The 564,859-nt window shown below is 37.6% G+C and overlaps 1 protein-coding gene and 2 pseudogenes across 2 annotated transcripts; 2 read left to right on the top strand and 1 right to left on the bottom strand.

The window, feature by feature from the left end:
- Positions 1 to 34,297: 34,297 nt before the first annotated feature.
- LOC140512366 (calpain small subunit 1 pseudogene) lies at positions 34,298 to 34,902 on the bottom strand (annotated as a pseudogene).
- Positions 34,903 to 44,969: 10,067 nt separating this feature from the next.
- LOC140511468 (non-selective voltage-gated ion channel VDAC1 pseudogene) lies at positions 44,970 to 46,015 on the top strand (annotated as a pseudogene).
- A 53,024-nt stretch (positions 46,016 to 99,039) lies between these two features.
- On the top strand, positions 99,040 to 541,825 carry VWA8 (von Willebrand factor A domain containing 8). Of its 2 annotated transcripts, XM_072617119.1 has the most exons (45): positions 99,040 to 99,375; positions 124,480 to 124,557; positions 137,300 to 137,430; positions 142,813 to 142,923; positions 188,802 to 188,969; positions 193,660 to 193,824; positions 194,505 to 194,554; positions 196,391 to 196,499; positions 198,836 to 198,940; positions 204,483 to 204,614; positions 205,507 to 205,641; positions 205,726 to 205,803; positions 221,843 to 222,003; positions 223,820 to 223,933; positions 241,122 to 241,290; positions 241,781 to 241,858; positions 270,266 to 270,381; positions 280,078 to 280,184; positions 291,567 to 291,673; positions 303,934 to 304,005; positions 312,672 to 312,748; positions 346,369 to 346,444; positions 349,310 to 349,445; positions 352,177 to 352,296; positions 353,207 to 353,412; positions 355,620 to 355,771; positions 378,862 to 378,970; positions 379,622 to 379,760; positions 383,343 to 383,542; positions 390,301 to 390,414; positions 391,949 to 392,013; positions 392,106 to 392,231; positions 393,972 to 394,081; positions 394,962 to 395,116; positions 405,255 to 405,450; positions 412,655 to 412,736; positions 419,242 to 419,443; positions 480,074 to 480,182; positions 483,419 to 483,575; positions 496,559 to 496,667; positions 524,914 to 525,039; positions 526,970 to 527,128; positions 537,384 to 537,479; positions 538,201 to 538,439; positions 540,312 to 541,825. In XM_072617119.1, the coding sequence occupies exons 1-45, from the start codon at positions 99,204 to 99,206 to the stop codon at positions 540,418 to 540,420; spliced, it is 5,727 nt and encodes a 1,908-aa protein (XP_072473220.1). In that variant the 5' UTR covers positions 99,040 to 99,203; the 3' UTR covers positions 540,421 to 541,825. The 2 variants fall into 2 exon arrangements, with proteins under 2 accessions (XP_072473220.1, XP_072473221.1); XM_072617120.1 differs by lacking the exon at positions 124,480 to 124,557 and having other exon boundaries at positions 99,086 to 99,375.
- The last annotated feature ends 23,034 nt before the right edge of the window (positions 541,826 to 564,859 follow it).

The following is a 564,859-nucleotide window of genomic DNA, read 5'->3' as shown; positions in this document are numbered from 1 at the left end:
GTTTCTCTCTGCCAAACCAGGTCAGCTAATAACTTTTTGACTTGCCTTGGTGATGATTACATCCTTGAGAAAGTAGATAAATTAACAATGGAATATTCTATTCTAGATTTGATTCTCACTAACAGGGATGAATTGGTTGTTTGTGTGGAAATAATGGAAACCCTTTTGAGAAGTGACTAGGAAATGTGGGTATCATCTCATATGCATTCTAGATTTGGGGAAAGCAGATTTCTAAAAGTTCAAAAGAAAGATATGTATGATTCCCAAGAACTAAAATTCTATAGGGAGAGATGGGAAATGCTCAAGAAGGAAACTCTAAGGACACATAGGAAATAATTCAAGGGGAAAAATAGATTTGTCTTATGAGACCAATGGGAATATATAGGGAATGTACTACCAGACTTAGATTTTAAAAAGATATATAGAGAAAAAAAAGAAGCAACTGAAGGTAACAGAGGATGAGTACAAGAGCAAGAAAAGCATGGTCTTTCTTACCAAACTGGTGTTAAAAGTGCTACAACCTGAAATGAGCTGAGTCTGGTGAGGAAAGCTAAAGGCAATAAAGGCATGGGTTTTCCAAGTTATATTAGGATAACAAGGGGATCAGAGATAGTATAGGACCTTTTCATTGGAGTAGATGGCATGATGAAATTTGACACCAGAGAGAAGATAGAGTTTTTCAACTCTTGTTTTGCTTCTGTTTTCTCTGCCAAGGAAAATGACCTTTGCATCTGAAAGACCAAACAAAGACACCTAACAGGGAGTTGATATCCAGGATAAATGAGGAGGTAATAAGACTTCACTTTGATGAATTCAAGGCACCAGGCACAGGTGAATTACATCCTCAGGTACTGAAGGAACTGGTAGGTGTGGTTGCTAAGCCACAGTCATTGATATTGGAGAGATCAAGGAGAATTGGAGAGGCATAACAAGAATGGAGAAGAGCAAATGTAACAATTTTCCAAAACGAGGGGAGAATATAGTTTTCCAACAATAGACCAATGAGTTTGACTTCAATTTCTGGGATAATTTTAGAACAGGTTATTGAGGAGATAATTAGTGAACTTCTAGAAAGGGAAGGTAGCATGGTTTTACCAAGAACAGAAACACTGTATGACATAGTGCTTGACTTGGAGTCAGGAAGACTCCAAGTCTTACCTTCCCCACTTTTTACTGAATGACCCTGCTTAAGTCATTTAACCTGTGGGGTTCACTTTCTTTGTCAGTAAAAAATGAAGTGCTTGGACTAAATAGTCTCAGAAGTCATTGCCAGCTCTGTAATTAGGTTACTCCAGGGTTCTCATTTCTTTTTCTTTTTCTTTTTTTTTTACTGGTTTACTAAGCTAGTGAATGGGGAAAGATATTGTGGATATGATTTACCTAGATTTCAGAAAAGCTTCCAATAAAATATGTCATTCTGTTCTCTAGAGAAGATGGAGATATGTGGACTGGATGATAATATATTCAGACAGTTTCTTAATGGGTTAGATGACTGAACTAAAAAAAGTTGCTAATGGTTCAATACCTACATAGGAGAAGTTCTCCAATATAATTCCCCTGTGATCTATTCTTTCTAACAATTTAATTAACAATTTAAATAAAGGCATAGATGGCATGCTCATCAACTTTACAGATGACATAAAGCTGAGAAGAATAGCCAGTGTAGGGAAATGAGAAAGCTAAAGCAACTCCATTTTGTTTGCAGTTCCTCTATCTTGCCCCTGACCCAGTTTGTATTGTTAAAACCTCCCTCCCCTCACTCCACTGGGCTGTCTGTGGTTTTCCTTACTGCTGGAATAGCAAGGACAGTTCTATCTATTAAGTCTGGGTTATGAGAGATAGCTAATCTGAAGAAGAGCCTTTCCTATTACTAGCCCAGCAATAGTCTCTGTCCAATCAAGGGATACCATATCCCCTATTCCTACCCGTTTGGGTTCTGGTTTATTCCAGCACCAACAGTTTTACCCACACTAATAATATACTACAATATAATAAATATAGTATAGTATGCATAATTATATAAATATATATAATATTATATATGATATAACACATAACATTATATAATGTAATACATAAATATAATATATATGATAATATAATACTCAGGAACCAAAAAAATCTTGAAAAGCTAGAGAATTGGAATGACTCTGTCTACTAAGATGAAATTCAATAGGGATAAATGTGAAGTCTTGTACTTCACAAGTGCAAGACAGGGGGATTGGGTTTAGAGAGTAGTTCTGAAAACAATCCAGAGGGGTTTAATGGACCACAAATTCCGTATGAGTCAGAAATGTAATGTGAGAGACAGAAAAGCTAGTATGATCTTCAACTGCATTAAGAAAGGCACAGCCCAGTCTCCAGGAATAGAGAAATGATAGTCCCACTATATACTGCCCTTATCATACCTCATCTAAAGTGTGGGGTTCCCTTTTGGACACTACAGTTTAAGAAGAATATTAATCAGGTGGAGAATATCCAGAGGACGGCAACATGTGAGGATTATTGGCAGAACAAATATGTCTAACCTGGAGAAGAGAAGACTGGAGGGAAGCAGGGGAGAAAAGAGGGAGGGGAGAGGGAGTAGGGAGGGGACATAATGGCTGGGTTCAGATATTTGAAGACCTGTCATGTCAAAGAGAGATTGCCAATGTTTTGTTTGGCCCCAGAAGGCAGAACTGGGAACCAAGGGTGAAAGTCACAAAGAAGCAAAACTTCCTAACAAGTAGATCTGTCCAGAAGTGAATAGGCTGCCTAGAGAGATGTTGGACTTTCTCACTCCTTAGAGTATTGAAGTATTGAAGCAGAAGATGGATGATACCCTGTCAGATGTTGTTAGAGTGGGAATTCCTTTCCTGTATGGATTAGACTAGAGAGCCATCGTATTCCCTTCCAACTCTAAAACTCTTAGTTTTGTCACGTGTGAAGGATAGCAAATATGCTATTTTTGTTTGGAAGTAGAATATATGAAAGGGAGTAATGGGAAATCAATTTGAAAAGATTAGTTGGAGCCAGATTGGGAAAGACTTTAAGTTCTGTAAATTTATATTTTATAGGAAACATGATAAGAAATCATTAATGCTTTATATAATCATAGTTCTAGAGCTAAAAGGAGACTCAGAGGCTACTTAGGTCAGCTCCTTCATTTTGTAGATGAGCAAACTGAAGCCCATGGAGGTTAAATAATGTTAAATTACCCAAGGTTCAAATGTGAGAGACATTATTTGAAACTAGGTCCTCCGACTTCAAAACTGGTACTTTTACCCACTATAATATGCAAAATAGGCAAACCAGTGCTTCTTTGGAAGGCTTCTATGTCAGAGTCCTTTAATATTTTTGTCAACTAAAACTTAAATAAGCATGCCATCAATTCCTTATTATAAAATTATAGCAGCAGTTTTTGTCAAAGACTAGTTTGATAAAAACGACTGACCCCACTAAGAACTCACTCTTTGACAAAAACTTTTAGGAAACCTAAAAAACGATCTGGCAAAGCCTGAGGATAGACTGATATCTCACCACACACACACACACACACACACACACACACACACACACACACACACATACATATATACACCAAGATAAGCTCTAAATGGATGTATAACTTAGATATAAAGGGCAACATCATAAATAAATTTTAAAAGGAAGCAAGAAATTACCTTTCAGAACCATGGATGAGGATATGGTTCAAGACCAAAAAGAAGATAGAAAGGATTATAGAAGATAAAATGAATTTTGATTACATAAAATTAAAAATGTTTTGCATATACAACCAATATAGCCAGAATTAGAAAGGAAGCAAGTAACTAGGGGAAAAATCTTTGCAGCAAGTTTCTCTGATATGGGTCTCATTTCTAAGATATGTAATGAATTGATCATTTGTAAGAATAAAAGTCCAATTGATAAGTGGTCATAGGATATGAATAGGCAGTTTTCTAAGGAAGAAATCCATATAAAAATGCTCCAAATAACTAATAATTAGAGAAATGCAAATTAAAACAACTCTGAGGTTCCACCTCACATTTATGGGATTGGTAAAGTTGACCAAAAAGGGGAAATGACAATTGCTAGAGGAGCTATAGGAAAGCAGGCACATTAATACAATGCTGATTGAGCTACGAACTGCTCCTGCCAGTTTAGAAAGCAATTTGGAACTACAGCCAAAGAGTTACTAAACTGTGTACGCATACCCTTTGACCCAGGAATACCACTTCTAGGCCTATATCCCCAGACATCAAAGAAAGAGGAAAAGCACCAATCTGTACAAAAATATCTATAATAGCTTTTTTTGTGTGTTGGCAAAGATCTGAAAAATTAAGGGGTAACCCATCATATGGTTTATGAAAATAATGCAATACTAATATGTTGTAAGAAATTATGAAAGGGACGCATTTCAGAAAGATCTAAAAAAACTTGTATGAACTAATGCAGAGTGATATGAGCAGAACCAGGAGAACAACGTATATGATAACAAAAATAATACTATAAAAATGAACAGCTTTGAAAGATTTAACAACTATGATCAATGCAAAGTTCTACTGCAATTCCACGGAATGAATGATGAAGCATGCTTCCAGCCTCCTTGACAGAGAGGCAATGGACTCGAGGTGCTGGAGATTGTTTTTATTTTGTTATGGACAATGTAGTAATTATTTTTTTGCTAGATTTTGCTTAGGGGTTATAAGGGTTTTCTTTTCCTTTTTTTTTAAATGGGGGAATGGAAAGGAGAGAAAATGGATTTTTGTTAATGAAAACAAACAGACAAACAAAAAAGCAAAAGAGTAAAGGGTGAAACAAGGACAGACAGACCCCTGTAGCACTCCCCTAGCAATTTCCTTTTTGGTTTACTTCAAGTCATTAATAGCAAATAGACCAGTTCTAATTATACTTAACTATATTATTGAATAACCTGAATCATATCAGGTTTTCCACAAGGATAACATGAAAGATTTTTTGCTTTTCTGGAATCTAGGTAAGCCAAATCTACAGTGCTCTGTTAATCCTCTTAATCTATCAACCTAGCGAACCTGAAAAAAAGAAAATGTGATTAATCTGGCATGACCTGCTTGATGAAGTCTTACTAACACTGCAATCTGTAGGTCCTTTTCTTAATGCTCATTAACTCTCCCTTGAATGCTACATTTCAGACTTTTACCAATCAAGAAAGTCAAGCACACTGGTCTACAGATCCCACTCTTGAAAATACAGATATTTTGTCTAAACAAAAATAATTTGAATTTACGTGTAAGATGGTACTTAATGTTACTTTACACAGTCAAACCAAGCATTTCTAGCATTTACTGGCAAATAGGGAGGAAGAGAAGAAGGAATCTGGGCAGAAAAGGCAGAAACTACTCAATACCTTGAAAATGGAAGACCATCTGGGGCCTCAGTTTCCAGGCAGGAAGTTTGCAGGAATGATGGAAATGGAACATGGAATCATATAATTTTAAAATTGGAAGGAACCTTAGAAATTATTTAGTCCAACTTCTAATCTAATTTTTTAATTCACTATCACCCTCAGGTTGGTGTTATTTGTGAATTTTATTTGTGGTTCCCTGCCCCCCTACTTTTGAGGAAATTGTTGAATAGTACCCGAACCAGGATCCTATAGAAAGTCATTAGAGATATGCCACTAGGTTGATGTTGGCCTGTTAGTCTGGTTCAGAGAAACACAGATGAGCTTTATAGGAGACAGTCTAACCCTTTCAGCATACAGATGAGGAGAGTAATGCCCACAGAGATTTGCCCCTGGTCTCATAAATAGTATAAAGTCATAGTAATGCTGAAACGAAAGGTGAAAAAATCCCTGCAGCACATAGTTCAAAAGCACATAATTCAATTTAGAGTTTCTTTTATTTATTTACCAAATAAAACAGTACTCATCTTGGTACACACCTGGTGAAGAGCTGTCTTCCTAGAAACTGAGGACAACTCTCTCATTGAGGTGAGGTCATAGGGAGGCCAAGCTGCCTCCCAATCCTGATTTGGTCCATAATAAACTAAGGAAAATATCCTTACTCAATTTGGCTAACAATAGCACATTCATTCTCCTTTATTTCATCATTGATATGCATTGATATAGATCCTTAGGTTAATTAAGTCTTCTGTTTAACAGAAGGATATGTAGGAGAAAAGACACTGCTATAACATTAATTCTTAATTTCTATCCTATATCAGGGCTTTAGTGATGTTGGCTTTCACCACTAACTCCAAATTCAGCATTTTCCATTTCACTTTCCCGCAGGAATGTGAAGGTACACAGTGTGGACATTGTTCTTCTTGTCTATCAGTCTAGTAACACTATCTAAAGTGCTTCCCTTTTCATGTGCTCACAAGCCATCTGTTCAACAATTCATTCGTGCACTTTGCCAGGGACCAAGCTTACTACTGTGTAGTTTCCAGAATCTCCCTTTTCTTCCTTTTTGAAAATTAGAACATTTATCAATTTCCAGTCTTCTGTCACTTTCCCCATTATCCATAATTCCTCAAAGATTACCTAGACCAGTTCTTTTATAAGAAGTCCCCTGGAATCCAAGGAAAATTAAACCTTCATTTTCACTACCTTCTAACAAATTTAGCATTTTTTTTTAATTTTGATATATCTTTAAAATGTTATTATGAGAAGAGGCTTTTGGTATCACTAGGCTGCCAAAGGGTCCATGACACACAAAAAGGTTAAGAACCCCTGATCTGTAGTTCTGCCCCCTGAAAGAGGATCTGGCCTGGCCCTGAAGGTTTAAACTCTATAATGAAAAGTAATTGATACAGCTGAAATTTACAAAGTGCTTTAAAATGCACAATGTGTTCTTCACATGTTACCTCCTTTATCTCTCATCAAACATTGTGAGAAATAGACACAGGTATTATTATCTCTATTTTACATTTACGTTTTACAGTTTATGGAAACTGAGGCTTTGAGAAGTTGACTATGATTACCCACTCCATAAGGATGGGAGGTAGGATTTAAACCCAGGTTCATCACTCTTCCTACTATAACATGCTATTTTACTATAGCCTCACCTAACTTAGGTTTTGATTCCCTCTTAACCACATTTATTCTGTTGTTTCTATCTGAAAGTGATTTTCCTTGATAGAAAAGATGGAAACAAATTTTAAGTTGGGTAGTTCTACTTTTTTTTGATTTTTCTGTTAATATTATGCCATCAACTTAAAACAATGTGACCATCTTTTTTTTTTCTTATTCATATAATTTGAGTCTCTACCAATGAGAAAATTCCCAGGCTCGAACCTCAGGTTATATATACTTACGAGATACCAGCAAAAATTCTTAATATCATTTTTCACGAGTCAATTTAGTCATTCATTCATTTATTCATTCAACAGCTGCCTTTAGTTTCAGAAAGCCTACTTAGAGATTTGCTCATTTTCACTCTTTTCTCTCATATTACATACTATTGCCAGATTTCACATGCATACACACACGCACACACACATACACATACACACACATGCAGAACCTCACAGTGATTATGTTCCTTCTCTGCTAAAACATTTTCAAGGATCCCTTTTTGCCTATTGAATAAGTATCACAGATTACTTCTCTCTTTGTACTCTATGCTCTGTTCATCTGGACAACCCTGTGTCCTCTGATTACATGCTACAGCCTCATTGCTGTCTTTACAGTGTTCCCTATGCCTGGAATATCCTTCCATCTTTCTTGACCTCTTGACTTCCTACCTATTCATCCATTAAAATTCAACTCAAATGCCAGGAAATAATTAACAAGCTATTGATATTAGAGGCATAGGAAGAAGTGGGTCACACAGGATGAATGTTCATGAGTGGTAGAAGTAGAAAACTTTTCAAGCTCTCAGGATCACAGAGGGGAACAGTAATATGTGAATGGACTTTACTCACTAGTCCAAGTGTGGGTTAGGAGAGTGAGCCCAGAGCTTGTATTCTTAAAACAAAAGCAGTTAATCGGAACAAGCCAATACAGTAACAAAGACTGGCAGCACATACAGTTTCAATCTCCCTCCTCTCTATTTAAAGGAAGAAAATATGCTTCATTATCACTTTTCTAGAGAGAAGATTGTGTATAATGAATGTGTCAGTATAGTACTTGGAACATTGTAAACACTTGGCACATAGCACACACTATGTAAATGGTTATTAAATAAATGTTTTTCATTCATTCATGTCTTTAGTGTTTTTTTAAAAACATTACTTTAAAATACGATTTTTCGAAGGGATAGAATGAGTTTCTACATGATGGTAATAGTTAATGGACAATTCGATAGAAGACTGAGAGGAATTTGGACTGTTAGTCACCAGTATAGCTTTATCTTTAGGTAATTCTTTAATTTTTAAAATTTGCTTTTGTAACTACTATATTTTATATAAATTTGAATCATATATATGTATTTTATTATCCTTTAATAGTTTGTGATGCTAATAAACAGATTAAAAACCTTAAATTTATTTTCCACTACACATTTTTTCATTAGACTGTAATCAATGACCATAATTTACATATAATATAAAATGGTGCAAATATAAATAATGTATCCACTTCATCGTATTCATTATTTGCATTAATCAGGACCTAGCTGTTGTAATCTCTCCTAGTAAACATTAGTAATCTATCACCATTAATTAATTTCATTTTTAAAATTTTTATTGATATATTTTGTTTATTATCCATCTCTACCCCCTCCACATAGAATGGCTCCTTGTAAAAAATAATAAATGAAAGGGGGAGGGAGAGAGAGAGAGAGATTTAAGAAGGACAAAACTAATATATCAACTGAATCTGACAATGTATACAATGTTCCACACTGATAAGCTCCTACCTCTGCAAAGAAAGGAGGGGAGTACCATGAATTCTAATTATGTTTTTCCTTAGATAGTTCAAGTAGAAAATTACCTTCAGTTACTAGCCTTTGACTCTGTCCTTAGATAGAAGGAATTCTAGGGTTGTAGTTACAAGGCCAATAGTCTGGGTCTTGGTTTTAACACTTTCTAGCTTTGATAATGGAAAGTTACTCAATCTCTGAGTATCAGTTTCTCCATTTCTAAAATGGAGATAATAATACTGAGATTTACCAGAGTCGCCATGAAGGTCTGACTTCGAGAGATGTAGAGGTAAGGCAGATAGGCATGTCCACCCATGTTTTTTTTGTTAACTACATCTCACAGAAGCTTGTGTGTTAGCTTAGCCAATATCTGGCATGCCCAAAGGCATGAAGAGAGGAGAGAAATCTCAGGATGAGATAAGGTATGGGCTGCAAAATGGGGGGACAAGTAGCTAAAGAGAGAAAGAGGAGAAGAAATGGTTGGGGATTGTTTTCTTTATCTGAGTCCAAACCATGTCTGTGTTAATGCTTCCAGGTAGAAGTAGCAGCTGGAGGCTCCATGATGAGACTATGTTCTAGGGTTAGATTATAGGGGCCTAAATTCCACATATAAGCATGGGTTACCAGAATATAAATTCATTGAGGATAGAAACTCTGTCTGTCTTTGTAAACAGTGCCCTGCACAATATAGGTGCCTTATAAATATTGGTCATTTAGTTTAACTATTATTATTATTAACCTCCCTTAACTTCAAATTCTCCACTATAAAATAGCGCTAATAATAATACTTCAATGAACTATTTCAGAGTTATTAAAATAAAGTATTTTATAATTTTTAAAACACTAAATGAGAAAGTTGTTATCATTTGTATTAACATCAGAAACTTTCTAATTTATTCTTCCTTGTTCAAGGAATGTTTTAAATGTTCAAGTAATGTTTTTAACACAACACTGTCCTTCCAAGTCAAAAAACCCTGCATATGGCTCAGCTCCATCCTTTAACTAGCTTGCTTACAGTTTATCAGAGAGAAGGCATTAACTATCTCCATTATATTCTCACTTCTCTTTGAATGCCCCTCCTCACACTCTCTCTCATGGTAAAAGAGAAAGAAAAAAGTGAGGCATACAGAAGGACAAAGACAGAGAAAGAGACAGAGGGAAGGAAGGAAGGAAGAAAAGAAAGGAAGAAGGAAGGGAAGGAAAAAAGAAAGAAGGGAAGGAAGAAGGAAGCAAGGAAGGGAGGGAGAGAGAAAGGTAAGAAAGGAAGGAGGAAAGGAGAGAAAGAGAAGAGGAAAGAAAGGAGAAAGGAAGGGAGAAAGGAAAGAGGAAAGGAAGGAAGGGAAGAAGGGAGGAAGGAAGGAGGGAGGAAGAGAAGAAGGAAGGAAGAGGACAGGAAGAAGAAAGGAAGGAGGGAAGGAGGAAAAGTCAGAAGAGAGGAAGGAAGGGAGAAAGGGAGGATAAAAGATAGGAAGGAAGGAAGGAAAGAAGGAAGAAGGGAGAAAAGGAGAAAGAAAAAATGGCAGCTGGAGGCAACTTGATGAAGTCTTCAGCATGACTCCTTTAGGATGATCTCCCAATCAGGAAGAGCAGCAACCACATTTCCAGATCTTCCACACTAGCTAACTTATTTCTCAACTGTTCCCATTAAATTTATTCCTAATTATAAGTAAAAGAATTTTGATTTTCTAAACCAGTTTCCAGCCCAGATTAGTATCAGAGGCCATTATTTCTTCTTGAACTATTTTAAAGTATTTCTATAAGAAAAATACTTTGTAAATTGTCTAATGGTATAGCTATATGACCTACTATTGCTTTCAGAATATTGTAAAAAGAGTATTGAACATAATAGAAAAGTATCTAATGTTGTTATTTGGGGAAAGCAGCTGAATTTAACCAAGTAATACAAAAGGGACCCCCCTGCTGGAGGTAATACAACTGTGAGACCAGTAAGAGATCAAGATACAAGGTAATTTAAGAAAAAGATAACAAAAGTATGGAAAAAGCTTTATACCTTATATAATAATTACCAATCTGCATTACTCCTCTTTCATCTACCAAAACAGTCCTCATGAGAATCATCTACATGAATTGAGGGCATCTTTGATGAAGGTATCAGTAGAGAACAAGGAGACTTTTGCAAACAATATTCCATAATGGGCCATAGCATTACCATCTCATAATGAATTAAAAGATTTAGATAATATGAGGCCCCACTGTGTTTGTTATTTATTCTGTATAGAAAAACATTTAAATTAAGAGAACAAAATGCTGCCCTATAAGCTCCTTTACAGGAATGTATCTCCCATCCATATGTCTAGATCATACAAGACTCTTTTGAAGAAGTCAAAATAGGAATAACCCTGTTCAGTATAATTTTGACAATAAAAATCAGGCAAAGCATAAAACAGGAAGATGTATGGCAGAAACCAAGCTATCTGTCATTATGATGGGTGATAGCCAATAAAAATCCAGGTTAGTCAGGGATTTCTTGTGTATGATAAGGTGTTCCAAATGTTCCTGTTGGCAGAAGACATTTTCCTAAGAACTCATTCAAAGGAGTTTGGTCTATCCACACAAGGAAGACCAAGTGGATAAAAAATGTCTGTTGCCTAGATTTCAAACATGCATTTGGATGGACATCCTAAAAAGACATTCGTGATAGACAATGAGTGATTGACAAAGGAAGAGAACAAGCTAGATTATTTTGGGGGAATTGTAAAGCCCCTTTATTGACCCCAAGCTTCCCATGAAAGCAAAGGTCCATCTTTTCAATACAAACATTTTACCAGGATTGCTATATGGGAATGAGACATGGAACATACTGACTCCAAAGAACCAAAGATAAGTATCATATACATAGGCAATGGAAAAGGTAGTGGTGAGCAGTCTACAATGTATAATCAATGAGGAGTTTCAAAAAAGAACAGAAGTGAATGACATTATCAAGAAATTGTATTATAAGATGAAAAGATGGGCTAGTCATTTGACAAGATTGGTAATGACAGATACATAGCTAGAGTGCTCCACTTGTACCCTTGCAATGTCAGGAAAAAATGAGAAAGGTCTGTGGCATATTGGGGAGACTCTGGGGAAAATTTTTAGGAAAAGATGGATAAAAGTCATGAAGAAAGAACAGGCACAGACAAAGGGAACACCTGAATGAATGAGATAACAGATTAACTTGGGGTTTTGAGTGTAAATTTTAATTTCACTATTGATACTTTACATGTAAGATCCTTGCCTAGTGACCAAGGAGTGGATGCACTCCTGGAGATACTGCCAATCTTAATATACTTTCTACAACAAAACCAGAAGAAAGAGGAAGTTATAATTAAATGGAAGATTGACTCACAGGTATTTCTTAGAAAGGTAGAGAAAGGAGTTGGCAGAGCAGGTTTTATTATCTGCCCAAAGGCAATAAGAAATATTATTTCATGAGATATTTGATTATTGCGTATTGAACTACTAGTGACGAGTATTTGAAAAAAAAACCTCCATGAAAATAAATACTTTTAGCACAACATCAATTGCCAAAATTGAAGAGGTAGAGAAATTATATGAAAAAATTGATAAGACCCTCCAAATAAAATCATCATATGCTATGATATTGTGTGATTTCTGTGGGAAAGTATGAAGGGATGAGGATGGGGAGAAATATATGTGAAATCATGATTCAGGAACAAGGAATGAGAGAAGTAAGATTTGGAGGTTACACAAAAATCGCATGCATTTATATTACAAGTATATTCTTTGAGAATTAGTAGGAACTGGACATGGTTTGCACCAAATAACACAGCAATGAAATGAATTATATTCAGACAGACAGAAAAAGGCTAGCCATCGATTTGGGGGGTAACCTTGAATTAGCTCATTACATTCAGTCTATTAACTTCTCAGAGCTGAGATCATAGTAAAAAACAAGGATAAAGGATAAAAATCAGAAAAAATGAATTATGTACAATTTAAACAAGTAATTTATAATCAAAATGTAAAATAGACAACAGAAATGACATTGACACAGATTATTATAATTGTATAGAAAAGTTTAACTAAAGAAAATTAATTGTGACAACAATGAGACAGAAAAAGTGCCTTAGTCAGCAAACATCTGACTTACTTGCCAAATGCAGAGATAGCTGCCTAAGGCAACATAGGGCTAGAATATAAAATCATTTGTAAAATCTTATGAAGAAGGATGATTGGCAGTTATGAGAAGCATTGTTTCATAAGACAGAGAAGCAGTGGAGGGTAAAACCAGTTTAAAGAATGTTTGGCAAGACATCCAACTAAACAAAGACATCCCAAAGGGTATTTAAGGATGAAAATGGAAGTAAGACAACAAACAGAAGGAAAATGGAAAAGATTTGTGAAAAATTATTATAATAAATTATTTCTCCATCAAGGACAGTGGAACCACCACATTTGGATCCTAGCCCCTGAGGGACATGGGATGTAGAAAAGACACTAAAGAGAACAAAGATGGGAAAAGCTGATAGTTTGGATCCCCCATGGCAAACTTTTGGGGAAACATGGACAATAACCATAGAAAATGTTTGCCACTTTGTTGGAGGAGATCCAATCCAGAGTACAGTAAGCCAAAGGGGACTTACTTATTGATGATGCTTCAGATGCTCCTGTCTATGGCAGACATTGTGCTGATTGCTCCAGACACCAAAACAATGTACACCATCTTAGAAGAAATTTCTGATTACTCCAAAGAGTTTGGTTTCATCTTCTACACAGGAAAGATCCAGTCAGTGAAGAATATCTCTTGCCTAGACTTCAACATTGGTTGTCCTTCATGCTCAAAGAAGACCAAAATTACGACAGTATGTTGGGGTCAAAGTACAGTGTGTCCAACTGTGGTTGATCAGACTAGTATGGGCTTGGTCAAGCCAGGCACAAATATTCCATATGAACATTTGGAGTGGAGATGTCTAACTTTGTGCATCTCACGTTTCTTTTGAGCTACTGCAATTCTACTTTGCTTATAGAGCACAGTGCCTTCTTTGATGTGGTCAGATTGCAACATACATTTGGATGGACATTCTATATACCTTGTGTATCATTATGTAGTATGTATGCTTGAGACAGTACAAATGAACAACAGCTGGACCTAGAGAGGAACAAGAAAAGAAGAGCGAGCTGGATTGCCTTCAGGAAATTGTGAAGGGCTTTTAATGACCACAAGATTTCCATTAAAGCAAGGGCTTATCTTTTTTAAAAAAAATTATTGACATCTTTTGTTTTTAAATCTCCTAAATTTCCTAATATCTCTCTCCAGAGATATCTCTCCCAGAGATCTGTTAATATGCATTGTTATATAATAATGCACACCATCTTTGAAGAAATTTCTAATCACTCAAAGGAGTTTTAAACAAAGAATTTTTTTAAAGAAAGAAAAAGAAAAAAATCAGTGGGCCCAGTTCATACATCAAAAAAAAAATCTGAAAATACAGTTATCTCTTCCACATCATAACTTTCTCCATAATGGTTTCAATATATCATGGGTCAGCATAAGAAATTAAATGGGAACTTTTTGAGAGTTTTGCAGAGGGTGCAGACAACATGAGAAGGCCAATGGACAGCACAAAAACGTTTAGAAACTCAGAAATGCACAAAATGTATTTATAGTATTGTATAATGTCAACAGAGTTTATCTTTTAATACCATAATAATTCAGATTTTTCTGATATGAAGGGAAGGTAAAAAAATTTTATATGGATTTTCCAGATAGTGGGGGGAACTGCACCCTTAACTCTGGCGATATGGAAGGAATAACTGTATATGCAACGTTCTACACTTGTGGACCTCCCATCTCTGCAAGAACAGAAATGTCTTCTCATATTTCTCCTTTGGAGTCAACTTGTTCCTTATTCACAGAATTCATTTTGTGTTCTGCGGTGGTTTTTCTTTCAATTTCCATTGTTGTAATCAATGTGGATGTAGTTTCTTATTACTTTACAATTTTTTCATTTTTCATCTGTTCATGTAGGTTTTTCTGTGCTTCTCCATATTCATTATTTGCATTGTTTCTTATAGCAGTTATACTCTATTACACTCACATGCCTCAGCCACTAAATAACGGATGGGCATCTGCGTTGGATCCCATTTCTTTGCTACAACAAAAAGTGCTGCTTTCAATTGTGTGCGTGTGTGCGTGTGTGTTTGGGAATTTTATTCTAATCAATGACATCCTTGGGGCATATGCCTGCTAGTGAATTCTTATGAGTCAAAAGATGTAGTCATTTTAGATACTTTCCCCCCATAATTCCAATATGCTTGTACTTATTCACAGTTCCCAACAATGCATCAGTGGGCCTATCTTTTCACATCTCCTCCAACACTGATTATTCCCAGCCTTTGCAGTCTTTATGATTGTAGACACAAAAGCGTATTAAGACACCGAACAAGGTTTTCTGCATCGTCCTCAACACGACAACAAATTATAGCTGCCAGCCTTCATCTTTATTATACTATTGAGTCAATCAATATTTACTAAGCACCTACTACGTTAGGCACTGTGATGAGGACGGAGAGATTAAAGAAAGGTAAAGGACAGTACCTCCTCTCATGGAACTCACAGCCTAACCAGGAGTGAGGACATGCAAATAACTAAGTACAAACGAGCTATATCCAGGATAAATTGGAAATACCCAACAGGGAGAAGGCCCTAGAATTAAGTGGAGTTAGGAGAAGGTGGGATTCCAGCTGTGACTTGGATGGAGCAGGGGAGTCAGGAGACAAAGATGAGAAGGGAGAAGGGAAAATGCCTGGATTCCAGAGACGGAGTGTCTTGTTAGGCCAGAGTCACTGGACTGAAGAATAATTGAATAAGAGGAATGAAAGGGCAGATCAAAGCAATAATTATCAATTCATTATCTTATGCCTTTATGGCTTCAAGCACTCTGATATCCTCTCTCAAAATTGCCAGTATCACAAATTCACCCTTTATGGAATGTTTAAACTGCAGAGGAGACACTCTGCAAAGACCCTTGGGCATTTTGCACAAGCTATAAAAATCCTCTGATTAACTCGCTTGGCATCTCGAGGTGTCTAGAAATTAAAAGTTTCCTCCAGGGTGGAGCCAGGGATACAAGTCCTAGCAAGCTTTTTTTTTCCCCTTTGGGGGAAAATTACCCAGTCAAGCAGCAGAAAGAAAAACCTGTTTTCAAACCTAGAGTTCTTCAAGCTGACTATTTCCAGCTCAACTTTAGAAGACAAAATACTTTAACCACAAGATTTTAAGATAAAATTGACTATTATTGAAATACTTCATTCTTGCCTCATATCTAAAAAGGTCTTATCTGTAACTAGTAATCAGACTCCTGTACTGCAAAATGAACTTTCCTAAGGAGAAATTTCCTGTCTGAATTAGATAATCATTAACTAGGCCACAAAATGTCTTCTGGTTAAATTTGAGTCCAATTAAGGGGACTAAAAGCTTTCCAAAATCCAGCACCCTGGGATAAGGTTTAATGGCAGAGAGCTTGCTAGCACAGTCAGGCAACAAGCATTTATTGAGAGCCTATTATATGCTAGGAATAGTGTTGATGCTGGAGATTAAAAAAAAAGGTAAAATACCAGTCCCTACTCCCATGGAGCTCCCTGATATCATAGTTTAATGGCCAACTCAACATATAAACCAATATGTACAAAGAAAAGATATAGACATAGGCGCAGATATAGATACCTAGAAATAAACCTAGATAAAACTATATGGATAGAGATATAAATGATACATATGTTATATATCTACATATATAAGTGGAGTTGTATATAGACTTCACTCTCTTTTTTTTTTTTTTTTTGAGGGCTTTATTTTAGAATTCATCCAGTTCTTCCTTGAACTTTCAGAAGAGAGGATTTTTCCTCTCGATCTATAACTAAGCTTTTCTTTAGAGATTTTCCTCTGATTTTTACTCTCTGGTTGGGGCTTAGCAAGCCAGAGAGATTAAGAAAAACTTAATTTCCTCTTTTGGGGATCAGGTCTCTTCCAGAATGAAGTAAAAGCTCTGCAATGACTCCAGGACAGGATTCTTTTGGGGGAGGGACTAACTCAAATCTATCCTATGAATAGCGTCTTGTCCAAGACCTGGAGATCTGATCCAATCAATCGCAAGTGGTGAATTTCTTTTGGGGAACCTAACATATCTTCAGAGCTTGTGTGAATTTGTCTTATTTCTTTTGAGCTAGCCTATTTATCTGAGTTTGGATCGCCATCTAGATTGCCTTATGATTTTGCAAGTATTCATTGGAGAAATGGATCTGTTTCAGGGAACCACTGGAGATATTTTTGTTCAGACGTTCATCTAGACCAGCATATGAACTGGCAAGGAATCTATTGGGGAAATGTATGGGTTGTCCTACAGGTGGAAGAAACCCTTTGGAGGAATATTCACCCAGCATAGTTTGGTTTTTGACTTGAGGGTAAGAAGGTGACTTCCATTCTACTCCACAATCCCTGACTATGTATAACACTACACTGTATGCAGAGGGGATACAAAAATAAGCAGAAGATATTATCTGTACTCACAGTCATAACTGGGCTGGTGCTCCCTGAGCTTTGCTATAGGTTACAAAACGTAGTCGATTCTGAAAGCACTTGCAGTACTCCAGCCACATAAAAACAACAGACCCAGCACCTAAATAAAAAGAATAATTAGGAACTTACCAGATTGTATGATGGGAGAACTCCTGCTCTTCTCTGTACTGCTAACCATCTCCCACACTGAAGCCTCAAGTCGGTGTCCTAGGAATTATTTTGTTCCCCTCATCCAGGTGTCATCCCAGTCTACCTCCCCAATGGAAGACATCTTCTGTGCTACTTGTCTCAGGAGTAGTTGGTTGCACTTACTCCGGGTAGCAATATTTCTAGTTATCAATATTTCTGCTCATACCTTAATAGTATTTATTACCTTATTGGGAAAATGGCATCTGAGACAGTTAAATGGCATATTATGTTAGGACACCGGTCTCTCCCATTTATGAGCTATGTGATCTGGGTTTTAATTTTCTCATTTATGAAGTGAGGTTATCAGACTAGAGGGCAGATCCTCTCTAGCTCCAGACCTCTGACCCTATAATGTGTAAAGTAAATAGATTGAACTAGATTTCTAAGGCTGCTTCCAGTTCTGAAAGGTTGTGATTCTACCAAATGTTGCAATGGAAGTGGTATAGACAATCCACAGTATAGGAATTTAGAGGAGGGATCCAGTTCTATGGGTTATAGTAACTGAGAAAGATTTCCTAAAGAAGGTGGAATTTCAATTTGTATAGAAGGTTTTGTGGGATTTTAATCGATGCAGAGGAATAGTCAGTAGACTCCAGGCAGCTAGGTGGCATAATGGGCAGGGTGCCGGACTTGGGAGTCAGAAGAAATTAGTTCAAATTCTGCCTTAGATACTTGCTCTCTGTGTGACCTTAGGCAGAAGCACTATACACATATTAATTACCATCATTGCTGTTCATTTCTGACAGCGAGGTAAGGACAAAATATGTTAGGCAAAGTTTAGATAGAGGGATCAGTACGTTGCAGAAGACAATGAATCGCCTGACCTGATTGAAGTGAAGAATTCACGAAATGGATATTGAGGTCTCAAATATGGAAAGAAGCAGTGGGAATAGAAAGGAGGGGTAGTAGATAGTTAAGAGAAATATTGTAAAGGGAGAATCCATAGAATTTATTGGATAATGTAGAGGAATAGGGAAAGAGATGCATCCATGTACTCATTAAAGTAAATAAGTGGAAAACGGGAACATTTTTTGGAAAAAGATATTTTGGAAAAGAAGAAATGCTATTTTTAGTGAGAAAGATGAAAAGTATGAATTAATTTATTCAATAAGACAGGTTTGTTAAATTTATATACATCCCTCTGCTGAATTTGATAAAATCTAACAATAAATGAAAGCCTAATTCCCCACTGCTGGTACTCCTTTCTCCCCAATTACTTTATTTCATAATTTAACCAGGTATTATAATTTATCTTAACAGGTACATTGTAAAAACCACACCGGTATTGATTTATTTCTTCTAGAATTTGTAGGTAACTTTACCACTGGCATGTCTTTCCTTCACTTTTTCTCAGTTTTATTTTTAGGCTCACTCATTCCACTATTACATTTTTGCAAGTTAATTCCACAGACCTGCCTTGAAACATTAGGCATAGCTAGCTCCCAAATCAGGCAATCTGAGCACACATTTCAGTGACCTTTAATATTAAAATATATTCAAATAGGATTTTCAAATCCCTTTTTTAATTCTATAAGTTTGCAGATCTTAAGCATGGTGACTTCCATGTTCATTCTGCATTTGCCTTTATTTCTGACAATTGTAAGGAAAGAACCAGGTTCCAGACATACTGAAAAGGCCGCAGCCAAGCTCTTCTTTTTCTTGCACTTCAACATGAAGAAAGTCAATAAAGTCAATAAATACATTTATTGTGCCCCTAGGCACTATAAGTACTAGGAAAACAAAGTGAAATAAACAAATTGTCCCTGCTCTCAAAGAGTTCACAGTCTAATGGAAAGGTAGAGAGTATACCTCTTGTTCAATCGTTTCAGTCGTGTCCAACTCTTTGTGATCCCATTTGGGGTTTTCTTGGCAAAGATACTGGAGTGGTTTGCCATTTCCTTCTCCAGTTCCATTTTACAGAGGAGGGAACTGAGGCAAATAGAGTTAAGTGGCTTGCCCAGAGTCACACAATAAGTGTCTGAGGCCAGACTTGAACTTAGGAAGTTGATTCTTCCTGACTCCAGCCTGCTCTCTATCCACTGCACCACCTATTTGCCCTAAAGAACATACAGAAGGATGCTAATTAGTGACAGTTTCTACCATATATTCCCAAGGCCCTACCCCTCATTATTCTGTAAAGGGATGTTTGCCCGTGTAGGTTATACATCTACATAGGGAGGCATAAAAATATGTGGCTCACAGGGAGGCATAAAAATATATCTATTGGGTGTCTTCCGTGAGCCCCTATCCAAGAGAAATAAACCCATTTTTTCCCAAATCAATAACAGCAAACAGAAATCAAAGAAGGTATACAGATGAGAAAGCATACTAGACAATACCCCCTACTCACAGAAGGTATACAGGTGAGAATGAATACTAGATAATACATTCCAACTGGGATTGAGATAGCTCAGTTCCACCAAGAGAGAAAGTCCCCAGATCTCAAAGGGGGAAAGTTCCTAAAGTTTCTAGTGGAGAAACCTGTAGGAACATGATTGAAGTGCCAGTTTCTCTACATATCAGCTTCTTCTCAGAGACTTTATCTTACTTCAGGGATCTGAAGAGAGTGTGGAATCACATATCTTCTCTCTGAAAGACAGAAGCTAGAAAACCAGGATCTCTTTCTTAAGCTCTCACCCACTCCCCCCTGAAATATTTGCCAGTGAGGAGAGTCTCATGAAAATAGACTTTGTGGCATGGGTTACAATTCAATCCCTTTTTATTTCTGTTCCACAAGTTTGACACATAGTGGACATTTAATAAATACCAAGTAAATCAATTAAATTGGTATTGTCAAAAAGACTTTCAGCCTTACACAACGTTTCCCTTTTCTTCTTTTTCCTAATTCCTTCCTTGAAGAAACATGCTATGAAATCTTCCAAGCATTATACCCTGGAGAAATGGGTCCGTGGTGTTATTCCTTTTTTTTTCTATAGAGGGAAACTAAGACAAGAAGACCAAATGACTTTCTTGAGACCACATGGAGAATCAAGAACAAAGTCATAATTAGGGCTTGGAAAGGCCTGACTGTTAGATGTACGCTACAAACCCAAAACAATACTGCCTCTTCAAAGAACGTATAAATAAAAGCTCTCAGGAAGTAGAAAAATGCCAGCAGGCATAGCATTCTTGTCATTTCCTTCTTTCCATTTTAATTTTCTTGTTTGTTTGTTTGTTTGTTTTTATGAAAAAAGGAACCGGAAAAGGAAATATACAGTGTAGGTATTTTCATCCTGGCTATTTCCTTCCCCTCCCCATGTCTTATTGATCAACAGAATTAGAATCTTGCAAATGGTCCTTGCTTAAATAAATTGGAATGGGGAGGAGCTGTTCCCTAAAAAAATTTAAAATCCTTAGGAGAAAAATAATTATATTTTAATTGTTCCTTTTAATTTTATCCTCTGCTTTTAACATCTTTAAAACCAGGTATGACAAATCTTTATTAGAGATCATTCAGTACTTTATTTTAACCTCCCTGAAGATAGAAATGCAAATTTCTCCAGAAATAATCACTTTTCCGGATATTTCAGTCATTTCTTAAAAGAGAGTAGAACTGACCTTTACTGCTGATGTTGTGTTTGTCCTTCAGTCTCAAAGAGTACCATGATATCAAGATGATGACATGACTTGCAGTTAACTTTGATTTGAATGAGGGAGGGCTGTGCAAGGTCACCAACCTCACTTTCTCCTCCCAAGCCATCTGGGTCCAGTGACCAGACATTCATTAGGATGACTGGAGACAGCCCAGGATGCAGTGTGAGACCCTGGCCCTTTTAGGCTAAGATCTTAGCAGGTTCTCACTTTGAGAGAGATACACCTATTCAATGTATAGGTCTCTTTGAGTAGTTAGTCAAGGGACGAGCCCTTTAATAAAAAAAAAAATCAAATTGGGAGGGGAAGACCCCCTCCCAGGGTTCCTGGATAAAAGAGAAACAGTCATTACTTAGTGTTTATTGTATGTAGTATTTACTATACTTAATATTTACTCTATTTTAGTACTTAGTCAGGATGGAATAGGCAACTATCTCCACAAGTTAATGTATAAGTCAGACCTGGCCCCAAATATTTCTTCCACCAGCCTGCTATGGAACCACCTTTTCCTTGTTAGCACAGAGACAGAAATTTCCATGAAAAGCCAATCCTTTGGAATTGATAATAACCATGCCTCCCTTTTAGGAGAGTGACTTGTAGTTTACATGGTACTTTCCTTACAAGAACCTTGTCTATTAGTTAGAGCAAGTACTATCATCCCCATTTTACAGATGAATTGCTTGAAGCAGAGAGAAGTTAAATGTCTTGATAGCAAAGTGATTTAATAAAGTCTGGAGCATTGTCTTTAAAGGGCCAAGAGGGATGTTAAAATACAATTGGTGTTGTCCTTAGCTGTCACACCTCTCTACTTGATGAAATCAAATGTTTGCTTATTGAGGTGATTTCTAGGTTCTTTGTTTTTTTGTTCTAGCCTCCTTATCTTTATTTTTGCTCATTTTTCTTTTCTCAAAGTTGATAGATCACTTGAAGAGGTCAGACTGATATAATTACATACATCATCTTCTCATCTGTATCCCTTCTTGTAATTTGGTATTGATTTTCATTTTTGCAATACCAGCTGATGTGATTTCTCACAGATAGCTGAATCTTCAATAAGTTTTATAATAGTAACTAGTAATTTCCTACCTGCATACCATAAACTAGTCAATTTCATTTTTCATCTGATGTCACTCAGTGCATAGGTTATGCATTGACTAGACATGGAACATTACAGTCTCCAAATAACTGAAAATTATTTCCCTTACTAGAAGGTAAAGGAAGGGCACATGTGGGTATTAGTTGGAACATATTACAGTGTTCTTGTTACAGTTCCACACTTTCTTCTTGTTGAAGATGGTATTAAAATGAGATATTATTAACCCATATATTTTTGAGGGCAAGGATTATTCCATTTTTTGTATTTATAGAGGTTGCTTGGCACATGGTAGGTTCTTGATGAACATACAGTTTGTTGAACTGAATTGAATTAAATCAAAGAATGTATGAGCAAAAAAAAAATAACATGGATTGTTTATGTGGAAAGAATAAGGGGTAATGATAATTATTAGGGAAAGTGGAACTCATGTCCTTCACTGATGTTGTTGAGATGTCAAGAAGAAGGATCTCTTCCCTCTATCACAATGTTGAGTGGACCAAATATGGCAATATTATAGAAGGACATAGATAAGAGTAGCACAGAATAGACAAACATGGATGGTTTTCCACCATCATTAGAGGGAATATGCACATTAGTGTGACCATAGATCCTTTGGAGTATGTGAGTGTTATCTAGTGCTTGACACAGCCAGCACTTTCCCACATTCTCCCCAAAGAGTTTTCATTATGCTCAGGTAAAAAGCTTCTGGGAGAATGTCTAAGTCTTTGGCCTTTTTTATTTCAAGGCATTTTCCAGCATAACTTTCACTGTCCTTCCATTTACCTGCCTTTTGATAGAAATCATGAAGAATAACAAATTAGATGCTGACTTGGATAGATCTTATAAACAAAGTTTTAGCATTTCTCTAATTTTTTATTCTCTGTGCCAGATGTTGGCACATAAGCCACAGTCATCTTCATGGTCGTCTTGTTTGCTTATGTTTATTATGAGCACTGTGTGGTGAAATAACCAAATTTCCTTTGGGCATGTGATGAGACAAGTAACCTTTATTTGTCTCTCTTGGTAGTTGTCCTTCCATTTAGCTACAAATTCTTTATGTGTTTCAAAATATAAATATGGTTCACTTCCTCCAGTAGCCTATCAAAGCTAGTGGTCATAGAACAAAGTTCATGTGCTAAGAATGCCTACAGTTAAATTAACAGTTGTAGACAGTCTAAGAATTATGTAATAATCCTCTGACCTCTTCACTGCCACTCTGCCACCACTACCGCAGCAGCCAGAAGACAGTCATACTGTACCAAGAGCCATTTTGTATTTTTTATGTTTCATGTGTTGCCATAACCAAAAATTTCATCACTTGCTGATTGATGACGAGCTTCTCTATATTTAGCCTGGATGTTTCTAAGACAGCAAAGACAGCAGGTTTGCTTTCATATCCTTTCCAGCTGCACAGAACATGCCAGGGCTCATACTCTGTTGGCCAAGCCTTTCAGGACCCAGAGTCAATTCCATATTATGATGAGGTTTTGGAGTAGACTACTCTAGTATTTGTGGTGGCTATTATCTCTCATCATTTCAGTTTTTAAATCTTAGTATTATTAGAGCATTGTGTCAAAATGTGAAACAAAGCACATATACATTATTTTTTAAAAAATTCTTAGTATTGCCATTGTGTTCTTTTAAACATCTTTTCCATATTTCATATGTTCTGAATGTAAAAGGGGAAAAGTAATGTTCATATGATGCTGACATGCTTAACTGAAATACAAAAACTAATCACAGTTAAAAAAAATTATAGCTAGAAGGGGTGTGAAAAATTAACTGTCAACCCACTCATTTCACAGGTGATTAAAAACCATCTCCCAAATATGAGGTAATTTGCCAAAATTCACCCACATATAAAGTGCCAAAGTGAAAGCTTGAACAGAGGACTGATGACTCCCAGATCTAATACTCCTTCCACTACACTGGGCTGAACCCACTGGCCAATGTGATATTAAATAACAAATGTGACTGAATTCACTGAATTGGCACTTCCGACAACAGGTTGAGTTTTTAGTTTTAATGCTACATAGATACAATGGGAGAAAGAGGCTATATCTACATAAGGACAAACCTTCTTTGGTTAATTTGATTGGCAAACATAATAATACTTGTACAGTGCCTTAAAAGTTGCACACATAACTTTATCTCATTTAAACATCAAAACCATCGTGTGAGGTAGGTCCTAACAGTATTACTCTCCCCATTTTCCAGATGAAGATCCTAAGGCTAGGAAAGGTTAAGCAACTTGCCTAAAATCATATAGTTTGCCAGTGTCACAGATAGGTGTTGAGTCTTTTTCATTCCAAGTCCAGTATTCTAGCATGCTGGCTTTCAGCTAGAGAAGTTAGCAGTGGGGGGAAATGTCAAGCAAATTGGTGATTTAGAAGGGAATGGTGGTATCCCCATTAATCCCTTACTAAATCATAGACTTGGATGACTCTTACCGTCTCTTCTGCTTCTACTTACAAGCTGCCGAATGGAACTAGAGAAGTCACACAACGATGATGATTGTGTACACTGTAGATCTGTATTATGTGACATCAAATGGGCCTTCCCTGCAAGGCAATCTTTTTATTCGTCTCTAATTGATTCTCTACCTCACTCCCTACAAAAGCTTTTCCAGACCTTCTCTTTTATCCTCAAGACTCCCACAATTCTATTTCTTCCTCTTTTAGCTGAGCTCCTTACCAATAACTTTACAGAGAAAAATGAAGCCATTTGATCTATTTCTTGTCCCCTTCTCTTTACTTAAAAACCCTTTGACATCATCTCCCACTCTCTCCTCGCTTCCTGCAGTCTCTGATAATGAAGTAGTACATTTCCTTTGCCAAGGCCGGCCTCTCTTAATGTGCCCTTGTTCCCATGCCTTTCAGTTTTCTCCAGTAGATTTCCCCCTCAATCATCTCTCTTTCTAATAGACAACCTCTCCTTATCTACCTTCAAGCATGCCCAAGTCTCCTTAACCTTTACCATCCCCTCAATCTATTTTCTTGTATTGATTTTCCCTTTCTCAGTCAAACTGCTAGGGGAAAAAAAAAGCAAAACCTTTCCATATTCATTGCTTTCACCTCTCTCTTATCACTCACTCCTTAGCCTTTCACAAATCTGACTTCTAACTTCAACACTCAACTAAAACTGCTCTTTCCAAAGTTAACAATGACCTTTTAATTGCCCAATCTCATGGTCTTTTCTCTGTCTTCATCCTTCTTGATCTCTTTGCTGTGTTTGACACCTCTGACTACTTCCTTCTGGATACTCTCTCTCTCTAGCTTGGAATTTGATGACCTTACTCTTTTCGGGTCCTTCTCCTACCTTTTCTAACCTATTCTCAACCTTTTTAAGAATACGCTGGCTCATGATCCCTTCCTAACTATGGTTTAGAAGCTATAACTCTTAGAATCCTGAGGTAATAACAGCCAGTTACCCCCTGGGTATCTAATCTGCCTGTACAAGTGAGAGTTGGGGAAATTGAGCCCCAAAACAATGCTATAAATACAAGGCAGGGAGAGAGGCGATTAGAAGAAAAAAAAACGACAACGTATAGAAGGAGATGCTTAACCACAACATATGGAAGGAGATGCTTTAACCTATGTCTTAAAGGAAGAAAGAATTCTTTGGAATTGAGTTAAGAAATTTATTCTAAGCACAGGGGACAGCCATTGTAAAGGCTTGGAGATGGAAAATGGAGTAGCACATGTGAGAAACAGAGAGATAAGTTTGTCTAAATCACAAAGTATAAAGTGGGAGAGTAATGTATAAGAATACAGAAAAAACTATTTTGAGATCAAGTAGTGAAGGGCTTTAAAAGATAAAAAGAAGAATTTATATTTTATCCTAGAGGTAACAGAGATCCTGGGCTCACTGCCCCAACTCTTACTTTGGCAGCTTAAATATCCAGAGGATAGGTGATTACTATCCCCCTCAGGGAACTAAAATTCTAGGAATTGTAGCTTCTAAAATTTCAGTTACTGGGCCACCAATTCAGTGGACTCCCATTATTAATCAGTCAACAAAATTATACTCATTTTTTTGAAAAAGATATTGAGGTGGTACAATAAGGTCAACAGTTATAAAACACTGTCCCAAGAGAGGATTCTGGGAAGATGGCTGAGTAGGTCAGAAATCTTTCAGCTCCTCAAATATCCTCCTCAGAAACAGACAGAACATCATCTCAGAGCAGCAGAAATAAACATGGGGTAAAACAGTTGTACTCTCAAGACAATTTGAGAAGACACTAGGGAAAACTCAACCTCCAGGGGTGGGGTTTCAGCCTTAGTGAAGTTCAGAGACTTCCAGGCCAAGTCTAAGGAATCAACAAACAACAAGCCCTGGGGGCAGCTGGTTTGGAAGGTAGCCTCAGCTTCAGGAACTTTGATCTTGCAGGCAGTGTGGAGGTCTGATAGCTGAATTATGTTCATCCTTCCTTGTACAAGAAGACCATGCCATCAGAGAAATGATGACATGACTTGCACTTGACTTTGTTTTGAGTGAGTGAGGGCTGTGCATGTCACCAGCCTCACTTCTCCTCCAGAGCCATCTGATTCCAGTGACCACGTATTCATCAGAATACTGGAGATGACCCAGGATGCACTGGGAGACCTTGAGTCCTTTAGGCCAAGAACTTTGCAGGTACTCACTTATGGTGAAGCAATGCCCACTCATTGAATAGGCCTATTTAAGAAGTAGCCAGGGCATAGCCCCTTTAATGAGGTCAAGAAAAAGAAAGACATAAATACTAGAAGATTGAAGGACCTTCCACTGTCAAGGGATGCAAAGTACAGCTGTGCTGACCAGACATGTCCCAGGCTGTGGCTGCAAGGAGAAGGGGCTAGCAGAGGGACAGCAGGGACCCTACTGTTTGTGGGCATTTGCAGGAGAGCAGAGTCCCTGATTTCCATTCTGGGGCAGAGAAGGCAACTCTGATTTGCAGTCACTGGAGGGACTGTAGAGAGCAAGATCATGTTGGGGACAGTTTGGCTGGGGGCACTAGCCATGGCTTGGGAATGGAGAGGAGAACCCATTATTGGACCCTGGGACAGATCTCAGAAAATAATAGTAAGGAGCACCTGAGGCTTGGGGCATCATTCCCCATACTTCAGGACTAGAACTTGATCACATTAATAGCTACTGTGGGAGGTAAGAAAGTTCTGTTGTCCACAGTCTTAGGTGATAAGGGTTGTGACCTAGCATGGATAGGTTAGAGGTCAGAAACTAATGTGGAGGCCCAAGGAGTTGTGTGAGGAAGGGCCTATCAGAGAGGAGAACATGGAGTCACACAGCCAGGGGATGGTAGGTATCATGGGAGATCCAAAGTTAGGAAAACAGTATAAGAAGCCCCATCTTTCTGCATGTGTTGTAGTTGTCCTGTAATCTTTTTTGAGGCTACCTGGCCATTCAGGGGGAATGGACATAAAGATTAGTAAAAGCTTTCCTAATTTCACAGCAGGTATTGTTCTTTATTTAAGGTGATCGTGTTTCTCACTGATGGGGACTTGTTAGATGGTCTCACTTCTACCAGCTACTAAAAAACAAAGCACAACAAATAAATAAATAAAAATAGGTAAGCAAAGAAGAAAGAATACAATCATAGATAGCTACTATGGAGATAGAGAAGGTCTGGGTTCATATTCAGAGGAAGACAATGGAGCTAAAAAAGCTACTCCTTTTTCAATGAGAAACATCAAATGATCCCAAGCAGAAAAAGAATTCTTGGAAGAACTTAAAAAGGACTTTAAAAGTCAAAAAAAGAGAGATCAAGGAAAAATTAGGAAAAGAAAGCAATCAAAATTAGGAAAAGAAAGTCAACCAACGTGTAGTAAAGAATCAAAAACTTAAGGAAGAAAATAATTTCGTGAAAACTTGAATTTTGCAAGGAGAAGCTAATGACGTGCCAAGACAACAAGAAATCATAAAACAAAATCAAAACAATGAAAAAATATAAGAGAAAATGAAACATGTCATCAGAAAAACAATGAATCGAGAACAGATCAAGGAGAAATAATATAAGAATAGTTAGACTACCTGAAAAATACAATTTAAAAAAAAGAATCTTGATACAATATTACAATGAATTATCAAGGAAAGTTGCCCTGAAGTTCTAAAACAAGAAGGCAAAGCAGAAATAGAAAAAAACCACCAATCACCACCTGAAAGAGATCTCAGGAGGAAAACTTACAGGAATATCATAGCCAAGTTTCACAGTTCCCAGGTTAAAGAGAAAATATTGGAAACAACAAGAAAACAATAATTTAAATATCATGGAGTTACAATAAGGATTACACAAGACCTAGCAGCTACTATGCTGAAGGACCATAGGTCTTGGAATTCTATATTAGACAGAACAAAAAACCTGGGATTACAACCAAGTGTAACTTACCTAGCAAGATTAAGTATAATCCTGAACGAAAAGAAATGAACATTTAATGAAATGAAAGACTTTCAGGTTTTTGTGACAACGATCCTACAACTTAAGGAAAATTTGACATATAATATCCAAGAGAAATATAAAGTAAACACTAAAGACCAATTATAAGGGACTCAATAAGGTCAAATTGTTTACTTCATATATGTGACAATATTAGCAATACTGTCATTATTTGTGTAGTCTTAGACTGATCTGTGTATGATGTGATGATTCTAAAAAAAAATAAATCTGTATAGGGAGAGATAAAAAGGAGTAATTATCTCATACAAATGAGGCTTAAAAGGAAAAATTTATACAGAGGAAGCTAGTGGGGGAGAGGAGAGGGCAGGTAGCGTTAGAAGTTTACTCTCATTAAGAATGGGTTAAAGAGGGAACAACATTTATATGTAGAAGGGTATAAAAGTCTTCTAAATTCAGAAAGAAATAGGAGAGCAAGAGGATAAGGTAGGGGAGAGGCTAAGGGAGGGACTCTTGGAGGGCTGGCTAGGTTGAAGAATAGGAGGACAAGATAATGGGTAGAAGTAAAACAGAGGAGTGAGGAGGGATAGGATAAATAGAGTGAGAAGGATAATGAGGAAAAATAGGAAGGAGGAAAATACACAACATTTAAGTGTAGCTCAGGATGTGAATGGGATGAATTTACCCATGAAATGGAAACAGATGGCAGATTAAAAATTTGAATTTGACAATACGCTGCTTTCAAAAAAACATTATAAAAATGAGAGATACACACAAAGATAAAATAAAGGGCAGGAGTAGAATTTATTATTTTAAGAAAGAGCAAAAATAATAACCTTGATCTCAGACAAAGTTAAAGTTAAAATAGGTTTAATCAAAAGTAAAAAATAAAGAAAATACACTGCATCATCAATATTATTCAATATTGTTTTAGACCATTTAAAATAACTAGACAGTATAAAATATTTGAGTGTATACCTGCCAAAACAGACACAAGACCTACATGAACATAAATATAAAACACTTTTTTATACAAATGAAGTCAGATCTAAATAATTGAAGTAACAGTTATTATTCATGGATAGGTGATGCCAATATAATTTTTAAAATGACAATTTTACCTAATTTATTTATTCAATGTCATCCCAATTAAATTACTAAAAAAATTATCTTATTGAGTTAGAAAAAATAATAAAGTTCACTTAGAAGAACAAAAGGTAAGGAACTTCAAAGAAAACAGAGGGAAAAATGCAAAGGAAGGAGATTCAGCAGTAGCAGACCTTAAACTATATTATAAAGTAAGAGAATTGTTGAAGTATAAAATGAATTTCAGTTATTTTAAATAAAAATTTTCACATATAAATAAAATTTATGTAGCTAAGAAAAAAAGCAATGCAGAAAATTGGGGGAAAATCTTTCATAGTTTCTCAGGATGGAATTGGGTTGGAATATTGCTGTGGTGTAGGAAATGATTAGCTGGTTGATTTAGAAAAACATGAAAAGCATTGAATTTATGAAGGAAGATGATGTTCATCTTCAGAGGAACAGATAACAAGTGGAAATTAACGTAGTATGGTCTTACATATATGTGTATGAGTATATATGTGTATTTATGTGTGTATGTTTATAAGATATCTATGTGTGTGTGTATACAAATATAGTATATGTGTATATACATACACACACGCACACACACACACACACACACACATATATCCACTCTTAATTGTAGCCTTCTTTGAGGAAGAAGTGAGGGGGAGAAATAAAAAAATAAAGAAGTGCCCAGCAGAGAACAAAAGAAAACCTACAAGGAAGCAAAAAAAAAACCTGGACAGCTTTGAAAACAATGTGTAGTCTTTATTATATAGGTTTTCTTGAAATAGAAATTTATTTTTCTATATTGAATCCAGTCTTATGTTCTGCTGTGTACATAGCAATGCTTTTTTTTCTTTTCTCATTTTGTATTTGTTTAAAATAAATTTCAAAAATTTACAAAAATAAATAAAATTCTCTTAAATTCAATGGTGTATTCCCCCTTTCATGCACAAGTTCCTTGAGAAAGAAGACTCAAGTTTAAAATACAGGGGCAGTGTAACATAGATATAGGGGGCATGTGTGGAAAAGGGTACCTCCCAACTCCTGGACCTTGAAGTCCTTTTCTCATAGTGTCCTCATGAAGTTCCCCTTTAGAAATATATTTCTTTAGCTCTCTGAAGATCACAACAAGCCTTTATCTCTTTAAGGATTACACTCCCTGAAGCTTTCCACATGACTGTTGTCACCCTCTGGTAGTGCCTCCAGTCATCTCCACCAGTAACCCAAGTTGTTGGGCTCCTCTGATGCCATGTGGCTGGGTGAAGAAATTCAGCTTGCTTCCACTCCCCTACCCATCGTCTCACAACACTCTTGCTTCACTTAACAGACAGGAAGGAAAAGGGCAAAAAAATTAGGGAGGGGCAGATCACTCCTTTTATATGTATACTCAGTTCCAGGTCAGCAACTCATGACTCATCCGTCCTTCCAGATCCACAACCAATTGGAAAACTTAATCATTCCATCATACCAACACTTCAAACACTCATGGTCAGAAACTGCCTCCCCAATGTTCTACATAATTTATTTTGACAAGGCAGTGAATATCTATATATGTTTTCCATCACACCAGCAAGGGCAAATAAGTCCATACGGACTGATCTCTCTTCCACCAGTTCCCTTGTTGTGTATCTATTCTCTTTATATTTGTTCATTACATATGATATGGCATAGTATTTATTATAAAATACAGAACATATGTACTTATTTCTCCATGACAAGATGCTTGAAAGTAGGAATTGTTCCATTCTTTGTATTTATATCTGTAATACTTAGTGTAGTGCCTGGCAGGGAGTAGGCATGGTGGATAGAGAGCTGGACTTGGAGTCAGAAAGGTCAGAATTTAAAACCTGCCTCAGACACTGTAGCTTGTGACCCTAGGCAAGTCACTGAGCCTCTTGACCTCTGTTTCTCATCTGTAAAAGGAGATAATAATTTCTTCTACCTCATAGCTTGTAAACATCAAATGAGATGATACATGTAAGTGCTTTACAAACCTTAAAGCACCATGTAAATGCTAGCTGTTGTTTTGACTAAATGCTGATGGATTGCTTGAGAAGGGAAAAGAATGATTAGCTTAGCTTTTCACTTTCTACTTGATTATTTTGGTTTCATATGGATGAAGTGACAGAGGAAGAGAGAGAGAGAGAGAGAGAGAGAGAGAGAGAGAGAGAGAGAGAGAGAGAGAGAGAGAGAGAGAGAGAGAGAAGAGGAAGAAGAAAAGGGGAAAGAGGTAAGAATAAGTCCATTCAAAGTGAAAGGTTAATATAACCACAAAACTACTCCGTAAGCTGACGTGCTGTGAAAGACAAGTCTTTCAATTATTCCTGTAATTTCTTAGAACGTATATGACTAAAACCTGCCTTTGCCTTGTCAGTGAAGGCTTGTCTTTAATGTGATGCAGTACTTAGCCATAACACTTATGTTCTGCCCAGACAGGCCTCCTGAAGCAATCTTTTTGCTTGAACTGACCAAGTCAACTGAATAAAAGCGTGGTTTAATGATTTTTTTAACTGACTATTTCTTTCGGTTGATTGAAACTACTGTCTGTTTTGGCAGTGGGTAAATAACTTTGATTACTTGAAAATATTTGTTCTTTTTCCATTTCATAGATGTTATGATATATTCTTAATTTTCCACAAATCTTTTTTTAGCTCGGTAGTTGCAAGTCTTCAAAAAAAGATGATGAACTGTGACCTTTGGTCATCTTTTGTTCCCAGTTCTAATGGGGATACACAAAAAATTGAAAAACTCATTTTGGCCCATAACCTCTATTAAATTGTGTGTGTGTATGCATATAGATAGATACATATATTTCTATATACATATATCTGCATATAAAGCAATTATTATTTCTCCTTCACAGTTTGAACACTTGATACAAAAAAAAAAAATCACGATAAACTCAAATATTCCAGCAAAACTAATCACCACTTTGGCTGGTCAAAAAAGACATGTCTCATTCTGGATTTTACGTCTCACTTCTCTGGCAGGAGGTGGGTAGTATGATTCATCTTCAATGCTTTGGACTTATGGGATAATGTTCATTTTTACCCATCAATTAACAACGCTAATCTGATATAGAACTGACTGATTTTAACTGAATTTAATCCTCTTCCTACTTCTACCTACCCTTTCTAGGAAAAGGGTTAATCACCATAGACATGTTCAAAAGGGAGAAGGGAGAGATGCCATAGGGTGGGATATACTTAAATCAGAGGAGTTATATGTCCTGATGAACTTTGCTGCATCTCTGCACTGAAAACAGACTTAGGATGGAGCATATGATGACATGCTTTATGTAATTCCATATAACATGAACAGGATTATATTTGATAAACTCTTTAAAGATGGTCAGTCTTTAGATCATGTATTATTCTACTACACAAAGACCCTTCATATTATACCTTCAGAGTTTAGTGTGAATATTAAATTAAGATAATTCAGTGTTTCAATGGATTCTTTTTTCCTTTTCTAAAAATTATTTAATTTATTTGTTTTCAGTTTCTACAATCACTTTTATATATCTTAGATTTTCCCCCCCTCCCTCCCTCTCCTTTCCACCTCCCTCCTTTCTCCCTCCCCAAGACAGCATGCAATTTTATATAGGTTCAACATATACACTCTTATTAAATACATTTTCACCTTAGTCATGTTGCACAGAAAAATTAAAATGAATGGGAGAAACCATGAAAACAAAACAAAACATAACATAAGAGAAAATGGTCTGCTTATTTTGTGATCCGGTTCCATAGTTCTTTCTCTGGATGTGGAAGAATCCACTGGAAATTTTTTAGGTCCTTGCATTGCTGTGAAGGGCTAAGTCTACCAGAAAAATTCTTGTTGTAGAGGTTGTAGAGGAGAGCTTTGTACACAGCAACAACTACAGTGTGTGAGGAATTTTTCTGGTAGATTCTTTTCCTTTTTCTTGTGACCATTGTTTATTTTAGGCTTTGGGGCATCCCTGAAGCCCTGCCCCTCCTCCCAGGTCCACCTAGAGAGGTGAGGAAGGGGCCCGAAGCACATGGGGCATGGGAGAAGGCACTAGATGCCAGATGAGCCCGGTGGGGACAGCATGTGATGGCACCTAGCTGACAGGTTAAAGTATGTAAAAATGTATTTGCAGGGGTTGGGGGTAGTGGCAGACATGTTACAGCATGTGGTATGTTTACAGGGGTGCTGGGTGGAGCTGGGGGGGACAGCACATTGGAGAAGTTAGTATTTGTAAGGAGGCTGGGAAGCATGTGGCTGGCACGTTAGAGCATGTGACATGTTTACAAGAGTGCTGGGGGGCAGAAGCATGTAGCTGGTTGGCACATTCTGGAGCTGGGAGATGAGGGTGGAATGAGGAGCAGGGGCTCCTTGCTGGTGGCCATATTTGTACAGTCAAGGGCAGGAGGGGCACCCCAGGGACAACACAGAGTCAGCGTCTGACGGTGTCTGTGCCAGAGGGTTCCCACATTGGGCTGAGAACAGCAGAAATGCAGGGAAGGGGGAGGGCAACTTCTTGACAATCTCTGCCCTGGGTGGTGGTGGGGAGCTGATGACCAGTCAGGTGGACAGATGCATAGGCCTCAGGAGTACATGGTCAGCTGCAGCCACTCATGGATGTTCACCCAGATCTGACCACTGCCATCCTTGTCCGGAGACTTGAAGGCACGGAACATGGCATCCAGGCCTATGAGACAGCTGATGAAGTTGTCAAAATCCATATTCCCATCCTCATCTGAGTACCACTGAATGATCATCTGGTACACCTCTGGGCTGAGCTGAAAGCCTTCAATGGAAAAGGCTCCTGGGAGCTCATTGCTGCCGATGGTCCCTGAGCATAGATGGCCTACCATTTCCTTATGTTATTGCAAAGGTACTGAAACTCCTCAAAGCTAAGTTTGTCAGTGGTATCACTATCTGTGACGGTCACCATGCTCTGACAGATGTCGAAGCCAAAACCATCAGTCTTCAGATCAGGGTGTCGAGTCACCACCTTATTCAAGATGTTCATGAGTTCAAAGGCACTGACTTCTATGTCATCTCCTGCCAGCTAGGCAAACAGCCTCCTTAACTTCCAGACCTTCTCACTGTCATTGGCTTCAGTGTTGGAGAAGTGGAATTGAGGGGGCAGGGGCTCTGGGTTATAATTAGCTGCCACTTCACACCATGCTTTGGTCCATTCCTTCATGAGATTTCACTGCTTCTGGCCAAACATTTCCTAAGCACTGTTCTGGATGCCAGGGAGAGTCAGAGACGACAAAACTTTGCTCCCCATAGACATCAAGAGTCCATCCTCAATGGATTCTTTATCTCAGCCATGTGGGGCTATTACCAATGGTACAGAACACAATATATCCGTCTGTTCTAACCTCATGCAACACTTGGCCCTGTAGTCCCATAAATCTTCCATGGGGAAAAGGCCCACCCAACACATGTGGAACCATCAGTTACAACAAATGGAGAAGTTTTGAATGCTGTGGATAAGTTCACTTACCTTGGTAGTGTACTTTCCAGGGAAGTACACATTGACTATGAGGCCAATGCATGCATTGTCAGAGCTAGCTTAGTGTTTGGGAGGCTCTGAAGAAAAGTTGGGGAGAGAAGAGGTATTAGACTGACTACCAAACTGAAGGTCTACAGAGCCGTTGTGCTGACCTCATTGTTGTATGCCTGTGAAACATGGATAGTCTGCCAGTGCCATGCCAGAAAACTGAATTGCTTCCACTTGAACTGTCTTAGGAAGATTCTGAGGATCACCTGCCAGGATAAGATACCAGACACTGAAGTCCTTGCTCGAGCTAAACTACTAAGCATTCAAACTATGCTTCAGAGAGTGCAACTCCTATGGGCTGGCCATGTTGTTTGAGTACAAAATGTACACTTGCCAAAGAGACTTTTATGGAGAACTCACACGGGGCAGGCAATCACATGATGGTCAGAAGAGGAGATACAAGGACACTTCCAAAGTCTCTCTCAAGAACTTTGGATTTGACTGTGCAACATGGGAGACACTGGCACAGGACTGCTCAGCATGGTGTGCCCACATCAGAAATGGTACTGTGCTCTATGAGCAAAACAGAATTGAGACAGCACAAAGTAAACATAGGATTCACAAATTTGGAGTATTTACTCCAAATATTCACGTGGACCATCTGTGCCCAACCTGTGGAGAACATTCCAAGCTCCTATTGGTCTGATCAGCCAGTCGGACACACTAAAATTTCACTTTATCATGATGATGTTATTTTGATCCTCTTTGAGAATGAAGGACAACAACCAACCAACCTGTAAACACTATATGGATCCAAGTACAGCAGTTGAGTTGCCCATCCATTATCTTCATTCTCATTACATGTATGCATATATACATATATTATCCCTTTATTAATATGCTGATAATATGCCTACTTATATCTCTCCATTGCCCCATGAGACAATCACAATGCTGATTCTTTGGAGATCACTGTGTTCCTTGATTCATAGCCACATAGCCATGCCAGACTCTACATTTTTATTTCAATGGCTCTGTTATCAAATTGATTCTGGGTGCTCCCTTCAGTGATCCAGTTTGCAAACCATCCACACCTGTCCATCTTGTGAAATTCTAAGATCATAGGATCATATTCTTAGAGCTGAAAGGGACCATATAGATCATCTAGGTGGTGCTGTGGCTTGAATACTGGATATGAAGTCAAGAAGACCTTACTTCAAATCCAGCTATTTGCTAGCTATGTGACCCTGGGCAAGTCACTTGAACTCTGTCTGCCCATTTTCTCTTCAGTAACATGAGAATAAGAATAGTACCTACCTCCCAGATTATTTTGAAGATCAAATGACATAATATTTTAAAGCACTTATTTTTATCTAGCCCAAACTCCTCATGAGGATCAGAGAGGTTAAATGACTTGCTCAGTGCCACATACTGAGTGGAAAATTAAGAATGCAGATACAGGTCCTATGACTCTAAGCTCAGCATTCTTTCCACTGCACCATAATGCCTTTGAATTGTGTGGCTTTATGTGATATCACAGGATGCTCCATAAGTAAATGTCTTTATGGTGATATGCAGGGCGAAAATCATATTTTTAGGCTGTAATTTTCATTCACATGATCCTTACTAATTTTGCCTACATCCCTTCTAGATAGTTGATAGATTTTTACATAATCCTGCAAAACAATATGATCCTCGCAAATATAATGAACTGTCACTAGCTACTGATTTCCTTTCTTATTCCATTTTTCCTACCGAACACTTCCAATTCTAACTTCTTATGAAAACCCCAAAACAGAGATGTGGTCAATGTAAAGTGATCCTTAAAATTCATATAACCATGTGCATCATTTGGCTTTGAAATTGCAAAGGCATACTATGACCTTATGTATTATGTTATAATACACAATTTGGAATTGATTGCATGACATGGGAGACACTGACGCAGGACTGCCTAGCATGGCATGCCCTCATCAAAGAAGGCACTTTACTCTATGAGCAAAACAGACTTGTGGTAGCTCAAAAGAAACATGAGATATACAAATTTAGAGAATCCACCCCAAATATTCACATTTGTATCCAGCCTATAGTAGAGACTTGTGAGCTCATATTGGTCTGATCAGCCACAGATGAATACAATGTAACTTGACTCTAACATAGCGATGTCATTGGTCCTCTTCAAGAATGAAGGACAACCACTAACCAACCATAATATCTGAATCTATGGCATAAACATTCAAAAGGCTCCATGATAAATTAAGGTTCATATAGGATTTGAGACTATAAAATCATGATGTGAAAATGATTGGATGCTACTTATATAAATTATTTTTTCTGTAAGATATGGATGTGACAAAGTGGAACACTTAAAAATTGGCTTATGCTAGATCTTTTGATCAAATTGGAACTTCTGAATCACTAATGGTGGTAAGGGACAAGAGCAGTGTAACTTGTAGTAATAAAAATAATTTTAAAATCTTTTCTCCCACTACTTCTTTTATCAAAGAGTTCAAAAAGTAGCAAATCTTGAGTTTCTCCTCCTTCTTCTCCTGCCCATCTCCTAGTAGGGTATGTGCTATGAAAACCAAAATTCAGTTAGCAGAAAGAAAAAAAAGATAATATACCACCAAATAATCTGGCAAAATATAACTAAAAGTTCACTACTCCCATCAAAGCTAAAGGTAAATCTTCACTTAGCACTTATTTTACATCTCTTATGCATTGACTATGTTTGTATTATAATGAACTGCTTGTTTGATCTTTTTTACCAAATGATAAGTTCTCTGAGAGTAGGGACCATATCTTATCTCTCTATTTCTTCTGTCTGCTACCAGAGTGATTGGTCATAGTAAGAATTTTAAATTTTTTGTTGAATGAATCAGTGAATGGAATTAGCATTGCCTCCTTAGATAAATCTAAGGAGGTAGACAGGTAAAACACACCTTAAAAACATTTTATTCAATGACATGAATTTCATAAGAACTTGGAGAGAAATCATAAATAATGACAATGAACACCAGCCTAATACATCCTAAGAGCTAAGAAAAATGTGCCACAAGAGTGTTTTCAGAAAAGATTCAATTTTCATCCTCTTATGAAGATCACACTGAGATACAGTTGTTTTTATATATCAGTGGATCTGTAGTCCCATTGGGGTACATACTTCTATTCAATGGTATAGCTCACAGTTCATCCACTCCACATCATCCTTTGCTAGTCTTGTCTATATCCTTCTATGCATCCTCCAATCTGGAGTTATATCCAACATCTTGGAAGGTTTCTTCTTTATCTCTTGTTATGGCATGGATAGTAACAGAGCTATCAATTGATTGTCATTTGGAGTTTAAACAGCAACTGTTTCTGTTTTGGCTAGAAACCCTAAGGGTCTTCTCTTCCCAGACTGATTTTTTTTTTCAAGTAGGTAAAAGAGGCCATTCTTTGCCCCATTTCTTACCTAGCCTTAATCACTGAATGGGCATTGTTTCAGTCAAACTGAGACCTGGGAAAGATTTTAACTTAAAAACGTCAAGGTCTCCCACTACATTCAGGGCTATCTCCAGTTGTCCTGATATATATCTTGCCACTGAACCCAGATGGCTCCCAAGGAGAGAGGGAGGCTGGTGACTTTGCCTAGTTCTTCCTCACTTAAATCCAGTTCACTTGTAACTCATGGCATCACCTTCCTGATGTCATGATCCTCTTCGAGAATAAAGGGCAAACATCAATCTTTACCTAAAGATACTGACTCACACTCACATTCCAGTGTGTTCTCTCTAGCATCAGTCATTAGTGATTAGTACCCCAGTTTCATTTAACCAATTAGCTACAATTTGCTTTTACAAAAAGGTATTTTTATAGCAGTCCTCATCATCACACTCTAACTCAGTGCCTGAATCATCTCATAAGCATTCTCAATTCTGTCTTAGAAGCCAATTGAAAGGCTCCACCACAACATAACCTACTGCTGTGCTGAAGTCCACTTGGGGAATTGCATCAGACAGAGCTTGCTGTATGTCTTCATAGGGCCAGCACTCTCACTGGACAGTCCTCTAACCCTGTTATATATAGTCAATTTAATTTCTTGTGATGTTATTCAAGGCTTACCATGTCTTTTTGAAAAACAAGTATTTATGGTATGTAAGTACAAGGCCTTACTTGTTACTCACTAATGAGTCATGTCTTCCAATACTTTTTTCATGTTTCTTCCCCATGCCCATCTTTTTATTGAAGTTACCAATAGTTATGATATGTATTGATTTACTTTGAGAGTCTTATAGAGTTCTTCATGTTCTACAACATATGTCAGCACATAAGGTACATTTTTTCATGGTGGTATTTTGGCAAATGCCATCATGGGCACCACAATATCAGAAAACCAAATGTCCCACAAAATGAGGTTTTTCATTCCTTTTGAATATACAATGGAACCAACTCTGCCACTCCATTTAAAATCTATGAACCATCCTTCCACCTAGCTGCAATTTCCTTTTGGCTTCTTGTATTCTTTGTAATGAGAATGTCAAGACAGATATGATTCAGTTCCACAAATACTATGTCTATATATTGATTATTTGATAAGGAACTGACATTTGGAGAAGTAACAATTGTTAATGTTTCTAGATGGTCCAAAAGCTATGTGATTCTTAGTCCCTTGTACTGGCTTTCACAAAACTCTATCACCATCACTACAAAGTTGGAGGAGCTGAAAGAGACAAAGAACCTAAGTTATATGAGAAAGGGAAATCTTGTCTTTGGGGTTTCGAAAAGACAATGAGAACAGAGAGATATAAATGGAAGAGGGAAAGGAAAGAGGTTTTCTCAGTGGGAAATAATAGAGTGATTGACACAGCAATACAAATATAACAAAATTTTATTATTAAGGCATCTCACTGTAACCAGGCTTCCAAACAAGCCTAGGAGGTTTTGTGTGCTGCTGCACTGCGCAAAGAGATGTGACTCCTAATTGGGACTGAGGTTGAGGTCCCCAATACTGTCAGCTAGAATAGATCACTACACAGTTATTAATCTAGAGGATTGCTAATCTAGAGGTCAAGGAAAAGAAAGGTTGGAAAAGGATCCAAATTCATGATGGGGGAAATCAGCTGTAAAGCACAGAATCAAAGATAGCTGATGAATCCAAGTAGACTAAGGCTGGACAGTTGCTTCAATGCCTCTTTACTACAGATCAAGACTTTGTTTTGCCTGGCTCCAAGTCTGTCCAGAAGTCTCAACCCCAACCTAGAGCTGAATGTTTTTATGGTGTTGGTTTTCCTAGAGTTACTCCAGCTTCACAACAGGTAGGCCATAGTAGTTTCCTCCCTAACTGCTGTCTTTTGTGAAAGCCACATGTTTTACCTAATGGGTGGCTTGATCCACCAGCCCTCCAGCACTTCCCCAAGCCAATGTGGAGAGTTGACCTGTGGCTATGAAGGATAACAGGAAATGATTTAAGATGACTTTCCTTTGTGTAAAATAAGAACACATGAGATGGGGAGTTTGCCCTGAGATATAAAAGAATTTCACTTGAACTGTTAAGGACTCCTTTGGCTATAATTTTGGCTGCCTTTTTGTACCACTCCGAGGTCTATACAGGAGCTTTGCATGAAGAACAGTAGAATGCAAATCCAAGAGAAGGAAAAGATTCATAAACACTAGGCTTGAACATTAAAATTGTGATAGAAGTTTTCAGCAGAGGATACTCAGAAAAATAACAGAGAAATATGAGAGGGTAACAAGGGTTAAGAAAGATCAAACCTAGATCTATTCATATTCCATTGAAAAAGAGACATATCTAATTCTAGAGTTAGACTTTATATTATGTACTTAACTATGTAACTTCCTTACTATTTGTTATTTTTACATAAACTATCTCTCCCCACCCCAGGCTATTTCCCTGTATTTTCTAGCAGTAAAAATCTTTAGATTACCTTGAATGAGATGATTAACATGCATGTAAATAGTGAAGAAGTAAAGGAGGTGTGCAGTAGAAAAATAAGCTGTGATATGAATACATAATTTTCTTTTTTTTTATTAAAAATGTTTCTTTTTTTTAAAATGACTTTTATATACATCTTTTGAATGAAACATATTCACTTTCAAATATCCTGCTTTCCCTTACATAGGAATACATCCTGAATTTAGCTGGAGTCCCAGAACCCATTGGTATGGGACTTTCTGGTAGAGATCAATTCCCTGTACTTGCATGAGGGGTTGGGTGGCGTTGGTGGGAACAAAGGGAGGAGAGATTCAGTCTCTTCAGTCTATTTGGGTTCTTTTGGCTTCTAGCTTTGAGAAAGAAGACAGATAATGCCAACCCCACTTCTGGTTACTGAAGGGAGAAAAAGACTTTGAAAAGAAGCCAACATTATAGTAGTTGGCAAGCTTCATCATATCCCCATCCCCCAGGTTGCTAGACTAGAGATTTCAGGGAATTTCCCCTTTAGGTGAGATCTAGGAGACTCTCTGTCTCTGTCTCTCTCTGTTTCTCTCTCTCTCTCTCTCTATCTCTCTCCCTCCTTCCCTCTCCATCTCTCCCTCCCTCCCTCCCTCTCTCTCTCTCCCTCCCCTTCTCTCTCTGTCTCTCTCTCTCTCCCTCTCTCTCTGTTTTTCTCTCTCTGTCTCTCTCTATCTCTGTCTCTGTCTCTGTCTCTCTCTCTCTCTCTCAATCTTTCCCCACCCCTTCACTGAGATTTCTTATCCTAATGGGTGAACTCTCTCAGTTTCATGCTCATAGGTATTTCTATTTTGCCACTGACTTAGATAAATGGGTTCCTTTCCTATTTGTCATTTGTGTTCATTGTGGAACTAATATCTGATGGGAAGGAAGTCAAGCTTGGCTAAATAGCATGGTGTTTCTCCTTTTCTCATTAAGAAATAGCAATCAGGAGTTTAGCCTGAACCTAAAAATTACATCTCCTAGACTAATAATATGTAAGGAAGGAGATAGATACAATTCTAGCCTAGTACCTCCTCTCCTCTTCTTTCCCCTACTGGCTTCCTTTAAGTCCCAACTAAAATCCCATCTTCTAAAGGAAGCCTTTCCCAATCTTCTTGATTCAAGTGCTTTCCATCTGTTAATTATTTCTTTTTTATCCTGTATATAGCATTTATATATATATATAGTGTGTGTGTGTGTGTGTGTGTGTGTGTGTATTATCTTTTACATTAGATTGTGAGCAGTGCCTGGTACATAGTAGGTGCTTAATAAATGTTTGTTGATTGTTTGATTGATTAATACTCTTCTGTGACTCAGAAGTCCCCCAGATATTTAACTCAACTGGACCCAGGAGTTCTAAAAGAGAGAATGATTGTTTAGTTTTCCAGTGTCACTCCCCTTTGAGCAAGCAAAGGAGGGTCAATTTGATGACTCACTAGATGAAAAGGTAGACACTCTGGAGGAACTCCGAATCCAGAAACATAGCTCAGAGAATGGACTCAGGATCTGCTATGAACTAGAACTCAGGACGTTTGGTGCTTTCCTTAGAATCATATGGAGAGATCTCTGACCTCCTGTGTTCACAGTTAACACGGCATGGAACAAAGTGAGTGTATTCAATGGGCAATCTCTAGCAAGGAACCATACTGTTAATGATACTTGTCTCCCTTGTTGAGTACAACATCTCTCTGTTCCCACAGAAGCATTGCATCACTTCCTCTCAGTCCCCAATTCAAAAGCCCTGCTGTTCCCTGAAGCAGGGAGTAGGGGCTATGGTAGAGGGAAGGGGGCCATTATACACTAATTGAAATATTCCATGTGAGCTATGTCAACCCATACTAATGCCCATGTTTGAAAACATCAGTTATATGTTGCCATGTTATCCAGGAGGGCTACAAAAATTAACTTCAGCAGTGGCCTCATGGGTCCATACAACCAGTGGCCACCAACCTGTGCAGTGCCTACCTGGCCTTAAAACCTGATGACCTACTGATGCTGGATGCACCTCCAGAGGCAATTAAATGGGAGCCTGGGATCTCTCTGCAGAAATGTTACAGTGAAGGGCCATTGAAAATAGAGATGATCAGTACAAATGTGAGATCCATAGCCCTATGATGCTATGCCAGTGGTGTAGTATACCAGAGACCATATGCTCATTTTACTGTCTCCCTCTTAATATCAGGCGATAAGACTGTTTGACAGTGGCCCTCTGTAGTACTGACAGCTTCTCAACATCTCATGGTTGGTATGGTTGGTGTTTTACTATAAGCTCTTCTACAATTGTATCTCTTCTATTCCCTAATAAATGATCTTGGCATTTAAAAGAGAGCACACTTAGTACTTTAGACGGCAGAAATCTAAATATAAGTAAACAAACTGAGACAAATGTCCAATAAGAATGAAGATACTTTATAGTTGTCTAAATAATAATATTTGGCAATATATGCTGATTTTCACACTCAACTACCTTCGAAGTGAAGGAATCAGAATAATATTTCTTTCAAATGGCTTTCTGAATTAGTCAAACTTTATGACATAGCAGAGAAGAATTCTGTTATATATCACACATGTGCAACATTTTTCATATTACAATTTAACATGAAACATAATTCAGTGAAAGCTATGCCCACTTTGTCATATCTTACAGCATCCATGACCCTGGTCTAATAAGAAATCTTTTTCTTTGGTATGGTATTTCCTAAAAGAGAGCATAGACAATGCCTTCATACAACCCTCTAGGTACCAACCAAGTTATTAGATTCTGGAACTCAAGCTCATCAAAGATATAACTTGTGCATGGGTGCATGTGTGTATGTGTGTATGTGTATGTGTGTGTGTGTATGTGTGTGTGATCTGAACAACTCAAGCCATTTCCCTTGTTTCTTCCTGCTGTTCATAAACAAAGACCAACAGAATCACTATCAAGAAATGTCTGCTCTTTGAGAAGCACACAAATCCGGGGCCCAAGTCCCATGACAAGAAATCCCAGGGTGACATGCAAACAAACATCAATGAAGAAGAAACAAAAGCATGGGACCATGATGGGCAAAAAGATAACTCTAAGACCACTGCTTTGGCCATGTCTGCCACTTATGTCATGTATTCCAGTGACCACAGAAAACTTATGTGATGCACAGACAAAGACCTGTCTTAAATCAGAACACAGACCAGATTTCAACAAGTCACTGGTGGCAGAGAAACACTTATGTGAGTTATGCAGGATTAAATGGCAAAAGTAGGAAGATAGCAGCTCCTGTCTACTGCTTTAAGCAGGGCAGTGACTTCTGCCCTATACTATGGCTTAGGTGTAGCTAGTATGTAAAAATCGGTGGAAGCAGAACTTTGTTGGTGATATGGGCTGACCCAATCATACTAGCAGTACAAAGCTGGTTGTCTATGAATGAGAGGAAGAGAGAAAGCCCAGGATGATTTTCCAATGAGATGGTGTGGTTGTGGAGTCTGATATTCTTGAGTGTCTTTCCCATTCTGTCAGTGCCACGTTCCCTTGTGTTGTCTGTGTCCTTGGAGAAGCTCTGAATACTAAATGATTCTGCTAAACTGCCTGATCATGAGCAAAAAACACTGAGGAGATTTGGCAGTGATGAATCTGTGCACAGCAACAGCTGTGTCCAAGGACACTTTCTGAACTATTCCTTCTGGCTTAAGTCATGCCTGTGGCAAAGGTCATGGGACCCTGGCATCCTGCCACTGTTTTCATACCCAATTCTGACTGCAACCTTTATGTGTCAAAAGTTTGGAGTTCCAAGGATCCAATCCCTTTCTTCTTGGTAAATGGATTAGGCTTAGTCTCAGGGGGACGTTTTCCTATTCATAGATGGTAGGGTCTACTTATGCTGCTGTCCCCACTCTATTGTCACTGTGTCTTCTGCCTGCTGTAGCTTCTACCATCTCTGCCAGGGAAAGGAAGAAAATGGCTGTGCTACCTACTGTTGCTGACCTTAGAAAAGTGGCCATGGATATCTTTACCAAAGAATATGGATTTGGCTTAATAAAATTGGATCTGAAAACACAATTTGAAAATGACCTGGAATTTACAATTTCAAGTTCAGCAAACCCTGAGAACAGCAAAGTTGGAGGCAATTTGGAAACAAAATGCCAAAGTTCCAAATATGGCCTGACATCCATATGAAAGCAGAACACAGACAAGATGCTGGGCACTGAGATTACTCATGAAGACAAGCTAAAATACAGCCGTAAATGGACTACTGATTGATCCTTTTCACCTACCAGAGTGGGAAAAATTCTAAGATTAATTCAGGATAGAAATAGGAACATATAAGTCTTGGTTGTGACATTGGTTTTTATATTTCTGCACCTTCAAATACGGGGTACTATGTTCTTGGAGGGCTACCAAATGGATTTTGAAATTATAAATGTCAAGAAAGTCAGAGCAACATTGCTGTGGTTGATGAATTCCAGCTTCACAGCAATGTGAATGATGGGGCAAGGTTTGGAGCTCTATTTATCAGTAAGTGAACAAGGAGTTGGAAACTACTGTCAATCTTAACTGGACAACTGGAAATAATAGCAATCCTAGCTTTGGAACAACATCCAAGTATCAGATGGACACTGATGTCTCTTTATCTGCTAAAGTGAACTCTAGTCTCAGAGGAAGAGATTACACCCACACTCTAAAACCAGATATCATGCTGACTTTATCAATTTTGCTGAATGGGAAGAATGGTAGTGCTGACAACCACCAGTTTGGTGTAGGACTGAAATTTTAAGAATTAATAACAATAAATTGTACAATAATTTTAAACTAGTTTTGCAAGGTAGTTGCTATTCAGAATTTGTATCTTTCTATCTTACATGCCTGGAATATGAACATTATTATGTATCGATGATATTAGACCTACAGATTAAAGCTTTAAAGTGTTGGTAACATGCTTGACTCAGAAAATGTGTTCTTTCCTGGGAGTTTTTATTTTGAAATCTCTTTCAGATGGGTAGATTCTTACAATTTCTATTTTGTTCTCTGCTTCTGGGATATGAGGGCAGTTTTCCTTGATAATTTCTTGAAAGATGTTGTCCAGTTTTTTTTTCAATAAAGAAATGCGAAAGACTTAGACAGACTCATGATGAAACATGCTATCTGCCTCCAGAGAAAGAATTGATGTTGTCTGAATATATACTAAAGCATGTAAATTAATGAAATTTTGACTTCCTGAGAATTCATGGTCCATTTAAGTCAACTTGGTTAGCTATCAATCATCTCATTACTGCTCCACTAAAAGCAGTCTTTTTTCCTTTAGGATACTCTTAGCTATTAGGAAATTTTTTCTTACTATTAAGTCCAAATCCACCTCTGTACAATGTCTGACCATTGCTCTTAATTCTGTTTTCTGAGGGAACTAATCTTATCTCTTCCATGTGACAGGATTCTAAATACTTGAAGATACTTTATTATTAATTATTATTATTATTTAGGTTATACATGTACAATCATGTTAAACATATTTCCAGATTAGTCATGCTGTAAATGAAGAATCAGAACAAAGGGGGAAAGCCATAAGAAAGAAAAAAGTGAAAATAGTATGCTTCAATCTCCATAGTTCTTTCTCCGGATATGGATAGCATTTTTCATCGTGAGTCTTTTGGAGTTGTCTTGGATCATTGTATTGCTTAGAAAAATTAAGTCCATCATAGTTGATCATTGCACAATGTTGCTGTTACTGCGTACACTGTTCTCCTGGTTCTGTTCATGTCACTTTGCTTCAGTTCATGTAAGTCTTTCCAGGTTTTTCTGAAATCTGTCTGAGCATCATTTCTTATAGATCAATAGCATTCCATTGTACTCATGTACCACAACTTGTTCAGCCATTTCCCGATTGATGGACATCCCTTCAATTTTCAATTCTTTGCCACCAAAAAAGAGCTGCCACAAATATTTTTGTATATGTGGATCCTTTCACTTTTCTTTTTTAATTTTTTTTATTTTTTTTTAAATTTATCCTTTCACTTTTCTTATGATGTCTTTAGAATATAGACTTAGTAGTGGTATTGCTGGATCAAACGACAGGCACAGTTTTATAGCCCTTTGGGCATAGCTACAAATTGGTCTCCAGAATGGTTGGATCAGTTCACAGCTCCTATCAACGATGTATTTAATGTCCCAATTTTCCCATGTCTTCTCCAACATTAATCATTTTCCTTTTCTGTCATAGTAGCCAATCTGATAGGTGTGATATGGTACCTCAGAATTGTTTAAATTTGCAATTCTTTAATCAATAGTGATTTAGAGCATTTTTTCCATATGACTACAGATAGCTTTAATTTCTTCATCTAAAAACTGTCTGATCATATTCTTTGATCATTTATTAATTGGGGAATGATTTGTATTCTTATAAATTTGACTCAGCTACATATTTGAAAAATGAGGCCTTTATCAGAAACACTGGTTGTAAAAAAATGTTTCCCAGCTTTCTGCTTTCTTTCTAATCTTAGTTGCGTTAGTTTTGTTTGTACAAAACTTTTTAACTTAATATAATCGAAGTTATCCATTTTGCATTTCATAATGTTCTCTATCTCATTTGGTCATAAATTCTTCACTTTTCTGTAGATCTGACAGGTAAACTATTCTTTGTTCTCCTAATTTGCTTATTATATCACCCTTTATGTCTAAATCATGTACCCATTTCAATCTATCCCCCACCTCCATTCCACAAGTCTCAGATATTACATTTAGGGCTAGAAGAGACCTTAGAGACCACTGAGTCCATCACTTTATTTCAAACATAAGGAAACTAAGACAAAACAAAATTAAATGGCACAGCTAGAAAATGTCTAAAGTAGGATTTCAACCCAGGTCTTCCTCTCTTTTAAGTTGCTAATTTTTTCCACCAGTCCTTATATCTGAAATTCTCCATCCTGTCTGCCCTCTGTGAATGCCAAATGTGATGCCCAGAATTAACCACAACAGTCCAGAGGACTTGGTCTGACCAGGGCAGAATGCAGCAGAATTGTTAATGGTGTTCAGTAGTTCTTTCAGTCTCGTCTGACTCTTCATGACTCCATTTGGGGTTTTCTTGGCAAAGATACTGGAGTCATTTGCTTTTCCTTCTCCAGTTCATTTTACAGGTGGGGAGAGTAAGATCAACAGAGTTAAATGATTTGCTACTGATGAAGATAGCTTATTCTTAGAATGTTCAATGAATGAATTAACCCCTATGCCTCAGTCTCCTCATTTGCAAAAAGAGGTGGTAATATTTGCAGTATGTACCTCACAAGGTTATGATTTGCTAATGATGCCTGGAATATATACCCACTGTCCCTTCAAATACATAGCTTTCTTCAAAGCTCAACACAAGCACTGGCTTCTACCTTGGACCTTTTCTGATCCCTACCAACTGTTCGTAACTTTCCCCCCAAATCACCTTTAATTTATTTTGCATGTAATTATCTATGTTCATCCTGCCTTCCACTGCTGGAGTCTAAGCTCCTTCAAGGGCAAGAACTATTTTATCTTTTGTCCTTGTAGTTCTACCATCTAGCACATAGTAGGTACTTAACAAATATATTTTGATTGATTCATGACATCATTTACATAAAATGCTCTGCAAACTATAGATAATTATTTTAGTGTCAGTATATCTTATTGTATCAAGCCATGTCATGATGAAATTTTGCAATAATTAGATCTACTTTTTGTAAAAAAAAAAAAAAAAAAAAAAGTAAAATAGAGCAAGAAAAAATATTACTGTTTGAATGTCCTGGGAAAATTCTTTCACATAGCTCATTCTTCCATATTGCATTAATGAGCATGAGCAATGTTCTTTGTTGGAATGCCTGTGTACTTGATGAACAGAGACTAGCAGATCCCCCAGGTCACATGAACCACTGGAAGGGAGCTTTCTAAGAAAAGGGCTGCAGATGAAATGTGCATCCCTTTGTTCAGTCACTGAAACCTATGCCTACTTAATAGATTATACATTAGGCTATAGAAAGTCTGGTGTGTGACTACCCCCTCCTCCATCTGACTTTAGTGCTTCCCATTTTTTAGATGACATCCCCTCCTAGCCCATCCTTTACCTACCATATCCTCACTACTCAGCATATCCCTGTAGTTTCCTCAGAGAGTGGCAGTGTGTGTGTGTGTGTTTGTGCGTGTGTACTTGTCATTTATGTTCAGCACCTAGCATAGCATTAGGCACATATTCAGCATTCATGAAATATTTGTGGCAAGTCATTGATTCATTTTGTGGTCCTTGCACTGGTCAGGGCTAGTCTAAGCAAGCTGCAAGGAGCCAGATGTTTGTTTCCTATGTATGCCCTCTCACCCACCTTTTCATCACCCCTCTTCTCATTTTCATTAGCAGCTTGGAGAAAACTACTTTATTCCCTGGAAAGATCAAAGCAGAAGCTCTGCCTTGATTGTAGCAGGGTTACAAATAATCTGTAGTTTTTCTTCAGTGCTGTTTATTTTCTGGCACACTTTCCACCCCCACCAGCTGAATTATTTTCCAATGCATCAAATTGGGTGTGTATTAACAGTGACAGTGGATAGAAATGCCATTACTCCCTTTTTTCTATTAACAATGGACTACTACAGTAGTTTGCTGGTTGGTCCCTGCTTTTCAAGTCTTTCCACACTACAATCTGTCTTCCACTCAATTGCCAAAGTGATTTTCCTTAAAGCTCAGATCTGACCATGATATCCCTTCACATAACAAATTCAAGGAGCTTTCTTACCTGCAAGATCAAATTGAAAACTTCTTTTGGGGATTTAAAATCTTTCACAACTTTGCCCCTTACTAAGTTTCTAATCTTACCCTTTTCTCCTGTCTACATAGACTCTGCAGTCCAGTGATACCAGCATTCTTGTTCTTCCTTGAAGAAGATCCCATCTCTCTCTACTCTGGATATTTTTCACGACTCCCATACCTGAAATTCTCCCTCTCACTCCTGTCTCCTAGTTTCCCCAGCCTTCTTTAAGACTCAGCTCAAAGCCCACCTTCAGCGGGAGGTGGGATTTTTTCCCCCCGACCTCTTCCCATGTTAGTGACTTTCTTCTGGAATTATCTCCTACTTATGTTGTATTTACCTTGTACAGGCCTGGTTGTTTGCATGTTGTCACTCCTATGAGAATTTGACCTCTCTGAGGGTAGGGACAATGTATCTTTTTCTTTCTTTGTATCCCAGTACTTAGCACAGAGTCTGACACATAGTAAAGCATTAATATATGTCTGTTGACAGACTGACTAGAAGTTTTTGGGAGATCAGGATTGTCATCAGGAGCTCTGCTCATCTGCTGAAGGACACTGTACACTGGACATAAGCTTATACACACAAAGCTCAGAGGGACCTTCAAAGTTAGTCCAGCCTACCCAATTCAATTCTACAAGAATTTATTTAAATACATATTATGTGTATTATTAAATACACTATTCTAGGTGCTGGGAATGTCTTTGCCTTCAAGAATTTCACATTCTATTTTTCACATGAGGAAGGTGAGGACGAGAGGTTTTGACTTGCCCAAATTCACCAACGCAGTCACTGGTAGACCTGGGACACAAACTTAGCTTTTGCTGTTGTTGAGGGATGACCAATTCTTTGTGTCCCCATTTGGGGTTTTCTTGGCAAAGATACTAAAATGATTTTGTATTTCCTTCTCCAGCTCATTTGACAGAAAAGGAAACTGAGGCAAATAGGGTTAAGTGATTTACCTGAGGCCACAAAGCTATTAAGTGTTGGAGGGTGGATTTGAACTCAGGAAGCTGAGTTAGGAAGATAAAACTCAGTGCCCTATCCCACTGTGCCACTTTGCTGCCCCATGAACCTAGGTACTTCAGCTCTACATTCAGGATGGTTTCCATGAGACCATGTGGAAGTCTCTGGGTAGCCCAGGTGAGGTTGGTGTTAAAGCTGATCCTTGAGATAGCTACCTGGCACTGGTATGGAAGGTAAGGAGAGGATTCTTTAACACCTCTGCCCTCCTCTGTGATAACTCTTCTGTTCAGTTAACCCATGTGACCCCTAGCAGAACTTGGGGCTCTTGGACCCTTCCTTCTTCCCCTCCTACTAGTCAGTCAATTGGTAAACATTTATGAAGCCCCCTATTATGTTTCAGGCACTGTGTTAAAAAACAAAACAGCATTGAGTTTTTCCCTACCCTCAGGGAACTGACAATCTAATAGGGGAGGGAAGGGGAATAATACACAAAAAGTAAGTTGAGGGGCAATGGAAGAATAGTGAGGAAGTGGGGGGAGGTAGAGAATGGTGGAAGTCAGAGAAACATGGGAGAGCTTGTATGAACTGATAAAGAGAAAAGAAAGCATCAGAGCAGCAGACAATGCTGAAGGATCTCAGCTTGAAAAGCAAGAAGTTACTTTAGAGGCTATCCAGGTCATGGGATCTTAACCTTTGTGGTTAAGACCCTTTGGCAGTCCAGTGAAGCCTATGGCTCTCTTCTCAGTCAGGGAAAAATGCCTAGAAGTGAAAGATGGAGTATCTTGTTTGTGAAACAGTCAGGAGGTCAGTGACATTGGTTTGTGATGGGGAACAAAGTGTAAGAAGTCTGGAAGATAAGAAGGAACCACCTTCTTATTTCACTTGTTCCTGAGGGCGTTGCTTCATGAGCACAGGCTGAATGGAGAACACAAATGATTGTTTTGGCTTGTGATTTTTTTTTTCAGGAATAAGTCTTGCACTAAGAATCAGACTTCGGGCTAAATCTAGGAATGAAACCAGAGAAAACAGATGCAAGCCAGAGGGAGAGAATCATATTAATTCACTTACTAATTAATAAATCTGAATGCATCTAAACTGCTCATTTTTATGCTATAAACAGGCCTTACAAAGTAGTGCAGAAAATTAAATTAACCAATCTCTGTGATGAGTTTTATCAGCCTATCTTCTCCACTTGCCATTACATATGAGCCAGTAAAGAGAATATATTCCTTACCTTACCACCCATCTTGCATAAGCTGTTTTACATTAAATGAAATATTTACACACTTGAAGGGTTCCTCTGAAGAATAACTGTGAAGAGAATTATTTTCAGGATGAAAAATGACAGGAAAACTGTGAGACTTTAAAAAATAGAGTGCATAATGGTTTTGAGACCTAATTTTTAAATAAATTGCATTTTTAACATTTGCTCCTATTACTTATCACTTTCTAAACTCATGAAAAACCACCCTGCCCACACCTAGGGCAGTTTCTTGAGAGAAAGCCATGACCTTGGCACTAGGATAAATAGGGAAAGGAAAAGTGACTCAACTATTAGAGAGATTCCCCCTCCTCCCACCAGAACCAAACCAAAATAAACAAACATGTGCAAAACCTTAGGGAACTGTGTCATAATTGACTCTACTCCTTTAAAATGATGACAGCTACTCTAAACATCACTCGTCATACTCCATGGTATTGACATACCACATATGATTATTTGGACATGAGTACTATTCAAGGGGGCAGCTAGGTGGTATAGTGAGTAGAATGATGGACCTGGAGTCATGAAGGCTCATCTTCCTGAGTTCAAATCTGGCCTCAGACATTTACTAGCTTGTGTGGTTCTGGGCAGACTTAACCTGTTTGCCTTAGTTTCCCTCCTCATCTGTAAAAGACCTGGAGAAGGAAATGACAAACCACTCCAGTATTTGTGCCAAGAAAACCTCAGATGGGGTCATGAACATGACAGAAAAACAACTGTCCAGAGACCTAACTTCAAATTCCATGTCTCCTACTTAGTAGCTATATGACCGAGGGAAGCTGTAGTAGAATGGAAAAAGTACTAGATTTGGAGACCCAGGATCTGGGTTCAAAGTCCAGCTCTCCCCCTTACTACCCATGTGACCCTACACCTCAGTTTCCTCATCTGTCAAATGAAGGGTTTAGACTAGTGTAGTGGGAATGAGGGAACCCTAGTCCAAGTGATGTAACTAGAGAAAAGTATGGGATAAATAACAGAAATGTAAGGTGTTACTGTGTTAAATGAAGTTCAAAATTTATCTCTGTACAAGTATCCCTTTACAAAATGTGAAGAAATATCCAAATGGAATTGAAAAAGCAGCTTGTCATTGGCTAACTGAAAATTAGCCACATCCCTAATGGCTTTGAAAAACTACATTTTCCAGCTCTGGAAACAGTCAAGATATTTGAGGCAAGAAAGAGCTTTGTGGAATTTATCCTTCCTCCTCATCTCCATTGCCATGACTTCTTATGTCAGAGATACCCAACCACATCCACCAAGAAGCAAATTCAGAGAGTGAGGTAGGACAGAAAGAAGCCACAAGGAGGCTGACTACTGGAAACCAAGATGAGAATCAGCTATGGATTCAAAGAAGGATTAGATGAGAACTGAACTTCAGAGAGAAGTAGATCCAGGGACCCCAACTGAGCTTTCTACCCAGCCAAGTGCTGTACTATTCCCTAGCATTAGCAGCATGAAGATACCACAAGAAAAGAAAGACTATCAGGGCCCTGTAGTACCAGAGGAATGATTGCCTTGGTCGCACGTGTGTTCCTTGTGGGTATGCCTCACTGCTGGTATATTCCAAGTTTTGGCCCACTCTTCCTGTGTGTCTTTGTGGAAGAATTTTGCCCCAGGTTTATGGGAGTAATGTTGGGTAGCTACTATGTCATCTTAGTACTACAACTGGGAGGGAAAGAGCAACAGTTACTATTGATAAGCACTAAGGAAACAAATAATACTGGAACATAATATGCTATATATAATATACAAAAATACTGGAAATAAGACAGTACCAGCCCTCAGGGAAGACAACGCAGAAAGAGAAACTGGAAATCTGCATGGGGAGGGTACTGGGAGGTGTGAGAGGACAGAAGCATGGTTTGAAGATTGATGGCTGAGAAGTAAGATGTATAGAACAAAACTCACCTATTAGAGTCCAGATGCAGGTAGGGGGCAAAGTAAATAGAGCGCTGGGTCTGGAGTCAGGAAGACTCGTTTTCCTGAGTTCAAATCCAGCCTCAGACACTCACTAGCTGTGTGACCCTGGACAAGTCACTTAACCCTGATTGCCTCAGTTTCCTCATCTGTAAAATGAGGTAGAGAAGGAAATAGCAAAGTACTCCAGTATCTTTGCCAAGACAACCCCAAAAGGGATCATGAAGAGTCAGACATGCCTGAAAATGACTGTACAGCAACAATAACATTTAGCTCCAGGGTGGTACCGGAAGGGGAGTCCAAGTTTCTGATGGAGAGGAGGTAGAAATGTTGGTGAGAGAGCAGACACCAGAAAGTAAAGATGGCTGGGAAGTGAAAGGGGTACTTCAGTTGTAGGAGAAGTAAATGGAAAATTTTAGTTTTAGTAATATTGAAGGATAGCTAGTTAGCACAATATCATCTAAAAAGTGAGAGGAAGGGAGGGAGAAAGGAAAGGGTAGAAGGAAGGAAGGAAAAGGAGGAGGGAGAGAGGAAGGAAGGATGATGGAAGATTGAGTGCAGAAAGATTTGGGAGTCATTCATATATTTAAAAAACCATAACACAGGAATAAATGAACACCTTTAGGAAACAGACAAAAGAATGGAGACATTGACTAAAATACCTTAAAAAGCAGTAAAAAAGAAGTTTGCCACTACCTTGTTAGGAGATATTTCCCTAAAGGTGATGACATTGCTAAAGAGTTCCAAGACAGTAGTAAACTGGGTTAATTGTCAAATACTTTAGGGAGATCTGGCAGGGGAGTTAGCAGTTATTATCTCAAAATTCTTTAAAGAGCTATTATCTTTTAGAATCATGTTCATGTAAAAGGTTACCAAAGAGAGTCCCTTTTGTGTAAGGGAGCAAATTAAACCGGGAGGTGTATGCATCATCTCTGCTGTGACACCAGTGGATAAAAGGTCTGAGAAAACCAAAGGACTCCTACCACATTAGGCTAAGCTTTCTTGAACAGAGAGAAAGAAAGAAACCAAGTGGTTTCAGGAGATAAAACACATAATTCTTTATAGAACTGAGAGGATTAGAGATGAAATGGCAGGTTTAGAAGTCTTGTAGATTCCCTGCTGGTTATAGTTCATAGCTCCCAAAATAATGCTGCAGTAACTTCTTTTTAAAATCCATTTTGGTTGAAAATTCTATTCTGCAGATTTTTCCATACTGTAAAAAAATGGGTTAGGAAATAACATCTGTACCCATATGCATCTCTTTAGCTTCAAGATTCTTTCCTCACTATCAGATATTTTTGAGTGTTGTATTAAAAAGGGAGTAAAGTATTTTTTAAAAATAAAAAACACTAAAATAGGAGAAAAAGAATCAAAAGCTAGAAAGAGTATGCTATAACCTCTCAAACTCTCCAAATAATCTATTTCCCGGTTTTAATCAAGTAAGTGTCACCCTTATGCCTATTGTATTACCAATATTTCTCTTGAGGATGGTTATGAGCCACTATGGAACAACACAACATTTCTGACTTCCTTGGCAAGTGTTTTCTCTCTGTGAATTCTTAGACATTTATTGCTTTTGTTAATTTACTCTAAGAATAAAAAAGCACTAGGTACATTGAAAAAAGTATGTTAAATATCAGTGAATAGGACTACAAGTTCATAAATCATTATACATTAATGGACTACATTGCGGAAGTAGGGAATCAAGTTGTCATTGTGTAGTTGGAACAATCATCTGTGAAATGCCAGTTAAAAATTCAGCAAGGCTTCAATAGTTGTTCAATTCTCTCCTTACCCTTTGCCTCAGCCAGGCCCAGGCTCAAATTCAAATACTCAATTATGTGGTTTTGTCAGTGTGGAAGGTTCCCTCCCACAGTGTAGACAGCAGCTCATTCACACCTATTCTTTGTGTGTGGCTCTTGTGCACGACATCTCTTGAGTTCACCATAGAGGATCCACCCAATGTGCCTTTGGACTTCCTCAATTTCTCTTCACATAAATAGGCTACCAATGCAGCAGATGATGATTGGTTCAATGCCTTTGCCCACATTATCCCCTGTACCTGGAATTAAATATCTTTGTACCATCTACACTCTCTTTCCTTTAAGGTTCAATTCAGCTGCCATCTTATCCATGAAGCTTTCCCTGCCATGCCTCTATCAAAATTTCTCAAAGCTCTTGCCTGGGTCACATACTTGCACTTACTGTATTCTCCTTTATATTGTAGAAATTTCTGTACCTGTCTCCCTCTTCCCCATTTTACCCCTGCCACAGGCACATTTATTATTAGACTAACAACTTGTTGAGAAGAGTTTAGCAGAAGGTGTCTGGATCCCCAGTGTAGTGCTTTAAACTGAACAGGTTTTTAATAAATGCTTGTGGTACTTAAGTTTGTGTACAAATGGAGAGTAGCCCCAATGATGAAATCACAACTTCTCAAAGCATTAGTATATTTTCATAGGATCACAGATTTAGAGCTGGGAGAGGCTTTAAAAGCCATAGATGAAGTAATAGATGCCCATGGATATTAAGTGACCTGCCCAAGGTTACATGAGTGGTAAGTGACAAAGCCTAGATTTGATCCCAGGTTTTCTGACTTCAAGTCCAGTACACTTTTCACTGTACCATTGGAGTACTTCATTGGGTCTCCCATATTTGGAAAATATTTGTGAACCATCCATTTGAATAGGCTAACCTCCAAAGAATATACAAAATGCCAAGATGCCTATTTCTTTACAAAATGACAAGTCATCTCTCAGGCCTTCTCCTTCTACCACCAATAAATAAGTAAATAACATGGTGCCAAAACCTACATCCTTATTCATGTTCAAGCTCTCATTCTTTCTTACTCCAAATATAAACCTGGCAAGAGCTGAATGTCAAACATCATCAAGAGCTTTCCAGAAACAAATGCCATTTTATTCACATGCTCGCTGTCATTTTCTCCACTTCTGGAAGATGTTATTTTATAGTCTGTTCCTAAACCATAGGTGGACTTTTTTCAGATTTCTGCCTCCTCAGATTATTTCAGATGATTGTGGGCTTTTATAGCTATAGCTCTGAGGTTGAGTTTTTTTAAATGACATTAGTATGGAGTTTGAGGTTTCAGCTCCCCAGAAGACATCAGCTTGGAAGTTGAAATGTCATTCCTCTCTGCTTCCCATGTTTACAACTACAGCAGAAAGTACTTGCAAGTACAAGGTTTCTTCTTCCGAGGTGGCCTTTGATGATTTTTGTGGCTAATAGCAGTAAGAAGAGGCATTCATTTGGTTTTCACAGGTTTTTTTCTGAGCTGAAGTTAGACAAATAAGTATGGTCTTTTCTTCTTTACCCAAAATATCTCTCAAGAGAGTGTTTGGTCATCTTGTCAACTTCTGAATCTGGAACTTAGTCTTACAGTTTCTGAAAAGGGGTTTCGATTTATGCCTGGCCTTGCCTTCTGGTCTATTGATGCTCTTATTTTTAGCAGCTCTGTCCTAGAGTTGGAATGGTGAATGGTCTACTGAAGCTAATTGTTAAATGCTAACGGCGTCATGGAAGTATCTCCTTCCTGGCAAAATCTGTCAGCCCTGATTGGCTAAACAATATGCAAGGTTTTAAGGCTAGAAACCAGAGCTATATCAATTTTGATTCAAGGATAACTCTATTTGGCAGCCCACAGCTTCTAAATAGGCAGAGAAAAAGGAGAAGGAATTGTTGCATAATACAGAATTAATTCAGACTTTTTGCCCTCAAGAACATTTTGATCACTGACTCCAAATTTTAATAAAGCATCTAATCTGAACCTGTTTTCTGTTGAATTGTCTATATCCTTGGAATTCTTTATCTTTGTGGAAGATAGTTGGTCACAAAACTTCAGATTTTTAACAATATATTTTCTCTCTAATACATTTAAAAAAAAACTCCTCCTCCCCCTGCATTGGCTCCTAGATGAGGAGCAACTGACTTTGTCTCGCCCTTATTTTTAGAGATATCTTGTGTAGCAGCCCCAGGATAACTGGAATAACCTGTCCCAGCTATCTGGTAGGAAGACAGGGGATAGAAAAATAAGTGATGTGAGAGTAGGGGGTGATTCTCCAAACCCCAAACTGGGAGCAATGGGACATGGATGAGTTATGGGGAAACAGAAAACAAATGGTTCTGGCACACCTCCAAACCAGCCAGCAGTGGAAAATAGATGTTTATTTGAGGGTTACAAGGAGCGGTATGCTAGAACCAGCTAGAAACAGGTTAAGCCAACTCAAGAATACTTATTATGGCCAAATAAGAGATAGAGAGGATCATGGGAAGCAAATGGATAATTTTGATTACATGAAATCAAAAAGGTTTTGTGCAAAAAAAAATAATGCAGCTAAATAAGTAGGAAAATAGAAAACTAGGAAAAAATTTTATAGCAAATTTCTCTGACAAAATGTATAGGAAATTGAGCCACATTTACAAAAATAAGAGTCATTCCTCAATTGATAAATGGTCAAAGGAAATGAACAGGAAGTTTTCAGAAGAAACCAAAGCTATTAATAGTTACATGAAAAAATGTTCTAAAATCATTAATAATTAGAGAATACAAATTAAAACAATTCCAAGGTACCTAACAATTCTGAGGTACCACTTCATACCTATAAGATTGGTTAACATGACAAGAAATGGAAGATGACAAATGCTAGAGAAATGTAAAAATGTGGAAATATATGGAAAAATAGGTAAACTAAGGCATTGTTTTCATACAATTATGAAGTGGTTCAACCATGCTGGAGATCAGTTTAAAACTATGCCCAAAGTGCTTTAAGCTTGTGCATACTTTTTGAGCCACCAATACAACCACTAGGTCTATATCCCAAAGAGATCAAAGAAAAAGGAAGAGTTCATATGGTTAAAAAATATTTATAACAGCTCCTTTTCTGTGGAAGCATCGAATTAGAAACTGAAGGGTTTTCCAGCTGTTCGGGAATGACTGAACAAGTTGTGGCATATGATTGTAACGTAATAACTATCGTAAGAAATCATGAGCAGGATGGTTTCAGAAAAATCTGAGAAGACTCATGTGAACTGATGTCAATTAAAGTGGCAGAACCAGGAGAACATTATATATAATCAGAACAATATTGAAATGATGGTCAGCTATGGAAGACTTAGTTACTCTGATGACCATAATGATCCACAGCAATTCCAAAGGATTCATGATGAAGAATGCTATCCACTGAGAGAGAGAGAGAGAGAGAGAGAGAGAGAGAGAGAGAGAGAGAGAGAGAGAGAGAGAGAGAGAGAGAGAGAGAGAGAGGTCTGATGAACTCAGTGCAGATTGAAGCATATTTTTTTCCTTTATTTTTCTTGTTTTTTGTTTCCTTGGAATATAGCTAATATGGAACTATATTTTACATGACTTCACAGATATAATAGGTGTATTTTTTGTCAGCTCAATGGGTAGGAAAGGAGTGGAGGGAGGGAGAGAATTTGGAACTGAAAATCAATTTAAAAAAGAATACTGATTCTTAAATTTTCAGTGGGAATATTTACATCTCAGAATTTAGCAAGTGCTACGTAAAATGTATGGCTTAATTTTTTGTTTTCCTTATTGTCTAGAAATAAAATAACAAAGAAAATATTTATAATGTAGATTCAACTTAAAAGTGTCATGTATACACTTTTTTTCTTCAGAAAGTCAGTCGTTAAATATTTCCCTGGTCATGAGGTATAAGTATTTTCATATACCCTGAGTGATTTGTCATGGCAGGCTGTGGTATCCAGGTGTATAAAATAAAATTTTTCAAAAGACCAGAGGTCCAGTCCTGGGACATGATTCTTCTTTATAAAATAGAGTCAAATCAGGCAAAAACTTCAACTTACAGGGCTCACTTCAGAGCCAGGATTCTCTACTGTATCACAGGTCCTGCTGTGGAAATGAGAATGAGATAAGAATGGGACTTTGACTTCTCTTTTTAATGGAGATGTCATATTTGTAGAAATATGGAGCTGAGCTACAGGAAGCACGTGTTCCTCTCTCAGGTGCCCCAGGTGAGTCTACACCCTACATTACTTGCTTCAAATGCAGAAATTGCTGGTTATCACTCTTCTACATATTAGCTAACCATGACTGTAATACCAGGATGATTATCAGTCAGGCCCTCATGTAACTCCAGGACCACTTACAATTTCCAGTTTAAAGTATTTTGGTTCAGCAAAAACTCCAGTACTTCCCCAATTCAGTGTGTTCCTTTGAATACAAATCATTTTGATACATGAAAGAATAAACAAAAGGTATTTAATTAAATCAGGCCACCAAGATAACTCAGGGTGATTCAACAACCACATTTCATCAACTACCACCCCCTATATCTGTGAAGGAGCTTTTTGTCACCACTCCCTATTTGCTCCCTGTCCCTACAACACAATACTAGGACCACACGTCAATTCACTCATCGCTGTGTCTACACAGGAACCAGAAGCATTGTAAAGTGGTGTGACTTCCCCTAGCCCAGGGACAGGGTTTTGTAAAGGATGTTGTTGCTTTTTCTTGGCATGAGAGAACCACATGAGCTCAGAACAGAGCTGCTATTTTTCTATTCACCTCTCTGAGGTTAACCTCATATTTTCATAACCATGCATTTCGTCCTTCATGAGAACTTCTTAATTCTTTTGAATATGCACAGCCTTCTGCCAGGTATAATTCCTGAAGAGACCATGGAGTTTTTGCCTGGAGATGCCCCCTTACGTTATACTTGCATTCTTTATCCCCACTGGGTTGTTTTGAGGCAAGAGCTTTGGAAAACTTAAATGTTATAGAAACATTATTGTGTTCAGAGTTCTCCACAATTCTGTCTTTATCTCTTATATACAGTGTCTGAGGATGAAGAAAAAAATAGAATTATTTCTCCTACATCCTCAACCACAGTCATTTCTCTGGACCCATCCATCCCTTTTTTTTCTTTTGGCCTGGGTGGGAGGGGAGAGGTGAAAGGTGTAAATCTGTCTTGATAGCAACATCACTAGAAAGGCTGGTCTAGAGGGACCCAGCCTCACGGAGCATCTGGCAGATATTATGCATCAGATAGGTCAGGCTGACTAGAGGGAGACACAGATGGAAGAAGCAGGTAAATATCAGGCATCTGGATAAGAGGACAAGTTATGGGTTTTCATTTTTGATTGCTTGAAATATAGCTCTGAAAGGAGCAGGAAGATTCTGTAGTCTGTAGGAGTCAAAGAAGGCAGGTGTGATCAAGCATAATTCAGAGGCTTAAGTAGTCAAGATCATCCAGTGTTCAGGAAGTCAGAGAAGGTGAGACAGTAGTAAACAGGAGACACCACAATAAACTCCAGGTAGCAAGAAAAGAATGTTTGTTTCTGCCCACCTTTACAATTCCTCCTGTAGGGGTTTGGCAGAGCCTTCAAGTATTGATGTATTGATGTTGGTGGAGAGCTAAGCTTTGAATCACATCTAAGTTCTAATCTTGCCCCAGACACTTACTAGTTATGGGACTTGGGCAAGAAATTTAACCTACCTGTGCCTCAGTTTCCTCATCTGTAAAATGGTTGTTACAGGATAAAGTGATAGAACATATGTAAAGTACATTGCAAGTATTTTATATATAATATGAAGTATTATATGAATGCAAGTGATTGTTGTTATTATTTTCAGGACAAAGACCTGCAAGTACAATTTTTTCCCTTATTAAGGCAGGAGCAGAGGTGCTAAAAGTGTCTTATGGAAGGGAAAGGAGGAGGCGAAAGTGCATAGGGAAACTATGGAGTGTAATAGTGATTAGTTTATTAAGGGAGGGGGAAATCAAAGCTGCCAAAAAGAACAGGTGTCCTCCTTCCTTCCTCCCCACCCCAGCTCTAAAGAACCTCTCCATTTCAGCCTCTCCTGGACATTTCAGACTGCTACATGAAGTTATGCAGTGGCATTTTCTCCCCATAAAGATTCATTTAAAATGTTCATTTCAATTCTACCCTTTAAACTCTGAGGGTAGTGGCTAGTTGTTTGGCTCTCCTTCCTACCTAAAGTCCAACGGAGAGAACTAGAGCCTCTGGGGCCGATAGCACTGTTATGGTCTAGATTGTTTAAACTCACTGCTCCCATGGATGTTGTCTGCATTTGTGGGAAGGAGTGAATCAGGTTGTGATTCTGACGTTATATTAATTGTCTTTAGCATTCTTGAGTAGTAGTAGCTGCCCCCTGGGGACTCAGCTGCCAGTTCCAAGAGGAGCTAGGGAAGGCTGCAGCTATTGCTTCTTCTCCCCCTCCTCCTTCTCCTTCTTCCTTTTTTTCTCCTTCCTCTCTTCTCCTCCTCCTCCTTTTCTTCTTTCTCCTCCTCCTCTTTCTCATTCCTCCCTCCCTTTCCACCTCCTATTCTTCTTCTCTTCCTCCTTCTCCTTTCCTTGTTCTTCTCCTCCTCCTCTTCTTCTTCATATTATTATTATTTTCAAAAAGCTGGTACAATCACTTTTTGTCCTGTGCAGTTTTCATTTTTGATTTATTGAAATACAGCTCTGAAAAGACAAGCTTTAAAAAGTCCACTATATATTAAATGGAGCTACCTTTAAACCCAAATCACTCTGGCTCTCATTGAATAGCCAATGATATCCTCAAACCAAGCCTCCAAGGGTCATTGTTTAGATTTTGATGGTTTAGAATAAGTATAAATAGCAATTATTTTCTGTTCTGTCCAGACTGATGTTTTAGTCATGGTAAATTGAGCCATCTTTTGTCTCAAGTGTTACCTAGTCTTAGTCGTTGAATGGGTGTGATCTCAGATCAACCAGAGGACATGGGAAAAATCTTAATTTAGAAAGGGCAAAGTCACTCACTGCATCCTGGGTCACTGCCAGTCACGACCCTTGTCTTCCACTAGACTGATGATTCTGGAGGAGAGAGTGAGGCTGACAATTTTGCATAGCTCTGCCTCACTTGTATCCAGTTTACTTGAAAGTCAAGACATCACCCTTGTGATGTCATTGGTCTTCTTCAAGAACAAAGGACAAACATCAAACATTACACAGAAATGCAATTAGGTAAAGTGTGTCAATATGTGTGTCTATATATTCTATGTATACAGATACATATACATACATACACAGAATATGTAAGAATAAACACAAGATAGTAAATAAAAGGTAGTTTGGAAGGGAGGGCATTAGCAACTGAGGGGATCAGGAAAGTTTTTGGTTTGTTTGTTTGGGTTTGTTTGTTTGGGTGCTTTAGTTGTATTTTGATTATAGTGAAGGAAAAGACAACTAAGAGATATAGTGAATAAAGCAATGGACCTGAAGTCAGGAAGATATAAGTTCATTTATGTAAGTTCAGACATTTGCTAGCTGTGTGATCCTAGGCAAGTCACTTAACCTCTGTGTAATTTTTTCATTAGTAAAATGGAGATAATAATGGCACCTATCTCCCGGGGTTATTGTAAAGATAAAATGAAACAATACTTATAAATCTCTTTCATTATATAAATGCTAGATATTGTTGTTTTTGTGGTGTAAGTAAGGTACAGATGAGGAGAGAGTACATTCCAGGCATAGGGCATGACCTATGACAAGATGGTAGGTTGTGGATGAGAAACAGAGACAAGGCTAGTTGGGCGGGGTCCCATAGTTTGGGTATAATAGTAATGTCCAATGAGGCTGGAAAGAAGAGTTGTGGCAAGGGATTTAAAAGCTAAAGACAAGGGTTCATATTTTATTCTAGTGGTAATACAGGAAGCTTCTGGTGTTTGGCAAAGGGAATGAAATGGTGGTCAGATCTGCCCTTAACGAAAATCACTTCGTTAATAACATAGAGAAGTGACTAAAGCAGGAAGAGTCTTGAGGCAGAGAGAGCAATATTTCAGCACCACCTCCCTTTCCCTTATCTGCCTTTGCTGATTATTGTGGGAATCAAAAAGAGGAATTCTGTTTCCACAGAATTAAAACTCCTCCCACCTTTGAGTGATAGCAGAATGTTAAGTCAGAGGTGACTGGTTCTTATCAGAACTGTGACCTAGCAGAACCAGGCTTCTCATCAAATAAAAGGTCAGAAGTTTATACATATCCTCAACAAGCTGTTTGAAGGGGAACCTATCAGGGAGGAGAACATGAAGTGGAAGGTTCAGGAGGCTGAATCTGGACAATGGAGAGCAAGGTGGCAAATTCAAATTGGAAACAGCATAAAAAGCTTTGTATTTGTCTAAACAAGTGTCCTTTCCATTAGGGGGAGACCAGTTCACTAGGATTGTAGAATAATTGGCTAAAATAAAATGGGAACTTTTGTGGCTTCACAGTGAATATTGTTCTTTGCTTGGAGTGAGCACATTTCTCACATGATCATTCCCACATAGCTAATCAAGTCCAAGTTATCCAGGGTATTAAAGCTGATGAACCTGGACAGCCATCACAGTGCATTTGCCTAGCAGGATCATGGGACCTGTAGATGAGGGCTACCCACCCTTTCTTTACTTGGAATGAGACTCAGGGGCTTCAGCCATAGGCTCAGGCCAGAAATAGTCTTGTCCTCTGTGTTTCCTAGAGTGAAGCTTCTACAATGAAACTCTATTGTCTTTCGTATGCTGTTAAGGAAAGATAATTTTTTTTTTTGGAGAGGGTGGAGGGAATGTGTCTTGCGTCAGCAGAGCCACAGCAGGATGGTGATCTACAATGTGGGTTTAGCTCACAGAATCTGAAACAAAACAATCTGGGATCTCATCTTCACTAGAAAATAGGAAGAAGCAGAATTGAGGAACTTGCTAAAAGTCACAACTAGCATGATCATAGGATCATAGATTAAGAATTAGAAGGGATGTAAGATCCCATTTGGTCCAAAAGTGACTTGTCAGAAGTTACATGGCCAGTAAACATCAGAACCTGGATTTGAATCCAGGTTTCCTCTACCACAAATCCAGTATGAATCCTACTGTAACTCCAAATCCAGCATGCTTTTCAATGTATGATGCTCTCTCATATAGTAACTATAGTAACTCACATTTATATAGCATCTATAGGGTACTATCCCTCCCTGATCCATACCTATAGTTTAGAAAGGATTAGTCTCCTCCCATATGGCCAGGTGCTATCTGACAGTGTGATGGAAAATATTTTTTTCCCTACTTTGGGAGGGTAGATGGAAACTGGGAAACAGGAAATAGGATGAAAAAACTGAAGAAAAAGTGGAAATATTTTATTTTTACAATTTTCCCACAGAAATTAAATAAAACTTCAGATCAGGATACACATCTACTAGTTTCCCAAATACTCAGTAACCCTTTAGGTTCTTTTTCTCCCATACTCAATGTCCCAACATCCACACCCCAAGCATATGCATACTATCCATAGAGAGAGTCCAAAGGGATGGAGGAAAGGAGTTGGTTTCTTCTGAACACCAGGCCTGAAAGTTTCTGTTGCTCCTCTTTGTTGAAACAGATTGACCTTGGTGTCAACCTACTATGTCCCTACTGGTGGCTTCACTACTGCATTCATACTTTGAAACCTTTTCTGAACTTTTTTTGAAAGCATGGCATTGATTTCTTCTTCTATTTGTTGAGATCCACTTCTTTGATTCTGGCCCTTTACAGACTATTTTGATAGCTGACCTCCCCTAATACTAGCTCATATCCACAATACCCCATACTGCAGTGGAAAACAACATCCTAATTAATGAACCAACTTGTTGCAGATTCTGGGGCCAGGCATAACCACCTATTTGCTTAGTTAGAGAAGTACCATTTTAATGGGTTATAAAAGAGCTTAAATTCCTGGGGCATATCAGCTGAGGGTAAGAATGAACTCATGTAAAATGGAGGCAGTACTCCAATTCAGCCCTACTACCACCCCACTTCAAGCAGTTGCCTGTGGCATTTCTTGGACTTATGGAGCTACTTCTAGTTCTTTCACCAGATACTCATGCTGTCTGCACCTCCTCACTGATATGCCAAATACCAAAGAGCATTCTGGTGGAACCAGGCCATGGAGGGTCCCTTTAGGGAACTCAATAGTCAGTTTACCTTGGTCTCCATGTTAATTTACCTAAATCACTCAAAACTCTCATATTCAAGATTAATACTTTTGCAGTGACAGAGGAAATGATGGGGTGATAAGTCATCGATTCCTCCAAAATGCTTCATCCCTATGTTTACCTCCCCTACAAACTTCCATGTACTGGAAGGTATTCTACAATCAGATACAAGTTGCCATTGGCCATCAAAGCAATATTGAAGGTATTGGGTCACCCTCTGGTAGGAGTTTGGTGGTGGGGAATAACTATCATTGTTTACTACACCCCCAAAGACCTAAAGCCTCTCAAATTGCCAACAACAACAAGTTAATGCTAAATTCAGTGGGTGCTTTTTTTAATCATTTAATTTTTTAAATTTTATATGTTCTAGCATCCAACTACGTCCAGCAAGACAATGTCTTGCCCGGGAAGGTAAAGTATTAACATTCTACCACACAGTTACCTATATAGGTGTTGCTTGGGCTTTAAATTTTCTTGGCAGCACTAGCTTGACCTCCCATGGAGCTGATTGGTCAGAAGCAAAACTTGGAACATTTATAGTGGGCTGAACTAGTCACCCTTCAAGTAGGCTAAAAGGGGATCGATTCCTGAAAGATTATTCCACCTGAACAGACTATGTTTTCTATGAGGGCCAGCAGTATATTTCTTGTCCAGCTTCCCTGTTCTGGCTATCCTCAAACAGCCTCTTCTTCCTCTGAGGACTGGCTATTTTTCTTATGTTTGAATGGGTTTCTTCTGAATCCTGGAGATAAGACCTTTATTAGTAAAAAAAAAAAAAATTATTTCAAAGTCCTTCCCATTGTTTCACTTTTAATATTAGCATTATTAGGTTTGTTTTTGCAAAACCTTTAAAATGTTAGGCAAATAAATTTTCCATTTTATCTTCTCTCATCCTCTGTACTCCTTGTTTGGTTATGGACTTTAAAAAAAAAACTATCCACTGATCTAATAGGGAATTTTTTCCATGCCTTTCTAATTATGATATAGCTTTTTATATCAAGGTCACATGCCCATCTTTGTGTACCTTATCTTTGTATAAAGTGTGAGGCATTGGTCTAAATTCAATCTCTTCTACTGTGCCTTCCAATTTTCCCAGAAGTCCTTATCCAACACTGAGACCCTATTCCAATAGCTGGGGTATTTTTGTTTATCAAATGCTAGGGTATAAAATGTATTTGCTTTTGCATTCTCCTTACCTGATTTTTTCCACTGATCAATCTCTCTCTGTTTTAATTAGTACTAAATTATTTTGATAATTATTGTTTTGTCATATAGTTTGAGATCTGGCACCAACAGGTCCTTTTGTTCCCTTCTTTTAATTATTTCTCTTGAGATTCTTCACCTTTTTCCCCTCTATACCTCAATGCCATTATTTTTTTCTGTAAAATTCCATAAAGTAATTGTTTTTTTCTAGTTCTATAAAGTAATCTTCTAATTTGATTGACATAGTGTTGACTAAGTAAATTAATTTAGGTAACATTGTCATATTTATTATATTGGCTCATCCTACCCGTGAATAATTCATATTTTTCAAATTATTTAGTGTCCATAAATGAGTGCTTATAGTTGTATTTATGTAGTTCCTGTGTGTATCTTGGAAGGTAGGATCCCAAATATTTTATACATTCCATAGTCATTTTAAATGATATTTCTCTATCTCTTCTTGCTGAATTTTATTGGTATAATATAGAAATGCTGATGATTTGTGTGAATTTATTTTATATCCCCCAAGTTTGCTGAAATTGTTGCTTCAACTCATTTTTACCAAGCTTAACAGACAGTGTCAACTGATAGATTTCCTGCAGAAAAACATAGCAGATACAGAAGAAGAATAAGTAGCCCTTGATACCCATTGGTCTGAGAGAACAATTTTTGAACACTCTTTATGAACCCCCCCAACTCATGTGGAGCAGGTTTAGATTTTGAATTCTCTAGGATTATGATCCTGAAATCTAGCCATCTGTCCAGAGAAAGAGATTTCTTGAGCAGTCTCTTTTGGGTAATACCAAATTTGAGAGCTCTCAAGCTCGAGTTCAGAGATCAAACCTTCTTGATAAGGGGAAGGGACTTTCCTGTCATAACACACTTCTTGGGAAAAGATGCCCTTATTTTTCCTGTGTATCATCCAACTGACAGAGCAAAACTAATAAATTGCATAATCACTTAAAGTCTGATGGGAAGAGGATTGTTGAGTAACCCCACAATGTATGTGCCTTCTGGGGGTAACTCAACACATAGAGTGGTACTACAAGTCTTGTGGAAAGTAATATGCCAAAGCATTGCCTCAGTAACAACCTCTAATTGAATTGCCTTGTGGAAAGTTTATAGATTACATGAATTCTTTCTGTTATTTCCATATCTGTTTATGGATTTCTGTGAATCATTTTCATTTTATGTGTTTTCTAACGAGTGAAGTAAAGACCTACCTTTATATATCTATTACTTGATACATACTTAATATCTTGAATGCTTGTTTGAATTGAGGACCCCTTTTATCCACTTGTGAAGAAAGTAGAAGAAACCTAGATATGACCTACATCCTGAGGATAGTAAAAGACTTTCTTGAACCTCCTCCAAGTGGGATGACAAGTCAAAATGAGAAACTAACCCTTGTAGGTCAGCTGCCAAGATTAAACCTAGTTTGAGCCCAGAGACCTGGAAGACCTTGAGTCATGGTTTACATGAGCAAAGCAAATTGGGTCTGGTTGTTGCTGCTGTTGCTTTAAAATGGATTTGCTCCTTCTGCTTACCTTGTGGCTAATTCCTTATTTATGCCCCAACCTTAAATTTATCTCTGTCCTCTGGACACAGTTTGCTGACCGAATATTTGACCTATTGCTATGCTCTTCAGACACGTAATCATTTGCCTTTGGTCCCTCAGATTCAGTTTGTTGGCTTGCTAACTTGGTACCAGGCTCATCACTATGCCACTAATAAATCTGCTGCTTCTGCTCCCAGGTTCTCTGACTCATAGCCATGGAGTGAATTCCACTGATTGGCAGCCCTGTGTCTCCTCTAGTCAGAGGCTTCCACCCTCCCCACCTCACCCCTGCCCCTGGCCCTGCCCCAAACTTGGAGAGTGACAGATAGTCTGCCATATATCAAAGACTCCTCCGTTTCCAATTTAATTAGCCATCTTTCTCAGTTTCCTAAGTAAGAATATGGTTGGATTTTAAAACTGAAATGCTTACATAGGACCTTGTACTCCAGGGAATTCCACTCCTGCAGAGTCTGGGATATTTGCTTAACTGACCCTTTGTGTGAGCCTCTGTATCTCCCAGTGGGTCAGACCCTTTGGGACTGCCACAAAGAAAACATTTGGACTCCTTGGAGAATGAAAACTCTTGATGGAGGATTTATTAGTCTGTGTCAAAGTGTAGATAGCAACAACGAACTAAATAATTGGCATGAACTGGTCAATTGTCTTGGAGAGAAGGTCACTGATGAAAACTTGCCCCTTCCTAGCTAAGTTAAGTAAGCTTTTGTTATGAGACTAACTCGGAAGCTCCCTCTGGCTCTATGACTGGGGAAGAAACCACTCAGGGAAGAAGCCAGTATCTGCTCTCCAAGGTATGTTTACCATACTCAAGCATTCCATGCATCTCTGCCTTTCTTCCTCTTTATCTTTCTCTCTTTACTTCTGTCTTTCTCTGTCTCTTTGGGTTTTTTTCTATCTATCTCTTTCTTCTTAAAACAACAGCAGTGCTCAGGTTGATAGCAATTCCTAGCAAAATTTTAGAACAAATTATTAAACAGATGGTTTGTGAACATTTTGAAGAGAATACAGTGATCACTAAGAGCCAGCATGGTTTGCTAAGCATGTTATGCCAAACTAACCTCATTTTCCTTTTCGATAATGTTACTAAGCAGCTAAATCAGAAAAATGCTGTAGATGTACCATATTCAGAGTTTTAGCAAAACTATTGACAGAGTTGTTCATTATATCTTTTTGTATAAGATAGTAGGAAGTGGGAGTTGATGATAGTGCTGGCAAACAGATTTATATATGCTTGAATAACTGCCTTGGTGTTAATCTAGAGGAAACTCTATTGAAATGCCATTTTATTTTATCTTTGGGCCTGTACTGTTTAACATCAGGGGCTTAGATAAAGATCAATAAGGCATGCTAATAATATCTTTGGGTAATACCAAGTTGGAACATTCAATATGTAACAGAATAAAAATTCAAAAATATCTCAACCACTCTTAGAACACTGGTATGAAATCAACAAGACAGCATTTCACAGAGGTAAATATAAAGTCCTGAATTCAAGTTCAATAAGTCACATGCATAAGAACAACACAGGAGAAAACTGACTCCACAGAATCTCAGATGAAAGAGATCTAGGGGTTTTAGCTGACCACAAACTAGGAGCCAAAACTGCTACTAAAAGAAGGTGAGACAATTTGAGGCTTCATGAGTAGACAAGTGTCTAGAATATGCAGAATCCTACTATAATTTACATGGGTCAGATTGCAACCAGAATCAGAAAACTGTAAAATGTGCAGCTAGAAGGTATCTTGGAAATAATTGAATCCAACACCCTTATTTTATAGATGAGGAAATTAACTGTTAAATCATTTTCTGGATGTTATATGTCTAAGAAGTAGAAGAACTGGTATTTGTACTCTGGTCTCTTGCAATGCTATGCTCTTTGAAGTATGTCATAATACCTTCCCTCCCCCTGCCATCCTGGGGTATTATTGGATTCATCTCTAGGTGCCAGAGGCTTGGATAAAACAGAGTGTGACTCGATGGTGAGGGGATGATGACAAATGGTTAAAGAAACTGATGAAGCATAGATGGGATAAGAGCTGAGTAAGGAGAGACATGATAACTGTCTTCAAATGTTTACAGAACTATCATGGAGGAGAGGGGGCAAATTCAATTCTAAATATGAATAAGCTAAAAGAACTACATAACAATTCTTTGGGCTGCTTGAAGAGTCAAGAAGCTTTAGAGCCATAACTAGAAATAAGAGATGGATCTGTGCTCCTCGGGCACTGATATCCCCAGGAAGGGGCACTTTCTCTCTGTAACAATTACTGACACTGAACCTTGTTGTATGATGCAAAAACCTGAAGGCCCCCACTCCAGCGTCCAGTCACTGTAGTACTCCTTTCCCAAGGCCAAAACCTCTGGATTGGACACTCTGGGGGATGGGCCACACCCTTTCCTGAAATGACTTCCCCCATGATTGGAATATCCCCCCTACACTATTGTTGACCTACCCCACTGTCTCCTATAACCTTGTCACTGCCTTTCAATACCATCTCCCTCCTCTTCCTCCTCTATCACCACCACCACTGCCACACAATTCCCTATCCCTTCTCACTCCCCAGACAAAATGTTCCTAGTTACAGCAATAGATTACTTCTCATCACCAAAAATATTTAAGCAGGGCCTAGATGACTTTTGGAGATTTGTATGTTCTATAGAAGCTTGGACTTGAGGACAGGTCCCTTCTACCTTTTGATATATGATCCTATGGTTTCTAAATCCCTTCATATCATACTAAACCCTTGTGATTTTATGAAAGGAAACAAATTCAAATTATAAAAATTCACAGCAGTCTCTAGGATATAATTTCACGTAAATTGCATTATTCTGTATAATAATCTAATAATGATCTCCATGGACAAAAAAAAATGAAAGTGGCCAGATTAGAGACAAATAAGATTTTTAAAAAAATTCTAGAAATACCACTGGAAAACTGAGTAGTTTTTAACCTCCCAGTAAAATTACACATTGTCCTAATTGACAATGTCAGTTTATTTCACTTTATTTATTGACAGTTATCAGACATCTTTCTCAAAAACAAAAACTTTATTAACTTCACTTCTCAAATTTTCTACTGAAGGATAACAGTGAGGTACGACTATTTCCATAGCAGAATCCTATACTATTCCTTTTACTTGGGCATTCCAGGTAAAGGAAAATCATTAAATTGTGTCAGGCATACAGTCATCTTTAGAAAAAAAAACAACCTAGAAGTCATTGATTAAGGTTTCTTTTGGCCCATTATACAGGGAGTAAGTAAATGACAAATCCCTTCAGACAGAGATCAGTAAAGAAGTGGAAGCCAAATAAAGGTCAATAACCATCATTCTATAACCATTTTACTTAGAAAACATACAAAGAATAGGAAAAAGAAGCCTAGGGAACAACCGGGAACAGAAAAGAGACACTGGGATAATTATTTTTAATCCTATAGTCTTAGCAAAACCACTTACTCACCTGCTCTAAGCAAGGAATTTGTACAGATGAATGTTTTATATATATATATATATATATATATATATATATATATATATATATATATATATATATATACATATACATACATATGTATGTATATATATATATACATATATAAAATAGAATGCTAGCTATTTTTCTCTTGTGGAACAGTTTTTTTTAATACAAATTTAAAGTGAGGGTGAATAAGACTTTTATATTAAGTAAATAGAGAATGGGAAGAAAAAGACCACAATGACAAGGAGAGTGCATGCAGTGCTGTAAAAACAAATGACAAAATGTAATCTACTTGAGGGCAGAATATTTTTAGATCATGGAAATGACCAGTATGTATTAAATGAACAAAAAAAGTGAAAAAACAAAAACTATGCTAAGATGGTAAAATTAAGAAGGAACAAGGAGAACCTAAAAGAGCAATACAAGAAAAATGAAGACTGAGAACCAGAGGCAGGAATATATATGATAGATATACTGGAGAATGGAAAAAGGAAGAAGGTTATTTGACTGTAATAAGTAGTTATTGTTGAATGCATACATATCTGCATGGAACTATATTTTTCATGTTTCCATTTACTATTATTTCCATACATAATTACTGAAGATAATATATTTCTATATATAAAGTCAATCAAGGCAGTCCCTCCAGCAATGCGACAGTATGGGACACAGCCCATACATGCTTGCCTACCCTTTGTGACTGTCATCCATAAATTCATACAGAGGGTCCACCCAACATTCAACTTTCTTGGGTTCTTTTGACATTATGAGGATACTTACTTGTAGAACATGTGGGCTACCCACTAGTTTTCCCTCACTCTGTAACTGACCTATGTTATTATTTTTTATTATAATTTTTCTGAACACATTCTCTATACTATTTCTTTATCAGCTAACAAGCATTTATAAAGTTCCAAAATGTGGCAGGAAGTGGAGATACATAAACAAAGAACAAGACAATCTCTCTCCTCAGAGCTTCCATTTTCCTGTATTTCCTGTATAGCTTTTTTAAAAACAAAAACAAATCTTTGAAATATGTTATAGCCCACTGATGATTGCCATATTACTCTCCTCTTCCTAAATGCACTATTATTGTCTAGTGTGTCCAGTCACCCACGATCGCAATGTAGGTGTCATTCTCTACTCCGCGTTCTTTCTCACTGCCCCTCCCCCCATATTCGATCGTTTCCAAGTGCTACAGATTCTACCTTCCCAATATCTCTTCCATGTATCTCCTTCTCTTATATGACAATGCCAGCACTTTGGTACAGACCCTCCATTGCCTCACACCTGAACTATTGAAATAGCCTTCTGGTTTGGTTCTCTGACTCATATTTCTCCAAATTCCAGGCATCTTATACTCAGCAATCAAAATAATCTTCCTAAAGTGCTACTCTGACCATGTTACACACAAACCACCTTGCCTCACCTCTCCCACGCTCCCCCCCACCATTCAATAAATTCCAGTCTCCAGGATCAAATATGAAATCCTCTGTTTGGCTTTTACAACCTTTCATAACCAAGCTCTAGCCTACCTTTCTAGTCTTTATATTCCTTACACCCCATCTATGATGAAGTGTCACTAGCCTCTTTGCTATTCCATACACACAGCACTCTGTCTCCCAACTTCAGGCATTTTCAGTCACTGTTCCTCATTCATGGAATTTTTTCCCTCCTCATCTCCGTTTCTTGGCCTTCCTGGCTTTTTACAAGTCTCAGCAAAAATCCCACCTTGTGTGAGAAATCTTTCTCATTCCCCTTTAATTCTAGTGCCTTTCCCCTGAGATTATTTCTAATTCATCATATATTTATAAATTTAAAGCGTATACATATAAACATAATACATATGTGCACAAACATAGACACCGAGTCCTCTAATGAGATCATAGGTCCATGTTTGCCTACTACCCATGCCCTCCCAAAATATCAGACTTATTACTACCCCAAAAGGCAATGAAAAGGATACCAGTTAAAAAATGAATGTTAAAATTTGTTTTTACATAAAATTGGGAAAAGAATAAAATATCATTTTTTAAAAAGGACACTAGTGACTTCGAATCAAAATATCTACATTTCTATTTATGTGGAAATTTTATAAGGATACATCAAAGACATCTTTAAGGTATGTATATGTATGTGCATGTGTGTGTGCATTCATGTATGTATGCATATAAGGCACCCATTTAGTATGTCTTAGAGCTGGGATTTGAACCTGGGCCTTCCTGACTCCTAGTTTGGTTTTCTATCCACTGCACTCTTTGTCTTCCAGGATCTTAAAATCTTATAGGGGGGATAAGTTGTGTACACAAATAACTACAACACAAAGTAGATTTGTTAAGTATATAAGAGAGGTACAGAGCTCAGAACAAGTCAAGATTACTTCTAGCTCAGGGAAACAAAGACAGTTTTCAATAGACTAAAATTGTAGAGGCAGAGTGGCAAGGTTATTTTGAGAGTAGAGCAAAAGGACAATAGGTAGAAAGACATGGAATGTTTTCAGGAGACAGTAAATAATCTGTTTGGCTAATTTCCAGTATTAACACATTAAGGAAGCTAAAGCAGGTGAGTGTGGGGTAGGTAAGTAGCAGCCATGGGCAATAATCTTGATGTTTGTACTAGTTTCTCATTCTGGAGCTTCCTGAAACAGAAGCAGAAAATAAAAAAGGGAGAAGCAGAACTTCTGGGCTGGTGTTTGCAAGGCTTGGTCTTTCTATGTCTGTTCTCTCTGCAGTTTGTTATTCCTGGCTTTCTTTTTTTTCCTATGTCCAGAGAATCTAAGTTCAAGGGACATTAGAGGCTACCAAATTGGGACTCATAATTGTAAGAGACCCTAGTGCAACTTTCCTAAAAAGTATTCATCTAGCCTTCTCTAGAAGAACTCTCATGAGAAGGAACCCACTACTTCTCAAGACATCCCAGAGCACTTTTGAATAGCTCTAACTTTTATAAAGTTTTGCCTTATATCAAGCTCAATGCTCTTCTTCAACTTCTGATTGTTCCTGCTAATGTTTTCTTCTCTAGTTCTTTCCTCATAAGGTGTGGTCTTCACCTGTGTGGTGTGTATTCTTGGGAAAGTATTAACAGGCTGTGCTGTGAGTTGCCCAAGTTTTTTGGCAGAGAGAACAGGGAAGGGTTTTACGGTGATGAATCTGTGTTGCAGTCAGTGGCAGTTGGCTACAGGATGCTGACTGTGTTCATCCTTCGTTGCCGAAGAAGACCATGCCATCAGAGAAATGATGACATGACTTGCACTTGACTTTGTTTTGAGTGAGGGAAGGCTATGCAGGTCACCAGCCTCACTTCTCCTCCAGAGCCATCTGAATCCAGTGACCAGATATTCATCAGGATGACTGGAGATGGCCCAGGATGAGACAATTGGGGTTAAGTGACTTGCCCAAGGTCACATAGCTAGTGAGTGTCACGTGTCTGAGGTGAGATTTGAACTCAGGTCCTCCTGACTCCTGCACTGGTGCTCTATTCCACCTCACCACCTAGCTGCCCACAAGATGCTGACACAGTATTTGTGAAGGGGAACCACAAAATATGAGGCTAGAAAGACAGTTTGAAACTAGTTGGCAAATGAACTGGAATGCTAAGGCTAAACATTTTAGACTACATTTGATAAACAATAGGGAGTTTTTGAAGGTTTCTAAACAGAATGGGACATGATCAGAGCTCTGCATTAGAAAGATTGCCCTGGCAGCAATGCCTAGAATTACTTGATAGTGGGAGCTAAGAGGAAAGTTTGAGGCTAGGAGATTGGTCAAAGGCCATTTTATTATTCCAGGTGAAAATTAATGATGGCCTGAGTTAGTGTAGATAGAAATGGAGGTAAGAGAAAGTAAGCAAAAATATTTAGAAGCAGAAATAGCAGGAAATGAGGATGTGAGGGCTAAGAGAATTGGAGGAATCAATAATTCCAGAGTTCGAATTAATAACTTTCTTTATATGACACAAATATGGTCTTGATACCTAAACCAAGGAGAAATAAGTCAGAGAAAGAAAACTTTACAAGGAATATAGATGCAAAAAATTTAAATATAGTGATTAAAATAACAGTGATAGCAATAGTCAGTGGTTATAGGTGGCATGGTGAGTCAGTCAGATTTGTTCTTAGAAGTGGTTATTAGTCACATGTATATAGAAGCCTTCTGAGAAACTCAGAAACTGAGCGTGGTACCACAGGCTTGTGTAAAGAGAACTTGTGTCGTTTTTTGTGTAGTGTGGCTAGAAGGGGCATATGCCATTTATAGTCTTCGAAGTTATATCATCTGCCTTCTCAGGGAAGGGGTTCCTCTAATATGAGAGTGTTTTACCATTTCCTTTAAGAAAGGGGGGAGAATTAATGTTGGCATTAGGTTGGAGAAAAAGTGTGCCTAGGTTTTTAATTAATTGAAGGAAAAGTCCTAGGAAGCTAAAACTGGATCGAGCCAAATCTAGGATGCTTATAACTTCTTGCCAACAGAAAGCTATCTACAATCTTATTTCTCTCTGTAAATTTCTAAGGTAAGTTACTTGAAAAAAATAACTCCCACAACCTCAGTGGCAGGGAAAGAGGTGGAGAACAGAATAGAAAAGAAATATTAAGGAAGAGATGATAGGATGAAAAAGTTTCAGAACCACTGTTAAAAACTTCAGATGATGCTAACAACAAACAGGAACTGCTTGGTGGTAAAGATAAAGATTCTTTATTGAAATAGCTTTGTGGAAGCCTGACTAAAAAAGTAATATGTCTCTTGACTCTCAAAAGTCATTGAGAGTTTACAAGTCATGGAGTTAGATCATAAATTTATTTTGTTTCAGGAAAGGTCTCTCTTTTGTGATGTTTCATACATGGCAGGACATGAGGTGACTTTATTCTGTAGCTCTTTAATGCTTATCATCTTTTCCAACCAAACCACTACCCTCTCCCTATTAGTGTTGATGATTGTGCTTATAAAAATATATGTGGTCAAGTTAATGTGTCTGCATTTCCTGTTCATTTTCACTCTGTCAGACCCTACAGCTCCAACTCAGATCAAGACTTGCATTCTCCACTATGACTTTCCTAACCCACAGTGATATTTTTCTTATTCAAGTTTCCTTCTAAGTATAATGTAAACAGGTATTTCATTTTATCATTCACTTGTTCAAACTTTATCCTGAAGTTTCTTTTTCTTCCAGGACTCAGCTTGGGTGGGAGTAAAACTGCTTCACATAATGAGGTAGAGTTTTGTTATCTCTAGCTTTTTCCAACCTAAACTATTCCTGCTATTTCACACTTAAATATCTTTTGGGGGTACTATGGGACTGTCCTCTTCTTCCATTCAAATAAGTCTCTTATCTTCATTATAGGATAAAGGATTTTGGTGAGTTCAGTATTGTTTGCCTCCTCTCTCCCCAGTACCTGGGAAGTAATTCTGCTTATATCAGACCATCTCTATTGGATCTCAAAGCTCAGGGTGGTAGACTTGCAGAATAATGAAATTTCAGAGGCCATCCTGTCAAACTTGTATGTCAACAAGAATTTTCCCTATGACATATCTGACAAATGGTCAGTCTTTGGTGGGAGAACTCTAGTGAAGGGGAACCTATTGACTTCTAAGGTAGGCCACTCATTTAGGGATCATTCTAAGTGTTAGGAAATTTTTATCCGTATATCAAGTCTAAATGTCCCTCTTTACCATTTCTGCCTCTTAGTGCTAAAGGATATCAAATCCCTCCTCCCACTCCATGAGAGCTCTTTAGATACTTGAATACAGTTATCACATCTGCTCCTAAGTCTTCTCTAGGTTTAACATCCCTATTTCCATTAACTTATCCTCATATGACATAGATTCAAAGCCTTTCAGCATCCCAATCCCCTCCTTTAGATGATCTCCAGCTGATTAATTTCCTCCTAACATATGGCCCCAAACTGAAGATGATGCTCCAGATGTGGCCTGACAGGGTATAGTACAGTAGAAACTATAAAAACCCTAATCCTGGACATTCTCCTCTTACTGAAGTTTAAGATGACTTTTGCTTATTTGATGACTCATACTGAACTTTCAATCCAGCAAAACCTTAGGCATTTTATGGATAAACTGCTGTTTAACCACACCTCCTCCATCATAAGAGCAACTTTACCATCCTTCTTTTCTTGTTTAACCCTCAGTCAACTGTGGGCTAGTCAAAACAATCCACAGCTCCTTCCTGAAAGATTTATGAAAGGGAAAGAGGAAGAGACAAGGCTTGTCGCTCTCAGCAGGTGGTGGCCTGAGGAGACAGAGATTTTATATTTTCTGCTACAAATTGTTTAGTGAAAAAGAACTGTGAAGGGTTAGAATGTGTCAACAATCCATGGTTTATATAGCAGACAGGAGGTACCCAGTGAACTTTGTTTTCAGAGGTGATTCCTGAAGTAGTACCCAAAATTTCCTTGAAATTTTAATCTCATATAGATCTACAGACACAGATGTGGTCAAATTCTGCAGGCTTTATTCACTCAGTGAATTTACGCCCAGTCTTTTTCAGACAAGGGTAGATACATTCTTCTTGTCTCTTGATACTTGAAAATATATATAATGCTTAATAAATATGATTGTGTGCTATCACCTAATAGTTTTGAGCAAAGATTTCTTCATGAGACTGCCTACAATTCTGCGGATTTCTTCTTCTGTTTTGTACTTTTATTTTTCAAAGTCTAGTAAGTCAACTTTCTGTCTTTTAAACTTTTACTTATAATAATGTTGTAATTTCATTTACATTAGGGAGTACTTAGAATATTCATATGCCAGGCGCAAGGTCCCTGTCCTGTAGGAGCTGACTGTTGTCATAAAACAATGACAAAGAGCTAAGCACAAAAAAGCAAAATAATAGACATAGACCTATAAAACAAACAAAAAAAAAGGGTATGCTGTGAGTGCAAAAATCAAATGAATACCATAAAATTTCTTGTGTTGTGTGCAAACTTTTTAGCCTGCATTTCGTTGATGTTATTGTGGATTCTGGTACTGATTTAAATAGTGGGAAATGCCACGCTCTTTTTGGAACTGAACAAATTTAAAATATCAAAGGCTTTAGAGCTGTAAAAAATTGCAGAAATCATCTAGTCTAACCCCATAATGTTTTTATTCAATGTTTTGTCGATGCTTTTCAAAACTGTTTTAATCACTTCCCATTGCACCCTCTCTCCCCAAAGAGACTCCTCCCACTGTAGCAAAGAATAGTTAAGCAAAGCAACAGATACAATGACCACATCTGAACATATATGACTTATTCTGCAGTATGTCATCTCTCTGCTGAGAGAAGGTAGATACGTCCTTGTAGAGATCCCTTGAATGGAAGGGTTGGACAAGATGGCCATTGAGATCTTCCTTTAAATTCTATGGTTTTGTGATTCTCTCGAATCCAGATTAGTTATTGGATTGACCCAAGTTCTAAGGTATTGTAAAGATAGTGTGGAAATATGTAAAATACCATATAAACTATATACTATACTATATACTATATAAACATTACTATTATACTGTTCCTTTGGTTATGTCTACTTTACTTTATATCAGTTCACACAAGTCTTCCCAAGTTCTCTTCATTAATCAAATTTGTCACTTCATATATCACAGTTTGCTCATTCTCAGATCAACAGGCACCCCTTTTGTTTCCATAGAAAGTGCTGCTATAAATACTTTAGCAAACCCAGAATGGTTCCCTCTGTCTATGACCTACTTCCTTGGGGCATGCAAGTAACTTGGTCAAGGACGAACAGTTAATTAGTAGAAGTGCAGTGATTTGAACATTGGCCTTTTGACTCCAAATCCGGTACTTTTTCTACTACAGGTCACTTCCTCATCACTTTTTTAAAACAATCCTTTAAAAAAGAAGTTAGTAAAGAATATTTACCCCATGAAGTGATAGTGCTTATTACTGACTTTTCTATGTAAACCAAAGTAGAAAAAGACTTTACACAGAATGAGCAAGTTGGGACATATGATACAAAGGGCAACATAAATAACAAAACGTCAAAATGAAATGTGTAGTATCTCCGTTTTCCCACTGCATTCCAGGAAACAATATTCCTTATAACCCAGATACTTGTAAAGTTTAGAATATTTTAAATTTCTATAAATGAAGTAATCTAAACTCCATTAAGGAAGCTTGTTATTTAAAATAACTCTATGTGAAATCCTTTCATAATGTGAAAAATTACTCCTTAATCCCACTTTTTAAAAAAGTTTGCAACAATTGTTAAAATGATAAATCCTAAGCAAATGCTTATTTATCACTTAATGAGCCCTTTAGGCACCATGAAATACTGAAATATGTGCACACATGCACAGTACTCACTATGGCTAAATCCTCTAAACTTTTAGGGATCGCTCATTTTTTAAAAAATCTTTTACTCAGCTTATTGAGGGTCAATTATTTATATTGGTCAGATACTATATTATAGAGGAATAATTTGTGATCCTCAGTGAAATTAGAACTCTTTTAAAAAAATAAAAATGGATATTATATAATGTTTTCATGTTTCCAAAGGACTTTACAATTGCTACATAAGTCTCCCAACAATCTTATGAGTTATGTGCTACAAATGTTATTATCCCCATTTTACAGATGAGGAAAGTGAAGCTTAGAGAGGTTGAATAATTTGCCTGTGGTGACCCAGCTAATAAATATCAGAGAGAGGATATGAATCTGTGTCTTAGTGACTCCAGTGCAACACTACATACTTAATGCTAAGTACATGGATTTATCACAGCTCACACACTGGGTGTGCCTGGACAAAATGCAAAAAAGTAATGAAAGGAAAAGTTAAAATACATCACTTTGGTCACATGAATTTGAAAAGTTTTTACATGTACAAAAATTGATATATCTAGGATAAGAAGGAAAGTACTGATTGAGAAGTAATTTTTGCATCACATTTCTCTAATAAGGGTCTGATGTCCATAATATATAGGGAATTAATGCAAATAAGGCCAAGATCCATTACCAAATGGATAAGCAGTCATAGTAGTCATATAAACGTATGGTCACAGTAGTAACATGAAGAATTCTCAAAAGAAGTATTGCAAACTAATAACAGTGATATGACTATTCTAAGTCACTAATAACAAGAAATGCAGATTAAAATAAACTCAGAGGTTTTAATCAGTAAATTGACAAAGATGACCAAAAATGGAAATAGTGAATGTTGGAAAGACTACAGGAAGAAAAGCTACACTATTAGTAGAGCTATAAAGAGATCCAATAATTCTGGAAAGCAATTTGGAATTATGCTAAGAAAAACAAAGTGACTAAAATATCCATACGTTTAACTCAGACATCCCATTGCTAGGCATATACCCCAAGGAAATCAAACAGAAAAATCTCTCTCTCTCTCTCTCTCTCTCTCTCTCTCTCTCTCTCTCTCTCTCTCTCTCTCTCTCTCTCTCTGTCTCTAAATATCCTTTGTAGTACTTTCTGTTGCAGGAATTGCAAACAGTGTCTTTTGATTGGGGAATGGATAAACACATTATGGTATATGAATATAATGGAATATTTCAGAGCTGTAAGAAAGTACATAATATGAAGAAATCAGAGAAATATAGGAAAACTTAAATGAAGTGATGTGTAGTGAAGTAAACAGAACCAGGAAAATATCCATGACCAAAGCAACAATGTAAAGGGAAGGAAAATATAGAAATAGAATGCTTTGTAATCATAATGACAAGCTTATTTCTGTAGAAGGGGTGAGAAAATGCACCTACTTCTCTTCATGAAAGCAGCAGCTTTGTTACTTATCAAAGCAGTATCTCCATATTGTTACATGTGGTTGACATGATGGTTTTGAACCACTTTTAAAAAATTTTTTTATTCAGTGTGGCAGGTTGGAAGGAATCTGTTCAGAAGAAAGTATGATATGAAAAACAAAAAGGATCTCACACACACATACATCTATATGTTTTTAAAGAGGCAATGGATAGTACCTCTGAAGTGAAAGTGTTTCCTATTCACCATAATTAGTCATTTCCACTTGTGTTCTCCCTAGGTCTCATCCTTTATTGATTCTTTTAAAAAATTTTAAATTTAAATCCAAAATTAGACAAGAAAAAGAAAACATTGTCATGTACAGAGCAGACCATAAGAGAGGATTCAATATAAAGCAATAATTTTCCATTTCAAAAAAACCCCATGTAATAAATACTACATATTTTTTTCAAAGCTTCCCAGCTTTTCCCTGCTTCCCCACTGATGTTCTTTCATCCTCTGCTATGTACTTTTTACTTTGTTATTCCCATTCCCCTCCCCCACCCTAAATAAGCTACAATTAAACATGGATATACACACACACATAGATATCTATAAACATATATATGTATACACTCATACACATAAGGATATAATTTGCTTATTTCCACCTGTCATCTGTTTCTCTGAAAGTGGATAGTATCTTCCTTCATAGGTCCAAGTCTTTCCATGTTTTTTCTAAATCCATTAGCTCATCATTTTCCTACAGCACAGCAGTTATTCCAACCCAGTCACATAGTATCTAAGAGATTGTCTATAAAAGTTTTTTGCCCAATTTTCTGCGTGCTTTTGATTCTTGGCTACATAGGTTTTATTTATACAAGAACATTTTAATTTAAAATAACTAAAGATAAGCCTGGGAGCTCTGAAACTTGACTATGGTATTCCTGTAAGTTTTCTTCCTGGGATCTCTTTCAGGTGGTGATTGGTGGTTTTTTTCTATTTCTGTTTTGCCTTCTTATTCTAGAATTTCAGGGAAATTTTCCCTGATAATTCATTGTAATATTGTATCAAAAAATTTTTTAAGTTGTATTTTCAGATAGTCTGCCTATTTTTGCATTATTTCTCCTTGATCTGTTCTACAGATCCTTTGTTTTTCTGATGAGATATTTTACTCTCTCTTCTATTTTTTCATTCTTTTGATTTTGTTTTATGATTTCTTGCTGTCTTAGAATGTCATTAGCTTCCCCTTGTCCAATTCTAGTTTGAAAGGAATTATTTTCTTCCTTAAGTTTTTGCTACTTTATTTCTTTTCATAATTTTCATGATTTTTCAAAATTACTCTTATTTTTTTTTCTACTTTTCCCTCAATCTGACTTACTTGATTTTTAAAGTCTGTTTTAAGGTTCTTACAAGAACTCTCTTTGTGTTGGGGACCATTTGACATTGAAAAAGGAATGGCTTTTTTAGCTCCATTATCTTCCTCTGAATATGAACCCAGCCTTATTGACTCTTGAGGGATCCTTAAATACCTTATTTTCTTATGCTTTATTACATTTGTGGTTTTCTCCTATCTTTTAGGCACACTGTTTGCTCCATTACCACCTAACTTTTGTTTCATGGCTAAACTTCTCCAAAATATGGCATATACCCATTTCATCATTACAAATGTCTTCATTAAACTCCCATAATCTGGTTCTTGCCCAAACTGTTCAATGGAAATTTCACTATTGAAGGTCACCAATAACCTCATTATTGGAATATTCAGCTACCTTTTCTTATTTTTCTCCACATTTGATCCTATCAAATGAATTAATGTATAAAGAATTTGTTAGATGCTTGCTATAAGCAAAGGCTAAGCCTAGAAACACAAATGTAAGAGACAGTCCTTGCTCTCAAGGAGCTCACATTCTAACAGAGGAAACAATACATATAGAAAGTTTCAGCTACAAGTCAGACGAAAAGGTCCCATGATCCATAGGGTACAACAGGAAAGCAGATGGTTATACATCTTTAATGTTATTTCCATTGATAAAAATCCTACTTGTTTCTGATGTTGAACCATTTGACTGTCAAAGACTCTAAGGGGCAGAAATTTCTTTCTCTGGGCATGTCTATAGCACTTTTAGGAGCAGTTGCTAAGCTGCGTCTCCACATGGCTTGCTTCACAGGATGTTATCTGAGGGCACTGAGCTAAAAGCAGTGTTATTCTCAAGGTTCTTGGGTTAAAGGTCCAAGTCTGTCTATTAGCCATCAGAGTCTGAGGGGAGATGGCAGCCAGCGTGACTAGCAGTGGTTTGATTCATGAGCTATGTCTATCTTGGTTGTTTACCAGGGGATACTGGCTGTTGTCTTAGACGCATCCACTCAGATCAGTCACCAGACTGTTCAGTTGAGGTCTGGTGCCTCAGGAAAATGGAGTGAATAGGGAAATCTTATAAGGACTAGGAGTCTTTATATGCCACTTGTAGTAGGTACCACCACCTTCAGGAAAGTATGTTTAGTGTAGAGTATGCACTACAGGGAACCAGAAAAGGAAGCGATCAGAGGAAAACAGCTAGGCCAAACATCCTCTATACTTCTCAGTAGGTCAACCGGAGAGTCTCATCTTTGTTGAGACTTTCAATGGCCTTGATGAAAACATAGGCTATATAGAGATGAATCTAAGTGTAGAGCTGGGAGGTACCATAACCAAATATCAGATAGAGGACCAGGAAGGCAAATGATAGTATATTTATATGCCAGACATCTCTAACCACCCCAGGATACTGGTGATTAGGCTTTTTTTTGTTCCAGGAAAGCACTGCCTCAAGCTGTCCATGGCTTTCAGAGAGAGGAAACGTGGGGAGGATAGAGAAGGGTTATTGGATTGTGCTTGGGTTGATCTGCAGGGGTTCCTGTTCTACCTCTGTCCAGAGGTCCCTTTCTTTCTATTCTCTCCCCATACCAGACCTTACCTCTTATCTGCAAATCCCTAAAGGATGGCTCTACTGAGATTTGTTCTAAACTTTACATGTCCAAAATGAACTTTACTTCGTCTCCCCATTTTCCTTATTTCTCACAACACCACCCTCTTCCGAACATATAAGTCCCCAATGTAGGAATCCTCCTCTTCATTTATATCGTCGTCACTCATTAAGTCCTATTTTTTCCTTAAAAATACTTACAGTATTCATTTATTCACCTTCATTCCCATCGTTACTACCCTAGTCCAAATGTCCACTTTATTTGTGACTATTTCCAGGGGAATTTGTTTCTCTCATTAGTTTTCTGGCTTTCAGTATTTTTCCTCTAATTCATCTGTAATGCCTAAAACACCGATTTATATCAGGTTATCCGTGCTCAACAATCTCTTCTAGTTAACAGAGTTGCCAGGAGCTTCAGGGGCTATCTCTGCTTGTGCCTTTATAAAATCAGATAGAATTGAATGGCCTTGAAAAAAAAATTACTAAACTGTGTATAACCTGTGACCAAGAAAATAATATTACTAGGCCCATACTCCAAAAAGATGAAAGGAGGAGGAAAAGGACACATTTGTAAAAAATATTTATAGTAGTTATTTTTCAGTGGTAAAAACGTGAAACTTAAGGGAGTATACATCAACTGGAGATTGACTAAACAAATTATGGTATAGGAATGTAAAGGAATATCATTGTGCCATAAGAAATGATGAAAGGGATGGTTGCAGAGAAACTAAAGAAGACCAGCATGAAATGATAAAGTGAAGTAAATAGAACAAGGAGAACAATGTATAAAATAATAACAGTGTGAAGATAAATAGCATTGAAAGTCTTAAGAATTCTGATCAATGCAATGGCCAGCCATGGTTCCAGAGGACACATGATGAAGTATGGTACTCATCTACTTACAAAGAAGTGATAGATTCATGGTGCACAATGAAATTTAAAAAAAAAGACAGGGCCAATGTGGAGATTTATTTTGTTTGACTACATATTTTTTCTTAGAGTTTTCCTTTCCAATGGAATGGGAAGAGAAAAAAAAATTGCTAACTGAAAAAGGTTTTTGGTTTTTTTAAGAGAAAGTGTCCAACATCCTAAAATTCTACAAGGCAATTCAGCCCAAGAAGAATAGGAAGTTGTTAAGAGTAAAATTCTGAAGATATAAGAAGATACAGTTCCAAAGAAGGAAATTGAAAGAGAATTATGGAGTGAAGAAAAGAAAATGATTGACCATCTTACATTTTTAAGAAGACATATATAGAAGATAAAAACAAGGTCCAATAATGGAAGATGATTTCACAAGTTTGATAATGTGCTTTTAAGACTAGGGTCAGGAATGAATGAAAAACCATTTCTTTTTTAAAAAAATTTTTAATATATATTTAAATTTATTTTTAGCTTTCAACATTCACTTCTATAAGATGTTGAGTTCTAAGTTTTCTCCCCTTCTCTTCTCTCCCCTCTCCAAGATGATATGCAATCTGGTATAGGCTATATATGTACAATCATATTAGGCATATTTCTACATTAGTGATATTGTAGAGAAGAATTAGAACAAAAGGGAAAAACCATGAAAAAGAAGAAACAAGAAAAGGGAAAATAATATGCTTTGATCTGCATTCATACTCCATTCTCTTGATGTGGATAGTATTTTTCATCATAAGTCTTTTGAAATTGTCTTAGATCCTTGCATTGCTGAGAAGAGCGAGGTTTATCAATGTTATCAGGTACAATGTTCTCCTGGTTCTGCTCACTTCACTCAGAATCAGTTCATGTAAGTCTTTCCAGGTTTTTGGAAGTCTCATCATTTATTTTTTAAAAATAAATTGATTTTTAGTTTTCAATTCATTTCCATAAGATTTTGAGTTTTAAATTTTCTCCCCTTACTTCCCCTCTCCCTTCCCCAAGGCAACATGCAATTTTATATAGGCTCTACATATACATTCATATTAAACATATTTTCACATCAGTCATGTTGTAAAGAAGAATTAGAACCAATGGAAGGAACCACGATGAAGAGAAAACAAAACAAAAAAAGAGCAAATAGCATACTTCCATCTATGTGGATAGCATTGTCCATCCTGAGTCTTTTGGAATTGTCTTAGATCCTTGCATTGCTGAGAAGAGCTAAATCTATCAAAGTCAGTCATCTCACGATGTGGCTGTTACTGGGCACAATGTCCTGGTTCTGCTCGCTTCACTCAGCATCAGCTCATGTAAGTCTGGAAAGGTTTTTCTGACGTCTGCCTACTCATCATTTCTTATAGCACAATAGTATTCCATTACATTCATATGCCACAACTTGTTCTGCTCATCATTTCTTGTGGAACAATAATATCCCATTACATTCATATACCACAACTTGCTCAGCCATTCCCCAATTGATGGGCATCCCTTCAATTTCCAATTCTTGAACACCACAAAAAGAGCTACTATAAATGTTTTTGTACTTGTGAGTCCTTTTCCCATTTTTATGATCTCTTTGGGATACAGACCTAGAAGTGGTATTGCTGGATCAAAGGGTGTGCATAGTTTTATAGCTCTTTGGGCATAGTTCCAAGTTGTTCTCCAGAATGGCTGCATCAGTTCACAACTCCACCAACAATGTGTTAGTGTTCCAATTTTTCCACATATTCTCCAACATTTATCATTTTCCTGTTTTGTCATGTTAGCCAGTCTGATAGGTCTGATGTTTCAAAAAACCAATTCCTAAATCATTCATCATGTATTCACTTTGCTAAATGCTGGGAACATAAAAAGAAAAGTCATTGCTTTCAAGAAATTCCCATTGTAATAGTGGGAGATAACATATGTATATATACTTATGCTGTAGGGCAGATAGAAAGACCCAGTGGTCCTTAGTGTATAGCAACAGAGCAGATGGTAATGCATTTTCTTTAGTGTCAATTCCACTAATACTTGACAATGCCAAGAACTTTGTTTTTTAGGTCTTTTGTAGTTGCGGCTTCTGAGGAGGTTGAGGCTATAATATCTATAGAGGCAATTTGTAGGTACCATCTCTACAAGGGTTGTTAGAAGCAGGGATGGTGGTCTGGAGAGTGCTGCTTTTCCCAGACTGTTTATAATTACATCTTCATGGACTGTAGTTGGTCGGGGTTAGGTGGTAGAAGATACTTTGTGCACTGTCTCTATAAGGGTTGCTCCCTTGCATAGTGGTTTCATGTCCCTTTCATTTTTAAGTTTATGGTCCCCTCATTTAGTGTGCTAGTTTACAGAGTGACAAAGGGCAGACAGATGTTTGTTTCTGAGCCAAAGGTCATTATGTGGCATAGTAGGTAGAATAATGGGATTTAGACTTAAGAAGACTTGAATTCCAATCCTGCTTCAGACACTTAATAGCTATTTGATGCTGGGTAAGTCAAAACCTCTACCTGACTCAGTTTCTTCATCTGTACAAAGGGATAAATAAAAGCTCCTACCACCAAGAGTTATTTTGAGGATAAAATGGGAGAATAAACTTAAAGTACTTTGACAACCTTAATGAATTGCATAAACATTATCTATTATCATTAAACACTGAAGGATATAATCACTGTCTTCAAGCAGCTTTTCCTATAAGTCAAATTCCAAACTTCAGCTCTTAACTTTCAGTAGTACTAAAGTTCGGTAATTTGATGCAATTTTTGGTGAAATATTTTAAAATCAGTTTTTATTGATGTCTTCTGTTTCTTACATCATCATAGCAGTCCCCAGTATTCTCCTTCTTCCTTCCCTTCCCAGAGATCCATCTCATGTGAAAAGTGGTCTTTTTAAAGAAAAAGCAATCAGCACAAATGATCACTACATTAAAAATATCCAAACACATGTAACACTTGTGAGCTTCCCACCTTCAGGAAGTGGTGGGTTGGGAGTATCCTCTAATTTTTTCATTCAAGCCATGCTCAATCTTTATAATTTTATTAATTCACTTTGGATCTTTCAGCATGTGGTTGTACTTTCCATTTACATTGTATTTATCAGTTGCTTACTTTCAGTTGCTTACTTCACCTCTGCATCAGTTCATGTAGATTTTGCCTTACTTCTCTGTATTTATCACATATATCATGTCTTACAGCACCATAATATTCCATTATATTTATGTACCTCTATTTATTTAGCCATTCCCCAATCAATGGGCATCTACTATTTCTAATTCTTTGCTACCATAAAAAAAAGCTGCTACAAGTATTTTGGTGTATGTGGAGACTTACTTCTTATTATTTACTTCCTTAAGCATAGTAATATCCATTAATTAAATCTCCAGTTCAAAGATTATAAACATTTTAGTCCCTTTATTTACATAATTCTAAATTGCTTTCCAAAAAGGTTGTACCTTTTCACCATTGCACTAACAGTGTATTAGTGTGCTCATCTTTCTACAATCCCTCTAATATCGACTACTGTATTTTTTGTCATCTTTGCCAATTTGCAGGATATGAGATGAAACCTCAGAGTTGTTTTAATTTCCATTTCTCTTATTAGTTATTTAAAGCATTCTTCCATGGGTTGTGAATACTTTGCAATTTTTCTGAGAACTATTTGTTCATATCCTTTGTTGAAGTGAATGTTAGGGACAATTAAAAAGGAATTTTTTTTTTTTTTGCTTTAGGCATATTGGGAAAAAAGAAGAGAATCAAAGAAGGAATAAAATCACTGCCTGGGACAGATGGGATGATGGTAAAAGCAGACCATGGTCAGAAGAGAAAACCACTAATCTCTTATCTTGCTTCTGTTTTCTTTGTTAGGGAGAATGATCCTTAGACTCTGAAGGATATGACAAAAATGGTGAATAGGAAGTTGAATCCCAAGATAAGTAAGAAGGTACATGCTTGTCCTTGTAGAGATCAAGTCTGCAGGCCTGGGGATGGACACGGAAGAGTACAGAGAGAACTGGTGGTTGTGGTAATAAGTCTCTGTGGACAGAGAGGCTCTGATGTGGCGAGAGGTGGCAATTGTCTCAATGTCAGAGAAAGGGAAGCAGTAGTTCTCAAATTACACAACAGGTGAGTTTGGCTTTGATTTCTAGCAAAATTCCAGAACATGTTTTTAACAGTGAAGTTGATAAAGAGGTAGGACTGTACAAGGTGAGACAGGGGAAAGAATATTAGACTTAAAAGTCAGAAGACCTAGTTTTTCATCCCATTCCCAACCCTTACTATGTGATGATGGACAAGTCACAATTTTTCCGAGTCTCATTTTCATCATCTGTAAAATGAGGATAATAATGCTTTTACTACTTATACCAGGGTTGTTATGAAGAAAGTACCTTACAGACATTAAAACACTATACAAATGCTCACTCATCATGAAAAGGCATGAAAATGCCCTTAAGAATTCCATTCTAATATAATTTCCTCTTTTAAATGGGAATTTCATTCAAAAACACATAGATATATAAATTACAAAATGTTTTTATATATTATATAAAGAATATCACTCACTTAGGTAAAACAAATTCCTGTTTGGTTTTTAGTCTTTCAAAACTAGGCTCCAACCTAACTTTCCTGCTCTGTGGTAACATCCTAAGATCCTGCCTCATGCAGGTTAGGATAATTTTTCCTTAAAGGATACAGACACCATCCTCTAGATTTAATTGGCTCTGAGGCTAAGGTCCAGTCCATTGACATAATTTCCTGTTTGCTGAGAATAAAAATAGCCAAGACACTTCGGGCTCCAGCTCCTCCCTCAGGCTTCTGATCTCTGAACATCAGCATGACCAATGCCAGCAAAAGAGAGCTTTACTCAGCTGAATTCAGGTTTTATCTTCAGTGAACATCCCTTCCTTGCTCTGAATGTCATTCTCTTGCTAGATTAATTAACATCTTTTTGTTTTATGAGACTTGTGCAAGAACCTCATTTCATTGCAATCTCAAGCATGTGGTGCCAGCCTGGTCTAAGCCAGGTCTGACTTAATACAAGCCTCATTATACATGTTACTCTTGTTTCCTCACTTTTTCTCTCTCCTCCTCACACTGACATCCACATCCAATTTCCCTGTATTTTAGGTCAGTCGGAAAGCAGATTCTAGATTTAAAATGCATTAAGTTCTTCAGCATAAAACACAATTAAAGTCAACTCTATTAATGCTGAATTAAAAAGAATATAATTCCAAAATTTAAAGAATAAAAAATGCTTTCTCTACAGATACCACAAAAAACTATCAGCTAGACCAGAAAGGTCTTTCATGGGAGAGCAGCAGTAACTAGAAGGAGCTTCTACATCCATTTCTCCCCAGGCTAATCCTCTTTATATTTCAGGAAACAGAATCCCCTCCCCTCCATTTCCCATTCTTTAGGGGTCAACCTAGTTCACCTGTTGATAGAGCAATCCATCACCCAGTATGAAGCACTGGAGGAGACCTTAGAGAAAAGGGAAAGCAAGCAAAAAATTAGAGACTAATCATTCCTCCTCAGCCCTAACTGCATTTGTTGTCCACATAAAACCAATGCAGTTCCTACCACACTAGATAGCACTTGCTGTCTGTCTGTCTATCTATCTATCCCTCATGCCTGGAATGAACTCCCTTCCCTGCTCACCTCCACTTTGTAGAGTTCCTTTTACTTCTTTTAAGATGAAGCTCAAGTACCACCTTGTCCTCCAACTGCTAGTGATCTCCCTAACTACCCACATTGAAACTACCTTGTATTTATTTGTGTATTTATACTGTCTCTACCAGGAGTGTAGAAGCTCCCTGATAGCAGGAATGATTTACCCTTGGTTTTTGTATCCTCTGGGCCTAGCACTGTGCATGCACTTAATAAATGCTTGCTGGTTGATTACCTAGAATTAAGCAACTGACACAATTGCTATTCTCACAGACAAGAAGAAAATCTAAATGTCAGCCTGACAAGAGTATAGTTTGGAGGTTTAGAACTGGCTGAATAATTATTTTACTTTGAGGGGGTTCTTTGGTGGATATTTTTGATGCTATGCACAGCTTTTTTTTTCCATTAATGACTTGGATGAAGGCAGAGATGTCATGCTTATCAAATGCGCAGATGACACAAAGCCAGGAGGGATAACTAACACAGTGCATGAGATAGCTAGGATTTCAAATGAGAGCTCCATTGGCTAGAAGGGAAACTAGGATCTGGATGGATGACTTTTCAGTGTCACATTAAAGGGCTAGACTTGGAATCTGGAAAGCCTTGGCTCAAAGTGCACCTCTGATATGTTACTATTTTACTGCTGTGTAATCCTGGTGAAGTCTCACATTTTCTCTTAGATTCAGAGTCATCATTCAGAAAATAACAATACCTGTTTTACCTACTTCACAGGCTTAAAATGTGGATTAAATGAGATAATATGTATAAAGTGCTTTGCAAACCTCAGAGTGATAAATAAATGTCAATTATGATTCTAGGAAAGCCATATGGCATAGTTGATAGTGTGCTGGGTTTGGACCTCTCACACTTACTAGCTGTGTGACCAGAAACACATCAATTCACTTTCTGAGCCATTCTGGAAAATGAGGATAATAAACATTTCTCTCAGGATTTTTGTGAGGCTCAAGTGGATTCACAACCTTTAAAGAGCTCTATAAATGTAAACTAAAATATCAATATTTTAATACTCGTTACCAAACCACCTATTCTGATGCTTCATCATATTGGGGAGATGACTGAGTTTTTCAAAGGTAACATCAGCAGATTACAAACAGATTGGTTCTACTAAACTGAAAAGGTTTTGAGTATGACCCTGGCAACAATGTCTACTGTTTAAGGTCCGGCTTGATTAAGTGATAATTCCACCATCTACCCTAATTAGAACCTACTTAAAGTATAGCATTCATTTCTGGGAGCCACATTTTAGGTAGAGAACTGAAAAGCTGGAGGGCAATCACAATGGTGACTGCACTTGAGATAATTTCATACCTGAAATAGTTGAAAGAGATGTTCAACCTGGAGAAGACCTGGAGAAGAAAGGACCGCTCCCTACAAATATTCAAAGGACTGTCATGTGGAAAGGGGATTCTATTTCCTTTGTTTGGTCCCACAGGACAAAATTAGGAGCAATGTGTAGAAAAGAGGCTTAAATGAGGGAAACCTCCCTTAAATGGGTTGCCTCAGGAAGTACTGGGTTCTTGATCATGGGAGGTCTTCAAGTGAAGACTGAATGACTATTTGCCGAGTGTCTACAAGGAGGGAGTTCTTATTCATATATAATTTGGATTAGATGACCTCTGACATCCCTTACAACTTGGAGATTCTGTGTGTGATTGAATCACCTGAACACTACTAGTAAGGGAGACCCCATTATTTTATAGGGCAGACCACTCCACATTGCCTAGAGGATAGAGGCACCCTGACATAGTCAAATTAGGAGAGACCTGGGTTGTAAATCCTGCCTTGGACACTTACTAGCTATATGCCCTTGGACAAGTCATTCAGATGTCTCCCTGAGCTTCTCTTTCCTCATGTGTAAAATCTGAATAATTCCTATTTCACAAGATTGTTATGAAGATCAAATGAAACATTACATGTATGTAGTTCATGAATCTTAAAACACTAATTCTGTTATTTCTTCCATATAGATTCCAAAAGGATATTATTAAAACACTGGTCTGACCATGTGAAGTTCCAGTGGCTTTAGTATAAAATCCAAATTCCTGTTTGGCATTTAAAGCTTTTCACAATCTAATTCAAGCCTAGAATATCTTTTTCTGGATTTATTGCACATTTCTAAATCTTTATCCTTCCTGCCCTCTCTGCAGTATTTGAAACAATTTACTTGCCTAATCTTCCTAAATACTCTTTCTTAGGTTTTCCCCACTATACTGATCTCTCTTTCATCCATCTATGTGACAACCTTTTCTGAGTATTCTTTGTTGAATTGTCATCAGTACCACTCTCATTAACTTTGGGTGTATCCAAAACTGAACTCTTCTTCCTAGACTGGCCCCCCTCTGAAGTACTGTTTCATTGGAGAGCATATAAATTCCTTAAGGATAGGGATTGTTTTTTGTTAACTATTTCTAGTGGCTAACACAATTGGTGACACATAGCAGGTACTTTAAATACTCGCTGATTAACTATTTGATCCTTCTAGTTAACCATCTTCAAAATCTTGTTTTGTTATAAGTGTCCTAATTGGTCTCCCTTTCCCAGACATCTCTTCACTCAACTCCATCTTTCCCAGAGCCACCAAAGTGTTTTCCTCAAGCACAGGTCTTACCATATTACCTTCCCTCCTCAGTTCCCATGCTCAATCTAGTAAGCTTCCTATTAACTCTGGGATAAAATAGAAAGTTCAGTTTGACATTTAAAGTTCTCCATAACCTGGTCTTATATTTTTACTTCTCCTTCACATATTCTACAGCAGAGGGGTCATATTCTGGTTGTTGGTCCAAACACTCTCAAAACCAGAATAAAATACAATTGCGAGATGTTTAACAAAATAAATAAAAATATAATATAGATAAGGTTATTTTGTAGTTTTCTAAGTCAATAAGTGACAGCTTTGTGTTGGTCAGTTATGTCTGACTCTTTGTGACCCCATTTGGGGTTTTCTTGATAAAAATACTGGAATGATTTGCCATTTCCTTCTCTAGCTCATTTTACACTGGGGAAACTGAGGTAAATATGATTAAGAAACTTGCCCAGGGTCATATAGCTAGTAAGTATCTGAGGCCAGATTTGAACTCAGTTAGATGTGTCTTCCTGAATCCAGCACTCTATCCACTATGCCATCTAGCTGCCCCAAGTGTCAGTAGGTACCCATTTCTGTTTGTTTGACTTCTGGCTCTAAGGTACATCCATGCTGGCCTCCTTGCTACATTCCATTTCCTATCCCTATGTCTTTGTCCTAGTTATCTCCCACATTCAGAATGTTCTCTCACTTCACTTTTATTTCCTTCAAAACTTACCTCAAACATTGCCTCTGCCTGAGGCTTTCCCTAGTCTCAAGGGTTATGGCTTTATCTTCCATGATTTCCTTGTATCTACTTTGCAGGTTATAAATACATCTATGTTTTATATGTAAATATATATATACATACACATACATATATAATATACCTTTGTGTATGTTATATATATGCCTGCATATTGTCTTCTCACTTATAATGTAAGTGAGGGCAGGGGCTTTTCATTTTTATTTTTCCATCTCCAGCACCTAGGACAGTGTCTGATATACAGTAGGTGCTTAATGAGTGCTTTTGGATTGATACACTCTGAGCTCCAGCCTGTCTTCTTTGCTGTTCCTGTACGCAACATGCCATCTCCTATTTCTGTTCCTTTGTATAGGCTGTCCCATCTGTACGTCCTGGAGCCCCTCCAGGATGAACTTGAGTTGTCTCCTAGATAAGGGCCAATCCTGGAAAACACTTGGTGTATTTATTTGTGTTAATGGCCCCCTGCACCCCCATTTAATGGAAGCTCCTTAAGGCAAAATTTGTCTTTGTATCCCCAGGACCTAGCACCTAGTAGATGCTTAATAAATATTTGTTCAATGAATTATTATATACTCTGAAATATTTGGGCTAGAATTAAATAAAGCCTGCATAATTTACCTTCTGTACCTATCCATCATTACACCTCCTTCCCACCAAGAATCCTAAAGCTAAAAGATTCTCTCATTACTCAAAGCCTTATTACAAACCCCTCCAAGTCTAGAATTGGCTTTCCCCTGCATTACATCTATTTGAATTCTTCATGGTCCATTTAAAGTACTATATTCTCCATCGGGCCTTCTCTGTCAGCTCTCATCCCTATTGGTTCCCTCCTTTCTCACCCTGCTTTCTGAACTAGTACACTTATTATCTTATTCTTAGTTTTTTTGAACTTTGTCACTTGTTTTATAAGTTGATCCTGAACTAATGTATATGCTAGCAGAAACTGAATCAGTATTTGTTGAATTTGAGAGCTTCCTCTTTTTCACCATAATAAATCACATAGAAGTCATCTGTGCTTTTTGAAAAGGCTGAAAACCTGCTTATTTTGATATTACTTAGACATAAAACGTGGTCATTTCTGTTTTGAGACATTACTGAAACTAAGAGATTGCCAGATATAAAAGATTCTTATTCTTTGACAGATTTGTGATACCACTAACACAAGGTGCCCCCAAAGTCTTAGTGTACATGCATTTCAAGTTTTAATAGCTTAAAACTGCACCAAGACTTTTAGGATACCATACATATACATGTCTGTCTGTCTGTCTATCTGTCTACCCAACCCATCCATCCATCCATCCATTCATCTATCCATCTAGGGGGTGGAGCCAAGATGATGGAGCAAAAGCAGGGACTTAGCAAGCTCTCCCCCCAAACCCAGCCAAATACCTGTAAAAATGACTCTAAACGAATTCTGGAGCTGCAGAACCCAGAGAATGACAGTGAAGCAAATCTCCAGTCCAAGACAGCCTGCAAGGTCTATAGGAAGAGTCTGTCACAGTGGGGTGGGAGTAGAGCTCCATCCAGCATGGGCTGTGCCAGCATAGATCTGACCAGAGCAGGCCTGGGGGGACTGAATCACTGGCATCTATAGGGGTTTCCAGATTTCATGTCTCCAAAACACCAAGGACAAATTGCAAGGTGAGGGGAAAAAATCTGTGGGACCTATGTGAGGGAGTAGAGTGGTCCAGGGCCAGCCCCAGGGCAGCAGAGGGGGTGGAGGAGCCAAGGCAGTCACAGTAGTAGCAGTGGCGGCGGCAGCAGGAGGAACAGCAGCTGCTGCTGTTTCTAGAGTTCTAGGCCCACAGATTGTGGGGGGATTGAGTGGCTGACAGTACACCCTTACCCCCCACTAGAAGCAGAGAACTACCTTGACAAAAAGCTCAAAAGCCAAGTAATTGGGCTGGGGAAATGGGCAAAAATAGGAAAAAAAACTCAAGACTATAGAATCTTACTTTGGTGACAAGGAAGATCAAAGCATACAATCAGGAGACAACAAAGTCAAAACTCTACATCCAAAGCCTCCAAGAAAAATATGAATTGGTCTCAGGCCATGAAAGAGCTCAAAAAGCATTTTAAAAATCAAGCAAGGGAAATAGAGGAAAAATTGGGAAGAGAAATGAGAGTGATGCAAGAAAACCATGAAAAATGAGTCAATTGCTTGCTAAAGGGGCCCCTAAAAATGGTGAAGAAAATAACGCCTTAAAAAATAGACTAACCCAAATGGCAAGAGATAAAAAAAAAAAAAGCAAATGAGGAGAAGAATGCCTTAAAAAGCAGAACTGGCCAGATGGAAAAGGAGATCCAAAAGCTCACTGAAGAAAATAATTCCTTCAAAAAAAAATCTACCAATCTAGCTACACTCTCTTAAGCAGTACCAACTACAACCTACTGTCTTCTAATCCACTGGTACTCTTGTCTATGGAATCCCATAAATTTGCCTTAGGTTTTCACCGTATTATGCTGGGGGCCTTTCTTCAGCTCTCTTGGTGTTGTGTGCATACCAGTGAAGCATATGGATATCCAGTCTGATTAAATTTCTCAGATAACCTTTATCCTACTTCCACAATTTTTTGAAGGTAATATATTTAGGTCTTCTCATGCCCACAAGGCACCTATCATTCTTTGGGTAATCTACAACATTAATATTTTGAACACTCTGATATTTCCTGGCTCCCAGGGAGAATATCTGGTTAAAATAGGCCTTCCTTTGTTCACAGTGAAGAATCAGGCCACGTAAACCCCTGTGCAATTTCCCAAAGATAATCCAGTTTATAGCCATCTGACTCAGTTTTGGATCCAGTTCACCGTTTTATGCATATGTCCATCCAAGACTTATATACTGAGTAGATAAGTGAATAGATTAATGAAATGTCTGTTCAATTACCTATCACAGTCAGGACAACAGAAATCTACTCGCCCTAGGAAAATGAGAATAATGTGGGTAGTTTTAACAAAAAGGAACTCAAAGTTGAGTGACTAAATGACGAAAGTCCTATCTCAAGGACTAGATCAAAAAATAGGGAGTGGAGTTTACACTGAGCAACTACAGGCCAACAATAATGATGACAATAATAATTAGGGTTTTTAATGCATATTGTTATGTTTATCTTACATTTTATTTCTGTACATTTATACGTGTGTATTTTATTTTATTCATGCTTTATATTTATCATATATTTGTTATGCACTTCTATATTTATGTATATTATATACATGTATTTATGTATTTATAGGTGTGTTCGTCCTTGTGGCCGAAGAAGACCACGCCACCAGAGAAATGATGACATGACTTTGTGTTGAGGGAGGGAGGCTGTGCAGGTCACCAGCCTCCCTTCTCCTCCAGAGCCATCTGACTCCAGTGGCCAGATAGTCATCACGATGACTGCAGATGACCCAGGCTGAGGCAGTTGGGGTGAAGTGACTTGCCCAAGGTCACACAGCTAGTGAGGTGAGATTCGAACTCAGGCCTGTGCTCTATCCACTGCACCACCTGGCTGCCCCATATTTACACCTGGCTTTATAGCAAGGCACTTTACAAACAGATGTTCCAAAGGTCTTGGTTCACTTGTTGCTGCTAAAGCTTAGGACTGCACCAAAGCTTTATTTTCTTAGATGATCCTCACAGCCCTGGGAGGTGAGGGTTATTATTTTCTGCATTTTACAGATTAGGAAACTGAGGCTCAGGAGGGTTCACTGACTGCACGTGTCTGGTGAACGATACTATGGTGGCTGCATTATCGACAATTCTTTTCTTAAAAAGACCTCGGCGTCCCCTCCAGGGGCACCTCGGGGGCCACAGGGAACACCATTCACAAGACACGTGGCCGCTGACCGCCTCCGTCCGCCTCGGTCCCCCGCGACCTGGGCCTGGCTGCTGCTGGGGGAGGGGAAGGCCTGGGACACCGAGTGACGCCACCCGCGGGCCCTGCGAGCCCGGGTGGAGGCCAGGGGACGAGCCCGGGGGGCTGGGGCCCGGGCCAAGGCTCCAGTCAGAGAGGGCCGAAGGGGCCGGCCGGCTCAGGTGACCGCGGTAGGGGGCGGGGCGGGGCTGGGCCCGCCCCCCGCCGTGACCCCGTCCCGAGGCCTCGGCTCCGGCTCCCGTCACGCGGCGGGGGTTGTCCGGGTTCCCCGCTCGAAGCTTCTTCTCGGGCTCCAGCAGGAGCGGCCGGCCACTCTCGCAGGAACCCCTTAGAGAAGCGAAGAAGAGAAGGGAAGGACTTTCCGCGCGGACGCGGTGCGGCGCCGTTTCCGGTCCCCCAGAGCCGGCTCCGCCGCACGCTCTGCTTGCTCGCCCCGGCCGCTGCCGCTCTTCCGGCTCGCGGCCCCTGGCCCGCCGTGACGCCTCCCCCTCTCCCGCACCTTTGGGCTAGGGGGGCAGCCTCCGGCTCGGGCCCCGCTCGGCATCATGCAGTCCCGGCTCCTGCTCCTCGGCTCGGCTGGGGCGGCCGGAGGCGGCGGCGGCGGCGTTGGCGGCTCGGCCGCGCGGAGAGTGAGGCTCATCCTGCGGCAGGTGGTGCGGGGCCGCCCGGGCGCCGAAGGGCTCCGGCTCCGGCACACCGGGGCGGGGGCCGACGCAGGTAACTGGCCGCCGCCCACCCTCCCCCCTCTGACCGTGTCCGGGGACGCGAATGCGGCCCCAGCTCCCCTCCAGTGACCTTGACCCAGTCCCTTCCCCTCCTCCGGCCGCTGTGGCCCTACTGTGAGCAGCGAGGTCAGGCTATGGGGACGCCCTCCCCATCTCGCCCCCAGTGACCTGGACCCCGTCCTGGTCCTCAGGGCCCCTTCCTGCCCCGGCAGTCTGGTCCTCCTGTAAGTAACAATGTAACATAGGATGCCTGCCAGACCTCTGACCCAGTTACGCCCGCAGTGACAGCCAGTGCTGTCCTGGGGAGGCCGGACCTGCTGGCCGTGCCTTTTCAGTCCCAACTCCCCCTCTCCCCTACTGCTTCACCCTGCGTCCTGACCGTAAAACTTTAGGGTCGGTGTTCTGGATGGCCTCTTCGGTCCTGCTTGCTCACAGAATCTGGCGTTCCCACTGGCAAAGACTGACAAGATCCAATCGGTCATGTTAATGTAATGTAAATCATAGTAATATTGTATCTACTTTCAAATACCTGGATACCGTTTCCACTAAGACAGATTACAATCTTTCTATGATACAGTAGACTTTTTAATTATTAATTTAAAATATTTTATTTTTCCCCCAGTCACATGTAAAATGAATTTTAAACATTCTTTCCTTAAAAATTTGAGTTCCAAGTTCTCTCCCTCCCTCCTTCCTCTCTAGCCCCTCCCTGAGACAATAAGCACTTTGATATGTAAGTTATACATGAAAACATTTACAATATTAGTCATGTTGTGAAAGAAAACATGGGCCAAAAAGCACCAGAAAAAAAGTGAAAAATAGTTGACTTTGATCATCATTCAGATTACATCAGTTCTTTTTCTGGAGGTGGATAGCATTTTACATCATGAGTCCTTTGGAACTGTCTTAGATTATTATATTCCTGAGAAAAGCTAAGTCTTTCACAGTTATCACACAGCACTGTTTTTCTGTGTACAAAGTTCTCCGAGTTCTGCTTACTTCTCTTGGCATCAGTTCATGTAAGCCTTTCCAGATTTTTCTGAAATCAGCCTGCTCCTCATTTCTGATGTCACAGTGGTATTACATTATAATCATACTGCTTGTTCAGCCATTCCATGATTAATGGGCATTTCCTTAATTTCCAATTCGTTGCTACCACAAAAAGAGCTGCTATGAAATCTGTATTTTTGTATAAACAGGTTCCTCCCTCTCCCTCTCCCTCTCCCTCTCCCCCGACCCCTCCCTCTCCCCTCTCCCTCTCCCCTCTCCTTCTCCCCTCTCCCCTCTCCCCTCTCCCTCTTCCACCCACTCTCTCTCCTCCTCTCTTTCTCTCTCCCTTCCCCCCTCCTCTTTAGGTTAGAGATCCAGTAGTGGCATTTCTGGGTCAAAGGGTGTGTACAGTTTTATGGCACTTGCAGCACAATTCCAAATGAAACCTTTATCAAAGAAACTTCCTATAAAACTTGTCTCCCAGCTTTCTGCTTTCCTTCTAGTCTTTGCTGCATTGGTTTTGTTTTTACAAAAACTTTTAAATTTAGTACAATCAAAATTATCCATTTTACATTTTATAGTGCTTTCACTCGCTTGTCATAAACTCTTCCCTTCTCCATAGATCTGAAAGATTAATTTGCTTACACCCTTTATGTTTAAAGTATGTACCCATTTTGACCTTATTTTGGTATTTGGTGTAAGATTATGGTCTATATCAAGATTCTGCCATACTGTTTTCCAGTTTTCTCAGAAGTTTTTGTAAAATAATAAGTTTTTATTCCATAATCTGGGATTTTTGGATTTATCAAACAGATTACTATACTCATTTACTACTGTCTTGTGTACCTAATTATTCCATTGATCCACTACTGTATTTCTTAGCCAGTACCAGATTATTCTGATGATTACTGCTTTATAATACAGTTTGAGATCTGGTATGGCTAGGCCACCTTCCATTGCGTTTCTTTTCATTAATTCCCTTGATATTCTGGACATTTTGTTCTTCCAGATGAATTTTATTATTTTTTTTTCCTGGCTCCATAAAATAATTTTTGGTAGTTTTACATGGATATGGATAATTAATTTAGAATTGTCATTTTTATTTTTTTGGCTCGGCCTCTCCATGAACAATTAATATTTTCCCAGTTGCTTAGACCTGACTTTATTTGTGTGGAAAATGTTTTGTAGTTGTGTTCATATAGTTCCTGGGTTTGTCTTGGCAAGTAGACTCCCAAGTATTTTATATTGTCCACAGTTATTTTAAATGGAATCTCCCTTTCTATCATTTGTGCTGGACTTTGTTAGTAATATATAAAAATGGTGACAATTTATGTGGGTTTATTTTATACCCTGCTAATTTGCGAAAGTTGTTAATTATTTCAAGTAGTTTTTTAGTTGATTATCTAGGATTCTCTATGTATATCATCATATCATCTGCAGAGAGTGATAGTTTTGTTTCCTCATTGCCGATTCTAATTTCTTCCATTTCTTTTTCTTCTCTTATTGCTCTAACTTTTGTGGTACAACTTTGAGTGATAGTGGTGATAACGGGAATCTTTGCTTTACTCCTGGTCTTGTTGGTAAGGTTTCTAGCTTGTCCCCATTACAGGTAATATTTCTGATTGTTTTAAATAGATACTTGTTATCATTTTAAGGAAAGTTCCTTTTATTCTTGTGTTCCCTAGTGTTTTTAATAGGATTGGGTGTTATATTTTGCCAAAAGCTTTTTCAGCATCTATTGAAATAATCATATGGTTTCTGTTGATTTTTTTATCGATATGGGCATTTATGCTGATAGCTTTCCCAGTATTGAACCAGGAATATAGTGCTGGTCATTTATGCTGATAGCTTTCCCAGTATTGAACCAGCACTATATTCCTGGCACAATCCCACCTGGTCATAATGTGGGACCCTTGTAATATATTGCTGTAATCTCATTGCTAGTATTTTATTTACATTTTTGCATCAATATTCGTTAAGGAAATTAGTCTATTGTTTTCTTTCTCCATTTTGAATCTTCCAGGTTTACGTATCAGTACCATATTTTAGTCATAAAACAAATTTGTTAGGAGTCTCTTCTTGACATGTTTTTCTATATAGTTTATATAGTATTGGAATTATTTTTTAAAAAATATTTTTAAATGAATTCACTTGTGAATCCATCTGACCTGGGGTTTTTTTTTCATAGAGAATTCATTAATGTTCAATTGCTTGTTCAAATTCTTTTTCTAAGGTGAAATTACTTAAGTATTCTATTTCCTCTTCTGTTAATTGGGGCAGTTTATATTTTTGTAAATATTCGTCCATTACACTTAGATTGTCAGATTTATTGGCATAATTGGGCAAATAGCTCCTACTAATTGCTTTAATTTCTCTTATTCCTTTTCATTTTTGATGCTGGTAATTTGGTTTTCTTTTAAAAAAAAATCAAATTAACCAATGGTTTATCTATTTTATTGTTCTTAACTTATATTCCTAGTTTTATTTATTAGTTTAATGGTTTTCTTTCAGTTTTTATTAATCTCTCCTTTGATTTTCAGGATTTCCAATTTGGTGTTTAACTGGGATTTTTAATTTGTTGTTTTTCTAGTTTTTTTTAATTGCATGTTTTTTTTAATTACAGTTTTTTAAAATTTATTGATCTGTTTTTTCTCTATTTTATCAGCGTAAGAGTTTAGAGAGATAAAAATTTCCTGAAGTACTGCTCTGTCTGCATTTTATGTGAATTTTGTTGTCTCATTGTCATTCTCTTGAATGAAATGATTGTTTGTATCTGATTATATGTTTCCATGATTATGTGTTCTTTGATCCACTCATTCTTTAAGGTTAGATTATTTAGCTTCCAATTAATTTCTAACCTGTCTTTTCATGGTTCCTTATTGAAAGTAATCTTATTGCATTATAATATCAAAAGGATGCATTTAATATTTCTGCTTTTTTGCATTTGATTGTGAGATTTGTGTGTGTGTGTGTAGTGGCATATGCTGCTGAGAAAAAGGTGTATCCATTTCTATTCCCATTCAGTTTTTTCCTGAGGTTTCTCATAACTAACTTTTCTAAAATTCTATTCATTTCCTTAATTTCCTTCTTGTTTATTTTGTGATTAAATTTATCTAGTTCTGAGATGGCCAGGTTGCAGTCCCCCAGTAGTATACTTTGACTGTCTTTTTCCTCCTATAACTCTTTGTTTAGATCTATTTATCTCTTTTGGTTTGATCAGTTTTTGCTTTTCCTTTATCTTTACCCCTGCAATTTAAAAAAAAATTCAGTTGAAGCATAATAGATTCTGATCCAGTCCCTTACCTTTACTCTGTGTGTGTATTTCTGCTTTGGATATGTTTCTTGTAAACAACATATTGTAGTATTCTGGTTTTTAATCCACACTTCATTTGCTTCCACTTTATAGATAAGTTCATCCCCTTCATATTTACAGTTATGATTATATCTTATTTTCCCCCTTTTTTCTCTCCCCTTTCACCCTGTCCTTCACCAGTGTTTCCCCCAATTTATCCTCCCTTCTCTCAGTCCTCCCCCGCTTTTTCTATCCTCTTCTCCTCCTACTTCCCTATAAATTTCTATATACAACTGAGTGTGTATGTTGTTACCTCTTTTGGCCCATCATTATGAGAGTAAGGTTCAAGCATTGCCTGCTACTCCACCCCCATCTTTCCCTCTACTATAATAGCTCTTTTTTGCCTCTTCGTGTAACATAATTTTATCCCATTCTACTTCTCCATTCTCTCTTCTCCCAGTGCAATCCTCTTTCTCACCCCTTAATTTTGTTTTTTTTGTATATCATCCCATTATAGTCAATTTATACCTACACCCTGTATGTATACTCCTAACTACCATAATAGTGATAAAGTTCTTGAGTTACAAGTATCATCTTCCCAAGTAGGAATGTGAAAACTTTTAACCTTACTGAATCCCTTATGTTTTCTCTTTCCTGTTTATCTTTTCAGGCTTCTCTAGTCTTGTATTTGAAAATCAAATTTTCTGTTCAGCTCCAGTCTTTTCATCAGGAATATTTGAAAGTCTTCTACTTCATTGAATGTCCATTTATTCCCTTGAAGGAGTATACTTAGTTTTGCTGGTAGGTGATTCTTGGTTGTAATCCTAGCTCCTTTGCCTTCTGGAATATCATATCCCAAACCAGCCAATCCTCTAATGTAGAAGCTGCTTGTGTATCCTGTGTAATCTTGTGTAATCCTGACTGTGGCTGCATGATATTTGAATAGTTTCTTTCTCATTGCTTGTAGTAGTTTCTCCTTTACCTGGGATCTCTGGAATCTAGCTTTAATATTCCTGGGAGTTTTCGTTTTGGGACCTCTTTCAGGAGGTGATGGGAGGATTCTTTCATTTCTATTTTACCACCTGGTTCTAGAATAATAGGGCAGTTTTTCCTTCTTTTATTTTTTCCAATTTATTTATTTATTTTTAGTTTTCAACATTCATTTCCACAAGATTTTGAGTTTCAAATTTTCTTCCCATCTCTCCCCTCCCCCTACCCCAAACCACCATGCATTCTGATTACCCCTTCCCCTAATCTGCCCTCCCTTCTATCATACCCTTCCCTTCCCCTATCCCCATCTTCTCTTTTCTTGTATGGCAAGATAGATTTCTGTACCCCAGTACCTGTATTTCTTATTTCCCAGTTACATGCAAAAACAATTCTCAACATTCTTTCCTAAAACTTTGAGTTCCAACTTCTCTCCCTTCCTCTCTCCCCATCCATCACCACTGAGAAGGCAAGCAATTTAATATAGGTTATATATATGTAGTTTTGCTAAAGACTTCCATAATAGTCATGTTGTGAAAGACTAACTATATTTCCCTCCATCCTATCCTGCCCCTCCATTTATTCTTAGGGCAGTTTTTCTTGATGATTTCTTGAAATATTATATCCTGGGATCTTTTTTTGATCATGGCTTTCAGGTAGTTCAGCAGTTCTGTTTTGTTTTGTTTTGTTTTTGAAGCAGTTTTAAGTTAACTGAGTTGGCCTAGAGTCACATGGTTGATAAGTGTCTGAGGCGAGATTTGAATTCAGGTCCTCCTGACTTCAGGGCTAGTGCTCTTCCTACTGCATCACCTAACTGCCCTGAGTTCAGTAATTCTTAAATTATATCTCCTCAATGTATTTTACAGATCAGTTTTTCCTCTAGTGAGATAGTTCACATTTTCTTATATTTTTTCATTCTTTTGATTTTGTTTGATTTTTGATGTCTCATGGAATCATTAGCATCTACTTGTCTAATTCTAATTTTTAAGGAATTATTTTCTTCATTGAGTTTTTGTACCTCCTTTTCCATTTGGCCAATTCTACTTTTTAAGGAGTAGTTTTCTTCAGTGAATTTTTGCACATTTTTTTTCATTTTTGTGTTTCTTGTACCAAGCTGTTGACTTTTTTTGTGACTTTCTTGTGTCACTGTTTCTTTATCAATTTTTTTCTTCTACTTGTCTTTTTTTTTTGATTTTTAAAATAATCTTTTAGGCTCGAGACCAATTTATATTTTTCTTTGAGCCTTTGTAGGTAGGTGTTTTGACATTTTTGTCCTCTTCTGAGCTTGTGTTTTAGTCTTCCCTGTCACCGTAGCAATTTTCTGTGGTCAGGTTCTTTTTTTTCCCAATCATTTTTCCAGCTTCTTTCATGACTTTTATGTTAAAGTTGGGTTCTGCTCCTGTGTTCGAGGAGGCCCTGTCCCAAGCTTCTCACATAGGAATCTCATGCCTCAATGATGACCCACAGTGGAGCCAGCAGGGCCTTGCTGTTGGGCTGCCCTGATTGTGATGGGACTTTGCTCCTGAGGTTTACTCTGGTATGGGAGCCACAGGGCCTTGCTGCTGGACTGTATCAGGGGCATAGGGCCTTGATACTGGGCTGCACCAGGGGCTGTGGGGCCTCGCCACTGGGCTACTCTAGTGGCTGTGCAGCCTTACTGCTGGGCTGTGTCAGGGCTACCTGCTCTGGGATTGGTAGGGTGGGGGTTGGTGCCTCAAAGCCTGGCCTATCCTAGAGTTCAGGCCCCGGCTGCTGACATTTTTAGACTGCCTGCTCTGGACTGTGCACACCTTTTATCCTAATGAGACATAACTTTCTTGCCAACCTTCTCAATTGTCTTGCACTCAAAAATTGTTCCACCCTGTCCTTTTGTTGATTCTACTGCTCCAGAATTTGAGGCGTTATTTTATAGTTTTTTGGAGGTTAGTTTGGGGAAGTTTGGGTGAGTTCTTGCCTTACTCCACCGTCTTGGCTCCAAGTTGGTGCCGGTTGACCATTTTTGAGAGTCAATTTGGCTAACCTGAAGATGAGCTTGTCTGAACTAAACTATTCCTAGGGTATGAAAGAATCCATCAGCCTGTAGTCAGTCAGTGCCTTTTGAACTTGTTAGGACTTGAGTTTTTCTGTTGTTGCAACAGGCTTGGAGAAACCAGGGCCCACGATTTTGCCATGGCTTTCAAGGAATACTTTATTTTTTCCTTTTAAATATTATTGTATTTTTTTTCTAATTACATGTAAAGACAATTTTAACATTTTTATATAAAATTTTGAGTTCTAAATTTTTTCCCTCTCTCCCCTCCCCCCAGGGTAGTAAACAATTTGATATAGATTATATATGTGCAGTTATGTGAAACATTTTCAAAGCACAGTGTTTTTTAAACTGATTATACTGAGGAGAGGGTCAAAGTGTATTTCCAAGTCAAATTGATATATAGTCTTTTCTTATACCATATCCTATTATCAGGTCAAGCTAATAAGCATTTATTGAACACCTACTGTGTGCCAAACCCTTTGCTATTCTTTGGGGATACAAAGAAAGACAAAAATAGTCCCTGTTCTTGGAGACCTCACAGTCTAATGGGGGAGACAACATGCAATTGTGTGCAAACAAGGTATAGACAGGATAAATTAGAGATGATCTCCAAGGAAAGGCATTAGCATGAAGAGTGATCAGGAGGTGACATAGAAGGTGAGATTTTAGCTGAAACGTTAAGGAAGCCAGAGAAGTCAGGAAGTGGAGATGAGGCAGAGAATTACAGATGCAAAAGATAACTAACAATGAAAATGCACGTAATGGAGAGATAAGATGCCTTGCTCTAAGAACAAGGAGTCAGTGTCACTGGATCAAAGAGGAGAAGAAGGTATAAGAAGATTGGGAAGAGTGGAATGGGCTAGCTTATGAAGGGTTTTAAAGGCCAAGCTGTGGATTTTATATTTGATTCTGGAAATAATGAGGAACGCTTGAAGTTTATTGAATAGAGGAGTGATGTGGTTGGACTTGCACTTTATTTTGCTTTCCTTAGAAAGCCTACTTACCTTCCTGCTCTCTTCTGAATATTTTCCTTGAGAAAATGCTTAGAATTAATTTAAACTAACCTTGATTAGTTTGACCTTGATGTCTACATTAACATCTCACTCTGATCCTTTGTTGATCCCTGAAGCCTAGTGCTTCTGATGCTGAGCCTAGTGCAGCACAATTTCTGGCAGTTTGTATCAAGTTGGAAAGGTTTTGAATCTTACTCTGGAAAGACTGTCTTTTTTTTTGTGATGAATCCTACGTTAGTTAAGAGAGGTTCACCACCAGAAGACTGGCCATAAGGTGATGACATTGTTCAGCCACAGAACCCATAAACACCATCCAAAAAGTCAGACGAAGACTGTGAGTTGTATTGGTGTAAGGAATACCTCCTCTGATGAAATCATTGATCTTCTGAAGCATCTTTTGAATTTTGTGTCACAGCTTCTTAAAAACATGCCATGGTATTATTTAATAAGAACATTTATTAAATGCCTACAGAGCACTATGTGCTAGAGGAGATAAAAAATTTAGGTAAGACTTCCCAAATTTTATGGAGTTTACAATTGAGTAGAGGAATAACTCTTATTCATAGATAACTATTATACAAACCACTAAATGATAAGTACAAGCCCATTAGGCTTTTTGGAGACAAAGAGTAGACCATTCTGGGTGGAATACAGAGGGCATGGAGTGTAGTGATGTGAGAGAAGGCTGGAAAATTAGGATGGCACTAGAGGGCTAGTCAACAGATTGTGAAGTTACCATAAGGAATAGGGAAGCACTGAATAAAATTGCTAAGAACAATAATCGACATTATATGTTACCTTTAAAGCCTGCAGAGCACTTTGTGTATGTTGTCCGATCCTCAAAACAACCCTGTGAGATAAATGCCATTATCTTCATTTACTGATGATACTTAGGGAGTTTGAATATTTTCCTCATGATCACATAGATTATAAGGGTCAGAGGTTGGATTGGAAGCCAGATAAGGGATGTGTATTAGGGTGGTGACAGTGGAAACAGAGAAGAGGGATTAGATGTGAGATGTGGAAATAGAATTGATGGAACCTGGTAACTGATTGTTTTATGAGAGGTGACGGAAATGGAAGGATCAAAGTTAACCCTATGGATGTAGACATGGGAGAGTGGTTGAACAGTGACATCTTAGAAATAGTGAAGTTAGAAGGAGCAAAATTCTAAATTATATGTTAGACATATTGAGTTTGAGGTGCTAGTAGGACTTCTAGGTAGAGATGGGCAAGTACTGTGTGAGGCAAGTCTAACCATGTCACTTCTCTATTCAGTAAACTCCCATTGCTCTCTATTATCTCTAGGATCATATGTATTCTGTTTGGCATTTGAAAGCCCTTTATAACTGATCCATATATGCAGTTGATCCTTTGATTTCCAAATTCAAAAATGAAACTTAATTTCTTTATAGTTGTTAGGCAATACTAAAATTTCTGGGATTGCCTTGCTTTGCATTTTCTTGCTTTTGGGGTCCCTCATCCTACCCCTAAGTGATTGACTATGTTCATATATGGTTATAGGATTGAAGACTGAAGGTTTAGCTGTACTTTCCAAAAACCCACTCAAAACCAAGGCACTCCTTTCAGGAGAATATATTTGCATTATTCTCTTCATGCTGAATGACCAAAGGCAGTTCACTTTATTATCTCCCAAGAGCTGGGGTGCCTCACAGTACCACCACAGTTTACAGAGGCATGACCAAAAGTGCAGTTTGGACTCAGCATCCTTAGCACTGCCCATTGATTCCTTTAGCCAGCTCATAATATTCCATTCCTGCTGACCCAGTCCACTGTTCTGGGTTGTGCCTGACTCAGGCCAGTCCTTTGGAAATTTAGGTTTGATGTTGGAACAAAATGAGATATTGTAGGTCTTCCAATATTTAGCAAAAAAGAGATTTACTTTGCCATTGCAATAGGAAGATTTTCAATTGAGCTAGGTGGGTCAATGCTTTAAGTATTGGACCAGGAACCAGAAAGACTTGAGATCAGATGCTGCATCTGGTACTTATTAGCTATGGGAATTGTCTCAGTTTCCTAATCTGTTAAACAGGGATAAACATAACACCTTCCTCCCAGGTTGTTTCGAGATTCACATGAGATAATGTATGAAAAATGCTTTGCAAATCTTTGCCATGTAAATGCCAATTCTTAGTGTTGGTGTCAACCATCTGAGCCAACCAAGTCTCAAGTAATGTCTGTGCTTTTTAAAGAAAAAATAGCCCAAAATACATGGGGGTGGTGAGGGAGAAAGTTAGTATATTGCTTTTCACATAGAGTTGTAGAGTGGTGGAGCCTCTGTGGGGTGTCAGGATAGAGTAAAATGCACCTTGGAGCCACTGGCCTTCCTTGACCTTATCTGGGTGCTGTTGTGCCTGGAGTGGTTTCAGTAGCAACCTGTTTCCAGAATCTTGGCTGACCCTTGAAGGGCTTACTTTAGCGTATGGAGTCTTTCAGGCTACAAGTGTATTGGTTGATGCTTTGGTCATACAAGGATGTTCTTGTCTTTTTTGCTTTTCCTTTGTTTGGTATTAGATCTTTTGTTGGGCCTCCTTTTCTGTTGCTTGTGGGCTTCTGGGTGACTTTCTGTGTAATTATAGGATGATGTCATTTATTGTAATTTCTTACTGGATTTTTTGGCCATTATTTAATGTGGTATTATTTTAGACTTTTCCTTGAGTAGGAGTGTGGGAGCTGAATTGCTTGCTGTTGTTTAAGCATCTTAGATTGGTCTGGAAGTCACTTTGTGTCTGGAGTCCTGAGGTCTAGTCCCATTTTTACCTTTACCATTGTATTTAGTGTTTCTAAGGTTAGGCTACACTCTGGATTTTTGTCTCCGTTACCACTCTGGTGGGACTCATGCACCTCTTCTGGTTTGGGATGTGGTCCTGGGAAATACAACCACACTTGGATATCTGTTTTCTGTACTTTGATTCCAGGTGAAATCTGTTGGGAGTCCTTTCTATCTCTTATTATGGACATATACCACTTAAAAAAAATTTTTTTAAATTTATTTTTAACACAGTTTATAACAGATAAAGTAATTCAAAGTTTTGGTCAGGTGATACATCTTTTTAAAGCATTTACAATATGGACCACAAACGAATTTTTTTTTTTTAAACATTAACCAACAGAGACACAAATAGTATTTATGTTGCTAACTTCACAAGCTCTTGACCTAATTGTCTCCACAGTATTACTAAGAATTAAAGGACCCTAACTTAATGTTGTTGGTCTAAAGTCCTATGCCTAATAGCTTAATTTTAGACAACCTCGGATGTTCCCCTACCCATAATCTATAATTGAATAGATCTGGTATTAAGCTTACAAACCTTTTGACTATAGGAAATTGCCACCAATAGTGAGGACTTTGCAGGGATATATCTCCCCAACTTCATGTCAACCCCAGGCAGGATTAGATTATCCACTTGCATTCAGTCAGGCTTAAAGTCTGCCAGGTGTCAGTGAGGAAAGTGAGTCTGGAGAATCCCACCTCAGCCCATGCTGAACAGCTGCTCTCCCACCCCTCCCTTGAGATCACCTAAGCAGTCATACCAGCATCTCGTGAGCTTACTGGCATCATGTATTGGAGGCTCAGATCACCTTTCTTGCTTCCCATACCTGGAGTTAGAAGAACAGTCACTTAATAGTCCCAAAGCATCTAAAAATGGCAAGTTCCAATAACCACGTTTTAAATATAATTATAGTTTCACTTTGGCTAAGGAACATCTTTTGAGGCAAGTCTTAAGTGGCTTATATGTCTTTCTATACATGTTCTAGTTCCTGATTAAATGGCAATCATAAAATCTAATTTACCATTAAAACTTTAACTTTCCCATCAATGCCAAATTTTACCCGAGGTTACCTTCCTCTTGGAAATTTAGACTGAAATTCTTTTCTCAAAACTAAAGATGTCATTGATTTATTCTCAGTAATTAATTGTCTGTTGTTTTAATACTAATTGCTTTTACCTCACTTTGTAACATAACCAGTTTTTCTCCCCATCACTCCCCTCTCCCCTGCTTCCTAATACCTTGCATTCTGATTACTCCTTCCCTCAATGTACCCTCCCCTCCATCATACTCCACCCCTCTCCTATCCCCATCTTCTCTCTTTTCTTGCAGGGCAAGATGAATTTCCATACCCCTATCCCTGTAGTTCTTATTTCCCGATTATATGCAATAAAAATTCTCAACATTCATTTCTAATAATTTGAATTCCAAGTTCTCTCCCTCCCTTCCCCCTCCCCAGCCCCACTGAGAGGGGAAGCAATTCAGTACATACTAAATATGTGTTGTTTTGCAAAAGACTTCCATAATAATCATGTTGTGTAATACTAATTATATTGCCCTCTGACCTACCCTATTCCCCCTTATTTTCCCCCCCTACAATTGACCTTGTCCCTTCCCAAAAGTGTTTATTTCTAGTGACTCCCTTCTCCCATTTGCCCTCCCTTCTAACATTCCCCTCGCTCCACTTGTCACCTCCTCTCCTACTTTCCTGTGGTATATATAAATTTTCATATCAAATTTAGTGAGCATGTTATTCCCTCCTTCAGCTACACATGGGAGAGTAGCTTTATTCCCCCCCTCCCCTTCTCCCTTATCTCCTCCATTGAATAAGATTTTTCTTATCTCTTTTATGAGTTATAGCCTGCCCCATTCCATTATTCCCTTTCTCTTCCCGGAATTTTCCTCCTTCACCCCTTAATTTTTATTTTATTTTATTTTGTGTGTGTGTGTGGATATCATCTCTTCTGATATAATACACCCTGTACTCTCTATCTATGTGTATATGTGTGTGTGTGTGTATGTACAATCTCTCCAACTACCCAAATACTGAGAAAAGATTTGAGTTAAAAATATTTTCTTTTCATGTAGTAATGTAAACAGTTCAGCTTTAGAGAGTCTTTTATGATTTTTCTTTTCTGTTTACCTTTTCATGCTTCTCTTGGTTCTTATCTTGGGAAGTCAAATTTTTAACAGATCTGGTCTTTTCTTCAACATGAAATCTTCGACTATATCATTGAATGACCATTTTTTCCCTTGAAGTATTATATTCAGATTTGCTGGGTAGGTGATTCTTGGCTTCAATCCCAGTTCCTTTGAGTTCTGAAATATCCCATTCCAAGCCCTTCGATCCCTTAATGTAGAAGCTGCCAGATCCTGTGTTGTCCTGATTGTATTTCCACGGTACTCAAACTGTTTCTTTTCAGCTGCTTGCAGTATTTTCTCCTTGATCTGGGAACTCTAAAATTTGGCCACAATATTCCTAGCAGTTTCTCTGTTTGGGTTTCTTTCAGGAGGTGAGCGATGAATTCTTTCAATATCCATTTTGCCCCTCTGATTCTATAACATCAGGGCAGTTTTCCTTGATAATTTCATGGAAGATAATGTCTAGGCTCATTTTTTGATCCTGACTTTCAGGTAGCCCAATAATTTTAAAATTATTTCTCCTGGATCCAGGTCAGTTATTTTTCCAATGAGTTCTTTCACCTCATCTTCTATTTTTTCAAATTTTTGGTTTTGTTTACTAACTTCTTGGTTTAACTCATAGTCATTCGTTTCCCTGGACTCAATTTTTGTCTTTCAACGAATTATTTTTTTCAGTGAGCTTTTGAACCTTCTCCTCCATTTGGCTAATTCTGCTTTTTAAAACCTCCTTCTCCTCATTGGCTTTTTGGACCTCTTTTTCAATTGAGTTAGCCTCTTTTTAAAGCTGTTATTTTCCTCAGCATTATTTTTGGTTTTCCTTTAGTAAGCTGCTAACTTGTTTTTTAAGGTCTTCTATTGCCTGAGCCAAGTTTAAGTCCCCTTTGGAGGCAGGGGCCTTGACTTCCTCTGACAGTATGCCTTGTTCTTCCTCATCTGAAAGGGTGGGGGGAAGGGGGAACACCTGTTCCCTAAGAAAGTAACCTTCTATGGTCTTATTTTTTTCCCTTTTCTGGGCATTTTCCTAGCCAGTTACTTGACTTCTGAGTTTCCTCTCCACAACCATCTCACCTCCCAGTGCCTCCCTCACTGGCCCAGCCAGTGCTTGGGGGCTGAGATTCAAATGCTGCTCCCAAGCCTTCGGGGCTTTTGGCAGGGGTGGGGCTGCTATTCAGTGTGAGATTAAGTTCAGCTGCTCAGGTGGGGGCAGGGCTGCCACTTCCCTCCATCATGGAAACCTTCAATAATGGATCCTGGCTCCTGCCTGCTTTGGGAGCTCCTCTCCGCTGCTGCCTCAGCTGCTGCCTCCTGAGGGGGCCTGAGTTATGGGGACACCCCGCTTCCCTCTCAGCTAGCCCGAAAAGACCCTCTCACTGACCTTTGGCCCCTGTGGGTGGAGGGACCTACACTGCAGGTGGAGATTCCGTCCCTGAAGCCTACTTGGATCTGCTCCTCTCGGTGCTGTGTGGCCAAGGGAGGGCTGGGCTCTGCTCCACATCTGGTGTGCACCAGACCTTTCCCGTCGGTTTTTCAGGTCTCTCTGGAACAAAAATCTCCTCCACTCCATTGTTTTGTAGTTTTTGCTGCTCTAGAATTTGTTGAGAGTTCTTCTTTACAGGTATTTTATGGGCTGTGGGGTAGGAGCTCAGCATCTGTATATCTTTCTACTCCGCCATCTTGGCTCCTCCCCTGCACATATACCACTCTTGTACCCCTACTTTGGAGAAATTCCCCATTGTGTGTTCCTGAGATATCTAGTCCTAACTTTGTTAATTCTACTTTGGGGGTTCTGATTTTCAACCAAATTTAACCTTTTAAAAAAGTCTTAGTGCTCTTTCAAACATTATGGATTTTTTCTTCTGTGGTCTCTGAGGAATTGCAGAATTTCCTTTCATTGGGGATTCTTGGTTCATTTTCCTGCATAGTGTTACCACCTTTTTTTTGAATTTTTGCTGATTTTTTTTTTCTTTTTGAATCTCATTATTATCCACCTGGAAACAAGGTTTATGCTGAGGCTTTTCCCTTTAGAAGTTTTGTCTTTTTGGGCTTTATCTTGTATTTAAAGTAACTTTTCTCTGACATACCTTGTCATACTTTGGCTCTTCCCTCTTCCATTTGCCTCACAGTCTGGATGTCATCAGCTTCCTTGGGTTGGAGGATGTGGGGCCTGCCTGATCTCTGCCAGGAGTAAACTCCATGGAAGGGGTTTGGAGGTAGGAAGACTGACCTCAGCTAAGTGTTAGTCTCTTTCTCTTCTAAGCCATTTATATTCTGTGTGTGATTTCTTTCCCCATCACCAGTTTAATTCCCTTTTCTTCATGTGGCTAGACAGAATAAATATTTTCCACCTCATAGTGGATGGGGAGGGAGTTTATGCTAAATTACTTTTGTTGGGGGGGGTTAAGGCTCCTACAGCTAGATCTGAGATACAGCCCTGTGAGGTTGCTCATGGCATCCATGGGATGGGGTTTGAATGGGAAAAGTGTTTGATTATTTGTCAATTATATGTTATTTCATGAGACTTTTAGCAAATTCAGTTTTTCTGTCAGATTATCTTATAGATCCACTTTAGGACTACAAGTCTGGTGCACTTTTATTCCTTTTCAGAATGCTATTTTGGAGTGATGTTCAGAAAATGACTCCTCCATCATGCAGGTATATGACCTCATGAATGTTTCCAAGAGAGAACTGCTTGTACCAAACATGATAAATGCTGAATAGCACCATAAAAAATTCAGTTGACTGCACCTTAACAGATGAGAAATGAAAGATTCTATCTTAATTTTTTTATTAAGATCTGTCATCTTCATCCTGTTCAGAGAGCCATTCCTTACAACACACTTATCCAGAATTGCACCTTATAATATAGAATAAAAAACGTAATAGAAAAAAGCTGTTTAGCAAAACTAATATGTATGTGAACTGAATCTGACTGTAAATGCAATGGGAGGGAGCTACACTTTATCATCTTTTAGATCAATCTTGATCTCTGTGATTATACAGCATTTAGGTTTGTTTTTCTCTTTCAGTTTACATTGTTGTACTCTTGTATATTGTTTTCCTGATTCTGCTTTATTCTTATTCTTCATATCATCATTTCTTGTGATTCAGTAATATGCATTGCATAGTTGTATCTTAACAAATGAGAGAAATGCTTTTTTGTTTCCTAAAATTGTTTTCCAAAGTAGAATGTTTTATTTTTTTAGGTTTTTGTTGATTTATTTTGAACTTAAATACTAAAATTTAAATATACAGCAAGAAAAAGAAGCATATCATAAACTTAAATACAAAAGAAAAAAAAGCATTGCCATGTGTGCAGCAGAACTTGAGGATTCAAAATACACAGCAAAGGGTTTCCATTTTAAGAAAGCTTGTATAGTAATACTACACATTGTGCTCTGAGCTGTCCATCTCTTTGCTTCTTTGTAAGTTTTCTTTTGTTCTCTGCTGTGCACTTTTTTATTTTGTTCTTTTTTTCTATCTTCCACGCTCCTCCCAAGAAGGCTATAATTAAGCACAGATATATTTGTGTGTATGTGTGAATATGTACACACACACACACGCACATATACATATACTTTGTTGTTGTTGTTGTGTTTGTCCTTCCCGAAGAGGACCATGACATCAAGATGATGACATGACTTGCAGTTGACTTTAATTAGAGTGAGGGAGGGCTGTGCAAGGTCACCAACCTCACTTCCTTCTTCTGAGCCATCTGGGTCCGGTGGCCTGATGTTGATCTGGATTACTGGGGTAGTTTGATCTGTATGGCATTGAATAATTAAATTAGTTTAGACAGAATTGTCATTTTTATTGTGTTGGATTGACCATGAGCACTTGATGTATTTTCAATTGCTTACATGCATAGGCTCATACATACACTTAGGTGCATATGTTATTGAAATATTTTCAGTGGAATGAAATTACTGACTTGGAATCAGTAAAAGGGGAAAGGGAGTAAGCACTTTTAACCAATAACATCATAAGTTCTGATCCTAGCTAGGCTTTCCCAAGCAGTTTGCCCCTAGGCTTTCGTGTAACAATTTCGCATTAGGATGATTTCAAAAGACATAAAAAGGCACCTTCACTTTCTTTGATTCTGTTTGGAAGTCTTTCTCTTTTCAAATTAATATATTCTGTAGATGCAACAGTAATGAAATATATAATTTGTTTTCTGATTAATGGCATTCAGTGATTTAGTTTAGGATGATAGTGATAAGGTTCATTTTTTGAATTATTTGTTTATTCATATAATAAGCATAATTAGATGTTAAATTGCATATCATCACATAACAATTTGTACAGACTTTTGTTAAATCCTGTTCACTAACAATAATTATTATGAATTGCTTATGTTATGAATTGTTTTATCTTAAGAAGAATTTGATTTGGTTAATTATGTGTTAAGTATGCAGTCAAAATAGTTTTTCTATGAAGAGAGCTATGTCATTAATTTAATTTACATTAAGATATAAATATGGTATACTGTGATATATGCTTCTCTCCCTTTATTATTCATATTTAAACCCTTTCATTAAATGTCCTGTGTGGCCCATATGCAGAATTTATCCATTTGCCAGTGGGCTGGCCTCTCTCCAAAATTGCAGATGGAATTTTCCCAAGCCAAGTATAGATAAAAGCTTGATTCAGCATTTTACAAAAATATTTAAGTTAATTAAAACAAACAAACCCCCTACTAAAATATTTTTCAGTTAAAAAATTAGAATAATTAAAATGCCCATGTGTTTGGAGTTCACAGTGAGTTAAGCAATGCCTTAATAAATATATTTGGATATGTAGACAAAAGGCAGTAAGAAACATTTTATGGGACAAAGTACTTGCTGAATTAAAATGTACTAATATAAATCTTTAATTCTGTAATTTGAAGAAGGGCAAAGAACTTCAATTGTAGTATATTATACAGAAGGAAACTTCAGAAGTTTTTGAAAAAGACTTCTTTCAAAAACCAAATTTACTTGGTAGTGTGAAGAAAACAGAAATAATTCTGAAAAATGATACAGTGACTTGAAACACTGACACCTCATTTATCTGGCATTTTTATGGAATGATATATTATTATCCCTGTTTTATAGGTAAGGAAGAAACAGAGGCTTAGAGAGGTCACATAACTGGTATAATTTGAAGTCAGAACTTGAACTTTAATCTTCTGCCCCTAAGACCGTTGCTGCTTCTTTTTAATCATATCACAACTGATTCATCTTCTTTGAGGGCAGAAATTGTTTTTCATCTACTTTTGTATGGATGGACAGATAGCCTTTGCTTTCCGTTGGTACTTGTGCAACACCGAGAGAACTGAAGAAAGGTCCTCTGCATATGTAGATGAGTTTCACAGGATAAGAAAGGATGATTGTGATTTGAATAGTTGGAGAGAATACTTAGATGACATCACAGATAAACTGAAGTATCTTCCCCAGAGTGTTGGGGCATTGCCTCACTTTAAGGGAGAACCTGAAAAGACCTTAACTTGAAAGGGCCCAGGTCTTCCACTATATTCTGGGCCATCTCTAGTCATCTTGATCGATATTTGGCCACTGGACCCAGATGGCTCTGGAGAAGAAAGTGAGACTGGTGACTTTGCACAGCCCTCTCTCACTTAAATCATTGCATAGCCATCTCTCTGTCCAATCAAAATCAGTTGCAAGTCATGTCATCATGTCCCTGATGTCACAGTCCTCTTTAGAAAGGAAGGACAAACCACATATACACCACACATGAATAGCCACACTCTTTTCTGCCTGGAACTGTGACCAGGTTCCCTCTTCCCCTGCAACTTCAAGCTCTGGTGCTGTTCTTTGCTCTGGAACTGTGATCCAGCGCAGGGACCTGGATCTGAGTACATGTAATGCAGCAGAATCCTATGACTAGTGCCAGCAAAGGGATCCATGTGATCTTCTGACCAGGGGTCCAGCCCCTTTACTGTCTGTGTGCTGAGAACTCTGAAAGTAGCTTCTGCTGCTACTGATTCAGTCATTCTCCAGGTCCTGCTGCTGGTTGTGGAGGCTCTGCCTGTGTATGATCTGAGCTCCACTCTTACCATGGTTTGAGAGACCTTTCCTGCCAACCTTCTAAGTTATCTTGGATTGGAAAATTGTTTCACCCATTCCTTTTGTGGGTTCTGCCACTATAGAAGTTGGTTTGAGGTGCCATTTAAAGTTGTATGGAGGGGAATTTGGGAGAATGCAGGCATGTTGCTGGCTTTTCTCCACCATCTTGGCTCTTTCCCTTGGCCATCATTTATACTGATTTGGTACTTTCTAGAAGGGGGACCAGATTAAAATGTAATTGGGAAATATTTAACAAAATAAGTTAAAATACAACATAGATAATGCTAATGTGTAGTTTTCTGTACCATTAATGTGACTCACAGGCATCCATATGTACTATTTAATGGCCCTCATTCTATTTGAGTGTGACACTGCTTTTCTAGAGCATAAGTAACCACATAATTATTAAGACATCAGAAAACTCTTTGTAATTATTTAAGCCTACCTAGTAAAATGGAAAGAACACTGCAGTCAGAATCAGCAAGCCTAGATTTGAATCCTGGCTTTGCTATGTCCTACTTGTGTTACCTTAAATAAGTCAGTTACCCTGCCTGGGTCTCACCTTGCTAATCAATAAAGTAACCAGAGACTGGACTAGATAATATTTAAGGTTCCTTTCAATCCTAAATCCAATGATTATTCCCACTTTCCCTTGATTTTTGTATATAGAGAATAGCGAATTCCTTTTTTTACTTTAAATTAATAATTCTATAGACTGGGGTTTGCTAAGCCTTTTTTATGTTCTAGATCTCTTTGGAAGTCTGGTGAAGCCATGATGCCTTTCTCAGAGTAATGTTTTTAAATGCCTACAATAAAATTTATAGAATTGCAAAGGAAATCAGTTATATTGAATTATAATTAATCAAAATATTTGTAAATAAGTTTCATGGACCCAGGTTAAGAACTCCTGCAGTAGGCTAACCTGCCTAAACATGTCCCCCTCCCTCCAGTTGCATAGTATAACTTACTTAAAATGTAAAAAGGAACAAACAGTTGAGTGGTTTAATGGCTTGAGTATGAATTAGGACATATAATACTTTGGACCATGGGAAAATCATTGAACATATCTGTAAAATGGAGCTGATAATACCTATAGCTTGTATTTTGTAACCTTCCTGTGAGCATCAAATGAGGTAATATGTGTAAAGAGCTTTGCAAACATTAAAGCTTGTTGTGATTATTTCTGCCACTAATTTGTATAGCTTTGTTAAAGAGTTAGATTTTTGTGTTTCTCATTTCATATAAGCAAACATTTTCTTTGTGGCAATGTGGTACAGATTCAAGAGTGAATTTGAAGAGCTTTAAATTTCTTTCATAAAATATTATCTCTTAGCATTATTCTGGTATTCTTAGGGAAACCAAGAGCTTTCCTGTTTTTTGTCTTGATCAGTCACAGTTTCATAGTATGTTCCTCTGTGGTTCAAAAAGCTCATGATTTAGAAAAAAAAAACCAATCTTGTGCTGGTAAACAAACACTGATTTTCTTCCAAAAATTCAGGATTTTTTGGTTCTCCCCAAAACTTCTTTATTTTTGGTGGTGGCCTTTTGTTAGTAAAGAGCTCCAGCATGGTGTTTTCATAACTGTTCTATGGAAACATATTGTTTCATGTGTTGTAAATGGTAATTCTTTCAGAAAATGTCTATGATGGAAATATTTTATCTCTCCGTGTTCAATTTTCAGTAATTTTTGGCATAAAATATTTTCTTTATTTTGTTGCAAAATTTCCCTGATTTCCCTTTTATCTCTGGGATATTAGATTTTCTAGATTTCTCGGACCAGAGGTCTTCAAAGTGGGGGCGGTACATTTCCGTGGGGCAGTGTATGATCCCAAGGAGACCAGTGTATCATCAATTAGAAGGGGAGGAAGATGATTCTCATTCAGCTGTCACCATATACTTGTCTCCAATACAACTATATCATCTCTACCCATTATTGCTCAACACTCCCCCGCTTACCCCTTCACTGATGTCCTACCCTGGCTGCTGAATGTTCGTCTCTCAGGGTGATTATAACCCAAACTCAGCCTTGACATCCCCAATAGGCAAAATTTCTCACTCCTTTCAATGGTCTACATGCTTTGTCCTTCAGATCACCTTATAATTACTGGAGGCAGGACAACCTCTACACTGGAGGTACTTACTGATGACTAAGAGCTTTGCAGCCTTGGCTTTCTTTATAGTGGGGAAAAATGAAATGCACAAGATCAGTAGCCATGAATGAGTGGTGACCTTGGTCAGAGATTTCATTTACTTGTCTTTTTCTTTCCAGTTACTTAGATTTATAATCTTGGTGTCATCCTGTATTAAAATGCTTGTGCATTTCATGTATCCAACTAGTTGACAGATCTTTTCCTCTTCATCTCAACTATCTTTCATGAATCTGTCCCCTTCTTTCTACTCACACCACACTTACCCTAGTTCAGGTTCTCTTCACCTCTTGCCTGAACTTCAGATATCTCCCTATTCCAAAATATTCTTCATACATTTGACAAATGTCAAAGTGCTTGTATGACCATATCATCTCCTTGTTTACTAAACTCCATTGACTTTCTCTTCACCCTGGGAGCAAATATTATTTCATCTTTACCTTATTTTTAGTTTCTATTTTTGTCTGTTTTATAATATAAATAATTGTTAGTGTAATATTTCATGTATATGCTTTATAAATAAAATGCATGTATAGTGAGATGATGTGTCCTCAAATTTTTGCTGATAGGCATATGTAATTTTAAAGAGTTTGGAACTCACTGCCCTACATTGCCATTTATGGATTCTTTTAATATAGTTCAAATCCCAAAGTGTTTCGTGTCCTTATTGACTTGGTAATGGCTTACTTTCTTTGCTCAATTTAATGACAAACTTCAGTACTATTTTGTGTAAGTCATAGTGTTAGGGGTGGGGATACAGAGATGAATAAAATGATGCAGCTTCTTCCCTGGAGGAGTTTCCAGCCTACTGATTTTCAGTCAGTGTTCAGGAGAGCTAAGAGCTGGCTGGGTTTCCTTTGACTTCTTTCTTTGTTCAATTGAAGATTGCTCTGAGGAGATATGTTAAATGGAGAGAAATCGGTTGTGTCCTCTGAAAACTTTGTCTTGAAGACAGATGCCTAATGCATGGTTTGACTGGACACATAAAGGATAAGCTAGCAAACCGACACAGTGTAACATGAGAATATCGTGTTAGATAGCCGTGAACTTCAGAGTTGGGGTCGTGTTCAAGGTACTTAATTACCTTAACTACATTTAGACAGTTTTATGTTGCTTTGCTCCAGTACTGAAGAAGTTTTTACCTTTCTTGCAGACTTTAGCAAACATTTATGCATTGAAATTCATACATTTTACGTGTCAGTAGTTATTAAACAAATACAGTCATCTGTACTAATGTTTCATATTGTTTCTGATAGAGCTAGCTACTGGACCTATTATTTCATTAGTATAGAGAGCTCCCTGAAATGGAAACTGCAGGTTGAAACTTTTAACAGTCTTAATAGTCTTAAAGTTTTTAACATTCTTAAGGAGTTGTGTACAGTAGTTGTATCAAACTCATATTGGAAAAAAAGGTGGGGCAGCTAGATTGTTCAGTGGTTAGAACACTGGCCCTGGAGTCAGGAAGACCAGAGTTCAGATGTGGCTTCAGACACTTTACATTTACTGTCTGTGTGACCCTGGGAAAATCACTTAACCCCAATTGCCTCACAAAAAAAGAAATTAAGAAAAAAAGACCGTAGATCTGTATGTAATGATCCATATAGGGCACATCTTGACAGTTTTAAAATATAATATTATCTTGATTCTATTTTTATCTTGTTAAATATTTCCTAATTAATCTGTCAGATCAAATTTTTAAAAATAATTTTTTATCTTAAATTTCCAATGAAAATTTAAAAATATTTCCCAATTATATTTGCATATATATGTAGGAAATATTTAACAAAATAAATAAAATAGTGTAGAATATAGATGTTAATCTGTAGTTTTCTCAGTCAATATGTAGCCTGCAAGAATCCTACGGTTTAGTGGCCTGTTTCTAGTTCAGTTTGATAGTACTAGTGTTGCGTATACTTTCCCAGGGTCACATGATTAGCATATGTTGGAAGCAGGACCCACTTATGTTTCTAATAGAATGTTTAATTTTAAAAATTATGTAGCTGGGGCACAGACCCTACTTCCAAAGAATTTAAAGTCTAATGGGTGGGAGATAAGTTCAAGTACAAAGATAACAGGGACGTAAGAGTGAGATGAGTATAGAGGAAAAGAGGTCCAAGCAAAGTGCTTTTGAGAAACTTGAGAAGAGAAAGAACATTGAAGTCTCAGACTGGCATTCTCCACATAATGGCTTTGTTTTTGCAGGGTCCCATCTAATGATATTAGTCATGCCATGCTAACCTAGCATCACTCCTGAAGAGGCTTTTTAGATTTTCAGGTTCATTTTTAGATATTTTTTTTTTTTTTGAGAGGAGGCAAGAGTAATTTGTTCCCTTGTAAGAAAGGAAAACCAGTTAAGCAAAAGCAAGTGATCATGTTTTATAAAATATGCAATATTCCAAAGCCAGGATACCTTACCTATCTAATGAAAGGTACATTTCATCATCTCTTCTCTGGAGCCAGGATTGATCATTAAAGCTACCTAGTTTTCAGTTTTGTTTTACTGTTCTTTTAAAATTTTGTTATGGTCATTATATGTGGTGTTTTTATGGATTTACTTACTGTATCATTTTGTACAAGTGATCCTGAATTCCTCTTATTCTTCATTTCTTGTGGCATAATAATCTCTTTAACGTTGATGTGCCATGATTTATTTATCCTTCTTTGGGATATTCTTGTACAGTTTCTTTTGTATATGAGCCTTAGGCCAATCTCTTGACAATATGTTTCTGCTAGCATGGATTATCATGCCATTATCATTACAGTTGGAGAAACAGTAAGCTTCTGAAATGAGACAGTATGTGTACAGCACTTAGCTCAATTCCTTGGACATAGTAGACACTTAATAAATGCTTGTTCCTTTCTCTTCCTTCCCCATGAAGGGGCATAGAAAACTTGAAATGCTACTACTGAAATAAAGGCACAGAGAAGAGTACTTCATGTAAATGATGTGATTGTCTTGAATGCTGTTATACAGAATGTGCACTTCCTTCAGACAGAGTCTGATACGTTTGTTTTGGTTCTAGGTCCATTTTTCAGCATTCAGTGAAACAAACAAAAAGTACTGTGATCTCACAGGGCAGTGACTCCCAATAGTGAGGTGAGATGCAGAGTAGGGTCCCCAAAGGCACAGTGAGTGGGGACAGACCCAGGACAGGCATGAGACAAAAAATGGTGATTAAAAACGATGAGTGCCAACGTGGGTCTCTAAGGTTTTTGTGATAGTAAAACATAGACATATTGAGAACTATCAAGTACATTTGTGAATTTTTGGGTGCAATTATGTTGATATTGTGAAGCATGGTGACCTGCTGCTAGGAATTTCCCAAGCCCTGATTTATGTAGTAGTGTCCTATAAATAATACAGAATTTTTTTTTTCTTTTTAAACAGAGACTTATTTCATTGTATTTCAGTGTCTTTTAATTTAACTGGGAGTTAATCCAAACACCCTGATGCCTCATTTCTCTATTATACAGCTTAAACTTCAGTAGGAAACTTGCTCCAAAGCCTCTCTATATCCAAGTGCTGAGGCTTTGGGGCAAGACGTTGACAGATGAGCAACCTGTTTGTAGGTCAAAAGCATTATTGAACATATTTTAGCCCCCTTTTCTTGCAGTTGATCTTATTTATTTTGTTTTTAGGTGATACAGTTAATATTGGAGATGTGTCATATAAGCTGAAAACTCCCAAGAATCCGGAACTTGTACCAAAGAACTACAGTAAGAAGCATTAATTTTCCATAAGGGTTGGTAATTAATGGTTGTTATTTATTTACATCTTAGTGGTAAGCAAAGTTTGTCCTTCTGATGGTACAAAGAGGCAGAAGTTAAATTCAATGGCTTCCAAGCCTTCTTCCTTTTAAAAATTCTTTGAGGGGGAGGGGAAGGAAGAAGAGAAAATTTAAAATTCATAATCTTACAAATAAATAAATATTAAAAAAATTCTTTGAATAGTAGCATATTTTGCAAAAGTTTATATGTTTATAAAAGTACATTTAAAGTATGCTGGCCTAGTATTCCAAAACAAAACAAAACAAAAACTTTTAATTCAGGTCCAGATTTCCTTAAATGCTTCAGGTCTTTAACAGTTTAATAAGAATAAGAAAATCTACTGTCTGTGAAGTGCTTTGAAAACAAAGTGCTACATAGATGTCAGTTGTCACTGCTATGATTGATTCTAACTAATTTTTAGATCATATGTTGTATGTACAGTTATCTTCTTTGGGGGGAAGGGTGAAAACCATACATGATCTTTTTTGCCTTTTGTATAGGTTTTTTTAATAGATGCACTTTATTTTGGCACAGCAGTTAAACTTAGATACAGAAACCATTTCCAAAGTGTGTTCAGTTAACTTCTAACAAGTAAGGAAATGTAAAAATGTGTCTGTAACGGATTGCACATACATCCTTACACTTTTGTAGTTTGAATTTGTTAAATGAAAAGAAGGGTGGGTGCTTTAATCTTAAAAAATAAGTACCTGTTTTCCATTTTAATAGCTGTGAGTTTTGTTGCTATTTAATATAGATGAAATCACTATTTATTTACTTGTTTCTAGGAGATAGTCACTATATGGAGAGTTTTTTGCTTTCCCTTCCTGACAGTCAGGTATACACATACTGATAAGTACCCAGAATTGTAGATTTCATGGTTTTTGGCACTTGAAAGAAAAAAAGGGGGGAGAGGGATCATAAAGGAATAATGCAGAGGACAAATACAGATATTTTATTTATGAAAAAATAGGCTGGAGACAGGTAAGAATTTCAGTAAAAATTCAAATTTGATTCATGCTCCCGGTATTGTCCTCTTTGGTGTAATTCATATTCTTGGCTAACAAAGATTGCATCCCTGTGAATGTGAGGATGGCTCAGAGGCTTTTGAACCCATCAGAAAAGCTGCTTTATTTTTGCTTGTCAGCAACATTGAAAGGCTATTAAACTTCGTAAAAGTCGTGTGTCCTATAAAATCCTGTTATTTACTATTTGTCCTGTTTACATTTGATTTCATATTCATTCTCAGTGGGGTGGTTTGCAGGGTCACAAACAGCATATGCTTTTGCTAACTTTAGAACTTTATGTGTATACTTTGTGGAAAGGTCTTTTCAGCATCAGTGAAGCAAAAAAATTGTGGTCACTCTCAGCCCTCTCTGAAAACCACCAAGAACAACACAATCACATCATATCATAATAATAACTTAAAAAATAGTAATCTGTGAAAGCTTAAAACTGCTCTAAGACTTTTGAGACACCCTGTGCCATGTAGCAGTACCTTCTGTAGAAAGCATAGCACTCTACAGTTTTCACAGTTCTTTTTGTGTATACTAGCTGATCTGGTCCTCACAACCTGTAAGATGGTCAGGTCACTTTTTCTTTATTTTACAGATGGAGAAATAGATTTAGAGAGGTTAAATGATGAGTAAATATGATGATGAGCAAAAAATAAATAAATGATGAAGCTAAAGTCTTCTGACCCTTAGTCCTGTATACTTTCTGCCTTGCCTCTCATGGCTCATCACTACCCTTTTTGGTAGTACCTAAAATGGCATAGATTTGCCAACTCTCTTGGGATCAACTGAAATATTTTGGTTTCTTGCCACAGTCGCAAAAACAATCATTTTGAAGCCCTTCTCACTGAGAACTCCCTTGTCACATGTTGTAGGTCCACAGGGGATATCCAAGTGGGGGATATTAACAGCAACACATTTCGTATCCCATGTCATAGGGCTTAGGCATCTAGCTGAGATAAAGTACAAAAGAGTAAAAGTTATTTGTTCCCAAATACATTAAAAACCTTTGAAAGGAGTTCTCCCTTAAAATATTCTCTTATTTAACATCTTTAGATTTTTGTTTTACCTTTTGATGTATGATTTAGGTAGGTCATATTTTTCTTAAGAGTATTTGTGGCAGGGCACAACCAAGATGGCATAGTAGAGGAAACGCTTAACTGAGCTCTCCCAACTGCCCTCCAAACAACTTTAAAATAACATCTCAAATCAAATTCTGGAGTGGCAGAGCCAGCAAAACATGGTGAAATACTCTTCCCAAAACAGCTTAAGAGGTTGCAAAGAGAGATCTGTGACGTAGGGATGAGGGCTGACCTGGAGCCCACATGGATGAACACCAGTGGTGAGACTAATTGTTGGTGATAGAAGCAGCAGCAATATTGAATATTGGGAGCTGTCAAGCCAGAGACTGTAAGAAGACCTGGCAGTTGGTCAGAAAGAGATTACAGTACTGGATGTGGGACTGGATGCTGTCACTGTTCAAGAGCAGAGAGAATTCCTTTTGGTCACTTCCAGTACCAAGGGAACAGGAAATCTGAGGAACAATATCAGTTGCAATCCCAAAAATCAAGGGTCCTTCTGGGTGGGATCAGAGTCCAGACCAAGAGGACAGCAACCATACCTCTCTCCAGATCACACTGTCTTGGAAGCATGAAAAACTTCCAAAGGCCCAGAACTAACTCTGAAAAGAGCAGGATAAAAAAACCTGAAGTTTGGGGCAGTGCCCCACTGGGAAGAGAACCCAATGTTAATATAAAATTCAAAGTCAAAAAAAAGGCTGGAAAAAATAAGCAACAAAAAAGCAACATGACCATAAAAAGCTGTAGTGGTGACAGTGAAGATCAGGGCTCACACCCAGAAGGTAATGAGGTCAAAACAGCTACAAGGAGAACCTTAAAGGAAAAAAATGTGAATGGGCCACAAACTCAACAAGAATTCCTGGAAGAGCTAAAAAATCATTTTTAAAATCAAATAAGTAGTAGAAGAAAAATGAAAGAAATGAGAGTGTGGGAAGACAATTATGAAAAGAAAATTAACAGCTTCATAAAAGAGGCAGAACAAATAGTGAAGAAAATAACACCTTAAAAATAGAGTTGACCAAATGAAAAAAGAGGTACAAAATTTCACTAATGGAAATAACTTCTTTTTTTAAATGCATTTTTTTTTCCTAATTTTTTTCCCAATCTCAAGATGATAACTCCCGGAATGTGTTAGCCAAATTCCAGAACTACCAGGTCAAAGAGAAAATACTTTAAATAACCAGAGAGTAACCATCCAAAATATCTTGGAGCCACTGTCAGGATCACGTAAGATTTAGCAGCTACCACATTAAAGGAGGAGAGGGCTTGGAATATGATACTCTAAAAGACAAAAAAAGGTTAGAATTTCAACCTAGAATAACCTACCTAACCTAATCCTTTGGAGAAAAATCGATATTTAATGAATTTTAAAACTTTCAGACATTCTTAATGAAAAAACTGGAGCTGAATAGAAAATTTAACTTTGATATACAAGACTCAAGAGATTAAAATCGTGAAAAGAAATCATTAGGGACTCAGAAAGGTTAAACTGTTTGCATTTCTTTATGATAAGGTGATATGTATAACTTTTAAGAACTTTATCACTTTTAGGGCAGTAAGAATTATTCTACATAGACAGAGGACATGGAAGTGAATTGATTATGTTAGAATGATTTAAAAAATGCATAGAAGAGAAAGAGGAATGCTTGAATCTCCCTTCTAAGTTGGTTCAAATTGTGTGGGGGATAGGTATGTGTGTGTGTGTGTGTGTGTGTGTGTGTGTGTGTGTGTATGTATGTATATATATACATACACACACACCCCTATATAAAATGTATTCATTTGGGTGTAGAAATCTATCCAGTTGGATATAGAAATCTATCTTACTGAAGAGGGGAGTGGAAAGGAATAAGAGAAAGGTAGAGATAATAAAAGTGAGACAGAGATGTGAAGCAAAACAGACTTTAGAGGAGGGACAAGCTAAAGAGAGAGAGAAGGATAGACAGAAAATGAGATGGTGGCAAATGCACAGTTAATCATCATAACTGTGGATGTGAGTGGGATGAACTCACTCATAAAACAGAAGCAGATAGCAGAATGGGTTAGAAACCGGAATCAAACAATATATTGGAACCTAGGATCCATGTAGGTGCAAACACTTACCAGGCTCACACAGTTAGCTAAGGATACAGCTGGATATAAAATCCTGATCTTCTGAATGCAATCTGGTATTCTTTCCTGTGCAACCCGTAGATGTATTGTATTTTGATTTTTTTTTTTAAGAATAACTCCCGTAATGGAGATAAAAATGATGGGTTTACATCCATATCTAACTGAAAATGAAAAGGCATTGAAATTCTGGAGAACTTTGTTTAATTTGTGGTATGAGAAAATATTAGCAATGCTAGGTTTGTCGTTAAGTTACTTGAAGAACCAGAAATCAATATTATTTGTTATTTATTTTAAGCAAGCAAGAATGCATCCAACTTCTATATATACTCTGTTGCTGATCTAGATGGTAATACTGATAGTCATACTTGCAGTCCATATTGAAGCAGTGGACTGCAAGTGTCCTTGAATGGAGTGTGTTTGCATAGAAACTATTATAGAATATCATACTCATCTCAGCAAAGTAAATTTTCTTGTATTATTAATTAATGTGTTTTTGATAGCCAGGTGCCAAGTCTTTCTGCAATATTTTTTTCTTTCACCTCTTCCAACATAGTCTATTATTTTCTCATCTTGACTGCGTTCTGCTTCTTTTAGTAGACCTCTCAGTCTGTCTAGCTTCTCACATTTTTGATTCATTGTATTATTAGTAAAGGATATAGTTGAAGCAGCAATTCTTATACCTTTTTGAAGACCCTTTATTGTATTTTAGGTTAAATGCAAGCTTGGGTATGTGTACATACATATTCACTACTTAAATGCTGAGTTTGTTGTTCTGTACTGATTCTGCTTTGTCACTTTTCTTGCTCTATATGAGTTAGGTTTTTTTTTTTTTTAATTCCTTGCTGTACAGGGTGTTCTGTTTTTTGCTTCTGGGCTTCTCCTTATGTCCATGTATTGGAACAGTTTCCCCCTTCCCATCTGTCAAGGCATTTCCCCATCTACCTCTTAAATTGTAGCTAAAGTCTCATGTTTCTTAAAAGCTTTCCTTCTCTTTTCTTTCCCTTTTTAAAATGAAATGTTTTGTTGATAACTTTTTGTTTTTTTTCCACAAATATCACTTTCTTGTAACCCACTTTGTGTCCTTCTTTTAGAGGAAAAAGCAAAACAGCAGTCCAGGCAAGATTCTCCCCTCCCAGTGTAGTGATTGTGATGTACAACTTGTATAAGATTCTGTCCTTATCTGCTCCCAATTCTTAGGGAGATGACATTATTATTTTATTGATTGTAGACTCCTGGCAATATTTTGACTCCACTTTTGTGTTCTTCAAGTATATTCCTCTGGTAGTAGTCACCTTTCTGTGTTTTCAATTTTGTTCTTTTTGGATCTGGGGGGCTATTGCCTTTTTTTGGTTTTCTAAGAAATCTATACATCATGCCACCTGTATCATCTATATATCATGCCACCTCCTCCCATGTGTGGGTGACCTGCAAGGATCTATTCTTTGTTTTCTTCTTTTTTCCTCTCTCTGTTGTAACATTTAGTAATCTAATCAGCCCTCATGGGTATAACTAAAATATCTGTGTAGGTGAATCCCAGGTCTATACATCCAGCCTTAGTATCCCCTCTTGAGCTCCAGTCTGTCATCATGAACTATTGAACATTTTAGGCTAGATATCTCATAGACAGCTCAAACTCAATATGTCTGAGACAGAGCTTATTATATTTTTTCCAAAGCCTGTCCATCCTCCTTCTGAATTTCCCCAGATCTCTAGAATGAACCACCACCTATGCAGTCACCAAACTCAGTACGATCCTCAACTCCTCACTCTCCTTCATTCCACATATTTAGTCAGTTGCCATGTCTTGTTATTTCTGACTTCCCACCATTTCTCACCTCTACTGACATGGCCACAGCCCTAGTGCAAGATCTCATTACCTTTCACCTGGATTATTGTAATAAATTCCCACTTCATCTTCTAGCTTTAAGTTTCCCCTTCCCCAGTTTTCCTTCCTCACATCTTGTTGCTAAAGTAATTTTCCTAAAGCACTGGCCATTTTACTCTTCTACTCAATAAACTGCAGTAACTCCTGATTGCCTTTAGGATCATAGTATAAAACTCCTCTGTTTGGGGCAGCTACTGGTGCAGTGGATAGAGCACCAGTGCAGGAGACAGGAGAAACTGAGTTCAAATCTCACTTCAGACACTTGACACTAACTAGCTGTGTGACCTTGGGCAAGTCACTTAACCCCAGTTGCTTCATCCTGGGTCATCTCCAGTCATCCTGATGCATTGATGAATATCTGGTCACTGCATTCAGATGGCTCTGGAAGAGAAGTGAGGGTGGTGATCTGCACAGCCCTCCCTCACTCCAAGTCAGGTGCAAGTCATGTCATCATTTCTCTGATGGCAGAGTCTTCTTCGACAACGAAGGATGGACACACACACATAAACTCCTCTGTTTGATTTATAAAACCCTTCACAACCTGGCCCCAACCCACCTTTTTGACCTTGTTATGTATTACTCTTCTTCCTTCACTCTGTGGTCCTGCTAGACTTAACTTTACCTCACATGCAATCCTTGCCCTCCCATCTCTAGGCCTTTATCATGACTGTCTTCCATATTTAGAATGCCCTTTTTGTCCTCTTTGACTCTTACAATCCCTTGTTTCTTTCAGAACCTTGTTTATGACATCTTTCCTGATACATTCCTGTTGTTAGTGTTTCATTTTTGTCTTTGTGTCTTAAAAATAATGCAATCTAGTGTCTAGTATTAGTCGATCAGTGAGGATTTACTAAGTGTGTACTATGTGCCAGGCACTGTGCTCAGTGTTGGGGATGCAACTGCAAAGAATGAAACAATATATTCTTGCAATAAACTTGGCTTTCTAATAAATGCTTGCTGATTTATTACAATTGGTTTTTAGCTTTTCTCCTAAAGATAGTGTACGGTTAACAATGTAAACCATCCTGTCTTTCCTTAGTGTAGATAGATAGCACGTTATTACAGATATTTAGGCCATAAGTTTTGCCTTAACTTACCCTTATTTGTATGGAAGACTTATTTTAGAGCCCATGTATTATAAAATCTTACTTGAGAGGAATTTGCCTTTTTTTTGTTTTTCAAAATTTAAATCATAGTAGAGATCACCTGCATGTGACATTTTGGGTGACAGTGAATATGGATATATTGTTTACATATAGTAACTTTGTGAACTGGATGTGTGTGCGTGTATATGTACGTATGTGCATCTCCACCGTCAATAAACGTCTAATATCAGGGACCTCTCAAAAGTTCCTCATCATTGATTATATGTTACAGCCTGCTTATATCTCTTGCCTCTGAGTGATATTTTAATTATTTAATTATTCAGAGCTTTAAAGCAACATCAGTAGAATTTTGGTATTAAAAATGGGCCTTTGTGGCCAGAAGAAGCTTAGCATCTTTTAAAGAACTCTGCAATTTCCTGAAGGCAACTCAGCCCACTTTCCTTCTAACATTTAATTCTGGGCTCCACTTGTGCTCCATTTGTACTGTCTATTCTAAATTGATATACTGATGGGAAAGCACTGTAGATGACCTCCACGGTCCCTTCTCACTCTAGGATTATGATTCCATGAAAGTCCTTTGAAAGGGCTGTGAAACAATGCATATTGGTTATAGAGTAAATAGGAAATTTTGCTTACCGCTAACCGATCATTATAATTTTGTATGTAAAAGGAAAATAATATGAAGAAATAGAAATAATTGATTGTTGAATGACTGTGGATATTGTCTTGATTGTTAATACTATAACCAGTAATAGGGACTTCTAGAAAAAAATATCTGAGGTCTGAATATATAGAATTCTTGGGAATTTCTTTGATGTACACTTCAGTTTTTATTATGTTCTACAGGACAGTTTGTTTTTCAGATGGTACTGATGTACAGTTTTACATTTTTGTTTCCATCTTTGGCATTGTTTCTAAATATGACCCACATTTTCTCAAGGCCATCCTAAAAATATAGCAACTTTCACATATTAATATAAAAAACACCACAGGCACCCAGAACAACGTAGTCTGAAAACCCTTTTAGCGGTGCAATCCACTTTCTCGATAAACCAGATACAGCTGTGCCCTGCTTTAAGGGAGCCTTTTATATATAACAACTTGAACTTGCAAAACAGATAAAATAGACACTGATATTTTGGGTGAAGCATGTCAGGAACATGTTTTTTTGCTTCAGAGATCTATCTGCTGGGGATTGTACTATATATGACAAAGATGATTTGAACTTTTAAATGGAAGTTTAATGTGTTGCTGGCTGAGAACTGGAATATAGTAATATTAATGTTGATATACCTACTTCTTTTTTTTTTTTTCAAACTGGGTCTCCCTATGTTGCTCAGGCTGAATGTATAGCAGCTACACATAGGCTTGGTCCCATTGCTTATCATCACAGAATTTTTGATCTTCTCTGTTTCTGATCTGAACCAGTTCTCCTCTACTTAGGCAGGTTGGTAGCCCTTTATACCTGGGAGTTCATCATATTAATGCTCATTTTGTACAGACATCCAATCAACTTTATCATTCCTGCAGCTCAGTACTCTTAAGCTCGAGAGATCTAACAGCCTCTGCCTCTTGGTCACTGGGATTACAAGCATCCTCTTTTTTTTTCTTTTACTTATATTTGTTGTTGTTCAGTCATTTTTTGTTGTATTTTGGTGACCCCATTTGGAGTTTTCTTGGCAAGGATACTGGAATGATTTCCCATTTCTTTCTCCAGCTCATTTTACAGGTCAGAAACCGAGGCCAACAGGATTGGGTGACTTGCCAGGGGTCACACAGCTAGTAAGTGTGAGTGAGGCCAGATTTGAACTCAGTAAGATAAGTCTTCCTGATTCCAAGCCCAGTCTGTCTGCACTGTGTCATCTGGCTGCCCAGTGTCTTCCATACTGCTTTTCAGTTTTCCCAACAAGCTTTGTCAAACAGTGTCTTTGTCCCAGTAGTTGGAATCCTTGTGTTCCTTGAATACCAGGGCATTGTTTCTTTGTGTTGTTCAGCTAGTCTGTTTTACCAATTGATTTCTCCATTCTTGTTGGAATTATATGCAGCATCTTGTCACTTTCTTCTGACAGTGTTGATTTTTCCTTTACCTCTAAGTAGTCGGTGGTGCAGTGGCCTAATATTATTTCCACAGCACTATATAGTTGTTTCCTTTCCATTTAAGTATAGTTGGTTTCATTTCTTGTAATATTTTTAACTATCAGTGTTTAGTCTGAACTTTAACAGAAGTTTATGTATGGTATATAGATGTGATATTTCTGAGTAATCTATAAGCTTTTATCTTTTTTATTTCTCCAGTTTGAACCTTGGTTTTTTTTTTTTCCTTATTTTTGAATCTTTTTATTCTGAATTTTACCCCAAACAAAATGAGCACTTCCAATAGAACAGAAAAATAGGGTTGTATACAACACTGTTAATCATACATTCACCTGGACTATTGCAAAAGCCTTCTTTCATGAAACCTCTAGTTCCCTTTAAGGCTTAGCTCAAATGCCACTTTGTTTAAGAGATGCTTCTTCATTTTCCTTCTAGTGCCTACTGAAATCACTTTGTATTTATTTGCTATAAATCTTCCATTAGTAAAATGTTCACTTGTTGAGGTTAGTGACTATCTTACTTTTGTACTTGTACCTGGCACATAGCAGAGATAGAGCAGAGGACCGTCAGTCATCTTCATGGCATGGTGAGGCTATAGGAGATGACTTATGTAAATTAAGAACATTTCCAGATAGAGTTAGTAGATTTGTTAGCATTTCTATTATCTATCTTTTATCATTGGTGACAGTGGAGCTATTGCATTTAGAGTTTTAACACCTTAGTCCCCCAGGACTAAAAAGAAGACATTAATCGTATTTAATAGATTGAAGTCAGGAACAGTATTTGGACCAGACTAAATACATGTTGAAGAAATCCATGCTGAAGGCTACAGAACTTTGAAAATGCGGAGCCATCAGTTTACAACAGGAAAAGATATGCCCCCCTTCAAAAGAAAAAAAATCCCCAATATTTTGACCCCCCAAAATAGAGGACATCTGTAACTACTGAACTATATACCTACTTTTCTTTATGAAATTCTCATGAGAATTATCTGCATACTCACCCAGGATGTCCTTAATGAAAAATATGATGAGGGCAAAGGTAACCTTTTGTAAACTATTGATTTGGCAATAGAGTATAAGACTTAGAGTTAGGGAAATTTGTGATCAGATCCTGCCTCTATTACTTATTAATTTATGAACATAGGCAAGTCATTTAACCACTCTGTGCTGTAAATTAGTCACCTGTAAAATGGGGATGATAATACCTAATACCAATTCCTCAGGGAATTATTTGAAGGTTCAAATGACATAATGTGTAAGTGCTTTGCAAGCGTTAAATGACAAATGACATCATTATTTTCTAGGAAAAAACTATGTCTTTACAAACACAAAATCTGCTGAAAAGTGGATCAAATACAAGATACTACTGTCCATTTTTTGTTAGTTACCAAGAAAAAAGGTCTTTGTAGAATCAAATGCTGCCTTTAGATTCTACTTTTAATAAAAATTTTCTCGTGCATATATTGAGATCATACAAAATTCTTTGAAAGATATAACCACAAAGATAACTCTTCAGAATGCCCCTGATTATTAACATTGAAGTGGCATAAAATAATTATATGTTAGTCAGAGGTGTTCGCCATTGTCATGGAGGATATCCTCCTCAGGGTCGAAATGGAAGAAGGATTTTCTACAGATCAAAGCTGCTTTATTCTCTTCTAAATAGTATTTTACTGTTTTTCAATTTTATGTAAAGACAATTTTTAACATTCATTTTTTAAATAAAATTTTGAGTTCCAAATTTCTTCCCTGTCTTTCCACCCTTCTCCCTAAGATAGTAGGTGGAGCAGAGGATGGAAAGCATTCCAGATGTGGGTGACACCTGAGAAAATGCCCAGAGCTTAGAGATGGAGTGTATCTTGTTTGCGACACAGCCAGGAGACCAGTGTAACTGGATCAAAGAGTACATTTTGGGGAGTGAGGTAGAAGACTGGAAAGGTAGGAGGAGCTAGGACAAGAGCTAGGATACGAAGGGCTTTGAATGCCAGAGCATTTTATATTTGAATCTGGAAGTGATAATAGACCACTGGAGTTTACTGAGTTAGGGAAGGAAAAGAGATTGATATCACTGGACACACACTTTTGGAAAGTCACTTTAGTTCCTGGATGGAGGACGGATGGGTATGGAGAGAGACTCGAGGCAGGCAGAATCATCAGCAGGCATGACATGATGAGGGATTGTGCCAAGATGGCAGCAGTATAAGAGGAGAGAAGGGGGCATATTATATTCTTTTCATTAGCTTACTTCACATAGGATTGGAAGTACTCATAATAAGCACCCAGAGAAAGGTATTTTATTACTTTATTACCATGTTACCATGCCTTCCAAAATAGAGCAAACAGGATGACCCATAGCCTATATCTGAGAAAACAGAGTTCTAGAAAAGCAATTTACCTGCTAATTATTTTTAAGACTTATTATTTCAGTGGAGGCCAGTAACTCCTGTGTGAGGTTCCTTGGGGAGGGCTGAATAGTAAAGGGAAAATGAAGGACCATTAAGGTTAATTTAATATTCCCTTAGCCATGGAGAATTACCCGCTGGGGAACCTGCTGAGGTAGGTGAGTGTTAGGGAGGTTATGGTTAGCACAAAATGACAAGATAAATTCTAGGGCAAGCCATCAAAGAAATCGGGAAGCAAGCTGGGCACTTCTGTTTTTAATTCACGGGCACATGCGCGCGCGTGTGTATATGTGTTTTGAAGGTCAGAAGGTAGAGGACCTTTTGATGTCACTCTTTTTCTAAGTTTTCTTTTTTGTCTTAGGGAAAGGTTTTAGGCCTCTACTAACCCTTTGAGCATCAAACATATTTAGAAAATGATTAATTTAAATTTTTTAGCAAAGGCAAAGAAATAAGGGTTAATTAACCTGAGTTGTGATTTAGCAGCAGCTTTGGAAAGGATATTTTTGTGAAGGAGACTTAAACCCCATGTATAGAAAACCTTCCAATCTTGTGAGAATCTTTATCCCCTTACCAACTAAAGTGATAGAATATTTTTCTCTTGAAATTTTTTTTTTAAACTTGAGGTAGACTGGGAGAATGGCTTAAATATGTTCTATGAAATGGAGCATGTGAAAAATGGATGAATGTCTTGTTGAGAAGTGGTATAAAGTAATGAGACTATTTTTATAAACCAAAGTCAGCTAATCATTTAGTCATCACATACTCATAAAAGAGCTTTCAAATTGCCTTTTATTCCTTTGAGTCTGATTAATCCACCTTTCTTTGTATCAGAAGTTTAACAGTTTAATCTTGCACCAGCATTGGTTTCAGTGAAATTTAACTGTGTACGAAAACTTAAAGACCTACCAGGAATATGTGCTTTCTTGAAATTCATTCACACTTTGAATTTTGTACTGTTAAGTTGTCAGGAGTATGATTTCAACATTTTTTCTTCCCAACAGTTTCAGACTCATTGGCGCAAACTGTAGTTCAACATCTAAGATGGATCATGCAGAAGGATCTTTTGGGGCAAGATGTCTTTCTGATTGGCCCACCTGGACCTCTTCGACGTTCAATTGCTATGCAGTACTTGGTGAGCTATTTATTTCTGTGAATTCATGAGAGTGTTGACAGTATTAAAATAGTATTTAAATATGAAATGACTTTTTGTGATTAAGAATATGTAAAAATATCAGGATTAGTTCATTGCTTAAAAATTTCTTTTTTAAAAAGTTGCTAGAGAAATTGTTAAAAGTTTTAAATAGGTCCAAAGGCATGTGTTTACTTCCCCTTTCAGAACTTTGCCAATTTTGCCATAACTAGATAACAGCAATCAATAATTTAGAAATGTAGTCATAGAACAGAAGAGACAGAATCCACAAATTTCTGGTCACAAAACAGAACTGAATTTTAGAATACCTTAGGGACATTCTCTTATTCCATTTTAAAAATTCAATCCTATTAACTGTTCTAGATATTATAGCAATATTCATTTAACTGTTTTCTATTTTCTGGAAACTATAGTAAATTTCAGATTGCTAAATTTATAAGCTATTTCTACTTTGTTGCCAGCATGGATATGTATTGTTCTGATAGTTTTATGAATACTTGATCAGCTAAAAGACCTTGTGCCAGTGGTACTTTTTACAGTAAAAAGAAAACCCTTCTTAGAAGCACTTGTTACCTTTGTAATCTCCTTTCTTTAGTATTTGTGATTCGGGTACACCACTACATATACTTTGACAATTTCTTATGAATGAATCATGGTTATCACTAAGATCTTACAGAACAATAGTTAAAGATACATGCAAAAAAAAGATAAAAACTAGACTTTTTCATAATCTAACTCCTAACAGTTCAGAGCATTTTGTTCATTTCCAAGACATTTCTGTGGAATAGAGGATGACAGCTTCTGTTGTCTTCACTTTGTAGACAGATAGAAGAAAAAGAAATTTGCTCATGGTCACATAGCCAACTGCTGGAAGATCCAGGTTTAAAATTAAGATCATAAAAAATTACTTAGTAGTTGCTATGGGCAAAATGATTACAGACTTTCAGAGTTGTAAAAGACTTTAGAGGAAGACACCTAGTCCAACCTATATATATAATATAGCCCCTCTAAGTGATCATCTAGGTTTTACTTAAAGGCAACAAATGAGGGGGGAATTGCCACTATCTCTAGATGCAATGCATTCCACTTTTCTATAACCATGTTCTCAGGAAATTTGTTCTTACAGCAAACCAAAATTTACCTCTTTTTTTTCTTATTCTATTTTATTAAATGTCTTTACTTTGAACTAATTATGTACTCTGTTGGACTGGAGAAACAAAAGTAGGGAGTCATGAGGAATGGTTTGGAGTGAATCTTGAACCCAAAATATCTGTTCCAGGGAACCCACACATGAGAAAGGGTGCCCTAGATGCTGCATTGGAATAATAATAGTAATATTGATGATGATGATTAGACTACATTCAATAGAGTAATCCTCTAATCACAAAATTTACCTTTTTTGAATTTCTGCCCATTGCTGTGTTCTACCTTTTGGAAAAGAGCAGAGCAAGTCTCATTCCTCTTCCATAAGATGGTCCTTTAGATAACTTTAAAAGATAGTTTATTTTTTTCCAATTACATATAAAAAAAATTTTTACATGGTTTAAAAAAATTTTTGAGTTCCAAATTTTCTTCTTTCCTCCTTCCCTTCCCCCTTCATTGAGAAGGCTAGCAGTTTGATATAGGTTATGCATCTACAGTCATATAAAATACATTTCCATTTTAATCATGCTGTGAAAGAAAAACAGACCAAAAAAGCATCCTCACCCTCACACACACTCAAAAAAAGTAAAAGATAGCATACTTTGATCTGCATTCAGACATTTAGCATTTTTCAGTATAAGTCCTTCAGAGTTGTTTTGGATCTTTGTATTGCTGAGGATAGTTAAGTCATTCATAGTTGATCATCTTACAGTATTGCTGTTACTATATACAGTGTTCTGGTTCTGCTCACTTCACTTTGTATCAGTTCATATAAGTCTTTTCAGGTTTTTCTGAAATCCACCTGTTCATCATTTCTTTCTTTTTTTTTTCCCATTAAAATGTCCACAGAACTTTATTTCCCATGAACTGAGAGAGGTAACAATACAAGAAAGCTGCATTATTTTTTTTAATTGATTATTTTTTTGTTTTTTTCCCCTCCAATTTATTTATTTATTTTTAGTTTTCAACATTCGTTTCCACAAAATTTTGAGTTCCAAATTTTCTCCTCATCTCTCCCCTTCCCCCACTCCAAAATGCAGGGCATTCTGATTACCCCTTCCCCCAGTCTACTGTCCTTTCTATCACATCCCTCCCTTACCTTATCCCCATCTTCTTTCTTTTCTTGTAGGGCAAGATAGATTGTTATACCCCTTTACCTGTATTTCTTATTTCCCAGTTACATGCAAAAACAATTCTCAACATTCATTCCTAAAATTTTGAGTCCCAACTTCTCTCCCTTCCTCCCTCCCCACCCATCCTCACTGAGAAGGCAGGCAGTTCAATATAGGCTATATATGTGTAGTTTTACGAAAGACTTCCATAATAGTCATGTGAAAGATAACCTATATTTCCCTAAATCCTAACATGCCCTCCCCCATTTATTCTACTCTCTCTTTTGAACTTATTCCTCCCCAAAAGTGTTTACTTCTAATTATTCCCCTCCTCTCATTTGCCCTCCCTTTTATCATCTCCCCTACACCTCACTTATCCCGTTCTCCTCTGCTTTCCTGTAGGGTGAGAAAGATTTTCATACCAAATTGAGTGTGCATGTTATTCCCTCCTTAAGTCAATTGTGATGAGAGTAAGCTTCACTTTTTCCCTCTCACCTTCCCCTTTTCTCCTCCATTGAAAAAGCTTTTTCCTACCTTTTTTATGAGAGATAATTTGCCCTATTCCATTTCTCCCTTTCTCCTCCCAATATATTCCTCTCTCACCACTTAATTTTATTTATTTAGATATCATCCCTTCCTATTCAACTCACCCTGTGCCCTCTGTCTACATATATGTGTATAATCCCTCCAACTACCCAAATACTGAGAAAAGTTTTAAGAGTTACAATTATTATCTTTCCATGTAGGAATGTAAACAGTTCAGCTTTAGTAAGTCCCTTAGGATTTCTCTTTCCTGTTAACCTTTTCGTGCTTCTCTTTGATTCTTGTGTTTGAAAGTCAGATATTCTATTCAGTTCTGGTCTTTTCATCAAATGTGCTTGAAAGTCCTCTATTTCATTGAATTATCATTTTTCCCCTTGAAGTATTATACTCAGTTTTGCTGGGTGGGTGATTCTTGGTTTTAGTCCTAGTTTCTTTGACTTCTGGAATATCATATTACAAGCCTTTTAATGCCTTAATGTAGAAGTTGCCAGCTCCTGTGTTATCCTGATTGTATTTCCAAAATACTCAAATTGTTTCTTTCTGGCTGCTTGCAATATTTTCTCCTTGACTTGGGAACTCTGGAATTTGGCTACAATATTCCTAGGAGTTTTTCTTTTCAGATCTCTTTCAGGAGGTGATCGGTGAATTATTTCAATATGTATTTTGCCCTCTGGTTCCAGAATATCAGGGCAGTTTTCCTTGATGATTTCATGAAAGATGATGTTTAGGCTCATTCTGTGATTGTGGCTTTCAGGTAGTCCCATAATTTTTAAATTGTCTCTCCTGGATCTGTTTTCCAGGTCAATTGTTTTTCCAATGAGATATTTCACATTGTCTTTTGTTTTTTCAGTTTTTTGGTTTTGTTTGATAATTACTTGGTTTCTCATAAAGTCATTAGCTTCCTTCTGCTCCATTCTAATTTTTAAAAAACTCTTTTCTTCATTGAGCTTTTGAACCTCCTTTTCCATTTGGCTAATTCTGCTCTTTAAAGCATTCTTCTCCTCATTGGCTTTTTGGGCCTCTTTTGCCGTTTGAGTTAGTCTGTTTTTAAAGGTGTTAATTTGTTCAGCATTTTTTTGGGTCTTCTTTAGCAAGCTGTTGACTTGCTTTTCATGATTTTTTTGCTTCACTCTCATTTCTCTTCCCAATTTTTCCTCCACCTCTCTTAGTTGATTTTCAAAATCCTTTTTGAGCTCTTCCATGGCCTCCATATTTATTTTGGAGGTTTTGCATGCAGAAACCTTGACTTTTAGGTCCTCATCTGAAGAGCTAAATTGTTCCTCCTCATCCAAAAGGATGGAAGAAAAATACCTGCTCACCAAGAAAGTAACCTTCTATTGTCTTATTCTTTTTCCCTTTTTTGGGCATTTTCCCGGCCAGTTTCTTGACTTTCTCCCTTGGAAATAGGGAGAATAAACTCCTCTCCTGGTCTGAGCTCTGGTGTGTGAGCAGGATTCCCTCTCCAGAGCCTCCACCAGCTTTACCACACCAGCCAGCACTCCTCTTCACCCCAGGTCTGCCATTCAGGGCTAAGATCAGCGGCTCAATTCCCCCAGAGGCTTTAGGCCAGGGCTCCAACAGTGGAAGATGCTGCTGCCTGGGGCCGGGGCTAGACAGCTGCGTTCCCTTCTCACTCAAGTGAAAGAGCTTTCTCACTAACCTTTGAAGCTGTCTTGGCATTTGTGAGTTGAGGAATCTGGGACCCACAGCTGCTGCTGGTGGTGTGGCGCCTTGGAGCCTGTTCTAGTCCTGTCCTTGCCGCAGTGCGCTCCACACCTGTGCTGGGCTACGCTCCCCTGTTCATCATTTCTTATAGCACAACAGTATTCCATTACAATCACATACCACAGCTTGTTCATCTATTCCCCAATTGATTGGCCTACCCTCATTTTCCAGTTCTTTGCCACCGCAAAAAGAGCTGCTATAAATTTTCTATACGTGTGTGTGTGTGTGTGTGTGTGTGTGTGTGTATCGGGCCTTCCCCCTCCTTTTTTTAAAAATGTTTTTGGGATACAGACCTAGTAGTGGTTTTGCTGGGTCAAAGGGTATTTACAGAGTTTTATATAGCCTTTTGGGCATACTTCCAAATTTCTCTCCCAAATGGTTGGATCAGTTCACAGCTCCACTACTAGTGTCCCAGTTTTCCTACATCCTTGCCAACATTTGTCATTTTTCTTTTTTGTTATATTAGCCAATCTGATAAGTGTGAGGTGGTCCCTCAGAGCTGTTTTAATTTGCGTTTCTCTAATCAATAGTGATTTAGAGCATTTTCCCATATGGCTATAGATAGCTTTAATTACTTTGTCTGAAAACTGCCTGTTCATGTCCTTGGACTATTCATCAGCTGGGGAATGACTTGTATTATTCCCGGCCAGGTTGTCTAGTCACTGCTACATCTTGATGTTTGTATTAAGGTTTTAGAAATTCACTGATAAGTTTAATACAGAATTATTCTTAAAATGACTAATTGACTGAATAAGACAATTGCACTGTCAGATGACCTGGTCAGGATTTGATGTCAGTATTATGGCATTGTTTTATAATAATTTCACACTATTCTCCACAGGAGTTGACCAGGCAGGAGGTAGAGTATATTGCACTGTCCAGGGATACCACTGAAACTGATCTGAAACAACGAAGAGAGATACGGGCTGGAACTGCATTCTACATTGACCAGGCAAGTTCCTACTTCACTGTAGGAGTCTTCATGGTTTCCTCTGGAGTCTTACATGGCAGGGTGTATATTGAATCTTAGAGACCTTGTTGTAATATATTGTCCTCCCTAGACATTTTTAATGTAGTTACTTTTATTTCCCTGCTCTTGAGACCCTAAATAAACATTACCATATTAAAACATATTGGATAAAGACCAGGGTTGCTGACTTTGTAATTTCCTTTTCCTTCCCCCTCATTGCTCTGTTGGATGAAATTTTTTTCACAAATGAAGAAAATATGGGAAACAGTATATCACTGACTATACATTAATTTTTTCTAATTTGCAAAATCATTTAGAAAATTTTGTATTCATGACTAATATGGAAATGTGTTTTCCACGATTGATTATACATGTACAATCTATGTAAAATAATCTTACTCTCTTAAGGACGGGGAAGGGCAGAGACAGAGGGAAGGCATTTGGATCTTGATTTTAAAAAGCAAATGTTGAAAATTGTTTTTGCAATTGAGAAAAATATTATTTTAATAGAAACGTTAATGAAATTGGCAAAAAAGGAGCAATTTTTGTGTTCAACTGCAATGTTAGTTTGTCTTTAGTTTTAGGTATGGTTTAGTTACTCTTAACAATTAAGCTTAATCTTGTTGTAATGAAGCCATTTTAAATTCTTATTCAAAAGCACTTTAAGTATTCCAGATGTTCAATGTAAGGAATTCCTTTAACAGAGACAATTTGTAATTGATTCTACCTTTCAAATTGTTGCTAAGGACATTTATGTAGAGATCGGGCATAAATTCCATATAATTATCTGGACCAAAAAAAAGAAGGGAAAGGCATTTTATTTCTTTTTTTTTTTTTAACATCCTTTATTTTTAAAAATTTAATTTAATTTTTTTTTTGCTTTTTTAAAAATAGTTTTATTTATTTATTTTTAGATTTTGACATTTATTTCCACAAAATATTGAGTTCCAATTTTTCTCCCCTTCTCTCCTCTCCCCCCACCTTATAACACCGTGCATGCCCTACTTTCTATCACACCCCACCCTTCCCTTATCTCTCTTCTCTCTTCTTGAAGGGCAAGATAGATTTGTATATCCCATTACCTGTATTTCTTATTTCCCAGTTATATGCAATAGCAGTTCTCAACATTCGTTTCTAATGCTTTGAATTTCAACTTCTCTCCCTTCCTCCCTCTCCACTGAGAAGACAAGCAATTTAATACAGGCTATATATGTGTCATTTTGCACAAGACTTCTGTAGTAGTCATGTTGTGTAAGACTAGATATATTTCCCTCCATCCTACTCTGTCCCCCATTTATTCTATTCTCTCATTTGACCTTGTCCCTTCCCCAAAGTGTTTACTTCTAGTTACTCCCTTCTCCCATTTGCCCTCCCTTTTTTATTTATTTTTTTTTTAATTTAACTTTTAACATTCATTTTCACAGAATTTTGGGCTCCAAATTTTCTCCCCCCTTGTCCCCTCCGCCCACCCCAAAACACTGAGCATTCCAATTGCCCCCATCACCAATCTGCTCTCTCCTCCATCATTCCTCTCTGCCTTTGTCTCCATCCTCTCCTTTGTCCTGTTGGGCCAAATAACTTTCTATACCCTTTTACCTGTATTTCTTATTTCCTAGCGGCAAGAACAGTACTCGACAGTTGTTCCTAAAACTTTGAGTTCCAGCTTCTTTTCCTCCCTCCCTCCCCACCCCCTCCCTTTGGAAGGCAGGCAACTCAATATAGGCCACATCTGTATAGTTTTGCAAATGACTTCCATAATAGTCGTGTTGCATAAGACTAACTATATTTCCCTCCATCCTATCCTGCCCCCAATTACTTCTATTCTCTCTTTTGATCCTGTCCCTCCCCGTGAGTGTCGACCTCAAATTGCACCCTCCTCCCCATGCCCTCCCTTCCATCGTCCCCCCCACCCTGTTTATCCCCTTATCCCCCACTTTCCTGTATTGTAAGATAGGTTTTCATACCAAAATGACTGTGCATTTTATTCCTTCCTTTAGTGGAATGTGATGAGAGTAAACTTCATGTTTTTCTCTCACCTCCCCTCTTTTTCCCCAAACTAAAAAAGTCTTTTGCTTGCCTCTTTTATGAGAGATAATTTGCCCCATTCCATTTTTCCCTTTCTCCTCCCATATATTTCTCTCTCACTGCTTGATTTCATTTTTTTTTTTAAGATATGATCCCATCCTATTCAATTCACTCTGCACACTCTGTCTCTATGTGTGTGTGCATGTGCATGTGTGTGTGTGTAATCCCACCCAGTACCCAGATACTGAATAGTTTCAAGAGTTACTAATGTTGTCTTTCCATGTAGGAATGTAAACAGTTCAACTTTTATAACTCCCTTATGACTTCTCTTTGCTGTTTACCTTTTCATGCTTCTCTTCATTCTTGTGTTTGAAAGTCAAATTTCTTTTTAGCTCTGGTCTTTTCATCAAGAATGCTTGAAAGTCCTCTATTTCATTGAAAGATCAGTTTTTCCCCTGAAGTATTGTACTCAGTTTTGCTGAGTAGGCGATTCTTGGTTTTAGTCCTAGTTCCTTTGACTTCTGGAATATCCTATTCCATGCCCTTCGATCCCTTAATGTGGAAGCTGCTAGATCTTGTGTTATCCTGATTGTATTTCCACAATACTTGAATTGTTTCTTTCTAGCTGCTTGCAATATTTTCTCCTTGACCTGGGAACTCTGGAATTTGGCCACAATGTTCCTAGGAGTTTCTCTTTTTGGATCTTTTTCAGGTGGTGATCGGTGGATTCTTTCAATATTTATTTTGCCCTCTGGTTCTAGAATCTCAGGACAGTTTTCCTTGATAATTTCATGAAAGATGATGTCTAGGCTCTTTTTTTGATCCTGGCTTTCAGGTAGGCCCATAATTTTTAAATTGTCTCTCCTGGATCTATTTTCCAAGTCAGTTGGTTTTCCAGTGAGATATTTCACATTATCTTCCATTTTTTCATTCTTTTGGTTTTGTTTTGTGATTTCTTGGTTTCTCATAAAGTCATTAGCCTCCATCTGTGCCATTCTAATTTTGAAAGAACTATTTTCTTCAGTGAGCTTTTGAATCTCCTTTTCCATCTGGCTAAATCTGCTTTTGAAAGCATTCTTCTCCTCATTGGCTTCTTGAACCTCCTTTGCCAATTGAGTTAGCCTATTTTTCAGGGTGTTATTTTCTTCAGCATTTTTTTGGGTCTCCTTTAGCAGGGTGCTGATCTGCTGTTCATACTTTGCTTGCATGTCTTTGATTGCTCTTACCAGTTTTTCCTCCAGTCCTCTAACATAATTTTCAAAATTTTCTGAGCCCTTTTTGAGCTTTTCCCAGGTCTGATCCCATTGAGTGGGCTGGGATATAGAGGCCTTGACTTCTGTGTCTTTGCCTGATGGTAAGCATTGTTCTTCCTCATCAGAAAGGAAGGGAGGAAATGCCTGTTTCCCAAGAAAGTAACCTTCTATAGTCTTATTTCTTTTCCCTTTTCTGGGCATTTTCCCAGCCAGTGATTTGACTTCTGAATATTCTCTTCACACCCACTTCGACTCTGGATCCTCCCAGCCAGTGCTTGGGGTTTGAGATTCAAATGCTGCTTGCCAGCCTCAGGGCTTTTGGCGGGGGCAGGGCTGCTATTCAGTGTGGGATTAAGTTCAGGTGCTCAGGTCGGGGCAGCTCCCTCAGGGGGTTTATGCAGAGACCTTCAACAATGGATCCGGGCTCCTGCCTGCTTGGGAAGCCCCGGTCTGCTCCCGTCTCCGCTGTTGCCTCCCGAGGGGGCCTGAGTTATGGGGGCACCCCACTCCCCTCTCGACCCGCCAAAGAGACCCTCTCACCGACCCCTGTTACCTGTGGGTGGAGGGACCCGCGTGGCCACTGGAGATTCCATCCCTGAAGCCCGCTCGGATCTTTTCCTCTTGGTGCTGTGGCCGGGGCAGGGCTGTACTCAGCTCCCAGTCCCGGCGCCCAGTCCGTGGTGTGAAGGACCTTTTGCGAGAGGTTTGCAGGTCTCTCTGGAACAGAAATCTCCCTCGCTCCAATGTTCTGTGGCCTCTGGGTGCAGAATTCGCTGTGAGTTACTTCTTTGTAGATGTTCTATGGGTTGTGGGTTCGGAGCTATGTGTATGTGCGTCTTTCTACTCCGCCATCTTGGCTCCGCCCTAACCAGCTTTTCTTAAATGAATTAAAGCATAGTCCACAATCTGTCTAAAACATAATTTTAAAATGAATAGTATTGATTCCATTCAGATTTCTCTGTTCAGAGAAATTGATGAGCTCATAGTCCTTTTAAAATGTTTCCAGATTTAAGCCTTAAGGAATAAAAATGTAGAAATCTATCTTGTTAATTACTTTTGTCTATAAAACATCTCTTTTTCTCTGTCTTCAGAGCTTGAAGTCATTGGCCAGGAAGACAGGGCTAAATGACTGTTTTTAAAATATATTTTTATTAAATCTTTTGTTTTTATATCACCCAAATTTCCCCCTGCATTCCTCCCCCTCCTAAAGAGTCATCTCATCTAACAAATATTATTTTAAAAGAAAAAAAGATTAAAGATCTGTACCTTCTGACTGAAAGAACCAGAAGCTACAACACTCAGCCAACATCATGAATAGGAAAAAGCAGACGAAAAGTGAAAAAACCATAGAATCTTTCTATGGGGATAAGGACCAAAACACAAACACCAAAGAGGTCAGAGCTGAGACTGTACTTCAATCTGAAACCTCAGATGGGACTATGAATTTCTTGCAAGCACAAATAGATTACCTGGAACATCTGAAGAAGGATATAAAAGAAAAATTGGCCAATGATTTTAAAATTATAAAAAAAGAATTCACTGATGAGAACATCACTCTGAAAAGGAAAATTGAACAAATGGAAAAGAAAGTTCAAAAATTAACTGGAGAGAATAATTCCCTAAAAGGAAGAGTTACTCAAATGGAAAAGGAAACCCAAAACCTAATTGGGAAAATTGATCAGATGGAAATGGAAACCCAAAACCTAACTGGGAAAACTGGTCGAATGGAAAAAGAAGTACAAAAATTAAATGGAGAAAATAGCTCCTTAAAGGGAAAAATTGGTCAGATGGAAAAGGAGATGCAAAAGCTAACTGAAGAAAACGATGAAGATTAGAATTGGGCAAGTAGAAACTAATGGCTCAATGAGGCAACAAGAATCAGTCAAACAAAATCTAAAGAATGAAAAGATAGAAGAAAATGTAAAATATTTAATTGGAAAAACAACTGACCTGGAAAATAGATCCAGGAGAGAAAATCTAAGAATTATTGGCCTGCCAGAAACCCATGATGAAGAAAAGAGTCTGGACAATATCTTCCAGGAAATCATCAAGGAAAACTGCCCAGAAGTACTAGACTCAGAGGGCAAAATAGTCATCGAAAGAATCCACCGTTCCCCTCCCGAAAGGGATCCCAAACTCAAAACCCCAAGAAATATAGTTGCCAAATTCCAGAGCTATCAAGTGAAGGAGAAAATACTACAAGCAGCCAGAAAGAAACAATTCAAATATCAAGGACACACAGTCAGGATCACACAGGACCTTGCAGCTTCTACATTAAAAGATCGAAAGAATTGGAACCCAATATTCCGTAAGGCAAAGGAGGTTGGGACTTCAACCAAGAATCAAGTACCCAGCAAAGTTCAGCATAACATTTCAGGCAAGGAGAAAGTCATTCAACGAAATAAGGGATTTCCAGAGCTTCCTGACCAAAACACCAGAACTCAATAGACAATTTGATCTTCAAATGCAGGTCTCCAGAGAATCATAAAAAGGTAAACGGAGGGGAAAAAACAAAAACAAAAACTTGCTACTCAATTAGGGCAAACTGTTTACCTCCCTATAAGGGAAGATGATACCTGTTAATCTTGAGAACTGTGCAGCTGTTATGATAAAAGGGATATATGTAGAGGGAACGGGCATAAAGTAAATGATGTCATGTCAAAAATATGATTTAAGTATGAGAAGGGATTGTAATAGGAGGTCTGAAAAGGGGGAAGCAGAAAATGGCAAATTATATCACAGGAAGAAGTACAAAACTATAGTAGAGGGAAGGAGGGGAGGGAGATGAGCATTGTTTGAGAGGTACTCTCATCTGATTTGTTCAAAGGAGGGAACAATAATCTTAAGTAGATAATCCTAACTAGCTCTATAGGTAGTAGGAGGGGAAGGGGGAAGAAAGGGAAGGGAGGCTAAAAGGGAAGAAAGAAGCAATAAGAGTAAAGGGGAGTAAAAGGGAGGGGGGCTAAAAGAAGGAGGGGAAGGCTGCAGGAGGAGGGGGAGAAAAGTGAATACTATTGAGGAGGGGAAGGGAGACGGGAGAGTTAAAAGCACAAATGGTGGGAAAGAGGGTGGAGGGAAATACACAGATTGTAATCATAACTGTGAATGTGAATGGGATGAACTCTCCCATAAAACGGAGACGGATAGCAGAATGGATTAAAAGCCATAATCCAACAATATGCTGCTTACAAGAAACACATCTGAAATGGGGGGATACACATAGGATAAAGGTCAAAGGATGGAGCAGAATATATTGTGCTTCAGCTCATGTAAGAAAGGCAGGAGTAGCAATCCTAATCTCAGACAAAGCGAAAGCAGAAATAGATCTAATCAAAAGGGATAAGGATGGAAACTATATCCTGCTAAAAGGCACCATAGACAATGAAGCAATATCATTACTAAACATGTATGCTCCAAGTGGTATAGCATCCAGATTCTTAGAGGAGAGGTTGGGGGAGTTGAAGGAAGAAATTGATAGCAAAACTATACTAGTGGGGGACCTCAACCTCCCCCTCTCTGAACTCGATAAATCCAACCTCAAAATAAACAAGAAAGAGGTTAAGGAGGTAAATAAAACTCTGGATAAGGTAGATATGATAGATCTTTGGAGAAAATTAAATGGGAATAGAAAGGAATATACCTTTTTCTCAGCGGTACATGGAACATTTACAAAAATTGACCATGTACTAGGACATAAAAATCTCACAATCCAGTGCAGAAAGGTAGAGATAATCAATGCATCCTTTTCAGATCATAATGCATTAAAAATTACATGTAATAAAAGGCCATGGAAAGAGAAACCAAAAATCAATTGGAAACTAAATAATCTAATTCTAAAGAAGGGTTGGGTTAAAGAAGAAATCATAGAAACAATCAACAATTTCATTCAAGAGAATGACAATAGTGAGACAACATACCAAAACTTATGGGATACTGCAAAAGCAGTTATTAGGGGAGGTTTTATATCTTTGAATGCTTACATAAATAAAATAGAGAAAGAAGAGATCAGTGACTTAGGCTTGCAGTTGAAAAAGCTAGAAAAAGAACAAATTGAAAATCCCCAAGTAAATACCAAATTAGAAATACTGAAAACCAAAGGAGAGATTAATAAAATTGAAATTAAGAAAACTATTGAATTAATAAATAAAACCAGTAGTTGGTTTTATGAAAAAACTAATAAAATTGATAAACCTTTGGTCAATCTGATTAAAAAAAAGAAAGAAGAAAATCAAATTACTAATATTAAAAATGAAAGGGGCGAACTCACCTCCAATGAGGAGGAAATTAAAACAATAATTAGAAACTACTTTGCCCAACTTTATGCCCACAAATTCGATAATCTAAACGAGATGGATGAATATTTTAAAAAATACAAATTGCCCAGATTAACAGAAGAGGAAGTTGAATACTGAAACAACCCCATCTCAGAAAAAGAAATTGAACAAGCCATCAATGAACTCCCTAGGAAAAAATCTCCAGGGCCAGATGGATTCACAAGTGAATTCTATCAAGCATTGAAAGAACAGTTAATTCCAATACTACATACACTATTCTTGAAAATTGGGGAAGAAGGAGTCCTCCCAAATTCTTTCTATGATACAAATATGGTTTTGATACCCAAACCAGGAAGAGACAAAACAGAGAAAGAAAATTATAGACCAATTTCCCTAATGAATATAGATGCAAAAATTTTAAATAAGATTTTAGCAAAACGAATACAGCATCTTATCACGAGATTAATACATTATGATCAGGTAGGATTCATACCAGGACTACAGGGCTGGTTCAATATTAGGAAAACTATTAGCATTATCGATCACATCAACAACAAAGCTAACAAAAACCACATGATTATCTCAATAGATGCAGAAAAAGCTTTTGACAAAATACAACACCCATTCCTACTAAAAACACTGGAGAACGTAGAAATAAAGGGTACTTTCTATAAAATAATAAGCAGTATCTATCTAAAACCTTCAGCAAGCATTATATGCAATGGGGATAAGCTAGATGCATTCCCAATAAGATCAGGGGTGAAACAAGGTTGTCCATTATCACCACTATTATTCAGTATGGTACTAGAAGTGTTAGCTGTAGCAATTAGACAAGATAAAGATATTCAAGGAATAAGAATAGCCAAAGAAGAAACTAAGTTATCACTCTTTGCAGATGATATGATGATTTACCTAGAGAATCCCAGAGATTCAAGTAAAAAATTACTTGAATTAATAAACAACTTTGGCAAAGTTGCAGGTTACAAAATAAACCCACACAAATCTTCTGCGTTCCTATATATTAGCAACAAAGTCCAACAGCAAGAGATAGAAAGAGAAATCCCATTTAAAGCTAGGGTAGACAGTATAAAATACTTAGGAGTCTACCTGCCAAAACAAACCCAGGGATTATATGAACACAATTACAAGACATTTTTTGCACAAATAAAGTCAGATTTAAGTAAGTGGAAAAACATTAGTTGCTCATGGGTAGGCCGTGCTAATATAATAAAAATGACAATTCTACCTAAATTAATATACTTATTTAGTGCCATACCAATTAAACTATCAGACAATTACTTTCTAGAGCTGGATAAAATAATATCAAAATTCATTTGGAAAAACAAAAGGTCCAGAATATCAAAGGGACTAATGAAAAGAAATGCTTGGGAAGGTGGCCTAGCGCTACCAGACCTCAAACTGTACTATAAAGCAGCAATTATCAAAACCACTTGGTATTGGCTAAGAAACAGAGAGGTAGACAAGTGGAATAGACTTGGCACTCAAGATGCAGTAGGCAAGGAATATAGCAACCTTCTGTTTGATAAACCCAAGGACCCCAGCTTCTGGGATAAGAACTCATTGTTTGACAAAAATTGCTGGGAAAACTGGATAACAGTGTGGCGGAAATTAGGCATAGACCCATACCTGACACCGTACACAAGAATAAAGTCCAAATGGGTACATGATTTAGGCACAAAGATTGATACCATGAATAAACTGGAGAAGCAAGGAATAGTGTATTTATCAGATCTATGGAGAAGGGAAGAATTCTTTACTAAAGGAGAGATAGAAAGCATTATGAAATGCAAAATGGATAACTTTGATTACATTAAACTGAGAAGTTTTTGCACAACCAAACCCAATGCAACCAAAATCCGGAGGGATGTAGTAAATTGGGAAAGAATTTTTACAGCTAAGCTTGGGGATAAAGGCCTCATTTCTAGAATATATAGAGAACTGACCCAAATGTATAATCATACAAGTCATTCCCCAATTGATAAATGGTCAAAGGATATGAACAGGCAATTTTCAGAGGAAGAAATTAAAGCTATCTATTATCATATGAAAAAATGCTCTAAATCACTATTGATTAGAGAGATGCAAATCAAAACAACTCTGAGGTACCACATCACACCTATAAGATTGGCAAACATGACAGAACAAGAAAATGATAAATGCTGGAGAGGATGTGGGAGAGTTGGAACACTAATTCATTGTTGGTGGAGCTGCGAGCGCATCCAACCATTCTGGAGAGCAATTTGGAACTATGCCCAAAGGGCTACAAAAATGTGCATACCCTTTGACCCAGCAATATCGCTACTAGGACTATATCCCCAAGAGATCATAAAAATGGGAAAGGGTCCCACATGTACAAAAATATTTATAGCAGCACTCTATGTAGTTGCCAAAAACTGGAAGTCAAGGGGATGTCCATCAATTGGGGAATGGCTGAATAAATTATGGTATATGAATGTAATGGAGTACTATTGCGCCATAAGAAATGATGAACAAGAAGACTTCAGAGAGGCCTGGAAGGACTTATATGACCTGATGCTGAGTGAAAGGAGCAGAACCAGGAGAACTTTGTGCACAGCAACGACCACAGTGTGCGTGAGTTTTTTCTGGTAGACTTGGAATTTTGCAATAACGCAAAAACTTCTTATAAAAAAAAAAATACCAAAGGTGGTTCTCAAGGCAAAATGCCTTCCACACTCAGAGAAAGAAATATGGAAGTCATTCACGGAATGTAGCAGATCATGTTTGTGTATGTGTATGTGTTTGTGTATCATGTTCTGATTTGTTATACGATTTCTTTCATTTATTTTAGTCCGACTACATAGCATGACTATAGTGAAAATATACTCAATAGGAAAGTATATGTAGAACCTATACAGAATTGTATGCAGTCGTGGGGAGGGAGGGGGGTAGTGGGGCTTAGGAGGGGGGGATAAAATCTCAATTGTATGGCAGTGATTGTTACACATTAAAAAATAAAAAAAAAAGAATAAGCAAAAATAACAGAAAATATCTGAAAATATATGTAATGCTTCATACCCATGAACCTCTCAAAAGAATGGATTAAGGTGTCTTCCTATACTTCTTCTTTGGGGCCATGTGTGTTTTTTGTAATTTTGCACCATTAACTTCCAATTTTTTTGTGATTTTTGTTCTTTTCATTTGCATTATTGTAGTCATTGTGGATATTGTTTTATCTAAGTCTCTTCATAAATCTCTGTAGTTACCATACTTGCCATTTTTTTCTTCCATTGTATTAATATATCACAATTTATTCAGCCCTTCCCCAGTTGATGGGCATTAACTTTGTTTACACTTCTTTCCTGTGGCAAAACGTGTTACTCTGATATTGTCTGTTTTTAAATGAAGCAATATATAATTTAAAATCTATGTAAATGTTTGTAGTCATTTCACTTCGCTCATTTGATTCAAAGATTTTTCTCTATTAAATGTAGGTTGCTTTCTTACTTGGTCTTCATGACACCACACAGAAGATGTTCTTCTGTTTTCTCCCTTCCTCCCCTCACCCTTCCCTTAGACAATAAGAAATTTAATATAGGTTATACATGTGTAGTCAAGCAAAACATATTTCCATATTAGTCTTGTTATAAAAGATACAGACCAAAAGAAAAAAAGCCATGGAGTTATTTGTGTATATGTATTATTGACTGTCTTAGATTGTAAATTCATTGAAGATAAAGGACTCTTCTTTTCTCCAGTTCTTAGATATACTCTCTCCTTCTACCTCGGCAGGTAATTCTTCCTTGTGTTCTTATCCTGTGGGATTCTTGTCTTTGCCTTTCTCTAAATATGAGGTAGAGAATGTCATAGAGAAAGTCATTTTCTAGTCTTTGAGACACCGTCCTAGTCATTTGATCCAACCTTCATTACACAACGTCACTGGCCCATCTCCTTTGTGACCATACGTATAAGCTCTGCTTTTTTCAAAGCTCACTCTTACCTTAGACATTTCCTGATTCCCTAAAAGGGCTAGTATCTTTCCACCCACCACCAAGTATCTCCTTTGTATTTATTTTGTTTATATTTTTATATGCTTAATTTGAATATATTTGCATATATTCCTGCTATCTCCACTCCTAGACTGCAAGGTCCTTGAAGGTAGGAACTCTCATTTTTGTCTTTGTGTCCTAGGACCCAATGCAGTGGGTAAATATGTAGTTGGTACTTAATAAATTCTTGTTAATTAATTATCAACACTGAAGTGATTTTTCTTTTGTTAATGACCTTGCTAAATGTCAACATTTTCATAATTTTCATACACAAAGAGCAGACGAGGGGATTATATAATCAAGAATCTCTATAACATACCTTATTTTTTTAAAAAAAAGTATGCACTAAATGTAATATGGTTAATCAATTAGTTAATTAATACAGATGTTACTTATCTGTATCCTCTTGAATTTCCTTCTATTCTCTTCTGGGTGTTTTTTTTTTTTTAATGCTGATAGTCTTTTCTTTATTTTCTTCTTTGCATTTTTTTTCATTTCCTCCCATACTCTCCCCCACAATTGTCCCTTCAAAACACAAAAGCATTTTTATAATAAAGAGGTATAGTCAAGTCAGACAAACAAAAGAAGGTTAGTGGAGTCTGACAATGTTGTGTCTTGTTCTTTATTTACCTGCATGCCTGCACCTTTCATTTGAGAGGTGAAAAGCATGTTTCATCATCAATCTTGCCAAATCTTAATTGTTTTTTTTTCATTGATCAGAATTCTTATGTCTTTTAGAATCCTTTTCCTTGATGTGCATGTTGTTAGGGAAGACTGAGGCTTCTGGATCTCTTGAGTTCAGGTGTTTGGAGTTATTCAGTAGGGCTGAAGCCAATCAAAGAGTGCACTGAAGTAGGGAAACACCCGGCTGCATAAGGAAATGCCAGTGGGTGTAGGTTAGAGATTTTTTGAAAAATATTTTATTTTTCCACATGTAAAGACAATTTTTAACATTCACATTTTTAAAATTTTGAGTTCCAAGTTTTCTCCCTTCCTCCCCTCACCCTTCCCTTAGACAATAAGAAATTTAAAAATATAGGTTATACATGTGTAGTCAGGCAAAACATATTTCCATATTAGTCTTGTTATAAAAGATACAGACCAAAAGAAAAAAAGCCATGAAAAACAATATGAAATAAAGTATGCTTCAGTCTGCATTCCAACTCATCAGTTCTTTCTCTGTATATGGATAACATTTTTCATCACCGAAATTGTCGGGATCGTTGTACTGCTGAGAAGAGCTAAGTCAGTCATAGTTGATCATCACACAATGTTGTTACTATTGTGTACAGTGTTCTCCTGCTTCTGCTGACTTCACTTTGTATTAGTTCATGTGAGTTCAGGTTTTTTTTGAAATCAGCCTGCTCATGATTTCTTACAGCGCAATAGTATTCCATTACATTCATATACCATAACTTGTTCTGCCATTCCTGAATTGTTTGGCATCCCCTCAGTTCCTAATTATCTATCACCACAAAAAAGTTGCTATAAATATTCTTTTACAAATAGATCCTTTCCCCTTTTCTTAGATCTCGTTGAGATATAGATTCAGTAGTGGTTTTGCTGGGTCAAAGGAAATGTACATGATCTTATAACTCTTTGTACATAATTCCAAATTTCTCTTCAGAATGGTTGGAGCAGTTTACACCTCCAACACTGCAATAGTATCACGATTTTCCCACATCCCCTTCAATATTGATCATTTTCCTTTTCTGTCATATTAGCCAATCTGATTGGTGTGAGGCAATACATATGAGTTTTAATTTTCATTTCTCTACTCAGTAGTGATTCAGAGCAGTTTTTCATATGATTATAGATAGCTTTGATTACTTTGTCTGAAAATTGCTTGTTCATATTCACCATTTATTTATCATTTGGGAATGACTTGTAGTCTTATAAATTTGACTCAGTTCTCTACATATTTGAGAAATAGGCCTTCATCAGATGTAAAGATTGTTTTCCAGCTTTCTGCATTGATTTTGTTTGTGCAGAATTTTTTAATATAATCAAAATTATCCATTTTGTATTTCACAATTTTCTCTCTTATTCAGTCATACATTCGTCCCTTCATAGATCTGACAACTAAACTATTCCTTGCTCTCCTACGTTGCTTATGACATCACCCTTTATATCTAAATCATGTACCCACTTTGAACTTATCTTGCTATATGGTATAAAGTACTGTGGTATACGTAGTTTCTGCCATACTGTTTTCCAGTTTTCCCAACAGTTTTTTTCAAATAGGAAAATAAATAATAGTGAAATAAAATTCTTGTTCCAAAAGCTAAGCTATTTGGGTTTATCAAATAGTTAATTATTACACTCATTTACAACTGTGTCTTCTAATCTACTGACCCATCATTCTTTTTGATATCCAGTACTAGATTGTTTTGATGATTACCACTTTATAATACAGTTTGAAATCGAGTATGACCAGGCTACTTTCCTTCATGTTGTTTTTTTCCCCATTAATTCCCTAGGTATTCTTGGCCCTTTGTTTTTCCAGATAAATTTTATCATTATTTTTTTAGCCCTATAAAACAATTTTTTGGTAGTTTAATTGATAGGGCACAGAATAAGTAAATTAATTTAGGTAGAATTGTCATTTTTATCATACTGGCTCAACCTATCCATGAGTAGTTAATAGTTTTCTAATTATTTAGATCTGACTTTGTGTGAAAAGTGTTTTATAATTGTGTTCATACAGTTCCTGGGTTTGTCTTGGCAGGTAAACTTCCAAGTATTGTATATTGTATTGTCTACAGTTTTTTAAATGGAATTTCTCTTTCTGTCATTTGTGCTGGACTTTGTTGTTAATTTATAGAAAGGCTGATGATGTATGGGAGTTTATTTTGTATTGTGCTACTTTGTTAAAGTTGTTAATTATTTTAAGTAGTTTTTTGGTTGATTTTCTAGAATTCTCTAATTGTACCATGATATCTGCAGAGAGTGAGAGTTTTGTTTCCTCATTGCCTATTCTAATTTCTTCCATTTTATTTTTTTTCTCTGATTGCTATAGCTAACATTTCTAGTATAATATTGAATAGTAATGATCATGGACATCCTTGCTGTATTTCTGATCTTTTTGAGAAGGCATCTAACTTACTCCCATTACAGATCATGCTTGCTTATGGTTGTAGATAGATACTGTTTATCATTTTATGAAATGCTCCATTTATTTCTATGTTCTCTAATGCTTTTAATAGCAATGGATGTTGTATTTTGTTAGAAGCTTTTTCTGTGTCTGTTGAGATAATCATGTTTTTCTTGGTTTTGTTACTGATGTGTTCAGTAATGCTGATTGTTGTGTTAATATTAAACTATCCCTATATTCCTGATATAAATCCCTGACCCTCGTAATATAATGCTGTAATCTCTTTGATAGGTATTTCATTTAATATTTTTGTGTCAATATGCATAAGGGAAATTAGTCAATCGTTTTCTTTCTTTTGGCTCTTCCTGGTTTAGGCATCAGCACCATATTTGTATCATAAAAGGATTTGGTAAGATTCCTTCTTAGACTCTTTTTTCAAATAGTTTCTATATTATTGGAATTGTTCTTTAAATGGTTGGTAGAATTTTCTTGTGAATACATCTGACCCTGGGGATTTTTTCTAATGGATTTTTGGATGGCTTGTTCAATTTCTTTTTCTAGCATGGGATTATTTAAGTATTTTATTTCTTCTGTTTATCTGAACTATTTTATTTTTGTTAATGTTCATCCATTTCACTTAGATCATCTGATTTATTGGCATATAATTGATCAAAATAGCTCCTAATAATTACTTTAATTTCCTCTTCATTGGTGGTGAATCACCCTTTTCATTTTTGATACTGGTAATTTGGTACTGGTACTTTTCTTCTTCTTTTTTTTTTTTTACAAAATCAAATTAACCAATGTTTTATGTATTTTGTTATTTTTATAAAACCAACCTCTAGTTTTATTTAAAGGTTTTCTTACTTTCATTTTTATTAATCTCTCCTTTGAGTTTCAGGATTTCTAATTAGTGTTTAATTGGGGACTTTTAATTTGTCCTTTTTTCTGGTTTTTTTAGTTGTATGCCCAAGTCATTGATTTGGTCTTTCTCCGTTTTATTGATGTAAGAGTTGAAAAATATAAAATTTCCTGTAAATACTGCTTTGGCTGCATCTCAAAAATTTTGATATGTTCTCATCGTTGTCCTCTTTAGTAAAATTATTGTATCTATAATTTGTTCTTTGAACCCCTCGTTCTTTAGGATTAAATTATTTTGTGTACAATTAATTTTTAATCTATCTTTCCATGACCAGTATTGAAAGTAATTTTCATTGCTTTATGATGTAAAAAGGATGCATTTAATATTTCTGCCTTTTTTCATTTGATTGTGAAGTTTTTATGCCCAAATTCACAGTCAGTTTTCATGTAAGTGCCATGTACTACTGATTAAAAGGTATATTCCTTTCTATCCACATTCAGTTTTCTCCAGAGGTCTATTTTATCTAACTGTAAAATTCGATTTGCCTCCTTAACTTCTTTCTTTTTTTTCTTTTTATTAGATTTAGCTAGTTCTGAGAGGGAAAAGTTACAGTCTCCTACTAGTATAATTTTATTGTTTATTTCTTCTCATAACTTATTTAACTTCTTCAAAAATTTGAATGTTATACCATTTGGTGCATAATGGTTAGTACTGATATTACTTTGTGGTCTATGGTACCTTTTAGCACTATGTAGTTTCCTTTCCCATTTCTTTTGATTAGATGTATTTTTGTTTTTGCTTTGCTTGAGATCATGATGTCTACCCCTGCTTTTTTTTTTTTTTTTACTTCAGCTGAAGCATAACATATTCTGCTTCAGTCTCTTTACCTTTACTCTGTGTGTGTCTCTCTGTTTCAAATGTGTTTCTTATAAATAACATATTGCAAGATTCTGTTTTTTAATCCATTCTGCTAAGCACTTCCATTTTATGGGTGAGTTCATCACATTCATAATCAATTATGATTGCTATATATTTCCATTCATCCTATTTTTTCCCTGTTCATCCTCTCTCTTTCTTCTCTTTTACCCCGTCCTTCTTCACTAGTGTTTTGCTTCTGACCAGTTCCTCCCCCAGTCTGTTCTCCCTTCTATCAGTCCCCCTCCCCTTTTCCTATTCTCTGCCATACTACTTACCAATAGTGTAAGACAGATTTTTCTATCCAGTTGAATTTTTGTTATTTCTTCTTTGGGTCAATTCCATTGTGAATGGTTCAAGTGATACCCTTACTCTCCAACCCCACCATCTTTCCCTCCGCTTAATAATGAAATAATTTACCTCATTCTACCTCTTTTCCCTCTCTTCTCCTGGTGCAATCCATTTCTCACCCCTTAATATTTTTTTTTTGCATATCATCCCATCAAAATCAATTTATACCCACATTCTCTTTCTATGAATATTCCTTGTAACTGCTCAAATAATGATACAGTTCTTAAGAGTTACAGGTATCATCTTCCTGTGTAGGGATGTAAACTGTTTAACCTTATTGAAAACCTTACATTTTCTCTTTTCTGTTGCCTTTTTATACCTCTCTTGAGTCTTGTATATTTGAAGATCAGATTTTTTCGTTCAACTCTGATATTTTCTTCGAGAATACTTGAAATTCCTTTATCTCTTTGAACATTCATTTTTCCACTGAAGAATTATGCTCAGTTTTGCTTGATAGGTGATTCTTGGCTGTAATCCTACCTCCTTTGACTTCTGGAGTATATAATACTACAAGCCTACCACTCCTTTAATGCAGAAGTAGCTAAATCCTGTGTAATTCTGACCAAGGTTCCATGATATTTGAATTGTTTCTTTCTGGCTACTTGCAGTATTTTCTGCAAGTATTAACTTTGAAGCTCTGGAATTTGGCTGTAATCTTCCTGGGAGTTTTCATTTTGGGACCTGTTAAAGGAGGTTATCAGTAGATTCTTTTAATTTCTAATTTACTCTCTGGTTCTAGATATCTAGACGTTAAGTTTTCCTGAATAATTTCTTGAAATATGATGTCCTGGCTCTTTTTTTATTGTGACTTTTGAGTACTCCAGAAATTCTTAAACGATCACTTTTGGATCTATTTTTCAGATTCATTGTTTTTCCAATGAGATTATTCATTTTTCTTCAATTTTTTCATTCTTTTGATTTTGTCTGGTTGATTTTGATGTCTCATGGAGTCATTAGCTTCTACTTGCCGAATTTTAATTTTTAAGGAATTATTTTCTTCATTGAGCTTTTGTACCTCCTTTTCTATTTTTGCCAGTTTTACTTTTTAAGGAGTTGTTTTCTTTGGTGGATGTTTATACATCCTTTCCCAATTTTTTTGTGCTTCCTCGACTCTTTTTCCATGATTCTCTTCTATCACTATCATTTATTTTCCCAGTTTTTCTTCTGCTTCTCTTTTTTTTGGTTTTTAAAATCCTTCTGTGTTCTAGGTTTTTGGGGGGACCAGTTCACTTTTTTTGGGGCCAATTCACATTTTTCCTCGAGGCTTCACATGTAAACAGTTTGACGTAGTTGTCCTCTTCTGAGTTTGTGTTTTGGTCTTTCCTGTCACCATAGTAATTGTCTATGGTCAGGTTCCTTTTTTTTTTTTTTTTTTGTTCTTTGGTAATTTTCCAGCCTATTTTATGACTTTTTACATTGAACCATTTTCTAGGAGTGAAGTAGGCACTGACCCAAGCTTCTTGCACTGGGGGCCAGAGGCCTGGCCCTTCACCTGCTGTGCCAAGGTTGTGGGAACCTGGCCACTTGCTTATTGCACTGGGGCTGTGGGGGCTAGGTGCCAGCCTCTGCATCCAGGTTGCAGTGTTTGGCAACTAGCCTGCTGTTCTGGGGACTTGATGCCTCATAGTTGGCCCACTGTGCCACTGGCCTGCTGTGCTGTGACCTTAGTTGTTGAAATGTGCTGGGACTTGGGGCCTTCCACTGGCTTGCTGAGGCAGGGCCTGATGCTGGCTTGGCTGGACACCCCCTGCACTGACTGTTCTCCTTTTACCCAAGTGAGCCCTTGGTCTGTGATTGACTGCTTAATTTTAGCTTAGGTGAGGTAGAAGACCTAGTCTAAAAAATAATAATTGTTTTCCTTTATAACATTGTAATCAATGTATTAATTGTCCCTCCCCTCCACTTTACTCAGTTTTAGTTCAGTTAAGCCTTTCCAGGGGTCTCTAAATATCCTCCCCTCCATTGTAATTTATTATGGCACAACATGAATAAATGAGTGAATAAATAAAACAAAAGAATTTATCAAATTCTTGCTAAGTGCCAAGCACAGTTGCAGTATTAGGGGAAAAAAATAGAAGAAACTAGATAATCCCTTCTCTCCAAGAGAGAAGCAACTTAATTAGAGGGACATAATTTGGACAGAAAAGCTGGAGAATCCTAATGGTATAGCATCCAGGCTAAAGGCACCATCCACAGGTCTTTAGATGATGTCATTAACTAATGTCAGATGACATTGTTGGGATTGATTGGCATAGTAGGGAGATAGGGCAGATAGTAAGGCATAGAGGACAGATGGTAAGTCTTGGTGGACCTCCATCTCACTGGAAAGATTATAGTTAGTGACTTTCCTTAAATTTAATCCATGCTAACATTAAAGCAGAGTTCTGGAAGACCTCAGCTGGGGAGGCAGCAAAGGAGATAGGGAGCTTCTGGTGGTGGGTAGGTTTCCTGCCAACTGGATGTTCAGTCATTCTTCAGTTGATTGATAGCCACTGAGTTTCCAGTTTGTGTCACAGCAAAAAAAAAAGAAAAAAAAGCATACTGTTATTATTTTTGCATGTATGGTCCCTTTCCCTCTGTCTATGATCTCTTTGGCATCATGTACCTTGTAGTCAAATTGAGGCTTAGTAAGTCAAGGTAAGGTCAGTCACATTGTTACTAGTTAGCAATTATGGTTAAGAGTTTGTTTTGGGAAGAATTTGAAACATGGTATAATTAGACTTGCTTGTTTATCAGTTTTCTCCATATTCTTGGTAGTCCCATATCCTCAGATATTTGGAAACTGGCTGAAAACAAATTACCTAACTGGCACATATACACTGTGTTTTTGCATTTATGTCTGTGAATATATATGTATGTATGTATGTATATGTATATATTTTGCATATTAATTGGAATTTGCTTTTTGTTAGATTTTTATTTTGTCTGATAAAACAGCTATATTCATGTGAAATAAAACTTCATATAATTCATGAATTTTAAAATTTTTATAATTCATTTTAAATTTTAAAAAATATTTGAGTTTTAAATTCTTCCGTTTCCTTATACCCTACCCACCCACCCATTGACAAGGTAAGCAATATTTCATATAATTTTTCTCAATTTCTAACTAGCAATGGAAAATTCTTTTGGTTAAGGGGTTGTTATGAATGCTGTTTCAAGCATGGTTGTTGTAACAATGTTGACTTTTAAAAATATCCTAGAGTGGAAATAATAATCTGTATTTTTTGAATTTCTTTTTCTCTAAATAGCAAAGGAATTTAATTATGTTTACTTTGATAATAAATGTCTATTCAAATTATAGTTGGAAATATGAGTCTGACTATGGGAAAATATAACTAGAATTATTTTTTTTATTATTATTTCTCATCTAGTGTTCTCCTAAACATTTAGGATACTTTATAGAGAAACTTAAGTTATGCATCAAAAGCAAGCTGTTAAAAGGCTTAAGATCTTCTATTAGTTTACCATGGTTGACCTCTTTTGTTTTTTTCCCTTATTTATATCTGTATATGTATATATTTATATATATGTATGTGTGTGTATGTGTGCATATGTGTACATATGTGTATATATACATATATTTTTTAAAATTTAAAAAAAATATAGGTCCAGTATTTGGTGTTACAGGCAAGGCAGTTTGCTGTTTGTGGTCTGATCATAGGCTTTTACTTCCTACTTCCTTCAGGAGTCAGGTCAGCAGCAGCTTTATCTCTATTTATTGCCCTTAGTCCCAGATACTTACTAGCTTTGGGTCACTTAATCTGTGTTTGCTTCAGTTTTCTGAGCTATTAAATGAGCATAATAACAGCACCTACCTTGCAGAATTATTGTGAGGATTAAATGAGATAATATTGGTAAAGCACTTTGCAAATCTCAAAGTGCAGATAATAATAATTATCATGTTACTATTATTGTGTGACTTTTCCAAGGTCACATTAATGACATTAATAGTAAGTCACAGAGCCAAGACTGAGAACAGGCTCTGTGACTCTAAATCTGGGGCCTTTCCACTATGTCATGGTGCCTTTGTTGTTTCTCTGTTAGTTGACCTAATCTAAAGGCATTTAATTAGACTACATCTTGTTGTTGTTCCGTAATTTCAGTTGTGTCTGACTCTTCTTGAACTCATTTGGGTTTTTCTTGGCAAAGATTACTGGAGTAGTTTGCTATTTCCTTCTTCAGTTCATTTTATGGTTGAGGAAATGAGACAAACAGAGTTAAGTTACTTGCCTAGGATTGCACAGGTAGTAAGTGTCTGAGGCTGTATTTTGAGCTCATGTCCTCCTGACTCCAGTCCCAGCACTCTATCCACTGTACCACCTAGCTATACAGACCTTTAAGTCAGTCCTTCACAAACGACTCTGCTAGGGAAAGTGTCATTTGAATTTAATTCAATAAATAATTTTTTCTTTTTTTACTAATTAATTTATTTTTAGTTTTCAACATTCACTTCCACAAGATTTTGAATTTCCAATTTTCTTTTCATCTCTCCCCTCCTCCCACCCCAAGACATCTTACATTCCAATTACCCCTTCTCCCAATCTGCCCCTCCTTCTATCACACCCTTTCCTTCTCTTATCCTCTTCCCCTCTATTTTCTTGTAGGGCAATATATATTTCTATACCCCATTGTCTGTATATCTTGTTTCCCAGTTGCATGTAAAAACTGTTTTTAACATTCCTTTTTAAAACTTTGAGTTCCAACTTCTCTCCCTCCCTACCCATCCCCACTTAGAAGGCAAGCAATTCAATATAGGTTATACATAGTGTAGTCATACAGAGCACTTCCATAACAGTCATGTTGTGAAAGGCATATATTTCCCTCTATCTTATCCTGCCCCCCCCCTTAGTCTATTCTCTCTTTTGACCCTGTTTCTCCTCAATGAGTGTTTACCTCTATAATTATCCCCTCTTCCAATTTGCCCTCCCTTTTATCACTCCCCCCCACTTATCCCTTTCCCTGAACCTTCCTATAATGTGAGATAGATTTTCATTCCAAATTGAGTGTGCATGTTATTCCCTCTTTGAGCCAAATCTGATGAAAGTAAGGTTCACTCTTTCCCTCTCACATCCCCCTCTTTTCCCTCCATTGAAAAAGCTTTTTCTTGCCTTTTTTATGTGAGAGATAATTTACCCCATTCTATTTCTTCCTTTCTCCTCCCAATATATTCCTCTCTCACCCCTTTATTTTATTTTTTTAGACATCATCCTCTCATATTCAACTCACCCTGTGCCCTCTGTCTATGTGGTTATAATCCCTCCAAGTGCTCTAGTACTGAGAAAAGTCTCAAGAGTTACAAATATCTTTCCATGTAGGAACATAAACAGTTCAACTTTAGTAAGTCTCTTACAATTTTTCTTTCCTGTTTACCTTTTCATGCTTCTTTTGATTCTTGTGTTTGAAAGTCAAATTTTCTATTCAGCTGTGGTCTTTTCATCAAGAATTCTTGAAAGTCCTCTATTTCATTGAATGACCATTTTCCCCCCTGAAGTATTATACTCAGTTTTTCTGGGTAGGTGATTCTTGATTTTAATCCTAGTTCCTTTGACCTCTGGAATATCATATTCCAAAGCCCTCTGGTCCCTTAATGTAGAAACTGCTAGATCTTGTGCTATGCTGATTGTGTTTCCATAATACTGGAATTGTTTCTTTCTGGATGCTTGGAATATTTTCTCCTTGACCTGGAAGCACTGGAATTTGACTACAATATTCCCAGGAGTTTTCCTTTGGGGATCTCTTTCAGGAGGTGATCAGTGGATTCTTTCTGGATGCTTGGAATATTTTGTCCTTGACCTGGAAGCACTGGAATTTGGCTACAACATTCCTAGGAGTTTTCCTTTGGGGATCTCTTTCAGGAGGCAATAAGTCAATTTTTTGGATATCTATTTTACCCACTGGTTCTAGAGTATCAGGGCAGTTTTCCTTGATAACTTCATGAAAGATGATGTCTCAGCTTTTTTTTTGATCATTATTTTCTTCAGTGAGCTTTTGGACTTCATTTTCCATGTGGTCAGTTCTGCTTTTTAAGGCATTCTTCTCCTTATTGGCTTTTTGAATCTCTTTTGCCATTTGGGTTAGTTTATTTTTAAGGTGTTATTTTCTTCAGCATTTTTTTTATCCCTTTTAGTAAGCAGTTGACTTGTCTTTCATGATTTTCTTGTATCACCTTCATTTCTCTTCCCAATTTTTGCTCTACTTCTCTTACTTGGTTTTCAAAATATGTTTTGAGCTCTTCCATGGCCTGAGACCAATTCATATTTTTCTTGCAGGCTTTTGCAGTAGGAGCTTTGACTTTTTGTCTTCTTCTGCTTCTATGTTTTGATCTTCCTTGTCACCAAAGTAAGATTCTATAATCTGATTTATTTTTCCTGATTTTGTTCATTTCCCTAGCCATTTACTTGACTTTTGAGCTCCTTATCAAGGTAGTTCTCTGTTTCCAGTGGGGTAGAGGAGTGTACTGTCAGCCACTCAGTCCCCCAGAATCTGTGGGCTTAGAGCTCTAGAAACAGACGCTGCAGCTGCGTCTGCTGCTGTGTCTGCCATGGGCTCCTCCACATCCTCTGCTTCCCTGGGTCTGGGGCTGGATTACTCTACTCTTTCACAAAAGTCCAAGAGGTTTTTTCCACCGACCTTCCAATTTGTCCTCAATGTTTCGGGGTTGTGAAGTCTGGAAACTACCACATATGCCTTAAATTCAGTCTTTCCGAGGCCTGCTCAGGTCCTCTCTGTGCCAGTGCGGCCCACGCTGGACTGCACTTTGGTTCCAGTGCAGTGTGATAGATGCTTCTCATAGACCTTCCAGGCTGTCTTGGGCTGGAGATTTGCATTTGCTTCACTCTGTCATTCTCTGGGTTCTGCAGCTCCAGAATTAGTTTAGAGTCATTTTTTAGTTGTTTGATTGAGCTTCAGAAGTCCCTTCTTCTACTCCATCATCTTGGTCACAATAAATACTTATTAAACATATATTCAAGGTACTGTGCTGAGCATTAGGTTTACAAAGTTAAAAAACATTTGAGTCTTGACTTGTGTAGTCTTCTGAAGCCTCAGTTTCCTTATTTGTGAAATGGGGAGTATTATTGGCCATCTCTTAGGCTTCTGAAAGTATCAACTGAGTTAATGCTTGTGAAAGTGCTTTGTAAAATGTAAAATTCAAGTGTTACATCTTGTACTATCAGGTATTTAATTTTCATCATTATTTAATATAGCGCCAAAGGATAGCTGAAAGATAGTTTGAGGGATGTGTAAGACTAACCTTTCACTTCTAGGTAATGGTTAGTAGCCTAGATCGACAAATGCAATTAATTGAGGATTTCATAGCATTGGTGGAAGGTAGCTGCCCTTCCTTAGACATGTATTTATAAAGTGTAAGTAAGTGGATATATTACAAAACTCCACAATTATCGCTAATTGGCACTTCTCAGCAGTAACTCCCCAGTAACTCAATGGGTCATTGCTATTTAACTCAGAGGTCACCGTTAAGTATGACTAATGCTGCTTTGAAAGCAATTGAGGTAAAACTGTTGTTAAGGGCCAAAATGAGGTTAATCACTCCTTTTATTTTATAGGACTTTTTCTTTACAAAGATCTTTTACCATCTGCCATCTCTTTTGAATAAATGAACAAGTCTGCAGAGAGGGGAAGTCAGATTTTCTAATCCCCATTTTATGAATAACTTGGTCAAGGCCATAGAAATAAATGCTTGCACAGCCAGACTGCAGTCTAAGCCATCTGACTCAGGTCCACTACTCCTGCTAACTTCTTTTCAAAAGAAATATAGAAGTGGTAACTGTTTTGCAGATTATGGAAATTAAGGAAATCTTATACCATATATCACAGAATTTTGTGGCCCTGGGGAGTTTCCATGACAACATTCTCCATCTTTTCCATGAAAGAAACAGTAGGCGTGTGCATCCCCATAGTAATCATTTCTTTGCTTTTCCCTCACCTTCGTATTTTTGCAGTGCCCTGTGGAACAGATGTCCTCAGTTACTAACCTGTTTTGTGGCAATAAAGGCACAGGTACACTTTGGACCTATTTATTTGGAATTGATTATTAGTGTTTCAAATTATGTTTAGCCAATTATCTACTTCCTGAGATTTTGTAAGAACATTTCAGGTTCTTAATGAGGAACATTAGCAAGTGTTTCAGCTGTACTGAAAAACATATATTTTATTTATGTCCTGAACAGTTTGATTTTTCCTTCAGGTTATTTTCTTAAAACTGTCTCATTGTACAAAATTATCAACTGAGTTAGGACACATTTGAATAACTATACCATAAAAATTGTGCTCTTCTGGTTTGATTTATTTATAAATGTCTGGATATGTTGCAAAGAGGTTATAATAAAGTAGATCAGAAATTATATTGAATTTGGAAAGTAGTCTGATACAAATATATTATAGGCTTCCATGAAGCTTTTAAAATAAGTTTTATACTTGTCCATCTAAGTGGCATGCCATTTAAAATTTTAAATTTTCAAAATTATTAGACCTGAATTTTAAAATACTTCTTACATAGTATAACAAGATGGACCTTTTACATACGGATTTTAAAAACTACAATTAAATAGATTAAGGTTTGATGTAATTAACACATATGAAAATTAACATAAACTTATTTTGTGATCCTATAGAGAAATAAATTCACCATATGGATGCTTTTCTTTATGAAACTGTAACACCAGCTTCTTCAAACTTCTGAGAATAAAACAACTTGAAAACAAGCTAATCAGTGACAGTCTATCCTTAAAAATCTATTATTGAAATTATTTCCTAATCTCAACCCTTTTGTTGAGATGATATGACTGTCTGACAAAAGTTGGTAGGCTTGAAGACCTTATAAATTAAAGTATAACTACCTCTGCTATCCACTGGAAAATATAAGCCAGATAGGAATAGAACTAACTGAAAAAGAAGCTAATATTAGACTTTACCTCAATTTAAAGGTGTTACTGTTCAGTCCCAGCATGGATTGTGGTATAGAGAGGAAGGATGGGAGACCTAGAGAGATCTTAAATTGGTTTTTCACAGTCTGGCTGCAGTATTTTAAGACCAGATATACTCATATTAAAATATAAACATAAAACATGAGTTTATTACATAAGAGGTGTACATTTTGACCATTTAAAATGAGCACATTCATTTATATTTTATATAAAATTGGTCATGTTAAGAGCAGTATTTAGTACTTAAGTTTTAACATTTTCTAAGCATGTTCTCAGCCCTACTTTGATTATTATAAAATGCTTAGTTTCACTGCATATTGTCCCCTGAGGAGGTTCCCATTTTGTGAATGAGGACACTAAATCACAAATTAAAGCCATTTGCCTAAGGTTGTATCACAGACCAGGAACAAAACAGGAACTGGGACACAGAAATTTTTTTCTTTGTTTTTCTTTTTAGGTCATGCTGTTGATTTTATTGTAGAAAGGCTTCTTTTCTAAATGTTGCTCTGAAGATGCCCTGATGTTCTCTGGCTGATTCAGAACAAGGGAGAAATTTCTCAGGACTGTGTCCTTTTCTAGTTGCTGCTTGAGATAGTTAAATCTATGAAAATTATAAGTCTTAAAAGACTGAAAATTCCAGAAAGGTCCTTTAGAGGTTAACCATGTCCTGCTTTGAGGTAGAACCACACAAACTCTTCCACATCAGAGACCTTCATATACTTTAAAGCAGCTAATATGCCCCACCAAGTCTGGTCTTCATAAAGCAAGATTTAAGACCCATCAGTGTTCCATGTGCCTTCCCCTGAATGCACTCGAACTTCTTGTTGTCCCTTCTATCAAGTGAACTCCCAGAATTCGAACCTGAGCCCCCTACGTATGGTCAGACTAGGACAAAGTGCGGTTATACATTCAGCAGGAGGCCGTGGGACCAAGTCGTAGGTGTGTGTGATGTGGGGTGAATTACTTCAACTCTCTGGACTTAAATTTCCCCATCTGTCAAGAGATGGGGATGAGCTCACTAGATGAACTTTAGGGCCCTTTCCAAATCTAAATTTATAAGCCTATAAACCATTCTACATATATGAGAATCTATCTTGTCTTTAAATATCTCCAGAAAAAGGAGATTCCACCAATCCCTCAGTATTTCATTATAGTGTTTGACAACCAGTCACTGTCAGAAATATTTGAGAATCTATAACATGTCTCTTCTGTTCATTTAAACAAATTTTAGAACTGGTCTGTATTTGGAATACACTTCTTTCTGACCTCTTCTTCAGAAAAATCCTCTCTTCCTTTAAGACTTACCACCTCCTTCTCCATGAAGCCTTGTTCCACCTTGTTCCTCCAGCCATTAGTGGCCCCTCTTCCTAATTGCATTTATTCTCTTTGTTTTTATTTTGTTTATACTTATATATATACATATATATATATATATATATATATATATATATATATACTTCTCCCCCGCCCCATTAGAATAGTAACATCCTTGAAAGAAATGATTGCCTCATTGTCTTCCTAGTACAGTGCCTAGCACATAGTAGATGCTTACTAAATGTTTGTTCTCTATACAGTTTTTTTCTCATAGATCTGAAGACTATTCTTTAACATCAGCTAGAAAATCTTTTCATGTTGGAAGGATCTCGGGTATAGCTGCATTGATGTGCTGTATGTTTAACATAGCCTAGCTAAGTTTTAAAGACATAAGTTGGCTACAGGGTAATGGGTTTTTTCAGCTCCCGAAAGCTCTTTACCTACATTTACTTAATCTCCGTGGAGAGGCTGCGATCTGTTTTAGGAGTACCTACATATGTTGAAGAAGTAAACAGTAATGAATGGCACCTTATATCTTATACAGAACTACCTATACCTCCCCTATGACTTAGGCATTGCATCTCCATAGATGAAGAGTTAGAGCCTTAGAGGGGTTGTGACTGGCCCAGTATTGCAGCTAGGAAATGAATTAATATACCACCCCAGAGCTGGTGACTTGCAGGTACAATCCTTTCTGCTATGCTTTGTTGTTGCTCTGCCTATAGACTAAACATCTGTGATAGAACCTCTAGAATTTCTTCAGAAGCTCAAAATCTGTTTGAGGGGAGAGAGTAATACATAGCTTCAGTCACACTGCATGCTATTTCTTATCATACAGTCTGTATCCTAGCTAAACCAGTCTACTTGCATGTCCCCTTGCTTTTGTATGGACACACCCACATGAAGGGAATGTATTTCCTCCTCACCTCTGCCTCTTAGGATCTCCTTTCAGAGGTCCAGTGGGAGGAATACTAAACTCTGAATCATAGGGTCTGGGTTCAAATCCCAACTTACCTACTTTTTAGCTGTGTAACCTTTAAGGTGTGGGTTGTTCTGAGGTCAGCAGTCCTTTTTAGACCTACTAATGGCACTGTTGGGCTCATCAAAGGTTATTCCATTTATTAACTATCAAAATTTTCTTCCTTAGTAAACATAATCAGTTTCCATGAGTCCTATTTGACTTTACAGCATATGGTATTTGAGATCTCAATGAAGAATTTTTTGTAAAAAAGGTTTTCTAAGCTTTAAAAAGTAGTAGAGTGATAAGTTAGTTGTGTTTCTCTCAATTTGATAGTTAAATTTTGTTAGCCAAGCTGTATCTCCTTGATGAACCCTAAGGTCTCTTCTGAATCTCAGTCTATGATTTTTGATAGACACTCTCTTTAGCTGACATGCCAGCTTGTCTCAGTTGCTGAATTTTTATTTTACACACCTCTTGATCCTGTAACTAAGTAACTGTATTATCAGATATGTGTAGGAAGACAAGTTAAAGAGCTTTGGTTCATATTTTTTTGTTCTCCTTAGAAAACCTCAATTCTTTTTAAGGATAGGGTGAATCATTGATCTTAGAGCTAGATAGCATTTTAAGATTGTCTGTTTTAGCCTTCTCTCCTATTATATACATTTTTGTAAATATTATAAATGAGGCAAAGGGAGCTTATGTCTGCAAAAGACGTTTTAAAAAATGCTTGGTTTTCTTTAGACAGTGAAAATATTCAATATTATAAGAAAGTCAGATGCTGTTGTCAGAAATAGGGTAGTTTCTGTTTTTGTATTCATGTATATTTGATACCTTCATTCTTCCTGTTTGAAAGATTTTATTTAAATAGAGAACATTTTGTAGGAATCTCTTTTTCTTCTGTTGTCCCATTGCATATTAAAAATTAAAAACAGGAAGGAATTCAAATTTTAAAAAATTTTTTAAACACAGTGCTTCTGAAATTTTGTACCTAGACAGAGACACAAGCAATATTTTACACCATTCAAATTTGGATTTAATATTTAACATTTCATTAGTTACTTACACGAAAGGGTAGAAAACGTGTCTGTTAGCAGATGTCACCGAACTGAAAGAGAGCACATCTCAGAGAAGAGTTTACTGAACAAAAGATTAAACAAATTACACAAATACAAAATGGGGGTAGATTGCTTATGTGCAATGTGAAAGATACCTAGAACTACTGGAGAACTGAATATTAGTAATATTATATTACAATGTAAAAATAAACACCATGCTGGATTGTATAAAGTGGACCCAAGTTTAAAATCCCATACCATTAGGATGAAAATATCTTTTTAACAAAAAGATTCTGAAGCCAAGGCCATTGGTTGCTTTTATTTCAAACAATATTCAAATCTCAAGATTTGCTTTTGTCCTAAAGAGTATGTATAGAATGCATATATACCTTATATGGAAAGAGTAGGATTGTGAAGAGTTGGACACACCCGAAAAAGAAGGGACTGATATAGAAAGAGGGTATAAGACTTTTAATAAAGAACTGGAGAATGGTAGAATCTTTAAAAGTTAGGAACCTGCTGCTCATAATCATGGACTTGTACAACTGGGCATCCCTTAGGGAGCTTGTAGTCTGCGTGCCCTCATGTTACAGACAAGGAAGCTGACGTATAGAGATATTAGATGATTTGTCCAGGATTATGTAGCCAGTTGATGACAAAATTAGAAGCATTATTTTTTAATCTTCAATCAATATGCATTTATTAAGGGATTACTATGTGCCAGACATTGTGCCAAAGTGCTGGGGATACAAAAAAAAAGGGGGGGAAAGAAGCCCTTGCTCTCAATGACCTTACATTCTCATGGGAGATGTAACGTAAATAAATTGGTACATACAAAATAATTACAGAATAGGTGGAAGGAAAGTTTGTGAAATACTTAATATGCATAAATTACCTTTTTCAGTTATGAATTTTCAGGATTTAGTAAAATTGCATGACATGACCCTGTTCTGGGTTCATTCAACAAAGTATAACTTTGAAAAGTTCTGAGACTTTTAAACATAAAACATGCACATCTGCTATAAATTTAATTTGAGTGGCTTATGGGGAAAAAAAATCTAAAGAAATGTTTCCCAAACATGGATCCAGAAATAGGAGATTATACTGCAGTTGGTATTGTTGCTTTAATAGTATATTCTTGGGGGGTGGAGCCAAGATGGTGGAGTAGAAAGACACACATATGCAGGGTCTCCACACACAGCCCATAAAATACCTGTCGAGAGGGACTCTCAACAAATTTTGATGCAGCAGAAGTAGAGAACGACAGAGTGGAGGAGATCTCCAGCCCAGGGTGAGCTGAAAGATCTACAGGAAACGTCTGTTGCTCCGGACCTGGAGAGGAGCATGGAGCTCAGCCCAGCCTTGGCAGCGTGGTGCAGGGCTCCTGAACAGCCCTTTGGGGCGGAATCTCCAGTCTCGGAATCCCCATTTGCAGCAGCAGTGGGTCCGCAGATCCCTCAGCCCACAGGCGCCAGAGGTCAGTGACGGGGGTTTTTTCAGCTGGCTGGGAAGGGAGAAGGGCCTTCCCATAGCTCTGGCCTCAGGCCTGAAGAGGCTACATCGGGCAGGCGGCAGTAGTTCTCACAGCAGCCTGAGACCATTGCTGGATCATAAAAACCCCTGGGGGCACTGAGGAAGCTGGTCTTTGTCTCTCACTGAGTGATGGCCCTGCCCCCACAGCTTGACTGAATCCTACCCTTCCAGCACTAGCTTGGCGGAACTGGAGGTCCTGTGTAGAGGAAACTCTGCTGAGATTCTGGGCGCAAAAATCCTTTCCTGCGCCCAGACCAGTACACACTTGATTGTGCCACCTTTGAGGAACTGATATCTTACAGGTCCCTAGAGTACACCCTACTCTTGACAAAGGACCCAAAAGTCAAGTAGCTGATTGGGAAAATGCCCAAAAAAGGGAAAAAAAATAAGACCATAGAAGGTTACTTTCTTGGTGAACAGATATCTCCTACCATCCTTTCAGATAAGGAAGAACAATGCTTACCATCAGGGAAAGACATAAAAGTCAAGGCTTCTGTATCCCAGACATCCACAATAAATATTCAGTGGGCTCAGGCCATGGAAGAGCTCAAAAAGGATTTTGAAAATCAAGTAAAAGAGGTGGAAGAAAAACTGGGAAGGGAAATGAGAGAGATGCAAGAAAAACATGAAAAGTGGGTCAACACCTTGCTAAAGGAGACCCCAAAAAATGCTGAAGAAAATAACACCTTTAAAAATAGGCTAACTCAGTTGGCAAAAGAGGTTCAAAAAGCCAATGAGGAGAAGAATGCTTTAAAAAGCAGAATTAGCCAAATGGAAAAGGAGGTTCAAAAGCTCACTGAAGAAAATAGTTCTTTAAAAATTAGAATGGAACAGATGGAGGCTAATGACTTTATGGGAAACCAAGAAATCACAAAACAAAAGCAAAAGAATGAAAAAATGGAAGATAATGTGAAATATCTCATTGGAAAAACAACTGACCTGGAAAATAGATCCAGGAGAGACAATTTAAAAATTATGGGACCACCTGAAAGCCATGATCAAATAAAGATTCATTTCATCAAGATTTCATCAAGAATGAAGACCAGAGCTGAAAAGAAAATTTGAATCAAGTATGAAAGAGTAAACAGCAAAGAAAAATCATAAGGGACTTACTAAAGTTGAACTGTTTACATTCCTACATGGAAAGACAATATTTGTAACTCATGAAACTTTTTTCAGTATCTGGGTAGTTGGTGGGATTACACACACACAACACACACACACACACACACACACACACATACACACAGAGCACAGGCTGAATTGAATAGGATGGGATCATATCTTAAAAAAATTAAATTAAGTGGTGAGAGAAATATATTGGGAGGAGAAAGGGAGAAATCGAATGGGGCAGGTTGTCTCTCATAAAAGAGGCAAATAAAAGACTTTTCAGTGGAGGGAAAAAGAGGGGAGGTGAGAGAAAAATCATGAAGCTTACTCTCATCACATTCGACTAAAGGAAGAAATAAAATGCACACTCATTTTGGTATGAAAACCTATCTTACAATACAGGAAAGTGGGGGAGAAGGGGATAAGCAGGGTGGCGGGGATGATGGAAGGGAGGACAGTAGGAGGAGGGAGCAATTTGAAGTCAACACTTTTGGGGAGGGACAGGATCAAAAGAGAGAATAGAAGCAATGGGGGGCAGGATAGGATGAAGGGAATTATAGTTAGTCTTACACAACATGACTATTATGGAAGTCATTTGCAAAACTACACAGATATGGCCTATATTGAATTGCTTGCCTTCCCAAAGGGAATGGGTAGGGAGGGAGGGATGGGGAGAAGTTGGAACTCAAAGTTTTAGGAACAACTGTTGAGTATTTTTCTTGCAACTAGGAAATAGAAATACAGATAATGGGGTATAGAAAGTTATCTTGCCCTACAGGACAAAAGAGAAGATGGGGATTAGGGAAGGGAGGAATGTTAGAAGAGAGGGCAGATTGGTGATAGGGGCAATTAGAATGCTCGGCGTTTTGGGGTGGGAGGAGGGGAGAAATGGGGAGAAAATTTGGAACCCAAAATTTTGTGGAAATGAATGTTGAAAAGTTAAATAGATAAATGGATGAATAAATAAATAAATAATAGTATATTCTTTGATGCATTACTTAAATACTTAGGTGGATAGATCTATGTTCTCATCAATGAAGATGCTACTTCCCACTGTGCAGATTTTGCTTCTTTCATGCCTCCTCCTTCCACATTGATGCCCTTTCACTAATCCTTAGCTGAAGTTTTGCCTAATATTCTAGAGTACCTGTTCTGGTTCTTTTAACATTTCACGAATACCAGTGTAGTACTGGAGACAGCTAGACAACTCAGTGGATAAAGTGCTGGGCCTGGAGTCGGCAAGACCTGGCTTCACATTTGGCCTCAAACATTTAATAGCTCTGTGACCTTGGGCAAGTCACTTAACCTCTGTTGGCCTAGGTGGCAATAAGTTGCTCAGTGGATAGAGTCCTGGGCCTGGAGTCAGGAAGCCCTGAGTTCAAATCCAATCTCAGACACTTACTAGCTATGTGACCCTGGGCAAATCATTTAACCTCTGTTTGCCTTAATCCTCTGGAGAAGTAAATAGCAAACCACTCCAGTATCTTTACCAAAAATACCTCATGCACAGTATGGTCCATTGGGTCATGAAAAGTTGTACATGACTGAACAACAAGTATAGCGCTTGTACTGTCTATTGGCTCTCTTCCTTTTGCTCCATGCCCTTATAATACCCTTAATGTTTTTATATCACTTTTCACATCCAAGTCATTGTTGGAAATGTATTGTGGCCTACTTAAACTCACAGTGAATCTTTCCATTGGCCCTTGGGTCACCTGTGATTTTGAATATTCAAAGATTATGGTATTTTGTAATTGATAGACATAGACATTATAGGGAGAAAAAGAAAGTCTTTTATAGGAGGTAACAGCTTGGAATCATTTAATTCAATTCAACAGGTATTTTTTAAATGTTGCTGTGTGCGATGTACGATGTCATTTCTCCAGTGAGATCTAGTGCTGTCTTCCATTTGCTGTACTTTTTTTGGCCCAGCTCATTGTCCGTCTGTGATTCCTATCTAAAATTGATATCCCTGGATAACCTTATTAGGCTGCCCATCCAAAATCTAGGCAATATGAATTCTTCCTTTTGTTTTTTTTTTTTCCTGTGTGCATGTGTAGGCATATTTCTTTAGAATAACGTGGGATTTCAGTGAAGAGCTTTGGTAGGGTTCCTTGGCCTGACATAATAAACACAGTGTCATCTATGAACAGAGCTTCCTTTTCTATAGGGATTCCCTGTTCTGTTTGGAAGTTGTGCAGAGTACTCATTACTACACTGGTGAATATCTTTGGTGAACATATATCTATATCCTTGTTAAAATGTTTCATTTTATGATAGTGATCTTTGTTCAGTGATCTAATATTGCTACAGATATTGACTGACAAAGAATTTCATGTGATTTTTTTTAACATATTCATGAATTACCTTTTTGGAGGAAAGCATTCAAGGCTGGGTTTATCACTTGAACCAGTATTTTCCTATAATTATTTTCTACACCATCCAGATATTTGTGTGACTGGGAAAATAAGATGTTGTAGAAAATTGTTAAAGCTCTACTTCTTTGTTCTCATGTTTTCATAAAGGGTACTCTTGATAGATGCATACACCATTTTTATAAAGGTTTATAGTGATGAAAAAGTAGGCATATAGGCAGACAATTGATGATATCTTGGTCACTTCTTTTTTTGGATAATAATATTGTTCATGAACTTAATATTCTTTCAGAATACCCCCTTCTCTGAAATATCTTGAAAACTGATCCCTGCATTTAATTGGGTTGACACTTTGCTTCTGAATGTATTTTCTTAATCAAGTGAATTTTCCTAAGAGGTAGTATCAGTTTCTCAAATAGTACTTTGGATCAATGGGATGGTTCCACCATTTTTGATAGTGAGGATAGATTGTCACATCTATCCTTGGCACATTGCCAAGAGATCTATTCAGTTTCCTAGCTGTTTATGTTTCGTAGCTGCTTCCAGTTCCGTCAGTGGAGTATCTCTCTGAATGATTTAGTTGTTGGCTCTCATGCAAAACTTTTTCCGAGATTCTTTTTTTCGTCAGCAGCTTTTTGATGTTTAAGGTGATGGAACTCCTGTCATACTATTCAGTGCTGTATAAATAAACTTGTTTACTAAAATAGTGTTGCTTTTAGATGTCATGGTCTAGCAAGAGCAACAGTGTTAACTGAGGTAGCTTTTAGATTTCTTGTGATTCCTCGTTTTGGTGACTTCTGGATCATTAAAGCTTATTTAACAAATGGAGAGGTTCAGAAAATACCTTTACTTTTATTCATTTCTCTTTTATTTCTGTTGACAACTTCTTTGACCAGCTTGGGTTGAAGCTGCTTGTAATTGCAACAATGTGTTCTATTTTTAGCCTTTCTTGCTAATTTGTTTTTGATTTTGACCTTTGCTTTGACCAGCCCACTCTGTGACAACATATTGGTAACTAATGCATTCCCTTTTTTTCTGAGTTTTTTTGTTGTTGTTGTTCTTGCCAAAGACTTCTCACTCTCTTCTTTCGGTATTCATGTTGTGTGTGCCTTCTGGGTTACCTTCAAACCTTTGACCTGTAGACTAGCTGAAGAATTTCTTGCAAATGGAAAGCAGAAATCTTTCATTAAAATGAATACTAGAAAAATAAAGTTAGCATACAGCTAACGTGGACTAGAAAAGCAAGGAACATGGAAAAGGATTTTAAGTAGATAACAAATTAGTAAATGTTCAGTACTGTTCTGAACAGGTTAGCTCTAGCTACTACCATCATTCAGATGGCTTTGTTCCTCTTTATTAGAACCAGACTAACATTTAACTACACATTACTCCTACCACTCCCTCCAGATTTAGAGAGTAACAAAGCACAGTGAAAATAGCACTGGAACAAAATATTTTGAGTTCTCATTGATAAAAACTAAGGAAACTGTGTGTGTGTGTGTGTGTGTGTGTGTGTGTGTGTGTGTGTATCTGAGTGTGAGTATGAGTGTATGATACCTAGTCGTATCGTATTTCATCCTTCCACAATCTGTGCTTTGGACTAAATATCTGAACAGCCTGAACCCAAATGAAACTGTGTGAACAGCTAAAATAAGTCAACTGTATCATCAATGGTCTTTTAATTTCAGTTGTCTTAATCCCCAAATCTGATAGAAACACAGCTGATATTATTGTTTTCTGTAAAGTATGTCACAGAGACCATAAAGATGTTGGAAAATTCCAGCTCAATGATGTCATGCTCTATTAATGTAAGAGATGAAAGAGAGAATTAGCATATATAATCTGTAACAATCTTGTTGCCTCTTAAGTAATACTATGAACTCTCTTACATTAACTTTCAAGCATTCAGTTTTCTCCCTGATTTTCAGTCTAGACTTCCCTTTTCAGATCTATTTATTAAAAGTAATATACTAGTAGTGAATCTTGAATAGTTTATTTGGTTTAGATTGTAAATCAACTGGAAGGCCTTTATAAATCAGGTGGTTTTCCCCTAAAATTCTGGTTGTGGTTGATTTGAAAACAAAAACTGGAGAACTAAGTGATAGTGACTAGAAGAGAGTTGAAGAGGAAAAGAACATGATAACAACTATCCTCTTGTAGTATTTGTGTTACTGTAGGATTCAGAAAGTACATTTTCATTAGTAGACAGTAGATTTAAAGACAAGGATTAATGGTTGTCTTTCGGTGGATGGATAGATGTTAGTCTGCTTGTCACCCCGTGTTTAATGTTGAACAAATGCTTATTTAATATTTTCCTAAATTAGAGGAGAAGGGGCACAGGGAAATATTGAAGTTTACAAGTGATACTTAGCTTTTTGAGTAGTGAGATGCCAAAGTAATAGGAATAGGCAATAGAAAGAGCTCTCAAAGTTTTGAGGTAGTAGAAAAGTGGCAGGTGAATTTCAGTTTGTAGTCCTGTCAGAACAGGAACGTAGTGGAAATTTTTTCATAGCATAGGAAACTTTATTACTTTAAGGATTGTCTGGCTGTAAGCAAAATCTACAGGAAAAAATAATAACTGGATCACAAAGCCACAGCCGAGTGTTGAGACTCACATTATACAACCAGGCCCAATATGGGGGTTTTGTTCAATCCCAGAATTTCATTTCTTTCAAAATGTAAGGAAGGGGCCCCAGATTTTCCCAGTATTAATGTCAAAGGGTGGAGAGGTGATGGTCTAAGGTGAAGGAGTGGAACTTTACCCACTAACTGAGACTCATATCATGTTCATGATAATCCCTAATTCTGCTCCAAATAATCAAAACTATGTGTATAAAATGATAGATTTGTGCTATTAGTAGCAGTAGAAGCTAGTAGTAGGTAACATTTATAAAAAACCACTTTATTTTACAAATGTTGACTCATTTTATCCTTCCAACAGCCCCTGGAGGTAGATGCTTTTTTTTATTCCCATTTTGCAATAAAGGAAAGTGAGGCAGATGGCTGTTATGTGACTTACCCACTTAATAAAATGTTAGTAAAGTGTCTGAGGCTGGGTTTGAACTCCAGTATTCATGCCTCCAGGTCCAGCACTTAATCGACTGTGCCACATAGTTGCCTCCAAGGTTGTCACACAAGAAAAGAATATTGACATAATGACTTCCTTTTCCTTTGGCATGAATTGTGAGGTGAGAAGGAGCAAGTTGAGGTGGGGATAGGTTGAGTTTGAGTTCGTTGTGCGTTCTGGTTGATATCTATAGACATCTGGAGATTTCCTAGAACCCGGAAATTGATAGTGAAATAAGATCTCAAAAAGTATTTACTTCAACTGATAATTTCCACCTTAAGGAATTGCCGAGCTTGATACACAGACAGTTGTACTTTGGGGGTTCTTATGAGTGCTTTTTAGTTCTGCTTTATTTCTTGCTGTCAGTTCCTACTTCTTGATACTATCACAATACCTTTGTGTACCAACTCCCATTGTTCTGATCTGCTGCTTCTGTTCTGCTGATTGAATTGGATGATTAAATACATGTAAAGTAGAATGTAAGTGAGGCCCAGAGAGGCTGTCTGGTGAGTCAAATTCTTGAGATTTAGCACATTATGACATTAATTTGGACAGATCAGAGACCTTTTTGCTACCTTTGGGGTTCTCTTTGTGCTTTAGATAGGTAAAGTTGCCTAAGTACAGATTGTGGAGGGATGAAATATGATACGACTAGGTATCATACACTCATACTCACATTCAGATACACACACACAGTTTCCTTAGTTTTTATCAATGAGAACTCAAAATATTTTGTTCCAGTGCTATTTTCACTGTGCTTTGTTACTCTCTTAATCTCTTAATCTGGAGGGAGTAATGTATAGTTAAATGTTAGTCTGGTTCTAATGAAGAGGAACAAAGCCATCTGAATGATGGTAGTAGCTAGAGCTAACCTGTTCAGAACAGTACTGAACATTTACTACTTTGTTATCTACCTAAAATCCTTTTCCATGTTCCTTGTTTTTCTAGTCCACATTAGTTGTATGCTAACTTTATTTTTCTAGTATTCATTTTAATGAAAGATTTCTGCTTTCCATTTGCAAGAAATTCTTCAGCTATCTCAAACTTCATAAAATTTTAAACTTCTCATTCACCCTTCTGGACTTGTCAGCATCTTCTCTTTCTCCCTCCTCTTGTAAAATAGCCTTCCCACTGCTCTCTGGCTGTACCTTCTGTTCCCTTCCTTTGATTCCCTTTTGAGGCTTATTTTCTTTGGGAAACCTCCTCTCAATTGACTATGGGCCTAACCCTCCATATACTTAGACTTAAAAGAAAGCTGAATGCTATGTATCATGGAAAGTATAAACTGCATTCTTACAATTGCTACCACTTTCCTTGTAAAGCTGTGGCCCAGAGTCTGAAGAGATGGTGAAAGTACCCTCAGCCCTTGGGCCCTTCCTTCTGATTGATTTTCTCATTTAGACTCCTTAAAACAACTTGTTTCCTCCAGAATAAGTTCATCACCAGAAATCTCCTCTTCATGGAAATTGCTTCAGCTTTGATACTCATCTCCTCTGATTGCCTTTCCCCTCTTATTGGAAGGCTGGAGGGCAGAGTACTATATAGAACTCCTCCCTTTATACAGAGCTCAGAATTGTCCAGCCAGTTCTTCATTTCCCACTAGCTGCTCTGTTTGGTTTTGACTCCATAAATATCATGTCCCAGGACAGGTACCTTCTGATACCCCCTTCCCTTTTAGATCGTAAGCTCCTTGTGGGTTTCTTTTGCTTATTTGTATTCTCAGAGTGCATAGTGCCTGGCACATAGTAGGTCCTTAATAAACTCTTTATTGACTATGACTGTGACTAAGATGACTTTGACCATAACTGTGACTATGGATAGCTCCCGGAACCTACATGAGGCAGCTAAGTGCTCTGTTTCTTCTGTCACCACTCCAGTGCATCAGCTTCCACCTGGACTGTTGTAATAGCCTGCTGCCAGCGGGTCTGCCTGCCTCAAGTTGCTCTTCATTCCAGTCCATCCTCCATGCAGCCACTAAAGTGATTTTCCTAAAGTGCAGGTCTGATCATATCACACACACATATCTTCCCCCCTCCCCATCCCATGTCTCCCTGTCCCATCAGCCCCTTGATATTCTCCACTGACTCCTTATTGCCTCCAGGATCAAATAGGAAATACCCTGTTTGTCGCTCAAAGCCCTTCATCTCTTAGCCCCCTGCTAACTCTCCAGGCTTCTTATAACTAACTTCCCAAGAGGTACTCCTGTGTCAAGTTTCAGTGGCCTCTTGGCTTTTGTACAAACAAGACACTCCATCTCTTAACTCCAAACATTTTCTCTGGCTGTCCTTCATGCCTGGAATGTTCTTTCTCAGCTCTGCCTGCTGACTCCTTTGACTTCCTTTAAGTCCCACTAAAATCTCATCTTCTATAATTCCTCGTAATTCTATTACCTTACCTCTCTTAATTATTTCCTACTCATCTTTAATATAACTTATTTTGTATGTATATTTGTTTGCATGAATGTTATTTCCCCTATTAAGATTGTAATGTCCTTTGTATCCTCAGTGCTTAGCACATTAATTGACAGTATTGTTCAGTCATTTCAGTTGTTTCCAAGTCTTTTATGACCCCATTTGGGAGGATTCTCTTGGCAGAGATACTGGAGTGGTTTGCCATTTCCTTCTCCAGCTCATTTGATGCGGAAACTGAGGCAAACAGGATGAAGTGACTTGCCCAGATTCACACAGCTAATATATGAGGCCAGATTTGAACTCTTCTTCCTGACTTCCAGGCATCTAGCTGCCAGACACATAGTAGGTGCTTAATAAATTTGTGTGATTTATCGATTGGCTCAATATTGATATTATTCAAGGCCTGGCTTGGATTCAGGAAAGAGCTGAGTTCAATTCTGACCTCGGTACTTACTAGCAGCATAACCCTGGCAAGTCATTTGACCTCTGCCTGCCTCAGTTTCCTCATCTGTGATCTCCACAGATCTCCAATCTGTGAAATGGAGATTGTTGTGAAGGTTGTTGTAAGGATCAAATGAGATAAAATTTGTAATGTACTTAGCACAATGCCTTGCACATAGTAAGTGCTTAATAAATACTTTTGCCCCCCCCACTTCTTTCCTTTCATTAAAAGGGGGGCCCTAAGGCCAGCCATTTCTCCATTTCTTACCATACTGCAATTTTGATTCCTCTGTGATGCCTTCAGGAGTACCTTTCTTGCTGCCCACATCCCCTCCCCCCAAGCTTCCTTTTATATGTTGTCAGCTTTGAGAACAGAGACTTGCTTTTTGCTTATGTTTGTTTTAGTATTCCTAGCCTTAACACATAGTAAACTCTTAATAAATTCTTGGGGACCGAAGACCATGCCTTTGATTTCTTTTACCTTCCATATACGGTTACTTTCTTTGTTGAATGGTGACTGTACCCACAATAGGGAATGGTGTCCCTAGCGTCTTTTCCTTCTTCCATCTAAACTCTGTCTACACACTGGGACTGGACTACACCAGAAGCATCTGCAGTGGTTAAAGCAACTGTTTGAGAAGTCATTTCTCTCTAGGGTTAGGTGTTTAATTATATCCCATATTTTCCTTCCTTATCAGAGTTTTCTCTTTGGTTCACAGTTGGGAAAAAAATTTTAATTTTGGTCAAAAAATGTCTACTTTGATCTGGGAAAAATGGGTAATTTTGGCTCTGTGGTGTTTGTAAAAATAGAGTATGGTATTTAATCTGAGTTTTATTACAAATATGATAGAAAAAATTATCTTGTTTTTAATAAACTTGCTAGCAGACCATAACAAGCCATGTAGTTTATTTATTTTTGGTAGGAACAGTACTTTTTTTGGAGTAAAGGATGTCCCAAAAGATTGTTATAAAAAGCAACTCAAAGGCATGTGTCCATGTTTTCCATTTTTGATAACTGATGTAACAGAAACCATTTCACATCAATTTGTCCAATATTTTTCATTTTCTCCAGCTGCTGCTTAGGTTACTCCACTCACTCGTGGTTTTTTGTCATAAAGCTATAGGGTTTCCAGATTAGTTATTAGGAAGGATTTTTAGCACTGAGTCAGAAGTAGAAGAAACTATGACAGTGGATCCCATTTGGCATACTTAAAAATGTTATTTTTAAGAAAGAGTAAATAAATGTCCCAAATTTATTGATTTCTGTGTGTTATGGTTCAGTCATTTTAGTCACATCCAAGTCTTCATGACCTCGTTTGGATTTGTTTGCTTGTTTGTTTTGGCAGATACTAGGATAGTTTTCCATTTCCTTCTTCAGCTCGTTTTACAGATGAGTTAACTGAGGCAAACAGGATTAAGTGACTTTTGCAGGTTAACACAGCTAGTAAGTGCCTGAGGCCAGATTTGAACTCAGAAAGATGAGTCTTCCTGACTTCAGGCCTGGTCTACTGCACCACATTGAATGAATTCTTATTGATTGCTATAGTACAATGATATATTCTCATACCCAAACGCATATATTATACTCATATATATATATATGTGTGTATATATATATACACACACATATGTATATATATATGGAGTTTAGATACTTTACCTAGTTAAAGAGTATAATTTACAAGTTTACTTTGGCAATACCTGCTTTTGTATATCTGTATTTAGAAAAGGTGAATAATTTGTTCTTGAGATTTATTGAGATTGGGACTTGGTTTAGTTTGGTTTTTTAAGATCTCAGAAGAGGAACATATTCAATTCAGCAAATGGTTATTGTGTGACTACTATGTGTCAGGTATGCTTGGTATTCTGGGGATACAAAGATGAAGGTTTCTTCCTTCAAGCAGCTATTTAGTGGCAGATAGCACATTCTGCACTATATTTTAGTTATTTAGCTATGTGCTATAGGAAATGTAGTGTGAGGGAATCAAGGAAGGATAAATTATTTCTAACTAAAAGGAAATAGTAACTCCTTGGGGAAAGTGAGATTTGAGCCACTCTAGAAAAGCAGATAAAATTTTTTGGGGAAAAAACATGGTAGAGAAGGCATTCCAAGGAGAGGGAACAACTTGAGCAACGATAACGGAAGCAGGAGAGCACCTCTGGTGCATTTAGGGATGAGTAAGTAGTGAAGTTTGAAGTGTGAGATGAATAGCAAGGATGCAGTGAACTTAATCTTGAAATGAACAGGCCAGTTAGAAGGTCATTTCTGGAGTTTAGGCAGGAGAATAAAAGGGCTCAAACTAAGGTTATTTCTAGTGGTAATGAATGAGAGGAAGCAGGTGAATTCAAGAAATATTTCAGAATTTCAGCTCAAGTGAGACTTGGTAAATTATTGGATGCACAAAGTAAAGGTGGCTGGGATCACAATATTCTGTTTTCAGAAATTAGAGAATGAAGGAGAAAATAGTTTTAGGGGAAACATGTTATTTAGTTTGTAAATATACTAGTAGTACATTTGCATCTGTGGTGTGTGCCTCCTTGAAGACAAAAACCATACTTTTCCTTTTTTTATATCCCAGAGCTTAGCCCAGAGTGTGGCAAGTTGTAAGTGCCTAATAAAAGCTCCTTGATTGACTCTTGTCATCAATGCTCTTTCCTTCAACCTTCCTGATTTAGGGCCATTTATCTGTGTGCTAGGCTTTACCAGAATTATCCATTCTACATTGTAACCTCACCAGTCAACATAAGAAATTAAATCGAAATTTGGAGGGAGTTTTGGAAAAGCTGCAGATAACATGCAAAGGCCAGCAGATAACACAGGAAAAGTTTTGAAACTCAGAAATGCCTAAAATATATGTATAGTATTGTATAATATCAACAAATTTTATCTTTTAATGCCATAGTAATTTAGACTTCTTCTCTGGTATGAAGAGAGAGAAGACCAAAAAATTTTATGTGGATTTTTCAGATCCTGGGGGCACTGTGTCTCTAGACCCTTGTGATGTGCAAGGGAGAACAGTACGCTGTGAGCTCAGTGAGGCAGGGCTTCTCTCTTATCTACCCTTGATGGCTGCTGCAAGACCTAGCATGATCCTTCCTGAATGGAAACAAAGGTTCTGAGCCTGTCCTCCTCTGACTTTGTAGTAATGTTGTTTTTGTTTAAAATCATTAGCATTATATCATTTATTCTGGATATCTTTGTGTCCTGTGATAGTAAGAGGACTTCAGTTTATTGAGCAGTTTTCCTCTACTGTTTTGAATCTGACAGCAATTCTATCTTGGGGGTAACGCAAGTTTTTATTCCTATTTTTCAGATGATGACATGAAGTATATTTAAGACAGAATAAAATTACAGGTCTTTTGAAAAGTAGAGCCCTGGGAGAGATACAAAAATAAATATCATTGTGAAGTAAGGCACATACATGAATTATTGACAGTACAAAGTAGAACTTATTGGGAGGGAGGATAAAAAAAGGAAATAGAACAAGAACTGTTTCATTTTCTTCTTTTTTCATCTCAAAGTTCTTATCATCAATTTCTAGAGAGGGAAGAAAATACTTTTCCCAGATAGGTTTGGGCTACGAGAGGCAGTAAGAATGAATTTAGTTCTTCAAAAAACTTGGCAGATGATTATCTTAGCTTTCTTCTTTTCTTCCTTTCTTTCTTTCCTTCTTTCTTTTTCTTTCCTTCTTTTTTCCTTCTTTCCTTCTTTCTTTCTTCGTTTCTCTGTCTCTGTCTCTCTCTCTCTCTCTGTCTCTCTCTCTCTCTCTCTCTCCCTCCCTCCCTTCCTTCCTTCCTTGTTGGTTTTTCTTTTAAGTCTGACTTTTTTATAAACTAAACTGAATACAATACAAGAGAACTTTGGCCTAGTGAGATATTGTTTATAATATGCAAACACTTAGAGTGTCTCCCAGGACCTTTTACTAAACTGCTGTCAATATACACGTGTGTCCAGTATGCCTCTGACCCTGTTTTAGCTTTGGAGCTATCGTACTGTCTCCAGGAAGTGTTTTTATTACTCTGCTTTCACTGTCAGAGATAGGGTTACAGTAAATCAATGCAGTGGGCACAGTGTTAATGTGCTATATTGAAACTTCCCTCTGCTTGTTATTGAGCCAGGGAGTTTTAGATCCTTAACAAAGAAACCATCTTTTATTTGTATTAATCCATTCTAATTGCCTTATTTTTGAAGGGAGGAAGCTTATAAAAGAAAGTAATGAGAAGATTAAATCCCATCACATAGAGGCTGTAGATTATTTTGTGTTTTAACATTTCTTTATGTGTATCTATCTGGGTTCAGTTCTGGATGGAGAATAGACATTTATATTAAAAGTTGATCCTTTTCTATCACTGAATATGGCAGAAGAAAAATTAGCGTCTAAAGCTTTCTTTTTAGCCTGGTGAATTTTGAATCTGGGTATCTTTTATCCCTTTGAGGAGAAAATAAGAATTTTCTCATGCCTTTTATTTTATTTTTAAACATTTTTAAAAATTCTGAACTTAAGAAATAAAGCAAGCATTTCCACTACAAAGTAGAAGTTTAACAAAAGGATTGCAAATGAAACTGTAACTCTATTATATACAACTTGCTTTTCCTTTTAAATATATACTAGAGTTATTTTCTTTTTTTCCCCTTCCCTCTTCCCTCTCTTTAGAGGTGGCTACCATTAGACACAAATACATACCCACGTCCACACATATATATATGTGTATGCATGGATATATAGTGTGAATATATATATATATATATTTGTAAATCCATACTATACATTTATTAGTTCTTTCTGTGGATGCAGATAGTATCTTCCTCTGTAGGTCCTTTGTAGTTAATTTAGGTATTTATAATAGTCAAAATGACTTGGATGCTCAAAATTGCTCTTAAAACAATATTGCTGTTATTGTATATAATGTTCTCTTGGTTTTCCTCATTTCTCTGTTATTTCATGGAAATCTATCCATGTTTTTCTAAAAGCATCGAACTTATCATTTCTCGTAGCACAATAATATCCGTCATGATCATATGCCACAGCTTGTTCAACCATTCCCCAGCTGATGAACATCCCCACAACTTCCAGTTCTTCACTACCACAAAGAGAGTTGCTATAAATATTTTAGAATATATGGGTTCTTTTCTATTTCCCGTAATCAACTTGGGAAACAAACCTATCAGAGGTGTTGCTGGATTAAAGGGTATAGGTAGTTCTATAACTCGTTCAGCATAATTCCAAATTGCTCTTCAAAATGGTTGAATCAGTTTACAATTCCACAAGCAGTGGATGAATGTCGTGGTTTTTCCACATCCCCTCCAACATTTATCACTTTCCTGCCTTTTTGTTCCATAGGTATTTTTTTCCTGGTGATCATGGCTCTTGTTGTGTGTATTTAGGCTAAATGATTTTTCTATCATTAGACCCCCACAACTCCATATTCCCTAATTTTTCCAAATGAATAGATAACATGCCTTCAACCAGGGTCATTGAAAAAAAAAAACAGAGTTATTGCCAGTGGCTTTTCCTTTTAAGATTCCTACTTTGTACCATGACTTTTATCTTAATTTTAAGCTTTATTGATAGGGCTGTTTTTCTATGCCACAGTTAGTTCCCATTATATTCCCCCTTCACTGAAGTTTCTTTTGTAACCAGTCCATCCTCCCAAACCTCCTGACAGACTGACCAAACATAATAGTTTATCTGTCCAACATTTTGCATTCATGGTACCTTATACTACACTGTTTCCTATAATTTATAGCTTCATTTTTCCCTTAGGTTTCATGTGAAATTACACCATATTCTGCTGTTTTTCATATCCTAATTTTGATATTTTGTTGTTATTGTGGGGAAAAGTGTGCTGTCCGTGCCGCTACAGAAGGTAGAACCCTTGTGCTGGAAGGCTTGGAGAAGGCAGAAAGGAATGTCTTGCCTGTTTTGAACAACTTGCTGGAGAACAGGGAGATGCAGCTTGAAGATGGACGCTTCCTCATGTCTGCTGAGCGTTATGACAAACTCTTACAGGTAAGCAGAGGAAAAAGTACTATTGCTTTCTCTTTACTTTGATCTTGAAGTAGGGAAAACTCCTGTGTAATTTCTGTTCCCAAATGACCGTCATAACCACTCCATTTCCTCTGACAAATCCATAAGACTCAGTCATTTGTCTAGTGCCCTTTTGTTGACATATTGTTGGCTGAATTCATGTGAATATTGCCCAGGGAGGGTTTCTGAGATATTAGCCGTTTCATAGATTCCATTTGAAGGTAAACCACTTTCAGTTATACTCAGTCAATCCTATGGTGTATACTTATATGCCTTGACTGCTGCTTAGTGAAATAACATCTGCTTGCATTTTCCAAATGTCTGATGGTCTTTCTCCTCCTTTTTTTGGCAAGAAACTGTTAATCTTTCTATAGCTTCTTACTATTCTGTAACTCCCTATTTGCCTAGCATGATGCTCAGCAGATACTTTGGGACTGATTCATTCAAACGTCCCCAGTTGCTACCAGAAATAGCAGATCTTTGTTGGGATTGTTGCTTTTTAAGTATTATTCCTCTGTAATGTTGTCTAGCTCATTTATCAATCTATGAATAACTTAGGCTGAATAATTTGGGACTCATAAAAGGAAGCTGGTTCAAGAACTATGACAAGCTCTCAAGAAATAAATTCTAGTGACATGGAATCAAATTACTCCTTTGAGTAATAAAATGGTGTGGTATGGTATCATTTTCTGAAGTTTATTTATGCTTTATCTGACAGTCTTCTGATCCACCAATACAACAAACAATGGAACTGGTCAGGAGAAAGCTCATTGATGGGCTCAGATGTATAGGGAGAAGAGCTGGCAGAAAGGAAAGATAACTGAGGGTCAATATAAAAGAGTGGTTGAGTCTTATAAAAATAGTGTCAAGAAAGATGGGAAGGAGGGGGATCATAGAATTATAGCTCTAGATCTGGAAAGCATCCTAGAATCTAGTTTAGTCAAAGGATCATAGAATGAGAACTCAGTGGGATCTTTGAGGTCATTCATTGAGTAGTCCAGTTCTCCCTAACCCCCATTTTACAGAAGAGAGAAACTAAGACTCCCAGATTTGAAATGACTTTCTCAAGGTCACACAGGTAGTAAATAACGGAGCAGTAATTATTTTCTCTTTTTTAAGTTTCAGGAAAGTGGAACAATAACTCTAATGATAGGTGACATTTATAGCTTTAAAATTTGCTAAGAATTTTACATAGGTTATCTAATTTGAGCCTCATAGCTACCACAGATATTATTATTCCTATTTTAGAGATGAGAAAAGCGAAGCTCAGAGATGTTTAATGTCTTGTTCCTAGACAAATGGCTAACAAATGTCAAAGATAAGTTTCAAAATCAAGTCTGGCTAAGTCTAGCATTCTAGTTCCTGTGCCATGTTGCCTCTCAAGAAAGGGAAGTTGGAAAAAGAGCAAAAAATGATTAACTATTATTGAAAACCTAAGATCAATGAGGAGATATAAAGGGAATTCAGCTACCTTTTTTACATCTAGGGTACTAAGAGAAATAGCAGGGATGATTGCTGAGCTGCTATTTGAGGAGTTATTAAAAATGGAAAAGTTGAGGTGAGCAGTGGTTATGATGATTTTCAAAACAGGGAAGAAGGGAGATTATTGTGGATTCAGTGTCAATTCCTGGTTTTAAAATACTTTGTTAAACATATTTGATAAGCACCTCACAAAGGATTGTGCTGACAACTAACTGCCGAGGCGTGTGGGCTAATTTCAAACAAGACATTCTACATTCTCCTTATCTCTTTTTCTGATATAACACTAAAGTGGTAGGGCAGGAGAATGCCACAGACACAGTGTGACTGGATTTCACAAGGCACTTGACAGTCATGGAAATCCTTATTGACAGTGTGGAGAGTCACAAACTGGAAGATAGCACAGTTAGTTCAACTTGGAACTTGTTAAAATACTTAACCCAGAGAGAGGAGATTAATAAATGAATGAATGCCACCCTGAAGGAAAATACATGGTGGAGTGCCATAGAGTTCTGTCTTAGAGGCTGGTTTTGTCTATACTTTATTTTCAGTAACTTGCAAAAGCACTTAGTTATGGATAGAGACCTGGCCTCAGAGGCACACATGGAACAGAGGAAAGAGTGCTGGTTTTGGAGTCAGGAATCCTGAGTTCAAATCCTTTCTTTTCCACTTACTACTTAAGTGTCTCTGGAACTCAGTTCCCTCTTCTTTAAAATAAGAGGGTTGGGCTAGATGACCTCTCAGTAAATATCCACCTCTGAATCTGATGCAGTGATTCTGGGTTCAAATACTGTCTCTGACACATACTCCTTTTTGATTGTGAACAAGTCACTTAACCTCTCTCTCAGTCGTAGTTGAAGGGCAGGTGCTGATATGCGTTGGTAGAGGGAATTTTCTCACTGATAATTCTCTATAGAAATGAAATCATGAAATAAAAAAAAAAAGATTTGATGAAACCTGATGGCTTGCTAATTAAAATTGTAGTTGATATGAAGCTTAGGGTATTAAGTGATTAATACATTGGAAATAGAATTGGGACACCAAAATATCTTGATAGAATGGGAGTTGGCAAATTATAGCCCTCAGCCTGACTTTGTTTTATTTTAAAATGTAAAAATCATTCTTTGCTCTAAGGCTGTTCAAAAATCGGCCTCTGGCAATAGTTTGATGATCCCTAGTGTAGAAGAATGGGTTACATTTATAAGATAAATAATATTCAGGATAATTATCAATTATCAAGATATCAGAAAAATCAATTCAAGATAAATATAAAATGCTATAGCACTTGGATTTTGAAAAGTCATATATCCAGATTAAAGATGAGGGAGTCATAAATAGAGAACGGTTAATGTGGTAAAAGGCCCAGGAATTTTAGTAGATAGTCAGTTGACATTTATTATGCACCTGTTATGTGTCAAGTGTTATGCTAAGTACTGGGGATACAAAGAAAGATATAGGAAATGGAAATGTTAGTCTAAGGAAGAAAGAACTATGGTGTGGCCAAATTGCAGCCTTAAAATATTTTAAGGATTGTCATGTGGAAGAGGGCATGACTTCTCTGTACCTTCAACTCATGGCTTTGTGAACCAGGATAGGTGTAACAGAAAGGCAGTTTTCAGCTTAATATAAGGAAATTACTTTCCAGCAGTTGAAACAGACTTGAAATGGAATGACTTCCTCTGAATATAGTGAGTTCACAATCATTTAAAGTCTTTGATCAGAGGTGGATTTTGTAGATTTGGGGGACGACTTTGTAGAAGGAGTTCATGCTTCAAGTATGGGTTAGACTGACTTCTGGGATTCTCTTATAACTTCTTAAATAGGTGTTCATATGCTTGTGTTTCTACTGTCTGATAGGTTTCTTCCAACATTTTCTAAAAATGATCTCAGTCTGGTTCAATTAGAGGATATAATTGAAAATAACCTAATTACCATGACTTTAAAATATTGTTGTAGTTAATTTCCAAAAATGAATATTGACTTTAAATTCATTTGTGGGAATTGATTATGCAGAGCCTTCTTTCTCCTACCCTTTCTAATAGCCAAATGACTTTTATTTTATTAGTATTAGCTAATAGCATTCACATTAGCTGATTAGAAAAAATTCTTGCTGTGTTGTTCAAACAGATGTGTTTCTTTTTAAATTAACTGACTATTTGATGATAAAAGACTTCTCTTATTTTGTGTCTTTATTGTGGATTTGTGCCTAGACTTTGGAAAAGTCATTTTTTAAAATACATTGAGCAGGGTTTTGTCAGGTGAAAATAGGATTGTGCTGCCTCTTGTTTTAGAGCTGTTCTTTGCAAATTTTTTCATATAACAATTATCTGACTACACACAATCTTCTCAAAAGTAAATGTCATTGTAAACTCAGAGTCCTTTTAGTTAAACTTGATTGAAAGTATTCATTATATTGGATTTTTTTTCATAGCGTTTAGTATATCCCCCACTCAACCCACCACCTCCAGCCTTGAAATTACAGCCTTATTAGATTGTGGCATTTTAGGACCTAGGAGACTGAATTACATAAAAATGTGATTTTTCACTAGGTTTAACACAACTGATAACCCAAACTGATACTGCCAAAGCATTTTCTAAATTAGACTTAGCATTCAGGAAAAAAACAAACTGTGGCTTGTGTACGTGTAAATTTCATTTTTGCTTTGGTTGAATCTAAACCTTAAAAAGGTTCTATCTTTTCAACACCTAAATCTGCATAGCACTTGATTAGACACTTGTCAGTATCTTCCCAGAAAGAAGGTGGACTGAGGAAGAACTGGTTACTTATAAGGTTCAGTCAGGTGATGAGAAGACACTCTTAGGTTCCATCACTTATTCTGGTCCCCAGTCACTCTCATGTAAATGATTTGCCTCTCTGACTCTACTTCTAGCCTATGAAGCTGTATGTAGTGTTTCCTCCACCTGTCCTGTCTTACATCTGACCTTATTTTCTGTTGGCTGCCATTCCTTTACTAACAGATCCTGAGCACTATCATTCTGCTCCCTGTGATGTAATCTACCACATTTCAGATCGGTTTTCTTGCTTGATAGTTTACTTTTCATATTCTTGATGCAGAACTGTCATGAGCTAAGATTAATCAGAATACATAGTAGGAGCTTCATAAGAACATATGAATCTCACTGCCTTACATCAGTAAATTGCATTCTAATTATTGTCCTTTGGTACCTGTAGGAGCACACTAAAACAGAGCTAGATTCATGGAAGATTGTTAGAGTTAGTGAAGATTTTCGAGTGATTGCCCTGGGTTTACCAGTACCCAGGTACTCTGGAAATCCTTTAGATCCTCCTCTTCGCTCTCGATTTCAAGCAAGAGATATTTACTATCTACCCTTTAAGGTTAGTATAAAGTAGGATTTTAAACGTTTTTGTCAGTTTTTATATTTGAACGTAATGAATCCAGTGTTTGAAGTAGTCTGCATCGTGTGTGTGTGTGTGTGTGTGTGTGTGTGAGTGTGATCCCTAAGTGGTAAATCCAAATTAGATTGGACAAGTTCTTCTGAATACAACAAGAGAAATTACAGTGGTATTAAATCTTTTTTTTTTATTTTTTTTATTTTTTTATTTTTTAATGTTTAACAGTCACTGCCATACAATTGTGATTTTATCCCCCCCACCTACCCCCCACTCCCCCCTTCCCTCCCCACGACTGCATACAATTCTGTATAGATTCTACATATACTTTCCTATTGAGTATATTTTCACTATAGTCATGCTATGTAGTCAGACTAAGATAAATGAAAGAAATCGTATAACAAATCAGAACATGATACACAAACACATACACATACACAAACATGATCTGTTACATTATGTGAGTGACTTCCATATTTCTCTCTCTGAGTGTGTGGTATTAAATCTTGAAAGATATTTTTATTTTTGGATTAATATCATTGTACATTGGGAGGACATTTTGATGTAAATGGCTTAGCATCTGCTCATTTAGGAGGGTAGAAATGTTTATGTTTCATGTACACCTGAGTAATTGATTTGATGAGTGTTTTCATATTCTCCTTTAGGACCATCTTAAATTGTTATACTCAGTTGGGTCCAATGTTGCTGCTGAGAGGTAAGTGGTTCAGGGTATATTATGTTAGACCATGTTGAATCAACCATAAATTTTTAGAGTGTATCCTCAAATTAGAAATGTATTTATTCTGAGGACTGGAATTGTAATCAGAGGGATCTAAATAGATATTGAAATGTATATTTCATGTATGTTAATAAGTTGTTAAGCCATCTTTAAATGATATGGAGTTTTGTGAAGTCAACAAGCAGTTATTAAGTGTTTGCTATATGCCAAGTACATAGTGAAGTATTGAGGATAGAAAGGTCAAAAATAGTTCCTACCCTCAGGGAGTTCACATTCTAAAGGGGGAGAAAGTATGCACACAAGTATGTGCATACTAGTTATATGGGGTAAATCTGAGACCATCTCAGAGGGAGGGCACTAACATTGAAGGGAGACTGGGAAAGATTTCCTGCAGAAGATGGGGTTTTAGCTGAGATTTGAAGGAATCCAGAAAAAACAGGAACTGGAAAGGAAGAGGAAGAGAAGAGAGTTCCAAGCAAGGGAGAATGACCAGTGCAAGCCCATAGTCAGGAGACAAAGTGTCATTTTTCAAGGAGCAACAAGGAAACCATTGTCACGGGACCATACAGAATATGGGGAGCAGTGAAATAGAAGAAGACTGGACTAGATTGTAAAAGACTTTATAAAGGTCAAACAGAAGATTTTTGTATTTTTCCCTTGAAGTAACAGGAAACCACTAGAGTTTACTGAATAAGAAGGTCGTATTGATTAGACCCACATGTTAAAGAAAATCAGTTTGGCATCTGGGGGAAGAAGGGACTGAAATAGGGAGGGATTTGAGAGAGACAAAGCAGAAATCCAATCACTGCCTACATCAGGGTAGTGATTGTATCAAAAGAGAAAGGGGGATCACAAGAGATGCTGTGAAGCTAGAATTGGGAGGATTTCCTAACAGATTGGATATGGAGAAGGATGAGAGTGATGGGGAGTCAAAGATGATACCTGGGTTGCAAGTATGAGGGACTGGGAAGATGGTGCTGCCCTCAATAGCAATGCAGGAGAAGAGGGAAGGGTTTTGAAGGAAATATAATGAGTTCAGTTTTGGACATGTTGAATTTAAGATATATTCATTAGGCAATTGGAGAAGAAAGACTGGGTATCAGCAAAAGGTTAGAGCTGGATAAGTAGATTTGAGAATCCTCTGCATTGAGGTGATCAGTAAATCCATATGTGCTGATGAGATCACCAAGCCAGATCGGAACAATAGAAGAGAGCCCAGGATGGAGCTTTGGAGGATGCTTCTCATTAGTGGGCATGACAGGAATAAGATCCAGCAAAGGAGACAGAAGGAACAGTCAAACTTGGAGGAGGAGAAACAAGAGAGAGCAGTGTCATGGAAACTGAGAGTGATGAGGGTATTAGGAAAGAGCATGACTGACAGTGTCATTAGGCTTGGTTACTTTGGAGAGAGTAGTTTTGGTTTGCATGTAAAGTTTCGAAGCCAGATTGCAAATTCCTGGTAGAAGTCAGAAGAGGAGAGGAAGTAGAGGCACCAATTATAGATAAAAGGGGGAAGAGATAGAGTACAATAGTAGTAGGGATGAATGGATTGGTGTTTTTGTTTTTAGTACAGGGGAGACATGACAAGATTTAAAGAAAAGATTTAATATGAAAGCAGACAGATGGTGTATCTGGAGTGTGAAAACTGAGGGATGGCATTGAGAGTGGTAGGAGTAAGCAAGTAGCCAGGGGGAGATGGGCAGCACCAGGCTGAGTCACTGGCATGTGGGAGCATGGTAATCACTGAAGTTGCTAATTATGTCTTGCTTAAAATGTGATAAAATTAAACTTGTGTTCAACTTTACTCCTTAGGGTTTCTCAGGTATTGTCGTTTGCTACTACGCTCTGCTCTCAAGAATCTTCTACACTTGGACTTCCTGATTTTCCTTTAGATAGTTTACCAGCTGCAGTTCAAATCCTGGTACGTGTGTAAAGAAGTATTGAGCATCAAATATGGTGAAAACAATGTGGCTTTTTCATAAAACAAGTTATGTTTTTATTGATTGATACTTTGAGACTGACTTGAAAACAATTTCCAGAAAGAAATAGTTTCTAAGCATAAGTCATTGGGGAGAAGTGGTTTTATTTTTGTTTTCATTATTTCTTGAATTATAATACCATGTCTGAATTCTTTCATTGAGGTTTGGTTATATAGTATTATTAACAACAATAATAATAATACTTTCACTTTAAGCTTTGCAAAACATATGATCCTTATCGCAGCTCTGTGGAAATTGAGGTTTAGAGAGTTGAAGCTACTTGCCCCAGAGTCACACAAGCAGTGCATGTCAAAGGGGGACGTGCTTGTCTCCAAACCCAGTATTATATCTACTTAGCCACGATCCCTCGGAATTCTTATCTGCAGTGTGCCTTTAGCTGCACTGAGGAACACTCCTTATTGTGATTAACATGTAGAGTAATGGAATGTTGATATCTTCTCAGAGATTTATTGTGAAGATTTAGTGAGATAAATGTATGTAATAAAGAACTATAAAATGTGAGCTGCTTTAATTTTATGGTTATTATTAGCCAGGAACTGACTGTCTCTTCTGGCTCTAAAGTTCCCTGATTCCTCTGTGATTGGCTCTAGGGAAAGAAAGATGTTGGACAGTTTTCCCTGCCAGGCCAAAGGTTATAGAAGCAGTTTGGTATATTGGAAAAAATTCTGAACTCGAAATCAGGAAAACCTGGATTTTAATCCCACCTCTAACACTTTGATCACGAGCAAGTCATTTAACCTTTGGAAATTTGTTTGCTCATCTGTTACAAATGTAATATTTGCCTGACAAAGTTGTAGTGAGACTCATATTTAACGGGTTTTGCTAGCCTCAAAGCCCTATAAAATTGTGATTTATCTTTTTAAAAGCAAAAATCTATGAATAAATTTATGGACTTTAAAAAACATTTGATTTGGGTAAAGCAAAGTGCCAGCTTAATGCCTCTTCTCTACAGGACAACGTGTCCCCTGTGTATACTAAAATTAGACAATATTACTTCATTGTTGTACCATGATAGATCACTTTATTTGATACCCTTCTGATTATTATTATTAAATGAGGCATAAAACAGGGAGACATGCTTGCCACAGATTACTGTCACTGACATGGAGGATATCTTCGAAGTCAAATGGAAGAAGAATTTTCTATAAATGATGAGATTTTCTAGCTACTACTATTTGTAAATGACCTTTCAAGTCTTGTAGAGTTTCTTACTAAGAGTTACAGTCATTCCAAAGAGTTTGACTAAGTATCCAGAGAGTAATACCCCAGTGAATGAAAAATGAAATTGGATTGACAACCCATAGAAGTTGTTATTCAATACCTATATTTTGGGCATACTCTATAAGGGCACAAAGAATTAGACCCAGAAATGAATAGGAGGTCAGTATGCTGTATTTCATCGAGAAATATAGCAGTGCTTTTAAGTATCACATGCTTCTGTCTGAAACAAAAGCCAATGGTTATTCACCAATATTCTTCTGGTGATTCATTATTTATTGGGAATCATGGACCTCCAGGATGTCAGGAAGTAAAGTTGTAGGACAATGGAGCCATGGGAGAATTTTGAAGTGCTGCAGCATGTGACTAATGAAGACCTTTTTCAAGAGAAATAGTATAAGTGATAGCGTTTGAAAGATGTATGACTAGAAAAGGAGGTAGCCTCGTGATGTGGCAGACTCTGTTCGTATCTGTACAATATCAAAAGATTTAGGAGAAGGATTCTTGAGTACTGGTACAGTGGATGGAGTGCTGGGCCTGCCGTCAGGAAGTCTGCAGTTCAGACGTGGCATCAGGCATTTACTACCTGAGTGACCGTGGGCTCTGTTTGTCTCAGCTTCCTCATCTGTAAAACGAGGATAATGCTGGCACCCAGTGTATTTATAAAATAAGGTATTTGTAGGATGCTTTGCAAACTGCTACTGTTATTATCGTCATTACTATTATTGTTATATGTTATTATTATCATCATCATCCCCTGAGCAAGCTTGTAGGAGCTCCTAGTCAGGAGCCAGGCAGCAGAAAGGATTTATCAGTTGTAATCTCTATACTGGTGAGCTCCAAGCTTTATTAAAGTATTGAAGAAGATAGTCCAAATGAGAGGGATTCATTAATAAAATCCACATTTCTATTCCCTTAAATGAGAACATTCTTCTAAATGATTTGTCAGTTCCCAAAAGGATTTATGTGGTGATTATCACATTTTTCTTAAATACTGAACACTGTGTTTTATGTGTTTTTCTTTCTTTCTTCCGATTAGGATTCCTTTCCTACAATGTCAGTCCAGCATTTAATCCAGTGGCTTTACCCTTACACAATTTTACTAGGACACGAAGGCAAGATGGCAGTAGAAGATGTCTTAAAAGTAAGGACCTGATGTGGTGTTATTTAAGCTCTGTGGAAGCATAACTATGGCTTTTAGGCCACTGGGTGGCTCAGAGCAGTGTTCGACACGTCTTTATATGTGGAACCTTTGCGGTGGGAGGACAGGAAATGAGAAATATGAATCCAAATGGCCTATCAGAGAGATCCAGAGAGTTTGAACAGGAAGCACGGAGGAGGCAAGCTTCTGTCTGAAACACATCAGTGGAACTCAGGGAACGAGGTAATAGGGATAATAGATTAGGAGCCTGAAAGAATCTTCGAAGCCATAAAAGGCAGCTAGGTGTTTTGATGGATACAGTGCTGGACCTGGAGTCAGGAAGGCCTAAGCTCAACTCCATCCTCAGTTACTTGTTATCTGCCTCAGTTTCCTCAACTGTAAAATGGGGATTATAATGGCACCTACTTCCCAGGGTTGCTATTAGAATCATCTGAGGCTGGCACGTAGTAGATGCTTAATATGCTTGTTTCCTTCCTTCCTTTCAGCTGGTCCAAATAAGGCTCATAGAGGTTAGATGATTTGCCCAAGGTCACACAGATCTGGGCATTGTGTTCTTTAAGGGGGGCCAAGAGAGCAAATCCAGGGTTGGTTACTCACACTGAGATTTGTGATCTAGGTGATAGTAATGACAGTGGTGGAGCTGCTGTTGGAAAGTGGACAATCACACATCCTGTAGACGTCTGAGTGAGGACTTGAATTGGGTCCTTCTGCAGCTAAGGCCTACCTTCGGTTCACTGACATGCTGTCTTTATGTGAACTTCCTAAGTATCAACATCTCTGCGTTAAACTGTGTCGCATGTTCAAAGCCCTTCTCTCTTCCAGGCTTCCCTTATTACTGTCATCACATTCTGTCAGTTACCCAGGCTTGAAACCTTGGTATCACCCTGCACTCTTTACCCTACATATCTAATCTGCTGCCGAGTCCTGTCATTTCTACCTTCATAATAGCTCTTGTAAATGGCCTCTCCACTCACATGGCCACTTCCTTATCAGGACCTTATCAGCTCTCACATGAACCATTACAGAAACCTTCTGTTAGATCCTCTAGCTTCAAGTTTTTCCTCCCTGCAATCTTGTCTTTCACGCAGGTGCTAAAGTGGTTTTCTTAATGCGCAGGCCTGACCATACCAACTCCTGTACTTGATGTATTCTAGTGCCTCACTCTCACTTTCAGGATCAAATATAAAGTCTTCTATTTAGCATTTCAAGCCTTTCACAATGTCTCTCCTTCCCTTTCTACTCTCCTTACACCAGGGGTGTGAAACTCAGTTTGAAACTGTGACTAGTAATTCATACATGAGAATCCCTGAGGGCTGTAGATTTATTTAGTTTTAAAATGTATTATTATCTGTGTTTTATTATATTTTTATTCATTTTGTTAAATATCTCCCAGTTACATTTTAATCTGGTTCTGCTGCACTTGGGAGTCAAAGACTTGTGCTTAACACCTTTACCTTACCCTTTAACCCCTCCATATATTTTGAAATCTAACTACACTGGAATACTGGCTATTCTTCATATGCAATGCTCCATTTTCTGATTCTGTGCTTGTATAGTGGATTTAAGCCATGCCTATAATATTCTCCTGCATCATCTTTTGCCATCTAACTTCCCTGGCTTCCTTCCTCCCAGTACCTTCCTTCTAGGATTATCTTTCATTTAAAATGTGAGCGTGTGTGTGTGTGAATGTAATCTAGTGTATGTACAGAATTGTTTGATTTAGTCTTCCCTGTCAGAATGTGAAGTCCTTGAGGGTGGACACCACATTTTTGTCTTTCTTGGTATCCCCAGCACTTAGTGCCTGGCACATAGCTTGATAAATACTTGTGCACTGCATTTCTGAGAGAAAATCAGGAACTTATTTAGATTTAAATGTTTGAAAAGATATTTGTCTCTCTGTGGAACCAAGAATGTTATATTTGTTAAGTATTTTATCCTCCTTGAATGTAATAGTTCACACTTGAAATTTATAATATTTCTTCAGCTGAAGCATGATAGATTCTGCTCTAGCCCTTTGCTTTAACATTGTGTGTCTCTCTCTGTTTCAAGTATGTTTCTTGTAAACAACATATTGTGGGATTCTGGTTTCTAATTCATTCTGCTATCTGCTTCTGTTTTATGGGTGAGTTCATCCCTTTCATAGTTATGATAACTATGCATTTTCTTCCATTATTTTTTCTTCTGTTTATCCTCCTCTTTCTGTGTTTTATCCTGTCTCTCCTCAAAAGTCTGTGTTATTTCTGACCACTGCCTCCTTTAATATGCTCTCCTTTTTATCACTCCTTACCCCTGTCCCCTTTGCCTCCTAAGTCCCTGTTGGGTAATAGAGATTTCTGTACTTGTGTGTGTGCGTGCATATGTGTGTGCATGTGCATGTGTGTGCACATGTGTGTGCAAGTGTATGTGTGCACTGTGTGTGCATGCATACTCATGTATGTGTACATGTCCCTTCTTGAACCAATTCAGATGAGAGTGAGGTTCAAGAATTGCTTGCTACACCCCACCCTTCTCCACTGTACAAGCTGTTTGCACCTCTTTTATTTGTGATAGTTTTCCCCATTCCTTTCTTCCCTTTTCCCCTTCTCCCAGTGCATCTCTCGTTCTTTCCTATTCATTTTTTTGAGATGATCCCAACATAATCAAAATATATTCCGGTGCCCTCTCTTTACCTAGATAAAATGCTTCTAACTTCCCTAATAATGATAAAGTTATAAGGAGTTACATATATCACCTTCCAATACAGGAATGTAAACAATTTAACTTTACCAGTGCCTTATAATTTCTCTTTCATTCTTACCTTTTTGTGCTTCTCAAGTCTTGTTTTTGAAAGGCAGATTGCTCTTTGCATCTCTGGTCTTTTCATCTGGAATGCTTCAGAGCTCTCTCTTTCAATAAATGTCCTTTTTTTTTTCCTCCTGAAGGACTATACTCCATTTTTCTGGGTAGGAATCCTAGCTCTTTTGCTTCCAGAATATCATATTCTAAGACCTCTGCTCCTTTGGAATGATAGCTGCCAAATCTTGTGTCATCTTGACTGTGCTTTTACATAATTTGAGTGGTTTCTTTCTGGCTTCTTGAAGTATTTTCTCTTTGACCTGGGAGCTCTGGAATTTGACTGCAAGTTTTCATTTTGGGATCTCTTTAAGGAGTTGATTAGTGGTTTCTTTCAATTTCTATTTTACCCTATAGTTGTAGGATATTGAGGTAGTTTTCCTTTAAAATTTCTTAAAACATGATATTTGGTCTTTTGACTTGCAGGCAGCCCAATAATTCTTAAATTATTTTTCTTCAATATATTTTTCAGGTAAGTTGTTTTTGCAATCAGATAATTCACATCTTCTTATTTTTTTTCATTCTTTTGACCTTGTTTTACTGTTTCTTGACGTCTCACGGAGTCATTAACATCCCAATTTTAATTTTTAAGAAATCATTTTCTTTAGCAGTATTTTTTACCTCTTTTTCCATTTGACCAATTCTGTTTTTTAAGATATTATTTTCTTCAGTGTTTTTGTTCCTTTTTTACCAAGCTGTTAATTGTTCTTTTCTAATTTTCTTTTCTTGCTCTCATTTCTTTACCTAATTTTTCTTTTGTCACTCTTTTTGGATTTTAAAAATTATTTTTAGCCCTTTCGGGAATTTTTGTTGGGCTTGTTACCAATTCATTTTCCTCTGAGGCTTAGCTTATAATTGTTTTGACATTGTTGTCATCTTCTGAGTTTATGTCTTGATTTTCTCTGTCAACATAGTAGCCTTTTATGGTCAGGTTCTTTGTTGTTTGCTCATTTTTTTAGTCTTTGAACTTTTATGTTTAAAGTTTGGCCCTGTTCTGGGGGAAGGAGGTGGATGTGGGATTGTCCCAATCCTCTGACTCTTTGACACTGTTGTTTTCAGAGCTAGTTCTGGGGGTTTGAAAGTTTTCAGTGCATCCCCCTGGTAGTGTGATCTGGGGAGAGATGTGGTCACTATTTTCTTGGCCTACAAGCTGAGCCTTACCAAGGAACGGCCTCTGATCTCTTGCAACTACAAGTGATACTGCTCCTCAGGGCCCATGATCCCTTGTGACTGCAAGTGCCTCTCTATGCACATGAACTGTGAGTCAGAAGTTGGTATAGACACTGGAACTGCCAAACGCCATCCAGTCCTGTGTCCAGTGCTAGCACAGGGGTCCCCTGTAGTCTCTTTCTGACCAGTTGTCAGATCCCCTTCTCATCTCTGATTTGAGAGCTCCTGAAGTCGCCATTGCCACTGTCATAACATCCAAGGCCCACTGGCAGTGTTGCCTTTAAGTGTATTCTGGGTCATCCTTCACTCCTCTGTCATTGAACTCTCTAATACCCTAAATTGTCTGGGACTGGGAAGATGTCTCATCTTGACCCTTTTTTTGGCTGTGTTGCTCCAGAATTCAATTTGAGGCATGGTTTTAAATTTGTTTGGAGAGGAATGTTGGGAGAGCTTGGTTGATTCTTTTATTCCACTATTCTGACTCTGCTCCCAGAAGTTACAGAAGTTAAAATATGCATTATTTCTGACAAAAGAGTTTTATAGTGGAGGTCATCTAATTCAAGCACTTTATTATACAGAGGGGAAAACTGAGTTATCTGAAGGGACAAGATTAAAAGCTGTATCTGTGGTTTCATCGATATAGGGAACTACTGGGTGGGAATCTGTCTCCCAATGCAGATTGGCATCTTCTCTGTAATTCATAATCTTAGAGCATTATCATGAGCATTCAGAGATTAAACAATTTCCTTGGGGTCCCATAGCCAGAATGTATCAGAGGTAGGACTTCTGGGCTCTGTGTTCACCACCATCTCATGCTGCCTTTAGGCCATACTACTTTTTGAGCTAACTGAAGTATCAAGAATCATCTGCACTTGTCTAATTACCATAATGTCTCCAATTCTGAATTAGAGGAGTCCATCATTTAAGAACTTCTACTGTATGATAATGTATGCAAGCAGCAGTTGACAGGCATTTTGTAACCTGCCGTTCTTTTTTGATGGAATATAAGTATTCTGTGATTCAGTTTGTCACAGATATTAAAGACCCATTCAAATTTCCAAACCAGTAATATCTTTAGTCACTTAATTCGGTGGGGTATAGTTTTATGCTGAAAATGTAGAGGATGAAAGTGCACGTTTTGTCTGAACAAGCTGTGTAAAAATGACTGGAATTGAGCCATATGGCATCATAAAAAAAATGTATGCAATTCCTCAGATTGCCACTCCTGCATATTGGTAATCTGCTGAAGTTACATTTTATAAGCCTTGTTAAAGGAAATGTTCTCATGCTATATCTTTCTTTTACTGCCCTTGTGAGTAGTATTTTTACACTATGTATAAAGGCTTGTGCTTATCCATAGCGTCATGTGGCATTAAAGTTTTGCCCTGGGACTGTACTTTTGCAAACGTGCTAAATGTACATAGGGAATTTCAGACAGAATTAAAAAAGAATCAACTTTTATTGGGCTTTAAGCGTTGAGGATTCAAATGAAACTGGTTATGATTTTCTTCTAATTTTACAGCGCTTTGAACTACAGGATTCAAGAAACTCTTTCCTTCCCAGTAGAATTATGAGAGTAGAAAGCATTCCTGGAGACCGAGTCTACACAGCTGCTGTGACTCTCCAGTTGGGGAGTAAAGAAGTGACCGTTAAGGTGGGCATTCCCAGATTTGCTGGATGATAATCTTGATTTTTTGTTTGTTTGTTTACTTGATGTGAGACCTTCCTGGATGGTTTGCTTTTAAAATATATATTTCACAGGTAATTTTTTCATGAAAGAATATCCCAAAAGAGAACATGAGAAGAGTGAATCACTCCAAAGACAAAAGTCACTGTTGGGTAATCATGTTGTGTTGTTGCACTCCCATTGTTGTTATTATTAAAACAGTTAATGCTGTTATTTTGTAAGCGTTTTTTTTTTAGCTAAGTTAATTAGTTCCCAATTAATGCAAGACAAGATTAATTCCTGTTTCCTTCTTGTTGATTTAAGAGGTAAAACATAATCTTAAAACATACAATTTTTTAAACAAAATTTTTTGGTGTATTGTTTTCTTCAAAGGAAAATGTAATTGCTTTTTAAAAAGTCACTGGTTTTATTATTGGATGGTGAAACAAATCTACAGTAGTGGCATTTGTAATTTTTAGTCTCAGTAGTTTAAGAGACAATCTGATTTTTCTGAAAGCAGAATGACTGTGATAGATGCCTTAATATTACAGTAAGGCAGGTGAATAAATTAAGGACTCTTAAAATGGGAATCAGATCTTTACATGTAAAAAAGACGAAAACAAAAAAAAAGTTGTCTCAGGGTAATTAGATAATGAAATGCATTAGCATACTTTATTGATGGATCTTATATAAATGTTTATCTCACCATAAGCCCCTTAGTAGCTGGTTTAGATTTAATGGACTAATGAGGCTTTAAATAACATGGTGTTCCTTAAATAATGTGTGTTTTAAGAAAAGCTTTTTGGGGCACAAAAAAGAATAAGCTAAAAATAGAATAGACGTCCTCTTGTGTATTACATTTACCTCTGTTTCATTATAGGTACCAGCTGGGACCAGGCCATTAAATCAACATTCTGGATCAAACCATTTCATAAAGACTTTAAGCCATAAACAGCTCTTGGCGGAAATGATGCAGTCTCATATGGTTAAAGACTTATGTTTAATTGGAGGAAAAGTAAGAATGACAGCACAAGTACATTGTTTGTTTGGTTTGAGTTGTGCAATTGTAGATCCTTTCAATGAATGTTTTCTTTTCTAGGGTTGTGGGAAAACAGTCATTGCCAAGGAGTTTGCTGATACTTTAGGTTACGACATCGAGCCTATCATGCTGTATCAGGTAATTGTTCATTTGCGTGTGTGTACTCTGTAAGAACAGGTATGGGGGTTTTGGGGTCTCTCCATAGAATTTCTTGGTAAAAACACCTTTCTGTTAAATCATGGACATGGAAGAATAACTCCAAGAATAACCAAATGAGAGTGTGATAATTGTGTATGATTTTGACTGTGTGCCTGAGATGCCTGTTGGATACAAGATACCAATGTTGGAATATTATTCCAGCTTGTTCTGGTGTTTTTCGTAGAAAGTTTCAATCTTTAAGAGTATTGAGGAAAATCAAGTAGAGCGACTGATTCTAGCAAAGCTTGGGACTGTCTTGGTTTATGGTTAGGATAGTGATTCAGGGAACAGATTAGAGTAATGTGTCATGGACATATTGTGGTAAAAAAACCCCACTAACAGTTGGCGTTCTGGCATGTTATAATTTGGTGGTATGTCCTTTAAACGTTTTTAATCCTGCAATTCTCCCCCCTCCCCAAAGCATGTTGAATGCTTATGTATTACGCCATGTCTGGTTAATTCCATAAAGTTCTTTGTCTCTTTTCTTATTTCATATGTATATTATTTAAATAGGTTTAGATAATATCCATGTACTCTTTGGGAGGCAGTTTCATTGCACTAGAATTTTGCATTGTGTTCTTAGTTAATGATTTAGCTTTTTATTATTTTGCCTTCAACGGTTTGTGTGATCCTAGATATATTTATACCTGGGGTTAAAGGCATCTGATTTTTACTGAAATAATTTAAATCAACTACTGCTGTGACCTTATTTCTAATGCATTTTGAAGGTTTCGTTGAGTAATATTTAGTTTATATAGCTTTAAGGAAGGCAAGGAACACTTGCTGAGTTGTCTAGGTCTGAATTTAGAAGGAATTAGACAGAGTAACACAATACCAGTTAACTGATGCCATAGAACGAATCTTCTTTTGTAAAGATACATTTTAAAACCTGCTTTGTGACAACATTTCTTACTTCACTTGGGTACCTTAAGTTTTTCAGTACACTAATTTGTCATTTAGGGAAGAACTTTCTGGTAGGGGGAAAAGGGTTTATTGATGTGTTGAATGCTAGAAGACTTAATTACTTTCTTAATGGTGTCCTTGGGAAAATATACAATGAATTGTTTAATTTTAGAGACAAATGAATTGACTTACGAAATACGTTTTAGAATATTTTTACATGTTAAGGAAAAAACATTTTTCCTAAATCCTCAAGAAAATAATAAAGATGATCGTAGTGCTTCAGATTGAAGAACATGAGAAAAAACCAAAAAGTTGTAACCTCATTGAAGGTTAATTCTTAGAAAAATTTTTGCTTTTTAAAATATTTTTTGGATCTCTAACACAGTTCTTGGCAAGTAATAAGTAAGCACTTATTAAACGAGATAATGTTTGCAGAGCATTTATCATAGTGCTAGCTCTTGTTTTACATTTCTTTTATCTATTTGTATTCTCATTTGTGTACATGTCTTAATGATTCTTATTTTAGATCCTTTAAGGGCAGGATCAGTATCTTATGTAGATTTTCATTATTTCTAATGCCTAAATCAGTGCTTGGTATTTTGTCTTGTACATCATAGGTGCCTAGCAACATTTACTGTAGATGTTTTGCAAATACTAGAAGCATATGACTGCCTACCTTCAAAGATGTTAAGAGCTGTAACCCATGCTTACTTCTTTCTTTCAAGGAATAATGGACTATATTAATAGAATCAAATCATTATTTTGTTTTGGGAGTACTAGAGTCTCTATAAATATGCATGTTGTGGAGGCCTGACCTCCAAATAATATGCATACAGGAGCCCCATTGGGAACAAGTGAGTAAACATTATTTCTCTAGTATAGTCACTTGGAGACTTCTCTGTTATTCGTGCATTTATAAAGCTACACTTAATCTGTGGTTTTACTGATGTGAACACTCAATTATTTTTAGACCTGACTATTTTTAGTATTGAATTTTATGTGATAAAGGCATAGCCTGAACACCCAAATTTGTAGCAGTGCATAAAATAGGTTTTATAATGGTCCGTAAAAAAGTCTTAAAGTATTTTGGCAGGATTGTTAGATCAAATTATTTTACCTAACTGGTTATCGTTTTTGCAGTGTTGAAATTAATGATTTAATGGTATTGGAGAAAGGAGTCATTTCCTTCCTAACCCAATTAGAGCATAGTTACAGACCTTATTTTTCACACTCGCCCAAAAGAGTCTTTAATCTGGGAGACCTCCTTGGGATTTAAACACTAGAAGGACTTAGAAGCTAAGTAGAATCCAACATGAACTTTTAAGAAAGAAGTACTTTAGCAGCCTTTGGGTTAAAGTAGTCTCTGTCTGAAGTGCATTGCAGTCTCAGGGTCCTTCCCGTACTCAGAGTGATGCCAGACCTTTCCATTGCTTCCTTCAGAATCGCTAAAATCCACCTCTTCCGGTTGTCTCTCCGTGATGGAAGCTTTTTTCCTTCCTTTGAACTCCTTTTTTATTTTACTCTTTCTCAGTAACTTCTTCTTTCTCCTGTGGAGCTCAAACTTTACTTTTCAGAGCCTTTGGTATTGATTTTAAACTTTGGCTCTTTTCACCTCAGACTGTTTGTGACTCTCTCTCTGACTCTAAGTAGTTGTCTGTTCTCTTGCTTCCCATCATTACTATATCCTGGCCTGTTTCTGCTATTACTTTTGACTTGTTCTATGTGACTTGAAATGCCTTTCAAGAAGTTACTTCAACCCCCTTAAGTATTTCTTTTTGTTGTTTACTTCTTCCAAAAATTGCCCTGGAAAGGATCAGAACTGTCCAAATCACTAGCTTATGGACAGTCCTTTGCCATGTTTCTGAGATACCAGGGGTGGGGAGCCTGTGGCCTTGAGCCCACATGTGACCCTCTGGGTCCTCAAGTTTGATCATTTGACTGAATTCAAACTAAAGAAGGTGAGCTTCCTTACCCCGTAAGACTTATCTGTACTGTTAGAATCCATTTTTCTCCTGTCACAGATTCTATTCTGACTACAGTTTTTTAGTCTAATTTCAAAAAGTTTAAAACTTGCGAGTAAATATAGTTCAGGGCTTTAAAGGCTAATAGTCAGTAAATATTATTTATTAAGTTCCTATGTGCCAGACTGTAATAAGTGCTGTGGACACAAATAAAAAGATAGTCCCTGCTCCCAAGGAGATTACAATGTAATGGGGAAAGACACTACAAAAGAGAAAGCTAAAAAGGGGTAGGGAGGAGAGGGAACTGGAGAAGAAGACCCCCTAGTGCAGGGGCCTTGGGGAATCCTTTCAAGGAGTGCAGCTGGTGGGAAATGAAGAACTGGTCTGGAAGCCCTTTTTGGATGAAGACTTTGGGCAAAAGAGGGTTACTTGCCATCTTCTAAGTCTCCCTCTTCTCTCTCCTTCATCCTATACAACAGAAATGTTTTCCCTCACTATCTTCTCTCACACCTTACCTGCCTTATTTAAAGTAAGACAGTAGAGGATTTTGAACTGAGAGAATAGACAATTTCTGAAGAAGATGAAATGTGATGCAGTCAAGGGTTGCATGGAGAGGAGTTTATCTTAGCAAAGATAAGGGCCAGCATCCCAGGGGCAATTCATGTTGGAGACCTGTTAACTTTCAGCTTTCTCAAAGGAGCTTTTTCCAGAGCAAAGCCTGATCATTGTCCCCCTGGTTTGAGTTCTACAAGTCCCTGACCAGAGTTTGGTTTCGAGTGACAGTAGATGCTGCTGGATTCAGTGTCTATTAGCCAGTCATCCCTGGATCTGTGACCTGGAACTAGGTAGTGGGTGACAAAACTGCCATTTGTCACCTGTTCTTGTACTTTATACTGGTTTTTCCCCTCCTGTGCTAGATCTGAGACCCTTTTCTGCCCTTACCCAAAGTGGCACACAACTTCTCCCTTGCACTAAAATACTCCATGTATGTATAGACCATGCTGGCTTGTCTTCCTATGCCAACATTGGCTACAAAAATTACTCACTGCAATTAATAAAAAATTTCCATAGGATTAGGTCTGGTGTATTTTCTATATTTTTGGGGAAGAGTTTTGGGGTGGAGTTATGGGTATGGGGGAGGGGAAACTGTAGGAAGAGGAAATTCTTCCTTCTCCTTAGCCATCTCGGCTCTGCCCTTTGTAAAAACTTAAAAACTGTTTTCCCTGCCTCTAGTCTTTTCCCAGTCCAGTCTGTCCTCCAACCAATCACCAAGGTAATTTTTCTAAATCCTGGATCTGGGGTTTATAGACACCTCCATCCAGAACCCACAGCTTTTCAACCCATCAGACACCAGCCAAACATTACTGCTACTGCTTCTGCCTCTGCTCCTAACCCAGCCATCCATGGCCACTTCATACTTCAGCATTGCTATTGATGAGCAAAAAAAATACCTCAGCTGAGATACTTTTGAACTATTTTCAGATTTTAAAGAATATACTGGGGGGTTTTGTATTAATGTTTTAAAGTCATATTATGAACTACATATCTACTGTATAGATTAGAAAAGTCTCATTTGAGGAGGTAGTAGTCCTATGGAAATTAAGCTTAAGATATAACTATTAGTGAGCTTTGTTCTTTAAAATCAATCTGTTAATTTAATATTTAAATCCTTCAGCTCATGTTCTGAATCATAACTTTGCCCAAGAAATATAGTCAAATTTATATTCTAGGCAACTTTAGGTGAAGACTTTTGAGGAACTTTTTGGGTGGTGGATGATACCTTTCATGTTATCTCAACAAATTTAGTTATCATGAGAAATTTATTAGATTTCTAAGCCTTTGGGTACATGTATAAAAATAAGCTTAGAATTAAATTCTGGGGCCCAAAGAGAAAAAAAAAATTGTAAAGGGATTAAAAATCCTACTAAATAAGTAATTCCCACCAGAAAGATATTTTTTGCACTATCCTGGTAGTCCACAAACTTAAGTTGAGATGATCCAGAGGAATGATGGATTCTAAGCAAGGACTTTCGCATGGAACAACTCCAAAAATAAGGGACACACTGTAATTAAGTACTGGGTACTTTGGTAGCAGCATTGATCACTGTGATTATGTTTATGCTTTCTGACTACTTTTCAATATTTTTGTAAATGATTTCTCACTTCTACTTTTCAATGAAAGTCAGGCTCAGAAAAGTCAGTGAGGGAAATGGGAGAAAGTACTGGGTTTGAAGTCAGGAGATGTGAGTTTGCGTTCTGATTCTGCTGTCATTCCCCAGATTTGTGACTGCTGACATGTCACCCATTCTGGGCCATAGTTGCCTCATTTGTTTGATGGAAATAATACTTGGAAGAGGCAGTGTGGCCTACTAGATAGAGAGCTAGCATTGGATTTGGGAAGATCTGGATTCAAGTGCTACCTTTGACACATATTGGTTTGAGTGTCATTAACCTTCTAGTATCCTAAACAGCTCTCCAAGGCTAAAAATTAAGTAACTTACTGGCTTGCATTAGTAGAGGAAGTTTTTATTCAGGGATCTCTACATCAGTGAAATCACAGGTCTCAGAAATCAGGGAGGCACTGAAAGGTAGGTCCCACTTCCCTTCTGTATCAGTGTGAGGAAAGCACTTGATCAGCTTGATAAAATATAAGATTTATTGCACTATACATGTTTACTTATGAATTATTAGAAACTTACTCAAGTTCATAGACCAACTGGTGATGGAACTATATATAGCCAGAAGAACTGTGTCTAAGTGGACTGCATTAAAAAATAAAATACTTAGAAAATTATTTACTTCTTGTTTAAGAGGGTTAATTTTGAGATTCCAAATATTTATCCAATCTTAAATCTGTCCCATTCCTGCATTCTGTGTCCTAGGGGAGTCTCAAACTAAACATCACCCTAGATGAATGTCATTTTACCTCTTCCTATCCAAAACTGCTCCTTTCAGCTTGTCTGTTTTTATTGATAGCACTCCCATCTTCTTGGTTACCCAGGCTCCAAATCTTGGAGTTATTCTTTATTCTTCCTTTTGTCCCACCCCTCATGTTCAGTCAGTTGCCTAATAATATCAGTATTCACTTGGCAATATAATTTGCATCTGTCCCCTCCTGTCCATTATGTACTATCCCTGTACTAATTCAGATCCTCAGTACTGCTCACCTTTCTAATGTGGAAGTCTGGCTCCAGCTTGATTTTTTATCCACAGTTCACTCCATTTCCCTTTGTGTTCTAGTCAAACTGTACTGTTTCCAGATTAAAGAAAAACTTGCAAACAAGTACAGCAATTCAGAAATGGGAATGAGAGGCATTGGTTTTTCTCTCACTGGAAACCTTGAAGCAGAGGCTGAAAAGCCATTTGTCAGGGTTGTTGTAAAGGGGTGCCTATTCAAGTTTCATCTCTGAGGTCCCTTCTGCTTCTGAGATTTTGAGATTCTATGATCCAGTGGCTACTAGCCTGACTCACTTTATCCCAAGTTGGCCATCCACATCTGTTGAAATCATTTTCTTTCAAGGACTAGGTTAGCTACTGCATCTTCTGTGGTGTCTTCCCTTATTTCCGCCCCTCCCCCCCGCCAAAGGAAAGTGAGTTCTGTCCTTAATTTTAAAAAATATCTTTGGTCTCTCATCTCCCCAGGATGATGTTGTTAATATATGGTAAATACTAATTGTTATTGAATTGAATTATTTTCCTTACTTGTGGAAACACAAAAATTGATATTGCCTATTTTAATCAGTCAGGCTGGCCAAAAAACAATGCTTTCCCTCTTTACCTACTGTTTTTGCTTCTCCTAGTAAAGTAAGGAAAGCCAAGGAACTTAACTTTGGTATTAAAAAACCTTGTATGACTTTTGATCCAATCACTTCCCATCTCAGTGCTTCATGCTGTCATCAGTAAACAGAAGAGGCTGAATTACATGATTATATCTGTTTTTGAGTTTCCTTGGATCTCTAAATTTAGTGACTAAATAACTCCTTTGTCTGTTTGTCTTTTTTGACTTCTGTATTTCTATTCCTCTGCCAGAAATATATATATTAACTGAGAATTCATTTGTTGTCCAAGTTTGTGGGGATCAAATGAGATACTATTTGTAAAGGACTTAGCACAGTCCACATAGCCTAATAAATGCTCATTCCCTTCTTTTTCCTTCACCCTCCAATTTGATTGGGTAAAACAAATGATGACTTATAGGCATTCCCATCCCTGAAGCAGGCTGAAAATGATCATTTTCAAGAGGTTCAGGGAAGAACAGACAAGATCACAACAGGCACAGGGCTGCTTGGGTGAGCTGGGGACTGCTGATTAGCCACACTGCTCTCATAAGACTGCTTAATTTCTGTGACTTTACCATGAGCCTGTAAGAAAAGCTGCTTACCCACCCCTCTGGACATGCTTAACACATGGTATTTTTTTATCCCTACAGAGATTTGGGGATTATAATTTGGGGAAATGGCACATTTGTAAGACTAAGTTTAATAATTATTTCAGAAACAACAGTATATATAGGAATATCTGGGGCTAAGTAATGGCTGGTTTAATCATGGAAGTCCCACTTTGTAGAGAGAAGGCCATTAGTTGTAGTCCTCAGTACATGGTACTCCTACTAATCGATAACTGATTATAATTTTGAATTTGTAGAATTTTGGGATTGGGAAGTAAATTCCTTCTGATACCTGAAAATTTGGGTATATAGAATTCTGAATCCTAGATCTACCTTGGAACAAAAACACACCTGAGCTGAATGAACGCTTCTTCTCAACTTATGCCCCATGTTGCAGGGCAAAAAGTGCTGGATTTTAAATCAGAGGACTGCAGTTGAACCTCTCCTCTACAATTTGGTAGTAATATGACCGTAGTCTCCTTTTCTAATTTTTAAAAGGAGGCCCACCAATCCAAATCTACTGAACTCCAAAACACTGGTGTAGCTCTTCATAATTTGTTTACATTAGTCAGTGGCTCAGTTCTGGGAATACAGAGAAAGACCGAGTCCTCAAAGACCTTACTTTATAATGAGGAATATAATATAAAAATAACTAGGTATATGCAAGATATATTTGGAATATTTAAAAGTAATCTCAAAGAGCATCATCACTAGCTGGGGATATTGGGAAAGGTCTATTGTCTACTGCAGAAGGTGGGATTTGAGATGAGTCTTAAATTGCAGAAGTATCGATGAGGAGGCCATAGCACTTTAGGCATAAGAGAACCCCATGACATAATCATACTAGTGCTCTAGGAAAATCATTTTGACAGCTGAGTAGATGATGGATTGGAATGGGAAAAGCCTTGATGTGGGTTGAAAAACTCTTGAAAGCGTCCAGAAGAGAGTTAAAGAAGGCCTGAATGAGGTCATGGTTATGTGAGTGGAGAAAAAGAAATGTACAGGAGAGATGCTGACAGTCAAAAAGTACTTATAAATTCCTACTCTTTGCTAGGCACTATGGTAAGTGCTGGGAATGAAAAGAAAGGCAAGAACATGACCTCTACTCTCAAGATACTCACATTCTAGTGGTGGAGACAACATTAAAATAATTATATCCATGTAAGATTTAAATGGGGTAAAGGCAAGGTAATCTTTGAGTAAAAGTGGGGCTGTGAGGGACACTAGGAGGTGGGAATTTGAAGATCTGGCAACAGATCAGATAGGTGTAGTCAATGTGAGTGAGTGAGTGAGTAAGCAGTGCAGAGTAACTGAGATTGTAGGCCTATATGACTAGGAAGATAGTGATGCCCTCAGCAGTGATAAGGATGCTGGAAAGAGAAGATTTTGGGGGGAAAGATAATGAACTGTGTTTTGGGCATGTTGAGTTTGAGATTCCTAAAGGGCATATAATTAGAGATATCTGAAAAGCAGTTGAATTAACATTAGTTAATTCTAGATTATATCCTTTAAAAAAAATTTAGAGGAACTAGAAGAGAGGAGGCTGTGAAAGATAAGTTCATTAGAAATGGGTTTTATTAAGTAGCATATATGAAGCTGGGAAGAAAGAGAACTGAAAATTTGAGGGTCTTCTGAATCTTAGTTATTTGTGGGTAGACTTCTGATTATGTGGTATGATGCAATCTGTGGAAAAGCCTCTGACCCCAAATATCTTCCCCTAGTCAGCTACTACCAGAACTCTACCAATAGAATAAATACTTTTGAGTTTATTTATTATTCCCCATTGGAATGAAAATATTCCTGGAAGGGGTAACAACATTAAGCTGTCATCTGCTCTTGACATTTTAGTACAGTTTATTGGATCTTTTTCCTTAGGACAGGTAGCTGTAAGTAGATTTTCACAGAGAAGAGAGACTACAGTAAGGTAAGATCTGTAGCACTGAGGTACTATCTAGGGAAAGGAAAATTGGGGAGGCTTTGTGCAATGAGGACACTGTGGCAGACCAGCGCATTGATATTGTGGTCTCCAGTGTATATACCATGGCATTCATTACTGGCAGTATACAGAGTATATGATTATTTATTAATTAGCTAGCAAGATGACAGCATTCACCTATGTCTTTATTGTTGTCTGAATCTAGTTCTGTGCTAGGGTATTCTTTGACAAATTCAACAGAGATTTACTATATGCCTTCTTTGTACAGTGCCTTTTGCTTAGATGCAGGAATGGAAACAGAGTTAAGGTAAAATAGTCATACCCTCTTGAAAAAGATTGTCTGATATGGAGATAGCCTATTAGATGTCCTAATGGGGAGATGAAAAACAAACACAGATAACTGTAATGGGCTGTGTTACGTGAAAAACATTTTGTGGAGGTACACTGTGCTTTGTGAGACTTACGGAGCATACCAGCAGTCTAATAAGTGCTTGTTGATTGATTACCAGCAGTGAGAGCAATGGAAAACAATCTATTCTAGGATACTTGGCCGCTTTGTTGCCCTTTCTTCTAGTAAGTCAACATCATCCGAATGTTTTAATAATAAATCTGATAACATAAAAGTCTTGCTTGTTTGTAAACTGATGTGGACGTGAGAGAAGGTCCAGCTGTTCATGTTGCAGTGATAGGATGGCAGAAAACCTAAACTGTCCCTTATCTCAAGCTATCTCAATCTCTTTCCCCCAAACCCCTTTGCCTATCTATACTTATATACCCATCTATACTTATATACCTTTGCATCAATTCTGACATTGGATTCGGTGAAAAACTGAGGCCAACATTTGAATGTTAGCTTTTTAATAAATTTTTCAGAACCTGACTATAATGTATATTCAATACTTGTATAAATTTAAAATCAATAGTAGTGTTATTGTTAATGTGAAAAGGAATGCCATTAGGCAGTGTAGCATCCTTCAAGACCCAGTTTTATTGCCCCTTTCTTTGTAAAATCTTACCTAACTACTCTAGCGATATCATCATTCTCTTAGCTGTTCTGAAAGTTTGTAGTGCCTGCAGAAATGAGGAAATACAATTTCTTCTTATTTATAAAGTACTGATGACTATGAATATAGATGGGTTAGATACACTACAAGAGCCAAGTTTTATCTGTGTCACTTGGCTTTGATTAAATGTTTTTCTTTGTAGCCAGGAAAGGTTCACTGTATATACGCATGGGAGAAATAGAGCAGGAAGAGAGGAGGGTTAAAAACAAAACTTCCAAACTCTCCCCTCCAGAATTATATAGGAAACTACAATTAGGTAAAAGAGAGAATGTGTCTATGAAAACAGCCATTGTTTACCAAAGCTGCACCAAGTCATAAATAGTTACAGCTAATACACTATATATGTGTACAGTTATTTACTACCATAATATTATTTTAGTAAGATAATTTTCCAGTAGTACTTAATAAATAATTGTTGACTTGATAGAACATAATCTCTTTCCTCAATGAGTCTTTATTCTAAATCTAAAACAATCTCTTTGCTCCTGAACTGGCCATAATAGTACGATATATTGCTCCATTCACAGTCTGCTTTGCGTAGTTCACTTGGTTGGAGCTCTGTTTGGTCCAGGTAGTTCCATCTTCCCTGTGATGTTAACAGTAGGAGCTGGAGGAAGTGAAGGAGATCATCTTCTCTTACCTGCCAGCTTTAAAGATGAGAAACTTGGAGCCCAGGGAGATTGTGACTTGCCCAGGCTTAAGATTCCTTACTGAAATCCAGACATCCAGATAACCTGCTTTAACCTGCTAGTTTAATAAATCTGTTTAAAAAGGAAACTAGGGCTTTTCTGACATAATTTTTTTTTAGTGAACTCATCCTAGCTCCTCTGTTCTTAAATCTCTTCTTAAAATTTGCCTGTAATTGCCATCCAAATCATCAGTCTGTAGGATTCTATAAACTGCTTCCCCAATGTTCAGCAGTAGGACATTTCCCCATAGTCCCATTGCATCTCTGCTGTTTTCTACTTGCTTGAACTTAAAAATAGCCTTTAAAAAAAAAAAACAAAACAAAACTGAAGTATAAAGCAAGGAAGAGTTTAAAAATACTTCTACAATATATGTAAAATGAGAGATTTCTTTTGGTTGAGATCAAACATAAATGACACTAAGGAATGTTGGAAAACTGCCATATGTTCTATTGGTTGAGCATACTTAGAATCTGTAAATAATTGTAGAGTTCTATTCAGAGTACCTGGAAATTAACATTCTCTGTTTATACAACATTCTGCCACTAACAAGAAGCAACATAATTAATCCCTTATTGTATTGTTTATGGATTATATGAGGAAATTTTATTGGAGATAATATTAGTTGAGCTTGAATGTTTTCTATCAAGACTTCCCTATTGCTAAGTTTGATAGGACATTTATGCAGTGGAATCAGTTAAGCTTATTTAAAGTAACCCTCAGAAACCTATAGAATTCCAGTTATTTCCTTTTCAACCTTATGGGATACAAATTATTTTTTTCCATATCATAAAATGAAAACTAACTTTCATCTCAGTTTCAGTATTCATTTAAATTTCATGTTTAGTCTGAAAGGTTATATTTTGTATTGAATTTTCCTTTTTGGAAGACATTTTATTTTTTAAAAATAAGTTGCATTTCTTATTCTTCAGCTTTTCTACAACTAAACAATTTTTTGTGGTTAAATGATGATTTTCATTTTCTAGGTTATATGAGTATCTCAGAACAATTCAGTTAACATTACGAGTATTGCAAAATCGAATTAACCCTCAGTCCATGTTTATTTTCTGATATGTTTCTTAGTTACAGAATTGTCCACAGCAGTGCTATTTTCTTCTCTTAAAAATGAAATCTTCATTTTATGTAGAGGTTTTCCTTTGAGAAATTAGAGATCAAAATTCTGGAAAGTTACAGTTATAGTATGAATTAAAGATGTTTTCCAGGGAACTGAAGGTGAGGCTGTAGGTCAGACAATGGTGGTAACCCTGAAGGAACTAGATTTCACGTCCTGTTATTTTAAGACTTTTAAGGAAATGGAGAAAGAGGAAATGGTTCAAGCTCTGTGACATCATTGGTGCTATTTTTACTTTCTGAGGTTCAAAGACTTTACAATTCAGGGATGATAAAAATGTATACAAAAATGGAAGCATTCGTCTTTGCTTTACAGGGTGGTGTGGGTAGGGAGGAAGAAAATAAGTGAACCTCCGATTATGTATGTAGGCAGCTACATGTGTCTGTATAAATAATAATCTTTAACATTTAAAATTAAATTTAAAATGTTAAAAAATTAGCACCATTAATGAAAGGAAAGTACAGTTTTATATTAAAAATGCTGCATATGTTAAAACAAGCTTATATTAAAGCATTTTCAAAGTATTACAGAATCAGGCATTCTGTAGATATGGATTACTGGAGAAAATCATTAATTTTATTTGAAAGGTTAATGTTTTACTTGAAAGCTCTACTTTTATTATCAGGTGACATTCATAAGTTGATGAAGAATATATTAATTAAAGTTAATGAAGTGCAATTGTTTACTCTGTAAAACATCTATTTTTGTTTGTTTCTGAACTCCTTAATGGCATAACATGATTTTGTACTTGTTTCACATAAAAGAGCATCTTATAATCGATATTGTGTTTGTACTTTAGAAAACACTTAGTTCTCATCTGATGTAATAAACTGGAATTTTAATTGTGACAACCAATGGTTTATATCATGAGAAACGTTACCTCCCCTGCATGCCTCCCCCCAAACCCCAAGAAAATTTTACTTTGATGCATAGGATGTGATAGAAATGAAGAATGTTTAACTCCTCTGTCACCACAGTGAGCAGAGAATTTAGTGATTGAAATTAAATTGAGATTTATTTCAAGAATTAAAGACAATGGAACAATGTTCTGTGATTTGGAGGTGAGTAGATATCTCCTTGTTTGGCAACTTCAGTTTATCAATTGATGTAGCATCACTTCAGCGCAGATAACAGATGAACACTAGATATGGAGTTAGAAGACGTGAATTTTTCTGTTCATTGTCAGGGTGGTTATCAATAAACATTTATTGGGCATCTACCTGAGTTACTTCTAAGCATCAGTTGTAAGAATAAAATGCAAAATAATTTAGAATTTCTTTATTCTAAATTATGCTACTGAATACTTTTAAAAAAATGCTACAGTGTACTCTTTTTTAAAAACCATCTTTGCACATAGTACCTCAACATATACTTATTTGCTGTATTTTGGGATGATGATGATGATCAACTTACATGAGTTCTGTTTTTTTAAAAAAGATCTCTGAATGAGAAATTTTCTCTTTTTAAAATGAAATATTCAAATATTACTTATCTCTACATTTGAGCAATTTCCTTCACCAAAAGTGCGTTCCTCAGACTCTTTATCTTGAGCTAATGGAGAAAAGCGGCAGACCTAAAATACTGGGAAGTTCTACCCCTTGTCAGGTCTGAAGCGGGGGAAATGCACCAATATCAGAAGCTTCTCAGTCCAGTTAAAAAACAAGGTTCTCTTGACGTTTGCCTTGAAGGTTCTTCTGTGATTCTGTGATCCTTTTGTTCTTATGCACAGTAATTTTCTAATATCTCGTTACCCTCCCTCCATTGAACACTCTCATGTAATAAAAAGTTACAGATCACTAATTGCAATTAACTGGAATGTGACTATTTATTAGTATTACTTTCTATGTACATTATTATAGCCAGTTATGCATGTTCATGTCTTAGTTCTGCTTACTTAAGTATATAATAAGAGCTTACACAAGTCTTCCTGAATTCCTAATTTTGACTGACTTTTCTGAATTCCTAATACTTGTTTTTCTGAATTCCTAATATTTGTAATTTCCTTTAGATTCATATGCTCCAATTGTTCAGCTACTTTCCAATATATGGAAACCCACTTCTTTTCCAGATGTGTTTTATTTTTTTTGCTATTGCAAAAAAAATACTAATCCTTTTTAAAAAAAATTACTTAAAAAATTAAAAAAATTATTGTATATGCTTCAAAATTTTAAAAGAGTTATTTTTTAAAATCCCAGCTTTGAGCATAGGCCCTGTTTTCTAAAGTAAAACATTTTTCATATTATATTTGTGTCCAATCTTTGTTGGATAACATCATGTGTTTTTATGATAAATAGTAGTGAGCAATTAGCACCCAAAAGTGTTTTCTTTTGTTTTTACTTTACTTTTTAAGATGAACTTGTAAGTGATTGTTTTATATTTTGGATTTTTCTGTATTTTCAACAAAGCGGTAGCATTTGGTAATCAAAAAGTCTCACAAATAGATGCTTAGCAAATGTTGATGTAAATAGGATTTTTAAATGGCATACATTTAATTTAGGGGTTTGATGCAGATTTTGTTTCCTAGTACTTACTATTTAGTAATGGGCAAATAACCTTTAATGTTGGATAATGCATTCAGTATGCTATCTTATGAATACAAGTTCTAGGATTTTCATTATCACTGACTTCAAAATGATACTATTCTAACATTGTGTACACTTAATATTTGAGGAAAAAAATTAAAAATTAAGAAAATTAATTTGCCAAGCTATATAAAGTGCCAACTTGATTTGTCAGTCTGATGGTTCCACAAAACCTTGAGGCTAAGAGCTTGCTGGACTTGAATGTCATTATTTTTTGAATGGCTTATATTTCAACCTAAGTTTTAAAATAATTATTTTTAAAAACATTTTCATAGTAGCGAAAGAAGCATTTGCTAGAAGTAGAACAGGTAGCGTGTGCAACAGTTAAAGCTTTCACTGGCCTTGTGGTGCAGAAGTGAATACATTCATGATTCTGAAGTACCAGTTGGTTAACATTGATGATACAATTGAAATGGTCTGTTTTCAGTCAGTATTTGATACACATAGTACATGATTTGAAACCTAGAATAAGTTAAAACTTGGCACTAAAAAAGACACTATTGCCTAAACACCAGTACCTGTGGGGGTAGGGGTGGGGGGCAGATGAAGACATGGTTTCACGCTGTGGCTTCATTGCCTTTGATAATGAAAGGCCCGCAGATGTGCCCAAGCTATTAATAGTCTGCTTTGGTCTGTTGCATTACTTTAATATTAGCACATTGTGTACATGTCTGTCATGTTTTATAATCACATGTAAGTGCCATGCCATGGTGTTTCAATTCCTGTAACTTGTCTGGTGGCTATTCTTTTTGGTTTCCTCAAATTTCAAGCCTCTCTCTAACACACTATATAACTAATCACAGTAATGATCATAACTCTTGACTTCTCTGCAAAGCTCATCAACTGCAGGAAGATGCACAGCATTTGATAAGAATCTCTGGGCATGCTCTGAGTATTCAAAACCTCTAGTCCTTAAAAAGGAATTGGCTCATTTTTGTTCCTTCAGAATTTAACATAACATTGAGCTAAATTTAGTTGTCATGTGGAAATTACTGCCAAATACATCACCCGTGTAGAATGAATGAGCATATTCCAGAAGAGAAAAAAGAAATCTGTAAAGAAGAATGAGGGATGTGATAAAAGAAATTTATAAAAATCCCAGTCTTGTTAAACCATTGAGGAATAATGTTAAAAACTAAAATACTCCATAAAAGACCAAGAAAATGCATTTGGTTAGCTTTTTTATTTTGATGAGAGAAACAAGTTTTCATCCTATGGGTTCTTCTCATTAAGAAAAACAAAAAAAATTCAAATATTTACAATGCTTTTCTCCTCAATTTAGCACTCATTTGTATATTTTATTTTGTGGGTTTGGGGATGATATTTAGGATATGACAGCCCGTGATTTGGTACAGCAGAGATATACTCTTCCCAATGGAGATACTGCTTGGAGGTCTTCTCCACTTGTTACTGCTGCTCTAGAAGGAAAACTCGTTATCTTGGATGGCATTCATCGTGTCAATGCTGGTACATTGGCTGTACTTCAAAGGTTAGTATGGGTTGCAAAAAACATGACTACGAAATTTATGTGAAAACTTCTCTTTTGCTTTTGGGGAAAAAACAAAAAAAGCTACTGAGATTTTTTTTCATGTATATACAAATAAAATATGTGTATATACATACATATATATATACACACACACAAATATGTGTGTGTGTGTATGGAGGGAGTATATCATTACATGTGTTAATGATTGCAAATTCAAGCTTTAGATAAACAGTTTTTCCCCCTCTAAGGAAAAAGGTTGGGGGTGGGGGAAACCTCTAATTAAGTTCTATATCTCCAAGTTGCAAAAGAAAATAAAACCTCAGAAGTTACTAAACTTGAAATTTTCTTACTCCAAGACAGAACTTCACTTTACGTAGAAACTTTGTGAGGCACACGTTAAAAATTTGTTCATTTTTCTTGCTTTTTGGAATAATTGAAAGTACAACACCCCAGAAAAATGAGTGCACAGTTGTCAGAATGTGTTATACATAATGACTGCTAATGTTATTTTGGAATTCTAAGATAAGTTGTGTGTGAAATTAAATCTTTTTCTTTTTTTTCACCTTAGAAAAGAAACTCTAACTTGCTTCTCTGAAATTGAGTTTTGAGAAGTAGAATCTTATTTTATAATTTTCATAGGGAAGCAATTTTATCTCATATAATTTAAAGAGAATAATAAAATCACTTTCTCCCATATTTCATTTTTGCAAATGTGGAGATAAATGAATGGGTTGAACTTTGAGTGTCTGAAAAAATTGTATTTACCAGAACATCTTTCCTTTCATGCTGGACATTGAATGTGTTTGAGAGGCCAAAACACTTACATGCAGTATTTAAATTGCAGGTGTATTATTGTGCTAATCTTGATTCATTTTAAATGTATAATTATATTTTTTAAATATTAGCAAAGATAGAAATGGTCATAGTATCAGAAGCATTCCCTGTTCACCTATTATACACATGTTATACAAACAGTACCTCCCAATCAAAAAAAAAAAACTCCTTCCCCCCCAATAAACAGAAAAATCTGACTCACTTCCACAGGTGACCTTTTAGATGTTTTTCCCCTCTTACTCCAACTGAGTAATGATGTACTGAAGTAAACAGTAGCCACAGTAGAGGGCCAGTGGCCTAGGAAATGTTTGGAATAACTCTAAATAGTCAGTAGGGGCTTTGAAGCAGTCTGTGACCTAATGGTATCAGAGCCAAATTAGGGGCCAGTGCCTGGAAGAGAACGTTCACGTTGGATAATAACATCTAGCCTCGGCAGTTGTGAGGCTAAAATGAGATCATGTATGTGGAAGCATTATCAAGAGCTGCACAATAACAACAAAAGACTCCTAATAAGAACAAAGTGGACTGTCCAGCCCTTTTTAAAAAATTACAGCCAACAACACTCAATCTTCATGATCTATTCTCTAAAATTAAAGCCAGCAGAGCAGCCAGCAGTTGCTATAACAGAGGTGTCCAGGATTATTCTATCTATGTTCTTAGTCCTACTTGCCAGTAGATTTATTATAGAACTATGCTGTTTTAGAACTGGACAGAACCTTAGAGATCATTTCATTCAAACCCTTTCATTTTATACAAGAGAAAATGGAGGCTCCCAGAGGAGACTTACCTATTGTCAGAAAGTGTGAGAGCTGAGATTACATCTCTAGTATCCAACTTCTATCTGGTAATAAAACCCCTAGTTTTTCCCAAGATGAGCATTTTGCCCACTATTTCACAGTTAACACAGAGAGTATAAATGAAGTCACTGATGGCTTATAGTTCAATAATTTGATTCTTTCTTCTTTTCCCTTAATGCCAATAGATTAATCCATGATAGAGAACTGACTTTATTTGATGGTTCAAGACTGCTGAGGGAGGACAGGTATCAGCTTTTAAAAGAGGATCTGCAGCTGTCAGATGAGCAACTAAAGATGAGGTAATTTGGGGGACCCTTTATTTTGTTATTCAAAATGTCAGGGATTCAAACTGATTTTATGTTTGATTCAATTCAGGGGGCGAATGGTATTGTAGAAATATAAAATGAGGAGGGATGAATGGTCTCTGGTTGAATTGCCTCAAATTTTGATGAAGTATAAGGTGAAGTTCTCAACTAAGAGGTGAGAGTTGATGGTAAGGGAAGCCTAAAGAGAGAAGGGAAAGTTTGGAATAGCTGCAGTGAAGAGTGGAATAGGCAATCAGTTAGAAAATTATAGTAGGATTGCATTGCTGCAGTGAGGGAGTCACTTAGATTTACTGATAGGAATTTATAGTTGAACCAGTCAGTACAGTTTCCTGATTTCCTTCAGTTGTGTTTAGTAGCATGTATATAGGAAGGAAGATTGATGGGGAGAGTAATGTGGGATTGGGTTTTGGAACAAGGAATTGAAGAACAGAGATTTTGTCTAGTTGGACTGGTTCACCATAGGGCTGAAGTTGGGAAGGGAGGAGAGTATAGTCAGAGTTAGAGGGGATGGCCTTGGGGTAACACTGAGGGATGAAAAATGGGAGGATATGATGAAGACAAAGGGTACATTTAGGAGCAGTAAGGAATAGAGAGAGATAGAACTCTAAAACATCCTGTTTGGATAAAGGGAATTTTGAGTTCTTAAACATAGAAGGTAAAAATTTGTAGGTGTTGGCAGGATCAAGAGAGTGACCACTCCTTTGTGTAACAGAAGTGGAGTGAGGGAATAAGTCTTTATACCGAGTTCAGAAGAGTGGGCAACATGGATATGTAGATTGAAATCCCCTGGAATGAGGGCATAAGTTAGAGGTAGAGATGAAAACTGTCAGCTTGATGCTGAAATCATTGAGAAAGGAGGGAAAACATCATAGAGGTTGGTAAGTAATGGCTTACAGAATTTGGTTTGGGTAATAAATTGGTATGTCCTGAAGCTTGCGCTGGGAGAGATAGCTGAGTGCCCTAGCTCCCTCAAGCCATCCTTGAGCAGACCAAATTGCAGAACTCTTGCTGTATATAAACCAGGGGCAGAGGTGGGAAATAGCGTGACTTTATATCACTTCATTATTATTGTTTATTTATTATTTGATATTATAATTTATTTTTATTATTATTCTTGACACAGTGACTAGATCGATTCTCCCAAATCAGTTAATGTTAAATCAGTTGTTAAATTTTACTGAATGTCCCTTGCATCCATCTGCTTTCCACTCTTCACACGACCACTGCCCTGCTTCAGGTCCTCCTCACTTCTCATGTAACATATCATAATAGCCTTTTGATTGGTCTTCCTGTCCCCAGTATTTCTTCTCTCTAAGCTATTCTGCACACAGCTACCAAGTTAATCATCTTAAAACACAAGCCTGATTTTGTAAGATCGCCTCTCAGAAATCTTCAGGGATTTATAGTTGCCAGTAGGATAAAATACACATTCTTCAGTCTGACATTTATAACCTACATTCTGGCTTCTACCTGATTTTTCAGACCTTTTCCCTTACTCCTCTTACAGCAAATTCTATGAATATGTTACTGACCTACTGGTTGCTGCTTGCAGTCCACATTCCACCTCCTGTATGCAAAGCCTTTGCATGACTGGTCTCTCCTTGAGGAATGTTCTTCTTCCTTACTTGTACTTTGTAGAATACCTAGTTCCCTTCAAGGCTTGGTTCAGGCGCTACCTTCTTTGGGAAGACTGTTCTTTCGAGGATTACTGCTACCTTGCATTTACTTATCCACTCACATGTTGTAATGCTCCCTCCACCCAGAAGTATATAAGCTGAAGACAGAAGCTGTTCAGCATTTTATCTTTGTATCTCCACTATTCAGCACAGTGTACATAGTTTGTGCATATTAGCAATTTAATAAATGAGGAATTGAATTAAATTAAATTAGCATGCAGCACTCTGTACTTACTGCCATATGACTTGTCAAAGGAGTTAAGCAGCAACTCATAGTAAGGATATGTGCCAGCTCCTATTAGGAAGAGGGGAAGGATGTAATTCTTACAGATATCCTGGGAGGAATTAAATGTGAGAATGTTTTACATCCTTCTTTTGTGAATGAATGAAAAATTTATTTTTAATGATCACAAATAGTTTTATAGATGGAAGCACCTGCAGGAACACCTCCCAGAATCATAATGCGGGTTTGTCTTATATGTGATTCAGATTATAGCCAGCAACATTTGTACCCCTCATTTTGTCTTTTAAGAGATAGCTGTTTTCAGTGTCAGGTATTTCCTTTGTCAGCACAAAAGCTCAATTCTTTTTATTTCTGGGGATCTTTCCAGTAGCTAGAGACAAGTCTGTCATACTTGTTTGTCTTATAATTTATATCTTTGTGCACATTTATCTTGAATAATTCCACAGAGTTATTGGTAGTTATCAATTAATCAAGTATCTATGTGCCAGGCACTATGCTAAGCACTGAAAACATATATAAATACAAAGAATGAAACCATCCCCATTCCCAAAGATCTTACATGCCAAGGGGGAAGATAATGGTTACGTAGAAAATATAGGGAACATACACATAAAGTGAATGATTGCAAACATGTACATATATATAGTATTATACATCCATCCATCCACCCATACACACATACATACACTCTTCCCACCCAGCTGCATTCCTTTGGGCTGTTCCACCATTCCCCTAAGAATCTCAACATCAGGTACTTCCTTATCCTGCAAGATCAACATCAGCTTTGGTCCTCGCACCTCCTCAGTAGCCTCTCCTCCTCTGACTGGAGAGTGAAGCCAAGGGCTCCTCTCAAAAACCTCCGTTCAAGGAGGGTACCCAGGCCAAGTACTTTTTCTTTTCCCACTCAACTGCTGTTAAGAGTCATGGCTATGTTCTCCTGCCCTGTCCTGCTTTCGCTTCCTTTTGTATTTTGAGGACAGGGACGGTCTTTCTTTTTCACGTGTATCTTCAGTGCTTAGCACATGGAAGACGTGCACTCAGGCCTTTCTGCCTCCAGGCCAGTCATGCTGTTATCCCCTGTACCCTCTCTCTGTCTCAGTGAGAAGATTGTTCTAGATGTCCTTTAAGGTTCCGTCTGACTCTCAAATGTTCTATCAGATGCTTCAGTACCAGCCTACTGGTTCATCTCACTTCTTCAAGTCTCTTCTGCTCTAGTCCTTTCTCGATTTAGCTGTCAAAGTAATTTTCCTGAAGTATAGGCACATGAACATATAGGTATGAGTGCATGCCACCACCCCTCCCTACCCCCTCAGTAAACCACAGGATCTGTAAGTCTTTTAAAGCTCTTTACAACCTGGGTGCCTTTATTTTTATGTATTCTATCATCCAGCTTTACTGAACATTTTGCTGTTCCTTACACAAGACTCTCCATTCTGCTTATTCTTTTTTTTTGGTTGTCTCCCATGACTGAAATTCTCCTCCTCCTCTTCTCCTCCTCTCTTCCCTGACCTCTTTCAGGACTCAATTCAAATCTCACCTTCTGCAGAGGTCTTTCCTGGTCTCCCTGCCCTTCCCCCTACGACATGTGCCTTCTCCTCTGAGATAACCTCCTATTTGTAGCATATATGTGTGTATATCCTATTTGTAAATAGTTATTTGCATTTTGCCTTTCTCATTAGAATGCAGTCTTGTGGGTTTTGCTTTTCTTTATATAACCAGCATTTAGCATAGCTCCTGGAACATTCATTGCAAAGAATTTAATTAATGTTTATTTATTATTATAATAAATGTATAGGACCTTAAGGTTTATATATAAATCATTTTGCATATAAAAGTTTCATTTGATTTGATCCTAGTAACCAGCCCTGGGAAGGTAGATATGATTGCCCCTATTTTATATATGGAGAAACAGAATCAAACAAAGGCCAAGTGATAGACTTAGTGGCCTACTGGATAGATTTTTGAACTGTTAGTCATCAAGACTTGAATTCAAATCTTAGCTCAGACACATACTAGTTTTATGTCTATAGGGAAGTCCCCTCACCTCTCAGCCTTAGTTTCCTTGTATATAAAATGGGAATAATAGCACCTACCTCACAGCTTTGTTATAAGGACTAACTGAGGAGTGTGTGTACACGCACACACACACATGCACACAAGCACACACACACTTTTGCAAACCTGAAAGCACTATATAAATGTTAGTTATTACTACTTTTATAGTGACTGATGTAGGATTCAAACTGATATCAAATCTAACCCTCTTTCCCCTGTACCACCCAGATGGCTTCATAGGAAGTTCCCACAATTGTTTCTACAAGCCCAATGATCTCCAAATTCCAGGCATCTGTTCATCCTATTGTTGAGACCAATTCCCTAGTTCTTTCAAATAGTCTTTATATGAAATGATTTCAGTTACTTTCCCCACCCATGTATGGATGACTTTTATTTTGTTCTTATACATGTTTATTTTTTGTATTTAAATGTTTCCTTTGGTTTCCATAGTCTATAGCCTATAGTCTGGTTAGGGATACCTGAAGTTTGTTTTGTTCAGAGATTCATCATGCCTGAAACCTAGTATGGATTTTCCCCCTTCCTCTTGTTAGTAAACCTAAGTTTGTCTCCTCTAACATATTTCTTCCTCCAATGAGATCTGAAAAACTAAAGGTCTAGTAAGGGGTTCTTAAGCCACAGCAGTGTATGTAGACATCCCCTACCATACAACTTATCTACAAATGAGGGTGGGAAGGGAAAGCCTTTTGAGACTCTTAAGCAATGCAGGGCATAAATAATAAAATGACTATCGGGGGCAATATGTGTTTGGTTGGAAAAACAAACATTACTTAGTAACTAGGGTTTAGGTAATGTGCAGTGTGAGTTAAATAGGTAAATGTACTCTTAAGGAGATATTTTTGATTTAATAATAATACAGGCAGAATGGTATAGTCATTATGGGCTGACAAGAAGACATGAATGAATGAAGCAAAAAAGCACAAGCTTATTAAACATTTACTCTGTGCAAAGTACTGCTGTAAGCAATGAAATACAATTAGAAAAGTAAGGCACTTTTTTCTCTCAAGGAGCTCATTTCTCCTGATGAGAGAGACAGCACATCTGGTAAGTTTCAGCTACAGGTCAGATGGAAAGGTCCCATGGTCCTTAGAGTCTCATGTTCCTGTGGTCCTTGGGGTTTAGTGACAAAGCAAATGCTAATGTCTCTTCCTTATGTGATTTCTACTGATAAAATCATGTCAGTTTTGAACATTGGTTCAAGTTCTGTGTTGGACACATGCTAATAACTCTTATGACCATGAATAAATGGTTCGTGTCTTTTCCTTTCAGTGCTCAGCCAACTCTTTTAAGGCTAGGAATTGCAGATTAATAGTAGTAATTATTATTATAATAAATATTATAATAAAAATTATATATATATTTTTGAATGAAGACCTGCGTACACTTCTTCAATATGTGGTCCGTAGGGATCTGTTTCTATTTGAATTCTATTTAAAATAACTAATGTTTAGAGAAATTCAAATATCTTTGAAATATCACCTCACACTCATCCTTCTCTTATTGAGAAAGAAAAGCAAAAGCCCTGTTAGATTAATATTTATAGTCAAGTGAAACAAATTCTCACATTGACTGTTGAAAACTATCTCAACCTGTGCTCTTGGGTCCATTCCCTCTTAACCAGAGGTGAGTATGATGTTTTATTATGAGTTCTCTGGAGTCGTGGTCAGTCTTTGTATCTGTCTTAGTTTGTTAGTCTTTCAGAGTTGGTTGTCTTTATGGTAAGGTTGTCATTGTGTAAGTGGTTGACCTTCTTTGATTCCCTTCATTCTGTATGCCTAGTTTTGGCCGTACTGCTTTACGTTTTTCCTAAACAGTTTTTGTTGATAGTGAGTTCTTACCACAATAACTGGAAACTGGGCTACAGTGCTCATTTGTTTTCATATATTGTATACCTAATTTGTTCCACTAACCACCTATTTCTTCACCAATACCAAATTGTTTTGATAACTACTCCCTTGTAGTTCAGCTTGAGATCTGGTACTGCCAGGCCTCCTTCCTTCCCATTTTTTTTTCAATGGGTTGGATGTTTGTTTATTTATTTATTTTTAGTTTTTAGCATTCATTTCTACAAAATTTTGAGTTCCAAATTTTATTCCAATCTCTCCTCTCCTCGCACCCCAAAATGCCTTGCATTCTGATTACCCGTTCCCTCAATATGCCCTCCCTTCTGTCATCCCCCACTTGTCCCATTCTCCCCTACTTTCCTATAGTGTAAGGTAGATTTTCATACCAAATTGAGTGAGCATGTTATTCCCTCCTTAAGCCAAATGTGAAGAGAGTAAGCTTCACTTTTCCCCTCTCACCTCCTTTTTCTCCTCCATTGAAAAAGAATTTTCTTGCCTCTTTCATGAGAGATAATTTGCCCCATTTCATTTCTCCCTTTTTCTTCCCAATATATTCCTCTCTCAGCCTTTAATTTTATTTTTTTTGGATATCATCCCTTCTTTATTCAACTCAACCTCTGCTGTGTGTGTGTGTGTGTGTATGTGTGTGTGTGTGTGTGTGTAATCTCTCCAGCTACCCAAATACTGAGAAAAGTCTTAAGAGTTACAAGTATTATCTTTCCATGTAGGAATGTAAAGAGTTCAACTTTAGAAAGGCCTTTATGATTTCTCTTTCCTGTTTACCTTTTCATGAAAGTCAAATTTTCTATTCAGATCTGGTTTTTTCATCAAGAATGCTTAAAACTCCTTTATTTCATTGAATGACCATTTTTTCCCCTGAAGTATTATACTCAGCTTTGCTGGGTAGGTGATTCTTGGTTTTAATCCCAGTTCCTTTGACTTCTGAAATATCATATTCCAAGCTCTTCGATCCCTTAATGTAGAAGCTGCTAGATCCTGTGTTATCCTGATTGTATTTCCACAGTACTCGGATTGTTTCTTTCTAGCTGCTTGCAATATTTTCTCCTTGACCTGGGAACTCTGGAATTTGGCTACAATATTCCTAGGAGCTTCTCCTCTCAGAACTCTTTCAGGAGGTGATCAGTGGATTCTTTCAATATTTATTTTGCCCTGTGGCTCTAGAATCTCAGGGCAGTTTTCCTTGATAATTTCATGAAAGGTGATGTCTAAGCTCTTTTTTGGATCATGGCTTTCAGGTAGGCCCATAATTTTTAAATTGTCTTTCCTGGATCTGTTTTCCAGGTCAGTTGTTTTTTCCAATGAGATATTTCACATTATCTTCTATGTTTTTATTCTTTTGGTTTTGTTTTGTGATTTCTTGGTTTCTCATAAAGTCATTAGCTTCCATCTGTCCTGTTCTAATTTTTAAAGAATCATGTTCTTCAGTGAGCTTTTGAACCTCCTTTTCCATATGGTTAATTCTGCTTTTTAAAGCATTCTTCTCCTCATTGGCTTTTTGGACCTCCTTTTCCAATTGAGTTAGCCTATTTTTAAAGGTGTTATTTTCTTCAGCATTTTTTTGGATCTCCTTTAGCAAGCTGTTGACTCAGTTTCATGATTTTCTTGCATCTCTCTCATTTCTCTTCTCAATTTTCACTCTACCTCTCTTACTTGATTTTCAGGATCCTTTTTGAGCTCTTCCATGGCCTGAGACCATTGCATATTTATTTTGGAGGTTTTAGAAGCCTTGACTCCCTCTGATGCTATGCATTGTTCTTCCTCATCTGAAAAGATGAAGGAAAATACCTGTTCACCAAGAAAGTAACCTTCTATAGTCTTATTTCTTCCCCCATTTGGGGGGCATTTTCCTAGTCAGTTACTTGACTTTAGAGTCCTTTGTCAAGAGGAGGGTATACTCTGGGAACCTGTAAGTTCTCAGTTTCTCCAAGGTGGCACAGTCAGCCTGCACACTGGTCTGAGAGCAACCAAAAACTTTTCTGCCCAGAATCTGTGAGTAGATTTCCCTCTCCCCAGCACCACACCAGTGCTGCTTCTCCTCACCCCAGGGTCAAGCTCAGGGCTGAGATTCAGATCAGTGGCTTAATTCCCACAGGGACTTTAGGCAGAGGGCTCCAAAAATGGATGTTGCCACTTCAGTGGCTGCTGCTGGCAGGACAGACTGCATTCCCTTCTCACCTAGATGAGAAAGCTTTGTCACTGACCTTTGAAGCTGTCTGTGGTGTTTGTAGGATGATGAATGTGGGAACTGCTGCTGCTGGTGGCTCCCTGAAACCTGTTGCAGGTCCTGTCCCTGCTGCACCGTGTTGGGCTGTGTGTTGGGCTGCGTTCTGCTCCACCTCCAGTGTGATAGACCTTTCCTGTTGGCCTTCCAGTCTGTCTCGGGCTGGAAATCTCTTTCACTCTGTTGTTTTGTGTTTTCTGCTGCTCTAGAATTTGTTTGGAGTTATTTTTTACAGGTGTTTTATGGGCTCTGGGGTGAGGGGGGAGCTTCTACAGGTCCATCTTTCCCCTCTGCCATCTTGGCTCTGCCCCACTTCCTTCCCATTTTTAAAAAAATTAATTCACTTGAGATTCTTGGTCTTTTGTTCTTCCAGATGAATTTTATTATTTCAGATGAATTATTGAACTGTATAAGGTGGTTTCAATACATTCCATTAAGGCAGCTAGTAGTGCAATGGAGAGAACTCTGGGCCTAGAGTCAGAAAGGCCAAATTGGACTTCATATGTTTATTGGTTGTGTGACCCTGGGCAAGTCACTTAATCTCTGTTTGCCTCAGTTTCCTGAACTGTTCAATGGGGAGAAGAGTAGCACCTACCTTACACCTTTCTTTCCTCTTCCCTCCCTCCCCTTTTCTACTCCCCTCCTGAATGAAGGTCCTGACTCAAGTAAAATAAAATATATATAATATGCTCATGGGTGTTATGTGTACATATATGTATGTGTATATGTGAGATATACCCACATGTGTAAATGCATGTCTGTATGGACACACATGTACACATACACACATACATAGCCTAATGACTTAACTATTCCTTAGTTCAGTGGTAGTTGTAGGAAAAGAGGAAAGGGTATAGCTTCAAGAGTAAATCGTCTTGTTCCACAGGTTTAAGAATGCTTAGGCATGTTTGTATATACAAAATATAAAACAGGCCAGAGACTACAGCAGGCATATATTTACACTTGGTAGTATAGCATATGTGAGAATTTTTGGAATTTCAGGAATTATAAGCAATACCCATGTTGTTCATGATTTTTTAAAGCTTTTGAAGTGGATCAAGCATACATCTTGTACTGTATCATAATTAACAGTTGAACTCCATATTTCATTGTATAAAGCTGGTACATATTCATTGATTATAATACCAGATGTTTAAGAGCCAAGCTATATTTTTTTATTTCATAATAAAATACGGTGTGAAAATTTCCATTAACATTGCTTGAAGGGCAATTTTAGATATAACAAAATTGGTTGCTATTTTCTAATCTGTTTATGCATATATGTATCTGTGTATGTATGTGACATTTTCTATGAAATATGCATGTATGTGTCTGTATTTCCTATATATACTATTTCATATCATTTTTTATAAGTCCTATTTTATCACTCCAAGGAGTTCCTTCATGTCTTACCTTAATGACTACTGCAGAGGAGAGTAAAAGATATTGCCCACCATGCTCATACAGATCATTTTTCCATTGTGTTCCCTTACAGTTTTATTTTTGGTTAGCACCTCAGAATGAAACCAACAAAATTATAATACTTTATAATTCAGAATTTAAAATTTTAGCATTCTGCACAAATACAAAATTCAGTACTTAAAAATAAAATAAAATAACAATGTCAGCTGAAATGGAACTGATAATCAGCTACATTTACTTTTTGCTGGAACAAATTGAAAATATAGGGATGGTCTGTGGAATAATGCGCAATTAGATCTAATACTTGCTGCTTTTGATTTGTTAGATACGGCAGAGTTTATTGAAAAGCTTTCTGTTGGTGCTGATTTCTAAAGTCCAGAGACATGAATGAGGCCAGCCAGTGTTGGCAGCATTATAGGAAGGTGGTAATGTGTTTTGGTGGAAAAGAGCCCAGATCCGCCACTACTTCTACCCCTGAATAACTGAAAATGCTTGAAAACAGATACATGAGATGTATCTTATGTAACTTATAGGTTCCTCCACACAGAACTCCCCACTTCCTCCACCTCAAAGTGCCCCCCTCCCAAATCCTATGGAGATCTTGAGATAGACAGACCTGGATAGGTGGAAAATAGATGGTAGGGTAGTCCTTGGAGGTGGTAACGGTCTGCTTGGGACTGGCTGCACCAAGCCCAATGGTAGGAGAAAGACCTAGTGAAATTTGTGGCAGTAGTAGCTGAGCATCAGAAATGAGCTCATAGAAGAGAGAATTTGTGAATGTTTCTCATGAAAAGGCCAGATCTGCATAGGTATTTTGAAATAGAAATGAAGCTACCAAAGGAAACATTGAGGACACATTTATTTTACTGAAAGGGAATACACAGAGTTAAAATGTTTACATGTTAAAATGCTTACATGTTAATTGAGTGAAAAGAGAAAGATCTTCGAAGAACCTTTATATTTTTTAAAGATTATAAAGAAATGTAAAAATGACAGAGGTCCTGTGGGTGGTTTTTTTTATATTTTAATGATCTAAAGAAGAGACAGAAATGGGAAGGACAGGGGAATATTCAGGTGGAAAAGAAGAAGAAAAGGGAAAGAAAATCCTCTCATACAATAGAGGTACATAAAGTGAAGAATATGTAATTGTAGATAGAGTAAAATATCAGGGGAATGGGCATCCCATGAATCTTACTTTCATTTGAACCCCCCATAAAGGAAGATTGAATATAGTCATAAATACCAACACTTGGTATAGAAGTACATGAAACTTAGCAAGTATATAGATGGGAACAGAGAGAATGGAGAAGGAGAGAGGAGTCTAAGAGGGAGGACAGAATTGGTAAAGTAGTAATTGTAATCAAAATAAACTCTAATTTTAGGGAGAGCAAGATGAAAGTGAGTTAAAAGGTAAGAAAGAAAGAAGAAAAACCTGGGATTGTGAGCTGGGCAAGGACAAGAAAAGAGCTGCTACAGAGAATAGATAAGCTGTTTCATTTATTAGAACATTGTTCTAAACAAGTATTTGCCAAAAACACTTGTACAATCATTTTATTTGTAAAGAGAGGTAGATGAGAGCAAAGAGGAAAAAATACGAGAGAACAGAAAGAAGAAAAGTATATATTTTACAGTAATAACCATGAACATGAATGGGATGAACTTTTTCATAAAACAGAAGAGAATAAATAGCACATTGAATTAGAAAATAAAATCTGACAATTTGTTTTTAACAGAAAACACCCTTGCAAAACAGGGATTCACATCGCATCAAAATGAGAGACTGGAACAAAATATATTATGCTTAAGCTGAACTCAGAAAGGCAGGAGTACAATTATTTCACATAATGGCAGACATTGTAGACATGATAAAAAGAGTTGGGGAAGGAAATTACATTAGAGTAAAATGTCCCATAGATAATGAATCAATAGCAATACTTAATACAAATGTAACTGATAGCAGGAGCAGCTAGATGACCTGATGGTTAGAGTGCTGGTCCTGAAGACTCATCTTCCTGAGTTCAGATCTGGTCTAAGACACTTAATAGCTGTGTGACTCTGGGCAAATGATGTAACCCTGCTTGCTTCAGTTTCTTCCTCTGTAAAATGCCAAGAAAAGCCTAGACAGAGTCATGAAGAATAGGACATGACTGAAACAACTCAACAACAACACTCAGCATTTCATATAAATACTTGAAGGAAATAAGCAAATTGGGAGGGAGAGATAATAAGAATATAACCATAGATTTAAAAAGAGAAATTCCATTCTAAACAATTACAAAAGTTATAAAATATTTGAGGGTATACCCTACCAAGATATACTCAAGGAATTGTAGGAATCTGATAATGTAATCTTTGCAAAAATAAAGACAGGCTTAAATAATTAGAAATCTTAATTGCTAATGGGTACATTGAGCCAATTTAATAAAATTGACAATACTACCTAAATTAATTTATTCATTCAGTACTAAACCAACCAAACTACCAAATGAATCATCTTATAGAGCTAGGAAAAATAATAGTGATATTCATATGGAGTAATAAATGTCAAGAATTTCAAAGGTAATAATGAAAAAAAGTGGGAAGTTTAAGGGTTTATGAGTACCAGATTTCAAACAACACTGTAAATCAGTAATTGTTTCAATAATTTGGTAATGTTTTTTGTTAATTTAAAGGTTAATAAGCTGAATTCCCTGTTAATTATACTGCATACAAATGCAAACAGTTGCAGTAACTTAGTGTTCGATAAACCAAAGACCTTAGTTATTGGAAGGAAGGACTCACATTTTGATAAAATACTTGGAAAAGTGGCAGAAATTAGGTTTAGACCATCACTTCACACCACGTTCCAAATAATCTCCATGTGATTTTCTATAAAAATCACACCATGAACATGGAAGAAATTACCTTTCATTTGTGTGGATAGGAAAAGAGTCATGAGTAAAATGATTTGAAAAAAATGGGCCACCTCCAGTCCTCCTGATGAATATCTGCTCACTGGATTCATATGGCTCTGGAGGAGAAGTGAGGCTGTTGAGCTGCACAGCCCTCCCTCACTCGAAAGAAAGTAAAGTGCAAGTCATGTCATTATTTCTCTGATGACATAATCTTCTCTGGCAACAAAAGGTGAACACACACACACACACACACACACACACATACACACACAAAAAAATGGACAGTTTTGATTGCATTAATTTAAAAACTTTTCAAAGAAATCAAATGTAGCTAAAACTAGAGGGGAAACCATTAATTAGGGGACAGTCTTTACAGCAAATTTCTCTAATTATGGTCTCATTTCCTGTAATACATAAGGAACTAATTCGGGCACCTGGGTGGTACAGTGGATAGAGCACCAGTGCAGGAGTCAGGAAGACCTGAGTTCAAATCTCACCTCAGACACTTGACACTCACTAGCTGTATGACCTTGGGCAAGTCACTTAACCCCAATTGACTCATGCTGGATCATCTCCAGTCATCCTGATGAATATCTGGTCACTGGATTCAGATGGCTCTGGAGGAGAAGTGAGGCTGGTGACCTGCACAGCCCTACCTCACTCGAAACAAAGTCAAGTGCAAGTCATGTCATTATTTCTCTGATGGCATGGTCCTCTTTGGCAAAGAAGGACGAACACACACAAGGAACTAATTCATATATATGAGTTGCAATTATTTCCATGATGATCTTTTTAAAAATACTTATCATTAGCACTGAAATACTTGATGACCAGATAGTGAATGAAAAAAGTGTTTTTGCCTTTTGATGTTTAATAAAGCAACTCCATCCATTTCTCTTTCTTTCCTTCTCCAAAGAAGTACCCATGACTCATCGCTGTTTTTACCTTCACCTTGTTTTTCTTGGTTTCTTTTTTTTGGCAGTAATATCAAGATTGATATAATTGGGATTTTCCAGCAATATGTTCACCCATTTGTCTGTAGATAAGGATTTCATAGATTGCCATTGTTCCAATTCTAATTTGCATATTGCCTAAAAACTTGACCCTGTTTTTCACTACTTTACCACTTTCACTGCAAAAGCACAAGAGGGACACATTCAATTGAGGATGACTTGATTGTCCTCAAGAAGTTGCCTGGCTGCTTTAATGGCTCCATACTTATCATGGAATGAAAGTCTCACTTTTTAATACAACTATTTTATCAATGTTGCCATATGGCAATGAGACGTAGAAATACAACAGCCATCAGATAATTAAAAATGACTCTCAGTCAGGGTGATAGAGCAGTTCATGAGCAGTGTTAGCAGTGCAATGCTAGAACTACCCCCAATGACGAATTTCAAAGAAGAGCAGTAGTAAAAATGTCTTCAGTGAAATGTGTAAAAGATGACTGGCTTACAGCCCGAGTGCTTCACTGAGTAGCCTTGCAGTGTAAGGCAAAGTGAGAAGGCCTGCCACCAATATGCTGGATAGACACACCTCCTATTGTGAACCTGCAGGAGAATGGTGAGAAGAGTTGAATAGGACGGGCGGAACACAGCATCAATTTTGAGTTTTTGTGTATTTTGAGTATTTCCTAGATAATTTGAGTAGAATAATGATAAATTTGTGTAGTATCTTCATTCTTTACTTTTTTTGCATAACCACAAAAATTGAATATTTCTACAGTTATTTAGGTTTTTCTATAAGTTTTATTATACTCCTATTTCTCTGTTAGTTCCATATGTCTTAGTAGTTTAATTCCCAGGTATTTAGTGTTATCTTTAATAGAATTTCTCTTCCTAATTTTGACCCTGTATCCTGTGTTTTATTGGCAAGATACAGAAAAGTGGATGGTTTTGTGAATCGATTTTATATTGTGCTAATTGATTAGTTACAGTTTTCTTAATTAACCTTTTTTATGATCAAATTATCTGTAAATCTGGCAGTTTGGCTTGTTTTTGCCTATGTTTATTCCCTTTTTCTTATTGCTATGGCTAGTATTTCTACTACTGTGTCAAATAATAGGCAGTGAGGCATTCACGCTTTGCAACCTTGATATTTTAGAGAGTGCATCCTGTATTTATTGCAGTTAATATTTGTTCTTCATTTTACATAGATGCTTCTGATTAGAATGAATATTAGAAAAAAAGTTTTATTCTTATGCTTTTTAGTAGTTTTAGTAGAAATGAATGCTGTTTTGTTGAAGACTTGTGTACTTATTGATATAACCAATTCAATTTTATTACTAATATGATAAATTGTATTTATTGTTTTCCTAGAATTAGATCATCCTTGCATTATTGGTATAAATCCAACTAGTTGTAGTGAATATATTAAATTTTGCCATTGCTTCTTTGCTAATATTTTTGTATTAGCATTTTTTAGTGTTACTGGTTTATAGGTTTTCCTCTTTGCTTTTTATCTTCCTGGTTTGAATGCCAGGAAAAAGCTTGTCCTATAAAAGGTTTTGATAAGGTACCTACCTTCTCTATTTTTGAAAGTAGCTTTTTTAACATAGGAAATATTTGAGCTTTAGATTTTTGACAAAATTCACTTGTAAATCCTTCTGTACCATGAGAGTTTTCTTTGGAATTACTTTATTTGTGATTTGATTTATCTTTCTTAGATTAAGTTGTTTAGATTGTTTTTTTTCTTTTATGTTAATCTGGTTTGTATTTTTAGAACTATCATTTCATTTATGTTTTCAAGAATTTTTGCAAAAATAAAATGTGACTTTCCTTCTGATATGTTTCTTTATGAATAAGAGTTCTCCTCATTTTATATTGTAATGATTTGGTTTTCCTCTTTTAAAAAAATCAAAGAAGCTAATAGATTAATTATTCATATTTTTAACTGCTTTATCACTTCAGTAGTGTTTGCTTTAAATTTGTTTATCTCTTTTAATAGTCAGATTTTCTGCATTTGTTAATTTATTTCTAGCCCTTAAAATGACATGTTCAATTAGTCTTCTCTCTCTGTCTCTGTCTCTCTTTTGTTAATATAAATGTTCAGAGATATAAATTTTCTTTAGATATAACTTATAAATTTTGGTATGCTAATTGTTACAATTTTCTTAATATAAATTTTCATTGTTTCTGTGATACAATGGAAACAAAATTTTCTTCTGTTGTCTGAGACCCATTAAATATCTGCTATAAATCCTCTTTTAAAAATCTGTCTTTTGCTTGTATTTTACTTAATAATTACAATTTTTATTATCTTGCATTCTATAAATGATACCTTTAACATTTCTGTCTTCTGAATCTGTTCACTTGATCTTTATGCTTTAGCAAGTGGTCAATTTTTATAGAGGTGCATCTGATATTGATAAATAAGAATGTGAGTTAATAATTCTATTTGGTAATCTCCAAATGTAGTTTTTCTGATATTTTGTTTGAATTTTTATTTTAGTTAATACATGTCTTCTGTAACATCCATTAAGTCTGAACAAAGCATATTGAAGTTAATTACAATTGTTTTATAATGTAGCTCTTTTGGCAGTACAGTTAAGCATAGTCTGTAGAGTTCTAAACTTTAAGTCAAGAGCAACTACCTCCTGAGATGCTTGGGAGGTTTGTGACAGAGGGAGGCAGCTTCTTCCAGTCTCTGAATTCTTCTCTCTAAAACCTGAAAATTGCAGTTTTTGTAGAACCTTCCTCCCAGAATTTGTGTGACTCTTCCATGAGATTAGTATATAAAACGTTTTGAAAACTTTGAAGTTCTACAGAATGCCAGTGGTTTGCTTGTTATGTAATATATATATATATTTAATATTGATATTGTTTCATTATCTAGGACAGGGGTAGAGAACCTGCAACCTCAAGGCCATGTACGACCCAGATGCTTTGAGATTTGTTCTGTAAAGTTTGGATTCAGTCAGAGGGACTTCACTTGTGGCCCTCAAGGCCATAGGTTCCCCACCTCTGACCTAGGTGTCTTTAAGCATAATGTAGCTTCCTTACTTGTGTCTCTTTACAGTATTTACATTTTTAATCGTTACTTTGTCTGAAATAGCATTTGCCACACCAGTTCAGCTGTGCTGTGGTTCACCTGTCTCCTCAGACTTCTATGAATTCCTCCTATCTATCTTTCTTTATGAAGCCATAGTATTCTTTAAAGCAGTATGCTGCAATTTGTGTAGCTCTTCTCTAGTCTGCGGGCATTGACTGGGTTTTCAAGTCTTTGCTACCATAAAATTGTTGCTGTGAATATTTTCTTCCTCTCTTAAAGCTCTTGAGGGCATATGCTTAGGAGTTAGAATATCTAAGTTGAGGTTAATATTTAGTATGAGAAAGGACTTGGTATGGTGGTTGTAAATTAGGTAGTGGTGACATTCCAAGGAGACTACGTAGAGAAACGTCATTTGTGGAAACAACAAAGAAACAGTATAATATATTTGGAATTTAGAGGTTTCAAAATATAGTGCAAACTGAGTATGAAGTTGCATCACTGGTTATAGTTATAGAATTCCTAGCAGTATTTCTTTTTTTCTTTTAATCTTACCCTCCTACTCCAAGTGTTCTGTTTTTTTTCTGTTTTGGCTTAGTTGGTTTTTCAAAGAATGTACTCAGAATAAGAATTTTGGCTCTGATGCAGTATAATAATGTGTTTTGCTCAGACTTGCATCTCCATTAGGAACAGCAAGTTGAGACTTGGTTTCACAACTAAAAAAGTGGGAAGAGAATATTATATGTGTGTGTTTTTCCCTAAATCTTTCCTTTTAGGTTCATCTATCCCATCCACCCATCCTTCCGGATCATTGCCTTGGCAGAACCTCCTGTCATAGGAAGTAGCACACAGCAGTGGCTAGGACCAGAATTCTTAACTCTCTTCTTTTTCCATCACATGAAACCCCTGATCAGAAGTGAAGAAATGGAGGTGATTAAAGAGATGGTAAGAGTTTGTCAGACTGGAGCCTGTAGGAACCTCTTTAAAAGGCCACTCGGTGATGTTTTAGGTGTTACCAGTTTGTCATCTCCCCTACCTGACATACTTGCTCCCACCTTGACTTATATTTTATGGCAGATAAGCTTTCCTCCTCCCTCCTCAGAAGGAAATATTATAACCTGTCCTCTAACTTTAAGCCAGAGTTTACTCTAGTTAAACTATCGCAGAAATCTTTGAGTTAGTATGTGTTAAATTTAGTTTGCATGTTTACACTGGCTATCCAGTTAACATGGTTATGGGGTTGTGAGATCTTCTGCCTATTGTCCAGTAAGTAAGTAACCTACGAGTTTAGCAGTGTAGTAAACTAATCCTGAATTTGGTAGTTTAGATGTGACTTTTTCCTGCTGGTAGATGATAAAATGATAAATTTTAGTTGGTTGATCAGCCAAAATTGTTTCCCAATTTTATTTTCTCTTTAAACTCTTTCATCAAATAGGTTCCAAATGTACCTCATGATGCAATGGAGAAATTGCTATCTTTTACACACAAACTTCGAGAGACAGAAGACCCAACAGTGAGTTTGATTTTTCATGCTTTGCTCTATTGTTGACACAGTATTCTCCTTTATTTTCCTTAAAAATCTGTTTTTCTTTTGTATGTTTTTATCCATTATCTCTTGTGTCATTTTGTCCTATGTGAAATTTTTATTCCTTAGAGAATTTAATGTTTCCATCTAATTAATTATTTATTGCTAATTTGGTGAGTAATATCATGGGTGATATTGGACTGTGACTAACTAGATGAGATTCCTAGTATTTTCCACCCTAGCTCCCACTCCTCATTACCTTGAGATTTGGAAGTAATCCATAAAGCTATCAGATTTTTGTGCTGAAACATAAGTCAGTCTGTCAGTCATATGAAGCAATAGAAAGATGATGAAATAAAATCCTTCAGCATTTCAACAACAAGAATCCTAACTCTAAAAGCTGGAGTTCTTAATTACGGGATCAATGAACTTGTTTTTTTAAATATTTTGATGATAATTGTATTTCGCTGTAATTGGTTTCCTCTGCAGTCCTATATATTTTATTTTATGCATTTAAAATCATGATTTTTGAGAAGAGGTCCATAGGTTTCTCCAGACTGTTAGTGGGGATCATGACTGAAAAAAGGTCATGAATTCCTGCTATAAGAAATCAAGTCCTTCATTTTGGTTTTTCCTAAGGCTTAAAATCTTACGAAATGTCGTCACATACCTAGATTAGTTCCATAGGAAAAGATTTTGGAGATGTGATTAAAAAAAGAAAAGGTTGAAAAAAGTTTTCTGTTATTTATCTGTTCTGTTTTAAGGAATATTTATTGCTTTATACTTTTTTTGTAGTGACATCATGATGTAGTGGATAGTGAACTGGCCAGTCAGAAAGACCCAGGTTCAACTTCCCTGTGGCCATGTCCTAACTGTGATTCTGAGAAAAACAATTAAACTCTCAATACTCTATGGCAATTCTCTAAGACTGTAAATGACAAAGCAGGGCCCAGTTTGCACTGGTAGAGGAAGTTCCTTATGAGGATCTCCCATATTGATGAAGTAACAGGTTCTTTATAATAGAATACATACATGCAAATGGAGTATATCTAATAATAAACTTTAAAAAAAAAAATTGATCTCTTAAAATTCACTGAATGAAGTATATTATCTTTATTGTCCGTTTCAAAATTAGACCTCACCTTTACATTTTAACTTATCTCAAGGCTTTCTATGATCTAGCAACATTTTATCTTTTAAACCTTACCTCATCCTTCTCCTCTCTATAGGGCTTAAGCTCTTGCTAAGTCAAATTTCTCTTCCACAAGTGCGCATCTTTATATGACCTTTGCTCAGATTGTTTCCTCTTCCTCAATCTGAAATTATCCCATCTATGCTATTCTCTGAATATTCCACATACTGCTTCTACCATGAAGAGAGGTAGCATTATGGAGTGGAAAGAGCACAGAATTTAGTCTTTATTTTACTTCAGTTTAAATCTAAAGTTCTGCTATTTGATACTGTCAGTCATGAGGGCTCATGGAAAACTGTGTCAAAATGTGGTTGCCTGGAGAAGTACATCAGAGTTGTACATCACTTTTATGATGGCATGCTTGGCTGGGTTCTGGATAATGAATGATGCTCCCATGGTTTTTAGCAGTGTCAGACACCTTCAGTGAGGATGAATTTGTCATCATGGTCAGCTACCACACTGATGGTAAATTATTTAACTTGAAAAGACTACAAGCCAAGACTGAAGTGGAGAGAGAGTTGGTACATGATATTTTTGTTCATAGATGACTGTGCACTTAATGCAGCCTTTGAAGCTGAGATGCAACCAAGTATGAGTCAGTTCTCTGCTGCTTGTGCTAATTTTAGCCTAACAAATAAGAAGAAACAGGTTCTCTGCTGGCCAGTACCATATTATCCATCTGTGGAACCAGCAGCAGAAAACTTAAAAAAAAAATTTTAAAAAAGCATTGATCTCTCAAAATTCACTGAATGAAGCAATGAAGTCCATTTTCTTTATTGTCTTTATTGTCCACTTCAAAATGAAGACATCACCTTTACATTTACAACAAATGGAGAAGTTTTAAATATTGTGGATAAATTCACTTACCTTAGCAATATACATTTCAAGGATGTAAACACTGATAATGAGGTTGAAGCATGCATTGCCAGTATTTGGGAGGCCCCAAAGGAACATGTGGGAGAGAAGAGGTATTAGACTGCCTACCCAACTGAAGAGTTGTTGGTGCTGACCTCATTGTTGTATGCCTTTGAAACTCAGTCGTTTTCATTTGAATTGTCTTAGAAAGATTCTGAAGATCACCTGGCAAGATAGGGTGCAGAATACTGAGGTCCTTTCTCATGCATTCAAACTCTACTTCAGAATGAGCAACTGTGATGGGCTGGCCACACTATTTGAATGTCCAATGAATGCCTGCCTAAAAGACTTTTTTATGGAGAACTCCCACAAGGCAGACACTCACATGATGATCAGAAGAAGTAATACAAGGATGCTCTCAAGGTCTCCCTGAAGAATTTTGGAATTGATTACATGACATGGAAGACACTGGCACAGGACTGTCCAGCATGGTGTGCTTGCATCAAAGAAGGCACTGTGCTCTATGAGCAAGGCAGAATTGCAATAATGAGAAGCACACATTCAGGTAATTCACTTGGCCTACTTGTGCCCAACCTCTGATAGAACCTTCTGAGCTCACGTTGGTCTGATTAGCCACAGTTGGACACATTGCAATTTGACTCTAACATAGTAATGTCATTTTGGTCCCCTTCAAGAATGAAGGACAACATCCAAGTTCTACTGCCTGCCTGATATTGGCCATATAATTTCTCTCAACCATGTGCTTGTTAAGGTCTCTTCCAGTACAAAATTTTGTGACTTTATGACATCTTCCCTGATCATTCCATTGGTGTTAACTTTTTTCTAACTGTTAAAATATATCATTTTGTTTGTCACCTCTTTTATGAAGTTACATATTAGTTTATATTATAGTTGTTTCTATATTCCTCTCTTACGGTCTATGATACATGAAGGTAGGGAATAAGTTTTATCTAAATGTTATCTCTAATATCACATTCACCACAGTGTCTCTACTAAACTGAGCACTACCTCTCAGGAGAGATCTTGCACTAGAGTTCACTGAAGAAATTGAAGCCATCCATCATGAATTTATTCTTTCCCAATGGCATATTTCTTTTGTTTTCTCCCCCCCCCCCCAGTTCTATATTTTCACATCACTTCAGCATCATTCCCCTCCTCTACCATCATGTTCCCCAGTGTAGAGATTGAGTTGGCCATTCTCCTCACCAGTACTAACCCCTCTACTTGTATCCTTGGTCTCATTCTCTTTCATCTCCTCTAGATACTTATTCCTTCAGTTATCTCCTCTCTCTAATATTGAATTTTTCCTTCTCTAGTGGCTCCTTTCATGCTGCCTTTGAACATGTCCAAGTCTTCCCTATTCTTCAAGAAAAAATTTAATTTAATCTTAACTATCACCGCAAGCTGTCATATTATATTTTTTCCTCTACACAAGCAAAATGTTAGAGAAAACCTCTGTCTATACTCCATTCTACCATATCTTCTTTCATTCATTTTTCACCATCTTTCAACCTATCCTCTGTACCCACCACGCATCTGAAACTTCCTTCTCCTTCATCATCATTTCTCCTGTCGCTAATTCCAGTGGCTTTTTTTCTGTCCTCAAACTTCTTAACCTTTTTCTAGTGTTTGAAATTGTTTACCACTCCTCTCTTTCTGAATACTTTCTCCTCATGAACTCAAGTGACACTGCTCTATCATGATTCTCTTGTCCAGACAATCTTCAATATCCTACATAGGAGCATCATTCATGTCCTGCTACCCATTAGCAGATATACCCAAAAAAATCTGTCCTCTTCTCACTCTGTGTGTCCTAATCACTTGCTTACTATGTATTTTAATATTACCACTATACATATGACTTCTAGGTAAGCATTCCCAGGTCTTAAATCCCAATTTCACATGTAAAGCCAGCCCTTCATTTACTATGACACAGTACTTCTAATGGATAGCTTATTACCTAAGTATGTGGTTTACATTAATCTTTAATTAAAAATGGAAAATAATGTGTTTGTTATTGCTTTTAATCAATCTGTTATAGCATCAAGGAAATAAAACTAATGATAGTTGTGAAGAAAGTCCCAAAGAAAAAATAGTTAAATACTGCTTCCCTATGGGACTTTTCACTATCCTTCTACAAAGTTTTTTGTAAAAATATCAGCAAGTCACCAGAAGGAAGAAAAATTTTAAAAAAAAATGTTTTTCAGAGAGAGAGAGAGAGAAAGAAGAGACAGACAGAGAGAGAGAGAGAGTGAGAGTGTGTGTCTATGTGTGTGTGTGTGTGTGTGTGTGTGTGTGTGTGTGTGTGTGTGTGTGTGTGTGTGTATGGGAAGGTATTGCTTGAATCTGTAATCTCAGATAATATTAATTATACCAGTAAACAGACACTGCCAATGCTTTTAAAAATTCATAACCATGGCAACTATGGTACTATATACTAAAAATTTCTTTTGTGCAAGAATAGGAACGAATCTAGAAATTTGATACTGAATTTGCTTTTTTTAAAAAGTCCTTAGTGTAAGTTCTCTTGAAATGCCTGAATGCTTTTTGTCAATGCCCACATTAGAATAATATATTTTGAAAATAAGAAAACATCCATTATCTCATTACTTTTGATTTTAAATGCTGATTTTATTGCTCCTTTATTACAAGGTGGGCCTTTTTGTTGCTAGGTGGATTTCAGTAAGACTTATTTTGATAGGGTAGCCCAGAATTAAAGGAATAAATAAGTTATTATGTTTAAAAGGCCTAAAATATTATTTATTCCCTTTAGTTTTTAATGCTATCTATTATTAAAGCAAATCAGCTTATAGTTGTCAAAAGAGTGAGTCACTGTTCAGGCTCTATGGAAATATCTACAGATCACCAACTTGAAGCTTGTAAGCCAGTGTATAATATGATGTCTGTGCTATGAATGTAAATTTATGCCTTGGGAATCTAATATACTTATAATAGGACTTGTTACATGCAGATGCTCTGGTGGGGGTTATTTAGCATTCATTTTCTTTCATAAAAATTTTGGTGGCCAGAATTGTTAGAGTTATTCAATCACTTTGTTCTTACAAATAGTAAACACTGGTATGTTTTTTCCTCCTTTTTTAAATTCATTAAGGTACTTGTAAAGTACTCACTATCACAAAGCTGAAAAAAAATATTATGGTGTAGTGGAAAGCCTGACAAATTCACAGTCGAAATATCTCCATTAATCCTGGCTGTGATGCAGATTACTGCACAACGCGAATGGTTAAGTTACTGAATTTCTCTTAACTTCCTTATTTCTGAAATTTGAAGAATGATCCTTATTGCTTTATTGCATCCCACACACTTATTGTGAGGAAAGGGCATTATATGAATTAAAAGTATGATATCTGTTTTGGAGATCCAGATGTATGAGAAAGAAGGTAGAATTGAGAGTCAGGAAGGTCTGGGTTTGAAAACTACTCCTGACATTTACTAGATGGGTAACCACAGGCAGGTTTTGTAACATCTCTGAACCACAATGTCTAAATCTAAATTGGGGATGATGAAGCTGTAGTCTTCACCTCACTGGGTTCTCATGTAAATGAAATATGTGCTTCACAAATCTTAGCACCATGTAAGTAAACTCTAATTTTTATTATAATCATCATTACCTTTATGAACTTGTACGAGTCACTCAACTGTCTCAGCTTCTTCATCTGTAAAATGGATGGTTAGCTTCAGTTATAGCTAGTTTCTCTTCCATCCTATGATTCCATGATTAGTATTAAAAATAAGAATATACAACATAACCAAATTTATATTTCTCTGCAATATTATTTGGCAGTTGCCTGCTTTATAAGAGTTTAGTTTTTCATCTGTAGAGTTTTTTAAAATCAGTATTTTTTTATTATCAAGAGTTTTCATTTGATTTTTTTAATAATAGAACACAATTGGATTAGTTTTGTTGTCTTACAGTATATGTCATGGCAAAATACTATAACTGTTGGCATTTTACAAGATTGAAGAATAGTTGTCTTGCTTAAAGAGCATATAATTTCCAAAATATATTTCTTCCTAAAAATTAGTCCTGTGTCAATTCTGATTGAAATGTTAAGAAATGTACTATCAACAACACATACTGCAAATAAACCACACATATGGTAGTTGAAGGAGCTATTTTTTACAGTTTTTATTAAAATAAATTAAAAATCAGCCATGTGTATTACCATAGACCCATAATCATGTATCTTGAAAAACAAATTGGATGAGGCTATGGATGATAACTTTTTTTCTTCTTTAATTAATACGCATTTATTCTTTCTCCCTCCAAATTGTAATAATATTCCATTAATTCATATGCCATCATTTGTTTAACCATTCCCCAATAGATGGGTAACCCTTATTTTCAATTTTTTTTGCTACTAGAAAGAGGACTGATAGAAATTTTTTCATTCACTTGGGTTCTTTTCTTTGGGCTCTAGTAGTAGTATTGCTGAGTCAACCAGTATTCATGGTTGTTTGTTTTTATATAAATTATGCTTCTCAATTTGCTCTTCCTTACTTTATAAAAGTTCTCAAAATTATACATATTCATTCTAGAAGACCAAAGATGAATCATGCTGTTGCAGAGAAGTGATAGATTCAGGAATGACTGGAATGAGATATAGCTATAAATAAGTACGTGTGTGTGTGTGTGTGTGTGTGTGTGTGTGTGTGTGTGCGCTGCTGGATTTTTTTTAATTTTTTTCAATTGAGGGGAGAATAGGAGCAAGAAAATAGACTTAATAGTAGTAATCTTAGATTAAAGGGTATGCACAGTTTTATAACTCTTTGGGGATAATTCCAGATTGTACTCCAAAATGGTTGGATCAGTTCACAGTTCCACCAGCAGTTATTAGTGTCCCAATTTTTTCACATCCCATCCAACATTTGTCACTTCCCCTGTACATCATTTTAACCAGTCTGATGGGTGTAAGATGATATCTCAGAGTTGCTTTAATTTCCATTTCTCTGATAGTGATTTAGAGTATTTTTCATATTACTGTAGTTTTGATTTTTAAATCAAAAGTCTGCCTGTTCATGTCCTTTGACTATCCATTGGGGAATGACTCATAAGCTTATAAATTTGACAAAGTTCTTCATATATTTGAGATATGAGACATTTATCTGAGAAACTATAGAAATTTTCTCCTAATTTTAAAATTTTTATGCTTTAATATATGGTCAGTTTTTGCACAGGTACCATATATTGTTGAGAAAAAGGTGTTTCTATTCCCATTCAATCTTCCAGATACATATCACATCTAGCTTAATTAAGATTCTATTCATCTCCTTAATTTCTTTCCTATCATTGTTTTGATTTTGTATTATTATTTCTTGGTGTCTTATAATGTCATTAGCTTCCCCTTGCCCAATCTTAGTATTTAAGGAGTTATTTTCTTCCTTAAGTCTTTTTCCAATTGATTTACTTTCATTTCAAAATTTTCTTGATTTTCTTGGATTGTTTTTTCCTAATTTTTTCTCAACTTTTCTTATGTGATTTTTAAAGACCTTTTTAAGTTCTTTGAAGAACTTTTTTGGGCTTGTCACCATTTGACATTTCTCTTTTAAAGTAGGAGGGCCTTTTTCAACTTCACTATCTTCTTCTGAGTATGAACCCAGATCATCTCCATCACCATAGTAGTTATCTATGGTTGGGTTTTTCTACCTTTACCTAATCATCATCATCATCATTATAGTGGTTAATTATTATGGTCAGGTTCTAGTCCCAACGTATAGGAGTAGGGGTGGTGATGCCTCAGGTTCCATGTTTTTCATACTGCTGTTTTCTTTCTTTTTTCCCCAAGGCAGTCAAGGTTAAATGACTTGCCTAGATTCACACAGCCAGTAAGTGTGAGGCTAGATTTGAACTCAGATCTTCTTGAGTCCAGGACCAAGCTCTATCTACTGCACCACCTAGATGCCCCTGTACTGTTTTCTTTTTTTTAAAATGACTGCAAGTAAGTTTAATAAAGTTATCCCTTATGGTTTTTATTTATTTATTTATTTGTTTTCATTGTTCACTTCCACAAGATTTTAAGTTCCAAATTTTCTCTCCATCTCTCTCCTATCCTTACCCCATGACAGTATGCATTCTGATTACCCCTTTCCTCAATCTGCCCTTCTATCACTACACCCCTTCTCTTATCCCCTTCTCCTTTTATTTTCCTGTAGGGTAAGCTGTATTTCTATACCTCATTGCCTGTGTATCTTATTTCCCAGTTGCATGTAAAAACAGTTTTTAACATTTGTTTTTTAAAACTTTGAGTTCCAAATCTATGCCTTCTTCCCTCCCCACCCACCTTCATTGAGAAGGCAAATAATTCATTATATGTTATACATGTGTAGTCATGCAAAACTCTTCCATATTAGTCATATTGTGAAAGATTATATATCCTTCCATCCTATCCTGTTCTCTCCTTTGACCCTGTCCCTCCTCGAAAGTGTTTGTTTCTGATTACCCCTTTTACCATTTGCCCTCTTTTCTATCATGTCTCACTCTCTTATTCCCTTCTCCCCTACTTTCCTATAGGGTAAGAGAGATTTCCATACCCAATTGAGTGTGTACATTATTCCCTCCTTAAACCAGATCTAATGAGAGTAAGGTTCATACATTCCTTCTCACCTCCCCCCCTTCCTCTCAATTTTAAAAGCTTTTTCTTCCCTCTTTTATGTGGCATAATTTACCCCATTTTACCTCTCTCTTTCTCCTTCTCCCAGTACATTACTCTCTCGACCCTTAATTTTATTTTTTAATTATCATCCCTTCATATTCAACTCACCCTGTGTCTTCTGCCTATATAGATATTCCCATAATACTGAAAAAGGTCTCTTGAGTTACAAATATCATCTCTCTATATAGCAATGGAAACAGTTCAACTTTAATAAGTCACTTAGGGTTTTTCTTTCCTGTTTAGCTTTTCATGCTTCTTTTGATTCTTGTATTTGAAAGTTAAACTTTCTATTTAGTTCTACCTTCTCAATAATGTATTAATTGCTCTACATCATTGAATGTCAATTTTTCCCCACATTGATTACACTCAGTTTTGCTGTAGGTGATTCTTGCTTTACATCCTAGTTTCTTTGAGCTCTGGAATATCATTCCATGCCCTTCAATCCCTTAGTGCAGAAGCAGCTAAATCTTTTTATTCTGATTGTGTTTCCACAATACTTGAATTGTTTCTTTCTGACTGCTTGCAATATTTTTTCCTTGACTTGACGATATTCCTAGTAGTTTTCCTTTGGGAATCTCTTTAAGGAAGTGATGGGTGGATTCTTTACATTTCTGTTTTACCCTCTGGTTCTAGAATATCAGGGCAGTTTTCCTTGATAATTTCTTGGAAGATGATGTCTAGGCTCTTTTTTTGATTGTGGTTTTCAGGAGGTCCTGGATCCATTTTTCTCTCTTGGATCCATTTTCCTGGTCCATGAGATACTTCACATTGTCTTCTATTTTTTCATTCTTTTAGTTTTGTTTTATAATATCTTGATTTCTCATAAAGTCATTAGTTTCCATTTACTCCATTCTAATTTTTAAAGAATTTTTTTCTTCAGTGAGTTTTTGGACCTCTTTTTTCATTTGGCTCATTCTGCTTTTTAAGACATCTTTCTCCTCGTTGCCTTTTTGGACCTCTTTGTCATTTGGATTAGTCTAATGTTAAAGGTGTTATTTTCTTTAGCATTTTTTTGGGTCTCCTTTAGCAATCTGTTGACTCATTTTTCATAATTTTCTTGTATCATTCTCATTTCTCTCCCCAATTTTTCCTTAACTTCTCTTACTTGATTTTCAAATTTTTTTTTAAACTCTTTCATGGCTTGTGACCAATTTATATTTTTCTTGGAGACTTTGGATGTAGGAGCTTTGACTTTGTTGTCTCTTGTGATTGTATGTTTTGATCTTCCTTGCCACCAAAGCAAGATTCTGCAGTCTGATTTTTTTTCTTCTGTTTGCTTATTTTCTCAGCCAATTACTTGACTTTTAAACTCTTTGTTAAGGTAGGGTTCCACTTCCACTGTGGAGAGTATTGTCCCAAGCTTCAGGGGTTTTGTGCAGCTCTTTTCAGAGGTACTAATAGGGACCTGTAAGTTTTCAGTTCTTCCAAGGTGGTATGATCAAAGGAGAGGTGTTTATTCCTTTCCTGACATGTACTCTGGTCATTGAGTGACCACAAGCATTCTTTTCTGCCCTAGAACTATGAGGAGGGTTCCCTTTACACTGCAGCTACAGGCTTTGCTGTGCTAGTACTCTTTGCCCCAGGACTGTGACCCAGATCCAAGTATAGGCAGAGCAATAGAATCCTGCCAAGGTGTCATCAAAGAGATCCTGGAAATCTCTTTCTGATCAGATGTTTGATCCCCCCACTCTCTGTGGGCTGACAGCTCCAGAAGAAGCTGCTGCTGTCATTGCCATGCTGGGGCTATGTTGGGGCCAGGACTGGTCTGTGCTTCTCTCTCAACCAGGTCTGATAGACCTTTCCTACTGAACCTCTTTGGTGTTTGTGATTTGAGAAGTCTGGAAATTCCCTTAGCTGCCAGTGATTCAGTGCCTTGAGGTCTGCTCTGGGTTTGCTGAGGTCCCATCTGTGATGGCTTAGACTATGTTCCTCTCCCAACCAGGTGCAACAGACTTTTCCTATCGACCATACAGGTTGTCTTGGGCCAGAAATTTGTTTCACTCTGTCATTATATGGGTTCTGCTGCTCTAAAATTTGTTTAGAATAATTTTTTTACAGATATTTGGAGGGGTTTGAGGGAAGGAACTCCTTGGTTTTACTCTGCCATCTTGACTCTGCCCTAGTGTTGTTTTTTAAGCCCTTTCTGGGGGCCTGATGTTGAGAACTCCTCTCTGTCCCTGTGCCATGGCTAGGGTGCCCAGTATACTGTCACCACAATCTTTCTTATTCTCTGGTGACCCTCTCCCAGCTACAAAATTCAGATCATTCCTCTGCCCTGGAATCCAAACCAGAGAATCTGCTTTCCCACAAGTACCCACAGCCAATAGAGTTCCCCCCACTCTGGTTGTGCACTCACCAGGCATGAGGTTGCTTTTCCTTACCCACAGCCAGAGCCCAGACCACCTCAGATCAGCACAGCTGAACATATTACAACAGTGGAGAGTCCTTCAGTCTTACCCTGCTCAGCTATTCATCTCCCATACTGTCCATGAGGTAAAAATTCCTTAAGTGGAATTTTACCTGGAGGTTTTTACACTTGGATTGGGCCAAACCTCTGCCTCTTCAGGTTGGGTCTTTTCTAAGGTCCTCTCAGTTTATCTTAGGAGGACAATTGCTGTAACTCTATTATAATTCTTTCTGCCACTCTCAATTCAACTTGAGACAATGTTTTGTCTTCTTTGTGGGGAAAATTTGGAGATCCTGGTATTTTAGGCCTTCTACCATCTTCCCATAATCCTCCCTTACTGTTCTTATTTTCAGTCTTCAATGCTGGAAACATTGGATTTATCCTTGATTCTTCTTTATTTGTCCTTTATATCCAATTAGCTATCCATTACTGTATATTTCTGCCTTTTAGCTTCTCATATGTTACAACCTTTTTTTCAATAAAGCTACCAGAACAGAGCCAAGAGAATTGTGATAGCACTGATATATCTTCTCCTATTGATGTACTAGATACTGGAAGAACAACCTGGTTTCCTTCAGTTGGAGCCACCTTTGGCTTCTGTACTTGTACCCTAAATGAGCTCACAATAGTTTGGAGTAAAAATGAATTGTAACATTTTGACAAAGTGACCTCGAAGAAAGTTGTATCAAAGTTCAGTTATACTTAATCTCAAAAAAGCACTAAATGAAACGTTTTAAAGGATCAAGTAAAATCAGGGAATTGAAAGAAATTTCCATAGGAAAAAATCCCCAGAGAGGCTTTCTTTTTCTTTTTTCAAAGAAAAACTCCTAATTTAATGAAGAAATAGAATGGAGTAAGAAAATGTCAGAAGAATAGAAACACCTTCTGATAAGTACACCTAGAACAAAGGTAGGATTGTTTAAAAGTCCTAATGAAATAACTGAATTAAGAAATACAGTGTTACATTCGAGCTTCAAATGAAAAACTTGAAAGGAAAATGTCTGCTTTAGAACAGAAGACAAACCAGGTTACCAGAGCAAACAAAATGGAAGAGATAACAAGTACAATTCATTAAGACCCCAAGATTAGAGGTACATCAAAAGACAACAAAATTGTAGGAACGTTTTAGGTAAGAATAATTTTTAAAAATTTATGTAGTAAATAGAACCTTGAGAGAGTACATAAAAATCATTGACCTTCCAAAAAATGTGAATATCATATTAAAAACAATAAAAAAATTTCTCTAGACACACTAGAAAAAGAGGGCAAAGCTTCTGGGAGTTAAAATAGCAGAATAAGTAGTAAGTTGCTCTTATTCTCCCTTATTGATCTCTAAAACCCCAGAAAATATTGCCGCAGGAAAAATCCTGGAGCAAGAGAGCCAGTAGAAAGATGGGGTGCAGCAGTCTTTTAGCCTGGGAGTCTTGGGGGATTAACGGGAAAGGTCCCTGTTACTCTGGTGGACGGGAAACAATACAGGATGGGAGGTATCTCAGCAAGCCACATCTCAGCAAACTTGTGAGAAATCCTGAACACCAGGGTGGTAGAGCAGGTAAGCACCAACCTGAGGACCCCTCATGTACCTTGGCACAGCTAGGGAAACTGGTAGACTCCTCCTCAGAGAACCACTGTGTTTACTAGTGGTCAGGGATCCTCCAACAGCTTTACCCCTCCCTGTGCTTCAGTACAACTCCAGGTGGGCAGGCATCTTACAGTGGTCAGACCCCTTCCCACTCACTGGAGAAAACACAGAAAAAAACCCACCTGGCCTCAGCATACACCATCTACCACCACTAGGACTTCAGCTCAGCACCAGGTAAGCTGCCACACCTCTGCAGCCTCCAGCTGCTAGAATCTGAGGCCCCAACACACAAAGCCAGTGACCAGGTTCCTGGCTCCCAGCACAAGACGCTTGGGACGGTGCTTGCTCCTTGTGCTCCAGCAGGAGAGCTTTACTTTAAAAGCCAGGAAATGAGTATACATCATGAGCAAAAATAAAAAATGGATGCTGGCCATAGATTCTTATTATGGGGACAAGGTAGATCAAAACACAAATTCAGAAGAGGACAACGTTGTTAATATACCTACATCCAAAACCTTAGAGGGGAATGTGAACTGATCTCAAGCCCAAAAAGCCTTCTTGTAAGAGCTCAAGGAGGAATTTTAAAGTCAAATAAGAAAGGTAGAAGAAAAATTAGGAAAGAATGAGAGGTATGCAAGAGAGAGTCAGCAGCTTGGAAAAGGATGGACAAATTTTGACATTGGAAAACAAGTCCTTAAAAAATGCAATTGGCCAAATGGAAAAAAGTACACTGAAGGAAACAACTCCTTAAGAAGTAGAATTGGTCAAATGGAAAAGAAGGCACCAAAATTCACTGAAGAGAATTCCTTAAGAGGTACAACTGGCCAAATGGAAAAGGACAAAAACTAACTGAAGAAAACAATTTGTTAAAAATTTGAATTGGGTAAGTGGAAGATAATGACTGTATGAGACATCAAGAATCAGTCAAACAAAATCAAAAGAATAAAAAAAAGCAAATATAAAATACTTATTTGGAAAAACAACTGACCTGGAAAATAAATCTAGGAGAGATAATATAAGAATTATTGGTCTACCTGAAAGCCATGATCAAATGGACAGCATCTTTCAAGAAATTATCAAGGAAAACTGCCCTGTTATCCTAAAATTAGAGGGTAAAACAACCATTGAAAGAATCCATTAATCACCTTAGGAAAGAGATCCCAAAATGAAAATGCCAAGGAATATTGTAGCCAAATTCCAGAACTATCAGGTTAAGGAGAAAATACTGTAAGCAGTCAAGAAATAATTTGAATATCATGGAAGCACAGTCAGGATTACTCAGGACCTTGCAGCTTCTCCAATAAAAGATCAGAAGACTTGGAATATGATATTCTGTAAGGCAAAGGAGCTTGAATTACAAGCAAGATTCAATTACCCAGCAAAACTGAGCATAATCTTTTTTTTTTATTATTAAATTTATTTATTTAACTTTTAACATTCATTTTCACAAAATTTTGGGTTACAAATTTTCTCCCCTTTTATCCCCCCCCGCCCCAAACACCAAGCATTCTAATTGCCCCTATGACCAATCTGCTCTCTCTTCTATCATCCCTCTCTGCCCTTGTCTCCGTCTTCTCTTTTGTCCTGTAGGGCCAGATAGCTTTCTATACCCCTTTACCTGTATTTCTTATTTCCTAGTGGCAAGAACATTACTCGACAGTTGATCCTAACACTTTGAGTTCCACCTTCTTTACCTCCCTCCCTCTCCACCCCTTCCCTTTGGAAGGCAAGCAATTCAATATAGGCCAAATCTGTGTAGTTTTGCAAATGACTTCCATAATAGTTGTGTTGTATAGGACTAACTATATTTCCCTCCATCCTATCCTGTCCCCCATTACTTCTATTCTCTTTTGATCCTATCCCTCCCCATGAGTGTCGGCCTCAAATTGCACTCTCCTCCCCATGCCCTCCCTTCTATCATCCCCCCCACCCTGCTTGTCCCCTTAGCCCCCACTTTCCTGTATTGTGAGATAGGTTTTCCTACCAAAATGAGTGTGCATTTTATTCTTTCCTTTAGTGGAATGTGATGAGAGTAGACTTCATGTTTTTCTCTCACCTCCCCTCTTTATCGCTCCACTAATGAGTCTTTTGCTTGCCTCTTTTATGAGAGATAATTTGCCCCATTCAATTTCTCCCTTTCTCCTCCCAATATATTTCTCTCTCACTGCTTGATTTCATTTTTTTTTTAAGATATGATCCCATCCTCTTCAATTCACTCTGTGCACTCTGTCTCTATGTATGTGTGCATGTGTGTGTGTGTGTGTGTGTGTGTAATCCCACCCAGTACCCAGATACTGAAATGTTTCAAGAGTTACAAATATTGTCTTTCCATGTAGGAATGTAAACAGTTCTTCTCTTTGCTGTTCCCCTTTTCATGGTTCTCTTCATTCTTGTGTTTGAAAGTCAAATTTTCTTTTCAGCTCTGGTCTTTTCATCAAGAATGCTTGAAAGTCCTCTATTTCATTGAAAGACCAATTTTTCCCCTGAAGTATTATACTCAGTTTTGCTGGGTAGGTGATTCTTGGTTTTAGTCCTAGTTCCTTTGACTTCTGGAATATCCTGTTCCATGCCCTTCGATCCCTTAATGTAGAAGCTGCTAGATCTTGTGTTATCCTGATTGTATTTCCACAATACTTGAATTGTTTCTTCCTAGCTGCTTGCAATATTTTCTCCTTGACCTGGGAACTCTGGAATTTGGCCACAATGTTCCTAGGAGTTTCTCTTTTTGGATCTCTTTCAGGCGGTGTTCTGTGGATTCCTTGAATATTTATTTTGCCCTCTGGTTCTAGAATCTCAGGGCACTTTTCCTTGATAATTTCATGAAAGATGATGTCTAGGCTCTTCTTTTGATCATGGCTTTCAGGTAGTCCCATAATTTTTAAATTGTCTCTCCTGGATCTATTTTCCAGGTCAGTTGTTTTTCCAATGAGATATTTCACATTATCTTCCATTTTTCCATTCTTCTCTCTTTGTTCTGTGATATCTTGCTTTCTCATAAATTCATTAGCCTCCATCTGTGCCATTTTAATTTTGAAAGAACTATTTGCTTCAGTGAGCTTTTGAATCTCCTTTTCCATTTGGCTAATTCTGCTTTTGAAAGCATTCTTCTCCTCATTGGCTTTTTGAACCTCTTTTGCCAATTGAGTTAGGCTAGTTTTCAAGCTGTTAATTTCTTCAACATTTTTCTGGGTCTCCTTTAGCAGGGAGCTGATCTGCTTTTCATGCTTTTCTTTCCTCTCTCTCATTTCTCTTCCCAGTTTTTCCTCCACCTCTCTAACTTGATTTTCAAAATTCTTTTTGAGCTCTTCCATGGCCTGAGCCCATTGGGTGGGCTGGGACACAGAAGCCTTGATTTCTGTGTCTTTGTCTGATGGTAAGCATTGTTCTTCCTCATCAGAAAGGAAGGGAGGAAATGTCTGTTCTCCAAGAAAGTAACCTTCTATTGTCTTATTTCTTTTCCCTTTTCTGGGTATTTTCCCAGCCAGTGACTTGACCTCTGAATATTCTCCTCACACCCACCTCGCCTCCTGATCCTCCCAGCCAGTGTTTGGGCTCTGAGATTCAAATGCTGCTTCCAGCCTTAGGGCTTTTGGCGGGGGCAGGGCTGTTATTCAGTGTGAGATTAAGTTCAGGTGGTCAGGTTGGGGCAGGGCCGCCTCTCAGGCTCAGTTCCCTCAGGAGGTTTATGCACAGACCTTCCACAATGGATCCAGGTTCCCGCCCGCTTGGGGAGCCCCTGTCTGCAGCCGCCTCTCAGCTTCTGCCTCCTGGGGGGGCCTGAATTATGGGGGCACCCCACTCCCCTCTCGACCCGCCAAAGAGACTCTCTCACCGACCCCCGTCACCTATGGGTGGAGGTACTTGTGCGGCCGCTGGTGATCCCATCCCTGAAGCCTGGTCGGATCTGTTTCTCTCAGTGCCGCGGCCGCAGCAGGTCTGGGCTGGGCTCCGCGTCTGCAGCATGACGGATCTTTTGCGAGAGGTTTGCAGGTCCCTCTGTCGGTGGAGGGACCCGCGTGGCCACTGGAGAGCCCGTCCCTGAAGCCCGCTCGGATCTTTTCCTCTTGGTGCCGCGGCCGCGGCAGGGCTGCACTCAGCTCCCAGTCCTGGCGCCCAGTCCGCAGCGCGAAGGACCCCCCGCGAGAGGTTTTCAGGTCTCTCCGGAACAGACATCTCCCTCGCTCCAATGTTCCGTGGCCTCTGGGTGCAGAATTCACCGTGAGTTACTTCCTTGTAGCCGTTCTATGTGTTGTGGGTTCGGAGCTATGTGTATGTGCGTCTTTCTACTCCGCCATCTTGGCTCCGCCTCCTGAGCATAATCTTTCAGAGGAGGAGATGGATATTCAAAGTAATAGGGGACTTCCAGCTTCCAGATTTTCCTCGTGAAAAGACCAGAACTCAACAGAAAATTTGATGTTCAAATAGAAGACTCATGAGAGGCATAAAAAGGTAAACAGAAAGGGAAAAAAAAAACATGTTATTCAATCTTACTCTAACTGTAAACAGGCAAACTGTTTAATCCCTACATGGGAAGATGATGCTTGTAACTCTTGAGAACTGTATCTTAATTATGACATGTAGAAGGGGTATACATAGACAGAGGGCATGGGTATAAATTGACTTGATGTAATGATAAAAAAAAATCTAAGAGGTGAAAAGGGATTGTACTGGGAGAAGAGGAAAGGAGGAGGCAGAAAAGGATAAATAACATCACATTAAGAGATACAAGGACCTATTACAGTAGAGAGAAAAAAGTGAAGGGGGATGAGCATTGTTTCAACCTTACTCTCATCAGATTGGGCTCAAAGAGATTGATACTAAGGTATGTATAGAAATCTACCTTACCCTGTAGGAAGTAGGAGGAGAAAGGGGAAAGAAAAGGGAGGGAGCAAATAGAAAGGAGGGAAGAAATAGTAGGGGAAAAAGGAAAGAAAAGGGAGGTGGCTGATAAAAGGAAGGGCAAATTGAGGGAGGTGGTGGTGGTCACAAGCAAAACACAAATGAGGAGGGAAAGGGAAAAAGGAGAAAGAAAAGTACAACAGGGAAAATAGAATGGAGAGAAAGAGACAGTAATCATAACTGTGAATGTGAATGGAATGAACTCTGCCATAAAATGGAAGTGGGTAGCAGACGCAATTAAAAGCCATCATCCTACAATATGTTGATTTCAAGAAACACATTTGAAGCAGAGAGATACACAGAATAAAGGTAAAAGACTAGAACAGAATATATTCTGCTTTAACCAAAGTAAAAAAAGTAGGGGTAGCAATCCTGATCTCAAAGCAAAAGCAAGAATAGATCTAATTAAAAGAGATAAGGAAGAAAACTACATCCTGTTAAAAGTTAACATAGACAGTGAAATAATATCATTACTAAACATATATGCACCAAGTAGCACAGCACTCGAATTTATAGAGGAGAAGTTGGGGGAGATAAGGGAAGAAATAGCAAAACTATACTAGTAGAAAACTTCAGCCTCTCCCTTTCAGAGCTAGATAAATGTAACCACAAAATAAACAAGAAAGAAGTTAAAGAGGTGAGTATAATTTTAGAAAAATTAGATATAGTAAACCTCGGGAGAAATTTGAATGTAGATAGAAAATTTGAATGTGGATACCTTTTTCTCAGTGATATATGGCACATACACAAGAATTGACCATATACTAGGGCATAATAACCTCACAATCCAATGCAGAAAGGCAGAAATATTAAATGCATCCTTTTCAGATCATGGTGCAATAAAAATTAACATATAATAAAGGGCTATGAAAAGATAAATTTAAAATTAATTGGAAACTAATAATCTAACCCTAAAGAATGAATGGGTAATATCAAGCAATATCACTTCTAGGACTGTATCCCAAAGAGATCATAAAAATGGGAAATGGTCCCACATGTACAAAAATATTTATGGCAGCACTCTTTGTAGTGGCCAAAAACTGGCAATCAAGGGGATGCCCATCAACTGGTAAATGACTGAACCAGTTGTGGTGTATGAATGTAATGGAATACTATTGTGCTATAAGAAATGATGAACAAGAAGACTTCAGAGAGGCCTGGAAAGACTTACGTGATCTAATGCTGAGTGCAAGGAGCAGAACCAGGAATACTTTGTGCATAGCAGTGACCACAGTGTGTGAGTTTTTTCTGGTAGACTTGGATCTTCACAGCAATGCAAGGACATAAAAAAAAAAAAATTCCCAATGGTTTTCTAAGGCAAAATACCCTCCACATCTAGAGAAAGAACTATGGAATTCAGTCACACAATGTAGCAGATAGTTTGTGTGTGTGTGTGTGTGTGTGTGTGTGTGTGTGTTATGTTTTGGTTTGTTATGTGATTTCTCCCATTTATTTTAGTTCTTCTACGCAGCATGACCATAGTGAAAATGTATTCAATAGGAATGTATATGTAGATCCTATATAGAATTGTATGCCGTCTTGGGGAGGGAGGAGGGTTGTGGGGGGTAGATGGGGGAAAAAAATCTAAGTTTTATGGTAGTGATTGTAGAACATTAAAAATAAGTCATATATATAAGAAAAAAAGAATGAATGGGTAAAACAACAAATCATAGAAACTGTCAGTAACTTCATTCAAGAGAATGACAATAATGAGACAACATACCAAAACTTATGAGATGTAGCCAAAGTAGTTCTTAGGGGAAATTTTATATCTAAATGTTTACATGAATAAAATAGAGAAAGAAGAGATCCATGAATTGTGCATGCAACTAAAAAAAGCTAGAAATATAACAAATTAAAAACCTTCAATTAAATACTAAATTAGAAATTCTGAAAACCAAAGGAGATATTAATAAAATTGAAATTAAGAAAATTATTTAACTTATAAACAAAACTAGGATCTGGTTTTATGAAAACAATAAAATAGATAAACTTTTGGTTGATTTCATTAAAAAAATAGATGAAAACCAAGTTACTGGTATCAAAAATGAAAAGGATGAATTTGCCACCAAAGAAGAGGAAATTAAAACAATAATTAGGAGCTGTTTTGTCCAACTGAATGCCAACAAATATGACAATATTAGTGAAATGGATGAAGAGTTACAAAAATATGAATCACCAAGATTAACAGAAGAGAAAATAAAATACTTAAACTCTTTTCAGAAAAAGAAATTGGGCAAGCCATCAATGAACTCCTTAAGGAAGAATCTCCAGGGCCAGATGGATTTCCAAGTGAATTCTATCAAACATTTAAAGAACAATTAATTCCAATTCTATATAAACTATTTGGGAAAATAGAGGAAGGAGTCCTACCAAATTATTTTTATGATATAAATATAGTGCTTATACCTAAATCAGCAAGAGTCAAAAGAAAGAAAAAAAATTATAGATCAATCTCTCTAAGGAATATAGATGCAAAAATTTTAAATAAAATATTAGTAAAGACATTATTGCAACTTAGCATGAGGATAATACAGGATTTATACCAGGTAGGATTTATACCAGGAATGCAGGGCTGGTTCAATATTAGGAAAACTATCAGCATAATTGACCATATCACCAAAAAAACTAACAGAAATCACAGGATTCTCTCAATAGATTCAGAAAAATTTTTTGACAAAATACAGCACCCATTCCTGTTAAAAACAGTAGAAAGCATAAGAATAAATGAAGACTTCCTTAAAGTGATAAGTAGCAGCTATCCAAAACCATCAGCAAGTATTATATGTAGTGAGGATAAGCTAGAAGCATTTCCAATAAAATCAGGGGTGAAACAAGGATGTTCATTATCACCATTATTTTTCAATATTTTTCTAGAAATGTTAGCATCAACAACAAGAGAAGACAAAGTAATTGAAGGAATCCGAATAGACAAAGAGGAAACAAAGTTATCATTCTTTGCAAATGATACAGTGATAGACTAGAGGGTCCTAGAGAATCCAGTAAAAAACTACTCTAAATAATAAATCTTTAGCAAAGTTGCAGGATATAAAATAAGCCCACATAAATCATTGACATTTCTATATATTACTAAAAAAAAAAAAAGTCCAACAGCAAGAGATAGAGAATTCCATTCAGAGTTACTGTAGACATTATAAAATATTTGGGAGTCTCCCTGCCAAGAAACCCAGGAACTATAGGAACACAATTACAAGACACTTTTCACATGAATAAAGTTAGATCTACTTGGAAAATTATCAGTTGCTCATGAGTAGGCTGAGCCAATGTAATAAAAATGACAATTCTATTTAAATTAATTAATTTTTTTAATGCCATGTAAAACCACCAAAAATTATTTTGTAAGTTAGAAAGAATAATAAAAATTCACCTAGAAGAACACAGTGTCCAGAAAAATCAAGGGAATTAATGAAAAGAAATTTGAAGGAAGGTAGCCTAGCTATATCAGATCTTAAGTTGTATTGTATGGCAGCAATCATCAAAACTACTTGTTACTGGTTAGGAAATAACAGTGGTAGATCAGTGGAATAGGTAAGGTACACAAGACAGTAGTCAGTGAGTATAGTAATCTATTGTTTGATAAAGCCAGACTCCAGCTTCTGGGATAAGAACTTATTTAACAAAAACTACTGGGAAAACTGGAAAATTATATGGCAGAAACTAGGCATAAATCAACATCTTACATGCATACCAAGATAAAGTCAAAATGGGTACGTAAAGACTGATAATATAAGCACATTAGGAGAGCATGGAATAGTTTACCTATCATTTATGGAGAGTGGAAGAATTTATGACTAAACGAGATAGAGAACATGAAATATAAAGTGGATAATTTTGATTAAATTCAAAAGTTTTTGCACAAATAAAGCCAATGCAACCAAGGTTAGAAGGGAAACAGAAGCTGCAAAACAATTTTTACACTCAGTGTCTTGATAAAAGCCCTCATTTCTAAAATATATAGAGAACTGAGTCAAATTTATAAAAATATCAGTCATTCCCCAGTTGATAAATGGTCAAAGGATATGAATAGGCAGTTTTCAGATTAAGAAATTAAAACTGTAGTCATATGAAAAATATTCTAAATCACTATTGATTAGAGAAATGCACCTCAAAACAACTCTGAGGTACTGTATCACATCTATCAGATTGGCTGACATGACAAAACAAGAAAATGATAAATATTGTGGAAGATATGGAAAAATTGGAATACTAATGCATTGTTGGTGGAATTGTGGACTGATCCAATCATTCTGGAGAGCAATTTGGAACTGTGCCCAGAGGGCTATAAAACTATATATCCTTTGACTCAGCAATACCACTTCTAGATCTGTGTCCCAAAGAGATCATAAAATGGGAAAAGGATTACATGTACAAAAATATTTATAGCAGCTCTTTTTGTGGTGGCCAAGAATTAGAAATTAAGGGGATATCCATCAATTAGGGCATGGCTGGACAAGTTGTGGTATATGAATGTAATGGAATACTGTTTCTCTGTAAGAAATCATGAGCAAGTAGACTTCAAAAAGACTTGGAAAAACTTCTGTGAACTGATGCTGAGTGAAGTGAGCAGAACCAGGAGAATATTGTACGCAGTATCAGCAGCGTTGTGCCATGACTACCTTTGATAGACTTAGCTTTTCTTAGCAATGCAAGAATCTGAAACAATTCCAAAGGACTTATGATGGAAAATACTATCTACACCTAGAAAAAGAACTGTGGAGTATGAATGCAGATTGAAGCAAAATGTTTGCTCGCTTTTTGTTTGTTTCTTCTTTTTTGTGGTTCCCCTCATTGGTTCTAATTCTTCTTTACAATGTAACTAATGTGAAAATATGTTTAATATAAATGCATATGTAGAACCTATAGCAGATTGCATGCCATGTTAGGTAGGGGGAGAGAAGGGAGGGGGAGAAAATGTAGAACTCAGTATCTTATGGAAGTGAATAAAAATAAAATAAATTATTTGTAAATAAGAACTCAGTATCTTATGGAAGTGAATAAAAATAAAATTAAATTTATTTGTAAAAAAGAAGAGGAGGTCAACGTATAGACTAATAGAATCTATGAGATTTCATTAGGTGGAAACCCCAGGTTTAACTCATAACTTCCTAGCATAACTTTTTAGCTTTGGAATTTACAAGTCAAAGAGAAAATATTGCCATTAACCAGGATCAGATACCAAGGAACTGTAGTCATAATCCTGTACTATTCCTCTTCATTAGTGAAATTTAAATAGGAAATTGGAAAATAAGATACTGAAAGCATTGAATCTTCCTTATTCTCAAGAAAAACTTTATCCTTCAAAATGAACATAATCCTACAAAGGAAAAAATGAGCTTTTAAAAGAATTTATGTTTTCCAAGTTTCTTTTGAGAAAACCACTGTTGTATAGAGTCTTTGAAATGTAAAGATAGTGAACAACACCAACAAAACACTTTAGAAAGTAAATAAATTGGGTTGGAGCCAAGATAGCAGAGTAGAAGGATGGACCTCCTCTAGCTCTACCCCAAAATCCCATAAAGTATCTGTAAAAAAAAATGACTCTAAACAAAATCTAGAGCAGCAGAACCCCCAAATGACAGAGTGAAAGAGATTTCTAGCCCAAGGCAACCTGGAAAGCTGATAGGAAAGGTCTGTCACACTGGACTCAGGACGGAGTACAGCTTAACCTGGGGCACAAAGCACTCACAGAACTGGAGCAGGCTTCTGGGTGGGGAATCATGGGTAGCAGCTATGGTTCCCAGGTTTCTCAACCCACAAATGCCAAAGACAACTTCAAAGGTCAGTGAGAAAGCTCTTTTACCTGGGTGAGAAGGGAACAGGGTTCAGCCCTAGGCCTGGTCCACAGTGTGATCAAAGTCGCTGTGGCACAGCCTCTGTTTTTGGAATCCTTACCTTAAGATCCTGGTGGAATCATGCAGCTGATCTGGATCTCAGCCCTGAGTGGCAGGCCTGGGGTGAAGATGGAGCACTAGCCTGGTGGAGCTGGAGGCAGTTGTGGAGAGGGAATTCTAGTCGCAGATCCTAGGCAAAACAGCTTGTGGTTGCTCCTAGACCAGAGCGCAGCCCAGAAGAGGAGTAAATTCCTCTCCTTTGATTGTACCACCTTGGAGGAACTGAGTACTTACAGGTCCCTAGAGTATACCCACCACTTGACAAAGGACTCAGAATTCAAGTAATTGGCTGGGAAAAGGCCCCAAAAAGGGAAAACAAATAAGAAGGTTACTTTCTTGGAGAACAGATATTTTCCTCCATCCTTTTGGATGAAGAAGAACAAGGCATACTATCAGAGGAAGACACAAAAGTCAAGACTTCTGTATCCAAAACCTCCAAAATAAAATGCAATGGTCTTAGTCCATGGAAGAGCTCAAAAAAGATTTTGAAAGTCAAGTAAGAGAGGTAGAGGGAAAATTGGGAAGGGAAATGAGAGTGATGCAAGAAAATCATGAAAAGCGAGTCAACCACTTGCTAAAGGAAACCCAAAAAATGCTGAAGAAAGTAACATCTTTAAAAATAGACTAACCCAAAAGACAAGAGGTCCAAAAAGCCAATGAGGAGAATACTACTTTAAAAAGCAGAATTGTCCAAATAGAAAAGAAGGTTCAAAAGCTCAATGAAGAAAATAGTTCTTTAAAAATTAGAATGGAGCAGATGGAAGCTAATGACTTTATAAGAAACCAAGAAATTATAAATCAAAACCAAAGGAATGAAAAAATAGCAGACAATGTGAAATATCTCATTGGAAAATCAACTGACCTGGAAAACAGATGCAGGAGAGACAATTTAAAAATTATGGGACTTCCTAAAAGCCATGATCAAAAAAAGAGCCTGGACATCATCTTTCATGAAATTATCAAGGAAAACTGCCCTAATATTCTAGAACCAGAGGGCAAAATAAATATTGAAAGAATCCACTAATTACCTCCTGAAAGAGATCTGAAAAGAGAAACTCCTAGGAATATTGTAGCCAAATTTCATACTTCCCAGGTCCAGGAGAAAATATTGCAAGCATCTAGAAAGAAACAATTCGAGTATAGTGGAAATACAATGAGGAAAGCACAAGATATAGCAGCTTCTACATTAAGGGATCAAAGGGTTTGGAATATGATATTCCAGAAGTCAAAGGAACTAGGATTAAAACCAAGAATTACCTACCCAGCAAAACTGAGTATAATACTTCAGGGGAAAAAATAGTTAAACAGTGAAATAAAGGACTTTCAAGCATTTTTTATGAAAAGACCAGAGCTAAATAGATAATTTGACTTTCACTCACAGGAATCAAGAGAAGCATGAAAAGATAAACAGGAAAAGAGAAATCATAAGGGACTTACTAAAGTTGAACTGTTTACATTCCTACATAGAAATATAATATTTGTAATTCTTGAAACGTTTCTCAGTATTTTAGTAGTTGAAGAGATTATATCCATATAGACAGAGGGCACAGGGTGAGTTGAATAGGAAGGGATGATATCTAAAAAAGTAAAATTAGGGGGTGACAGATGAATATATTAGGAGAAAGGGAGAAATGGAGTGGGGCAAATTATCTCTTATAAAAGAGGCAAGAAAAAGCTTTTTCAGTGGAAGGGAAAGGGGAGGAGGTGAGAGGGAAAAAGTGAAGCTTACTCTCATTACATTTGCCTTATGGAGGGAATAATATGCACACCCAGTTTAGTTGGAAAATGTAACTTACACTACAGGAAAGTAGGGGAGAAGGGGATTAGTGGAGTGTGGGGGGAATGATTTAGAAGGTAGGGCAAATGGGAGGAGGGAGTAATTAGAAGTAAACACTTTTGGGGTGGGACAAGGTCAAAAGAGAGAATAGAGTAAATGGGGGGCAGGATAGGATGGAGGGAAATATAGTTAGTCTTTCACAACATGAGTGTTATGGAAGTCTTTTGCATAACTACACATGTATAGCCTATATTGAATTGCTTCCCTTCTCAGTGGGGATGGGTGGGGAGGGAAGAAGGGAGAGAAGTTTGAACTCAAAGTTTTAGGAATGAATGTTGAGAATTGTTCTTGCATGCAACTGGGAATAAATACGGGAAATGGGGTATAGAAATTTATCTAGCCCTACAGGAAAAGAGAGAAGATGGGAATAAGGGAAGGGAGGGGTGTGATAGAAGAGAGGGCAGATTGGGGGAAGGGTAATCAATGCACAGTGTCTTGGGTGGGGAGAGAGGAGAGATGGAGAGAAAATTTGGAACTCAAAATCTTGTGGAAATGAATGTTGAAAACTAAAAATTAATTAATTTAAAAAAGAAAAATGTAGTTAAGAAATATTTGGCAGATAAATAAAATATAGTAAAATACACACAAAGAAAGTAAACAAATCTGAAAAGCTCAAAAGGAGCAGTTGATGAGCTAAAGTCATTGATGAAATGAAAAAAGACCAAGTCTGGTTCTTTGGCCTTGTATTTTTAATATTAAAAAAAAAAAATACTTGACCTCTTATGTGTCACGGGCCCAACAAGATACAAGGTATTTTTTCCATTGGTGAATATTTTGATTTCTGGAAGGTGCAGGAAAAAAAAAACCACTTTAAAACTGCTAGAATTTGTTTAAAATAACAGAATTTTCAGATTTTTGGTTTAATGGGTAAAGAAATGTTCTATTTATTAAAAAGATAAAATTTAAACATTAAGAAATCAAGTTTTCAAAGGTAGACTGTGAGAAGTGGACCTCTTTGAAGACTACCAAATATCTGGAGCTGTAGATTATAGGATACTGAAACTTAAGTTATTTGCATTTAGCTGCTTGAAGGTTTAATATGGTAAATCACTCAAAATATATAATAACTTGGGAGAGCTTGAGATGATTAAATAAGGACTGTTGATATCATAGGTGAGGCTTGGTGAGCTTTCACCTCATAAATGAATGGTGTGTCATGGAATTCCATGAGCCTCTGATTTAGACCGCTGAAAGAAGTAAGAACAAGGAGTGCTGAAGAGTGAAGAGCTAGCTAGGGGAAATTTAAGAAATGGTTGTGAGTGATAAAATGGCCAGCTTTGTTAGAGCTGAAGAAGTAGTAGCTGAAGCAATCAACTGACTAAATTTCTCATTGCTTGGAGAGAAGTTCAGTATCACTGATTAAGAGCTTCAGTGTTCGCTAATGCATATCACCTAGAGTTTGAGAGAGGTGAGGCCTTTCAGAAGTTGCTTGTAGCTCTCTGCTTACATCAGTGGTTTAAAAGGGAAAAGCAGAAGGGAAACAGGTTTTTCATCCCTTTGACTATGTGTTCTCTTGGCTGTAAGCTGATGGGTCAAACTCCATGAGCGAAGAGCTGTCTAGGCTTGTCTGCCTTGCCCATAGAGTAACCTGAGCTGTTTTCCTATGCTTTGTTTGCTGTAATCTGATAGGTCAGTTCAGCAGCCTTATGAGAGATTACCGGAATATATAGCCCAGAGAAAGCCAGCCTCGGGAATTTTGCAGTTTTCTGAATTAAAAGAAAGGGTACTGAACTTCACTTGGTAGCTGGGAGTTTAAAGAGCTTTTAAGTCTTCATCTGTTTGAGAGTAGGACAGAATAGTTTTTGCCTGCTTGTAAAGTGGTGAGGAATGTAAGAACATTAGGAGAAAATATTTTCATGGGGTACAGATGATTCAGAATGGACCAGTGAAATCAAATTTTGTGGTTCAATGTTGTGAGTTATCCATAGGAAATGGGTTTTCTTTCTCCTAAGCTTCCTGGTAGGTTTCTGTAAGTATGTGCCCATTCTCTACCACAAATACTGAATGCATTAGTGGGTGGCTTATGCAATGATTGCAATACCTATAATTTATTTTGTAGGCAATGAGGAGCCCTGCAGGTTTTTGTACAGAGGAGTGATGAACTGAGTTGGGTTTTAGAAAGACTATTATATAAGTAGTGGTAGGAAGGATGGATTAAAGAGGAGAAAGGCTAGAGGCAAGAAGATAAATGAGAACTATAGCCTCTTATATTTCAGTAGTTACAGGTGAAATGGTATTGAGGGCCTCAACTAGGGTTCTGAGATTGGAAAGGGGGGCGAGAATTGCAAATTATATGGAAATAATCTTCAGTGTATTTGATCGTTACTAGGTCAAAGACAGTCTGATTGAATTTATTTACACTAATATATGACATCCCATCAACCTTCCTGCTGTTATTTATGTTTTTACTGGAACATGCTTGCTCCAGTAAAATTAATCCCCTTCAGAGGCATTTCAGTTAGGCTCATCAAGTGCCTGACTATGCCACTTGATTTTAGACTATGTAGGAAGCAATTTTATTTTGGTAAAAAGAAATCATCACATTCCAGCTACTTGAAACAGTTTGAATTCTCTTCCCTACTGCTGTTTCTGAACTTAGAATTTCTCATGGCTATATGTTTTGGATAATTGTTCTCTTGGTAGACAAACCTCTTTGGGACTGATGCAAAATGGGGTGGAGTGACCATTTTCGTATACGGATCATATGCTTTCTTATGAAGCTAACACTAAATTCTGTGTCATTTTGTAATATTCTCTCTGGCCTAACAAAAATAGCAGGGTAGAAACAACCCTTTCATAGGTTCTCAGTGAATACTTGAATTAAATTGATAAATATGTTTGTATGTTGATATATTTAGAAATGTAAGGGAGTTTTAAATTTCTAGTTTGTTTAAAATTTTTATCATTAGTTTTTGCCTTTCCTTTTGAGGGATGTGAAATATTTTGTCATAAATTGTGGAGGAATCTGCAGCATATTGAAAGAAGACACTAACAAAATTCCCATGCTTTCTAATAGGCACAGTCACTTGCAGCATCTCTGTCTACCCGGCAGCTGTTACGGATTGCTCGTCGATTATCAAAGTATCCTGATGAAAGTCTTCACAGGGCTGTGCATAAAGCCTGCCTGTCCAGGTATCCATATTTTGTATTCTTGTCAAAAGAAACTCATCTGTGATTTGATGCTGACATACTAGTGTAAGTTTGAGTGAGTGTCAGAATGCTGACTGAAAGTTATAGGATTACAGGGTTAGAGCTGAAAAGCACCAAAGTGATCTTCCTTCGTCTAACCTCCTATATTGAGAAATGAGAATCACTGAGGTTCAAAAAATACAAGTAGTAAGTATCAGGCTAAGAGTCACACCAAAGCCTTCTTTTTTTAAATAACCACTTCTATTTATGTCATCAAATATTTCCCAATTACATGTAAAAAAAATCTAGCAATCATTTTTTTAAAATTTGAGTTCCAAATTCTCTCCTTCTCTTCTGTCTGCCCCCACTCCTTGAAAAAGCAAGCAATTTGATTTTGATTATACATGTGAGGTCATGACAGTCCATTTCCATATCAGCCATGGTGCAAAAGAACACAGACAAAATAAACAATAGAAGTTAAGAAAGTTTTTTTTTTTTTTAAGAAGTATGCTTTAGTCTGCATTCAGAGTTCATCACTTCTCTTTCCTGAGGTGAATGGCATTTTTCATCATGCGTCTCTTGGAATTGTCGTACACCAAAGCCTTCTGACACCTCCCCCCCACAGCCAATGTTCCTTCCACTGTTGCATTGCTGATCTGCCTAGCTTGCATACAGTTTTGAGAGTTTAACCTTCAGAATTTCCAGAATGCTTGATAGATTTTTATGGACTTCAACACATGAAACAGTGCTACCCTGGATATGTATTTTTAGTCAAACCTCTCTTATTATTTGTTGCTGCTATTTCCCATATTTACAGGCTAAACGAAAGAAACAATCACTTGCTTTAAAAGTCCATTACATGGATGATACAATCAACTGACTAACAAACATATATTAAGCATCTGATTTGTGCCAGGCACAAACACGGTGAATGGAACAATTATTGTCTCTAGGAGCTTATATTCTAAAGGGACAACAGTATAAACATAGATATAAAAAAGGCAAATAAATACCAGATAATTAAATATAAATTATATAAGGCAAAGTTAAATATAAGGTAGGTAAATATGAGGTATTTGCCTTGAGAGGAAGGGTCCTAGCAGTTACAGGGATCAGTAAAAGCTTCTTGTAGAAGGTAATATCTGTGCTGATTTTGAACAGAGAGAATCCATGAGGCAGAGGTGAAAAAGGACTATATTCTCAGAATGGAGGACAGTCAGGGCCAAGGCATGGAGATAAGAGATGGAGTATCCTGAAGTGAAAAACAGAGTAAAGACCATTTTGAATGGCTTTCAGATTGCAGGAGGGAAAGTTATAAACAATGAACCTGAGCTAATAAAAAAACATAAGTTGAAAGCAGGTTGTGAAGGGCTTCAAAAGCTAAACAAAATGGTTTCTGTTTAATTCTACAGGCAAAAGGAGTCTACTGGATTTAATTGAATAAGGGAGCAATATGACTACATCTGTGCATAAGGAAAGTCACTTTAGCAATAATATGGAGTACGGGTTAAATTGGAGAAAAAGCTGAGGTAGAGAAACCAATTAGGAGACTGGAAATAATTAGGCGAGTTGTGATGAGAACCTGAACTAAGACGGTGTAATTGTGTGACTACAGAAGAGGTCTGATGTGAGGGCTGCTGTGCACAGAGAAGCTGCACAGTCTGAAAACTGATTTGTTATGGGCTGAGGGAGAGTGAGGAGTTGTGGGCAGTGCTGAGATTATGAATCTCGGTAACTGAGAAGATGGTAATACCCTAGGCAGTTCCATGGCTTTGGGAGAAAAAGATAATAATGAGTTCTGTTTCTTCCATGTTGAGTTTTAGATGTCCACGGGATTTCCATTTTGAGATGTGTAAGAATAATTTGGAAATGCTTAACTGTAGCTCAGCAGAGAATAGATTGTGTGGGGACGGGGGGGAAAGAGATACATATTTATATGAGCACACAAATTTGTATATATATATTAGATTCGTTTGCATGGAGATAATAACTGAACCCATGAGAGCCAATGAGGCCAAATGAAATTGAGCAGGACAAAAAGAAGGGGATCTTGAAGAGATACTCTTAGTGACATGGATGAGAAACTAGAACCAGAAATAGGGGAGGAATAGGAAGAATAGCAGAAGAGAACAGTGTCATCAAAGCTTAGAAAGGAGAAAGCATACAAGAGGAAGGGGTTATTGATAATGTAAAAGGCTGAAAAGAGGGCAAGGACATTTTTATTTGAATGATGAAGTTAAAGCAAGATTGCAGTGTTTAAAACCGAATGAGAGGAGAGGAAGTAGACATACCAACTGCAGATTCCTTTCTCATGAAGTTTAGCCACAAAAGACAGGAGTGAGGACTATCAAAAATGACCTTGTCCAGTAAAAGTTTTTTAAGGATGGAGACATGGGCATGTTTTTAGTTGTTAAGGAATGAACCACTCCAATAACCATGGAGTGATTAAAGATAAGTGAGAGAGTTGGAATGATAGTCCAGTCAGTCTGAGAAGCAGAGAAGTCAGCAGGGGATAGTATTAAGTACACATGTAGAGTCATTAACTTTGGCCAAGAGATGAGCCACCTCTTTATTTGGTACTTGAATGAAAGTGGAGATAGTAGAAGGAAATGTCTGAGATGTGAAATTAGGAATGGAGAAAAGGACACTCCTTTTGTAAATAATCTTTTTTGGGCAGTAAAAATTGAGGCAATGTTCTTGGCTAAAGAAGTGGAGTTTAGGTACTGTGGCAATCTTGAAGAGGAAGTTTGGAACAGCCTCTGAGTAGAGTGGAGTAGCAAATTAATTAGAAAAGAATAGAATATTTGTTTTGCTGAGAAGAAGGCCCAGTTGAGAATGTAAATTTGTGGTGAGTCCAGTCAATACATTTTCAAGATTTTTCCCACTTCATTTCAGTAGCACATGAGTAAGAATGAAGGAGGTAGATGGTAGGAGTAACACAAGGTTGGGGCAAGCTGTGACCATCAAATGGAGCATGGGATTTGAGAGTGGAGCTTAGTATAGAGTTGAGCTGATTCATTGAGGTGGAGAGAAGTGAGAAAAGGACGAGTATGTAATCAGTGAAGGACTGATAGCTTGAGAAAAAAACAAGGATGAAGGGAATAGAGATCACAATAATGATGAAGAACAGGTTTAGAGATCATAAGGCATAGGGAAAGATGGAATGATGAATGATTATAACAAAAAAGAAAAGTTAGCATGAGACAGTAGAATGAACTGTGATCTGATACATGGAAAGCTATGCCACTAAAGTATGTGTGCATGAATATTATTTCCTTATCTGTAAAAAGAAAAAGAGAGAGTTTGGACTAAACGATCTCTAATTTCTTCCAGGTCAATGATTGGAGGTAACATCAGAGAGTTAACTTTTGTTTAATGCCCCCAAAAACAACCTCTTCAATAGCCAGCTCTTTTTAGTTTGAGGAGGTGTTCGTGTTTATGTTAGCTTTGATATCTTGTAGCTCAAGCCTTGTTGTGTCACCACTGTATCTGAAAAGCAACTGGATTCTGTTCTCTTGAAGAATCTTAGACTTGAGTCACAAAACTTTCTAAACCAAATCTTACCTGTATAAAAATCTCCTTTACAACATACCTAGTTAATTGTCATCCAGATTTTGATTGAAGGTTTCTATTAAGTATTTTCCTTTGGGCTAGTTCACATTGTTAAGAATTCTTGCTTATATCTAGTGTCAATCTTAGTCTCCACCAGTTCCAGTCATTGCTGCTAGTTATAAGGCTAATAATCCCTTCTTCATATTCTCTAATGAGCACCATTACATCTTTTTATGCTTAAAGATAGCTATCATGACCCTATAAACTTTTTTCTTTTCTAGATTAAACATCCTCAGTTCTTTCACCTCATCTTGTAGATCCTTCACATGGCATGCCCTTGACATTCTTCTCTATTCTATTTGCCCTCCTCTGTATGTTTTCCAGTTTATTAATACCCTTGAAATATAGCACCAAAAAAAAGCACAGTACTCTCTACAGGATCTGTCCAGAGTAGAATACAATGGGAGTGTCACTCCCTTGTCCTAGATCCTTTGCTCCTTTCAGTGAAGCCTCAGATCACATAAACTTTTCTGTCTGCCATGTCAGGTTATGATTAATATCAAGTTCATAGTATTCTAACGCCTCCAGATCTTTATTTCATTGGACATATCTAGCCAAGCTTCTTCATCTTATACTTGTGAAATTGACTTGTTTGAACTCATGTAAAAATTTATATTTATCCTTATTAAAATTAATCTTCTTAGATTCAAGCCACTGTACTAGCCAGTCACAATTTGGGATGGGAGAGGATCATGATTCTGTCCTCCATTGTGTTATCTATCCCTGCCAGCTTTGTGTTGTATGCAGATTTCATAAGCATAAGTGTTAACTGTAACTTATTCCATTTATGATAAAAACCTTCTATACAAGGGGTAGTAGCAAGTACCCTGACAAATCCAGGATGGCCTGCAAGCACAGATTCTTGGATCTGCTTTTCTGAAAGGAAAGTAACTTTTGAGGGGTCAACAGTCTTCTTTAATCACATATACCAACAGGGAAAATACAAACAGAGAGATAAAGACCAACAGACAGGGCTTCTAACTGTCTGATCATAAGCAATACATTCATCACAGATCAATAGATAGATCCAACTTTCTGACCATTGCGTACATAGTAACCAGAGAGAGAAGCACCAACATCTGGGTTTTCAAAGAGGAGTGGGGGAATGGGGATCGGGTCTTCCTACAAAACAAGCCTTCCCTCATCAAGCTTCCCTCAGTGGGTATCACCTGAGGCCTATTAATGGACAGAGAAGATCTTTAACTTGTATTACACAAGGCAAGCCAAAAAATCTCTGGGGTGGGATCCTTCCAAATTGGACCATTTTTTGTTGACTCTTCTTTGTGTTTACCATTCCACCAGGGCTGAATTCACCAAACTTTTCCATTGTCTAGATTATATCTTAGAATGTTTTCTGTGGTTAGTACTAGGAGAAACTTTGTCATATATTTTGTTAGACTCTAGATAAACTACATAGAATTCTGTTAGTCTACCAATCTAGCAACTCTATTGATAAAGGAAACATGTTTATTATGGAATGAACTGTTCTTAGTTAAAAATAGACTGGCTCTTTGTGATTACCACTTCCTTTTCTACATGTTCATTCACTAACCCTTTAATGATATATTCTAGAATTTTGACAGGAATTGAAATCAAGCTTAGTAGTTTGCAGAATCTACTCTCTTTTTTTGAAAATTGCTCTTTTTCATTCTGTGGCACCTCTCCTCTTTTCCACAGACATTGAGGGATCACTGGGAATGGTTTTTTTCAGTACCTACTTAAAAGTCACACTTTACATGTTCTCTTATTGTTTTTCTGCTTATTCATGTTTGACGCCCTGATGCTTAGTGACTGTGTGAACAGAAAAACAAGCCACTTACCTATGCTCTCTGAGCTTCATTGTCCTCATCTGTAAGAGAGGAATAATAATCCATGTAGTACTAACCTCAGAGCTGCTGTGAGGATCAACCGACTCAGCGTATAGAAAATGCTTAATTGCCACGAGTTACTGTCAGCAGTGGTAATGATGATGATGATGGCGACCATTGGCATCTTCAGTTTTGACTCCCTACTAGCAATTTTCGTTTTATCTTTTCCAGGCCAAAGGTTGTCCTAGTTGGCTAGAAAAAAAGCAAAATAAGGGTTGACCAGTTTTTCTTCTGCAATAGAAATGATCATAGTGCCATACAATCCTATGCTATTAGTTTTATCCCTTTTTTATCCCATTCTTTCCCCCAGTATGACCAAACATCACTTTTTGTCCTTAGCATTCCTTATTAGTGTCATCTCATTCTGACATATTAATCCTCTGTGACCTGTTTTGACTCCATCTTTTCCATGTGTCTTTTATAAATAAAAGTTGGTTAATGAGAGACGTTGATCTCTTTAAATGTTCCTTTCCCTGTATGTAAATGTATAATTTTTCTTCTTTTGTATCAGAATTTTATTTTTAAGTGCTTCTCATCTTTTCTGTGTTGAGAATTTTAGCCTGTAGGATTCTCCCTGTCAGCTCTGGACCCTTGGAAGTGCGTTCTCTAAACTTCCCACAAGATGACCACCACTTCTACTTCTGCAGCTCGTTCTTTTTTTAGGAGAATATAACTCAAAATGACATTTCTCCTTAGTGATTGCTCTGCCTGTTGAAGGCTAACATGGTCATTAATACAAACCAAGAACTTAACTGTACTGCTTTTTGACAGTCGCATCTCTAGTGGTGACCAGATAATTTCTTGAGACCCCTTCCAACTCTCGATTTCTGACCTGGGCCTAGGTAATTGAAGTCCACTCTCCCTCCTCTATATGATGACTTTGTGCCCTGCTTCTCAGGCTCTTCATATTCATAACTTTTCATATAAATAAGGATCATGACATTTAATTTTTAAATTTACAAATGTTCTTTTAAGATAACAGTATTCTCAGTCATTAAGCATAATTTTAGATAAATCTGATAACGTTCCTTAAATCAAACCTGAAAAAAATAGAACCAGTATTGATTCTACCAGAAATCTCATATTTATTTACTCTTTGTAGGTCCTTCAGTTCACATAGCTGATATTCACCTGTGACTCTAACATACATTTTTGTGGCATCCAAAATAAAATATTAATCTGTTGTCAATTAAAATGAAGTATTCAGCCTTGAAAACAGTTCCCTTTGAGTTCTGTTTATACCTCAATTTTCAGATTGTATTCATTTTGTTTATATCTGGTGTAGTGGATAGAATGCTGGGTTTGGAGTCAAGGAGATTTAAGATAAAATCCCATCTCTGCTAGTGCTAGCTGGGTCATCCTGGGCTTAACCTCTTTAGAATTTAATTTCTTCACTTATAAAATGAGGTGGTTAGACAGGATGCCTTCTGCGATACCTTTGTGCATTAAATCTGTGACCTTCTGATCCACCTCTTTAAAATAATTACATAAATTATAGAATCATAGACACTGAGCTGGGACAGACTGCAGAGGCCACCTAATTCACCTTCCCCGTGTAAGCTGAAGAAATGGAAGCCCAGCTCATTTCAATAGATTTGCACCTGGGTCACACACAGCAGCAGAGGTCAAATCTGAACTGATGCTCTCTGACTCCAGAGCAAATGCTCTTTCCTGTAGCACATAGTCAGAAGGAATTCAGTACAAATGATGAACACAACATGATATAATAAATATGACACTGGACTTGGAATTAGGAAGCTGGCATCAAATCCTACTTCATGTCCTTAGTGTTGTGTGATACTGGGCAAGTCACAGCCCCTCCTAGCTCCAACTTTGTCATCTTTCAAGTGAAGGAATTGGGTGCAATGATCTCCAAAGTCCCTTCCAGCTTTAAATCTCTGGTCCTGTAATGAATGATTTGAAAAATTAAGAAGTTTAAGAAAAACTAAAATGTTTTATTATGTTCATACTTGAGAGAAAAACGACCACCACTGAGGATCACTGCTTACTTACTGGGGAATATGGAAAGAATAATCATATTAACTGGTTTAATTAATAACAAATAATAAGGTAAATTATTTAATTTTTACATAGTAAGCATTAGAAATATTTAGCAATGCCTGGGAAGGGCGAATGGAATAAATTGCCCTGAGTTCTTTAACCATGAGAAACTCTAGTGGTAGTACAGATTCAAAGCTGCATTGATGAAAATTAACTGGATTAATTATTTTCTTTTTGGTCATAAATCCAGTGGATTGGAGTAGGAAATTTGTTGGACATCCCTTAAAACCAAAATATTTTCATAATGTATAAAAAAAAAAGTGAGAATAACTCATGTTCAACATATATACTTTGCACTTACACATATTTCACAGACTCCAAAATAAGCTCATTTTTAAAATTCATTCTCAGGTGATCACAGTAAAACTTGAATTGTGATCACCTCATATCCCTTTGCAAACAAAAACGAATAATAAAACAGCTACCTTTGTTTATACACCATCTGTTGAATTTGGCTAAACTTCATCACCATATCTCAATTTCTGCTATTTACCTTCACTGTAAAAAGTGATTGGAAGCAGCAAGAAAAACTGGAAGGAATGCACATGATGATTAAAGAATAATATTTTCTACTTTTAGCCAACAACAAAAGCTTCGACAGAATTTGTTTCTGTGGAAACTATTAAAAATTACTTTGCATTTATCAACCTCATTTTTAAATGCTTTCCATATAATCAGATTCGGTCTAAAATCCAATCTGATTTCACTTCAGACTTGAGCTGAAATTCTTTTTCTCCCAGTCCCATGGCACTATAATAGTTCCATAGCTGGCAGTTTATAACAGTTTGGTGTTGTTGAGTAATGGACAAGCTTAGGAACTTAATGGAGCTAACAGCTTAAACAAAGTAGAAACTGAAAATAGTTCCATTTTCAAAGTAGATCAAAATATAAATGTATGTTAAAAATGAAATATATTTCCCATTATATGCATTTCAGAGGAGCTTTCTCTTTTAATTTAGCAAATGTTTATGAAACACCCATCATATGCAAGTTAGTGAATGATGTTAAATTAGTAGAGAAAGCCTATCCTGTATCCCCAAGATTCCTCAGGACAAGCCTTTCTAACTTCCATAGCTTATTTATATATAAACTACTCAAGGATGCACTTATTTAAGAGATCACTACAATGAATTTTTCGAAGTAATATCCTTGATAATACAACAATGGTAGCAGATATTAATTTAATGTTTACTCTGTTTAAGGGATGTTATGCTAGGAATAAGAGAGAAAAATCTAACAGTCCTTGCCCTCATGAAGTTTATGTTCTACTGGATGCACATATGGCAGGATACACACACGCACACAACACACACACACTCTGAAATGTACACACTTATGCACACATGCACACACACATACACAGGCACACACATTCATGCACACGCATGCACACACTGAAATGTACACACTTATGCACACACATATATACACAGGCACACACATGCACACACGGTCACGCACACGCATGCACACACAGGCACATGCATGTGCACACATACACAAGCACGCATGCACAAGCACGCATGCACACACATGCACACATGCGCACACAATTACACTTCCTTCTTATTCTTTTCTTCAGTCTACAGTCTGACTTCCAGTTTCATCATTCAAAAAAAACTCTTCTCTCTAGTGTTGCTAGAGATTTCTTAAATGCCAAATCTAATCAACTTTTTAAAAAATTTATATTTTATTTTTCTCAATTACATGTAGACAGTTGTTAACATTTATTTTTTGAAAACTCTGAATTCCAAATTTTCTCTCTCTCTCTCATCTCTCTCCTTCCTAACACAGTAATCAATTTGATCCAGATTATACATATATGTATAATCATGTGAAAACATCTCCATATTGATCATGTTGTGAAAGAAGAAGCAGACCGAAAAACCCCCACAAAAAATAAAGTGAAAAATCGTACACTTCAGTCTGCACTCATTCTCCATCAGTGATTTCTCCGTACATGAATGGCATTTTCCATCATGAGTCTTTTGGAATTGTCCTGATCAGTTATTGCTGAGAAGAGCTGAGTCATGTACAGCTGATCGTTGTTCTTCTGGTTCTGCTCACTTCACTTTGCGTCAGTTTGCATAAATAAGTATGAGAGATTATTGAAGTTTAAAGAAGGTTCTGGTGATATTTCTTTTCCTTTTATTCCCAGGTTTTTACCAAGTCTTGCACAGACAGCCTTAGAGAAGAATCTGCTGGATGCCGGCATTGAAACCACTCCTGATACCCACCCACAGCCAGAACCCAAGGATTATAGATGTAAGCTGCTTACACTTTGTCTTCAGAGTACTGGTTTTGTCTTCCCTCAGATTCTCTCCTATATCAGTTGTATTCATTGAAAAAGCAGTTGATATGTTTCAAGCACTGTGTTAGCTACTAGGGATGCAAATAGAAAAAACGTGACAGCCCTTGCCCTCAAGGCTCTCACACTCAAATTGGGGGACATATCATATAAAAATAAATTATTAAAAAGTCCCAGAATTCAGCATTGAGGGCAGCTGGCAAGACCCAGAACTCCTTAAGTTACATCAGTGAGACAGATGACAGTGGCTAGAGTCTGCTAGACATAAAAATAGGGCAGATGGTAAGGCTTAGTAGTCCTCCATCTCAAGGGAAAGGATAAGTTGGTGACTCCTCTCTTATCTAAGTCTTGTGAGCAGATGAATTCTAGGTGAGCCAGGGTAGAGAGCAAAATAGGTAAGAGAAGAAAAGAATGTCTTCCTGCTGCCAGGCCATCCCCCTTGGATTCTGGGCAGACCAGCTACCAGAGGAAGGAGTCAAAGGGGCAATCTCCCTGGGTTACTGCTTTCCATCTGCCCATAATAACCTGTGCTGCTTCCTTATTCCCCTCCATTCAAGTCTAAATGCATCTGGTTTTTAAGGCTTTCTGGAATCTCACTATCATTCAGCTTACCCAAACTTAGGGAGACCTTGGGCCTCTAGCAAAGCTCTCTGCTATAGTTGAGCCAATTTTTGAGTTACCCCCTCAACTTGCGATTTCTAATTCAGTTTCTCTTCCTTTGTTCATTATCTTTCTCCATTTGAAATATTCTCCTTCTCTGCAGCTCTCCATAATTCTTTACAGATTCCACTTTGTCCAGAAAGCTCTCCCAAACTCTAGCAATCCCCATGATTCTTTCCTGTATTGAATTCTTTATGTATATTATAAACTTCATTATCACGTTTAGTAATTCACAGTAATTTATTATATTACATAATATTCATCTATAGATTTTTACTTTAGTCTTTTCTCCTTAGGTATATTAAAATTTTTGATAAAGTGTGTCATATCCTTTTGCCTCATTTCTAAGTCTGTAGAGTTTTTAATCAGTACTTTACATTTTATATGCTTGTAAAAGTACACATTCCCAAGCTATAGAATACCTTTAGAATTTAAATATTAGCTTTTGCTTTGATTACTGCTGAAAGTGTATCCATGTCTATACAAATTCAGCTAATCCCTTCCTTAAGAATACTTCACTCATAACAATCTGTACATACGGATATTTGTGGTCTTTCCTTCCTCTTTGCCATCGTATTTCTATTGTGACACTGAAGCAGGTCAGACGGCAGCTCCTCCGTCTAGCATACTCTTTTTCTGCCTTGAAGCCCAGAGGAATTTGGTGTAAAGCTCATAGCAATATTGCAGTTCAGTTACATCCTGAGTTACATAGTCTTTTCATTTATAGCATCCTTTCTATAGCATAAGATTTCCTAGGTTCCAAACAACTGGCTTAAAAATGAACTTTTGAAATAGTCTATCAATAATTTGAGTGCTGCCTTTGTATTTTATTTTAACTAGCTTTAGATGAATATTAACTAGTTTAAAGGCTATAGCCAAATGATTTCTTATATATATATATGTACATATTTGTCCCCTGAGCTAGAGAGCAGCTTAGCAGTCACTAAGCAGTCCAGCTACTTGCCTGGTCTTTGAAGTCGGTGAAGCTACTGTTCAGCATAACTAATGGGCAGTTATTGAGCTTTTGTTGGTATATCTGTAGGAGGATGAGCTAGCCACCCCAGAGAGCCCTTTCCATTTGGTTAGAGCTTTAATTATTTAAACATTCTTTATAATGACTAGAAATACTGACTCTCTACCCATTGCTATTTATCGTGAGGGCAGGCAGAAAATAAAAACAGAGAAAATAAATAAATAACAAAATAAATAGAAATATATTACAAATTAGGTGATATTAATAGTTTTCTGAGTCAATATGTCATCTTAGGGAAGTAGTTCTCTCTGACTTTGATGCAATGATCTAGTACAATCTACTCATTTTACAGATGAGGAACTAGATAGTAGGACTGTGACTTGAAATTCCAGCTCCCTGACTTGTGGTCCAGCATTCTTTCCACTAAACCACAATGCTTCCCCTAAATCTAATACTCCATCTTCAGGACAGCTATTCAAATAGTTGGCTCTGCAAAATTTCTCAGCATCCTCAGTGGATATAGAGAGCTGGGCTCAGAGTCAAGAAGACCATGAATCAAGTATAGCCTCAGACGTATATAGGCAGGTGACCCTAGGCAGCTCATTGAACCCTTCAGTGTACCAATCACCAATCTAAGACCATAAATTAGAGAGCAGTTGCTGATCTTCATTCGGAGAGGAAGTATCTCCCCCAGAACTCCCTGCCCTGATGAAGACACAGGTCCACTGAAAAAAACAAAACAAACCCAAAACACTTCTCTAGGCTTAGTATCACCAGTTCCTTAGATGATTTCTCATGTGATGTGGTTTTGAATTCTCTCATCATCTTTGTTACTGTCCTTTGAACTTGATTCAGTTTATTAGTCTCCCTGCTAAATGTGTTCAGAGAATGAGCACAGCACTCCAGATGTAGCTGGACCAGAATGCATTCTATTAATAGACCCTAAAATCACATCAGCTCTTTTTTTGGCAACATTGTTACACTGTGCCTGTAGTCAACTAAAAACTCTGTATCTTTTTTATACAAATGACTCTTAAGTTAGATATCCCCAAGTTGTGCTTGTGCAGAATTTTTTTTGAGCCTGTGTATAGGACTTAGTACATAACATGCTGCTGTAGAAAGAGCACTTTAATTGGGAATCAGAAGACTGAAGTTCAGGAAAGTTGTGTGATCATTGGCAAGTCACTTAAACCTCTCCAAGGTTCCTTTTGTTCTCTGTAAAATTACAACACTGCTTGCATTGTGTACTTCACAGGATACTGCTCTGTAAATCTTTCAGTCCTATATAAATGTGAGCTATTGTTATTAACATGATTAAATTTCTTTTGGTTAGATTTTACCCTCGATCTAGCTTCTTGACATCTTTTTTTATACTGCATCCAGTTAAGAACTAGGATGTTGAGTCAGTGATGGTGTGTAGAGGTCACTGGACTTGGCATCAGGAGAGCCCTGTGTTCAGTTCCCACTACTTTCATTTATTAACTTTATTACAATGTATAAGTCCCTAAGCTTTCTGCATCTCAATTTTCTCATTGTAAAAGACAATAAAACGTGTAATTCCTATCTCAGGTTTATTATGACAATCAAATGATCTAATGTATGGAAAGCTCATTGTAAACTTAAAGTGTTATAAAAGGCAGCTGTCTAACAGTCAACTCTGGAAGTTCTTTCAGGACTTCATCCAGGAGTGTACATTTGAACCCATTAGGAATTCTTAAATGTTCTCTTAGTATCTTCTGTAGTAGCTTGAGTCTCAATTCCCACTCAGCCATTTTGGATCTACCCTTTTCAGTCTGATGATCATTTTTCCTGTTAGGGAAAACAGAAACAAAATAAGAGTTGAATAGTTCAACCTTCTCTGTTGTCCATTAGTATTTTCTGATATGTCTCAGGCAGCGCTTTACTTGTCTTACTTTTTACCTTGGATAGACTTTTTGAAATGCCAACCTAGACCTCTGTGAAGATAAGGAGATGTAGGCTGGGCAAAAGATAAAGTAGCATGCCCCAAAGTTATGAAACTGGAATCTAGCACCTTTCATACATATATACATGTGTTGATGGTGCAGCTAGGTGGTGCAGTGGATAGAGCACCAGTGCAAGAGTCAGGAGGACCTTAGTTCAAATCTCACCTCAGACACTTGACACCCACTAGCTGTGTGACCTTGAGCAAGTCATTTAACCCCAATTGCCTCATCCTGGGTCATCTCCAGTCATTCTGATGAATATCTGGTCGCTGGATTCAGATGGCTCTGAAGGAGAACTGAGGCTGGTGACCTGCACATCCCTCCCTCACTCAAAACAAAGTCATGTCATCATTTCTCTAATTGCATGGTCTTCTTCGGCAACGAAGGACGAACACACACACCTTGGATAGAACTTTGAAAAATCATTGACAGTTTGATCTTTGGATTTTTCCCAAGCCTTATTAGCTCATTCCAGACTTCAGCTGTCTTTAAAAAGCAACACACTTTTCTTTTGTATTTTTCTGTTATTCTTTGTCCTTTCTTAGATCCCCTTAAAATCTGGGCTCCTCTGAGACCTCTTTGTGTAGACACATATGGTGCATTGCTTCATCCCCCCTTATTTTCCCCTCTTTGGGATAATTTAGAATTAAGTTACCAGAATTTTGGTTTTGAAAGTCTCTTATCCCTTTTGAGATATTTTTCCTTTTATAGGTCTAGCTCATGGATAAGAATTTTTAAGAATTTTTGCTCTTATTTCATTCAGTTTTTCCCTTTATGCTGCAGTATTTTCCCCCCATGCTTATCAAAGTCTGGTTTTCTTACTATTTTTCTCTTTTGACAAGGTCCATTTTGTTTTATGATCATATAACAGAACATAAATCAAATTTAAAAATTAAGAGTATTTTTTACCAGTGCTTTGTTACATTGTCTGCTTGATCCAAGAGACTCTAGTTAGGATGACACAGGACCTTGCAGATTCTACATTAAAAGATCAGAGGGATTGGAATAAGATTGCATAAGCCAAAGGAAGTTGGACTACAAGCAGGGATCAGTTACTCAGCAAAATTGAGCATAATCTTTCAGGCAGGGAGATAGATATTCAATTAAATAAAGGATTTCCACAACTTCCTTATGAAAAGACCAGAGCTCATTAGAAAATTTCATTTTCAAATACAGGACTCAAGAGAGGCATAAAAAGATAAACAGGAAGAGGAAAAAAGAAAACTTGTTATATAATATGGGCAAACTATTTACATCCCTATATGGGAGTTACCTCCCTCTAAATGAGTACATGAAAAGGCCAGCCTAAAAAGGCCAAGGTCTTCCATTGCATCCTAGGCCATCTCCAGTCATCTGATGAATATCAGGTCCCTGGACCCAGATGGCTCAGGAGGAGAAAGTGAGGCTAGTGACCTGCACAGCCCTCCCTTACTCAACTCAAAGTCAAGTGCAAGTCATGTCATCATTTCTTTGATGGCATGGTCTTCTTGGAAACGAAGGACAAACACAGAGAGCTTGATCCATAAGAGATTCTTCTTATGGCTTTGCTATAGGAAGTATACCGGCCTGTAGCATTTGGACCCTTTGGAGTCTAGGGAAAGTCTGAGTTTATTAAATAGAGTCTTTACTTTGAAAAGCAAAATTCTTTCATATTTATCCCTCAAAGAAGCTGCTTTTCCTCACAGAAACTATATGTATTTTCTGTATGATGAAACTTTTAAGGTCTTCCAAGGCTGGCACCTTGATTTTTGCTTGTTATATACCCTGCAATATTACATTTTCTGTAAATGCATAGTAAATGCTTGCTGAATGAATAAATGAATGGATAAGTGATTGAATGAATGAAAGTATCTCATTGTTCAAATGAACTTGAAAAGAAATGATATAGGTAGTTCAATATCACCTGAGGGACATGATGGACGTCATAATAATGGCTTGTATTTGTGTAGCCCCTAAATATTTTTAGAGCACTGTGCATTCGTTATCCTATTTTATTCTTACCACAACTTTGTCAAGTAAGTATTACACATTTTTAGCCCCATTTGGGGGGATATTATTATTCCATTTTACAGATGATATAACTGAGGCTGAGAAAGTTTAAGTAATTTTCCAGGATCATCCCACTTGGTGAGTGTTGGATGGCATTCAAGCTCTAATCTGTTGACTCCTAATCCTGGATTCTTTCCACTCTATGCATGTTGCTTCTCATCATGTGTCTCAGTGAAATAATATATGTCATAGATTGTATCCTTAGTCAGTTGCTAGGGAAAAAACCTCCATCTACTGTTGCTGTGTATATACATGTAGGTAAAAGGCCTCACAAGGAAGAATTCTTTTTGAGGAATAATGTGGAGCCCACACTGAGACTTCTTTTTCCTTGTGTTCGCCTTCCTTTAGTGATGGAGAAGATCAGCCAGTAGATAAAACTTTACTTGTTTTGCTTTTTCTTCTGCTGCCTTAGGTGTTTTCAGTTTGTTTTTGTTGGTTTTTTTTTAATGATGCGAGCTCTCCCTACGACAGATGACTAGAATTGTAAATAGACTTTTGTACTGAGTTAGAGTAAGGGCTTTATTTTACTTTTTTTTTCTAGTGGAAGGAAAGTTGTGAGAGAAAAGTGGATAGGATGGAAGGAAGGAAGGAAGAAGAAAAAAAGGGTTATTGAAGTGGATTTTTTTAAATTTCACAGAAAAGAACAGAAAGCCAGAAAAAAAATCATAGAGAAATGAGAGTTTTGAAAGTTATATGTTGAATTTATTATATATTTTTAAGATGAACAGACTATACAATAGTAACCATCTTCAATTATATGTACACTTCTCTTTTTATATATTTTAATATGTAAATGGAAATGTTCATTTTGTAAAGTTTTAAGTACAGAGTAAAAATAACCCTTAATTTAAAAAAAATTAAATAGCTTTGATCATTTCCTTGGAAGAAAGCAGTACAGTAGGGGGAGGAGCCAAGATGGCGGAGTAGAAAGATGTACATATTCTAGCTCTGAACCCACAGCCCATAAAATATCTGTAAAGAAGAACTCCCAACAAATTCTGGAGCAGCAGAAGCCACAGAACAACGGAGCGGACAAGATTTCTGTTCCAGAGGGACCTGAAAACAGACAACAAAGGTCCGTCGCACCCCGGACCCGGAGCAGAGCAGAGCCCTGCCTTGGCCGCGCCGCACCGAGGGGAGCAGATCCGAGCAGGCTTCAGGGAAGGAATCTCCAGCGGCTGCGCAGGTCCCCCCACCCACGGGCCCCAAAGGTTGGTGAGAGGGTCTTCTCGGCTTGCCAAGGGGGAGTGGGGTGCCCCCATAACTCAGGCCCCCTCGGGAGGCAGCAGCGGAGGCGGCAGGAGACCGGGACTCCCCAAGCAGGCAGGAGCTCGGATCCATTGCTGAAGGTCTCCACATAAACCCCCTGAGGGAACTGAGCCCTGTCGGGTGGCCCTGCCCCCACCTGAGCACCTGAACTTAATCTCACACTGAATAGCAGCCCCGCCCAAAGCCCGAGGCTGGGAAGCAGCATTTGAATCTCAAACCTCAAGCCCTGGCTGGGCGGATCTGGAGGTGAGGTGGGGGTGGAAAGAAAACTCAGAAGGCAAGTCACTGGCTGGGAAAATGCCCAGAAAAGGGAAAAAAAATAAAAGACCATAGAAGGTTACTTTTCTTGGTGAACAGATATCTCCTCCCATCCTTTCAGATGAGGAAGAACAAGGCTTACCATCAGGGAAAGACACAGAAGTCAAGGCTTCTGTGTCCCAAACATCCAGAATAAATATTCAGTGGGCTCAGGCCATGGAAGAGCTCAAAAAGGATTTTGAAAATCAAGTTAGAGAGGTGGAGGAAAAACTGGGAAGAGAAATGAGAGAGATGCAAGAAAAGCATGAAAAGCAGGTCAACACCTTGCTAAAGGAGACCCAAAAAAATGCTGAAGAAAGTAACACCTTGAAAAATAGGCTAACTCAATTGGCAAAAGAGGTTCAAGAAGCCAATGAGGAGAAGAATGCTTTCAAAAGCAGAATTAGCCAAATGGAAAAGGAGGTTCAAAAGCTCACTGAAGAAAATAGTTCTTCCACAATTAGAATGGAACAGATGGAGGCTAATGACTTTGTGAGAAACCAAGAAATCACAAAACAAAAGCAAAAGAATGAAAAAATGGAAGATAACGTGAAATATCTCATTGGAAAAACAACTGACCTGGAAAATAGATCCAGGAGAGACAATTTAAAAATTATGGACCTACCTGAAAGCCATGATCAAGAAAAGAGCCTAGACATCATCTTTCATGAAATTATCAAGGAAAACTGCCCTGATATTCTAGAACCAGAGGGCAAAATAAGTATTCAGGGAATCCACTGATCACCGCCTGAAAGAGATCCAAAAAGAGAAACTCCTAGGAACATCGTGGCCAAATTCCAGAATTCCTTAGTCAAGGAGAAAATATTGCAAGCAGCTAGAAAGAAACAATTCAAGTATTGTGGAAATACGATCAGGATAACACAAAATCTAGCAGCTTCTACATTAAGGGATCGAAGGGCATGGAATATCATATTCCAGAAGTCAAAGGAACTAGGACTAAAACCAAGAATCACTTACCCAGCAAAACTGTCTTTCCACGAAATTGGGGACTTTTAAGCATTCTTGATGAAAAGACCAGAGCTGAAAGAAAATTGACTTTCAAACACAAGAATGAAGAGAAATATGAAAAGGTAAACAGCAAAGAGAAGTCATAAGGGACTTACTAAAGTTGAACTGTTTACATTCCTACATGGAAAGAAAATATTTGTAACTCTTGAAACTTTTCAGTATCTGGGTAGTGGGTGGGATTACATACACACACACACACACACACACACACACACAGAGAGAGAGCACAGAGTGAATTGAATAGGATGGGATCATATCTTAAAAAAATGAAATTAAGCGGCGAGAGAGAAATATATCAGGAGAAGAAAGGGAGAAATGGAATGGGGCAAATTATCTCTCATAAAAGAGGCAAGCAAAAGACTTTTTAGTGGAGGGAAAAAGAAAGGAGGTGAGAGAAAAACGTGAAGTTTACTCTCATCACATTCCACTAAAGGAAGGAATAAAACACACACTCATTTTGGTATGAAAACCTATTTTACAATACAGGAAAGTGGGGGATAAGGGGATAAGCAGGGTGGGGAGGAGGATGGAAGGGAGGACAATGGGAGGAGGGAGCAATTAGAAGTCAACACTCTTGGGGAGGGACAAGATCAAAAGAGAGAATAGAAGCAATGGGGGGCAGGATAGGATGGAGGGAAATATAGTTAGTCTTATACAACACAACTATTATGGAAGTCATTTGCAAAACTGCACAGATATGGCCTATATTGAATTGCTTGCCTTCCAAAAGGAATGGGTGGGGAGGGAGAGATGAAGAGAAGTTGGAACTCAAAAGTTTTAGGATCAACTGTCAAGTACTGTTCTCGCTACTAGGAAATAAGAAATACAGGTAAAGGGGTATAGAAAGTTATCTGGCCCTACAGGACAAAAGAGAAGATGGGGACAAGGGAAGAGAGGGATGATAGAAGAGAGGGCAGATTCGTGATAGGGGCAATCAGAATGCTCGGTGTTTTGGGGTGGGGAGAGGGGACAAAAGGGGAGAAAATTTGGAACCCAAAATTTTGTGAAAATGAATGTTAAAAGTTAAATAAATTTAAAAAAAAAAAAAAAGGCAGGACAGTAGATAGAACTTTGGACTCTGAGTTCAGATGATCTGAGTCCAAATACTCCCTGACACCCTTACTAGGTGTGTGACCTTGGACAAGTCTCTCAGCCTGTTTCCTCATCTGTAAAATGAGGATAATAGCACCTAATGAACAAGGTTGTTGTGAAAAGCAAATGAATTAACATGTGAAGGGCTTTGTAAACCTTAAAGTTCTAAATAAATACTAGTTGTTGTTGCAGTTAAGAAAACAAATACTTTCTTTTTCTTTTTCAAGATCCTCTTTTGTGAAAATGTGCAGGGATGATAACTCTCTGATTAAGGTTTCTGTGTGTGTGTGTGTGTGTGTGTGTGTGTGTGTGTGTGTGTGTAGATACATGTATATTTGAAGAATTGAATTGCCTCAATTTATTCAATGAGTATTAAATACATTTCACATCAGTTTCTGTTCAACTAAACCTATGTCACCATTACAAGCATATGGCAAATATATTCTTCTACATCACTGTTCTTTCTAGTCATACTTTTATAGTGGGCTCATTTCAGAGATCTGTTGGCAGTAAAGAAACACATTTCTTAGCTTAACAATTTTTTTCTGGCAGAATGCAAGAGTAAAGGAAAAGGGCACAGAGAAAAGTTCTATCAAAAAGAGAGATGGCTCCTGAGATCTAATGTGCTTTGCTGTATCTTCTTGTGTCATTGTGGTGATTAACTAGGGTGTTAAGATTCATTATTTTAATTGTGACTAGTTAACTTATGAAATTTAACGTTTCCTTTCCTCTTCAATGTTTGGAAATTTGTTGACAATTACTAGAAGAGAACTGATTTTTCTACGATTGTCCTTTAAAAAGAAAATGGTTGATAGGCATTTAATAAAAATTAAGTGATTTAGTTAGCCCTGAAAGAGCATACACAAAGGATTGAATGTCCTTTGAAGGGAATTTATTAGTTGCGGCTCTCAACAGAATCTAGTATAGCTCCTAGAACTGTCAGTTAGTAACTATTTATTGAGGCCTACTAAATATGGACCTAGGTACTACAAGGAATGAATAGGAAACGAAAGAAGCAGGTAAGCTCTGATTCATATTGGAGAGGCAAAACTAACAGAGGTGAAACAATGAGAGAACAATTCAAGAAAACATCTAATTAAGTGCTAAGTGGAGGGGTTCGCTCTGTAAGTAAACAGGAGGAGAGTAAGTGGAGAACGCTTCATGAAGGACAGGAAGAGAAGTAAAGGGCTTGATACAGAATCCCCAGGTTGATGAAGAAGTTCCTTCTCTTGTCCTAAGGTCCTAACAAGGTCATCTTTATTATCTAATGCTGAAGAGAGGGCTGACTAGAAGACAATACAGAGTGAACCTTTCCTGCTGCCTTCCTTTCTAGTGTTCCTTTTCCCTTCTTCTTACTTATACAAGAACAGTTGTCATGTACTTAGATGACCTACTAAGGAGTCTCGTAAGTTCCTAGAGAGAAAGTCACCAGTATGTGTATTGTCCTCTGCATCTGTACTGAAAGGTCTTCGTATCCTTTGGACCCATGTTGGCTTGGCCTACATGACGCAAAGTTAAGTCACTGGGGCAAAAGAGCTGAAAGGTCTTTATGGCATATAGTGCTACTCCCTCTCGCTGACCCTTTTTTATGTGGCATATGATGTTCTAGTGGTTTGTTATCTTTGTTGTCATCCTCCAAAACCCACAAAAATAATAACAATTAACAACAACAGTAGTAATGATAGCCAACATTTATATGGCATTTTAAGGTTTCCAAAGCACTTTGCCTCTGTGGTCTCATTTGGTTCTGACAGCCCTGAGAAGGAGATGCTGGTATTGTCCCCATTTTAGGGAGGAGGAAGGTCAGACTGAAAGAGTTTAAGTTGCCCATAGTCACTTAATTAGTAAATATCGGAAGCAGGATTCAAACTCAGGTCTTCTGGATTCCATCCACTGTCTCACATGCTTAATCATGTCACAGGTCTGGACCAGAAACTATATTTGACTGATCTGATAACTTTATCAGTACTACATGATTCATTCTTTGCTTTGTATATCATTTTTAGGTGAAATAAAATCTGGATCTCTGAAGATTGGGAATATTAGCATACCAGTCCATAATACCAATGAGAAAATGAAAGTGCCTGATGTTTTATTTTATGAAAATTTCCAAGTAAGATCCTTGACCTTGAATATTACTTTAAATTTAATTTAAATTATATTAAATTAAATTAAAATAGATTGCTTTAAATATAATGATGCTTAATTCAGGGTTTTGGATTGCAGCCGACAAATTTGTCTGTGATGTTTTAGCATTGGTCATAAATTCAAATCCATTTATATGATACAAGATACACCTGTTAAAATTATATTATCAACATTTTCCAAAACATAGCTGAAATGTAGAGAAATGAATGCTTTGCTTAACATAGTAGTCTTCATATATAAGTGAAATCACACTATCACAGAATCCATAGGAAATTGAAAGTTTACTGTACAAATATATTGTAAGAGATCATATCACCAGTTTGTAAAACCTGTGTATGAAATAAAGATGGCATTGCTCATCTCTTTTCTAGAGAATTGATGAGTAAACAGGAGTAGGAGTGAAAGAGAGATGTCATTCACACACACATGCACCACAGTAACCTCTTCTTCACCCAAGCTCCTGAATCTTCTTTTATATGTGGAAGACAGTGCTACACTCTGGTACTTTTCTTTGGTAGCCATTTTATATTTATAAAGTTTATATATTTATAAATATAAGTGGTATTTTTATGTTTAAAATAAATTTGTCCAAGCCACAATTTTTTGCTTTAAAAAAGTACTCCCATTTTCTTTTCCTTCTCTGGACCCAGTTAATTGTTATAAATTTTGTTCTTGAACTGATTGCTTCCACAGTGCAAGCAATGAAGCTAATGAACCAAAAAGTTAATAACATGTTATCCTGAAAACAAAAAGAGAAAAAATCCCACTTGTCAAATAGAAAAAGACAATGATTATAAATAAAATTTGCTTTTTTCAAATGTTAAATTAATATTACCTCTACCAGGAAGTAAAGAATTGGTATTTCAGGTTTTTGTGATTAAGTATAATTAAGAAGTTGCCTTGGATGTCAAGACATAAATAGAGAACATGTAACAGGAAGACCTGAGTTTAAATTTTTCTCAGATATTTACTGGTTGTGTGACCCTAGGTAAGTCACTTCACTCAAGTCAGCCTCAGTTTCCTCAGATGTAAAATGAGAATTATAGCACCTACCTCCCAGGGTTGTTGTGAGGATCAGATGAGGTAATATTTACAAAAAGCACTTAGCCTAGTACATGGTAGGCACTTAATAAACTTTTTCTTCCTTCCCTTCTTCCCTCCCTTCCTTCCTTCCTTCTTTCCTTCCTTCCTTCCTTCCTTTCTTCCCTCCCTTCCTTCCTTCCTTCCTTCCTCCCCCCCTCCCTCCCCCCCTCCCTCCCTCCCTCCCTTCCTTCCTTCCTTCCTTCCTTCCTTTCCTTCCCTTCTTTCCTACCTACCTCTCTCTTCCCGCCTTCCTTAATAAGATCAGTGATCCATCAAGTCCAGTGTACTGTCTTGTGACACTAGGAGAATTTTAGTATAGTAATAGTAGTTGCCTACTATTTATTTCTGTAGTACTTTAAGGTTTACAGAGTCCTTCACTTACAACAACCACGTAGAGTATTTAGTGGAAGCATTATTTCATCAGTTTTACGGGTAGAGAAATTGAGAAGTAGAGAGATGTTAAGGGATAGGATAATTATCAGAGTAAGCAGTTGAATCTGGGTCTTCTGACTCCCAAGTATAATGTTCTTTTTAGTAGACAGTACTTTTTAATACTTCTTAGCTTCTTTTAGTAATTCATGTTGGAAAGTTCATCCATGGATTTGATGGGGTTTTTTTCCTTGGTTAAAATGGGCTAAAATTTAAAATAATTTTCTGCCATACTACATCTTGTAAGTAATAAATTTCATAAATATAGTTCTTGCTGTGTAAAATATCTGTTCTTAATACTAAAAATATCTCTTTCAAACTACCAAGGGTATGTACTAGTTCTAGTATTCTTAAGATGTAGTAAGTCAGTACTACTTGGGTATGATTGTATCCTTGCTGATTGCAGTTAATTTCTTTGTCAACATCTTTCCTGTTTTTGCTTATTTTTCTAATTTGAATTAGAAATGTATGCAATCCTTCCTTGTATGAAATCCTTTCTCTCCCTCTGTTTTAGTATCCCTTTTTGTAACTTCACTATCTTAATTGTGTGTCATAAGGGCAGCTAGGTGGTGCAGTGGATAGAGCACCAGTGCAGAAGTCAGGAGGATCTGAGTTCAAATCTCACCTCAGACACTTGACATTCACTAGCTATGTGACCTTGGGCAAGTCACTTAACCCCAATTACTTCATCCTGGGTCATCTCCAGTCATCCTGATGAATATCTGGCCACTGGATTCAGATGACTCTGGAGGAGAAGTGAGGCTGATGACCTGCACAGTCCTCCCTCACTCAAAACAAAGTCAAGGGGGGCCAGAGCCAAGATGGCAGAGTAGAAGGACATACATATACTAGCTCTTCCCACACAGCCCATAAAATACCTGTAAAGAAAGACTCTCAACAAATTCTAGAGCAGCAGAAGCCACAGAACAACAGAGTGGAGGAGATTTCCAGCCCAGGGTGACATGAAAGGTCGACAGAAACATCTGTCTCAGAGCAGAGCCCAGCCCAGCCTTGGCCACGAGGCACGGCTCTGGGAGGAGGATGCAAGCAGGCCTCGGGGCAGTATCCCCAGTCGTGGTAGCAGGTTTCGCAGATCCTTCAACCCACAGGCGCCAAAGGTCAGGGACAGGGCTTTTTCAGCTGACCTAGAAGGAAGAAGGGCCTTCCCATAACTCCAGCCTCAGGCAGCAGCCACAGAGGCCATGATCAAAAAAAGAGCCTAGACATCATCTTTCATGAAATTATCAAGGAAAAGTGCCCTGAGATTGTAGAACCATAGGGCAAAATAAGTATTCAAGGAATCCACTGATCACCGCCTGAAAGAGATCCAAAAAGAGAAACTCCTAGGAACATTGTGGCCAAGTTCCAGAGTTCCCTGGTCAAGGAGAAAATATTGCAAGCAGCTAGAAAGAAACAATTCAAGTATTGTAGAAATACGATCAGGATAACACAAGATCTAGCAGCTTCTACATTAAGGGATCAAAGGGCATGGAATAGGATATTCCAGAAGTCAAAGGAACTAGGACTAAAACCAAGAATCACCTACCCAGCAAAACTGAGTATAATACTTCAGGGGAAAAATTGGTCTTTCAATGAAATAGAGGACTTTCAAGCATTCTTGATGAAAAGACCAGAGCTGGAAAGAAAATTTGACTTTCAAACACAAGAATGAAGAGAAGCATGAAAATGTAAACAGGAAAGAGAAATCATAAGGGATTTCCTACAGTTGAACTGTTTACATTCCTACATAAAAAGACAATATTTGTAACTCTTGAAACTTTTTTTTTCAGTATCTAGGTAGTTGGTGGGATTACACACACACACACACACACACACACACACACACACACACACGTGCATGCACACACACACAGAGATAGAGAGACAGAGAGCACAGAGTGAGTTGAATAGGATGGGATCATATCTAAAAAATGAAATGAAGAGGTGAGAGAGCAATATATTGGGAGGAGAAAGGGAGAAATGGAATGGGGCAAATTATCTCTCATAAAAGAGGCAAGTAAAAGACTTTTATGTGGAGGGAAAAAGCGGGGCAGTGAGAGAGAAAATATGAAGCTTACTCTCATCACATTCAACTCCAGGAAGGAATAAAATGCACACTCATGAAAATGTATCTTACAATACAGAAAAGTGGGGGAGAAGGGGAGAAGCAGGGTTGGGGGGATGATGGAAGGGAGGACAATGGAAGGAGGGAACAATTCGAAGTCAGCACTCTTGGGGAGGGACAAGATCAAAAGAGAGAATAGAAGAAATGGGGGACAGAATGAGATGGAGGGAAATATAGTTAGTCTTACACAACATGACTATTATGGAAGTCATTTGCAAAACTACACATATATGGCCTATATTGAATTGCTTGCCTTCCCAATAGGGAAGGGAGGAAGGAAGAGAAGTTGGAACTCAGAGTTTTAGGAACAACTGTTGAGTATTGTTCTTGCATACAATTGGGAAAGAAATACAGGTAATGGGATATAGAAACTTATTTTGCCCTACAGGATAAAAGAGAAAATGTGGATATGTGAAGGGAGAGATGTTAGAAGGGAGGGCTGATTGGTGATAGGGGTAATTAGAATGCTCGGAGTTTTGGGGTGGGGGGAGGGGAGAGATGGGGAGAAAATTTGGAACTCAAAATTTTGTGGAAATGAATGTTAAAAACTTAAATTAAAAAATGTATAGATCAAAGTGTTCTAAGAAAATTGGAAGGGGGAGAAGCCATGATGGCAGAGTAGAAAGACGCACATATGCTAGCTCTTACCATAAAATACCTGTAAAGAAGAACTCTCAACAAATTCTAGAGCAGCAGAAGCCACAGAACAGCAGAGTGAAGGAGATTTCTATCCCAGAGAGACCTAAAAGACTAATGGGAAAGGTCTGTCGTGCACCAGACACAGAGCAGAGCCCAGCCCTGCCTTGGCCATGAGGCATCGAAAGGAGCAGATCCTAGCAGGCTTCAGGGACAGAATCTCCAGCAGCAGCACAGATCCCTCAACCCACAGATGCCAAAGGTCAGTGAGAGGGTCTTTTCAGCTGGCCAAGAAGAGAGCAGGGTGTCCCCATAATTCAGGCCTCCTCAGGAGGCAACAGTAAAGGCAGCAGCCAGTGTGGCTCCCAAAGGAGGCAGTAGCCCACATCCATTGTAGAAGGTCTCATCATAAATCCCATGAGAAAACTGAACCCTGTGTAGTGGCCCTGCCCCTTCCTGAGCAGCTGACCTTAATCTCACACTGAATAGCAGCCCTGCCCCCACCTAAAACCCCTGAGGCTTTGGAGCAGCTTATCTGAATCTCAGCCCCCAGTGCTGGCTTGGCGGAACTGGAGGCAAGGTGGTTGTGGAGAAGAAACTCAGAAGTCAAGGAACTGACTGGGAAAATGCCCAAAAAAGGGAATAAAAATAAGACCATAGAAGGTTACTTTCTTGGGGAACAGGTGTCTTCCCCCATCCTTTCTCATGAGGAAGAGCAAGGCATACTTTCAGAGGAAGTCAAGTCATCTGCCTCCAGGGCCTCCAAAGGGACAAACTAACTGGACTCAGGCAATAGAAGACCTTAAAAACAAGTTAGCAGCTTACTAAAGGAGAACCAAAAAAATGCTGAGGAAAATAACAGCTTTAAAAAGAGGCTAACTCAATTGGAAAAAGAGGTCCAAAAAGCCAGTGAGGAGAAGGAGGTTTTAAAAAGCAGAATTAGCCAAATGGAGGAGAAGGTTCAAAAGCTCACTGAAGAAAATAATTCGTTGAAAGGGAGAATTGAGTTCAGGAAATGAATGACTTTGAGTTAAACCAAGCAGTTAGTAAACAAAACCAAAAATTTGAAAAAATAGAAGATAATGTGAAACATCTCATTGGAAAAACAACTAACCTGGAAAATAGATCCACGAGAAATAATTTAAAATTTATGGTACTACCTGAAAGCTATGATCAAAAAAAGAGCCTAGACTTATCTTCCAAGAAATTGTCAAGGAAAACTACCCTGATTTTCTAGAATCAGAGGGCAAAATAAATATTGAAAGAAGTCACTGATCACCTCCTGAAGGAGACCTGAACAGAGAAACTCCTAGGAATATTGTGGCCAAATTTCAGAGTTCCCAGATCAAGGAGAAAATACTGCAAGCAACTAGAAAGAAACAATTTGAGTACTGTGGAAATACATTCAGGATAACACAGGATCTGGTAGCTTCAACATTAAGGGATCGAAGAGCTTGGAATGGGATATTTCAGAGATCAAAGGAACTGGGATTGAAACCAAAAATCACCTACCCAGCAAATCTGAGTATAATACTTCAAGGGAATAAATGGTCATTTGATGATATAGATGACTTTCAAGCATTCATATTGAGGGAAAGACCAGATCTATATAGAAAAATTTGACTTCCCAAGACAAGAATCAAGAGAATTATGAAAAGGTAAACAGGAAAGAAAAATCATAAAAGAATCTCTAAAGCTGAACTATTTACATTACTACATGGAAAGAAAATATCTTTAACTCTTGAATCTTTTCTCAGTATTTGGGTAGATGAAGAAATTGTACATACACACATACACATATATACATATATAGATAGAGAGTACAGAGTGTGTTATATCAGAAGAGATGATGTCTGCACAAAAAAAATAAAATAAAATAAAAATTAAGGGGTGAAGGAGGAAAATACCGGGAAGAGAAAGGAAGAAATGGAACGAGGCAGGCTATAACTCATAAAAGAGAAAAGAAAAATCTTATTCAATGGAGGAGAAAAGGGAGAAGGGGAGAGGGGAAAAATGAAGCTGCTCTCTCCACATGTGGCTGAAGGAGGGAATAACATGCTCACTAAACTTGATATGAAAATTTATATCACACCACAGGAAAGTAGGAGAGGAGGTGACAAGTGAGGTGAGGGGAATGTTAGAAGGGAGGGCAAATGGGAGAAGGGAATCACTAGAAATAAACACTTACGAACAGGGACAAAGTCAATTGTGGGGAAAAAAATAAGGGGGGATAGAATAGGACAGAGTTCAATATAATTAGTATTACACAACATGATCATTATGGAAGTCTTTTGCAAAACAACACATATTTAGTCTATATTGAATTGCTTCTCTTCTTAGTGGGGCTGGGGAGGGAGGGAGGAAGGGAGAGAAGTTGGAATTCAAAGTATTAGAAACGAATGTTGAGAATTTTTATTGCATATAATCAGGAAATAACAACTACAGGGAATAGAGTGTAGAAATTTATCTTGCCCTACAAGAAAAGAGAGAAGATGGGGATAAGGGAAGGGTGGAGTGTGATAGAAGGGAGGGTACATTGAGGGAAGGAGTAATCAGAATGCAAGGTATTAGGAAGCAGGGGGAGGGGAGTGATGGGGAGAAAAATTGGACATGTTACAAAGTGAGGTAAAAGCAATTAGTATTAAAACAATTGACTGAGTTAATTACTGAGAATAAATCAATGACATCTTTAGTTTGGGGGAAAGAATTTCAGTCTAAATTTCCAAGAGGATGGTAACCTTGGGTAAAATTCGGCATTGATGGGAAAATTAAGGTTTTAATGGCAAATTTGATTGTATGATTGCTATTTAATCAGGAAGTAGAACATGTATAGAAAGGCATGTAAACCACTTAAGACTTGCCTCAAAAGATATTCCTTAGCCAAAGTGAAAGTATAATCATATTTGAAACCTGGTTATTGGAACTTGCCATTTTTAGATGCTATGGGACTATTAAGTGATGTTCTTCTGAGTCTAACTCCAGGTATGGGTAGCAAGAAAGGCGATCTGAGCCTCCAATCCATGATGCCAGTAAACTGGTGGGATGCTGATATGAACTGCAAAACGTGATCATGTGGGAAAGGTGGGAGAACGGGTGTTCAGCCTGGGCTGAGGTAGAATTCTCCTGACTCAATTTCCCCACTGAAACCTGGCAGACTTTAAGCCTGACTGAATGCAAATGGATGATCTAATCCTGCCGTTGTCCCTACTCTTGGTAGCAATTTCCTTTAGTCAAAAGGTTTGTAAGCTTAATACAAGATCTCTTCAATTATAGATTATTGGTAGGGGAACATCCGAGGTTAAGTCTAAAATTAAGGTATTAGGCATAGGACTTTAGACCAACAACAATAAGTTAGGGTTCTTTAATTCTTAGTAATACTGTGGAGACAATTAGGTCAAGAACTTGTGAAGTTAGCAACATAAATATTATTTGTGTCTCAGTTGCTTAATGTTTAAAAAAAAATTCTTTTGTGGTCCATATTGTAAATGCTTTAAAAAGAAGTATTACCTGACCAAAAGTTTGAATTGTTTTATCTGTTATAAACTGTGTTAAAAATGAAAAATAAAAATTTTAAAAAAAAGAGAAAATTGAAGGAGGGAAAGACTGCTAATAGTTAACTGGAAGGATCACAGGAGGCCTTTAATAAATTTGTGTTGAACTGAAAAAAAAAACGAAGTCAAGCGCAAGTCATGTCATTCTTCGGCAATGAAGGATGAACACACACATTCTAGAGACCTACATGCCTCCCTTGGATGAAGCATATCAGGTTTGCTTATATAAAGGCAGGGTGATATTTTTCTGTTTAGTTTCAATTCATTCTTTCCATAAATCTTTATTAAGCACCTGCTGTGTATCAGATACTGTGCTAAGCACTGAGAATACAAAACAGAGATGTGATAGTCCCTACCCCAAGGAGCAGGGACTATCAGGCAATCTAATGGGTGGGACAATGTGCAAACAAATATATACAAAGCAAGCTCTGTACAAGATGAATAGGAAATAATTAACAGAGAGAAGTCATTGTTATTGAATTTCTTTAGAAAATGGCGGTGATCTTTGTTGGTGTCTCATTTTTGGGGTGTTAGCTTATTTACATAAGTTAGAATGGTTTTAACCTCAAGTATGTTCCATACCTTCCCATTCTTATATTTTCTTTGTTATTGGTTTTGTCTTTTAGCCAGTCAGTGGAGTGGCATATGTGCATAAAATATTTGGGAAACAATTCCCACATTAATATCTGATCACATCCTAGCACTTCCTAAAGTATCAGTTTCATTTTTCTGATTTTATGTAGTACTTGTCATTTCTTGCCCCTCCTGGCTATCTTCTTACAGAAAATGTTCACGAGATGTACAAATAGTACTTTTATATAGTATACCGGTGTTTGATTTGTCTTGCTTATTTCACTAGAACCATATTTTCCAATATATTTTTGTCTTCCCTCTTCCATGCTCATCTTTTAATTGAAGTCAATGAATATTAAAGTATATGTTGATTGAATATTAAGGGTCCAATGCAGAGCTTCTCTACTTCATCCATTCTACAAAAGAAATTGATGTGTGACCCACAGTTATCTCAATGTTAGGTTTTTGTGTGAGCTTGTCATCAGTACTGTGATACAAGATGATTAAATAACCTAAGAAGTCCTCTTTTTTCTTACCTTTATATATAGCCTAAAGACCATCATTACCTTTTGCCTTGGTCTCCCTGCTTCCATTGTCCTCTGTCTCCATGGGCCATACTGTTGCATAAGTCTTAGATGGTGTGGGGTATCTAGCCTATATAGAAGTGACTTTGAGGTCAGGAAGACCTAAATTCAATCATACTTCTAATGTATACTAGTCAGTGACCCTGGGCAATTATATAACTCTCAGATATCTCTCAGCCTATAAAGTTGCCAAAGTGATTTGCTTTGATAGGAGTTTTCTCACATAAGATTATTACCCCAATGAAATCATAGGGCTAGGTCCCCACTCTGCTCCCCTCCGAAAAAGCACAGGTCAGAGCATCCTCCTTAAAAATCCTCAGTAGCTCTTTTTTGCCTCTACAAACTTTTGTATTATACAAAATACAAACTTTTTAGCTTAGCATTTAAAGCTCTTTCAAATCATACTTTCACCTATCTTTATAGACTTATTTAGTATTATTCATATCCACATAATCCTTCCAGATTACATTAGCCTACTGATTGTTCTCCAAACTTAATCTATCTCCTGCTTCTATTCATACCATATCCCTCATATTTTCCATGCCTTCCTCCCTTCCACCTTATAGAATTCTGACCTTCTGCTACACCAGAGATTCTTAATATTTGTATCATGAACCCTTTGGTGAAGCCTATGGATCATTCAGGATAATGTGGGGTTTTTTTATTCATATTTGAATGGTAGGAACTGCTAAATTTCACTTAGAGGTAGTAAAAATAAATGTGATTATTTTCCCGTCCAATTTCAGAGACTCCCTGTAACCTCTCGATGGACTCCTTTTGGGTTCATGTACTACTTGTTAAGAATTCCTCTCCTAGGCCCTGCCCAGGCATCTCCTCATAAACAAAACTTTTCCTAACCCACCAAGATACTATTCTCTCTCCCTCTTCAAGTTCTTGAATTTACTCATTTGCAGACATCTTGTATTGCTCCCAGTATAATGTAAGTTCCTTGAGGGGAAGGACTGTTTTTAGTTTGGGCTTTCTGTCTCCAGTACCTTGTCTGTTGCCTTGGATGTTATAGATTTAGAAACCCCTTCATTTATAGATGAAGAAACTAAGTCGTAGAAATGTGAAGAGATTTCCCTGGGATGGGTGATATTACACAGCCTGTCAGTATGGTTGAACCCAAAATTTATACCACTATCTTCCTGCTTCCATAGTCCATGCTGCACTTGTTTGCTAAAAGAAATTTAAACCCATGTGTTGCGAGTTGTTGATGAGTCAGTTCATGGTAGGTACCCTCATTTTTATTCACTTTCCTGGAAGATGAGTCTCTGCACAAAATGTCACCTACTTTGTCAAAAGCAGAAATTATACTGTATATACGTAGCTGTTTTTTCCTTGTGACAAGGAAGTGCTCAATATGCAACATGTTGGGCATGGTGTTTGATGTAAAAATGTTTGATGTAAAAACAAAAGGTATGAATAAATCCTCTTTTTGAGCAAGTAGGAGGAGAGATCATTTGCTATGAGAGAGGAGAATGGAATGGTAGGGGCTTAATGAGAATTTATATGTAGGAAAAAATTCCATAAGGCACCAAATAGTATTTAAAATACTAAAAAGTGTTTTAAATATGTGCCATTTAAGTGTTTGACTTTTAAATTTAAGTTGGCCCAGGAATTGTCTTATGCCCCATTTTTTTAGCTGTTTCCAATAAATCTTGATAATTAGCCAATCAACCAAAAAGGCAATAATGTTTAAGAAAATTTTTCCTTTGGTGTGGGTGATTAAGAGTTTGAAACACTAATTGCCATTTGTGCAAGCATATGCTTTTTAAAAATTAAGGAAGTCTTTAAAAAATAACCACATCATCTTTTGTATCTTTACAAATGAATCTTCTGCTAAAGCTGTACCTCAGTGACTCATATGGAAGAAGGGTGATCCTTGATTTTCAGTGGCTCTATTAGTGGAGTACAGTATGAGCTCAGCTGGGTTCTGCTAAGTGTGGTTTTAGTGATACATTGTATATATTTTCTGAGTTTTCTAACCTTGTTAAATTCAGAGAGGATGAGTACCAAAAGTCTGGGCACCTAAAATCAAAATGTGTGGAGGGGCTATAATTTTTGTAAAGACTATTCTCTGTGTAGATAATAGCACTTTCCTCTTAATTTCATCAGTCAAGAAGCATTTTGAAGGGCCTAGTGTGTGCTAGACAGTGAGGATGACAAGGAAGGCATGAAACAGAACTTCAAGTCAAGCTGGAAGAGCCAGCATGTTTTCAGAAGGGTCCAAAGAGAGTAGACACAAGGTAATTCATGTTAAACGATGATACTTGTGCTTGAGTTGATGCATGAAGTAGAGTAGGGCTTATGAGAGAGAAATGAGGGGAGAGTCCAGGCATGGGTGACAGTCAGTGTAAAGGCATGAAGATGGTATATGAGGGTCAGTATGAGAACAGTGAGAAGGCCAGTTTGGCTGATTGGTAGTGTGTGTGGATGAAAGTAACATGTAATAAGGCTGGATAATTGAAGTATCTGAATGGAACATCTCACCATGCCCAGTATTAGTGAAGAAATCATTGATTAAAGTATGTAAGTGAAGCATTTTAGTATATTCAGTGTTGGTGAAGGAATTATTAATTTTTAAGAAAAGCGAAAAGGGGATAGGGAAGGGGAGATTACATGTTATGATACAGTATCTAATGACCCAGCCTAACCTGTTTACTGAGGACTTGTTTTCAGTACATGGTGATAAGATGTAGGATTTCTCCTGAGGGAGAATTTATTCAGAACAAAAGGTTGAATTTTATAATAATTACTGTGTCACAATTTGAAAAAGTGAATGTGCATTTTAGTAAACATTTAGTCTCTTTAGTGCAGGTGTCTTTGTCAAAGATAATTCTCAAAAATTAACATAATATTAAATCCCAAGTGATTTGGTGAATTCTAAATGAGGATGTTGTACTTTTAGAATAGTTGGTATTTTTAATAGTCATACTGTCTACATAATTTAAGAACTTAAACTTCTTAGAAAACTTGTCTTGCTCAATTAATGTAATGTTGTATGAATAGAATTTTTGAAATTTTCAAAATTTGTACCCTCATTGGTTATAAACCTTTACTAATGACTGTAATATGTGATTTATTTATTTGCTTACATCTAAAAGTTCTATTCATCTTTTTAATAAATTTTTGGAACCTGTTATATAACTTCTGTTCAGTTGTCCTTAAAGTAATTTTCATACTAATTAAAAGATCCCATAATTCATCATTAACTTGAAGTTGGTTTGCTTTCTTTCTTTAGCACATGATACTGATGGAAGATATGCTCAAAGACTTTCTTCTGGGAGAGCATCTGCTATTGGTTGGTAACCAGGTGAGTTTAAGCAACTGTGGTTATCTCTGATTGTTCTCCGTATGATGATTCTTATGGAGATTTTTTTGCTCTTTAAAATTTAGAGCCAAAACAAGTATTGTGTTTAAGTATTTATTCTAGAGAGCCCTTAAAGAACCCCAGAATCTTCATGTGTAGAGCCCCAACATAGAGACAGGCACCATCCAGGAAACTCCTTTGAGAAACATCAGATTGTATGTAAAACACATACTTTTCCTTGAAAGCAGATGAGTTTCAGGAGTTTCTGAAAACATACAGAAGACCATATTAATGAATCCTAGGGAAACAGCCTAGTGCTGTCATCCCAATAGCACTTGATTCTCAAAAACAAAAATTGTATTTCTATTATGATAATAGACATATATGTACTTCAAGGCTTCTCAAATATTTTTCATACATGATTTCATTGGATCCTAACAATAACCTGATGAGATAGGTGTTGCATGGATTATTTTCCCTCCAGATAAGGAAATTGAAGCTGAACTCATCCATGGTCATCTTTTTTAGTAGGTATCAATGGCAAGATTTGAAATCAGGCTGTCATGACAACTTGTGCCACACTGCTCTTCATGGGTACCTTTACATTATAACAAGACTGCTGTGCAGCGTGATATAGAGAAAAACACTGAATTTGGAGTCAGAGGACCTGTCATTGTTACTTAATAATGTGTAAACCTTAATAAGTCCCTTTTACCTGTAGGCCTTATTTCTAGGCTGAGGGTACCAGAATAGGTCTTTCAGCTCCAAAACTCACAAATCTCTATTTTGACTCACAAGATAGAGGTACTAGGATGGACAGAAAGATGCATAGACATTGCCCTGGTTCTCCTGAAGCAAATCTTTTGGCAGATGCAAACTTGGGCCTTGTTCCCCACGATAACATCCGTTACCACATAGGCCAAATCTCTTCTTTAAAAATTGACGATATTTATCCTGGTAGCCATATGAAGTGACTGAAAGTGGATTCAACATGGAGGCTGAGAGTAGAGAGGCAGTGAAAGGTAGGTTTGGTCAATGGTAAGGGTTGGATTGACTGAAGACGCCAGACCTTAGGAGGATGGGCACTGAAAGGAGCTGCACGATCAAGAGCTCAGGATACGAAAGCTCTGGAAGGCCTTTAGGAGAATGAGTTGAGGACCCTGTCTCCCCATAATGTCAGTGACCTCCCTGTCCTCCCTGACGAGGATAGAATTAAGTAATGATTAGACTGTAGATCGATGTTCAGACCACTACCTGATGGCTGCTTGTGATGGTGATTGTCGCTGGGTGAGATGAGGGGCTCACTTCAGCGCAGCCTTAACTTCCTGAAAACAAACAAATACATCTCTTCCATCTTGCTCTGTGAACCAATGATGCTAATACAAAGTAAAGTCTAGCTTACTTCATTTTCTACTCATATTTCCAGCAGATTCTCATGATAACATAGAGAAGTTAATTTTTACATGTTACCTCACCTTAAATGGAACATATACCAAGTTAACTTCATAAAAAATCTAGTCAGATTTAGGTGGTTGGCAGATAAGCAAAACCTCCAGGCATTTGGATTTTTAAAAATACACACAACTGACCAAATGTTTTTAATAAACCCTAGGCTCAGAATTGTTTTAAACTTCTGGGAGGGTTTTTGGTTTTTCTGTTATTTATAAGGTAGTAATACAGAGCCAGGATAGTGGAGAAAAGGCAGGGAGGGATTCTCCAGAGTTCTCCCCAGAACCCCTTCAAACAACTTTACATAATACCTCAAAACAAATTCTGGAGCAGTAGAATCTATAAAATGATGGGGTGAAATAATTTTCTAGCCCAGGACAACTTAGAAGATCAGCAGGATATGTCTGTTGTGCCAGGGTAAGAATGGAATATGATTCAGTGCAGGCTGTTGCCAACAAACCAGCAGTAGGCCTTCAGAGTGACTGAATTTGTGGTCACAGTGGCGGTTTTTGGACCTCTCAGCCCAAGACAGTAAGAGGATCAGACAGCTGTTCCTAAGGAGATTACAGGGCTTCCTTTGCTGGCACAGGGGTAAGGATTCTGTTGTATTGCCCATACTTGGATATGGGTTGCAGTTCTGGTGCTGCTTCCCATCTGGAGTAATCAACAAAATATCCTGCTTAAACAGATACTGTTATGTGCAAATAAGAGCATAGACTTGGCATCGTTAACAGTGGGATCAAATAGAGAAATATTACTATATGGGTCAGGCTTAACATTTTCCTAAACATGTCTTTTGCAGTCTGGAGTGGTAAGCAGAGCATCTATTTACCTGTCCTGGTTCTCACTTGACTTGCTGCCTAGCTTTCTTTCAGATTCTGCATGCTCTACTGTAGGAGTAGGAAACTATTTTCAACACACCACTATGAGAGGGAAAATGAGATGAGATGATGGAGGTACTGGAGATTTTACTATCTTGTTTTTATGTGTAAGAGTAAGAACAAGGCTTTCGGAAATATCCCCAATTAACTGTAGAGAAATTTTTATAACATCCAGATCCAAGCCAATTGTTCCTGCCATGAGACCAGGTTAGGGGTTGAGGGGTAGAGGACTGTGCCCTGGTTCATTTCTTCTCTCTTCTTGATTCTGAATCTTTCTTTCTTTCTACCTTCTTCCCACAATTAGCCTCCTTAGTCATCTGAAAGAAGAAACAAACCAAAAAAAGCAAAGGAGGGGAGGAGTGGTTTAGGATTTCTGACATTAAGTTCCTATTATGAGAATATCATTTACATATAAAGTGACAGCCATCTGGAAGCACAAAAATGCAAAATCTCTTTATATGATTCTTTTTTCAGTACAGTGAACCATTATACATGTTCAGTAGTACTCATTTTCTTTGTCAAATATTAAATGTTTATCACTCAGAAATCTACCTGGGAAGGAAGCTTTGGATACCTGACTAATATTCAACTGTGAATCTGCAAGCCTTTATTAAGTACTTACCTACTGTCTGTGAGACCAAAAGCCATATTAGGGTGTAGTAGATAGATACTGGGCCTGGGAATCAGAAAGACCTTGGGTTCCTGGCCCACGTCAGACATACTGACTGTGTGACCCTTGGCCAGTCACCATAGCACACTTTGAGTGTTCTAGGCCAGTGCTGTCTAACCCCAACAGAAGTGGGGGCTACTGATCAATGCATAAAGATCTCTGCAGGCAGCATATTGACTTGATTCTAAAATGTGATTTGTTGTATTTTTATTTATTTTGTTAAACATTTCCCAATTACATTGTAATCTATTTTGGGCTATACTTAGGAGTGTTGTGGGCCCTATGAAGCCTGGAGGCCTGGTATGGGACAGCTCTGTTCTAAGCAGTCTCCAAGACTAAGTTGCAGAAAAGGGGCTGAGACCTTCATTTGTTGAGGAAATCCCATAGATCAGTGAAGTCTAGTCCTTATTCCTATGTTTTGGTGTGTGAGGCACTGTGCTAGCCAGAAATGAAATTGCCCTGCCCTTAAATAGCATAGATTCTGTAAAATAAGCTGTTGGTAGTTTGTTTCAAATGATAATGAATGCTCTTTAAAAATGAAGCTGCCATTAGATGGATATAGACTACTTTGTTGTCTGTTTGCAAACTAGGCACTGGCAGAAAGCCCTGGAAGAAGCTTTCTAAACAGTGTTAAAGTTGTAAATTTAAATGTGCTTGGTAAGGTTTCTCTATTAGCCATGGTAACATGTAGAATGAGGGAATTCTATAGAAAGAGCCACTATTGACTGAGGTATTTTAAACCTAGCCACACCTTCTCCTCAGAGATAACACCATCCTTTCTGGGAATCTGCAACATTGATTGAGATTCACATGTGCTGGGCAGCTAAAACCTTTACAGGCTTTATAGATCATGTGAGAAAATATTGAATTAGAAAAAAAGTCTAGTATCATGTATCTTCTTTCATCAAAGTAATGTTCAAAGTTCTCTTCTCCTTTGTCCCATGAAATAACCTCCTGCCATGGGGTTGATGGCCTGGAACGTGGCCTTTCCAGGAAGTCAAGCACTGCTACTACCTTTGGGCAAAATAGGAATGCAGGATCACCCCTAAATCACACCTCAGATGGCAGCCTCATTATCCTGGTAAATATCAGAGAACCATAGCAACAGAAGAGTACATATTATCTTCCACCCGCTGTGATTACAGCAGCACTTAGGCCTTCATACAAATTAGGAGTTTCATGCTGTTCCTGATCATAGCATTGCTTTCTATTTATTTCATGCAAACTGCAAGGGAAAAGAGAAGAAATGGTCATTTTTCCTGGGGAAAGTCCTTTTCCTTTCCCCCAAATGCTTCCTCCAAAATAAACACTCTGCCTTTCTCTTTCTTCCTTCAATGCTTCCCATTTGATTTCATTAAATATGCACATTTGAAAAATAAGAGTTTTTCCTTACATTTTTAGTTGGGGCTATAGCTTTTTTCTTTGTAATCAGAATACTTTTCCTTCCTTGACTTACTCTTGTAATAGACAGGTTTTACTAGTTAACGAGCACAGCTCATCTAATGTGTCTAATGTTTTATTTTCCTGTGTGGTAATTTGAAGTTTATTGTATTACAGAACACACACAGGAAGAATTTTTAAAAATAAATACGTTGATTCTTAGTAGAAGCATATCTGTTTACAGATTACCGTATAATTCCTAATATATGACAAAAATGTAAACTTTATACTTCAGTGATGTAAAACATTGAAGTAATTTAAATTTACTTTTTAAGTGACTGTTTCTAATAATAAATAACAATTTTTAAACCACTTTCATTCCAGTAAAATAATGTCTTAGATTTTACCAACTTTTTAAGCCAATATTCCTTTTACAATCTCACTAATTATTAGCTAGTTATTTGAGTGACTTTTTATAATTAATTTCTCTTTCACTATAAATCACAAAGGTTTTTTTTGTCCTTATCAATCCACTCCTTTACCACTAAGTAATGAGCCATGTTCTGCTTTTCTTACTAAATGGTTTTTCCAGTACCTATTCTTCATATTTTTGTATTTGTTATTTTACTTATTCTTGTCCCATCATATCTTCTGAACTGTGAATGCAAATAGCAGTCCCAGAAAGCACTGCTTTAATCACTTTCTACTGTATTGGCAGCTTGATGGCACAGTGAGTAGACTGCTGGATCTTGAGTCAGGAAGATCTGCATTCTAATCCTGCCTCAGTCTTCCTAGATGTATGATCCTAGGCAAGTCCCAAACTCTCTCAGCCTCACTTTCCTCATCTGTAAAATGAGTTGGAGAAGGAAATGGCAAACTGCTCTAGCATCTTTGCCAAAAAGACAAAACAAAACCCACAAGGGCTCATGAAGAATTGGACATAGCTGAAAACAACTAAGCATCAACAAAGTTTAATTTATATAGAAACTTTCTAGTGTGGAAATCAGTGTATGACACAAAAATAAGGAAAAGTCTTTTAAGCATGGTAACAATGAATCAGCTCCAAGAATCATTCCAAACAAATCAAAGTGTTAGAGATGACAAGGGTTAGCAGAACTAAGCAGTTACTCCACTTTGGGAAATTCACCACAGGTGAAAGTGCTCTGCATGGGCTCCTTTTCTCATCAATTATTAGGAATTTTGATAAATTGTATAAGCAGTTTCTGGAAATTATTTAGGTTATCTTCATCCATTGCCTAATCTTAGTCTCTGAGTAATGATGTTCTCTTTTCCTCTTAAACGCTTTTCTGCCTTAACTTCAGATAGACCCAAAAAGGCATTTTATGCGATATGGTTTGTTTTTTTCTGATGCCTTTATTTAATTTAGTTTAACTGGAATATTAGTACACAGTTTGCTTAGCTAAATATATCTATTTTCATTTTTTCTATTTACTGCAACATACTTTGTGTAACTTGGTCATATTTCACATGCAGATAGGATTTTCTTTTTTTATGATGCTATACTACAGTTGAAATTATTTTGAAACAGTTGTGTTATTTAAATATTTAAAGATCTCTGAAAGATAAAATCATCAATTGCTCTTCATATTTTATAGAGTTTATAAGCTTTATTCTCGATTCTGGTAGTTCAGCAGCTTCTATAGGTGAAAGGTAGAAACTGACTCATTCTCCACCCTTTTTCTTATTGATTCAAACTTAATCTATTTGCCACTGCTGCCAAGGTTAAAAGAATCCTTAAAGTGGGAAGCTGTACTTATGTCAGAACAATTCATACGTGCCCTGAGTTTATGCATTTTTCTTGACTTCACAAATTCCCAATGTTGACGATCTACATAGTAGACCACAATTAACCTAGAACTTTTTGCAATTTGCACCTATTTCCCAGAAATACTTTGTAACTGTGTCTGTTGTTTTATACATGACTCCCTTTTAGCAATCTAGGGTTCAGTGGGTTACTTCAGGGTCAGAATACCTCTGTTGCTCTGGGCCTCATCCCCCACGTAGCTGTCTTTCTGGCCCATACCCACCATCACACCCTGATGCCTGGGGCGCCCAGCAATGGAGGGGAAGACGGCCTGAGGGGCATCATCTCCGGCAAAGCCAGCTTTGCACATGCCAGAGCCATTGTCAACAACGAGAGCAGCAATGTCATCCTCCATGGCAAACTTTGAAGTGGCAGGTTTAAACCCTTAAGAGAGAGAGGAGGTGGCACCACATCTGGAGGCAGGGGGGAGGCGAGTGCATTCTGGGTGGGAGAGCTCACAGCTACCTGGAACTTAGAGTTTTAAAAACAAATGTTAAAAATTGTTTTTACATGTAACTGGGAAAAAATGTAATTCTAAATTTTTTTAAAAGAAAGTAATGGAGAAAATATTAGTAATAAAATTTTTTTTTAAAAGAAAAGGTTACTGTTACCTGAGATTAGGAATCTCACCAAAGCTCCCCATTTTTATCAGTGACAGTATTATTCTTTCTCTCTTGGGACTCGTTATAGATTGAACAATAAATTAAAATTCACTAAAGAATTTACCTCTTAGTGGCTCAGTTCAGAGTCTGGACCATAGTAGACCTTGGCAGGGAGTCATTCCTAATCTAAAGGGTACAGACTGAATTAGGTATAGTAGTAGGGTAAGCAGTGTGATCCCAGCCACTGATTAGGTGTGTGACCTTGGACCAGTCCAGGACTTCCCTGGCCTGCAGTTTTCATGTCTTTGAAATGGGAGGCAGGAAGAGGTATACCCTAAACTATAAACTAAATGCTATCCAAAAATCTCTTGTTGTTCCAGAACTTTTATATTTCTCTTCATCTATATTTAAATTCATCAGTAGCTAGTTCCCTAAGATCATAATTCCATCAAAAAAAATCTCCTGATTGAAAAGGAGCCATAACTATCATGAAGAAGTAAAACTTCAAATCTGTACTTTCCTTTTACTGCAGTATAATTTTTTTGCCCATAATTAGGAATAATCTTTCATTACCTATACCTTTTAAGGATAGTGATTTATCAAATAACTAAAATTTCCAGGTAGTTTTTAGTGAAGTGGTCATGGCACATTTTCTGCTTCTAAAAACTTTGTTCCTAAAAGATTTCCCAAGATTTGAGGGACCTTTCTAAGTTGAGAACCTAAATACAGAAAACTTACTTTGTTTTAAGGGAGATTTCATATAAATAGTTTCCTTTAGAAAAAAGCATTAGTTATCAGTTAGCAGACAGAACCTAGCTTCTGAGTGTATCCTGAGATCCCATCTTCTGCCATGGCCATGCATACCTACTTGTTAAAATCCCACCTTTCATCAGCTATATTCTACATCTAAGGTTGGAACTTTGAAAATGGAAAATAGCAAGGAGGTGGATTCCATTTTTAATCCACTCCTTTCTGTTTCCTGCAAAAAAAATAGCACCTTCTTTGCATCTGCATGTGGTAAGGAAATAAGAGTAGGTCTAGAAAGAATATATAGTCTTTTTTTTTTTGAATATAGGTTACGCTTTTATCTTTCCAGGTTTTGAAAGTTTGGAATAAGATGTGGGAATAAAGGTAAAATGTTGAAAAAGAAAAACATCATGATAGTTAATACTTTTATAACTGAAAACAGTACTTTGAAGGTTTTATATTTTGGCAGGAACACTGATTAGAACGACTCCTATGAGATGTTCACTTAATTCCCCTGAGGCTGTATTTGCTTAAAGTAGTTAATACCTACACAACGACTATTGTTTAGAACCTGAAATGAAATATAGGAACTACCAAATTCCATATGATAGATTTTTTTTGTTCAAATTAGAGCAGCAAGTGAGCCAGTGTGGATAACGTAGTGGATAGAGAGCCAGCCTTTGAGTCAGAATGTCCTGGTTTCATGGTCCACCTCTGTTCCATTTGTGCTGTGTCACCCTAGGCGAATCACAACGTCTTTGTGGCCTAGGAAGCTCTCTAATCCATAAATTGCAGACAGAGTGCCAGTCTGTCTCTGTAGAGGGAATATGCTCACCGAGGACTTCCCTAGACCACTGAAATCACAAATGTGTATACAGCCCTTCAGAAAAAGGTAAAGCAACAAAATGAAGGTGAAAGGGGTGAAATTCCTAGGTTACATGTATATTATTGGGTTTGCTATAGAAAAACTTCCTGCTTATGTTGCTGGTGTAATTGATTATTAGAAATATATGAAGTATGTATTTTCCAAAAGGATTGTAATATAGAAAAACTTTGCTTTCTGACAGACCTTAAATATTAAAAACACTTTATTACATTTTTCTGGTTAATTACAGGGTGTAGGAAAAAACAAGATTGTTGACAGATTCCTTCACCTGCTTAACAGACCCAGAGAATATATTCAACTACATAGGTAAGAGGATAAATTCACTAATCTATTAAACTTCTGTTCCTCTCCCTAGACAATTTAAAACTACTTCCTTAAAGACCTATATTATTAACCTTTTTTTCCATTTCCATTCTTATTGTATTTATTTTTTCCTTCCCTGTAAAGAAATGAAAACCTATAAAATTTGCTTTTAAAATAATGGATGCTTTTTTAAAGACTGATTAAAAGATACCATGGGGAACATTAAATTCAAAAGAAGAGTATTCAGACAATAGACATTGTTTTGATTTTAGGCAAAAAACACAATTGAGTTTCAGTCACATAAAAAAATATGTCACAAGCCTGGTGTGTGCATGGGGTGGGGGGAGAAATGTAGTAAGAGCGTGTGCCTTCTTTTAAAGCACTTGTAGATTATTGATTTCTCGGCTGTGTCAGGGGTTAATTCAGAACTGCTTAATACATGAGTTTGATTCTCCAGGTGTTGGTGGAATTTACAGGAAATTAGTGGGGATTTTTTTTCCTCTCTGGGCCAAAGAACACTGAATAAACAGTTAAGAGGCTGTGAGTTTAAATCCTCTTTTTAAAGCTTACTATCTACGTGACCTCTGGAAAGTTATTGAATGTTTTCCTGGACTTCCCCCTCCTGGTGTGTAAAATGAAAGCATAGCCCCAGATCTCGGTCTGTAAGAGAAATAAACAGTATGGTTCAGTTCTGTACTATAGCTGGTTAAAGACAAAGAATAGAAGAGAAAAGAATTGAGACAAATAGATTTGTAAAATAAAATGAAGGAAAGTATGAGAAGCTGACAAAGGGAAGAATAGGGCTTAAAAAGAGGACTACCAAATGTAGCCAGACCCTGGATTTCACTTTCCCAGACCAAAGGCACATGAGCAGGTTGGTTTCCCAGAGCAGAATTACCTCTTCCAACAACAGGAGGGCTTGAGATGACAGCATTAGAGAGATACTTACCACACCATTGAGGTCCTAGGGACAATGATAAAGACTTGAGAAGGTTTCCTCAGTGTCAGTTGTATATTTTGGAATTGGTGGCCAATTTAAATCATTTCAGCTAAAATTCTTAGAAAATAAGAAGTTTATAGATTAAAGTCACTGAGATTATCTATATAGTTAATAAGAGGCTAGTGGCTCCGTGGCTAGAATGTTGGTCCTGAAATCAGGAATACCTGAGTTCAAATACAGCTTCAACTCTTACTGGTTATATAAACCTGGAGAAGTCACTTAATCTCTGTTTGCTCAATAATAAAATGGGGATATTAATAACACCTATCTCCCAGGGTTGTGAGGATCAAATGACAACATAACTGTAAAAAGCTTTTACCATAGTGCCATGCCTCATACATGATAGGTGCTATATAGCTCTTTATTCACTTCCCTCTTCAGTCTAACTACAAACCAGACCTCCTGGGACTGCCCTGATTTTAACAGGAAACATATAAGGGCTGATTTCTGCTTCTGATATTATTTTGAGAGATTATTGAGCTGCAGGGAACTGTATAAGCTCCATTTTTAAGCATTTTATATGCTACAGAGTGACTGTTTTGTTTTTATTCTTAGGTCCTATTTTGTTTATTCTTGCCACTTAATGGTTTATTATTGATGCTTGGTGGTGTTTTAAAAATGCATTTAACTAAAAAAAAAGAAAAAATGTATTTAACTGTCCTAATGAATGCTGTTTTGTTATATTCATATATATATAGTGCTACTGAAGAGTACAGTATTGCAATTCCAATATAAAATGTTGATTAAATATATATAATTTTATAAATGTTATATTATCTTTAAATATTATACTATATATGGATATATTTTAATTGAACATTTTAAAAAGATAAGTTCAGAGTACAAATAATCTTCCTAAAATAGTCTCAGAAGTAGAAATCAGTTCTTTTATGTCTCCTGCCATAGTCAGTGTATTCATTATTAAACCAAGTCCATGAGGTCTGCTTTGTATCTAGATTGAAGAACTATAGGTAAACACAGTGACCCTGAGCTACATTTACTGGGAACTTTTCAACTTGATTCACCAGAAACTTATTGCCCATACAGGGCCATTCTAAAAAGGCCAAGGTCTCCCATTGCATCCTGGGCCATCTCCAGTCATCCTGATGAATATCTGGTCACTGGATTCAGATGGCTCAGGAAGAGAAAGTGAGGCTGGCAACATCGCACAGCCCTCCCTCACTGGAAACAAAGTCAAGTGCAAGTCATGTCATCATTTTTCTGATGTCATGGTCTTCTTCAAAAACGAAGGGCAAACACAAAAACAAAAAACAAACAAAAAACAAAACAAATTGCCCATACTAAGATGAGAAATGACAGATTTCTTTGTTCTCAAGTAGTTTGCAATCTGTGGAATGTGACATGTATACATATGAATGTAATTCAGAGTAGAATATGATAGAGCAAGGAAAGATCACTTTGTCCTGGGGAGATTTAGAAAAGTTTTATAGCACCTGATTTGAGCCCTCACCAGAGAGAAGGAAGGGAGTACATTCTAAGTATGAGAGAATGGCTTGTGCTTTTGTTCAGCCATAGATGACATCAGAAGCAGAGGTTCTCTCTGTACCACTGGGAGAGGAGGCCTACCCTAAAGTATGAGTCAGTAGGTGAGAAAATTATGACAGCTAACCTATTTCAGAGTACTCCTTTAAAAAGGAATAAGAGAAGACAAGTTTGCTAGCACTTAACTGATTTGCAGCTGCTGTATCACTCTCATCCCAAGCCATCCTTACAGTGTTTGTTGATGACTTAGAAAACTCCAGCAGTTTTCAGAATAGCAGTGGACATCTGTGGTGAGAATCATGCTCACATCCTGTTCAGTTTTTCAAGTCATCAATAATTAACTTTCGGACCATTTTAGCTTGTAATTTACACAGATAGCAATTTGCCTACCATTTCACTTGCATCTTGATGTTTCTGATGCAAATAGAAAGGGACTCAGTCAGCTTTCTTCTTGAGAAGAGTAGAGAGGGAATTTGTTAGCATTAATCAAGAATCCAAGCAGAGGAAAATTAAGATAAGCTTCATTACTCTTTCACCTCCTTCTGAATAGTTTTTCTTTAAATATACGTACATTTGTAAAAAACAGTTTATTTTAGAATATGATGTCTATCATTGGTCTGACTAACAGGAAGCTATAAAAATCATCCCTTGTCTGGTTCTTATAAAATACAGACATCTATTTTGACATAAGTTAATTGAGTTAATTTTTCTTTGGCTCTAGACTTTCAAGCTATTCTCATTCAAGATAGTTTAAATTTACTTTTACCATATAGTAATAGGTTTATAGTATTAACAAGATAGTTAAAGATTGTTGTGGTCAAAAAAAGATAAACTGAGGCACAAAGTTCCAAGCACCATCAATTTATTAGTAAAGCATGAATTTACTAATAAGTAGAATCTCAGCTTTCCTAGCAAAGCTAAGACCCCAACTAGGGAATGGCTGCCTTTTTAATATTTTTTAGGGAAGTGCAAAACAGAAAGGAGAGGACTTCATAGAGAAGGAACAAGTTAGTTAGAAGAGCTCACCATCATTAATGGTGAAGTCAGTATGATTAATTACAGAACCAAGGCGTGGGGGACAAGATGATTGATTGAAAATTGGCAATGAGAAGCAACAACTTCCTCCTTCCCCCCTGGGACTAAGAAGTGTTCATAGTTTGATTCCACCTGCAAGATTAGAGAGTGGACCACACTGCTTTGGATAGCAATCCAGATATCCTTGGTGTTATAAAGTTACTACATCAGGTTTTCTGCTCTCCATCTGTATCCTTCAAGGGTAAGAGAGTGATTAACAAGAGAATTGAATTTCTAAACTTAGCTCATTACAACACAGTTGAATTTATGAAATAAGTTCAGAGAAAAATAATCGTGACTTAGGTACAGGATTGAATTGATTATTTGCAAATAGGATCAATTAAAAAGTGATACAAAATCAATCAGATTATTTCAGGATGTACTGCCAGTTAGATTGCACATGTTAATCATTTACTGAACTAATGGTTATTCTAGGGACTTTTCTTTCTCTCCCCTTCCCAAACTAAGCAGGCTTTATTTTATTTATTTTAAGTAAGACTGTTTATAAATATAGACAGGAAAGTAAGTGGTTAAGATGTAATTAAATAATCCCAAATATTAAGTATCTATTATGAAGTTGTCAGATTTGTAGTGAAGCTTTTCACAATTAATGAGTGTCATTTCTTTACCAGTCTCAGTACAAAAATAAAGACTACAATTAGTAAGTAATGCTTAGATTTTTGAAACAAAGTTTCCATGACCCTTTGTTGTTTGAGTGATCCTAGCAGAGTTTAGCTCTAGAATTTATTTTGTTCTAAATCAGGATTTCTTTTTTAATCTGAAGCAGCCATCAACCAGAGGAGGTCTGAACTAAACTTTGAACTGTGACAGTCTGGAGATTCTAGAACTCCAGGTGTGTCTAAATACATAAATACTTAAGTGCTTTTAAAGATCTGAGACTTTCTTCCATGCAGATTGCAACCTATGTATGAATTAACAGATAGTCTTTATGAATTGCATTGGACAGAATCTATACATTTCCTGGTGCACAACCTTTTGGTAATAAGTCAAATATTTAGCTACATTGTTCCTCAGAAAACAGAGGTATATACTGTTCCATGCTAAAAACCTTTAGTTTGATTAACATGTGCCAAAACGTGTGCTCATAGTACACCCTTCAGAGACTTCCTCAGCTGCCCTTTATGCCATGGCGTGGAACGTTGAAGTCTGACTTTAGTGGTATAAAGTGGGCAGAAAAAAATCCCAAATCCCCAAAGGCCTAAAGCCCAGAGTTATCCTGGGCTGAACCTAGCCTTGAGCATTTCATACCAAAGGGCCTGGACTCAATTCTTGGATGTTCTTCCTGTCTTATTATTCAGTAGATGTATGTCTTTGGCGTAGGAGAGAGTGCCATGGGATTTGTGTTCTTTATTGGCCCTTGTTTGTTGCCTTTCTTACTTCTACACATCCTACGTTTCCCAGCATCTTTAATTCCTAATTCCTAGTTAATTCCTTGATGTTATTGGCAACACAAATACAGATTATGTTCTCCCAATTATTTACGAAAGCAAGATTTAAATTTAGACAAAGATCAATTTATCAACAAGCGTTCATGTGCCAGGCAAACACAAAGTACGACACAATCTCCACTCTCACGAAGCTTACATTGCATTGGGGAATACATCATATTAAATATATGTGTCATAAATACAAAATAATTGAATATAAGGTAGTTTGGTTTTTTTCTTTTTTAAACTAAATTATTTTGTTTTCAGTGTTCAACAATCACTTCCATATATCTTAGTTTTTTTTCCCCTTCCTCCCCTTCCTTCCCCCTCCCTCCCTGAGACGGCATACAATCTTATATAGGTTCTACACGTACATTTCTATTAAATACATGTTGCATAGAAGAATTAAAATGAATGGGAGAAACCATACAACAAAACAAAACATAATACAAAAGAAAATGGACTGCTTCTGTCTGCGATCCAATTCCATAGTTCTTTCTCTGGATGTGGAAGGCATTTTGCCTTATGAGTCCATTGTTAAGTCCTTGCATTGCAATAAGGACTAAGTCTACCAGAAAAACTCCTCGCACACTGTGGTTGTTGCTGAGTACAAAGTTCTCCTGGTTCTACACCTTTCACTCAGCATCAGATCATATAAGTCTTTCTAAGCCTCTCTGAAGTCTTCCTATTCATCGCTTCTCAAGGTATAATAGTATTCCATCACATTCATATACCACAACTTGTTCAGCCATTCCCCAATTAATGGGCATCCCTTTGATTTCCAGTTCGTGGCCACCACAAAGAGAGCTTCTATGAATATTTTTGTACATGTAGGACCCTTTCCCATTTTTATGATCTCTTTGGCATATAGTCCTAGAAGCAATATTGCTGGGTCAAAGGGTATGCACATTTTTGTAGCCCTTTGGGCATAGTTCCAAATTGCTCTCCAGAATGATTGGATCAGCTCACAGCTCCACCAACAATGAATTAGTGTTCCAACTCTCCCACATCTTCTCCAACATTTATCATCTTCCTGTTTTGTCATGTTAGCCAGTCTGGTAGGTGTGACGTGATACCTCAAATTTTTATTTGTATCTCTATAATCAATAGTGATTTAGAGCATGTTTTCATATGACTATAGATAGCTTTAATTTCTTCCTCTGAAAACTGCCTGTTCATATCCTTTGACCATTTATCAATTGGGGAATGACTTGTATTCTTGTACATTTGACTCAGTTCTGTATATATTTTAGAAATGAGGCCTTTATCACAGATACTAGTTGCAAAAATTCTTTCCCAGTTTTCTGCTTCCCTTCTAATCTTGGTTGCATTGGGTTTGTTTGTGCAAAGCCTTTTCAATTTAATGTAATCAAAATTATCCATTTTGCACTTCATAATGTTCTCTATCTCTTGTTTGATCTTAAATTTCTCCCTTCTCCATAAATCTGACAAATCCACTATTCTTTGCTCCCCTAATTTGTTTATAGTATCAGTCTTTATACCTAGATCATGTATCCATTTGAACTTTATTCTAGTATACGGTGTCAGGCATGCCCAGTCTACGTCTATGCCCGGTTTCTGCCAAACTGTTATCCAGTTTTCCCAGCTGTTTTTGTCAAACAGTGAGTTCTTATCCCAGAAGCTGGGTTCTTGGGTTTATCAAACAGTAGATTGCTATATTCATTGACTGCAGTGTCTTGAGTACCTAACCTATTCCACTTTCAACTTTTATTGGATCAACATTTTTTCCCATATTTATGTCTGTCACTTAGAACCTTATGTAATGGCAAAAATCTTTCTTCCTCAAATATAAATGTCTCCTTTTTTGAGGCCATAGCTGTCTATTTTACTGTATCAAAACTAGGACACCTTAACATGTGGATTTATATTTTTAGGGACAGAATAGGATGTGAAATATTGTTAGTTTTCATTATAATATCTGCAGATACAGTGCAGTAGAAATAACCCTGGAATAAGAAGAAATCCAGGCCCTCACATTAACTAGCTGTTTAAGTTATTATTTGATCCATTGCTGTCCTTTGTTGTATGTGGCTATTCTTTTACCATGTTATGAACTAGCAACTGCTGCGTTCAGCTTTTACCCCCAATATCTGAACTCACTGATTTATTCCAGGACCTTGATACAAAATCATTTTCCAGACATTTTCATCCTTCCTAATGCGTCTGATTTACTCCTGTTCCTGATGCCCTCCTGTCTGAGAACCTGGCCTCATATTTCCCTGAAAATGAATGAGACCATTTATCAATATCTCCCTTTTCTGTCCTCCTCATCTCACATGGTTTAGATGCCTTCTGCCACTTCACCCATCTTCTGTGAATAGGTGGCCCTTCTCCTTGCCACAGCAAATATTTCATTATGCACAGGTGATCCCATTGCATTCTGTCTTCTCCCGAAGATTGCTCCTTCTATCATCTCCTGTATCTCACTAATCTTCATTCTCTCCCTCATTCTGTCCATCCATCTAACTGCCATTCCTTTCTTTAACTCTAGACTAAACTCTTTGAAAAAACTGTCTGCAGTGTGTGCCTCTGCTTCTGTTACTCTCATTTTTTTTCTTTAATTCTCTGCAGTCTTCTGAACTCATCGTTCAACTGAAATCACTTTACAAAGGTAGCATTGATCTGATGAGCAACATGAACAGAATCTGATGATATTCTTAATGTTCCACACTCCTAGTTCCCATCTCAGCAAAGACAGAAAGGTGTTTTTCTTACACCTTCTTTCATAACTTTGGTTATTATTATTGCAGTATTCAGTTTTTGTTGATAATATTTTATTTACATTTTTGTTATCTTTGTATATTTTGTTTTGCTGGGTTTGCTTTTAAATACACTTCTTAAATTTATTTAAATTAAGTTTATTATTTCCTTCTCCAGGGCAGCTAGGTGGCACAGTGGATAGAGTGCTAGGCCTGAAGTCAGGAACATTCAGCTTCCTGAATTCAAATCCTGTCTCAGACACTTACTAGCTGCATGATCTTAGGCAAGTCACTTAACCCTGTTTGCCTCAGTTTCCTCATCTCCAAAATGAACTGGAGTAGGAAATGATAAACCACTCCAGTATCTGTGCCAAGAAATCCCCAATTGGGGTCCCAAAGAGTTGGATACAATTGAAATGACTCAACAGCAACAAAATTTCTTTCTTCAGGACACCAAGCTTCATCATTCATCAGACTTCTGCAGAATGCCTACTCTCTGCTGTGTGTACATTTTATAAATAAAGAAATGGAGTCTCAGGAAGGAAAGTGATTTGCCCAGCCAAGGCTTTGGGTACTTCTTTATTTGATTGCATCCATTTTTTCATCAGTGGCAACTCCCTTCATTTGTTCAGCCCATCCCCACTTATTTTTACTATATGAATTTAAAAGGTTTTGTACAAACAAAATCAGTGGATAAAAAGTGAAACTATACATGGAAAAATGAGGCCAGAATTCAAAAGACTGAGGCCAAAAATGTAGATCTGGGAGCCCTCTACACAAAAATGACCTTTGAAGCCATAAGAAATGATTAGAGCCTGAAGGAAGGGAATATTGAAGAAAAAGATGCTACAACTATTTTTGAGTATATATAGTTTCTCTTCTTATTGTAGGGAAATACATGGGAAATAAATTTTTCAAATGCTGTTTCAAACACACGCAACATACACACAGCCCCACCCCATGCCTGGAATGTACTCCTACTTAACTTCCACCCTTTTAGAATCCCTAACTTCATTAAGTGATCATTTCAAGTGCCACTTCTTATTTGCTACTGCCCTTTCTCTAGAAATTACTTTGTCCATATTTTTAACATTTATTTTTCTTTCCATATGTTGAAATTAAAAAATCAATATAGCTGCTTCCTTTGTTACCTGAACAAATTAATCAGCCAACATTCATTAAGTACCTACTATATGCTGGCCACTGTGCTAAGCACTGAGGATGCAAAAAGAGACAAGAGACAGTCCCTATCCTCAAGGAGTTTAACGGGGGAGACAACCTACAATCAAATAGGCAAAGCAAGCTATGTGCAGGATAAATAGGAAATAATTACAAAGGAGAGGCACAAGAATTAAGAGGGGTGAAGGCAAGCCACCTAGTTCTATGGTCTGGACCCTCAGGTTTAGTGTGATTCATTTTCCACTGTAATTCCTGTAATTATGTTAACTTATAAAAGGGTGATCTGTTTTTTAAAAATTACTTTTATATCTTTCTTTGCTGGTTTTCTGTTAGTAAAGGCTTATTGTGGTTGAAGATAATGTTTTCATTTAAACAGCCTGAAGCAAGGAGAAAAAAATCTATCAATAATAATCGAAACCTGTGATTTCTCTTTACTTTCTATTTTGGCCCTAGTGTTTTTTCTAAAAACAACAAAACTATTTCAATTAACAACCCATTGTCTATAGGATATATTCAGTTTTCACTGAATTTCAATGAATTTTTTCATGTTAGATTTTTCACATATCCATGATTTTATTCTTGTAGAAATGTACTCTTTCTCCTAATGCAAAAACCAATCAATCTCTGTAGACAACTTAGAGAGCTGATCTAGCCTAAACTGAACCATCATCTGTTGGCCATGTTTCTGATCATAAGCCCTCTCTGACCGTAGCTTGAATATGCAAAAGTTCTGTTTGGTATAATTTGGATCTTCATCAGTTTGTGCCTAAGAATTCAGCACCTTTTGCATGCTACCCTGAGGAAGCATTAGAGTAGAATCTAATGAAAGAAAAGTAGACTTTTTCTCAAAATGCATTTTTTAAAAACAGTTCACTAATTAGGAAGAAATTTATTCATTATACCTACAGGTAGTTTTGGTGCAGATTGTGCTTAACCCTTAAAGGTTTATTTTCTTTTCTTACTTTTACAAATTGCCTGGTTCTTACATAATCTAATGATTTTTATTAAAACTGGGGTCATTTAAAATTATCCTTAAAGCTTTAATGACCCTAATTTTAAAAAACAACCTCTAAATTACAGTTTTGAAAGAGAATAGTTTTAACAATTTAGTAATACTTAAAATAGTTTTCATTAAGATCCCTCCCAATGTCTTACAAAGTTTTTTAATTTATCATAGACTGCTCTGCCTTCCCCTCCTGAAGTAATCTTTATTATTTACTACATATGTTTTTATATATGCTTATATATATTCACAATTTGCTGATCAGAATGTAATCTCCTTGAGGTAAAGGACTATTCTCACTTTTTCTTTGTATCCTCGGTGCTTCTGAAGCACTTAGTATATTTTTGTTGATTGATTGTAGTATTGGGGTAAATGTTAGCACCTTAGATATCAAAAGATAACTTAAGATTCCTATATGTTTAATTCCAAATAGCCACTAAACTATTGCTTTAAAAAACATTGTTTTATGTAATTTGAGAAGGAGGTAAAGTCCAAGTATGATTCCCCATTGTGTTCAGTTGTTTCCAAAGGCTTTACCAGTAGAACACAAAAGTTGGTAGATCCTGCCACCCAGGAAAGGCTTCACATATGAATATGGCAAAAAACTAATAAACTTGGAAGACCAGATGACCTAAGTTCCAAAAGCTCATTACCAGACTGATTGTAGGGTATTAGCTATATTTCTCAAAGATATCTAAATGCATCCAAATGCGTGAGAGTACCCGTGCTGTAATAAAAAGTCACTCAAACTAAAAGTGGAATTTTTTTATCTTTTTTTTTCATTTTCTTCCAACAGGTTTTTTTCAAATACTCCTATCTTAATAGCTTTTAGTTGCTTTCCTTAAATACATTAGAAGACTGTTCATTAGGAATAATCCAGTAGAAGCAGGGAGCAAATTATAGCAGTCTTGAATTGTGATGAGTCAGAAACTCATTTGTGTGAGTAAATGAAGGCTTTCAGTCCATGAAATTCTTTAATCCTCACTAGCAAATAGTTAACAGGCAACTTACCTTCAGAATATTTTCCTCTTCTTAGGAACTTGGTACAATCAACCTTATTTCCCCAGATATCTTGTGTAACCTTTTTTAAAAAAGACAACTTTTGGTTTCTGTAAGTAGGGATTCTTTTATTGAAATATCTAAGCTGTTTTTAAAATAGCTTTATGTATTATAATTTAAATATAAAACAAAGCATAATTTTACATATTAAACAGAACCTTTTTTCTTTTTCCTATGATGGACACCTGGAAAGGATTAAAAATAAGAACATAACAAAACTACTCTGAATTCCTCCTTATCAGAATGAATTTAATACAATATCCTAGTTCCTGCATATAGTTTCTTGTAACCATCAGTTAGAAGTTTGTATATGTTCCAATAAACCTATAGGTTCTATTTCAACCACAAGTAGTCCTTTCAGGAGAAAATTGATTTAACTAATTGTGTTGCTATAAAAATTCAGTTGTTAAAAGATAGTTTCAGTCACTTTTTTTCTTTAATTTATTTGCTTTACCTTCTTACTTTATACCACAGTCAGCTTCTCATAATCTGCCCCACTTTCATTGAACCTGCTCTTCAAACTAAACAATACGGTTAAAACAAAAATCTGACCCTATATATACAATATCTTGCACCCATATAAAGCCATTTCTCTGGGAGGTAGGGAAGTAGAATGTGTTTCATTGTTCTTCTATACCCAAGATTAATAATTCCTTTGCCATTTTAAAAGTTTAATTAAATTGGAAGACATGGTTCTTATGCTGCAAAATAATTATTAAGGCATAAAAAATTGAATTTCTGTCTCTTTTACTGAAGATAATACAAGCGTTTCTCTTGTCTTGTCAAAAAGTGTCATATTGATTATATGTGACAGTTAAGGTGAGAAACCCATTATGTTGCTATAAAAAGTTTTGGTTTTTTTTTTCAGTCGTCCTATATTTTCCCCCTCCTGAAATTCTAGAACATGAACAGAGTGATTTAAGTATGATTGATCTCAGTTTTTGATTTGTTCTGAAATTTAAAGATAGATTTAAATTTAGATTTGAGTATGATTGTTGTTAGTAAAGTATATCCCAAAGGTGTCCCAAAAACCTTAGTACAATTTAAAAACTTTAAACTGTACTGACTTTTGGAGATATCGTATTTAAAAAAATGAATTAATAGCTTCACAAAATCCCCAGAAACAGAAAATAATCACATAAATATTGGTATTTAGCAACAAATTTTCATGTGTGAAAAGCTTTTAAATTTTGTTAATTTTTGGTAGAGGATGTTCCTTACTGGGAGTTCACCGTAATAGTGAAATATTGATAAATTATACTAGTACATGGCTGCACTTTAACTAAAATCTCCCAAATCTTCATTTTAAGAGTAATATAAATATTTTAATCTAAAGTTTATTAATATAAATTTTGAAGATGGTTAAAAAAATAGCTTTTAATTTTCTACCTAGGTCAGCGATGGCAGGCAATGGGAATGAGCCATGGAATCAGGATGAGATGAGCTATATGTATAGAAAGACTTAAAGCTTAGGCTAAGGCAGTGGGGGCTTGGTAGTCACTCACACAGATGTTGCAGTTAATGACAGGGAATGGAGATACTAAGAGAAAGAGAGAAGACTGAAGTTCATCTATGAGTTAAAGGAAATAGAGACACTTCTTTACCCTTCATTGAAAACTAGGGGAATAAGGGAAGCTTGGAACCAAAACCAGTATCCTGGTCATTCCCTTTAGCAAAAGTTCTTAACCTTTTTTTATGTTATAGACCCCTTTGGCAATTTATTTGGCAATTTATGTGGACCCCTTCTAAGAATCCTGTTTTTAGATCCATGAAGTAAAATGCGTTGGGTTATAAAGGAAACCAATTATAGTGAAATTTATCATATTTTTTTAAGTCCACATACCCAAGGTTAAGAACCCTTAACCCAGACTCATAGATATGGAGGGGCCTCCTCAAGATTCAGTGCCCAGAAAGCCATGTGCTGTGGGAAAAGCAGCTGCTCCTGCAACCCTGGCACTTGGGACTGCTAGACACAGACCTGTGTGTGAGGGCAGTATTTACATCTGTGACTGCTAGAGCTATTGAAAGTCACCACTGAGCTGGTGCTGGCGTTAGAGCTAGAATGAAAACTGACCACACTCTTGTACATTCCCTACCTAGTTTGATATACAATTTTACGTAATGGGGCTCAGAGAAATAAAAACCAAAGTATTTTATGAGGTCTGAGGAGAAAGGTCATTATTGACCAAGGGATCAACCACTGTTTCCTGGAGTCAAGGTAGCATTTGAATGGGTATATGAGAGCTAGCAATTCCACAGGCAAAGAGGAGATGGGAGCATAGACAAAAGCACCTGTTTAGGGATAGAGATGATTCCATCTTAACTGGGCCATAGTAGTACCAGTGGATACAGCCCCAGGTCTAGAGTCAGGAAGACTGGCCTCAGACACTTGTCCTGCCCAAGTCACTTAACCCTGTTTGCCTCAGTTCCTTATCTCTGAAGTGAGCTGGAGAAGAAAATGACAAACAGCTCTAGTATTTTTGCCAAAAAAAAAAACCCTAATGAAGTCACAAGAGTCATACATGACTGAAAAAGACTGAACAATAACTCAATACTTAATTATCAAGCAGTTTGGGCCGATTGATTTATATAGTATTTTGCATAAATCACTTTTTTTCTTCTCACAGAAACTCTGTGAGGTAGGTAGTTCAAGTAGCATCACTCCCTTTTTCAGATGAAAAGATAGAAGTGAAAAGAAGTTGAGTGATTTGCCAAAGGACACAAAGTGGAAATACCAGAATAGAAACTCAGATATTGATTCTAGGCCAAATGCTTTCTTCACTAGCCCACATGGACTGTAGTTTTAGCTGCACTTCCCATCTCTGGTCTTATATCCCCTACCTCCATAGTCAGGTTCTTTTTACCTCACAACCACTTCAGTGCTTATAGCCCCAAGCATCATACTCTTGGCCGGCCTTTCTGTCCCAAGATAGTCTCGTTTGTGTGGCTTCTTTGTTCAGTGTTAATTTAAAAGGAAGAAGTAATAGTTAGAAATAACAATGAAAAGAAGAACCAGATACCAAAGTGTAGCAAAGCATAGACAAGAAATAAGAGTTAATAATTTGTACTCTGGCCCCACATCAGACCTTCTTTGGAGGATTGTGTTCCATTCTAGGTACCAGTTTAATAAAAACACTAATAAACTAGAGACTGTCCAGAGGAGGGCAGTTGAGATGCTGAAGGGCGTTGAATCTATATTACATAAGAACTGAAGAAACTGAGTGTGTTTAGCATGAAGAGGAGAAGAAACACAGAGAGACATGATTGCTGTGTTCAGACAGTTAAGAGATGCTTTGTAGAAGAGGGACTAGATTTGTTTCATTTGACCCCAGAGGGCAGAACCAGGAGCAGTGATGGAAAGTTGAAAAAAGGTAAATTAGGTTAAATGTCAGGAAAAATCTCCTACTGGAAAGAATATTTGAATATGGAATGATCAGCCTGGAGCTGTGGGTTCCCCCTCCTTAGAAATCTCCATTTGGAATACAGAAATGGCCATTCCTTTCACATAGGAGTTGAACTAAATGTCTGCTAAGATCCCCTCTAACTCTCAGGATCTACAGATGTTAATCTCACCAACATTCACCTGGCCAGCATCAAACTAGGGCTGACTGTTTACACTTACTCTGAGCCATCAGAATCTAAACAATGACCAAGTGAAGATTGGGTTGCGGCTCATTGTTGGCCAGTTGGTGAGAGCTAAAGTGATTTGGTTGTAAGACATGGTCCATAACAAAGAAATTTAGCACTTTACCTCCAAGATATCTTGCTAGGTTTCAGCGATCAAAATTTTTATTCCTTTGAGCAGAGCATCCACAGGTAAGGATATGATTCCCTAGGTGGACAGAGGGAGAGGAGGGAAGAAAGAAAGAAAGAAAAGAAGGAGCTGCCTTGCCCAACTGGAATTGGCCAGTTGGGTCCCCAGTGGGGCAACTACTACTATTCACAGGTTGTTGTTTGTCCTTCCTTCTCAAAGAGGCCCATGACATCAGGGAGGTGACTCCGTGACTTGAAAGTGAATTGTATTTAAGTGAGGGAGGACTATTCAAAATTACCTGTCTTACTCTCTCTTCCCCTCCCAGATTGATTTATTTTATTTTTTTGACTAGGTAAAAGAGACCATTCTTTGCTTCATTTTCTTACTTAGCCGTAATCACTGAATGGGCATTGCCTCAGACAGACTGAGACCTGAGAAAGACCTTAGCTCAAAAAGGCCAGGGCTCCCACTGCATCCAGGGCCATCTTCAGGCATCCTGATCTATATCTCGTCATGGCACCCAGATGGCTCCACAGAACGGGAGGCTGGTGACTTTGCACAGCCTTCTCTCACTTAAATCCAGTTCACTTGCAGGGCACAGCATCTCCTTCCTGATGTCATAGTCCTCTCTGAGAATGAAGGACAACAACAGCTAACTGGGCTGACATATGTGTGGGATTCTAACTCTTCAGCTGAGTCACTGGCTGTGGCCTCCTTTTCCTGCTATCCTGCCAGAGCTCCTTAAAACCTCAGCTAAGCAGTAATGGCTATTACAATATTGTCTGCATTTTATTTTTCATTGTAAACTTAGTTACCAATAAACAAACATTTTAGTATACAACAAAAAAACACAAAAAAAGATTGTCCAAGAAACTGTGTACTATTACGTGGAGTTTATGTTTAAGATGTCTATGTATGTGTAACATGTACACATACAAATGCATAAATTGTCGTCATGGAGTACTCCCTCCAAATACAAGTGGAAACTTCTCTAGGCCTTAGTAGTAGACATTTTTTGAGTTGCTGTGGTCCCCAAATTTAGCCCCTGGTTGGTGGTCAGTGTTTTGGCAATTAGCGGTGTAGCAATAATAAGATTAATACAGTTTTCCCATTGTCCAAGACTCCAAATCTTTGGCCTTCAAAGTAATCATATAGACAATTTCATCCTCCCACTTTCTGAACCTGATTCAGTTCAGTGATCCCAGTGAACACCACATCTTTCTGGAGAACATAGGAAACAGAGAGAGCATTATAGAAAATATAGTTATTCTAGAGGATTTCTTTAGACAAAGATACCCAAGTATCCTGTATAGACAAAGATGATAGTGTAATATTGTAAAAAGAGCACTATCTCTATCAGTAAAGAACCTGGATTCAAATCCTGCCTGTGAAGCTTTCCACCTACGTACCCTTAAGCAAATCTGTTAATCTCCATGAACTCAGCTTCTCAATGTTCTCATCTGTAACATGAGGGATTAGATGGCCTCTGAGGAACACTTCAAGGCTCAATGATCCAGATCTATGATCTCAAACCTGCTTTAGATAAGGAATGTAAAACACATTAGGTAGCCCTAAGTTACTCAGAAAAGAGTTCTTGATTCCTTTCTTGTAACTTGTCTTATACCTGCCATCAGTTTGACTTCAGTCTTTGCCATCCACCTTGCCTTTCAGAAATTCATCAGAACTGTCTGAAGCCCTACCTGATCCCACCTAGACCTGTTCTCCTTTTCTCAAACTTCTGAGCATTTCTCAAAGCACTAGTAAAAGATCATACTTCTTAGAAGGCTACTGATCTCACCAGGGTGTAAATATGATTGATATAATTTATTCATGTATCTATAAAAATATGATTAGTCATACCATTGTATTATAGAGTATAATCCATTCCCAAGAAATGAGGGCATTTTAATGCAAATGAATCTTTTATTATTGTAATGTGTGAGATAAATTTTTAGTTGAATATCATTTCAGTACTCCATACTTATGCCAGACCAGCATCCGTATCTGCTCTACCCAAGACCCCTACTTACTACTCTGCATCTATAAGTAGAAATATATCAAATATAGTTGCATTAAAGTTATATTTATAACTTTATAAAGTTATAAAGAAATACTGTTTAACTGCATCATTTTAGGAAGAACATGTGGGCTGGCAAAAAGAACTGGGAATATTGGAAACCATGAGAATGCCAGTATGAATATGTTCAGCAGGGTACAGGAACTTGATAGCTTAAAATTCTTGTGTACATATAGATGAAATTTCAAAGGGTAAATGTAAAATTACATCGTTTTAAAAAACAACTTCGAGAATATTGGTTGGGGGAAATATGACTAGATTGTTTCTTTGGGAAAAAATCTGGCATTTTTAATTAAGAATGAGTCCCTGTGTAATATGGCATCCTAGAAATCTAATACTACATTTAAAAAAGCATTTTATCTAGGACTAGATATATTTTGCTTTCAAGTGTTAGATCTTTGAGGGCAGAGAGTGTCTTTGCCTCTTTTTGTATCCCTTGGACTTAGTAAAGTTCCTGGCATATAGATGCTTAATAAATGTTTGTTGATTGATTAACTAGACTAGTGCTAGTATGACTGTCTTCACTCTGATTAAACCACATATGGAGTATTGTGTTCCATTTTGGGCTATATGTTTTAGGAATGACATTGATAAGCTGGAGAGCATCCAGAGGAGGATGACTAAGATGATAAAGGATTTTGAAATCATGCCATGTGAAGACCAACTGAAGGGAATGTTTAGCCTGTTAAAGAAAAGTCCCAGTTGAAACATGATGGCTATCTTCAAATGTTTGAAGTGTTCTCAGGGAGGAGAGAGAAGAAAATTTGTTTTACTTATCCTTAGAGGACAGAATTTAGTGCAATGGATAGAAGTTGTAGAAGCAAATGTAAGATTAATATAAGGAAAAATATCCACCATAAGTGGAATAATTTGCCTCGGGTAGTGGGTTTCTCCTTCTAAGGATATACAGTGAAAGACTAGATGACAACTTGGTATATGAGGTTCAGAAGATTATTGTTCAAGTTGCAATAAAAATGGCCTCTGGGGTAAGAGTCTTTGATTCTGTGATTATTAAAGATTCAAAATAACTGATAGTTGAAAGGCATCTTAGAACTCTTATTCTCCAGTCTACCCCACATTTTTGTATAGATGAGGTAATTGATGCTGAGTACCAGAGCCAGAGCAAGCCCCCAGGCTCCTTTCTCCATCTCATTATTCTTCCCACTGTACCAAAAGCCCTATGTCATTGAGTCTCAGCTCCTGAGAGAAGGCATGTATTCAGGTACCATTCCAGTACCTGTCCCTTTGACTTAGACCCATGGCCTTTGGCTGCCTAGGCCCCTTCTCCTAGTAGCTACTGCTTTTACCTTCTGGTTAATGTGTTGGAGTCCATTCAGTCTTTCTCTTTAAGTCCTGTGCATCCTGCTTGGGTCATAGCTATACTTTGATGGACAGACATTCCATATGATTCATTCATAAAAATTGTAGAAGGTATGTTGAGAGGAGAGATTCTTTCCGTCCACATTTTTATTTCAGATTTGAATTACAATTTGGAAATATTTTGGATTAATATTATAAAATGTAATTTTTCTTTTAGCTTTTAATTACAGTTTGTAGGAGAGGTAGTATAATGTTATTTTTGCTATTATCTAACCAGTACATTGAGGAGATAAAAATTAAATTTAAAAAATTACTGGTAAATTTGAAAGTGAATGAAAGAACGTGAAGAACAAGGTTTGATCTCTGAATATAGAAACATGCATAATTATCATTAAAACTTAGATTTAATTATATTGTTCATTATATCTTTTCAAGTAATTTAAATTAGTTAATCTAAAGGTCACTTTGAATAGATCCAAGTTAGTGTGGGGAAAAAGTTAGAAAAATCAACTGAATAGCAAGTTCAGTGGAGTGCGAAAAAATTAATTCACATTGATATCTTGTTTAGTTCATCTAAAAATGTGTGGACTAGTGGGTTGTGATAAATCATTTGATCATATACCAAATTTCTTGCAAAATACCAACTATGTAAGTAATTATGAGAACTAATTCCTTTTACTGTCTATATTGTACATTCAAACATATTTTAAAATACAGTGTTTATAACCAAATGTATGTACTATAACACCACACTAAATGAGCCAAAGAATAAAAATTTCTAAACTGTTAAGAGATAGAACATTAGAAATCATCTCGTACTACCCCCCTCATTTTACAAATAAGTAAACTGAGATCTAAAGCAGTAAAGTGATTTTGCTCAACATTATTCCAAAGGCATTAAGAAGTGGAACTGAGGTTTTATCTAGAACCTTATACTTCAAACCAAGTATTCTTTCCACTACACCAGTGAATTAGCCATGAATTTTAAAAAATCCCTCCAATTCATTTTGATTTTGTGAGGAGAAATATCTCAATCTAGGAAGAGGCCATTCCTAACTCCGTTTCATGATGATGATGCTTTTAATCCTCTCGTAGCCTTTACAGGGAGAGGAAGTGCTGAAAATACAAGTCAGTGAAAGGGTGGATACAATTATTGATTGTATTTCCCTCTTACTGAGGATGCTGGAAAGATTGTGAGAGAACAGAGCATTAAAGGGGCAATTAGCCATGTTTCTCTTCTAGGAACCAGTCAGTCATCAAGCATTTATTAAGTGCTAGCTGTGTGTCAAGCTTTGTGCTAAGTTCTGGGGATGCAAAAGTCAAATAGCCCCTGCTCTCTAGGACTGTACAGTCTAACAAGGAGAAACACCATGTCTACAGAAAAAATAATACAGGATAATTGGGGGAGGGGTGAGGATCAGGAAGAACTTTATATAAAAGAGATCACTTGAGCTCAGTCTAAGAGGAATAAGGGATAATAAGAGTTGGAGGACAGAGAAAGCCATGAAAAGGCACAAAAATGGGAGATGATGTACTGGGGGTGAGAAGCAGTAAGAAGTCCAATTAAATTAGACTGTAATATGTGTGAGGGGAATAATGTTAATAAAAATAGAAAGTTAAATGGGGCCAGGTATTGAAGAGCTTTAAATACCAAACAGAATTTATATTTAGTCCCATAGGAATTACAGAGCCACTGGTGTTTGTTGAGAAGAGTGATTTGGTCAGACCTGAACTTTGAGAAAACCACTTTGGTAGTAGTTTGAAGGAAGTATTAGAAAGGGGAGAGACTTGAGACTGGGAAATAAGTTAGGAGGCTATTGCCTGTCAATAAGCAAGAGGTAATGAGATCTTGAAGCTTGGTGGCCATGTGGGTGGCAAAAAAAGAGATAAATGTTCTCCATTTGGAGGTGGAAGTGGAGCCAATATGGTAGAGAAAAAGCAGAAACTCCTCTGAGTTCTCCCTCAAACCTCTCCAAATACCTTTAAATAATGCCTCAGAACAAATTCTAGAGCAGCAGAACCCATGGAAGGATGGAGTGAAACAATTTTCCACCCCAAGACAACTTCAGAGATAGGCAGGAAAGGTCTGTTGCATCAGGGTGAGAAAGGAGTATAATCCAGTGCAGACTGTGCCAGCCCAGACCTGGCCCCAGCAAACCAGAAGCAGGCCTTAGGGTCAATTGAATAGTGGTGGCAATGGTGAATTCTGGATCTCTCAGCTTATAGATAGTAAGGAAGTTGGACAACAGTCAGAAGGATATTACAGGGGTCCCTTTCCTAAGACTCGGGGTAGTACTCTGTTGCATTACCCATATGTGGATCTTGGTTGCAGTCCTAGGTCTCAGTCCCAGGGCAAGGAGGAGCATTAGAAGACCAGAGTTTGTGGCCACAAGGAAACTGGGACCCTGGTCATAGTCCAGGGTGGAAAAGAGTGCTTGTGGTCACTCACAGACAAGTGTACAGTACAGGAGAGTAGCAAATACACCTCTCCCTAGATTGTGCCACCTTGGAAGAACTGAAAATTTACAGGTCCCCAGAATTATTCACAAAAAACCTAAAATTTAGGATGTTGTCCTCTCCACGCTGGAAGAAGAGCCCCACTTTAACTTAGAGTTAGAAGTGAAGAAATAGGCTGGAAAATGAACAAATGACAGAAAAAGATCCTGAGAACAGAAAGTAGCTATGGTGACAAAGAAGATCAAACCACAAACTCAGAAGAAGACAACAAAATCAAAAGTCCTATGTCCAACATGAATTGGATATAGGCCATAAAAGAACTCAAAAAGAATTTTAAAAATGAAATAAGAGAAGTAGAGGAAAAATTGGGAAGAAAAATGAGAGTGATGCAAGAAAATCATGAAAAAAAGAGTCAACAGCTTAGTAAAGGAAGCCCCTCAAAATACTGAAGAAAATAATACCTTAAAGACAGGGTAGATCAAATGGTTAAAGAGGCACAAAAATCCAATGAAAAGAGGAATACCTTGAAAAGCAGAATTGACCAAATGAGAAAAGATAAACAAAAATTCACTGAAGAGGACACTTCCTTAAAAAGCAGAATTGACTAAATGAAAAAGAAGGTACAAAAGCTCACTGAAGAAAATAATTCCTTAAAAATTAGAATTAGGCAAGTCGTAATGACTTTATGAGACGTGAAGAAACAAAAGATAATCAAAAGAATGAAAAAATAAAAGAAAATGTGGAATATCTTATTTGAAAACCAACTAACATGAAAAATAGATCCAGGAGGGATAATTTAAGAATTATTGGACTATCTGAAAGCCACGATTTAAAAAAGAGCTTAAACATCATCTTTCAAAAGATTATCAAAGAAAACTGTCCTGATGTTCCAGGACCAAAGGGGAAAAATAAAAATTGAAATACTCCACTGGTCACTTCCTGAAAGGGATCCCAAAATGAAAACTGCCATGAATATTACAGCCAAATTCTGGACCTCCTAGATCAAGGAGAAAATATTGCAGGCAGTCAGAAAGAAACAGTTCAAGTATCATGGAACCACAGTCAGGATAACACAAGATTTAACAGCTTCCACGTTAAAGGATTGGATGGATTGGAATATACTATCCTGGAAGGTAAAGGAGCTAGAATTACAACCAAGAGTAACCTATCCCGCAAAATGGATGTTTAAAGAAATAGAGGACTTTCAAGCATTCCTAATGAAAACTAGAGCTGAATAGAAAATTTGACTTTCAAATGGCAAGACTTAAGAGAAGCAGAAATAAATTTAAAAATTTTTAAAAGGTAAACATGACAAAGAAATAACAAAGGATTCAATAAGATTAAACTGTTTGCATTCCTATATGAGAAGGTGATACTTAACTCCTAAGAGTTTTGTCATCATTAAGGCAGTTAGGAGGAGTTACATAGAGGTATGAGTTGACTACCATGGAATAATTTCAAAAAAGTAAAATTAAGGATTGAGGAAGACAAATGCACTGGGAAAGGGGTGAGGGTAGAGAACGAATGAGAAAATTGTTTCATATAAAAGAGGCATGAAAGTAGAGGGGAAGATGGGGGGGCAAGGTGGGCAACACTTAACACTCTCTTTGGAATTGACTCGTAGCAGAAATGTAGAAATGTAGAAATCAGATGTAGAAATCTGTCTTACCCTGCAGGGAAATGAGAGGGGAAGAGGATAAGAAAAAGAGGGGACTTATAAAAGGGAAAGTGGGTTAAGAGAGACAATGGACAGAAGCAAAAAAAAGTCTTCTAGGGAGGGACAGGGGGAGAGAGAAGAGAAAGAAAGGAGAGAGAAGGCTCAATGGTGGAGGTAGAAATTCATAGTAATCATAGCTATAAATGTTAATGGAATAAACTCAGCCATAAAATGAAAATAGATAGCAGAATGAATTAAAACCCAGAATCCAAAAATATGCTGTTTACAAGAAACACATTTGAAAGAGACACAGAGTAAGAGTCAGGGACTGAAACAGAATCTGTTAGGCTTCAGCTAAGATTAAAAAAAAATATAGCAGGTGTAGCAATTGTTATCTTAGATAAAGTAAAAGCAAAAATAGAGATAAGCAGGGAAACTACGGTTTGCTAAAAGGTACCATAGACGTAGACCAAGGTCTTTGGTGCTTTTAGTCATGACGACTTAAGGAAAATTATGTCAAAATTTGGTTGCCCAGAGAAGTTCATCAGTATTGTACATCAATTTCATGATGGCATATTTGCCTGGGGTCTGGATAGTGGACAATGCTGTCATGCCTTCTCAGTCACCAATGGAGTAAAACAGAACTATGTGCTTGCTCCCATGCTTTTTAGCATGATGTTTTCTGCCATGTTGTCAAATGCTTTCAGTGAGGATGAACGTGACATCAAGGTCAACTACCATATTGATGATAAGTTCTTCCATTTGAAAAGGCTAAAGGTAAGACCAAAGTGGAGGGAGTGTTGGTGCATGATTTTCTGTTTGCAGATGAGTGTTTACTCAGTGTAGCCTCTGAAGCTGAGATGCAGCAAAGTATGGATCAGTTCTCTGCTGCCTGTGCTAATTTTGGCCTAATAATTAACACCAAGAAAACACAGGTTCTCCATCAACCACCACCAAAGCATCCTAAGTTTTGAATGCTGTGGATAAGTTCACTTACCTTGGTAGTGTATTTTCCAGGGATGTGCACATTGATAATGAGGTTGATGCATGCGTTGCCAGAGCTTGCTCTGTGTTTGGGAGGCTCTGAAGAAAAGTTTAGGAGAGAAGCAGTTTTAGACTGTCTACCAAACTGAAGGTCTACAGAGCCATTGTACTGACCTCATTGTTGTATGCCTGTAAAACATGGGCAGTCTACCAGCGCTGTGCCAGGAAACTGAATCACTTCCATTTGAACTGCCTTAGGAAGATTCTGAAGATCATCTTGCATAATGACGTCCTTGCTTGAACTGAGTTGCCAAATTATGCTTCAGAGTGCAACTCCGATGGACTGGCCCCATTATTCAGATGCAAAATGTACTTTTGCAAAAGAGACTATTTCATAGGGAACTCAAATGGGGCAGGTGATCTCATGGTGGTCAAAAGAAGCGATAGAAGGATACTCTCAAGGTCTCTCTCAAGAACTTTGGATTTGACTGTGCAACATGGGAGGCACTGGCACAGGACTGCTCAGCATGGCATGTCCACATCAGAAAGGGTGCTGTGCTCTTTGAGGAAAGAAGAATTGAGACAGCACAAAGTAAACATAGGATGCGCAAATTTGGAGTATCTACCCCAAATGTTCACATGGACTATCTGTACCCAATCTGTGGTAGAGCATTCCAAACTCTTATTGGTCTGATCAGCCACAGTTGTACACATTGAAACTTCACTTTGTCATGGTGATGTCATTTTGATGCTCTTTGAGAACAAAGGACAACAACCAACCAACCTTAGACAGTGAAGTACTAGTGATGTTAAACATATATGCATCAGATGGCATGACATGCAGATTCTTAAAGGAAAAGTTAAATGAATTATAGGAGGAAATAGACAGTAAAACTGTATTAGTGAGGAACCTCAATTTTCCCCTCTCAGAAATAGATAAATCTAACCATAAAATGAATAAGAAAGAAGTTAAGAAGAAAAATAGAATTTTAGAGAAGTTAGATATGATAGACCTCTGAAGAAAATTATGTTCTATAAAAGATTGTGGAAACTTTTAAAATTTATTGGAAATTAGATAATCCTAAAGAATAAGTGGGTCAACAAACAAATCATGGAAGCAATCAGTAATTTCATTAAAGAGAATGACAAGGAGACAAAATAACAAAATGTATGGCATGAATCCAAAGCAGAACTTAGGGTAAACATTGTGTCTCTAAGTGTTTACATCATTAAAATAGAGACAGAGCAAATCAGTGAATTAGGCATGCAGCTAAAAGAAGTAGAAAAAGAACAAAGTAGAATTTCCCAATTAACTACCAAATTGGAATTCCAGAAAATTAAAGAAAAGATGAATAAATTTGAAAGAAAACCATTGCATTAATAAATAAACCATTGGTTAATTTGATTTTTAAAAAGAAAACTGAGAGGCTGGGTGAAGATAACGGAGTAGAAAGATGCATATACTCTAGTGCTTCCCCCCACAGCCCACAAAATACCTGTAAAAAATGACTCTCAACAAATTCTAAAACAGCAGAAGCCACAGAACAACAGAGTGAAAGACGTTTCCAGTCAAAGGTAACCTGGAAGGCTGACAGGAAAAGGCTCACAGGATGCTGAGCAGAGTGGAGCCCAGCCCTGGCCACGTGGCACTGGGAGGAACAGGACCTGAACAGACCTCAAGGGCACAATTCCCAGCAGGGAAGGTCCCAGATCCCTCAACCCACAAGCGACAAAGAAAGCTCCAAAGGTCAGGGTGGGAGGGCTTTCACAGCTGGGCAAGAGAGGAAGGCTATCCTCTGGCAATAGCCCCAGGCAACAGTAGAAGCTGAGGCAGCAGACTGCAGGCAGCTACAGTGTCCAGGAAGCAATCTGGGTCCATTTTCCAAGCATCTCAACTTAAAGCCTCTGATGGTAAGGAGCAGCTGATCTAAATCTCAGCCCTGAGTGATGGCCCTGCCCCCACCCAAAGCCCTGGGAAATTGAGCAGCTGAGTAGAATCTCAGCCTTGAACATGACACTGGGGAGAGGAGGGACAATAGAACCATCCTCTTGACAAAGGATTCAGAAGTCAAGTAACTGGCTGGGAAAATGCCCCAAAAAGGGGAAAAAAATAGGTTACTTTCTTGGTGAACAGGTGTCTCCTCTCATCCTTTCTGATGAGGAAGAACAAAGTATACTGTCAAAGGAAGTCAAGGCCCCTGCCTGTAAGGCCTTCAAAGGGAACTTAAACTGGGCTCAGGCAATAGAAGAGCTTGAAAAGCAAGTTAGCACCTTGCTAACAGAGAAGTAAAAAAAAAAAAAAATGCTAAGGAAAATAACACCTTTAAAAAGAGGCTAACTCAGTTGGAAAAAGAGGTCCAAAAGGCCAGTGAGGAGAAGGAGGCTTTAAAAAGCAGAATTAGCCAAATGGAGGAGAAGGTTCAAAAGCTTACTGAACAAAGTAGTTCTTTGAAAGAGAGAATGAGTTCAGGGAAATGAATGACTATGAGATAAACCAAGCAGTTACAAAACAAAACCAAAAGTTTGAGAAAATAGAAGAAAATGTGAAACATCTCATTGGAAAAACAACTGACCTGGAAAATAGATCCAGGAGAGACAATTTAAAAATTATGGGACTTCCTGAAAGCCATGACCAAAAAAAAAAAAAAAAAAAAGAGCCTAGACATTATCTTCCATGAAATTTTCAAGGAAAACTGTCCTGATGTTCTAGAACCAGAGGGCAAAATAAATATTGAAAGTATCCACTGATCACCTCCTGAAAGAGACCCAAAAAGAGAAACTCCTAGGAATATTGTGGCCAAATTTCAGAGTTCCCATGTCAAGGAGAAAATACTGGAAGCAGCTCGAAATAAACAATTCAAGTATTGTGGAAATACAATCAGGATAACACAGGATCTGGCAGCTTCAACATTAAGGGATTGAAGGTCTTGGAATAGGATATTCCAGAAGTCAAAGGAACTGGGATTAAAACCAAGAATCACCTACCCAGCAAAACTGAGTATAATACTTTAAGGGAATAAATGGTTATACAGTGATACAGAGAACTTTCAAGCATGCATGATGAAAAGACCAGAACTGAAGAGAAAATTTGACTTTCAAACGTAAGAATCAAGAGAAGCATGAAAAGGTAAAACAGGAAAGAGAAATCATAAAAGACTTTCTAAAGCTGAACTGTTTACATTCCTACATGGAAAGAAAATATTTATAACTCTTGAGACTTTTCTCAGTATTTGGATAGGGAGAGGAATTGTACATACACACACACACACACACACACACACACACACAGAGTATGGGCTGTGTTGAATCAGAAGAGATGATATCCACAAAAATAAAATAAAATAAAAATTAAGGAGGGAGGAAGGAAAATACTGGGAGGAGAAAGGGAGAAATGGAATGGGGCAGGCTATAACTCATAAAAGAGATACGAAAAATCTTGTTCAGTGGAGCAAAAAAGGGAGAAGGGGAGAGGGGAAAAGTGAAGCTGCTCTCCACATATGGCTTAAGGAGGGAATAACATGCTCACTAAATTTGGTATGAAAATCTGTCTTACACTACAAGAAAGTAAGGGAGTAGGCAACAAATGGGGTGAGGAGAATGATGGAAGGGAGGGCAAATGGGAGAAAGGAGTAGGGAGAAATAAACACTTTTGGGAAGGGACAAGGTCAAATGAGGGAATAAAAAAATAAGGGGGGATAAAGTAGGATAGAGGACAATATAGTTAGTATTACACAACATGATTATTGTGGAAGTCTTTTGCAAAATGACACATATTTAGTCTATTGAATTGCTTGCCTTCTCAGTGGGGATAGGGAGGGAGGGAGGGAGGTAGGTAGAGAAGTTGAAATTCAAAGTATTAGAAATGAATGTTGAGAATTATTAATGTATATAACCGGGAAATAAGAAACACAAGTAATGGGGTATAGAAATTTATCTTGCCCTACAAGAAAAGAGAGAAGATGGGGATAAGGGAAGGGTGGGATGTGATATAAGAGGGGGTATATTGAGGGAAGGGATAATCAGAATGCAAGGGATTAGAGGGTGGAGGGAGGGGAAAGATGGGGAGAAAAATTGGACATGTTACAAAGTGATGTAAAAGCAATTAGTATTAAAACAATTGACTGAATTAATTACTGAGACTTAATCAGAGATAGCTTTAGTTTGGGGAAAGGAATTTTAGTCTAAGTTTCTTAGAGGCAGGTAACCTCGGATAAAATTGGACATTGAAGGAAAAGTTAAGTTTTTAATGGTAAATTTGATTTTATGATTGTTATTTAATCAGGAACTAGAATATGTATGGAAAGGCATGTAAACCACTTAAGACTTGCCTCAAAAGATGTTCCTTAGCCAATGTGAAGTTATAGCCATATCTGAAACCTGGTTATTGGAACTTGCTATTTTAAGATGCTATGGCACTATTAACTGACTGTTCTTCTGAGTCTAACCCCAGGTATGGATAGCATGAAAGGGTCTGAGCCTCCAATCCATGATGCCAGTAAGCCTGTGAGATGCTGGTATGAACTGAAAATGGTGATCTCATGGGAAGGGTGGGAGAGCAGCTGTTCAGCCTGGGCTAATGTAGGATTCTGCTGACTCAATTTCCCCACTGACACTTGGCAGGCTTTAAGCCTGACTGAATGCAAGTTGACAATCTACTCCTGCCTGGAATTGACATGAAGTTGGGGAGATATTGTTTCCCTGCAATTATCTTAGTGACAATTTCCTATAGTCAAAAGGTTTGTAAGCTTAATACCAGATCTATTAAGTTATAGATTGTTGGTAGGGGAACATCCGAGGTTAAGTCTAAAATTAAGCTATTAGGCTTAGGACTTTAGACCGACAACAATAAGTTAGGGTTTTTTAATTGTTAGTAATACTGTGGAGACAATTAGGTCAAGGGCTTGAGAAGTTAGTGTACATAATTGTTATTTGCGTCTCAGTTGGTTAATGTTAAAAAAAAAAATTCGTTTGTGGTCTATATTGTAAATGCTTTAAAAGAAGTATCACCAGACCAAAAGTTGGAATTGTTTTATGTGATATGAACTGTGTTAAAAATGAAAAATTAAAAAAAAAGAAAAGAAAACTAAATTACCAATACCAAAAATGAAAAGGGTGAATCCGCCACCAATGAAGTAATTGTTAGAGATAAATACTTACAAAAATATTAATTATCCCAGTTAATAGAAAAGAAATTTTTTGTTGTTCAGTTGCTTCAGTTGTCTCCAACTCTTTATGACCCTGTTTGGAGATTTCCTGGCAAAAATGCTGGAGTAGTTTGCTATTTCATTCTCCAGCTCATTTTAAAAATGACAAAACTCAAGCAAACTGGGTTAAATGACTTGCCCAGGGTCACACAGCTAGTGTCTAAGGTCAGTTTTGAACTCAAGGCTGACAGTCTATCCACTGTGCCACCTAGCTCCCCTGAATAGAATACTTCACCTTATCTTAGAGAAAGAAATTAAACCATAAATGAGAACCCTAAGGAAAATTGCTCAGGACCTGATAGATTCAACATTTAAATAACAGTTCCAATGCTATATAAACTATTTGGAAAAGTAGGCAAAGGAGGAATCCTGCCAAATTCTTTTTACAACACAAATATGGTGCTATTCCTAAACCAAGAAGGTCAAAAACAGAGAAAGAAAACTATAGACCGATTTTCCTAATGAGTATTGATGCAAAATGTTTATAAACTACTAGTAAGGGTGTTACAACGATATATCACAAAGATCATACATTATGACCGGATGGAATTTATACCAGGAATGCAGAGTTGATTCAGTAAGGAAAATAATCAGCACAATTGAACATAGCAATAACAACAACAAAAAAATCATATAGTTATCTCAATAGATACAGAAAAAAGTTTTGAAGAAATACAACACTTACTCCCATTAAAAACAGTAGAAAGCCCAGGAATAAATGGAGGTTTCCTTAAAATGATAAACAATATGTAGCTAAAAACCATCAGCAAGAAGATAAACTATAATCCTTCCCAGTCAGATGAGGGGTGAAGCAAGAATGCTCATTATCACCACTGTTATTCTGTATTGTTCTAGAAATGTTCTATAGCAATAAGAAAGAAAAAAATTGAAGAAATTAGAACAGTTAATGAAGAAACAAAGCTATCTCTTCTTTGCAGACAATATGATGGTATACTTAGAGAATAAACTAAAAAACTAGTTAAAATAACGAACAACTTCAGCAAAGTTGCAAGATATAAACCCACATAAATCATCAACATTCCTGTGTGTTACCAACAAAGTCGTACAGAGAGGGAAATTTCATTTAAAATAACTGGGAACAGTATAAAATACTTGAGAGTCTGCCTGCTGAGATGCACCTGGGGACTATGTGAACATAATTAAAAAACATTTTTCATACAAATAAAGTCAGATCTAAACAACTGGAGAAATATCAGTTGTTCATGGGTGTGCTGAGTCAATATAATAAAAAAATGACAGTTGTGTTTGAATCTATTCAATGCCATACCAATCAAGTACCAAAAAATTATTTTATTGATCTAGAAAAATAATAAAATTCACCTGGAAGAACAAAAACATCAAGAATATCAAGGGAATCAGTGAAAATTATGTGAAGGAAGCTGATACAGCAACACCAGATCTCAAAACTGTATTGCAAAGCAATAATCATCAAAACAGTGTGGTATTGGCTAACAGAGTGGTAAAGCAGTGGAATGTATTAAAGTTTACAATACATAGTAGTAAATGATCATAGTAATTTAAAGTTTGATAAACCCAAAGATCTGAGTTTTGGGGGCAAGTATTTAATATTTGATAAAAATTGCTGAGAAAACTGGAAAATAGTTTGGAAGAAACTAGGTATAGGCCAACATCAATTAGGGAGTAGCTGAACAAATTGTGTTTTGTAGCTGTGATAATTATAATTTTATATAAGTAATTTTATATTATATAAAGTTATAATTTTATAAAAAATAATTTTTCTATAAGAAATGATGAACATGGCACTTTCAGAAAAAACTTGGCAAAGTTATATGAACTGATGCAGATTGAAGTAAGCAGAACCAGGAGAATATCATACAAAGAAATGGCAATATTGTACTATGATCAACTGTGAAGGACTTGAAAGTACAGTGATCCAAAACAATTTAGAAGAAATTGTGATGAAAAATGCTATCCTCCAGAGAGAGACCTGAGAGAGTATGAATGCAAATTGAGGCACACTTTTTTTCTTGCTTACTTTTTTTCCTAGTCTGTTTTCTTTTGCAGCATGGTTAATATTAAAATATGTTTTGTATGATTTCACATATATATGTGTATGTAAATATATATACATATATATGTAATTGCTTGCCTTCTGAAGATAGGAGAGGGAGGGAGAAAATTTGGAACTCAAAAATTTTTTTTAAGTGGTGTTTTTTTGGACCTAAATGATTCCCAATGGATTCTTGAAGCAAAATGCCATCCACATCCAGAGAAAGAACTATGGAATTGGATTACAGAATGAAGCAGAACTATTTTCTCTTGTGTTTTGGTTTGTTTTGTTTTGGTTTTTCTCATGGTTTTTCCCATTCATTTTAATTCTTCCATGCATCATGACTAAGGTGAAAATGTATTTAGTAAGAATGTGTGTGTAGAACTCATAACATTGCATTCCATCTCAGGGAGGGAAAGGGGAAGAAAGGGGGAGGAAGGGGAGAAAATCTAAGATTTCTGGAAGTGATTGTTGAAAACTGAAAACAAATTAATAAAAAATAAAACAAATATTAAAAAAAGTTTTAAAAAATTTGCATACAATTGAGAAAAAATTTAATAAGAAAACACACATACATGAAAAAAATGTTTATATACAGGGTACCCCTTCATAACTTCCTGTGGAATTCACTGATGGTTAAGCCATGTTTTCTATTTTTGTGTGAAATTTTTTATTTAAGTTTGACAATCATATGTCAAGCACCTAGAATGTACAAGGCACTGTTCTAGATGCTTGGCCTACAAAGATGGCTCTAACATAGGCACTAATGTCAAGGAGCTTATATAGATTAAGCAAGGAAGACAGGTACACAAATAACTATCATATAGGGGAGAACAATATAGCTCTAAAGAAGTCTAGGCAGAGTGCTATGAGAAGTTTGAGGCAGGGAGAAACCCTTGAAGGTGTTAATGACCACTTCATAAAGGAATTAGCATGTGATCTTGACCTTGATGTTGGACATCAACAGATGATGTTATGTGAAAAGGTCCATTCATAATTGAGAAGTGCTATGAGAAACCCCAAGAAGTGGATGAAGGCATGACAAGAACAGGGAAAAGTATGCAAGAGGTAAGTAGCATGGAACACAGACTGTATGAAGGAGAGTAATGTGAAATAAGGCTGGAGTTCAATTTTATAAGGCTTTTGAAGGCCAAGGTCAGTAGTTTATACTTTATTTAATATGAAGCAGAAACCCAATGAGTGGCCATTTGAGTGGAGAAGTAACATGATTTAAACTATTCTTTGGGAAGATTGCTCTTAAGACATCTGTGTGGATGGTAGATTTTATAGGAGGTAGACTCAAGTTTGGAAGACCAGTGAGGATTCTATTACAATGGTCTGCTCAAGATGACCTGTACTAATGATTTAGATATAAAGGCTGATACTATAAACAAATTATGGTAGCAAGGAATAGTTTATCTGTAGGATTTATGGAGAAAAGAGGAATTTATGACCAAACAAGAGATAAAGAACATTATGAAATGCAAAATAGTTAATTTTGATTATGTTAAATTGAAAAGTTTTTGCACAAACAAAGCCAATGCAACCAAGATTAGGAGGGAAGCAACAAACTGGGAAAGAATTTTTTAAAACTAATGTTTCTGGTAAAGATCTCATTTCTAAAATATATAGAGAATTGAGTCAAATTTACAAGAATACAAGTTATTCCCCAATTGATAAATAGTCAAAGGATGTGAACAGGCAGTTTTCAGGAGAAGAAATTAAAACTATCTATACTCATATGAAAGAATCCTTCAAACCACTATTGATTTGAAATATGTAAATAAGAACAACTCTGAGGTACCACATCACACCTATCAGATTGGCTAACGTAATAAAAGAAGAAAAGGATAAATGTTGGAGAAGATGTGGGAGAGTTGGAACACTAATTCATTGTTGGTTTGAGTTGTGAGCTGATCCAACCATTCTGGAGAGCAATTTGGAACTATGCACAAAGGGCTATAAGAGTGTGCATACTCTTTGATGTAACAATACCACCTATAGGGCTATATCCCAAAAAGATCATTAAAATGGGAAAAGGACCACATGTACAAAAATATTTATAGCAGCTCTTTCTGTGGTGGCCAAGAACTGGAAATCGAGGGAATGCCTGTCAGCTGGGGAATGACTGAACAAGTTGTGGTAGATGAATGTAATGGAATACTGTTGTGCTGTAAGAAATGGTGAACAGACAGACTTCGGAAAAACCTGGAAAGACTTAAATGAACTGATGCTGTGTAAAGGAAACAGAACCAGGACAACACTGTACACAGTAATAGCCAGCGTGTGATTACTGACTTTGATAGACTTAGCCCTTCTCAACAATGCCAGGACCTAAAACATTTCCAAAGGACTCAGGATGGAAAATGCCATCCACATCCCCAGAAAGAACTAGGGAATCCAAATGCAGAGCAAAGCATACTATTTTCTTCTTGGTTTTATTTTGTTCTATTTTTTTTTCTTTCTCACGGTTTCTCCCATTCATTATAATTCTTCTATGCAACATGACTAATGTGAAAAGGTATTTAATAGGAATGTATATGTAGAGCCCATATCAGATTTCATGCCGTCTTGGGGAGGAAGGGGAGATGGAGGGGGAAAACATTTAAAACTTATGAAAGTTAAAGTTGAAAACTAAAAATAAATTATATTATAAATAAATAAATTGAAAACTGCTAAAAAACAAAACAAAACAAAACCTTCTGAATCACAGAGTTTAAAAAGCTAAATTAAGAAAAAAATATAGACATCCCAGAAAGAACTCACCAATGGAAGAAGGAAGCCATAAGGGCAGAGGATGTTCTGGGGTAAGAAGCTAGAACACTTCCTAAGATGATAGCCTGTCTCTGAGATTCTCAAGGGTATAATTAACAATATCAAAGGTCTCTATGTGAGTGAACTATTGAACCTTATTACACCTGTAAACCCCTAAACCAGGTCACTTTATCACTTCTGATCCTCTCAAACAGTATTGTCAGCTCTTAAAAAATAGAATATTTATTTTTCTTGCTTTACTATCAAGAAACAAAATTTGCTATTTACTGCTCAAGATTACCAGGAAGCAACAAGTGTTATCTTTTTTCTGTTTTATTTGATATAAAAAAGCATTTTATTTCAGTTGTTATTATAAAATGTGTTTGGTTTAATTTCAGAGATACGACTGTACAGACCCTTACTCTTCAGCCTTCCGTAAAAGATGGTCATATTGTGTATGAAGACTCTCCACTGGTCAGTATTTCAGTCACAAGTGAATATTTTTAAAAATTGTTTTCAGAATGATAATTGCCATTTAACCTTTGGTAAGGATGCAGCCTCCATTTTAAAACTGGAAATTCTTTATTATTATGTTAATTTTGAGAGCAGATAGGTAAATGTTAAACCTGGAAAAATAATTTGTATCTCTTCAGTTTTTCCTCTCTCCAGTGTGAGGGATTTTATTGACCTTAGAGACTGGTGAATGTTAACTGGTGAATTTTCTCCCAGTGATACAATAAAAATTAAAAAAAAAAAAAGCAACATGGTATCATGGATAGTATCATGCAGAAGTGTTAAACTCTAACCAATCAGCAAGTGGAAATATCAAACTCCCAGCCAGCCCAGATCCAGATTAGAATGTCACTGGGAAATGTTTAACAAACACAATACAACATAGATCATGTTAATTTGTGTTTTCACAAGTCAGTATTGGCCCACCAAGGCCCCCACCTTCCTGTCCCTTTGCATTTGAGCTTGGCACCTGTGGTATCCTGTATAAGAGTTGGCATCATATTCAGATTATTGGCTATATGGCACCAGGCAAGTCACCTAACCACTCTGAGAGCCTGCAGGGCTACAAGGTGCAGAGATGGACTGGGCCTCTATTGGTAGAGGCAGTTTTCTCACCCAGGAGTTCCTTATGCCAGTGAAATAATAGGTCCAGGCTCTGTCTTGCCCCTATTTCAAATGTAATTTAAGTGGTAATGATGATAATTGCTGACAGTTATGAAGAACTTGTCATTCATTATCTAATTTGATTTTCATAAAAAACCCTGGAGGTAAGGAATGAAAGTTTTATCTCTGTCTTATATATGAGAAAACTGAGATTGAGAAATGCTAAGTGAATTGCCAAAGGTTGTGCAGTTAAGTAAATGACAAGTCTGCTGCTGGAACCCAGGTCTTCTGAGCTCTAAATCCACTACTCTTTCTACCAGATCACAGCTCTCTAACTCTAAAGTTTAGTCCTACTAAACCTTACTTAGTCTTTGGGCCTGGCGCATTAAAGCTTAAGCCATGCTTCTGGTGAGAAGAAATAAATAGACTTTGCATGAGGAACCCCATTTGTGCCTTAACAGGAGTCTTACAAGAGAGATGAAGAAACTGGATCATTGAGAGGCAGCTGGTGGCATGGTGGGTAGAATGCTGGACCCGGAATCAAGAAGATCTGAATTCAAATCTGGCCTCAGACACTAGCTTTCTGACCCTGGAGAAATCACCTCTGTTTGCTTCAATATAGCACCCCCTGCCAGGGCAATTGTGATGATCACATAAGATAATATATGCAACGCCTCTTAGCACAGGGTAGGTGCTGTAAAAGTGCTTCTTCTCTTCCTTTCCTCCTTGTGTGTAAACGTAGAACTAATTAGTATCTGAAATAGAAGTTGAACCCTGGTCTTCCTGACTCCAAGTCCAGCAGTCTATCCATTGTGCCACCATTTGCCTGTCTGTGATCCAGCTTCTTCATCTACCACATTGCCTCTAGAAGTTTAGCTCCATTTTTACCCAGTTCTAGAAGGTTTGGGGAAGCCAAGAATGACCTGGGAGTTGTCTTATGTGAAAGAGTGAGCTCTAGGAGCGTTCTTGAAGGTATAAAGCCTCTCAGAATCCTCTCTGAAGCAGATCCAGCTGACTGATAAGACTGGGATCTTTTGGAGTCAGATTCCACTTCCCTCACATCCTCTTGCTGTTTCTGCCAGGCCATTACAGAAGAATAAAGTCTGTGATGTGCAGTCGTGGAGTACATCATGAACATTCAAGTCCACCTTCCCTGTTTGTCAATCGTTCGCTTGTTTTTGTTTAATCGTGTGAATACACCTTAATAGAAGTATCTTTAATGTTAAAGTGATAAACTGGTTCTGGGAAGATTGTATGTTGTTACTGCTTTCTCCCCAGTATAATTACCACTCTACAAGTACACTGTAAAGTCACGTAAGGTCAGTTCAGCCAATCATACTCTGATGTATTTTTCGTATCCCTTCTTATCAAATGATCTTGGTAACATCAGCTGTTTTTAGAATCTAATTAGTAGAGGAAACTAAGTGAAGTGGGGAAAATTTTGTTGTCAGCCAACTCATGCTGCCCCTTCTTCATTTTACTCTTTTATGGAGCACCTGAAGAAGGCCAAGTGTCTTCAGCTTTTGTTCCAGGAGTGAAGTCAGACTTAGCCCTATTGTGTCTATTCCACTGCTCTTGATTCCCCTGCCCTAATCCTAGAAACAGACAATTTTTTTACATTGCCTCAGTTTTCCAAAGTCTCCTTTCTCTGTCCCTTCCCAGAGAGCCATTTCTTATTTTTAAAAAGAAAGGAAAAGTGTTGGCAGGGAGGGGAGGTTTCAGCCAAACTCACCAACACATCAAAGAAGACTGACATATGCAGTGTTCCTTACTCATACTAACTGTTGCAATTGAAACTTGGAAATAATTGTAATTTTACTACTTTAATGTAATTGGATATCAAAAAAGTGTCTGGAAACTGAGCTGGGCATTTTCATTTTTTATTAAAGTTCATGTAATTTACTTATTGAGTTTGGGTTGGTAGTAATAGACTGTCCTGTGGAGCTTGAAATTTTGCTAGGCATCCTTAGTATTAGGAGGAAAAAAACCCAGGATTTCTGTGGATCTTAAAGGAGAAAAGCATTGCTCTTGTGGGTTGTAGCTTCTCAGTCTTTTAGTAGAGGTTCATCACTTTTGCTTTCCTCTTTTCAGCATAATTTCTGTATGACATTGGACAAAGCACTGGCACAAAATGAGTTATTGTAATTCTGTAATAATCATTTGTTCAGTTGCAGTGGTATTTGATTTGATCCTTTGATTTGTGATAATGTTTCTGTCTTTCAGGTGAAAGCAGTCAAGATGGGATATATTTTGGTTGTAGACGAAGCAGACAAAGCCCCAACAAATGTTACCTGTATTTTGAAAACTCTTGTAGAAAATGGAGAAATGATTCTAGCGGATGGACGAAGAATTGTTTCAAGTGAGTATTAGAAAAAGAGTTTTCTTTATCTTTGATGAAGGTAAATGGATAGGATCATTTTTCAAAGAACTGTCAAGGTTTCCTTTTTGTTTATGTGACTTGGGTATTTTAAATTATCAGTTCACAACATACAGGGGGCATAATAAAAGGCAAGAAAGCTGTATTACAAAGGATTGCGTGCTGGGTTTGAGAGAAATATTTGGAGATAAAGCTGATTTTTTAAAGGATATCAAAAGGTTGTCAAATTTTAAAGAAATATTTAAAAATATAAATAGCATTTTAAAAGGAAAGAAAGCTAAGCAAACAAAATCTTAGTGTCAGTGTGCTTAAGAAGCATGTAATATCTTTAATTTCAGGTGGGAGAATTACACAACGGCAGTTCATAGCATGTCTGTATTAACAGTTCTCCCAAGGTTACATGCCAGTTTTGCATCTGTAACTAGGGATCATCTTTACAAATTTACCCCCATGTTAAAAGAGGGGAATTCCTATCAGTTTTAGTTGGAGTATTATATTTCAAAGCAGGAGACCTTTTCTCCTGCCTTTTTTACTTGTTAGTTCAAATCCTACCTTTTCTGTTTATTTGCTCAGTGTCCATGAGCAAAATTGTTTAATGAGCCTCAGTTTCTACATTTGTAAAATTAGTAGGACTTGTCCCTTCCTTAGGGAAAGTGCTTTGTAAGCCTTAAAGAACTAAAGAACGTTCTAAAGCCATCTTTCATTATCTGTGTGGATTATTTCCTTCATATATTGCCTGTAGCAGATTTTTAATTTTAGGTGTCCACCAGTATCCTTCTGTTACTGTGTTGTTGAAAATTAAAGTGTTTTAACATTAGCTTGAGCATAGCACAGACAAATGAAATGACTCTCTAATGCCATGTGAAAATTGCTTTGATTTGAAAGGAATTATTGATTCTTTTGGCTTGGTCATGCTGCTGTGTCCTCCCCTATTATGTGTCATTGACTTTAATGACTGTTAGGATTTTTATAGAAAAATATCCTGCATATAATTTTTTCATTCCCTAATTTGACAGTATTCATTGCTCTTTAACAGTTTTATTAGCCCTGTTTAATCCCTGGAAAAATTCAGGGTCACGTAGGACAGGATTGATAAATTTCATGGCTCTTATATGTTAGTTTATTCTAGTTTTGCTTCCTGAAAAGGCTCAAATGTTCACATCTTATTTTTTTTTTTTTGAAAACAGATAGTCAAAAGCAGTGCATACAGCAAATAGGAGACAATTTATAAGTAATTTATTAATCTTTAGTGGTTGAAAAGGACATCTAAATAAAGCAGAGTAGCATTTCAACCTGAGGAAAGTGATGTGTGCCAGCATTTCTGAGCACAAGAAAATAACAATCTTTAAGATTAATCTTTGTTTGCATTTCAATGTCAAAATACTTTCAATAGCAAATAAGTTTTTGATTCAGGGTCTTCATCAGCTTCCCTCAATGTTGCCTTTAAAAATGCTTTCTGGACCACAACAACTAGTGTAAAAGAAATGTCAAAAGAAAATGTCAATAATAGAAGTCCCGGCCCTTCTGATTACATATTCTGTACCTAGAGTAGATGTTCTAAAAATTTTGGAAGTTGTGGGATTTTCTGAAAATTTGGTGGAATTTCTTGCTTTTACACCTATTTCTGATGCATTATTGGGTAAGGCCTAGAGGTGACAGAAGAGTTACACATTTAAAATATCAACACTGATCAAGATTTCTTTGAAATCTCAAAATTTTCCTCATGCCCCACTGCACTAGAATACTTGAGAGCACTGAGGCAAAACCCATGGTCTAGAGGCATGTTTCTCAAGTCGCAGTGACCATCAGTTCTCACTCACCACCAGAAAAAGTCTGGAACTTGACTGAACCCTCAGCTATATCACTCCAAAACTGAAATGTGATCTTTTTTCATTATATATAGTAGTCCCACAACCTCATCAAATCAAGACACTTACTTTAAGAAGTACAGTTACTGCTGTACTCCTTGGTCACTGCAGGGTTCAGGGAGGAAACTAATATCAGACCAGGGATAGGGAACCTGCGACCTTGAGGCCATGTGTGGCCTTCTAGGTCCTCAGGTGTGGTTTTTTGACTGAGTCCAAGTTTTCCAGAACAAATCCTCTTTTTAAGGTTACCCACCCCTGCCCTAGACTATAAAGCTGTTTTTACTGTATCTAATTCTGTTTCGAGCTGTATATCTAGTCATATGCCAGAACGGAAAACTTAATCTGTATGTCCAAATTCATGTAACAATCAACAGTATGAAAATGGAATTCCATTGATTTTATATAACTGACACTATAAATGAAATTAAAGTTCACTGCTCTATAATTTGAGTCAAATCACAAAATGTACCTTTTTAGGAATATTTTACTTTAAGCCAGGAATTGATTTTATAAACCAAATATTGGAGTGTCGTGGATTAGGTGTCTTTCTCAAAATCATTTTCATTGCCTTTAAATAAAAAGCAGGCGACAATATTAGTTTAGTGTGTACAATCCAAAGTCATTCACTTTGTGTCATGTTGGTAATTATTGCTCAAGGTTTTATGGTCCTTCATTTTCTGAAACCAGTTTATAACTAGCACAGAATCTCTTGGAGTGTTTGGCAATTAAATAGCGTGTCGGTTCTTGTTATCTTTTAAGAAGATACAACTCTTTGTTCCAAGGAAGATTGCTAGCCATCAATAAATAATACATTTAGAAAGATTTTAAAATGCTTTTTCCCCTAGGTGCTGCTAATGTGAATGGAAGAGAAAATATTGTAGTGATTCACCCTGATTTTAGAATGATTGTTCTGGCCAACAGACCTGGATTTCCTTTCCTGGGCAACGATTTTTTTGGCACATTAGGTAAATTGCTTTACCTTCCTGGGGAATAGAGACTAAGTAATATAGCTGGTAAGGGCCCAATAAGAAATAATATGCAGTAAGGTGAATGACTTTTTTGCCTGATCTTCTCAGCTAAACTTGTTTGAATGCCACTATTATCTTAAAAGGTGCCATATTATACCAATTTCTAAGTCTCATAGGGAAATACTATGAAGCCAGTAGTTCTCTCTGACTGATTTAGCCTTGCTCTCAAGGTATCTGGGACTCCTGAGTTTACTCTAGAACATAATCTTTATTCCTGGTTGAGGCCCAGAGCTCTTCAACTAATAAGTATTGAGAACTCATCATATCTTCATCCTATTTTATATGAGATATTGTTCTGTGGTGGTAAAGCTGTGGTGATAAAGCTCCTTTAGACTGGGCCCAAGTCTTAGACTTAGTGCTGTGAAAGATAAAGAAAAAGACAAGATGCTTACCTTTAAAATGAGTCTAATTAGGGAGACAGGATACAAACCTTTTAGATAGCCATAGTTATAAAGTACAGCAGTAATAAAATGCCAAAATGCATAAAATAGAAAATAAATGAGAGAGCAAGCCCAAATAGGGAAGGATAATGTTGTAACCCTAAGTAATTACATAAGCCTTCATGGAGTCCCTTTAAAGTTTGTACTGTTGATGCTCTAAATCCTAACCAGAAGGAACTCTGGCTATTGAAACAGAAATCAGTATGATCTTTGATAAAGTAAAAAATAGATCAGTTGATTGATAGGTTGATAGAAAGATAGTTTTTCCATTTTACATACATGAAACAAACAAAGGGAAACAATAATATTTATTTCCCCTTTACTCTGGGTGTTGATTGGGTCATTACCTTTTTTTCTTATCATCAAAGTGGACTAGTTGCATATCATGGGTTTGCCTTCCTCCCCAGGTGACATTTTTAGCTGCCATGCGGTTGATAATCCTCAGCCACAATCTGAACTTGAAATGCTCAGACAATATGGACCAAATGTTCCAGAGCCAATCCTTCAGAAGCTTGTTGCTGCTTTTGGAGAACTGAGGCACCTGGCAGATCAGGGAATCATTAACTATCCATATTCCACCAGAGAAGTTGTCAACATCGTCAAACATTTACAGGTAACAGCATAAATCTTTGCAGACATTTGAAAATTTTCAGTCCTATTTCATAGTGCAAAATTTGCATCAGTTTTCCTTCTGATTCTTTCAAGTTCTTGTTTAAGGATGTATATCGAGACAGGAACACTAGAATAAAGTACCTTGGAGCACTAATGTATGCCATTTATTTCAGTTTCAGAAAACTGTGACAAGGCCTCAGATCAAAGGGCATTATTTTTTAAGCATTTCCTTGGGATTCTGGGGAATTTTGTTATGGATAGAGAGCAGTCTTAGAGATAGGAAAAAGAAGGAAGAAAAAGCAAGCATATATTTGAATTACGAACAATAAATATTCAACAATCAACAAGAATTTACTAAGAACTTCCTTCATGCAAAACTCAGGGCTAGAACACTGCTGGGGATTGGGGGCAGTGGGGTGTGTACAGAGTTGATGTAAGACATTGTGGTTATGAGGAGAGACACAAAAATGGCACTAAATAACATGATAAATGCTTTAGGCAGTTGCTAAACAAAATGTTACTTTTGCATTCTGAAGGGAAGGATAGTTTCTGATCCGAGAGATCCTAGAAGGTTTCATGGAGGAGGTGACATTTGGGTTGGATTTTCAATAATAGGAATTCTGGGGAAAGAAAGGACATTACAGCCCTAAATAACAACATGAAGAAGACATGATAACGAATGAGCTCAGGGTCTGTTGTGGAGGGAGGGCAGGGAGCTAAGGCCTGGAACATCAGGCAGAGGGTTTTGAACTTCCCCCACAAGTCAGTCATGAGCCATTGCAGACTTTTGAACAGACAAATGATATGACTCCATGGGGCCCGGCAGTGAGATTGGAGACATTTGCAGAAAAATCTCACAATCTTATGCAAACATCTGGATGATGGATGCTTCTTCTCATGAGAAGGTGTGAGGCTCAACAAAGTGAAATTTACCCAGTTCTTTCATCCTCCATCTCTGCTGCTTTTTGCCGCTAAAGTTTGTAAAGAGCTCTCTGTGCTCATCTTGCCTTGTGTCTCCTCATCCTCCTCCACAGCCCTTCCTTACTTCCTCCCCACCCCAGGGGGAGGCTGCATTAAATCGCTTCCAACACTGGCTTCTCACGTCCATGCCCTACTGATTCTTCTCTTTCCAAGATCATCAGTGACCTCCCTCATCACTGCAAAGTCCAGCAGGTTTTTTCAGTTACGCACTCTTGCCATTGTGGACTGCCTCCTTTTTTGATGGTCCTTCCTTTTTTGGTTTCCATGAAATGACTTTCTTTTCTCTTCTGCTGATCTGACCACTCACACTCAGTCCCCTCAAGTTTCATTTAGTATTGTACTTCCTCTTTCCCATTTGTAAAAATTGTGATTAAGATATAAAAATGAAGACCCTTGGATTTTGATATTCCTGACTGGGAGAATATAATGGAACAAGATAGTTTCATTATTCTTTATTTTTTTATTAAAATGTTTCAAAAACTTCTGGGTGTTTTAAAGTCAGCTAAAGAAATGCTTATCTTCATTTATACAGTAAATAGATAAACAGCTAAAAAGTTGCCATTTTCCATCACCTCCAGAGATTATCCTCTCTCTTCTCAGTTCATGGTTTCCTCTTTTCTAACTCCTCTGTATTTCTGCCTCAGCTTGCCCCATTCCTTTCCTTTGTTTCTTCCACCCTTCGGTATTCTTTTTCCTTTGTTCTCTTATTTGTGTTATATATGATAGTAATGTAATCTTCTTCAGCACTTCTCATGAAATATATGAGAGCTGGATCTGTCTTGTGTAATCTTTTTGCATTACTCCACATCTAGTGCAAAGTAATTTTCTTGGTGTGGAACGCTTCTACTTAAATATTCTACCATACTTTTACGCTACTTTTCCTGAAACTTTAAAGCTAGAAAGTTTCAGGAAGTATTGATTTCCAAATCATTGAGCATTTGGATAAGAGAAATAGCTTATTTTGTGTGATGGAGCTGCTAACTCCAAAATTAGAAACAAGTCTTTTTTGTGAAAGTAGTATTCTGATTACCTAAGTGAATATCAAATATGATAAAATAGTACCTATCTAAAATTATATGATTTTTATTTCTGTTTCTAAACTTTTGCTTAATTAGATTGAGTTTTTCTCCTGCACGTTATTTTTGAATATACTGTTAGTTGCTACCATTTTTGAGTTTTATTGCATGCTACAGTTTAACTGAGAAATGTTTTTTTTTCTTAATACAGAAATTTCCCACTGAAGGACTTGCCAACGTGGTAAGAAATGTGTTTGATTTTGACTCCTACAACAGCGATATGAGGGAGACTTTGATGAACACTTTACGCAAATATGGGATACCGATAGGAGCAAAACCTACCAGTGTGCAGCTGGCAAAGGAGTAAGATGAACATCTCTTATTATCATAAAAATTCTGATTTTAACTAATGCTAATTCGTTTAAAATATACTGTTACAGTCCCTGCTAAATTCACTTGGGGTTGAAGTGACTTTTCCCACCTGAGATATGCAAATATATTTTACTACTCAGTCTAATTAAACAATTCCTTTCCATGCATCTGTAAATTATTCTTTCTGAGTGTCACATAAGTAGTTGTAAGATAATCAAATAAAGGGAAATATTTGTTTCTTTATTAGTCTGTGGGTTTTTTTTGTTTAATTCTTAACTCTCAACATTAATTCATTTATAAGTTAATAACAAAAATAATTCTACATAAGAAAATTACACAGGGAACATTCTTCTGTTAACAAGATGATTTTATTATATAGATGCACCCACACGTGTGTCACCAGATTAGTTATAACATATAGCATTTGAATTTTCAAGTCTTCGATGAGTTTGTTCTATCCATAGAAAGTGATGGTAATGAGGCCAGTTCAATTTAATCTTAATGTGGATCAGTGAACTTCCTTTTATTCATGGTCACAATCTGTACCCCTAGCATTGACTGTCTAATTTGCAAATGTGTGCTCTTGATCAGAAAGGTAACTGGCCAATAAAGTGTTCTTTCTTAATGGATTAGCACAAATCCACCATGATTCCTGGAAAGACAGTTTTTAAAGTAACCAGATAACACAAATGTAAATAAGTTTAATAAATCCAATGTTGCAACTGTAAGTTATAAATTTTATAAAAGGATATTATTCAGTATTTTAAGACAATTTTTAAACTATAATTTATCGAGTTAAATTGTTTTATAGAAAATACATATTTATTATTTTACTAGGAAATGACATTTTGTCAAGAATTAAAAATTATTTCAGTAATTTTTTTATGTCTAGATTACATATGCAACTATTTTTCCTATTTAGTAAATGAAGATGTTTTGAAATAACTTAATCAAAACTTTTGCCAATAAGAGCAAACCATTAAATCAGAATTGTTTACAGAGAAGCAAATATTTCCCTTTTTGTGATAAAAGCACAGGATGGAATTACGCAAAGATTATATTTGCATTGGTTTTTGTCATTAATGAGCAAGAAATTTTTTTTCTGGAAAAAATATTATGGTTAATGCATTTGTTAATGCACAGATGCCTTCTTCAGTAGTACTACTGTGTTTGTTGCCTAGCAACCTTACGGTCATGTTGAAGCAAGGTTAGTAACCTAATTATTACAACGTTTCTTGCTTAAGGCATTCCACTGGTAAACTGCCCTCTGCCTTAGAGTGTGCCCTTATATTTTAGTTTCTAATAGTGAAAATATTCTCCATTTGTTTGCTAAAAATAAGAAAATTATTAAGTATGTATTTGAAGCTCTTATACCTCTGGTAGTGCAGTTTACTGTATTAATGTTCGGTTTATTTAAACTAGACATTCAAAGTAAGAGTAAGGACCTGATTTATTTTTTCTTCATACTGGACACATATTTGAGGTAAAAGGTGAAATTCCTATACTGAGTAAGTAATCATAATAGGTAGTGTAGTAGCTGAGTGCTGGATCTGGAAAATTCCTCTTCTTGAGTTCAAATCCAGCCTTAGACACTTAGTAGCTGTGTGACCCTGGGCAGGTCACTTAACCTTGTTTGCCTCAGTTTCCTCATCTGAAAAGGAGCTAGAGAAGGAAATGACAAACTACTCTACTGACTTTGCCAAGAAAAACCCAAAAGGGATTAGGAGCAGTCTTGACAGGACAGAAAAACGAGATAACCACAAAACCATAATTAAAACTCCTAGAGATTTCAGTGCCCAGAAAAGAAAGCAGTTTTCTATACTTCCACCATTTTTAGGATAATTAATTTCATTCATTTAATAACTTCCTGCTCTGTGTAAATCGCCGCCCAGCACTTGAATTCTGTGTGATTCTTGTCCCTGTCTGTCCGTCAAGCTCCCACAAAGTTGGCACTCTGTGTACAGGTAGCCTCCTCGCGGCCTGTTGGCAGTTCACGCATCCTAGTGCCTATTCAGGTTTTCAGTCTGCTCTGTTCCGTTTCCTCCATGACGAGCCCCCTCCTTCTCTATTCCTAAATGAGCCTGGTGGTGCCTTCTGCTCTCCAGGTTGTATGCTGTGGGTGACTTACGCTTCCTCTGGGGGTGACCTCAGCAGTGACAGCGGCAACAACAAGAAGCGCTGTGAGGTTTGCCGAGTTCTTTCCCAGTATTATCTCATTTTATGCTCACAACACACACACATACTTCTATATTTTTCTCTTCATTTTTTATTATGCTTATTTCTTGAAATTTTAAATTCTGAGACATTTCTCCTTCACCTAATGAATACATTAATAAAATAATAGATGGACCATCTAGAGGGGCAGCACACTGTGGTTAGAGGGCTGTCCTCCAAGCCAGGAAGGCCTGAGTTCAAGTCCTGCATCTGATCCATGCTTGGCTGTTTGGTACTGAGCAAGTCACCCACACTCTTGGTACATGGCTATAAATTCCACAGAAGATGATGACCTATATTTGTGTAAGTTAGTTTTCTCACTGAGTGCTCTATAAACCAATGAAATTGTAGCTCTCACATAAGTCCCTATTCTCACTACCTTGAATTAGGCTGGTCACTGTGTGAGTGAAGACAAGTCTGGATCTGTGAGGTGACGGGATGTGGAAGGCTTTGAGTGCAAGACACAGATGGCTTATTGGTCAGATGAGCAGCAGGCCTTCTCCAATTTAGAGAGGCCTAGTTCATAAAACTAGTCTTTAAAGTAGTACAAGAGACAATGAAATCACAAACTGAGACGCTTGCTCACTTGAGTGACCATCAGCAAATCATTTCCCGTGTCTGAAGCCTTTTCTTCCATTTTCTGTAATGCAGGGATAATACTTGTTCTCACAGTGCTTATAAACCTTGGGACACTATGAAGATATGAGTTATCTGTATTATAAATGTACAATAATGATAACTAGCAGTTACATTATCCTTTAAAGTTTGCAAAGCACTTTACATGTTTTTATTTGATCCTCTCAACATCCCTGTGATGTAACGTCACATCAGTATTGCCATTTTACAGGTCTGAGAGCAGTTACATGATTTGATCAGGGTCACCCAGCTAATCTCTGAGGCAGGATTTGAACTCAGGTCTTACTCCAATTCCAGTGCTTGAGTCACTGAATCACCTAACTGCATATATATTTATGTGTATTCGTGTGTGTGTTTTGCATATTAAGAATTCTGATCTTAAAGATATCCTTTGGCATTAACTAAGAAAGACGTTTTCTCAGAAACATTTCCCCTCTTCTTTTGTCTCTATCTTTAAAGTGGTTTTTACAATACCTTATGTTAGATTTACATGCTGTCACATGCAGAAAGTACCAGAGTTTGTAGTGATTTCCTGTAGTCAAAGGAGCTGCTTTGAGAATGGAATATGTCACTTATTAACAGAGTCACATCTCTGTACAATAGAGGAAAAAGTAAATTCGATATCGAAGCCCTAAAAACAACATGACATGAAAGCAGCTTCTTGAATTGGAGTTTCTATCTGGTCACTGAGGGTCAAAAATGATCCACTTAGTAAATCCTTCAAGTATAGGCCTAGGAAACCTGTGATGGTTGTAATAGTTCCAGTTCCCTTGTGACACATCTCCATGAGTCATGCTAGATAAAATTTGACTCTTGGCTTTTAGCAAGTCTGAGAATGGAAAGTTGACTGCAGATTAGAATAGTCCTTGAAGCAACAAGACAAAGTGCCGCTTCTACTTTCCCTTGCTCTTTTGTACTCATAATAGAGGACTCATAGCTAATGAATAGTGGTCATACATGTCTTGTTTTGGGAGAAGGGAGTGAAGGGGGAAAGGGATTAAGCATTTTATATAGTATCTCTTCTCTGCCAGGCACTGTGCTAAGCACTTTTTTTGTTTTACAAGTATTGTATCACAAGATCCTCACAACAACACTTCACAGGAAGTGCTGTTATGATCCCAGTCTTACAGCTGAGGAAGCTGAGACAGAGGTTCAGTTACTTGGCTGGGGGTCACCGAGGTAGGAAGTGTGTAAGCCTAGATCGTAGACCTGCCTCTTTCTCCATGTTGCCACCATCTTGCCTCCAAGAAAGGAGCAACCATTGTGATAAACCATTGTGTTGGTAACACATACCTTTTGGTGGAGGAAGTGGTACGTGTGAATAGAATTTTAACTGAATATTTATTGCTATAAAATAGGATGCAGTGGGCTTGTGTTAAACAGAATAAAAGCTATAACAAAATGGGGAGAGCTTAGGATCACTGTTTTATTATTAATTCAGAATACATTCAAGGTCTTACAAAAAAAGCCCAATGGGGTTAAATAAACAGATCACAGTGATAAAGTCTCTGTTATCCAGCTTTCATCTCTTGCTCCCAGTGCTCATTTCTTTTGGCTTCCACTACTTATTTCCTCATTAATCCTTGCTAGTTTTTCTGATTTGCACTGTTTCTCATCCTGACTGTACAGTTCCTATCTAAGTCACTCATTCACCTGAATCAATTAACTAGTCATTCAACATGATGGTCTTCGGGATGGAATCATGATGATAGGGAACTAATACTTTATCATAATAGGTTGCCTACTGATATTTCCTTGAGAGCCCTTGGGCAGATATGCTTGGTTAGACTATATCTATCTTCTCTGAAGACAAGAACCATGAATTATTTGTTTACCTTCACCATAGGTTGGCTACACACAGTACCTTGTATATAGGGTACATTTTTTAAAAAAGCTGTTGAATAACTACCCACAAGTATTTTGAAGGTTTAGAGCTTAAGTAAAAGGGGCCTCAGAAGGCATCTAGTCTAAATCATTTTACAAATAAGAAAACTGAGGCCTAGGATGATTTATCTAAGTCACACAGGTAGTAAATATCAGAGGTAGGATCAGAAAACAAGTGCCCCAACTCTGGAGCCAATCAGTTTTTTTTTTTTTTAATATGAACAATGGCATTTTAAAGGCTGTAGACTTCACTTATAATGGAAAATTACTTCCTAATTCATTTCTAATAGTATTTTATGGGAGGTTTGAAACTCTTTATAGCAATGCAAGATTTAGAATGATGCAAGTTCATTTAAGCAAAACTTTACCAGAATCCTAGTGAATGCTACATTTTTCTCCAGTAGGGAATAAAGGCCAGGTATTAACAGTTTTCATTTCATTAAAGCTTGAAGAGGTTTTTGTTTTCTCATGGGGCAAACTACTCTTCATGTATCTGGAAACAGAGAGTTGCTTGTGAAGTTTTGTAGCAAGTTAATCACTCCCAGATTACCACTCTCAAGAAAAATTCCTCTAGGAAAAAGCTAATGTGGAGTTTAAGGTAAGGTTAATATAATTAAGGCTATTTCAAGTTAAGTTAAAGCCCATCCAGTTGTGTTTGATGCTCTTCCACGTAGCAGACATTTTTCACTAAGAAATGTACTTTATGAAAACACAGACACCTAGATTCAGAAGTTACTAATCTAGAATATATTAGACTGAAGTGTTTATATTTTTAAAATTTTTTCCTCTGTTGCACTTGTTTCTTGAGATTTTAAATTTCAAGACATTTTTTCTTTATATAATGAGTAGATTCATAAAGTGGTGGATGCACTGCCCTTGTGGGCAAGGCAGAACCGTTCACATCAACAGGCGGCTTAAACGGTGTTCTCTGATTCGGACGCAGAAGAATGACGGCAGTAGACAAACCACACATGAAAATAATAACTGCGCCTGTGTAGAGGCCCCTGTATTAGCCATGAGTAAGTGCACAGATGTCTGTTGTCATTCACTTTCTGCTTGATTTCCAAAGCCTCGCCTCTTACTTCATCCACCTTCCCAGCGTCTTTAACCTGCCCATTCACCCCACCTTATTGGATCATAGGACTCAGCACTCAGAGGTCATCACATCCAGTCTCTTTATTTCATGGATAACAAAACTTGCCCAGGGTCACACAAGGGATTTGATCGTGGACCCTCAGATTACAAATCCAGCACTCTTTCCACTGTACCACAGGTCTGGTCTCATCATTGATCTCACAATGCCATAGATTTTTCTCATTTCTCTCATATATCCAGCTTTTCCTTTTTAGTCTCCTTTGTTCCATATCCCATTCCTTATGAGTATACTCCGTATCTCTCCTGGTCTGTTGATGGTGATTCATCTGGGTTCAGTGACCTGAGATGTATGTGTGTGTGTACACAGAGTTATCCTTTCCACATCATGACAAAGTTTTCCCTTCTACATCATGACTTTCCCCACTGCAGTTTCAATATATCCCAGGTAGCCATAAGAAATTAAATGGGAATTTTGGAGGAGTTTTGCGGAAGCTGCAGACAACACATAAAGGCCTGCAAATGACATAGAAAAAGTTTAGAAATGTATAAAATATATGTATAGCATTGTATAATGTCAGCATAGTTTATCATTTAATAGCAAAATAATTCAGACTTCTTCTCTGATATGAAGGGAGATGCAAATGCATTGATTTTCCAGCTTGTAGGAGTGCTGTACCCCTAAGCCTCATGATGTGGAAGGGATAACTATATATCCATCTTTTCTTCTCCTTCACTCATCTTGAACATGTCCTTCAGTATCTTCATGAATTCCATTCACTTCACCCCACTTCTGCTTTCCTTTTTCATTATCCCTGCTCTGGCTTCAACTCAGACTATTCAGAATCTTAAGCCAATAGTTAACCAGTTCAGCTGAATCAGTCAACAAGCGTTTATCAAGTGCTTAATGTATGCCAGGTACAGTGCTTAGGTAGATGCTGTCTCTGCTCTTAAGAAGGATGTTTTAATGGAAATCACCATGTATACATATATGGGGGGATGTGTACACACACACACACACACACACACACACACACGCACGCACGCACGCACGCACGCACGCAGTAAATACAAATTGGGGAAAGTAGGAACTAAATAGTGGGAAGAATCAGAGTATCCAGTAAAACTAGTCTACCTATTTAAATATCCAGCCCTTACCTCTCTCCTGATCTCTAATCTTGCATCATCAAAATCTAAAATTGAATATGTCCAAAACAGAACTGACTATTTTTCCCAGTAAACCCAACCTAACCATACCTCCCCTTTCTTTATTTCTGCTAAGGCTACAACAGTTCTTCTATTCAGCTAGATCTGCTGCCTTGAAAGCATCCTCAGTTTTATGCCTCCTCCTTATCTTTCTGAGTCTACCACCTCTGTACTTCTCATATTCTTCCCCCTCTTTCCACTCACGTGGCCACAACCCTTGTGCAGGACCTCAACACCTTTCCCTCTCCCTTGAACTCTTCCAACAGCCTCTTTAAATTTTTTTAAATTTATTTTTTCTCAATTCCATGTAAATACAATTTTTAACATTCACTTTTTGACATTTTGAATTCCAAATTCACAACTTCCTTCCCTCTCCTCCTCAAAAAGGTAAGCAATTTGATATAGATTATACTTGTGAAGTCATGCAAAATATATTTCCATATTAGCCTTGTTACAAAAGAAAACATAGATATCCCCTCCCAAAAAAACAAGAAAAATAGAGAAAGTGAAAAGGTATGCTTTAATATACATTCAATTCTTTCTCTGGAGGTGGATAGTATTTTTTATCCTAAATCCTTACAACAGTCTCTTAATCAGACTTCCAAGTTCTAGCCTCTCCTCTCAGTCACACATCTGCCAAATTGATATCCATGAAGCACAAGTCTGACCATGTTACTTCCCTGATAAAGCATGAACAGTTCTTAGTTGTAAAATACAGATTCCTTAGTTTGGTATTTAAAACAGTTCACAAAGTTCCCCAGGCATTTCCCATGACTCTTATCAAAAAACACTTAGTAAGGCTTACTTTGTGATGGGTACCATGTTTGTTTTCTTCCCTTCCACCTTCACTCTGTCCAGCAAAACTGGTCTACTTGCTAACAGTCCCTCTGTCCAACCTTGTCTCCCACTCTGTGACTTTGCTTAGACTGTCCACCATGCCTGGCATGCATTCCCTCTTTGCCTTAGCCTCTTGAAATCCCCAGCACCCTTCAAGGCTTAGCCTGGGTGTTTCCTCTTACAAAAGGCCTTTTCTGATCCTACCATGTGTTAGTACTTCCACCACCCTTTTCTAGAAATGACTTTGCATTTCCCTTTTATTTTTTTTGTACCTTCTTTGTAACAAGTATTGTGCTAAGTACCTGACTCTTGACCTAGTGCTCTGTCAACTGTGCCATCTAGATACCTGGAACAGGAAGACCTGAGTTACAAATCAGCCTCAGATACTTGGGACCCTGGCACCTTGGGATGTCAGCCAAGTCAATTGGTCTCAGCCTTAGTTTCCTCATCCACAATGTGGGGGATAATAATAGCACCTAGCTCGAAGAGCTGTTGTGAAGATAAAATGAGATGTTTGTAAAATCTTTGCAAACCTGAAAATACTACGTCAATGCTAGCTAGCTGCTCGTAGTAGCAGCAGCAGGAGCAGTATCAACATAGGGTCTGGTTTTTACCAGAACTTTGATAAACAATAGACTGAATTGAAGAAAACCAAAACTTTTCAATTAAATGCATCCAAATTCTACAATGTGTAGGTAGAGAGCCTTAAATGTAGGCAGCTTAAAAATCGCTCCCAAAAAATGAATACAGATCTACATAGAAATATGTATGATATTGGCAACTTTATCTTTCCTCCAGTAATTCCAGCCATGCCTTCGTACATCTTCAGAAGTTAGGCATAAGTGTCCAGTACTCTGGACAGTTTAACCTCATTGGCACATGAGGTATGCCAAAAGAAGCTTCATGGGTATTAAGTAAAACATCTATCCATGATGAGAATTATATTAATTCCTACTTCCCTGCCCAGAATTCCTGCCTTGTCAGGATATTCCCTTTCCTCCAAACTGTTCCTTGAGGGAGACTCGGACTTTGTTAATTCATTGAGATAACATGTAAAGGACTCTGAAAACCTCAAAGTACTCTTTAAATACTAGCTATTATTATCATGACTATTAATTTACCTTTTCATTGGCCATTGCCTTGTCTCAGTTGTAACTAAAAACAACCAACCTCCTCCGTGTCACGTTTGCCATCGCAGCTTGCCTGGGTGTCCGAGCAGGAAGCAAAGAAGCAGCAGGCACTTTGGAGGCAGTCTGAGTCTCCATGAGGCAGAAACAGCTGAACAATAGCAAATACAAAAGGAAGGCCCTCCTGGAAGGTCAGACTGAGTGAGACAAGAAGGAAGCCAGGAAAGCTGAGGCAGGTGAGGAGGACAGCTGCTGAAATGCACTGAGTTTGGAAGTGCTTCAGTGTCACTGGAATGCAGAGTGTGTGGTGGGGGGATGATGGTTCAGAACTCTGGAGAGAAAGAAAGGACCCAGGGTATATAAGGCTTTGTAAGACAAAGAGGATTTTAGATGCAATAGGAAGGCACTGGAATTGATTACATTGAGGAAGGGGGAGGTTGTTGACATGATCAGACTTTGGCTTTAGAAAGATCAGAATGACAGCTGATTGGAGGAGGAACAAGAATGGATAGAGACTTGAGTCAGGGAGACCAACCAGAAGGCTATTGCAATAGTCCAAGCATGAGAGTTAGAAAAGAGAAGAGGGAATATGCAAAAAAGGTTGAGAAGGCAGAATTGATTGGATATGGAGGATGAGAGAAAGGGAAGAGTCAAAGATGACATTTAGATTTTGAACCTTAGTGACTGGGAGGATGGTGGTACCCTCCCCATAATAAGGAAGCTTGCTCTTTGTGGTAGCCAAGAACTGGAAATCAAAGGGATGCCCATCAATTGGGGAATGGCTGAACAAGTTGTGGTATATGAATGTAATGGAATACTATACTATTGTGCTATGAGAAATGATGAGCAGGAAGACTTCAGAGAGGCCTGGAAAGATTTATATGAGCTGATGCTGAGTGAGATGAATGGAACCAGGAGATTATTGTACATGGTATCAGCCACAGTGAGGACTGTTTCTGGAAGACTTAGCCCTTCACAGCAATGCAAGGACCTAAAACATTCCCAAAGGACTCTTGAGGCAAAATACCATCTACATCCAGGGAAAGAACTATGGAATTAGAACGCAGAATGAAGCAGAATATTTTCTTTTGTGTTATGTTTTTTTTAGGTTTTTCTCATGGTTTCTCCCATTCATTTTGATTCTTCTATGCAAAATGACTAATGTGTATAATAAGAATATATGTGTAGAACCTATATAAGATTGCATGCCATCCCAGAGAGGGAGAGGGGAGAAAGGAGAAGAAAATCTAAGACTTATGGAAGTGATTGTAGAGAACTGGAAACAAATAAATTAATTTTAAGAACTAAGGAAGCTTGGACCAGGGAAGGCTTTGCAGGGAAAGATGAATTCATTTTTGAATGTATTGAGCTTATGATGTCTACATCCAGTTTAAGATGTCCAATAGAGAGACAGACATAATTTTCCCAAAGTTACACAAGCTGAGGCTTGAACCCTGTCTCTCTATTCCATTTCTAGTCCTCTTTCCACTATTTCTCTGGGAATGGGAAGCACTTTCCATCGTAAGCTGTAACACAGAACAAGAATGCGTTTCCCACTTTGTGACATTGTTAAAACCTTCCATGTTGCTTTTCTTGCCCTATTAATGGTCTCAGGAGCAGTAAATATAAATGGTAAATATAACAGACACAAATTTTATATAGTGTGATAATTCATTTGTTTCCAGAACCTCTGGAGATGTCTGGGGGACCATAAGATTCTGTAAAGTAGTATGAAGACTGACAGTACACTGCTAAAGAATAAAGTTCAATATTCTTTTCACACTCACTTGACACACAACTCTTGACATGGCCACTGCTTCACATACAGTCTTAATAAAATTAATTCTCTTTATTTGCGATTACAGAGCATTCATTTTCAATTTTGTGATGAAGATCCTAGTATGTTGAAAGCACTGTATTAGGTGCTGGAGATGGAAAGATGAAATCATGTAGTAAAGCATAGTACTGGCTCTTCCTGCCTTTCTTTGCTACATCCTCTATGATCCCAATGCTAGGGCTTTTTCTGGACTCTTCATCTCTTCTTTCCAGCCTTTGAAGAAAACTTGTCACCATTTAGATTCTTCCAGTTGAGCCACTGGAAACTTTCTCCTTAAAGTGAACTCTCCTGAGAACCACTTCATTTGGGAAGTTGGCTTGAGCACAGCAATTGTCATTTTGTTTGTTTGTTTGTTTTTTAAATTTATTTATTTATTTATTTTCAGTGTTCCACAAACTAGATTTTTTCTTTCCCTCCCTCCCTTTCCTTCCCCCATATCCCCCCTCCCTCCCTGAGACGGCATGCAATTTTATATAGGTTCTACACACGCATTCCTATTAAATACATTTTCACCTTAGTCATGTTGCATAGAAGAATTAAAATGAATGGGAGAAATCATAAAACAAAGCAAAACATAATACAAAAGAAAATGATCTGCTACAATCTGTGATTGAATTCCGTAGTTCTTTCTCTGGGTATGGAAGGCATTTTGCCTTAAAAGACTATTGGGATTTTTTTAAGTCCTTGCATTGCAATGAAGTTCTAAGTCTACTAGAAAAATGTCATTGCACACTGTGGTCATTGCTGTGCACAAAGTTCTCCTGGTTCTGCTCCTTTCACTCAGCATCAGATCATATAAGTCCTTCCAGGCCTCTCTGAAGTCTTCCTGTTCATCATTTCTTATGGTGCAATAGTATTCCATTACATTCATATACCATAATTTATTCAACCATTCCCCATTGATGGGCATCCCCTTGATTTCCAGGTTTTGGCCACCATAAAGAGAGCTGCTATAAATATTTTTGTACATGTGATACCCTTTCTCATTTTTATGATCTCTTTGGGATACAGTCCTAGAAGCGATATTGCTGGGTCGGAGGATGTAACATTTTTGTAGCCCTTTGGGCATAGTTCCAAACTGCTCTCCAGAAAGGTTGGATCAGCTCACAGCTCCACCAACAATGAACTAGTGTTCCAACTCTTCCACATCTTCTCCAACATTTATCGTCCTCCTGTTTTGTCATGTTAGCCAGTGTGGTAGGTGTGATGCAGTACCTCAGAGTTGTTTTGATTTGCATTTCTCTAATTGATAGTGATTTAGAGCATTTTTTATATGACTATAGATATCTTTAATTTCTTCCTCGAGCAGAGCTATTGTTAATCCTTGCAGCATGAATATATTCCCAAGCACTTACGACTTCAGGCCCATTTAGGCATAAACACTCAGCCCCCAAGTCTTTGTGGAGAAAACACAATTCACTAGATAATTTGGCAAACAGACCTTCAAACTTTAAAAAAAAAAAATGTTCACAAAGAAGGTGCCTCCCCTCCTGGGTTTTCATATTTCTTTTCACAGTGAATAGTTTTATTTTCTCATCACAACTTTTACGTATGTGCTATAGCACAGAATTTAGCTAATTTTTATACTTCTTTGCTCCATTATAGAACACACCCCTCACAGCCAACAGTGCCACCCTGTACGTCTTATACTAGCTTCATTTGTCCCAAGTACTTTTTTTAAAGAGGTATTTGTTTAAAATTGATTTCCTCAGTTGTAGTATTAATTGCAGTTACTTTTCATTAGACAGAGACTGTTTACTCTTTGTAATGGAGCCATCCATTATAACACTTCAGTTCAACTTCCCTCTTTGGAGGAATTCCACTGGGTTTTTTTTTCTTCCAAAATAGGACCATATATTGGATTTCTATTTGTCCTCATTTAGGGGGAAGTGTTCAGGTAGTTTTGTTGCCTACTCTCTTTTGTACTTTCAAGGGTTTGTTGTTTTTGTTTTATTTTTTATTTCACTGTTTTCTGCAGGTATAATGACAAGATCATGAAGTTAGAACTGGGAGGGACCTCAGCGGTTGTCTAGCCCAAACTCTTTATTTTACAAATGAGGAAAATAAGGCCAGTGAGTTGAAAGGGCATGCTTAAAGAACACATAGGTAATTAAGCACAGAGCTAGGGTTCCAACTCATATCTACCTGGTGAAAATCTAGCATTGTCTTTCTGCTGTACTCGCCATACTTTTTGTACTCCTTCATATCATCTGCCTTACTGCCCTGAGGAAATGTCCACCCTGAAACCCTGCTCTCCTGGTTGAGGACTCCCTGCCTAGGACATTATTTCAGGATGAGCCCCACAGATCCTTCACATTCCTCTTCTCCAGGGTAGGCTTCCTTATTCATGCCTCCTTTCCTATACTTTTTTATATGTTCTTTTCCCCTTAAAATGCAAGGTCCTTGAGGGCAGCTTCTCTCTTACTTGCATTTGTATCCTTGGAGTTTGACAGTGGCCTAGCATACTTAATAAACATACTGTCTGTTTATACCGTACTGTTTCTTGTATGTCTGCATTGATGTCTGAACAGTACCCCTTTTCCCCTTGTAATAAGTTTTCCATACACCTTAGTTTTTTCAAGTAAACCTGTAAAATTAATATGCAACTTTAACATTTTGAGTTTCCCTTTTTATTCTTGCCTTCACTTTCACTTCATAGAATTGCAATTTTTTGTAGTGGAAAGAACATTGAAGGTGGAATCAGGAGATTGAGTTGGGCTCTGCCATTAACTGGGAATGTGACTAGACAAATCATTTCAACTCCAGCCTTTAGTTTCCTCATCTATATAATGAGAGCATTTGAGCTCTGATATTCTCTGTTTCTAAGATTTTACTTTTGAGAAATATTCAGGATTCATTGCTAATGGCAAAGGGATATGTTATTGGGTTTGGTTATATTTCTTGTATTTTTTTCCTCTTTATCTTCTTTACTTTCCATTCATGTGTTATATTATGGAACAGTTTTAAAGTTATTTTTTCTACCATTAGCTATATTATAACGTGCTTGGCAAAAAAAGCAAAAAAACAAAAAAGGATATCCAGTGCTATATAAGACTTCTACAAGTCAAAAAGGAAATTATGTAGGTCAATGATTTGTGTATCTTTTCCTTACTTCATCATACACTGGAATGTGATAGTTTATCACATTTTATCCTGTCAGTGCCTCCATTGTTCTAGTCACCATCCGCCCTTTAAGAAACCCTACAATGTACAATTGGTAATGTCATGTGATAATATTGCTTTAGTTTTCTCCTCTGTAAAATATTGGAAGTGAATTAGATAACTAAACCCCCTTCTAGCTCCAAAATCGTTGATTTGTGTGACTGAGTTTGAAATTATTGAATTTGGGTAAGAAAAGATAAAAAGAAGATCTAGTCAGCAGTTTCAAGTGACTAGGTTCCTAAAATTCAAGATGCATGATGACAGAGGGACTATTCATCTTCATATTCCTCTACAGGGACCTAGCTCAGAGCTTTACACCCAGAAAGTGCCCTGTAAATATTTGTAGGAACCTCTGCTAGGGACAGAAGTGGGCTTGCATAACAACACTAGGGGTTAGAGTTAGCATTAAAAAGAATTGTTAGTTAATTAGGATAACTGAGCGGTGGAATTCCCTTTTAGGAGGAATCTTCAGAATGGAAAAGATATCCATATCCTGTGGATTTTAAGGGATATCTCCAATCAGAAGGAAAGAAATGAAGTAGAAATATTCTGCGATCCCTCCAGCTTTACATTTCTAAGATCACCATAAACAAATATTTTGGAGTAATGGAAAGATTGCGAATTGGTCTTTGGGAATTCACATCCATGTCAAATGCCATGTCTAGCATGAAAGCTTTGCTGGATGTACTTCCTACACTCTTACCAGTAACAGTCTTTCCTTTTGGTCTCATAATATTGTTTTACCTAATAAGTTATTATGTAGTGATATACACTGTATGAGAATATAGCATATATTATGATTATCTATGTGACATTAGCATCATCATGCTCATTTATATAGCTCTTTAAGGTCTGACATCTATTTTAATCATGCTCTCTAACAGCCCTGTGTAAAGGGTGCAGCTGTTATCGCTACTTTGCAGGAGGCAGCTGAGGCTGAGAGCTCGTTGGCACGGTGGTTAGCTGAATTCCAATCCTGTCTCAGACGCTCTCTGCGTGGCTTTGGACAAGTCGCTTCACCTGCATCAGCCTCGTTTTCTCCTCTGTAAAGTGGCTGTTGTAGGGATCCGTTGAGATGATGGATGCAGAGTACTCTGCAGACCTTCAAGTGCTGCGTCAGTGCTTCTGCTATTCTTGTTGTCATTGCTTTGTGACTTGTCTACAGTCAGACGGCTCATAAGTGAAACAGCATTTGACCTTGGTCTGAGCTGTCTCCAAGTCCAGCGCTCCACTGTGCCATTCAGCCTCTCTCTCTCACTCTCTCTACCCTCTCATGGAGGCTCCACAAGACCACGTCTTTCCTAAACTTTGTGTCTCCCACAATGTCTAGTATCAGTTTTTTCCCCTACATATTAGGCACTTAACAAATATTTGTTCCATGCATGCCACAAATGATCCTCGTATGAGAAGTGTGGAAGTATGGAAAATCATGAAATCTTAGGAGAGCTGTTGAACTGGACATTTTTAGCTTTCCTCTCCAAGATGGCACTCAGTAGGGAATTTTTGAGGCTCTGTCCTTTTTCCTAAAGAGTTCCATTGGGTTTTCATGAAAGCTAGTAATTCTTACACTGAAAGATATTTAAATAAATTAATAATAACAGCTATGACAATAACTTTGAAATTCATAATACCCACAAAAAGATATAAACCTTTTTCAAATATTTCCATTATCACATAGAAACAACTCTGGCAAATATCCAGAGAAAAACAGAAATTTGCCAGAACACACTCCCAAAATCTAAAATCACTTCTTTTTATGGAAACAAACTTAGACACATCCATCATATGTCATTTAGATTATGGACCCTTCTTTGTTGTGGTGTCTGTTCATAGACAGCAGTTTAGAATATTGCATGTACATTTAGAAAAGACAATTTTTCTTTTTTTCTTTAACCTAGCTCAGTGATTGTACTTATGTCATCATATAGCTGTTCACTTTTCTTTTGTTTAAGGGTTTCATTTGTCCTCCAGCTTTTGATTAAGATTTCCACAAAGGATAAGAAACATCACAGCATAGAAATTGGAGGCTGTGACAGATCAAGTGCCTCATAGTTTTATGAGATATGGATCGTGAATGACACTGAAGATGAAAAGTTGTACTATTTATAGTTTCTAAGTTTCATCTTCCTCCTCCCTGGAAAATCAAAGCCAGACTTATTCCTGTAAAGACTTTTGGCAGAGTGAAATAAAACAAGTGACAAGGTTTTAAAGCCATAGAAATTAGTTATTATTTTTAATTCCATGGGTATAAAAAAATTCAGTCTGATTAGATGCAGATAAGATTTCAGTGGAATTTAGAGTATTTCACATCAAGGTAATCAGTTTGGAGTTAGCCTGAATTAGTGGTGACTATATTATAAATCCCATACTGGTTGCCCACCACAAAATAATTGTTTTGGTCCCTGAGAAAGTTCCTCTTCTCATCAGCCTACTTACCAGAAGTGGGAAGAGATGATGACAGCCAAAGCCCCTCATGTTGATGGGGGAGCTTTTAATAAAAACAACATAGAGACTTCTGCAGCCCCCCATGTGGTAAACATCTTTGCATAATCTGTCTTTGGCTCCTGAAGTGGCACTTTGGCTGGCTTTGAATCTCTTTTGCAGCAGAGAAGGGTGGAGTTAGTTTCTAAAGTATCATGAACATCTATGTGTCTTTGTGATCCAACAGTTGCTGCCAACAATGCTTCCTCATCAAGTGGTTCCGGACTCTCTCTTTAGTCTTTGAATGTACTCTGCTATTCCAATCTAACAACTTGCCCAAATTATTTTTAGATGCCTGTAGCAATCTGTAATTTCCATGATTTTAAAATCATGACAGAGACCAACAAGATTTTTTAAACAGGTCATGAAAAGCAGCCTTCCCAGCTGGTACTAGCTATAGAGAATAAGAATCTCACCTTAGATTACTTTTGACATTTGCAATAGCTAAGGTAAAATCATAGATTTAGAGCTAGAAAGGATCATATGATCCAATCCCCTTGTTTTCCAGATGAGGAAACTGAGGACCAGAGAGTTTACTTCTCCAAGATCAGAGATAAATTGTAGGGCCATTATTGTAACATAAACTGTATGACTCCAAAGCTATGTTTTTTCCTAGTATGTCATGTTTCTTTCATACTCATAAAATATTTAAAATGTGTTTTAGGACCAACTCTTAATGTGATGTCATTAGGCTAATAAGTAAAGAGATGAAATGCCTTTATTAAACAATTACCATGTGTCAAGCAGTGTGCTAAGCACCAGGGTTACAAACACAAGAAAGCAAGATAGTCTTAGGAAAAGACGAAGGGGAAGCTTCAAATTGGAGAGGAGAGGAGACAGAAATGGCTGGTACAACTCTGGGAAATAAGTGCTGTTATTATCTCCATTTTACAGTTGAGTGACTTACCTGGAGTCATAGGACTAGTGTGTCTGAGACAGGATTTGAATGTATATCTTCTTGATTCCAAGCCCAGTGTTTCTCCACTACACCACCCAAAACAATGTAAATTTTAACCCAACTGTTTTATTAGCTGTTACTTGAACTCAACTTTTCATCATCCCTTTCTGTGCCTTTGCACTCTTTGCCCACAATGACTGGGAGATATTCCATCCTCATCTTGCAGACGTTCTTAAGACATGGAAGTGAGCAGAGAGAACATCTGAACCATGGAGACTAGTCTGCTGCACAGAGTTGGGTGATGGTAGAATGGTACATGTAGGTTGGAAAGATTCTGGGTATAGATATTGTGAATTAGAACTAAAATTGAAAAAGAAGAGGAGAGTAGGCTGGGCTGGTGCCTGTGGGAAACTATACACTGTTTTTAATGATCCTGAACATTTCCTTTTTTTTTTTTACCATATATTTTGTGCGAACATGTTCGTGTGACCTTCCCCAGTAGAATAGAAGCTCCTCAAGGGCAAGAACTCCTTCCTTCTTGTTTGTGCATTCTTGGCTCCTAGCACAATGCCAGGCATGAAGGAGACAATGAGCTTGTTGATTGATTTTGCATGATTTATACTAAAAGTGCTGAGATTGATATAACTCAATTCTTCCTGTATTATATTAATCAAAGCCACAGGTTTTGATATGGAAGTAACCTTCGAGGTTCTCTATTCCAACTCCCTCACATATGAGGAATTTGAGGCCTAGATTTAGTAGTAAAGATACTCTTTAAACCAAGGTCTCTGATTCATTACTTGCTGGAAAAGGATTTCTCATTTAGAATACCAATAGGTAAGGTAATGTTTATAGATAGTCTAAAAATTCCATGATTCTTAGCATCCTTGGATATCTTACCTACCACCATAACTGCATCAGTGGAAGTGATATGTAGTCACTGTAATATATTTACTTTTTTCGTTGGTTCATCACTTGCCATGGCCAAAAAATTCATCACCAAATAGCCAAGCTACTGGTAATAAGCCTTTCCATAATCTGTCAGTCAACTAACATTTATAAAGCACCTACTATGTGCCTGGCCCTGTACTAAGCATTAGGAATATAAAGAAAGGCTTAGGGCTGATGAACTTCTTAAGCTACAGAGACATGTGTATAATATTTCAAAGAGAATGCAGAAATAGTAAATCTGGCACTATTCCTTCACTTCTCATAGAGGAGTGGAGCAGAGGAGAGTGGGTGGCCTAATCACAATAACAAAATTGTGATGAATATTTACAAAGAGTTATAAACAAATGAACAATTTATTTTTGGATAGTTGGTGAAAAGACTAGTTTTTCTTTCCTATTGATAATATATATATTCTGATGAGAGATTCAGGTCATATGAAATAAATTAGAGTATTGGAACATTCTTTTTATTATTTTCATTCTTCTTATTCAAAATATTTTCACTGGTAAAGGGAAGAGCATAGTAATATTATACGCAGATTTAATTAGAATTGCATTTTTTCAGTCATTTCTAGACAAAAAAGTGTCCAAGCTTTATTTTAGCTGTTGGAGCTCACTTTACATATGGAAAAACAAAATTTGAGTGTCTTTTACTGTAGAGCAAATTTTAATATGCATGTGTGTATATATATACGCATATGTGTATATATATACACATGTGTATATATATACACACACAGACATATGAACATATATGTGTGTGTATACATACATATATATATATGTATGTATAATAGGTATATCTAGTATTTTAAGAATCTGAGCACTCAGGGCAGAGCCAAGATGGCGGAGTAGAAAGATGCACATATACTAGCTCAATCCCCACAACTCATAAAAGACCTGTAAAGAAAGACTCTCAACAAACTCTAGAGCAGCAGAAGCCACAGAACAACAGAGTGGAGGAGACTTCCAGTCCAGGGTGACCTGGAAGGCCTATGGGAAACGTCTGTTGCACCTGACCAACTTTGGCCATGCAGTGCGGCTCTGGGAGGAGGACACCAGCAGGCCACAGGGGCGAAATCCCCAGTCACAGTAGCAGCGGTTGGAAGATCCCTCAACCCACAGGCACCAAAGGTCAGTGACAGGGTTTTTTCAGCTGGCCAAGAAGGGAGAAGGTCTTTCCCATAGCTCCAGCCTCAGGTGGCAGCATCTGCCACATCGGGCAGGCTGCAGCAGCTTCCACAGCAGCCCCTACAGCAGCCCACATTCATTGTTAGATCATAAAACCTCTGGGGGCCCTGAGCTGCTGATTCTTACCTCAGCCCTGTATAGAGGCCCTGCCCCCATCTAATACTCCTAGAGGATTTGAGCACCTGATCTTTATCTCACAATGAATGGCGGCCCTGCCCCTGCAGCTTCACTGAATCTCAGCCCCCAGTGCTGACTTGGCATAACTGGAGGCTAGGTGGTTGTGAAGAGGAAACTCTATTAATACTCAGATTCTGGGCACAAAAATTTCTACTTGCTCCCAGACCAGTGTACACACTTGATTGTACCACCTTGAAGGAACTGAGATCTTACAGACCCCCAGAGTATACTCTACTCTTGACCAAGGACCCAAAAGTCAAGTAACTGGTTGGGAAAATGCCAAAAAAAGGGGGAAAAAAAGACTATAGAAGGTTACTTTCTTGGTGAACAGATATCTTCTCCCATCCTTTCAGATGAGGAAGAACAATGCTTACCATCAGGGAAAGACATAAAAGTCAAGGCTTCTATATCCCAAACATCCAAAATAAATATTTAATGGTCTCAGGCCATGGAAGAGCTCAAAAAGGATTTTGAAAATCAAGTAAGAGAGGTGGAGGTAAAATTGGGAAGAGAAATGAGAGAGATGTAAGAAAATCATGAAAAGCGGGTCAACAACTTGCTAAAGGAGACCCAAAAAAATGCTGAAGAAAATAACACATTGAAAACTAGCCTAACTCAATTGGCAAAAGAGGTTCAACAAGCCAATGAGGAGAAGAATGCTTTCAAAAGCAGAATTAGCCAAATGGAAAAGGAGGTTCAAAAGCTCACTGAAGAAAATAGTTCTTTAAAAATTAGAATGGAACAGATGGAGGCTAATGACTTTATGAGAAACCAAGAAATCAGAAAACAAAACCAAAAGAAAAAATGGAAGCTAATGTGAAATGTCTCATTGGAAAAACAACTGACCTGGAGAATAGGTCCAGGAGAGACAATTTTAAAATTATGGGACTACCTGAAAGCTATGACCAAAAAAAGAACCTAGATATCATCTTTCATGAAATTATCAAGGAAAACTGCCCTGAGATTCTAGAACCAGGGGGCAAAATAAATATCGAAAGAATCCACCAGTCACCTCCTGAAAGAGATCCAAAAAGAGAGACTCCTAGGCACATTGTAGCCAAATTCCAGAATTCCCAGGTCAGGAGAAAATATTGCAAGCAACTGGAAAGAAACAATTTGAGTATTGTGGAAATACAATCAGGATAACACAAGATCTAGCAGCTTCTGCATTAAGGGATTGAAGGGCATGGAATATGATATTCCAGAAGTCAAAGGAACTAGGACTAAAACCAAGAATCACCTACTTGGCAAAACTGAGTATAATACTTCAGGGGAAAAAAGGGTCATTCAATGAAATAGAGGACTTTCAAGCATTCTTGATGAAAAGACCATATCTGAAAAGAAAATTTGACTTTCAAACACAAGAATCAAGAGAAGCATGAAAAGGTAAACAGGAAAGAGAAGTCATAAGGGACTTAGTAAAGTTGAACTATTTACATTCCTACATGGAAAGACAATATTTGTAACTTGAAACCTTTTTTTCAGTATCTGGGTAGTTGGTGGGATTACATACACACACACACACATACACACACATACATACATACACACATACATAGAGAGAGACAGAGAGTACAGGGTGAGTTGAATAGGATGGGATTATATCTAAAAAATGAAATTAAGGGATGAGAGAGGAATATATTTTGAGGAGAAAGGGCTAAATGAAATGGGGCAAATTATCTCTCATAAAAGAGGCAAGTAAAAGACTTTTCTGTGGAGGGAGAAAGGGGGGAGGTGAGAGAGAAAACATGAAAATTACTCTCATCACATTCAACTCAAGGAAGGAATAAAATGCACACTCATTTTGGTATAAAATCCTATCTTACAATACAGGAAAGTGGGGGAGAAGGGGATAAGCAGGGTGGAGGGGGATGATGGAAGGAGGGAGCAATTAGAAGTCAACACTCTTGGGGAGGGGCAAGGTCAAAAGAGAGAATAGAAGAAATGGGGGGCAGGATAGGATGAGGGGAAATATAGTTAGTCTTACACAACATGACTATTATGGAAGTCATTTGCAAAACTACACAGATATGACCTATATTGAATTGCTTGCCTTCCCAATGGGGATGGGTGGGGAGGGAGGGAGGAAGAGAAGTTGGAACTCAAAGTTTTAGAAACAACTGTTGGGCATTGTTCTTGCATACAACTAGGAAATAAGAAATACAGGTAATGGGATATAGAAATTTATCTTGCCCTACAGGACAAAAGAGAAGATGGGGATAAGGGAAGGGAGGGATGTTAGAAGGGAGGGCAGATTGGTGACAGGGGTAATTAGAATGCTCAACATTTTGGGGTGCAGGGAGAGGAGAAATGGGGAGAAAATTTGGAACTGAAAATTTGGTGGAAATGAATGTGGAAAACTTAAGTAAATAAATTAATAAAAAAAAAATCAACCGTAATGGAATCAACTCAGAAAAAAAAAAAAGAATCCCAGCACTCATTTTAAATACCCATTTCAATGAATATCAGTGTGTACATTTTTCAGTAAACCTTTTAAAATTTAGTTAGTGTTTGTTTCCTGTTATTAAAAGATCCATAGAAGAGGTAGTTTGGGTTTTTTTCGGTGCTATTGACGAGATCACTAACTCACAAGTAAATAAATAATTTCTTTTCCACAACTTTGTCTATATTGAGCCTTTAGCACTGTAGCAAAAATGGATAGAGCACTAGACTGGGAGTCAAAAAAAAACCCCAAGGACAAATCCAATCTCATATACTAGCTGTGTGTCCCTAGGCAGGTCACTTAACCTCTTCCTCCCTTAGTTTTCTCAACTGCAAAATAGGGATAATAATACTTCTTATCTCCCAAAATTATTGTGAGGGTAAAAGAAGATATTTGTAAAGTGCAAAGCATATCCTAATACACAATATAAATGCCAGTGTTATGAGGAGAAGGAGGATATTGTACTGCTGAGACTACTGTTCCAAAAGGGATCAGAGTTAGGTATGGAATCTAAATATTTTGCCTGAAATTTGAAAATCTAGTACACTCTTCAGTTTTTCTGGATTAATCAGCCTCTTTGTATAGAACTCAGAAATACTGAGTGTTCTTTTAAACCAGAGAAATAAAGTTGAGGCAAATTTTACTAGTTTTGATAACTGAAGAAAAATATCAAACTGCAAACTGTTCATATTTGTCCCTTGTTTGTAAATAGAGCAGGCTATTCCTTTTTTAATTTCTGCAATGGAAGAATTTATTTTTCTTCCTTTTTATAGTATGTATGTAATTTCATTCTAGTAATGCAATGTCTCACCAGGGAAGTTATTTCAGTGTACACTTAGGAAAATACTTATTGAAAATTGATCTTGTCAGATGGTAATTGATTAAAGTGTTCTTTTCTTTAGCTTCCAAACTCTCACACGTTTACTTTTCAAATTTTACTTGATAGGTTACCACTGCCAGAGCAGACATTCATGGGCTACTGGACAATCAGTCAAACAAAAAATGGAATGCAAAAACTTTTGAGTCCAGCAGAAACTCATCTTATTGACATAAAGGTTAATTTTTCTATTATTTCCTCATTAAAACTTAGTTATATAATATCTGCCTATTTTCTGTGGAAAAATCAAAACAACTTTCAAAATTACTTTAATCTTGACTACAGCATTGTGTTTCCATGTACTTCAGCAAGTATGCTCCATATCCTCAAACATGATTCTATTTTCTAGAGACACTTGCTGACACTTGCTGGTTTCTAGAATAAATTTAACTCCTTTCGAGCATTGTGGAATGGGGATAATCAAGAGCTAGAGTTTGAAAAACCTTTCAGGCACCCAGGAGCATTTGGATAGTAGGGTCTTCTTTACTTGGACAATCACCTCGTTGATATTTGTCTCATTGGTAGACTACTCAAACTTCATAATTGAGGATTCTCAGATTGCCACGAATTAAGTACTTTATGCTAGATTAGTTATTTTCAGAGTATAAATACGTAAACTTCTTGTTTATTGGGTCTGTGTTCATGGTTCCTATATTTGGTCATGGTGTGTCATCCAGATCTAATTACCTCAGGGCAGAAGCAAACCATGATTTCAGGAATCAAATGTTTGACTATGAATTGCTTAGGTAGGCTGGAAGGCCCTTAAATTTTCTAGTAATTGTTGGTTGAAAATTATCATCAACTAAATTACTTAACTCTTTGTTAATAGGGTCCAGTGCATTTAAACTTCCAAGAATATCCTTTAGAGAGAAATGAAGGAAGGACCCTAACTTTTACTGAAGAGTGTGCTTCTTGGAAATTGCCAATGGATGAAGTTAACTTTGTCTGTGATGTTGGTGTAGCACAAGGTATGTTACTTTGTTCCTGTAATTTCCCTTTTTACGTTCACCGTCATGTGCCTTTTCAAAAAGAGATTTGTATAAAAATCGTCCTGTAAAGGTCAAGCACCATGTGATAGGTTTAATTATGGTCATATTTTACTTCCCAGTTAAATGTATTTTAAAACTAATTTTCTAAATCAGCCTAGCAACGTGATTGTATGAGAGCCACATAAGCACTGCTGAATATGTGTGTGTGTCTGTTTTTCATTACAATTGTAGCATGAAGTCCAATACGCTCAGGCATTTGCCAAAAATAGAAAAACAAAAAGGAGAAACATTGGATTCCTAGGCTGTGATTCCATTTTGGTGATAGCATGAAGCCTGAAGGCAAGACCTGCCTGGAGTAGAAAAGAGGAGACATTTGGGGGGGGGGGGGGGCAGTGGGGGCGGGGTAGGGATAGGAGGGCGTGAATTCTCAGAATTTAGACTTCAGGCTGGAGATAATAGACTTATGAGCTATAAAGAGACCAAGGTTCCCATTTGCTGAGGTTACTAGGAATCTAAATTACTTCAGTCATAGGCTATACTTTAGCCCATGGGGAGCCATGTTCCTAAGTTAGTGGACACTAAACATAAAGTTAGAGAAAGATCTGAAGTCAGTTACAGAATTATCACAGTTTTGTCATTATGACATGACAGATACACAAATAAAAATACTTCTCTTTGAGAGTGTTATTCTGAGTTTTCATTGTTTATCTGACATATATGATGGCATGCTGTTATTTATTTTTGTAAGATATAGGGCGTTGTTTTATTTTGTACCTTATTTTGGAGGACATATTAGCCAGTCATCAGGTGTTTATTAAGCATTTATCATGTGCTAACCGCTGTATGTAAGCAAATAGGTGCAAATATCTGAAGCTATATTATATAGATACCATCTGATGTCAAACTTTATTTTTAAAGTAAACTCCTCTAATTAGAATTAAGACCACTATCCTGAAGGTTGAGAGACCTGCTGTCTAGTCTGTGCTGCACTAACTTTTTATATAAACATGGGAAAATCATTTTGTTTCCCCTGTCTCAGTTTCCTCATACACATCAAGTAAAGGAATTGAACTAGATGTTTTCTAAGTTCTCAAATCTAATTTCTGAAATTTAATGAGTCTTTGAGTACTAATAGAAATGGTAGACTCAAGCAAGATGGATGATGATGGGATGAAAAGAAGTAAAGCTTGAAGGAAACCAGTAGTTATTTTCATATTTTTGTAATGATAGTGATACAGAGGAGAATCCCATGTATGTTAATAAGAAGATTTAATCTTTGGAAACAGAGGGAAAGATGTGGTTATATCTACATTTCCCCTTTAAAGTACAGACATGAAGTAGGCTTCCAGAACTTTGAGCAGTTCTGCTTCATAGCTGTTACCTAATAACTGTATAAGTTTTGTTGATGACTTTTTTAAAAAAAAAATTGTACTCATCTTGATATATTTTATTACATTTATTAACAGTCAGCATGTTTGTTATATTGGTGAGTTGGAAAGAGTGCTGTATTTAGAACCAGAGGACCTGAGTTTCAATTTCTAGTTTGGCACTTTCTGTCTCTTTAATTTCAGGCAAGTTACTTAGTCTTACTGTTTCTCAGTGTTCTGAACTGCAAAATAAGGACATTAGCTTCAGTGGTTTCTGAGGTTCCTTCTGACTTTAAATCTGTAATCCTATGAAATATGCCTGCTGTGTATATCAGCTCTATAGACGAACTCATGTCTGGTGTGGCCTTTCTGTCTTATTGCCAAAATGAATTGTGTGTATTTTTCCTTTTTTTCTTCTATTACCAGTGTTTATTAACTGCAAATGCATTTTGGTGCCCACAACTCTTTCATTCCAGATGTCCAGACTCATCCTCTCTATAAGGCCTTTCTTGAATCAGTTGTCTTAAGAACAGAAGTACTAAATAGGGTCATAATTCATTAATTTGATACTGTTCTTTCCTTTTGTAGGCAGTTTCTAGTTGTTAAACCTGAAAACAAGTCTCTGGAGTACTTTATTAACTAGAATATTACCTGATAATAGTACTTACTTGTGTCATGCTTAAGATATTTGTATTGAACACATATTTCATGACAGACATAAAAAATCTTGAGATTTCCCTAATTTTTACATGTTCTCCTATTCACTGCTCCCTTTCTCCTGCCATTCTGTTGAAATGTATATTACAAGATGACCTTTATTCTGAATTTTTACTGTGTCATTATCATGATTATGTCTGTAATCACTACCAGGAGTATATAATACCATATACATTATTGTTATGCACTATAGTATGCATTATAGTTTGAATAGTATGCACTATAGAAATTGTGTATTTATGGAGGCAGCATGATATTGTGGGTAGAATGCTTGACATGATGTCAAGAAGACTACAGTTTGGATCCTTCCTCAAATACTTCATAGCTTTTTGGTCTAGAACAAGTTACTGTGTCTTTGGGCCTCATTTTCCTTATCTGAAAAACTGCCTTAAGAATAGTGCCGACTTCAGAGGATTTTCCCAAGGATCAGTTGAGAGATTTTGTGTGACATACTTTGGAAATCTTAAAAATGTGATTTAAATAGGAATTGTTGGTCATGATTAATGATATGTGTTCCTATACAGTTTGCATTCCTCAAGAGTTCCAATAGTCTTTGTTATAAGAATTAGAAAATTCCTGACATTTTAGAGTTACAGGAAACATAGTCAGGTATGTAGCTAATAGATCACTGGGAGACTGGTAAAAGAATGATGACAATTTTGAAGAGTTTTTAGGAAAGCCTTAGAAGTTTGGAAAATGATGTCCATAGAAAGAAAACAATGCATTAAGATCATTTGTTCTGAATAAAATTGGTTGAAAAAAACTAAATATCTTCAGAAATATATGAAAAGTTATCAGACAGAGAATGTTAATTACTATTATCTCTCTTCTTTGAGAGCAGAACAAGAGGAAATAAACATTTAGGATACAAATAAAGAAAAGAAGGTTGTGGAATTTAGTGTTTTCAAAGTATCCATTTTTATTTCACTGGGAAGACTTCCATGTAGTCCCATCTCCATTAAAAAGGAAGGGAATAGATCACCTCTGAAGACCTTGTCCAGCTCAATGAATCCCTCAGGAAGTATTTACTGAGGCCTTCGCTATGTTCCTAATCCTCATTTTCTCTTGGACCTCCTACCAAATTTGAATGAACAGAAGGGGGTAGTTGCAAGAGTTGGTATCTTATGTGATTTCAGGGAGTTGGAGGGGGTGAGAGGGTTGAGGTTAGGGAAAGGAATTCAACACAGTATGATTTCCAGAATGCAAACTTCCATGATGGGAAGGATAATGATACCCTCATAGAGAAGTTAGAAAGTATCTGTATGGATATTATTTTTTTCTCCACCCCTCCCAATAGAATATAAACCCTTTGAGTGCAAAGACTTTCTATTTTAACTTTCTATCCCAGTGCCTAATATAGAGCCTTACATATAGTAGGTATTTAATAAATGCTTATTTAATTGAATTATACTGAACTGAATTGAATTGTGATAAATCCCGTTGTGTATCCTAAACTCAATGCCTTTTTTTATTTCAGAAAATGAGGAAAATATTCTCTATGTAGTTACATGCAATCCTGTTTCTTTATATTTTATGAATACGTCTGAGAACAGAGGTCACTTTGTGGACTTTTATGATTTATTTCCAAGGACATCCAGGGGAGTGTGGTATCCCTTTGTGACTGTAGCACCTCTGGGAAATCCTCTCAAAGGTCTAGTGATTCTTCATGAAGAGAAGGTAAAGAACACCAGGAAAGATTCCTATATTTGTATAAAAATTAATAAGAAAAGGAAAAGTCAAGAGAAATGATGTGATTTATAATCTGAAATTGAATGTTCATTCCTCTCATGTCCGTTGTTTTTTTGTTTGTTTGTTTCTAGCATATACAGCACATGTGATGACATGTAAAACATAGCCCCTACACTCCACTGAACCAAGAAAACATTCCAGGTTTTGTTAGATTCTTTGAGTTTGCTGTTCTGGTACTTTTAAAGGATTCTACCATATAAACATTATTTATACTCAACACTTTTTTCATTTATTTTCTTCCCCTGCTAATAAGGTTGAGGCTGGGTATAAAGGACTTTTAAAACTAAACAGAGGAGCTTGTATTTTTTTTAAATAGCAGCAATAAGAAGCCATTGGAGTTGACTGGGTAAGGGAGTGATATAGTCAAATCTGTGTTTAAGGAAAGTCACTTTGGCAAGATGGCATGGAGTGATGAGAGACTTGAAGTGGGAAGACCAGTCAGGAGACTCTTTTGTGATAACCTAGACAAGAGGTGATGATGGCCTAAACTAAGGTGGGAGGTGAGGAGGGGAGAGAAGGGATTGCGTCTGAGAGCTCTTAGAAGAATCAGCATGATTTAACAACTGATTGGATATGTGGCATGAAGGAGAGTGGAGAGTCCTAGTAATGTAGATTTTATGAACCTGGGAGCCTAGAAAGATGGTGATGCCTTTGATAGAAATAGGGAATTATGGGAAAGCAATAGCTTTGGAGGGAAAGATTGTTATCTTTTTAGTTTTGGAAATGTTGAATTTGAGATGTCTCAGAGACATCTAGTTTGAAATGTCTAATAGACTGTCAATGATGCAATACTGAAGTGAGAGAGAACAAGCTATGAGTCATCTGCAGAAAGATTTTTAGGTAAATCCACTGGAGTTCCTAAGGTTATTTAGAGAGAGAATGTAATGGAGAAAGAGAACAGAACAGAACCTTGAGATGTAGCCACATTTAGGGATCATGATATGGATGTTGGGCCAGGAAAGGAGAGAGAAAAGGAAGGGTCAGATAGTTAGGAAGTGAACCTGAAGCCAGCAATACCACAAGAACATAGACAGGAGAGAGTCTCTACAAGGAGAGGGTAATCACTGGTATTAGATGCCACAGATAGGTCAGAAAGGATGAGGAATGAGAAAAGCTATGAGCACTGGCAGTCAATCACCATTGCTAACTTTGGAGAGAGCAGTTTCAGTGGAGTGATGAGATCAGAAGCCAGACTGCAAAGGATTTAAGAGCAAATTAAAAGAGCAAAGAGGAGGAGGAAGTGGACGCTGGGAATATGAACAAGGTTTTCAAGGAGTTTGGTTCTAAAGGGGAGGAAATATATAGGACAGTAGCTTAAGGTGATGGTAGCTTCTAGTGAAGATGTTTTTAAGGATGGAGGGAGATTTGTAACAAGTAAGGAAGGAACTAGTAGATGGGAGAGGTTGAAAATGAGAGAGACAGAGAGACAAAGAAACAGAGACAGAGAGAGAGGCAGAGAAAGAGACAAAGAGAGAGGCACAGAGACAACGAGAGAGACAGAGAGAGAGCCAAAGAGACAGAGACAGAAAGACAAAGACAGAGAGACAAAGAGCCAGAGAGAGAGGCAGAGAGACAGAGACAGAGAGACAAAGAGAGAGATAGAGACACAGAGACAGAGACAGAGAGACAAAGAGAGAGACAGAGACAAAGACAAAGAGACAGAGACAAAGACAAAGAGCCAGAGAGAGACAGAGACTGAGAGAGAAGCAGAGAAAGGACAAAGAGAGAGACAGAGATACAGTGAGAGAGACAGGGACAGAGAGAGTCAAAGAGACAGAGAGACAGAAACAGAGAGAGACAAAGACAGAGACAGAGAGAGAGAGAGGCAGAGAATGAGAGACTGAGAGAAACAGAGAGAATTAATTTAGGATTCGGTCTATTAAAGAAAATAGAAAGGAATATGACCTGTCTATTTGAAGAAGTGTTAGCTGCAGCAAGAAGGGCCTTTGTCCAAGAGTAGATAAGAAATAAGGAAAAAGTAGGATTTGGCATCAAAGAATTATATTGTATTAATTATATTATATTGTATTATAAAATTTACAGTGAAGAGAAAGGGAAAAGAGGAGCCTAGATCCCATGGCCTCCACGCTCCCAGCTGATTAAGCAGCAGGGTTCCTTAGCTGAAAGAACAGGAAGCAGGCTGAGCTGTGGAAGGCTTGAGAAGGAGAGAAGATATTTGGAATGGCTTCTCTGGGAAGTGCGATAAAGAATCAATTAGAAAGAAATCAAAGGACTACTTTTCTCCAGTCATCTATTTTCCCCCAGAGAGTAAAGATGTTATGAGTATATTATTTGGTTATTAAGCATTAACCTTCATTAACATTGACTCGCCTTCTGAATTCAGATGATTTTACTGGACTTAGTGGGTTTATCTTCCGTTCTCATTTCCTTCTGCAGTCAGAAGCAAAATATGCAGAGGCGCTTCCACAGACTGTGACCCGCTGTCTAGAGTGAGGGACTAGTCAGGCGCAGTGTGTGCTGATTTTGCACACTGGTCATAAGCGGACCAGCGCTCTGAAGACTTTGTCATCAACAGCACAAATCATTAAAGTTTGAATATGAAACTAAGCTTTCAGAACCTTATTCAAACTGTTCTTCAGTTTCTGTTCAAATATGTATCTAAAAATCCTTTTTTAAATGTCTGGATTTAAGCTCATTGCAATTATTTTTTCGAAGTACCCAATTATCTAACAGTATTAAATCTGAATGGTTTTGTCAGTTACAATCACACTTATCAATTTGAAAGTCTTTTCTTTGGAAAGATTTTCCAGGCCTGCATGGCTAATGCTGCCTTATTGCCACTTCCAAGCATTTTTATATTCCTTACTATGACACTTCATTTCTGGGGTGAAGTTTCCTCACCAATAAAATGATGAAATTGAACTGGGTGATCTTTAAAAACTCTTTCCAACTCTATTGTTCTGTCTCCATGATAGAAATTCTTAACCTTTTTTGTTTTATAGATTCCTTTCTCAGTATGGTGAAATATATAAACCCCTTCTCTGAATTATGTGTTTAAATGCATAAAATAAAATATATAAGACTACAAAGGAGAGAGTTAGACTGAACTATCAAAAATATTAGCAAAAGCAAGTTCAAATACCCCAGATTAAGAAACCCATAACCTCCATTAGTCTCAAACAGTTAAATCAACCAGTTTCTGTGCTGATAACTCAGAACTACTGAAGATAATTAAAAGTGATGAATGCTCTCACCTCTATGCTATCATCTATCATCCATTTCCCTTGAATTGCCTCATTTCTCCAAATTTCTGTTTTGTCTGCCTGGCTTTGATGAAGGTATAGATGGGGAAGAACCTCTTTGGAAGTCTATGTTTATGGCAAAGAGCCATAATATTTGAAAAATAAGTAATTATAGGTATTAAATATGAAAATAATATTCATTCTTTTTAGTTGCCTCATCTGTAAAGTGAAAGGCTTGGACTCAATGACCTGTCACATCTGAATCCCACGATTTCTCATTAAAATGAGCCAAGAAACATTTCAGAAAACAGAGTGCCTCCATTACTTCTTTGTTTTCTCTTTTTTAAAATAAATCTTTGTTATAAATGTGCTTCTCTTTTCAATTTAAGAAATTGTTGAAAAATTCCTTGCTAAAATAATAATTTAAATGAGGAAAGGGAAACTTTACCCTAACTAAAAATAAAGACTTTGTGCATTCCCCACCCCCATCCCCTAGTTTGCTTATTCCATCTGTCCCAAGTTTGGAATTCCAGACTTCAGGACCGTGAGGTCATCCAAAGGTGACTTTGCTCCCAGTCAAGTACAAACATAACAAAATGGCGCACCAGCCTCTCCTCCCAACCCCCCTGAAGGAGAGCCAAAGCCATAGTTAGATGTACTCTTGGATGACGCAAATTTCTATTATTAAACACAGACAGAATATGCCATTAGTCATTGAATACAGAAGGAAACCATTAGCATCCAAAGGGGTGGAGCACAATAGCTCTCTCATGCTGCCGAATGCTCAAAAACTTAAAAACTAAGTCAACAGAGCAACGTGGCTGGTAACATGTATGCCTTATGTCACTTGGAAGGAAAAGTGCCATTTTCAGTTCAGTTAACCTGACTTATTAGCACTTAAGAAAGAATAAAACAAAAACACAGCAACTTCATGCACATGCTGACTGCTTGCTTCCCATAATTATATTTGTGAATGTGGTTTAAATGTATATTAGCATTTAAAATTTTTCTTTTACCTAGAAAAATTAATGGCATTCAGATTGTTTGAGTGCACAAAATATATGTGGATAATTTTATAAATCTTACCATATTTAGCCAGAAAGACTTTTCCTTTTTTAAAAAAATGCTATCTTAAAATAATCCAATCTAAAAATGAAGAATTTGCTAAACCAATGGAATGGTGACTCAGCTACGAAGTGTTTTATTAGGGGGAACTCTTTAGATGCTACTATTACACACAAAGCCTTCAGATGCCAAAGGGCTCAAGAATGTTTTATAAGTTGTTATATTTTAAAAATATCTCTAACAGAAATTCTTAAGGAGCAATCACACTGAATGACAAGTGCTAAGGTTAAAGATGCTTGTGAAAAAAAGTAATAGCTGTGTGAACATTGTTAGAGGGTTTTGTTCCTTATAATATCTCTAGAACTAATTAAAGCAAACTTTGTGAATTCTGTCCCTAATCTTTAGTTCTTCAACAAGATTAGCTCACAAAGTAAAGCTTAACCTTTCAGCTACTATATGCAGAGACTGAGTCACTGATATCTTCACATTAATCATTTACTTTGATTATGTACTCCTTAAGAGCAAGGACTGTGTCGTATTTATATTGGTGTCAGTTAATCAAAAAGCATTTATTGTATACCTACTATGTGCTGGAAATTGGGGATACAAAAACAAAACAAAAATAAAGTAAACTCTGCTCTCATGAAGCTTGCGTTCTACCAGAAGAGATAGCCTGTATGTAAATAGTTACATACGAAATAAATATAGAACGTACACAAGCTAGTTAGGGAGAGAAATAAGGATCAAGAAAGCCTTCTTGCAGAAGGTGTTGCTGGAGCTATATATTGAAGGAAGAGAAGAATTCTGTGAAGCAAAATGCTCACCTTCCTCATAGACTCCCAATAAATATCTGTTGAATGTACTAACGAATCTATGAATGAACAGATCCTTAATTTGATTTTTCCCTCTTCTTTACATACTTCATTGGAATTATAGATCTAAGAGTTAAAAGGACCAATTTTTGACGTATTTTGTGACCTTTTTCCCCCTGAAGAAGTGTTTTTGTTCTTTATTTAATTGAAAATTCCTTCAAAAACAAGACTATGAACAACAATTAGAGCTGAAAAATACTTTTATAATTTCATTTACCAACTTTTTTGCTTTGAGTCCATAGTAGTTTTTACTATTTCTCAAAATAAAAAAGAAGAAAGATCTTTTCACCGGTCCCTTCAACATAGATGTTCCGATATTTCTTTGTTTTCTGCTCTCGGTTTCTAAGGCTCGTATTTCTTCTTGGCTGCTCATTTATTTTGCTTAAGGCTTGTAAAAGCAAAAATGAATTTCCCTTGAAATAGACCACCACTTACAGAGAGATTATGGCTTCATTTGCATAACTATGCCCAGGAAGAGGGTTAACGACGTTGGAGAAATCTCTTGTGTAAATTTTAGAGATCGTTGCTGTGCCATCTTTGAAAGTTTACCTCATTAAGCGATAGCTCCCGGTCAGCTTCAATGTTCAGAGCTACTCACTGCTGCCTAGACTGCAGTGTTTGATGTTCTGTTGCTAACCTCTTTTAATACACTGTTAACATTTTCTGTGTTTAGCCAGAATTTTTAAAAGGATAAAATAAGATTTAATCTATAAAGAATTTAGAAATTTTTGATAGTTTTCTCAAGAAGTAATATCAGTGCAGGTGGATGTAATTATATCTTGCTTTGCAGTGATCTTTATTCTGCATTGAAACTGAGCTATGTTTAGATTAATACTTATTGAAAGGGTATGATTGAATATGGGAGACTCTGTTGTTTATTGGATAGAAGTGACCTTGAAGTCAGGAAGACCTCAGTTCAAGGCCAGCATCTGACTCATATTAACATTGTGACCTTGGGCCAGTCATTTACCTTTCCATGCCCCAGACAGTATGGTACAAGAGAAAAAACATTGAATTTGGAATCAGAGGACTTGGATTTCAATCCTGACTCTCTTCTACTTACTACCTTTAAAACCTCTTTGGGCAAGCCATTTACTATTAACCTCTCTTTATGCAAAGAGGGGAGGGAGCTAAATGACCTCTTAAATCCCTTCTGTCTCTAAATCTTTACCCCTAAATTACTCTGCACTGATGGAAGTATTTTTCACAGTGGGAATACCCTCTCCCAATAAAATCACAGGTCCAAATAAATAAAAAGACAGAAGATATAGTCTTGAACAGAATTCCTTTTAACACAATCTAATAATAGAAATTTCAAAACCACGTAGGAGTTAAGATTTTCTAGCAGGGAAAAATCATTTTGCATCTTCAGAGGTGGTTTGTTTTTTTTTTTTTTTTTTAGTTCATCATTTATATCTTCCATTTGATTTATAACTGTAATGAGTTCCTTCACTTCCAGGTTGCTAAGACACCTTGTAGTCAAAGTGTTGCAGCTTTTTAAAAAATGAACTAACCTTAAATGTACCATTCTCTTCTTTGTTTACAGAGTAATACCATCTTGTTGTTAGATACCAACAACCGAACCCTCCGAAGACTTGTCCTCCCTTCACAAGATGAGACTGCCCCTATAAAGACTTCCTGGTGGAGCAAGGAGGAATCTGTAAGGAGTTCCAAATTTTCCCAAAATGTAAAACTCAAAACAATATGAAAAAGAACATTTTCCCACTTAACATAAGATCCCTACTTTTTTGGATAACCCCACCAGTCTTTGGATAACATACGATGAAATTTAACTATGATTACACAAAAAGATATGAGCAACAAAAGATAATGGAGTTTTTTTGCTGTTAATCCTGCATATTTAAGAACAAACCAGAAACCCTGAACCAGAACTGACAGAACATAATGAGCCGTTAGAGGACACTATTCATATCTAATTCTTAGCCATGCAGTAAACATAGGCCATATTTTAAAACTTTATTTATGTTTTAAATTTATATGATAAGGTTATAAACATGGCTTCTGGGTGCATAAAACTAGATAAAAAACCTTAAATATTTTCTCCCAGACAAAGAATTCTCTTTGACATTCAGGAAAAGATTATCTGTATAGAGCAGACTTTTCACTGTGTCTTGAAGCAGAAGCATACCTGATCATAGGGGACTAGAACAAAAAAGCATTCCACTCTATTAACCACACATATACATACATGCATACATATACATTATATATATATACATACATTCATATACCTATACACATGTATGTCCATGTCTGTGAATATATATGTCTATGTCTATATCTGTATACGTGTGTAATAGAGTTGCAGTGTTCCTCATGTTATTTGTGGTACAGCATATGCTTCCATAGCTATTTAATTATTTAAAGACTTGTTTATTTTTCTATTAAATTCTGATCATTTTTATTAATACATCTTAAATGAGTGAATATGCCATCAACCCTGAAATATAATTTAGTCCAGCATTGCCACAAAACAGTGGAGTTGACAAGCATAAATATCTTAGCTATGAGCTACACATGAACATTAGTGGAATGCTTTATGAAAGGAGACTGGAAGAAGAGACATGGATATTCTAGAGTCATAGGATTTTAAAGTTGGAATTTTAGAGCTTAGAAATCCTCAAGGCCACTGGGCATGGTGACACAAACATAGAAGCTTTGCTCCCGGGAAGGCTAAGGATGGTGGATCACTTGAGCTCAGGAGTTCTCAGCTATAGTGGACTGTCATCCAGGTCTCTTCAGTAAGGTGCCAATATGGTGAATCCTCGAGAATAGGATAAGCTGCAGTGGCAAACCATCCCAGCCAGGTTGGAAATAGAGTAGGCCAAAGTCCCCATGTCAGTCAGTGGTGAGAGTGGGTCCATTCATGGCTGCTGCATTTGGTGCCTGAGTGAGATGGGGGACCTTGGAAGGAAGGAAGCAAAGAAGAAATTATCATCAAATTCAACGTCCTTATTTTACGGATGAGTAAATAAGAGAAATTAAAATACTCAGCCAATGGCATCAAGCTAGTAAGCTGCAGAGCAAGGACTTGACCCCAGGCTCTGAATTCTTTTCTTCCACTTCACCTTTTTAACCAACGTTAGTGTAAATTTATTCCCAAGGCAAGGTGACCTATATAAAATATCCTGACATGTTTAATGTGAATAATGTGTAGTTTCCTTTATTTTTAGGGAGCTTACAAAATGTGTAAAGAATTTTCACACAAAAACTGGCTTGTATTCTACAAAGAATATGGGTGAGAACTTATTTTTTGAAAGAATTTGAAGTGGGGTCCTATTTGATCCATTCCTTTTCAAATGAAATTTTCTTCTTGTTTGTCTTTTACAGAAGTAGCTTGATTGTGCTAGATGTCCTAGAGGGTCGAGCACATACCATCTCCCTTCCCATCAACCTCAAGTCTGTTTTCCTAGTAGCTGAAGACAGATGGCTCCTGGTTGAGAAGAATACAAATCAGTAGGTTTAACCACCTAGTGTCCCATAGGAAATTTAAAGAGAGATTGTTTCCTTTGTGTATTACCCAGGCTCCTTTCTTCTTCCTCTGTCTATACTTTAACCGGTTCACTGTTTGTCATTACCTCTTCTAGGTAGGAATTAATAGAATAAGAGGGAAGGAAACTTAAAAGAATTAAATATAATCATTTCTTAAAATACTTATAAAGGTGTTTCAGGCAACATGGTTGAAATTAATAGCAGGAGTGAACATTGCTGTTATCTGTAACTCGTCCTTGTTGTTGTCTTTTTCCTCATTAGAGCAGGTAATTGAGAATTGGCTATATTCGCACCTACCTAGAAGTACTGTAGACTTATTCTTTAGCATCTCCCATCTTCTTTTCAGATTAATTATTTTATACATGTATGTGTGTTGTATGTTCCCTTGTAGACATGCATGTGTGTATATATACAGTGTGTCCCAAAAGTCTGAGTGCAATTTTAAGGTGTTTAAGTTTGAACTAAGACTTTTAGGTCATCCTGTGTGTACGAGTTTTTGTATGTGTGCATTATGTAGTTGTGCATGTATGTACGTGTGTATTGTGTGATTTTATACCTATATTCTGTACATATACATGTGTGTATGCACATATGCATGCATGTGTGTATAAAACCTGTATTACAGAGTTTTCAAAAGTTTTTGAGCAGTTCAAGCTTTAATAATTTTTAACTATACTTCAATATTTTTGGGATACCCCGGGTGGTGAAGGAAATATATAAAACAACAATCTGTGTGGAAAAAAAGATCTGTTCATTTTCGTGGGCCACAAGCACACAGTGCTAACTAATAGTAAAAAAGTAGTTTTATTTTGAGATCTAAATTTGTGATGCCATACCTATAGGGGACTCCCAGTAAGAGAATTCCTTCCACCAATCCAGATCAGTAACTGTTTTTTAATTTAGAAAGTTGCCTGGAAAGTCCTGAGAAATTTATGTGACCTAACTGGGGTCATGTACCCAATATGTGTCATTTGGGACTTAAACCCAAGTCTCCTCAATTCTAAAGTCAGCTCTCCATCCACTATGCTACACTGCCTGCCTCTCAGCACAATCTTAAGCTGCATTTAAAAAGCCATAATGTCCAGAATGAGTGAAGGTGATACTTGTGTTATCAGACCACCAGATCCACTTCTAGGAACCACAGTTTAGGAAGGAAGTTGACAAGCTAGATAACATCCAGAGGAGTGGTCTGTAGGAACCTCAAAACCTTGCTAGACAAGGATAGATCGAAGGACCATAGGAGGTTTAGCCTAGAGAAGAGAAGATGGGGGGGGGAGGAAGGAAAAGGAAGGTGAGGGAGAAGTCGTCTTTAAATATCTGAACAATTTTCATATGAAAGAGGGATTAGGCCTGTTCCAACTGCCCCTAGAGGACAGAATCAGGAGCAGTAGTATATATGGCAGAAAGTTTTCAAATTAGAAGGAAACACTTTTTAACTGTTCGGAATATGCAAATGTGAAATGGGTTGCCTCTGGAAGGGTGCATTTACTCTCACCTGGCAAGGGTGTTGTAGAAGAGGCTGATTGGCCTAAATTGCTCTTCTGGCTCTGGAGTTCTGTGGTTCTGTAGAGATTGTAAACAGAAAAAGAGAGGGGGCTTTGAATAGGAAAACAAATTATTTTCTCTCAGACTCACCTTAGATTGATAAGAAAAGAGAAGACTTCATATGAGTCAGTTCTAGCTGTGTATTATCACTGTTTATAGGAAATTTCTTTTAGCTAAGCCTGGACATGTGGAATCCAAAGAAAAAGGAGTTTGCCATTTGCATATGTTAAAAGAAGAGCCAGTGAGCACAGGATTTGGATTTATGAAAGGTAAATGTTTTGCATACGTCTATTTAAATATGTTTATATCTGTTTGTGTGGATGTATGCTGCTGTACACATACTGTCCTCAGTTGTCATTGACCAGAATCATTATGTTTGACAAGAAGAAAGTATTAATTTAATGAATTAATTTAAAGGATTCATTTGAAACAGTTGCTAGGACGAATTCTCACATTCTAGTGAGAATTATATTCTCTCTATTAAAAACTGACATCACATTTTTTTATATTTGCAAATAATGGTTCACATGTGTAGTACTCCTTAATTTGTAAATGTTTTTATATTCATTCTCTTAGTTGACCATTGCAATAGCCTTTTCAGTAAGGTAGGACAGGTATTTCCCCAGGAGGAGACTGAGGCTTAGAGAAGTTCTCCTATGTCCAAGCTCACATTCCACCACTAGACAAGTAGAAAATTTTCTAATACAAGAGTTGTGTGCTTGTGTTGGGTCATTTCTGTTAAATTTCTATTCAACACTAATAGTAGGTACTTAATAAATGTTGAATGATTGATATATTGATGGCCATATTAATTCAGTTGCTTTTATTTTATAATAATTCAGGAAAAAACCATGCTTCTCCATACATAGTATATGTCAGTTTGGTATCTTCTATGGGGTGCTCTTGTTGACGCTATTTAGTAACGTGGTATATTCCATACCTACTTGAAATGATTTTGGAAAAATGCCTAAAATTGTAAACAGTAAGTAGGAGGGACATAGTCAAATGTGAAGTTAGTAGTTCTATCTCTTTGATCTTAGCGTTGGGATAGACAGTTGGTTAGGAGAACAAAGGGCAGAAAACAAATGACTTGTATTTTTTTTCAGGAGAATGTGCAACTAATATGCCATTTTTAATTCCTTACTTCAGAAGCAGAACTCAGTATACCACATAAAATTTCAAGCAACCAGCTGTCATCAGAAAATCTAAGTTCAGCTGTTGGACAAAAGATTGTGTCTCCTAACCGTATTCTCTCTGATGAGAATAGTTACGCAACTATACTAGTTGGTTTCCCAGACCTCATGGTAAGCAACGAGATAATATAACTTTTGATATAACATGTTTCTTAGGTGACTTAATTTACAATATGTAAACTTGTGTGGTAATAAAAAAATAATCATTTCAATAAAGCTTTTAAAATGTCCCAAAATAAATCACCAGTACCCCACCTAACTCCTTGTATTTTAAAGTATTATATTTGTCTTTCACCTTAATATTTAAATATCATATAAGTCTGTACTGTATTATATTATTTCCAGTCTGGAAGGAGAATGAATGAGAGAGATAAAAAAGAATTGATCAAACTCTAATGGGTCAAACACTGTGTTAAACTCTGGTGATAAAAATGCAAAAGCCAGACAGCTCGTGCCCTCAAGGCCATTCTGTTCTAGAAGGAGACAATGCATATAATGGAGCTAAGTTGTGGATGAAGTGGTAATGCTCAGAAGTCCTCAGGACGGTCATTACCAGCAAGTCACTGTAGCTTGTGACTTGCTCCTTCTTGTAGCCCACTGCCAAGCCTACGTACAATCCCACTGACTTCTGAGTGGCCGTATTTTCCCCACGGCTGGATGGAAGACAAGTGGAAGAAGAGAGAAAACCAAAGATCTCTCGTCCCACAGGAGTCTGCATGTCTGCCTCAGACATGCAGACTCCTTGCGGTGTTGTGTTGTGGGTGCTCTTGCTCAGTTGTTTTAGTCATGTCCAACTCTTCATAACTCCTTTGGGGTTTTCTTAGCAAAGGCACTGGAGTGGTTTTCCATTTCCATCTCCAGCTCATTTTACAGATGAGAAAACTGAGACAAACAGGGTTAAATGCCTTGCTCAGGGTCACGTTGACACTGAGTGTCTGAGGCAAGACTTGAATTCAGGAAGATGGGTCTCCCTGATTCCCAGCTCAGTGCTCTACCCATTGCACAGCTAGCTGCTGTGTATATTACATTATCTAAAAACTCCTCTGTAGAAGATTGCAGAGTACAGGGTGGGACTCAGCTCTCCCAATTTTCCCTGCCAAACAACTCTCAAACAATGCCTCAAATGAAATTTTGGAGCAGCGAAGCACATACAAAATCAGAGGGAGACATTTTTCCAACTTCTGACAATTTAAGATGTTGGCAGGGGAGGTCTGTAACACGTGTGTGGGTGCAGGCCCGCAGTGTGACAAGAGCAGCAGCTGTGGGCCTTGGAGACGGCCCCAACAGCAGCAGCAGCAGCTTTGGAGTTGTCAGCCTAGAAACAGTGAGGGGGTCAGACACATGATCCGAAGGAGATTGTAGGAGACCTTTGGATGGCATTGGGTGCAGCTGGTGCTGACTAGGTACTCTATTGCCTGTAAGAAGTTGTGGGTCTCAGTGCCAGGGTGGAGAAGAGCACTTGTAATCAGTCACAGGGGAGCAAGGACCTTTCCTACGTAAAGACCAGAGTACAGAGCAAGAAAACAGTGACCACACCTCTCCCAGAATAGCACCATTTTGGAAACACTGAAAACTTGGTGACCTCCCCCAAAAAAACTAGCTCTGAAAACAGCAATACAAAAAAGCCTGAAGCTTGGCACAGCGCCTCCCCACCCCAAAGTGAACAAAGCCCAAGTTTAACATGAAGTTCAAAGTGAAGAAACAGTCTGGGAAAATGGGGAAACAGCAGCAACAAAAAAACAGCTTGACCATAAAAAACGACTTCATTGGCAGGGAAGACCAAGATAAACTTAGAAGACAGTGGCGTGAAAATAGCTACGAGCAAAACTTCAAAGAAAAATGCTAATTGAACACAAGGCCAGCAAGAATTTCTGGAAGTGTTAAAAAAAGAGATAAAAGTTGTGGAGGAAAAATTGGGAAAGGAAATGAGAGTGATGCAAGAAAATTATGAAAAGATAATTAATAGCTTAGTGAAAGAAGCCCAAAAAATTCACTGAAGAAAAGAATTCCTTAAAAAGTAGAATTGGCCAGATGGAAAAAGTGGTACAAAAGCTCACTGAAGAAAATCTTTACTAAATATTAGAATTGGGCAAGGTGAAGCTAATGACTGCATTAAACTTCAAGAACAATAAAACAAAATTAAAAAGAATTTTTAAAGTATGAGAAAATGTGAAATATCTCAGGAAAATTTTAAGGAAAATTGTCCCAATATCCTAGTTCTGGAGAGTAAAATAGAAACTGAAAGAATCTGCCTGTTACTTCCTGAAAGAGATCTCAACATGAAAACTTCCAGGAACATTATAGCTAAATTCCAGAGTTCATAGGACGAAGAGGAAATATTGCAAGTAGCCAGAAATAAAGAATTCAGATAATTGTAGAGCTACAGTCAGAATCGCACAAAATTTAGCAGCTTCCTCATTAAAAGATTAGATGATATTCAGCAAAACAAAGAATCACCTACCCAGCAAAACCAAGTATAATCCTGAGGGGAAAAATGGATAAATAAATAAAATAGAGGACTTTGAAATTACCAGAACTGAGTAGAAAATGTGGCATTCAAACACAAAATTCAAGAGAAGCATAAAAAAGCAAATATAAAAGAGAAATCATAAAGGACTCAATAAGGTTAAACTATTTGTAGTCCTATATGGACAGATGATAAATATAACTGCTAAAAACTTTATCATTATTAGGGCAGTTAGAAGGAGTCTGCATAGACAGAGGGCATGGTTGCAAGTTGACTATGTTGGAATGAGCTCCAAAATAGAAGGTATAGGTGAGAAAGAGGGATACTCTGAGAGAAGTGGGAAGGAAGAGATAGAATGGGACAGATGCTCTCACTTAAAGGAGGCACGCAAGGAAGAACTTTTATAGTTGAGGGGAAATGGAGGGGTAGCGGGCAATGCTTTGCCCTCATTAGAATTGGTTCAAAGAGGGAATAATATTAATGTATACACACTCAGTTGGGTGTAGAAATCTGTCTTACCCAATAAGGAGATAGGATGGAAGGGGATGAAAGAGTGGGGAGCAGGTTGGGGGAGGCAGTGGTCAGAAGGAAGACAGACTTTTGAGAACGGACAGAATAAAAAGAGAGAAAGATAAACAGAGGAAAACTGGAGTGAAGAGAAATGCAAAGTTAATGATTGTAGCTATGAATTCGAATTGGATAAGCTAATCATTAGAATACAAGGGCTCACAGAATGGATTGGAAACCACACTCCAGCAATGTTTTGTGTTCAAGAGACACAGTTGGGACAGAAAGGCACACTGAGGGTTGAAATGAAGGGCTGGAGCAGGGTCTATTCTTCTTCATCTGAAGTGAAAGGGCAGGGGTGGTAGTCTTGATCTCAGACAAAGCAAAAGCTAGAATAGACCTAATTAAAAGGTATGATCGGGGAAACTTCATTTTGCCAACAGGTACCTTGGACAATGAAGTAATAAAAAAAATTTGCAGTAAGTTCATCTGATAAAAGCCTCATTTCTAAAATATATAGGAAACGGAGTCAAATTATAAAAATAAGAGCCATTCCCCAATTGATAAATGGTTCAAGATATTGTTGCAAGTGAAATTCAACAAAAAGTAGACTGAGGCACATTTTCTCTGAATAATATAATAGTTTGTTTATAGAACATGAAGCTATTAATAAAGCAAGTCTAATGGCTGCCTGAGTTTAGCCAAAAAAGACAAAGTAGTGAAGACATAACTTCTTTTTATAAGAACAAAGAATAGAACAGAGTAGGTGAGGAAATCATACTGTTAGAGTTGGCAGCATCATGGGGGTGAGGGTAACATGATTGGTTACATTAAGGAAAACAGACATACACATGTGGGACCAGTCCCACCACCTCTTTGCCTTAAAGGAATGCTTTATGTATTTATGGGACCCAGCTACATCTGGAGATCACTCATAGTGGATCAGGGGTGTAGACTTACTAGCTCTGAAGACTCCCTTTAATTGGGCAAGGATAAATAGAAATGGACCGCATCAGTTTGTGCCCTCTCAAGAATGACACACATCATGAAGTTTCTCAGGAGCTGAAGTTATGAAGAATAACAAGCTTCCCTGGCACAAAGTGATTTGCCAGTGGTGCTTGGATAGCAGTTTCCTTAGAATTAAAGTTTTTAATGAGAGTATTGAGCTTCTGTACATTAGCTTAGAGTTTTTCTTTAATTAAAAGTGATCAATATGAAAAGTGAACTGTAGCATCTAAATTGTGAGACAAAGACTGAACTTTTGAACTCATGAGCTTTTTCATTCAGAGACAAAGACGAATTTTAGATTTGTTACATAGAATATGGTTACAGAATAGAATCAATTATAGATGAAATATAAAATACAGTATCAATAATTTTCACAGTATGAACAAGGAGCTTTCAGAAGAAGAAATCAAAGCTATCCTTAGTCAAATGCTCCAAATCACTGTTGATTGGAGAAATGCAAATTAAAACAACTCTGAGGTACCACCTTGCCCCTGTAAAAATGGATAAGCACTTGAGGAGATGAGGGACAATAGATCCATTCATAAATTCTTGGTGGAATAGTGAACTGGTCCAACTATCCTGGAGAACAGTCTGGAACTATACCCAAAGGGCTAAGAAACTGTGTATACCACTTTGATCCAGCAATACCACTGTTTGATCTGTACCCCCAAAGGGATCAAAAAAAAGAAAAAAAGATCTCTGTGTACAACAAAATACATAGCATCTATTTTTTGTGGTGGCAAAGAATTGGAAATTGAGAAGATGCCCATCAATTGGGAAATGGCTAAATAAGTTGTGGTATATGATTGTAATGGAGTACTAGTGTGCTATAAGAAATGATGAGGGGGGTGATGTCACAAAAAAACAGAAATAAACCATGGCAAGACTTATATGAACTGATGCAAAAGTGAAGTGAGAACTAGGAGAGCATTACGCACAGTAACAGCAATGTTGTAATGATCAACCATGAAAGGCCTGGCTACTCTGATCAATGCAGCGATTGAAGACAATTCCAAAGGATTCGTATGATGGGAAAAGAAATGCTATCCACCTCCAGAGAGAAAGAATTTAGAAACTCTGAATACAGCTTATAGTTTAATCTTCTCACTTTTTTTTTTGTGATATAGCTAATATGAAAATATATTTACATAATTTCACATGTGTAATTGACATCAGATTTCTTGTCTTCTTGGTAGGTATCTGAGGGGATGGGAGAGAGGGAAAGAATCTGGAACTCAAAATTTAAAAACAGAAAAGAATATTAAAAATAAGTAAATAATAAATTTTTAAAAAGAAAAAAACTTGTCTATACTGCAGAAAAACAGAATGAAGTGAAGATAGTCAGTTCTGGATAATTGAGCGGAAATGTCCCTATGCTATATTTTGTGATTGGATTTGCTTGATGATTATTATTGTGGAATAAACAACCTCATTAAAGAACCATCAAGCCACGTTTAGTGTGTTTTGGTCTGGTTCACTCTGTCTTTGACAACTCAAGGTTATAGGAAAAAATAACATGTTGATCTGAACTCATTAAAGTCAAAAGGGTAGAAAGCTGGTGGCCCTATCAACAGCATAGCCAGTGTAAATGTTATCTGACTTTAAATGTATCTTCAGATTCTTTGACAAAAGAGTTCACTTTCTGTTCAAATTTTCCTTCATGCCATTTGGGTAGGATGAGAGTATCATTTGCAGAGGAAGATGTGAGTCTTGTTCATAATGTGGTTGTCTGAAATGCCTTGAAATGATAATGCAATTGCCTAAATGAGTCAGTTTACTTCATTGTATAAGATCTGATCTAATAATTGGAAATGCAAAACCTAAATAAAAATATTGGGTTTGAGGTTTTGTCATATGCTTTTCCCATTTGCATGAATTATCAAATAAAAGACAGCTGCTGTGATATCGCATAACAGAGACTGGAACATTTTCTTGTAATACAGTATCTACTGGGGCCTTGACTGTATAAAGGAAATAATTACATGGGTTTTTTTTTTCTGCAAAGCTTATTGATATCAGTATTGAGACTACTGTTGTCTTTCTAAAGATGGAGAAAGAGAAACGTAACCTTCTGCTACAGACCTAAAGAAGTTAATATATAAATGTGTCCTAAGATGCCCTAGAGCAGCACTTCTCAACCATAAATCCATGAATAAATTTCAAGATATCCACAAACTTGGCTGGGAAAAAGTGTGTCATTTTCAGCAATAACTTCTAACATGAATTTAACACTTTTTTCAGTTATTATTCTTTTAAAAAATTACTTTTGGGAAGGGTCCAAAGAAGTCCCTGACTAAAAACAAGTTAAGAGCCTCTACCCCAGAGTTTCTTTTTATGAAATTTTAGAAAATATCATTTGAACACATAAAACTTAATGTTACTCTGACAGCTCGTCTGCATTTCTTCATTTTACTTGATTTTTGTTCAAATCTTTTTTCGTTAATGAAGTAATAATGCGTAATATTCACTTCTTTACTCTGTGCAAAGATAACCATAAGTTTAGATAGAACTCTGACATAATATAGAATGTTGAGAAATTGATAAGTTCATTTTAAAACATAACTCAAATTTGATTATTGGTTTTAAATCATAATTTGATTTTAGAATCTTCTGTCATATGATACAAAAATCACTTTTAACCCTGTTAAAAGGAAAAAGAAAATAAATAGTAAGGGAATATATATAGGAAAAATAAATAAGGGGAAAAGTGATGAATAGATAGGATCCCCTTTTAATGAGCATAAATGAATATCAAAATTATTGTAGCATCTCCAAATCTCATTAAAATGTAATCTTATATTTATGGTCTGAAGATGATATTATGCAAAGTCTAATGTATATTGCATTTATTAATAAATTAGTAATCATACAAAAGAAAACTGTTGTAAAATAATGTTGCTAAGAGGGTAAATATGATTACATATTTATCCCTCTGCTGTATTTTAGTTGAATATAAAATATTCTTAAAGAAAGCTTGCATCATTTTCAAAATTGTTTGATTGACTTAGTGGAGAAGAATTTACGGATACAGAGATATTTTCAGTAAAAGATATTACCTCTCTTAGTTTGAGGACTAGTTGAAGTGATAAACTAACATATTCCACATAGCTTTCAGATCTTCCAAAAGTGACCTCTCAGGCACGGTATTTATTATGGGAAGTATCCATAATACTTCATTTTGTCTCCACTGTGAATAGATTGATGCTTTCAGTTTACAGTTGATTGCATTGACATGGAACACTGTTTGATTTTTGCTTTTGTTTTTAAAGATATATCCTGTTGCACATTTGTACCAGCAGACAATATTTAATATTATCAATGATCGTTAACATGGTATAGAGATTTAAATCTAGGTGATACATAGAAATGCCTCATCAAAAGAATTTGTTTGTTAAATCAGTTGCTTCCTAAATCAATAATTCATGAACATATCTGTTATGTAATAATTCAGCATAATTCACTTTGCCATGTTATCAAGTATGTAGGCCATCACATGAAAATTCTCTTGTTTTCTAAAATGGAATATTATTTGTTAGAATGGAATTCTTCCTGAATATTACACATTTCATAAAATTTGAAGCAGTGTCCCTATCCTTTGAAATCTTACCTATGGTACTAACAAATGTGTGAGTGTGAATCTAAAAGGAAATACAAAAAAACACTGAAGAAAATTATACCTTAAAAAACAATGTAGGCCAAATGGTTAAAAAAAAAAAAAAAAAGATCCAAAAAGCCAATGAAGAGAAGAATGCCTTAATTGCCTTAAAAAGCAGAATTGGACAAATAGAAAAGGAGGTCCAAAAGCTCACTGAAGAAAATAATTCCTTAAAAAATAGAATGGAGTAAAGGGAAGCTAATGAGTTTATGAGAAATCAAGAAAAAATAAAACTAAAACAAAAGAATGAAAAAAATAGAAGACTGTGAAATATCTCATCAGAAAAACAGCTGTCCTGGAAGAGATTCAGGAGAAATAATTTAAAAATTATTGGACTGCCTGAAAGCCATGATCAAAAAAAAAAAAAGCCTAGACATGAGCATTCAAGAAATTATTAAGAAAAACTACCTTGATGTTCTAGAACAAGAGGGTAAAATAGAAATTGATCATCATTGATCATCACCTCCTGAAGGGAAAACTAGGAATATTGTAGCCAAATTCGAGAGTTTCTAGGTCAAGGAGAAAATATTGCAAGCAGCCAGAAAGAAACAATTCAAGTATGGTGGAGCCACAATCAGGATAACACAAGATTTAGCAACTTCTGTGTTAAAGGATCAGAAGGTTTGAAATATGATATTCCAGAGGGCAAAGGAGCTAGGATTACAACCAAGAATCACCTACCCAGCAAAACTGAGTATGATACTTCTGGGGGAAAAATGAATATTCAGTGAGATAGAGGACCTTTAAGCATTCTTAATGAAAAGACCAGAGCTGAATAGAAAATTTGACTGTCAAATACAAAGAAAAAGCATGAAAAGATAAACAGGAAAGGGAAATCATAAGGGACTCAATAAAAGGTTAAACTGTTTACACACCTACATGGGAACATGATATTTGTAACTTACAAGATCTTTCTCACTGTTAGTTAGAAAGAATGACCCTAGAGACATTTCCCTTTGAAATAATGGTTCCAAAATTTTAGAGTTTAGAACCCCTTCTCCCAGTTTCATCCCAGAGTCTGGGATGTGTAAGTCCTAGGCTTTGCCACACTATTTGAAAGAAGTTGTCAGAATGAGGTCAAGGTCCTAGAACTTGAGAGCTATTAGCTCAGGATCATGGTTTCCATTTCTGGACAAGTTTTTAGAAAAGGAGCTCCAACATTTGAGGATCTCATAGTATAACCCCAGAGATATTTGTGGCAACAGAGGACTGGGAATCATTACTTTAAGTTCTGTGTTAATTACTTAGCATACTCACCTGCTAAGTAAATGTAATTTTCCCTCCTTTTCCTTAAACACGTGGTTTAAGCTATCATGTAACAGGTATTTATTAAACACTAACTGTGTGTACCAAGCACTGTGCTAGATGCTGAGAAAAAAATCTCTCTTTATAAGCAGCTTATATCTTTCTAATTTCCCTCATATAACTGAGCTAGTTTCTGGGTCTATAGAGGATGATTTCCCACACTGTTTTATTAAAAAAAAAAAAATGAGCTATAATCTGTAGATTTCTCTGTTAATTTTTTTTCTCAGAAAACTATGCTTATAGTTTCCAGTTGCTATGAAAGGAATTAAAATAAAAATACCTGTCTTTGAGAGTTGTGTGTGAAAGGACTTAGAAAAACCCACTTCTCCCACATGTACTCCAGAAAGATCCAAAAAGTAGCACTAGCCCAAATAAATAAAGAGAAATTACAATAAGTGCCTTCTTCCAACTCATGACTGCACAAAAAGATAGCAGACTTCCTATCCACCAGAGAAGAAAGTGTCATCTCAAGTAGATCAGCCTAACGCCAACCAGTGCTTGTGCTGGACATGGTCCAGGAATGCCTGAAGCCTGTAGAATTTCTTAACCAAGAGAAAGGAAACCCAGAATGAGCACATGGAGAAGCCTCATAACATTCAGAAACCCACTACTGTCTGAGTCTGGTCTGAATTACCTTCAGGGCCTTGAAGCCTCAAGTTGTCTATAGTAGAGGCAGTAAGCCCAGAGTACTTTGAGAGCCTGGTCACACTCTGATGAGAATACTTGGCAGAAGGCCACGGCATTGTGACCTGAGATGATCCAAAGAGCCCTGAAGTAGGGGCATTCAGAATCAAGACAATCAGGTGGGGCTGAAACTTACCAGCTCTTTGAGCACCAAAGGAGACCGAACTCCATAGCAGGAGCACAAGAAATGTGTGGATTTGATTTGATTGTTTATGTTAGTTTATTACAAGTGAGGAATTTTTTTTCATTGTTCAGGTATAGAGAGGATATAGTGCTAGTGAAGCCCCGACAAAGAGGGGGGAGGGAAGTGTCACTCAAGCAAAGAAAGTGGAACATTATTTAAACGAAGACACGGACAAGCAACTCAGTTTTGAAACTTTGATGAATCTATTGTTTTTTCCCTAAAAATCCAACCTGTATATGATAGACGTTTGCAATTTCAGGTACAATCCTCTTTTTCTGTTCTTCTTAAATAGAAATATTTACGTTTGCTAATGTTCAGGCTAATAATTATAAAATATAAATACATATATTATTTCATTATACTTGGGAAATTAAAGTTTATAACTGATATTTAAGTAAATGCCAAGTAAATTATCACACTGATGGGTTCTCTTTTTCAGTCACCCAGTGAAGTTTATTCCTGGAAGAGACAGTCATCTTTGGGCACACAGACTGGTTTTACTTCTAATTTGAATAAAGGACAAAGTAAATCTGGAAAGCCAGAACAGACTAATTGTGTGATACTATTAGATACTAATCAGGTGGTCAGAATCTTGCCCCCTGGAGATGTTCCTTTAAAAGAAATTTTTCCAAAAGGTAAGAAACTGCTGGATTATTAATATACCAAAAATGGGTAAGGTTATTTCCTTTTGTTTTGTTTTATTTGGGTGTTTTGGGGAGGGGAGATGAAGTATTTGATCCCATGAGTCTTTCATATTAAAAAACAACCAGGATAGGAAGTATCCATGGGATTGTATTGATATATAAAACTCTCAGATGAGGAAATTACCTCTACCAATGTATCTTGGTGCTTTCTCTGTGTTTTACAGTCTTATAGCATTGTGTAGAGCACTGAGAAGTCAAGGGCCCAGGGTCACATAGCCAACAAGTGTCAGAGGTGGGATTTGAACCAGACCTGTTCACTACTTCATGCTGCCCCTTCCCTAAACAAAACCAAAAAAAAGAAAAGATAGATACTGTGATAATTTTTGGGTGAAGTAGAATCATAGTTATCTTTCAGGGGTCAGTCACTCAGTGAATATTTGTTAAGTGCTTATGCACCAGGCACTGTGCATAGCACAGGAGTTAGAAGGAAAGGCAGAAGAATCCCTGCCTCCAAGCAACTCATAGTCTGACTGGGGGAGCAGCATGCAGACTATATATACAGTCAACCAGAAATGATCAAGAGAGGGAAGTCACTCATATAACTCCCGAGCTGGAAAAAGACTTCCTGGAGCAGTAGGATTTTAGCTGGGACTTGAAAAAAGCCAGGGAAGCCAGGAGGCAGAGAAGAGGAGTGGCATTGGAGGACAGGCAGTGAAAATGCCCAAAGGCAAGAGATAAAGTCTACATGATCTCTAAGGATCTCTCAAGAATCTCACAGATCACCCAATCTTTAACTAAAGGATGAAACTTTTCAATAATATTTTGACAAGTGCTACTTGATGACCTCTAAAAATGGGAATGCCCTACGAGGCAATCCATTTGCTTTAGACATCTCTAATTGTTGGAAGTTTTGGAGTGGAAATCTGTTTCCTCATAACTTCTATCATTTCGTCTATATTCTCCCTAGCCTCTAGGATCAGAAAGAATAAATCATAATTCCTCTTCCACATGAAAACCCTTTGTCACACTGAAGAGGAGGTCGTTTTTAAAGTGCTGGTTAGACTAACCCTTAGACACAAAATCCATAATCTTGCCTAAGTCCCTAAGCTACACATCACCAGTTTCATTAACAAATTTTCTCATGTGACATGGTTTTGATGCCCTTCACCCTCCTGGTTACTAGATTTGGGGCCCAATCTACCTCGTTAGTATCTTAAAAAGTAGTGCCCAGAAGTAACACAGTATACCAGATGTAGTCTGCTCAAGCTGCATTAGAACAATCCCTACCCCCTTATTCAGAACTCCATAATTCTCTTAATGATACCTCCAAATCCCAAGCTGCTACATCACACATCCACACACACACACCCCACACACAGTCTTTTTAATATCAGCCTTCTCCCATCAATGCCGTATGGTTGTTAATCTTGCAACAACATGATATTTTAACCAGATTGCAAGTGACTGAAGGGCAGTGGACAGATGTATTACAGTCAGCAACGTATATTGTAACATTTTCAACCATGACAGACTTGGAAGTGGAAGAATGGGTATTATCAGGAAAGGTATGATTTGAAAGGGAAATGAGAGAATAAGGCGGAACAGATTAAACAATACTTAATGCTTTACTGGTTCTCATGAAATGTGGAGGCGAAGAGACAGGCTTCCAGTGAATCGTATAGATCTTTTCGACAAGCTTTGAGCCAACTTGGGCTAAAAGTCACAAAGGAAGAGAAGGCATGGACAGGCTGTAGACTGTACTCTTGGAAGAAGGTTTTCCTAACATCAAGCCTAAGTTTGCTTTGCAGCTTCTACTTATTTCTCCTAACTCTGCCTTCAGGAAACAAGCAGGACAAGTCTGTCTTCTCAGTCACATGATAGCTCTTTAAACACTTGTAGATAGTTCCTGTGTTCCCTAGAGTCTTGCTTCTGCAGGCTAAACATCCTCAGTTCCCCCAGCTGACCTACATATAGCATGACCTTGAGGGTCTTCAGCATCCTAGTCACACTGCCCTCCATATAGACACTCTAGTTTATCATCCTTTCCAAAATATGGCATCCCAAAATGAGTAATTTTGCTCTTGTTAGAGACCTTTCTGCATCTGGTGACCAAGAGAACCACACAAACTGCCTTTGGTTGTGAGTGAACTGATTCCTTTGGTTTATAACTTTCTTTAAACACCACCTAGATGCTAAATGCAATCAGAATGCCCTGAGAATTTTTATTCTTGAGTCTCTGTCTTTAATACCCAAACTCAGCTGTGTGTTGAAACATTCAGAACTGACTGACTGGAACTTGGCTGATTTGGGGAAGAAATCTGGCCACCATCCTTGTCTTCTTTAGCTCCACCTCACAGTCTGTCTAAGGTCAATCATGAAGCTTTCTCCTTTCAGATAACTCATTTCCTAAATATTCATGTCATCTGACTTGTTTTCAAACCAGTTAACATTAATTTTGGTCATTTGTCAAATTCTTACCAAAAATAACCTTCAAAACATTTTGCTAAAGGGCTTTGAGGCAACTGGTCCTGATACATAAGAATGTTTTTTAACATTAGAAATTGAGTAAGTGGTTCTTCCTTCTTGAAATAGAGGACAGTAAAAATCGCCTCTTTCCTTCTTCTCTATGCCATGAAACTAATTTGCATTTTGAAACAGAAAAAAGTTATTGGTAAAAATGACCCTTAAGAAAATTATTGCTCCTATGGCTTTATGCCTAGCAGTACTGTAGAAGTACTCATGATGGCCACTCAGCTTCATATTACTACTTATAAAGGAAAAAATTCAAATAAACTGACAAGCACAAAATGTGGGGAAGATGATTAGCTAGATAGTCTTAAGTCTTTTCGCCCTCAACAGCTGCTAATCCTGTTTAATCATCAGACCACACCCTTCTATAAATAATTCAAGCTATTTGGGCCAAAACATAGCAACAGAAAGTGTCAAAAGTGATGTATTATGCAGCATTTTGTAGTTTAGGCAAGACTGGCCTCATCTCAGGCAATAAATACTCTTTCCAAGAGAGCTCTTGAATTAGAAACCAAGGTGGTAGTGGACAGGGCTGGTCCTCCTCAGGTTTATATCATTAAGTTTTCCTCTGGCACACACCCCCCTCTCTGTTTCTAGTCCCTCTCATTCCTTCCTGTCCAGCACATGCCTGCTTGCCCCTCCTGAGGTCTGTTTGACCGGACAGTCATCATCTCAGACTTAAACACTTCCTTCCCTCCCTCCCTTACGTCACTTCAAATGAGGGTCATAAGATTATGGGAGATATTTGAATGTCATCTCATCATTTCCTAGATGAGGACACTGAACCCCAGGGAGAAGAGGGCTGTTTTGTGCCCATGAATACAAATGTGTCCTGGCAGGGTCAGGCTTAGAACTCTGATCTTCTGGCTCCAAATTCAGCACTCTTTTTGTGGTGACACATGACTCTCTTAATTGTAAGATCCTTCTTACTTTCCTGCAGCCATTGTTAGGGAGGTGCCTGGCTAGATAATTTAAAAAACTAATTTATGGCAAGTTTTTGATAGATGATAATGACTTAATGTGTTACCCAACTCTTTCCTCCTATTTAACACATTTACATTTTGTAACTAACTTCAAGTCTTAACTAAGTGAAGGAGAGAGTGTGCCAGGCCTCTGGAAGAGAAGTTTCAGAAAACTCTTTTAATATCCCTCAGATTATATCTTATGGACAGCTACCTACTCCAAGCAGCCGTAAGACCAATACGTGGTAGTGATTTTGTAGTGCTGCGTATGTGACCTTTGCCTGGTCATCCTTATGCCTCACCAGACTGTGATCTTGGAGCACTCCTACATTGTCTTTCTCTTGTGCTCCTCCTCACATGCTACTTAATGGACCTAGGCAAAGTTAGGCAGCCAAGCTGACTGGGTCCACTCTCAGTTATATTTTCTGATCTCAATGGGACTCTCTCTGCAATAGGGCAGTCCTTTTATTCGTCCCTAACTTCTTCTTTATCTCACTTTTTACAAGCATTAGTTCTAAACCATCCCCTCAGGCTGTCAGGCTATATCTCTCTTCTGTTTCTGAGCCATACTCCCAGAAAAAGCTGCTGAATACCTTGCCCTCTCCTCTCATATTTGCAGTTTAGCTTCCAACCTTATCACAAAACTAAAACAGCTTTCTCAAAATTACCATTGATATTTTCATTGGCAAATATAATGCCTTTTTTCTCATTCCTCCTTCTTCTTGACCTGACTCTCCTTACCACCTACTCCATCTAGATACTTTCTCCTCTCTGGGTTTTCCTGGCGCTACTCTCTCTCATGGGTTATCCTGATGTCTGATAAGCCCTTCACAGTCCCCTTGCCAGATAATGTATGTCCTGTCCCCTGACTACACTTGTACCCCAGGGCTCTATCCTGGACCTTCTCTGTTTTCTGCTACTTGATGACATCATTGTTTCTACTCACAGACTGAAAATCTACATAACCTACATAAGATCTATATTTGCAAACTTAATCTCTCTTGTGAGTTCTAAACCCACATCATTAAATGTCTGTTGGATGTACTGTAGGCATCTTAAACTCAATATGTCAAAAACAAGTTATTATCTTTCTATCCCCAAACTCACCCATATTCTGAATTTCTTTATTTCTGTCAGGGATACCACCATCCACCCAGCCACCTTAGCCTACAAACTCCATGTCATCATCCACTCCTCACCCTCCTTCACCCATATACCCAGTAATTTGCCAGATCTTGTCATTTTTTTTTTATTCACAGCATTTCTTGCTTCTGTCACTCAATCAACAAGTGTTTAAATGCTTCCTATGTGCCAGGTACTATATATGCTAGGTGCTGGGGATCCAGAGATAAGAATAAAATGACCTTGACTTCAAGGAGCTCACAGTGGTCATTCTGTTGGGGAAAATGGCATATGAAAGTATATACAAGAGAAATTAAGTCATGGCATGTGACACAAGTGGGAGAAGGGAATGTATGTTGTCCATCCCCTTCTCTGTTCCTTCACCTACTACCCTGTTTTAGCCCCTCATCACCTTTCACATGGGCCATAGCAAGTGCCTCCTCATTGTCTCCCTACCTCAAACCCCTCCTCTCCAAACCAACCTCCACCAAGTGGACAAAGCAATTTCCTTTAAGTATACGTCAAATGTTGTCATCCCCCTGTTCAATAACTTCCTTGGCTCCCTATTACCCCTAGAATCAAATATAAATTCTTCTCATTGGTATTTAAATCCCTTCACATTTTTGCCCCAACATGCCAGTTCAGCCTTACATATCTCTTCCATTCATAGACTCTTCTATCCCACCAAACTGTCCTCCTACTGTTTCTTAAACATACTCTCCTCTCCTCTCTGTCACTCAACACCAGCTGTCTGTCATGCCAGGAAAGTACATCCTCCTCACCTTCACCTCATAGGCTCATAGATTTAGAATCAGAAGGCACCTGAGAGATCAAGTCCTACCCCCTCCTTTTGTGGATGAAGAAACTCAAGGCTGCAGAGGTTAAGTGAGTAGCCAGAGGTCACATACATAGGAAGAAGCTGCCAGGATCAAATAGAAAATCTTTGTGGCTTTGTTTTAAAGCCATTTATAACTGTCAGCTTCCCAGTCTTGTTATAACTCACTCCCCGACTTCTACTGGGCACCTAGTGACATTGGCCTTGTTGCTTCTCACACTCCCTCTCCCCCACCTTTGTATATTTGTACTGGCTGTTCTCTACGCCTGGAACTTTCTCCTTCCTCATCCCTACTTCTTGGCTTCCTTAAAGTCTAAGCTAAAGTCCCCCCTTTCTAGAAGAAGCCTTTCCCAGTCCTCCAATCTTAGTGCCTTCTGAGATTATCTCCAGTGTATTCTGTTTACAGCTCGTTTGTATATAATTGCTTGTCCCTTAGTCTGTGATATCCTTTAGAACAGAGACTATTTTTTTAACTATATTTGTATCTGCAGCCCTTAGAACAGTGCCTGGTATGTAGTAGGAACTAATAAATGCTTGTTGATTTGATCTGACCAATTCAAAATTCCATGTCCTTTCCACTGTACCACACTGCCTTACAATCCTTAGTTTCTTTCAAAACAGTTCAAGCACTTCTTACTACATGAAGAGTTTCCTGATGTCTCCAAGATGCTAGGGCATTTCTCCCCCAAGGGATCTCTTGTATTTCTTTTGTATATGTATATGTTATCTCCCATAATAGATTCTTGAGGGTAAGGACTGCTTCATTTTTGCGTTTGTATCTTCAGTGGTTGGCCCAGAGCAGATGCTTAATAAATGCTTGTGGATTCATTGAAAGCTCTGGGAAACTTTTTACCTGCCTTTTCCATCCCCCCAAGATTTTACAAACAAATTTTAGCCTTTTATTACTACTCGAGGTAGTTTTGAGGAAGGAGGCAACTTTGGAAAGTTAATAAAAGGCTGGAACAAAATTTAACAGGGTTAAGACTTTGAAATGCATCATATGTACAACTGCTTAAAATCTGAATCTCAAGGAAAAAAGTCTGAGGAGCTAGGCTAGTTTATGGCATAAAGAAAGAAGATGCACAAAGAACTGGGAGTTTGGGAGGAGTAGCACCCACCAGCAGGGTTGTCAGAGAAGCATAAACAAGGAGTACACATTCTGGAAAATTCTGTCTCCCTCTTCTCTCCCCCCATATACACTCAAACACACACACACACACACACACACACATCTTCTTACAATTTTAACTTCAACTACTGCTCACAATTTCAGACACTAAGAAAGAGATAGGAGAGGGTATGTATGTTAAAAGACATGGCTTTGCTCCCATCCTTCCAAAGGGGAAAATGTTTCTGTATGCCTGCCTTTCAGGACCTTTATTAAGGTTACTTACTAAAAAGCAGACAGAATTTGTACATGAGAATATTTTCAAATAAAGTTACAAATTCTAAAGCTGTGACCTACCTTGGAAAGATTTGAAAGACAGTGTCTGACAATAAATAGTCATGATCTTATGTGTTTGTGTTTGACAAACATTTTATTTCCCTAAGGCAAAATAACCATGAGAGATATACCCTTTGGAGTGGACTTGGCTGTAATGCTTCATGAAAGGGACTTAGAGCTTCACTGTAGGGACACATTTGAGCTCCTTCTACAGGATGTGGGGCTGCAGGGTTTGATCTTTTTCCATTTCAGTGTTGTGCAATAATTTAATACTCAGTTCTTACAACTGTTATTTATTTGCAGATGTTACTCCTCCACAAACATCTGGATATATAGAAGTAACAGATCTTCAATCAAAAAAACTGAGATACGTCCCTATTCCTGGGTAATCAATTTTTACTAGAATTATTATCTTGATATACTAGGTCCTAAAAGAAAAGCAAATTCACATTAAATTTTTGTCTCTTTCCTACATCTGAGTAATAAGCAAGTCATTCATTTCTCAGTAAGTACCTCAGCCGGGTATTCTTCGTACTACACTGTTATTTTCTCTCAGTTTGTAAAATATGTCAGTCCTTATGCCACTGTAAATCTTAACAATTTCCAATCTAATCCTTCATCCTATTTTTCTTTGTTTCATCAGTATTTGAAGTGGTACTTATAATATAGAAAACTCAGTATTTTCCTATTTGCTTTATGTGTTAGACTTCAGAAGTGAATGTGGTCATAGCATTGTAGCGGAAAAAAGGCATTCATTTTAATATTGTTCATAGCAGTATTCACTTGGGATTTAAACAGGTGGTGAGTATTTTTTTCTTTTTTTTTTTTCCTTTTCCTTTCTAAAAGCAAGCAAACACAATGAGAAAGCCAGTTTCATTTCTCAGGACATTTTAGTCCAGTTCCAGGAATATTTAAGCATTGGTCAGATATAGGAATAAATCCTCTTCATTTCAGATTATTTAATTAATTCACTTTTGGTAACTATTGAGTCTATGAAATAGGGCCTAATTTTTAGTTTTCTGGAGAATTCCTTTTATAATAGTAAAATACGTTAAATTATTTTCTCATATAAATACTACTAAGGACCTAGAAAAAATATTCTTTTCCTACATTCTTTTCTAATTAAAATGTTTTTTAAATCCTGTCTTTCCCAGTCTTGCCCTATAACATCATTAGCAATATTTCCATGTCTGTCTTTTCCCTTTTTGTGTGTATCATATGCCATATCTGCTGTTGTTGGAACATCTGGAAGAGCAGATTTAAGCCATTTCCAGCATCTTAGAATGTTTTAATAATTTATATTTTTCTTCTTTCATTATTCCATTCATAAATAAACACTTACGAAGCACCTATTATACACAGAGCATTGTGATAGAACCTAGAGGAGATGGAGAGTTTAGAAAAGCTATATTCCCTGTTTCCATGAAGCTTATAGCCTAGTTGGGGAACTAGATACAAATATAGGTCATCGAGTATCTCAAAGCAGATCATATACTTCGAGCTGGTAGGGACTTTTGAGGTCCTCTAGCCAAACCTCCTCATTCTGCAGATTAGAAAACTGAGCACCAGAAAGGTTAAATATCCAACCTGGAGTGGATAATAATTAGCAGAACCAAGAGGCAAACCCAGCTATCACACCATGCTCTTCCATTCTGCCATAAACCATGGTGGGACATAATAAGTGAATTGGAGAGTTCTAAAATAAACTGCTAGGAAGGGGAGGTCAGAACATTCTTCTTGGAGGAGATATCATTCAATCGAACTTGGAAAAATGAATAGGAATTCAACAGAAGAAGAGGAGGGAAGATATTCTAGATATTTTTTAACTGCTCTTTTAGAGTTTAAAAAAATTCTTTAGCAGTTTAAAAAAATTGCTTCAAAAGTAAAGACTTGTTTAGGGAGTATGAAGTAGCTTAGTTTACTAAGAGTATAGCATGTGTGGAAGAAAATGATATGTCAGAAGGCTAAAAAGATAGGGAAGAGCCAGATTAGGCAGTAGGGGAACTGGGGACCTTAAATGAAGGGCAAAGGAGCTCCAGCTTTATATAGTAGACAGCAGTAGTCAGCCTTCGAAGATTCTTGGGTTTGGTTTGGTTTAGTTTCCCCTTAGCAAGGGTATAGAATGACCAGATTGATGCATAAGGACCTATGCATTCTTGGTACAGTCTTGCATCTCTTGTCATTAAATATTAAATACATGTTTTGGTTCAAGTCGTATTGTCAGAAATGCCTAAATATTGACACTCACATGTTGAGGTTTTTCATTTTACAATTGTCTGCCAGTATGTTCCAGAAAAAGTCAGAATATGATTCCAGACATATTAAGCAAATCATAAGAAACATAGTTTCTCCAGCATTTTTTGAAGTTTAAGAAATTGCCCATGTGAATTTAAATTTCCCCTGTGCTGTTATTTAATAATAGCTGTTATTTGCAGCCCTCAACAGAGTACCATACACCTCCAATGTCATTGACAGAATTTCAAGTAACATTTTCCCATGAATAAACTGTAATTAATCCCAACTAGCTCTTTATCTCATCATCATCATCATTAATGGTTTTTTCTTAATTCTTCTTTTCTTAATAAAGTCAACAAGCTTTCATACATATGTGAAACCTTATTTTCTATTAAATTCTACCTTCCTTGAGTACTGCTGTGGGAGCATCCTAAAATAGTTTAGAAGTGCAAAAGCATGTTATATCCTTGGTCTTCCTAGTATTTTTTCCTTTTCCTAAACTCCTGAATTATCCCCTCAGTGTATCTCACCTTGTTACTCTTCTCTCCAACTGATATCATAAGTCCAGTGAATCAGAATAGCTTTGATTTATTTATTTGGAAAATCCTGAGAATATGTCTCAACCCTTGGGATATGTTTCTTTTATCAAATACTAGGTACCAAGTGAGGGGTGGTTGTTTTGTGGCCATCTCTATCTTGCCTCAATTAAATTGTAAGATTTTGTTATTCTACCCAGAATCTCCTTTGTCCATCAAATAGAAAGCATCAGTTTCCTAAAAACAGCTGAGAGGAGAAACTGGACCACATAAGTACTTATTTAATCCACTGTTACTGATTACTGTGAAGGCTATATAATAGATAAAAAGGAAAAGTTTTGTTCCTGTGCCAAAGGTCTGCAAAGTATTAACCATATTGTTCTGTTGATATTTTATGTTCCAATATGCTTTGCATTCAAATTCTTGACAGGAATTTCAGTGGTTCTCTCATCCTGGTTTGATTCTTGTGCTTGGAATAACAAAGATAATGTTTAAAAAGTTGTAATGTGCCTCATCCTACAGGTGGTTTTGAAAATTTAGAGTAGAATTAATACTCCTTATCCTTCATTCTGATCATAGTTTTACTTCTTGGATAGCTCTATGATCTCATTAATGTGGGTATCCACTAAAAAAAAAAAAAGCCCTGAATGTCTCCCCATATTATGTTATTATGTTCTTTTTTCTTTCATAAATCCTTTTTTGATAAGTAGCTGTCCACCATTTACCTTTCATCCACCTCCTTGTCCATGATGATGTCTTTCAGAGTATTTAGGGTATTTCTGACTTTAAAATCATCATTACCATAGCTCATTTATTCTTGCCATGTATCTTTCAATTGCCCTTCAGGTCACTTGCAATTTTAATTCTTCTGAGATCATTGTGCTTCATGATTCTCAGCCTTATAAAATCACTCAGAGACTATTGGTCTGCAGTATTAACTATTGGTCTAGCTGTCTGCAACACCAGCCATCCAAGATCCGTTGGATACACTGCACATTTTTCCAAAAGGTATCCAGGCTAATTTCCTCTTCTTCCTCTGTTCGGAGAACAGCTCACCTGTCCAAGGATGGGGGAGTGGAGCAGGGAAAGGAGTAGAGCTGTGATTGTCTTTGGGTAAGAACCTTCTGGTGGAGAAGTTCCCTTTGCTACAGTTTGTTTCTTCATTGTAACTACTGTTTTTCACTTGGAGATCTCAGATGACCCATTGAGTCTCCATGTCAGCTTAGTTGTCAAGTTTTATCCTTTCCACCTCCTCTATATCTCATATCTATTACTTTGTTGCTGCTCACACCCAACTGTCCAACCTGTTGCAGTGGTCTCTTAATTTGGCTGCCTGTGCTGTGTCCAGTCACTTCCTTCTCCAATCTGCCCTTCACACAGCTGCCACTGTGATATTCCTAAAGCACAAGTCTATATCATTCCCCTCCTCAAGCTTCAGTAACTACCCATTACCTTTCTGATAAAATGCAAATTCTTTGGCATTTAAAAGCCTTCCCAGGCAGGTTATAACTTATTTTTTACCCTTTAAATTCTGAACTTAACTAACACCAAATAAAATGAACATTTCCATATACATTGTGGAACAGGAGATGCTTATATATGAAACTGTAAGTCTCTGTTATGTGATTTGTAAGGGTAGCAAGTGAAAGATAAAATGACTGAGGAAACAAAGACTGGAGCTTCTGAGCATTTCTATTTATTAAGCAATGCATGGCAATTGTCTAATAAATTCGGGCGGGGCCCCTTCCTTATCTTAGGGATGGACCCTGAAAACGAGGGGAGAAGACCAGTTAATTAAAAGGAAACAATACAACATTAGGCAATCATATTTCTAATTAGATGAAAATTGGGAACTTTCCAAGTTGGGAGTGGGAGAATAAACATGTATAATTGCCTGAAATTAGAAAAAAAGAGGTGTCCTGCTTCCGAGTGTCTGTGAACAATCAAAAGAACATGGAGACAATAACTGATTGATCAGTACAAAGTAAATTTTCAGATAAGACATATGGATTTCTTGAGATGTAGAATTGTGAGAAAACTCCTTACATCAATCTTTGGATCTAACTGGGTTTGGTCAGCATAATCTAGGTCCTTAGTGTAAGGTCTCTAAACAGCTTCCTGGTCATGCAGAGCTGGATTCAAACAATGCAATAAGGTTTTCTCTCATTTCCCATAAGGATAAAGTTTTTTCACAAGATAGAAGTTGGACAAGACCCGTAACTGAATAGAAATGGAATTGACATAGTTCCAAGATTGAGTCACAAGATAGGGTCAGTATGGTTCATTCAATTTCCACAGTTAACAACCTACTGTCCTACTCTCCTCAGTTCCCTCGTAAGTATATAATAATTTCAACATGTCTGATTCCTTCTGACTTTCATTCTTTTCTGTTGGTGGCACAGAGGGAAAGGCAGGAGAGAACTCTATCCCATCCCTTTCACTAACCTCCCTCCCCAACAAATTTTGGGGGAAAAAAACTTGTAACAAATGGGCCTAGTCAAGCAAAGCAAATTTCCTCATTTATCATGTCCAAAAATATATATATTTCATTCTGTATGAAGTCCCTCACCTCTTTACTAGGAGTAGGATAATATACTTCATCATTGATACACTGGAATTGTGATTGAGTATTGCATTGGTTGGAGTTTTAAGTCTTTCAAAGTTGCATTTTCTTACAGCATTTTCATGGTTATATAAATTGTTCTGGTTCTGCACGTTTTACTCTGTATCCATTCTTGCAAATCTCAAGTTTCTTCAAAATCATCCTTTTCATCATTTCTTATGGGTCAATAATACTCCAGTACATTCATGTACCTTAATTTGAAATGTTCATCCATTTCCCAAATTTTAAGCATCTCCTTAGTTTCTCATTCTTTGCTATAACAAAAAGAGTTGCAGTAAATATTTTTTACATATGGATACTTTTCCTTTTTATTTGATTTATTTGGGATATACCCCTAGGAGTAGTAGCTCTGGATCAGAAGTATGTACAATTCAGTGACTTGAGGGGACTTATTTCCAAATTACTTAACAGAATAGCTGAACCAATTCAATTCACAACTCTAATAACAATGAATTCAAACAGGCAAATTACATTTTGCTGATAGGTACTCAGACAGTGAAATAATATCAATAGCTAACATACACTGAATAATATCTTATCTAAATACTTGGAGGAAAAATTGATCAGTTTATAGGAAGAAATATATAGTAAATGTATAGTAATTGGAAATGTCATTATATGTCTTGTAGACCTGAACACATCTGACAAAAAGATAAGTCAAGAAAAAGGGTAAGAACCTGAATAAATTTTTAGAAAAACATCTGTGGCAATTATTGTAGAATGACATGGTTATAGAAATTGACCATAAATTAGGGCATTAAAACCGCACCAATAAATGTAGAAAAGAAAAAACTAAATACATCCTTGTTGACTACAAGGCAGTAAAAATTATATCCAATAAAGGGTCTTTGAAGAAAGGATTAAAATGAATTAGAAACGAATACTGGAAATCAATCTGGAAGAAATTAGGTTTATACTAACATTTCACACATATGCCAACATAAGCTCCAAAGAGATATATGACCTAGGTATCCAAAGTTATATCTTAAACCAACTTGAAGAGCCAGGAAGAGAATACTTTTCACAACTACAGAAAAAAGAGTGGTTCATGATCAAAGGATTCAGTCCCATCCATTTCTTCATGACTCCATCCACTGCACCATCTAGCTGCCCTAATCAAAGGATAAAAAGGATCAAAGAAGACAAAAGACAAGTTGTAATTATACAAATGTAACAAGAGTGTGCTAGCTTACACTCTCAGAGCAGTTCTTGCTGCATCACCTTCTTACGCTCTAGGAGGTTACTCTGGGAGGTTGGTATCTGTGGGCATCTCTACTGCCATTTGATGCTCATGTACCTACTGTCTGGGTTCATTCCACTGTTAGGGGGCCAGTGACTAACACTGTAGTTCCTCTTAATCACTTAACATCTATTGGCTTTTTACAATGGAATTTTTACTTCAAAGATTTAATAAAAACATACAAACATTTCTTCTGGTATTACTATTCTCATTTTACTGTTAAGGTTATGTTGCATTTTGGTTGTTTTTTTTCCAGATCAGCTTCTCTCTCTCCATACACAACATGGCTCTCTACTGTTTCAGACACAGACGCCCTGATTGCTGAGTGGGGCAAAGGTGGTGTTGTTACTGTTGATATGGGAGGCACTGTCAGGCTTTGGGAAACTGGACTTGAGCATCTGCAGCGGTCTCTTCTGGAATGGAAAAACATGATTGGGCAAGAAGAGAAAGCTGTACAGGTAACATCAATTTGTAAAATCTCAGGAGAGAATGGCACAATGGTGTTGAAAAACTCTAGCCAGATAATTGAAGTTTTTAGAATGTAACTACTAGAGAAAAACAGCAAAAGAAGCTTTTATAGACATTTATGGTGAAATGTTGAATATTTTTTTCTTTAGCTATTTAAATAAATGGCTTCTCATGTTACAACACATAAAATCTTGTAGGAGTTATTCCCTTTTGCAAAAGCCTATTTACTGGAACCACTTTTATAACAGCCTTACTGTTTTTAATGCTATTACTGTAAGCATTCTGTAGGTGCCACCCTGGGAATCTGAGAAACTAGGCATCTATATGCATCTGATTTCTTATCTAAAAACAAAGCCAGCGTCTGTAGCAGAGACATAGTTTGCCAGCCCCCTTGTTTCAGAATAGCAGAAGTCCTACAATTCTAATAACAAAGCACCTAATGCCACAGTGAAAATAGGTGTGGGAAGACTGTCATCAAAAATAAAGGTAGAGCTAATAATGAAATAAAGAAATGAGTCAGACAGCCCAATCTAGTTCCCCTCTATATGTAATTTGAAGAATCCAAGAAGCTACCTATGTATTTTCCCAAAAGAGCACCCCAGAGTAGAGAGGAGCTACCAAGAATGAGTGATTCATTTGCAGTTTAATTTCTTTCACATTTATAAATGCAAGTTCTCAGTTAAAATGATGTTTTCGTGTAGTAAAGGCAAAGCAATTTCCTGCCAGCCATGTTGTTCTGCAACATATAAATTGTTAGGTAAAGATGTTATGAGTCACAGTTCTACAGCCTGTTCCTTTGAGCTCTGATTAATATATATATATATTTAAAGAAATATTATATTTATGTAATTGTTAAAGAAATATTACATATATTTCTTTAACAGTTTTTATGGATCATCATAGAGGAGAAATAAATGAATATGTTCTGTCTGAACCATAAATGCTCTTGTCTTCTAATTTTGTAGCAGTATCCTGAACATTATGAAGGAAAATAAACCAAGCAAGATACTTTGAAATTAAGATGCCATTGTATATGTTACTGCATGTACGTTACAGCTGCTGGCTAAGCATTAGCAGATCCCCTAGGAAAAATGATTAGTAGATTCATTCATTGGAGTTCTGTTTGCATTTTATTTTTGTAATTCTAATCTTTATTTTTTAATCAAACTCCTGTGTCTTGGAGTAATTGGAGCCTGATAACACAGGATGCTATTTTTTAATTTTTGCAAGATTTCCTGAATTTATATGTTATAGAAAATGAGCCAATCAATATTTTCAAATACTTATGAAGAAGGTTAAGGATGTCATTTAAAGTTATGCTTCGCCATAATTGTAAAGCAAACTTTTTTCATAAATGAACTCTCTTCTTTAGAGTTGTAAGCGTTTATCCCTCTATGGGGATTTTAGCCATGCATGTACATGCAAACACTGTGGTGAATGGGGCTAGTTGGGATCCAAAGGTTATTTTCTTTTAAAATATCACATTCTGAATTTCTGAAGACACAGCTGGCACCAGCTTATTAATTTGGTATGTATGAGTAAAGTATGAGTTGAAGTCCCCAGATGAAAGGAGGGAGAGGCTTGAAGAGAGGAAAGGTTTGGAACAGCTGTTGTGATGAGTGTGATAGAGAATCAATCAAGTAGGAATGGAAGGATTAATTTGCTGCAAGGAAGGTACAGCCAAGATTAGATAATATGAATATGTTGTGGATCCAGTCCACCTGTTTGCATATGCTCTCACAGTTCTATTCAACAGCATATGAGCAGATATGAAGGAAGAAGATTGTGGGTGGAGAGAGCAAGATGTAGTCTGTGACAGCACAGTGAAACAAGGCATTTGAGAGTAGAGAGAATTGTAGAGTTGAGTTGGTTCACTGAGGGATCAAGATTGGGAGGGGAGGAGAGTGTGATGGCTTGGGAAAGCTCTGAGAGGTAGAGGAATTGGAAGTCACAAGAGGTTGGAGAATAGGATTGGGCTAGGAAGGAATATGGAGGGACGAAATGATAGGGTGTTATAATCAGATAAAGGAAATTTATTCTTTTCTAGAATGGAGTTCTAGATTATAGAAGCAGGACGCTTGTGAGTGATGGAAAAAGTCATCCCTGTGTGTGGCAGAGGTAAAATGGAGGAGTAAGCCATAAAAAACGGAAAGTCAAGGACATGTACGGTATATTGGAGTCCCCTGGTGTGAGGGCAGAAATTCGTTGAGGGAGGAGAGAGTGCCTGGTAGGAGTAGATAGCAGTCATAAAGTCTGAATAGAGACGTCTTCAGAGGAGGAGAGATTGTTTAAGTAATTTCTGTAGAAGAAGGCATGAGGGAGCAAGTAATGTTGTGACTACATTTTAGGATTCAGCAAGGGCATACGGGAAAGGTGGCTTAATGACACAGGCTACGGGGAAGTTATGTCTCAGAACCAGAAACGTAAGGAGTCTGAGAGGAAGATCTCTAACATGAAGAGGTTTGTTATTTTCAGAGTGGGATTTTTAAAGAATAGCTGAAGGAGTGGGCAGATATGGAGTGGGGTAATATAGGGGCAAGTATGTAGAATGTTCAAGATCTCATCAGTGCCTCACACTCCTTCACCCAGGGGCACTTAACTTAGGAACATAGAGCCTTACACTTGGATTTTCAAAAATCAACTGCACAAACATAGCATAGGGGAAATATGTGAAAATGACCTGGTTTGAGTGTATTTCAAGAAAATATTCAACTCCTATGACTTACTCCTCCATTTTACCTCAGTCATACACAGGGATAGTCACAGCAGTTATTTTATTTTAGTCATAGTTAATATATAGTGTCAGACTGCATTAACCAAGGCACTGTGTCTGTGGTGAGAATGATAATCACACTGTATTTTGTTCTGGTCAGATGACATCTAGAGTGTTAAGTTCAGATCTGAGCAGAAGTACCCTGAAGCCGGAGCAGTGCAGAAGAGGATGAACAGGACAGTGAAGGGACTGAGAGGGGATCATGCTTTATGTAAAAACCAGAAGAAGTAATCACTGACTTTAGCCTAGAGAAGATTTAGGATGAAACGTAGCTATCTTCCAGAATTCAAAGGGCGGTCATGTGGAAGATGCATTAGATGTATTCTTTTTCATCCTGCAGAGCAGAAGTAGGAACAGTAGATGGAAACTGATATGAAGTAATTTTCCATTCTATATAAGGGAAGATTTCCTCATACCTAGAGGGATCCACAAGTGGAACAGGCCGCTCTGTGAGGTAGCAAGTTCTCCAGCCCTGGAAGTTTCCAAGCTGAAGCCGAAAGGCTTCAGTAAGGGTTGGGTAAGGCATCATGGTGCCTTGGAATCACTCTTAACTGATACCTGCTAGTTGTGGGACCCTAGATAAATCATTGTATTCCTCTGAGTCTCAGGTTTCTCATCAGTAAAATGAGGGAGACAATAACACATTCACAAACTTCCTGGGGTTCTTGTGAGGAAAGCCCATTGTGCTTTAAAATAACGATCATGTGTGGTGGTGATTATTCCTCTTATTATTTCTATTATCTTGTGGTAGAGGACAAACCTATTTAGCTGTTTGTCTGTGGGAATAAATGACATAGGAGGAAAATGAATTTTGCCACTGAATGATTCTCTGTATGTGTGTGTATTATCTACCTTAGATAAATTTACAGAGACCAGTTGTGACCATGTATTCTTATTTGGGGAACTGGCAGGATTGGTTGGCTAATCTTGGTTTGTAAATTGTTTGTGCTTTATTTACATCCTGTCTTTCTTAGTATATCATTAATGATGGGCTGTACAGCACACTTTATTTCTTCTATTTAGATGAGCTGATGTTGTTATTTAAAAGGATTCTAAAGACAATGCTAACTAAAATGGGATTCTTGCAATAACAAGTGATATTTGGTAGGAAGGCAAGTCCTTTTCTACATGTCTCCCTATCTTGGATCTCTGAGCCATTCTTCATTTAGAGAAGCTTCTGTAAGCACAAACGAGTTCCTGTTGGGGAGTTTAGCAAATGCCTTTCATAGGAGTCATGAGAAAAGAAAACAGTTTTCTAATAGCACACTTGTGTTGTTATTTATTACATGGTGAAGTCAGCAGCTTTTACTATTACTGGCAGAGTAACACGCTCACCATCTAGTGGACGAATAATTGTATTTTATATAAGGGAATTTTAAAGCAGTTGTTTAATACACAGGCAGGCAGGCAAAGGAAGACTTTGGAGATGTTAGCTAGTCAAAAAATAAGGAGAAGGAGCACCAGGAATATGGGTGGTGACTTGGTATGACCATGGGACCTTCTTTCAGGGAATGACAGAAAAGACTCATCAGGATCAGGCAGCATCAGATACCAAAGAAAATAACTTGTTCTGGAGCTAGAGGACCTGGGTTCAGATCCCACCTCTGATGTTTACTTTATGTGTGCCCTTGAGCAAATCAATAAGTCCCAACCCTCGACATCAGTTTCTTCATCCACAGAATGAATGGGTTGGATTAGATGGTCTCTGAGGTCCTTTCCAACTCTAGATTGATGATCCTGTGAGCCTAAGAATGTTCTTCCCCATCCCTGGTTTCACAGCATTTTGGTAAGTAAGCTGCATGCTTGAATACGTAGTGTCAGGTTAATGACTTATAGTATCTGCTGTGCTTCAGCTTTCTAGAGTTACCAACCTTGAATCCATTGGTGATTTAAATTTCCACTTTAGTTTAAGAGATTCTTTGTGTTTTTAATGGATTCAGATTCCACAAGAGGATTAATCAGTAGTAATATGTCATGGGAATGGATGGTAAGAAACGTGTTTTCCTGTAATTTAGAAAACCTTTAGAGCAAATTAAATTAGATTATTGTCACAATACAAATCTAAAAACCCCTTATCAAGGACTTCCAGTATCATCTCAGGACCAGGGGGGAGGGGCAAGAAACTGTGCTGAGTGGTTTTGGGGATTCTCAAGGAAGAAACTCCCATTACCGATACTAAATTTTTTTGCATATTCCGAGAGTTTACTGGGACGTTAAGAGATTAAGGAACTTGTCCGTTGTCAGGACTTGAAGCAAGATCTTCCTGATTCAGAGTTCAGTTCTGTAGCCATTACTACACACTGCTTATCACCCCTCCTCTTCCCCGAAAAGGAGTTTGAGCTCTATAGTTTTCATTTATTTTTAACCAAAAAAAATCAAACTTCCCTCCCCCTACCACTGTTTCCTTTGTCAAATAGAAGAAAACAAAAAACAAAACTTTTGTAATAAATTTGCATGGTCAAGCAAAAGAAATTTCAGCATTGTCTGTGTTGAAAATAAATTTATATATATATATATATATATATATATATATATATATATATATATATATATATATATATATATATATTTCATTCTGTACCATTAGTCTGTCACCTCTCTGTCAAGAGATGGGTAATAGGTTTCATCATGACTTCTCTGGAAACATGATTGATCATTGCAGTGATCAGAGTTTTTAAGTTTTTCAAAGTTTTGGTTTGGGGGAGGAGGGTTGTCTTTATAGTATCATTATTGAATACATTTTTCTCCTGGTTTTGCTCACTTCGCTATACATCACATTATACAAGGCTTCCCAGATTTTTCTAATACCATCCTTTCATCTTTTTTTATAGCATAGTATAACTATTACATGCATACACCATAATCTGTTGAATTTCATGTTTTCAGAATCATGGCTTTGTCACTCTAAACTCTTCCAAAGTGTCTTCCCTTGTGCCTATGAAAAATGTGTTTTTTTCATAATTACCTTAACATCTTTCTTCTCTCTTCTTATTTCCCCTGGTCTCTGATAAAGAAATGGAATTTTTTCTTGGGTACCATCTTCTCCAACATCTTCTCCATCTTCTCTTTAAACACTTTCTCTCTCTCTTTCTCTCTCTCCCTCCCTCCCTCCTTCTCTCTCTCTTATGTACTAGATTCCTCCCCTCTGCCTTCAAATATGCCCAAATCTCTCTTCCTTAAAAATCCAGACCAGACCAATTCTTCAAGTTATAGTCCTATATTGCTCCTCCTTTTCATAGCCAAACTCCTTGAGAAAGCTGTCTATACTAATAGCCTATATTTTCTTTCCCCTCAATCATTCCTCCACCCTTTGCAATCTTTCCTTCAATCTCATCGCTCAAGGAGCTCCTGTCTACAACGTTACCAACAGTCTCTTAGTTCTCAAATGTGATAGTCTGTGCTTGGTCCTCACCTTTAATCTGTCTGCTGCATTTGATACTGTTACCCACCCTTTCTTCCTGGGCATTTCCCCCTTCATGTTTTTGTGACATGAGTCCTTCCAGGTTCTAGACACATTGCTGGTTCATCATCTATATTGTTCTTAATTGCAGATGTTCCCCCAAGGTTTTGTATTAAATTCTCTTTTCCCTCTATACTTTTTTGCTTGGTAGCCTCATCAACTTCTATGGGTTTATTTATCATCTTTATGCAGATGACTCACATATGTGTGTATATATGTGTGTATATACATATACTGAGTCTCTCCAACTCTTCAGTTCCGTATCACCAGCTGCCTATTAGACATTTCAAATTGGATATCCCTGAGACATCTCAAATTCAACATTTCTCAAACTGAACTCTTACTTTCCCCCAAACCCTTGCCTCTCTCATATGTTTCTTGTTCTGGCAAAGACACTACCATCCTTCTAGTCTTCCAGGTTGTTAACTTCAGCATTATTCTTAGCTCTTCACACTCTATCTCCCCACATATTCAGTCAGTTGCTAAATTTTGCTATTTCTACTTCTCCCACGCCTCTTGCCTGTGACCCCTTGTCTCCACTCACACAGTTGCCACCTTCATTCAGGCTCTCATCACCTCTTACCTCGATTATTGCAAGAGCCTCTTCCTTGGTCTCCCTGCCTCAAGTCTCCCTCTACTCCACGCTGTCCACCCCTTGCTGCCAACCAAGTGACTCCCCTACTAAACCAATCCCAGTGGCTTCCAGTTGCCTTCAGGATAAAATACAAGTATCTCAGTTTAAGTTATAAAGACTTGCACAGCAAGCCTACAGTGTAACTTTCCAGTCTCATTTTTGCACTTTTCAGTCAGGCTAAGCTTCTTTGTTTCTCCCACATGAAGCCCGTTTTCCATTCCCCATTTCCCATCTCAGTATCTTGACATTGACTCACCGACCCAGAACTCGTTCTCTCCTCACCGCGCCTCTTGGGGTCCCTGGTTTCCCTACAGTTCAGACATCTACCACATGAAACCTTTCTTGACCCCTTCAGCCTCAGGTGCTCTGCTTCGTATTTATTCACTTCATGTTTATGTTGTATATATTCTTATTTGTAATTGTCTTCTTCCCTTTTTTAACGTAGACTCCTTGTCAAAGGGATTATGTTATTCTTTGTACTTGTATCCCCAGTATCTTGCAGAGTCCTGACACATAGCAGGTGCTTAATAAAAGTTTGGTGAGGATTGATTGACTTGGTTACATTTAGAATTCTTCCAAGTCATTTGAGGCAGCACTTTAGGTTTTTCCCTCAAACATCAGGTACTGTCTCCATAAGATTCCTAATGGCCATTATTCTGGTATATATTAAAAAAAAACTGAAAAATCTATAGTTCAGATTTTCTTCCACATTTACCATAAATAGACCATAGACCTAATCTGGCATAATATTATAAGCATTCTCTTCTTGGGGTATTTTAAAAGGTTCTTCCATAAACACACACTACTTCAAAAAAAGAATGAGCTAGAAAAGATGGCATCATCTTGTGTCTTATTCATCTTTATCTCTCTCACAGTGTCCTGCACGTTGCAGGTGCTCAGACATTAATATATAAGTGAATGAATATGGAATGAAAAAAAGTTTTTAAAAGTTCTTTTTTAGAAAAACATCTAATACTGCTGCTGTTCTCCTTGGTATTTTCACTAAGGCATACCTCTTTCCCAGTTTAAACCTGCCCATGTTTAGTTTCCTTGGGGCCCTGGGGGAGTGTGGAAGCAGGATATTTCAAATTTTGAAATCCACTAAATTATATTCGCAGTGCTGCATTCATTCAGTTTTTCATTATAGTGGCTGTTATCAGTTCTCTCTGAGTCTGGCTCTCTGGATGAGCATGTGATTTAAAGATAATAGTCTGCAGTTAACTTTTGACTCCTAAGTCAGTAAATCTGAAAGAACACAATATCCTGATTCTCTTATTCCAGGTCAGAGAAGAGTTTTTATAAAGCTATGGGTGATAGCTCTACACAGAATATCTCTCCTCCCATGGGTTAAAAAGATCTATTTGTGTCTCCAGAAATTCTCTTGAGGTCAAAACAACCTCTCATTTGTCATTTTCCCGTACATCTCTCAGATATACTTGGGTGAGGCTTGTCTGTACAGTGACATGTGGACTGGGGGAGCAGAGGAAGAAGCAGGAAAGTAGGGATCAAGTGAGTTTTCCCTCATTTAGAAATTTGTTAATTTGCTAAGTACTTAGTGCAAAGTCCCATGCTGGATGCTGTTTAAAATATATTTCCCTGTACCACCTGAAAGAGTGACTAAAAAAGCTGGTCATTAGATATTTAAGCTCAGGATATAAGAAAATTATCAGATGTCCTCTGTGAAAATGCAGTGTCCTGAGAAGATGCCTCTTTAAGCCTCTGTTGAGTGCATTTAGGGTTCCTTGTGGAAGATTGTGACAGCTGTATGAGAGCAAGATCCAGGAGGAATAAGATATAACTGCAATGAGGCACATTCCTAAAGACGGTGGAGGGGAGGGGGGAACATATTCAAAAGGTAAGGGATTTCCAATGGAAATTATTGGCTCCTGCCATTACACCAACCATCAACTGTAAATGAATGAAACTATGGTTCAACCAGGACTGCAGTTGTAGAAAACAGGAGAGGAAGTGCTACGTATGTATTTTTTCTCTCTCATTTACACTCTATAGACGTAGTATGTAAATAGTCATTTGCATAATGTCTTTCCTATTTGAATGAACCCCTTGAGACCAAGGACTCTGATTTTGCCTTTCTATCTACTGGTCTTAATACAGTCGTAAATAATTAATAAGTGCTTGTTGATTGATTGATAGTGTGCCTGGTAGATCCAAAAGGAGTCAGGTACATATTTTTATAACCTGGAAATATTCTGTGACTGTATCTGGAGTAAGCTAATGAGAATAGCATAGAAGAAAAAAGAGAAAATGCATTTATTGCAATTCTATTTGTATTTTTTTTTTTGCTTATTCAAACTAAATATCTTCCTCCATTACAGTTATTAATGCTTCTCAGTGAATGATCATGTGTTTATGTTTCTGTGTTGGAATATCATAAGTTTTATATTTTGAGGAGTTTGCAGTTCAGTCTTTACCAAATGATCTTGTTTCACAATATAGTTAAAAAGGCGAATTACTCAGTTATTTTTTGGTTATTACAACCCATAAAACAGAGAACTGTAATGGTAACTCTGATTAATTTCTCATTTTCTTCATTATAGTGTACTTAGTATCTGTTCTGTGTTAACCATACCCTAGATACTTAGATCTATGATAACACTGTGGGAATACTCTTTCTGTTAGTGCAGATTTCAGTCCCTCCATGGCTTATTATACTGGGCAATTCACACTCTTTTTTGTCCCTAAATTGCCCGTTGAAGATCCACCCGATGCACTAGAGGCTTTCCTTCATACCATTTAATATTGTGGGACTACCGTAGTGCCACATGGGGTATCTTACGCAGTGGTGTCCAACTCAAGAAGAAGTATTGGCTTTAGAAAACCACAATTTAGCACTCTAGTAAAGGAGACAATATGTAAACAAATATATTCAGAGCAATCTATATACAGGATAAATAGGAAATAATTAACAGAGGGAAGGCACTGGAACTAAGAGGAGATGAGAGAAGGCTTTCATAAAAGCAGGAATTTTTCCTGGTACCCGAAGGAAGCGAGGGAGGTCAGTATACAGAGCTGAGGAAGGAAAACATTCCATACATGGGGGACAGCCAGAGAGGAGCCAAGAAATGGAGCGTCTTGTTCAAGGAATAACCAGGAGGCCAGTGTTGCTAGATTGAAGAATATGTGGGAGTAAGATATAAGAAGACTGGAAAGGAAGAAAGGGGCCAGATTTTTAAGAACTGCAAAAGCCAAAGAAAGGATTTTATATTTGATCGTGGAGGTAGTAGGAAGCTACGGGGCACAGTGGATAGAGTGCTGGGCCTGAAGTCAGGAAGTTTCATCTGCTTAGACACTTAGTAGCTGTGTGAAGCTGGGCAAATCACTTAACCCTGCTTGCCTCAGTTTCCTCATCTGTAAAATGATCTGGAGGAGAAAGTGACAAACAACTCTAGCATCTTTGCCAAGAAAATCCCATACAGGATCACAAAGAGTCAGATGTGGCTGAAACTACTAAACAACAAAATAGTTGGTTGAATAGAGCAGTGACATGACCAGGCCTGCTCTTTAGCAGAACTAAATGAGGTGAATTGGAATGAGTAAAGCTTGAGGCAGGGAAATGAACCAGCAGGCTCTTGCTGGTTCCCTGTACCTTATTCAGGTATAAGATGAAGACAGGCTGCACACCAACTTGGGAGCAGTGTCAGAAGAGAGAAGGTGTGCGCAAGAGATGTTGTGAAGGCAGAACTGACAGGACTTGGCAGCAGTTTAGACATGGGGAGTCAGAGAAAGTGAGCAGTCAAGGGTGACTCCTAGATTGTGAGCTTGGGTGATGAGGAAAATGGTGGTCCTCTCCACAGTAACTGGGAAGTGTATGTTGGGGCAAAGATAACATTTGGTTTTGAACATGATGAGTTTAAGATGTCTCCAGGGCATCGAGTTTGAGGTGCCCAGTAGACAGCTGAAGATGTGGGGCTGGAGGTCAGGAGAGAGGTTAGCGATGATAAGTAGATCCAAGAGTCACCCAGTAGTTGTGAATTGCATTTGCTCATGCTTCTCTAAGTTCCATGTGGCATCTTGAAGTTTACATTCAGCTCCTATTAATATATAAACTGATACTGGATGAAACAAGGGCAGTTTGGGAGGAGGAAAGGTTGTCATATCCCAAAATAATAGGAAGGGCCTGTAGAGATTACCTAACCCAAAAATCTTAATTTTACAGAGACAAAAACCAAGACCCAGAAAATTTAAAAGACTTTCCCAAGGTCACATGGGTAGTAATGCTTCTGAGAGTAATCCAGTAAGGATTATTATGCTTATTATTGAAAGAATGAGGTCTGCAAATTTATACTGTAACATTGAAGTTTAAAATTATGAGCTACACTGGTCGTAATTCCAACCCACCCTTGGAATCCTATGATGTCATTGCCATAATTTAAAGTAAGGTTATGACTGAACAATAAGTGATCAGTTCTTTATAGCTGTAGAACTTCTGGCAAGAATTTGGCGAGAATTGTTGGAGGGCCCTAATAAAATCATCACGAACTAAAATAAACCTCTAGTAGAAGTCTTATTATTAGTGTCATCAAATCATGACCTAATAGTACCCGTTGTCAGACTTGATGTTCAGCTATTATTGGTTTTATTTGTTATCCTTTTGGAAGAAAATTTTGCCAGTTCTAAAAAAGAAATTGAAAATAGTCCTTGCTTAAACTTGGCAGCTTGAAGAAAATCAGGAAATCAAAGTTATGACAGTAATCAATAGAAGGTTGAGATCTTCAGCCTTGTTTTAAAAAGTACAACTTAATAAGAACAGAGGAAAATCAAAAATTTTGTTATAATTTTGCATTAACTCTAAGAACAGTGGAATAGCAAGTTGAATTTAGAATGCCTCTGTTAAATAGAATAGAGTAAATAGAATTTTGAAAAGTTTTCTCTTCTCATTTTCTGTTTCGTAATAAGGACACTGCCTGAATTAGTATACCTGTATTCCCATTAGAAGTATGTTATTTCATTTTTTGTTTTCCCAGTTAATAATTCATCAATATTAGTGTCAATAAATAGGGGTCTCAATGATATTTTAATAATATGGATAGAGATAAATCACCTCCTCTCATTAAGTCATTTATTACTACTAAGGTACCCATTTAAGCCAAACAAAAAAAAATTCAGAAATTATTTCACATTGTGCTGGCACAAAATCAGCTATTTACCTTACCCTTTCTGGTTAGGATTTTCTAGTAATAACATGAGCACATGGTAACATCAATGCAAGACATTTTAAATTCCCCTTATGGTCAAAATGAACATGGTCAGAAAAGAGAGGAACAAAAAATCCTAACCTTTTACATTGTATTTTGAGTGTAGGGAGTTCGTAAAATCAGAAAAGGATCTAGGTATGTCTCCTAGAATTGTTAAACTCCAAAATGAGGACAGGGTGCATCTCAGTCCACAGGGATCATTTGGATGGGTGAGTATTTAGATGGAATCATTACCATTACACTGCTATTGGTGATTCAGGGAAAGCCATATTCCAGTCTATCACTAGTCTCTTTCAAATGGTCACTTGGCTCTTAAGCAATCAAGTTTTCAGAGGAATTTTACTTTTTCAAGTCAGTCAGTGACACAATTCCTTTTGCATGGCACTATCTCTATGCGTAGAGAACAGCAGACATTTCTGTGCCAAACAAAAGAACCATTCTCCTTGAAAAGATAATACCCTCCAAAGTGTTGGCCTCTGAAGGAGATAGCAGTTATGGAAAGAAGTGAAGTGAATTTCTAGAGTTCTCTATGGTAGAACAATACAAAATACACTGAAAAGAGAAAAGGAGTTTGGGGGGGAAGGAACATTCCATACAAAATTTGTGTCACAGTTATTGGAGTACAGCATGTTATGGTGAAAAGTTAATTAGACTTGGAGGCAAGATCTGCTTTGAGTCCTAATGATTCTGCTCTTAATTAAGTCATTTAACCACCATGAGCCTCAGTTTTTTCATTGATACAGTTAGCATGAGAATATTCCACCTCTATTACAGTGTTATTATGAAAAATGTGTTTTGCAAACTAAAGTCATTCTCCTTGTGGAACAGCACAGATTGAACCCCTTCTACAGGCTTCTAGTATAACAATATAGAAGCCACAAATGCTCTTTGCTTCCTTCGAAAAGCCTCTAAAAACCTTGGACCCCAGAAGAAAAGCTAGAGTATTATTGGTACAAAGCCCTTAACTGCCAGTCTTGGGTAAAAATTCCAATCTGAGCACAAAATCTAAGGGGATTGATTGGGTGAAGTCTGTCCCAGAAGAAACTGGTATTTCATTTGCCTAAGAGGCTCTAACTGCTCAGTTAGCAGCACACCCAAGATTACAGTTTAGCTAGTCAAGTATCAGGCTTTGTCTGTACAAGGAAAAAACCCTGTCAGAAATTGTAATATTTTTGAGAACAGGAGATTTTTAACAATAATTGCCTACATAAAATAAAAACTTATACTAGAAGCTCTTTGAAAGAGACTGATGCGATTGGCACGAATGAATGACCTGTCAACACCTCTCATGCACTGACAAAAATGTTCACCTATAAATCATAGCACGGTCATCCATTTGTAACTGAAAACACTGTCTAAGTTGGGGCAGGGCCTCCCTTTAATTCTATGCACCTTCCTCTTTCCAGTCTTTTTATACTTTACTCCCTCCAATCATTCTGTGACCCAGCTACACCAGCCTACTTTGCTGTCCCTCAGATACCACACTCCATCCCCATTCTCTGTGATTTTCCAGGCTGTTCTCTATACCATCCTTGGAAGACCAAATGGCACAAACACATGTTTAGCTACAGGAAAGCCTATGTTTGGGAAATAGCAATAATTAACTTTGACTGGATCGTAGGGGATAAGGAAAGAAGCCAAAGCTGATGAGGAAAGGAGGGGCCATTCTTCCTTTGAAAGACAATGAATTCTATGTTAAGGTTTTGGACTTTGTTCAGTACACTCTGGGGATGGACAAGTGTGAATTCTGAGGTTAGTGGGTGAGACATTGAATTTGGAGTCAGAAGACCTAGACTCAAGTTTTAGCTCTCCTGCTTGTCATTAATTTGACAAATTACATCTCTTCTCTGAGCCTCAGTTTTTTTCATTTGACCCTGCAACTTTTAACCTATATTTTTATGTAATATGATTATGATCTCCTGCTCTTCAATGCAATCTGGACATTAATTTGAGAAAGCATAAGAGAAAAGACTTGCCTTCATGTAAGAAGGGCCAGACGGTATCAGTTGACTGTGCAACAAGTCAGTGGTATGATTTGTCCTGTTTTTTGCTGTTTTCATCTTCTAACTCAGTCTAGGCTACATTAATAGACATATAGTGACCAGAACCAGGAACATAATAGTACTTTAATACATGCTAACTAGAACACATTTTGAGTAATGTCATTCAATTCTGGGCAGCACATTTACAGTAATGTATTCAATTCTAAGAAACTCTGAATAGCAGCCAAGAGAGGGCAATCAGAATGGTGAGGAATCTCCAAATCATGACAGATGAGGAGCTGCTAAAGAAACTAGTAATGTTCAGCCTGGAGAAGAATGATAGTGGAAGTGGACTCAGAGACCATCTGGCCCATATCACTTATAACATACTCACATGATCACTCAGAGTTTGCTTAAAGACCTCCAGTGAGGCAAAGAACCTCATCTTGTAAGGCTACTCATTCCATTCAGCCAGCTCGAATTGTTAGGAAGTATTTCCTTGCCTCAAGCCTAAATTTATTTCTTTGTTAATTTTGTTAACTATTGCTGTTAATTCTGCCCTTTGGCTCCAAAACCGAACATGACTATTCTCTCTTCCATGTGACAGGACTTAAAATACTTAAAGATAACTGTGATGACCTCCCAAAGTCTCCTGTTCTGGTCAAATTACTCAGTTCCTTCAAATGATACTCTTACACCTTGAATCCAAAACTTTTCACAACCCTGGTTGCCTTCCTCTGGATACTCTCCAGCTTACTGATGTCCCTATGTAAACATGGAGCCCAGAACAAAATACGATTTTTTAGGTATAGTCTGACTAGGGCAGAGAGTGCAACGTATCATCTTGTTCCTGGAAGTTGTTCCTCTCTTAAGGTAGCATAAAGTTGGCTATTATAACCCATAAGAGACATATATTGAGCATAAGAGAACAATTGAGGAGGAGATAATCTCTCTTCAAATATTTGAAGGGCTGTGCCATAATAGAAGAATTCAATTAGACTTATTCTGTATGGGTCTAAACAAGACCAGTGGATGGAATTTATAGGGGAGCAAATTTTGGCTCAATATTAAAAATAGCTTTTAACAATTTGAGTTGAAAAGTATTTTTAAAAAGTATTCAAGAAGAGGCTTTCAGTATTGTGGAGTGGATTCTTCATTGAGTAGAAAGTTGAATTTGATGACTTCTAAGATCCTTTAAAATTCTAAGATTCTGTGAAATACGTATATTTAGAGAGAGAGTGATATTTAGATTTATAGATATATAAATATAAATTATTCTCTTGCCTTCAACTCACTGTGAACTCTTAAATCTCTTAGAAAGGGGGTTTAAAGTCTTTCAATTCCATCATGTTTGCTATATTTATGACCCTTAAGTATGAATATTAAATACTGAAGTTCAACTCTCAAGGGTGTCATGTGGAAGTTTGCTTGAACAGCAGCATGGCATAGTAGATAGTCCAATTAGACTATCAAAAAGAAGAAAGTCAAAAAGAAGAGTCAAAAAGTCAAAAGAAGAGTCAAAAAGAAGAAAGAAGACCTGGACTCAACTTTCAGCTCAGATGCTGATGAGCTAACGTGCCCCCTGGGCAAATTATTGACCTCTCTGGGCATCAGTTTGCTCTTCTAAAAATTGAAGAGGATTAGACTCAATGATCTCTCCAGTTTCTTTAGCTCTAACTCTATGGTCCTATGAATTCTTTAGATCAGAGATCCTCCACTGTATAATTCTAAGTTTGAGAACACGTAATAAAGAAAAAGATTGTTAACAATCTAATAGAATCATCAGAGAGCACTCTCATTCTTGGCATTGTAATTACCTTTAGATTATAGTCTCCTTTAGGACAGGATTGTTGTCAGGAGTTAAGGAGCATCCCTCATAGCATCGTGCATATGTGTATACTTAGTAAATTGTATTTTATGATAATGCTGATACTGGTGATGTATCAAATCTCTTTGTTTTACCTCCCACTTCCTTCTTCCTCCTGCCTACTTACTTAGAGTGTAACCTGAGAGACACCTCCTTGGAATCATTAGAGCTGGAAGAGATCATTTAGTCCTGACCTTGTTGCTAAGGATGTCATTGACATTTTGTCTGATTGCTCTCGCTGATACTGTTCCTGTATTTTGCTTAAAAGGAATGTCTTAATGATAATAATTCTATAGATTAAGATTTGTTTTCATTTTAACCATTAAAATGCTTCTGTTTTTAAGAAGTAAATACATGGGTAATAAAGACATAACACTTCATATTGCTGGTCAGGTTAGAGTAATTTTATCATGAGCAATGGTGTCATCTACTGAGAAACTGCAGGACATTTTAAAGCTTAAATTAGATTCATGATTGGAAAGGGGAATACCCTGGAATGGATGCTGAGCCACCCATATCCTCAATCACTCTGTCTGGATATTTACCTGTGAATCTTCCAGAGAAGGGGAAATGATTCCATAAGTAAATTTTAAATTCACATATTCTTGCCTGTTCCATTCTAACCCACAGAGCTGTGCCATATGACAACTATTTTAAGTCTTAAGCCCAAAGGGTAACACATTATTTTATTCTTTTCACAAAGTCCATAATTTAACAAGAAATGGAACTACTAGCTGGAAACATCTCCCTTGTGCTCCCTTTAATATTAATTAGCCTTATATGCTTGTGGACAGCATCGTGTACATATAGATCTTTTAAATATAAAAGATATAGATCTTTTAAATAGTGTAGTCAGGGTTCACTATGCTAGCTAGTGATGAAGATACAAAGATGAATAAGATAGTTCCTGCCTTCACAGAATTTAGCAACATACATAAGATATGCAGTCCAAGTAATGTGTACACAAATAACTGTCACACAGAACTCAGTGGAATAATTTATAAGAAAGGTGCACATGTGAGAGATCAGAGATAAGGGATCATGTAAGACCTCCTAGAGGAAATGATCATATCAGACCAACAGCCATTAAAGTGACTGTGTGCCAGATACTGTGCCAGAAGCTAGTGATACAAAGAAAAAAGTGAAACCACCCTTGTTCTCAGGGAGCTTATATTCTTTTTTTTTAATATTTTTTATTTATTTTTATTTTATTTTATTTTTTAATGTTCTGCAATCTCTACCATAAAACTTAAATTTTTACCTCCCCACTACCCCCCACCAACCCCCTCTTTCCTCAAGACAGCATACAATTCTATATAGGATCTACATGTACTTTCCTATTGAATATGTTTTCACTATAGTCATGCTGTGTAGACGAACTAAAATAAATGGAAGAAGTCATATAACAAATCAAAACATAATACACATGCACACACACACACACACACACACACACACACACACACACACACACGGTCTGCTACATTCTGCGAATGAATTCCATAGTTCTTTTTCTGAGTGTGGAAGGCATTTTGCCTTAGAAAACCACTGGGAATTTTTTTTTTTAAGTTCTTGCGTTATTACGAAGTTCCAAGTCTACCAGAAAAAGCTCTAGCACACTGTGGTCATTGCTGTGCACAAAGTTCTCCTGGTTCTACTCCTTTCACTCAGCATCAGATCATATAAGTCCTTCCAGGCCTATCTGAAGTCTTCTTGTTCATTATTTCTTATAGTGCAGTAGTACTCCATTACATTCATATACCATAATTTATTCAGCCATTCCCCAGTTGATGGGCATCCCCTTGATTTCCAGTTTTTGGCCACTACAAAGAGTGCTGCTATAAATATTTTTGTACATATGGGACCCTTTCCCATTTTTATGATCTCTTGGGGATACAGTCCTAGTAGCAATATTGCTGGGTCAAAGGGTATGCACATTTTTGTAACCTTTTGGGCATAGTTCCAAACCACTCTCCAGAATGGTTGGATGAGCTCACAGCTCCACCAACAATGTATTAGTGTTCCAACTCTCCCACATCCTCTCCAACATTTATCATTTTCTTGTTCTGTCATGTTTGCCAATCTTATAGGTGTGATGTGATGTGGTACCTCAGAGTTGTTAAGGAGCTTATATTCTTACAGGGAAGATAATACAAACATATGCAAATGTAGACAAAACTTACATAAAGCCGATACACTACAAAGGGAAACCAGGAAAAGCTTTATAGAGAAGATAACACTTGAATTGAGTCTCAATGGAAAACTGAGATTCTAAATCATGGTGATGAGAAAGGAACACGTTCCAAGCATGGGCATAGCCTCTCAAAAGGCATAGGAATGAAACTCATGAAGGTTAGGATGTTATGAAGGGGAATAATGTGTTGTAAGGCTGTAAAGACAGGACATGGGCCAGGGAGGAAAGGGTTTTAAATGCCCAACACAGGAATATACATTTTACCCTTGCAGTATTAGGGAACCACTGAAGTTGATTGAGTAGAGGACTTGACAGACCAGCACAATAACAAAAACAGTTTAGAAGCTTGTAAAGGCTGAGTGGGAAGAGTTTTGAGTTGGGGATCCCTATTAGGGGGAACACTGCCAAAGTTCACATGAAAACTGGTCAGGACCTGAATGCAAATAGCTGTGGGCATAGAAAAAACTTGTAAGTGACACTGTGGAGATGCAAGGTCAAAAATAGGTATCTAATTGGACACTTGGAGTGAGAGAGTAAGAGGCCATGTATGGCACCAAGGGGATCAAGGTTTTGAATAATGAAAAGTATTCAGATGGGTTGTATGAACAGATACAAGGAGGTAGAAAACTGAAATGAGTTCACAGAACAGAGCAATTGGGCTGAACTTAGAATGTCAGGTTGATTTGGGGTGTGTGTTCAGCTGGCAGTTTTGGGAGGCAGAGCAGTAAGTGAGCAGGGCTTCAACTAGATCAGGCTAGAGGGCGAAGTGGAGGGGGAAAGAGAGAGAGACAAGAGGGTTGGGTAGGAGCTTATTATGATCATCCAAGCTTGAAAGCATATGAGCTGTATTAAGTAGGCTAAGAGTAGGAAGTAAGTGACACATATATAAGAGGTTTGGTTTTGTTTGGTTTTGTTTGGTTTTTCCTGATATCAAACCTGACTTTACAACTTTTCATCCATAGTTCTGCCTTCTGGGGCCAAAAAGAGCAAGATCACGCCATGACAGCCCTTCAGATATTATCATGGTCTCTGTGTCTTCTCTTTTTCCAGACTTATTCATCTTTCACCTGATTCTCATATGATTCATACTCAAGATCAGTCACCATTCTGGTTGCCTTCCTCTGGATACTTTCCAACTTGTGCATGTCTTTTTTAAAATGAGGTATCCAGGATGGAGTATAGTTTTACAAATGAGGTTTTAGCAGGGAGGATGTGTCTCTTAACGAAACTCAAGATTACATTAGTCTTTTTGATTTCCATATCACATTGCATTTTGAAAACCACTTAACCACTTCATATCTTTTTCAGGCAAACTACTCTCTAGTTATACCTTCCCCAGCTTGTATTATGAAATATATATATATAGTATTAATCCACTAAATTCTAGGACTCATCTGGGGTAGAACTAACCTGATGGTTTAGAGATAAGTAATGAAACCGCTTACATTTGCCCATGTATGGCACTGAAATCCTTCCTATCAGTCGGGACCCAGATCACCTCAGTGTCAACCTCAATTCCTCACCATCCTCCCGTGTCCTCTCTGTTGTCAGTCATTTCTTGTTCTGTCTCTCTGCACAATCACTCTCAAATATGGCCGCTTCTCCACATACATAGGCCCCTCTCACCTCTGCATAGCTCTCCTCCATGCCTGCCTAGCATTCTGTTCCTCCTCATCCTCCCTCATAGAACACTTGTAGAACTTCACAGGTTGACTTGACTGTCACTTGCTTCCAGAGGTCTTTCATGATTCCCCCAATTGTTACCTCCTTGCTGTGCCAACCTTCAGTGTCTTTGCATGTGTGTGGGTACATTGTGTGTGTGTGTGTGTGTGTGTGTGTATGTATTTTCTCTTATATATTTGAGGGACAGTGTGGCCTAGTTAGATACAAAGAGTCTTTCCTCTGACATACTAGTTTGCAACATAGGTGTCATGCTAAAATCATCACTTTCACTTCCCATTTTTCCATTTAATTTTAGAATCTTGTCATTTCTACCTCCACAATATCTCTAGGATCTATTTGTCTCTACTGCTAACCTAGGCTATAACAATAGATTCCTAATTAGTCCCCGTCTCAGGTCTTTCCTCCACACAGCCACTACCAAAGTGGTTTTCCTAAAAGCACAAGTAACCATTTGACTCCCCTAATCAACAAATGTGACTAGTTCTCTATTCCCTCAGGACTCCAATACAGGCTTCTCTTTTGCGTATTTAAAACCTTTCACAACTTGTCTTCAGCCTGCCTTTCAGGTCTTATTAGCCATTATTCGTACACACACACACACACACACACACACACACGCACGCACGCGCACACACGCACGCGCACACACACACACACACCACGCCACGCCATGCCACACCACACCACATCACACCACACCACACCATACCACACCACACGATGATCCACCCCGACGGTCCTTCTTACCATTCATTATCACTGCCCTCTACCTCTTGTCTCCCTGCCTTTGCACTGGTTGCCCCCCTTTGCCTGCAGTGCTTCCCCTCTTTACCTCCATCTTTCAGAATCCCTTATTTCCTCCAAGCTTTGGTTCAAGCCTCACCCTTTATGTGAGTCTTTTCAGATCTCCCCCCACTACTAGTATCTCACCCCAAAAATCAGTTTATGTGTATTTTTTGTATCCTGTATCTGTTCATGTTTGTCCTGCTCAGATTGTAAACTCCCTGGGGGCAGGAACTGTTTCATTTTTTCTTTTTCTCCCCAGCAGAGACCTGACACGTGCAACAGGTGCTTAATGAATGCTTGTTGGATGATAGATTGATCTTACTAGGTTCAGCCCAGTTTTCTAACCCGTTCAGATCTTTCTGTGTCACAGCTGTCATCCTATGTATCAGCTCTTTGTCCTAGATTTGTATTGTTGGAAACAGTCATCATCATAATAATAATTACAGTAGCAGTTTGCAGTGCTTTATAAATATCATTTCATTGGATCCTCCTAACAACCGTAAGGGGGAGGTTCTATTATTATTAAGGAAGCTAATATGGCAGTTAAGTGACTTGGCCAAAGTTACACAGCTAGTAAGTATCTGAGAGCACAGGTGAGCCCAGGTCTTGTAGCATACTAGGCACTGAACCATCTAGCTGTTTCTCAGGTTTGGAACAGCCATGAGTTCAGTAACAGAGGGGGCCTAGGGGGATGAAGAAATAAAATAAAAGGGTTACTATGTAGCAGTAAGATCCCGTTTGAGTTTAGATAACATACATTTAGTCAGCTCAGTTGTGTGACCCCCTCGTAGGGCATAGCACAGTGTGGTAGATGCCATCTAAGTCTGGGATTTGGCAAGTCAGGAGCAGCTTCTAGAACAAGGAGGAAAAGGATTCTAGAGTACAAAATAGTGTGTGACTGAACTGATGTATTATAGGCTAAAGACAGTGAACAGTGATGGAATGGATTAGCTACAAGAGATGGAGAATTGTGACGTCTTGTATGGATAAAGAATAGGTTCAATGAGACAGGAAGACAAGACTGGGAAGCTGAAATTGATTAATAGCTAAAATTTATATCACACTTTTGGTTTGCAAAGTTCTGTACATGCGTTGCCTCATTTGATCTCTATTTGGCTTAAGGAAAGAATTTCAGAGTTCTAGATCATGGAACTGTCACTGAGATATGATGAAGTTAATTTGTCATAGGAAATCAGGAAGTTAAAGATTTTGGAGGCCAGAAAGTTTGAGTCCTCCTCACGTATGCTGTATTCCCCAAGTAAAACGGCAGGGGTTCAGGTAGAGAAGAAAACTGTGAACAACGGACTGAATTTCTTAAGAAAGCAAGGAGTAAGACCTGGTGACCCATAAATGACAATATTAGCCACAATATGAATAGATAAATAGAGTAAACCACAAAAAAAAAGGAAAGTAACATACAGAGCAAGGCTCTGGAAGCAGCACTGAGGACAGTGGAGTAGGCCAACTCGTCTTTGTCCAGTGTATCCTGGGGCAGAGCAGCAAGGGAGGTGTGGGGGAGCGCACAATGGAAGGGGAAGACAGAGGATAGGGACTGGGCCGATGAGAATATGGATGAGGGGGCAACCCAGGACTGTGCTGAGGAATTAGAAGTCTTCTGATCAATGATGATAAGGTGCAGTTTTACCAACTCTTTACCTTAGATTTCAATTCATTCAATTCTGTCAGGTCCAAAGATCATTCTCCTTGACATAAGAAATAGGGGGGGAAATGAGACTAATTAATTCTCTCTTCTTTCCATAAGCACCCTTCCTGTTCTCTTTACCATTTTCTGTTCCCAAATATAGCCCTTTCTTTAAGCCCCTTTCTTTTTCTTAGCATTCATCACCAGCCTAAGTTCATTCTGAACTTGATCACTTCTGATCTGTCTTCTTTAAGGACCACATAATGTTTTTGTGTTCAACCTCTGCTATCTGCTCTTGCTTTCACTTCTGTAATATCTTCTTTTAAAAAAAAATCTGTCAGCCCCATGAGTTTCTTCTGCATCCACATTGGTCTCTTCCAACTCCCTCCTAATCAGAATGATTTGTTTGTATCTGAGACTTTGATTCTTTAAGAGCTTCCACCTTGCTTAAACTGACTTCCCTTATACAATTTTAAGCCATGGAATCCTAATATCCTTTCTTTAAAAAAGAAATTCAGTTAACAAGCATTAGTTTTCTCTTCTTCCCACCTCCTCCCCAACCTCTGAAAAAGAAATATAGAAAAATATAACTTATCTCTAAATTTTCAACTTTGTCCAAAATCATTCATTCTGTCACCACAGGAGGGTGTCAGTGAGCTTAGAATAGGAATACTTTACCTAGATAAATATCTCTTAAGCACATCTATAAATTACAATTGACAAGGCTGGGCAAGTAAACCTTCAGATTGTGAATCTATGTCCCTACGTTTATGTGAAGTTCTTTGAGCAGGATATGGAACAATTGTTTTCTATATCCATACAAAGGATTTTTGTCATTCAGTCATTTTTGTCATCGTCTTCTACTCTTCATTACCCCATTTGGGGTTTGCTTGGCAAAGATCCTGGAGTGGTTTGCCGTTTCCTTCTCCAGCTCATTTTACAGATGAGGAAACTGAGGCAAACAGGGCTAAGTGACTTGGCCAGGGTCACACAGCTAGTAAGTGTCTGAGGTCAGGTTTGAATATGTATCTTCCTGACTTCCAGGTGTGGCATTCTATCTACTGTATCATCATACAGCTACACCTCCCTACAAAGAAAAGTAGACTTAAAGAGATATTTTTGGAATAGTAAAAAGAAACCATTGTACTTGGGAGTCATAGGAATGAGGGAAATGGACCAAATGATCTCCAAGTCCTCTTCCAACTCTTTAATTTATGATATTAGACCAAATTTAACATCAAGTTGATAAAAAGTACTAATGAGCTGTGTAGTGAGTGGTGCTTTGAAGTCCCCATCCTCAAGATTTTCAAGAAGAAAACATATCCATATATATAATATATATTATACACACACACACACACACACACACACACGTCTAGAATGATTAACTGAAGTCAGAGAACTGAGCCAAATGAACTCTAGGTCTCTTCTAATTCTACTGTTCTAAAATTTATTGGTTCTTTCATGTCCTTTCCTGATTCCCCTCCTTGGCAAGTAGTTATCCCCACCACCACCATTTTTTGTGTTTGGTCTGCATATACTTTATATTTACTTACATGTGTACATATTGTTTCCACCAATAGAATATGAGCCTATTTAGGGCAATAACAGTCTCTGTGTTTCTCTCTCTACCATGCGTAACACAATCTGGCACATATTAGGTGCTAATATACAGTTGTTATAAGAATGAATGTTTAATAATCTCAAAGGAATACACTTGGAGGAAGGGACTAGAAAAAGATTATGTATTCTAATCTCATTTTGATATTACTCTTCATTTAATGACTTTCTAACCTTTCTGTTATATTTCTGTTTCTTTCTCAGTAAATTGGAATTTTCTGGCTATTTCAAGTGAGCAATTGGGCATTTTGTTTTTGGCTAGTGAAATAGCAGCATTTTCACTCATAGAAACTTTGCTTAGTGACTCAAACATCGTGAATATTTTTCTAGATCTCTTTTGTGGGTATAGTATGGTCCTAACCTATCTCCTAAATTATTATGAGGAAAAAACTAGCAGAAATGGTGGTAAAGCAGTTCACCATTTAATTGGTAAGTCATGATATATATAGATATAGTAGGACTTATTATAATATCTATAAGAGATAGCTTCTGCTGTCCAAGATTGAAATTCTGTAGGTATTATTAGGAAAAATCCTAAAACTTAATCAACTGTAAGGGAAGTGTGTAAGAAATTGGTTCACAGTAGACATTAGAGCCAGGATTAGATATTCTTGTCAATATTTTTTTTAGTTGTCAGTTTGAAATCAGTTTTACCTGGTCTGAATTTCACATTGAAAACAAAATGTCTTGGTAGTATAAAAGCTCAACGGGAGTAGTATAAAGCTGGAATAATTAATTTAATGAATCTGAAGTGTTCACAGGAGTCTTAAAAGACAAAAACAAAGATTGCAAGTCTCATTAGTATTACCTAAAAGAATCTCAATAGCCCTGATCGTCTGTATTTTTGTAGTGGTAAACGGAGTGATACTGTGAGATCTGGATTTCTCCTTATTCTTTCCATATACATCATTTTCACCATGACTTTTTTTCGTTTAATTATATTTTTTGTTGTTCAGTTGTTTTTCAGTCGTGATCCCATCTGTAGTTTCCTGGGCAAAGGTACTGGGGTGGTTTTCCATTTCTTTCTCCAGAATGAGGAAACTGAAACAAACAGAATTAAGTGACTTGCTCAAGGTCACACAGTGAGTGTCTGAGGCCAGATTTAAACTCACTCCAGGTTCTGCACTTTATCCATTACACCAGCTAGTAATTACACCACTTTAATTATATACTAGATAGAAAGGAGGGTAAATAGTGATTGTTTCTCTTCACCCCCAACACTTTATTTATCAAGATGGAATGAGAGAAAAGTTGTTTGAACATGAGTCCCCCTCCTGCCTGGAGAAAGGCCTTTATTTTGCTCTGCTCCATATTCTTTAGGGGGCAAGAGTGAAGGTCAAGGGCTAAAAGCTCCGGCAAAAACACTTGGGTTTCTGTAACAGCAGTGGCAATGTAATTGTAGTCTTTTCTTCTCCAGCCTCCTGTTTCATTTCTACCTTACCCCTAACAGTTAAATTTTAAAAACAATGTAATTCTCAATTAACCAAACAGATGTGGTGCAGTGAAGCTCTGTTCAACTTAAAAGTTCTCTGATTATGTGAATGTGTTATAAATGTAACTTCTGTAAAATGCATCCTATTTTCCCTCTTACATCATAAAATTGGAGGTATTTTCCCCTTGGTGGGGAGCAGCAGGGAAGGGTGGCCCTGTAAGTACCAAAAATAACATGGGAAATATTTTGCCATTATATAATGACACAAAAATGAAATATTAAAAATATTAAAAATTAGTAGTACTTAAAATGTATACTTTTTAATCTACTTTTTAAAACAAATAATTCACAAAATAAAAAAATATCAGAAGGGAAAATATATTGCAATACCAGAAATACTGACCACATAATCTTCTGCCTCAACCTGCCTCAGTGATTTTTCCCACTGGAAAGGTGAATTTTTAGCAGTTCATCTGTTTTGTACCAGTATAAAGCTTTCATAGCGCATTGAACTTCATATCTGACATACTTTTTTGTGCCTATTGCGTCTCTTATAACTTATTGCTATTCCCCCTCTCCCCCCCCCTTGACTGGTTAATGCCTATTAAATTGGTAGAAAACATAAAGCTTATAGGAAGATCATGGCACAATCACATTTCAAAAATATCTTAAGAGACGTGTTTAATGGGCTAAGCTATCAAAATAAAATGTAATAGGAATAAATGTTAAGTTCTGCATGTAAAATCATTCAAAAACTTCAACTTCTTACCTATAGAAGACTTGTTAGCTTAGCCAGGTGCTGCTGCACCTTAAACATCCCTGGGCATTACCTTCCTCGCTTTTGCCAACGCTTAAGGAGGCTCAGCTCAGCTAAACCCTCCTATAGGCACTGTATCCTCAAATCAGAATGTGTGCTTTTCCTTTCCTTTGTAGCCCCAATGTTTGAAGTAAACACTTAACATATGCTTTTTCATTGATTCATTCATACTACATGTAATACATAATAGAAAGATGAAAAGCAATATAGTTTGTTCCTTTGATTTAATTTAACAAACATTTATTAAGTGTTTGCAACATGTGGAGCTCTGTGCTAGGCTCTGGGGAAAATATACAAAAGAGAGGCAAGTATTAGCCCTCATGGGCTTCCTAGTGGGGGTATGACACCAACACTTCATTGTAATATATGATACTACATGACACATTCATTGGAAAGTTCCAGAATAAATTATTATGTGAAGTTCAAAGGAGCAAGTATGTTCCTGACTCAGGAGAACGAAGGAAGGCTTCTTGTAGGAGGTAGCATTCAAGTTGAGTTTTAAAGAATAAGGGTAAACCTGATGTTCACTCTAGCAGCACATGTGCTAAAATGGTTTCATTGGGGAGAACATCAGGATGGCTCCCGCACAAGGACACAGATTCACAGAACATTTCATGTCCTTTTCCCCAGTTTTGTTTTGTTCTATCACTGATTATCTTTAAGTGTGTATTGATTTTCTTTTGTTTTTTCTTTCTTATGACTTTGCTTGTATTGCCTTTCTTTTGACTCTTACTCATATATTTTAATTGCAATTGTTGATGAAAGGTAAAATTTATCAATTAAAGAAATAAAGAATGGATAGCGATAGGCAGTGGGGGGAGGAGGGGAGGGACATCCAAACCAACCTGTGTAGAATGGTAATCTCCATTTGCCTGCTGAGCATCTCCGCTTGAATGATTCACTAGTACCTGAACATCAACATATCAAAAACTGAACTCTCCTTTTCTCAACTTAAAAGTCCTAATACACCTTGACTTCTCTGCAAATTTGACCTCTTCTTTTGGGTATTTCCTGGATACTCTCCTCTTTATGATACTTCTCCTGCCTGGTTCTCATCCTGCTTGTCTAACCAGGAGTTATTTTTGTTGGATTTTTATCCAAGTCATAGCCACTAACTGTGGGTGTCCCCCAAGGATCTGTCTTTCTCTTCTCCCTCTATACTATCTCATTTGGTGATCTCATCAGCTCCCATGGGTTCAACTAACTTCTGTATGATGAAAATTCTCAAATCTATGTATCCAGTGCCAGCCACTCTCCTGAGCTCCAGTCTCCCATCACCAACACATCTCAAACTCGGTGTATTTAAGGCAGAACTAATTATATTTTCCCCCAGAACCTGCCCTTTTCCTTATTTCTGTGAAGGGTGCCAGCATCCTCCCAGTCTCACAGCCTCAACACTTAGTATCATCCTTAACTCTTTCCCCCACTCACTCCACATATACAATCTGTTGTCGTCTATCTCTCCTTTACGCCTCTTCTGGTCGCTCTTCACTATCACCCCAGGGCAGACTCTAATCACTTTATCCCCACCCTATTACTATAGCCTTCTAGCTTGTTTTGCTGCCTTAAGTCTCTCCCTGCCCTGGTCCTTCTACTCATCTACTGAAGTGATTTTCCTAAAGCACGTCTGACTGTCACTCGACATGTACTTTATTGATATATTCTAGTGGCTACCAACTACCTGCAGAATCAGATAGAGAATCCTGTGTTTAGTGTTTAAAGCATTTCATAACTATCCCCTTACTGTCTCTATCTAGCATTCTTATGGGTAGCTAGATGATGAAGTGCATAGAGCATAGGATCTGGAGTCAGGAGGACTCTTGCTAGCTGTGTGATCCTGGGCAAATCACTTAATCCTTATTGCCTCAGTTCCTCATCTGTAAAGTGAGCTAGAGAAGTAAATAGCAAACCACTCCAGTGTCTTTGCCAAGAAAACCCCAAACAGCAAAGAAGTTTTCTTATGCCTTACTCTCCTCCACGTTTTCTGTGATCTGATAACACAGGTCATAGAGAATGTACTCTTCCTCACATGGAACACATCTCCCAATTTCTTGCCTCTGCATTGACTGTCTCCCATGCCTATAATGCTCTCCTCCTCACCTCTCAGCTGCTGGTTTCCCTGGCTTCTTTCAGAATGTCATTTTCATGAGGCCTTTCCCATCATCCTTTCTACTCTTTCCCTCCCCACCACCCAGTGACTTCTCTCTGAGGTTACCTGCCATTTCCACTCTCTATATATGTACATAGATGTTTGCATGTTATCACCCCCATTCAAATGTGAGTCCCTTGAGATCAGGGACTCTGTTTTTGTCTTTCTTTGTATTCTTATCGTTTAGCACAGTACCTGACACAGAGTAAAGTGCTTGATAAATACTTGCTGAATGACTTGCTAAAGGTTCTCTCTCAAGATCTAATGCACCCTGATGGCAATTTTAAAATCATCCCTTGTGTTTCCATTTATCTTGTGACCACTCCTTAGTTCAGACTTTCCCCTATATCTGAGACATGCTTTCCTCCCAGTTCTTGAAATACTTATTTTTCCCTCAAGCCAAACCAAGGATTCATCTCTTCCACAAAACTTTCCTTAATACCCCTGGATTGAACATAATATCTCCTTCCTGAAATTCTCTCTGAGCACTTTTTCTGGAACTCTCTTTGTCCCTGTCACATTCTACCTTGTGTTATATTTCTCCTTTAGATAGAAAGCACTTGAAAATAATGAGTGCTTTGTTTTCACCTTTCCATTCTTACCCTTTTATGTAGTAGTATATTCTTAACTGACTTGAATTTGGAGAACAGAAAGGGATGAAGTGATAGAAAATCATGACTAGGGTGGAGAAGTTAAAGAGGAGTGAGACAGAGAGATAGGAATAAAAGGAACATTATCACAAGAGATTTTTCAGACTTGACCTTAGGCACAAAAATTTTACATGATGAATTCTTGACCATAGTGTTTAAAATAACAGCAGATTGAATACTGAAGTCACTAAGGATTATGGTAGGAATGGTGATAGAGAAAACTAAGCAAAATTCTACTGTTATTGAGGAAAGTGGGTAAATTCCCTAGAAATGAGAAGATGACAGAACAAGAATTTGGTCAGATTCAAGATGGTGTAAATTTCAAAATATGAGGGGTTATTAGTACATATGGCAGAGCAAAAGTCTGTGAATGGCAGTGGGGTACAAGGAGTGTGTTGCTGTACCTGTCAAAAGGAATCAGAGATGAGAGACCTGAGAGTTTGCAGTGGCCAGAATTGGAGAGGGTGAGGAGGCATAAGGATTCTTTAGGAGAAAACCAAATTTTACTTTGTAGCAGAGGCAGAAGGAAAAGAAAACTTATTGGGTGAATGAAGAGTTGCCTGAGAGGAGAGAGGAAGAGGAAGGTAGTGGAAGATAGGGACCAGGGAGAAGACAACACAGAGAGATGGCTTCATATAAGCTTTTGTTAATGTTTTTAAAGGCACTTAACCCTGTTAAGTACAGGATGAGGGAAATATAATGGGGCAAATGCTTATGTGAAAAGAGTCTTAGGGGTTCTAGTGGACTAGGAATTCAAGATGAGCCAACAGAGAAGAAAAAGAAGAAAATTCATAATGTGTTCTTAGGCTTTATTAACTAATAAAAGCATAGTGTGCAGATTGAGAGTGCTTATTCTTTTGCAGTCCCTAGTCAATAAATTTGGAATATTACATTTTCTTCTAGAAGCCACATGTTGGGATACTGATAAGCCAGAATGTATCCAAAAGAGAGCAGTCAGGTCAATGATACCTTTTGGAATATCTTTTTCAATTGTCAGCATATTTCCCTGTGTCTTGGACCTTTTCTTATTATATTCCTCTCATCTTCTTGCTTTCTTCTCCCAAAAAACCCTACACCCCTGGCCACCCTCTATATTATGACATGTAGCTCTTCTCATGCCCCTAGTTGGGAAAAGAAAGAGGCATTCTTCGTGTTTCTCATTTTCAGCCTATTGAGCATTTCCTCTATTGCTGTCATCACTTAGCAACCTCCAGTCCTTTGTGATTCATTCCTTTCATCTTTATCATCCTAACTAGATCCTACTTGCTACCATTTGTCAGCCCCTGAGATCATTACTGATCCTTTCTTAAGAAGTTTCTTAATTGAAGCACAATTCCCCAATCACTACTGCACACCTACTGAGGGACTTCAGAATATATACTGATACCATCTTCAGCTCAGTTGGACTCAAGCCACCCCTTCCTCTGTGCTCTCTGGAATTCCTGTTCTATAATGAATAAACTTATCTTCTTTCTGAACCTCTTCCTCTCTTATTCTTTCCCTCTACTTGCACTCACAGATACCTGGCATCCCCAGATAACACGGCGTCCCCAGCCATCTTCTCCAACTTGGGCTGTTTCTTCTCTAATATCCCCTAATATTCTTCCAAGCATAGATCTGACCATGTCACTCATCTACTCAGTAAACTCCAGTGGCTGTCTGTTGCTTCTAGGGTAAAATACATGTTCTCTTTGGCTTTTAAAGCCCTTCACTACCTAGCCCACACCTCACTGTACCAATTAATAAGTAGTCATTTATTACGTGCCTCCTGTGTGGACCATCACCTTCTTCTTCCTATACTCTGTATTCTTTCCAGACTTTTTGCTGTTCTCTACACAAAGCATTCCATCTCTCACCCCTACACCTTTGCACTAGCCATCTCCCATGGTCAGAATGCTCTCCCTCCTTACTCCTGCCTCTTGGAATTCCTTACTGCCCTCACGACTAAGCTCAAGAGCAGACTTCCCCATAAAGCCCAGCTGATCCTCCCAAATGCTTGTGCCTCCCCATGGAAGCTACCTTATGTTTCTTCCGTAGACACCCCTATAGAGCAGGGATTGGTTCATTTTTGTCTTTGTTTACTCCTCACCTAGCACAGTACCTGGCATAAAGTAGATACTTAATCACTGCCTGATTGATTGTAAGAGTCAGATTTTAATTTATCTTCATTCTTCAAAACCTGACTTTAGCTTACCTTTCTAGAAAACCTTATTATCCATTACTCCTCTTGATGTACTCTGTGGTCCAACCAAACTGGCCTTCTTGCTGAAACGCTGTCTCTCATCTCCATGATGTAGCATGGGCCATTGCCCATGCCTGGAATGCATTCACTCTTCCCCTCTGCTTCGCAGAATATGCTGTTTGCTTCAAACTCGACTCAGGTACTGTCTCCTCCATGAAGCTTTCCCAGGTGTCTCCTCTGCCTGGATACTAATGCCTAACTCCTCCCTCCCCCCAAAAATGTATACTTTGTATTCATTTTGTCTGTACTGCATACGCTTTTTAGTGCATATTGTTTCCCACGATAAAATAAATGTAAGCTCCTTCAGAGCGAGAACTAGTTAATTTTTTACTTCATATCCCCAGCAGCTTGCACAGAGCCTGATATGTTATAGGTGCTTAATAAATTATTGATTGACTCCCGAGTCCTGAGCTCTTTCCACACTTCTCTAAAAAAGCAGGACACTTCCCATTACTAGAAATGATTAGACTAAAGTGAATTACCCACTGTCAAAGCTGTTGCAGTGAGAACTCTAAAATTGCTAGAAATTTTAAATCCTTACCTAAAAACTTCACCTTCGTATCTTTTCCCTCCACCTGGAGTTTCTTTCCATTATATAATCCCTCCTGTTAGAAAAACTGCCACTTTTATGTGACTTATGGGTTTTTGTTAGCAATAAACTAATTTCTTCCTTCTTGTGATCATCATTTTTTACTACTAGAGTTATTGTTATCAATCCTCTGCAAAGAGAAATGGAATTTTTTGCAAATCTATATTTGAAGGAAATGTTATCTTACAAATTATTCATTGTAGTGCCAGGTCAGAACAGTGTTTTTACATTCAGGAAAGTTTATAGCTGAGTCTTTGACACACACTATGAAGGGATCTTTTGTTCTCTAGAAAAACATACTTCCTCATCCTTTGAGTCACCTTGTTTTTATTCCTTTGTTTACTCCTCAAGAGGAAGAATACTCACCCCCCAAAGTGATGTAAAAGGGAAAGCCTGTTTCAGAAATTAATGTAGCAGTCTCAGTGTCTGTCCCTGCCCAGAGAGGTTTGAATGCTGGCAGAGATTCATAAGAATATTTTTAAAATCTGAACTTGTTGAAAAATGTTATCTCCTGCTTCAGAATTCTTTGGATATTTGTTCCTGAGCAGAAAAGAAAAAACAAAAACACACGCACATGCAACAGCAAAAAAAAAAAAAAAAAAATCAAATAAATAGAAATAAAATCTGTTGTTAAATGTTGATTAATTTTTATTAGACCCAATGGTTTGGAGTACAATATTAGTCACCTCCTAGAGTAGTCAGGAATTCAAGTCCTGACATATAATATTTCTGTTAGCCCCTGTACCCCCACCCCAAGGAAGGACTTTAACCTCTCAGTGAAGACTATAAATTACATATGAGTTACTGATCCTACTCAGTGAACATCATTTGTATGATGGGAACTTCCTGCATAGATAAAAATAGGCTCTATACAAAAACAGTCAGCCATGGACAGCTGACATTTTGTTGGGGACCTTCCTGCCATTACCCATGTAGAATGAGGGTTCTTCACTTGGGATCCATCCCCAAGGGATTTATGTAAGGACTAGATGGGAAAAGTTCTTTATCTCATTTCAAAATGTTATCCTGGCAAGGGATCTATAGGCTTCTCCAGACTTCCAAAGGAGTCCATAAACACAAAAAAGACTAACCTCCCTATGGAGATGTTTAAGGAGGTTGATGACATTTAATTTTGAGCCTATTTTGTGGAACTCAGGATTAATTCTGAGTTCTGGATTTATTCTCCTTAGTAGGTGATAGGTCATGAATAATGAGAAAGAGAACCTGATTTCCTTATTTTGAAATTAAGTCCAAAAGAGGAGCCCTTCAAGATGTTTCAAGCAGTGACTCCACAATTGAAATAAGCCAGGGTTCTGAATACACTTAGGTCTTTCGTCAGTCTCTGCTCCCCCTCCTAAGCCTTTCTTGGCACATAGTTGCTGGTAATATTCTGAGTGCATTTCATACCACAGCCCTCACTGCTGATCCTGAGCCTATTTTCAGGAGCTTAGAACTAATAAGAGTTCTTGAAGACAGTCTGAAGTTTACCTACATTCTGGACAGAGCCATGAGGCTGAAGGTGTGAGTCTGACCTCCCCTACTGAAGTGTTGAGGCTCCACCCTGACAAGTAGGGGAAAAAAAGAATTCTAAGTGATTCTAGTTCAGAAAATATTCTTAATTAAAACTTAGAGTTGAGAGTAAGTTTTGTTGTTGCTGCTAACATTTGACTAAGTCTTGAGAAAGGATATCTCAAAATAAGACTGCCCTACTTTTAGAAAAATAGATGTCCTATATGGCAGCATGCCATACTAGATAAAGAGCTGATCCTGAAACCTGAGAGACTGGGCTCAAGTCCTGGCTTTGAAACATACTGGGTATGTGACTGAGCAAAGCACTTAATCTCTCCGTACTAGGCAACTGTCTTAAGACTAGAAATTGCAGAGACAAAAAGTGCTGAACTACACTGGTAGGAGTGAGCTCCTTCACCCAAGAGTTCCCTGTGTCCTCATCTTTATCCACAACACCTCCATAGCACCGAAGACAGTGTCTAGCTCATAGCCTTTTAACAAATGCTTATTGGTTGATTGGTATAATTTTATAAAATGGATTTGTGCATACCTCAAGTCTCTTTTTTATTTACTCCAGGCATGGTAGCCTGAAGCAAAGTCTCAAGTATTATTGCTTAGAGGCCTTTGTAGCAAAGTGCCCTCTGAGGGCTTTAACAGAAGTAGACATATTTAACTTTCTTTCCAGTGTGGAAAGCAAATGAAGGTGTTCACACATGCAACTTTACACATTGCAGCTCCAGGGTGAAAACAATGAGTTTATTTTCTCTTAAGTAAATTGTTTTATGCTTAAATGTTGTAGGGTTTTTAATTATCCTTTGATTATAATTTAATATTTCTTTATCATCCATAAAGATAAAAGGCATATATAACATAATGTCATTGAATTGGAGAGTATATTATTGTAGCATTTTCCTTGTTGCTGCTCAAGTACTCCCACCTACCTGGAAACTTTAGACCCTCCAGCACATGAGGGTCAGTGTAGTATATTCTGTAAACTAGTTCTACCCCGCCACTGAAGGACCTAAGATAAATGAGATCATAAACAAGAACGTTAGTAAATATCAGGCATGTGATCTGGCATATTCAGACACTGCTACAGTCAGCTGAGTCTTCCTCATTAATTACATGACCACTGCCAAGTTTGGACTGGTAAAACATGTTGGTTCTTAAAATACTGTTTTAACTGAAAAGAATTATTCTCCTTTATGAAAGGGTACTTGGTACCAGTACTGTGGTTTATAGACCTAACTTAAATTCTTATGTAGTCATTAGAAATAATCATTATGCTGCCACATTGTGCGTTTTAAGTTCATTCGTATACAATCCTATTTTTCCATTATAATTATCTGTAAATAGAAAAGAAAATCTAAATAGAAAATCTCAAAAGAAAATATGAATTAGTCCACTGTCACCATATTTAAATTTTTATCTTTACATTTAGGAGTACTCTATTTTGACAATATTACAAAAGAAACTAATTTGCTTTAGTAGTAATGAAAAAGGTACTTGAACAATATAGGGAAACATTATATATACTTTAAAAGGAATGCTATAGATGCTGTCTATTTCCATTCTCAGAAATGATGAGCATATAAGTCAAATGAACATATTAATTAATGTGGTAAGTTTATTTGTAAGACTTTTTCAGCACATAATTAGAGTTCCCAAAATAAAACTGTATTAGTGCTGAGTATGACTAAATGCGTTCCTGAGGAATGCTGGTAAAAGCAATCACAGATGGAATTATTTCTTTCTCTCCTGGTGATAAAACTCTTAAAAGCATCTTTTCATGTATTAGGATTCTGAGTCTTCAGTGTAAGAAAAATGCTTAATTACTATTTGAGTCATTTCATAAGTAAATGAGAAATTAATACTGAAAATTAGGTTTCAGCTTCAATTTTGATATATTTTAACAATAATATTGATAATTTAGGCTAGTATTTGCAGTTACCAAGTGCATATTCCTGAAAAATAGAAATATTTTCAAACATTTAGGCTGTGTGCTCAGTATTCAGGTAGATCCAAATATAATAGCGACTGGCTGGGGGTGTTAATGTCATAGTGTCTGTATTTGTGGCAACCCTTGTGTGAGCTCTGCCTTCTTCCACAGTTACCCTCTTGGCTGGCTTCTCTCTTTTCATTTTCCTTTAAAACGAGGTCTCAGAAACAGTAGAAGGTGGTCAGTTCACCTCCTCTATGTAAGCTAGCCCTAGCCAAACTGCTTAATCATTGCGTTAAGTCTTTCTCTCTGCTCTGGGAAGTTGTGAAAGTATGTCAGAATCATAATTCTCTTTTCTACATACAGCTCAAGCAAATATATTTTGCTCTGGCAAAATATATGACAACAATTGTAAAAAAAAAAAAAAAAATTTTTTTGTATTCCTCCCAGATCGTTTCTTTTAGCATCTTTACCAAATTTGCATAATGGCACAAATAGACTAGGGGGAAAAAAGTTAATTACATTTTTTCTTACTTAAAAGGTTAAATAAATAGAAAGGTAAACTCTTAAGAAATAGAGATTTGGGGAGCAGGCATATGTTTTCCTGGAAAGAAAGAGGAAGGAAAAGGAGGAAGAAGGAAATAAAATTTCACTAGCCCTGGTCTCAGTTATTGCAGTTGTTTTAGCAACACTGAAACTATTTCCTGGAGTCTGGTGCTGAAGATCTCATGTCTGACACTTTCCTTCCATGATTCATTGGAGTATTCTTCTCACTTTTTTTAGCTATTAGTAGCAGCAACTGCCCCCTTTCCTAACTTGTTCCTGGTTCTCATTGACCTCTGATGTGATTTCCTCCCTCCTCCTTGCTTAAGATGGGATGGGACTAGATTGTTAGTCAGTGTCTGGACTTCTGATAGTCATAGGGTTGGGACAGCTCCCTGAAGAGATCAGGGACATACTCTCTCACTGACTTCTGTCGTGACCAGTAAATGTCAGTCTCCTACATGTTTATCTCCTTGGCAACCCCAAGGGGTACTATACATAATTTCATTAATTTCTATATTTCCCCTAGTCATATAAATCACAGCCAACTCATGCTTACTCCTATCCTCCCTTAAGTTTCCCATAAAGGAATGGAGCGTCATCTAGTATACCCAGAGGAGCCCTTCTGGGCCAATGTCTCAAGGACTCTCAGTGGAGTGCACAGAACATCTAGCTATTTTGCTCCCCCTCATTCTTGCCACATAACATGCCCTTTTTCACTCATACATCTCCCTGACTATATGTTATACTCCGGTTCTTCAGAGTTCCTTATTTGTCATATGAAACACAGCCTGTTCCATAGGAAGATTTATTAAGTCACATTTATTATGTCTCAGTCCAGACGTTTATGCTGATCCTACTGCTGGTGAATACTGTCTACCCACTGACACATGGCTTATAATTTAATGCATTTTTGAATGAAAGCATGTGCTTTAAGGGAATGTACCTTGAAATCTGAGAGGAAATCCAAAATGCCCTGAATATTGCCATTTTATACCAGATGTTCTAATCTAGCTTCTGTTGTCCACAAAATTTTTTGTGATATCAGTGTAGCACTCTACACATATTAAAGTAACATGAATGTCAAGCTAAGAATCTATGGTTACTAGGGGAAACCTTATTTGTATGGTCAGAAACTCCATAAATTGATGAAAATTTTTCTTTTTAAATTACTTTCATAAAGCAAGAAGAATGCAGTAGTCATGAAACCAATCATCAGTTCCACCCCAGTGCTGCTGCCTTGCCAACTAACAACCCTTTTGGAAAATTAGTTTCCAAGGCAAAGCCAATACCACAAAGGATAGTCAGATCAAGTTCTCAAAGAATGGCATTCATTTATTTTCCCTAAGCAGAGCAATGATCCATTAAAAGGTGCAGATATTTCAAAGAGAAATCATGTTATTAAGTGCTTCAGAAACTAACTATGCATTATTCATGGATTCCCTTGAAAAACTTATTTTCTTTACACACTGATATTTTTCCAGTAGGAGATCATTGCAGTGAATATCTTTCCCTGACAAATATCCCTTATCCTTTGCCAACCTGTATCTCTTTTTTTTTATTATTTTATTTGTTTTCAGTATTCTATAATCACTTCCATATAACTTAGATTTTTTTCCCCTCTCTCTCCCTCTTTTCCCCCTCCCTCCCTGAGATGGCATACAATTTTATATAGGTTCTACACATACATTCCTATTAAATACATTTTCACCTTAGTCATTCTGCATAGAAGAATTAAAACGAATGGGAGAAATCATAAAACAAATGAAAACGTAATACAAAAGAAAATGACCTGCTGCATTCTGCGATTGAATTCCATAGTTCTTTCTTCTGGTGTGGAGGGCATTTTGTCCTAAGAAACCATTGGGAATTTTTAAAGTCCTTGCTTTGCAATGAAGTTCTAAATCTACCAGAAAAAATCCTCGTACACTGTGGTTGTTACTGTGTGCAAAGTTCTCCTGGTTCTGCTCCTTTCGCTTAGCATCAGATCATATAAGTCTTTCCAGGCCTCTCAGAAGTCTTCCTGTTCATCATTTCTTATAGTGCAATAGTATTCCGTAACATTCACATACCACAATTTATTCAACCATTCCTCAATTGATGGGCATCCCCTTGATTTCTAGTTTTTAGCCAACACAAAGAGTACTGCTGTAAATATTTTTGTACATGTGGGACCCTTTTCCATTTTTGTGATCTTTTGGGGATACAGTCTTAGAAGTAGTATTGCTGGGTCAAAGGGTATGCACATATTTGTAGCCCTTTGGGCATAGTTCCAAATTGCTCTCCAGAATGGTCAGATCAGCTCACAGCTCCACCAGCAATGAACTAGTGTTCCAACTCTCCCACATCTTCTCTAACATTTATCATCTTCCTGTTTTGTCATGTTAGCCAGTCTGGGAGGTGTGATGTGGTACCTCAGAGCTATTTTGATTTGCATCGCTCTAATCAATAGTGATTTAGAGCATTTTTTCATATGACTATAGATATCTTTAATTTCTTCCTCTGAAAACTTTTGACCATTTATCAACTGGGGAAGCCAACCTGTATTTCACAACACCTCCCCTTGCCACTGTACCAGGTCTTCTCCTCCAACATCTTTGCCTTTGTTCTAGTCTTGTTCCTTTGGATGCTGCCCAAAAAGGGAAAAAAAGATACCATTCAGTAGGAAAAAAGGAAGTGACCTACAGAAGACAAAGGGTATTGTTGGAAGCCACAGATTCCATGCACTGGTTATGATGGTCATTAGAATTCTTAGTCTGGTGGTCAACTGTCATTTTTGTGATGTTCCCAGAATTCCCTAAATCTTCCAATTTACTTCTTGAAAAAAGTATTCATTATGTGTAGAAACTACAAACGTTCAATTTCTTTCATTTCTTAATCTCAAAACATACTTCTGCCATCCTCTCCTGTGCCTTCTTTCACTTTTAACTTACTGAGAATCAGGTGCAGAAGTGTGTGTGTGTGTGTGTGTGTGTTATGTGTATGTGTGTGTGTGTGTGTGTGTGTGTATGCAAGTATGCACACAGAAATGTATGCAGGAGTATGGTGTCTTCATTTGAAGGACCTTTCCAAGTTCTTGGAATTTCTTTGCTAAAAATGTTGAACATTAAGCACAATTATCTTCATGGTCTATTAGCTAATATTTATAAGTAAGCAAATGTTTCACAAAATGCTATTCCTTATACCTTTTGTGTAGATGATGAAACCAAATTTACCAGTTTTTTTTGGGGGGGGGGTTAGTTTTGAAGTTTTTTTGTCTCTTTGAGGACTTTCTTCAGTTTAACTTTACATGTTTCCAAGCTCTTTGTGTCTTCTGGTTTTATTTGTAACAAAAATGTCAGCATAGACATGATTAATTTCCTCTGGTAATGCATCATCTTGATGGGAGTTGGATCAGGATCTCACATTTGAAAATACCAACAAGCGAATTCATGTTTATGATTCTTGGTAACCTATTCCTTGTTTTAACACCCTTTCACTATCACCATGGAAACAGAAGAAGGACCTCTGTTCTTCAGGAATAAAGGTCTTCTCATGTTTTTATTTTATTTCCTAGGCTGTAGTAGCCAAAAAATTAATTACCTAGTAGACAACCTGCTGGTAATGAAATGAGCTTTACTATATATGTTTAGGCTGATCCTCTGATACTGATGCTATATATTACTGAGACTGTAATAAAGCTTTTATATCTTATTGGAACCCACCAAAACTTCTTCTTTGTTCACATAACATTTAAGAACTCAGGTTACAGCCATACTATAATAGGGCATAGGATGTGGGAATTTGTGAATATATTTACATGTATATGTATATGTATATATATACACACACACACACACACATATATGCACTTTTACGCATATATATGGATATATGTGCGTTGGATTTTATAAATAAAAGGATGACAGACTATGATGCTATCTAAGTGATAGTGAATATTGTTTCTCAAGAGCTTTTTAAAGTTACCAATAAGATATAGAGAAGTGTATCAAAAAGCATGGATAGCAGAGCATATTTTGTTTTAGGGTAAAGGCCATGCTCTGGAATTAGCTTTTGGATAAAGAGGCCCAGTTTCATTTGGAAAAATAGATACTTTGACTATTGATTGAGCAAACTATCCCCAAACTTGCCATAAATTTAGAAAAAATGTAGATTTTCTTTTATTTGCATAATTGGTGGTTTTTAAATTCTAACATAAACTCCTGGGAAGGTAGATGATATAGGGGATAGAGCACTGAGTCTAGAGTTAGGAAGATCTGAGATCAGTTCTAGCCTCAGACACTTACAAGCTGTGTGACCCTGGGTAAGTAACGTAAACTTGTCTGCCTCAGTTTCTTCACCTATAAAATGAGCTGGAGAAGGAAGTATCTTTGCCAAGAAAACCCCAAATGGGGTCACAAAGAGTTGGACACGAATAAAACAACTGAATAACAAGAAAAACCTAAACTCATATACTTTTTGGTTAATTTACTAATGCTTTAAGTGACTCCTTGTTTCTGCCAGATTGATTTTTTTTTCCTTTTGGTCTAGCCATCCATGAGGTTTAAAGTGCTCACATTTATCAAGCAAAAGAAATATCCCAGAAATTCATTATGTCTTCATTTATGTAAGTTCACTAGCAGGAGGTTTTATCTCTCCCTGGTGATGAATGTGTGCCATTCAGGTTTGGCTGCCTGTTTTACTGTTTCTTTTTATTTATGATCCATGCGATATTTGGGAGAGCAGAAGTCGGCTCCATTGTGAGGATTCCCTAATTCCCCCCACAGATATGCCTCTGCTAAAAACACCACAGTAAATAGAATCCTTTATGGCTCAAAGGTCACACATTTCCATCTTGCTCTTATTGAGAAATGCTTTAGATAATTATCTGCCTTTTGTATCTCAAAAGAAGAGAGGTATGGGCGAGGAAGAAGGTAGAAGGCAGAAGGTACTCGTTTTATTTACTTAAATTTTCTTGTTAAGTTTAAACTAAGTCTCTTTTGAAGTTGTAAAACATTGGTAATGATGAAATATAAGGAGCTAAGCAGTCCTGTAGGGAGCTTCAGAGTCTAGCCTACTTCATTTCTTGGGATCCTGATGTTTGGGGATGTTTTTCATCCAAGTGGCTCTGAGCAGTTTACAGGCATGATATTAGTACAAACCTGCCACACTTGTGGGACAGCTATTCCCTAAAGAATGTGTCCGTTACATCATATTTCCTCCATGAGTTATGTAATCTTTTCAAGACATACTTTATCTCCTTTTCTAATTGATGTCGCCTCAAGTCTCTTCCATCCAACTTCTGACTCTTACCCCAAATAATCTGGCAAGGCTGCTTACCTACCACCACCCCTACCATATCCAGGTTTTATGATCTAAAAATAAATAAATGTACTAAATTAGCATTTTTAAAAATAATTTTTTTATAAATGTGAAAAAATCATTTCATGATGCAAACTTGGATTTTCAGATTTTCATCTAGTGGATTTCTTAAAGTAAAGCACTTATATACAGGGTTCAGGGAAAAAATACTAAGAAGCATAGGTACAACAACTGGAAGGTATTTTAGAGGTCATCTAATCCAATTTCTTCATTCTGTAGAAAGAAAGCTGAGGCCCAGAGAGATTAAGAGACTTGCCCAAAGTCACATGAGACAGTGAGTAGAAGAGGTAGGACTCAAACCCAGGTCTCCAATTCCAAATCCCAAATCCTGTCTTCTATGACACATGAAAAGTTGTCTTCTCCAAAGGGGAAACCCTGTGTTTTGGAAGACATATTATCCTCATTTAATTTAATTTTTAAAAACCTATGAAGTCATTGTCCAGCATTACGTAAATTCTTTGAGGGAAGGAATAGTTGTCTTTGCATCCCTAGTACCTGTGTCCTGCACATTTTGTTGTTGTTCACTCCTTTCGATTGCATCCAACTTTTTCTAGGGTTTTCTTGGCAAGGATATTAGAGTCATTTGCCATTAGTAGGCATTTAATAAATGCATATCAAATTTAATTTAATTAAGAGAGAAGTCATCAAGTCCATGTATCTGACAATGACAATTCCTTAAATTCATGTCCACTTTTGCCACTAGAAACTTTCAGATCAGATCTAAACCTGGAAAAATTGTGATGCTGGGTTCATGAAAAATTCACGTCATCCCTCATTTGAGGATTATTCTCTGAGAGCTATAAGTGAATGACTGTTTGCTTCCATGTAGCTGTGAAGCTAAGGACTCTGTGATTAGAGTAATTGAATGTTCAAACTTAACTTTCATTTAACATTAAATAGATTCAAATATATCATAAAAAGAAACATTTTAAAAGAAATCTCTCCTGTAATATTACTATTACTATTATGTGACCAGGTTATTGACAGGTCATATAAAATTCAAAAGTGATGTATGATAAGTATGTCCATATGGGTTGTCTGACACAGCTAGTTAGTATCCTAGGTGGATATGAACTGAGGTGTGGTTCACCTCTGCCAAAATGAGGAGAATCAAAGACAGGCCTTGTACCCCCAAGCAAGGGACAGGCAGTAGTACCAAAAAGGCTGGATACTCTTTTCTCCAGTTTCCAAGAGGGGCATTAGACTAGTCACTCCAGAAATATCTGTTTGGTCTAAGGGTACAAGTCTAGGTTCAGAAGGGAAGTCAACTCCACAGTCACTCTTAAAGGAGAGAGTAGACTTTGTCTTTTATTTGCCAGAGTAGCTCCTTCCTAACAAATGCTGGTTAAACAGAAGATCATCTTAGAAAGCAAATAGTGAGTAGGACTATTTATCCATGCAAATCACAAGCAAAAATCAGAGAAGTTATAAAGATTTGAAAATAAAAGAATATACAAGAGAAAATAATCTCTTCATCTGGGAGCAAGATGAAATCTCAGCTCAAGCCAGGAGAATGGACATTTTCATTCAAAGAAGGTTAATTCCAACAGTCTCTAGAATTCCAGGCGAGTCAAGAGACAAAATTCGACCAGTTTACCGCATAACTGCTACTTCAAAATCTTTCTCCTCTGGCCACGTACCTCTTCCCATGAGTGGAACCAATTCAGTGAGTCCCTTACACAGCTACCTAGTGCTGCACTCAGCAGTCTCTCTGCTTTGGGAGTCCTCAATAGCCTGCAGCTCCAGGCTCTCCCTCCTCTTGATCAGGAGCCAGTGATATTTAGGTTGACCCTACTTTCCTTAACCTTATGTAATACATCTTTCTGCTTCCACTTTATTCCGCTTTCCTTGGTCTTATCATCTTTTAAACCTAACTAAATATTTTTGCTGTCAAGGTGCCTTTTTCTCTCAGCAAAACAGTGGGTTCTAATTTACGTTGTACATGCTTCAGGAGTATTTATTTAACCCTCATTCATATTAATTCTAGGTACCTCTTTAATTTATTGACCATATAAACAGAAGAGACTTGCCAATCTAAGATCACTGAGGGGAAAATTTGACCAGAGAAAATATCCCTGGGGAGGATCTTTGTGATGCTAACACATCACAATCATTACTTAATGTTTTGTCTTTCATTCCCATTGTATGTTCTTTCTTTTTTTCTTTTAGTTCTTGCTTTTTAGCTTTTCCATACATATTTTGTTTCTAAATGACCTCTGTCTTCTTATCCCCAGCCTTAACCTTACTCTTATATCCAAATGGTCTCCAGCATGAACTGGTGAACTGTACCAAGACTTGGGGAGTGTGCAAAGCCTGGCAAACATTTTAGCAGGCTTGTAGCTGTTTTTAAACACATGTATGTCGTGGTGTTTCAGAAGTTCATTGTAGCTACTGAACTATGATAGAATTTAGAAATCCTGATTAGATGGCTATTCATACTCTCCTGCAGTTTAGATTACTTGTGTGAATAGATTGAAAAGGAGGCACTGAATCATAAGCACATTTTTCTTTAGGGCTTGAAAGGTTCAATACCATTAATGACTAATGAACACTCATGCACTTGTGAATCTTCTCTACTTTAGCAGATATTAATAAAAGTTCTAGTGGTCCTTGGGTGCCTTTCACAGTACACACACCACAGATGCTGTCTGGAGCCAGGCTAAGTGGAAGTGGCATTCCAAGGAGATATACGATAACCAGAAATTATGCTTTGGTGTATAAGTGGACCAAAAGGTGCCCAGGCAAGTGAAATTATCACAGAGAAGAGTAGGTTACAAAATCATGGACTGAAGGGAAAATGAGTTTTCTTTTTTTTCTTCTCCCTTTACTTATGTTCTTCAGATTCCTGAAATGAGCTTTAAAAACAGAAATTATTTGAAATTTTTGTATAGTCTGTGTTAGCATTGTTTGGGGGGGGGGGGGGGCAGGGAATGTTATATTTTACTTGACTGGATGGCTGCTAAGGTCCCATCCAACTGTAAATTCATGATTCTATGATCCTATTGTTAAAGTGCCTACCTGTACTTACAGATTGTAATTACAACCCATATGCCCATTACCAGCAGTCACAGCAAGAAATGTAGGTCTCCCTGCTAGGATATGTCCAGTGTCATTCTAACTCAGACAAAATTCTTCAGTGATATGCCTTAAAATAACCAAAATGTTTTATCTGATTATTGCCATTTGTACCTATTAAAATTATGTTAGAATTAGTAGAAAAGCAGCTTGAAATAAGAGGGTAGTTAGGTAACACAGTAGATAGACCTGGAGTTAGGAAGACCTGAGTTTAAATCTGACCTCAGACACCGTAATTAGCTGTGTGACCCTGGGCAAATCTGTGTAACCCCGTTTGCTTCAATTTCCCCATCTATAACATGATCTGGAGAAGGAAATGGCAAACCACTCCAGTATCTTTGCCAAGAAAACCCCAAATGGGATCCTGAAGAGTCAGACATGACTGAAATGACTGAACAGCAACATGAACTAATGGAAAAAGAGTCATCCTCAGAGTGAGGAAGACCCCTGACACATACTAGCTGTAACACTGGACAAGTCTGTAATAGAACAGGTCTTAATCTGCATAGGTAGAATAAGTTTATTTTAGGATTTCCTCTAGTTCTGTGTACCAATGAAGTCATCATTCTAGAACCCCCTGAAATATTCTAAATTTGGCAGAATGAGGATGAGAATGAAGTGCTTCACCTTCACAAATACCAACTAGTATATGTAAGAGGTGTTTAAAATATCTCAGAATCTTCATTAAAAAATCCTGCTTTAATCCCTTATTTGTGGAGAGGACATTGAGATCTGTAAAACTGGGCCATTTAAGAACAATTAGCATTCATTACTAGAAGGACAAGGCATGTCAATTTATACAAAAAAACTAGACACTTGAAATTTGAAAACTCTTAAGTATTTCTACCTCATATGTGATCACTTTTTCTATCTTTGTTACCAACACTCATTAGCATTCTAAAGACTTTTTTAATTTAAAAAAAAGAAATAAAACATTTAGTTCTACCTATGAGGACCAGGATCATCAAATGAGCCCCTATGCTTAACACCAGAAGGACTGGTATGTGCGGAGGACTTTGCTAGGCACTGGGAATGCAAATAGAGAAGTTAAATAATCACTCCCCTCCAAGGAGCTTGCATCCTACTGAGGATAGAGGAATTGTGTTCCTCATCAGTGAAGAGAGTGCTCACACCAAAGAGGACACAAGTTCATCCCCTCCTGGGACATCTTCTCTGTCCCCTCAGCCCCAAGATTCTAAGATGCTACAAGTCCAGGGTCCAGTTTCATTTTTCCCATGCTCATCATGCCCTGTTCAACATGCCTAGATTTTCCTTTAGCCCCCAGAGCAGTGATTAATAATGCTGTGACCACATGCTGTGATAATCTGTAGCCTTCATGACCAGAATTTTAGCCCTTGACACCCCACCACGCAGAACTGATCAAGGAGAGAGAACAAAGCTAGGTTATTAGGCATTAATAATAGCAAGATGTGCCCTTCAAGAAACCTATTGGTGATTGGCACCATGATCTTTTGTAGCGGATGGCCTGTGTCCCTACACAGCTTGGTGATGTGGTGAAGAAAAAAGACACGGGAGGCGGGAGAAGATAGACCAACTCTGTTTATTGATCTGAGGGTCTGGGTATTTATAGGCAGAAACTGCAAGCCCAGGTGACATTCTGCTTGTCTCCTGCCCTAGTGATTTAATCAGTCAAGACTGATTTAATCAGACCATGAGCCTAGAGGGCATCTATTGTACATTTCCCTTGTTTTCTGTAATTCTCTTGTTTGTCTTACAGGGAGGGAAACATCTGGGGGGCATGGAGAGCCATTCCAGATGATAATGAGCACAGTCTCAAAGAACAGTTTCCCCGAAGGTCTATCCTGATCTTGTCAACCGCATTCTACCCTGGCCCTCAACAATCTTTGTTTTGGTTTTTGGTTTGGGGCTCCAGATTTGTGTTATTCCAAATGTAAAAAAAATGAAATTAATGTAGTATAGAAAAAGAGGACTATGCGGGAAACTGTAAGTCTCTAGTATAGCTTGCATTTCTTTTTTTAAACATATAATAAATTCAGCAGGTAACTTGCAAAGCTGAACTTCTTGTCTGTTTCCTTCTGGCCTTCCTTTTGTTGTTTTCTTTGCATTTCATTGGGTTTCTTTATTTTAATTAACAAAGATCCACTGTCCCTCCCACTCATTTCCTCTCTCTCCGTTGAAAAAGAAAAAGCAAAATCCTTTTTAAAAATTGTGCATAGTCAAACAAAACAAATCCCCACATCAGCCAAGTCCAAAAAAATCCATGTCTTAACCTGTGTCCTGAGACCATCACCTTTCTTTCATCAACTGGGTAGCATGTTTCTTCTGTGAATTAAAGGGGGAAAAAAGTTTCAATGCCCCTCTTCTTCCTTTTGCTTTTTTTTCCAACTCTTTTGCTCTCTCTCACTTTCCTTTTCCCCAAAAAAGCTAAAACATTGTAATAAACATGTATAGGCAAAACAAATTTCCATATTGGCCGTGTTTAGAAAAGTTTGCCTCATTCTACAGCTTGAGTTCATAATGCCTCTATCAGGAAATGGATGACATGATTCCTTACACATGGCCTTAGTTTCTGAAAGAATGTGAGCCCCAATGTCTATGAGCCATGTTCATTGACAAAGGAGGAAATTTTTTTTACATTTATAGATACTTTTTGGATTTTATGAATTTATAGATCATTTTTAAATTTCTCCATTATGGTCCTTGCACCAGGAACCTTCTGTAATGTTAATGGGATGTAATATCTTCCCCACCCATTAGTAGGCCTCATGTGGAGCTCAATGAGGGAAGCTTGCTTAGGAGAAGTTTGCTTGCTTGAAGGCTTTCACACGTTTTGCTAATTAGGCACTGATATACAGTTATGATGCCTTCTGGCTCTATACACATATATATGTATATGTGTGTGTATATTCTGAGGTTAGCATTTTGCTTCGGTGTTCACTCATTGGAAGAAGGTTCGATTTGGCCAGGGGAGACTCTAGGCAGCCACTAAGGAGCCGGGCTTTTGAAAACCCAGATGCTGGTGCTTCTCTGTCTGGTGACTACGTATATATGTAATGATCAGACAGTTGAATCTGTCTGTTGTTCTGTGATGTGTGTTACTTATGGTGAGACAGTTGGAAGCCCTGTCTGTTGGTCTTTATGTTATTTTCTCTGTTTGTATTTTCTCTGAAATTCAGGGTGCTGATTTTTCCCCTGAATTAAGTGAATGATGCATGTGCTTGATTAAAGTAAGCTGGTTGACCCCTTAAAAGTTGTCTTTCCTTTAAGAAAAGCAGTTCTGAGGACCTGTGCCGACACTAGGCCCTCCTGGGTGTGCTGGGTGCTTGCTGCCACACTTTCTCTCCCCATCTCCTGCTTGTTAGTGTCCTTTTATGTGTTGTCTACCTCCATTAAATTATAATCTCCTTGAAGGCAAGAACCAGGTTTGGTTTTTTGAATTTGTATCTCCAAAGCTTAGCATAGTACCTGGCAGCACGTAGTGAATATTTAATGAAGTTTGTTGACTGACTTTTTTTTTTTTATTAAAAAATATATAGAGAGAAATCTAAAACCTGCATTTGGCACAGTAAGAATAATACTAATTATAGTCATTTCTGTGAATTGTTTACCACTTATGCCTAATTGTCATATAGCATTAGCTTTGATGTAAGTTTTATTTGAATATAGTAGTAACTTCTACCTATGTGTGCTTAGTCACCATAGTTTCTTCATAAAAACATAAAATTGAAGACCCTCAGAGTTTAGACCAGGGATAGGAAACTTGCAGCCTTGAGGCCACATGTGACCCTCTAGGCCTTTTGACTGAGTCCAAGTTTTATAGAACAAATCCTTTTGTGAAGGAGATTTGTTCTGTGAAAGGGCTGCACTTGAGGACTGAGAGGGTTTAGATAATCCAGCCTTCACTAAAGCACAAAGTTCATTCTAAAAAAATCCTTAAAACAAGCGCTTATCAATCTTCTGCTTAGAAACTACCATCTTCATTCAATACATTGTCCTAACAATTTATGTTGCTAGGCATACCTAATCAATGGAAAGTTTTTTGTCTGTCTGTCTGTTGGTTTAATTTCCTTATTGAGATGAAATCTATCTCCATGTACCTTGCACTTTTAGTCTTGATTTTGTCTCCTGGGACTAGAATCCCTACCTCATTCTCCCTAAGCCTCCTCTTCTCCAGGCTCATTATCCTGATTCACTTTCCCAGCCACACTTGAGCTGGTCCCTGACCATGCCCAAGCCGATTTTAGGACTCAAGAGGTGATCAGATGAGGACAGACCATGGCAGGACAGTTCCTTCCCTTGTTTTGGATCCTTTGCTTCTGTTAACAAGTTGTCATTATCTTTTTTGGCTTCCATGTCATGCTGCTCCAGACTGCAAGCTCAGTACTCACTGCTTATGTTGCCCAGGGCAACAGTATGTTGCTCATGTACGTATAAAGTATGTCTGGGAACAACTTGATAAAATTAAAGTACACATTTCCAAAAATTTGTTATTATAGCCAAATCAAAAAACTTTTTAAAATACTTTTTCCTTACCTTAAAGTTCATGGTTTTATTGATCCAAAATGGACCTTGGAGGCTAATCCAACCCTTTCATTCAGCAGATGAGGAAAACTGAGGCTCAGGGAGGTTACGCTGGACAGATAGAGGGCAATAAGTGTGAAAGACAGGATCTGAACCCAGCTCCTCGAATTACACAAGCAACTGTCCTTTCAACCTTGCTAGAATTCCAGCTGGAAAGAATACTCTTTGCTCTTTGAGAGCCAACAAATCATGTCTGTTTAATATACTTTATATAGTAACTACACCAAAGACATACTTTGAATGTCAGTAGTGACACTACTTTACTGGTTGGGATATTTCTCTTTACATAGCTATGCTGAATTCTCTCAGCATATTTAGAACCAGCTCACACTCAGACTCCATTATCTTTTGCTTCTTCTAATGGTGAATTTTTTTTTTTAATTTTCAATTACATGCAAAAATAATTTTTGACATTTATTTTTTAAAATTTTGAGTTATAAATTTTCTACCTCCTCCTCCTCTTCCCTCCTTGAGAAGGCAAGCAATTTGCTACAGATTATACATGTTCAGTCATGTAAAACATTCTTCAATATTAGCCATGTTGCTAAAGAAAACACAGAGCAGCAACAAAAAAAAAAAAAACCCAAAGAAACCAAGAAAAATAAAGTAAGCAAAGCATGCTTCAATCTCCTTCTCTAGAGGTGGGTAGCATTTGTCATCATAAATCCTTACGGATTGTCTCAGATCATCGTGGTGCTGAGAATCATGTCGAATGGTATTAATAATGATCTGTCTCCCTTTTTGCAGCTATGATTAACATAGCTGGCCAAAGACTGGTTTTGTAATAAAAAAAGTCATTTTTAACAGCTAAAGAGCAACGTTCAGTTTAACTGGCTGGAAAAGTGCAATGCTTAGGAAGGTCTCTTGTCTTCAGTAATGATGACAGCTCAAGGGTGTAGCCCCTTCACCCACGGGGCCCCTCTCAGAAGCAGCGAGTGTGCGCTGCAGCTCCAGTGCATGAGCTTGTCCGTGTGCAGCTAGCATTTCTTTCAGGACACCTGTGAATACAGGAGTAGGTTTATTTCCCATTAATTTCCTGGACCATTCAATTTTAACCTTTGAGGGAAAGCTAAAAGTCTAAAACAAGCTGGATAGGATGTATAAGGCTCCAAATGTGCTGTCTCTGTATTTAATTAGCAATTGTAATTGTTTGAATATTTGAAATGCTGAATGTGCTAGCATAACATGTGAAGGCAGCAGAGGGGACACGTTTCCAGACCTAGCTGCTGTTATCCTTCCAGTTATTTGTGCATTTTAACAAGTGCTTTTGACACATACCCACACACGATGATAACAGTGTTTGGTTTCTCTTGAACACTTGTTTGTGATTATATAATTTTTAACATTCTCTTCATTCCAGTTTATTGTGTTCCATATTCCCAAAGTCGTAAAACCAGATGTTCCAAAAATTGTTCTTTGGTTTTTGTGCTTAACTTTGAGTAAAAAATGTAAAAAGATATAATTCCCTTCCATTTCACAAGATTTATTAGGTATTTACTGTACTCTGGGTACATGTAGATGAGAAATCACACCAAACCTGTTCTCAAGGAGCTTACATTCAAATGGGAGAGGAGCTGGGGGGTGGAGGAGGCATGGAGTATGTGTACAGACAAGAATGATCAAAGCTAAAATGTGATTGTGGTAAAAGAGATCCTGAACACTAGGAAAGTCTGGGAAGAAAAAGAACATAAAGCAGCAGAATCTTCATGGAAAAAGTGGCACTTATGCTGGACTTAGGAAGGAACAAAGAGTTTTCATGTGGTGGAGCTGTGGAACCAGGGCATTCCAGGCATGGGTTTAGAGTGGGGAGGAGGGGAGGAGTAGGCTGCTCAGATGCATAGAACTGGACAGAAGAATATAGCAGGAGATCAGCAAACAGCTCATATTCCAGTGTGGCTGAAACAGAGTATTTGGAAAGAAATCATGTGAAATATGAACACTCTGAATAGAGTGAAAAGGTAGTATGAGTCATTCAGTCACATTATAATGTTCCTCACAATCATTCAGAAGATACTGTTGGTTTCACCATAGGTCACCAGGACAGAACCCAAGGTGGTGAACCAGTGGAAGGTCTGTGAGCTAGCATCAGGGCCAATGAAAGAGATCCCGGAATATAGGCAGAAACTCAGGAACAGGAGATGGAATGTGATTGTAGTAACAACCTGAGCAGGGAGTAGGGAAGGGGGAATAGAAGCAGGGGACTAGATAAGGGCCAGGAGCTAATATGCTCTGTATTCCAATGGATTTTTAAGTAGGGCATTTGGATTTGATCAGTCTAGGAGGTAGATTTGAGGTAATTAAAGAATTGACATCTACCTTATACAATCAGGAGAGAAGGAGAGAAGAGCTTGGGAAAGTCTCAACCAGGTAACGTAGTGGAATGTATAGGTGTTCCTACATACAGAGCAAGTCAGTATGAATTCATTTATTTAATATGTATAGGTATATAATATATACAGTATGTTTGTATATACGTATACATATACACATGTGTATGTATATAGTGAACATCTGCTCTATACATGTAGGATGCCTACATTTATTGGAAGAACCACGAAATGAGAAGTCGAGCTTGTCAAAATCCTTTATCTCCTGATTTTATCAGCCAGTGTATATATTGTAGTGCCTTGATAATGTAGTATTAAAGAGGATAATATCATCCCATGAATTATTATTATATTTTCTTTGATTCATTGTCATATCTCATAACCCCTCATTTTATCTTCACCCATAACAAATATGGTTAAGCAATAAAAGCAACAGATAGGCCAGATTCATTTCTTTTTCAGAAAACAATTTCGGAGAATGAAATAATACAGTAATCATCATGATATATTCTAGAGTTGGTATAAGGGACTATGCTTCAATGAAAATCAAGTCAAATACTGATGAAACCACATCAGATGGGCTCTAAACATCTGTTTGCATCTGGGAATCTTGGGGAGAGGGAAGGATATTGAGTCTAACACCTCAGAAATATAACTATGTCCTAGTATCCATCTTAAGTTAATATATGCTAATTCCAGGTGTCCAGTAATTAGAGCATGTTTGAAGAAGACTTAGTACTGCGTATGTGTTATGCATAGTGTTGCGTATGTGAGATCAGGAAGAGGGAAGATGACTAAGGTTTTAAGAAAAATAGGATCAGGTTTTTGGGGAAAGATGATGATGAAATCAGTTCACATAAGACTGAGTTTGAAGTGTCAGTGGTACTCTGATTATTATCTGAAGTATCATTCAGATGGAAATAGATGTCTAGCGGGCAGCTGAAAATCCAGAGAAACATGTACCATATGTATATAGATAGATAGATGTACACATATACATATATACATATATATGTGTGTGTATATATGTGTATGTGTGTGTGTGTGAGTGTGTGTGTGTGTGTGTGTATGTGTATATATATATATATATATATCTCCATAGAGAATATCCAGGTGGAAAGAGGATACATATACATATACACACACACATTTATATATATATATATATATATATATATATATATATATATATATATATATATATATATATATATATATATATATATATATATATATCCATAGAGAATATCCAGGTGGAAAGGGGATAGCCAGTCAATCAGTCATCAAAAATGTATTAAGCTCCTACTGTGTGTCTGACAGAAAGATTAAGCAGGGTGCCAGCTGAGAAGGCGAACTGAATTTAACAACTCAAAGCAATATAGTTGCATTCCCAGGGATTTGTCCTTTGAGGTGTCACTATACCTATAGGACCCGTGATGCCACTTCATAGGGAACTCTTATCTGCCTTTCTGTGACCCTTTGAGATCATTTTACTCAGGTATAGAAAATTCATCTTCCTACAGTGATTGAGGATCTCTCTAAAACTGAAGAAGGGATGTATCTCAAGTTCTAATTTTAATCTTCAGTGGTCTTTTTGCATATAGTGACATAAATGATAAAATTATATTTCCATTTGCATTCATAGTTCATCAGTTCTCTGATGTTGGATAGCATTTTTTTTATCATGAGTCCTTTGTAATTGTTTTGGATTGTTGTATTGATCAGAATTGCCAAATCTTTCACAGCTAATCATCATTTTAACATTGCTGTTACTGTGCACAGTGACCTCCCAGTTCTTCTGACATCATTTTGCATCAGTTCATATAGTTTTTGTCATGTTTTTTTTTCTGAAATCACCCCCCTCATCATTTGTTATAGCATATTAGTATTCCATCACAATCATATACCACAACTTTTCAACCATTCCCATGCTGATGGCCATCCCCTCAATTTCCAGTTCTTTGCCACCACAAAAAGAGCTGCTGTAAATATTTTTGTACATGTAGGCCTTCTTCTCTTATTTATGATCGCTTTGAGATATAGACCTAGTAGTGGCATTGCTGGATCAAAGGGTATGCACAGTTTTATAGCCCTTTGGGCTGAGTTCCAAATTGTTCTCTAGAATGTTTTGACCAATTCACTACTACTCTACCAGCAGTTTATTAGTGCATCTATTTTCCCTCATCTTCCCCAGCATTTGTCATTTCTAACAGGTATGAGGTGGTACTTGCGAGTTATTTTAATTTGCATTTCTCTAATCAATAATGATTTAGAGCATTTTTTCATCTGACTATATAGCACTTTGATTTTTGCTTTTGAATAGTGCCTGTTTATATCCTTTGACCATTTATCAGTTGGGGAATGGCTCTTATTTTTATAAATTTGACTCAGTTCTATACTTTGTCTATATTTGAGAAATGAAGTCTTTATCAGAAAACCTTGCTGTAAAAATTTTTGATATTACTTCATTGCCTGTGATCCCTTTTAGCACAATGTGGTATCCCTGGTTATCTCCTTAATTGCTTTTGTTTTTTCTGAGATCCTGATTTCTGTCTCTGCCATTTTTACTTTAGCTGAAGTATATTGGATTCTATTCCAGTTCTTTGTTTTAACTGAAGGTCTTTCTCTTTTGAGTATATCTCCTTATCAACAACATACTGTTGGATTCTGATTCCTAACCCACCGGGCTCTCTGCTCATCCTGTTCACATTCACAGTTATCATCACTAACTGTATATTTCCCTCTGTCTTATTTTCTTAGGTTCTCATTCATCTTTAATGTCTTATGACAATATAGGGATAAATAAATGAAAAGGTAGTGCTCAAAAATCCATTAAACAGTTTGCCCACACCAAAATAGACTGTCAAAAATGAATGTAGATACTGTGGCCAAACAAACTGTACACATGACCTTACATAGTCGTAGTAGTAATAATAGTGTTAGTTTTATAAAAGTTTAAGTCTTCTAGAACAAGAAATGTTCAGAACACAATTCCTTGCCACTCAAGAAAGTAATCAGAATTGGTTGATATGAACAAACAGAATTCCCTTGTTGATCTTATTTTAGCAATTTAGCATAGCTGACAGAGATCTGGACTTATAGGTAGGAGCTCTGAGTTGAAATCCTACCTCCCATACTTTCTAGTTATGTTATCCCAGGAAAATCATGTAACCTCTCAGCTCCCAGGTCTCTTTATCTGTAAAAAGAGGATAATAACACTTGAACTACTTACCTCACAGAGTCATCATTGTCAGGAAAACATATATGTGGGTAGTTCTTAGTGGCAATTTCTGAGTGAAAAAAGGGTCAAAGCATTTTTTTTCTCTTGGTGAAAGCAGTGTTCTTCAGCTAGGCAATGACTCACAATGCCCAGCTGTCTTAAGACTGGATGCACCAAGCATCCAGCTGGATACAGCCGGATGAGTAGCGATACATTTGTGTTACTAATACCCCATGACCTGACTCAGCCATCAGGATTACATCCAGAATCTTGCATGTCATCTTGATGAATCCTGAATTTGATTGAGGTGAAGCCTGTAGTTATTTGAACCACTGACTGGAATTCCAGGGATTCAGTCAGTCCTCTGCTCTCTCTGTTGCCTTCTATTCTTCTATCCTGTCTCATTATAAGGGGAAATTTTTATGAACTGTAATTTACAAGATCTATATTTTTTCCATTTGAATTCATTGAGAAGTAAGCAACAAATGTTCAGTATACACCACACTTCACCCAGAAGGAAGTGAATGTGGGCCTGCTCTGGGAAGCACAGTTAGAGTCTTGGCGTGTGACATCATGTGAGTCTAAAAGGTTTTTGAATTCAAGATTGTCCCTGATTTGAAGAACTTCTTTGATCCCTTTAAGTGAATACAGCAGTTTTACACTTCTGTACCAGGAATAGCTTTCTTGATCTCTTTCCTGATGGGACCAACCACTCTCAGGATATGAGCCCGAAGTGCTTCTCCCCAAATTTATATGGCAACTCAAAAAAACTTATCGTTTTCTGAATAATCAGTAGCATTGTACAGAACGCTTCTGTCCCTTCAAGCATGCTTATGCAAATTATTTAAAACATTTTCCTGGTGTTGGTTCCAATGTCAGTCCTTCCTTGAACCTTTTATGAATCACTGTCATTTTATGCAAGATATGTGCTGAAGTGGGTATAAAAGCCCTTTGGCAAATATATTCTTTCCAGCCATTTAGAAGAATGCATTATACTCCCCTGAGGGAGGATAATTGAATTCATAAAATGCCACAAGAGGGAAAACCGCCTAAAATATTTGTTTTTTGGTGTGTTGGTATTGATGTTTGAGGAAATTGGGGTAAGAGGAAGGAGCCTGAGAAGTGTTTTGCATTAAATGAAAATATTCTTGGAATTAATTTTTGTGTGCTTTTGTCAAGTTTTTGCTAAATTTAAGATATTTTTAGTCACCAAATCAGGAGTTGATGTTTGGCTTTCATGTCGGTGGTAGTGCCAGTGGGGCCATGTCTCAGAGAGATGGCCCTGCATGGAATGCAGATAGCAGAGGACTTGTCCTTTTCATTTTGTCCAGAAATTTCACATAGTTTGTATCCTGACTCCTAACAGGGCAGGCACAGGTGGCCAGACATTTTCAGTAGCATTACTTGAGAGCAATATAAATAGAGCGTCTGCTTTAAGATTTGATGTTACTGTTTATTATTTTTATAAACAATGAATAGTCATTTATATCCAACTCCCTATTATCATTTTTAGTTGTCAGACTTAACAGACTTCTATTTTAAGTGGGTTTAGTGAAATATGTCCAGTCAACATAACTACTTCTTGTTAGAAAAAGTGAAAACATTAGACATCATTCTTTTCAGGTGTGAGTCTACTTTTTTTTTTTTTAAATAAACATACCCAGACTTATACATCTAAATGAGTATTGTTCTTCAAATAAGTTGTTGCTTAAAACATTTTTGGAACCCTTTTGGATTTGTTTTCTGAGTGGGGAGAAAGAGAGAGAGAGTGGCACAGAAAGAGAGAGAGAGAAAAGAAGAAAAAGGGAAGGAAGAAAGAAAGACACAAAGAAAGAAACAAACATAGAATTCATACTTAGAGAAAAACCAGTTTAAGTAATGACTTCAGGCTGATTAGCCCAGACCTCTTGGGAGAAAGGAGTGGGGAGGGACATGTAGACAAAAACATTGAGAATGACTGTTGATCCCATAAGTTCAGTCCCTCATATCAGAGGAATTCTACCAACCCTTGAATACATGATTGATGTATTCAAAGGTACCTTGGATCTGCTTATTCTAGGTGGATGCATTTTTAAACGATTTCAGCCTGCTTGTCTTTAGTTACCTGAATATGACAGTATTGGTCCTAATGACTTTGAACCTTTCCAAATCAACCTATAGTCCTAGACAGGGCAAATTTCTGAGTTGCCGACATCCGTACCCAGTTTCATTTCTCAAGGCCAGAATGTGATTGAGAATCAGGGTGGCAAGGAATCAGAGAAAATGTCTCAGTATCTTTTTTTCATTCAAATGTACCACCATTTTATGCTATCATATGCTATCAGTAAACCCCATAGTTTAAAAGGAATTGAGGGGCCATATTTTTGTTCACTGTAATTCCTAAACTAATCTGGCAAAATAGCATATTACTGATGTTACTCACTGGGCATGGACAGTAGACAGACAAAAGTAAAAGTTTCTGCCGTCTAAACTTAGACTTACGTTCTATCATGGGAAACACCATTTATGTAGGTAAAAGGTAATAGAAAATATATACAAAATCAATACAAGGTAATTTTTGAGGGAAGGTAGTCACTGACTACTGTGGAGTTTGCGAAAGGTCTACTACTTAAAATGAACTTTGAAGGAGGGGTAGAGATCAAAAGGGATCATGCCTGAGGGACGACTGGTGCAAATAAATGCCCAGCCAAGGAGGATGGAATACCATGTGTAAGGAATAAGAGGGGAGCAAATTTGTTTAGACCATAGAGTGCATGAAGAGGAATAATAATGTGGAAAGGTCAGCTGGAACCATTGTGAATGACTTGATGCCAAACAAAGACTTTTTTATTTGATCTTAGAAGCAATAGGGAGCCATAGTAACTTAATGAGCAGGAGAAGTAATATGGTCATACCTATGCTTTCAGAATGTCTGTTTGGTACGAGACAGGAAGAATAATGAAGCAACACTAGTGAAGCAGAGGGAAGTGAGGGCCTGCGCAAGCGTGACGACCATAGGAGTGGAGAGAAAAGAAGAGAGGCAAGAGAAACTATGGAGGTGGAGTCAGTGTGGAGTGACAGACAGGGAGGAGTTGAGGGTAACTCCAGGGTTGTAAACCTGGGCAACTAAAGAGATGGTGGTGCCCTTGGAAAGGAGAAGATTTTGCCCATCATTTTGCTTCCACTGAAAATGTTTTAAAGAATGTGCAGTAGGTCTTAGAGATATTCCAAAAATATTTTTAAGCAATGATAAATTCACCATAATATATATAATCTCCAAAATGTGGCTAATTTAAGAGTAATAATATTCTATATGTTTAAAAAAACGTCCCATTGCTTCATAGACAAACTTTATTCATTAATTTTTTTTCATAATGGACAGATCAAAATTGAATTCCAACATCAGACTATTCCTTTTTTTTTTCTTGACTTTGGACTTAGGGTGGGAAAAGTGCTGAATTTGAAAGGTAACAAATAAATACAAGATACAGCAGACCTCAGAGCAATGCCTGACAATGAAGCAGCCTGGCTGTTGTAGACAGACCAGAGCTCTGGAAGTGATTTCTTTTGTTATCCTGGTGCAGTGGACAATGAGACACTGATTTACCTGATCTATATGAAAGGAGCTGCAAGCATTTGGGAATGAAAGTTTTGAGTGTTTGTTTGTTACAGAAAAGCTGCCAGGTGTTCCACAATAGATGTATTTTACTCATCAGAAACATTGCTTCACTGGTAGACAGACCTCTGACAGTCTTTAAAAGGTGCATGGGGGAAGGGATTAATTTTCACCTTTCCTGTGACAGTTTTCAAAAGCAGAGTGTTTATGTAGAAATCTTATCTGTGGTTAATTCCAGACCACAGAAGTATGACAGAACCGTGAATAATTATATAAATTCTGGCAGCAACTTGCCAGTGCCATAGACATTGTTGTCAGGAAAGCTCAATAAATTATATATTATCTGTTTACATGACCATAAATTACAAAGTGTATTTATCTGAATATAAGAGAAGTGGGCTATACATCTAGTTATAAGAACCCAATTTGTTTCAAAGACTTCAAATTTTCTCCCTTTGTGGAAATTTTTCATCCCTGTACCAAACATTGCATGTTAGTGTATAAGTGAAAATAAGAACTAGTATTTATATAACAATTTAAGATTTACAAAGCACTTTATAAAACTTTTATTATTTAATCTTCATGTCAACCCTGGAAGGTATGTGCTATATTATCATTTCCATTTTACAGTTGAGGAAACTAAGGCACCAGAGGTTAAGTGACTTGCCTAGGGTCAAACAGATAGTAAGTAATGGAATTTTAATTCAAATATTCCTGAGGTTGGGAAGTCTTATAAAGAGTTTAGATAGTTGTATAAGCAAGTGTCAAAGAGAGCTTATGATGGGGTGATGGCATTGGAAATAAAAAAGGAGACAAATGTGAGAGATATAGAGGTAAAATCCATAACATTTGGTGACAGGTATGGATTTGAAAAGAAGAGAAAGAGCAAAACCAAAGATAATCCCAGGGTTATGAACAAGACTGGCACATGGTGCAACTATAGATGGAGGGAGTCAAATAAAAAGTAGAAATAGCTTTGGAAGGAAAATGACAAGTTCCATTTTGGACATGATGAGTTTGTGATGCTGGTGGAGGCATGTTTGTAGAAGCATTTGGAAATGTGGATCTGAAAGACATAAAAGATGTAAGAATTAGAGATGTAGATTTGGGAGTTATTTGCATAGAAGGTGGTAATTGGAACCGTGAGAGCGAATGAAATTGCCAAAGTAGTGTCCGTATAGACTAAAGAGAAGAGGATCAGAGAGAGACCATTAGGGAACAACCATATTAAGGAAGCAGAAGAGGAGACAGTAGGAGATAAACAAGCTGCCTTTGGAGATGTAGAAGGAGAAACAACATTTGAACAAAACTGCTTTTAAATTGTATGAAAAATGCCTGCTTTCCATATAGGTTCATGTATTCTCTTTATGAGTAATTCATGATACAGTTATCTGAGTTGACAGCGTATTATTATTATACAGTCAGTGTTTGTTTCACTTTTGTTTCCATCATTTGATTCTTTGATGTTCTTCCAAATTAAATGGAACATGAAAGCTGATTTCCCAGCTAATAAATGGTCAGATCAAAAGATATGAACAGGCTTTTCTCAAAGGAATAAAAAATCTAGGCTATCAATAACCATATGAAAAAATGTTCTGAATCATTAATTAATTAAAGAAATGCAAATTAAAACAATTCTGAAGAGGTCCTACGTTATACTCATTAGATTGATAAAGATGACAAAAATGGAAAATGGCAACTGTTGGAAGGACTTCAGGTAAGCAGGCACTTTGATGCACTCTTGGTGGAGCCATAAATTGGTCCAGCTATTCTGGAAAGCAATCTGAAGCTATGCCCCAAAAGTCACTAAACTCTGCAAACCTTTGGACCTGTACTTTAAAGAGATCAAAGAAAGCTGAAAAAGAATGAGGTATGCAAAAATCTTTATAGCAGTTCTTTTTGTTGTGGCAAAGAACTAAAAACTAAGGGGAAGGCATCAACTGGGGAATGGCTGAACAAATTATTTATGCAAATGTAGTGAAATGTTATTGTTCCATAAGACATAATTATGAAAGGGATGGTTTCAGAGAAACTTTGGGAAACTTGTATGAACCTATGCCGGATGAAATGAACAAAGAACTAGGAGAACCATTTATTAAAATATCAACATTGGAAAATATACTCAGTAGGAAAGTATATGTAGAACCCATACAGAATTGTATGCAGTCGTGGGGAGGGAGGGGGGTAGTGGGGGGTAAGTGTGGGGGGGATAAAATCTCAATTGTGTGGCAGTGATTGTTAAACATTAAAAAATAATAAAATAAATAAATAAATAAAATAACAACATTGCAAAGATAAAAACTTTTAAAGACTTACTGATTGATACAGTGACTACCTATAATTTCAGAGGGCCGGTGTTGAACTGTTTCCCACCTACTAACAGAGAGGTGATAGATTCAAAATGCAGAATGAGATAGATATACAGTTTTGGACATGGACAATGTGGGAATTTGTTTTGCTTGATTATGTATACTCGTTGCAAGTTTGTGTTTTTCTTGTCTTTTTTTTAATTGAACAGAGTGGTAGAGAAAAAACCAAATACTTGCTAATTAAAAAATAAAATGAAAATTTTAAAATAACATGAAAGTCAATAATACTGTAGAAAATATCTATTACATCCTGTGGCCTGAGGAGTTTCTAACTCTATACAGTAGTTGGACATTGAGGGAATGCTTTTTTCCCTGACATTCAATTGCTGTTATTGAACCAAAGAACATTAATAATGTCTCAGTCCTTTGATTTTTTTTTTTAGGTAACCATCAACAGAGATAGCAACAAAGATGTGAGCTCCCCCAAACATGGAAAAGAGGACCCCGACAATCAGCCCCATGTAGGAGGCAATACTTGGGCTGGCGGAACAGGTTAGTATTCACTACTCTGGGGAGACATCCTAATACGTGCATTCTATAAATTCTGTATAATCCCATGTAAAATCTCATGACTATTCAAAGACTGGAATTCATTGTCTAGCTTCATATAACATAAAAGTTGACTATACTGTCATTCTTCTTGCCCCTAGGCTCTTTTTAGTTGTGGCAGAGGGCCAGAGGTCTATAGAGTTTCTCTATTGCCCAGGTGAGGGAAGAATGAAGGCCCGAGCTTGAATTTGATGGCTCTTGGCCCATTCCTTCCTCTCTGCTGCCTTGCCAGTCCATTGTTCCCCATCACAACTGTCTTCCTTCTTCCTCTGTGGCAGCTGCAGTAGTTGCATCTGCTCTGCCTCAGTAATGCAGCCAGAATGTATGCTTACTGTCTGATCTTATCACAGTCTGTGAGGAATGTGAGTGCTTCATTCATCCTTCACCTCCCCTTAGTCAAGTGAACACTGCTTCTAGCCTTAGATGTCTTTAGAGGAAATGAGCCTCTACCTTGGGACAGTGTGCTAACTAACAGGCCTGAGGATATCATGCTTACTCTGTCTGTTTGTGAAATTTCAGCTGTAAAGCTGGGATATTTTTAGAAATGTACTTTAATCTGAAAATTAGTGTCAAATTGACAAGACTTAATCCACATGGAATGCATTGTAGAAGAGAGTAGAGCAGATGTAGGTTTCCCAAAATCAAGCTACTTTACCACAGCAGTTCTAGCTTCTCAACTTTATTGAGAGCTGTTCATTTCTGAGGCCTCCAGTTCTACTACGTGGGCAGGGGGGCAGGGTGAGGGATGAGCAAGTCTATATTTTTGTAGGGACTCTCAGCTCTAACAAACCTTCTTTCCTTCAATCTCTGTTTTTCTCTTCTGTCATTCTTCTCACCAGGAATCTTCTGACTTGACCTCACCTCTTGCCTAACAAACTCTTCAGTTTCTTTTTCATTGCTATAGCCCCTCCCCTGCTTAGGCCCAGCTTTTTTGGACTAATCTCCTGTGCTTACTGCCTTTACTTATAATAGAAGAGCACCCAACGCTCAGTTCAGTGCAATAGGCATTTATGAAGGCCCATTTTCTGCCTTCAAAGTGTATGTATAAACAAAAAGTAACAATCCCTGCCCTGAAGGAGTCTACATTTCCAGAGAGTGAGAAATTTGGACATTTGTACTTGCTGTCAAGGGAAATAGAGAACTGGTTGTGTTATGCTCTCCACCCAAAACTCCGTGAGTCAGAGGTCACAGAAAAATTACTCATCTCATCCCTGCCCCTGCCACCAGGAGATATTGATGTTTCCAATGTATCCTGTGACCCGCATCTAAACCCTCTGTCATAGCATCCTCAAAATAGCTATGGATCCTTTCACCAGTCACAGAGATAAGCCCAGTCTCATTCATCATCTTATCATACATGTGAATAAATTATTTTTGGGAAGAAAAACATTTCAAGAGACAGAGACTGAAAGGCAGAGTAGAGCAAAGTCTTTAAACACCTTCACTTACAAGAGAGGGGATTATAGTGTACTGTAGTCCTTTAAACATTGGACTCCCTCAGGAACTGGGGGCATTTATCCTATAGAAGAAAGAGCTTAGATTGTACCTGCCTTTAGATATTTGATGGACTGTCATGTGGAAGTTTTGCATAGTCCCTAAAAGCAAACTGGCATCAGGGTTTAGAAGTTGCACAGAGACAAATTGGGAACATTCCTAACAGAGCCCCCCACAAGTGTGATGGATTTCCCTGTAGAGGAGGGATCCCTTGTTGGAGCACGTCTTCAAACAGAAGTTAGAGGACCATATTGCTTGGAGACAGTGCAGAAGTGAGTCTTGTTCAGTAGAAATTGAACTGAGGTCCCTTCTAACCCTGAGATTCTATGATTCTTAGATTCAAAGTATTATGTGGGTGTGTGAGTGAAAAAAAAAGCCCTTTAGACATTTCCCTGAAGTTTGTTAGTTTTTATATAATAATAATAAAGTGATTATGCAGGTGTGTTGGGAGAAAAATTTTAAAATTAGTAATATACTAAATATGTTTATCTTGTGGATGATGGTATAGACTGAGTCAGGAGACCTAGCTTTGCTATTGGATGACCTGTGACCTAGAAAAGTCAGGTTAAGACCTTTCTTCATCAATTTTTTTCTCTTATGATATAATGGAAATATTCTCTATATTACATAATGCAAAGTATTGTAAAGAGGAATAAGGAAATATCTGCCAAGTATTTTTTGAGTGTTTGGATTTCTTTGTTTTTCACCTTTAAACTAATTTGAATTTTATTAATCACAGTGGAATCTTCCTGCACTTGAACAAAATATGTGACCCTGTGTGGTCATTTAACCTCTCTGAATCTCAGTTTCTTCATCTATAAAATGGGCATAATAGTTGCTTCTACTTCAGGGTTATTGTGAGGATCAGATAAGAGCAAATATAAAATATTTTGCAATACTTAAAACAGATATTAGCTCGCTATCATTATTGTCAGTGCAAATATGCATGACTTGTTATGTGTTTAGTCTACAAAAGTATGTTTCCTTATTTATGGATTCATGGATCTTTGAAGCCCAAAGCCCACAGATGAGGAACCATAGCTAGAGGAGTGCCATTATGTTCAAAACACATGGAGGTCGCACAGGAAACCTGGGAACCAGATTAAAGTGTAATTGAGAAATATTGAACAAAATAAATAAAAACTCAGTACATCATAGCTAACGTTTATTTGTGACTTCCAGAGTCAGTATGTGACAAGCAGCAGGAATCTGTTTCTATTCAAGTTTGATCCCAGTGCTAAAAAAGGATACAGAAAGTAAAAAGCAGTAGTCCTGCCTTCAGTAAGCTAACAGCGTAGTTGGGGACATGAGAGATATACAGATGAAAAGTTAACCATTTGCACAGGACAGCATGTGAGGGCCAGGTGTGTAGAAATTAAATGCTTTTGAAATATAGAGAAGTATGGGTAAGGAAGACTTCATGGACCTTAAAAGATAGGATTGGGAGAGATAGAAAAGAGTTGGAAATCCGAGTCCAAAAATATAATTATGTTTGATTATATTTAGTTAACTTATATTTAGTTACCTTATATTTTAATTTCATTTATTTATATTAACTATATTGGTATATTTTTAAAGTGTGAGGTATATTTTTAAAGTGTGATACAAATTTTTGAAGGGGCAGATAACTTTTTGTCTGGGGCAAAAGCAAACTTATCATCCTGATTTCCATGTTTTTTCTCCAGGGGGCAGAGACACTGCTGGTCTAGGTGGCAAAGGGGGACCATACCGGTTGGATGCTGGCCATAATGTGTACCAGATATCTCAAACAGAGAAAGATGCCATCCCTGAAGATGTGAAGAGGGCTGCAAGAGAGATGGGCCAGAAGGCTTTTCAGCAAAGGTTCTTAGTCAATCCTTATACACAGTAGAAATGTCCTGTTTCTTGCGTAGCAGAAGATAGCATTCATTGTTTTGGAATACCATGAGTGCAATAATGGCACTACCAGTCTACCTGACAAACTGTTCCATGTGGCACTTTAACAAAGAAACTGAAAAGCCCAGCTTCCCAACCTGCCCTGTGGGTGTGTCTGAAGTCAGCATTCTCTGCAGTCTGTGTGCCCTTATAATGCCCCACACAAAGAAAAGAATATAGATTACTGAATAGTAGAAGCAAAGGGAAAGAACCAGGAACCCACAGTTCATCTCCTGAATCAGCACTTACTTTTTAAACATAAGCAGCAGGAAACTGAGCCTCAGTTTCCTCATTAGTAAAATGAGGACTGTTCCCTTGCACTGCCTGCCACACACAGGCTGTTATCAGAAACAGGCATAGGACCTAAAGCTAGACCAGACATCAGACACTATCTAGTTCGACACCTTCATTTGTGAGATGAGGAAAACTCAGCTCCCTGAGGGTCTGAGATTGCAGATGAGTTTCTCAGAGATCTACAGATAAAAAGCAGATAACCTAAGTTTTCTGAATCCAGTACTTCCCATTGTAATGGGCTGCCTCTCATTAAACAATGAATAAGTATTCCCTGAACTCAGCACTGTATGGGAAATGCCAAAAAATTAGGAAACCTGACCCTACCTTCTAAGAGCTCACAGCCTGGTTAGAGAAGTAAATGAACATTCAAAAAAAAACTAGCAGTAAATTCGGTGCTAAGTTGTTTGGCACTAACTCTAAGTGCCAATTCAAGGAAGGCAGAGATATGAGCATAAGCTAGAGCAGTCAGGAAAGACTTTTGGGGGGACCTGAGAGTTGAGGCAGGCTTTGGAAGACAGCTAGGAATGAGGTCAAAGGGAAGGAGGGCACTCCAAGTAGGGAGAACAACATGAGCAAAGACCCAGAGAGGGGAATAAACGCTGTGTCTATGGAAGCAGGAAGGAGACTGACTGGGCACAGTGTAGAGGATGTATCTGAGAAGCAAAGATGTGTGTAGAATGTGGGCCAGAGGGCCAGGATGCCCGGGATGCCAGGCTCACTGTCTGTGTGTGCCTGTGTCTAGAAGCAGAAGGCAACAAGCTTGGCTGGAGAGGGAGGCCCACACTGAGAGAAAATGACCTTGCTTGGCAATTGAGAGCCAACTTTATTTTAAACCAACCTGTGATTTCATCAGTTTAGGGAAGTCCTCGGGGAGGAAACTCCCTCTTCCAATGCAGATCTGCAACTGCTCTAAAATGTATCTTTTCAGGATGATGCCAGGGAGAAGTGACCAGGATCACGTAGCCAGCATAGGGCAGATCCAGGTCTTCCTTACTCCAAGGCCTGCTCTCTATCTACCATGTCATTCATTTAACCACTAGTTCTCTTTCTATCTCGTAAGGTTAATTTTCATGCTTTAACTACAATACCAAATTAACTTTTCCACCAAAATGAAAAATGTAAAACAATTTCTCCCCCAGGAAATACTGGAACTGGATACTTTGCAGGTGGTTTGGGCAGCAATTTCCCTTATTTGTAGCACATTTGAAGGGTTTGTGCACATTCAAAGTGGAACGTATTCAAGTAGGCAAGAATTAGTGAATTCCTCCCACTCTGGACATCTGGCATTATGTGCTTATACATCCTGTAAATAAATAGCAAAGAACAATAGGGACATACGTGCATACCCCTCTTGCCAATCCCTCAGGAAAGGCTGTAGCTCCAGTAACCCTCCACCAGTCATTAGACAGAACGAGAGTCAAGAGGCCAGAATGCTGGCCTTAGCTTTGCCTCTTATTCATGTTATACCTTCATAATTTAACCTCTCCGTGCCTGAGTTCCTAGACATGACTTAAGTGGTATTTTCAAGATGAATGCATTTAAAGCCCTTTAGAAGAAAAGGGTTACAGAAATCCATGATATTGTTATTATTAAAATACTGTTTCATTTTTTAACTCTCAGCTTAGAAAAGGCATTCAGCAATTTTAAAAAGTATTAGAAACTAGCCCTCATTTATCTCTCCATCCCTCATTTCTACTAAATAGTCTGTTTTGATGGGCTTAATAAAATTCACCAGTAGTTTTCTGGTTAGGGATTAGTGTAGGTAGAGGGCAGCTAGGTGGTGCAGTGGATAGAGCATCAGTGCAGGAGTCAGGAGGACCTGAGTTCAAATCTCACCTCATACACTTGACACTGACTAGCTGTGTGACCTTAGGCAAGTCACTTAACCCCAATTGCCATCCTGGGTCATCTCCAGTCATCTTGAAGAATATCTGGTCACTGGATTCAGATGGCTCTGGAGGAGAAGTGAGGCTGGTGACCTGCACAGCCCTCCCTCACTCAAAACAAAGTCAAGTGCAAGTCATGTCATTATTTCTCTAATGACATGATCTTCTTCGGTTACGAAGGACAAACGCATTATAGGTAGAGATAGGCAGATATGCTTAATTTGCTAGAAAGCTGAGTATGCTGTGGTTTACTGTGGGAATAATAGAAGATGTGGGAGGTACCTTTGCAGAGTAGTTGGGGCCAGATATACAAACTCATTCTTTTTTATAAAGCAAGGATGAGAAACCTTTCTGGCCACTTACCCACTAGGAGAAAAATAAAGAGTAGACTGCCTCAGTTTTGTTAGGGGGAGAGGGAGTTTAACTCAATTTAGAAAAGTTTTTAGAGAGAAGAAAACATTCCATCACCCTCCAAATTAATAACAATGAACAGAAAACTATTGAATATGGTTGCACTAGATGTCCCCTAATGTCCCTTCCAACTCTGATTTTGTGGTTCTAAGAAATACTCGAATTATTTTGCAAAATCATCACTTTGGATGTTGAGACCCAGCTCCTCCCTGGTTGCCCTTCCCAGTCTTGATCACGTCTCCCATGTGCTTACCACATGCTGAGCACCTTCCTCCTTTTCTCCTCATGTCATGAAGTTACCTGTGGGATACACAAACTGTCCTTCTCTTGGCCTTCACCAATACCACATGCCAGCCTCTCTGCTTTTTGTGGATGACACCTTCTCTTCTGATTCTTCTTTGTTCTTTTATTCTATGTGGCAGCCTGCCAGAGAAACATGCACATGCACACATTCACATAAATGTCTCTCTAGATCCTTCTCAGTAACTTTTAATTCTTCAGAGGCTAAAGTTCCATGACTTATGGCCGTATGACACCAGCAGAATAGTTCTATTAAAAAGGTGAGCATTTGGTTCAAGAAGTTTGGAGTCTTTAAAGGAATCTTCCCTTTTTCTGAAGTCAGTTTTCCTTTCTCTTCTTTTCTTGTTTAATTCTGGATTCTTTGTCCATTTGCAGTCTACCATTAAATTAACAAGCATTTATTAAGCATCTACTGTCAGTCAGCAGTCAATAAGCATTTATTAAGTGCTAATTTTATGTGAGGCACTGTGCTAATCACTAGGAATACAGAAAAATGAAAAAAACATGGTCCCTGCTCTCAAGGAGCTCACATTCTAATAGGAGAGGCAACATACAAACAACTCTATACATACAGCATGTATACAGTATAAATGGAACTCAGAGAGAAGGCACTAGCAGTTGGAGGTGAGGTGAAAAGAGGGGAGAAAGGGTAAAGGAAACCAGGAAAGACCTCCTGCAGAAAATGAGATTTGAGCTGAGTCTTGAAGGAAGCCAGGGGATTCAGCAGGAGTAGCTGAGGAGGTTGAACACTTTAGGTATGGAGATGTCTAGTAAAAAAGGCATTCAGGCAAGAAATAGAGTGTCTTATGCAGCGAACGGCAAGAATACAGATTGCTAATTCGTAGAGAATATAAAAAGGAGTAAAGTTTGAAAGGACTAGAAAGATAGGAAGGATCCAGATTGTGAGGGGCTTTAAATCTCACACAGAATTTTGCTTTTGATACTGGAGGTAAGAAGGAGCCATTGAGGTTTTTTGCATTTTAAAAGAGTCACTTTGGTAACTGAATGAGGGATGGATGGAAATAAGAACTTTGAACAGGAAATCTAACCAGCAGGCTATTACAGTAGTCCAGGCTTGAGGTGATGAGAGTCTGAACCAGATTAATTGTGTGAGTAGTGAGAAATAGAGGTATTTGAAAGAAATTTGGGGTCTTTAAAGGAACTTTCCCTTTTCCTGAAGCCAGTTTACCTTGCTCTCCTCTTCTGCTTGATTCTGGATTTGGTTCACTGTCCATTTACAACCTGCCATTCAGTTAACAAGTATTTATTAAGCATCTACTGTCAGTCAGCAGTCAGTAAGCATTTATTAAGTGCTAACTTTATGTGAGGCACTGTACAAATAATACTTTATTACATATTCAATAAGGTGACTGATTGAGAGAAAAATCAAAGATGACTCCAAGGTTTTGAGCTTGGATCACTTGGAGAATTGTGGTACCCTTAACAGTTATGAGAAAGGTGGGAAGCAAAGAAGGTTTTGGGAGGAAGAGTTCTGTTTTAGACATGTTAAGTTTGACACGATGATGATATATCCAGTTTGAGATGTCCCAAAGGCAGTGAGTGGTATGAGACTAGAGCTCAGTCAGAAAAGAAGCTAGAGCTAGCTAAATCATTCTGACAATCATCTGCATAGAGCTGATAATTAAACTCATCAGGACTGTGCCTCCTAGCTGCCCTGTGAGATCAGAAGAGAATAGAAAGAAAATACACTTAGATTTTTTTCAGTGGAGTGTGAGGTGAGTTGCTCAACTGAAAGGATAGGGTGAGGGGATGCCATGGACAACTTGAGGAGGGTTGAACAGGTTTAGAATACTCTGTGGAGAGTGGGAGGCATAAAAGGTTGTCTTTTGCAGTGAAAGCCCTATTGAGATTATATAACGTGTATATGCAGTGGACTTGGTCAGAATGACTTTGTGATTTCCTTGAGCTCTATTCAGTAGCGTGTGAATAGGACCAAAAGCAGGAGATGGTTGTAGTGTTCCACTGTGGAACTTTGATCAGCAATAGGAAAAGAGATCAAGGCATTCACAGCAAATAGGGGATGAGCAATAGCCTGAGCAAAACCTGAAGGTTACAGGGACTAGAGTTCACCACAAGGATGGAAAATGGGGTGGAGGGAAATTTGGAATGGTGAAAAGTTGAGATCTCATCAAAGAATTTCAGAGTTTCATAAACAGGGAAGTGGAACATTTGTGAGCGATGGAAAGACTAGACCAGGATTTAGCCATCTGGTAAGGATCATCAGAGAGAATCCAGATCTCAGCAAGAGCCAGAAGATGAAAAGAGTAAGACAGGAAAGGATTTAAGATGAAAGGAAGTTTGTTAATCATGGAGCAAACATTTCCAGAGAATACAGAGGTAGGGATGGGTAATTTTGGAGTGCCAAGCAGTACTGTGTGTCAGAGACCATACTAGGCACAGTGCTGAGATGCATACAAACACACACATTGATAGATGGAAGCTATAGGTTCTCCATCTAACTTCTTCATAATTTGAAAAGTAGATATTCTACATACACTTGGTTTTTCCTCTGTGGATGGTCATGCTAAATTATTCTGAGTTGTTTGATTTGAAGAGAAATTCTTCTCAACATGCAATGTTAATAAGAAGCTTAAGCAAAGAAACCACCATGAAAATAACTGCAGCTAATTGATTGGGGAATGATAAAACCAATTCTGGTACATAAACATAGTGGAATATTGCTGTCCTATAAGAAATTATAAACATAATGACTACAGAGAAACATGGAAAGATTCACATGAACTGATAAAGAGTGAAGTAAAAAGGACCAAGAAAATAGGCAACATAGTGGCACAGTGGAAAGGATGATCAAATAATCTAAATAAGTGTTACAAAATGACAAAGAACAAGCATGGCCCCAAAGAAGGGACATGAGAAGATACCTTCCTTGATTCCTTTGCAGAAGTAGAAGGTCCGTGTGTGAAACACTGCATATATTTTCATATTCCAGAGGGTATATTGATTGATTTTGCTGATTGTTTTCTCTCCTCTTCCTCTTTTTCTTCTTTCTTTTAAAAAATAATCTTTGTTATATGAGATGGTTTTCTGGGATGGGGCATGGAAGAACATAAGGGGAGACTTGAGTGATGTAAAAATCAAAGATATCAAAATTTTATTTTTAAAAAATTTTAGCTTATGCACCAAAACTAATTACAGAGGATAAAGAAATGAAGAAATTCTGTGATGACTTTGGAAAAATTCTCCAAATAAGGCCATATATTTAATCCTCAACGACTTTAGTGGAAAGATAGGCCCAGAGTAGAATGGTGAAAATTTTGTTGGAAACTGTGGTTACAGATCAAAAAAGGAAAGAGACAAAAGTCTATTGTACAATACTTAGAAGCCTTGTGCTTCATAACGTGGAATCCATAGGCACTGAATGTGTCAAGCTCTGTCCAGTATCACAAAGTGAAATTAACCACATCTGAACAGGAAGTAGCTGATTACAGGCATAGCTGTCATTTCAGAAGCAGCTGTCTGTGTGCAATCAAACAACTCACCAGTGAGAGCAAAGTCAGTGCCAAATTAGAAGGAAGAGGAGATGATATACTGCAAGTGATCACAGGCACTTCAGCCCAAGCTGCTCAAAGTGTTGACGCTTTATCCTCTTGCCAAAAAGCAGTGACATCGACAACAAGGGCAACAACTGTTTAGACTACAAGCTAATTAGCAAAACTTAACAGAAAAGAAAAATGGAAGATTATGAGCAGCATCACTTCACAAAAATCTATCAAGGCAAAAAATATGCTTTACGTAAGATCCAACTAAGCAAGATCATCTCAGTTACCTTTAGATAAAAGCAAAAGAAAGAAACAGCTCTCTTGGTATTTCTCTAGTTACCTATTATCAGCAACAGACCTTTCTTTTGCTACCTCAGCCCCTGTTGAAGTGGCAGGCAGCAAGAGCACTTATGAATATGGAATAAGGAACAATAACTCGACCTGAAACAATTCATACATGCTGGAAGCCACACATTTTCAAAGGCATTCAAGAATTTATTTTCAAGACATCTCAAAGAATGGATGAGTAAAAGAGGATAGAAAAGATCATAGACCAAATCATACCTCCACCAAAGAAAATTTCACATTTTTAAGCTATTTTGTGTCCTTTTTCATATTAAAAAAACAAACAAACCTTTTCAGTATACATATGCATCAGATGAAGTCTTGATCAAAACAAAAGAAAGAGAACAATCACACTTTCACAGGTCAATCAACAAGCCATCATTAATCACCAGTGTTAAGGATTGTTAGATGCTGAGTGTTTCCAGAAGGGGCCACTTCTTATCAATCATTTACTGACCGAGAAGTATAGAAAACATAAAATCCCACTGTCATTTTTGTAAACATATTTTACAACATCTTAAAATAGTCACCTCAAACAGTCTTTCCTCTGATGCATGTTAAAATTATATAAAATTATATGACAGATGCTAGCAAGAAAATAACTTTCTTCAGAGATCCTCTGGGTATTAACATCAAGCAGCCCCAGGACATTACAAAGCCCCTTCAGTGAATTACACAGTTATTCAAAAGAAAACAGTCCAACCATGACACTGGAAAAACAAAACAGATGGAAAACACGTATTGCCTAGGCATACAGCCCAGTGGTCAGGAAGGCTATTGAATTAGTATTTGTGTGTGTATGTACACGTTTATATGCTACTTATGTACACACATGTACACACGCATGTGTGTGCATCTGCATGTGTATGCTTATACACATACTCATATGCATATGTGTGTGTGTATATTTATATGCAGTGATTTTATTAGTAAAGGAAACTTCTGAATGAGGAAATGGCTTCAGTCATTTCAGATTGGTGCCTACTTAGTACCTTACAGGCTTAGAAAACTAGATGCCTAGGGCTTTGAGAAGTTAAGTGCTTTGCTTGTGGTCACATAGCCAGTATGTGTCATAGATGGAACTTGAACCTAAGTTTTCCTGGCTTCAAGACCAACTCTATCCACTATAACACACAGCCTGATGTAGCCTGCTCTCTTGATCTCGCTCTCTCTTTACTCCCCTCTCTCTCCTTTCACTCCTATAGATATAGATACACATATATATGCATACATGTACATATATTTATATATATATGTGTATGTGTGTATGTGTATATATATATATATATATACACACATATATATATACAGAAATCTTTATGAAAAGTCCATACAAACACTACAATCACATGTATTCTTGATCAAAACAGAAAGGGAACAGTAAAGTTTTTGCGCATTATTCAACATGCATTTATTAATCATCTACTTTATGCCAAAGACTGTATTAGATGCTGGGTGATAGATAGATAGATAGATAGATAGATAGATAGATAGATAGATAGATAGACAGACAGACAGATAAAGAGAGAAAGAGAAAAATGAACAGCAGTATGACATAGTAGATAAAGAAAACTTGAACTAACAGATGGACCCAAAATTGAATAGAAATAAAAGGTTGGGCTAGGTTTCACTTGGGAAATTCACAGTATTTTCAGTGGGCCTAAACTGCAGGCTGCCACAAAGTCTTATCTGTTTAATATAGTTTTTTTCCTCAAGAGGTGTGATATGGCAGCAAACCATGGAATCTTGAAAAAAAATAAAGATTATACCCAGCCCTGAGCCCAATGTTAGGATGTATGGATGTATTTAGGTTATAATGTCACCAATAATGACTTGAATACAAGAAATGATATGAGACTTTTAAGAACATGTATGACCAAGAAAGATATGCTGGTTATGTAACAAGAAAAAAGACAATGGATCAACAGCATATCTGCTACATTTTTATCTCCAAAATATTTTTTTTAACTTAAGGGAAGGTTCTAGCACTTTGAATGGATCCTATATGGAGAATTTACAGAAGAACATAGATGAGAATCCTACAAAATTTGAATGGATGAAGAGTTTACAGTCTCTACTGGTCCCTGTACCAAGGAGATCACAGATTCATTTATGTATCTAAGGGAGCAAGAAATAGGGAGAGTGGAGGAAGGGCTGGAAAGAAAAGGAGAAGAGAAAGAAGAAAATGAAAAAAATAAGGTGTCAAAGAAGAAAAGATAGACACATCAATAACCATGTGAGCGAATAAACCAGATTAGAACAGAACCAAAGAGCCCTGTAATTGGAATTGGCCCAAGAGACCTACAAGCACACATGTAGACATCTCCTTTTGGTCTTTTCCATCCTAGACCAGACAAAATTAAACTGAGCTGGATAGACCTAGCGTACATACTAGCTACTAGATTAGATGACTGAGTTTACCCACTGTCATTAAAAAGCTTAAATATTGTAAGTTGTACTCTTCTGGGGTGGTACAAAGAAAATTATATAAGTCTGACTCCTATTCTGTATGAAAATATTATCTAAGATTAGCATATTAACATTGAGTTTTATATGCTACTTTACATATATTATCCTTTTAATCCTCACAACCACCATACGAGGAAGATGGTAGTATCACCATTACATTAGTAATATTAATAGGAGGAAACCAAAGCAGACAGAGGTAAAGTGACTTACCCCCTAGTGTAGGCCCTCATCATCTCATGCCTGGACTATGTATCACCAAGGCAAGATGCACAGCACTGGTGGTGACTATGAATATGCCAGTGCAGTTCTCAATCGTGAAATATAAAAGACTCTCCAAAAGCATTTATTTAAACACCAGAAAGCCAGATCCCAGAACCAGAAAGTAACATCCAGCATGGTGACCAAGAAGTTAATAAACATGATCACAGCAGAGGGCAAAGTCATTCTCAGATCTCTCCCTCACCGAGGGCCTTCTCACTATCAACTATCACAGTGTTGTCAGTTGGCCTGTGTTCTTTCCCCTCTGAGCTGACCCCACTCACTCACTTCCTCCCTGTTCTGCTCCAGTCTTCCTGTTGCACCTCTTCAGCAAGCTCCTTCCACCACATGTGACCCAGGCTTCTAGGCAATCCAAGCAGATCACATGAGCTTATTAATTCATGACAAATATCTTTCCATTTTAAATTACTATTACAGACTATTACAATAATAGCCTGCTTGAGGGAAGGTAAGGAAATGTCTGCCTGCCTCAAGTCTCCCCCCACTCCAGTCCAGCCTCCATTCAGCCATCAAATTGGTTTTCCTAAAGGGCAGTTCTGATCCTGTCACCCCCTACTCAAAAAACTCAAATGTCCTCCTGTTGCCTCCAGGTGCATATACAAAATGCTTTGGCATTCAAAGACCTTCATAACCTAACCGCCTCCTACCTTTCCAAATTCTTATACTTTACTCCCCAACACATACTCTTCAATACAGTAGCACTGGCCTCCTGGTTGTTTCATGAAAAAGACAATCCCTCTCTTGGCTCAGGGCATTCTCTCTGGCTGTCCCCCATGCCTGGAACTCTTTGGCTCCTCTTTGACAACTGATCTTCCTAGCTTACTTTAAGTCCCAACTGAAATCCTACCTTCTATAGTAAGCCTTCCTCAACCACAGCGCCTTCTCTCTACTCGTTCTTTCCTGTTTATCCTCTGTATAGCTTGCTTTGCTTGTATTTGTTTGTTTGCCGTCTCTCCTATTAGATTGAAGTTTTACTTGTGGCCAGGGATTGTCTTTTGCCTCTTTTTGTATCCCTAGTGCTTAGCACAGTGTCTGGCACATAGCAGGTACTTAATAAATGTTTTTTGATTGGTTGCCCAGATTCACTTAGCTAATAAGTGTGGGAGGCAGAATTTGAACTCAGTTATTCCTGACCTGCAGTCCAGTGCTCTGTCCAGGCTGCACCAGGATGTAATGACAGAATGAAAACATTAAGGCAGCACACAGTCTGTACTTGTGCACAAGGAGAAAAGACCAAGGTGTGCACCAGCCTCGGCAGCAGCAGGTACTGCCCCTTACAGAAGCTAATATGTACTTCTCCGGATATCCTGAATTGCATGTCTTTTCTTCATAGAGTCACACATAATGGAGTCAGAATGACAGTATTTAAGCCTAATGTGCCAGGGAGAATAAATCAACATCTAAAAATTCATAGGCTGTTATGCAACACTAAACATAGCCTTTGGAAGTATGAAAAGGCATGATCAGTTCACAGTGGTTCCAGTGTCCAGGGCAAGAGTATCTCACCATTTTGATTAAGCTTCTTTAGTACTTGCAAATATGCTTGATTTCATCAGTATCAATGAGTACCACTTCCACTGAAGCGTCAAACACCCCAAATAGAAACTTCTTACTAAAGAGTTTCATAAGTTATTTACTGATGATTCATAAAATAGCAAAATATATTTACTACTATTCTGCTTTATGGATTGAATGATTTTGGCATTGGAAAATTTTTCAAATCCAATGACTAAAAAGTTATTTTTCCCTATTCTACTTCAAGCTTCTTGCTCTAGGCCTGTCTGACAGCTTACCACACCTTGTAGGTGATTTTTTTTTTCTGAAAGGAGACACAACTAGGTCTATTGTTTCTGAATTTTTTCATAATTAAAAGGGCATGTAGCATACTTTCTATGCATTATGCTTACACTTGGAGCCTCTATCTATAACCAGAAGTAATGCTGTTATCTCTGCGAGAGCTGTCTATAAATGGAATCAAACCTCATCAGTTCCTTCCTGAAACGTAAAATATGGTAGAGTTGGTTTTCCTTTAGAAAAAATCCTGTTTCTGGTTTCTTTAATGGTCTATGTTAAGATATCCCTCCTTAGGAAAAGAGCACATAACTTCCTTAGCTACAATAGTGACATATAGCAAGGCTACCCATTTTATACGGTAGTAGGGACAACCTTTAGCTTGATACATTAAATTCATCTGTTGATCTCATGAAGGACCACAAGGACACTGGTGAGATCTCCAGACAGAAATATAAAAGATGTCACCAAGATGCAGATCTAAGTTTGCATTGGTGCAACATTTTTCTTACACCATTGAAATCCTTTTAAGTATCAAGGTAGTAAATCTGATAAAGTGTTATAATAATGGCTCTAGAAATCTACCATAAACACAGACAGTAACAGAGGATCACAGAGTTGGAGTTCTGTGAGACCTTAGAATTCATCTACTCCAACTCCCATATTTGACAGATGAGTAACCTGAGGTCCATAAAAATTAAGGTACTTGCTCACCATCACATAGTGGCAAAGCCAGGATCTGATCCCAGGACCTCCAAACCCTTAGACAAATATTTGGCAAAAATAGTAAAATAGCCAACATAGAAACCATCCTTTTTTGTGCTGGATTCCAGTTGTAACACCAGGCGATAAAAATATACTTTGGACAGAAATTTCAATATAGAACCTGAATGTTGTGCTTCCAATAGTGTACACACCAATTTAGAGAAACAAGAAACTTAATCTGTTGTATGGACACTTTCTGAGAATAGTCATTGCTTCCTGACCTAATAGTATCTTCATTTATGGTCATAGGAATCTTATCAAGGTTATCAAATTACTATAAATGTGATAGGAATGATGCAGTAAAGAGAAAAACGCATAGAAGGATCTATCTAGATCAGATAGATTTATTGAAAGTGAGATAACTAATTTTAAAACTGCTTTAAATCTTTTTTAATTTGTGCAAGATGGCAATAAAAGAGGACAGCATGGATAACTATCATCCACACATTTATTAGACTTTACCATTGGTATTTCTCCACCAAAATAACATTGAGGTCATTACAGCACTTGCATTTTAACATGTAGTGATATCCTTATCATGAATTGGCTGCTCAGCAATCAGACTATGATGCACATTTTTTTAAACTCACTCACTTTTGAAAGAAATTGGCATGTTAGTTTACTAGCTATCTGTATTAATTTCATGTTCAGCACACCTTTAAGTTTTCTCTGACCTTTGAAGCTGTTAGTCATAAACTGCTCTCTCCTTTTCACCTCTTATTTCCCCTGCCCCGAGTTTACCAGGGTTTTTAGAGAGTCCATTTGATACAGCCCTAGCAAGGTTTGGCTGGATGGAGACAACCTGTGCTGTAGGATTTACTTTGTTTAATTTTCCCCCCTCTTACTTCAGGTTAAAAGAGATTCAGATGAGTGAATATGATGCCGAGACATATGAGAGGTTTTCAAGTGCTGTCCGGCGACAAGTACATTCCCTCCGGATCATCTTGGATAATTTGCAGGTAATCCTCTTTTTATTGTAACCAAGCAGATAACCTGGAACCAAGCTTAAAATACTAAAGAAAGCCAATTGAAACCTTGTTTGCTATTAAAGAAAAATAAATCACCACCATCTTACATCTAGATAATACTTCAGTGTTATCCAAATGACCATTCTAAGTGAGAAGTGCAAGAAAACAGTAGCTTCAGTTTACCTTTCCTGCTGTCCTGGTGGTGAGGATTTGGTGAGGCTACATGACTAGAAGCTGCCTTGATTTCCCAAAACATAAAGTTAACAATCACAGTGGTACTAACAGATTCATGAGCATCTCATCTTTGCTAGAAATGTACAGACATTGTTCATGCCACAAAGGAGATTATGGTTTTGGTTTCTACTTATATTTAAATGTACCTTTACTTGACTGACTCTGTAGTTCTTGGGAAAAGGGGGAGCTGATCCTCTGGTATCTGCCTCTCCTCCTCAATGTCCGTCTTTGACCTGCTTCTTTCTACAGGTTCACAGATTGTTTGCTCCCCTGTCAGAAAATGAGAAAGGTCAGGAGCTGACATGGCTAAGAGTTAGTCAATTTTGACTCTTCTTACAAACCTTTTAAAAAACTGAATTGGAAGTTGAAAGTAGTTGTTAAAAGGAAATCTGTTATCTGAGGATTTAATTTTTCTATTTCATCTCTTTTTGCATTTAGCATGGATAGTTGACAGTTGAGTGGCTGAGTAGGTGGAAGTCTGGGTTTGGTATCTGTCAGAAAGATCTAGGTTTATGTCCCCCCTCTGACACAGACCAACTATGTGACCATGAACAGTTCACAGAACCTCTCAGTACCCCCAGGCAAACTCCAAGTCTATATGTTACAGTTACTGATCTGTCTGCATCAGAGGAAGGAATTCAAACACCAGGACTTTGCTATTCTAATGAAAAAACAGATCCGATTCTCCCTCCCTCCTAAAAAGAAAAATGTTCTTTTAGAGTGAACTTATGCAAAAATAAATTACAAACACAACAACCCTAAATGAGAGGGAATCAATTGCCTTATTTCAAATGACGTGAACTGTACTAAAATACTAGAAAAGAAAGGCCCCATATATACCAGAATGTTTTTAGTAGCATGTTTTTTTTCCTACCTGGAACCAAAGTGAATGCTCATCAACTGGGAAATGTCTCAACAACATATGGTACATGAATGTAATGCAGTCTTATTTTGCCATAAGGAACAATGAATATGATGAAAACAGAAGCAAGGGGAAAACTGAACTGATACAAAGTGAAGTAATCAGAACCAGGAGAACAGTGCATGCAATTAACTAAAAAAATATTAATGGAAGAGAAAAACACAAAATAATCAATCAGTAAAAGCACCTGCTATATGCCAGGCATTTGTCCCCAAAGAAAAGATATGAGAAGGCATCTTCTTCCCTTCTTTGCAGAGGCAGGGAACTATGGATATGAAACATGGACTATAATGTCAGTTCTTTTTTCATTGTATTCATTAGTTTGGGTGAGCTGTTTTCTTTTCTCTCTTCTTATTTATTATAACAGATAAGGAAAAGATTAAATGCATTAGAAAATGTAGATGATGTAAAAACAAAAGATATAAATAAAAGATTTATATTTATTTTCTTTTTAAAATAAGCTTTATCAGTGTTTTTTTGTTTTTACATCATTGTAGTTTTGCCCAATGTGCCTCCTTCTCCTCTCCCTCTCAGAGAGCCATCCCGTATAACAAATAGTATTTTTCAGTTTTTTTTCAAGATCAGAAAAGACTAGATGTATTGTTCTACTTCTCCTGAGGGAAAAAAATTTATTTCTATAATTATAGATGACTGAGCTTAACTTTGAAGCTAAGGACTGTATTGGAATAAATAATCAAAAGGTCAACTTGTAATGACTAAAATTTACAGTTTGCGCAGCCTTCATCTTTTAAATAGATTTTGTTTAAAGTTTAAGTCTGTTGTTGGAAATCTAGCATATTTTTCCATTTCAAAAAAATCCAATGTTCTAAATGGTAACTAAATTAATAGGCTAGCCTCAGATTGCTTTTTAACCCATAACCCATGCTTAGCCAGAGTTTGAGGATCTGGAATCCAGGACAATATAATATAGAGAAAAGAAAGCAGACATAAATTTCTTCCCCATTTAGCATGCACAGAGCTGGTCCTAAGTGAATTGTCTTTTCTATAACCATAATAACTCATGTTTAGATAGCAATTTAAGATTTACTAAGTACTTTCCCCATAACAGCCCTGTGGGCTAGAGGAAAGTAAGGCTCAGAAAGATGAATTGCCTTGTCCATGGTCACACAGCCAGTGACTTTCAGAGCTAGGATGCTTCAAACTCCATTTTTCCAAACTTTGTCCTCCTGCTAGTTTCCTTTTCTGGAGCACACAGAGGTTGAGTGTTCTCATGCCATCTACAGCCTCCACTCTCGCACCTCTGCCAGGCAGGGCCTGCCTCCCAAAGTGTTCCTACCTCCCTTCCCTAGTGGAGGACTCCCATTACCTCCGTGCAGCTGATCATTGCTAGATGAGGGAGAAGAGTAACCTGATTGAATTACTTCCCACAGAGTCACAAATCTATAATGCCAGCAGAGACATTGGTATTTTTTAAAAGAGGAGGCTTGTTTGAAGTGTAAGCAGTATCACTCCAGGAAGTGAAAAAAGGTGCAGATAATTCAGGGAAAGGCATTTTTGAACAGCAGATTTCTGTATATAGGGGTCACTTATAAGGCAGATTCTGAGAATTACAGAACTGAAAAGGTCCTTAGAGGTTACTGAGTCTGACCTACTCTGATCCCCTCATTTTCAGTTGATGAAATGGAGACCCAAAAGGGGAGCTGACTTGTGAGTAAGGTGATATATTTTTCTAGATATCTTGAGTTTGAGGTAACCACAGATATCCAAAGAGAGATGTCTCTTGAAGATATGGGACTGAATATGGAGTAGTGTCCATTTTAAAGTGATAAGCAAGATGGGATAGTGAAACCAGGAAACAGGATCAGTTTACTAAAGGAAAGGGAGGTAGCAGAGAGTACTGAAGATTAGTGGGATTTATGTGGAAAAAACAGAAGAATTAAATAGGGGAGAATTTCGATCAAGATGGTATAGTCTTGTGTTAAAAGCAGAAGGCCTCATGGTTGCAAGGGATAGTATGTTCACTGCTACCAAATAAAAACAAGTGTTTCAGAATAGAAAGGTAGGTTTGGGAAATAAATACTGGTTAAGAACATGGCATCTGAGAGCAGAATTTAGCCTTTTGGAATTTGGCTTAAAATAAAGAACTGACAGGCTCCTAGCCAAGGAATCTAAAAAGGGGTGGGGAAAATATATTCGCTTGGAATCGTCCAAATCTAATTAAAAAGCCTTGAAATTGAAAGGGAAAGGAGAGAAAGAAAAGCTGTCTATGTCTGTCTGTCTACCAAAGAGTAACTAAAGTATAGACAGAGACCTGGGAGTAGAATCAAACCTGAAATGCATAGTATACAAAGCCTGAGAAAGGAGATAACCATAAAACCATAGGCTCAGATGTCCATATGCAAATGTACATAGTGCAGCCAAGAATCAAAGGAAAAAGAACTAGAGATCCTAACTGCAGGGAGGCAAATTTGACCTTCTGCGTATCCCTGAGACTGGGCAGTATGGGAGCCACAACTGGACTGAGACTTTGAAAGGGCAACCATATTCAAAAGGAACAGGATATGAAAATGAGGAGATGAAGTAGTCTCATATATTAAGAAAGCACATATATGAGAGGAAAACTAGAAGCAGAAAAGCAATATTTTCATCAGTGTCTACTTAAAAACCATCCCCAATAGACTGGTGACCAAGGGAGAAATCATGTGAAATTGGTTCATTAGCCAGATCCAAAGAGTAGTCATTAGGAGTTTAATTTGAGACTGATCTGGAAAGAGGGTGCTAGAGAAATGCTGTGCTGTTTAACATTTTTAGCAATGGCTTAGATAAAGGCATCAATGGAGTGCTTATCAAATTTGCAAATGACCCAGACCTGAGAGGGGTTGCTCCCATGTTAGATGACAGAGTCAGGATCCACAAAGATTTTGACAAACTAGAACATTGTGTTTAATGAGGTGTAAAGTCTTATGCTAGCATTCAAAAAATTAACCTCCTCAGTACAGGATAGGAAAGGTATGAGTAGGTAATAGTTCTCATTTAAGCTTTAAAATTTTCAGAGTGCTTCACATGCATTATCTTGTGTGATCTTCAGAAGACCGTTTGAAACAGGTTTCATTTTCATTTCCATTTTGCAATTGAGAAAGGTGGAGGTTAGAGAAATTAAATCACTTTTCTTGGGTAATATATTTCATAAGTATCTAGGCAGGATTCAAATCCAGGTATTCCTGTCTCAAAAAAAACCCAAAATATTTTACTCTACCCCACTGTTCTACACTGATTCTCCACAAGTAAGCATCTGTCTGAAAATAAATCCATGTGTTTTAGTGAACCTCAAACTCAGTAAGAGTCAATAGTATAATATGGCAGCCAAAAAAGTTAATGTAGTATTAGGTTACATTAAAAGGGACATAGTATCTAGGGAAATAATAGCCTTGCTGTACTCTGCTCTTATCAGATCACATCAGTAGTATTATGTTCTATTCTGGGCACCACATTTTTTTCTATTCTTTTTTTTTTTTTTATTTTATTTATTTTCCGTGTTCTACAATCACTACCATATAACTTAGATTTTTTTCCTTCCTTCCCTCTTATCTCCCCCTCCCTCCCTGAGATGGCATACAATTTTATATAGGTTCTACACATACATTCTTATTAAATACATTTTCACCAGAGTCATGTTGCATAGAAGAATTAAAATGAATGGGAGAAATCATATAACAAACCAAAACATAATACAAAAGAAAATGATGTGCTACATTCTGCAATTGAATTCCATAGTTCTTTCTCTGGACGTGGAAGACATGGCACCACATTTTTTAATAGTAAAATATTTAATTGTATCAGGCTTGCAAAACAAAACAATAAAAAAATATATCTCAACACTCACTGCCCAGAAAGGTGCAGTCCTATCCCAGTTTTACACAAAAGTGGCCTAAGAAATTAGTGCCTCCAAGATTCATGACTTAATAATACTTGGGGGAGAAAAGTTGAAGGAATCATGACTCAGTCCCTGGCATGTTTGGACTTAATGTCTGGGTATCACATTTTAGGAATGGTGTTGAAAAACTAGAGAGTATCCACAGGAAGCCTAACAGCATAATAGAAGTCCTCAAGATCATGCAGTGTGGCATGGTTTGCCATGGGTTATAATTATTATTATTGACATTAATAATAACTAGCACTTTAAGGTTTACAAATATCACACTTGACAAACATTATCTCATTTTATCCTTACAATGACTCTGGAAGGTGGGTATTTTTTCCCCATTTACAGCTGAGGAAATGGAACAGACAGAGATTAAGTCATTTGCCTAGGGTCAAAGAAATATCTGAGGCTAGATTTGAGCTCAGGCCTTCCATACACTGCCCAGCTGCCTAGCTAAAGACACTGAGGATGCTTTACCTAGAAAAGAGAAATTGTATTGGGGTCATGATCCATCTTCACGTTTTTGAAGGGCTGTCATGTAAAATAGGAATTTGACTTGTTCTGCTTGGACTCAGAGGACAAAAGTAGAAGTAATTGGTATAAATTACAAAGAAGCAGGCTTAGACTTTATGTAAGGAAATACCTCCCAGTCATTAGAAGTATTTTATCATGGAATGGGCTGTATTAGAAGGCAGCACGTGTCTCTTCTCTGGAGGTCTTCAAGCAGAAGCCACTCTGGGGGCAGCATGGGATCTAGAGCTGAAAGGGCTGAGGTCACCCTTGTTCATCCCTTGTTCATGCCCCCCCCCCCATATACACACACCCCCTCATTAAGGAGACTGAAGCCCAGAGAAGTGATTACACCAAGATTATACAGGTAATGAGTGATAGCATTTAGATTTTCACACCAGCCCTTTGACTTTGAATCTAGTCCTCTTAAGGTTGTACCAAGATGCTTCTACAGTTAAGAGGCTTCATAGCTGGTTGAATAACCAGACCCGACGAGTAGTCACTAATAACCAGTGTCAACCAGTGTCAAGATCTCTAATGGATTGTCCCAGGAATCAGTTCATGGCCTGTGCTATGTAGAATATTAGAGGAGATTTTTGTTTTGTAAGGTCCAAGTTGGACCAGATGACCTGTGTGATCCTTTTAGCTCTTAGATTCTCTGATTAGAAATCCTGGGAACAAAAGTAGAGTAAAGGGGGAAAAGACTAGGTTAGGAATTGAAAGATATGAGTTGTAGTCCCACTTCTGCCACTCACTAGCCATGTGATTTTGGAAAGATGACTCCATTTCCTCATTTGTTAACTGCAAACAGTAGTAGCTGCCCCGCCTTCCCTAAGTCACAGAGTTGTTGGCAGGATCAAATGAGCACAGCACTTTCAAACACTTTGCATTCAAAGATAAAAAGTGGTACAGCTATTAATGGTCCAGGAATGTGAATGTTAAAAGAAAAGGTTTTTGGATTTGGTAAACTTCCAGTATCCAGTATCCAAAGCTGACCCAAGAGTAGTCCTCAATGGTTTAATATCAACCAGGGAAGTCATTGAGTGTTCTTGTTGTGACTGGCCTCTGGCCTCAGTCTGCCTCCTCATCCTCCTACTTCCCCTACCATTCTCCAAGGTCTAGGCCTGGAGTCCTAGAGGATTCTTTGTAAGAACTTCCAGGCATGGAGGCATAATCAGAAAGCCAGAGAATTTTACAGTTGTCAAGGCCATTAAGAAAATTCAGCACCTTCTGCTCAGTGGAGGAAGCTCCATTTCAGCATGTTGTGAGGATCAAATGAGATAACATTTGTAAAACGCTTTGCAGACCTTAAAGTGCTATATCAATACCAACACTTTAGAGTGTTATTTAAATGCTAGCTATTTATTATCTGTGACAGGTAGTTTGCTACTACTTCAACAATCTGGGTTGACTTGGGAATCCAGCTCACAAACTAATGAATACATTTTGGGGATTACTCTAATTGCTAGAAAGTTCATCATCATCTCATCTTAACTTCTATGCAGTAAGTACTATCTACAAAAAGCTTCCATATATATTATTCCAACAACCTTGTGAGATAGCTACTACAAGGGGACATTATCTTCCCCATGTTCTGGAGGAGGATCCAAGGTATTGCCTGAATCACGCAGCTAGTAGGTGACAGAACCTAGACTAGAAGGGCGCTCCAGTGGAGCCAAGGTCTACTTCCTTATATCATTCCTTCTTAATAAGATTTTTTTTTTTGTGGAGTCAAATCTTTTTTCTTTCTTTCTTTATTTTTAGATTACGACATTGATTTCCACAAAATTTTGAGTTCCAATTTTTCTCCCCATCTCTACCCTCCCCCCACCTCATAACACTTTGCATTCTGGTTACCCCTTCCCTCAATGTGCTCTCCCTTCTGTCACACCCCACCCTTCCCTTATCCCCATCTTCTCTCTTTTCTTGTCGAGAAAGATTTCTGTACCCCATTATCTGTATTTCTTATTTCCCAGTTATATCCAAAAACAATTCACAACATTCCTTCCTAATACTATGAATTCCAACTTCTCTCCCTTCCTCCCTTCCCACTCATCCCCACTGAGAAGGCAAGCAATTCAGTACAGGCTATATATGTGTCATTTTGCAAAAGACTTCCATAATAGTCATGTTGTGTAAGACTAACTATATTGCCCTCCATCCTACCATGTACTCTATTTATTCTATTCTCTCTTTTACTTTGTCTCTTCCCAAAAATGTTTACTTCTAATTACTCCCTTCTATCATCCCCCTCACCCCACTTGTCCCCTTCTCTCCCACTTTCCTGTGGTGTAAGATAGATTTTCAGACCAAATTGAGTGAGCATGTTATTCCCTCCTTAAGCCATATGTGAAGAGAGTAAGCTTCATTTTCCTCTCTCACCTCTTCCCTTTTCTCCTCCATTGAAAAAGATTTTTCTTATCTCTTTTATGAGTGATAATTTGCCCCATTCCATTTCTCCCTGTCTCCTCCCAATATATTCCTCTTTCACCCCTTAATTTTATTTTTTTTATAGATATTATCCCTTCTGATTCAACTCAATGTGTGCTCTGTGTGTGTGTGTGTGTGTGTGTGTGTGTGTGTGTGTGTATAATCCCTCCACTTACCCAAATACTGAGAAAAGCCTCAAGAGTTACAAACATTATCTTTCCATGTAGGGATATAAACAGTTCAGCTTTAGGAAGTCCTTTATGATTTTTCTTTCCTATTTTCCTTTTTATGCTTCTCTTGATTCTTGTGTTTGAAAGTCAAGTTTTCTCTTCAGTTCTGGTCTTTTCATCAAAAATGCTTGAAAGTCCTCTATATCATTGAATGACCAATTTTTCCCTGTAAGTATTATACTGAGTTTTGCTGGGTAGGTGATTCTTGGTTTTAATCCCAGTTCCTTTGATTTCTGGAATATCCTATTCCAAGCCCTTCTATCCCTTAACGTAGAAGCTGCCAGATCCTGTGTTATCCTGATTGTTTCCACAATACTTGAATTGTTTCTTTCTGGCTGCTCGCAATATTTTCTCCTTGACCTGGAAGCTCTGAAATTTGGCCACAATATTCCTAGGAGTTTCTCTTTTTGGGTCTCTTTCAGGAGATGATAAGCGGATTCTTTCAGTGTTTCTTTTGCCCTCTGGTTCTAGAATATCATGGAAGTTTTCCTTGATAATTTCATGAAAGATAATGTCTAGGCTCTTTTTTGATCATGGCTTTCAGGTAGCCCCATAATTTTTAAGTTGTCTCTCCTGGATCTATTTTCCAGGTCAGTTGTTTTTCCAATGAAATATTTCACATTATATTCTATTTTTTCATTCTCTTGGCTTTGTTTTGTAATTTCTTGGTTTCTCATAAAGTCATTAGTTTCTCTCAGCTCCACTCTCATTTTTAAAGAGCTATTTTCTTCAGTGACCTTTTGAACCTCCTTTTCCATTTGGCTAATTCTGCTTTTTAAAAATTTCTTCTCCTTATTGTTTTTTTGGACCTCTTTTTCCAATTGAGTTAGCCTATTTTTAAAGGTATTATTTTCTTCAGCATTTTTTGGGGTCTCCTTTAGCAAGCTTTTGACTCATTTTTCAAGCTCTTCCATGGCTTGAGCCCATTGCATATTCATTTTGGAGGTACTGGATGCAGAAGCCTTGACTTCTCTGACAGTATGCATAGTTCTTCCTCATTTGAAAGGGTGGAAGGAAATACCTGTTCACCAAGAAAGTAACCTTCTGTGGTCTTATTTTTTTCCCTTTTTTGGACATTTTCCCAGCCAGTTACTTGACTTCCAAATCCTTTGTCAAGTGGTCCTCCTCCCCCCAGGACCATGCTCAGGGCTGAGATTCAGATCAGCTACTCAATTCCCCCAGAGATTTTAGGCCCAGTGCTTTACAGATGGACACTGCAGCTGCTGCCACCTCACCCTGCTGCCAACCCTGCCTCCTGGGGCCAATGCTGGGGTGGAGGGGCCTGCTCCCCTCTCGCCCAGTTGGGAAAGCCCTCTCATTGACCTTTGAAGCTTTCTTTGGCACTTTTGGGTTGAGGGATCTGAGACCCTTCCTGCTGCGGATTCTGCCTCTGAGGCCTGTTCTGGTCCTGTTCCTCCTGATGCCACGCAGCCAGGGCTGTGCTCCACTCTGCTTAGCATCCCGTGGGATAGACCTTTCCTTAGATCTTTCCTATCAGCCTTCGAGGTTACCTTTGGCTGGAAATATCTTTCACTGTGTCATTCTTTGGCTTCTGCTGCTCTAGAATTTGTTGAGAGTTATTTTTTACAGGTATTTTGTGGGCTGTAGCAGAAGCACTAGAGTATATGTGTCTTTCTACTCCACCATCTTGGCTCTGCCCCACCCTTAATTAGATTTTTTTCTACCCTTTTTTTATTTTATAGGTAGACTAAATATTCATTGTTAAGTTGAAAGATCTTTCTTGATCAATAAAATGAACATAAAATAGAACCTCAACGTTCTGCTTTCTCTCTTTTACTGTCTTACACTGCATGTCCCAAGCAATGGGCCCGTGCCTTCCTTTCTGTTTTGTTGAGCCAAACATACTTCTTATCTCTTCTGCATTTATTGGAGGCTACAGCATGCTGTGGACTTTAGTCTTTCTGATGTCATTCTTACATATCTATACTTCCTGTTTTGTCTTTGTTTACACTTCCTTCCTTTGTCCCATATTTTGTTCATAGAGATAGAGTAAAAGACTGCATCTGTGATTTCATTACCATAGTGAGTTCTGGGGTGAGGAAACTCCCCTCTTCCAATGAAGATTAGTGTCTTCTTTGCAATTTATAATCTTAGGGAGAAACCTGGGTCACTTAGAGGTTATGTGACTTGCCTGGGATCACACAGCTAATATGTGTCCTAGGCATGACTTGAACTTAGCTCTTCCTGGCTTGGGATGGCTCTCTACTACATCTCCTTTTAGAAGAATGGCTCACATTTGCATAAGATTTTCTTTGTGCTTCAAAACAACCCTGGAAAGCAGTTACCTATTTGATTATTATCCCTACTTTATGGTTGCAGAAACTGAGGCGCTGAGAGGTTGTATCTTGCCCATAATTGCATAGCTAATTTTTATGTATGAGGCAGGAGTCAGACCTGAATGAGTGGGCCACAAGTCCTGCTCTGTGCCCTTGTTCCATGTTCTCCTAGCCAGGATGCTGTTGTTCACATGCTTTTGAAATCAGTTAATCACAGAGTCCCTGTCCCTAGGTCTCTTCTGAAACCTACCTTTTTTCCCCACCACAGTGGAAGTGCTTACAATTGTCTTGATAGAATTCTGGTTTTGAGCACCTCTCATACTCTTGACCTGCCTTGCTTTTTATAGTCTCTGGCTGTGTTGTCATACTTATGAATATTTTGAAATCTTTTCCCCAAAAATTTGCAGTGCATAACCCACTCTACCCAGCATTTCCTTCTTTGAATACCATGAATATTCACTTTTTCCCATAGGGTAATCAGCCACCTCTTTACAGATGAGAACCAAGTTCAGATTATCAGTTTCCATCTTTCCTTCCCCAACCTCCAGAGAGCTGAAATGATACCATAGTGCAAGTAAAGAACATTATCAGGTGCTTTACTTTTTTAATGGAAATCAACCTCCCAGCAGATATCCAGATACATGATTTTTCTTCTTTCACATAAAAAAAATCCTGCAAATATTTGACAACAGCTATGGTAGCCTCTGTGTATCTTTTCTTCTTCAAAATAAGAATCTTCATTAAAACTGATCCTCATATGGCATGACCTTGGGGTCCTTCAATGATTTTCCCACATATTCTCCAATTTCTCAATATCAATCATAAATGTGGTACCCTAAACTGAGTTCTGTATTCCAGAAGTGATCTAAACAGAGCAGAGTACAACAAGACTATAATATTCTTACTCCTAGAAATCTAGCCTCCCAGTATAGTCCTGGATCTCTCTCCCTAGATGTCGAAAAAAGCATAAAGATAGAAAAGGATAAAATAAAACTTTTATTTCATGTAAATTATGTGATTTGATACATAGAACATCAAAGGAACTCAGTGAAGGAGTTACTGAAATTTAGCAGAGCTGCAAGATATACAATAAATCCACAAAAATAAAATACACCCTGTACTAGAATACAACACAGCCAAAAGTTACTACGGTGCCATTCACAGTGACAACTTCCAAAACAAAATCCCTATTTCTTTTAAAAATGAATTTAGCTCAGGATATAAGGGATTCATTCCACAACAAAAAGTAAAATTCTGTTGGAAGAAATAAATTGAGACATGATTCAGTGGAAAGAAATGACTTGCCTTCTTCTGCTAGAGTTGACTAATAGACTAAAACTGACAGTAATAAGCTAATATACAGACCTAATAGTGACCAATTAAAGTCACCACAGGATGTGTTGTAGAACTTAACCAATTATTAAGGAAGTTTAACTGAAAAAAAAATAAGGGACCAGCAATACTATAGGGTATAGACCTTCCCTACCAGATTTTAAAACCTATTACAAAGCCATAGTTATCCAAAAATACATGGGTTTCAGTTGAAAACAGAAAAAAAAAAGGATTGAATAGATGTATAAGTAATCAAACTACTTTAAAAATTCAGTTGATGACAAATTAGAAGTAACATTTGTGAAAAGAAGCCCTATTTAATAAATGTTTTTGGAACAACTGGATAGCTGTATATACTGGGGTTAATTTGGAGCCATAGCCCGTGCTGTGTACTGCAATAGATTCCAGATGTGCAAAAGAGTTAAACATTTTAAAAGAAAACTAGAAAAAAATGGAAAAATATATTTATCCCATCTGAAGAGGGGAGAAAAATTACTGACTATTGAAAAAAATTAAAGATGTAATCAGAAGCAATCTAAAAGACTTCAAGTGATTTAAAAAAATTTTAACTCTGCACAAAATGTAATAAACTGAGTCTTTAAAAGAAAACAAGAGAATAGGTAAAATATGTGTTTCAAATATAACTGATAAAAGCAAATTGTCCAAAATATACAAAGTACTGAAACATATGGTCAGTACCCAGATTCTGTTTGATGAGTGCTCTAAGAAGATGAACAGTGAACAAGGCAATAAATTATCAGTTTCAAAAATAGACAAACCTATTTGCAGTTAGAGAAATGAAAATTAAAGCAACCTTATGATACCATGTACAAGAAGAAGTAGAAAAGACTTGGGAGATCATGATTTGAAGTCCAGCCATGGGGAATAGACTTGACCTGCTTGGCCCCAAAAGGCAGGAGTAAGAAAAATGGATTGCAGTTGTCAACAGACAAATTTCATTTCAGTGTGAAGACAAACTTCTCACAATCAGAGTCACTTAAAAAGTGAATTGGGATGCCTCAGGAAACACTGAATTCTCTGTCGCAGAAGGTCTATGGGAGAAGATGTTCTTACTCATTATAGATTGGACTTAATAGGATTTTCTGAGGTCTCTTCTATGATTCTATTGAAAAAGTATTAAGTAAAATAAGCAGAACCAAACAGCACTAATTTAAATTATGTAAGATGTGTGCATATGATTTTGAAATTTTTCTAAAATATAAAGTGATATTTTTAGAGTTAAATGTTCATTAGGTCTTTCAAATTATCAATTTAAATTCATATACTTTGATGCTTGTATGAAAATCATTACAGTAAAGTACTATTAATAATAGACTACCTATTGGTAGAAACATATCCCCTTAAAATTAGACCACATGATTTCTTTAGATTTCTTTTGACCATGTGATTTTATAAAAATTCATTTATGCCAGTAAAGTTTTATATTTATGTGATATATTTGCCCGTAATGTAATGTTAAATAATTATCAAATAAAATTTATGTAAGGAAAATTTTCAAGACCTTTCTGTCACATAGTCCTTATTTGTAACACATACATGCAAGATGACAATTTCTGATGAACTTCTGGTCTTAAGATTGCAGAAATTAGAACTGGAAGGGACCTTCAAAATTACTTAGTTTGGGGATTTTTAAGCTGGGACTGATGAACCTGTCTGTTAATATTTTTGTTTCTATATCTCAGTATACTTGGTTTCTTACGTAATCTTGTGTGTTTTATTTTATGCATATAAAGGTGTTATTCTTGAGAAATAGACTTCACAAGACACAAGAGGGTCCATGATACAAAAAAAAGGGGAGGGGTTTTAAAAGTTCCTGATCTAGTCCAGCCCTAACATGTTATAGGTAAAAAAGCTGAAATTTAAGTTCTAGGCTAGGTTGGGGAGAGCTTCCTTCAGGGGGATTCTTCCCAGTTCATAAACAGAACAAGACATCACTGACTTGGTCATTTTCATGACCCTCCTTTTTTTTAGGCCTGAGTGGTTCTGGGTGACTAATGCTTTCCAGAGGTTTAGAAGCTAATGTGTAATCCTAGTAACTATGGGAGTTTCCTTGGTGAACAGTATAGTGTTTGGTCAGGGACTAGCCAACTCACTATTTAGGCTGAATTTCCAAAGCAAAGCTTCAGATTTGCCCCTCATCCTGTATGACTAAGGAGACTGCCATAGAGGAACAAGAGATGTTGCCACCACCAGTATCTCTTGCACAGTCTGTCTGGGTGCCATCATTTTTTTTTTCAAGATCCACCCCTGCCAACCTTCCTTTACTGTATTTTGTATGTGAACAATCTAGATTGGAATTAGAGGCAGCATTGAAAGTGCTGGGACCTGAGTTTGGGTTTCCACTCTACCACTCATGCACTATGTAACATAAGGCCAGTCCCATCTTCCCAGGGCCTCCGTTTTCTCATCTAAGACAGGAAGAGATTGAACTACGTGATTCCTCAGACTTTTTCCAGCTCTAACAATCAGTGTGTAATTCTGTGTCTGTGATTTCTGAATTGAGAGCAAAAAGATCTTTTGCAGGCATCTAGTCTGTAGCTACTTTAGAAACTGAGTTTCCGATTCTCATGTTCCCTGTACCATATTACAGCATTGCTAGTGATTTTAGTTGTGTTTTCTCTTCAGTGTTTTTCAGACACCTCCTCCCACTAATGCTTGTGAATGTCAGGGTCCTCCAAATTCATCATATTGGTCATTCCCATTGTCACCTTATGGTTAACCACAGCCACCAGGTACTTAGCAGTAGCTCGCTCATTCAGTTTGGATTGTGAAGGTTTGCTCCTGTCAGAGAGAGCTCTATGCACTGAAAAGAACATCTGCCTTAATTTCCATAGCTCTGGACAGTCTCAGATTTTCTTTCTATTTCTTAGTGTCCACCAACTGTTGCTTCTTGGGGATGGCTTTATAAAAGGTGAAGGGAGCTACAGGGAAGCACTAGGTATGAGAGCTGTGGGAGTAGAAGATTGCTATCCTTCTGCTCTGAAAGAATCCCTGGAGCACAAATTCCTACTATTTGTCAGATTTCACCCTCTGGATAGCTGCAGAAGAGGCTTTCTTAATGGGAAACTAATAGAGTGAAGTGGGGAAGTTTAAAGAGGTAGTATAATACAATGATGATTAGACACCCTGCCTCAAAGTCAGCAAGACGTATGTTCAGGTTCTGGCTTTGTGAACCCTTAACCTCTTCATCCTTCAGACAGCTTTCCAAAACCATCAGTGGCAGAGCACAGAATGGATCTGCATTGGCAGAGAGAGTTTATTCACAGGGAGCTACCTATACCAATGAAATCACAGGACCGGTCCCTAGTAACGAAAGTTTAGGATTGTGGTGTTTTTATTTGGTGTTTGGCAAGACCACCTTTTATATTCAGGGCTGCCAGGTACAGTTGGAATTTTGAGAAAGAAACTCTGTCTTTGTAAAGTCACTTAAGAAATACTGGCTAACTAGCTTACTTACTTTGGAAGCTCCAAGTCAAGGCACCAGGACAATCCTGGTTGGCTTGTATTATGCAAGTAATTGTTTTCTCTTTAATCAGGCTTCCTTTTCAGCCCAGATCTTTCCTCAAACCAGTGTGCATTGTTGGTAACAAGTACATAAGGAAAGAGATCACTGAGAGGAGAACTGTGACTTTATTTTCTTTTAAATTACGACTTTAACTTAGTGTTCATATCCAGAAGACAACTAGACAAGAGAATGATGAAAAAATATAAGTGTAACTCAAAATCCATCTGATTTAGGGAGTCTTTGTCTTGCAAGGTGGTTTTTACCTCTTTTGAACATATAAAGCATATTTTACAATTTAGAGCAAACACATGAATTTCTATCAAAGAATCTTAATTAACACATTTTGTACTCAGTTCCCTTTCCCATTCCTTTCTATTAACTTTGATTCTAAAAATACTCTGTAACTTAGATAAATCTCTTTCCTATGTTAAACTGATCCTGCAGCATTTTATGAAGGCTTGATGCAGTTCTTGAAAACACTTTTATAAACTGGTTCTTATACATGCATTGTAGTTGAAATTCCTAGATTTAACATGTATGGAATTTTAATAAGGCAGAGCCTCACATTTAAGTAAAGGAAGCATATCTTGTTACAGTCTCTCCAGGGAAAATTGGTTTTAATGTCAAGGAAAACAGCTAAATGTACCTCTATTTCCTGAGAATGGTCTGTCTTCCTGGAAAATGCATAACTGAACCAACTAACCAAAAAGACAGGCTATGAAAACAGCTTTTATGTGGTACATGATGTAAAAACAAACTATTTTATCCTGCAAAGTTGATTTTAAGATAGACTGTTAGAGAATTTCAGAGACCTCTCCCCATTTTTGTATTTGTCCATTCTAATGTTTTCCAAAGCTTTTTTGTGATAGAATAGTCCAGGAAGTTAACAGTTAGCATGAAACTAAAAAGTCACTTATATAAACATAATCCTTAAAAATCATTCCTTGGGCGGAGTAGGAAGATGCACATATGCTACCTCTGAACCCACCGCCCATAAAATGCCTGTAAAAAAAAGAACCACCGGTGAATTCTGGAGCAGCAGAAGCCACAGAACGGAGCGGACGAGATTTCTGCTCCAGAGAGCCTGAAAACCTCTCACAAAAGGTCCCTCGCGCCCCGGACCCAGAGCAGAGCCCAACCCTGCCTAGGCGGCGCAGCGCCGAAAGGAGCAGATCCGAGCAGGCTTCGGGGGCGGAATCTCCAGCAGCCGCGCGGGTCCCTCCACCCACAGGTGACAAGGGTCGGTGAGAGAGTCTCTTTGGCGGGTCAAGAGGGGAGTGGGGTACCCCCATAACTCAGGCCCCCTCAGGAGGCAACAGTGGAGGTGGGAGCAGACCAGGGCTCCCCAAGCAGGCAGGAGCCCGGATCCATTGTTGAAGGTCTCAACATAAACCCCTTGAGGGAACTGAATCCCATGTGGTGGCCCTGCCCCGACCTGAGCACCTGAACTTAATCTCACACTGAACAGCAGCCCTGCCCCCAAAGCCCTGAGGCTGGGAAGCAGCATTTGAATCTCAGACCCCAAGTGCTGGCTGGGCGGATCTGGAGGCGAGGTGGGGGTGGAGAGGACACTCAGAAGTCAAGTCACTGGCTGGGAAAATGCCCAGAAAAGGGAAAAAAAAATAAGACTATAGAAGGTTACTTTCTTGGGGAACAGGCATTTCCTCCCTTCCTTTCTGATGAGGAAGAACAATGCTTACCATCAGGGAAAAACGCAGAAGTCAAGGCTTCTGTATCCCAGCCTACCCAGTGGGCTCAGGACATGGAAGAGCTCAAAAAGGATTTTGAAAATCAAGTTAGAGAGGTGAAGGAAAAACTGGGAAGAGAATTGAGTGACATGCAAGCAAAGCATGAAAAACAAGTAAACACCCTGCTAAAGGGGACCCAAAAAAATGCTGAAGAAAATAACACCTTGAAAAATAGGCTAACTCAATTGGCAAAAGAGGTTCAAAAAGCCAATGAGGAGAAGAATGCTTTCAAAAGTAGAATTAGCCAAATGGAAAAGGAGATTCAAAAGCTCACTGAAGAAAATAGTTCTTTCAAAATTAGAATGGAACAGATGGAGGCTAATGACTTGATGAGAAACCAAGAAATCACAAAACAAAACCAAAAGAATGAAAAAATGGAAGATAATGTGAAATATCTCATTGGAAAAACAACTGACCTGGAAAATGGATCCAGGAGAGGCAATTTAAAAATTATGGGACTACCTGAAAGCCATGATCAAAAAAAGAGCCTAGACATCATCTTTCATGAAATTATCAAGGAAAACTGTCCTGAGATTCTAGAACCAGAGGGCAAAATAATATTCACGGAATCCACAGAACACCACCTGAAAGAGATCCAAAAAGAGAAACTCCTAGGAACATTGTGGCCAAATTCGAGAGTTCCCAGGTCAAGGAGAAAATATTAAAAGCAGCTAGAAAGAAACAATTCAAGTATTGTGGAAATACAATCAGGATAACACAAGATCTAGCAGCTTCTACATTAAGGGATCGAAGGGCATGGAATAGGATATTCCAGAAGTCAAAGGAACTAGGACTAAAACCAAGAATCACCTACCCAGCAAAACTGAGTACAGTACTTCAGGGGAAAAAATGGTCTTTCAATGAAATTGAGGACTTTCAAGCATTCTTGATGAAAAGACCAGAGCTGAAAAGAAAATTTGGCTTTCAAACACAAGAATCAAGAGAAGCATGAAAAGCATGAAAACAGCAAAGAGAAGTCATAAGGGACTTACTAAAGTTGAACTGTTTACATTCCTACATGGAAAGACAATATTTGTAACTCTTGAAACTTTTCAGTATCTGGGTACTGGGTGGGATTACACACACACACATGCACATGCACAAGCTCACATACATAGAGACTGAATGCACAGAGTGAATTGAAGAGGATGGGATCATATCTTAAAAAAATGAAATCAAGCAGTGAGAGAGAAATATATTGGGAGGAGAAAGGGAGAAATTGAATGGGGCAAATTATCTCTCATAAAAGAGGCAAGCAAATGACTTATTAGTGGAGGGATAAAGAGGGGAGGTGAGAGAAAAACATGAAGTTTACTCTCATCACATTCCACTAAAGGAAGGAATAAAATGCACACTCATTTTGGTATGAAAACCTATCTTACAATACAGGAAAGGGGGGGATAAGGGGATAAGCGGGGAGGGGGATGATGGAAGGGAGGGCATGGGGAGGATGGAGCAATTTGAGGTCAACACTCATGGGGAGGGACAGGACCAAAAGAGAGAATAGAAGTAATGGGGGACAGGATAGGATGGAGGGAAATATAGTTAGTCTTATACAAGACAACAAGTCATTTGCAAAACTACACAGATTTGGCCTATATTGAATTGCTTGCCTTCCAAAGGGAAGGGGTGGGAAGGGAGGGAGGTAAAGAAGTTGGAACTCAAAGTTTTAGGAACAACTGTCGAGTACTGTTCTTGCCACTAGGAAGTAAGAAATACAGGTAAAGGGGTATAGAAAGTTATCTGGCCCTACAGGACAAAAGAGAAGATGGAGACAAGGGCAGAGAGGGATGATAGAAGAGAGAGCAGATTAGTCACAGGGGCAATTAGAATGCTTGGTGTTTGGGGCGGGGGAGGGGACAAAAGGGGAGAAAATTTGTAACCCAAAATTTTGTTAAAATGAATGTTAAAAGTTAAATAAATAAATAAATAATTTGGGGGAAAAAATCATTCCTTTTTCCCTTGTTAAGTTATGATATGCCATTAGAAGGGTATACTTCAGATGTATTCAGTTCAAATCTTAAAAGCACAAGATATCATTCTGAAAAATCAAAAATCATTCTTTTTGTTTGAAAAACATTGGAAATTATAATAATCAAACATGATTTTTAGTAATTTATCTTTCATATTTGAGTTCTAGATGAGGGAAGTTTAACTACTTCATTGGCTCAGGTAATTTCTTTTTCATCTTCCTAGTTCTATCATCTTCTTTAAAAAAACACACATATAGGTTTATCATCTACATTCTTACTATTGATATAAAAAGTAAAATTTATTCCAAATTCTAATCAGAGGCTGTCAGTACTCTCTTCTAGCTTTTGAGACCCCAACCATTTTTTAAAAATAAAGATACATGAAAATGAAATAGAACTGAAAAAAAGGAGACATAATTTAATTTTTTTTAATTGAGCACGTACTTCAGTTTTTTTCTACACAGATGTACTAATTATTGATAGAAACCCTAGCTTTCATGCAGTGTCACAGATGACGTTTAGGAGTCAGGAGAAGATTGCTCGTGTCCTTTAATTGAACATTGTTCTTTACCTGATAAATTTGAAGTAACTTTTAAGCCTGAGACTAGGAGACCTTCCCCCTCCGATCCTGAAATTGTCCAAATATCCTAAAAAATTCTGGTGTATTGCCCTTAAGGACAAAAGTTTCTGCCATATGGCAATACCCTGAGCCCTTGAATAGTGTAAATTGTCTAGGGTTTAGAAAAGGTGTTTAGAAGATTTAAGGATCAACAAAATTTCTAAAATGAAATTGAAGGATTTTACTGAGGTCATGGGATATTGTGTCCTGATTTGTTGACAGTTTCTGAGGAACAAGAATTCTTAATTTGGTTTCCCTCTAACATTGTTAGCTCCAGCCCTCTCCATGAATGCATAATCAGAATAACAAACAAGTTTAAAGAAAGCTGCCTTGTACTATGAGCTGAATTCATGGACACTTTAACTCTTTTTTTCCCTCATTTGAGTCCTTTTTCTTCATTTGGTAGTGAATTTTCCTATTTGCTGGCATATGGAGTGACTATACTAATTGAGATGTAGATATACATATATATGTATATATATACATATCCACATATCTGTACATATGTACGTATATATAAATATATTCAAGGAAAGAATTTTTTAGCACTTAGAGTGGATTTTTTTTCACCTTGCTATTTACTAACAGGAAACAATTTACTAATTTCTCAAAGAGCAGCCCCTATCAGACACATAAAAAAAAAGCCATCCATTTTCAAATGAATATTACAGTATCTAGCATTCATTCTGGAATATTAAATAGCAGTGAGTGCTGTGAAAAAATAAGGGTCACCCACTTATGGATGGGTGACTATAGGCAAATGTTCAGTAGTTTACCCAAGTTTTGATAGTAGTATAAAGAATACATCTTCTGATAGAGTATCAGGCTACTTTAAGCTAACGGTGGTTTTCAGAGTGGCTGCACATATTTCCGATGGTCCGGAGGCATTCTCCAGCTGGCCTACAAGTTGGTCTTGAATGTGTGTCACAGAAAAGCATGGACAGATTCAGTGAACCTTCCCCAATGCAGCTGTGAATCTAATAGTAGCAGTAATAATAACTGATACATACCCCATTGTAGGTTGCTAGGGATTTCACCCACATTATCTCATTTGAACCTATGAAGTAATAGACACTAAAGAGAATAGTTTCTCTTTATTACAGATAAAGAAAAAGAGGCTTTACATTGAAAGTTACAAAACTTTTTCCAAGATTATTTCAGTGGATCTCGGTTCTCTTCATTGTTGGTGTTCCTCAAGCAATGCAAATTACAATCCATTCGTGCCCTGCCATCCTGAGCAACGTGTCTTTGTCTTTCCCTGAGTTCACCATGGACCCTTCGGGAAGGGTCATATAACACGGCAGGGGCTTTCTTTGAGTTCTCTTGATAGCAGATGGATATGGCTGTCATGTGACTCATATTTCTTTCTGGTCATATGGTTATTTGATAACATCCTTTTTTACACTGCTTCTTCTGCATTCTTTGCAATATGCTACAAAATGCTCGTGCCTACCAAGTGATTCTCCATCATCCCTTGGCTGACCCTCAACTTCAGTTCTTCAGAGTCGTTAGAAATACTTGACAGATTTCTGAAGGATATTCAGCTTGCTCTCCTTCTTCTGTTCAGTTCCATCCATTTGCAGAGTTAGATCAGCAACTTACATATTGAGATTTATAGGTTTTGTATCCAACTGACTATCATTGACTGAATAATAGGTATTTTTTTATCCAAATGGCTTTTCTTACATGTCCAGTTAGGTGGATTATGGATCTCGTTCAGGTTGCTCTGCAGTGTTCCAGGGCCTGAAGCAATCAGCACAGTACCAAATATTTATAAGGAATCATCTTCCTTTTAGAATCCATAGTTATTATCTGACTATAGAGGATCTTATCTTAGCCCACCTCTGCCTTCCTTACAACACCTAGCATAGATATGGACTTATAGTTTCAACAACAGTAGCAACAAACATTAAGCATCCACTGTATGCAGAGCATTGTACTGAGTCCTAAGGGAAAAAGAAAAATTAAGTAAGACAGGCTCTCAATGTGGTAGATAGAGTACATAGACACAAAATTTATAATGCAAAAGAATGCAAATGTTTAAGAGAGAAACAAACCAACCATTGTGTGAGGTTCAGGGAAGGCTTCATGGAAGAGGAGACTTTTGAACTTGGCCTTAAAATATGGGCCGTGTTTCAAAAGACAGAGAGGGAGAGAGAGGTCATTATAGGTATAAAAAGTAATATAAATGAAAGCAAGAAAGACAGGAAGGCACAAAACATGCAGTGGAGTGACAAATACTCTAGTGTGTCTGGTGAGAAGAGTATGCAGTGAGACAAGGATCAGATGGAAAAGTTGTATAGCAGATGCCAGATAAAGGTATTTTAACTTTGGTATCTGGTAGAGAATTATTGAAGAATTTTTAGTAGAGAAATAACAGGTGCATAAGAAACAGGAAAAATGGTTTAGAGAGAGAAGAGGAAGAGACAGAAAGACAGTAAATTTGTAATACATATTTCCTTAATTGAATTCATTTGTTTTGATTGTGCAGTATTATTTTAGAGTCAGTGTTCTGTTGATCTCTTTAAGCCTTCATGCTGTATTTACAACCCAAATCTTCAGTGCTTGTTTTATTTGTGAAAGAGAAAAATATCCTTTTTCTGAAAGTATGCAAGGTAGGGGTAGAGAATTAAAACATGGTCCTCAGTGTGATGTTCCAGTCCTCTCTTTCTTATTAGTATTTTATTTTATTACTTATTATTTTTGTTCTCATTCTTAAACTCAAAATCTTTGATACAGGAGTCATCCTTATTTTAATTCAGTAAGCTTTTTATTAACTGCTTGCTACATGCAAGGTACTGCTTTAAAATGACACTTTTTTTTTTAACAAATGAAAGAAAAAGCATTTATTTAGCACTTACAATGTGCCAGGCTGAACTAAGAGCTTGAGGTAAGGGATAGAAGTGGAGAGAGCCTTTTCCCTCAAGGCTCCTGCCTTTTAACAGGGGAGATAGCACATACAGAGGAGAAGTGGCCAGGCAACGGTGTTTTCAGTCTAGGAAGTTACAGGAGTGATGAATGGAACAGTAAGAGAGAACACTGATCTGCCCTTTCCAGAGGCAACAGTAGTGTGGATTTGATTAGTTTTGGAGAAGAAGAGGTGGCATTTGTGTAACTAAAGTCAGAGGCCCTCTTCCTTTGGTCACTGCTAGAAGCATTTGTGCCAGAACTGCCTAGGACCCAAGTATTACAGACTTGAGGGCTAAGAAAAAAATCTGTTTTCAGTGTCGTGAATGCTGAGCTGCAGGTGCATGAATCCATTCTTGTACAAATGCAGCTAATAAAATTTGCTTACTTACTCTATGAGCTTATATTTTACAATTTTATACATAGATATATATTACAATTCTGACAGAAGGGGGTCTGGTATTTAGTACTCTTTTGTTTTTCACTGATAACAGTAACAAAACAACTTCAGGGCTCTCAGTTTGTCTCAGTTTGTCTCAAAGACAAAGAACTCTGTCAGGAAAATGAAGCCCACGTGAATAAAGCCAAAGTAACTTAGAAGTGTGATGATTGCATTGTTAATGGTGAGGGGAGTGGGAAAAGGAATGTACTTTACGTACATTTTTTTAAAAAATATGAACTCTTGCATAAATATAAAATCCGGACCTGCCTGTGACATAGGGAGGTCACCCAGTGTGGACGGCAGCCCGGTGGGCATTAACTAGCTCACAGAAGGTAAAAGTGGACAAACCATACGCTGCCTGTGTCCCACTACGTGCAGAGAGCTCCGTATCTACTGTCTTGGGCTCTCTTCTGCTGCCTGGGGATCGCCTCTGCCATCCTGGGCTGCCAACAGCTGCCTCAGGCTCTCCAGCTGCTCTGAGCCTCGCCAGATGGTAGCAGTCCTCAGGCGTAGCAGTTATTCCCATTGGCTCGTGCGTTATAATGCGGTGAGCTTATTACGTAAGTCCTATGTAAGAACTGGTCTATGTGGTCATAGATGTAGCGCTGAAAGGGACTTCAGAGGCCGTTGAATCAAGCCCCTTTAATTCTCAAATGAGAAAATTGAGGCGCCAGGGGGCAGTTGATTTGCCCACCATCATACTAGTAATACCTGAAATGGGAATTGGACCAAGGTCTTCTGACTGCAGAACCAGTGGTTGTTCTTTGTTTTTTTTCCTCTGTGCTATGCTGCCTTCATCCTGAATAGCTTTTATTTCCACTTTCTGAAAGCAAAGTCTATGGCCAACTGAGCCTCTGTCAGCATAGTGCCAGTACACTTGCTCCCTACAGTTTGATTTGGCTCAATATCTCACATTTACATCATGTTTTAAAGTTTAAAATGCTTTAATTTGATCATCACAACCACCCTATGAGGTAAGGACTATTTTTATCCTCATTTTGTAAATGAAGAAAGTGTGACTCCAGAAGGTGGAATATTTTCCTTAGAGTCACACAGCCAGTAAAGGGCTGAGGTGAGATGTAAGCCCCAATTTTCTTGAGGTTTCTAGGTGGTGCAGTGAATAGAGAACTGAGCCAAGAGTCAGGAAGACCTGAGTTCAGATCAGGCCTCAGACACTTCCCAGCTGCACGACCCCTAGGCAAGTCATTTAGCCTCTGTCTGCCTCAGTTTCCTCAATTATAAAATAGGGATAATAGTATCATCTTCCTCCCAGTGTTGTTGTGAATATTTGTAAAGTGCTTACTTAGCACAATGGCTGGCACATAGAAGGCACAATAAACGTTTCCTTCCTTCCTTCTTGACTGTTAGTTCATTGTGTTATGACTATATAGTTGTTCCCTATAGGAATAAACTTTTGGACTTTTCCCCTGTATGAGATATGGGCAGTTTCCTTTTCATTTGGAGTCATTACCATCATTTGTTGAAATGAATGGATCATTTGCACTTGAAATAAAGGATCTAAAATATTCCAAAGCAGAATACTTCAGTGACTGGAACGTGTTAGCACAATGCCTAAAACATAGTAAGTGCTTATTAATTTTTCTTCATTTATTCATTCACTGGCCTCTCAGAAGGATTGGAATCTGTTTCACATTATAATCCTCTGCATTCTCTTGCCAATTACCCTGCAATATCCTAACTGCATAATTTAGATAATGCTTTCTTTTCTCAGCCCTCATCCTCCTTGGCCTCTCTTCAGCCTCTGACACTGATGGTCATCTATCTTCCACTGTCATCCCTCCTTTCTTCCAGGGTTTTCATGGCACTGAACTCTCCTGATTCTCCTGCTACCCTTACCCTTCTCAGTGTTCATTGGATCACCATCTGTTTACCAGCACCTTTGCGTGACTGTGTGTCAGAGCCCACCTTTCTCTTTTGACATACTCTCTTCGAGATTAAGTCAGCTCACCATTATCCAGTTCTCGTGTCTCTTTGGAACTCTAGCTCCCACATCACCAGGTGCCAGTCAGATATCTCCATTTTAGACTGGTCTCCCTACCACAAATACCTTCCCTTTCCACTTCATCTTTCACCAGCTCGTTGTTGCCGTTCAGTTGTTCAGTCACGTTTGACTCTTCATGACCCTAGTCCCTTCTGTCCTCCTCTATCTCCCAAAGTCTGTCCAAGCTCATGCCATGCTTCCATGACACCCTATCTATCTCACCCTCTCTGCTGTCCATCCCCTTCTCCTTTTGTCTCCAACCTTTCCCAACATCAGGGTCTTTTCCACTGAGTCCTGTCTTCTCATTATCTAGCCAAAGTATTTAAGCTTCAGCATCAGTATTTCATTTTCTAATGAATAGCCTCAATTACTTTCTCTAAGTATTGATTGATTTGATCTCCTTGCTGCCCATGGTATTCTCAAAAGTCTTTTCGAACACCACAGTTTGAAAGCTGCAGTTCTATGGCACTCAGCTTTCTTTATCGTCTAGCTCTCACAGCCATACATTGCTGCTGAGAAAACCATAGCTTTGACTGTTTGGAGCTTTGTCAGCAAGATAATGTATTTTTTTTTAAGTATATTGTCCAGATTTGCCATAGCTTTCCTTACAAGGAATAAGCATCTTTTAATTTCCTGACTGCAGCCTCCATGTGCAGTAATCTTTGAGCCCAAGAATATAAAGCCTGACGCTGGTTCCTTTTTTCTCCCTCTATTTGCTGGGTAGTGATTGGGACCGGTTACTATGATCGTAGTTTTTTTGATGTTAGGCTTCAAGCCAGCTTCTGCACCCTCCTCTTTCACCCTCATCAAGCAAATTCTTAATTCTTCACTTGCTGCCCTCAGAGCGGCATTGTCAGCTACCAAATTGATCATTCTTAAAACACAATTTCCATCATATAACTCCTGTTCAGAAACCTTTAATGATCACTTCTTGACTCTAGCATGAAAATCTTTTACAGTTTTTCTTTAGCCTATCTTTCCAGATTGACATCACATTGTTCCTCCTCATACCATCTATGTTCCAGCCAAAATGACCTTCTTACTGAACATAATAATCCATCTCTCACTGCCATGCCCTTGTACAGGTTTTGCCCTCATGACCAGAATGCTACACACACACTCTCTTTCTTCTACTTCTTGGAATCCCTAGTTCCCTTCAAAACTCAGCTCAAGTACCATTTCCTACACAAAGTCACTCCTCATCCCCACCTCCCAGTTGTTACATGCTTTCCAAAATTACTTATACTTATTTTGAATATTGGCTTATCTGTGTATGTGTTGTCGTATTTCCTACCTTCTCTCCCCACCAAGCTCCTTGAGGGCAGGAGCTTTCATTTTTGTTTGTGTATCCCTAACACTTATTACGTTGCCCAGAACACAGCAGGTATTTAATTAAATGTTTATTGAATTGAATTAAAGATAACCACCTTCCTAAGGTCCATGTGTAACCAGCTAGTACACTGTTATTATTCCCTGTGCTTTAATGATCATGCGCAGTAATTGTCACGATCCGCATTTTAGAGCTAAACAAACAGACCCAGGATGAATATGGAAATAGAGCAAGTCTTTCAGCATCCTTTTCTTTCTGGCTCCTTATGTCTCCTACCTTTCCAATCTTCTGCTCTTCTGTTGTCTTTCCTGCACTGCAGGATTCAGCCATACTGGCTTGTTTTCTGATCTTGGAACATAATGCTTCATCTCTTCTCTCTGTCTTTGCAGTAGATAATATTCCCAATGCCTAGGAATATCCTCCCTTCCAGGTGCTGACTCTTAGAATCTGTGGCTTCCTTTAAGACCCAGCTCAAAGACAGCATCCTCCAGGAGACTATATCTGGTCCCCCGTCTGTTAATCCCATCCCCTGCAAGGTTGCCTTCCATCTATTCTACATTAAACATGTGAGCTCTGATCTGTAACATCATTTCCCCCTTTGGAATGTGAGCTCCATGGTGGCAGGGACTGGTTTTGCTTTTTCTTTGTGTCCATAGCACTTAGCACAGTGTTTCACACACAGAAAGCCCTAAATAAATACTTAACTGATTGCTTGATTAGTTCTAAGTAATTCCTCCATAATCCATACTGTAAAAATTATCATCCCCATAATTTTCTTTGGAACATGCTAGCATGTACAGGGGGAACCTTGGGTCACTTGAAAGATGACCAGAACATCAGCCTTCAACCAGAACATCAGCCTTTGACCAAAGCACTTTTCTAGTGAGTCACACGCTAACCATTGGGCTAGTGTTTATCCTCAAATACTAGACCAGCTTCAGTGCCTTTAGGATCCTCAAGTGTACCCTGGTGCCAGCCTAGGTTTTTTACTATTCTCTAGACCCATTCTGGGAGATAGAGAGGAAGTGAACAGGGTACTCTGAGCCCAAAAATCTTACTGCAAAAGCTTTGATGACTTAAAGCTGCAATCAGACCTTTGAAAACCCCATTTATGTACATTATAGTTTTATATTTAATTGAGATATTATATTCACTGTTACTTAACTATCATTTTATTCTACTTTGCATGGGAAATGAATAAGTTTGTGTCGTAAATTATCTCAACATCTTTTTGGAAGATATTGAAAGTGTCTTGTGAAAAATATTTCAGTGTATCAGTTAATATAATAGAACAAACACAAACTCAGTTTATAAAATATGTCCATACCACTGTTTTCTGCCATTAATAATTTTCAGGGTAAGTCTTAGAGAATTTCCAGTTATGAATTATTTTCTAGTGGAAGAACTTTTAGTACCATGACCCCACTATAAGTTATTCATAGATAATTTTAGTAAATTCTTGGGGTTTTTTCCTTACTAAATTTTCCAAGAGCAGTGTGACAGAAGACCCAGAACAAATGCTTCTCTGTTACATCTCTTCATATTGCGCATTTCTCCAAGGGTTCATATCTAGTTCATATGTGCTTTAAATGTTAACATTTTGTCATTCAGACTAAAAGTACTGGATGTGAAAACCATTAAAACTGACAAAATCATCAGAAAGAATATATACTTCGCCTGTAGGAATAAATCTCACTGTGGAAGAAGCCAATTTATTTATGAAAGTGTTCAAATGTCAGTGAGTTAAGTGAGACCCTGGGTGTGCCCTCTTCCTTCTCTCTATGTAAAGATGTAGACATGTGCCTGCATGGTTAAATAGGACTGATGTGGCATGTAGATTTTGTCATTTTAGGCCAAGGGTAAAGAGCGACAGTGGCTGAGACACCAATCTAGTGGGGAGTTAGATGATACCAAGATAATCGATGGATTGACTGGAGAAAAAGCAATCTACAAACGCCGGGGAGAAATGCATCCGGAGGTGAGCATTCGGGGTCCACTGACCTCAGAAAGTGAGCCTGGTGACTCATTGGATTTTGTGTATTTTAACTTTCTTTGGCATCACCTGTTTTTACTACTCAGCGTCATCAGAAAAACTAGGAAATTTAAATATGGCAATGAAAAAGAAGGAATTGGGAAGAAAATAACACTGAAGAGAACAGCATTATCCCCAACAAGGAGTAACATGAAACATTTTCAGTGTAAAAACACAAAACACTTTTAATGTCTTCCTGTTGTTTGTTTTTTAAATTCTTATTGAAAACACAGCTGATAAAAATATTAAAAGAGAGGGTCTTTTCCCTAATTGAAATATGATCAGTATATACAAATTATTTGCTAGGCTTAGTGGATAGGTCCTGGCACTTAGAATCAGGAAGACCTAGATTCCAGTCCTACCTCAGACACTAAGAAGTTGTTTGACTCTGAGCAAGTGACTTAGCCTCAGTCTGCCTCAGTTTCCTCTTCTATCAGATATAAAGAGGTTGAGCTCACTTGTCTCTGAGATCCCTTCTGTCTCTAAATGTGTTACGCTGTGATGACATTTAAGTAGTACAAGCTCAAAAATAGGCAAAGGGTGAAGTGTTTAGTTGCCAAAAGAGACTGATGATTGCCTATCTTCATGGGTAATCAAAATTGCTGCATAGTCATTTACCATGTTCAAATGTTGACTCAGAGAAGTTATCTTGAGAGTTTGGGGAACTCTTGTTTCTGTGTCATTGGCATGACAACAGTTACATCTCTGGGCAGCTGTTTCTCTTCCCTGACTCACACCATAGTATCAAATATCCTTAAAGGAATGTTTGAAGTCATTAGTGGTGGATCATGGCAGTATATATATGGCTACTATACTTAATTTAGATGAGTTACGCTCATTTTCAAGAAAAGCATTAACCATTGAGCCAAAATGCCCCTGCCTAATGTCCATCGTATTTTTAAGTGCCTTGGTCATGAGATCATAGGCCAAGAAGTAAAAGGGAACATTTCCTTAAATTTTCAAAGTCTCCTTTCTATAAAGCTTTCACATACGTGAGCAAGTATACAATGCCAGATTAATTTGAAATTGGTCTGTTAAACGAAAGTCATTCCTTTACACTTTGCATATTGACTAGGAAGAATACAGAGTTCACTTGGATCTAGACATTTCACATTTTATTTGACAAGATTTGTGACTTCATTGTCTCTAGTATTATAGTGAAAAGAAGAGAAAACAAGCAGTTCAACAGTGGGTGGAGATGGGTAATAAGGTTTACTAAAGAGAAAAGAAATACTTAAGTGTATTTTTTTCTTAAACCTTTTACCAGACCATCTCTTCAAGCGACTTTGTTCAGGAGTTCAGACATCTTATGACATATGGGAAAAATGATTTTGGGGTGGGAAAGGAAAGGAAGAAACCCTTTGTACCAGTGATTGTTAAAGCAGATGTGAGTTTTTCCCTTCAGGTATTTATATCTATAGCCAGAATAGAGGCATTAATTAAAAATCGGGGTTAGCTTTTTTTTTTTTACTATTGTAATTATTATTATTTTGGGGAAAGCATTAACTACAGTAGACGAACTTTACAAGGTTGGCTTGGGCCCTCTTTGAAATACTATGGTGTTCCAAAACATTCCCATGTGGCTGCTGCTACAAACATGTCTTAGATTCCATTTTCTGAAGCAAAATCCATAGAAAACCTTTCTACCTGCTGCTCAGTAAGATCTGAGCCCCAGGTAAAGTTGTTAGCCTGCTGGCCCTCACAGCAAAGATCTTTTGCTTTGAGAGCTAATGTTCTCCATTTATACAAGGGAGCAGGATTCACTCCCAGAGTAATTTGCTCTTCTGGATGTCTCACAAGATGTACAATGAGAGCTTCTTGGTTTATAAGAATCTCCCACTTGTCATTATGGAGTTTGTTTATTTTTTCCTCTCAGCTTGGGAGCCCCCAGCAGAAACCCAAACGTCTTCGGCTCTTGGTGGATGTGTCTGGCAGCATGTACCGCTTTAATGGGGTAGATGGTCGGCTGGAGCGCTCCATGGAAGCTGTCTGCATGGTCATGGAGGCATTTGAGAACTATGAAGAGAAGTTCAAGGTAACTGAATTTGCACAGAGTTCAGAAAAAAATTTAACATATTTTACCCAATCAATTAGTTAGTGTAAGGAAATTGAGTCTTTCATTTTATCTATTTCTAAACATCAAAAAACAATATTGCCAAATTATTGGGACAAGAACTCACTCTTCAACAAAACCTGCTGGGAAAACTGGGAAACAACAGTATAGCAGAAACTAGGCAAAGACCAATTTAATTTCACCAACTACATCATTGGTGTCCCTATTTTTCCACAGCCCTTCTGCATTTGTCATTTTCCTCTTCTTTCATGTTAGCCAATATGAAGATGTAAGGTGGTACATCAGAATTGTTTTAAGTTGCAGCTTAAGGGACTCGGCAGGCTCACACATCTGATATATATCAAAGGCAGGACTTGGACGCAGGTCTTAAACCTGAGCTCTTTATCCAGTACACCATAGCTGCTGCTGATGATGCTAACTATATATTTTTTAATATATAATTTATTTATTTTTCATTTCTCAACATTCACTTCCACAAGAATTTGAATTCAAAATTTTCTCCCCATCTCTTCCTACCCCTACCCCAGGACAACATGCACCCCATCCACCCCTTCCTTCAGTCTGTCCTTCCTTTTATTTCCCACCCTTCTTCCATCTCCCTTCCCTTCTATTTTCCTGTAGGACAAAATAGATTTCTATACTGTATTTTGCCTATATATCTTAATTTCCAGTTGCATGCTAAAACAATTTTTGACATTCATTATTAAAGCTTTGAGTTTCATATTCTCTCCCTCCCTCCCCACCCGCCCTCATTGAGAAAACAAGCAATTCAGTATAGGTCATACACGTGTAACAATGTAAAGCACTTCCATAATAGTTATGTTGTAAAAAACTAACCACATTTCCCTCTGTCCTATCCTGCCCTCCATTTATTCCATTCTCCCTCTTGACCTGTCCTCCCACAATATTACCCCTTTCCCCAGTTTGTCGTCCCTTCTATTATCTTCCCTCTCTTGTGCTCTTGCCCCTTGCCTTCCTGCAGGGTAAAATAGATTTCCATATCCAATTGAGTGTGTGTTATTCCTTCTTAAACCAAATCCCGTGAGAATAAGGCTCACTTATTTCCTTTCATCTCCCCGTCTTCCCCTCCATTGTAGAAGTTTTTTCTTCCCACTTTTATGTGAGATGATTTGCTATATTCTACCTCTCCCTTTCTCTTACTCCTAGTATATTCCATTCAGCCGTAAATTTTATTTCTTTTAAGTACTCTCCCTTCATATTCAGCTCACCGTGTCCTCTGTCTGTGTATATATACGTATACATACACATATATGTACACATACATACTTATATACATATACAAACATACATGCATGTACATATACATACGTACACACATGTAAAATACACATACATACATACCTATACAGATCTACATATATATATGTAGGCATGCATGTATATACACATATATATATGTATATGCCCTCTAACTAATCTAATACTGAAAAAGGTCTCATGAGTTATAAGTAAGATCTTTCTATGTAGGAATGTAAACAGTTCAGCTTTAGTAAGTCCCTGATGATATCTCTTTCCTGTTTATCTTTTCATGCTTCTCTTGATTCTTGTGTTTGAAAGTCAGATTTTCCATTCAGCTCTGGTCTTTTCATCAAGAATGCTTGAAAGTCCTCTATGTCATTGTATGACCATTTTTTTTCCCCTGAAGTATTATACTCAGTTGTGCTGGGTAGGTGATTCTTGGTTTTAATCTTATCTCCTTTGATCTCTGGAATATCATGTCCCAAGCCCTTCAATCCCTTGGTGTAGAAACTGCTAAATCCTGTGTTATCCTGATTGTTTTTCCACAGTACTTGAATTGTTTCTTTCTGGCTACTTATAATATTTTCTTCTTGACCTGAGAACTCTGAAATTTGGCTACAACATTCCTAGGAGTTTTCCTTCTGGGATCTCTTTCAGGAGGTGATAGGCGAAATCTTTCCATTTCTATTTTACCCTCTGTTTCTAGAATATCAGGGCAGTTTTTCTTCATCATTTCTTGGAAGAAGATGTGTAGGCTCTTTTTTTGATCATGGTTTTCAAGTAGACCAATAATTTTTAGATTATCTCTCCTGGATCTATTTTCCTGGTCAGTTGTTTTTCCAGTGAGATATTTCACATTGTTTTCTATTTTTTCATTATTTTGGTTTTGTTTTATGATTTCTTGGTTTCTCATGAAGTCGTCACTTCCATCTGCTCCATTCTAATTTTTAAAGAACTATTTTCTTCACTGAGCTTTTGAACCTCCTTTTCCATTTGGCCAGTTCTGCTTTTTAAAGTATTCTTCTCCTCATTGGCTTTTTGGACCTCTTTTGCCATTTGGGTTAGTCTATTTTTAAAGGTGTTATTTTCTTCAGCATTTCTTTGAATCTCCTTTAGCAAGCTGTTGACTTGCTTTTTTGAGCTCTTCCATGGCCTGAGACCATTGCATATTTTTTTGGAGGTTTTGGATGTAGAAGCCTTGACTTTGATGCCTTCCTCTGATGGTGTGCTTTGTTCTTCCTCATCTGAAAGGATGGAAGAAAATACCTTCTCACCAAGTAAGTAACCTTCTATAGTCTTATTTTTTTTCCCTTCTGGGGGAATTTTCCCAACCAGTTACTTGACTTTTGAGTCCTTTGTCAAATGAAAGGTATACTACCCTAGGCTTCATAGGTTTTGTGTAGCTTTTCTCTGAGATAACTCTAGGGACCTGTGAGTTCTCAGTTCCTCCAAGGTGTCACAATCAAGGGAGAGGGAGTTTACTTCTTTCTTGGCCTGCCCTCTGGTCTGTGAGCAACCACAAGTACTCTTCTGCCCTGGAACTGCGAGTAGGGTTCCCTCTCCACAGCTGCCACCAGCTTCCCCACACTAGTCCTCTTCCTCACCCCAGGACTGCCACTCCGGACTGAGACCCAGATGAACTGCTTGATTCTTTCAGGGTCTTTAGGCCGAGGGCTCCAAAAATGGATGCTGCTGCCACCCTGGGGCCGGGGCTGGGCCAGACCATGCTCCCCTCTCACCTAGGTGAAAGAACTTTCTTACTGACCTCTGAAACTGTCTTTAGCATTTGTGGGTTGAGAAATCTGGCAACCACAGCTGCTACCTGTGATGCCACACCCTGAAGCCTGCTCCAGTCCTGTCAGTGCTGCATAGCCCAGGCTGGGCCCTGCTCCACTCTGAGCCTGGTACAATAGAACCTTCCTGTCAGCCTTCTAGGCTGTTTTAAGCTGGAAATCTGTTTCACTTTGTCATTTTGTGGCTTCTGCTTCTCTAGAATTTGTTTAGAGTCATTTTTTACAGGTATTTTATGGGTAATGGGGAAGAGCTAGAGTGGGTACATCCTTCTCCACCATCTTGGGTTTGCCCTAGGCCATTTTCAATTAACCAGTTACTAACAATATTAATAATAATAAGAACAATAGCATTTATATATCATTTGAAAATTTTCAAAGACCAAGTAAGATCCTTCTGCAGACCAGTATTACTGGAACCACAAAGAAAAAAGTATTTTTTGAAGTGGAATTTTCCCCACCTATCTTCAACACTTGGATTTCTAGGTGAAGAAATTATGTAGGAGATAGATGTTGCAAAGATACCTCTAAGGCAAAAATCTTTGTGATGCCCAAACTTTGGTAAAAAGTAAAAAATCTAGGGGTTCAGTTATTTATTTTGTCTACAAAACTCTTACCAATTGGTCTGACTGATTTTTAGAACTAGATTGACTTTTTTTTTTTGACTGCATTGACCAGCAGTTCTGGCATTGGGTAGACACAGATAATCTTCTTCAGTAGGGGAAATGAGCATGTGGGCAGACTCCTGGGAGCCAAGAAGTTTGAAAGGGAAGAGAGCTTTGCATAGCTTCATCTGATGTCATTTGAACAATAAGAATTTTAACTGTCAGCTAAAAGAAAGTAAAAAGTCATATTCATTTATAGCTCACTTATTCCCACCCACTGCAGGAAAACCACTTATATTTCAGGGAACTGATCGTATTTCTTCCTAAGTGAGTTATGATCCTATTTAGCAAATTACTGCATCAAGTCCCACAACATAGACGGTCTGCCTGGCACTGTCTTGGAGCAGTGCCCTCTAGACTACAAACAGTTCCCTGTAGGGCCACTCTTGAATCAGATTTGTCAAGGCCTCCACCACCCTTTTGTACAAGAATCTTAAAAAAATTTTGTCACTTTGTTAGTGCTTAATTCAAGACTTAAAATAAGATATACCTCAAGAGTATTTGCTAACGGTAACTTTTGCAGGCCCTTGAATCCTTCCCATACTTTCTTTTTCTACTATTATCACCCTATGGGCAGCCACATGGTACAGTGGATAGAGTCAGGACCTAAGTTAAAACCCAGCCTCAGACACTTGCTAGCTGAGTGACCCTGAGCAAGTCACTTTACCCTGTTTACCTCAGTTTGAAATGAGTTGGAGAAGGAAATAGCAAACCACTCCAGTACCTTTGCCAAAAAAAATCCCAGATAGTTTAATGAAGATTTGGACATGAAACAACTGAACAGCAGCAACAGAAACGTTGAGATAAGAATAGCACCCACCTCCCAGGGTTGTTGTGATGATCAGCCAATAAATATTTATAGAGGTATAAAAAATGCAAAAGACAGTACCTGCCCCTTGAGGAGTTCACAATTGATGAAATAAGATAATATTTGTAAAGCATTTTGCAAACCCTAAAACACTATGTAAATGCTATTATTATTTTTTATTTCTTTCTTATCACCTGCCTCAACTATTACAGTAGCTTCTTACCAGGTCTTTCTAACTCCATTCACTCTTCTCCCCAGAAAATGAATGAATGAGTGAAAAAAAAAAAAACTTTTGTTTTGTTTGTTCATTTTTGAGACGAGGTCTCCCCATCTCACCCTGATCCAGCTGAAAATGCTACTGTCATTTATCAGTTGACTCTCCTACAGATTATCTGAGGAGTTATGACGTGCTTATTTCTGACCTGGGCTGGTTCGCCTGTCCTTAGGCAGTCTGGTGGTCCCCTGCTACCTGCCAATGTGGCTTACCCTATTGATGCTGGACCTAGTGCTTAACCAGTCCCCTTTAGCCCTCTATAGCTCCGAAGTCACAAATTCAAGTGATCCACTGGCCTCAGCCTCCATGGTAGCAGGGATTGTAGGTGGTTGCCTACTATTCTACAAGCATTGTACTTACTAAGCACTACAGATAGGAAATACAAAAGTGAGACAGTCTTAGACCTCAGGGTGCTCATATGCTAATTCTAATGGAGATAATATATAGGTGTATAGATATCTACACAACACATACAGGTAACCTTAGGGATGATGAGGAAAGCACTACTAGCTGAGGGTCTGGGAAAGGCAAAGAGTGGCATATGAGCAAACTCTTGAAAGAAACCAAGGAACTCCTTCAGTTTCCCTCCTCTATGCCTTGAAAATATTTAGCATCATCAGCCTTTTTCCCTCTTGTTTCAGTGACAGAGGTTTATCTTGATAATGCTGGTCCTTTTGTGCCTGCCTTCATCAGCCTTTTCTAGGACCCAGCAGTCATTCCCTACTTCCCTAGTAGCTCTTTCCCAATACCCTTCCATCTATTTTTCTTAAGTACTTTGAAACAACTTCCACGTTTAGTCTTATTAAATAATCAAAGAGATGCCAACTAAAACAACATTGAGATACTACCTCATATCTGTCAAGTAATTTAAAACAATAAAACTCAGTGCTAGCAGGAATGTAGAGAAACAGGTGCATTTTCATTGTTGGAATTATAAACTTTGCAGAATCTTATCTAATAGGCAATATGATGATGTGCAGTAAAAGTTACAAAAATAATCATACCCTTTAACCCATTTAAATATCTGGAGAGATATCAAAAACAAAACAAAAAAGAGCTTTCTATTAAATATATTCATAAAAGCCTCATATGCAAAAAAAAAATTGGAAACAACTTAATGTCCAACAAGGGGATGGTTGAGTACATTGTGACACACATTTCACACATTAATGGAGTGGAATACTAACATGAAATTAAGGTGACAAGTTTGAAGATTGTAAGAAAATATGTAAAAAACTGTATGAAATCATGTAGAACATAAAAAGCAGAACCGGAAGAATGGAGTGTATACACTAGTTATAAGAGGAAGTCAATAAAATAAAGGAACAAAAAAAAAGATTCCTGAGGGAGAATATTGAAAAGAGAGTCACTAAAAGTTGTGATATTTTTGTGAGTTTAAATTCATTTAAATACGTGAGTAATTGAAAAGCAACCTTAATGTTAGTATTGATGTTCCTTGTGTCAAAAGGTTTAACTAAAAAAAAACTTAATTAAGTAAAAAATATAAGCAAGCTCATGTAAGGCCAGTATTTCCCTCCATCTGCACAGCTATTTTTCTCTCAAGAAAGTAAAGAAAAATTTAAATGACTCTTTTATTAGAGAAAGTAGTATAAATCAACTGAGTATAATGTTTATAGTAAATTTAGGGTTGAGTTTTGCGTTAAGGCTCAGAAAAAGCAACACCCTAAGTTGCATCATGGGGAAACAAACATTCAGTAACTTAACAAATGTTCTTAGCATCCATGGATCTATAGCCAATCTAATTGGTTGCCATCTAATGGCATCTGCTGTCCAATATCATTGGCAATAAAATTGTAGTTAAAATGCTAAAAGATCTCAGACAAGGTTTTTAGAAAGCCAAGCATATGGCTATTTTATCCTGAAAGATTTGAGATAATTTTCAGAAAGTGTTGCAGTTTGTTTCATAGTTTAAGAGTTGGGATTATTCAGCCAGTTCAGCCTTTCTTGAACTTCACTAAGAATTCATATTAGTCGTGCAGCAAACATTTATTAAGTGCCTACTAAGTACCAGACAATGTTTTAGTGAACACAGACAAAAGCAAAAGGAGCTCACAGTCTAGCCAGGGAAGGCAACAGGCCTGTTTCTGGGGATATCTATGTAGGTTTGTATAGAAGAGTTACAGCCTACTTTGTGGAAGCTGGAGGTATCTAGACAGGCTTCGTGTAGAAGGAGGTGCTTGAGCTGACCTCTGAAAGAAATGAGGGATTCCAGGGGACATGACTGAGGAGGGACAGCTCATACAGAGACATGAGCTGAAGTACAGTGCATGAATAGCAGCAGCAGGCCAGTTTGGCCAGACAGTAAGGTGCAAGAAGGGGAGTAATATGTCATTAAACTGGAAAGCTGGGTTGGGATACAGTTGTTAAAGGTTTCATATACCAAACACAGGAAGCAATATGTGACCCCCATAGTTTTTCAGGCAAGAAGATAAAAGCCAGTCATTCTTGTACTTTAGAAAATTATTTTGTCCATTTTGGAGACTTGGAGTGGGGAGAGATTTGAAGTAGGGAGACCACTTAGGAGGCTATGGCAACAGTCCAGGCTAGAAGAGATGAAATTATCATGGAAAACTGCCCTGATATTCTAGAAACAGAAGACAAAATAAATGTTGAGAGAATCCACCAATCACCTCCTGAAAGAGATCCCAAGAGAGAAACTCCTAGGAATATTGTAGCCAAACTCCAGAGTTCCCAGGTCAAGGAGAAAATTTTGCAAGCAGCCAGAAAGAAACAAATCAAGTATTGTGGAAATACAATCAAGATAACACAACATCTAACAGCTTCTACATTAAGGGGTTGAAGGGCTTGGAATAGGATATTCCAGAAGTCAAAGGAACTAGGATTAAAACCAAGAATCACCTACCCAGCAAAACTGAATATAATATTTCAGAGGAAAAAAATGGTCATACAATGACATAGAGGACTTTCAAGCATTCTTGATGAAAAGACCAGAGCTGAATAGAAAATTTGACTTTCAAACACAAGAATCAAGAGAAGCGTGAAAAGATAAACAGGAAAGGGAAATCATCGGGGACTTACTAAAGTTGAACTGTTTACATTCCTACATGGAAAGATAATATTTGTGACTCTTGAAACTTTTCTCAGCATTTGGGTAGTTGGAGGGATTATACACACACACACACACACACACACACACACATACTACATATATATGTGTGTATGTATGTATGTATAGACAGAGAGCATAGGGTGAGTTGAATAGGAAGAGATGATATCTAAAAAAAATAAAATTAAGGAGTAAGAGATGAATATATTGGAAATAGGAGAAAGGGAGAAATGGAATGGGGCAAATTATCTCTCATAAAAGAGGCAAGAAAAAGCTTTTTCAATGGAGGGGAAAAGGGGGGAGGTGAGGGGGAAAAAGTGAAGCTTACTCTCATCACATTTGGCTTAAGGAGGGAATAACATGCACAGTCAATTTGGTGTGAAAATGTATCTTACACTACAGGAAAGTAGGAGAGAAGGGGATAAGTAGGGTGGGGGATGATAGAAGGGAGGGCAAATGGGAGGAGGGAGCAATTAGAAGTAAACACTTTTGGAGAGGGATGAGGTCAAAAGAGAATAGAATAAATGAGGGGCAGGATAGGATGGAGGGAAATATAGTTAGTCTTACACAACATGAATGTTATGGAAGTTGTTTGCAAAACTACACCTATATAGCCTATGTTGAATTGCTTGCCTTCTCAGTGGAGATGAGTGGGGTGGGAGGAAGGGAGAGAAGTTGGAACTCAAAGTTTTAGGAACAAATGTTGAGAACTGTTTTTGCATACAACTGGGAAATAAGAAATACAGGTAATGGAGTATAGAAATTTACCTTTCCCTACAGGACAAGAGAGAAGATGGATCTAAGGGAAGGGAGGGGTGTGATAGAAGGGAGGGAAGATTGGGGGAAGGGGTAATCAGAATGCACGCCATCTTGGGGTGGGGGGAGAAGAGAGATGGGGAGAAAATTTGAACTCAAAATTTTGTGGAAATGAATGTTGAAAACTAAAAATAAATAAATAAACATTAAAAAAACCCATCTGACAGCACCTGAGCATGATGGCACATGCCACATCATGAGTCTGCAATCCCCTTCCACTATTGCTGCTGCCACCAATGATAATGATAATAGTGGCTAGCATTTATATAGAACTTTAAGGTTTTCAAAGCATGTTCAACGTGTTATCTCATTTGATCCTCACAACAACCCTCAGAGGTAGTTGCAGATGAGAAAAAAAAAGCTAAGAGAAGATAAGATTTGCCCAGAGTTGAAGGCTAGTAAGCATCTGAGGAGCAGTATGCGTACAGGTTTTCTCTATTCTTCTGAGAGAAGGAAGATGTACTTTATCATTGGTTCCTCTGGTCAAGATTGGCCACTGCATTGAAATTCAGATATCCTTTAGCATTTTCATTCACATTATTTTCATTCTGTATGAATGAAATTCATAATTCAAAAATATCATTCTCCTGGTTTGACTTACAAATCTTCCCTTACATCTAATAATCCCATGTTGTCATCATTTCTTATGATATAATTACATTCATATACCATAGTTTGTTCAGCTTTTGCCCAATGGATACATATTGTATATATTTTATAACTATAAAAAGTACTTTTATGAATATTTATCACTCAGAGACCGTGTCTTATATGTCTTTCTATCTTGTAAAAAGTAGGTACTCAGTAAATATTTGTTGATTGATATTGGTGTTTCTTAGATTTTTTTTTTTGTTCCAAAGTTGCCTGAAACTTCTCCAGTCCTGCATCATCCCTATATTTGAAATAACCAACCAGAAACCATAGTATGCTTTACAGGTGCTATTACCTAGCTAGTACCATAGGACTAGTCATAGAATCATAGATTTAGGTGAGAGTTCAGATGTTGTTTAATCCAGTTCTCTAAACAATACATTAATCTCCTCTCTAACATCCTTAGCAAGTACATATCGGCCCTCTGTTTGAAGCCATACAGGATCAGGAAACTCATTACCAAATCAGATAGCTCATTCCTCTTCCCAGTAATTATGTTAAGAAATTCTTACATTGAGCCAAAACCTATTTCTCTATAAAATTGTGTTCTAGATTATACCTCTTCAGATTTTTAAGGACAATTAGCATATTCACACACATTCCCCATGTTTCTTCTTTTTAAGGCTATCTGTTCTCAGTTCCTTCAAAGTTTTTTCTTAAGGCATAGTTTTCAGATCCCTCACTAATTTTAATATTCTTCTCTGAATATGGTCGACTTTGTTACAGTTCTTCCTAAAAGATGTATCTAGAACTGAACACAACCCCCCAGAAGTGGAACTGTTACCTAATTTTGGATTTGCTGATGGTGTTAGTTGGGTCAAAAGTACATGTAGATTTCTGACTGTTGGATTCTCTTTCATGCAGTATGACATTGCTGGACACTCTGGAGATGGTTATGTTAATCTGGTTCCATTGGATAAAGTCCCCAAAAACAATAAGGAAAGACTTCAGATTCTCAAGGTAAAGACATCCCGGGGATATTTCTGTATACTGGAGGCATCTGTAGATCTATTGAAAGTGTCTTTTGGTCACTAAAAATATACAATGAAGAAGAAGTGTAAACAGAATTTTTTTATTTTCCAATGTTAATGCACCACCGTGAGGTACAATATATTTCACAATCTAAATCCAAAGTCATCATGGTCCCTCTTCTACTATCAGTTTACTCTATTCAGAACCCTGTTTCTGTGACTTATCTCAGGTCCTAGATCCAGTAGTTAGCTTGTCTGTGCTGTTCTTTAAAGTATATTGAAATTATAAAGAGAATGGTTGGTTTTGGGGGGGGGGTTTTGAGGAGGTGGGGAGAGGTGAGGGAGAAGGGAAAGGAAAAATACATTGAGTTTTCTCTCAAGCTCTCTTACAAGTCAAATTTTGTAATTCTGTTAATAGCTTCTAACCACAGATAGAAAGAACAAATACACTTGGGGAATAGTTGTCCCAGCAAACCAAAACAGAAAAGGAGGTGATTTTCCTCTATCCCTATAGCCAAGAAGAAAAAGTTTGAGAACTCAACTTTCTATCATGTAGCTTCTCAAGAATCGTTCACAGACGCAGTGCAAGTATATCAAGTCCTTAGTATCCATGGTAATTGCTGATATACACCCATAGCTGCTGCTGAAAATGTCCTTTATTTAAAGGGGCCCCTTCACCAAGATTTTTGATCCTTATCTTCCGCTCACAGACAATGCATGCTCATACACAATTTTGCATGAGTGGAGACTATACTTTGGAAGGAACAGAGCATGCCATCACTGAGATTGCCAAAGAGGATGCTGATGAGTACTTTGTCATTGTCCTGAGTGATGCTAACCTGGAACGGTACGGCATACCCCCAGCAAGCTTCGCCCGGACCTTGACGGCCAACCCCCAAGTAAATGCTTTTGCCATATTCATTGGATCTTTAGGTGACCAAGCAGTAAGGTATGTGTTCTTGGAGAATCAAACAAAGGAAATGTCTGTGAAATGTTTCATCTGTCCCTCGTGCCTGGAATGCACACCCTCTTGGCCTCTCTCTCAGCATCCCTTCTTTCTGTCAAACCTCAGCTTGTACACTACTTTATACATACACATGAAAACTCTGCTGGTCCCCCTAGCTGCTAATGCCTTCTCCAGAATATTGCCTTGGATTTATCCATCTTTATAGAAATATATCTGAACATATGTATTTTTGTATGTAAATATATTTGTTGTAATATATAATGTGAATGTCTAGTGCATATGTGTATTAATATGTATATATTTGTGTATACATGTGTAAGCATACTGCATATAGGCACATATGTGTAAAATATGTGTATATGTTTCTATATAGATGAACGTGTATGTATGTATAGCATGTGTGTTCACATTGGCTCCCCTGATAGGATGTAATGAGAACAGGGACTGTCCGTTTTTGTCTCTGTATCTCTGGTACCATAGTGCCTGACACATAGAAAGGCTTTAATAACTACTTGTTGAATGAATTGATCTTCCCTTTTCTCTTTCTCTCATTTTTTTATATCTCCCTCTCTATTTTATCTTTCCCTTACTTATGTCTATAAATATCCTCAGGTCTTTCCTGTCCTTACAAAAAAAAAAACAAAAAACTTCACTTGACTCTGTTCTTCCTCCACCCATTAAACTTCTCCTTGCCTGAATTTCCTAATCATCCCTCAGTGGGATAGTGAAAAGTTCCAATCCTGTCCCAGCCAGATACTAGTCCTGTCACCCTGGACAAGTCGCTTTATATCTCTGTTGGAAATAATAATAACACCTACTTCTCAGGGCTGTTCTGAGGATCAAATGAGATGATATATGCAAGCACTTTTTAAGCCTTAAAGCATTCTATGGATTATCATTATTACTATTTATTATTGATTTCCCCACTTCTTCATCTGATGAAATCTGCCTTCCCTCCCTCTCCTCTGGATTTGCCAGGGGCTTCCTAATGGCTAAATCTGATATTCTTTGGGATCCTTGTCATCCTTTACCGTTCCACAGTAGAAGATCCTACTTTCCCTCCCTTGGTGATTTTCCTCCAGAGGCACCATGTCCTCCTGGTTCTCTTCCCTCTCCCTGCTATGTAAGTGTGGGAGTGCCTCCAAACTCTATTTTTGACCCTCATCAATTCTGCCCACCTGTAAGAGAGCACCTTGCACTATCACCTCTATACCCAAGTCTGTGTGTCTGGTCCTGAGTCCAGTCTAGCTAGTCTCTCTACTTCTAGTTTCTCTTCTTCCTGGGACACAGGTCTCATCACCATGCTCCCTTGTTGAGAACTTTCCTGTGGTTCTTTCTAATGGTTCCCACATAAGAACATATAGACTCCTCAGACTATATTCAAGAGCCCCTACTGTCTAGCCCCCACACTTCTCTCTAGCTTCACTTCACTGTTCTATTTCATCCTCGAATTGGGACTACAGTTTTTTTGATGGATAGTTAAAAATCCTGGCCATAAACTCCATGATGCCACAGAGCCCTTACTGCCCCTGGATCAGTCGAGTTAATCCAGTCCTCTAAGAAGAGAATTTCAAACAACAGAAACAGTGGCTGCAATAAATGAAAGGAAATCCTTTGAAAGAGGCTCCTTGTCTTACTGAAAAGACCCTTATGCTGGGTCTTCCCCCATTTCAGTGGTTCCCCTCACTGCTTTCCCAAGCCCTTTATCCCTACTGACAACTGGATGAATGTCCAGTGACTGACCAGGTATTAGAAAGTAAAAACTTCCATTTTTTTAAGAAACTCTGAGGCTGGTAGAGGAAGGGGAGGCCCCAGTTTGCATTAGTAATTTTCTTTCTCATTTTAAATCCACAGGCTTCAGAAAACTCTACCAGCAGGCCGCTCCTTTGTTGCCATGGATACCAAGGAGATCCCTCAAATTCTACAGCAGATTTTCACTTCCACCATGTTGTCCAGTGTCTAAGAATGGTCCTTTATGGGCCCTATAGCTTAGCCACTACGAGAGGTAAATTAAAGCAAGAATATGTATCCCTCTGAAAAGATCAGCTTCTCAAGAAAGAAGGGATGGTAGAACATTTTAATCTCTATTTTCCCAAGTCTCTCTAAATAATTACTCTTCAATCAGAATTCTAAAAAACAGAGGTGTGGGGCTTGGCTATGGAAATTTACAGTGATTCATTAAAGTTCAAGAATTTAGTTGGTCTGCGTTTGTCAAAGGACTGGAAGCAGAGGAAGACAGCTGAAAACTGTAGGCCAGAAGACCGTTGGAAAAGGAACAATCTCTCTTTGCTTTCATAAGTGAAGTGACAAACTCATCTCTACAGAAAGTAACCATATCAAAACCAAACTGACACCACCATTATGGAAATGCATGTCATCACATGTCCAATCCAACCTGCTCTTGTCCGATAATTCCTGTCATCCGTTTCCTTGCTCAGTTCTCCTCAGCCCTCTGATTTCCTGAGAACAGTAGAGTTCTAGTCTTAGTGTGGGATGATCCAGTGTTCAGCCAATGAACTGACTGTTTAGAGAAGGCTGCATTCTCTCCATAATTCTCTTTTCTTGAATATAGCCAGAAGGAATCCAAGGACTCTGAGATTGCCTTTTCTCCCCATGTAAATTTGAAAAGGTTACCCTGCTATGAAATATTAAGACATTTAACATTTAAAACATTTTGTCTGCCACCTGGGAGAAGGAAAGAGGGACAGGGAGAGAATAATTAATTCAACAAATATTTATTCTCACTGGTTCCCCACCCCATTATGATTTCTTCCCATCTCACTGGTTCTTCACAAAAACTCTTTCCACTGCTTCATTTAGGTATGCAAAATTTCTAACTTGTAATGATATCTGTCTACATGAAAACCATTATTTCAGGAGACAATTAACATAAGGAGAGGGTTACCTCACCAAAAGAAGGCATAAAAGAAACTAAACACATACCAGCAGGACCAGAGGCCCCACAGAACAGTCAGACACCTTTCCTGTGGCAGGATGGAAACATCCTTACTCTCTGTGCCCTTCCTTGCCTCATTCACAAACTTGCTTCAGCTGGTTGACCTTTCCCAACCAGCCAGATGTCACTTCTACAACTAAGTCCAACCCCTCCACAAGAACTGAACCCTCCACTGACAGAACAGCCTTAGTTCACAGCTGACCCCCAAGTCAGGGAGTATATATCTGTGTATTTTCATCCTGAGTTGGGAAAACGAGGGCCTATAAATAATGTAACCTTAAAATCTAACAGGAATTGAAGTTGTATATAGCTTATTATGTCTCTTTAAGCCTTAGGGTCTGCACAGAATGTCAGGTCAGTGTGTTCCACCCTCCTTAATTGACTGTCCAATAAAAAACAATCCGATTTCTAATGTGTTTTGTTGCGCTGCTGTTGCTGTTGCCTGACTCCATGCCCACGGTCTGGCCTCTAGGCCTGAGGCTGCCACAGTGTCCAGGAGGGAAAGATTCTAGCCATTGCAAGTGTTTGGGCAGAGCATCACCCAGTGGGTTTGGGCACTGGAGGGCTGCAGCCCCCGCTTTCTCATTGCACTTTTAGGCAGTTTCCCTTTTTTCCAGAGTGAACAGTGATGCCTTTGGTGGTCATTTTCTGCAGCCTCTCCTTGAGCTATACCTCCGCAGATACTAGTCAGGCATCATTACAGCTACCCCTGGATACCTCTCAACTCACCAGCCACCCTCAGTCAGCCACATTAAGGGGCTCCCTAGAACTTTCCCTAAAAGTTCTTACTCATTTTAATCAAAATTGTCCAGTAACCAACTGCTTCCAGCTTCGGTGATGAACTTTGGCATTTAGCTTATGACCCCTGTGGGTGTCCTTCTGGACCACAGTCGACTCAAACTTTGCCCACTTACCACCATGGCATTGCCCAGATAAGCCTTTGGGAATTCAACCTCTGGGCAACTAAAGAAATGCCTGGGGGCTCAGGGAGATTGGGAGGGGGGGCACATAGGAATCTAGTCTTGACTGTTTAAAACCATATAAGCCACAGGAGCCAAAATTTTTTCTCTAGTAATTGTTTCCCCCTTCCTCACCTCATTTGAAATCCTACCCTATGAAGAAATAACCTCTTATTTTCTTAATGAAGAAGGATTGGGAGAGGGATAGTTTATTCCCACTTCTGCAGTCTCCCAAAGCTTATGCATTTATTTCTGAATGTATTTAATTATAAGCTTATTCACAGATATTTCTTATTGCCAGGACCTCCAGTCTTTTCCATGCCAAGAAGGCAAAACCTCTATTTTAGAAGGATATTCACAGATTGATGAGAAGATTCATTGTTATACCTTGGGGATAGGGGGCCAGTAAAGAGTAGCCACTGTGTATGCTAAGTACCTTCCCTGGAGTTTTTTGTGTTCACCCACAGAGAGCTAAGTTAAAAGCAGAACTATAAGCCGCATATACGAAATACTGCATAAGTGCCTTTCGCATGAGTCATTCCTTATAGCAGCTTCCTATGAAATGTCAGAGGTGGAGAGCTCAATTGTTGTCAGCAAAATTTCTCTGAAAACAAGCAGCAGGACTTCAAATGCCACATTTCCATTTAGAAGGTGGTTTTTCCACATATAATATTGTAAGACAGTTGTGAGAGACGAGCAGGGGAGAGAGTAGGAGTCCTGGCCAGTTCCAGAGAATCAAACCCTGCTTCTCCCTCACACCTCTGGGGATGTAGAAAGAAATGTAAATGATTCCAACAGCAGAGGAACCTGCAGGCCTGGGAGAATAGCAAATAAGGCTTTTTGGTATCATTTTTTTCCTGTGAAATCAGCTACCAGAACAAGTCAACGCGTCATACATATGCCCCTGTCCTGCATAATGTTTCTCTGGGGTCAAGGCCCATGCAGAGTTAAATGTCCCCACATCATCTGGCACAAATTGAACACAATAAGCTATTTTATTACAATATTTTAAAATTCACTGATTTTAAATTTGCCCACACAGTGACATTTATAGGTATTTTAGAACACTTGGATGAAAAATCTTATATGCTACCAATTTAAAGAAAAATCTTGCTATGGTAGAGCACATACACATGTGTGTGCATGTGTGTGTCCAAATACATGCATATACACATAGTATGTATATAACTCTAGGTCATGTAATGTCTCTTGTGGAAAATGTGTGAAATCTGTGTATGTATTTCAGGATCAAGGACTTAGCTTTTCCCCCCAGCACATGTCAGGGGCCACACAGCTTAGTACAATTTCTCTTGATGTCCTCAGAAGCCCAACAACATATTACAGAATGATAGTCTCCTGATTTCTATACCCAGAACATTTATGTGGCATTCTCATATGCATCCATGTGTTTGTCCAAGATAGGTGATCTCAATGACTTTCATAGAGCCAGTGTACAGGGTAAAAAAAGGTCCACCAAATGACCTCTTAGAAGTGGGCATGGTGATTTTACCCCAGGTCTGAGCGGAGACTTCACTTCAGCATCAGGTACCAAAGTTTGTTTCCTTTTTGATTTCCTTGCTCATGGCTGCTTTAAGATATTGATAATTACAGAACCCGCTGTTCCCCACCGAGGGAATCAAATAGAAGGGGAGGAGGGGGAGTGGAAAACCACTGTGCACCAAGAGCACATGTGACCTTTGTGCTCTTGCTGAACAATGAGCAATTGTGCTTTTTTTTTTCAAGTTGTTAAATCCTGGTAAACCAAAAAAAAAAAAAAATCTCCCTAGAGAGAGGGAAAACTGCCTGGCAAGCACACAGCTCAAGTTGCGAATGATCTGACACTCTTTTCCAAGACTAAATGCCATCGGGTCGCTACCCTTTAAACAGAGAGAGCGTCTATTGCTGCACAGCAGGGCAGTTTGCTTTAGAATGCCAGTGTTACATAATTCTAGAATAGAATGGTGTTTGTGGTATTTGGCTCCTTGCTGGAGATGGAGGATGAAGGAGGAAATGCTCTTTGGAGCTGCCTTGGGGCCAGAGGCCAGAGGGAACGTTGTGTTCTGCTGTATCAAACCTTATTACAGAGTCTTTCAAGCTCAGAAGAATCACAGGCCACATCATTTGGGACCTCTCGGGCCAATAGACTTCAGCAGGAACCACAGCCACCAAGGCATTTCTCACTGGGGCCTTTGCCCATCTTCTATGGGTTCATAGAAAAGCTGCTGAACTGTGGGAAATGTTGGGGGAAGTAAGGAGTATTTGGACTCACAACAGGCAGGAGTAATTCATCAAAACTGTACCCCCAAGGAAGATCAAGTGTGGCCCTGAATCAGATTCAGAGGGCAAGAGGTTGTGCTCCAGTGCTTTTCTAAAGTTTAAGTATGGAAACTGAAGAGACAAGTGGTGAACCTTGTCACATCATGAAGCAGACCATGCTACTGTTGGGCAGCAATCAGTAAATAAACATTTATTACACACCTACTATATGCCAGGTACTGTCTAAGCACTGGGGATACAAAAAAAGGTCAAAAGACAGCTTCTACCCTCAGGGAACATATAGTCACTTTCCTCATGGGTTTTCCCGACTCCAAGCCCAGCATTTTCTAAGGCACCAAGGTACATGGTAACTAATGAGTCTGTTTGTTAGAAGTTTGGCTTCGTGATGTTGACAGGTTCAAAACTCTTTTCATTCTAGCTTTCATACTTAAATTTTAGAGATGCATTTGAGAGAAACCCTTGAACTTTGAACCTGCTAGATTCTCAGTGCCATAGGTAACTAAGACTAACTTACAGGGGTAATTGCAAATTTGCATCAGTTGGGGAAATTTTCCACACCAGTGACAGTATAGGTCCAGCCAAAATTAATGAAACTACATAAAGCATTGAGCCTAAGCATTGAGGATGCAAAGATAGATACAACACAAGTCCTGTTCTAAGGGACTTAAATCTAATAGAGGGAAGAAAAAGTACAATGAAAACTATAATGCAGGGGACCAGAAGCTAAGTGCTATGTGACATCATAGAAAGATTGTTGGATGTAGATAGATTGTTGGATTAAGGATGGGGCACCTTCAATGAAGTCTTACCCTGATACCTCCTCCAGAAGATGACCCTGTCCCTGAAGGCAATGCCAAAGGAGCCCAAGCTCTGGCATGTCCCAGCAAGCTGACAGAGCTTCAAGTACAGGCATAGCCTTAAATGGTCTATTTGTCTTCAAAGGAACCAGTCTAGCTACAAAGAGGCTCATTGCCCCATTGGCAACCAGGTAATTTTTTTTCTGGTCACAACAACCCATGAAACAACGTACTCAATATAAATGGGTTGTGTTTTGCTTCATTACAAAGAGCCCTGGTGAATGAGATCACAGATCCCTGAACCATTAAAGTAAGGCTAAGAAGAAAAAGGGAGAGGGGCGTACTGATGATATAAACAGGACCCATCCAACTGGATATCACAGAAGTATGACTGTTGTCCAAGCAGCCTCAGCCTGTGCAGCAAATGCAAGAATGGAGAGTTATCGATGTTATAGGTATTATATACCTATGCTGTAGGTCTGTGTCATGTATATTATGTATCTATATTATATAAGGTATAATAATTATATAGATAATAATAGACATTATATAGATATTCATGTTATAGATAACAAAGAGGAAAGCATTTTCCTTTGCCATCCCAGAACATACCTTAATGATTATGAAAAATTTCCTTCAACATCAATGCCCATACATGGTGGACCCAACCACTGACTCATCCTTGAGGTTGCGGAGTTCTAGAACTAGGGAATCTCTTTCCACTACTATGAACTTAGCCTTTTAATGAAAGGTACAGGGTAATGCTGCCTGCAGAAATTTGTAATTTGTGATTAGTCAGTGAGAATATTGGGAATCCCTTGAGCTCAGATAAAAATTTTATCTCCTTCTATTGAGTAAACTTCTCTACTTAGCTGACTGGGATGGGGCGGGGGGTGGGGGAAATTGCTCTTCTGGTATGGTATGTTTTATGAAATGAAGCCCTGCAGAATTTAGGAAGACTTCATTGGGTAATGATCTCTTTTAAAAAACTCCAAAGTATTATTTCTTGAGTAATGGAAAAAGCAAAACCCTCAGATTAATAAATACTGCAACGTGGGATAATAAACAAACAGCCTCAGAGTTCAGAAGACCTGGCTTCAAGTTCTGACTCTGACATACCAGCTACAGGACCCAGGGCAAAACACAAGCTCTCAGAGTCCCTGAGCAATTCTTTTTAAGAAGTTTGGTATAGTGGATCATACGTGGAACCTGAAGTCAAGATCTGAGTTCAAAGCCTGCCTCTGTTATTTAAGTCATCCTGGTCACTTAGCCTCTGCTTCTTTGCCTATAAAATGAGGATAATAATAGCAATCACCTCACAGAGTTGTTGTAAGACCAAGTGGAGATGGTATATGTAAAGTGCTTTGCAAACCTTAAAGGATTATATAATGTTGTTGTTATCGCATTTTTAAATTCAACAAATATCTATTAAGCACCTACAATGTGCCAGGGTAAGGGTAGGGAAGGAGATACAAAATCTAAAGAACATATGGTCCCTACCATCATGAAGGTGACAGTCTAGTAAAGGGATAAAATGCAAGCACATATAATCACATGGCATGATAGGCACATTTAAAGAGCTGCAAAATGAAGTGTGATATGACATGGAAGGGGGAAGACCATCAGTGACAGGATCAAACAGGGCTTCATGAAAGATAGTGAGATCATAAACGTGGAACTGGAAGGGATTTTAGATGCCATCTAGTTCAATGGCTTGATGTTTTATTCCATGTTTTTGCATCTAAATACATTAAGGACAAAATCATATAATTTTCTTTCTCTGCTTTGTCTCTTCCTAAACCCATTTTGTAATGTAGAAGGAATAATGGGATGTCCTATTTTTATATTCAGTTTATTAAATATGGGAATTAATTGTTCTTGGAATATTTTATAGAATTCACTTGTAAACCCACATCTTCCTGTGGTTTTTTACTTTGGGAGTTCATTTATGATTTGTTCAGTTGTTTTTTTTTTTCTGAGTGTAGGTATATAAATTCTGTTTCCTCTTTCAGTCTGAGTATATTATTTTTTGTAATTACTCATCCATTTCACTTAAGTATCAATTTGTTACCACGTAATTGAGGGAAATGGTTTCTAATAATTTCTTTAACTTCTTCACTTGTTGTAAAACTCATTTCCCATTTTTTTTTTATTTTGGCGATTTGATTTTTCTCAGTTTTTTTTTTCTAGTAAGATGGACTAAAAGATTTTATGTGGAGTTTTTTCAAAAAAAAGAAAAGAACAGTTTGCTTTTATTTATCTATTTGATGGGGTTTTGTTTTGAATTTTATTAATCTCTTTTTTGATTTTTTATAATTTTATTTTAGTGTTTAGTTAGAGGTTCTGGATTTATTGGTTTTCTGGTTTTTAGTCACATTCTCAAAGTATTAATTCTTTCTCTCTTTTGTTGATGAAAATATTTAGAGATATGAAAATTTTCATAAGGACTGTTTTGTCTGTATCCCAAAAGTTTTGGCATATTTCCTCATTATTGTCATTTTCTTTGAAAATTACCTATCTAATGAAATTACCTATTGTTTCTATGATTTGTTCTTTGAATTACAAGTTCTTTAAAATTAAATTATGTGGTTTCTTTTTTCCCTTTTTTCATTTTCCTTTCTTCAAAGGCACTTTATTTGTTATAGTTTTTATTGTGTTGTGGTCAGTAAAGGATGTGTTTTGGCATTTCTGCTTTTCTGCATATGTTTATGAGATTTTTGTGCCCCAGTACATTGTTAGTTTTATTACAGATTCCATGCATAGTGGAGAAATATGTATACTCATAGTACCCTCTATAGGCTCACTCTTTCAACCCCTATTTGCCCTTGTGGATTTCAAACCTAGTGGTCAACTAACTGCTCCCTGCTATGTGTCAAGCATTATGCTAAGTACTAGGGATACAAAGAAGCAAAAGACTGCCCATCCTTGCCCTCAAGGAACTCACAATCTAATGGGGGAGACAAGTAAACATATGTTCGAACAAGCTATATTCAAGATAAATAAGAGATAAGTAAGGGAAGGAAGACACTAGAGGGGGTAAGAAAGACTTCCAGTAGAACATGGGATTTTAGTTATGAGGAAAAAACAGGTGGAGATGAAGAGGGGCAGGATTCTAGACATGGGACCAGCCAACAGATGGAGTGCCATGTTTGTGGAACCATAAGGAGGCCAGTGTCACTGAATTAGTCATCAGGCTACCCTCAGAGTCTAGAATTTCTAATTCTGTCATTCATGAGTCCCCATGTGGTGTGCTCCCCCAATATCAATCATCCAGTTGATATCAATTAGCTTTTACAAAATGGAATTTACTAAGAAGGTATAGCAAGATTAAAAACTTTAAAAAATCCCTGAATTGGGAACACACTGTCTCCTCTGCAACAATACCATCCCAAGGGGAGAGTAGGGACAACCTTTAGTACATGTCTGGGAGAGGGGTACCTGGAGACTCCTGGCCCCGGGAGCCTTTTCTCCCTTCTCATAGTTCCTACCAAGTTTTCCTCAGGGCAAGAAGCTCTCTAGCTTGACCAGCTCTTTTCAGGACAAGTCAGTCCATTGAACTAGGTCAAGAAGGTAACTCAGCTGCTGTAATAGCATCTCAATGGACATGACTACTGCACTTGCTTCTTCTAATGATCTCTTCTGTCAATTCTAGTTACTGAGAAGACCTCTGATGGCTCTTCTGACCTCTTAAGGCTCACAAGATAATAACTTTCCAGTTTCTTTTCCAGATATTCATTCATCTAAAAATAGGAAAAACCAAACACAAAAGGAAGCATTGGAGGCATCAAGCATTCCTGGACGCATGGTAGTTGAGAGGAAGAAAAGGCCCACTGTCCCTCCCCGCCCAGCAACTCATAGAAGCTCTCGTAACTCCAGAAGCTTCTGATGAGTTATCAGTCCTAGCTCCTCAGCCAATCAGAAGACTTGTCATCATCACAAAGTCAAGCCCCGGAATCATTATAGACAAAACTGAGTTCCAAAATTTCCTGTGTTGGAATGGCAACCATAGAACAGAGACATCAGATCCCTGTGGTAATCCACTAGACTGCCACTAGATTACACTTTAAATTTACATCAGTCCACTAATAACCACTCTTAGGGCTGAGCCATTCACCCAGCTTCAAACCCATCCAACTGTACTGTCTAGCCCACATCATTCAAATTTGTCTCCAATGATATCATGAAAGATTTTGCAGAAACTCCAGTCTTTTAAACATAGAACGATCTCCCGATTAACCTTCTTAGTATGTAAACATGTGAAGGTGCTGTCATTTCTTCTGTAGGAGGTCATCACCCATGTCTGACTTGGGAAATAAGAGAGTTTTCTAAGTGGACAGAGGTTAAGGGACTTGTCTGGGATCACAGAGTAAATAAGTTTCAGAGGCAAGATTTGAAATCAGGATCATGAAGTGGGGCTTAAAAGGAAAGAGAGTAAGTGTGTGTGTATATACACAGAGAAAAATAGAAAGACACATATATGTCTATAATTTAATAAAAACAAAACATTTGAAATTAAATAACTAGGTTTTTATCAAATATGACATTTAATCAATTCTGACAACCAAACAAAATTGCATTAAAATAGTAATGATAGTCTTTGTATTGGTCAGAGACCATACCTGCTTCAAAATAGTTTAAATGAGCTCTGGAGTTCTCATCTGATGCTGTCATTTTATGAAAATAATAATTACTCTTGACTTCAAAAAAAAATCACAGGATGGGAGATATGTGTTTCAACAACAATGGATAAGTTGAAGGAAGCTAGAATGTTTATCTTGGAGAAGAGAAGATTTAAGGGGAACACAATAGCTATCTTCAAGAATGTGAAGGGCAGTCATGTAGGAGAATTAAGATTTGTTCTTCTTTAACAATGGGTGGAAGTTGGAGAGAAACATTTTTCTGTTCAATAGAAGGAAAACCTTCCTAATAATTAGAGCTATCCTAAAGTGTAATGGGCTGCCTCAGGAGGCAGGGACCTTCCCATCACCAGAGGTCTCCAAAAGGGAAAACTTTGTCTTGTGAGGGATGGTGCTAAATCGGACAACCGAAGTCCCCTCCAACTCAGAGGTTCTGAGAAGTCTATCTATCCACAGTCTTTGGATAGTAATTCAACCACCCCATATATCTGCATCTTGTCCAGAAGGAGACCATGAAAGACTTTATCAAATGCTTTGCTACAATCTAGATAGTTCATGATCCACCAATCTAATGATCCTAAATAAGGTTAATATTGCTTGACTTGTGCTTATTGAACCCATGTGACATGCAGTGCTTATGGCGTATTGCTAGATTAATGTCCAGTCATAGATTTAGAGCTTAAAGGAACTTTAGAAGTCATCTAGTCCAACCTCAGCTTTTTACAGATGAGGAAAATGAGGATGACCAACCCCACACACAACCTCCCAAACATTATAAACAACCCAGTTAAACTCTCTTCCTTCAAGGCTCAACTCTGTGAAGTCTTTTCTGATCCTTTCTGCTAAAAATATTTTTTTCTTCCTCAAATTTTCTTAGAGTACATCTCCTGGATCCCTCCTCCCCTGTCTCTCCCCAATCACACTCAACCTTGTATTACAATCACTTATCTATACAACATTGGTATCCCCCAGTAGACTCTATGCTACTCAAGGGCAGAGATGATGTTGGGGTTTTTTGCCTCTGTATCATCAGTCCTCAGAGTCTTGCTTCACACACAGTAGATTAATAAGTACTTGTGGAATTGAATTGTTTTTAAACCATATAGATAGCTACGCCTGAGAAGATAGCATGTCCAGAGGTCTGACTCCCACCCAAGCCATGATTGGTTAAAGACCTACAAGAAGAAAGCATCCTCTTGGTTAAGTAGCAATAAATATGATGTCCAAATGGGCAGCCAGTGCTAGTAGAGTTCAGAGAAGGAGAGATAAGTAGGGACTGGAAAACTCAGGAAACCTTTTAGAGGATGTAGAATTATTCTAAATCTAGAAAAGATTTCATGTTAACTCACCTTGATATAGTATATTAAGGTTTGCCAAATATTTTCCTCACAACAACCCTATGAGATAGATAGAAATAGTGTTATCACCATTTTACAGATAAGGAAACTGAGTCTCTAAGAAGTTAAGTGACCAGCTAGAACAAGCAAGCATGTGAAAGAAGACTCAGATCTAGGTCTCAAGCTGACTTGGTAGGCTGAGGAGGCCAAATTTCATTCTGATGGAGAAAGGGGCTACATGGGGAAAGGAAGAACAAGAATGAACTTGGAACTGCATATAGTGTGGCTCATAGACATAGAACCTTAAAGCTGTAAGGGACCTTAGAGGTCAGCATTGCAGTCCTCTCAGTTTACAAATGAGAAGATTTTCAGAATAAATGACTTGCCCAAGGTGTCACGGCCAATTAGGGATACAGCCAAGATTAGACCCTCCTATTTCCCAGGCCATGCCACTCTGATTGGGGGATGAGGGGACAGAGAAGCAAGAATCCTCACTGAACTTTCTCACCCTTTCCCTCCCCAGCTTTATATCATTGCCAAACACTCTAAGCTAGGGGACAGTGCAGAAAATCAAACACTCCTTTTCCCCAAGAGTCACCAAATGAGCTTCCCTCGATGCCTGTCCTGTGTTTGACCTCAGGCCTAACAGGCAGGGTATGCACTGGGAGGTAAGCTCGGCAACCAAGCACCCCTGGAGCTGAGGGTAATGACAGCTCGCAGTCTGAGGCCTCATTATGTGCACTGGCTTCGTAAAGAGGTCCTTATTTCAGTTTGTTTTGCTTGTTTCTCCCTAGAAATGAGCTGATCTTCATTTTCTCTGAGATTGCAAGTTGAATTGAGGATGAAAAGTCAAACCATGTCAGAGAGAACCTTCAGAAAGAAACCTCTGTATAAGCCCTTTTGTTGAAAAAAAAAAAAAATAGTTGGCTCTTGGAGGGCCAGTGAGGAAATGCATAGCCTGTATTAGAGTCCTCTAGGCTCTGCAGCAGTAGCCAGGGATCAGTCCACTGATCATCAGAACTGCAGAGCTGTTATTAACTTCATCGCCTTCCTCAGCAAGCAACAGTAGCCTGGACTCGCAGATTCATAGTGAAAGAAGGGACTGCCAATCAGCCCATCCCTCTGGGCCACAGAAGGCATTCCACTTGGAATCATGGAATTTTAGAACAAAGAGTCATCTAGTTCAACCCATGTATCTTACAAATGAGAAAGCTATGGTTCTGTCAAAAAAAAAAAAAAAAGCAAAGAAGGTTAGACCAGCACAACCTCTTCTTGATGAATCCCTGCTAACTCTGTGATCATCCCTTACTTTGCTAGATGTGCATCTCTTTAGTAATGTGTTCTAGAGCTTTCCTCTTCCCATCAATATAAGTTTTAGCACTCCAATGCTATTTTTTTTTTACTTGGTTATAACACACTTTTGTATTTATGCTCTGCTACCCAGCCTTGCTTTTATAAGTATCTTCCTAAAATCTGAGGGGAATAGTGAGTTCCCTATGCATCCACATCTGCCTCTTCACAGAACTCCCATTTTTCTTCCTCATGAGAATTATTTCCCTTTGTATGTTCAGAATATCATTCTGCAGAGTTTCCCATCCCTATGAGGCTGACTTCCCCTGTAGAATTTTAATCCATGGAAACATAAGGTCATAGCTCTAGAGCTGGTCATCTAGGAGAACACCATCATTTTATAGACAAGAAAACTGGTTTTCAAAGGTATGAACTGACTCATCTGAGGTCACAGAGCAAGTAAGTGGCAGCGCCTGAATTTGAACTTAGTCCCCTGAGACTCCAAATTCCGTGCTCTCTACTATATTACAATAGTCTCCTAGTTGGTCTCCTTGCCTTAAGTCTCTCCCCTCTGCAATGCCACACAACTGCTAAGGTAATTTTTCTAAAGCACTGATCTGACTATGTCACTGTCCAACTGAGTAGATTCCAATGACTCTCCATCACCTCTAGGATCAACTAGAAACTCCTGTGCTTTGCATTCAAAATATTTTACAACTGTGCCCTTACTTGCCTTTTCAGCCTTACCAGATATTACTCCCCGTTCATGCCTCTGTAGTCCAGCCATAATGGCCTGTTCCTCAAGGATGGAACTCTATCTTCTACCCATATGCCTTTGCACCGTCTGAAATGCATTCCCACCAGGCCGAGAACAAATTTCCTCCTCACCTCTGCGTCTGAGAACCCCCCTTTCCTTAAAAATTCAGCCCCAGAGCTACTTTTGACTCGACTTTTCCTGAACCCTACAGCTTTCCTCTCTCCCTCTCCTAAAAAAAAAAATTATTTCTTTTGTTTATATTTTGCATTCATCTATGCAAGTAAAGACTTGTCTGTACCATAGATTGAAAATTCCTTAAGGGCAGAGACTCTTTTACTTTTCTTTTTGTCTGCAGTGCCTGGCACTTGGTAAGCATTTAACAAAAGCTTTATTGATTGTTTGAGTCTGCCAAATCCTTTAAAATCTGTTGTCTTAAAGGCTAGGGGGTATGTCAGACTATACTCAGCTTTCCTTTCCTTTTCTCTCATAAACCCAAGACCAAGAGTGGTTACTTTCCCCCAAGATTCCCATCATTCTTACCCCAGCAACCATTTGTCCCTCTTGGTGAGAAAAAAAAATCCAGACTATAATCTCACTTGTTGGGGTAGAATTTGGCAGTGATTCTTGGGTAATTTCTAGCAGTTTCATTTGTGCTCACATGAATTTCAAGATGTGGGTAATCATCACCTGTTTGGACAAGTCTCAGGGCATTCTTGGTTATGTCTTGGAAGACAACAGACCTCCCTATTGTAGTTATCAAGTTGGCACATAGCTACTTCAATTCCCTTCATCAAAGACTTACCAACCACTTCTACCAATAACCCTTAAGAGATGATCTTCCACCTAACAATGCCTGTGGCATCCTTTCATCATTCCTAAAAGCAACTACTACCCCTCCAAATAATCTGTCCCATCCCTTTAGAAGAAAGAGACGCAAATTGATTTGTTTCTTAGTTCCAAGTGCTTCTGTGACATTCTTCTAACCTTCCTGAAATATGTTGTTTCCCTTCCGACTCTTCAGACCCTCTTTCTTAGTTTGCCCAGCCCTCTGGATCACTTGACTGTCCCTGAAAACCCAGTGTGTGCAGAGCTGTTCCTCATGCCCCTGGAAGTAGACCTGTACTTTGAGCATAAGTAGTAGTCACCTGTCCAAGGCAAAAATATAAACATTGTACACCCAGTTCTACAAAATTCTCCTTGATTCTCATTCTTTTTCTTGTTTTGCTTTTTAATAAATGTTATTGACATCTTTTGGTATTATGTCATCCATGTTTTCTTCCCCTCTCAAAAGCAATCTTTTATAACAAAGTAGGAAGAAAAGGGAAAAAAAAGATCAGGAAAACTAAACTATATCCCCCAAAAAGTCTGAAGTTATGTGTAGCTTTCCCACTCATGATGTCCCACTTCTTTAAATGGTTGGAGGAAGTAGAGAAGGGTTTGCTCCCCTTTAGGGCCAAGATCAGTCAATGTAATTACACAGGATTTTATTTCCATTGCTTTGTGATTGTTCTTCCCAATTGCTTTTTTGTATTCATTATATATTTTGATTTCCAAATTCTACTTACTTCACTTTACATCATCAGTTCATACATCTTCCCATGCTGCTCTGAATTCTTATTCATTATTTCTTATAACACAGTATTATTCCATTATGGTCATGTACCATAATTTCTTTTAGCCACTAGCTCTCCATTCTTATTATCTATTTATATCCTTTTATCGCCATTCAAAGCTTTTATTCCCTTTTATTTTGCTGATTTGGTCCTTTCACTCTCCTTTATTACCTATTATTGCCTTGAAAGACATATACAACTGCTAGGGTTGGAAGCTCAATTCCATGTGGACAGTCTCGGGCGGGTAAAGGTGGGAACTTCTAAATCTTAGAGTTCTCACGAGACCCCCCAGGAAACGGCTGGGAATCGAGGTGAACCGAGCTATCTCGTGTATTTCCGCCTCTTCCCGTGAGAAACGTGATGGGAGAGAGCTCTCCCCGCCCTCGAGATTGTCCCGGATTGGAGCACACCTAGTTACCTAACAGGCACGGTATTCAGATGCAAACTATGCCGCTGCAGAGCTTAAGAAGGATCAGGAAAGCCTGAAAGTTCTCTAGGGCGGAGGGGCGCGGAGCGGACAGGACAACAAGGCTCCGCTTTTCCTCTCTCCTCTCTCCCCTCCCCCTCTCTCCCCGCTTGTACTTCTACTTCCAATCTCTTATTGTAAGATCTTTGCCTCCTTGGGAGATCCTTCTCTCTCCCTCCTAAGGAAGATTCCCCTGCACTTGTAACTAGACCCTGAAATAAAGCTCAACCCTTGTTCGACTCTGGAACGTCCTTTCTCTCATACGAGCATCCGGTTTGGCCAACCGAAGACCTCGGGAGGTGAGGTAAGCAGACTCGGGTAGCCCTCAGGCCTCTAGGCCTGGCATACAACTTCCCTATTCTCACAATATATTCTTAGCTTGTCCTATCTATTCATTTTATTTAACTTTTCCCACTTAATTTTTGTTACCAACTACCTTCTCCTTTGGAGCTTTTATTTAATGCTCTTCTCCCCCTTGAATTGAATTCTCCTTACTTGAATTAGTCTTCAAGTTTCCCTCAAGTTCTCCTAAATTTCTGCACCCCAAATTAATCTCCAGTCAAGAAGCTGCAAGCAGAGGTATGTATCTATTTATCATACCCACAATGAGGCATTTACTTGGAAATAATACTATGAGTAATTCTTAGAAAGATTGAATAAGAAAATGTTGGTATCAAAATTTGTAAACTAAAAGTATGGTGTAAGTGTCAACTATCGTTATTGTCATTACTATTTATCCCTAAGAAATTTTATCTCATTAAATTTAGTCCATTGTTCTACTCTTTCAATACCTTCGGGGATCCCATTTCTGTCAAAATGTTAGTTATCCCCACAAGATTCGTGTCATCTGCAAATTTGATAAGTATGTCACTGATGAAAAATATTCAGCAAGTCCAAGAACAGAGATCTTTCAACCTTCCAAGCGTAGCCTATAGGAATAAGGAGATTTTGCCATCATCTGCTCTGGATGGACCAATCTAGAGTGTTCTGGGAATCACATTTTAAGGAAAACATTGTTAATCTACAGAGCATAGAAGATGCTATCTGAGGATTGGTTAGAAGAGCTAGGCATATTTAACCTCAAAAAAAGTCAGAAGTCAGGTAGGATACAGCAGTTGTCTTCAAGTGTTTGAAAGATTGCCTTTGCAGGAAGAAAGATTATTTTTTTTTTTAATTTCTGCTTGTCACCAGACAAGAGAACTATAAACATGAGGTAGAAGTTACAAAAAGGCAAATTTAGGTTGAACATAAGGGAAAAGTTCCTTACCGTTAGAGCTGTCCAAACATGGAAAAATCTTTGCTTCAGGAAGTAGTGGGTTTCTCCTCATTGGAGCTTCTTAAGCAAAGGCTGTATGATGGCTTGTCACAAATGTTGTAGAAGAGATGCTTGTTCAGCTAATGGATTGGATGCACTACATGGCCCTCACGGGGTACAGGTCTAAGTCTTCTTTCAGCCAAACTGAAACAAAGTTCATTAAAGATTCGCCATATTAAGTTGACTCTTAAGAAGCCTAGTCATTTGTGATGCTTATATTAACAAGTTTGCCAGATACAATCTAAGCTACATTGAGTCTCAGCTAGATTGAATCTGACTACTTTCATGGACATAAGAAGGATCTTATATACAGAAAGATTGTGGGAGGGATCTGGAGGTGGTCTAGTAGTCTAGGGGTTCCAGGGATGGTCTTGATGGGAATGACTAGTACCCTGGGGTAAATAAAGATGAAATCTAGGGAGGATCTTGTTGGGAATGGCCAGTAACCTGGAGAATGGGATTTTGATAGGATCAAGGGTGGGAAGTATAACAGAGATTTGGTGATAATGAAAAGCTTATGAGCCTCAAGAAAATGTCAGATGATCAAGTGGGTAAATCCAAAGAGCTTTAAAGGTGAAGTTTTCCAGGGCCCTTTAGACCAATTGAACTAAAAGTCTTTTGGGGTAAGAGACAATGGTTTTGCTTTGAGCCCCTCATCCAAATCTGAAATTATTTGCTTCTATCATCCCTGACACCTCCTAGAGATCTACCTCCTGCCTGGCAATCGCCCATTCATCACCACTCCTTGGGTTTGTTCAGTCAACTGATCTCACTTGTCTCTTCCTCCTGACTCTGTTCCTATAGGCCCTTTTTTCCCCCATTGATGAGTTCTTCTAGGAGACTCCATTTGAGTAAGGGCCTCAGAACAGCCATCCCTCATTCTTTACACTTAGCTACCCTACCTTAGCTGCCTCTGGACTCTATCCCTTCTCTCACTAGTGAGTTCTTCCTAGAAGCTCCATTTGGGGGAAAGCCCCAGACCAGTCATCACTCCTTATTCTCTAGTCTTATTCTGCTTAATGGCAGGTGATGCAGTGCATAGAAATCATAAGCATGAAATCAGGGAGACCTGAGTTCAAATTCAGCCTCAGATCTTTACTAACAGAGTGACTCTGGACAAGTCACTTAACCTCTTTCCCTTAGTTTCCTGAACTATAGAATGGGGATAGTCATAGCACCTACCTCTCAAGGTTGTTGTGAGAATCAAATGAGATGTTTGTAAAGGGTTCAGCACAGTACCTGGTAAATGCACAATAAATGCTTTTACCCTTTCCTTCCCCTTCCCATCATGCCCCCACTGGGTTACCTCCTTGCCTCCTTTTCAGGTCTTGTTTTATGTGTTGTCTTCCCCCATTAGAATGTAAATCACTGAGAGCAGGCACTACCTCTTTGCTTGCTTGTTAATCCCCAAAACTTAGCACAGTGCTTAGGACATATAAATGTCCATATAACTTTTCTTGTTATTATTAGTCTAATTCGTGGGATACCTATAGTTGTGTAGTTGTTTTATCTCCCCTAATCAATTAATCAATCTATAAGCATTTGTTAAGAGCCTAATGTGTGCCAGGCAATATACTGGCATTGAGGTTACCAGTGATAAAAATAAAACATCCTCTGACCCCAAGAAGATAATGATAATGATAAATAAGGTAGCCAAGGCTATTCTGGTAAATGTTTAACAATAGGCTGGAGGGAGAGGAGGGAATGCATGCATGCTACACTTTTAAGTTTAATATGCATCGGTAACATTTTCTCCATTGTTTTCTAAGGCTAGATAATCAACAAAATAATAATCAAGCCCTGATTTTCTGTGTTAACTGATTTACAAGGTATAAATAGTCACCTAGATAATTTTACAATCAGCTCTCCAGATCTGGAAAGGGCTAGCTCCAGCACAACCCTGTTGGTAGCTCACATTCATCTAGTTGTAATGATAGTAACAGCTAGCATTTTATATAGCACTTTAAGGTTTGCAAAACATTTTCCATACAAAATAATTCACAAATACGTTCTTCTCAGTACCATGAGGTAGGCAGTAGACACATTAGTATCTCGATTTTACAATTACAAAAACAAAAAGCAAGGACTTATCCTCATACCTCCCTCAGGACCAACCGTGATACATGTTCAAGTGTGTTTGTTGGACTAGATGGTTTCTGGTGTTCTTTCAACTAGGACGTTTTTTGCTTCTGTTGTCCCTGACGTCCATTACGGGAAGCTAGGTGACACAATGGATGGACTGCTGGGCCTGGAGTCAGAAGATCTGAGTTCAAATCCTGCCAGCCTTAGACACTTAGACTAGCTATGTGACCCTGGGCAAGTCATTTAACCTTTATCTGACTCAGTTTCCTCAATTGTAAAATAGGGACAATAATAGCAGCTACCTCCCAGATAGGAAAAAGCTTGAACCGTGGTCTTTTCAACTCCTAGGCTAGCCCTCTATCCATCATACTGCTGTTTCTCACTTTGTGTAGAATAGGCACATAATAAATAGCTTTTAAATGTTATTTTATTGTCTAACACTATTCCATTTCAGTCTGCCGTTCTTCCATCCCTGACCAGAAAGTAAGGTTTACTTAACAGATTTTTTAAAATGTAGTCTGGGAAATGTACATCTGCCTGGAAATCTCTTTTCATCTGTGAGTACCTATTGTTCCTGGGAGGGAGCAGAGAGCACTCTGGATTCTTGTGGTGGTGTTGCTTTCCCAACTTTAAAACCACAGTATAGTGGTATGGTGGCTGGAGGCCAGGAGAGAATGAGAGAACCATTTATAGAACAGAAAGGAGGACTCCCAGAGGTTTTATTGACTTGGAAGCAAATCAAACATCGATTCCAGGCATGTGAGCCTGAGACACTGTGGTTCTTTCCCTCTCATTAATACTCCATCTGTTAGCTAGATCATGTCTGACAGACGAATGAACTTATCATTGAAACTCAAGCTAACCTCCAATCCTGGGGATTAATGAAGTCTCTTCTTAGGTATTCCTTTTCCCCAGGCATACATCCAAAAAAATGTTTAAGATAAGCCCTAAAAAAAAATCGGTGCCATTTACTTTCATGAGCTCTCAGAGGTGAGGACTATTTGTGTACAGGTAATAGAGCTTGAAGACTGATTAGTGTGCTGGGTTCTATCATTGCAAGGGAATGCTTGTCCATCTGAACTACACATCCCAGGACACCAGCCAGCTCTCAGACTGCTGTTACCTAAAGAACGTTCACTGCCTTTTGTACTAGAGAAAACCAGCTCTCTACAGTCCCACTTTTATCTTTCCTGTCCTTTGGCTGTCAATGACGTTATTTATAATCTGGCAAAGAACAATACTTTAAGTTAAAAACCAGATTTGGCCTTATTTCCACTCCCTGACGATCCCCTTCCTGGTATGGACTTTGAAGTCTCCCAAGTGGGTGCAGAGGGAAATCACAGAACTGCCCACACAGAGCATCATTGGTTTTGTTAAACAGCGCCAAAGAGGGAGCCCAAATATAAGGACTTTATGGCTGATTTTAGAAGAGCCACTGTACATAGAATGGTTTAGAGAAAGGAGAAAGAGATGAGGATCCAGAATCCTCATCCTCATCATAACTTGTGTTTCTATAATTATCTAAGGTTGTACAAAATGCTTCTCTTTTAACAACCCTGTGAAATAAATAGCACAAGTATTTCTCTTCCCAGTGAGACACTTGTAAAGAACTTAGTACAGTGCTTGGAATATTGTAGGCATTTAATAAATGGTTGTTCCTTTCTTTTCCCTTATCCCATCTTACAAATGAAGAATCTGGAGTTCAGAGACTTGCCTAAAGTCACAAAGCTAGTGTTTCAAACTTGGGTCTCAATACACAAAGTCTAACCCTCTTTTCATGATACCACATACACTACTTCTCATGGCTGACCCTGGAGAGAGATCACTCTGGACTCATGATACTGATGGTGAAATTTAGGTGACATATTAGCATTTATTCATTTGTTCGTTCATTCAACAAGCATGTATGAAGCACTTTCTGTGTGCAGAACACTTGGCTTGGTCCTGGAGCATAGGGAGGAAGGAAGCAATTAAAAATATATCTCATTACCTATTCAAGTCAGAGGTGTGTGTTATTTTCAAAAAGAGTCTATTTGCTTCCAGAGGAGACACCAAACAGAGCATGGCATGGAGAGCTTTCTGCTGCTACTGCCCACCACCCCAAGGGACAAGGAAAATTGCTGAGTTGGAGCAGAGGAGCAACATGGTGCCAGGTTTGGAGTCAGAGGGCATGAGTTTGAGCATCACCTTTACCACTTAGCACTTGTGTGACCTTGGGCAAGTCACAACCTCTCTGGGCATCAGTTTAATAAAAGCATTACTTTAAAACTGGAAGGGATTTTAAAGTTCATCAGGTAAAATTCCTCATTTTTCAAATGAGGAAATTGAGCCTCAGAGAAGTTAGATAATTACTTATATTAGTTATTAGTTAGAAAGGATAATAAGCCTTGGAGTCCTATACTTAGAATCTGAAGGTATCTCAGAATCCCTCATGTCCAACTCTCTCATATTACAGATGAGGAAACTGAGGCTCGGATCATTTAAGTGACTTGCCCATGGCTAGTAAGTGCCTCAGGCAGGATTTGAAGCCAGGTTTTCCTGACTTCACTTCCAACACACAATCTATCATGGCATGCTGCCTTTTTCATCTGGAAAATGAGACCAACACTCTAAGATCCCTTCCAGCTCCAACTCTATGACCTAATGAGGTATTTCTCTGGCCAAGACAACATACATGGGGTCAAGAACATTTTCCCCTCCATCCTCTCTAGTGGCACCCTTCCCCCAACACCACTCCCAGTAGGACAGCACACGCATAACCACTCTCGGGATTCCCACTGTGCTCCTAGAGTGTGGGAAGAAGCTGAGCACAAACTGTACTTGGGTTGGGAGCATGAGGCACTCGGTCTCTCATTCTTTAAGTAGGCTGGCACCGAGTTAAAGCACTAAGCAAGTTCTACTCATTCCCTGTTTTATTCCCCTTCCAAACAGCTGGTTTCTCCTCTAATCCTAAATCCCAGTCCAGGGATTCATTCATGATACCATGCTAATGAGCGTGTGAATGAACAGATTAACTACTTGTATAGTGCCTATGCTGGAAACCTCAGATCTATGTCTCTAAAGGTTTGGGCTCAGATTTTCCACTAGTACTAAAATGGTATTCTGTGAAGACTGAAGTCTAACAGCCCTTCCAGCAGATTTCAGAAGCTCCAGTGTCCATCTATAATTAACAAACATTTATTAAGTACCTACTGTGTGCAAGAGACAGTGTCAAGTGCTAAATGAAGTTAAGAGTGGATCTGTGCCCAAACGGACCATATAGTTAAATTGGTGATAATCTGTTCAAGGTCTGAGAGGTTCACCAGTTACAACTTGCAAGTAAAATAAATAGAAATTTGAAAGAAAGGAACTGAGGGGGAAGGAAAGGGCTCACAGTGGCCCTACCTAATCTTTTTTTTTGTTATTGCTTTGGTCCTACCTTTTTATTTGCACAGAAAGAACCAAGGCATCTTTAGCAGACTGAGATTATGCAGCTTCAGACTCATATAGCCTCCACGGTTTTTTGGACAGCAGCCTCAAAATGGTCTGAAGGGTAATTCAGGTTTGTAATATAAAACTGACTGCACTTAAAAGAAATTTTCTAATGCTAAATTATTCAGTGACTTGGGGCAGAGACTAATCCTACTATTTGAATTTAAAAAGAATTGACTGAATCTTAGCCTAAGGACAATCTAATTAACTGTTGCTCCCCTGGCTGGTGTAGTAGTTCATAGCCTTGGCTACAACTAAAGAGCTGTAACTATTATCAAGGAAAAGCTTTCTAGACATTGCAGAGTGGAGTCATGATGATCAAAAGGTGCCTCACCAGCTCCACCCCCACCCCCAACCCCACCCTCACCCCCACCAAAGAGATAAAGCCTAGGAGTTAGTATCAGAAAGTTTGGAGACAATGAGATGAATACACATGCATGAACATCAACATTTTACCCAAAGAAGAGCCTAAAACTGATGGGGAAAATGTTCTATTGCTACATTTCATGTTATCCTATTTCATGAAATGTCTTTGCTTTGAGTTAATTGAGTCTTTTGACTAAGTACTGAAAGTAAATGCACCAGAGTGAACTGGTGAGTTATAGTCTCCAATGAATGTGGTCTGATAGAGGATGTTAAACCTAGGAAGGTTTCTTGGGAGTTCCACATGAGAAAGTGAATTACCCCACGTACTACATAGGAAATAAGATAGATTGGTAGATAGATAGATAGATAGATAGATAGATAGATAGATAGATAGATAGATAGATAGACAGATAGATGAGAGAAAGAGACAGAGACAGAGACAGACAGAGAAAGATGTATTAAATACATACAAGGGATGCAGAATAAATTTCTATTTAATTCTACAAGGGAGAAAGTAGTTGACCACTGAGGAAAACAGGTAAGGCTTCATGAAGGAGTTGATGTCTGAGTTGAGTAGGAATTTGAAAGGCAGAGAAATGAACCCCAGAAGCTCAGAGGGCAAAGTTCCAAACATAAACAATAGCGTAAGCAAAGGCTGGAAAGGGCAATGCCTATTCAGGGAGGCAAAAGTAGTCTAGTGTGACTGGAGCATAGAGGAGAATAATATGAAATAAGCCTGGAAAGATAAGTAGCACCAGATTGTGGAGGGTCTTGAATGCCAAAGACTTAAAATTCTCCAATTAGACAATAAGAAATCATTGAAGATATTTGAGCAGAAGATGTCTAATCAAGCTCTAAGCACTCCACATCGCCTGCTTCATTTGCCTTTATGGCCGTTGGAACAAATTGTTCTCATCTGCCCATTCCACCAAAGGAAGTCTTCACATGCTTGGGGTAGGCACCCCCCCCCCCAAATAACCAATGGGTTTGAGACCCCTTGGTTACCTCAACCTGGTTTGGCCCATCTGCTGAAACGGTTTACCGGGGTGTGGCCACTGCTTGTGCTTCAGCCTCTTGGGGCTACAGGTGAGAGTTGGGTGAAACAGATGGATACCAAAGGTGGAAAGAACCCCCAAAAGGGCTCGGCAGTCATCACACCAAAACACTGGTCCTCCCTGAGCACACCCTACACCCCAAAGCAGAGAGATACAACCTAATCTATGTGTAAGAAAGATTTTATGATAAAGGTGTAAAGAATGGATTGATTGGAGAGGGAGAAAGCAGAATGACCTTCTAGGAAGCTATTAAATAATATCCCCTACACTGGTAGTGGCAATGAGCATAGCGAATGCGGGCCAGGGAAGATATAAGAATTAACTGAGTATGAGGAGAAAAGGATAAGAGAGTCAAAATTAACCTTAAGTTTTTAAACATGAGAGACCAGGCAAATTGTGGTCCCATGGATAGAAAGAGTGAAGTCAAAAGGAAACGCAAGTTTAGGAGGAAAGCAGGGCTACCTTTGAGGTGAGTCATTGAATGGAGATATCTTGTAAATCTTTGGAAATGGAAGAAAGAGATCTAGGTTCGAGATAGAGACTTGGAAGTTTTCTGCAGAGGTGGCACCAAAACTGTGCATGACTGAGACAGCTAAGAGAGATAGCATAGAGATAGAAGAATCGACCAAGGGCAGAATCTTGACAAATACCCACTTTGAAGGGTTGGGCAGAGGACCAAGAGCCAGCAAAGGAGAGCAAAGAGGAGTGGCCATCAGGAGCTGTGGGAGGAGGGAGTATCCAGAAGGATGGAATGAATAGCACTGTTAAATGCAAAGGTCCTGGAGAATGAAGCTGGAAAAGAGAACTCTGGGGGTGACAGCAATGGAAAAAGCCCTGACTCTAGAGTTAGAGACCTGGGTTTGAATCACACTTCTGACACTTCACTGTTTGACTTTAGAGAAGTTATATTAGTCAAACTCTATCATTTTACAGAGCCTCATTTTCCCTTCTTTAAAATGATAAAGTTGGGCTAGTGTTTAGCATAGCGCCTTTCACATAGTAGGTAGTTTTGATCCTAAAAGGT

Source organism: Notamacropus eugenii, chromosome 6 (genome assembly GCF_028372415.1).
Source record: "Notamacropus eugenii isolate mMacEug1 chromosome 6, mMacEug1.pri_v2, whole genome shotgun sequence".
NCBI classification, from domain to species: domain Eukaryota; kingdom Metazoa; phylum Chordata; class Mammalia; order Diprotodontia; family Macropodidae; genus Notamacropus; species Notamacropus eugenii.
Note: the sequence above shows the minus strand (reverse complement) of the source record. Positions and strands in the feature narration are given on the sequence as shown.

Bases quoted from the DNA above. Each gene is read 5' to 3' on its own strand.
- VWA8 (XM_072617119.1), top strand. From the start codon at position 99,204: ATGCAGTCCCGGCTCCTGCTCCTCGGCTCGGCTGGGGCGGCCGGAGGC. The intron at 188,970-193,659 runs GTAAGCAGAGGA...TGGTACCTGTAG, and splicing joins GTTATGACAAACTCTTACAG to GAGCACACTAAAACAGAGCT. The intron at 483,576-496,558 runs GTTCTTAGTCAA...CTCTTACTTCAG, and splicing joins CAGAAGGCTTTTCAGCAAAG to GTTAAAAGAGATTCAGATGA.